This window comes from Spodoptera frugiperda, chromosome 24 (assembly GCF_023101765.2).
Source record: "Spodoptera frugiperda isolate SF20-4 chromosome 24, AGI-APGP_CSIRO_Sfru_2.0, whole genome shotgun sequence".
Lineage (NCBI taxonomy): Eukaryota > Metazoa > Arthropoda > Insecta > Lepidoptera > Noctuidae > Spodoptera > Spodoptera frugiperda.
The window spans coordinates 6,388,794-6,945,260 of NC_064235.1; the positions used below are offsets into that span (position 1 = coordinate 6,388,794).

General features: G+C 40.8%; 23 protein-coding genes, 6 long non-coding RNA genes and 1 pseudogene across 40 annotated transcripts; 18 read left to right on the forward strand and 12 right to left on the reverse strand.

Moving 5' to 3' along the window:
• The first annotated feature begins 1,410 nt into the window (after window positions 1-1,410).
• On the forward strand, window positions 1,411-16,937 carry LOC118278810 (CLIP domain-containing serine protease C9-like). The gene is made up of 10 exons (XM_050703877.1): window positions 1,411-1,568; window positions 4,951-5,042; window positions 5,982-6,049; window positions 6,740-6,801; window positions 7,316-7,485; window positions 8,180-8,292; window positions 9,107-9,259; window positions 10,269-10,398; window positions 11,900-12,031; window positions 12,729-16,937. The coding sequence occupies exons 1-10, from the start codon at window positions 1,418-1,420 to the stop codon at window positions 12,897-12,899; spliced, it is 1,242 nt and encodes a 413-aa protein (XP_050559834.1). The 5' UTR covers window positions 1,411-1,417; the 3' UTR covers window positions 12,900-16,937.
• LOC126912305 (uncharacterized) lies at window positions 10,431-11,371 on the forward strand. Its single transcript, XR_007706930.1, has 3 exons — window positions 10,431-10,759; window positions 10,970-11,075; window positions 11,181-11,371. It is a non-coding gene; the product is annotated as an uncharacterized LOC126912305 (long non-coding RNA).
• A 1,577-nt stretch (window positions 16,938-18,514) lies between the features above and the next one.
• On the reverse strand, window positions 18,515-28,871 carry LOC118278463 (serine protease snake-like). The gene is made up of 10 exons (XM_050703889.1): window positions 28,701-28,871; window positions 27,630-27,727; window positions 26,981-27,048; window positions 25,766-25,827; window positions 24,837-24,985; window positions 22,115-22,227; window positions 21,492-21,638; window positions 20,601-20,724; window positions 20,040-20,171; window positions 18,515-19,306 (listed from the first exon to the last, which is right to left on the reverse strand). The coding sequence occupies exons 1-10, from the start codon at window positions 28,777-28,779 to the stop codon at window positions 19,136-19,138; spliced, it is 1,143 nt and encodes a 380-aa protein (XP_050559846.1). The 5' UTR covers window positions 28,780-28,871; the 3' UTR covers window positions 18,515-19,135.
• Window positions 28,872-31,451: 2,580 nt separating this feature from the next.
• LOC118278561 (uncharacterized) lies at window positions 31,452-32,888 on the forward strand. The gene is made up of 3 exons (XR_004783894.2): window positions 31,452-31,618; window positions 32,166-32,270; window positions 32,519-32,888. It is a non-coding gene; the product is annotated as an uncharacterized LOC118278561 (long non-coding RNA).
• Window positions 32,889-42,494: 9,606 nt separating this feature from the next.
• On the forward strand, window positions 42,495-58,119 carry LOC118278802 (interleukin enhancer-binding factor 2 homolog). The gene is made up of 9 exons (XM_050703887.1): window positions 42,495-42,918; window positions 43,280-43,408; window positions 46,875-47,006; window positions 54,210-54,368; window positions 54,838-54,930; window positions 55,572-55,714; window positions 56,206-56,346; window positions 56,888-57,057; window positions 58,016-58,119. The coding sequence occupies exons 1-9, from the start codon at window positions 42,745-42,747 to the stop codon at window positions 58,045-58,047; spliced, it is 1,173 nt and encodes a 390-aa protein (XP_050559844.1). The 5' UTR covers window positions 42,495-42,744; the 3' UTR covers window positions 58,048-58,119.
• Window positions 48,039-53,399, forward strand: LOC118272346 (uncharacterized). The gene is made up of 3 exons (XM_035588752.2): window positions 48,039-48,587; window positions 48,857-49,637; window positions 51,452-53,399. Exons 1-2 carry the CDS (start codon window positions 48,419-48,421, stop codon window positions 49,633-49,635), a joined length of 948 nt encoding a protein of 315 aa, XP_035444645.2. The 5' UTR covers window positions 48,039-48,418; the 3' UTR covers window positions 49,636-49,637; window positions 51,452-53,399.
• Window positions 58,120-61,189: 3,070 nt separating the features above from the next.
• LOC118278662 (serine protease snake-like) lies at window positions 61,190-78,526 on the forward strand. The gene is made up of 10 exons (XM_050703886.1): window positions 61,190-61,491; window positions 67,389-67,495; window positions 67,936-68,003; window positions 68,702-68,766; window positions 69,479-69,639; window positions 70,496-70,608; window positions 71,062-71,214; window positions 75,245-75,374; window positions 76,417-76,548; window positions 78,334-78,526. The coding sequence occupies exons 1-10, from the start codon at window positions 61,404-61,406 to the stop codon at window positions 78,499-78,501; spliced, it is 1,185 nt and encodes a 394-aa protein (XP_050559843.1). The 5' UTR covers window positions 61,190-61,403; the 3' UTR covers window positions 78,502-78,526.
• A 453-nt stretch (window positions 78,527-78,979) lies between these two features.
• LOC118278764 (serine protease snake-like) lies at window positions 78,980-87,874 on the reverse strand (annotated as a pseudogene).
• Window positions 87,875-93,584: 5,710 nt separating this feature from the next.
• LOC118279004 (vesicle transport protein GOT1B) lies at window positions 93,585-99,592 on the forward strand. The gene is made up of 6 exons (XM_050703387.1): window positions 93,585-93,753; window positions 95,384-95,475; window positions 96,941-97,119; window positions 98,285-98,366; window positions 99,290-99,342; window positions 99,571-99,592. The coding sequence occupies exons 1-6, from the start codon at window positions 93,729-93,731 to the stop codon at window positions 99,590-99,592; spliced, it is 453 nt and encodes a 150-aa protein (XP_050559344.1). The 5' UTR covers window positions 93,585-93,728.
• A 6,347-nt stretch (window positions 99,593-105,939) lies between these two features.
• Window positions 105,940-279,589, forward strand: LOC118278646 (Kv channel-interacting protein 1). Of its 2 annotated transcripts, XR_007706929.1 has the most exons (8): window positions 105,940-106,296; window positions 129,166-129,527; window positions 140,403-140,472; window positions 141,391-141,461; window positions 152,347-152,556; window positions 153,561-153,727; window positions 154,234-158,782; window positions 279,333-279,589. XR_007706929.1 is itself a non-coding variant. In XM_050703890.1 (7 exons), exons 2-6 carry the CDS (start codon window positions 129,372-129,374, stop codon window positions 153,687-153,689), a joined length of 636 nt encoding a protein of 211 aa, XP_050559847.1. In that variant the 5' UTR covers window positions 105,940-106,296; window positions 129,166-129,371; the 3' UTR covers window positions 153,690-153,727; window positions 154,234-158,878. The 2 variants fall into 2 exon arrangements, 1 of the variants encoding a protein (XP_050559847.1); XM_050703890.1 differs by lacking the exon at window positions 279,333-279,589 and having other exon boundaries at window positions 154,234-158,878.
• Window positions 166,098-168,719, forward strand: LOC118278753 (uncharacterized). Its single transcript, XM_050703891.1, has 5 exons — window positions 166,098-166,273; window positions 166,504-166,570; window positions 167,052-167,180; window positions 167,707-167,816; window positions 168,531-168,719. Exons 1-5 carry the CDS (start codon window positions 166,199-166,201, stop codon window positions 168,648-168,650), a joined length of 501 nt encoding a protein of 166 aa, XP_050559848.1. The 5' UTR covers window positions 166,098-166,198; the 3' UTR covers window positions 168,651-168,719.
• Window positions 169,627-196,594, reverse strand: LOC118278585 (phenoloxidase-activating factor 2-like). Of its 5 annotated transcripts, none has more exons than XM_050703872.1 (10): window positions 196,404-196,594; window positions 190,398-190,540; window positions 189,570-189,689; window positions 182,335-182,486; window positions 181,439-181,625; window positions 180,780-180,910; window positions 180,328-180,437; window positions 179,771-179,932; window positions 178,816-178,979; window positions 169,627-169,877 (listed from the first exon to the last, which is right to left on the reverse strand). In XM_050703872.1, exons 2-10 carry the CDS (start codon window positions 190,533-190,535, stop codon window positions 169,665-169,667), a joined length of 1,377 nt encoding a protein of 458 aa, XP_050559829.1. In that variant the 5' UTR covers window positions 190,536-190,540; window positions 196,404-196,594; the 3' UTR covers window positions 169,627-169,664. The 5 variants fall into 5 exon arrangements, with proteins under 5 accessions (XP_050559829.1, XP_050559832.1, XP_050559831.1 ...); XM_050703874.1 differs by lacking the exon at window positions 169,627-169,877 and adding an exon at window positions 171,504-172,582; XM_050703873.1 differs by lacking the exon at window positions 169,627-169,877 and adding an exon at window positions 174,245-177,599 and having other exon boundaries at window positions 196,404-196,593.
• On the reverse strand, window positions 201,159-278,315 carry LOC126912307 (uncharacterized). Its single transcript, XR_007706933.1, has 2 exons — window positions 277,398-278,315; window positions 201,159-202,588 (listed from the first exon to the last, which is right to left on the reverse strand). It is a non-coding gene; the product is annotated as an uncharacterized LOC126912307 (long non-coding RNA).
• On the reverse strand, window positions 204,850-229,955 carry LOC118278584 (dipeptidyl peptidase 9). 2 transcript variants are annotated; one of them, XM_050703860.1, is made up of 19 exons: window positions 229,400-229,955; window positions 221,879-222,080; window positions 221,268-221,449; window positions 220,315-220,412; window positions 219,387-219,489; window positions 218,364-218,482; window positions 217,540-217,669; window positions 216,544-216,685; window positions 215,560-215,752; window positions 214,861-214,967; window positions 212,207-212,359; window positions 211,132-211,258; window positions 210,250-210,339; window positions 209,197-209,369; window positions 208,487-208,630; window positions 207,669-207,747; window positions 207,064-207,256; window positions 205,860-205,971; window positions 204,850-205,113 (listed from the first exon to the last, which is right to left on the reverse strand). In XM_050703860.1, the coding sequence occupies exons 1-19, from the start codon at window positions 229,684-229,686 to the stop codon at window positions 205,021-205,023; spliced, it is 2,727 nt and encodes a 908-aa protein (XP_050559817.1). In that variant the 5' UTR covers window positions 229,687-229,955; the 3' UTR covers window positions 204,850-205,020. The 2 variants fall into 2 exon arrangements, with proteins under 2 accessions (XP_050559817.1, XP_050559816.1); XM_050703859.1 differs by having other exon boundaries at window positions 214,861-214,970.
• LOC118278727 (unextended protein) lies at window positions 230,606-277,204 on the forward strand. Its single transcript, XM_050703900.1, is given in 17 exon segments — window positions 230,606-231,116; window positions 245,455-245,928; window positions 249,503-249,605; window positions 253,633-253,783; window positions 254,442-254,606; window positions 255,322-255,578; window positions 257,056-257,172; window positions 257,502-257,706; window positions 260,802-260,993; window positions 261,434-261,580; window positions 262,092-262,232; window positions 263,065-263,204; window positions 264,909-265,035; window positions 265,919-266,048; window positions 267,313-267,409; window positions 274,755-274,817; window positions 275,480-277,204. Coding segments are annotated over 17 exon segments (3,072 nt in total). The 5' UTR covers window positions 230,606-230,685; the 3' UTR covers window positions 275,612-277,204.
• A 2,443-nt stretch (window positions 279,590-282,032) lies between the features above and the next one.
• LOC118278461 (serine protease snake-like) lies at window positions 282,033-296,347 on the forward strand. The gene is made up of 10 exons (XM_050703888.1): window positions 282,033-282,232; window positions 283,444-283,541; window positions 284,960-285,027; window positions 287,324-287,385; window positions 291,362-291,519; window positions 292,412-292,524; window positions 293,377-293,529; window positions 294,464-294,590; window positions 295,137-295,268; window positions 296,114-296,347. Exons 1-10 carry the CDS (start codon window positions 282,154-282,156, stop codon window positions 296,288-296,290), a joined length of 1,167 nt encoding a protein of 388 aa, XP_050559845.1. The 5' UTR covers window positions 282,033-282,153; the 3' UTR covers window positions 296,291-296,347.
• Window positions 296,348-298,171: 1,824 nt separating this feature from the next.
• Window positions 298,172-316,826, reverse strand: LOC118278460 (probable lysine-specific demethylase 4B). Its single transcript, XM_050703388.1, has 8 exons — window positions 313,627-316,826; window positions 306,639-306,763; window positions 305,691-305,835; window positions 304,532-304,633; window positions 303,831-303,902; window positions 300,145-300,256; window positions 299,001-299,078; window positions 298,172-298,320 (listed from the first exon to the last, which is right to left on the reverse strand). Exons 1-7 carry the CDS (start codon window positions 316,351-316,353, stop codon window positions 299,047-299,049), a joined length of 3,315 nt encoding a protein of 1,104 aa, XP_050559345.1. The 5' UTR covers window positions 316,354-316,826; the 3' UTR covers window positions 298,172-298,320; window positions 299,001-299,046.
• A 1,997-nt stretch (window positions 316,827-318,823) lies between these two features.
• Window positions 318,824-379,905, forward strand: LOC118278594 (putative U5 small nuclear ribonucleoprotein 200 kDa helicase). Its single transcript, XM_050703845.1, has 41 exons — window positions 318,824-319,023; window positions 319,196-319,359; window positions 325,280-325,590; window positions 326,091-326,218; window positions 326,890-327,003; window positions 327,540-327,789; window positions 328,238-328,368; window positions 328,980-329,172; window positions 330,416-330,549; window positions 331,204-331,401; window positions 331,882-332,026; window positions 332,991-333,127; window positions 334,277-334,383; window positions 335,253-335,370; window positions 336,146-336,243; window positions 337,005-337,167; window positions 337,554-337,731; window positions 338,592-338,753; window positions 340,870-341,005; window positions 341,774-342,005; window positions 343,139-343,316; window positions 344,941-345,047; window positions 345,726-345,950; window positions 346,605-346,786; window positions 348,019-348,199; window positions 348,879-349,088; window positions 350,671-350,771; window positions 351,976-352,106; window positions 352,841-352,980; window positions 354,024-354,260; window positions 356,969-357,150; window positions 357,786-357,957; window positions 360,630-360,790; window positions 363,894-364,045; window positions 364,705-364,837; window positions 373,372-373,519; window positions 375,769-375,945; window positions 377,251-377,385; window positions 378,356-378,463; window positions 378,853-378,945; window positions 379,722-379,905. The coding sequence occupies exons 1-41, from the start codon at window positions 318,979-318,981 to the stop codon at window positions 379,866-379,868; spliced, it is 6,444 nt and encodes a 2,147-aa protein (XP_050559802.1). The 5' UTR covers window positions 318,824-318,978; the 3' UTR covers window positions 379,869-379,905.
• Window positions 379,906-381,067: 1,162 nt separating this feature from the next.
• On the reverse strand, window positions 381,068-384,091 carry LOC126912306 (uncharacterized). Its single transcript, XR_007706932.1, has 3 exons — window positions 384,012-384,091; window positions 383,164-383,304; window positions 381,068-382,357 (listed from the first exon to the last, which is right to left on the reverse strand). It is a non-coding gene; the product is annotated as an uncharacterized LOC126912306 (long non-coding RNA).
• Window positions 384,092-389,391: 5,300 nt separating this feature from the next.
• On the forward strand, window positions 389,392-403,683 carry LOC118278874 (uncharacterized). 2 transcript variants are annotated; one of them, XM_050703868.1, is made up of 11 exons: window positions 389,392-389,559; window positions 393,941-394,095; window positions 397,014-397,221; window positions 397,640-397,964; window positions 398,600-398,753; window positions 399,180-399,325; window positions 399,877-400,009; window positions 400,407-400,488; window positions 400,952-401,091; window positions 401,759-401,929; window positions 402,755-403,683. In XM_050703868.1, exons 2-11 carry the CDS (start codon window positions 393,979-393,981, stop codon window positions 402,875-402,877), a joined length of 1,599 nt encoding a protein of 532 aa, XP_050559825.1. In that variant the 5' UTR covers window positions 389,392-389,559; window positions 393,941-393,978; the 3' UTR covers window positions 402,878-403,683. The 2 variants fall into 2 exon arrangements, with proteins under 2 accessions (XP_050559825.1, XP_050559826.1); XM_050703869.1 differs by having other exon boundaries at window positions 398,603-398,753.
• Window positions 403,684-406,497: 2,814 nt separating this feature from the next.
• On the forward strand, window positions 406,498-428,513 carry LOC126912309 (uncharacterized). The gene is made up of 3 exons (XR_007706935.1): window positions 406,498-406,637; window positions 419,820-427,836; window positions 427,905-428,513. It is a non-coding gene; the product is annotated as an uncharacterized LOC126912309 (long non-coding RNA).
• On the reverse strand, window positions 409,198-417,615 carry LOC118278685 (serine protease snake-like). The gene is made up of 10 exons (XM_050703878.1): window positions 417,351-417,615; window positions 416,560-416,666; window positions 415,995-416,065; window positions 415,032-415,135; window positions 413,907-414,058; window positions 413,138-413,250; window positions 412,095-412,247; window positions 410,917-411,043; window positions 410,347-410,505; window positions 409,198-409,526 (listed from the first exon to the last, which is right to left on the reverse strand). Exons 1-10 carry the CDS (start codon window positions 417,412-417,414, stop codon window positions 409,344-409,346), a joined length of 1,233 nt encoding a protein of 410 aa, XP_050559835.1. The 5' UTR covers window positions 417,415-417,615; the 3' UTR covers window positions 409,198-409,343.
• Window positions 428,514-431,344: 2,831 nt separating the features above from the next.
• On the forward strand, window positions 431,345-447,162 carry LOC126912300 (serine protease snake-like). The gene is made up of 10 exons (XM_050703881.1): window positions 431,345-431,536; window positions 433,976-434,073; window positions 436,667-436,746; window positions 437,598-437,731; window positions 438,327-438,478; window positions 440,373-440,485; window positions 440,994-441,146; window positions 441,970-442,099; window positions 442,752-442,883; window positions 443,382-447,162. Exons 1-10 carry the CDS (start codon window positions 431,479-431,481, stop codon window positions 443,550-443,552), a joined length of 1,221 nt encoding a protein of 406 aa, XP_050559838.1. The 5' UTR covers window positions 431,345-431,478; the 3' UTR covers window positions 443,553-447,162.
• A 4,910-nt stretch (window positions 447,163-452,072) lies between these two features.
• Window positions 452,073-464,029, forward strand: LOC126912301 (serine protease snake-like). The gene is made up of 10 exons (XM_050703882.1): window positions 452,073-452,331; window positions 453,964-454,061; window positions 457,897-457,967; window positions 458,537-458,664; window positions 459,315-459,454; window positions 460,296-460,408; window positions 461,060-461,218; window positions 462,166-462,292; window positions 462,820-462,951; window positions 463,784-464,029. Exons 1-10 carry the CDS (start codon window positions 452,280-452,282, stop codon window positions 463,952-463,954), a joined length of 1,191 nt encoding a protein of 396 aa, XP_050559839.1. The 5' UTR covers window positions 452,073-452,279; the 3' UTR covers window positions 463,955-464,029.
• Window positions 464,030-467,336: 3,307 nt separating this feature from the next.
• Window positions 467,337-471,342, forward strand: LOC118278769 (uncharacterized). The gene is made up of 3 exons (XM_050703898.1): window positions 467,337-467,503; window positions 470,385-470,450; window positions 471,075-471,342. The coding sequence occupies exons 1-3, from the start codon at window positions 467,449-467,451 to the stop codon at window positions 471,323-471,325; spliced, it is 372 nt and encodes a 123-aa protein (XP_050559855.1). The 5' UTR covers window positions 467,337-467,448; the 3' UTR covers window positions 471,326-471,342.
• A 3,866-nt stretch (window positions 471,343-475,208) lies between these two features.
• LOC126910627 (calcium-binding protein P-like) lies at window positions 475,209-491,929 on the reverse strand. Of its 4 annotated transcripts, XM_050703896.1 has the most exons (4): window positions 477,039-477,190; window positions 476,305-476,370; window positions 475,610-475,639; window positions 475,209-475,450 (listed from the first exon to the last, which is right to left on the reverse strand). In XM_050703896.1, the coding sequence occupies exons 1-4, from the start codon at window positions 477,091-477,093 to the stop codon at window positions 475,263-475,265; spliced, it is 339 nt and encodes a 112-aa protein (XP_050559853.1). In that variant the 5' UTR covers window positions 477,094-477,190; the 3' UTR covers window positions 475,209-475,262. The 4 variants fall into 4 exon arrangements, with proteins under 4 accessions (XP_050559853.1, XP_050559851.1, XP_050559850.1 ...); XM_050703894.1 differs by lacking the exon at window positions 477,039-477,190 and adding an exon at window positions 491,778-491,927 and having other exon boundaries at window positions 475,209-475,639; XM_050703893.1 differs by having other exon boundaries at window positions 475,209-475,639; window positions 477,039-477,188.
• LOC126912303 (uncharacterized) lies at window positions 484,819-486,650 on the reverse strand. The gene is made up of 3 exons (XM_050703892.1): window positions 486,491-486,650; window positions 485,914-485,979; window positions 484,819-485,249 (listed from the first exon to the last, which is right to left on the reverse strand). The coding sequence occupies exons 1-3, from the start codon at window positions 486,543-486,545 to the stop codon at window positions 484,873-484,875; spliced, it is 498 nt and encodes a 165-aa protein (XP_050559849.1). The 5' UTR covers window positions 486,546-486,650; the 3' UTR covers window positions 484,819-484,872.
• A 3,125-nt stretch (window positions 491,930-495,054) lies between the features above and the next one.
• LOC118278455 (cell surface glycoprotein 1-like) lies at window positions 495,055-502,279 on the reverse strand. 2 transcript variants are annotated; one of them, XM_050703862.1, is made up of 4 exons: window positions 502,167-502,279; window positions 498,883-498,999; window positions 498,071-498,091; window positions 495,055-497,057 (listed from the first exon to the last, which is right to left on the reverse strand). In XM_050703862.1, the coding sequence occupies exons 1-4, from the start codon at window positions 502,219-502,221 to the stop codon at window positions 495,109-495,111; spliced, it is 2,142 nt and encodes a 713-aa protein (XP_050559819.1). In that variant the 5' UTR covers window positions 502,222-502,279; the 3' UTR covers window positions 495,055-495,108. The 2 variants fall into 2 exon arrangements, with proteins under 2 accessions (XP_050559819.1, XP_050559818.1); XM_050703861.1 differs by having other exon boundaries at window positions 498,071-498,094.
• Window positions 502,280-513,969: 11,690 nt separating this feature from the next.
• On the forward strand, window positions 513,970-546,133 carry LOC126912236 (putative U5 small nuclear ribonucleoprotein 200 kDa helicase). The gene is made up of 23 exons (XM_050703389.1): window positions 513,970-513,980; window positions 514,919-515,099; window positions 515,497-515,706; window positions 517,490-517,590; window positions 518,183-518,313; window positions 519,257-519,396; window positions 520,846-521,082; window positions 521,251-521,508; window positions 521,677-521,934; window positions 522,103-522,360; window positions 522,529-522,786; window positions 522,955-523,212; window positions 526,679-526,881; window positions 527,826-527,997; window positions 528,663-528,823; window positions 531,163-531,314; window positions 531,862-531,994; window positions 532,832-532,979; window positions 533,784-533,960; window positions 542,325-542,459; window positions 543,501-543,608; window positions 545,089-545,181; window positions 545,950-546,133. Exons 1-23 carry the CDS (start codon window positions 513,970-513,972, stop codon window positions 546,094-546,096), a joined length of 3,930 nt encoding a protein of 1,309 aa, XP_050559346.1. The 3' UTR covers window positions 546,097-546,133.
• Window positions 546,134-547,796: 1,663 nt separating this feature from the next.
• LOC118278872 (uncharacterized) lies at window positions 547,797-550,776 on the reverse strand. Its single transcript, XR_007706931.1, has 3 exons — window positions 550,613-550,776; window positions 549,925-550,063; window positions 547,797-549,071 (listed from the first exon to the last, which is right to left on the reverse strand). It is a non-coding gene; the product is annotated as an uncharacterized LOC118278872 (long non-coding RNA).
• Between the last annotated feature and the right edge of the window lie 5,691 nt (window positions 550,777-556,467).

Below are 556,467 nucleotides of genomic sequence, written 5' to 3' on the forward strand. Positions count from 1 at the left end.
CACATTTTGATTCTACACGGTCAAGGTTATTGGCGACAGTTATTTACCTAACATTAAGTAACTATTACTATCTAAGGTTATCACAATCATATAGGGGTCTTAATTATCGAATAATCAAAACAAAATAACAAAATGTAATCAACATTAAATGTTATAATACTAAAGTCCGAGAGAATGTTTGTTACTCATTCAAAATAAAAAAAGGGTATAGAAAAGTCATACTTCGGCCTACACAAGCCGGCTCGACCGGAGTGATACCGCGGCCTCACAGAAAACCGACGTGAAACAACGCTTGCGTTGTGTTTCAGTAGAAGAAGACGACAGTACAACTGTCTTTTTCCCTCCTGGGGGTAAGTAGCGTTCTCTAGGCGTAGGGGGGCCTACATACCCGTGCGTACGGCGCGTCGCGTTACGTGCGCGCCTTAAGAGCCCGACCACCACAGATGGGGCCCAGTAGGGCTGATGCCCGATCCGGAGTTGCGGACAACGTAAAAGGTTACCGGGGCTCCGGCTCAAAACAGGAGTAGGAACGGGGTGGTTTTTAGTCAGTAAGAGTCTGACACTCCCTCTCGCCTCGCCCAAGGCGGGAGAAGTAATTGGATGATTTTCCCCCTCAAAAAAAAGGGGGGGGGCATACATCCGCATTGCACTTGCTAACAGCTAAGTGCAACAACCTCGGAAACGGTCATTCATTCCTGAGGCCCCTTCCCGAGATAAGAAGAGTCGTGGAATGGACCGCCAACACTGGAAGGCTTCGCCGAGAGGGCTCAGGTGGTCAAGGTTCAACTGGTCTCCCAGAACTCCTCATTTATGGAGACGCAGGTGTGCTCCTGGGTTTTATAGTGGCTGCTGCTGCACTGGGCTTCTCTAGGAGAGTCCTACATATTCCTCTCGTCCCCAAATGAAAGGAAGATCAAGTGTTTTTTCTCAGGGTAAAAAAAATAAATTCAATTCCTCTTCTCCCCATTGTTTTTTTAAATCCCTATCCCCGAAGAGGGTAGCGACGCACTTAAAACTCTTCTGGTGTTTTGAGCCCATGAGTGGTATGGCTTGCTTACCATCAGGTGATCTGTCTGCTCGTTCGATGACCTATGTCATTGACTGCACGGTTGGCGCAGTGGTTGGGCAACTGGCTGCCGTGCAACGTGTAGAGAATTCGATTCCCGCACGCAACTCTTTGTGTGATCCCCAAATTATTGTTTCGGGTCTGGGTGTCATGTGTATGTGAACTTGTTTGTTTGTAAACGCTCTCACGACACAGGAGAAAATCCTAGTTTGTAGCAACGTATTAAAAAAAGTATCCCGTTAAAATGTAAGTATGTACTTTTCATAACACAAAGGCGAAATCGCTAAAATAAGCTAGTTTATTGATAAAATAAACATAATTCACACATACATAGGAACAATATAGTTAAATATGAAATTCAAATGTATAAAATTAAGTGCTAATCGTCATTCGCGAATCAGTATCCGTGTTGTACACACGTTCGCGAAGATGTATAAATATATAGTAATATGTTTGTGTGTCTGTCTCAGTGGCGTTCTAGGTGACCTCAATAAGGAAGAAGGTATGTTAAATAAACTTGATTTGTTATTTATTGATGCATTTGCCTCATCAAGTGTGAGAGAGCAATGCTTCGACACGAATAGACCGGCTCGACCGGAATCGACCACGGCCGAGCAGAAAATCGACGTGAAACAACGCTCGCGTTGTGTTTCGTTGTGTGAGTGAGGTTACCGGAGGCTCGATTCCTCCCTTCCCGATCTTCCTAATCCCAGATTCCCCAACAACAATTAAATTCCCAAACCCCAAAATGCCGAAAACGCACTTGTGCCGCCTCTGGTGTTTCAAGTGTCTATGGGCGGCGGAGATTGCTTACCATCAGGTGATACGTCTGCTTGTATAAAAAAATATCGATGCATTTTCCTCATCAACAGCCTATAAGTGGCCACTGCTGACCAAAGACCTCTTCTTCTCACACGGAGAAATATTTGAACATTGATCACCACGATTGTGGTCGAAAGTGCGACTGCCGGGCAAGGTTTCTCGGGTTTGATTGCTGAGTCGGGCAAAGTGTTACTTACTGGACTTTTTTCAGTTATTCGAAATTTTCTCAGTAGTAACACGAACTTTGGAATTGTGCCCAGTATATGGCAATAGGCTCACCCCCTATTACATGGGACTTATAACACAAATGGTGAAAAGTGGGTGTACATTATATAGTGGCATTACGTGCCGTAATGTGCACCTCTACCTACTCCTTCACTTCCTTCAGTAATATTCGATTATTTTGCGGGATACGGTGTGCAAACGGCACACGAGCAGACGGATCACCTGATAGTAAGCAATCGACGCCGTCCATGGACACTCACGAATACGTTGCCGACTTTTAAAATTCTGCTCCATTCTTCTATTGAATAGGGATGTTGACGGGGTATGAAAATTAAAAATCTATTTAGTCCGTCAGTTAGGTAATGAAAAAATATTAGACACTTATTGTTTTATTTTGTCATATAACATAACAATACTTAGATAAAACGAATCAAAGTTTGAGCGAGGAGTGGGAGCAAATACGTCATTTCTACGTATAAAACGTATCTAGAAGTAACGTCGCGTGATATTTTCAAATCGATATATCTACGCAAGTATTTGTGTCCGTAAGAAAATAAAAAATACGTGTCTAATGTTTTAAAATAATCTACAAGACGGACATTAAAATAGAAATTAGTCATCTACCCAATTACTGAATACACCTGTATTACCAGTTTATTGTGTTTCAATTTTGTTTTTTTATTTACACAGATTGAAATACAAGTATTACTGCCGTACGCACAGACATTTAATGATTACTTAAACTATTCCTTACTAACAATTTTGGTCCGAAAACATTATTTTGCAAAGGACTAGGTTAGAAGTGATTTTCCACCAGAGATGTGCAATGCTACGTTGCTGTGGACGCGTTTGGCTTCCACCAATCATATTCATTAGTACACATAGCTTAGCACTAGTGGAATTGTACTCAGCTAAGCTATGTTTTTATATGGTATAAATTGGTAAACGAGCAGACGGATCACCTGATGGTAAGCATACAAGCATAGACACTTGGAACACCAAAGGCGTACAAGTACGTTGCCGGCTCTTTGGAGGTTAGGAATTTAAGTGTTGTTGGGAAATCGGGGATTGGGAATATTGGAAATGGGGGTAATTGGGCCTCCTGTAACCTCACTCACACAAACACAACGCAAACTTTATTTCACGTCGGTTTTCTGCTCGGCCGTGGTATCACTCCGGTCGAGCCGGCCCATTCGTGCTAAAGCATGGCTCTCCCACACTTAATTTTGCAAACAGGCTACAAATTATCACGTAAATAATCAAGTTATGTAGATATTATTTTTGCATTGTATAGCGGAACTAGTAATATCACATTTAAAACTAATAAAATTGCAATAATAGGTACTTTTGGCTGATGCAACAATTTGAAAACATCTGATCAACAGTTTTTTAGTCACGTTCAAAAGCCGAGTGTGTTATTATTTTTTGCCTACCTCGTTGATCGAGTGGTTTTAAGTGTGGGCTCGCCATGCTTCGGCACTGCTGGGCCGGCTCGACCGGAGTGATACCACGGCCGAGCAGTACACCGACGTGAAACAACGCTTGTGTTGTGTTTCGTTGTGTGAGTGAGGTTACCGGAGGCCCAATTACCCCCTTCCCAATCTTCCCAATCCCCGATTCCCGAACAACAACCCTTAAATTCCTTCTCGGGTCCAATTCCCGGGTCGGACAAAGGATTGCTGGACTTTATTCGGTTTTTAGAAAATTTCTCGCTAGTAGCACGAAGTCTGGAATCGTGCCCAGTATAATATGGCAATAGGCTCACCCTCTATTACATGGGACTTATAACACAAATGGTGAATAGTGGGTGTACATTGTATAGCGGCATTACGTGCCGTAATGTGCCCCTCTGCCTACCCTTTCGGGGATAAAAGGCGTGACGTGCGTGACTTATGTTTTTTTGCAAAGGTCAGTAAACGAACAAATCATTTGGGCGCTTACTCTTGAAACCAATCTCAATGTCAATGCAAGTTCAATCTAATAAAATCTCAATAATTATTCAATGTCAAAACTACACAACCACAATCGTAGCTGTTACATAGTATTCAGAGTATGGAATATAAAGTCAAACTCAATACCATTTAGTTCTATTATCTAACTTTCGTGAGACATACTAAATTAATTATTATGTTATCGGCTTACTCACGTAACTGTTTGACAAGGAACTCGACTAGTATCAAGCTGTGCTAGAGGCTCATATTGATGAGTAGTTGTTCCAAAAACGTAAGCGTCCACAGGCCCGCATCGTACGCATCGCACGCAACTGATTTTAGTTTGTCTTGTATAGCAACTTATACAACTGCGTCTACTGATCCGCATCATCGGCAATGCCTACATGCGATGCGTACCGATGCACATGCCAAAAATCCGAGTGAAAGTGGCATCGGTAATCCGATTACTCCAGCACTCGTGTCGGCAATCCGAACGTTGCCGAACAGTGGATGCAGTCAATCCGTTGCGTGCGATGCGTACGATGCGGGTCTTTTTTTAAGGGGATAAATCATCCAATGACTTCTCCCTCCCTGGGCGAGGCGAGAGGGACTTTTAGACTCTTACTGACTAAAAACCACCCCGTTCCTACTCCTGCCTTTTGAGCCGGAGCTCCGGTAAACCCGCTAGGCAGTCCGCAGCTCTGGATCAGGCATCAGGCCTGGGCCTCATCTGTGGTGGTCCAATGGCTCTTTGAGGCGCGCGCGGAACGAGACGCGTCGTACGCACGGGTCTGGATCTGGTCGGACGGCGAGTTACCCCTATTCGCCGTCTTCATCGCTTACCATTAAATGACTCTGAGTGCGACATTGAGATAAATGATTTGACTCTGTCTTTCTCTTACCCAGGCGCGCCGTGCGAGTGGGATGGAGTCAAAGGCCAGTGTGTGAAAGAGACAAGATGCCTGACAACTTTGGATACCCGTGGAGACAAACATTTAGTAAGTTTTCTAAACAATAGTAATTATTGGAAGCAAGTATAACAGGGGCCTTACGGCGCATTCCAATAAACTACCGATCGGTAAATTTGCTTACGAGCCGTAGAATTTTGACACATTTTGTATGGAGCTTATGTCAAAATTCTACGGCTCGTAAGCAAATTTACCGATCGGTAGTTTATTGTAATGCGCCGTTAGTCTGCTATTACTACTTATTATCACTGATCAGTGCAAGAGGGACGGAGCTATGTAGGTTGTATAGCTCCGTCCCTCTTGCACTGCTCAGTGATCGACCATTCTGACACAATTGTAATAGCAGACTAAGGCCCCAGCTCACGCTTGGCGACTGGGCTCCTCCCAGTTGTGCAGTCTCTTTTGTGCCTTAAGGCTTAAGTCATTCTGTCTCCTGCATGAAATTCATAGAGGGAAGTGGAAACTATCGGTTTCTTTTTCTTCTTCTCTAATAATATCTTCTGATTTGTTTCGTTGCGGGATCCAAGACAGTCATTTATTTCCCTGGGACGCGCCGGACTTCAGTGTTCCGATGTTTTCATGGTTGCATCTACTGTAGGTCCTGGCTTACAGGAGTTGCAGCGGTATGGGAGGTTGTGACGGGCTTGTCACTAAAAAAAGTTATAGGGATGGTTTAGACATGTAGAAAGGATGTACGAAAGCAGATTTACGAGAGAAATATACAAGGCTATATGGACTATATAGCCACCAGATTGGCGATATATTAAAGAAGGGCCAAATTAAAAGTACCTTTAACCGATGAGCATGTATGAAAAAACTGATGACTGTCGATGAAGCGAAAGAGGTGTGTAAGAATCTTAGCAATTGGCGTTCCATTGTCTCTGCCTACCTCCATAGGAGACAGGCGTGAAGTTATGTATGTGTAACATTCATACAATCAGGTATATAATGTAATTTCTTATATTCTAGGTATGTTCAAAGAAAGGCGATGTGAATATAATTTGCTGTACCGACTGTTCCCTGGTCAATGACACAAGGTAAGTAGCTTTGTTTTTTACCCGACTGCGCCAGAAGGAGGGTTATGTTTTTCGAGAGTATGTATGTATGTATAATTGTTTGGCACGCTCTGCAGCCTAAACGGCTTGATGGATTTTGGCTTGAGAGGTGTCGTTAGATTCGTATTTACTGTGAGAGTGACACTGGATATATCAAAATATAATAAAACTAAAAGAAAATGAAATAAAAAATGGTAATTTAAAAAACTAAAAAACCCGGCTGCGTTTCTTTATAATATGAAACTGAAAAAAACCCTAAAACAAGAATACAAGAAAAATTAAACGCAGTCGGGTTTTTTAGTGTTTAAATTACCATTTTTTCAATATATTTTCTTAAGGGCCAGCAACGCGTCTGTGACATCTTTGGCGTTGCAACCAGCGGCGATGGTAAGCAATCGCCGCCGCCCATGGGCACCCGAAACACCAGAGGCGTTAGAAATGCGTTGCCGTCGTTTCGAGGGTTAGAAATTTAAGGGTTGCTAGGGAATCGGGGATTGGGAAGATTAGGATGAGGGGTATTTGGGTCTCCGGTTACCTCACTCACATAACGAAAAACAACGCAAACGGTTGTTTCACATCGGTTTTCTTCTCAACCGTGGTATCACTCCGGTCGAGCCGGCCCAGCAGTGCCGAAGCATGGCTCTCCCACACTTAAAATGCTGTTTCTTGCAGGAACGTGGTGATGAGCCCAAGAACTGGTTTCTTCTGGAAGGATGGAACTAAGGCCAGAGATGGTAAGCATCACTACATAGTATAAAACAAAGTCGCTTTCTCTGTCCCTATGTCCCTTTGTATGCTTAACTTTAAAACTACGCAACGGATTTTGTTGCCGTTTTTTTTAATAGATAGAGTGATTCAAGGGGAAGGTTTATATGTATAATACATGCGTAATATATCACTATTGCACCCATGCGAAGCTGGGGCGGGTCGCTAGTTTATTTTTAAACGACTTCAAAGTAGGAGGTTCTCAGTTTGACCTGTATGTATGAATGTTTGTGCGCGATTTTGTCGCGTTTGGTTGAACCGATTTTGATTGAATTCGCGTGTCACCGCACCACTTCGTGTTCGCTTGTAGCATAATCTCCGGAACTACTGGTCCGATTTGAATAATTATTTTTGTGTTGGATAGCGCATTTATCAAGGAAGGTTATAGGCTATAAAACATCACGCTACGATCAATAGGAACCGGGTAGAGCGGGTGAAACCGCGCGGAAGTAGCTAGTGTATAATACTTTAACTTTGTTGCAGCTTGCCTTACGTACCTCGACACCTTACCGTACCGGTGCCGCGAAGGTGGCTTCTACTCTGGCATCGGAAAAATGTATGATGAGAAGAAGAAATGCCATGAAATCAGTCTATGGGGAATAGGGGGAGCCCCCCCAGTAGGATACGAACCTGGAGCTGAATTTCCCCATCAGGTAGGCTATGATGGATGATGGATGTTGGGTGATGGATGTTGGGTGATGGATGTTGGGTGATGGATGTTGGGTGATGGATGTTGGGTGATGGATGTTGGGTGATGGATGTTGGGTGATGGATGTTGGGTGATGGATGTTGGGTGATGGATGTTGGGTGATGGATGTTGGGTGATGGATGTTGGGTGATAGATGTTGGATGGTGATGATGGATGTTGGGTGAAGGATAATGGATGGCGGATGATAGATGTTGAGAGGTGGATATTGGATGTCGGATGATGAATGACGGATGTTCAGTGATTGATTATAGATGATGTATGTTGTAGGACAGGCACTGATGATGGTTGATGGATGTTGTATGATGGATGATGGATGTTAGGTGATAGATGATAGATGTATGTTGCAGGACAGACACTGATGATGGTTGATGGATGTTGTATGATGGATGATGTAAGACGGATGATGGATGTTAAGTGATTGATTATAGATGTTGTATGTTTTAAGACGGATGAGGGATGAGGGATGATGGATGTTAGGTAATAGACGATAGATGTTGTATATTGTAAGACGGATGTTGTATGAGATGGATGATAGATATTAAATATTTTTTTTAAATGATGTTTTTGTGTGATGATTTTTGAATGATGGGTATTCAATATTTTTTTAATTCTTTTTAAATGGGTTCCTGCTTCCACAGGCGTTGCTAGGCTATGGAGATAGTTTGGACAGCGTCTCCTGGATGGCGGGCGGCTCCATCATCAGCGACAGATACATCCTCACCGCAGCCCATGTGAACAGCTTCCCACGCGAGTGAGATACTTTATTTTTAATTTAACGTTGCAACACTCTAGGATTTCCTCCTGTGTCGTGGGTGCGTTTACAAACATACAAGTTCACGTACACATGACACCCAGACCCGAGACAACGATTTGTGGATCACACAAAGAGTTGCTCCGTGCGGGAATCGAACCCGCTACACGTTGCACGGCAACCAATTGCCCAGCCACCGCGCCAACCGTGCAGTCTTTCTTCTCTTTTAAAATTGACTGCATCTTTGGTCGACTTTTTATCTTCGAAGAGGTAGGCAGAGGTGCACATTACGGCACGTAATGCCACTATAGAATGTACACCCACTTTTTACCATTTGTGTTATAAGTCCCATGTATTAGGGGGTGAGTTTCCTACTAGTCAAATTCAATACTTTTTTTGAAACGTCAAAAACGATATTTTCTGTGAACTTTGTATGAAATACTATATTATGACGTCATCAGATTTTTACGTCAAATAGCAGACTTATTTCTAGAAATTTAGCTAGAAAAAGTCGAAAATTAAGTAGTTCATCAAATTTTTGAATATTTTATTGTATTGAAAAGTTGTTACAATTTATTTTTGACCGAGGTTACTACCCAATTCCAAGCTCTAGGTTTTTCAAAAAAATTTCAGTTGTAGAACGGATTCCGGATTTGTGCCCAGTATATGACAATGAAACACAACGCAAGTATTGTTCCACGTCGGTTTTCTGCTCGGCCGTGGTATCACTCCGGTCGAGCCGGCCCAGCAGTGCCGAAGCATGTCTCTTCCACACTTAAAGTTAGCTAATTAAATATATTATTTTCATCTCTAGGAAAAAGCTTAAATTTGTTGCTTTGGGAGTGAAGAAGTTGTCGGACCCTCCCTCCTCTTGGCAAGTTCATAGAGTGAAGAGGTTCATCGCTCACCCCGATTACAAGGCTCCCAGCAAATATCATGACATCGGCTTGATAGAAACTGAAGATCAGTAAGTACAATGTTTATTCATTTATTTATTTATTACACTTGTTTATTACATTTTTAAATATTAAATTTAAAAAAAAACCATTTAAAAATATAAAAAGCAGTAGCCCACCAGTAACGGGATAAATCCAAGCTACCGGTAGTAAGAGAGAGGAATTTCCAGACGATACGCGCTGTGTTCAGAAGTACTGCCTTCTGCATCAGGCTCTTGATCCAACCGTCTAACGTTAGCCTACTCAAGGTGTTGGTCCAGATACGACTATCGGCACAATGATTGCTGAATCTAAAAGATTATACTTCATGTTTATTAATTATTACGTTAACGGCTTACTCACGTAACTGTTTGACGAGGAACTCGACTAGTTTTAAGCCATAGTAGACACTCATATTCATGAGCAGCATTCCGTGACACACGACGCGGTGGTTGTCGCGCTGTAACTAATACTATTACATCTTCGTAACATAGCTACATAACCCATCTCTGGAGGAAAAGCACCCTTAGAACGGGGTGGTTTTTTGTCAGCAAAAGTCTGACATTCCCTTTCGCCTCGCCCAAGGCGGGAGAAGTCATTGGATGATTTTTCCCCTTTGACTAAAAACCACTCCGCTCTTAAGCTCCGTATTCACATACGGTATTACTCGATGGAGCTAAGCTGTCGAGTAAAACCCATGGCTTGGCCTTTCGTCCACACATTCAGGAGTGATTTATCGAGTGAGGTCTACCGTTCAGTATTCGCCGAACAATTTGAGCCAAAAGATGACGGTTCTTCGAGTAGGCTCGACGGAAATTACTTTCATTTAATTTCATTAAGCTGGCTCGGTGCTAGCATTCAAGCTGTGAGTTTATCTGTCCACACGTTGGTTTTTAGTCGACTTCGAATAAAACTATCGAGTAATACCTTATGTGAGTACGGACCATACACCTGCTGTCGAGCCCGAGCCCCGGTAAACCCGCTAGGGAGTACGCAGCTCCAGCTCCAGCATTTATATTAAACAAGTCTTCCTGCTTTCAGAATTACTTTCAACAAGAATGTGCTACCAGCGTGCCTCCATGTGACGGCTGTTGACGAAAACACCGCTATTGCAACAACTTGGAGGGACCTGAAGAAGGAATACAGCCAATTTGCAGACTCCATTCAAACGGTATGTTGCCAACTAACGTCACGCCTTTCTATCCTTGAAGGGGTATCCAGAGGTGCACATTAGGGCACGTAATGGCGCTATACAATATACACACACTTTTCATCATTTGTGTTATAAGTTTCATGTAATAGGGGGTGAGCCTATTGCCATATACTAGGCACAATTTCAGACTCCGTGCTACCAATGAAAAATTTTTGAGAAACCGAAAAAAGTCCAGTATCTAATAATTTGCCCGACCCGGGAATAGAACCCGATACCAACGAGGCAGGCAGACACTATGTTGCATACTTTCTTATCATAATGTTCACATGTAAACAGGGACTCGTGTAGTGTAGATGTCCAGTCAACTGATGGTAGCGAGGTTCACTGTCCAGTGACACACGTACGCTGGTATCGTCATGAGCTAATGTTCACATGTAAACAGTGACTCGTGTAGTGTAATGTCCAGTCAACTGATGGTAGCGAGGTTCACTGTCCAGTGACACACGTACGCTGGTATCGTCATGAGCTAATGTTCACATGTAAACAGTGACTCGTGTAGTGTAATGTCCAGTCAACTGATGGTAGCGAGGTTCACTGTCCAGTGACACACGTACGCTGGTATCGTCATGAGCTAATGTTCACATGTAAACAGTGACTCGTGTAGTGTAGATGTCCAGTCAACTGATGGTAGCGAGGTTCACTGTCCAGTGACACACGTACGCTGGTATCGTCATGAGCTAATGTTCACATGTAAACAGTGACTCGTGTAGTGTAATGTCCAGTCAACTGATGGTAGCAAGGTTCACTGTCCAGTGACACACGTACGCTGGTATCGTCATGAGCTAATGTTCACATGTAAACAGTGACTCGTGTAGTGTAGATGTCCAGTCAACTGATGGTAGCGAGGTTCACTGTCCAGTGACACACGTACGCTGGTATCGTCATGAGCTAATGTTCACATGTAAACAGTGACTCGTGTAGTGTAATGTCCAGTCAACTGATGGTAGCAAGGTTCACTGTCCAGTGACACACGTACGCTGGTATCGTCATGAGCTAATGTTCACATGTAAACAGTGACTCGTGTAGTGTAGATGTCCAGTCAACTGATGGTAGCAAGGTTCACTGTCCAGTGACACACGTACGCTGGTATCGTCATGAGCTAATGTTTACATGAGCTAGTGTTTTTCTTTTATGAAACACGCCGGTAATCGCGCTGACTTATTACCTGATGGTAAGCAATTGCCGCCGCCCATGGACACTTGAAACACCAGAGGCGTTACAAGTGCGTTACCGGATTTTTGGGGGTTAGGAATTTAAGGGTTGTTGTTCGGGAATCGGGGATTGGGAAGATTGGGAAGGGGGAAATTGGGCCTCCGGTAACCTTACTCACACAACGCAAGCGTTGTTTCACGTCGGTTTTCTGTGAGGCCGTGGTATCGCTCCGGTCGAGCTGGCCTATCTGATATATGATCTATGCTGGTATCGTAATGAGCTAATGTTCACATGTATTTATTTCTAGATAAATTTGGAGCAGTTCTCTGAAGAAGAATGCAAGGCAGCGTATTCAGCTCATAGGCATTTGCGTGAAGGAATAGATTACAGGACCCAAATGTGCTATGGAAGTAAAACGCATTCGCCTGAAGCATGCAAGGTAATTCTTATTGACTACTTCCATAGGCGTAGCCAGGTTTTAGTTTCGGGAGGGGTTCAAGAAAGTAAAACGAACAAAACCTCTTTCATGAATTAGAACAACTAGAAAAATAACGCTCTGTAATGTCTAGGTACGCATTTTCGGAGGGGGGGGGGGAGGTTGAACCCCCAAAACATGGCTACGCCTATGAGTACTTCTAACCACATATCTATGTAGATCGCTTTCTGGAGTCTCTTGCTCGTTCTTCTCCATTCGAAGCTACACTTTGGAACGAGCGCCTAGCTTCACTGAAGGACAGACTAACAGATTATTGTTTTTTACTTTATTTGTTGACGTTTCAAAAGTACCTGAGTATAATTTAGGGTTTAATTGGAATAAATGTTAGTTGACTTTGACTTTGACTAACATTTTAGGTTTCGGTTATCGAAAATAAGTTTTTTTTTTTATATGGAAAGATGCGTGCTTATGGATGATTTCCCTACTATCGATACATCGCAAACTCGAGCTGCGAATCTTCTTCGCACAGCTACATAACTTAGTATCGGTGGAAACGGTCACATAGTATCACAACTTAGCTATTACATCGAAGCATAGCTACGTAGCACATCTGATAGAAAAGCACCAAAAGATTATTATCAAAATATGTATTTCATTTTACTATCACCGACATTTTCTTTACACTCATATTTCTTTGCAGGGCCTATCCGGTGAACCGCTATTGGTGAACACACAGCTATCAGGCTGTATCTACGCTATAATAGGAGTTACCTCATTCGGATCTGCTCGATGCGATAGTGCCTCATTACCTGATGTCTTCACCAGGGTAGCTTACTATAAACCCTGGATTGAGGAGCAGGTCTGGGGTTAGAAAAAATAAGAAGAAAGAAAATATCGACTGAAGATTCTCCATGAACCAAGTCAAGACATTTAATGGTTATTTAACCCAGTCCTTAGTAAACAGCCCCGGATCTACATTTTTTTTCACCCGGGGCAAAATTTAAGAAATGCCGCCCCCAACTACTTTTTTTTTTTTTCATTAGGATTTTGTCCTGTGTCGTGGGTGCGTTTACAAACATACAAGTTCACATGCACACAGACCCGAAACAACAATTTGTGGATCACACAAAGAGTTGCTCCGTGCGGGAATCGAACCCGGTACCCGTTGCACGGTAGCCAGTTGCCCAGTCACCGCACCAACCGTGCAGTCAAATCGTGTTTATTTTCACCTTTTTCACCCATATAATTGCAACAATCAGATGTCCACAAATTGTTTGAAATTTGGACAAAGCCTACATACTAACCTACCTTCCGGAAATAATGCATCCATTATTGTTCATTCTGTGTTGTGTATTATTTACAGATAAATAGACCTAAACCTAGGATATATATGTATTTAACAGGGTAGGGTTTAAAATAAAAATATGCATTATAAAATTAAAAATATATTATATACTAAATTTGTTAACAGAAATTACAATGTTACTCTTCTAGGTTTTTGTTCAGCAAATAAGTCTATAGCCTTGTCGTAATTTATCTCGTGTGCAATACGATTTTCTATGGCTAAGATTGCAAGACCCGATAAGCGTTCCTGGCTTGAAATTTGGACAAAGCCTACATACTAACCTACCTTCCGGAAATAATACATCCACACAGGCCTACATTTTCTTTTTCACGAAAAAGTGTTTCAAGTTTAATAGGTCTCCTATAGTAAATGGGGTGTGCTGATCACGAATCTGTGCTTAGTTTTTTTCTAGCAAGTCAGGTTTTTAGGAAAAGTGTGAATAAAATTTTTCATAGAAACTGCCAAAAAAATCTTAGAAAATATTTATTAAAGATATATTTAAAAGAAAATTACACTGCAAAATTGAGCTGCTCATAAAAAAAATAACCTACGTTAGACAGACGTTGGTTTTTTTTAATGAAATCGTTCTCTTTTTCCCTGAAAACTGCGCCCTGTTCAAGGCCCAGCAGTAATCAGGCATCATTCTAATATCCCAACTTCCTTGGTAACGTCTCTCCATCTCCTATATGTTTTGATGGAACCCCTCTCCCTGTTCCTCGCTGACAACTCCAAGATTTTCGGGAAAATAGTCAACATGGGAATTCAGAAAATGAAGTTTAACGCTCATATTGCATCCCAGTTTTTTATAATTTTGGAGCATCTTAGCTACAATTTCTTTGTACTTAATTTGGAGACTTATTATTTCCAAGGAAATCTTCTATGACTTCTACGAATGAACTCCATACTTCAGATTCGTCCTGGGTCATTGTATTCTAGAACAATCTATCCGATTTTAAATTTCGAATTTGAGGGCCTACAAAAGTTCTTCTTTAAGTTGAGCTTAAGAAAGTGCAGGAAATTTGTCGCATATGTATTAGCAGTCACCTTGTTTATTTTAAGCTTTGACAAAACTGCTACATCAATCCTAACTTTATGTGAAGGGGAGGTGAAAGAACTGATTTTGGGTTGGTGCACATTTTTTTGTCCCAGTACAAGTCTTTCTCTGAAAGGCCATTCTTTCTTAATGTAATGTAAATTTCGTGCTCGACTGTCCCACTCGCACAAAAATCATGGATACTTTGTAAATCCAGACTGCTGACCCAAAAGCATAGATATTATTTTGAGGTCTCCACAGAGTTGCCAACAATATTCGCTATACTTTATTTTATTTAGCAACAGCTCAAGACTCTCGTTCGTTTCTTTGAGATGCACGGAGTGAGCAACAGGCACCGAACCATAGGTATTACCATTGTACAACAAGACACCCTTCAGACTTCTCTTAGAAGAATCAATAAATAACCTCCATAATGTGGAATCGTAATTATCAGCTCCCAGTTTCATTACTACTTCCTGGTCCATGAGGTACAGGTCGTTTAGCAGACGGTAAATTAGGATACTGAATTGTATGTTTGTTTTTCGAATGGACACCCTTTACATCACAAGAGCAAAAGTAACAATCGACGAGTGCTAAATAGTAAATATACAAACTACTCACATTTTTAAAACAAAACACTGTCGTGGGGACAAATCGACGAGGAAGTTTTCGAACATAGCTTCATCTCACGGTAATCAAACGCGTGCTGCCCCGATCTGCGATTCCTGCAGGCGAGCAAGAGCCGGGCGCGTATTTCTAATCGACTTTATATACTTTTTTTTTCTGATGTCGGGTGGAAACCTTTAAAAGGCGCCTAGCTTTTTGGGGAGAAAGACTAGGGAGTGTGGGATTTTTACCTCACTAAAACCACCCCGGTGGCCACCTTCAGCACCGATAATGGGCACCCAGACCTCTAACTAGACCTGCTCCGGAGCCCCTATGGTGCAACGCCTGTTACGGCACATCCCTAGGGAGACATGTACCTCCCATTAGCCTCATTGTGCAAGTTGCACGGCAGCACGTGACCACTGTGCCACCGTCTTCCCTGAGGTCGCTAGATGGGCACCTAGAGTCCCCACTCTAGGTACCCGCGACCCCAAAGGTCTACCTGCAGTTGACGCAGGCGGGATTAGGCGTCAAGACTGTTGCCACCTCGACGCCTTCTATAAGCAGGATCAGCCCTCTCACGATCCCGCTCAGCAGCCTCCTTTTGAGACATTACAGTCTCACAAAAGGAGGCCACCTCCCTCCAGTTTTCTGTATCTGCCAGCATAGCCTCTACTACTGCTGGCAGAGACAGGTCTCGCCCGATCTTGGTAACCAGGACCCGCCGCTCCGAGACCCACGCCGGACACTCTTCGAGCATGTGCTGTGCGGAATCCAGGTTACCTCCGCAGTGGTGGCAATTTGCCGTGGTCTCTCGCCCAATCTTGTTCAGGTACTCACCGAAGCAGCCATGTCCGGTCAGTACCTGAGTGAGCCTGAAGGAGATGCGCTCCTCTCTTTTCAGCCAGGCTTCGAAATGCGGCAAAATGGCTTCGACAACGCGCTTGCGTAAGATCTCTGGCTGTTGTAGCCGCTCACGCCACCGCTCGAGCGCGTGTCGCCTTTCTTGCCGCCTCAGCCTAACGAACGCCGCTCCTGGCACTCTACCACCGCCGTTTTGACGGACGGAACGGATTTGGTCGTAGACCTTCGCGTCCATATCCGCCAGGATATCCAACGACGGAAAGCGAGCCAGGAGCGTTGCCGCCTCAAAGGACACCGTTCGGTATCCTCGTGTGATACGGATGGCCATTTTCCGCTGCAGACGATAGATTTTCGTTCTGCAACGTCGGACGCCTGACAGTCGAGCTGACCAAACAGGCGCCCCGTAAAGGACCATCGATCGCACGACACCCGCGTAGAGGCGGCGAACTTCTTCTCTTATGTACTATGCCTACGCGCCTAGCGAATACCTAATAAAATGTTCGGGCAGTACGTCTCACTCCGCGCTCAGGGTATCGGTAAAGTTGATATGGCCATGAAATTCCTGTACTTGTAGGTACTATATTTATTCCGTGGTCAAAATTAAATAAATGATGAGCTGTCCACTGGTCCGTGAAGTGTGAATTTTGCCGCCCCCTGAATTTGCCGCCCGGGGCATGGGCCCCGGCTTGCCCCCCCCTAGATCCGGGGCTGTTAGTAAAAGGAATGATGACGGGGTATGAAAATTAATAATCTATTTAGTCCGCCAGTTAGGTAACGAAAAAATTTTAGACACGTATTTTTTTTTTTATTTTGTCATATAAGATAACAATACTTAGATGAAACGAATCAAAGTTTTGGAGTGGGAGCTAATGCGTCATATCTACGTATAAAATGTATAAAGAAGTGACATCACACATGGACATTAAAATAAAAATTAGTCATCTACCCTATCTAAGGTTTTCGGAACAAAATCGTTACTAAGGAATAGTTGTAAGTTATCATTAAATGTCTCTGAGTTTGGCATTAAGTGTTTAAAATAAAACATTTTTATTACAAAACAAGTTTGTTTTTTTTTTTTTGTAGAAACAGTTTTTTTCAAAGCAAATAGTGTGTGTTTGGCATTTGTTTTAATATCATTCTAATCTACAGCGTGTAACACAATTACCCATATACATCAAGAAGCACTAAAGAATACAGGTTGAATAGAATCTCTACACGAAGTTTCAGCTTAAATTACGTTCAAAAACATTGGTACCAAATACTTGGTGTCGCATGGTTCTTGATTTTATAAATCATACAAACGTGTCACAACACTACAGGTGTCACTCACTAATTACCAAATATTTCTTCTGTAAATCTGATCGCCTAGTACCTATGTACTTAATTGTAATTCGCATGAAAAATTAAAAAAAATATATTGGAAAAAAAACATAATTTCGTTCCATGAAAACATGAGTTTAAAAAACCCTTCCCGTATCGTTTGTTATGTTATCTAGAAACCGTGCACTTGATATGTATACCCCCTTTTTGTTACACCGTGTATAAGGTGTTTTAAAAAGTATCTGCTACGGCTTTAATGGGAGGTAATGTAGTGTTCGAAGATAGTGAATATAAATTATTGATTATGAGTATTTATTTTCATACAAAAAAATCTACGTATGAATTTGTTATGAAAGAGCTATCTCTTTCACCGTCTGTGCATCGTGCGTATTTGTGAACCAATAAAATTTATGCAGAGTAGAATTAATGTTTATTTAACTTCTTTATGTTCTCAAATTGAATTAACTGGTCCGGGGTACGAAATTTCTTCACTATTGTAATCTTCAAACACAACACTACCTCCCATTAAAGCCGTGGCAGATAAATTTAGAACACCTTATATATAACTAGTTTGAGTCGTAGTGTTTTTGTTAATGAATAAAATTGTGTGTTCAGATGTTTTTGATTAAAGAACAGATTTTTTGCTCTTTTGTCTAGCTATAACGACAGGTTTAGGTATTGTCTTGATAACCGGGCGAACGGAATCACGTGTATCGTGTGGAAGCACGTGTATTCATTCTGCTGTGCTCGTTCGTAAGTTAGTGATAACCAGAGTTAAGAATAGGTAGTAGCTTATTAGCCTAAACTTTGCATGGATGCAGATGAAAAGATATATGAAGTACTTTCTCAGTACTATATAAACCGGACATCTGCTTAAATCATGTTTAAAAATACTATATGTAACAACAATCCGTTGCGTAGTTTTAAAGATTTACAAACCGTGCAATCTATTATATATATATAAAAAAAAAAAAATAGTTTTAAGACTGCCTCGTTTGTTCAAGCATAGTATTACTGAGCAAAGAGTCTGGAATTGTGCCTAGTATATGGCAATAGGCTCACCCCCTATTACATGGGAGTCATAACACTAGTGGTAAAATATGGATGTATATTATTATCGCACAGTGCACCTTTGCCTTAGCGGCATTACGTGCCGTAATGTGCACAAACTTTAGCCTAAACAACTTCGAACTTATTCCAAATAACATAATATATGTATATTTTTATTGTATTTAAGTGTTGTCCAGAAAAAATATAGTACTGCCAATAAAAAATCCTTAAAAAAAGTACCTAATGTAGGTTTCAAAAATGAAAAACAGTACATTAGATTGGGTTTATTTAATAAAAATATTTATTTTAATAATAAGTTATCACAATAGTTTACAAAATGGCAAGTCAATTTCTTTTGGTCGAGTGGTTGCAAGTGCTTCCGAGCAAGGGGTTTTGGGTTCGATTGCCGGATCGAGCAAGTGTGAAGAAGAGGCCTTTGGTCAGCAGTGGCCACTTAGGGTGTTACCACACCTATCGATAGATAGTCCAACGATGCCATCGATCGACATTGATCGATTGATATGATAGCTTCAATTGATCGACGCATACCGGTCGACTAACCAATCGATCGATTGCCAGTTGATAGCATCGGCCAACGTAGATGGATTAACCTCGGCTATATTCCGACCGGTAACTATCGATCGAAGTCGACTTATCCATTCTACAATCGATCGATGGCATCTGTCGCTATCGATCGATCAGTAACTATCGATCGACGTCGACTTATCCATTCTACAATCGATCGATGACATCTATCGGCTATCGATCGAACAGTAACTATCAATCGACGGACCTATTCTACAATCGATCGATGGCATCTATCGGCTATCGATCGATTGGTGTGGTAACACCCTTGTAGGCTGTTAATGATGATAATGATGATTCCCAATCAAGGCCAAACAATACTTTCGATCCAGGGAACATAGTGTATAACCTTTGTGTACAGTCCTGAGCTGCTGGTGGTCCCACAGCTTCTGTCAATGGACATGACACCCACGACCAGACGTGTGCAATGGAAAGCACGTCTCCTGTATAAGAGTAACGGGCTCCCGCTGTCACTCTGAAACAAATATATTAGGTAAGTGTGGGAGAGCCATGCTTCGGCGCTGCTGAGCCGGCTCGACCGGAGTGATATCACGGCCTCAGAAAACCGTCGTGAAACAATGCTTGCGTTGTGTGAGTGAGGTTACCGGTGGCCCAATTACCGCCTTCCTAATCCCTGATTCCCTAAAAACCCTTAAATTCAAATCCCCCAAAAGACCGGTAACGCACTTGTAACGCCTCTGGTGATTCGGGTGTCCATGGGCGGCGGCAATTGCTTACCATCAGGTGATATGTCTACTCGTTTACCGGCTTATACCAGTCATATTTAGAAAAGAAGAATCTTATCATCTCTATATTAATCTAATTTTCTCAAACCTTCTCCATGCGAGAAGAGGCCTCTAGTCAGCAGTGGCCACTTATAGGCTATTAATAATGATGATGTATTTAAGAGTAAACCCCTTGCATTCAGTGGGTACCTGCAACCTTTATCGAAATCATATGAAGTAATCGAAACAATGTAACCAAGAATTGTATTGTAAAAAGAGTAACCTATGGAGTTTCTTGCTCGTTCTTCTCCATAGGAATCTACACTTTGGAACGAGCAAATAGAGCAACTAGAGGACTGACCGACAGACAGACGTTATTAATATAATTATATTTGCTTTGACGTTCAAAAGTGCCCTCCTGGTCTATTTGAAATATGTAAATGATTTTGACTTTGACTTTATCATGTCGATTAAATGCTTTACCTGACAGGAATCTTCAGGTTTCTCAACATCTCCATAGCAGTTCTGCGAGCTGGCGTCGAACCCTATAGGCAGCTCATCATGAGGAGGGTAGTAGAAGGAGCACTGGACCTCGTTGAATTCATATGTAGGAAACTGAAAATATGGTAAATATGATGTGAGTCACAATAATCTTTATAAATGTGAAAGTTTGTTTGTCCGTCAATCACGCTGAAACTATTGAACGGATTTTGATGAAATTTGGTATACAGACAGAGTAAGAACTAATAAGGGGAATAGGAAACTTTCTGGCAACTGCAACCATCGTGACCAAAACTATAACTGCGCGTGCGCTTCTCACGAAACTTTCCGCCTCGCACATCAAAACTTTGGAATGAGCTGTCGTCCGCGGTATTTCCGAACCGAAACCACCTTCAAACCTTCAAGACAAGAGCGTATTCCTTCTTAATAGGCCGGCAACGCGCCTACGACTTCTCTGGTGTCTACCAGGTGACCTATCTGCTAGTTTGTCCCCTATTCCATAAAAAATACTATTTTGATTGGATTTAAGTGATTGGTTCTCACCACTTTCATCTTCCCCTGGTCTTCACCAGTCGGGTTCCAAACCAGGACCCCTCCTACATCAGTACCGTTTGTCTCCGGATCTGAATGTAGACATGCTGGAAGTACTTGCCGGCTGAATTTTATCCTGGGTAATATAAAACAAAATTAGTTTAGAATAATTTTCAGTAAACTACGTTTTAATAAAACTGACTGCAACATTCTCTTTTTGAAGTCTGTTAATATATTTGCTTGTCGCTTCGAGAGAGCCATGCTTCAGCTCTACTGGGTCGGCTCGCCTGGAGTGATACCACGGCCTCACAGCAAACCCACGTAGAACGAACGAACGAGAAAAACAACGCTTGCGTTGTTTCGTTGTGTAAGTGAGGTTACCGGAGGCCCAATTACCCCCTTCCCAGTCTTCCCTATCCCCGATTCCCCAACAACCCTTAAATTCCTAACCCATAAAAGGCCGGCAACGCACTTGTAACGCCTCTGGTGTTTGGGGTGTCCATGGACGGCGGTGATTGCTTACCATCATATGATCCATCTGCTCATATACCGGCTTATACCATAAAAAATAACTTAAACCTGCTCCTAAGTGTAACAAACACTTTTCTGAAAACCGTATCAAAATCGACTCAGCCATACGCGAGATAATCGCGCACAAACATACATATTATATACAGGTCGAATTGACAGCCTCATCTTTTTGAAGTCGGTTAAAAAATTTAATGTAGTTGGTAGGTACGGGGGAATATCATCCAATGACTTCTCCCGCCTTGGGCGAGGTGAGAGGGAGTGTTACAACTCTTACTGACTAAAAACCACCCGTTTCCTACTCCTACTTTTCGAGCCGGAGCCCCGGTAAACCCGCTAGGTAGTCCGCAGCTCCGGAAGTTGGTAGGTACTTACGTGTCTGTTTTAATAAGGGCAATATCATGGTATTTTAAACCAGTCTGGTACTCCGGATGAGGGAACACCCCCTTTACATCATACTTCTGCCATCCAGTCGGGTCCAAACGGTTGGAAACTCCCACAGCTATATATTTGACGGGCCCTCTGAAAATAGGAAAAAAATATACAGTATGGGGAGACTCCTTATGACTTAATTTAAACTACATATTTGTTATCATCTTGGCTGATGATATACGAAAAATGAGCGAAATAGGCTCAGTAGGTAAGGTACTTTGAACACTTTACCAATACGGCATTATAACAGCCGCGCCACATGTCCGTAACATTCCTAGACAATCTACAACATTACAGCTCTTCTGTGGTCAAGGAACATGGAGCTGTTCACACAGAATTTAATATTTGATTAATTTAATTATTTAATTTCTTAAAAAAAAATCACTTATTTAATTTTCTGCTTTCGTTGAAATATTTAGTTGTATTACACTTCTGTGGACGAGTACTACGTACTTGTAGTTTCATTTAAATAATATGAGTGATCTCCGTACTGTATGTTCAAACTGAACCTAACTGATATCATCAGTCATCAGACTATGAAAATGGAATTTTAAATGTAAACTTACAGTCCTTCCCTCACGAGGCAGTGTGCAGCCGTCAAGACGAAGTTTTCGCTAATAATGGTACCAGCACACTTCCACTGCGCCGTATTCTTATCCCCTCCGTACCCCAATAAAGCCTGGAAGCAACCATCACCAACCATTATCAGCATTAAGGCTGCGGTTCCACTGACGCTGAGCTGGGCGGAGAGGGCTTAGCGGTGCACGAATTGACCAATCACTATGCTCGAAATCTTTCCATTGAAGCGGAGCGGAGATTTGGAACACAGTGATTGGTCAATTCGTGCACCGCTAAGGCCTCTCCGCCCCGCTCCGCGTCTGTGGAACCGCAGCCTCAGTGTGGGAGAGCCATGCTTCGACACGAATGGGCCGGCTCGACCGGAGTGGTACCGCGGCCTCACTGAAAACCGACGTGAAACAACGCTTGCGTTGTGTGAGTGAGGTTACCGGAGGCCCACATCCCCCTTCCCGATCTTCCCAATCTCCAATTCCCAACAACCCTTAAATTCGTAACCCCCGAATGGCCGGCAATACACACACTTGTAACGCCTTTGGCGTTTCAAGTGTCCATGGGCGGCGGCGATTGCTTACCATCAGGTGATGCGTCTGCTCGATTAATTACGCTTGTTCAATGCGGGTTGCATTGCCCAAGCGTGGTGATCAATTCTCAATCCTTATCCATATGAGAAGAGGCCTTTGGTCAGCAGTGACTCAGTGACAAGGGGGCGGGAGGGGTCTTAAATTTCATGACGTCCGTCGCCTTTCAATTATTATAATCTAATTGTTAACATTTCATTTGACAAAGACTTACTTTCACTAAAAATTTAAATTAAATTAAAAATTATAAAATGTGATCTCACCTAGTGTGAGATCACATTTTATAATTTTACATTTTCAATTTTTCATTTTCTTATAAATGTGACCAACTGTGACAAGGACGTGGGAGGGGGACAAAAATCATGAAATTCGTGTGACGTAATTTGGATGGTCACTTATAGGCTGTTGATGTGCAGTTAACTTAAATGATAAATGATATTATACAACGTGTAACAAAAAGGGGAATACATATCAAGTGCACGGTTTCTAGATAACATAACAAGGGTAGTTCTTCGAAATTTGATTCTTCGACTGATTCATATGGCCAAAATTTAATTCCACTTTAAGATCAGTAACACGTGTTCATATGAAAATAGGTATACCAAATAACGTATATTCGAATGAGGGAAACGTTTTTAAAAAATAGTTTTCGAGATATCGACATTCGAATATTTTCTGCCCAGATGAATCAGAAATTGTTACAGATGAATCTGTTGAACAATTGGAAATTGTATGTTAATGAGCTCGGTATTTATTTTAATTTCACGTTCTTTTAATTTTTTGTTAGCATAGCATTTTCGAGTACTTTCGCACAGAGAAGTCACGAGCATTCATCATCACGCTTGCTCAGGGCGGATTAGCAATTTCAGACTCATATTAATTACATTTCTCAAAAAAAAAAGTTTTTAAATTATAGCTATAACATTTATAGCTAAGTTAATTTAAAAATAAGACTAATAAACAAATGGACAACGCAACAAGAGCATTATTTTATGATTCATATGCGGTTTTGACCATATGAATCAGGCACAGATGAATCAGGATTTTGCTTACAATCATGCATAACTCATCGTATATACAGACTTCATTCTTATCATTTTTCTATACGAATGTATAACCAAAAAGCTTCACACGAAACATAGATTGAAGTTTTAAAACTGTAAAGTAAATTTTATAAAATAGGCATTGTAATCAGGATGCCATGTAAACCAAACACAGATGAATCAGATATTTGCCTTAGTAACACCTGGATCTAAGCCAACCAGCCGCACGTCCGCCTCCTAGCTTGTCCGTTGCACGCCTGGTTTCCCTCCGCACAGGCAGCCAGACTCTCATTATTAATACCTGACCAAGTATGGTCATTCGCAGCTTACGCCATATTAATCAGTATTATACGCCGGACACTTCTTATTTATTTATTTATAATCATACTAACATAGTTATAACGAATGCATATTTTTTTTTGAAGAGGACAACTCATCTTCTTTCGATGTAATTATAATTTATATTGAAGTATCAAAGGGAAAATGCGAAATCGACTACTTTGTTCCGGAAAATGGCAAACGGACACGCCATATGAATCAGAAGAACAAGGTTTAAAAAAAAATATTTTGTACCTAGACTGCAAGAAGTAAGTCATACTAAAAAAAATATTACATGCCGTTTTGTTAGTTGGTTTCAAAAATATCCCCATAGACATCGAAAATTTTGTCTCTGAAGAACTACCCACAAACGATACGGGAAGGGTTTTTTAAACTCATGTTTTTATGGTACCTACCAAGTTATGAATTTTTCTAATCGTGCCGCCGCGCGCATCTAAATTAGGTAGACAGGTACTAGGCGATCAGATTGACAGAAGAAATGTTTCGTAATATTAGCGAGTGATCCCTGTATTGTTGTGACTCGTTTGTATGATTTAAAATCAAGAACCATGCGACACCAAGTATTTGGTACTAATTTTTTTTTAACGTATTTAAGCTGAAACTTCGTGTAGAGATTCTATTCAACCTGTATTCATCAGCGCTTCTTGATGTATATGGGTAGTTTGTTACACGTTGTATACATATATAGGATAGATATAATAACTAGATGAGGCCGGCATTACCTATCGGACCACTCTGAGAAGACTTACCAAGTAAAAATCTGTGCGCGGTGGCCGTTTGGAGTTGGACCCTCCCTCGCTACGGAGTCGGTAGCAATCGACAGTAGGATCCAGTTTCCTTGTGAAGCTACCTGTAGCCTTGCAGGGATAGTCCAGTTCATTTACATAGTCGACGCATTCTGGAATTAATAAAAATAATAAAAAAAAAACGGGCTTTTAATTAAATTGAACTCTGATGGTACGGCTTCTTGTTTCAGGGTGTTACCACACCAATCAAGCGATCGTCAATCGATACCATCGATCGATGGTAGAATGGATTAGTCGACGTCGTTCGACAGTTTCTACTACACCAATCGATTAATAGCCGATAGATACTATCTGTCGATCGTGGAATGAATTGGTCGATGTCGATCGATAGTTTCCGGCCGGAATATAATCAATCTACGTCGACCGATGCCATCGACAGGCAATCGATCGATTGGTTAGTCGACCGGTATCCGTCGATAATTAAAACTACCACACCAATAGATTAATGTCGACCGATGTCGATTGATGCCATCAATGGACTATCGATCGATAGGAGTGGCAACACCCTTATCCACAACGAAGTTATAGGTGGTCGAAATTGGTCAAACTATACGTAACTTCACGCCTTTTTATTCCTAAGGGGTAGGCAGAGGTGCATATTACGATACGCAATGCCACTGTACAATGTACATCCACTTTTCACCATTTGTGTTATAGTCCCATGTAATAGGTGGTGAGCCTATTGCCATATACTGGGCACAATTCCAGTTTCCGTGCTACTATTAAGATTGAGATTTTTTTCGAAAAAAGCTCAGCAGTACTTTGCCCAACCTGAAAATCTAACCCGAGACCCCTTGCCCAGCAGCCTACCGCTCGGCCTATGAGGTCGAAATAATAAAAACTTATTACTTATTAGATAATAAATTACTTACTATCGTTCGCTTTTTGTCCAGTCAAAGGCAGCAATCCCGCGCCTGGATTGAACACAATTTTCCTGAAACAATAAAAAAAAGAAATATGTATATAGGGTGACTGGTTATTAGTGTACGATATTTAAGCACGTGATTGTACTCATGATTACAAACAACTTTCCCAAAGAAACTTTTTTTGTATACTCATTAGTTTTATTTTTATCACAATAACAAAACAAAATTTCGCTCGCCCGTGCTTTCGCATGATCAGCTGCTAGCGGCGAGGCGCCCGCGGCCGCGTTATTAGACTTTAATTATGAACGTTTCTAAGATAATATTAATTGTCAATAGTTAGTTAGTTAGGTAGGTAGGTATCAATGAAAACAAGGAATAACCATAATTTGGAAAGTGATAAAAATATCAGGCGGTATATAGCCTTTAAAGTTCCGCAAATTTTTGAACTTGGATTGTTTTGAATTGAGATGCAATTTGTAGTTTATTTAATTTTTGTGTGTGCTAATGAAATTTTATTGTTTTTTTCTGCGATATCCTGACCTCTGCAAAGCGTGGAGATAATTGTAAATCCTCTTATGTAGAGAAGGCTTATAGTCTAGCAGTGGACTGCCAAGGGTTGATGATGCATGCAAATTGTCCACTCGTTCGTGCATTGACGATAATCAATGCTCTCTTGACGTCCGCACCAGAGTGTGATTTGTTCGCAGCGAGATGGAAGGATGTATGTCGCGAATATTTAAGGTTTTGTGAGAAGATGGATGGCTGATGAATTACTGTTTTAAGTAATTACAATTATTATACTCCTCATGTTCCTTGACTGCCTCGTTGGTCGAGTGGTCGCAAGTGCGACTGCCGAACAAGGGGTCTCGGGTTCGATTCCCGGGTCGGGCAAAGTATTGCTGGGCGTTTTTCGGATTTTCGAAAATTTCTCAGTAGTAGCACGGAGTCTGGAATTGTGTCCAGAATATGGCAATAGTCTCACCCCCTATTACATGGGACTTATAAAAAAAAATGGTGAAAAGTGGGTTTACATTGTATAGCGGCATTACGTGCCGTAATGTGCACCTCTGCCTACGCCTTCGGGGATAAAAGGCGTGACGTTGTGTGTGTGTGTTATAGGTACTTTCTACATCACTTAAAGTACAGTTTAAGGCTTTAAAATTATGCATGGTTTTTTTTAATAAATAAATAAATGATGATAGTAATGATGGTGATCATTACCTGATATCATCAACGATATTACAGTCAGTACAGCACACGATTGGCTCCTTTCCATCAAATGAACATATCTGAAATATAAAAAACAATGGCTTTAGAGTGCTGTTCCACCAGAGATGTGCTACGTAGTAATGCTATGAAAACATATTAAATTCTGTGTGAACAGCTCCATGTTCTATAATAACTTTCGTGAGACAGTAAATTAATTATTATGTTATCGGCTTACTCACGTAACTGTTTGACGAGGAACTTAGTAGCAGCGCGACTATTGTCGCTTCATGTGTCGCGGAATTTTGCTCATGAATATGAGCCTCTAGCATGGCTTGAAACTAGTCGATTTCCTTGTCAAACAATTACGTGAGTAAGCCGATAGCATAATAATTAAGTTCCATGTTCCTTGACCACAGAAGAGCTGTAATGTTGTAGGCTGTCTAGGAATGTTACGGACATGCGGCGCGGCTGTTATAATGCCGTATTTGTAAAGAGTGTTCAAATTAGCTCAAAGAGAATAATGCACTTTTTGGCTTAACTACTGGGTCTATTTTGCTCATTTTTCGTATATTGTCAGCCAAGATGATAACAAATGTGTGGTTTAAATTAAATCATATGATTGTTCTCCATGCCGTATATAGTAGAATTTACATATACATACCGGAGGATACTGTTTCGTTTTGAGAAAAAAATGTGCATTCTGACATTTGTAAATATGCACACAAACGCCGCGTGCATCGCCATCCTTACACATTGAACCTGAAAATTAAAAAAAATACATTAACTAACTAAAATTCATCCACTAATCCAGGATCCCAGATTACCGAGGCTCCGGCTCAAAGGTTGAAGTAATCGAAACAATGTAGCCAAGTATTGTATTGTGAATCTGATTGAAAAAGAGTAACCTATGGAGTTTCTTGCTCGTTCTTCTCCGTAGGAATCTACACTTTGGAACGCGCAAATAGAGCAACTAGAGGACTGACCGACAGACAGACGTTATTAATCTTATTATATTTGCTTTGACGTTCAAAATGCCTTCTTGGTCTATTTAAAATAAATGATTTTGATTTTGACTTGACAAAGCAGGAGTGGGAATGTAGTGGTGTTTATTCAGTAAGAGTCTGACACTCTCCCCTCACTCAAGGCGGGAGAAGTCATTGGGTGAAACTCCCCTCTAAAAAATCCCCAATCTTTAAAAAACTGGTAACTAACTCCTATGATGGAAGGACTCCCTTGGAGACTGTCCATCTGATCTGCTGACTGCTATGGATGCGTGCTATAGTGCTATGGATGGAACTGCGGACTACCTAGCGGGTTTACCGGGGCTCCGGCTCGAAAAGCACGAGAAGGAACAGGGTGGTTTTTAGTCAGTAAGAGTCTGACACTCCCTCTCGCCTCGTCCAAGGCGGGAGAAGTCAGTGGAAGATTTTCCACCCTCAACAAAAAAAAAATAGATAGCACTATTTTTTTTTTTTTTGGATGACTTCCCTACTATCAATACATCGCATACTCAAGCTGCGTATTTTCCTCGCACAGCTATTTAGCGACAGCGCATCTTCATAGCACATCTTCCTCACACCGCTACATAACTTAGTATCAGTGGAAACGGTCACATAGTTTCACAGCTTAGCTATTACATCTTCGTAGTTTACCAACATAGCACATCTCTGGTGGAAAAACACACTAAGAAGGAAATAGGATACAATTTTAAATTCATAATTTTATTACTAACCTTCAGGCAAACTTAATAATTGACTAAACACAGAAACAATCGCGGAAGACACTATTAAAATTAAATAATGACGAAACATAATGATTATAATAACACACAAAACACAATATAATAATAAGACTTTTAATAATACACGACCGTCTTGTTTAGAAGACGCTTCGCTATTGCTATTAAGTTAAAATGTTTATGAATACATAATAATACTATAACCGGTATATGTATTTTTAGAGTGACCTGATATTCACAAATCTGGTAAACAGGTGACTCATGTAGTGTAGATTGTGCAGTCAATAAGTGTAGGAGAGCCATGCTTCGGCACGAATCGGCCGGCTCGACCGGAGTGATACCACGGCCTCACAGAAAACCGACGTGAAACAACGCTTGCGTTGTGTTTCGTTGTGTGAGTGAGGTTACCGGAGGCCCCCTTCTCAATCCCCGATTCCCCAACAACCCTTAAATTTCTAACCCCAAAAAGCCGGCAACGCACTTGTAACGCCTCTGGTGGTTCAAGTGTCCGTGGGCGGCGGCGATTGCTTACCATCAGGTGATCCGTCTATTCGCTTACCGGCTTATTTCATAAAAAAAGTCAACTGCTAGTAGCGAAGTTAACTGTCCCGTGACACAGGTTTTCTTTTTTTGTGAGGCAAGTCATCCAATGACTTCTGCAGCCTTGGGCGAGGCGAGTGGGAGTGTCAGACTCTTACTGACTAAGAACCACACCGTTCCTACTCCTGATTTTCGAGCCGGAGCCCTGGTAAAGTGGAAGCGATCACATAGTTTCACAACATATTATATCTTTGTAGCATAGCTACTTAGCACATCTCTAGTAGAAAAACACCTTCAACCATCGATCGGTTGGTAACGACCAACTAGCTACAGTATTCTATAACTTTCAATACGAAAGATGGAAGTCAACTCGATCGTGGTCTGCCATTTTATTAGTTGTGAGAATAATCTTGACCAATGACTGCACGGTTGGCGCGGTGTCTGGGCGCGCAACCTGCAGTGGGTTCGATTCCGACACGGAGCAACTCTATGATGTGATCCACAAATTGTTGTTTCGGGCACTTTCGGGTCTGGGTGTCATGTGTATGTGAACTTGTATGTTTGTAAACGCACCCACGACACAGGAGAAAATAATAGTGTGGGGGAACGTTATAAAAAAAAAATACGAGCCAAGGCCATGTAATAGATGTCTTTGTCCTGCAGTGGGACGATCATGGCTGAAATCTAAATCTCATGACGAGAGAGAATGCGATCGAGTTCACTTGGCAAGTTCGAATTGATAGATACAGAATAGTATAGCTGCTGCATTGTACGACTTCCTGCGACCTCTATCAGGTCGTCAGAACGGAGAAGTGTCGATAAGAAGTCACATTACAGAAGGTCCACCTCACTCAGTGCACGGGATCAAGCTGCAGACAGGTATTCTAATTATTTATTTATTATTTTTATATTAACACGGTTTTAAGTATCAATTACAAACGTTTTATCGGGCCAGGGCTGATGCCTCCTGATCCGGAGCTGCGGACTATCTAGCGGATTACCGGGGCTCCGGTTCGAAGAGCAGGAGTAGGAATGGAGTGGTTTTTAATCGGTAAGAGTGACACTCTGACACTCCCTCTCGCTTCGCCTAAAGTGGGAAAAGTCATTGGATTATTTTCGCTCTCTTAAAAAAAGCTTTTTGCAATTTGAATTTTTAAACTGACATGGTCACTAGTAATATCAAAAAGTAATATCATTAGAATTTAGAACGGGATATTTACAATATTTATTTATGTCTATGAGTTTCCGATATTTCGGCACTGTTGCAAGCGCCATGATCACGGATGAACTGTAAATCGTATCAAAAACTAACAAACATGGTAAATATCCCATTTTAAGTTCTAATGTTATTACTTTTTGCAATTATTAAATATAGTTTACTACCTACAAAACGAAACAGGAATAAACCTTCGGATCTTGTATTTTCATTGTAACTGCATAAAAATAGCTACATCACAAATATATCACACATCAAAATATTGATCGAAGCTCAGGACCTGCGCAGTGCAGACAGAACATTCTAGAATGTTGCACTCAATGCGACGACTGCAGAAGGTCCACGTCGCTCAGTGCACGGGAACTAGCTGCATACAGCTTGACCACAGAAAGAACTAAAATGTATCATGGTCTTTTTTGGGTGTTAGGAATTTAAGGGTTGTTCCCCATCAGAGATTGGGAAGATTGAGAAGTATGGGATAATTGGGCCTCCAGTAACCTCACTCACACAATCCAAACGTTGTTTCACGTCGGTTTTCTGTGAGGCCGTGGTGTCACTACGGTTGAGCCGGCCCAGCAGTGCCGAAGTATGGCTCTCCCACACTTAAAACTCTATTGTCTCGAAATTACTCTTAGTGATACTCTCACGATACAATAACTTTCATCTTAAGAGATGGTTAGTTTTAAAAATAGTGGATGGTGATAGTGGCCATTAGTTTTCTTAAAAGCTTCCCAATCCCCGATTCCCCAACAACCCTTAAATTCCAAACCCCAAAAGGCCGGCAATGCACTTGTAACGCCTCTAGTGTTTTAGTTGTCCATGGGCGGCGGCGACTACCTACCATCAGTTACATCAGAGTGATCCGCCTGCTCGTTTACCGGCTTATACCATAACAAAAATAAAAATATGTAGTATGTAAATCTTCTGATTAATTCCTTGTACAGTGACATAAGTACTATAAATGCATTGTATAAGTCATACCAAAGTATTGATCATATTCTGAGACCTGCGCAGTGCAGCTAGCTTGGACTAGGCTAGACTTCCCTTGTGCACTCATTGCGCCGCGCGCCGTCCACCGGGAAAGACGTGCTGGTCTTTGGAGCCTCCAAGAAGCTGTTCACTGGAGCCCTATCTCTTCAGGTCCTGAGAGCTGCAGGTGAGTTATGCAGTATCTATTCCTGCCTCTTGGTTGGTTTCCTGTCGTCTTGTCGTTCTACGTAGAGGACTAAGGGGGAGGCCTTTGTTCAGCAGTGGACGTCTCTCGGCTGATGATGATGATGATTTCCTGTAAGACCATCTGAAGGTATGGCTTGTTTTCCTTTGGGTTTTCAGGGTCAATTGTTTCAGTTATTTAATGAAGTATTTGTTTTGGAAGGGGCGTGTCTTTTACTCATCATCATCATTTTAGGAACAAGACGGTCACTAGGTCTCCGCCAATGACTTCGACACCTGTATCCAGCAGTACCCTTCAGCAGGTCATCACATTTTTTATGGTATAAGCCGGTAAACGAGCAGTCGGATTACCTGGTGGTAAGCAATCGCTGCCGCCCATGGATACCCAAAACACCAGAGGCGTTACAAGAGCGTTACGGGCCTTTTGTGAGTTAGGAATTTAAAGGTTGTTGGGGAATCGGGGCTTGGGAACATTGGGAAGAGGGACAATTGGTTTCCAACTTAATTTCAACAATGCTAAATGTCTCCAGGTTCCTGATGGAGGTACAGCCTGCAGTCATCAGCTCAAGATGTCTCGAGCCGCCATCAGGGTACCAGCATAGCCAGCTCACCAGAACTCAAGCCTTCCTGCCACGGTCAGTGTTGGAGACTTACTTTTTATTTAGAGACCTTCATTATATCCACCTTCTGTCATCAGGATTCCTTCTAGTGTTCACCATTTACTTAACTGGCCAATTTTTACACTATACTATGAGCTGCTCACGACGATACTAGCCTTTAGCATAGGACTGAACACCAAACTCGCTACCATCATTGACTGGACAGCCTCTACACTGCATAAGCTGCTGTATAATGTATATGACCTATCAATTTACTGTTACAGGGTTCCTGGTGGACAACCTCATCACTCCTCTCTGAACATTTGATGTCGCAGCCTGCATCCTGATCTCCATCAGACTTCCCTGGGGTGTAAGTGGCTCCACCACCGCCTTGCGAGCCAAAGCCAACCTCACCTGCCCGCGGTGCACCCTGCTGACTCACGGACGAGGCTCTGGCGCCCCTTGGGAGGCGGAGATGATGAGGATCCTCTCAGCTTCTCATGGGCTATTATGGACTGCGGCTGCTTCTCCGTCGCAGACGCGGTACATAGTACCAGTTACCAATAAAACAGAAAGTGCCAGAGGGTTAAAAGTTGATTTCTAAGTTAAGACTATTTGTATAATAAATAAAAATGTAAATATAGGATAATAAAATTGTTGTTTTATTTATTGGAAAAGATAAATTTAGGTAGACCACCATAGATGGAACCCAGTAGGACTGATGCTTGATCCGGAGTCGCGGACTACCTTGCGGGCTTACCGGGGCTCCGGCTCGAAAATCAGGAGTAGGAACTGGGTGATATATGTAGTAAGAGTCTGACACTCCATCTCGCCCGTTCTCCAAGGCGAGTGAATATTACCGGGAGTACATTTTATGGCGTCAGTATCGATAATGTTTCGTCGCTCTAACAGATGGCGTTAGTATCGATAAATAATGTGTCATCTCTCCAATAGATGGCGTTGGTATCGATATAATGTGTCATCCCTCCAATAGATGGCGTTAGTATCGATAAATAATGTGTCAGCGCTCTAATGGATGGCGTTGGTATCGATAAATAATGTGTCATCGCTATAATAGATGGTGTTGGTACCGATAAATAATGCGTTGTCGCTCTAATAGATGGCGTTAGTAACGATAAATAATGTGTCATCGCTGTTTCGACAAATGTTACCGACTGATAACTTTGGTTCCCTGCATGAGATGGTGATGATCCTTTTACAGAGACTCCGAAACAGGTAAAGTTGCATTGCACATATAGAGGTCGCTAGGATAGGAGGAATGAGTGAGTGAGTCAGTGAACGAATGAAGGATGAATGAATAAATGAGTTAGATAGTTAGTTAGTTGAGTAAGCGAGTGAGTCAGTGAGTAAGTGGGTGAATGAATGAAAGAATGAGTGAGTGAGTTGAGTTAGTTAAGTGGGTGAGTGAGTGAGTGTGTGGGTGAGTGAGTGAGTGAGTAAGTGAGTGGGTAAATGAATGAATGAATTAAAGAAAGAATGAGTGATGAGTGAGTTGAGTGAGCGAATGAGTAAGTAAGAGAGTAAGTGAGTGAGTGAATTAAGAGAACATATGAGATTGTAACAAATAAAACACAAGTATCCCTTAAAATTAAATTGTTTATTACCTAAATAGATATGAATCTGATCGAATCCACAGTATGTAACACAGAAATATATCCTACACTAGTAATTATAAGTATCGGTGTCTAGATAGCATTATAATCTGTACGCTTCAGTAGTTATAAAGGGAGAGGAGAGGAGTGCTGACCGAACGCCCTCAGAGGAGCTTGAAGAATACTCGAGATATAAAAAGACCACTACCTCTTGCACCCTTCTCGGAAAACTTCTCTTCTCCACTCCGGCTCCGAAAAACTAGAGAGGCGCGAGTTCAAGAAGAGCGAGAAGGAGTCTAAAGAAGCATGTTCAGAGTAACACGACCTGTCAGCCTCTTTCCTCGATATTTTTGAACCCGCGCCCGCCACTATCATCTATCTGGTAGAGGGATCATCAGGATGCAGCAGTACTCTAGAAGAATGCTGCTACATTCCTGATGAGGGGGTCAGTGCGCTGGTGTTAGAAGGCTGGTGCCAGGACCGCGCCTCCTACTGCCTCCAGCGGACTGGTGATGCAGCTCGTCCGCAGGATACCTGCAAGAGAATAGAACAGGAGTTGTAGTCTTTAGCCCCTTGACTGCACGGTTGGGGCGTTGGCTAGGCAACTGGCTCCCGAGACCCCTTGTCCGGCAGTCGTACTTTGCGACCACTAGACCAACAAGGCAGTCCTTCAATGCCAATATAACTACCAATTTATTGACAGGCCAAGAGCCCAATGACCTTAAACAGGGGCCTTAGTCTGCTATTACAATTGTGTCTGAGTGGTCGATCACTGAGCAGTGCGAGAGGGACGGAGCTATGTAGGTTGTATAGCTCCGTCCCTCTTGCACTGTAATAGCAGACTAAGGACCCAGATAGCTAGATGAGTTAAGGAGCCCTTCCCCCCCCTCCCCTCCGCCTACCAAGGGTCCCTACCACCCCCTCCCCCCTGCAAAGAAAAGAGCCAGGTAGCTATGACGATGTCAGAATAATTACCTCATTCCTCAGCGAGGAAGAAGTTCTGCTGCGGCCACGAGCTGCCACACCGACGTCAGAGACGAGAGGAGATGCTGCTCAGCATCAGCCACCTGAAACAGCAGTACGTTATATAAGTAGAAGTCTGAATGGAAAGAAGACCTAACGTGAGCAGAGCTCCCACTAGGTGGACCGACGACATCGTCAGAGTGGTGGGGAGATAGTGGATGCAGGTGGCAGCTTGTCGTTCTACGTGGAGGACTAAGGAGGAGGCCTTTGTTCAGCAGTCAGCAGTGGACGTCTTTCGGCTGATGACGATGATGATGATGAATGGAAAAAGAAGTAACGTAGGAGTGGATGCAGGTGGCAGCTTGTCGTTCTACGTGGAGGACAAAGGGGGAGGCCTTTCTACAGCAGTCAGCAGTGGACGTCTCTCGGCTGATGATGATGGTGAATGGAAAAAGAAGTAACCTAGGATTAAAACAGAAGAAAGAAGTAACTGAGATGAGGGCCCACTCCTCAAACGATGCACGTAACCACGCAGACACCCTCGCCAATCCAGCAACTGTAATAAATGCAGCTATTAGTCCACTTACCAAGATGTTAAAGCCAAAGGAGATGAGACAAGCAGGACTGCAGCTCCGAGCGAGGCTCAGAGACACGTCCTGCACGGCTCACGTCGCAGGCCGCACTGGCTGCAAGCCGCGCCCCGCTGGCACTCCAGCTAGCCTTCCAGAACGTTCCAACTGCACTGCGCAGGTCACGATCAATACTTTGAGTTCTGCTATAGTATTGCACTCTGCTTATAGGTTTAATGATCTGAATGTAAATGCAGAAGGTTTACTGGTACTAGGTTTTGAAGAGTTTTTGAACAATTAAATAACGTTTTTGGGTGATGTAAGAGCAGAATAGAGTATTATGATCACCTCAGTCCCCATTCCCAGTTTTTTTTTTATGATACACTAGCGGCCCGCCCCAGCTTCGCATGAGTGCAATATAGATATTATGCATGTATTATACATATTATAAACCTTCCTCTTGAATCACTCTATTAATTAAAAAAACTGCATTAAAATCTATTGTGTAGTTGTAAAGATTTAAGCATACAAAGGGCCATTTTTTCCTTTTTTTTTTTTTTGAGGGGGAAAATCATCCAATGACTTTTCTCGCCTTGGGCGAGGCGAGATGGAGTGTCAGACTCTTACTGACCAAAAAATCACCCCGTTCCTACTCCTGATGTATTGAGCCGGAGCCCCGGTTAACCCACTAGGTAGTCCGCAGCTCTGGATAAGGCATCAGCCCTGCTGGGCCCCATCTGTGGTGGTCTGATGGCCTTTGAGGCGCGCGCGGAACGCGACGCGCCGCACGCACGGGTCTGGTTCTGTTCGGGCGGTGAGCTACCCTTGCTCGCCGTCCGCAGGCCCGCACATACAAAGGGCCATAGGGACATAGAAAGATCGATCGATTTTATTTAATACTATGTAGTGAAGCTGGTAAACTAGCAGACAGATCACCTGATGGTAAGCAATTGCCGCCGCCCATGAACACTCGAAACACCATAGGTGTTACAAGTGCGTTGGCGGCCTTTTGGGGGTTAGGAATTTAAAAGTTGTTGCAGAGTCAGAGGTGACTCGTTTGCTCGTTTGCCTCCTATTCCATAAAAAAGGAGACCCATAATCCATCAGCCTCTGTGTTCGTCGAAGACTGAGCGACGTGGACCTTCTGCAGTCGTCGCATTGAGTGCACATTCTAGAATGTTCTGTCTGCACTGCGCAGGTCACAATTAGTACTTCGGTGTGTGGTATATTTGTGTGCAGTTATTGGTATACTGGTCGTATTTAAACGAGAGATGTAGAAGGTTTAATTAATTGAATACTAGCAATTTTAGAGATCACATTTAAGGCAAGCGTCCACAAGCCAGCATCGTACGCATCGCACGCAACGGATTTTAGTTTGTCTTGTATAGAAACTCATACAACTGCGTCCACTGATCCGCATCGTACGGACCGCATCATCGACAATGCCTACATGCGATGCGTACTAATGACGTCATACGGAATGCGTAACATTAAGAAACCGGTTTACTCCCTTCTTGAAATACAGCATATTGTACCTATGACGAAGCCAAAGTGATCTAGTTTTTACATCTTAGATCTCGTTAGTAAAATGACTGAGCGACGTGGACCTTTTGCATTTGTTGCATTGCGTGCACAAGTCTAGTTCTAGAATGTTCTGTCTGCACTGCGCAGGTCCTGTGTCGCGATCAATAGTTCGATGTGTGATATATTACTTGTATGCAGTTAAAATATTAATGCCACTAAACAAAATATAAACAAACAGAAGGTTTACCTGCATAATTGGGAAGGAGAAGCAATAATAAATTAATATTTAAATAAAACTGCGTTTAAAAAATCTTCAAAAACCAAAAACTAAAAAGCAAAATATTACTATTGTAAGTTTTTTTTATGATATAAGCCCGTAAACGAGCAGACGGATAACCTGATGGAACGCAATGGCTGCCGCCCAGACACCCGAAGCACCAAAGATGTTACAAGTGCGTTGCCCTCCTTTTGGGGGTTAGGAATACACAACTAGGGTTGTTTGGGAATCGGGGATTGGGAAGATTGGGAAGGGGGTAATTAGGCCTCCGGTAACCTTACTCACACAACGCAAGCGTTGTTTCACGTCGGTTTTTTGCTCGGCCGTGATATCACTCTGATCGAGCAGGCCCAGCAATGCTGAAGCATGGCTCTCCCACACTAAAAGTCATATGTACTGATAAGTTATAACGACACGTCCTAAGTATAAGTAAGTAACTGAAAAAGTTAAATTTTACAGGAGAGCGAATTTAAGATTGCAAAAATTATAAATTGTCATATCTTTGTCATTTTAAGGATTTATGGTTTGAAATTTGGTAACTGAGTTTAAAATTAAGTACAGTTTATGTTTACAAGGAAATTTTGTTTGTAAAGGTTTATGGTTTTGTTTTATAACACATAGATAATTTTACTCCGGTCTTAGAATGTATCAAAATAATCTAACTGCCACATCCACACTTTTTCAATGGAATATTTATCCTTGTAAATGCTTTAACTGCCAGATACTTACTTTTGACTGGATATTACAATGAAAGTATTTTATGTAACGGTTAGTTACCTATTTTATCACCGCGATTACAACACTAATGTTATTAATGTAACTAAATTTTATTAACTATTTTTTAATAAATCTTGTTATTTTGAAGTAAAAGGCTTAAGATACTTGATTTATTTTTATTAGGAATCAAATTAAAAACAAGATAGCAAGTAGAAAAATGAACAAAGGTCATTTTGGTACAAATTCGAAAGTGCGGCCAAAATGAAAACATATAATAATCTGTTAGTACTTGACTCCTTGAGCATTTTTTATTATGGCACCAAACTGGGAAACCAATAACTTCGGTTTTATCCAGGGTTAAAATATATCATTTTGCGGTCATTTTCGGAAAGATTATTGTAACAATAATGGGTTATAGTATATAGTTATATTATATAGTTATGTAAAGAAAGTAAATTATAAAGGTAAATTATAAAGGATGGAACGGCTGACATTTGTCGGGCATGTCATCGCCCAGGGGAATCCATTCGACATATAATTTCGGGTTGTTCTCACTTAGCTAACGGAGAGTACTTGCATAGACACAATCTTGTAGCCAGGATTATTCATCAACAACTTGCTTTAAAATACTAACTTATTGAAACTGAAGTGCCGAATTATAAGTATCTGCCTGACCCAGTTCTTGAAAATGGAAATGTCACACTGTATTGGGATCGAACTATCATCACAGACAGGACAATTGTTGCTATCAAACCTGACATTGTGGTGATAGATCGACCAAGCCGTCGCATAATGATAATTGATATAACAATCCCAGAAGTCGAGAATCTCCCGAAAGCTGAAAAAGATAAAGCCAGTAAATATCTTGATTTAGTTTATAAGGTTGTCGACATGGGGGATATAGATTTGGCAATAATTGTGCCGATAGTCGTATCTGCCAATTGCCTCAAAGCTAAAAGCCTCGACCAACATCTGAGTAGGCTAAAGTTAGACGGTTGGATCAAGAGTCTGATGCAGAAGGTAGTACTTCTGGACACAGCGCGTATTGTCCAGAAATTCCTCTCTCTTGAGCCCTGACCGCCGGTAGCTTGGATTTACTCGTGGGCTACTGCTTTTTATATTTTTAAATGTTTCTTTTTTCTTATTTAAAATTTTCTAATTAAATATTTTTGAATCTAATCAACAAGTAAGGTAAATAAATAAATGAAAATTAAGGGTTATAGGTTGAATAGGAAGGTCCAGGTAGCTGCCGTTTAACGTTTAACGCGGTAACGATTACCGGATAAACGGCCCGCTTCGTTGTTTTTTTTTTTTAATGTGGCGAAAATCATCCTATGGTTTCTCCCGCCTTGAGCGAGGTGAGAGAAAGTGTCAGATTCTTACTGACAAAAAATTAGCCCATTCCTACTCTTGCTCTTCGATCTGGAGCCTCAGTACCCCGCTAGTCAGTCCGCAGCTCCGGGTCAGGCTTGACTGGACCTCATCTGTGGTAGTCTTTGAGGTTTGTCCCGAACAAACGGCGCCTGGTTTCTGGTTCTGGAAGGGCAGCCAGCTTGATCGCCTACCGCAGACCCGTGCTTACGATGGCCGAAGATCATCTCGCGATCCCCAACACCAGGAGTGTCTCGCGTAATGACTACGGCATGACGTGGTTCATTCCTCCTCCTTAGCTGGCATGACTGCCTCGCAAAAGGTGGAAACGGCATCCCAGTTCTTCTCGCTCGATCATACTCAGGGTATGATCGAGCTCGATCGATCGTCGGCGTAGCGACGGCGCCGAACCTGATGCGGCACCCAACTCGGGAGCTGCTCACGTCTCAAAGGCAGTCCGGGTGATTTGTGGATATCGCACGATCTCCGAGGAGGCGGCAGCTTGCCGGATGACCGCCGTAGGATCTGGAGCCGAAAGCGCTTCAGTTTGCGCGCTGATGTGCGTCGTCAGGGCGAATCTCCGCTGCCGTGCCAGATTAGTGCGTTCCGGGACGAGGTCCAGCATGATATCATGGACTTGCTGTTATTGCAGCAGTAAGTCCTCTCTAAGAGGAGCGACTTGAGAGACGCTATACCGCCTGACACAGGTGCTTGCCAGGGATGGGACTTTCGGTAGGTGTCTGTTTCTGATAAGGTGGGAGGAAACGTCTGGATGTAGTCGGCGATGTAACCGGATGTCACAGCCATCGCGGGAGATACTCCTGGCGTCGGGGATCGCGAGATGATCTTCGGCCATTGTAAGCACGGGCCTGCGGACGGCGACCAAGGTCGCTGCCCTTCCGGAACCAGACCCGAACGAACGGCGCCTCGCGTTCCGCGCGTGCCTGAAACAGCCATCAGACTACCACAGAGAAAGTCCCGACCAGGAGCTGCAGACTGCTAGCGGTGGTTTTTAGTCAGTAAGAGTCTGACACTCCCTCTCGCCTCGCCCGGGACGGGAGAAGCCAGGGGAATATTTTCCACCCTTAAAAAAGGTGTAAAATTGTTCACATGATCACAAACACTTTGCAATTTGTAGCATTTGTACTGTACTGAACTATCTGAAAACAATCAAAATCAGATTAAACATCATTGTTTACGATAAATAATTATTAGCATAACTATGTAAGTGTATAGATAAATATTTATATTCTAGTTGAATTCCAATGTATAACGATGTATAAGTTAGTTAATTACCTTAATTTTACGCGATATCCATGGAATAAGTAGTTAAGTGCCTAGATACATTTTACAATTAAAATTGAATCCAGTGTATAAATGTGTAACTACGTAGATACACACTTATGCACCGGGAATGGCTAAAATTCTATAATAATTATCATTAGGACTTACCTTGTCTAGGTGACGAATAAATCTCATTTGGTGGTGACATGGTGAGATTCTGTCGCCTTTTAATTGCATTTTGCTTTAACGATACTAAGAATTTATAGCGTTCACTATATTAATAAAATATAACGCACCGCTCGCGCGTGCCGCTCGCTGTTACCGCGAAGAACTGAGCGAGCGGCAGATGCCCGCACCCCGCGTCTCGATCCCCCCGCGTACTACTATTTAACTGGAACTTCCATATTTGTACGTTGTATTTATTTCCTAGCTAATTCAGATAAATACTTATGCGTCTGAAAAAATACATGTTCGGCTGTTACATTTTTTTTGATATTTTTTTATTGGATAGATACAGGTACGTTGAAGCTAAAAATGCAATAAAAACCATTTCGTGTATCTGGCAGATACATACTTATACTTAGCGGGTGTCGATAAGGTTACCCACCCACTGATAGTATAGAAGTTGGTGCTATAAGAACTGAGTCAGATAGACCTTCTGCAGCGCACGCATTTAGTGCATCAGTTACTAGTCTAGAATGTTCTGTCTGCACTGCGCAAGTCACAATCGATATTACCTGGTTCATCGTCCGCCTATACGAAAGGCGATAGTATTAGTATGTATATTTGTATAACTAGCTACTTCCGCGTATTCACCCGCTCTGCTTGGCTCCTGTTGATCATAGCGTGATGTTTTATAGCCTATAGCCTTCCTCAATAAATGTGCTATCTAACACAAGAAGAATTATTCGAATCGGACCAGTAGTTCCGGAGATTATCGCGTTCAAACAAACTAACATTTCAGATTTATATATTAGTATTAGTAAGTATTAGTATAGAAGTATAGATACATAACCTCACGCCTGTCTCCCATGGGGATAGGCAGAGACAATGGAACGCCAAATGCTACGATTGTTACACACCTCTTTAGAAAGAGAGAAAGAAAGAAAAATGATTTATTTAGCACCAGTCACGATGCACTGAAAAACATAATTCAAAAAAAAAACGAAAAAAAAACAAAACCAGTACAAACATAACAATTTGTTTTTACAAAGATCAACGGAAACAGAAAGTACTGCACATATAAATAAAATAATATAAAAGTTTAAATAAAATATAACAAAATTACATGCAAAATCAAGGTGGCAACGTGCCCAAGTTGATGAATCTTTCGCTTCATCAACAGTCGCATCGTACGCATCGCACGCAACGGATATTAGTTTGTCTTGTATAGAAACTCATACAACTGCGTCCACTGATCCGTATCGTACGGACCGCATCATCGGCAATGCCTACATGCAATGCGATGCGTCATACGGAATGCGTGCGATGCTTACGATGCGGACCTATGGATCGCTTGAGTTATTGTATAATAAATAAATATAAACATAGAATAAATAAATATAATATAAACATTGTATTATTTATTAAAAAATCTTCTGGTTTACGAAAAACAAACGCAAATTAGATAGTATTCTTCGAGAATAAGAGTTTAAAGTCTCCTCTCTTCATCGTTACGGTTATTCTATGACTTTTCCCGCCTTGGGGGAGGGAGTGTCAGACTCTTACTAACTAAAAACCACCCCGTTCCTACTCCTGCTTTTCTAGCCGGAGCCCTGGTAACCCGCTAGGTAGTCCGCAGCTCCGGTTAGGCATCAGCCCTATTGGCCCCATCTGGGCCCCATCTGTGGTTTGTCGCACCGCACGCAAGGGTCTGGTTCTGGTCGGGAAAAATTACCAAATTATCAAGTACTAAAAAGCCTGGTGTCCGAATTTTGCGACGATGACAGTTGTCGCTAAAAAGTAAAAGTCGCGTCGGCTACCATTTTGTTTTTGTGCTAGAAAGTTGATACAAACGAGAAAAAAATCACGATTTAGTGGTTAAAGTGCATTAAAATTAATCAAATCATTGATTTTACACTGCGAGAGTATTAAAAATACCATATACATTGAGTTACAAGTGTATTCAGTTAAAAAATAACCTAACAAAACTAGGTCTTGTAGCGAAGTTTACTCGCGTGAATTTTTCAATAATGGTGCGAGGAAATGGTCGTGGTGGACGAGGGATGGGTGTCCGCGGTGGTATGGGACGGCCACCGTTCAATCGACCCCGTGTGCTGATGCTGAGACCTCCTTTCGACCTGATATTGGCTGAACCGGCGTTCCCAAGATGCAAGCCCGCTCCCGACGATTCTGCTCTAACCCAAGTAAATATTACTGTTATACCTCATTGTGGAACACCATAAATAGGTGCTTTGATCATCACTGCACTGTTTCTTGGATCCGTAAATGATAAAAATGTAATTTTAGAGAATTTTAAATCTGAATGACGTCTAAACCGAAGATAGGGTCTATCTAAACATAAGTTTAAAAAATTTTCACAAAACAATGTTGTTTTGTTCGGTTGCTATATTCATTATGTTCTTTAACTCTTCTAGTTTATATAAAGTGAGTGTGGATTGGAATGCGAATCCACACGAGACACAATGTATTTTCTATTGTTGTCTTATACATATACAGCATACAAGAGTTTAATATAGCTACATTTTAATTAAATTTCTTTTTTAGGCTCTTCTGAAACGACATGCAGAGCTATGCCCAACGCCCGCAGAGCAATCCGCAGTTCTGAGCCTTGTCACAAAGCTGCAGACTGTACTGGACAACCTCGTTGTTGCTCCCGGAGACTTCGCAGCATGCGTAAGTAGACATTCCACTATCTTACTTCGTTGCGAAAGGTTTTTTTTACATTTTTGTTGACATCTAAAACAGTGGTTCCCAATTGTAAGAAATTAAACAAAATAATCTTTATTTGCTCAAATGTGGTACATAATACAGGTGTTAAATACATATAGGTAGTAAGTTCAGCACATTTACTTACCATTAGTAAAATGCAAATTTTGAAAAAAAATGCAGAAGTTACAATATTAAATCTTGAGTTTGAGCCCACTCCACACAATGGAGTTATTTAGTAGTTATGCATGTGGGACGAGTTGATGAATCACCCAATTAATAACTTTTGAAATGTCAATAAATAAGGAAATAAATAATAGTCTGTCAGTCTATCATTCAGTGAAGCTAGGTGCTCGTTCCAAAGTGTAGCTTCGAATGGAGAAGAACGAGAAAGAAACTCCATTCCTTACTCTTTTAAAAATACATGTTTACAATTTCTCTGATACATTTTTCCAATCAATAATTGGGTAGTTTCCTAGGTCAAAAATAAATTATTTTGACGTTTCAGTGCAATAGAATATCCCAATATAATTGTACTTTAATTCATTATTTGATGACACGCTTAATTTTTATTTAGCTATTTTTTGCGAAATAAGTACTTATACTATTTGACGCAAAAATCTATAAAATTATTGAATTTTACTAGTTGGAAACTACTGTATTCAAAAAATGCTAGGGAACCTCTGATCTAGAGTTTTAATCAATTCACAGTCCACATTATAATTTTCCAACCTGTTATCCTAATTTTTTTTACCATACATACATACAATGCATGAGTTGAGTTATACCAACAAATCGTGGGAGAAAGCTTTAAATGTATTTAAAATATTTTTTAAATGAAGATATTTAAATACTGTAATTTTTTACCCTACTACGGCCAAGCCTTAAAGGAGGGTAATGTTTTTACCTTTTTAGCATGTAAGTAATACATGTTTCATGTTATCTGTGTCTCTATCTAGACGAAAAAATAATCAATGGGATATATTTTGCAGTTAACCGATTGTAATCTGAATTTTAACGATTTTGTATTGAAAACGATTGCTAAGGACTGAGTTAAATAACCATTAAATGACTCTGAGTGTGGCAGTAAATGTGTTTTTATAATAACTGTCGTGAGACATAAATTAATTTAAAATCACGGTTTACTCACATAAATTAATGGAGAAAAGTGCCAAGTATATGACAATAGGCTCACCCCCTATTACATGGAACTTATTAACACAAATGGTGAAAAGTGGATGTACATTGTATAGCGGCATTACGTGTCGTAATTTGCACTTCTGCCTTCTCCTTCGGGGATAAAAGGCGTGACGTTGCAAAAAAAAGGCCTAGGTTTCCTCACGATGTTTTCCTTCACCGTTTGTCAGTGGTGTCTTAGGTAACCTACGCGCCACCACGACAAGATTATCCGCACCAATCTCATATTCTTCTTTAAAAAAATGTCAGATTACATGGTAACACAGGTATCAGATTACAACGGGTTAACTGTGAACAAAATCTGCATGTGACAGGAAAGATGTAATAAAAAAAAAAACAATATACTATACCTACTTGTCTATACTACCTACCTCTATGTTTCTTTCAGATATTTTTCTTATGTTGGCTTATTTCACAGTTTTAAAGTTAATTAGATACCACAATAAAGGTACGCGTTCACAGGCCCGCATCGTACGCACCGCTCGCATTCCGTATGATGCTACACATCGCATGTACGTATTGCTGATAACGTCATACGGAATGCCTACAATGCGTGCGATGCGGACATGTGGACGCTTAACTTAAAACTTCAATATATATGTACTTGAATCTGTCAAATGCAGAGGCGTAGTGTGCTATGGTATAAAATTGGTTTGCGTGCCCCCTTTTTTGAGGGGGAAAATCTTTTTTTTTTCCCGCCCAGTCTTTCAAGCCTTTAAGAGGGGACTTGCCGATGCTATGACAGCGAGCCCATGTTTCGCGGCCCTTATGATAACGTTAATTTTCCTAAAGTTGCTGCCAACTTTAGAACGCACCCATTACGCGGATAAAAAACGAATATATTAGTTATTTGGACTTTTGGTAATTTCTGAAATGAAATAAAAATTGGCATGTGTAAACTGCAATTGATGTGCTGATTTATTACTACTTAATTATTTGTTTAAAACTGTGAAATGAGCCGTAAATGTTCTTCCTTAGAGCCCTATTTCATTAATTCACCTCAGTCTTCACCAGGGGGTTACCTTTGGCGCGCTCTGATTGGTTGGTTTATTCGAGCCGGCCAATCAGAGCGCTGATTAAAAAAATAGGGCTCTTACTGTTTAAAAAATATTTTTGATACAAATTAAAAAGTTGTTGGATAAATAATGACAAGCGTCTGTGCCGGTCCACTGCTGGACTATGAGCCTCCTCTATATGTATAGGATGACTGGTAATTAGTGAACGATATTTAAACACGTGATTGTACTCATGATTACAAACAACTTTCCCAAAGTAACTTTTTTTGTATACTCATTAGTTTTATTTTTATCACAATAACAAAACAACAAATCATACGCAATTCTTCTTCAATTCTTTCGCATGATCAGCTGTTAGCAGCGAGACGCCCGCACCCTCGTTATAGGAAAACTAAATAAACGCGTGCTAATAAAAAAATGTTGTTTTGTTATTGTGGTAAAAATAAAACTAATGAGTATACAAAAACAGTTTCTTTGGGAAAATTTGTAATCATGAGTACAATCACTTGTTTAAATATCGTTCACTAATTTATCTACAAGTCACCCTATTATATAAGTGGGGTTTACCATAACTAATCGTTTCGTTTTCGTTCAACGCAAACTCATACTAAGGGTACTGATTGGTTGGTTCATTGAAGGCGGCCAATCAGGGCCACGAAAGCGGTAACCTTTATACATAAAGGAAACTTGTACTAAGGGTAATAAAGATAGGTTATTAATATATGTATGTGGAAAAAATATAATTCACATGCCTCATTGTCATTTATTTCAAACGATTTTTTAATTTGTATCATAATTACGTAGCAATATTTTTTGTATGTTTTTCTTGTTTCAAATAAAGAATTTTTTTTTTTTTTTTTTTTTTTTTTTATTTATAAAAAATATGTTTTTAATACTGCCTCGTTGCTCGAGTGGTCGCAAGTGCGACTGCCGGTCAAGGGGTCTCGGGTTCGATTCCCGGGTCGGGCAAAGAAGTACTGGGCTTTTTCGATTTTCCGAAAATTTCTCAGTAGTAGCACGGAGTCTGGAATTGTGCCCAGTATATAGCAATAGGCTCCCTATTACATGGGACTTATAACACAAATGGTGTAAAATGAGTGTACCTACATTGTATAGCGGCATTACGTGCCGTAACGTGCACCTCTGCCTACCCCTTCGGGGATAAAAGGCGTGACATTGTGTTGTTGTGTTTTTAATAACCGTTATGGTGGTTTTTCTAGCAATTGGAAGAGGTTCGTCAAGTCGGTTCGTATAAGAAAGGAACCATGATGGCTGGGAAGAATGTGGCTGATATTGTGGTTATCATGAAGACCCTGCCCACTAAGGAAGCTGTTGAGGGATTGTCTAATAAGGTATTAAGATTTTTTATGGTATAAGCCAGTAAACGTGCAGACGGATCAACTGATGGGAAGCAATTGCTGCCGTCCGTGGACACTTGAAACACCAGAGGCGTTACAAGTGCGTTGCCGGCTTTTTGGGGGTTAGGAATTTAAGGCTTGTTGGGGAATCGGGGATTTGGAAGATTTGGCTGGTTAGGTAATCTCACTCACATAACGCAAGCGTTGTTTCACGTCGGTTTTCTGTGAGGCCATGATATCACTCCAGTCGAGCCGGCCCAGCAGTGCCGAAGCATGGCTCTCCCACACTTAAACTTCACGTAATTATTTGACAAGGAACTCGACTAGTTCCAAGCCATGCAAGAGGCTCATATTCATGGCAGCATTCCGCGACACACGACGCGGCGATTGTCGCGCTGCTGCTGACGACACGAGTTTCGCGCCCATCGCGCCCTCTGCCTGGAATCGCGCGTACTATACGGCGCGCGCGACGATGTTGGCTCGTTAGACTCGTTCGCCGGCGGCTGCGTAGGTGTTGGATTCGATTCTCGGGTCGACGCAAAGACGGTGCTGCATACCGCCTCTAGCATAGCTTGAAACTAGTCGAGTCCAGCAGTGCCGAAGCATGGCTCTCCCACACTTTCTAAGAGTATATTTTTATTTTGAAGGTTTGATGATTATATTTATAAGTTCCTAGCTTCCACCAGGGGCTTCGCCCGCATTCTCGTGCGATAAAAGTATCATATCAACCAAGTCAGCTCATACCCTGTCCGTATACCAAATTCATAGAATTCTAACCACGACAGGAGAGAATCCTAGTGTGGGAACCAGACCTGCGGACTACCTAGCGGGTTTACCGGGGCTCCGGCTCGAAAAGCAGGAGTAGGAACGGGGTGGTTTTTACTCAGTAAGAGTCTTACACTCCCTCTCACCTCGTCGCTTTTTTTTTACGGGGGAAAAATCATCCAATGACTTCTCCCGCCTTGGGTTAGGCGGGAGGGAGTGTCAGACTCTTACTGACTAAAAACCACCCCGTTCCTTCTACTGCTTTGAGCCGGAGCCCCGGTAACCTTTTATGTTTTCCGCAGCTCCGGTCTCGCCTCGTCCCTGGCTAGAGAAGACATTGAATGATTCTTCCCCCCTTTAAAAAAAAAAGAGTGGGACCATATTTTTTAATGTTACCTAATAATTATATGAAGTGCTTAGTCCTCGATAATTATTTTGTTTACCATGTAGTCCCACTATCATCTATTGTGTGAACGCGAATATTTAGAGAATCCTGCAAAAAAAAATTAATACACGGGCAACACTATTCATCTAATGTCATTCACTATTTTTCGCGTTGTGTGCTCGCACGGAATTTTTCGTAGAAATATTATCTGTTAAGTGATTACTGTATTTAGTGAGTTCAAGTTGATTAAAGTAAAATGCCTAAGAGTAGAGAAGAAAAATTATGGAAGAAGCTGAAGAAACTGGAAGAAAAAATTAAGAAAAGTCAAAGTCGTCGTAGACGAATTAGATCTTTAAGTTCGTCGGAGCGGGAGTCGGTAGACGATCCTGATCCAAATGAGAGACCTGAAGTAATCGAGGACACAGGTATGTGTTAGTTTATTAGATGCCTTGATTGCCAAAGCGACAAGTTTCTTTTGTCTTTTAGGTATAAAAGTATTTATCACCCGCCATCTTGTCAATTCTTATCGAGACTGGATTTAAAAATCTCAAGTTGAGAAAAAGCATAAATAGAAGTTCTATGTTATGCGCGTAATATTGTTTCTTTAATACAATATAATTTTTACAATAACTGAGTCAGTTATTTCATGTGTAATCAGACTAAGTTAGTCTAATGATTACGTTGTACCTTGTAGGTACCCAACAACTACAAGACGATGTGCTGATTGCTCTGGGAAATCCGTCCTGCTCTGACAAATCTTATAGTGAAAGTATTCACCCAGAGATAATAAGGAGAGTAGAGAATGTGTTAACGAGTGGCTTGGAAAAGGAGCGCAAGGATGAATTATTAAAAAAGTATCTGATTCCCAATAATTTTGCCTTGCTAGAGGCTCCAAAACTAAACAGGGAGCTAGAAGGCTTATTAAGCGATCCAATTAAAGAAAGAGACAAAAGGATCGAAGAGCGACAGCAGCAATTGGGTGTTGCATTGTCTGCTGTATTATCTTGTTTAGATAATTTTGTTAAGGTTGACCCAAACCCAGCAAAAATTGAAGTCTTGACAGATGTAGCCAGGCTACTAAGTGATTTACATTATAACAACACTTGTACACGTAAAAAGTTGGTGGCGGTTAATTTGGATAAAGACATAGTTAAAACAACAGAAAGCGCTAAAAGGGACAGCTTCCTGTTTGGAGAAAGATTTAATGAAGATGTAAAGACTGCTAATGCCATAAAGAAGGCAGCACCAAGCATACTGAAAAAGTCCAATTTCACCCGAAAGATGGGGCAGACCAGGCAGTCAAATTATACCCAATTTAAAAATAAGGAAAACTTCAATGCCCCTCCACAAGCAAATCGAGCCAAACAAGGGAGGGGGGGCAGGTATCAACCCAGGAACAGTGGGAGGCAGCAGCAGCAGCAACAACCGCATCAGAAGAAGGCATATCGACACAAGTCTGTACGTCAGACATAAAGGTAAAGACCTTTGCAGGTCGTCTTAAATTCTTTTATCCTTGTTGGCAAAGGGTCACTCAAGATAATGTTATTTTATCTTGGGTAAAAGGTTACAAAATTCCTTTTGTAAAAACTCCATACCAACAGATATATCCTAAAAACTGTGCATTTTCAGAGTCTGAAAATATAGTTTTATCAAAGGAAATTGATAGATTATTAAAATTGGGTGTTGTTAGTAAGTGTACATCAATTAGTGGACAATTTTGTTCAAAAATATTCTCTATTACAAAGCCTAATGGTAGTACCAGACTTATTTTAAATCTAAAATGCCTAAATAAGTTCATCCAGACGGAACATTTTAAAATGGAAGACATGAGAACTGTTTGTAAACTTGTTTCTAAAAATAATTACATGTGTACAATTGACTTAAAAGATGCATATTTTTTAGTCCCAGTAGATAATGATGATAAGAAATATTTACGGTTTTATTTTAAAAATAATATTTATGAGTTTAATTGTTTGTGCTTTGGTTTGTGTACTGCTCCACTTACGTTTACAAAATTGTTAAAACCAGTTATATCTTATCTACGCAGTGTGGGATTTAAATCTGTGATTTATCTTGATGATATCATATGTATTGGAGAATCTTTTAATGAGTGTGTAGAAAATTGTAGTAAGACAGTGTCACTACTAGAATGTCTTGGATTTTATATAAATAGGGACAAAAGTAGTTTGCACCCTAAACAAATAGTTGAGTATTTAGGATTTATAATAAATACAAGGACTATGACCTTATCAGTCTCTGATAAGAAAAGATGTTCAATCCTTTTATTACTTAAAAGGTATTTAAACAAAGATTCCTGTACTATTAGGGATTTTGCACAACTCATTGGAACTTTAACAGCTTGCTGTCCAGCTGTTAGCTATGGTTTTCTGTACACAAAAGTTTTGGAAAAACAAAAATGTGTAGAGTTATTTAATCATAATAATGACTTTGATTCAGTTATGATTATAAATAATGAATGTAAAGAAGATTTACAGTGGTGGTATAATTGTATAGAATCAGCCGTTAACCCTATTAAAAATTGTCAATTTAAGTTAGAAATTTATTCAGATGCATCTCGCACTGGATGGGGAATATTTTGTGATGGTCAGGTAGCAAATGGATTTTGGACAGAAGAAGACAAGAAAAGTCACATAAATTATTTGGAACTACTAGCAGCTTTTCTTGGATTACAATGTTTTGCAAAGGACTTAAGCAACTGTCAAATTTTACTACGTATAGATAATACAACTGCCATAGCTTATATTAATAGAATGGGTGGTATTCAATTTAATAATTTAAATCAGCTTGCACGAGAAATATGGCAATGGTGTGAAGCCCATAAAATATGGATCTTTGCATCTTATATAAAATCTAAGGACAATAAAGAAGCTGATTTTGAATCTAGAAATGACAATATTGACTGTGAGTGGGAGCTGTCACCTACAGCGTTTCTAGATATAGTGAGGTCATTTGGAAATCCTTCCATTGATCTATTTGCTACTAGAGCCAATACTAAGTGCAGTAGATATCTGTCCTGGCATAGGGATCCGTATGCAGAAAATATTGACGCTTTTACAGTATGTTGGCATAATTATACCTTATTTTATGCATTTCCACCATTTGCTTTGATCTCTAAGACGGTTCAAAAAATAAAAGATGATAATGCTATAGGCATTTTAGTTTTTCCTATGTGGCCGGCACAACCTTGGTACCCATTTGTTAAATCAATGGCCATTTCAGATATTAAAGTGTTCAAGCCTTCAAAACAATTATTGTTATCACCTTCCAGAAAACTTCATCCTCTGCACAACAGCCTTTCCCTGGGGGCCTGCATATTATCAGGGAAGCATTCAAGAAACAAATGATACCTGAGGATACCATAGAGGTTATGATATCTTCTTTATCTGTGAACACAATTAAACAATATTCAGTAGCATTGAATAAGTGGTGGATTTTTTGTAAAGGAGAAAATATCTTTGATGTTTCTATCACGAAGATTTTAGAATTTCTTACAGAACAATTTAAAACAGGAAGTTCTTATACTTCATTAAATACTACTAGATCAGCATTGTCCTTGATACTTAGTTGTGAAATAGGGATAGATCCTCAAATAAAGAGGTTCTTTAAAGGTATCTTTAAACTACGACCTAGTCGTCCTAAATACAATGATACATGGGATCCAGCAATTGTTTTGAATCATATAGAAAAATGGTACCCATTGCAAGATTTGTCATTTCTAAAATTAACTAAAAAACTGGTAATGCTGTTAGCCCTTACTAGTGCACAAAGAATTCAAACTTTATCATTGATTAGACTAAATAAAAAAAGGTAATTTAAAAAACTAAAAAACCCGACTGCGTTTCTTTGTAACATGAAAATGAAAAAACCCTAAAACAAGAATACAAGAAAAATTTAAGCAGTCGGGACCCATTCTAAATATTATGAAGACTTAGTGATATATAGGTACGGCTGGCTTTCTAGAATGGGTCCCGACTGCTTAAATTTTTCTTGTATTCTTGTTTTAGGGTTTTTTCATTTTCATGTTACAAAGAAACGCAGTCGGGTTTTTTAGTTTTTTAAATTACCTTTTTTTATTTTATTTTCTTTTAGTTTTATTATTTATTATATTTTGATATATTTAGTGTCACTCTCACAGTAAATACGAATCAAACGACCCCTATCAAGCTGAAATCCATCTAGTCGTTCAGGCTAGAGAGTGGGCAATATTCGAATTTGGCGCCAAAAATCCGCGATTTTGATTTTTTTATTGTTTTGATATATCCAGTGTCACTCTCACAGTAAATACGAATTTAACGACACCTCTCAAGCCAAAATCCATTGAGTCGTTCAGGCTAGAGAGTAAGTAATATTCGAATTTGGCGCCAAAAATCCGCCATCTTGTTTTTTTAAACATTTTGATATATCCAGTGTCACTCTCACAGTAAATACGAATCCAACGACACCTCTCAAGTCAAAATCCATCAAGCCGTTTAGGCTGTAGAGCGTGCCAAACAATTATACATACATACATACATACATACATACATACTCTCGAAAAACATAACCCTCCTTCTGGCGCAGTCGGGTAATAACATACAATTTGTTGAGGCAGGAGTAAATATAGAGATCAGTGATTTGTTAAAGACATCTAAACCAGGAAAACAACAAATGTGCATCACATTACCTTACTTTCTTGCGAAACCTGAAATTTGTCCAGTAACCACATTACAATATTATATAAATTATACAAAAACTTTGAGTAAGGTAGAATTTAATAATACAGAAATGCTATTAATAAGTGTTAAGAAACCTTATAATTATGCAAGTAGGCAGACAATTAGTCGTTGGATTAAACAAACAATGAAGGACAGTGGTATAGACATCAAGAGATTTACTCCTCACTCGACTCGTCACGCAGCCACTTCCAGGGCATGTAGAGAAGGTGTTACATTAGATACCATTTTTAGGTCAGCTGGTTGGTCTACTGGATCAAAAGTTTTCGCAAATCATTATAATAGACCATTGATTAAAAGTAATGATAAATATATTTTTGCTAAGACTGTTTGTAATATTGAATCTCATTAGTACATTGTACTTAAGTATTATTTGACCAAATAGTTTATTTTATCAGTACTAAGTACTTAGTTAATAATAATATGATTAATAGTAAGTATATACCAAGTGACATGTGTAACATGCATAAATTATAAGCCACTGGTAATAAAAGACTGATTGTATGTATAATTGTTTTATTGTTTTATAGCATTCAATATGTAATTTCCAACTACATCTCTAAACATCTACATGGTAAACAAAATAATTATCGAGGACTAAGCACTTCATATAATTTACAAAATTAAACGAACTTACCTAAGTGAAGTTCTATTGTAATTATATGAAGTGCTTAGTCCTCGATACTAGACTCCCTCCCAAGCCCAAAACAAGATCATATTTGTTTTACCCAAGATGGTAGTTGGGAAATTACTATATTTGTGATCTTCTCATTACAGGTTGCTCTAAATAGAATGACATTAGATGAATAGTGTTGCCCGTGTATAAATTTTTTTTTGCAGGATTCTCTAAATATTCGCGTTCACACAATAGATGATAGTGGGACTACATGGTAAACAAAATAATTATCGAGGACTAAGCACTTCATATAATTACAATAGAACTTCACTTAGGTAAGTTCGTTTAATTTTGTAAATTATCGACTGCCTCGTTGGTCGAGTGGTCGCAAGTGCGACTGCCGAACAAGGGGTCTCGGGTTCGATTCCCGGGTCGGGCAAAGTATTGCTGGGCTTTTTTTTTCGGATTTTCGAAAATTTCTCGGTAGTAGCACGGAGTCTGGAATTGTGTCCAGGATATGGCAATAGGCTCACCCCCTATTACATGGGACTTATAACACAAAATGGTGAAAAGTGGGTGTACATTGTATAGCGGCATTACGTGCCGTAATGTGCATGTGCACCTCTGCCTACCCCTTCGGGGATAAAAAGGCGTGACGTTGTGTTGTGTGTACCTAATAATTTTATATATGTTTCCAGGTAAACGAAGAGTTAAACAAGTTGATGCGCGCCGAGACTCCGAGCACGTCGGTGACCAGTGCCTGCCACGAGCGAGGGTTCACCGTGACGGGGCCCAGCGCCGCCGTCAGGGTGCTGGTTACCACGCTGCATCAGAATCTGAGGAAACTGGAGCCGGAGGTCAGTTCTTGGAGTGGATGGATGTTTTACTAGCTTATGCCCTTTTTTATGAAACGCTGTAAACGAGCAGACGAGCAGAGCAGTTTTTTACTTGCGGGGCAGGCGGTAAACGGGCTGACGTATCACCTGATGGTAAGCAATCGCCGCCGCCTATGGACACTTGAAACACCAAAGGCGTTACAAAAGCGTTGCCGGCTTTTTGGGGGTTAGGAATTTAAGGGTTTTTGTTCGGGAATCGGGGATGAGGAAGATTGGAAATGGGGGGAAGATTGGGCCTCCGGTAACCTCACTCAATCTGTTTTTTCTTTTTCTTCTCCTCTAATAATATCTTCTGATTTATTAGAGGAGAAGAAAAAATATTATTTATTTCTTTGCGTTGGTCAGCAGTGGCCACTTATAGGCTGTTGATGTGTATGTGTGTGTGATGTTTTTTTTTTATTAATTTATTGCTTCATATCCCTATCCGCAGGTCCACCTTGACTACAAAGTGATCAGCAGCCACCTGGCAGCCATCCGCCACAGTCGCTGGTTCGAGGAGAATGCCCATCATTCCTCTATCAAGGTCCGTATTTCATTATTTTCCACAAAAATGAGAGTTTTACGTCCGTAGGGGGCGCTAGTGTCGGATAAAGTCTTATAGGCCTTATTGCAACTGTGTTAGACAGTTTAAAGAAAAGAATGAAAGTAAAATGGTTTATTTAGCATCGGACACGATGCATCAAAAAAGAAAAAAAAGAAACAAAAACAGTACAAACGATAAAAAAAACAATAGTTTTTTAAATAAAAATTAGGGAAATAAAAATATACTGCACATTATGATATAATATGAAAGTAAAATTGTTGGGGCACCAGCTGGCGCGGTAACTGGGCAATTGCAATGTGTATAGAGTTCGATTCCCGCACGGAGCAACTCTTTGTGTGAGCCACAAATAGTTTTTTCGGGTCTGTATGTCATGTGTATGTGAACTTGTATGTTTGTAAACACACCCACGACACAGGAGAAAATACTAATGTGAAGCAATGTTTAAAAAAAAATAAACATAACTTAACTTCTCACTCCTCTATTGCTGTGGTTATCCATAGGCGGCGGCAATTGCTTACCATCAAGTGATCCGTCGGCCCGTTTGCCGCCTGCCGCGCAATACAAAAATTCCCCATCCCTTTGTTAACTGAAATTAAATATTCCATAATTAATATCCGCAGGTCCTAATCCGTCTGCTCCGTGACATGTGCGCGCGTCACTCGGGACTCGAACCCCTGACCCCGTGGATGATTGACTTGCTGGCACACCACTGCATCATGAACAACCCTGCGAGACAGGCGCTGCCTATTAATGTGGCATTCAGGTCAGTTTATCTATTCTTTTGAGGGGGTGAAATCATACAATGGCGTCCCCCGCCTTGGGTGAGGAGAGAGCGAGTGTTGGACTCTTACTGACTAAAAACCACCCCGTTTCTACTCCGGTCGAACCGGCTCAGTCGTGCCGAAGCATGGCTTTCCCACACTTGAGTTATCACTAATTTACGAACGGGCACGACAGAGTCAATACACGTGTGTCCTCGCGATACACGTGATTTTGTTCGCCCGGTTATCAAAACAATCTTCTTATATATAAAAATGTATTACTCTTCGTTAGTCTCGCTAAAACTCGAAAACGGCTGGACCGATTTGGCTAATTTTGGTCTTGAATTATTTGTGGAAGTCCAGGGAAGATTTAAAAGGTAAGAAAAAAATTATGGAGGCGGTACGAAGTTTGCTGGGTCAGCTAGTACCTTAATACATTTAAATTATGTAGTGTAGTTATGCTCGTGTGTAATGAAATATGGTCTCTCTCCAGACGCGCGCTGTCCCTGCTGGCGGGCGGGCTGTTCCTGCCGGGCTGCGCGGGGCTGGCCGACCCGTGCGAGGCGGCGCACGCCCGCGCTCACACCGCGCTCGACCTCGCCGCGCAGGACCTCGCCGCCGCCACCGCGCAGACGTCAGTACAACGCTGCTTTTATACCAAAAATGTGCTATAAAGATGTAATATCTAAACTGTGAAACTATGTAACTGTTTCCACTGATACTAAGCTATGTAGCTGTGTGAGGAAGATGCGCAGCTCGAGTATGCGATGTATAGATCTCTCTTCATAATTTTTCCATGTAAAAACTGATAGCTGAGTCCGTTTCCACCAGTGCTAAGCTATGTGTACCAATGTATATGATTGGTGGAAACCAAACGCGTCCACAGCAACGTAGCATAGCACATCTCTGGTGGTTATGATTTTTACTACTTAAAATAGTCACGAATACTATTCGAGTACACGCGACTGATTACGAGCCTTATCGGAACTCATAATTATTAAACGCATTTTTCGGTGGACAACAATCAATTCACTCAACATAGAATAAAGTCATCAATTGTCAAACCATTTCACATTAAATTATTATCACACAAATAAACCTCTCAGTTCATAAGCGCCCCATGGTGACTACGGTTGCCATCGTGATTTTTTCTAATCCTGTATTTTTTTCAACAGTTTACTCCGAGTAGTAGCTCGCGGTGGTCACCGCTACGTGCTAGGGCTCCAAGCGTTCGAAGGCGGCAAGGACATTTCGACTGAGATCACCGTATGGGACGGAGTGGTCGTGTCCCCCCTCGCCCCGGCATACCAGGAGACGCCTGAACCCATGGATACTGATGACAAAGGTATGACATGTTTGTTAGAGGTACTTTTCCACCAGACACTGGAGCAGACAGAGCTATGTCATAAAACGTTTATAAAATGTATCTGTTCCTACCTTTTTAGCATTACATTAGGGAATGCAATCGAGATCTCGCTACATCTTGTCCATTTTTAGTGAAATTAATTCTCGTTCATAAAATGGACGAGATCTCGCGAGTTTAAAAGTCTTGTTTTTTTTATGGTATAAGCCGGTTTTAAGGGTTGTTGGGGGAATTGGGGATTGAGAAGGGGGTAATTGGGATATATTACATTTAACGGGATTAAAACGAGAGCGCGTTCGACGCTCTGATTGGTTGGTTCATTCGCACTGGCCATTCAAAGAGCCGAACGCGCTCTCGTTTTGTTTTCGTTAAACGTAAAGCAAACTCGTACTAAGACCTGTGTTCTCTAAACGCCTTTTTGTTATAAGACCTGAACTTAAATGAAAAAAGACAATGATCACCTGATGGTAAGCAGTCGTCGCCGCGCATGGACACCCGAAACACCAGAGGCGTTAAAAGTGCGTTGCCGGCTTTTTGGGAGTTAGTAATTTAAGGGTTGTTGTTCGGGAATCGGGGATGCGGAAGATTGGGAACACAACAATAATTAAGTGTGCGAGAGTCATGCTTCGGCATGAATGGGCCGGCTCGACCGGAGTGATACCACGCCCTCACAGTACACCGACGTGAAACAACGCTTGCGTTGTGTTTCGTTGTGTGAGTGAGGTTACCGGAGGCCCAATTATCCCCTTCCCAATCTTCCTAATACCCGATTCCCCAACAACCCTTAAATTCCTAACCCCTAAAAGGCCGGCAACGCACTTGTAACGCCTCTAGTGTTTCAAGTGTCCATGGGCGGCAGCGATTGCTTACCATCAGGTGATCCGTCTGCTCTCATTGTCTTTTTTAAATTACTAAATTATATTTTTCTTTTTGTTTTCAGAAGATGACGTGCCTGACGGTGTAGCAGCTTAGTTTAATTATTTAATGATAAGTTATTTTATGTTAACTTCCGGACAGATCTTTTATTAAAAGCAATACGTACCACTGGCGTGTTTTATTTATTTTGTTTACATTCACACACAACGTCACATTACCCCTTCCTAAGGGGAGGGGGGGTTATTGAACCCCCGGTAACTTCACTCATACAAACACAACACACAATCTTATTCATATTTATAATAATTACACGCACACACACAACGTCACGCCTTTTTCCCCCGAAGGGGTAGCCAGAGGTGCACATTACGGCACGTAATGCCGCTATACAATGTACACGCACTTTTCATCATTTGTGTTATAAGTCCCATGTAATGTAGGGTGAGCTTATTACCATATACTGGACACAATTCCAGACTCCGTGCTACTACTGGGTAATTTTCGAAAATCCGAAAAGAACCCAGTATTTCTTTGCCCGACTCGGGAATCGTATAATAAATACGACGAAATACATAGTCGTGGGTCATATTCGTGTACGAAACGTAACGTAGAGCCACGTTGTCAAACAAATTATTACACGCAGCTAAAATGCGCCTCGTTGGGCTCTCAGCTTTAATGTGAGTGAACAGTGATTTTTTAGTTAATTTAATATGTCTCACGATAGTTATTATAAAGAAAAAATATATGTTGACTGCACGGTTGGTGCGGTGGCTGGGCAACTGGCTGCCGCGCAACGTGTAGCGGCTCCGATTCTCGCAAAACTCTTTGTGTGAACCACAAATTGTTGTTTCGGGTCTGGGTGTCATGTGCATGTGAACTTGTATGTTTGTTAACGCACACACGTCACAGGAGAAAATCCTGATGTGGGGCAATTTTTTTTTTAATGTGTAATATTTTATACCGTTGTTTTCATATTATTTACCTACTACAGGTACCCCAGACAACCTTGGCAGTCAAACCGTTTTCCTGTTACATATAATATAATTGACCTTCCTAGCCTGCACACTTGGATATAAACTGGCTTCAGATTTGGGCTTAATTCGAGTTTATTTTGCGTTTAAACGAGATCGAAATGTTTAGTATAGAAACTGTTTTATTCACCCCTCTACTGTATCTATGCACCTATCGATTTCTATTCACCTGGTTTTACGGTACTTTGCGGAAATCCATACTACACTAACAATACATTAGATGTAGAAATCGGAGTGTTACCGCGTTCGGTGCTCTGTCTGCACCCTTAGTATGAGTTCGCTTTACATTTAAAGTAATCGAAACGAGAGCGCGTTCGCCGTTCTGATTGGTTGGTTTAGTCCAGCCGGCCAATTAGAGCGCCGAACGCGGTCTCGTTGCGTTTTCGTTCAACCTAAAGCCAACTCGTACTAAGGGTACTGACTGACGAGCGCAAAAAGACTAACCAATCAGAGTGCGAACGCGCTCTCGTTTACGCGCCTTTAACCCCGAAGGGGTAGATAGTAGTGCACATTACGGCACATGATGCCACTATAATATAATGTACACCCACTTTTCACCATTTGCGTTATGAGTCCCATGTAATAGGGGGTGAGCCTATTGCATAGGTACTGGGGACAATTCCAGACTCTGTGCTACTACTGAGAGATTTTCGAAAAACCGAAAAAAGCCCAGTAATACTTTGCCCGAGACCCCTTCTCCGGCAGTCGTACTTGAGACCACTCGACCAACGAGGCAGACAAACAGACTTACAATAAATTAGTATAATTATGTAATAATAGGTTAGATATGTATGTATGTTAATAAATATATATTTAAAACAACTGGTTTCCTAATGATTTCCTGTACCTATAAGTAGTCTTGTGGTTACTAAATCATGAACAAATTAAAACAAATACCTATATAGGTAAATATTCTTATGGTAGGTATAAGCCTGTAAACATGTTGTTGATGAAGCGAAAGAGGTGTGTAAAAATCGTAGCGTTCTATTGTCTCTGCCTACCCACCATAGGAGACAGGCGTGTGGTTATGTATGTACCTATGCAGTGCCGGCGTAGGGGCCACTGACACCCCGGGCGCAAATATTGTGGCGCCCACTTGAGGGAAGCAATATCAAGTGTTAGTAGTAGTTTTTCATTTTATTGGCGCCCCCCAGACTTTGTCGCCCTGGGCCATCGGCCCATGTCGCCCCCCCCTAACGCCGGCACTGTACCTATGTTTAAGTCGGTAAACGAGCAGACGGTTCACCTGACGGTAAGCAATCGCCGCCGCCCATGGACACCCAAAACACTAGAGGCGTTACAAGTGCGTTGCCGGTCTTTTGGGGGTTAGGAATTTAGGGTTGTTGGGGGATTGGGTATTAGGAAGATTGCGAAGGGGAGTAATTGGGCCTCCGGTAACCTCACACACAACGCAAGCGTTGTTTGGTATCACGCCGGTCGACCCGGCCCAGCAGTATCGAAGCATGGCTCTCCCACACTTAGGTAGATATTAGGTATTTATTTATGCCCATGTACCTTGGACCAGGCGTCGCACCATATTGGCAGAAGCGGCGGGCATCGGAATGACGTGGAACGAGGTGAAGCGGGAAGCTCAAGACCGATTGCGATGAAGAAATGCGGATCCCTTAAGTAAACATAGGACTTTAAAGTCAAGTATACCTGTAAAGGAGCGTAGTAAGTAGGTAGTACTCCGTACCTAGTTTCTACAGCTTGGAACTGGTACAAGCTAGTAAGCTTAAACCACGCCAGAGTTTCTAGTTCCATATAATAAACATCATTCATGTCTAGAAATGTCATAGATATTTCAAATAGCCAAGATTGATATTAGCAAAAAATCATCACTAATTTCATGTGAAAATCGTTCATAAAAGCTAAGCTTTAGGATTCATTTTTGAATAGCAAATTAAAAAACAAAAATACTAAAATAAGATCAATTAAAAATTAACTTTCCGACCTAGATAATAAAGTTCCTATTTGCATGCTAGAGCTTTATAAAATTAATCGTTTCAATGACCTCAAAATAGCCTTCGAAATGTCATAAGAAAGAAAAAACAACTTTACGTCTAAAGCTTTAAAGTTCACTTTGCCTTATAAAAAACTAATGCTAAGACTTGCTTTGCTAAAATCACTGGAAAGAGGATAAAATTTATATTTGTTTGAGTATATAGTCTAGTATGTATATAATGTATTTATTTCAATAAAACACCATTAGATTCTTACTAGTCTTAACAAAAGGTTGTATTTAAAGTTAACACTACATGCGTCGCGTTTATACACTTCTACTCGGTTCCTACAAGACCTAGCGTGATGATACATATATCAAAATCTTCCTCTTTAAACAAGCTATCATATACAAAAAGAATTTTCAAAATCAAACCATTCGTTTTGGAGATAATCGCGTCTAAATAAACAAAACAAAAAATGATTCTCAAAATAATTTTCTTTTTATTTCTTCTTTGTAAATGTGGTTTGGCTGATGATAACATGGAGTTTATGGATAGTCCTGAAGGTAAGTATTTCAAAATTATGTTTCTTTTAGTCCTACTACTTTTTTTAGGGGGGAAAATCATTCAGTGTCTTGTCCCGTCTTGGATGAGGCGAGAGGGAGTGTCAGACTCTTACTGACTAAAAACCACCCCGTTCCTGCTCCTGCTTTTCGAGCTGCAGCCCCAGTAAACCCGCTAGGTAGTCCGTAGCTCAGGATCAGGCGACAGCTCTATTAGGCTTCATCTGTGGTGGTCTGATGGCTCTTTGAGGTGCGCGCGGAACGCTCGGCGCCGTACGCACGGGTCTGGTTCTGTTCGGGCGATGAGCTACCCTTGCTCGCCGTCCACAGATACGACAGGCCAGTTACGATGGCCGGAGATCGTCCGTAACATTCCTAGACAACCTACAACATTACAGCTCTTCTGTGGTCAAGGAACATGGAGCTGTTCACACAGAATTTTATACTTGATTAATTTAATTATTTATTTTGTGTCAATTTCTTTTCTTTTCGGTTTTTGTAGAAATATGTTGTTGTATTATGCTTCTGTGGACGAGTACTACTTGTAGTTTCATTTAAGTCATATGAGTGATCTCCATACTGTATATTTATCTATGTATTAATGTACATATATATTTATCTATGTATTAATTTCATTAACTTCCTTGATTAGTTATTGTATTATTGTTGAATAATTTATTATTTTAAGATTAGCTTATATACCTAGAAGTAAATAATATCAAGGTCAAACTAAAGTTTCCTTGTTTGGGCACTAATGAACACACGGACTGTTTAGTCAAAATGATTTTGGGGACTGTACTTGTGCACGACAGAAATGCAAAGGTGGCGAGCCGCCCGCGACATGTATCAAACATGATCGTTCCTGTTAAAAAGCATGTTTAAACACGAATATCAAAGGTGAGCGGCGGCGATCCTTTGTTCCGCGCCGCCGCTGTCTGGTTTAAACATGCTCCTGGGCTTGCACGAACTTGTTCGTAACGCAGAACGCCCGCGACGTTGGCCCAGGACAGGAACGATCTTGTTTGCGCGGCCCGCCTATATAAGGACGACTCCTTTCGAGACGTCCTCAGTGTGTCAATGAACGTCATTATGTAAGTGTCGTAATTATCCTGTTACGTAAAAGTCAATGTATCGTCAGAGTGTGTTAGTTGATTAAGTAGTCGCGTAAGGGAATCCACTACGGTGTTAACATCATTTATTTGTAACCTATGGAATAAAGTATTGAGTAAAATCAGTACTAGAGTTATTTCTCCACCAACATCATACAGTCCACTGGCTCCCTGACCACATCACGGGTACGTCGAGGAAACGATCCACACCCTGATCCCTCCGACCCGCACATTCTGGTCCTTCGAGCCGGATCACGGGTACGTCGAGGAATAGATCCACAGCCTGATCCCTCCGACCCGTACATTCTGGTCCTTCGAGCCGGATCAAGTTCCAGCAACATGGTGCTAACACGTAGCCGTAGTGGAGAGTCCAAAGGAGAGCAGACCCAGCAAGAGCTTTCCGTGACCGCCGGACCGGGTGCCACCACCCCGGCACCAGAATCGAGCTCGGTCCGAGTGACGGACACAGGAAGCGGGTCTACAGCGACTACCAACATTGACGCCACACTCAAGCCTAGCGATACTAAGTCACGCCGTTCTACGTGTTCGAAAAAGAAGCGCCTCGCAGAGCTAGAGGCCATAGAACAACTACAGCTGGCTGACATGAATGTACAGCAAGCGCAGGCAGAACGAAGGCTGAAAGAAATACAGCTGCAGCGCCTCAGAGTCGAAGCTGAGTCGAGCGACGACGAAGAGCTGGAGGACGACCTCGCTTCGGTAAGAATTGGAACGTGGCTAGCGCGACCCGCGCCGCCACCCGGAGGTGAGACTCGCCCGCCGCCTCACGACGCCAGCGGCGGGAGAATCAGCAGAGACGCAGCCCACGCAGCGAGAGCGACGTACACCGGCGCCCCGGCGGGCGCACAGCCGCTGCGAGACGACGACGGCTACGGCAAAGTGCGTGAAAGTGTGTGTGCGCAAACAAAGGGCAATATCGCGAGTGAAGTATCACACGGCAATGTTAGTGAAAAACTGATAGACGTAGGAACACTAGCCGCGGCACTAGCGCAGGTCATGCGCAGTTCGAGAGAGCCCCCGAAGTACATGCAGCGGCTACCAGTCTTCGACGGAAAACCCGGTGAGTGGATAGCGTATAAGGCCGCGTATTGCGACTCACACACGTATTTTTCTAGCGTAGAAAATATTGCTAGGATTAGGTTAAGCCTCAGAGGCGCCGCAAAGGAAGCTGTAGAGTGCCTACTATTTAGTCAATCTGACCCTCAGGTCATTCTAGATGCACTAGAAAGACGTTTTGGTAGACCTGAGGCCTTGATAATGACCGAATTAGAGAAAGTAAAATTATTACCTAGATTAAAGGATGACCCTAGGGATATTTGTATATTTGCTAGCCGTATTGCAAACACAGTAGGTACAATAGAAGCACTAAAAAGAATTCACTATTTACACAGCCCCGAAATGTCGCGATCTATAATAGATAAGTTAACGCCAATATTAAAAAATAAATGGTACGATTACGCGGCAAATAAAAAGCTTGAAGATACTCCCGTATTAAAGCTCTTATCTATGTTCTTGAATGAAGAGGCCGACAAGTGTAGCGCGTACGCACTGCCGGAGCGGGATAGTGATAAGGCCATTGATGAACGACGACGGCGCAGAGTTGAGCGCACGTTTATGGTGAACACTCGCAAGAAAACATCAAGTGAGCGATGCCCGGCATGCAAGCAGCACGGCCACAAGTTACCAGACTGCAGTAAATATAAGGAGCTAGACATAGATAAGCGATGGAATATAGCGAAATCAAATAACATGTGTTTTAGATGTTTAAGAAGTAAACACAGAAGAAATATGTGCAGAGCGCCTACTTGTGACGTAAAGGAATGCAACATGAAGCATCACAAACTGTTGCACAAAGAGCGTAATGTAAACACAGCGGCGCCCGCGCCGCCAGCGATGACGACACACGAATCCGTGACGTCAGCGCGGGAAACAACTTCGCCTCACAACCGCCGCGCGTATTTGAAGATTGTACCTGTGACGTTGAGCGGACCACATGCTAGGATACATACATACGCCTTGTTAGATGATGGGAGTACAGTCACCTTGTTAGACGCGTCAGCAGCAGACATCCTAGGTGCAGATGGGCCAGAGAGTTCTATGTGCATACAAGGCTTAGGTACAGAGATCAAGCACGAGCGAAGCCGTACCGTGAGCCTCCACATACAAGGCAAGTACCATAGCGCCCCACAGAAGATAGAGGCGGCGCGCACCGTAACTAGGCTGGATGTCACAGCGCAGACTGTACATACCGAAGATCTAAAGAATTGTAGGCATTTAGATGACATACGTAGCACTCTTGTTTATGAACACGCGCGACCAATGATTTTGATTGGTCAAGACAACTGGCACTTGTTAGAAGCCACGAAGACACGGACAGGTGCGCGCGACCAACCGGTAGCATCGTACACAAAGCTCGGTTGGGTTTTACATGGATGTCAGTACACAGGAAATAAAGACACAAGTACATTCTGCGGCCACATTACAATTAAAGAAAATGTAGAACCAGTTGAAGAAACCGTGATGAACTTCAATTCAGAACCACCATGTTTAGAACCTAGGATACCTAGAGAGGACCTACCACAGGACACCTTAGGCATCCTAGAACAGAAGAGTCGAAGATTGCCCGGTAGAAGCTTCAAGAAAAGAAAACAAGTTGCACCTACACTACTCAAGTCTCATCTAGGCACCCTAGAACGCCTAGATAAGAATAAACAACGCGCCGAAAAATCAAAAGTAATCGCCGCCATACGAAATAACAAAGCGACGTCCGGCGACAGCCCGTTATCAGTGATAAGTACTCACAGCGCCGGCGCAGGTACTTCACGTTCGCGCGGGAAAATAAAAGCGATACAGGACGTGAATAAAGAAATAATAAACCCTCCTGTATGCGCACGTAAGAACAAGTTAATGAAGTTACGTAATAGCGGGAATCCTAAGTACCCGTACTCCCGTTTGGTCAATCATGTACGGCCAAATGTATTAAATTATTATGGTCCTATATGTGTAGCTGTAGATAGGCACAAAGACATATAGGTATTAGGAATTAGGTTAATTTATAGATATAGATATAGGTCTATGTCATAGATATAGGTATTAGGAATAGCTAGCTCTTAGCGTAGACTTAGCTAGCAACTAGACTAAAGTTTATAGGTATTAGGTATAGGTTAACATTTAGATATAAGTAAAAATATAGGTTAGCCAATAAGTATAAGAATAATAGGCTAGTCTAGAATGTATGTAGTGACAACGCTACCTAAGCGGCTGATAGGGACTTAGGTGAAAGCGCCTTAAGCGCTTTAGGTTAGCTTAGGTTTAGGTAGTGAGTCACATGCGTGGTCTTTAAGCTGGAAGCTCGTACCACCGGTGTCGCCGAATTGGCGAAGACGGGAACGTGAGTGCCTGCCGCGCCTATGAAACCGGCGGGAGACCTCGGCAGCAGCACATCACCCAAGGTTGGAGACGTCGTCGTGATCTCCGACCCTGAACTTCAACGTAACACCTGGCCCAAAGGAAGGGTGGTAACGCAGGTGCTACCAGACGGAAATGAAGAGGTACGAGTGACCAAAGGGCCCGTACTCCGAAGACCGCGGAGCGCATTGTCGTGCCCACCAAGGAGTCGCCAGATGGCGACGGCGGGAGAAATGTGCACGACAGAAATGCAAAGGTGGCGAGCCGCCCGCGACATGTATCAAACATGATCGTTCCTGTTAAAAAGCATGTTTAAACACGAATATCAAAGGTGAGCGGCGGCGATCCTTTGTTCCGCGCCGCCGCTGTCTGGTTTAAACATGCTCCTGGGCTTGCACGAACTTGTTCGTAACGCAGAACGCCCGCGACGTTGGCCCAGGACAGGAACGATCTTGTTTGCGCGGCCCGCCTATATAAGGACGACTCCTTTCGAGACGTCCTCAGTGTGTCAATGAACGTCATTATGTAAGTGTCGTAATTATCCTGTTACGTAAAAGTCAATGTATCGTCAGAGTGTGTTAGTTGATTAAGTAGTCGCGTAAGGGAATCCACTACGGTGTTAACATCATTTATTTGTAACCTATGGAATAAAGTATTGAGTAAAATCAGTACTAGAGTTATTTCTCCACCAACATCATACAGTCCACTGGCTCCCTGACCACATCGCGGGTACGTCGAGGAAACGATCCACACCCTGATCCCTCCGACCCGCACAGTACTCTTAGTACGAGTTTGCGCGGTGCCGTTAGACGCTGTGCCGTCACGTTTTTGTTTATAATGTCGGAACCAAGACGAAACGATTCACATTCAGTCTGACACTCCCTCCCGCCGCACCCAAGGCGGGAGAAGTCAATGGATGATTTCCCCCACTTAGGCTACTTTTACTTGTGCGGGTCTGCGGACGGCGAGCAGGGGTTGCTCGCCGCCCGACCAGATCCGGACCCGTGCGTACGGCGCGTCGCGTTCCGCGCGCGCCTCAAAGAGCCATCAGACCACCACAGATGGGGCCCAGTAGGGCTGATGCCTGATCCAGAGTTGCGGACTACCTAGCGGGTTTACCGGGCCTCTGGTTCGAAAAGCAGGAGTAGGAACGGGGTGGTTTTTAGTCAGTAAGAGTCTGACACTCCCTCTCGCCTCGCCTAAGGCGAGAGAAGTCATTGGATGATTTTCCCCCCTCAAAAAAAGGCTACTTTTACTTAATCCATAATCCGCATGAGCGAAGCAGCGGGTATCAGTATTAAGTTAGGATTCAACGTCAAATCGTTGATTTTAATGAGTATTTTAAATACATTGTGACTACTGCAGGTCTGCCAGGGTCGAAGTGCATCAGGGATGGCGTGGAAGGTGTCTGCACCAGCATCTACACCTGCCTCACTGCCGTCCAGGATGTCAAGGATAAGAAGTATCCTCCAGTAAGAGTGTCCTGTACCCTTAATATGAGTTAGCTTTACGTTTAAAGTAATTGTAAAGAGAGCGCGTTCGGCGCTCTAATTGTTGGATTTATTACTGCGACAATCGAACAAGGGGTCTCGGGTTCGATTCCCGGGTCAGCCAAAGTATTACCTACTGGGCATTTTTCGGTTTTTCTAAAATTTCTCAGTAGTAGCACGGAGTCTGAAATTGTGTGTTATATGGCAACAGGCTCACCCCCTATTACATGGGACTTATAACACAAATGGTGAAAAGTGGGTGCACATTGTATAGCGGCATTACGTGCCATAATCTCCACCTCTGCCTACCCCTTCGGGGTTAAAAGGCGTGACGTTGCAAGTAAGCCCCTTGGTCTTTTTTAAGGACAGATCCAGGTTTGGCATCGTGTGGTGGTTATTTTTTTAATATCTCTTCATTGCAGTTATGCAGATACCAAGGGGAAACACCAATTATTTGCTGCACAGACTGTGAACTTGTCAACGATACGAGGTAAGGAAAATAATTTAATTTATTTAAACGGTAAACGACCAGACGAATCACCTGATGGTAAGCAATCGCCGCCGCTTATGGACACCCGAAGCATCAGAGCCGTTTCAAGTGCGTTGCCAGCCTTTGGGGTTTAGAAATTTAAGGGTTTTTGGGGAATCGGGGATTGGGAAGATTGGAAACACAACACAAGCAGTTTTTTCACGTCGGTTATCTGTGAGGCCGTGGTATCACTCCGGTCGCATACTCTAGCTGCGCATCTTCCTCGCACAGCTACACAGCTTAGTATCAGTGGAAACGGTCACATAGTTTCACAGCTTAGCTATTAAATCTTCGTAGCATAGCTATAAAGCACATCTCTAGTGAAAAAGCACACTAACACTTGGAACAGCGCATTCTTAAGGAACAAAGCTATTTTCTGTTATACCTAAGTGTAGAAAAATCCCTTTATTTATAACTACATGGTGACAAACATAATATATATTATATAGACTAAATAATAATAAGAAGAAAAAAACAAAATAGCCTCTGGGAACGCCTAAAGGATTTATTTTTCTCTCCTTTTGGCGTTCCTAGAAGACTGGCCGCATTGCCACGTTGTATGGCAATGCTTAACTTCTGACCGAAGAAATTAGCTATAATTATAATTTAACTTAAGTATTTATAACTTAAGTAATTATGTATGTGTTTATTTATTTCAGAAACATGTATATTAGTCAGACCAGTGGCAAATGGTATTTTCGAACCGGACAGAAAGCCAGAGACAGTAAGTAGAAAACATACCTACTAGTCTTCCGATAGCTGATCATGCGAAAGTACGCGCACGCTTTGTTGTTTTATTATTGCGATAAAAATATAAAAAGTTTCTTCGGGAAAGTTGTTTGTAATCTTGAGTACAATCACGTGTTTAAATATCGTTCACTTATTACCACTCACCCTGTTGTATGTTAAGTATATAGGTACGTATCACCTGATGGTAAGCAATCGCCGTCGCCCATGGACATCCGAAACACTAGAGCTGTTACAAGTGTGTTGCAGGCCTTTTGAGGGTCAGGAATTTAAGGGTTGTTGGGGAATCGGGGATAAAGAAGAACATTAGGCCTCCGGTAACCTCACTCGCACAACGCAAGCGATATTTCACGTCGGTTTTCTGCTCGGTCGTGATATCACTCCGGTCGAGCCGGTCCAGTAGTGCCGAAGCATGGCTCTCACACTTGAAAGGTCTATAGTTAGGTGCTGATGTTGATGATGATGAATTCGAATCGATTGCATGGTTGGTGCGGTGGCTGGGCAACTGGCTGCCGCGCAACGGGTAGCGGGTTCGATTCCCGCACGGAGCAACTCTTTGTGTGATCCACAAATCGTTGTTTCGGGTCTGGGTGTCTTGTGCATGTGAAATTGTATGTTTGTAAACGCACCCACGACACAGGAGAAAATTCTAATGTGGGCCAACGTTTAAAAAAAAAATGTTATTTCAGAATGCCTGGATTACATGCAGGAGTTGGAACCTTGTGGTGACCACTTCACCGCCACGATAGCCAAGGACTTGGATCCCGAGAGGAACTGCTATGTACCACGCCCAACTGCTGTAGGAGTGGTTGGTGGAAACGACGCGGAACGAAACGAATTTCCTCACATGGTAAAACTATAGAATTTTTTATCTCCTATAATATAAAAAAAGAATCATGAAAATCGGTTCACCCAGTCGCAAGTTACGAGGTAACAAACATAAAAAAAAATACAGTCGAATTGAGAACCTCCTCCTTTTTTTGAAGTCGGTTAAAAATAAGTCGGGTTTTCCTTCCTGACGCTATAACTTCAGAACGCACGAACCGATTTACACGGTTTTGCATTCGTTAGAAAAGTTTCGGGCTCCGTGAGGTTTATAGAAAGAAAATTCAATAAAAATTAAGAAAAAAGCAGAGAAAATCATTGGTGGCGAAACGGAGTTTGCCCGGGTTTTGCTAGTATCTTCGAATTTATTTTGTTGCGGAGTCCAAGACTATTATTCATATCCCTGGGACGCGCCGGACTTCAGTGTTCCGGTGTTTTCATGATTGTATCTACTGTAGATCCTGGTGCACAGGACCTGCAACGGTTTTTTCACATTTTTTTTTTCTTACGTTTGATGGGTCTGGATCTCGCCTGATGGTAAGTCTACGATGGAGCACGGCTGCCCATAAGCAACCTGTTAACTCGGGCTTTGAAGATACCCAGGTTATACCCATCAGGAAACACAGACTCCGGCAAGGAGTTCCACTCCCTAGCAGTTCGCACAAGGAAGCTTGAAGCGAAGCGCTTTGTGCGAGTGGGTGGGATATTTACCATGAAGCGGTGGCGTTTCGCCAATTGTCTTGTGGTTCGATGTTGGAAAGGACTAGGGGGAATCAAGTTGTGCAATTCATCATCATACCATGACAAATTTTACATACTGCCATCTGTTGGATTCTGACGGCTAATCTGTTTCATTGTTTCATGATACGGAATTTCAACAGGCTTTACTAGGCTACGGGTTCGACGAAGATTCAGCTCAGTGGATCTGCGCTGGGTCTCTGATCAGCGAAAACTTCATCCTGACCGCTGGCCACTGTATCTCCAGCCCTTCTCTGTGAGTATTCCTTTCTTATGAGGTCTGTTTAGACTGGTCTTAACGTCTTTTTATCCTCGGAGGAGTAGGCAGAGGTGCACATCATGGCACATAATGTCAATGTACACCCAATTTTCACAATTTGCTTTATAAGTCCCATGTTATTACATGCAAGACTGCCTCGTTGGTCAAATGCTCGCAAGTGCGACTACCGGACAAGGGGTCTCGGATTCGATTTCCGGGTCGGGCAAAGTAGTACTGGGCTTTTTTCAGTTTTTCGAAAATTTCTCAGTAGTAGCACGGAGTCTGGAATTGTGCCCGGTATATGGCAATAGGCTCACCCCCTATTACTTATATACACGGGACACAAGTGGTAAAAAGTGGGTGTACATTCACTATTTCGCCTGGAGGTAAGCAATGATGCTGCCTACGACGGAGCACAAAGTTTATTAAAAAATAATTATATTTTTTCAGAGGTCAGGTGAAGTATGTAGCTTTAGGAATCCTGAAGCGGACTGATCCTTCAGATCTTTGGCAGAAGTACCATGTAAAGAGGATCATCGCGCACCCTGGATATAAGCCCCCATCTAAATACAATGATATTGCGTTACTCGAGAGTCAAACCCGGTAAGTTACAAATCCTCAAGCAGTATAGATTGTCCAGTCACACTGTTAACACAACACTATCTCCCATTAAACCCGTGGCAGATACAAGAACACCTTTTTATCCAATGTCTTCTCCCGCTTTTGGTGAGGCAAGAGGGAGTTGTCAGACTCTTACTGACTTAAAACCACGTCGTTCTCTCTCCTGTTTTGAGCCGGAACCCCGGTAATCTTTTACGAATTTTAGAACATCTTAAATATGTTATCTTCTAATATTATAAAGCTGAAGAGTTTGTTTGATTGTTTGTTTGTTTGTTTGTTTGAACGCGCTAATCTCCGAAACTTCTGGTCCGAATTGAATAATTCTTTTTGTGTTGGATAGTGCATTTATCGAGGAAGGCTATAGACTATAAAACATCACGCTATGACCAATAGGAGCTGAGCAGAGCGGGTGAAACCGCGCGGAAGTAGCTAGTTTAAGATAAGAGTTTATTATAACTTTCGTGAGACATACTAAATTAATTATTACGGTATCGGCTCATGGAACTGTTTGACGAGGAACTCGACTAGTTTAACTTGCTAACATCGCGCTGGAAAGTGCGTGTGATTCAAGGCAGAGGGCGCGAGAGTCGCCGCGTCGTGTGTCGCGGAATGCTGCTCATGGATATGAGCCTCTAGCACGGCATCCGGAGCTGCGGACTACCTAGCGGGTTTAACGGAGCTCCGGCTCAAGAAGCAGGAGTAGGAACGGGGTGGTTTTTATTTAGTACTAGCTGACCCAGCGAACTTCGTACCGCTTTCGCGTAGCAATGATGCTCTACTTTATTTTGTATAGCTGAGCTATGTATGAGTCCCTATTCAATTTGAACTGGAATTAATAATATCCTCCATATAATAATGAATCCATAATTTCCTGGTCTCACTATACCTGAAAAGGAGTTTACTATTTTAATAAAAAACAAAATATATTTTCATAATATGTTTATGTTTATTCCATAGGATTCAATAATTTCGCTAATTGTTTTACAAATTGCTATTGAAGAATTGGCATTTTTAAGTAAACACTGAGCTCAATACCACGCGCGCTCTTTATCAATTGTTGGCACATTAAAATGTCCAGCATTTTGTCCTGCAGGGGCCTTATCGGCTCTGATGACAATTTTGTGCTTATCTGATGGCATGCGGTCTAATGCATTTGTGAATAATGCAACTATTCTAATTCATTGTGTTGATGGAAACATGTTTGAAGTTGTTCATCACAATTGATCTTTTACTGAGTTGTTGTGTGCGCAACGCTGATCGACTTCTCTTGCTGAATTGTCCATAAAATATATTTGCAAAAATGTATAGTCTTCAACAGGCACTGGCAATAAGGAACCTGTTTGATGATATATTTGAATTCCTGAATCTGCAAGAATATAAATCTGTATACAGGTAATTGTATAGCAAATTGTACTACCATGTGGCTCGCAAAATACTGCCACAATACTTTATATCATTTCAAATTAAAACTACTTTAAACCTCGACATTAAATAGCCTTCCACGGCAGCTTTAGGTAGTAGGCTTTACCAAGAACATCTTGCTCATGCCACTATTAAATACAACATGTTATAAAATGTTGCTGATTAAGTCTTCGGATTATAGACTATTATTATGTATGTGACTTATTGTTTACAAAATAAACACATCACTGACTCGATATATTTTGCACCAGCTACATGGTTTTAAAACTAAAAAAAAAACGTTTGCCATTATACTTACTTACTAAAAGTAGGCATAAAATTGTCTCGTATAACTTTTGTTGCCCCAAATGATGTCATTAGAAAGCAATTATTGTACTGCTGGATATGAGTCCAAAAATTAACCAATGAATGTAGTTACTCTGGTGGCGGTACCAATGGCGTCAATTTGACTTGGCCGCTGGCGCAACACAATCCAGAGGCTTCATTTTTGAATTTCAATCCCAATGTGGACACACAATGTTCATTAGTCCAATAGCAACAATTTGCTCTGAACTGTAATCAATTGCCACATTATAACTGAATGCAGCTTTGTGGGGTTAAACACAACATTTCTATCTTGATATCGATTCAGTTCAAGTTCATTTCGCGCTTCGCGTTGCCGATCAGTTTGATTTGCTCTTATATTTCTTTGACTTGCCGTATTTCGAGTTCTGCGGCCTAAGCTTGTACGTCTGGGTGGTAGCATTGTTAAAAACGAAATTTCAACTGAAAATAAAAAGCTCTCATACATTTTCTGCATAACCATGTATACCAAATTGTAGTATTGTGTAGTCACCAAAAGTTACTAAAAATCAATATGAAGATGTGAACTTACCTTGATTGAACAAACAAATAAAAATCTTCTTAGTCTTTAAAACTCGAAAAAATATTAAGATAATCTCTCAGAAATATTGAAAAATATACATTTAATTTTGCATATTTTAAAAATCGCGCAATACGAATGTCAATGTCATTCACAGCAATAGACTATATTGAAAGAGTATCGTTTGTTCGAAAACGTGAATAGAAACTTTAATTTACACAAAATAAATTTCTGAACACACGCGTAACTGTTGATAATTTGTCATTATTTTTGAACGCACGCATAAATATTTGAGGAGTTTCTATTAGTGCTTAATGCACTTTTCAACATGTTCAATAGATTTAAAAAAAATACAGACAATTGTTTATTTACCTTTTTCAAATAGTTTATGCATAAACGTCAATCATTATTTACAGTATTTGACAGGATGGACAACAAATATTTGACATGAACGTTTATTGAAAACATCTAGCTTTTGCCCGCGACTTCGTCCGCGTAGTGGTGTTAGTGGTCAAAATGCTCCCGTATGTCATGTAAAATGTGAATTACTTGAGAATATGTTACTGTTAGCATTTTTAAAGATATGTATACGCGAATGAAGCCACAGGCAACGTATTAACGAAAATGACGAATTTTCAAGCAAACATTAATCTCCTCTATCAAGCATTCTACGCCTTCTACCCTTTTTATTAAAAAGTAGCCTATGTGCTTTCGCTCCTTATTAAGTGTCTAAATACAAAATTTCACTGTTACAGCTTAAAAAATCCATTCTCCCCTATTTTTTTGCAATAAAAAGTAGCCTATGTTCTTTCGTTTATCTTTAAGTGTCTAAATACAAAGGTCCACTGTTACAACTTTGAAAATGACGAATTTCCATATGACCATTGATCCCCTATTTTTACCCTTTCTCCGCTATTTTTTTGCAATAAAATGCATCAAGTAAGGTCTATTCTATCTCAGTACCAAATTTCATCAAAATCGGTTCACTGGTTTAGGCATGAAAGCGTAATTACAGACAGACAGAGTTACTTTCGCATTTATAATATTAGTAGGGATTCTGTGCTCCAAGTCTCCAATGCACACTTATCCAATAGCATTTGTTTTTTAGTATCCAATAGAAATATGAACTTTATCCAATAGCAATAAAGCTCAAATTGAGTCTACGTATTAGTTAGAAAACGTTTGTATGGGATAAAGAAAAGGGCTGTTTTTAGGGCTTTTCCGTCAATTATTTGATATTTTCTCGCCGTAAAAACCATCCTTGAACTTCGACGAATATTACAAAAAAAGAATTGGCCAAATTGGTCCAGGCGTTCTCGAGTTATGCGCTTACCAACACTTTTAGCGATTCATTTTTATATATAAGAAGAGTCTGACACTCCCTCTCGGCTCGCCCAAGGCGGGAGAAGTCATTAGATGATTATCCCCATCAAAAAAAGAAAGCATGACTTGAAACTAGTCGAGTTCCTCGTAAAACAGTTACGTGAGTAAGCCGATAACATAATTAACCATGATTTCAGGGTGATATAATTAATGCTATATTTTATAGTTTGTTTTAACTTAATAGTATGTTTTTTTTCCATACTATTTTATTTTATTTGACTTAAAGCTCTTTTGCTAAATATGTATAAAATGTGTGTGGTACTATCAGAATTCATCAAAAGTTCCAAAACCAATTTTTTGTGGGTTAACATATTATTGCTTATCAGCGTCCATATATGGTTTCAGGGTTACCTTCTCCGAGGGAGTGAGACCAGCCTGCTTACACTTCGAGGAGGTGGCAAACGACAACAAGGCTGTAGCCACCGGCTGGGGAGCCCTGGGGCGCCGGAGAGAATTAGCTGACACACTGCAATCCGTTCGTAATTGTTTTTATTCATTGACTAACTTCTGCCAGGGGTTTTGCCCGCATTCCCTTGTATCCAGACCGCCTCAAAGAGCCAACACAGATGAGGCCCAGTAGGGCTGATGCCTGATCCGGAGCTGCGGACTACATAGCGGGTTTACCGGGGCTCCGGCTAGAAAAGCAGGAGTAGGAACGGGGTGGTTTTTAGTCAGTAAGAGTCTGACACTCCCTCTCGCCTCGCCCTAGGCGGGAGAAGCCTTTGGACGATTTTCCCCCTCAAAAAAAAAAAAAAAATGTATCCAGACCTCAATCTCATCATATCAGCCACAAGACGTCCACTGCTGAACATAGGCCTCCCCCAATGACTTCCAGATAGGCCTGTTGGACTCAAACTGCATCTAGCGCTGACCATAATCTACTCCTGTTCTAAATATGACTCCGATCCCTTCAGCTATTTTGACGTGATTGAGTAACAAATATACAGACAAATACAAACTCACAAACATTCGCATTTATAATATTAGTAAGATGACAGGCGGTAGATGACCATACGGACAATCTGATGGTAAGCAATTATTAGCGCCGCACATAGACACTTATAACCCCAGAGGAGGGCAATTCGCTATGGAAATCCAGCAACCAAATGTTAATCGTGTTCTTTTTTATGGTACAAGCTGGTGAACGAGCAGACGGATCACCTGATGGTAAGTAATCGCCGCCGCCCATGGACACTTGATACACCAGAGGCGTTACAAGTGCATTGCCGGCTTTTTGGGTGTTAGGAATTTAAGTGTTGTTGGGAAATCGGGGATTGGGAAGACCAGAAAGAACATTGGATCTCCGGTAACCTCACTCCGGCAAGCGTCCTCCGCGCTTCCCAACAGGGAATCGGGGATTAGAAAGGGGTAATTGGGCCATACACTTTTTTCGTCTGGATAAGATTTGTAGCAAAATCTATTAAAACATACCTATTGGTATTTCACGAACAGCACTCAAGTCGAGTCAAGAGATGACATTTTTCTAATTTATTTTTGTGCTCTTGTCTCTACTCCAGGTATACCTTGAGGAGTTTCCAGAAGAAGAGTGTACTAAGCTGTACCCTCAACACAGGCTGCTGAGACGAGGATTCGACTACAGCACACAGATGTGTTATGGACATCATGGTGAAGTCAGGGATACTTGCGAGGTACGCTCTAAGGGTAAGCGTCCATACGCATCGTACGTATTCCGTATGACGTCATCAGTACGCATCGCATGTAGGCATTGCCGATGATGCGGTCCGTACGATGCGGATCAGTGGACGCAGTTTTATGAGTTTCTATACAAGACAAACTAAAATCCGTTGCGTGCGATGCGGGCCTGTAGACGCGTACCTTTAGATGACGTTTATTTTTGTGAACAGAATTTAAGGCTCCATGTTATTGATGAATCCGGAGCTGCGGACTACCTAGCGGGTTTACCGGGGGTTCGGATATAAAAGCAACAGTAGGAACAGGGTGGTTTTTAGTCAGTAAAGAAAGAAAGAAAGAAAGAAAGAAAAATCATTTATTCGGCACCGGGCACGATGCACCAAAACAAAACACAAAATAGAAGAAAAAAAAATGGTAAAATTAATTAATACATTTAAAAAAAACACAAAAAAAATGCACTACTTAATTATATAGAAAAAAAAAAATAAATAAAAACACATACAAACACACAACAGATAAAAGAAAAAAAAACAAGGTGGCAACGTGCCCAAGCCAAAAGGGTTGCCACCTCAGTATGAGCTGGGCACCGAAAGTACCCAGCACTGGTTTTCAGTTGGCACCCTTTGCAGTGACCCACGGACGGAGACAACGCACAAAACAATACACAAGTAATATAGTAAAATAAATTAACAGAATAAATAAACATAAAAATGAGAATATTAAAATAAACATACATACATATATTTTAAAATACATCTATAAATAAATAAAAATAAATGATAACAATTAAAAAGAACATAATAAAAGAAAAACATAATATTGTGGGTAGGTGTGTGATCGTAAGGTCACCCCGCAGCACGACACTCATTTGACTCCTACCCGTAAAAGTGGTCGCTTTGTCATTACCCCATGGAAACGAATAAACGAATAAATAAGTAAGTAAGTAAGAGTCTAACACTCCCTCCCGCCTCACCCAAGGCTGGAGAAGTTAAATATACAAAGTAATTTTGGATAGAAAGTACTCTATTATGTCATAACTTATCTTCTAAAAAATATCTTACGCTATAATACGTTTAATCACATTTGAGTCGGCACATTCAGTCAGCCGCATGGACGTTTTGCTATTCGTCATAATATTATGGGCTTGAGCTTAAAAGTCTATCCACCTTTAAACTCTTTCCGTGCGGCCGACTCGCTAGTTACGTCCACGGTTTGCACGCCTACAAACTTGGCTCCACACTAGATCTGATTACTTTTTGACAATGCGAGCTATATGGTCTCGTCTTGGCAACATTTGACATGAAATGTTTTTGTGGGATATTATACAATGTGATAGGGGTGAGACTTCTAACCTGTTAAGGCTGAGTACTACATCTAACTTTATCGACAAAAATAATAATATGAGGGGTTGAACACCCAATTGAAAATATTGAAAAATAGCGATTTCTTCGGTAAAAATAATTCAGAAATGATTTTTTTTCTCACCAAAACATTATCAAACATATGAAAAAAGTAATGAATTAGTTAGCCAATGTTATTAGCTACCGTTTGTCGTTTTTTTTTGTTTCTACGACGCATACAACCTTTGATATCACATAAAGTATCAAACCCGCCGTAATAGCCATTATTTTGAGGGGGAGGGGGTTCAACCCCCCATATTATTTTTTTTGTCGATAAAATTAGATGTAGTACTCAGCCTTAACGGGTTAGAAGTCCCACCCCTATCACATTGTATTTCACCCAGCCCTCCGAAGATTAAAAACCTTCTTCTTCTTCCCCAGGGTGACAGCGGTGGTCCTCTTCAGAACAGGTACCACATATCATCCTGCCAGTATACGGTGATCGGCATCACATCCACTGGAAGACAGTGTGGGATCCTCGGCAGTACTGGGTTGTATACCAGGGTGTATACGTATTTGCACTGGATCGAGTCTGTTGTTTGGCCTTAGATTAATTAAACAGTTTTGATATTTTTGTTTGAAGTTTTATTTATGGTAAACTAGCTTCTGCCAATTGCTTCGTCCGCGTATAGGGAGACTTCTTATGACTTTATTTTAACTACATATTTGTTATCATCTTGGCTGACGATATACGAAAAAATGAGCTAAATAGGCCCAGTAGTTAAGCCAAAAAGTGCATTATTCTCTTCGAGCTAATTTGAACACTCTTTACAAATACGGCATTATAACAGCCGCGCCGCATGTCCGTAACTTTCCTAGACAACCTACAACATTACAGCTCTTCTGTAGTCAAGGAATATGTAGGTATTTAATTTGTTTGAAAATTAGGTGTAATGTTAAGTTGTATTACCTACGCTTCTGTGCGTACTATTTATAGTTTCATTTACATCATATTATGAGTGATCTCCATACTACCTAATATTTGGTATGTGTAAAAATAAAAACCATATCATAATTTAGAGCTGTTTTATTAAAAAAAAAAAACAATGACATTATGTCCGGTCTACCCTAGAGAGGTAGGCAGAAGGGTGTACACCAGTACTCTTAGAACGAAATCGAAACGAGAGCACGTTTGGCCCTCTAATTGGTTGATTCATTCGCGCCGGCCAATCGGAGCGCCGAACTCGCTCTCGTTTCGTTTTCGTTCAACGTAAAGCAAACTCGTAGGTACTAAGGGTACAATTATGGTGATTATTAGCTAAATAAATAGCGAATTTGAGCACTATTCAGACTTCGTGCTAATCAGTATTTCTATATTCTGTGGTGCTAATAATGAGACCATTCACGTCTTACTTGTAATATGGGTATGTCTATGGTGAAATCATGATTCACCCCTTTTAGTCACCACTGTCGTCGTTCGTCCATGTTCCAATAAGGATGATGACGGGGTATGAAAATTAAAAATATATTTAGTCCGTCAGTTAGGTAATGAAAAAATATTAGACACGTATTTTTTCATTTTGTCATATAAGATAACAATACTTAGATAAAACGAATCAAAGTTTAGGAGTGGGTGCAAATACGTCATTTCTACGTACAAAACGTACCTAGAAGCAACGTCAGGCGATATTTCAAATCAATATTGACTTGACTACACGGTTGGTGCGGTGGCTGGGCAACTGCCGCGCAACGGGTAGCGGGTTCGATTCCCGCACGGAGCAACTCTTTGCGTGATCCACAAATTGTTGTTTCGTGTCTGGGTGTCATGTGTATGTGAACTTGTATGTTTGTAAATGCACCCACGACACATGAGAAAATCCTAATGTGAGGCATGTTTTAAAAAAAAAACAAAAGATAACAAAATATATAATTTCGAATGGATTTGTTTCCGAAAGAAAATAAAAAATACGTGTCTAATGTTTTAAAATAATCTACAAGACGGACATTGAAATGAAAATTAGTCATCTACCCTATTTCTTCATCAAGGCCACACAATGCCTTCGATCCAGGGTACGTAGTACTCCACTCTGGTGTAGACTCCTGATCCTCCGACGAAGCCGCAGGGTTTTCCATGGGAAGTCACTCCTATGATGGTGTGGACACAGGGGGAGAGCACTGATGGAACTTGGAGTGGACCTCCGCTGTCGCCCTGAGAAAAAGATAGATAATTTTGAAAAAATAATTGACAAATGCTTCATTTCAGGTATTCAAGTATTTATTGCATCCATAATGTACACAGGTGTTGGAAAACCCAGTATTTAGTCACAATTATGGATCCCGAGAGAGGAAGGGTATTTAGTATAAATTTAATATCATAATAAAAATTAATGAAATAAGTAATTTGATAATATTAATAATTTAGTCTCGGGTTCAATACCCAGGTCGCGCATTTTTCGATTTTTCGAAAATATTTCAGTAATAGCACAGATTCTGGAGTAGTGTCCAGTGTATGGCAATAGGCTCACCCCCTATTACATGGGACTTATAACACAAATGGTGAAAACTGGGTGTACATTGTATAGCGGGATGAAAGGCGTGATGTTGCTCTACTCTTTACTCAGGCAATACCATTATCACTTTAAGGCCGGCGAGGTGGGAAACGAACCCGCGGCAAGTTACACAGCAGCCAATCACCCAACCACTGCGCTACACTAATCCCATAATTGACTCAAGACACCCACAGAAAGAGCGAAGGTAGTAAAAAAATGCTACTTTGGCTTTGGCTTGTTTACCTCACAAGTGTCGTTGATCTGATCCTTGGCTCCATAGCACATCTGTGTGCTGTGGTCGTATCCATTCTGCAGCTGCCGATGTGGGGGGAAGAACCCCATACACTCCTCCTCTGTATAAGCTGTTAGAGTCACCTGGAAATCAAAAAAAGTTTTGAGCAATCAGTACCCTTAGTACGAGTTTGCTTTACGTCGAACGAAAACGAAACGAAACCGCGTTTAGCGCTCCGATTGGTTGCTTCATTTGCGCCGGCCAATCAGAGCGCCGAACTCGCTCTCGTTTCGTTTTTGTTTAGGTATAGGTAAGCGGATCGTACGCATTCTGTATGACGTCATCAGTACGCATCGCACGTAGGCATTGCTGATGATGCGGTCCGTACGAAGCGGATCAGATTTTTTTTCTCTAAAAATACGTTGCCCCACATTAGGATTTTCTCCTGTGTCGTAGATGCGTTTATAAACATACAATGTCACAATATGCACATGACACCCAGACCCGAAACAACAATTTGTGGATCACACAAAGAGTTGCTCCGTGCGGGAATCGAACCCGCTACACATTGCACGGCAGCCAGTTGCCCAGTCACCGCGCCAACCGTGCAGTCAAAAAGTTAGTGGACGCAGTTGCATGAGTTTCTATACAAGACAAACTAAAATCCGTTGCATGCGATGCAGGCATGTGGACGCGTACCTTAAGTTGTCTACTTACAGTTTGTAATGTATCAGCAAGAGCCTCACGATGTCCAGTGGCTCCCCAGCCGGTGGCAAACGCCTGGTCCTGCACGCGGCCGGCTGTCAGGCACGCTGGTAAAACTTCAGGGCTGAATGGTACCCTGTAAAATTCTGTACTTAATTCCTCTGGTGTTGCGAATGTCCATGAGCGATTGTCTACGAATCGCTGGACAATTATTAGGTAAGCGTCCACAGGCCCGCATCGTACGCATCGCATGCAACGGATTTTAGTTTGTCTTGTATAGAAACTCATACAACTGCGTCCAATGATCCGCATCGTACGGACCGCATCATCAGCAATGCCTACTTGCGATGCGTACTGATGACGTCATACGGAATGTGTTCGATGCAGGCCTGTGCTTACCTTTATGGTTAAGATCACACGAGAATACTGTACCCTTAGTATGAGTTAGCTTCACGTTGAACGAAAATGAAACCAGAGCGCGTTCGGCCACAGAATAATAAGTTGGTTCGGGGCTGATAATAAGTTGGTTGGTTTATTCGCACCGGCCAATAAAAGCGCCGAAAAAACCACAAATTGTTGGTTTGGTTCTGGGTGTTATGTGTATGTGAACTTGTATATTTGTAAACGCACACACGACATAGGAGAAAATACTAATGTGGAGCAACGATAAAAAAACAAAACACAATAAAAAATCTTACTCCCTCAACGACCAGATTGGCGATAAATTAAAGAAGGGCCAAATTAAAAGTACCTTTAACCGACGAGCATGCATGAAAGACTAATGACTGTTGATGAAGCGAAAGAAGTGTGTAAGAACCGTGGCAATTGGCGTTCCATTGTCTCTGCATACCCCCATGGGAGACAGGCGTGAGGAGATGTATGTTTGTAGGTATTTCTCACCATTTGTCAGTAACTAAAAGTGCAATGTCGTGGTACTTCGATGGCGGTTGGTACTCCGGATGCGGTATGGAAGCCTGCACGTTGTATATCTGCCAGGTGTCCCGAGGATCTGATCTCTTCAGTAGACCGAGCGCTATGTACTTCACTGGACCTCTGGAAATATAGTATGTTGGGCTTATTACCTTTTAAAAAGCCGTATTTTTTTACTTTGCGGAATAGGTGGCAGACGAGCTGAGGGGTCACCTGATGGTAAGCAATGGACCCGCAACACCAGAGGTAGTATGCTCATTTCTTGAAGCTTTGAGGGTCTTCTCTCCGGAAAAATGGTACAGATAGACAGTTTTTTAGGTGGTCAGCAACGTAATTGCGAAGAAGCTGTACCCCAAGTTTTACAAACCAATCGTATGCTCTTTTCTTGAAGCTTTGAGGGTCGTATCAGTTCGGAAATACCACCGACGACCGCTCATTCCACAGTTATGCTGTGTGAGGTAGAAAGTTTCACGTGAAACGCACAATTAACGGCTTTTAGAGCCTAGTAGTAGCTACTATATGCAATTTGAATGTGCCGGCTTCACCAGGAAAATCCTTTTCGAGACGCCCACGCATGGGTCTGGTTTTGGTCGGGTGGCGAGTTACCCTTGCTCGCCGTCCGCAGATCCGCACTTACGGTGGCCGGAGACCATCGCGCGATCCCCAACGCCCGGAGACTGGGCCAGAAAAGGTTCGTTCCTCTTGCGTCCCACCTCCTCCTTAGATAGCTAGATCATCTATCTAAAAAGGTGTACTTACAGAGCTCGACTGGACAAGCAGTGCGCAGCGGTGAGCACGTAGCGGTGGCTGATGAGAGTACCGCCACACAGCCAGTCAGCAGACTCGGTGTCCTCTCCGTAACCTAGTAGGGCCTGGAAAATGGAATTTACTACTGAGAAATTTTCGGAAACCCGAAAAAAGCCCAGTAATACTTTGTCTGGCCCGGGAAACGAACCCGAGACCTCTTATCCGGCAGTCACACTTGCTACCACTCGACCAACTAGGCAGGCAATAGGCTAGCATTTAACGTAGATAACATAAAATTGGAGAAATACAAGTTTTACAGCTTAATATGCACATGGTATTAAAGATTCATGGTCCATCACCACAGATGGGGCCCAAAAGGGCTGACGCTTGATTCGGAGCTGCTGACTACCTAGCGGGTATACCGGGGCTCCAGCTCGAAAAGCAGGAGTAGGAACGGGGTGGTTGTTAGTCAGTAAGAGTCTGACACTCCCTGTCGCTTCGCCCAAGGCGGGAGAAGTAATTGGATGATTTTCCCTCCTTAAAAAAAACACCATGATCTAACCTTCACACCACAATCTCTACTCCTGAACTCACCATAATTATGAGGGTTCTGCCTTCAACGACTGCCTCATTAGCCGAGTGGTTGCAAGTGTGACTGCCGGGCAAGGGGTCACGGGCTTTTTTCGGTTTATCGAAAATTTCTCAGTGGTAGCACGGAGTTTGAAAATGTATCCGGTATATGGCAATAGGCTCACCCCTATTACATGGGACTTACTACATAAATTGTGAAGTGTGGGTGCACCTCTGCCTGCCCCTTAGGGGATTAAAGGCGTGACGTTATAAAATAAAGAGTTCAACCCTCCACACCACAATCTCTACTCCAGGACTCACCATATGAGGGTACTGTCCCCTACCGGCATCGAAGCCCCCTGCAGCCGCGAGAGACACCGTCGGCGTGTATCCGTAACAGCTCTGCTCCTCCACCAGGTAGCGCTGCACGCCCCCCAGAGGCGACAGGAGAATGGGGCGTCTATTACGTATTCCATGCATTCTGGAAATTACACATTTATATTCATTAACTCCGTTTCGCCACCTATGATATTCCCTGCTTTCCTGCTTTTCTCTTAAATTTTCTGCTTTCTAGATTTCTTGCTATAAACCTCACGGAACCCAAGACCTTTCCAACGAATGCAAAAACGTGAAAATCGGTTATAGCGTCAGGAAGGAAAACTTGACTTATTTTTGTATTATAGATACGTTGCTTCATACTAAGATTGCCTCCTGTGTTACAGTTCGCGCTTTTTTGGTGACGAAGGAAAATCTTCAACATCATCATCAGCAGCATCAGGTAGCCCGCTTCTTTTAATTGACTGAACCCGGAGCCACAACGTTTTAATGCCTGGTATAGCATATGGTGATTTGGCCTCCGGTAACCTCACTCACACAACGAAACACAACGCAAGCGTTCTTTCACGTCGGTTTTCTGTGAGGCCGTGGTATCACTCCGGTAAGTCGGCCCAGCAGTGCCGAAGCATGGCGAGCCCACACTTTCGCCTCAGCGTTTCTGCAGCACGCATTGCTACATTGGCAGCAATGCTGAGTTACTTGGGATATGGCCAGGAAGAAGTAATAGTCAATACTTACTGTCATATGCTTTATTTCCAACTTTGAAGTAATGGGATCCAAAGCTATCCACCAGGACATTCCTGGAAATTATAAGAAACAGTTTGTTATAAAAGAAGAAGACTGCCTCATTGGCCGAGTAGTCGCGGGTGGGACTGCCGGGCATAGCGTCTCGGATTGGATTCTCGGGTCCGGCAAAGTATTGCTGGGCTGTATGAGGAGAGGACAAGAGGATAGACAAGAGATAGGAGGAGGATAAGACATAAGACATTTGCCACAAATAGTGAAAAGTGGGTGTACATTGTACAGAGGCATTACGTGTCATAATGTGCTCTGCCTACTTCTTCAGTGATAAAAGGCGAGACGATAAAAGAAGTCTTGCGTTCGATGGCAAAAGTTATTTTGCCTTTACAAATAGCGATATGGAATCCATGTCATTACGCTTACCTGGTATCGTTGACATATTCACAATCAGTGCAGCAGACTACAGGGATTTGGCCGTTGAATGAACATAACTGTAACAAAAGAAATAATATGGAGTAGGAGACAAATGAGACGGATCACCTGATGGACACTTGCAACATCAGAAGAGCCAAAATTATTTTACCCCTGATATATAGGGTGACTGGTAATTAGTGAACGATACTTAAACACGTGATTGTACTCTTGATTACAAACAACTTTCCCAAAGAAACCTTTTTGTATAGGTACTCATTAGTTTTATTTTTATCACAATAACAAAATTCCGCGCGCGCATGCTTTTGTATGATCAGCTGTACAGTGAGGCGCTAGCGCCTAGTAAGACTAGAAGACTAGTATGTATTTTGGAACATTACCCGCGCGTGCTGAAATATTGTTATTTTGATGTTGTGATAAAAAATAAAAGTAATGAGTATACAAAAAGGTTTCTTTGGGAAAGTTGTTTATAATCATGAGTACAATCACGTGTTTAAATATCGTTCACTAATTACCGGTCACCCTTTATACATATGTATGTGTCTATGTATTAAAACTAACATACCTGAGGATATTTCTGTCTGGTCTTCAAAGGCATGACATATTGCATACATTTGTGTATGTCAATGCATGTGCCCTTCATACCGTCTTCAGACTCGCATTCTGAACCTGAAATTATATTAAATAGACTCATAAATAGGAATGATGACAGAGTATGAAAATTAAAAATCTATTTAGTCGTCCTTAGAAATGTTAGCCCATCGAATATGTGCAAGTCTGCGGACGGCGAGCAAGGGTAGCACGCTGTCCGACCAGAACCAGACCCGCGTTTCAATGAGCCATCAGACCACCATAAATGGGGCCCAGTAGGGCTGATGCCTGATCCGGAGCTGCGGACTCCAGCTAGCAAGCTGGTTTTTAGTCAGTAAGAGTGACACTCCATCTCGCCTCACCCTAGGCGCTCTTAAAAAAGCCTATCGAGTACACGAGGCGGTATATATATAGTTAGTCAGTGTCTGTATGTCACTGAACTTCTCTTAAACGACTGGACCGATTTTGATGAAATTTTTTGTGTGGGTTCAAGGGGATCTGAGAATGGTTTAGATTCACAATTTTGTCCGCTGGAGAATGATTTCCTTCCTGGCGCTATAATAACTCCAGAACGCAAGAACCGATTTCCACGGTTTTGCATTCGTTGGAAAGGGCTCGGGCTCCGTGAGGTTTATAGCAATTAAAATTCAGGACAAATTCAAGAGAAAAGTAGGGAAACAGGGAGAATCATTGGTTGCGAAACGGATTCGACGGGTTTGCTAGTTATGTATAAAAAATCTTTTTTAGGGTTCCGTAGCCAAATAACAAAAAAAACGGAACCCTTATAGATTCGTCATGTCTGTCTGTCTGTCTGTATGTCCGTATGTCAGAGCCATTTATTTCCGAAACTGTTGGGCCTACATATTTGACACTTTGTAGGATGATGTATTTCGGTAACCGCTATTCGAATTTTAAATAAATATTAATAAATTTAAAAATTAAAGGGGGGCACCATACATGGAACTGATCCATACATGGAACTGAGTCCGACTCGCACTTGGCCGGTTTTTTTAAGACACAAGCAATCAGATGTGTTTACTTTATGGATTATAATGAAAAGTAAATAGCAATGAGACTATCCACTGACGTAGGTAGCCGTCTTAAGTCAATAGTAGTTTTTATTAATGTTTTAAAAGTGATTCATAAATCATTACTTAACATATGTAAGTAGCTAACTAATTAAGCTCCTTTTATTCGATAGAATAAAATATATTGCAACTTCACGCCTTTTATACCCAAAGGAGTAGGCAGAGGTGCACATTACGGCACGTAATGCCGCTATACAATATACACACACTTTTCACCATTTGTGGTATAAGTCCCATGTAATATGGGGTGAGCCTATTGCCATATACTTGGCAAAATTCCAGACTCCGTGCTACTACCACTGAGAAATTTTCGAAAAACCGGAAAACGCCCCATAATACTTTGGAATCGCACCCGACACCCCTTGTCCGACAGTCGCACTTGCGACCACTCGACCAACGAGGTAGTGCAGTTTTTTGTAAATTAATGTTTTTAAAACTAATTGATAATCATAACTAGATGTCGGATTATATGCATTTGCATATTATGCATATGCAAATATTGTATTTATATAGCATTATTGCATATTCGGGTGTTTTATGATATAAGCCGGTAAACGAGCAGACGGATCACCTGATGGTAATGATTACTCAACAACCCTTAAATTCCTAATTCCCAAAAGGCCGGCAACGCATTTGTAACGCCTCTGGTGTTAAAAGTGTCAATGGGTGAGGATTGCTTACCATCAGGTGATCCGTCTGCTCGTTTACTCTCGCTTATTATTCGGTGAGACGTCTACTCGTATTCCATAAAAAAAATTAATGATTACTTAACTCAGTTATTTGCAATTGTTTTCAGAACAAAATCGTTACTAAGTAATAGTTTAAGAAATAGTCATTAGGTAAATGTCACTAAGGGCCTAAAGTATCACAGTATTCACAAACCTTCGGGTAACTCGTCGCAGTGTGTGACCACACAAAATAACAAAAACAAAACACTAAAATAATTCACATAATAGTACATTTTTTATTTAATAATACTATAGTTTGTTATCAAACACATTTAGTTTTATTTTATTAGTGAAACTACCGTCTAATGCCGGGCAGTTTTTGAATGAAACTAAACGTACGGTAGGTATAGTTGATTTAAAAGAATAAATAATTTCATGCGATTTTAGGGGTCCGCGAGGTGAAAACTTTAAGCTAATAAAACCTTTGTTAATTTTGTTATAACTTTCGTGAGACATAAATTAATTATCATGTTATCGGCTCCTTTTTTTGAAGTCGGTTAAAAATAGCGAGAAGGTTAAGAAATACAATTTTAGCAAAACCAAGACTGGCGTCGGGGATCGCGTGACGATCTCCGGCCACCGTAACTACGGGTCTACGGATGGCGAACAAGGGTAGCTCGCCGCCCGACCAGAACCAGACCCGTGCGTACGTCCTCCTAAAAGAGCCATCAGACCACCACAGATGGTGCCCAGTAGGGTTTTTGCCCGATCCGGTGCTGCGGACTACCTATCGGGTTTACCGGGGCTCCGGCTCGAAAAAGCAGGAGTAGGAACAGGGTGGTTTTTAGTAGTAGAGTAAGAGTCTGATACTCCCTCTCGCCTCGTCTAAGGCATTGGATGAGGAGAGGTCATTGGATGATTTTCCCCCATCAAAAAAGGAAAAAAAATCAGGAGTATGAACATAATTTTTCTTGTTATTTAAAAAAAAAACATTGCCCCACACTGGGATTTCCTCCTGTGTCGTGGGTGCGTTTACAAACATACAAGTTCACAAACACATGACACCCAGACCCGGAACAACAATTTGTGGATCACACAAAGAGTTACTCCGTGCGGGAATCTAACTCGCTACACGTTGTACGGCAGCCAGTTCCCCAGCTATCGCGCCAACATGTTTACATTGTAATTGGAAGTCAACCAAGAAACCTAATTACATGCTTGATTTAACTTCTATACCTAACTTCTGTTCCTGATTAGTCAAAGTTCTAGGCAATGCTTTTTGTATTGGATAGTAAATTTATTGAGAAAGGTTTTAGGCTATAACTTCACGCTACGACAGGGGCATAGCTAGCGCCGTATCTGCCGTATCAAATAAACGGTGCCCACGGGGTGTAAGCAAAAAATTAAATCTTCCGATTTTATGTCATTTTAGAAATGACATAAGTTTAAATAACCAATATTTTTTCTCGTAAAGCTCAAAAGTTTGTAGCAACTTTAAGTGTGGGAGAGTCATGCTTCGGTACGAATGATCCGGCTCGACCGGAGTGATACCACGGCTGAGCAGAAAACTGACGTGAAACAACGCTTGCGTTGTGTTTCGTTGTGTGAGTGAGGTTACCTCACCTTCCCAATCTTCCCCATCCCCGATTTCCAAACAACAACCCTTAAATTCCTGACTCTCAAAAAGCCGGCAACGCACTTATAACGCCTATGGTGTTTCAATTGTCCATGGGCGGCGGCGACTGCTTATCATCAGGTAATACGTCTGCGATTATCGGCGTGTTTCATAAAAAAACTTTAGGAAAATTAACGTCATCATACGGGCCCCCAAACATTGGCTCGCTGTTATAGCAGCGTTAACTCTTTAAGGCTTGAAAGACAGGGCGGGTAAAGTGATTGGATAATATTCTTGCAAAACAAATAATACGGAGACTCACCAAGACACGCTACGCCACTGCGCTACCATTAATACGAGCTAAACAGAGTTAATGAAAACACGCGAAAATATAAAAATAATATACGGAACCATTAAAACAGATGAACTTGTCAAGTCTTTTTTGCCGTTATTCCACAGTATGGTCATTAGCCAATGTTTGCTTCGGCCGCAATATGGCACATACTTCATTTTCTACTTAAATAATAGCTAACTGTTGAGTAAAAAAATTTCTATGGAAAAAAATGTCGGCTTGGACTTTGTCATTATTTGGAACTACGATGACTAAGGCGTTTAGTTTCTGTATTGTAAATCCCCAATGGAGGTAAAAAGTGTGGGAGAGCCATATCGGCACTGCTGGGCCGGCTCGACCGGAGTTATACCACGGCCTCACAGAAAACCGACGTGAAACAACGCTTGCGTTGTGTGAGTGAGGTTACCAATTAGGTACCCGCCTTCCCAATCTTCCCAATCTCCGATTCCTCAACCATCCTTAAATTCCTAATCCCCAAAAAGCCCGCAACGCACTTGTAACGCCTCTGGTGTTTCAGGCAGCGGCGCTAGCTTACCGTCAGGTAATCCGTCTGCTCGTTTACTGGCTTATACCATAAAGCTTGTTTTTTGTCAAGATAAGGTTCGTATAAAATTATAAAAGGATTTTTTTTAAGGGAGCTAACTTAAATTTTCATTACCGCCTCCATTTTTTAGCCCTAAAACCTTCTTCTAAGGCAGTTGTCCCACCAACGGCGAGTGAACGACTAACTATCGGCTATTTTCTCGCTCAAGAAACGTACAATAGATATACTTTCCGTGTAAACAAAAGAGATGCATATACAAATAGTTGATCGCTGACTGTTCACACTGCCGGCGAGTGCTCGCTTCACTTGTTTGTTTTTGTTTTCACTCGTTTTCACTCGTTTCTAGTTCTAGCTCTACTCGTTACTCGTTCATCGTTGCCGGTGGGACAACTGCCTAAGTCTGAAAAATACTATTCTGAAAACCGCATCCAACTCGGGTAAGCCAAACGTGAGAGAAGTCATTGGATTAGCCCCTCAAAAATGTTACGTAATGGGCGGCGCTGATCGCTTACCATCAGGTGACTCGTTCGCTCGTTTGCCTCCTATTCCATAAAAAAAATGTAATGTAATTTCTGATTCACGTTATGTTTTATTATGTTTCAGTAGGTATTCGGTAATTCTCACTATAGTACCATGAAGTAATGTAATATACTTAATTGGCGTAAACTCAACTAGTGTTACATTGTACATAGGTATGCAGTTACTCGTGTTATGTTAAATTAATATTGATTTTAGAAGCAAAAACATCCGGAAATTCGAAGGCCATCGCACGATTCTAGGATGTTACAAACAAAACTAGTTTTTAAATCAATATATTAACTAATTAGCTAAACATTAGTTTTTTTGCAACGTCACGCCTTTTCACCATTTCTGTTATAAGTCCCATGTACTAGGGGGTGGGTCTATTGCCATATACCGGTTACAATTCCAGACTCCGTGCTACTACTGAGAAATTTTCGAAAAACCGAAATAAGCCCAGTCGCACTTGCAACCACTTGGCCAACGAGGCAGTCATCTAATATATAAAAATCTCGTGTCACAGTTTTCGTTGCCATACTCCTCCGAAACGGCTTGACCGATTTTTATGATTTTTTTATGCTTATCCAGTATCTATGAGAATCGGCCAACATCTACTTTTCATCCCCCTAAATTTTACGGGTTTTTTTTTTTTTAATTTTCCGCGGACGAAGTCGCGGGCAGATGCTAGTTATTATAAAAATGTTTTGACTAATTAGTTATTAATGACATGATCTGGTCGGTGACCCCTCGCGTATGGCATTGGTTCAAGCCATGGTGCGGAGCGAGGGGCATTGGGATGCCATCTCCTTCTTCTGCAAAGCAGTCATGCTAGCTAAGGAGAAGGCGGGGCGCGTGAGGAAACGAAAATCCTCGCGCCCCAGCCACCGTAAGTGCGGATCCGCGGACGACGAGCTTGATCCGGAGCTGCGGACTACCTAGCGGGCTTTACCGGGGCTCCGACTCAAAGAGCAGAAGTAGGAACGGGGTGTTTTTTAGTCAGTCAAAGTTTGACACTCCCTCTCACCTTGCCCGAGGCGAGATAGGTACATAAGACATTGGATGACTTTCCACACTTAAAAAAAAACTCGCGATGTTTAGGCTTTGGGGGAAGTCTGTATGAGGCAGTAGGAAGTACGTGGCTGATGAAGTGACGACGATAAAACACTATACGGCCATTTTTTATTATCGCACCTCTCGCCATTGACAGGGACGGCTTACTCACGTGTGTGTTTGAATTCCTCGTCAAACAAATACGTGAGTAAGCCGATAACATAATAATAATTCATCGACAGGGAGTTCACGCTCACACATTGGAGCCCAAATGGTCTCTTACAAATTGGTTTCCTCCCACGGACCCTCGGATTGTGGAATGAGCTTCATGCCGAGGTTTTCCCAGTAGGCTACAATATAGGGTACCTCAAGAAGGAAGTAAATAGGTTTCTTTTTTTATGGAATAAGTGGCAAACGAGCAAACAAGATGGTAGAGGTAGAGACCTGATGGTAAGCCATCAGCGTCGCCCGCAACACCAGAGGAGTTACAGGTGCGTTGCCGCCATTTTAAAAAGGAGTATGCTCTTTTCTTGAAGGTTTGAGGGTCGTAGCGGTACTTAAGGGTCGGCAAAGCGCATGTAATGCCCCAAGTGTTGCAAGCGTTCATAGGCCATGGCAACCGCTTACCATCAGGTGGGCTATGTACATAAAAAGACTATAGTCATTTCATTCATCATTTGATCGTAAAATTGAAGTCAATGACTTAATGATAAGATTGCCAAACCAGTTTTGCGACAAGGTTGAAAGGAAACATCAACCAGATTAACATCCGTTACTTATACGGAAACATATATTTTGGTGTGAAACTAGCTTTAACAGGTCATTCCATACCACGCCATAAAAATTATCATTCATTATTATCATCTTTTTTTTTTACATTTAATGGGTCGACGTTTGGCCGCTATCTCACCTGATGGAAAGTGATGATACGGCCTACGGTGGAGCACGTCTGCCCATAAGCAACCTATTCACTCGGGCCTTGAAGACACCCAAGTTATACCCATCAGGAAACACAGACTCCGGCAAGGAGTTCCACTCCCTAGCAGTTCGCACAAGGAAGCTTGAAGCGATGCAATTCAAGGCTTTGAAGCCTGGCCTCCACAAGCGTATCATCATTGATGAGCTTCTTGGCACGCCTTTCAATGTGTTCGAGCGCATCCAGCTGGTACTTGACCGAGCCGTCCCAAAGGTGAGAGCAGTACTCCATACATGACCGAATCTGCGCTTGGTACAGGCTCAGCAGTTGTTTCGGTGTGAAGTACCGTCTCACCTTCGAGAGGATACCCAACTTCTTACCAGCCAGATGCGCCTTCGACTCTACATAAGAGCCGAAGTTAAGCGTTGGCGATAGAGTTACGCCCAGAAGCTCAAGATGATCCGCTACCGGAGCGGACACATTCAGCTCGTTTTCTTGAAAACAGTTCTTCCTAAAGTAAGAAAATGTGTTATGTAGCTATACTACGAAGATGTAATAGCTAAGCTGTGAAACTATGTGACCGTTTCCACTGATACTAAATTATGTAGCTGTGCAAGGAAGATGTGCAGCTCAAGTACGCGATGTATCGATAGTAGGGAAGCCATCCATAGCACGTACCCATAGCATATCTTTTTATCTTTCTATTTAATAAAACATAGCTTAGCTGAGTCCGTTTCCACCACGTGACTCAGTGTGAAGACTGCATATTTTCTTTAATAAACATCTCATATTTAAATTGTACTGTTTTTTTTTATTATTTTTATTATCATACCGTACTGTAATGGTAGATGTAAGTATGATGATGAATTCTGGAGCTGCGGACTACCTAGCGGGTTTACCGGGGCTCCGACACGAAAAGTAGGAAAAGGAACGGGATAGTTTTTAGTCAGTAAGAGTCTGACACTCCCTCTGGTCTCGCCCAAGGTGGGAGAAGTCATTGGATGATATTCCCCCACTATTCCCACCTCAATAAAAAATTATGATGATAAATAAATAAATAAATAAATTTTACAGTGGCAACTCAATCTTGAAACGTCAATGTCAACTGTCAAGCTGTCATTAGCAGTGACGTTTGGAAATTGTTAAAATGACGTGGAGATGAGGTTATGAATTTGTTGAAAAATAGCTGTTTTACATAAATAAAGTGTTAAAACAATTAATTTAATTGATAAGTAGCCAAAAAGCACAAAAATGATCGAGATCACAGATACACAGAGTGAGTATTTTCTATTTTATGTCATAATTTTCAGGATCATCGACTTTCATTGGAAAATATGTGTTTATTTCTTTAATTTTGTATTTAAAACTGCTGTTTCGTAATTAATCTATCTGTTCTATATTCCGACTATATTTCGTGATAATAATTCAGTGTCTTTTATCATTATTTTTAATGATTTTGGTCATGTAAACTTAGCGTTGTTTTGACGCCCTAAATAGTTTGTGTAAAGTCCTCTAAGTCTGTCTATCATATAAGTACCATCTTAGATATTGATAACAGTCTCTTAAATTGAATATTATAATACTAAATTATTCAGTGAAACAATTATTCTATCATAATTGATACATTTTAGATTATAAAGACTCAAAATTGTATTGATTTTTTGGTTTAGCAGCTGTAGCTGTTAAAATTTTTAAAGTCTTATGTATTGTAAAGTCTATTATTGTGCCTAGGGCTTGGAATTATATGTACTTCCTAAATCTTATAGTGCAGATTTGTTATGATGATAACATTCATAGTTGATTGATGAAATATGACTAAAATGTTAGTTAAAAGTTAAATTATTTGGCTCTGAGTAATAGGGCTTGTTTCATAGGTACATAATTTGGTTTCTTTTGCTAAACAAGATTGGCTGTATAACATAATGGCGTAAGCTGTAATGTTCAAACTCAAACAAATAATTTATTGCATTCATGTGTACATTTGGATAATATATGAATTTGTAAATAATTGAAGCATTATTTGCACCTACCGTATTGTCTCTCTTTACACCTAAAGGTTGAAAAGATAGAAGGCTGTTTTTCTTTCTTTTTATTATATCCTCCTTTGTTTTGCCCATGATTGTGCAATAAGTTTAAATAATTAATCTTTTCATAATAGTTAAGAGTGGCATTACCTGCCGTAATGTGCACCTATGCCTACCCCTTCGGAGATAAAAGGTGTGACGTTGTATTGCAGATTTTCCTGTTCTACACAACTATCATAATTTTGATAAATGTAATCTTATTAAGAAAGGGTATTTTAACTAATTAATGATTATGTTATCACTATGCAAAATTCTTGTGCAATGACCGACTGTTGCATTATGAAATTGCTCTGAATGCAAGGTGCATTTGCAACAACCTCATTAATTTTAATTAGTTGGCCAGGCAAACAATTTGTGGATCATACAAATAGATGTTCCATATGGGTATTGAACCCGCTACACATTGAGTCACAGCCAGTTGCCCAGCCACCACGGTTTTTGCAGTCTTTTTTCTCAGTAACTAGTAGCACGGAGTCTGTAATTGTACCCAGTATATGGCAATAGACTCACCCCTTATTACATGGGACTTATAACACAAATGGTGAAAAGTGGGTGTACATTGTACATTTTTAGTACTGACTAAAAGTACCTTTTTTATGGAATAGTTACGTAATGCCTGATGGTAATCAATCACCACTGCCTACCATGGACACTTGAAACACTAGAGGCGTTACAAGTGCGTTGTCGGCATTCGGTTGAGCCTGCCCATTCGTGCCGAAGCATGGCTCTCCCACACTTAAAACTGCACTGCACTAACTACAATATGGCAGACGATTCTATAATATAGTAACATTAAATGTTTTCTTTATTATTATCTTTCAGAGATCGGCGTGGGTCTTGCCGGCTTCGGCATGACCTTCCTCTTCCTGGGCGTTCTCCTACTATTCGATAAGGGATTACTCGCTATAGGAAATGTAAGTAGCTCTTTAATGATACCTCATACCTCATAACTAATGCAACATGCCGAATGCTGAATATACATCTACAAGCGGAATGAAAACTATAAAAATATTAATTATTATGATCGGCTTACTCACGTAAATGTTTGACGAGGAACTCGACTAGTTTCAAGCCATGCTAGAGGCTCATATTCTTATTATCTAGGCTTCATACTTCGCGGCAGTAGCAGCGCGACAATCGCCGCGTCGTGTGTCGCGGAATGCTGCTCATGAATATGAGCCTCTAGCATGGCTTGAAACTAGTCGAGTTCCTCGTCAAACATTTACGTGAGTAAGCCGATCATATTAATTAATTTAGTATGTCTCATGAAAGTTACAATAATATAAAAATATTGTATTGTTAGTATGATGCCTGATTTCATTCCATTTTAATTATTATGTTATCGGCTTACTCACGTATTGTTTGATTGACAATCGCCGCGTCGTGTGTCGCGGAATGCTGCTCATGAATATGAGCCTCTAGCATGGCTTGAAACTAGTCGAGTTCCTCGTCAAAACAAAACGTGAGTAAGCCGATAATTCTATGGACACACGGCAATCGTGTCCGAGTTCGGGAACCGACACACCGGCCGTGGAGTTATATTACACGAACCAGTTTCGGGCCAAGTTCGACCCACCTATAACTCAAAGATCTATTTTATCTACGCATATGTTTCTAGTATCTGTCGAGATCTACGCAATTATCTAAAAGCAAAACATTAATGTACCTATTGTAGGTCTTGAGATATTTACGTCAGAAAATCGCTATTTTTACTATACACTTTGACTGACTCACTCGCTACTCACTCACTCATCAAAAACCTGACCACTTCCAATGGTCGTATTGACTTGAAATTTGGCATGGAGGTAGGTCTTTAGTGTCAAGGTAAAGGAAAAAATCTGAAAATGGCCAAGTGTGAGTCGGTTTTAAAAATAATGAAGGTGTAAATTCATACCCTTAAGGAACTAAAACAAAAAAAATATCTATATCTTCCAATGGTCGTACCGACCTAAAATTCGTTACAAAGGTTTATTTAGTCAAAGTAAAGTAAAATAAGAAAAAAAGAAAATAAACCTTACAAAAATAAATGAAATCCCACCCAAAACATAAATGTGAAAGGCTGCCAATAATATAACTTGGCAAGTTTTAATAGAAAATTATATACTTGACTCATTGCGTTTAGTAGGTTTATAACAAAGTGTGTGAAAACTTGCCAACTTGTTATATCATTTTTAACTGAGGTCTGTGTATGGAACTTGGTACTTATTTAGATCTCACTTCTTTTATAGGCGAAGCATTCCATATTATCGAACTTGGCAGCCTTTCACATTTATGTTTTGGGTGGGATAATAATTAATTTAGTATGTCTCACGAAAGTTACAATAAATTCATTCCATTTAATAAACAACAAATCCGTTTCTTCTTCATCAAACTCCTCAGATCCTCTTCATCAGCGGCCTGGCGTGCGTGATAGGTCTGCAGCGGACATTTTTCTTCTTCTTCCAACGGCATAAAATCAAGGCGTCCGTCGCGTTCTTCGGAGGCATCACCATCGTGCTGATGGGATGGCCAATGATCGGCATGATTGCTGAGATCTACGGTTTCTTGCTGTTGTTCAGGTATGGAGTTTTTGTACCATAAGTAGTGTTGCCCAGCAAGAGTCTTGCAAGTCTCGCATTTACCAATTAGCCAACTTAAATTTTTCGTACGATTATGATTTAACTGTATTAACTACCCGGCAAGAGTCTTGCTAGTCTCACAAATACTTATTATAGTAAAAAATAGCATTAGGCTATTTTTTATATGCTAGGTGCTTTAGATCTTACAATGACGAAACAGAATAGCTAGTATACTATACTTTGAGGTTGTTTAATAGCGGCCACACCTTACAATATAACTGTGTGGTTAAATCTGCACAATACAGTTAATACTACAGTTAAATCACAATCGTATAAAAAAATTAAGTTGGTTAATGCGAGACTTGCAAGACTCTTGCTGGGCAACACTAATCATAAGTCTAATGCTCGAATACTCAAACGCTACTCAATTTTAAGTTGTACTTAAATATCGTGCTATCTCTGTCATTTTATAAAGAATTGATAGTGGCAGAACTACATTTGAAAGCGTCTTAAAATTGAGTAGCGTTTGAGTATTCGGGCATTGCTGAAACATAAATTAAGTATAAGTGATTGGTAATTAGTGAACGATATTTAAACACGTAATTGTACTCATGATAACAAACAACTTTCCTAAAGAAACTTTTTTTGTGTACTCATTAGTTTTATTTTTATCACAATAACTAAGCAACAAAATTTATTACATGATCAGCTGTTAGCAGCGACGCGCCCGCGGCCGGGTTTTCGAAATACTAATAAGAACTATAGGTAGGTATTTTGGAACTTTACGCGCGCGTGCCAATAAAATTTTGTTCTTTTGGTAGTTTCTTTGGGGAAGTTGTTTGTAATCATGAGCACGTGTTTAAATATCGTTCACTGATTACCCTATACAGGCCACGCTTTTTATCACACGGGAACGCGGGTGAAGCAGCTGGCAGCAGCTAGTTACTTGCACTTCTGTACTCTTAGTATGACTTTAATAAAAGAAAGCGCGTTCGGCGCTCTGATTGGTTAGTTTATTCGAGCCGGCCAGAACTTCGAACGCACTCTCGTTTTAATTACTTTAAACGTAAAACGAACTCGTACTAAGAGTTCTGTCTACAACTTAAAACATAAATATGCCATTCTGATTTACCTGTACTAAAGCTGTTATTCATATTTTCCACAGAGGATTCCTGCCTGCAGCTGTGAACTTCCTAAGGATGGTACCAGTCCTAGGGTCCCTGCTTAACCTACCGATTATAAGAGGGGTGAGTGCCTTGTTTTTTTTAGGGGGGTAATCATCCCATGACTTCTCCCGCCTCGGGCGAAGCGAGAGGGAGTGTCAGACTCTTACTGTCTAAAAACCACCCCGTTCCTTCTCCTGCTTTTCGAGCCGGAGCCTCGGTAAACCCTAGGTAGTCCGCAGGGGTAAGTGTCTAAACAACTTCCTTAGCTGTAGACCTTCAAACCTTCAAGAAAAGAGCGTGCTCCTTTCTAGGGTTGCTTGTCCACCAGAGATGTGCTATGTAGCAATGTTACGAAGATGTAATAGCTATGCTGTGAATCATAGCGCACATCTTTCCAAAAAAAAAAAACATTTTTTTTATGGTATAAGCTGGTATACGAGCAGACGGATTTACCTGATGGTAAGCGATCGCCACCGCCCATGGAGACTCGAAACACCAGAAGTCTTACGAGTGCGTTAAGGCCGTGGAAAAACCATGCTTCGGAACTGCTGGGCCGAATCGACTGGAGTGATACCACGGCCTGACTGAAAACTGACGTGAAACAACGCTTGCGTTGTGTTTCGTTGGTCGCAAGTGCGACTGCCGGGCAAGGGTTCAATTCCTGGGCCGATGTTAAAGCACAGCTGGGCAGACATACATTTCAGCTCTCTACGCTTTAGTATATATTTAAGGTGGAACTTTTACCTGTGTGCATTGTATCCATTTCATCCAATGACTTCTCCCGCCTTGGGCGAGGCGAGAGGGAGTGTCAGACTCTTACTGACTAAAAACCACCCGGTTCCTACTCCTGCTTTTCGAACCAGAGCCCCGGTAAACCCGCTAAGTAGTCCGCAGCTCCGAATGTGCACCTCTGCCTACCCCTTTCGGGGATAAAATAAGAAAGTTACATAATCTTATAAAACGCTAAGTAAATACTTTTTGAAATATATTAATTTATTTTTCAGGTCGTAGACAGAATAGCAGGTGACAACATAGTTAGCGTAACAGTGGTATGTGTGTTAGTTGTTTGTAAAATGAACAGACTTAGCGACTTTTACATAGTAAATACTATACCTTTAACGTATATATAGTTTATAAAATGGTACGTTGACTATACTTTTTGTGAGTAAGTGAAAGTTCTGTTATAAAATATTGAAATATGCATCATTGATTGATCATGCGGGTACGACGTCCCGTACTACACTGCTAACATAAGTTAGACGTGTATAAGATGTAATTTTTTTAGTGAATTACGTATATACGGCTAACTTGCGCTAAATCAAAAAATAGAAATAATTAAGAAAATATAAATATGAGATATTACAATGAATAATTTAAATATTAAGCATACCAAATTTCAAAAAAGTATCTTAAATAATGTAAAAGTTATCACGTTTTTCACTTTAAACGCCTCTACTGTAAAGTACGCTTTTTGAGTTAGCGCAGTATAAATTGCTGGTGTCGATTTGGTACACACTCTTAATTTTGATTTCCATACAATATAATGTATTTGGTTTTTCACAACTACCTCCATTATGGATATCAAACGTAAAGGCTTGATTGGTAGAATAGAGCTCATTAAAACCGTTTAACATTAAGATTTAAATTTTCAAATAAAATAGAAAAAGAATATACGTATGGGCTTTATGAGTTTCAAATATTTAAAATTTAGGCATAATTGCCAATAATCGTTTTGTTTACGCACATTTTACAAAACTACTTATGAAACTCAATCCCGCACACTACGGGACTAAAATATGACCGGGATCCCGGGTTCCCGGGATCGAATCCTTACACAATAATCAACTCACTATGCAGTAAAATATACCATTTCGAGAAAAAAAACAATTGTGAACGTTACATGATAACTTGTATTCATCTACCTACCTCTTCAATATATGGTTGAACCGGGAATCGAACCCGCACCAATCTGGTTGGGAATATGCTGGTGTATTGTAATATATTATAATTAATAAACGAATGGATACATTTTGATGCTATACTTTAGATAATATCGAAATAAAACTGTTTCCTACGAATGCTGATTTGATTTTCAGCGTTATAGTCTTTTTGATAAGGTTGCTTTTTCATTGGCGAGGCTTATGTTTTTAAGGAATGGCCTAAAAATACTTTTAAAAGTAAAAATTTTGATAAAATTATGTCGGTCAGTTTTTTTTTTACATTTGATGGGTCGACGTTTGGCCGCTATCTCGCCTGATGGTAAGCGATGATGCGGCCTACGATGGAGCACGTCTGCCCATAAGCAACCTATTCACTCGGGCTTTGTCGGTCAATCCTCTAGTGAAGCTAGCCCAATGGTTCCCAATAGGGGGTCTATGGACCCCTAGTGGGTCTGCTAAATGAAAAAACACGTATTTTTTATTTTCTGACTAAAACAATTACTAAAGAAGATATATTAAATTGAAATATTTCGTGACGTTACTTCTAGGTACGTAGACATGACGTATTTGCTCCCACTCCTAAACTTTGATTCGTTTTATCTAAGTATTGTTGTCTTATATGACAGAATAAAAAAATACGTGTCTAATATTTTTTCATTACCTAACTGACGGACTAATTAGATTTTTAATTTTCTTACCCCGTCATCATCCCTATTTAAACTAAATTTTAGTCTCGTCAATGAAAAAGCACTTTTAAGTTTATTTTACCCATTCCTGGGACCTCCAATTTAGTTTATTATTGTAAAATAAAAATAATATAAAATCCTACTGAATGTTTATGTTAAAATTTAAATATGAATGTAAATTAATAATTATATTATGAAACTATTTTTTAATGATCGGTGTTTTTCACCCCATGTCAGATTATGGGGGTCGTGGGACCCCCACGACTTTATATGGGGTCGTATAATCTTCGCCGTAGATATATTTTGAGACACCATGACCCATGGATCATGGGTCATACGAAATTAAAACTATGGACAGTAGGCTCACTCCATATTATACGGGGATCGTGATACAACTTATGAAAAGCGGGAGTTACATTGTATATACCGTGTGACTGGTAAAATAGGCTCAATACTTATGGAGAGTACTCGGTACTCGATTCTCGTTAACTTGATATAAAAAATAGGTACATGATATATGTTCGCATACTATCCTCAAATATTGAAGGTATCTCACCAGTCACCGAGTATAGACCTCTGTCTACCCCTAGTTACTTTATGTTCTTTTAAACGAATTATATTCTTTTATTTTAGATTAATTTAAGCCTTGTCTAAAGGATTAAAAAACGTCTCAAAGTAAAAATTGAATTAATCTAAAATTACTTCTTGAAAATTTAAGATTATACGACCCCAGTAACCTGTATTTGGGGGTCGAAATACCTATATGACTGTGTCATAGTAGATTTAATACTTACTCAAAATAAATCGTCATTGTTCAATCTCTTGTATTTTATTTAATTCCGGAATAATGGGGTGACTTTAGTTGCTTTTCCACCAAAGATGTGCTATGTAGCTATCCTACGAAGATGTAATAGCTAAGCTGTGAAACTATGTGACCATTTTCACTGATACTAAGCTATGTGGCTGTGCGAGGAAGATGCGCAGCTCGAATATGCGATGTATCGATAGTAGGAAAGCCATCCATAGCATAAAAAACATAGCTAAGCTGAGTCCGTTTTCAGTTAGCATGTGTAATGAATACGATTGGTGGAAGCCAAACGTAGCATAGTGGAAAAGCACCCTTAAGCGGGTCATTATTTTTTTATTATTAAATGGATTTATTTAGCTTACCCCGTTTGTTGGTACAAACTTGAAACAAAATTGTTACTAAGGAATAGTTTAAGTAACCATTAAATATTCGGCCTATACCTATAAACTTTTGGTCCGTTATAACTTTCTAAAATAATAATATTCCTATTAAAATACCTATTTTGTGAAATATAAGTATTATTGTAAAGACTTTGGTATTTTATTTTGCATGTAAAACCAAGGGAATTTCGTGTTGTGATGTTTTGAATGTCAAATTCAATACTTTTTTAAATGGCTAAAACATACATACACTCAATATGTACCTAATCGATGGTTAACTGATTTTTCTTCTCAAAGTCAAAGCATTTATTTCAATTAATAGAGCCTAAATTAGGCACTTTTGGAACGTCAAATTGAATTGTCCGTCAGTCTGTCTATCAGTGAAGCTAGATGCTTGTTCCAAATTCTCTCTCAAATTATTGTATAATACCTGATTAATGAAGCAGTACGAACACTCACAAACCAGAAACATCACTGTAACCACTGACTCACAGTAAAAAACTCTGACATTGAATTGGAATAAAAAAAGAAAAAAAAGTCTGTTGCTCCGTTTCTTTGCTGCCAAACTTGCCATCGAATCATAGAAAAATATTATACTACTAAATATATAAAAATATACTTCCATCACTTCAAAAAAGTGTTAGTTTTATTAACTGGAAATACCCTAATTAGTGTGCGTTTCCACCAGAGATGTGCTATGTAGCTATGCTGCAAAGATGTAATAGTTAAGCTGTGAAACTATGTGACCGTTTCCATTGATACTAAGCTGTGTAGCTGTGCGAGGAAGATGCGCAGCTCGAGTATGCATCCACAGCAACGTAGCATAGCACATCTCTGGTGGAAAAGCACAATATTTACTTATTTTTAAGTTTTTTGTTACAAAAATGTAAAAATATCGCATCAAAATTGGTTCAATCGTTTTTTACTTACTAAATATTATATTTAATTTATACTCCTATTTAAATTATATATTTAAACAAATACTTTATTGTATAATACTATTATTATATTATTGTAGAAAGCTTATGAATTTTTTGGCTACCTACAAAAAAATTACGGGGCCCACGTTGGGCGCCAATAGGATTTGTTTTTTTTTTAAATGTCGTTTTAAAATTCTTTCCCAGGACGGACAATCGTAATTTACGAAAAACAAAGCGCCGTGATCATCGATGTTAGCATTCCTTTAATATTATTTAAATTTAACAAATAAAGATTTTATTTTTGCATTTTATTTTGTTAAGTGTTGTTATTTTTCCTATATCTATATTATGACAGCTGTGTTTTAAGGATGGCGAGCAAGGATAGCTCACCGCTCGACCAGAACCAGACCTTCAAAGAGCCATCAGACCACCACAGATGGCATCCAGTAGGGCTGTTGCCTAATCCGGAACTGCGGCCTACCTAACGGGTTTACCGGGGCTCCGGCTTGAAAAGCAGGAGTAGGAACGGGGTGGTTTTTAATCAGTATAGCACTCCCTCTCGCCTTGTCCATGGCACGAAAAGGAACTTTCACCTTTAAAAAAAAAGTACCTATCCATATCCAATATTATTAAGAATCTGCAATTCATGATATGGTAAGCTGTCTCACATTGAACCAGGTAAATTTCAAAGTCTCATAGTGGGCTGGATTTTCAATCAATGTCTTTAATTTTTTGTGTATACTTAGCAAATTTATCTAGCTTTAATTTTGTAAAACATTAATTTCTCATATTCCTTTTAGTTTCAGTGTAAACAAGGTTTTCATGAAAAATGATTTTTGGTTCAATGAGTACTTCAGGTGGTACACATTTAACCAGGGTATGGTCCACATTTAGCCACCTTATTTCTATGTATTCTAGTTCCATTTATAAGCGAAATCAAAGCGAAAAACTTTGTGAGAATAATAAAAACAGGAATAGTGAATTATACAATTTTTATTTATTATAAAACAAACTATTCAACAGTCTAATAATCAGCCTTATATTTAATTTTATTAAAATCACTTTAAATCTTGCAGTTTAAGGGCTTTAAGCATGTTGCCAGCCAAATGCCCACCACTTTTCTTGTTAACACTTCGTTTCGCACCATTTTATAACAAATTAAAAACATTTCTTTAAAAAAACTCATTTAGTGACTGGGATGTACGTAATGTTCCAGGGCTCAATGTGTACCACCCTCAGGTGGCTCACTGTGAGACACACCACGTTTTGATAACTAACTTCAATATTTTACCGGCAAATCAATCTCGTAAAAACACGAATTATAGCGCTTTTAATTGCTAACTAACCATAGAAAACAATGTATATATAATTAAATTGATATTATTTAATCGAAAAAAGCTAAAAAAGAATTGAATTTGCAAAAAAGATTTACTTTTTGAGTCAGTTTGCTTTCGAATGCTCCTCATAAAAACACTTTGCTCGCGATCGCCACGTAAACTAGTGGGCAGGAATGGAACGTAAATACCTCTCTTTTACTCATATTAGCGCACTTTAGCAATGTCACATTTTCGAGATTCGGCGGTGGTTAAATGTAGCTGCCTGGTTCAATGTGAGACACCCGACCCTAAATGTACTTTAGCGCCCTATTTCCTGATACTCCTTATTCATTTACTTAAAAAAAACAGGTAACTACTATATACTATTCCTTCAGAAATATATAGTAATAAATTAAATGTACTTAAAATCTGTTTTTTTTTTTTAATTATTATGTTGTCGGCTTTCTCACGTAACTGTTTGACGAGGAACTCGACTAGTACCAAGCCATAATAGAGGCTCACATTAGAAACTAGTCGAGTTCCTCGTCAAACAGTTACGTGAGTAAGCCGATAACATAATAAATTAATTTAGTATGTCTCACGAAAGTTATTTTTTTTTTTATCACTGAAATGATTTCGATGCGAAAACTAAACGCAAGGATCCCTGTTTCGAGCTATAATCTGTGGAACATCGATAACGTTAATGGCGGCGAGAAGCAGCCCCTGTGTTGCCAGTGTAAAAACATTTCCCAGTTCTGTGGAAATTCCGGGAAAATGTGAATGAAAATTCGAATTTGTAAGTATGAATTTGTGTTTAGATTTATTGTAAAAATTATATATGGATAGTAGGTAATTTGATTTTCTCAATGTAATGTTAGTAGTTTCATATTGTCAATGATGATTTGTTCGGACAAAATAACTGGATTTCTTTGGGATTTTTCCGAATTGCTAGCGGATTTATGTGATAAATAAATATATGCATCCCCTTTGACGGCAAATGGTAAAAAGATAATAATATATGAAAAATTAATTATTATTGTATTAAAGACGATCTTTAATACTACAAGTATAAATATAATTTAAAAAATTATTAAAATTACCTGAACCGCATATGGAGTACCTACACCTAAACAAGTCGTGAAAATCATCTTTATTTTACTAGTTTTTTATGAGATAAACGAGCAGATCACCTGATGGTAAGCAATTGCCGCCGTCCATAGACACCCGAAACACCAGAGGCGTTACAAGTGCGTTGCCGACCTATTGTGATGTTAAAAACCCATGGGTTTGGGGTAATTGGGGCTTCGGTAACGTCACTCACACAACGCAAACGTTGTTTCACGTCGGTTTTCTGTGAGGCCGTGATATCATTACGGTTGAGCCGATTCGTGCCAAAAACATAGTTCTTTCACACTTAATTTTCTTATTTCATAAACACATTTTTCTCACGATATAAACTAAATAAGCACAATAATTGTTTAATAACCAAGCCATGGAAAATATCACAGCATCCTCCCATTTAAGATAAAATACCACAAGTAACATTTCAAGACACCGTATTTCCAAAATACCTAGTCGATACACCTTGGTAACTATTAATTATGCAACTGGCAACTTCGCGCCAGTACCCGCCCGACAACGGGCCGCAGCGAACGCGCGCGACGCGTCATTTCATCTATTTTTAGTGCTAAACGCTGTGAAAATACCGCGGTAAAAGATTTGTGTAGCATTTGTTGAATAAAATGATTGAAATAATCGATTTTGTTTAGTTAAAATCGTAGTTATTATTGCTTATGTGAACGTTTTGCAATCGGACGCTTGTTTCGACGCGGGCTTGAAGAAGGACATTCGTACATTGTAATATTTTTATTTTTCGCGTTCAATATCTCTGTATGCTGTGTTTTGTCCTATTACAAAAATAAAAGTGATGATTCTGTGTTTTGTGGGAGTAAAATCTTAACGTAAGTATGAAATATGGATTTTATTTACCTATCTATGTTTTAAATATTGATTTTTGTTAACAATATATATTTATTTCTTATTAAAATCGAGAATCATGAATCGGGGTGGATGTTAAATATTTTACTTTTGTTTTTTTGACTCGCGTGTCGCTTATTTTTTGGTTGTTTTGTTAATAAATTTTTAGTTCATAAAAATGCTGTATTTTATTTTTATTTCTTCCTATTCCGTAGGTATAGGTACCAATTACTAAATAGGTACGTAAAATTAGACTAAAATTACTTACCATTAATTCTATTTGTCTTTAAATAAATTAATTTAAGTAATAATTCATTACCTATTTGCTTGTATTAACAAATGGCAATTTCGTTTCTGACATCTATAACATCTTACCATAGAGAATGACGTATATTTGGCGCTAAAATAAAAATGTGCGTTTTTATTATTATATGAATATTTCCATTTCTTTATTCACCTTATCTTGTTGATTACATTTTTATTAGGAAAAAATAACATTTAAAAATATATAAAAAGCAGTAGCCCACCAGTAACGGGATAAATCCAAGCTACCGGCGGTCAGGACTCAAGAGAGAGGAATTTCCGGACAATACGCGCCGTGTCCAGAAGTACTGCTTTCTGCATCAGGATCTTGATCCATCAAGAGCCTGATGTAGGATAACGTTAGAACGTTAGCCTACTCAGGTGTTGGTCGAGGCTTTTGGCTATGAGGCCATTGGCAGATACGACTATCGGCACAATGATTGCTGAATATAATGGCTAGACAAACTTTGTATTCAATATATTTTTTCTCACCTTTTAAACCTTCCCTGTACCGACACAAATAATTCAAGACCGAAATCTGCCAAATCGGTCCAGCAGTTCTCGAGTTTTAGCGAGACTTACGAACAGCAAGTCTTTTCTATATCCTAACAATAAGGAATAGGTAGGTACATTAAAAAAATCATCGAATTTAGTGCATGAATAAGTCTCTTGAATCCCGCAACGAAATAAATCAGAAGATATTGTTAGAGGAGAAGAACGATAGTTTCCACTTCGCTCGGCGACTTCTAGTCTGACTTCTCCCGCATTTGGCGAGTCGAGAGAAAGCGATTGGAAAAGAGTAACCTATGGAGTTTCTTGCTCGTTCTTCTCCATAGGAATCTACACTTTGGAACGAGCAAATAGCTTCACTAGAGGACTGACCGTCAGACAGACGTTATTAATATTATTATATTTGCTTTGACGTTCAAAAGTGCCTTCCTGGTCTAATTGAAATAAATAATTTTGACTTTGACTTTTGACTCTGCGTCATACTTACTGACTAAAAAACGTTCCTACTCTTGCTTTTGAGCCGGAGCCTCGGTAAACAAATTAGGTAGTCCGCAGCTCCGTGTGTGTATTTTAGCTTAACAATATGTAGTTTTATAGTCTGGGATAACCCATAAGGCTGTTTTACCCTATTAACGTGAACGACGCAACTAGAAGCCGGTCCTAAATATTCTATGCAACGTCACGCCTTTTATCCCCGAAGGGATAGGCAAAGCTGCACATTACGGCACGTAATGCCGCTATACAATGTACACCCACTTTTCACTGTTTGTGTTATAAGTCCCATGTAATAGGGGGTGAGCCTATTGCCATATACTGGGCACAATTCTAGACTCCGTGCTACTATTGACAAATTTTCTAGTAGCCCAGTAATATTGCCCAACCCGGGAATCGAACCAGAGACCCTTTTGCTACCAACGAGGCAGTCTTAAATATTCAATTTTGTAATTATTAGCGATCTCGAAGCCGTGTCTTCCCCTTTGCCGTTTCTAATGAGTTTGATTACCTCCTGAAACTATAATGACCCCTTAGGAGACATTAGCAACAGTCAACCGTTTTGCATCATATTTTATTTAAGTATGAATTAGGGTGCGCAGAGGGGAAGTGCAATCACTCTACACTAGTTGTGACAAAGCAAGACAACGTCGAAATTTTTGAAAAGCCGAAAAAAACTCAGTAATACTTTGCCCGACCCGGGAATCGAGACCCCTTGTCCGACAGTCGCACTTGCGACCACTCGACCAACGAGGTAATCATTTGTGCTTAAAGCACAAATGCATTTATAACGTAAAAATAGAAATTAGGTACCCGGCTTCTGCTAAAACTACCATGTTTAATAAAGAATAACTGTGAACGGACTAAGATTTGGAACTTGGCGTCATAGTAACTTTTATTCAGCTCAAAATTACCTATCCAATGATGTAGCACACATAGCTATTGGAAGTGGGACCAGGATTTGCAACCTCCTTTGTCACCACCCTCCCTTTTTTCGTGGATTTTGTAAGACACCACCTCATAACAGACTAGATAACATCACCAGCCTATGAATGACAACTGCTGACCAAAGGAGGTTTGAGAATTAATCAACACGCTTGCTCAATGCGGTTTGGCGATATCAAACTTGTAAGTTGTAATTAGAAATTCTAAGTAGCGTAGGTTTCCTTACGATGGTTTTCTTCACCGTTTGTCAATTGTGTCTAATTAATATTAGAAGCAATCAGACCACACGTCATTTAACGGAACTGTGGACTACGTAGCGGGTTTACCAGGGTTCCGGTTCGAAAAGCAGGAGTAGGAACGGGGTGGTTTTTAGTCAGTAAGAGTCTGACACCCCCCTTTTGTCTCGCCCAAGGCGAGAGAAGACTCAAAAAACAAAACCACATCCTTTAAATAATTGAAGATTCCAATTTTATGACTCTTGTGTTAAAATATTTAAAGTTTGAGCCGTGAAATAATCAATTAAATTATCTAAGACGGTTGGGATGAGAGTCGTTTTAAAAATGCATGCAATCTAAGTCCGCTACACTTTGGCCACTGGAGAAATCTTAACATGTACCTACAAACATTCGTACTATGTCTACGAATAATGTAAATGGGGAAATAACTTATATTTTTTTGTTTATAAAGCCTCGTTCCTACTAGGAACATTTGTCGGCAAGGCTTAATTATTTTACGTCTGCGTCGCAATGGGACAATATTAACTATAGTATGATTTGTGATTTGTGGTTGAAGATGGTTAGAAGGCTTTTTTTAGATGCATGCATACATAACCGCACGCCTGTCTCCCATGTCGGTAGGCAGAGACAATGGAACACCAATAGCTACGAATCTTACACATCTCTTTCGCTTCATCAATAGTCATCATTCTTGCATGTCTCTCGGTTAAGGGTACTTGTGATATGGCCCTTATTTAATATTTTTTAAAGTTCTTTTTTATTTTTTTAAGTGGGGATAATCAAACAATGACTTTTCCCGCCTTCGGCGAGGCGAGAGGAGGTGTCAGACTCTTACTGACTAAAAACTACCCTGTCTTACTCCGGCTTTTCAAACCGGAGCCCCAGTAACCCGCTGGCAGTCCGCAGCTCCAAGTCGGCATCAGCCCTACTGGGCCCCAAATAATCTTAGAAAGTACATATGTATAGCTTGGGAAAAGTCACATGGTACTTGCCGTTGGCACGTACAGTCTACCTACCTCCTGCATGAGAAGCGGGCGTCTTAAACCTCCGGGCCACTACGACCTTAAATGCATAAGTACCTACTTATAGTCAAGAAATAAAATGAATCATAGTTCAAGAAACAAAATCCTTCATAAAATTTTACAAAGCAAAGCAAAAATGCACTTCATTTTACAAGAAGGCCTTGTAAAGCTTATTATAAGAGGCTCCTCTTTCATTATACTTCAACTGGCAAGTCGGTAATAAGTATACAGCGGTGCATTAAATATTAAAGGCCTCTATTGCAAGTAGTATGTCTCATAGCTTGACCATGGAACAATGCAGCACATGTTCTTTCCCATTGTTATTTAGTATTACGGCGTAGTTTGTTAAAATGAATAATAAGTTATAGTTAGCTTGGGTTTTGTTTTGATGAAAGATGTTGGATTAGAGTTGCATTTGGTTTTTACCATCATAACTTTCGTGAGACATACAAAATTAATTATTATGTTATCGGTTTACTCATGTAACTGTTTGACGAGGAACTCGACTAGTTTCAAGCCATGCTAGAGGCTCATATTCATGAGCAGGATTCCGCGTCACACGACGCGGCCAGTAGCAGCGCTACAATCGTCGCTTCGTGTGTCGCGGAATGCTGCTCATGAGCACACAGTTACGTGAGTAAGCCGATAACATAATAATTAGTTTTTAACAGCTACGTAATTTAAGTGGGGAAAATCATCCAATGACTTTTTCCGCCTTTCATGAGGTGAGAGGGAGTGTCAGACTCTTACTGACTAAAAACCACCCCGTTCCTACTCCTGCTTTTCGATCCGGAGCCCTGGTAACTCGCTAGGTAGTCCGCAGCTCTGGAATGGATGGAGTTTCTTGCTCGTTCTTCTCCATTCGAAGCTACACTTTGGAACGAGCACCTAGCTTCACTGACAGACAGGCTGACAGACAATTCAATTTGTCGTCGTTTCAAAAGTGCCTAATTAAGATCTAATTGAAATAAATGCTTTGACTTTGAATGCTATAACACTAGCATTTTTTTACGTCGATTTTCTGTGAGGCCGTAGTAACACTGCGGTTGATTCGACCAATTTATGCCGAACCATGGCTCTCCCACATAACTGTGTGTAGGAGAGCAATGCTTTGGCACGAATGCGCGGCTCGACCGGAGTGATACCACGGCCTCACCGAAAACCGACGTGAAACAACGCTTGCGTTGTGTTTCGTTGTGTGAGTGAGATTACCGAAGGCCTAATTCCCCCCTTCCCAATCTTCCCAATCCCCAATTCCCCAACAACCCTTAAATTCCTAACTCCCAAAAGGCCGACAACGCACTTATAATGCCTCTGGTGTTTCAAGTGTCCATGGGCGGCGGCGATTGCTTACTATCAGGTGATGTGTCTGCCCGTTTACCGGTAAAACTGTCTCTGTCAAGCATTTGTAAACAAAATATCGTGTCAAAAACCCAGCTAATAATAGTTGTAATGGCTCCGTAGTATTTATTGGAATGCGAACGAGAGCTAGCGTAGCACACATTAAACTTTACGATTTATTTTGGCATGAAACTCCATATTAACGCTGTAACACCATACATTCGCACATTGTTATACAAAATTAGCTTCTTGCCACTTCGTATGCAAAGATACTTTTTGTTTTTAAACGAGCAGACGTATCACCTGATGGTAAGCAATCGCCGCCGCCCACGTACACTTGAAACACCAGAGGCGTTACAAGTGCGTTGCTGGCATTTTGGGGGTTAGGAATTTAAGCTTTGTTGGGGAATCGGGGATTGGATAGATTGGGAAGGGAGGATTTGGGAATTGGGAGTGTATCTTTTGTCGTGTTTTCATTTTCAAATACTGATTTTTAAGTAAACGATTTTGATTTATTCTGATTCTTTTTGTAAAGAAATGTACTTTTAATTTCTCATTTCAATGGGTTTGTATACTTTGTGTTAATTTTCTTTCTTCCATACAATACCGTGAAAAGAAAAATTTTTGTTTTGACTTTGAAAAGTGTCGAGACGGTTCAATTTAAAGTATTGGTGCCATCGATTTCCAGCTTAAGCATCGTGTACATCACGCCTTTTATCCTTGAAGAGGTAGGCAGAGGTACGCATTATGGCACGTAATGCCACTGTACAATGTACACCTTTCACCATTTGTGTTATAAGGTTTTTTAGTCAGTAAGAAACTGACTGACACTCTCTCTCGCCTCGCTCAAGGCGAGAGAAAACATTGGATGATTTTCCTCCCTTATACAAAAAACTCAGCTTGAAACTAGTCGAGTTCCTCGTCAAACAGTTACGTGATTAGACCGATAACATAATAATTAATTTAGTATGTCACACGAAAGTTGTAATAAAACGTATCAATTACTTGCTCCATATTTAATATTCAACAAACAACACAGGCGAAGTAAAAAAACATACAATTTCGCACCACAATAATAGAAAAATATGCAAATCTTGTAGCTAAAGCGTCCAAATATTTTATTAACACGACTAAATAACTATTACTTAGCTACATACGAACGCGACATTTTGGCTCGATGCCATACACGCACGCAGCAAAGAGTTTGCATTTAATAACATTTCTAGCAAGCAAAGAGGTTTAATAGTTTTGGCCGGCGTTTGACATTTCTGTTTTTAATCTGTGGCGTTCGCGTTTTCGCGGGAATTAGCTGTGTTTTTTTTTTGAGGTTAGATTTAAAGATTATGTTTTTTTATGGAATTGGGATTAGAATTAGTATTTTTTGTTTTTTTGCTTCGGCACTGCTGGGCCGGCTCGACCGGAGTGATACCACGGCCTCACTGAAAACCGATGTGAAACAACGCTTGCGTTGTGTTTCGCTTTGTGAGTGAGGTTACCGGAGGCCCAATTCCCCTCTTTCCCAATCTTCCCAATCCCCGATTCCCCAACAACCCTTACATTCCTAACCCCCAATAGGCCGGCAACGCTCTTATACCGCCTCGAGTGTTTCAAGTGTCCATGGGCGGCAGCGATTGCTTACCATCAGGTGATCCGTCTGCTCGTTTACCGTCTTATTCAATAAAAAAAGATATATTTGTTTATTTAATTTTATGTATTGTGTATATGTTCTAGATTTGTAAAGACGAAAATAGGATTGCGTATTGCAATCTGCATAATGTTTATCTTATTATTAACTTCGAACACAAGAGCTTCCTACCTATTTCTTACTTTAGTTATTTGTACATAAAAGCCTAAATACGATAGCACAGGATTAACATCTATACTAATATTATAAAGCTGAAGAGTTATTTGTTTGAACGCGCTCATCTCCGGAACTACTGGTCTGATTTGAATAATTATTTTTGTGTTGGATAGCTCATCTATCGAGGAAGGTTATGGGCTATAAAACATCACGCTACGATTAATAGGAACCGAGCAGAGCGGTTGAAACCGCGTGGAAGTGGCTAGTATTCGATAATTGTAGTCACAAGACATGTATTTTTGCACTTTTCAGACGTTAAAATTGCAATATATTAATATTAGCGTATGCTAATGTCATAGTTTATGTGTTGAGGTAATTGGGCCTCCGGTAACTTTACTCACACAACGCAGGACTTGTTTCACGTCCTTATAAACAACTCCTGTTCCAACTTGCATCCCAATCTCTTCAGCCATTTTGACGTGATTGAGTAACAAACATACATACAAATATTAGAACTTGATACGGGATATTTACCATGTTTTTCTATGTCTATGAGTTTCCTTTTTACTTTATTTACTCCAGTTCATCCGTGATCATGGCGCTTGCAACAGTGCCGAAATATCGGAAACTCATAAACATAAATAAACATGGTAAATATCCCGTCTCAAGTTCTAATGTAAGTGTTTGTGACCATGTCAGTTTAAGTCTTTGACTGCCAATAGAAAACTGTTGAAGGCAAATCCTCCGCTAACGTCGTTCACCGGTGACCACCACGGCGTTCAATATGTTTAAAACTTTCATACAAACTTTGGCATTTTAATAATAGTAGTAAGATTTAATGCTATGTCGAATTTCTCACAAACAAAGCGAAAGTACAAAGCAAGAAGGAAGCAAGTAATATAAACACAAACTTGACTAGTTTATTACACCTTTGAAGTTGCCATAAAATGTTTGTTTGAGCTTTTAATATATCTCTAATGTAAACTAAATTAAATATACCGTTTTTGAAGTATAGATACGTTAGCGTATAAAATGGATGTCGTAAAATTTTATAAGTTAAAAAGAAACTTCACACCTATTTCTAAACTGTATTTGTTGTCTGTTTACGATACCTACTAACATCGTGGGGGAGCTATGTTCCGGCTTGAATGGAGAGATAGTGCTTTTCCACCAGAGATGTGCTATGTATTTTGTAAGGTAGGATAATCGTCCAATGATTTCACTCACCATGGGCGAGGCGACAGCGAGTGTCAGACTCCTACTGACTTAAAACTACCCCGTTCCGACTCCTGCTTTTCGAGCCGGAGCCCTGGTAAACCCGCTAGGTAGTCCGTAGTTCCGGATCAGAGATGTGCTATAAGTTGTTGTGGATGCTTTTGGTTTGCACCAATCATATTCGTTGGTACACATAGCTTCCCTACTATCGATACATCGCATACTCGAGCTGCGCATCTTCCTCACACAGCTATATATCTTAGTATCAGTGGAAACGGTCACATAGTTTCACAGTTTACCTATGGCATCTTCGTAGCATAGCTACGTAGCACATCTGTGATGAAAAAACACTCTAACAATAGAGTAGATGACTAATTTTCATTTTAATGTCCGTCTTGTAGATTATTTTAAAACATTACACACACATTTTTTACTTTCTTACGGAAACAAATACTTTCGAAGATAGCAGATCTATCTGCTGACTGCTGACTGACGGACGAAATAGAATTTTAATTTTCATACTCCGTCATCATCCCTATTGCAGTTCATAATCTACCCCTGTTCCAAATTGCATTCCGATCCCTTCAGCCGTTTTGACGTGATTGAGTAACAAGAATACACACAAACATTCGCATTGATAATATTACTACGAAAATATCATCTGCCAAAAAATGTAATGTCTGTATTTTTATTTCATACACAGTCTCAAGTGTCGGTGTGTGGTTTCTATCAAATATTGATATGCACTTGTAACAAACAGACAGACTGACGGACAAATGAGAATTAGTAAATGATTATAGAAAAAAACGACACGTAATGCCGCTATACAATGTTCACCCATTTTCACCATTTGTGTTATAAGTCCCATGTAATAGGAGGTGAGCCTATTGCCATATACTGGACACAATTCCAGACTCCGTGCTACTACTGAGAAATTTTCGAAAATCTGAAAAAATCCCAGCAATACTTTGCCCGACCCGGGAATCGAACCCGAGACCCCTTGTTCGGCAGTCGCACTTGCGACCACCCGACCAACGAGGCAGAGAATTAGTAAATGATAATGTTGCTAGAAAAAAATGTTGTTGAATAGTATAGACTGGTGTTCATTGACGGCGCCGATTGCTTACGAAACGATAAAGCGTTCGGCGTTGTTTCACGTCGGTTTTCTGTGAGGCCGTGGTATCACTCCGGTAAGCCGGCCCATTCGTGCCGAAGCATGGATCTCCCACATTTAACTTCACACTATTATGACACCCGCGCGAAGAGTAGCGGTAGTAACAAACATGTTTTGTATGTTTTTAAACACAATTTTTATCACTGGCTACTGACGGCCACTCTAAAACTATTCCATGCGCGCTACTCAAACAGAGAATAAATAACTCAATGGACTATATTTATTCTAAGAGTTATCCGTGTTTTTATATCAAATGCTACAAGGTCGAGGTTCGATTCCAGTTCATACAAACAACTTTTATAAATGTGTTACGAGAATTTCTTTTCGTTGAGGTTCATTGGTCTGAGTGTAGTGAAGTGTAGATTTGATTACAGTCTTGGGCTAACATTAGAATGCGTGCGACGCGTGCCTCAAAGAGTCATTAGACCACCACAGATGGGGCCCAATAGGGCTGATGTCTAATCCGGAGCTGCGGACTACCTAGCGGGTTTACCGGGGCTCCGTCTCGAAAAGCAGCTAGGAGTAGGAACGGGGTGGTTTTTTTGTCAGTAAGTGTCTGATACTCCTTCTCGCTTCACCCAAGGCGGATTCATTGGATGATTTTCCCCCCTTAAAAAGAAAGTAGCACCGTGTTATTCCTAATGGGACCCATCCATGGTGGTCTGGCTTTTTGAGGCTAGCATGACTGCTTCACGGAAGGAAGAAACACTTTAACCCTTAAACCCGAGATTTTTGACCCCAAAAACAGGTCAAAAACCTGCTTACTTTCAATATATTTGACCCCTTTAAACCCTAATCATTTAAGAATCTTTCTTGGGCCTAAAAAACCTTTTTTAAAGCAATTTTTCTTCAATATATCACGGTGTTAGTGTGATCCCTATCTTGACAAATGGGCCGATGTAAAAAAGAAGGTAATTTCATATTTTACGGTATTCAATAAAAACTCATACGTTATAGGTAAAGTAATAGTAGGTTTTTATGGCTTTTTCGTGAGTATAAATAAAATTAGGTATTAAAAATTTCGTCGATCGTTCGTTGAATGGAGTTTCTTGTGCGTGCTTTTTCATAAAATAGAATGAACCTAAGCGTGCTTTTCCACCAGAGATGTGCTACGTTACGTTGCTGTGGATGCGTTTGGCTTCCACCAATCATATTCATTGGTACACATAGCTTAGCACTGGTGGAAAAGGATTCAGCTAAACTATGTTGTTTATGGATGGCTTCACTACTATCGATACACCGCATACTCGAGCTGCATCTTTCTCGCATAGCTACACAGTTACATAGCTTAGTATCAGGGGAAACGGTCACATAGTTTCACAGCTTAGCTATTATATCCTCGCAGCATTTGTGAATATCAAGAAGTTAAATAAACATTGAGAGAGTTAAGTAGACTTAACTCTTTTTAAAGTAGTTGGTTCAAAAATACACACGATGCGTATTTGTAAATGAAAACAATCGCTATCAATTGCATTCATTGACGAAGCGACAGAGACAGTGAAAGAGATAGCTCTTTCATAACAAACTCTTATGTAGACTTTTTGTATGAAAAAAAAAACTACACATAATCAATTATTTATATTTACTATTGTAATTTTCGAACATAACACTAGCTCCCATTAAAGCCGTGGCAGATACTTTTAGAACATCTTAGATTTATTATAACACCCCTCTTTTTGCGTCGGGGGTTAAAAATGTGCAACATCTGTCTACCCTTTCAAGAGAAAGTTTTAGCAAAAGTCACCATACACAGAAAATTCCTTACCTTTATCCATAGTACATTCACTAAAACTCTCATACTACAACTCTACAATTTAATAAATAAATAACTAAACGACACCAAACCAACCATATTTTATTCAATACACATCTATCTCAAAAGGCCGTGTCTTAAAAGGCTTGGAATCATGAAACATAATAAAAAACCTTGTACCAATCAGACTGGTAACCTCAAAACATTATGTTTTCTGACCCTTTTTTGTGCCATAAACCTCCTACAGAATGTATATATAGAATTAGAATTGTACGTTCTGTCTGTCTGTCTGTGACTTTTTTATGGTATAAGCCGGTAAATGAGCAGACGAATCAGCTGATGGTAAGCAATCGCCGCCGCCCATGGATGTTCGAAATGCCAGAGGCGTTACAAGTGTTGTCGGCTTTTTTGGAGGTTAGGAGTTCAAGGGTTGTTGGTGAATCGAAGATTGAGTAGGTGGGGAAAGGGGCAGTTAGGCCTCCGGTAACCTTAATCACACATTGCAAGCGTTGTTTCACGATCCCTTCCGCTAATTTGACGTAATTGAGTAACAAACATACACACAAACTTACTGACAAACTTTCGAAATTTTATTATTTTTCTTTAAAAAATAACGTTAACCCACGTCACTATAACGTTAACTCCTGTGTCGTGTGTGCGTTTACAAACATACAAGTTCACATACACATGACACTCAGACCCGAAACAATAATTTGTGGATCACACAAAGAGTTGCTCCGTGCGGGAATCGAGCCCGCTACACGTTGCACGGTAGCCGGTTACCCACCCTTCCCACTAATTTATAAGATCAGTACAGTAATATTCTTACAAGAATTATGTTTTCGCCAAGAAATCCAGAATTCACAAACAAGTGAATCCACAAGCTAAACCCAGTATAAAATAAATGGGCATACATGATACTTACTACCGGTATGCATCGTTCGAGCCTTTAATAAAAAAAGGGTTGCCTTTACAGCCCGCTTACATAGCGTAACAGCCGTGTATGGGAATCTTTATTGTGTTGCCAGTTTCGTTATTGGTTTGTTTTTTTTTTATTTGAGCTGTCATTTGATATGTTTTTTGGCGCGGTTTGTGTTTGACAGCTGTCAAAGTGATTGGCGGGTTTGTTTCGTTTTAGGTTAGTTTTAAAATCTGTGACTGCCTCGTTAGTCGAGTGGTTGTAAATGCGACCAGAGGTTTTGGTTTCGATTCCCGAATCGGGCGAAGTATTGCTGGGTTTTCTTCGGTTTTTCGAAAATTTCTCAGTTGTAGCACGGAGTCTGGAAATGTGCCCGGTATATGGCAATAGGCTCACCACCTATTACATGGGACTTACAACATAAATTGTGTAATGTGGGTGTACATAGTATTTACCGAATTTTTTTGTGCACACATCTACCCCTTATCTACTTTCTTTTAATTGTTCCATCCAAAGGTTGTCTGGAAGAAATCACCATTGTGTGATAAGACCGCCCATTGTACGCATATTTCTTAAAATGTATGTAACCTAGGCTACTTGAATGTGTACAATAAAGCATATATAAATAAATAAATAGTACAGTGGCATTACATGCTATAATGTGCGCCTCTGTCTAGGACTCCGAATTATGCACTTTGAACTCCGAACTACGCACATCGGACTACGCACACCGGACTATGCACCCCGGACTACGCACCGCGGACTACGCACTCCGGACTACGCACTCCAAACTACGAATTCCGAACTACGCAGCCCGGACTACGCGCACCGAACTACGCACTCCAAACTACGCAAACCGGACTACGAAAACCGAACTACGCGATCAGAACTACTCACTCCGGACTACGCGACCCGGACTACGCACTCCGAACTACGCAACCCGGAATACGCGCCCCGAACTACGCGCTTCAAACTACGCACACCGAACTACGAAAACCGAACTACGAAAAACCGAACTACGCGATCAGAACTACGCACATCGGACTACGCGCCCGGACTACTCATTCTAAACTACGTACTCCGGACTACGAATTCCGAATTCCGAATTACGCAACCCGGACTAATACCAGGATTAAAGGCAAAATAAAAGTCGAAATAAATAAAAAAAAATTCAAAGTCAAAATTGTTTATTTCATATAGGCCGGGACGGCACTTTTGAACGTCAAAACAGCCCAAAATGTCTGTCTGTTGTCAGTCTAGTGAAGCTATTTCCTCGTTCCAAAATGTAGATTCCTATGGAGAAGCACGAGCAAGAAACTCCATAGGTCTAGAAACTAGTCGAGTTCCTCGTCAAATAGTGAAACAATGCTTGCGTTGTGTGAGTGAGTTATCGGAGGCCCAATTCCCCCTTCCCAACAACACTCAAATTGCTCAAAAGGCTGACAACGCACTTGTAACGCTCCTGGTGTTTCAACTGTCCATGGGCGGTGGTGATTTCTTACCATCAGGTGATACGTCTACTCGTTTACCGGCTTATATCATAAACAAAAAATCACTGGGTAATAGCTCGACGTCCGTGTATAGTAAGGCTTAAGGGGGCCCAATGGCAGTGTCAAGAGGTCTGAGCTCAGCTAAACGACTCCTCCAAAACCTTACTCGTTGCGATTCTTAAAGTACCTCCTGTGAGGTCAAGTTGAAATATTTATTTTTGGATTGAGGTCAGAGATGCCTCTAAGTGCGGGGTTTGATCTTCGAGTGAGGTAAAGTGTTCCTGTGATTAGCCACTAGGGGAGCCCAGTTGTGCAGTCTCTTTTGTGTCTTTAGGCTTAAGTCATTCTGTCTCCTGCATTAAATTCACAGAGGAAAATGGAAACTATCCGAACTAAAGAAAATGTTCTTTTTATAGTAGCAGCAATAGCTTAGCTATTACGTCGTCACAGCACAGGTACATAGCACATTTCTGTGGTGGAAAAGCACTCTAAATCTTAGTTTAGGAATGGTTGACCTTTGTAACCTTTGTAATTAGTTTAGCTATCAATATTCTTAAACTTTTTAATATAATTCGTTCTAATATTGCAAACTTTTTATAAAAACTTAAATTGTGCCCAGTGTACAATATGTATAGCAATAGGCTCACCCCCTATTACATGAGACTTAACACAAATGATGAAAAGTGGGTGTACATTGTATAGCGGCATTACATGTCGTAATGTGAACCTCTGCATACCCCTTCGGAGATAAAAGGCTTGTCGTTGCTTTATAAAAACTAGCGAAATACTGATTTTCATATTTAGTTTCATAAAAAAATATGATACTTTCCATTCGCTACGAATTTTATGTAAACAAATATTTTTATTTGCAAACAGAAAAAGCTGAAAGCCAGCTAGCTTCGACGTTGCGTAACGGTAAAACCAGAGTTGCCATACCGAAATATTATTAGTTCTTTTTAATCTAATATTCTGAATAGCAACACTAGAGCAGATGTTACTATTGGCTGACTTTTTTAATAAGAGTAGGTCGTTTAATTTTGTTTTTCGGTACCTATGTTATTTTTTTTTATTTGCTCCTGGATTTTAGTCAAACAAAATCAAACTTATTTATGTTTTTTTAAGAGGAAAAAATCATCCAATGACTTCTCCCGCTTTGGGTGAGGGAGTGTCAAACTCTTACTGACTAAAAACCACCCCGTTCCTACTCCTGCTTTTCGAGCCGGAACCCCGCAGCACCGGAAAACTTATTTAGGCTAAAGTAAAGCTTCAATACTTGAATAGGATGCTTTTCTACCAGAGATGTACTATGTAACTATGCTACGAAGATGTAATAGCTATGCTGTGAAACTGTGTGACTGTTTCCACTGATACTAAGCTATGTAGCTGTTCGAGGAAGAAGTTGCAGCTCGAGTATGCATAAGACGAGTATGTATAAGACGCATCACGCATAAAAAATATAGCTCATCTGAGTCCGTTTCCACCAGTGCTAAGCTATGTGTACCAATGAATATGAGTGGTGGAAGCCAAACGCATCCACAGCAATGTAGCATAGCACATCTCTGGTGGAAAAGCATCCTAAATCTCGTTTATTACCATTATCCGTTTGTGGTTTTTGGCAGTGTTCCGTTTACACTATGCATTGTATTATCTATGCTTAGTGCACAAATAGTTATTGATCGAGTGGTCACAAATGTAACAGCTAAGTAAAGGGTTTTTGGTGCTATTACTTGGTCATACAAATATCAATGGGATTTTTGTTTTCTAGAGTTTCTAAAACAATAATAAAAGCACAAAATTAAATAGACGATCGGACCAAACCGTCACCGTACGGTCATTTTAATTCGGTGGTCCAGCTTCCATTCCGGTTTACATTGCATGAGATATAGTATAAGTGTGGGAGAGCCATGCTTCGACACTGCTGGGTCGGCTCGACCAGAGCGATACCACGGCCGAGCAGAAACCGACGTGAAATACCGCTTTCATTGGGTGAATGAGGTTACCGAAGGCGCAATACCGCCAATTTTTATAGTTATTTATAATCTACAAAATGGAAATTAAAATAGAAAATAATTTCGACCATATTAATTAAAACTGATATATAAGTATACCATAACCGCTAAAACAGGTCTAAGAAAGAACATATATGTGTGCAGTGACAACACAAAAAACATGAGCTTCCCTACCTATCCATATACACAAAAAAAGCGTGCCTATATGTTTATAATTAAAGTTACATAACGCGACATAACACGGCCATTTGTAGCGAGCCATGCGAAAAGATAACAGCCGCCCAGCTTATATTAATGTACTGTTTATACACCGGTGATGTTGTATAACTTAGCTGCTAAATATAAACCCTTTTGCTGTATAAAGGGGTAGGTAGATGTAAAATGTGGTGAGTACCTAAATATACAAATTACTTGCGACCCGCTCCAGCTTCGTATGGGTGCAATGGTGAGATATTATGCATGTATTATACATATGAACCTTTCTCTTGAATCACTCTATTTATTGAAAAAACCGCATCAAAATCAGTTGCGTAGTTTTAAAGGGACATAGGGACAGGGAAAGCGAATTTGTTTAATATAGTGAAGTAATTCGCCCGCGTTCCTTTTTCTATGGTATAAGCCGGTAAACGAACCGAAGGATCACCTGATGGTAAGCAATCGCCATGGACACCCGAACACCAGAGGCACTTTAGCAGGCAGGATACTTTTTATCTCACGGCACGTTACAAGTGCATTGCCGGCCTTTTGGAGGTTAGGAACTTAAGGGTTGTTGGGGAATCCGGGATTGGGAAGATGGATATTTGGGTTTCCGGCAACCTCATTCATACAACGCAAGCGTTGTTTCACGTCGGTTTTCTGTGAGGCCGTGGTATCACTCCGGTCGAGCCGGCCCAGCAGTGCCGAAGCATGGCTCTCCCACACTTAAAGTCCTTAGGCGGGGTATATTATAAAGAAGAGAAGTGATTGGATGATTTTCCCCCCTCAAAAAAAAAAAATCGCCTCTGGTGTTTTGGGCGTCCTTGAGCGGGCTTTGCCATAAAAAATATATGATATCATACAGATAAAAATCTGACCTCAAATCCCTTCATGTTTCCATTTTAAAACACATTACATGGTTGCTCAAAGCGTGAAAACTCCGCTTTACTAGTGATTAGTATAAAAATGATTTATGAGTTGGCGCCCAACGTGGGACCGCGGTGGACGGCCAAATGTTTCTTTTTTCATGCAAATCTTGTTCAGTTGCGGTTTTGTAAATGGTGCTGTAGTTGGTTTTGGTATATTTTTTTAGATGCCGTGTGATATTAATCAAAATGTCTAGTTTTTCTTTTTTGAGGGGGAACAATCATCCAGTGATTTGTCACGCCTCATGTTATATTATAACTTTCGTGAGGCATACTCAACTAATGGCTAGGTATTCGACTAGTTTTCCCTGCTAGAGCCTTACCAGAGGCTCCTATTTATGAGCAACATTCCGCGATACACTTGTGTTGTGGGTGCGTTTATAAATATACAAGTTCACATACACATAACACTCAGACCCGAAACAACAATTCGTGGATCATAGAAAGTGTTTCTCCGTACGGGAATCAAACCCGCTGATACATTGTACGACAGTCAGTAGCCAATCGTGCAATGAAAGTTCCTCGCGCACTATAACAGCAAAGTGTTATTGCACATCATTACTTCTACCTATCACTTATACAATACACAGCCACCTAAAAATCAACTTCCCATTCCGAAAAATTTCCAAAACAACAGAAATAAAAACAGAATCACTCGTTAAAAATTCACTCTTGATCGGTCCCAGGTTGGGCGCCAATTCGGTGCCGAACAAAATTGCAACTACCCACATGCATTATTTAGATACAGAACAGTGGTGGTGCTATCCGAAATAGTTTCTATTTAGGTCGATGTATATTCAGCTTCCGTGCAGCTAGGCGAAATTTCAGACTGAAACTTAGACATAACTGACGGGTTCAGACTGAAATACCGGCTGAAATTGTCTAGTGCAGTATTGGTTGTGCTTGCTTTGAGTTCGAAAATAGGTAACGTGTTCATTATAGTGACAACGTGGTTGGGAGTAAGCAGAATACCCCTAATTTAATTGGTTTTTCATCAATTTCTGTATGCAGGTCGCTTCTAACCTCGCTATGTGTAGTCATTGGGAGAGGACTGTGAAAACCTCTTATGACTTAATTTAAACCACATATTTGTAATCATCTTGGCTGACGATATACGAAAAATGAGCGCAATAGGCCCAGTAGTAAAGCCAAAAAATGCATTATTCATAATGCTCTTTAAGCTAATTTGAACACTCTATACAAATATGGCATGGACCAAGATCCCAGGGCCCCCAGACGTTACTTATTTTTGAAGTAACGAATTTTACGGTATAGATACTCTTCCATGTGTTTAAGAGTGTGTGTGTAGTAACTAGTTTGACTAGGCGGCCCGTTCACAGGTAGCAGGTAGAAAAGGTAGACAAAAACATAACTTACTTTTGTTGAATTCGAAGTGCTGATTTTTATATATGTCACAGAGAATATTATTAAAAATAAATATTTCATATTGACAGACCGTTTCTGTGGGCGGTAATTCCTCCCAGACGCTTCAAACCTCATAAAAAATTACCGAACTTTTGTTATATTCGAAGTCTTCCAATTTATATATGATGTTTGGGGGACTATTTTAATACCTTTTGTCTACAGCTAGACCAATCCGAAGGGCCAAACATTCTCCCAGACACAATTCAAATTTTTATTAAGCTCCCCGAAACAATTAATTTTTAGGTAGATTTTTAGAAATCTAACTATTGCATTAGTCCTCATGGTGGAATTTTCACCTGATTTTGCTATCATATGTTATAATTAGTCAAGTAAGTTCCAAAAATACCATTGGTTAAAAAATTTATATATGTATGTAATATAACCCAGCCTTGTCATCAGGATATCTTGAATGTTTTCAACCGATCTTGATGAAACTTGGTACACCTATTTTTTGGGTAATTACCTAGGTCGAGTTCGAAGATGAGCAAAATCGGTCAATTAGTTTAGAAATGGCGGCCATTTAAAATTTTCAAAATTTTAAAAATTGCAAGTTTTGTAACTTTAACCGTAAATAACTTTTGATTGACAAAAAAAAACTCATTTATGAAAACTTCATGTTGAAGCTGATTAAATTACCTTTAATTTGACCTCTAACACTGATACTTTATAATGATTTTTATTAGTTTTATAGTTCATCCAAAAATTTAAAAATAATGAAAACTTTTAAATTTTTTAAAAAGAATAATTCTTCACATAAATATTTGTTATTCAACAAATTAAATAACAGAAATGGAGAAAATTTCATATAACATTAAATCTACCTTCCATTTCGGGTGAGGCTGAATGGCATTTTTTTGCCTACAAAGGGTTTGTTTTCAACAACAAATTATTGAGTTAAATAACAATTTATTATTTTTATATTTATACAAAAATATAGAAATGCAGTAGAAATATATATACATATAATAATAATATAATAATAATGAGGTTGTACAGCCCGCGGAAGTGTGGGGGTCGAGGCTTATTAAGTGCTAAGACCCTTCATAACCGTGAGGTGTGCAACCTCAGGGAATATTTCCTGAAAGTAAACGAGGGTATGCATCGAGAAGTAGCGGCAGTGGACAATGGATTCACTCCACTATCTTTAGCAAAAGAGAACTGGCGCAAACCTGTGGTACTAAGCGTCAATGACCGCAAGGAGGTATGGCATAGCAAGGAACTCCACAGACGCTTCTTCCGGGCCCTTCATGGACCCAGTGTAGATTTTCTGGCGTCCGTATCTTGGCTACGATTCAGTAATCTCTTTGGAGAAACTGAAGTATTTGTCTGTGCAATTATGGACGAAGTTATCCTTACGAATAACTACCGGAAATATATTATTAAGGATGGGACCGTTGACATATGTCGGGCATAGTTTTACAGAACCGTGAAGAATATAAGTATATATTAGTTTGTATATGTTACTAAAGCAACCACGATCTTTCAGATTAAGTAACACCACGCATTATCAAAGGCGCCGGAAATGTCTACTACATATTTGTACTCAGATAAAGTCACTGTGGTTCGGGCAGAGAGAGCCGCGTCTACAGTAGATTTACCCACATAATTAAAGGTTTTTTAAGAGTGACAATTGAACGACGTTTTTTATTCTAAAAAAACATCGACTACCGTAGTTCTGAAAACAATATATTGCTCTCGCTCACGCTCAAGCGCTTGCATAATGCCCCTACGCTCGCACTTACAGCGGAACTTTCATTGTGTCTGGGAGAATGTTTGGCCCTTCGGATTGGTCTAGCTGTAGACAAAAGGTATTAAAATAGTCCCCCAAACATCATATATAAATTGGAAGACTTCGAATATAACAAAAGTTCGGTAATTTTTTATGAGGTTTGAAGCGTCTGGGAGGAATTACCGCCCACAGAAACGGTCTGTCAATATGAAATATTTATTTTTAATAATATTCTCTGTGACATATATAAAAATCAGCACTTCAAATTCAACAAAAGTAAGTTATGTTTTTGTCTACCTTTTCTACCTGCTACCTGTGAACGGGCCGCCTAGTCAAACTAGTTACTACACACACACTCTTAAACACATGGAAGAGTATCTATACCGTAAAATTCGTTACTTCAAAAATAAGTAACGTCTGGGGGCCCCGGGATCTTACTCTAGCATTATAACAGCCGCGCCACATGTCCGTAACATTCCTAGACAACCTACAACATTACAGCTCTTCTGTGGTCAAATCCCACAGAATTTAGTGCTTGATTTATTTAATTATTTATTCAGTTTGAAAATTTTTTTTTTTCGTTTTTCGTTGAAATATTTAGTTGTATTATGCTTCTGTGGACGAGTACTACTTGTAGTTTCATTTAAGTCATGTGAGTGATCTCCATACTGTATGAGCTACTATGTTAGAACAATGTTAAGTCTAAAATTGACGTCAGATAGACTGGTACAAATCTGATTATAGTTCGAAGAGGTACTAAATACGTTAGGAGTAGGAGTGCCCCAATTTTGGATCTGCCTGTCTGAGCCCCAATAGGGAACTCTTCCTATTGGCAAACTTATTATTATTAAAACTTAATGGTTGGGATTAGGCACTGCATTTAAGTAGAGTTATGGCTGAGTAGACAATAATTACTAACAATATTGGATCAATAAAAAATAAAAATAAAATAAGAAACAGCCTTAAATTTTCTTGTTCACTTCCATTATGTAAGTCAGGTAAAATCTTCTCCTAAGTCTGAAAAATACTATGCTGAAAACCGTATCAAAATCAGGTCAGCCAACCGCGAGATATTTAATAATTTCTCTATTTTCACCTCACAATGACATTTATTCTATTGGTTATACAATGTGTTCAAATAATCTTATTTTTATTTGCAATGCGAAGAGCTGGAGTCTATTTTAGGCATAGGAAGCCTGAATAACAAATCTAAGATTATCGGGCACAAATATACATACAGATCAAACTGAAAACCTCTTATTTTAAAGTCGGCTAAAAATATAAAAATACTTTTATAAAAATATAAAAATACTTTTATATTTAACCCGTCAAAAATATGAAACACGTGTAATTTTTATCAATGATATTAAAAAAAAATACTCTGTCCAACTCGGGCAGCGACCTCTAGTAACCACACAATCAGCTGACCGCCAAACCAATGTCAATAAAAATGTGTTGCTATTTAAAAAAAATAACATTAAACTTTTTTCCTGTTTGGCACCTCGCCAATTGTAGTGGGAAATTATAAGGTACTAGCTACTTCCACGCGGTTTCACCCGCTCTGCTCGGCTCCTATTAGTCATAGCGTGATGTTTTATAGCTTATAGCCTTCCTCGATAAATGCACTATCCAACACAAAAAGAATTATTCAAATCGGACCAGTAGTTCCGGAGATTAGCGCGTTCAAACAAATAATCAAACAAACAAACTCTTCAGCTTTATAATATTAGTATAGATAGTATAGATTAATTTAATGGACACTTGTCTTGTCAATTCTGTTTATATTCACGGTCTTTACGTTTAGGGGTCGGCAGAACTAGGCCCTTGATTATAAAATAGAATTATATGACACTCTTCCGCGGCTGAGTGAGTTAGTGAGTGACATACAATACATAGGTGGACGTGCAATTTTCTAAAAGTGCTCTAGTACCAGTTTGAATAGGCACATTAGATTTTTTTACAACAACTATCGTGAGACATACTACATTTTTTTATTTTTTTCAAATTGACGATATATTAAAGAAGGACCAAATTAAAAGTTACACCTTTAACCGACGAGCATGCATTAAAAGACTGATGACTGTTAATGAAGTGAAAGATGTGTGTAAGATTCGAAGCAATTGGCGTTCTATACTCTCTGCCTACCCTCATAGGACACAGGCGTGGAGATATGTATGTAATATATGTTTTATTAAGACGTAACTAAAGTCTAAAATCCAATAAAAATTTTGACAGATTTAATTAAGTGGGTTGACCTGCCGTATAGTATACAATGTGAGACTTCTAACCCGTTAAGGCTGAGTACTACATCTAATTGTATCGACAAAAAGAATAAATATGGGGGGTTGAACCCCCTCCCCCTAAAAATTATGGCTATTTTAATATTTTTTTTCCTTTTTTGATATCATAGGTTGTATGCGTCATAGAAAAAAAAACGACAAACGGTAGCTAATAACCTTGGCTAACTAATTCATGACTTTTTTCATATGTTTGATAATGTTTTGGTGAGAAAAAAAATCATTTTTGAATATTTTTTCCCGAAAACATCGCTATTTTTCAATATTTTCAATTGGGGGTTCAACCCCCCATATTACTATTTTTTGTCGATAAAATTAGATATAGTACTCAGCCTTAACGGGTAAGAAGTCTCATCCCTATCACATTGTATACCACCGAGCTTTTCTCGTCTCATGCGCTCATGACTCAAGTAGCAGTGATCAGTTTGACAAATTATATGTCTAATTTACATTTTGGCTCGCAAACGATACATTGAAATCAACTGCCAAGTATTAATTAGAGCTACCTAGATTAAAATAAGACATGTCTCTTTAATTTTATTATAACTTTCGTGAGACATACCAAATTAAAAAAATAAAATAAAATAAATTGTAGTTTGAGTGGTTTAGGCGTAAGAAAAGACAAAGACGTTAGTTACTTTTGTATTTAAATGGTAAAAGCTTAAGTCTTTAAAACTACGCAACGGATATTGATGCGGTTTTTTTTTATAGATAGAGTATTTCAAGAGGACGGTTTATATGTATAATTACATCAATTATAATGATAAATGATATGTATTTTGCAAATAGTTTACAATGTAACTCTTTTACGCGTCAATCTCTTAAATAACTAGATGAGGTCGGGATTTCCTATCGGTCTACTCTGAAGAAATGCCGAAACAAACTCAGAGGTCATAGTCTTTTTTAAAGTTCAGACAAAATCAATTAAAGATGTCGGAGAACCGTGAAAGTTGGTTCTGTAGTGACCACTGTACATGTATAATATAACACCATTGCATCCATGCGAAGCTGGGGCGGGTCGCTAGTTAAAATAATTTAAAACAAACTAACATAAACATTTCTTTGTTACAGCGCAAGACATCATTTTACGAGCCCAACCTGTCAAAACTCCCGCCAAAATGAACTGTCAAACGCACCACAGCTTATAAAAACCAACCGAGCGACAGATTAAAAAGAGATTCAGCCAAAGAGTTCGTATGACGGGAATTTTTTAACAATGATTTCGAGAAAATTATAATAAATTTGGAAGTTATTGAAGTGGGTATTGTATTGGCAAGATGGCGACGCCACCTGAGTCTCCTGTTGAGGAGCATGCTTATGAGTTGGAGCCCAGTAGGACTCCGAAGCCGGTTCCTGTCGCCTTGGAGGAGTTGTGTCGGCAGACCAAGTTTTCTAAACAGGAGATCCGTGTCATGTATAGAGGGTTTAAAACGGTGAGTGCTTTTTAGTATATAATTTCAAAGTCAAATTCAAAATCAAAAGTACACTTTTGAAATGTCAATAAATTAAGAAATAAATAATAGTCTGTCAGTCTGTCCGTCAATGAAGCTAGGTGCTCTTTCCGAAGTTCAGTTTCGAATGGACAAGAATGAGCAATAAAATCTATTCGTTATACAACGTCACGCCTTTTATCCCCGAAGGGGTAGGCAGAGGTGCACATTACGACACGTAATGCCGCTATACAATGAACACCCACGTTTTTCCATTTGTGTAACAAGTCCCATGTAATAGGATGTGAGCCTGTTGCCATATACTGGGCACAATTCCAGACTCCATGCTAGTACTACTGAGAAATTTTCGAAAAACCGAAAAAAACTCAGTACTTAATACTTACCCGACCCGGGAATCGAACCCGAGAAATTGACCGGTAGCACAGAATAATAAGTACAAGCCGGTAGTGTGAGGCCGTGGTATCACTCCGGTCGAGCCGGCATGGTTCTCGGCCCCTTGCTCCGCAGTTGCACTTCCAACCACTCGACTAACAAGGCAGTCAGGGAGTGTTTTTTTTTAATATACCTAATTTTATTACAACGTCAAAGTGCATTCTATATTACTTTATTGCATAGTCAAAGTGCCTATTTACTTTTTTTATTAATTAAATGAAAAGGCATTCATCTATTAAAGAAAATAATTAAGTAGGTACGATGAAGAGGCATTTCTTTAAAAGAAAATATAATAAAAAGTAAAATTCCCCTCGTTGGTCGAGTGGTCGTAAGTGCGACTGCCGGGCAAGGGGCCGAGAACCATGCCGGCTCGACCGGAGTGATACCACGGCATCACAGAAAACCGATGTGAAACAACGCTTGCGTTGTGTTTCGTTGTGTGAGTGAGCTTAGCGGAGGCCCAATCACCCCTTCCAAATCTTCCCAACTTCCGATTCCCCAACAACCCTTAAATTCCTAACCCCCAAAAGGCCGGCAACGCAATTGTAACGCCTCTGGTGTTTCAAGTGTCCATGGGCGGCGGCGATTGCTTTCCATCAGATGATCCGTCTGCTCGTTTACCGGCTTCACTACATGGTATAAAACAAAGTCGCTTTCTCAGTCCCTATGTCCCTTTGTACGCTTAAATCTTTGAAACTACGCAACGGATTTTGATGCGGTTTTTTTAATAGATAGAGTGATTCAGGAGGAAGTTTTATATTTATAATACATGCGTAATATATCACCATTGCACCCATGCAAAGCTGGGGCAAACTCGCTAACTATAATAAAAACAAACTACAAACTCATTCGGCAGTGCTCGTTAAGTGTATTTTGAGCTTAACAATTTTAAAATGTAAAATAAAATACAGAATTTTAATATTCTATTCTGATTCTTGGCGCTATCACCTACTGTACTATACCTGTCAACAACAACATATGTTTTCAACAAGATTAATTATCATTTACTTACGAATTCTATGACAAATGCAATATTTTGAAACCAGGAAATGTGGTATTTAGATGAGAGACATTGAAATATAACATGTGTTGTTTTGTCATACATTTATAAATATGACAAGTACTCTACGGGAATGGTGTAAACAACTCCTAAATAGGGATGATGACGGGGTATGAAAATTAATAATCTATTTAGTCCGTCAGTTAGGTAATGAAAAGATATTAGACACGTATTCTTTTATTTTGTCATGTAAGATAACAATACTTAGATAAAAACGAATCAAAGTTTAGGAGTGAAGCGGTCACCTAGTTTCACAGCTTAACTATTACATCTTCGTAACATAGCTACATAGCACATTTCTGGTAGAAAAGCACCATTATTTTTATTTTATCAATTATTTATGTTTATTATTTTTATAATCGTAGCAAATAAATTGTTTTTCTTTCTTTCATAAGACTATCTGACCGACCGTAACCCACTTACAAAAAGGTTAAAGTATTCAAAATAATACCCATTTAGTTTAAAAACAATGGTTTCTGAATAACCTTAGGCAGTTAAAATATACTATTTCAACCATGACACTTTACGACCAAACTATTGCTGTACATTTTAAAATCATAAAATATTTCAGAAATATAGGTAGATTTAGAATTTCATTAATTATTTGAGCTTGCCACGATAGGTAGATTCTTATAAATGTAAATTCTCAATACCTACTCAAATTCCTAACCTCCAAAAGGCCGGCAACGTACTTGTAACGCCTCTGGTGTTTCGGGTGTCCACGGGCGGTGGCGATTGCTTACCACCAGGTGATACGTCTGCTAGTTTAACGGCTTATTCCATATAGCAAAATTACTAAAGAAGTACCTACGTACTTACTACGGATTTCTATGAAACTAGCTACTCCTGATCATAGCGAGATGTTTTACAACCTATAACCGTTCTCGATAAATGCACTATCCAACAATAAAAGAACTATTCCAATCGGACAAGTAGTTCCGTAGATTTTTGTATCTATTTTCATTTCCGAATAAAGATTATTTATTTTTATTAATTAGCGCGGTCAAACAAACAAACTCTTCAGCTTTACTTAATTAAGTATAGATATAGATTTTCCATTTCTATGAAATTACTTTTCCCGTTAAAGTAGCCAGAATGCTACTTGAATTAAATCCAAATAAATTTATTGGTCCATTAACAAATACCGCCACATATATTTTGTCTACAGTTTGTTCAAGATAACTAATATTAAATTAAATTAAACGTTTGTTTGTCTAGTTTATTAAATTAATTTACTACCTAACCGTGTAATAGCAGTAGAATAGGATACATTTTAACCGACTTCAACAAAAGGAGGTTCTCAGTTTGACCTGTATGTATGTATGTTTGTGCTGCTAATATATCACGTTTGGCTGAACCGTTTATAATGCTGTTTTCAGCATAGTATTTTCGCCTTTGTTCGAGGCGAGAGGGAGTGTCAGACTCTTACTGACTAAACACCACCCCGTTCCTACTCACTACTTTTCGAGCCGGAGCCCCGGTAAACCCGCTAGGTAGTCCGCAGCTCCGGGTCAGGCGTCAGCCTTACTGAGCCCCATCTGTGGTGGTCTTATGGCTCTTAGAGGCGTGGGCGGAACGCGACGCGACGCACTGGTTCTGGTCGGACGGCGAGCTGCCCTAGCTCGCCGTCCGCAATCCCGCACTTCCGGTGGCTGGAGATCGTCGCGCGATTCCCGACGTCCGGATTGTCTCTAGCGATGGCCGGGGCTTGAGGAGGTTCGTTCCCTCACGCGCCTCTCCTCCTCCTTAGCTAGCATGACTGCTTCGCAGAAGGAGGAGACGGCATCCCAGTCCCCCTCGCTCCGTACCATGGCCTGAACCAATGCCGGACGCTAGAGGAGGTAGAGACCTCTGTCGATAACTCATTTGATGATTTTCCCTCCTCAAAAGGGTGCTCCATTACAGAAGTGGAGGCTTCATAATATTCTTCATAGCTTCTTATGCAAGCGAAGTCAGGGCCAGAGCTTAGTGAACAAGCCAATAAAATGGAAACCACTAGAATTCGACATTACCACGCTATTTCGCGTGTTTATAGGTGCACAAATATTCGCTTCTGACACGGCAACTAGCTGTGCTGTAGACTAAGCTATGCTTTAATATAAAAAACTAGCTTTTCGATTGTGGTGAACCTATATAAGGTGTCCTAAAAGTATCTTTTTTTAATGGATGAAAATCATCCCATGACTTCACTCGTCTTGGGTGAGGCGAGAGGGAGTGTCAGACTCTTACTGACTAAAAACAACTCCGTTCCTACTCCTGCTCTTCGAGACGGAACCCCGGTAATTCGCTAGGCAGTCCACAGCTCCAGGTCGGCATCAGCCTTATTGGGCCCCATCTGGGGTGGTCAGATGGCTCTATGAGGCGCGCGCGGAACGCGACGCGCCGTACGTACGGGTCTGGTTCTGGTCGGTGGTGGTGTCCGCAGACCCGCACTTACGGTGGCCACAGATCGTCGCGCGTCTAAAAGTATCTGCCACGGCTTTAATGGGAGGTAGTGTTGTGTTTGAACATTACAATAGTGAAGAAATTTCGTACTCCGGACCAGTTAATTCAATTTGAGAACATAAAGAAGTTAAATAAACATTGACTCCACTCTACATAATAAAGTGGTTCACAAATACGCACGATGCGTCGACAGAGACGGTGAAACTTCAAACGTCAAACTGAGAACCTCCATTTTCTAAAGTCGGTTAAAAACTCGTCAATCTTCGAGGTAATAGTCAAAGTCAAAGTCAAAATTATTTATTGCAAATAGACCAGGAAGGCACTTTTGAACGTCAAAGCAAATATAATAATTTTAATAACGTCTGTCTGTCAGTCAGTCCTCTAGTTGCTCTATTTGCTCGTTCCAAAGTGTAGATACCTATGGAGAAGAACGAACAAGAAACTCCATAGGTCACTCTTTTACAATCAGGTTCACAATACAATACTTGGTTACATTGTTTCGATTGCTTTAAATAAATCAGTTAAGTAAGTAAACAACAGTTATTTGAATAGCAAATGATAGTATAGCATAGCTATCATTAACTAACATTCTTTACAAATATTTCGTCTTTGAATCTACTTAGTAAGTTCTGTTAACGAGAAATAATGAGTACTTAATTCCTACAGTTATGTTATAAGTCCCATGTAATAGGGGGTGAGCCTATTTCCAAACACCGGGCACATTTCTTAGTAACAGCAGGGAGTCTAGAAACCCATTATCCGAGCGGGCCTTAAAAAGCCATCAGACCACCACAGATGGGGTCCAGTAGGGCTGATGCCTGATCCGGAGCTGCGGACTGCCTAGCGGGTTTTCCGGGGCTCCAGCTCGAAAAGCAGGAGTAGGAACGGGATGGTTTTTAGTCAGTAAGAGTCTGACACTCCGGACACTAAGGCGGGAGAAGCCATTGGATTAATTTCCCCCCATAAAAAAAAACGATGTTATTTGTAGGCCGCGTATTGTTTGTGAAGGATGCACACATCAGGCAGCAAGCAGCATTTAAGTGTGGGAGAGCCATGCTGCTGCACTGTTGGGCCGGCTCGACCGGAGTGATACCACGGCTTCACAGAAAACCGACGTGAAACAACGTTTTCGTTGTGTGAATGAGGTTACCGGATGCCCAATTACCCCCCTTCCCAATCCCCAATTCCCCAACAACCCCTAATCCCCAAAAGGTCGACAACGCGCTTGTAACGCTGATATTTCAAATGACCAAGGGCGGCGGCGATTGCTTACCATCAGGTGATCCGTCTGCTCGTTTACCGGCTTATACCATAAAAAAGGCAGAAGGCCTAGCCGAACGAGACACACTGTTGTTTCTTTAAAGAATAGCAAAGCTCTTGAATAGCGTTCGTCATTTGTTAAAAGATGTTTTGACGTCCGAATCAAAAAGTCTACTTCATATTGTATACTGTGAAAGAACTTCGCTTTGGGTGCTTTTCCACCAGAGATGTGCTATGTAGCTATGCTACGAAGATGTAATAGCTAAGCTGTGAAACTATGAATATGAAATTTTATTGTAACTTTCGTGAGACATACTAAGTTCATTATTATGTTATCGGCTTACTCACGTAATGTTTTGACGAGGAACTCGACTAGTTTCAAGCCATACTAGAGGCTCATATTCTGCTGCTAGATTAGCAGCGCGACAATCGCCGCGTCGCGTCGTGTGTCGCGGAACGCTGCTCATGAATATGAGCCTCAATCATGGCTTGAAACTAGTCGAGTTCCTCGTCAAAACATTACGTGAGTAAGCCGATAACATAATAATTAATCATGAATATGAAAGTTACAAGTGATACAAGTGACAGTGGTAGCGGTGTCGTTAGCAAAAAATGAACTAGAAAGAGGGTAGACCGATTTGTCTGCTCATAAACATCCACCCGCATATACTCCAGTTCATCCGTGATCATGGCGCTTGCAACAGTGCCGAAATATCGGAAACTCATGGACATAAATAAACATGGTAAATATCTCGTTTTAAGTTCTAATGTTATGTGACCGTTTACATTGATACTAAGCTATGTAGCTGTGCGAGGAAGATGCGCAGCTCAAGTATGCAATGTATCGATAGTAGGAAACTCATACATAGCACACATCCATAGCACACATCTATGGCACGCATACATAGCACGACTTCGCGCAGTCTCAGCCAGGTCATAAAAAAATATTAGACACGTATTTTTTTATTTTGTCATATAAGATAACAATACTTAGATAAAACGAATCAAACTTTAGGATTGGAAGCAAATACGTCATTTCTACGTATAAAACGTACCTAGAAATAACGTTACGCAATATTTCAAATCAATAATAATTATATCATCGAAAGTATTTGTTTCCGTAGGCAAAATAAAAAATACGTGTCTAATGTTTTTCAAAACAATCTACAAGACGGACATTAAAATAAACATTAGTCATCTACTCTATTACTTAAAATCTTAATTACCAATGATTTCTAAACAAAAAGAAATCTCACTACATCTCATTAGCACATTTTTTCAAACAAACAAACGTACAGACAGACATTCATAACCTACTATTATGATTTCACAAACACTCAAACCTGTGTTCCCGGCTAATGAACGAGACAGAGACAGCGCTACACACATAAAACAGGAGTGAAAGAGATGGCACGAGTTCTCATTGTGTCGGCTTCAACTAAAAGGTTACTGGGTGAAAAAGTCGTCGACCGTTCCCCGCCAAAAATAGAGAGCTACTGTCACCGAGCGCCATTTTGGATTTATAGGACACTTCATGTTGTGTAATCGTATGTTTTTATGTTATTTTAATTAATGTTTAATTGATTTATTATATTAGCAGTGATAGGAATAGTTTAGGCTAATAAGCACTTATTAGCCTAAACTTTGAAAAGTCGGACATCTGCTTATATCATGTTTAGAAATACTATAAATAAGTATACCTATATAGTTTGTTACAACAATATTCACTGTGTTTTATTTTTCTAGCTCAGAAAAGTTGATAGTTGTCACGAGTTATTTTTTATTTGTAACGCGATGGAAATTCCTAATGGACTTCCTACGCCGTGGGACTCTTACCGGCTAAAACCACCGCGGTGTTCCTCCACTGCCTGTGGCCGTGATCCGGGCTGCCCTCACGGATTCACCGCACCTGGCAGGCTTTGACCATTTTTTATTTGTTGGGGGAAAATCATCCAATGACTTCTCCCGCCTAGCGTGAGGCGGGAGGGAGTGTCAGACCTACTGACTAAAAACCACCCCGTTCCTTTCTGCTTTGAGCCGGAGCCCCGGTAACGTTTTACGTTGTCCGCAGCTCCGGATCGGGCATCGGCCCTAATGGGCCCCATCTGTGGTGGTGGCAGGTCCCGCCACGTTAGCGGCCCTGGAAGGCTACTTCCCTTCCTCGAGTGGCGCGTGGAACACTACGCTAACGCCTACTGTATAGTTGTCACGACTGTGTTATGTTATGTCTATTCGCAAACTTTAGGTAAACAACACCAACTTATTCCAAATAACATAATTTTTATTGTATTTAAGTGTTGACCGGGAAAAATATATTACTATTAAGGAAGTCTCCGTTTCTCTGTTCTTCAAAGTTTATGCTAATAAGCACTATCTATTCCTATCACTGATTATTAGGTTTTATTACAATCACGTGTTTAAATATCGTTCACTAATTACCAGTCACCTTATGTAGTTCTCCTTCAAACCTTGTATCTTTCAATAGTATTATTACAGTCCCATTGTCTTTTTAAGGTTTCATAATCTTATTTAGAATAACCTAAATTAATTAGAAGCAAGGACAGAATGACAAATGAGGCACCTAACTATATAATTAGTCTACAAGTGAACATTAGCTCATGACGATACCAGCGTACGTGTGTCACTGGACAGTAAACCTCGCTACCATCAGTTGACTGGACATCTACACTACACGAGTCACTGTTTACATGTGAACATTAGCTCATGACGATACCAGCGTACGTGTGTCACTGGACAGTGAACCTTGCTACCATCAGTTGACTGGACATATACACTACACGAGTCACTGTTTACATGTGAACATTAGCTCATGACGATACCAGCGTACGTGTGTCACTGGACAGTGAACCTCGCTACCATCAGTTGACTGGACATCTACACTACACGAGTCACTGTTTACATGTGAACATTAGCTCATGACGATACCAGCGTACGTGTGTCACTGGACGCCCTTCCGCATCCTCGCTACAACCACCTCGTACTACTACTAAATGTGTGAGAGCCATACCGGGACGGCTCAACCGGAGTGATATCACGACCTCACAGTAAACCGACGTGAAACAACGCTTGCGTTGTGTTTCGTTGTGTGAGTGAGGTTACCAGAGGCCCAATTCCCCCTTCCCAATCTTCCCAATCCCCGATTCCTCAACAACCCTTAAATTCCTAACCCCCAAAAGGCCGGCAACGCACTTATAACGCCTCTGGTGTTTCAAGTGTCCATGGGTGGCGGCGATTGCTTTCCATCAGGTGATACGTCTGCACGTTTTCCGGCTTGTACCATTAATAAATCCGGCATAATCTAATATTTCTCTCGCGACTCCACAGTTTTTTTGTTCCCAATTTCTCCAATACAGATTAGAGTGTAATGTTCTTGTTTTGATCGTAGATACAGCTTGTTCTATTCCCATCCTCCGTGTACACAGGGTGTGTACATAAGTAGATTTTATAAGGATGCAATATTTTTCCGTGTTTATCCATGGGCGGCGGCGATTGCTTTCCATCAGGTGATACGTAAGCTAATTTACCATTTAAAAAAGCTAAGAATAAAACAGAGAGAAAGGGGTCTAAAATAACTATTTTTGGTAGAAACTCGACTAAAGCCGAGGCTGCACAACAGAAGTGGCTACCAACGTCACTCAAACGTCTACTGCTGACATTTAAAAGTGTCGCGACATTGTGCCTGCAGAAATACGTTCATTTCATGTTATTTTTTAAGAGGGTCTTCTGTCTGACTGAGGTTTTCTAATGAATGACCTATCGCTACATAGTATAAAACAAAGTCGCTTTCTCTGTCCCTATGTCCCTTTGTATGCTTAAGTCTTTAAAACTACGCAACGGATTTTGATGCGGTTTTTTTTAACAAATATAGTGATTTAAGGTATAGGATATGTATGCATAATACGACCATACGGTAATCACCTGATGGTAAGCAATCACCACAGCCCAAGGACACCCGGAACACTAGAGGCGTTACAAGTACGTTACGGGCCTTTTGAGGGTTAGGAATTTAAGGGTTATTCGGAAATCGGGGTTTGGGAAGATTGTGAATGCGGGGTACATCTTTTTACGTGCTCCATCGTAGGCCGCATCATCACTTACCATCAGGTGAGATGGCGGCCAAACGTCGATCCATCAAATATAAAAAAATGTGAATGGGAGGTAATTGAGCCTCCGGTAACCTCCCTCACACAACGAAACACAACGCACACGTTGATACTCATCGGTTTTCTGTGAGGCCTAGGTATCACTCCGGTCGAGCCGGTCCATTCGTGCCGAAGCATGGGTCGCCCACACTTATGCAAAATATATTAAGCTATGTCACCATGACGGCACCATGTATATGACACTTCGTCATCCCCACCCAAACATGGAACTCCAAACCCCACACACACAACTCCCACTAACGCGACACATCACAATAATTAGCAAAAAAACATGCAACCTTTTTGAAACCTACTTATGTAAGTATACGACAGGGCTCTCGCAAACACAATACTTCTTTTGTCACGACAGTCGGTTAAAAAGTGACAGCGTGTCGGCTCACTTCCTGAGTTACGTGTTTTGATGTGAAAGCGAGCGTGGTGCGTGTGATAGGCTGTAGCGATTTTAAAAGCAATGTTTTGCATGAACCTTTTTTTTATATTGTTCAACTTGCGTTGTCCGGAGGTCGTTGTTCGAAGTGCGTAGTTTAGATTTCGTAGTTCGGAGTGCGTAGTTTGGAATTCGTAGTTCGTAGTTCGGAGTGCATAGTTTAGTCTTGGTAGTTCAGAGAGGGTAGCTCGGCTTGCGTAGTCTGGAATGCGAAGTTCGGTGTACGTAGTTCAGTCTGCGTAGTCCGGAGTTCGTAGTTCAGAGTGCGTGGTTCGTCGTGGGTAGTCTGGAGCGCGTAGTCCGGAGTGAGTAGTTCGTAGTGCCATATATCGGCCAAAATTCGGATAAATTTTCAACAACCTGAAAACGGCCCCGTAATACTTTGCCCAACCTGGAAATCCAACCCGACCCCTTGTTCGGCAATCGCACTTTCGACCACTCGACTCACAACGAGGCAACTTAAAAAAAATATATTAAATAATTTATCGCTTGTACCTTAAGCCTCGCCCGACAGAGCGCTGTCTACCCCTCTTTTGTTAGGAGTAACCCTACCTACCACCTTTTACGTGTAGCCAGCGGAATCAATAAAAACTTACTTTATATCTATAGACACACAGACACTTTGTATACTTTGTTACTATTACTGCAATATTAGGTCAAGTGTCTACCCGACTGTGGAGAGGGAAATTGTGATATTTTGTAGCTGTAGGGACGATAGAGTAGAATAGGGTAGATGACTAATTTTTATTTCAATGTCCGTCTTGTTTTACTTTTATGGTATAAGCCGGTAATCGAGCAGACGTATCACCTGATGGTGAGTAATCACCGCCGCCCATGGACCACCAAAGGCGTTACAAGTGCGTTGGCCTTTTGGGTGGTTAGGAATTTAAGGGTTGTTGGAGAATAGGGAATTGGCCAGATTAGGAAGAAGGGTAATTGGGCCTCCGGTAACCTCACTTACACAACGAAACACAACGCAAGCGTTGTTTCACGTCGGTATTAAGATATTTTTAATATTGTGTTTAATTTTTCTTCTTCTTTGTCCCCAGGAGTGTCCAGAAGGTGTCGTGCAAGAAGAGTCGTTTAAGGACATCTACGCGAAGTTCTTTCCTCATGGAAGTAAGTATGCTTTGTCAATATCATCATCATATTCTCAGCGACAAGACGTCCACTGCTGATCATAGACCTCCCCTAATGACTTCCAGATCAGCTAGTTTTTTTTTATATAACTTAAGCATTATTGTAATGATGTAAACTGTGATTTTATTGTAACCTTGATGTAAACTGGCCTGTATGATAAGGCTGCTTTTTCACCAGAGATGTGCTATGCTACGTTGCTGTGGATGCGTTAGGCTTCCACCAATCATATTCAATGGTACACATAGCTTAGCACTGGTGGAAATGGACTTAGCTAAGCTATGTTTTTTACATGAATGCGTGCTATGATTGAGTGCTATGGATGGCATCTCTACTATCGATACATCGCAGCTGCGAATCTTCCTCGCACAACAGGGATGTGTAATGTAGCTATGCTGCGAGGATGTAACAGCTAAGCTGGTAAAATTATATAACTGCTTACACTTATACTAAGCTATGTGGCTGTGCGAGTAAGTTGCGCAACTCGAGTATGCGATTTATCGATAGTAGGGAAGTCATCAATTATTATAGCCCGCATTGTTCCATGTAAAAACCCATCTTTCCACCACTTTTAAACTATGTATACCAATAAATATGATTGGTGGAAGCCAAACACATGCACAGCAACGTAGCATTAGCACGCACCGCTTCATGGTAGATATCCCACTCACTCGAACGAAGCGCTTCGCTTCAAGCTTCCTTGTGCGAACTGCTAGGGAGTGGAACTCCTTGCCGGAGTCTGTGTTTCCTGATGGGTATAACTTGAGTGTCTTGAAAGCCCGAGTGAATAGGTTGCTTATGGGCAGACGTGCCCCATCGTAGGCCGCATCATTGCTTACCATCAGGTGAGATAGCTTTTCCTTTCTAGTATAAAAATTAACTAATACATTTTCTTTCCAGATTCGGCGCTGTATGCCCACTATGTGTTCAAAGCGTTCGATGTCAACTGCAGTGGTGCTATCAGTTTCAGAGTGAGTACCATTCATTCATTCATTCAATCTTGACATATCGTTCACATATGCAATCGATAAAAAATCCGGCCAAAAATTAAACATTTTTTTTAATCAGTTCCATGTGTAGAGATTTTTAAATTTATTAATTTTTATTATTCAAAATTCGAATAGCGGTTACCAAAATACATCATCCTACAAAGTTTCAACTATGTAGGCCCAACAGTTTCGGAAATAAATGGCTGTGACATACGGACGGACAGACAGACAGACATGACGAATCTATAAGGGTTCCGTTTTTTGCCATTTGGCTACGGAACCCTATAAAAAGAACTTTGTCCCACTTTAGGATTTTCTCCTGTGTTGTGGGGTGTCGTTTACAAACATACAAGTTCACATACACATACACGAAGAGTTGCTCCGTGCGGGAATCGAACCCGCTACACGTTGCACGGCAGCCAACTGGCTGGCTGACATAACGTCGCGCGCTCCCCGTAAAGTGTCACGCGTTATGTTAAAGGGAAATGCAGTTATGACATCTCCTCTTTGTATTTGCTTCATGGTTACATAATCATTGATTTGGGAGAAGGGTTATACAATGTGATAGGGAGGAGACTTCTAACCTGTTAAGTACTACATCTAATTTTATCGACAAAAAAACGATTTTTTGGGTAAAAATAATTCAGAAATGATTTTTTTTTCTCACCAAATCATTATCAAACATATGCAAAAAGTAATGAATTAGTTAGCCAAGCTACCGTTTGTCGTTGTTTTTTTTTTGTTTCTACGACGCATACAACCTTTGATATCACATAAAGTAAAAAAAATATTAAAATAGCCATAATTTTTAGGGGGAGGGGGTTCAACCCCCATTTTTTTTTTGTCGATAAAATTAGATGTAGTACTCAGCCTTAACGGGTTAGAAGTCTCACCCCTATCACATTGTATAACACACGTATAATATCCGATTTATAAAACACAAACACATAACTTCAATCCGCTTCAATTTTATCGGATAAACACGGAAAAATATTGCATTCTTATAAAACGTCCGTATGAACACACCCTGTATACACGGGGGATGGGAATAGAACACGCTGTATCTACGATCAAAACAAGAATATTATACAGTCTATTCTGTATTGGAGAAATGGGGAACAGGAACGCTGTGGAGTAGCGAGAGAACATATTTTTTTTTCTTATTCTTCTCTACTCTAATAATATCTTCTGATTTGTTTCGTTGCGGGATCCAAGACAGTCATTCATGTCCCTGGGACGCGCCGGACTTCAGTGTTCCGGTGTTTTCATGGTTGTATCTACTGTAGGTCCTGGCTTACAGGAGTTGCAGCGGTGTGGGAGGTTGTGGCGGGTTTGTCCCTTTAAAAAAAAGTTGCGAGAGAAATATTACATTATGTAAGAATTAAAAATGGGATATTCACTTAGTTTTGAGTCTCGATTTAAGGTCACTCCGTTTATCTCCAAAGGGGTAGGCAGAGATGCACATTACGACACGTAATGCCGCTATACAATGTACACCCACTTTTCACCAATTGTGTTATAAGTCCCATGTAATAGGGAGTGAGCCTATTGCCATATACTGGACACAATTCCAGACTAAGGAATTTTCGAAAACCCGAAAAAAGCCCAGTAATACTCTGGCCGACACGGAAATCGAATCCGAGTCCCCTTGTCCGGCAGTCGCACTTGTCATATACTGGGCACAATTCAAATTGTTCTATTGCCATATACTGAGCACAATTTCAGACTTCGAAATTTTCGAAAATCCGAAAAAAGCCCAGTAAAATTTTGCCTGACCACGGAATCGAATCTAAGACCCCTTGTCAGGCAGTTGCACTTGTGGGGCAGCTGTTGATGTGTTAACATAAAAAGTAATAGTAAGTGATCTCCACAGCCTCTGTTGTTCCCCTTTATTTTTACGGTCAAAGTTCAGCAACAACGATTGCTCTCGCTGTCGTTAAAATGACAAATAAACAGATCTGCAGTATTTCTATATATATATTTTAGATACTAGTAGGTACACTCGGTTTCGTCTGAGTGGTTTTTCCAATAGGATAAATGACTAATTTTTATTTTAACGCCCGTCTTGTAGATTATTTTAAAACAATAGACACGTACTTTTTATTTTCTCACTGAAACAAATACTTGGGACGATATATCGATTTGAAATATCACGTAACGTCATTTCTAAGTACGTTTTATACATAGAAATGACGTATTTGCACCCACTTCTAAACTTTGATTCGTTTTATCTAAGTATTGTTATCTTATGGTGCTCCCACACAGCAGTTATATCTGGGGGCACGGTAGTGCCCCCGCCAAGACGAGCCAAGCGAAGCGCAAGGGCACTACCTACCTTTTCTCGAAGCGCTTCGTCGTATTTTTGAACCTTCATAACTTGAGTTTGGGTTATACCAGATAAACAAAATTTTCAGGATATAATGTCAGTGGTAGACTTAATAAACCTCTAAAGTTTCAATTGCATAGCTCTTATACTTTAGATTTTATTGATATCTAAAATACCCCGATTTCGTCACTCACTCACTCACTGATGATCAACAAAATTCTTAAGGTACTTCCTGAAGTCCTAGAAAACTGAAATTTGGTGTGTAAGCTAGTATTAGTACCCAAACAACAAAAAAATCCTAAAACTTGGAACTTTTACCCCCCAACCCCTTAAACTAGGGGGTGAAGGTTTGTTCGAGACTTCCGCAACTTTTGACGCTAGAGGTCTGAATGCGGCCGCGGAGGGGTAAAAATCTGAAATAGGGAAACTTAATCTGGGGGCACGTTAGTGCCCCCGCCAAGACGAGCCAAGCGAAGCGCAAGCGCAAGGGCACTACCTACCTTTTCTCGAAGCGCTTCGTCGTATTTTTGAACCTTCATAACTTGAGTTTGGGTTATACCAGATAAACAAAATTTTCAGGATATAATGTCAGTGGTAGACTTAATAAACCTCTAAAGTTTCAATTGCATAGCTCTTATACTTTAGATTTTATTGATATCTAAAATACCCCGATTTCGTCACTCACTCACTCACTGATGATCAACAAAATTCTATCTATCATATATTCTATCATAAGCAACCTACAAAAAGAAATGAAATCCCACAAAAACATTTCATGTTAAATGTTGCCAAGACGAGACCATATAGCTCGCACTGTCAAAAAGTAATCAGATCCCGTGTAGAGCCAAGTTTCTAACCCTACATGCCCAGACCTAAATCGATAAGCCCTAATTTCACACTCAAGTTACGGGGAAATTCTACAGCCATAGCTCGTACTGCGTAGTTCGTAGCGCGTAGCAGAGTTTTTACGCTATAATCTCGTAGGCGTGCAAACCTTGGACGTAACTGGCGAGTCGGCCGCACGGACTTTTTGCTATTCGTCATATGGGCTTGAGCTTAAAAATCTATTCAATCTTCTAAACTCTTTCCGTGCGGCCAACTCGCCAGTTACGTCCAAGGTTTGCACGCCTACGAGATTATAGCGTAAAAACTCTGCTACGCGCTACGAACTACGCAGTACGAGCTATGGCTGAAGAATTTCCCCGTAACTTGAGTGTGAAATTAGGGCTTATCGATTTAGGTCTGGGCATGTAGGGTTAGAAACTTGGCTCTACACGGGATCTGATTACTTTTTGACAGTGCGAGCTATATGGTCTCGTCTTGGCAACATTTAACATGAAATGTTTTTGTGGGATAACGTTATACAACATTGTGTACCATTTATAACAGCATGTAACATACTCTACAACCACTGTTATAATTTGTTTAAACACAAATGTTATTGTTACACATTGTTGTATAACGTTATATAACCGCTGTGTGGGAGCACCATTATATGACAAAATAAAAAAATACGTGTCTAATATTTTTTCATTACCTAACTGGCGGACTAACTAGATTTTTAATTTTCATACCCCGTCATCATCCCTATTACGAAGTCTATCATGAAGCTTTATTATTAAAGCCTAAATGTCAAGGGTTCATGTCTCAAAATGCCAACAAAAGCATTAAACTTTATAAAACTAGCAACCCTTCACTAAAAAGAGAGGTCTACACTTCACTACATAGTATAAAACAAAGTCGCTTTCTCTGTCCCTATGTCCCTTTGTATGCTTAAATCTTTAAAACTACGTTTTTTTAATAGATAGAGTGATTCAAGAGGAAGGTTTATATGTATAATACATGCATAATATATCACCATTGCACCCATGTGAAGCTGGGGCGGATCGCTAGTGATCTATAAAACGTGTTTATGTGATTATCCGGAGCTGCGGACTACCTAGCGGGTTTACCGGGGCTCCGGCTCGAAAAGCAGGAGTAAGAACGGGGTGGATTTTAGTCAGTAAGAGTCTGATACTCTCTCTCTAGAGCATCTTTCTATATAAAAAACATATCTTAGTTAATTCCGTTTTCACCAGAGCTAAGCTATGTGTACCAATGAATATGATTGGTGAAAGCCAAACGCATCCACAGCAACATAGCATAGCACATCTCTGGTGGAAAAGCACCATAAGTGCAAATAAGTACCTAAGTGAGGTAATTTATTTAGTTTTAATCATTTTAATTGACGAGCAGATAAACAAAGGTGCACATTTGCAATATGGCACGATTGCACCCGCTTTCCATTGATTACGTTGAGTAGGTACCATTATATAGGTAAACCTGCACTAAACTGCACGTGGCACAGTAGTTGAGTGACCGGCTGCTGTGCAATGTGTCGCTAGTTCGATTGCTGAACCGTGCAGTCAAATTAAGCCCTTCCCCAATATTCCCAATCTCCGATTACCCAACGACCCTTAAATTCCTAACCCCCAATAGCAGCAACGCATATCTAACGCCTTTGGTGTTTCGATTGTCCATGGGCGGCGACACTTGCTTACCATCAGGTGACGCGTTTACTGGCTTATACCATAAAATATAACCAAAACTTTCAAAGTCAAAGCATTTATTTCAATTAATCCTAAATTAGGCACTTTTGAAACGTCAAATTGAATGGTCTGTCAGTGAAGCTAGGTGCTAAGCTTATCCAGAGCTGCGGACTACCTAGCGGGTTTACTGGGACTCCGGTTCGTAAAGCAGGAGTAGGAACGGGGTGGTTTTTAGTCAGTAAGAGTCTGACACTCCCTCTCGCCTCGTCCAAGGCGAAAGAAGTCATTGGATGATTATCCCCCATCAAAAAAAAAAATTCTAGCTTTCACCCACACCATCAAAAATAAAAAAACAAAAACAAAATCGCATCTACGAATCCAGTTTCTGGATTCATTCCAGAAATCTCCAGAAGTTTTCGCAAACTGTTATTGTGCACTTAACAAGGATCCGAGAGTTTTATGGTCACCCATAAATTATTCCATGTTTACCCAAACTAGAAAAATCGGTCCGATCTATCTGTGTAGGTAGGTGCTCGGTGCCAAAACTGTTTGCAGTTTTAGAAAAACTGTTATTTTTCAGTAGTTTTTTTCTTACTGTACGGTTGGCGCAAATGAACTAACCAATCATGTATGAAGGAATTATCTAGGATCAAAGAATCAAAGGATCATGGCGCTTGCCCACTTGACTGCACGATTGGTGATGTGGCTGGGCAACTGGCTGCCGTGCAACATGTAGCGGGTTCGATTCCCGCACGGAGCAACTTTTTGTGTAATCCACAAATTGTTGTTTCGGGTCTGGGTGTCATGTGCATGTGAAATTGTATGTTTGTAAACGCACCCACGACAGGAGAAAATCCTAAAGTGGGACAACGTTTTTTTTTAAAGAAAAAAAAAAACGAAAAAAAATCTATGTTTACCCAAAATGGAAAAATCGGTCCGATCTATCTGTGTAGGTAGGTGGCCGCTGCCAAAATTGTTTGCAGTTTTAGAAAAACTGTTATTTGTCCATAGTTTTTAGTGGATACACGATTATACTACGTTTGTTTTGTGTATTTTCTGCGCAAATACTGTGTGGAGATCACTCATATGATTTAAATGAAACTACATTTAGCTAAACCGATTATAATACGGTTTTCAGCATAGAACTAACTTTTGAAGGCGGTTCCCTTTAAAAAAAAACATATACTTACATAAGAACCTTCTCCTAACGTTAAGTTATGTTCCCGTGGGATAAAAAGCCTGTGTATTATTCCAGACCATAATCTACCCCTGTTCCAAATTTCATCCCGATCCCTTGAGCCGTTTTGACGTGATTGAGTAACAAACAAACAAACACACAAACTTTCCCAATTATAATATTAGTAAGATACACCTCTGCCTCTACATCATCACATCAAAATCCATGTCTACAGCCATCACTCCTATCGCTATGCACTTCAAAGCATGACCAATTTATCTGGTAATCCACTGCGATCGAGATGGATGGCTCACAAAGCTGTTGGCAGTCCTGGCTGGCTGGGAGCCAAGTGCAGGGGAACTGGTTGAAGGATTAGGGGAGCATCTTACTCTAATATTATAAATGGTAAAGTTTCTGTGTTCTTGTATGTTTGTTCGTAAATCAAACACGTAAAAATGGTTGGAATTATAACATATGGTCTGGAATTACTTATTGTCTGACACTTTTTTTTGAGGAGGAAAATCACCCAAAGTCTTCTCCCGCCTTGGGCGAGGCGAGAGGGAGTGTCAGACTCTTACTGACTAAAAACCACCCCGTTCCTACTCCTGCTTTTCGAGCCGGAGCACCGGTAACCCGCTAGGTAGTCTGCAGCTCCGGGTCGGCATCAGCCCTACTGGGCCCCATCTGTGGTGGTCTGATGGCTCTTTGGGCGCGCGCGGAACGCGAGGCTTCTTACGCACGGGATACTATAAATGCGAAAGTTTGTGAGTTCATGTGTATGTTTGTTACTCAATCATGTCAAAACGACTATTCAGGACAGTTTGAGCATTTTTTACCCAAAGGGGTAGATTATGATCTGCAATAATACAGCCGTCAGCTGAGCTGATTGTTACCTGACACATGCGAAACTGCCAGACTGAACAGGTCCGCGGGCAAACTGCTAGTAGGTTCTTTCATCAAAAGACCACTACAGAATCAACTTGCACGGTTCTCCGACAAATTGGTAATTGACATTGTCTGGAATATAATACAGATTGTGCACCTCTGAGTTTGTTACGGCATTTCTTCCCAGAGTAGTCAGAAAGGAAATGACGGTTTCATCTAGTTATGCCACACGATTGAAGTGTACATAGTGTTATTTTATAACCTATTTGCAAAATAAATATCATTTATCATTTATCATTTATCATGGCGCTTGCCCACTTGACTGCACGATTGGTGATGTGGCTGGGCAACTGGCTGCCGTGCAACGGGTAGCTGGTTCACGCACGGAGCAACTCTTTGTGTGATCCACTAATTGTTGTTTCTGGTCTGGGTGTCATGTGCATGTGAATTTGTATGTTTGTAAACGCACCCACGACACAGGAGAAATTCTTAAAGTGGGGCAACGTTAACGGAAAAATCGGTACGATCTATCTGGGTAGATAGGTGGTCAGTGCCAAAACAGTTTGCAGTTTTAGAAAAACTGTTATTTGTCCGTAGTTTTTAGTGCATACCCGATTATACTAAGTTTGTTTCGTGTATTTTTCTGCGCATATACTCGTACAGTGTGGAGATCACACATATGACTTAAATTAAACTACAAGGAGTACTCGTCTACCGAAGCATAATACAACTAAATATTTCAACGAAAACTGACAATTAAAAATTGTATAAAAAAAAAATAATCAAAAATAAAATTCTGTGTGAACAGCTCCATGTTTCTTGATCATAGACGACCTACTGGGCCTATTTCGTCAGCTAAGATGATAGCAAATATTTAATATTTCATTTAAATTATGTCATAAGCTGCGGACTTCCTAGCGGATTTACCGGGGCTCCGACTCAAATAGCAGGAGTAGGAACGGGGTGGGTTTTAGTCTGTAAGAGTGTGACACTCCCTTTCGTCTCGGCCTGGCGTAAGAAGTCATTGGGCAGAAAATACCGTTTTGACGTGATTGAGTAACAAACAAACATACAAACTTTCGCATTTATAAATAAATACTAGCTTCTGCCAGCGACTTTCACTGCGTTCCCGTGGGTTAAAAAGTAGTTTACCATGACCATACTAGACCATAATCTACCACTGTTACACATCTCGATCTCTTTACCCTTTTTGATTTGATTGAGTAACAAACAAACTCACAAACAAACAAACTTTCCCATTTATAATACTATAGTAAGATGTGGTAAGATGCTCCCCTAATCCTTCAACCAGTTCCCCTGCACTTGGCTCCCAGCCAGCCAGGACTGCCAACAGCTTTGTAACCCATCCATCTCGATCGCAGTGGATTACCAGATAAATTGGTCATGCTTTGAAGTGCATGGCGATAGGAGTGATGGCTGTAGACGTGGATTTTGATGTGATGATGTAGAGGCAGAGGTGCATCTTACTTATATTGTAAATACGAAAGTATATGTGTGTGTATTTGTTACTCAGTAAAGTCAAAACGACTGAAGGGATTGGGATGAAATTTAGATTATGGTCTGGAATTACACTTTTTAGTTGTTTTGAGGAGGTAAAATTATCCAATGACTTCTCCCACCTTGGGCGAGGCGAGAGGGAGTGTCAGACTCTTACTGACTAAAAACCACCCCGTTCCTTCTCCTATTTTTCGAGCCGGAGCCCCGTAAACCCGCTAGGTAGTCCGCAGCTCCGGATCAGGATTACATGGGACTTACAACATAAATTGTGAAAAGTGGGTGTACACTGTACAGCGGCATTACGTGCCATAATATGCACCTCTGCCTACCACTTCGGGGATAAAGGGCGTAACGATAACGAAATTTGGAAAAGGGGTAGATTATGGTCTAGAATGGTCTAGTCTTACTAATACCTACTTTTGATTTGATTGAGGGGGGAAAATCATCCAATGTCTTCTCCCGCCTTGGACGAGACGAGAGGGAGTGTTAACCACTAAGAAATTTTCGAAAAACTGAAAAAAGTCCAGTAATTCTTCGCCCGACCCGGGAATCAAACGCGAGACCCCTTGCCCGGCAGTCGCACTTGCGACCACTCGCCCAACGAGTCAGTCACGGGTAAAAATAAGTTAATGGTGAAAAATTGGTGTTACATTGTCAATATACAATTGTGCACCTCTGCCTACCCCTTCCCAGATAGAAAGGTATGACGTTTCATATATGCCACATGTAAGTTACATAGTGTATTTACTTCCGAAGTCCAATCATTATTTTTCTTCCGAAACGGAAATCGAGCGCGCGACCCATTTGCTAGCACTATCGGACTAAACCGTCGTAAGCGCCTCTCTGTTGATTTTAAACCTTATGTCTATAGGTATAAGAGCGAAATTATGTGTGTGCAAAGGTTTTCAGTTCTGAAATACAGGATATTGCTTTACACGTGTTGTTTTAGCAAATGTAAGCTTATAAATCATAAATGCTATATTAAGAAACAGTTATTTTCCATGGAAAACGACATATACCAGTTGATTAATTTTGAATTTCTAAAACATCAAATCTTCAGTTATTTATTCATCTGCTTAATCTTTACTATGGCTATGTTAATTCAAAGTCACAATGTTCCAATTCTAATACGTTTTTCTAAGATTTAAAGTAAACTTTAATAAATAGTAATAGACTAATAGACGTAATTGCAAGACTTGCAAGACTCTTGCGTTGTGCAAGACCAAGACCAAGACCAAGACTGGGATTTCGCAACCACCAAGACCAAGACCAAGACCGGGTGTATTGGCGCAAGTGACCAAGACCAAGACTGGCTAAGTGCTTCGTCTTGTTCTTGCATTTGGGCAATACTAATAAAAAGTCTACTTTTATTTAAGAAAATGAAGTCAGGAAATCCGTAATCCACACGAACGAAGCTGCAGGCACCAGCTAGTATACCAGCAAATATGGTGCAAGTGCGATTGCCGTGCAAGGAATCTCGGGTTCAATTCCCAGGACGCTCGGGTTGGGCTATTTCGGTTTTTCGAAAATGTCTCAGTAGTAACACGGAGTCTGGCATTGTCCAGTATATGACATTAGGCTCACCCCCTACGCACTACGAACTACGCATTCTGAACTACGGACTACGCATTATGAACTACGCACTCCGACTTGTGCTCTACGATCTACGCATTCTGAACTACGCACTCCGAACCACGCACTCCGAACTACGCACTCCGAACTACGCACTCCGAACTACGTTACATGCCGTAATGTGCACCTCTGCCTACCTGTACAAGGATAAAAGCCGTGACGATACTCAAAATTGGTGCAACGCCACTCGGTGCCAGCCGCAGACCAAACTTCATGAAAATCAATTCCTCAATTATTATTAATGGCGCACTGCTTCAAGATACTTGCAAACTTTTCAAATTAATCTCTCGCTACTGGCAATTTAAGCTAGCATTTGTACTTTATAATAGTTTCTAGACCAGACCCAGTTGGTACCAATAAAACTTGGAATTTTGTCGCATTTGCAACTTCTTTTTATGTTATAGTATAAGCCGGTAAACGAGCAGACGTATCACCTGATGATAAGCAATCGCTGCCGCCCATGGACACTTGAAACACCAGAGGCACCAGAGTGATGCCACGGCCTCACAAAAAACCGACGTAATGCAACGCATGCTTTGTGTTTCGTTGTGTGAATCTTCCCAATCCCTGAGGGGACTCAGGGATTGGGAAGACCAAAATCCCTTAAATCCTAACCCCAAAGAGGCCGGCGACGCACTTGTAACGCCTCTGGTGTTCCCGGCATCCATGGGCGGCGGCGATTGCTTACCATCAGGTGATCTGTCTGCTCATTTACCAGCTTATACCATAAAAAAATACCAGTCAACTGATGGTAGCGAGGTTCACTGCTCTAGAATCTGATGATGATTTCTAATGTTTCAGGAACTCCTGGTGACTCTTTCCACCTTGCTCCGAGGGTCTGTCTACGAGCGTCTCCGTTGGGCCTTCCGTCTGTACGACGTGGATGGTGATGGGGCGATCACCAGGCAGGAGTTGGCGGAGGTGGTGGTGGCTGTGCATGAGCTGCTCGGAAGGCGGGCTCCACCAGGGTCTCCGGCCGCCAGGCTTGATGATGCTAAGGCTAATGAACAGGTGAGCGAAGTGGTCTGAAAAGATGTCGGTTGTTTTTCTTCATCATCGACAGGAACAGTCCTCTTTTCTTCTCCTCTAATAATATCTTCTGATTTATTTCGTTGCGGGATCCAAGACAGTCATTCATGTCCCTGGGACGCGCTGGACTTCAGTGTTCCGGTGTTTTCATGGTTGTATCTACTGTAGATCCTGGTGCACAGGAGTTGCAGCGGTATGGGAGGTTGTGGCGGGCTTGTCCCAAAAAAAGAACAGTCTTCTGCTGGTCTAGGTCTATTCCAGAAGGTCAATTTCTTCGCTTAGTTGGGGGTTGGAGATTTCAACTTAAAATGTTCAGGTTTATCAGAGAACACTGCTACCCAGTCTCTGTTAAATGTGTAGTCCTTTTTAATTGGAGAATCATCCAATGACTTTTCCTGCCTTGGGCGAGGCGAAAGGGAGTGTCAGACTCTTACTGACTAAAAACCGCCCCGTTCCTACTCCTGCTTTTCGAGCCGGAGCCCCGGTAAACCCGCTAGGTAGTCCGCAGTTCCAAATCAAGCATCAGCCCTACTGGGCCCCATCTTAGTTAGAGAGTTGGAGATTGCAATTTAAAAAGTTCAGGTTTATCAGAAAGCGCTGCTGCCCGCTGCTTTGCTGTCAAATGTGTAGTCCCTTATGATCCGTTTCAATATGTAATTATATTTGCTTACTAGAAAAATAATTTTGACAAGAGATCCTTTAAAGAGGAAACCTTTACTCAGGAGTTGATATCTTCCAGCTCACGAGGATTTAACACATTGAACGCCGTGGTGGTCACCGGTGACCGACGTTAGCGGAGGATTTGCCTTCAACAGTTTTTTATTGGCAGTCAAAGACTTAAACCTGGGTGTCTTCAAAGCCCGAGTGAATAGGTTGCTTATGGGCAGACGTGCTCCATCGTAGGCCGCATCATCACTTACCATCAGGCGAGATAGCGGCCAAACGTCGACCCAATAATATAAAAAACCTGTACTTGTATTTTCCAGGTGGATCGTGTATTCAGGAAGCTGGACCTGAACCAGGACGGAGTGATCACGATCGAGGAGTTCCTGGAGTCATGCCTGAAGGATGACGTCATAACTCGGTCGCTGCAGATGTTCGACACCGCCCTATGACGGCAGAGTGACGCAGCGCATGCACCTCTACCCGCCAGGTAGGAGTTTTAAGCCGGTAAACGTGCGGACGGATCACCTGATGGTAAGCAATCGCCGCTGCTCATGGACATTTGAAACACCGGAGGCGTTACAAGTGCGTTGCTGGTCTTTTGGGGGTTAGGAATTTATGGGTTGTTGGGGAATCGGGGATTGAGAAGATTGGGAAGGGACCCCCTTTCCAATCTTCCTGCTACTAACTCACATAAACTTAATCGAGCCATGCTTCCACACTGCTTTGACGGCTGGACTGGAGTTATACCACGGCTTCACAGGAAACTGGCGGGAAACAGCGTTTGTTTTTTGGGTAGTCGGTAAAACTCGAAAACGGCACGATCGAATTGACTAATTTTGGTCCTGAATTATTTGTGACAGTCCAGGGAAGGTTTAAAAGGTGAAAAATAAAAAATGTTTGAGGCAGTACGAAGTTTGTCGGCTCAGCTAGTGTTAAATAAAAGTTAATGAGTGAGAGCTCTCTACACCAGTCCACCATTGTCCCCTTCCACAGGACCGTAGCGAAGCGTCGCAGCGTGCGGACGGCGCACCGGCGCTGCCAGTGCGCGCGGGAGGCGGGCCTGCTCCGCGCGGCCGCCGCGTGGCTGCGCGGGCGCCGCTACGCGCACTACCTCGCCGCCCTCGACGACTTCTACAGCCGAGTCGTGCGACCCCGACTAAGAAGCGTGCTGCTGCTACATTTTTAGCCGCTGAACCATTGGAGTCTTTTAATGAACGTTTTTGTAAGGATTTCGACTCCTTCCCCATTTTAGTTTTTCGTCAACTTATGGTTATTTTTTTTTTTTTTTGATGGGTTAAAATCATCCAATGACTTCTCCCGCCTTGGGCGAGGCGAGAGGGAGTGTCAGACTCTTACTGACTAAAAACCACCCCGTTCCTTCTCCTGCTTTTCGAGCCGGAGCCAACGAAGTCAACTTATGATAGCTAATCAATGACAGGTTTAGATAGGAGTGGTTGGTCAACACCATGCCTTGAGTTTATCCAATCCTACTGACGGTAGCGAGATTTCTTCTCCTTACTTACACAGTGGTATCGCCATTATTCACACCTGAGTCTTCTCAACGTCCCCAGCTGAGGGCGTGAGGTCGCGCGATCCAGGCCAATGCCTTTCTCGGCGGTATCAAGTCGCTGTCTGCTACTGCAAGCGAGAAGGGTTGGAGTAGGCGAGCTTCTTGTGGAGCCTGATGTGGTGTAATGTGTGGTGGTTTTGCGTCGCTGAGGGCCGCGCTCAAGCCGGTACAGGCCCGGTGAGCAGCAGGCTGTTAGCGGCGCGTGGTCTAGTCCAGCAGGCAGTCAGACTCTTACTGACTAAAAACCACCCCGTTCCTACTCCTGCTTTTCAAACCAGAGCCCCGCTAAACCTGCTAGGTAGTCCGCAACTCTGGATCCGGTGCGCGCGGAACGCGACCCCCAGAGTGTCTCTCGCAATGGTTGGGGCGTGAGGTTTGTTCCCTCACGCGGCCCTGAAGGAATGTGGCATCAGAATTTGTATAAAGTCACCGAGCACTCGAAATAGCCCAGCCCCAGAGAATGCAAAAGGAAGTTATATCAAGCCTATAAGTGGCCACTGCTGACCAAAGGCCTCTTCTCACACGGAGAAGGTTTGAGCATTAATCATCACGCTTGCTCAATGCGGGTTGGCGATTTCAAACTTATAATTAGAAATTATAAGCCCAGGTTTCCTCACGATGTTTTCCTTCACCGTTTGTCAATGGTGTCTAAATTAACTTAGAAAGTACATATAACTCGAAAAAAGTCACATTGGTACTTGCCGTTGGTTTCTTTCTGATTTAGAGATTTTTGTTTAATTTTTCATTCAACATCATATAATTTTCGTGAGACATACTAAATTAATTATGATGCTATCGGCAGAAGCAAGTCATGAGTAGTATTTCACGACGAAGCCTGGCTTGCTAGCATGGCTTGAAACTAGTCGAGTTCCTCGTCAAACAGTTACGTGAGTAAGCCGATAACATAATAATTAATTTTAGAGAATTTTATTTATAGTTTTAGTTAAAAATGGAGTCGAATCCTATCAAAAATATTATGATTTTATGGGAAGTTATTCGGATTACTATTATTAAACCTATTGTCCTAAGCGTTTCGTAGCAAATTTAAAAAACATTGATCCTTAGATAAAACAAAAAATTAAAGACCGACATAGCATTATCTAGGTAACAAGAAAGTACTAGAATAAAATAAATACTTTTTGCTGTTATCCTTTTTTAGTCTGCATTCGCCTACTCTATGGTTCGGTTTGTTCTATTTTTGAAAAAAAAGAAAAAAGTACTATTGTCCATGGTTGTGTAACCAATTTTTTTTTTCGATTTTTTTTTTAAATTTATTTTTTAAAATCTAAGCAACAGGGTAAAATGCCGCTCCCATGGTGAACTTATAACATCTGGATAATTATAATTTTGAAACTTGTTACATAAAGAAAAGAAAAAATAAAACAAATTTTGGATATGCTTACCAGATTGATAATAACTGATATTTTTCGAAAACAATCTTATTTATTTCTAACTGCCGTACTCAGAGTCATTTAATGATTACTTAACCCAGTCCTTTTTTTTGAGAGGGGAAAATCATCCAATGACTTCTCCCGCCTTGAGCGAGGCGAGAGGGAGTGTCAAACTCTTACTGACTAAAAACCACCCCGCTTTTCGAGCCGGAGCCCCGGTAAACCCGCTGTGTAGTCAGCAGCACCGGATTAGCGACTGTTTTCGATACAAAATCATTACTAAGGAATAGTTTAAGTAATCATTAAATATCTCTGAGTGCGGCAGTAAGATTCCTTTTTGGCTTTTTTGGTCCAATTTTATCGTGTTTTATAAAAAGGTCTTTGATGAGCTTAGACCATCCTTTTGAGCAGTCACTTTACAAATTATATTTATTTCACTATTTCTCACTTGTATTCATTAATAGGGATGATGACGGGGTATGAAAATTAAAAATCTATTTAGTCCGTCAGTTAGGTAATGAAAAAATATTAGACACGTATTGTTTTATTTTGTCATATAAGATAACAATACTTAGATAAAACGAATCAAAGTTTAGGAGAGGGAGCAAATACGTCATTTCTACGTATAAAACGTACCTAGAAGTGACGTTACGCGATATTTCAAATCGATATATCTTCGAAAGTATTTGTTTCCGTAAGAAAATAAAAAATACGTGTGTAATGTTTTAAAATAATCTACAAGACGGACGTTAAAATAAAAATTTGTCATCTACCCTATTTCCATACTTTACAGACTAATTTTTTTCTGCTTATAAATAACAACTTACAGAATTGAATTAAGGAATTGAGAAATTATACGTACTTAATATTATTTGTTTTTAAACCATCCTAAAGCTATAGTCTCGACAAAATTATCGATTTTTTTTTCGATATTCTATCGTTATGGATGTCGATACTTCCTTTTTTTGATCAATGCCAAAAAATATCGATTTTTTCCATATTTTGTCGTTAAAGATGTCGAGACATCCTTTTAATTTGTTTTTTCTCATGCCAATAATGCAAAATTCACACATAAGCTTATTGCTCTGATATTTTGAACAAATGTTATTCAATTTATTGTAAAGTTTAAGAATAATTTTAAAAATAACTTGTCAAGCAATCGTCTATCATATCAGTACCTTAATTTTAAACTTTCATTTTAGTAATAAATTATTATTTTAGTCAAACAATTTCATTGTAAGCTTTTGCATTTATTTTCGAAGTTAGCATTTTAGAATAACCTGTAGATTTGTCTAGAAAATTTTATTTTTAACTAGATTTTTTTGTTTATAGCAACCAATACTGGAATTGCATACTTTTAAAACTAGTAATTAAAGTAAGGATAATCCTGACACGTATTGATCATAGTTCCCATACCTATATCGTTGAATTAATATTAGATTTCAAAATAATTATTACTTTAAACATTTTTTATTGCATGCTATTGTATTTTGTCTCTGTCTTTCATGAATAATTTACATTTGTGTGACAGAGACAGAGGTAAAATAGAAATAAGAAGATCTGTTAGGCTATAATGCAACTGTCTATTTGAACTTTCAATACGAGCTCGATTACATTCTCACCCGTCATTCGTCAAGATAATTCTAACAACCAATGATGTGGTGTACCGATGCGATCAAGTTCATTTCAATCTTTCAAATTGAAAGTAAAAGAATAACCTAGCTGATATCTAAAAGTGTTGATTGGTCTGCATTTAGATCTAGATGGCGTTGCTGTCTTAAGAGTATTAACTTATTTTGTGTTCTATTTACAACCATTACAACCAACCGAGTTTTTGGCAGATTAAAACAGATGAGAAAACAAAGATTGATTCAATACCCTTAGTACAAGTTTGCTTTACGTTGAACGAAAACGACAGAGAACGTGTACAGCACTGTAATTAGCTGGCGCAGATGAACCAACCAATCAGACCGCTGAACGCGCTCTCGTTTTGTTCTCGTTCAACGTAAAGCAAACTCGTACTAAGAGTACTCGTACTCGTACAGAGATAGTATGGCTGTATGATAGACGGCTTCTTTGACCCTTCGTGTGACGGAACGCACATTCGAAGAGACACAATGTGTTTTCTATTGTTGTCTTACATACAAGATATTAAAAAAACTTACCACAAACAACTTGACTAGCTGTACGTAAAGTGAAGTTACGTGAAAATTTAACTCTATCGCCTTTTGAATACGATACATTATTTTAACAAACCCTTTTTCATAGAAAGAGACAAATCCTAATACTCCATGCAAAAAAAATGTTTAAAAGTAACAACTATTTCTGAATACAAGCATGATTTAGTTACAAAAGGTTAAACAGTCGGATAGTCGACTAAATTAAGTCGTTGAAGTAATTCGTAGTCTAAATATAAAAGCCATTTTGTCTAGTCATCAGTTTTTTAGATTCAGGCCACTGTTGAAATAGTAATAAACTCAGATACTGGGCTGGTAGTCTCGATATAGATAGCGAAAGAGATCTGTCGATAAGTCGTGAAGATTTTTAACACGTTTATGGTAAGCGTCCACAGGCCCGCATCGTACGCATTTCGTATGACGTCATCAGTACGCATCGCATGTAGGCATTGCCGATGATGCGGTCCGTACGATGCGGATCAGTGGACGCAGTTGTATGAGTTTCTATACAAGACAAACTAAAATCCGTTGTGTGCGATGCGGGATGCGGCCCTTTAACCACTACTTCGATTATTGGTGTCCGACGCTTAGTGGCTTCACCAGTTTTCTTTCGGTAGTTAATACTTTAATACATTTTTAATCTCAAACTTTTACATTGAAGTAGGAAATGTATTAATGGTTTTACTAAGCGACTGATGTCGAGATTTCCAGCCCTGGTACATGATATAATATATTCTTTACCTTGAAAACGCTTTTAGATAGACATTCAATTGACAATTGACTGCATGATTGACGCGGTAGCTGGGTAACCGGCTGCCGTGCAACGTGTAACGAGTTCGATTCCCGCACGGAGCAACTCTTTGTGTGATCCGCAAATTGTTGTTTCGGGTCTGGATGTCATGTATATGTGAACTTGTATGTTTGTAAACGCACCCACGACACAGGAGAAAATCATAGTGTGGGGCAACGTTTAAAAAAAGATTGAAATGGTTAATTAAGATGAATGCAGGATGAAATGTAGCAAGCGTTTTCAAGAACAAAAGTACACCAAAACACAATTATTATTAAACGTAGAATATTTCTGTTCATACATTAATTTATTTAATTTATTATGCTTAGAAGTAATGATCTTATTTAAAAACTATGAACGTAACAAGTGAATTGGTTTTGTCGATTTTACAGAAACGTATCTATTTTTGATCTGCTGTAGTCTCGATAGTAGTAACGACAGATATATTTTCGTCGTTATTAATGTCGAAACTACCGGTCGAACACAAAAAATCCAGTAAGTATTTGAAAACTGATTGGATTTTCTATTCTGAATACTGGCTAGATATTTCTGTGCTCAGTATTTGAATATTGGCTGGATTTTTCTGTCCTTTTTACATAAAACTCATAATACAACTAAACGAAAAACTCGCGTTACATTAGATACCACTAATGCAACTATTACTATCCTCTCACAAACAAAAAATCGACTAAAACCAATGCCACGAAAGCTAACAACATAACTATTTTAACGTAGACTACATTTTAGGTAAAATGTCTTATGAAACATAGTGACTATGTATAATCCTAGTACATACACCTATGTACTACATTATGTACTTAAAATATACTGGATTTGACTGATTTCTCCAGATGAAACGTAACACTACTTGTAGCTGTTTTTTTCTTAGACTTTATAGATTTTTGAGGCTTTTTTTTTGATGTAGTAAGATAATTATACTAACTGAAAAGTCAAATTTAAATAATTGGTCTACTATTACAAATAAGTTTTTAAACTGACATAGTTACTAACACTATCATTAGAACTTGAGACGGGATATTTACCATGTTTAGACCGATTTGTCTGCTCATAAACATCCACCCGCATATACTCCAGTTCATTCGTGATCATGGCGCTTGCAACAGTGCCGAAATATCGGAAACTCATAGACATAAATAAACATGGTAAATATCCCGTCTCAAGTTCTAATATTATTGCCCGTAAATTTTGACAATGACACGACATCTCTTATGTCAAAAACTTTGTATGAATCTATGAGTTTCCGATATTTCGACACTATTGCAAGCGCCATGATCACGGATGAACTCATATCGGAAACTCATAGAAATAGAAAAACATAGTAAATATCCCGTCTCAAAGTTGAGTTAATGTCAAATAAATGTCATCACCACAAGATAAAGTTATCATGTCAAATAAACTCCAATGCAAGATATTTTGAAAACATTTTACTACATCAAAAGAAAAGTCTCAAAAACTAAAATATTACCTACAGTTTTAGCGTATTATAGAATAAACTAGTAAGGTATTATTGATATTACATTATTATAGATAAAATAATAATTTTATTAAATAGTCTATCAGTGTTAAAGATTGTTAAAATGTCGGTTTCAACGGATTTTTAATGTTATATTTTATTAAATGTTTAAATTAACAAGTTACGTTTGGCTTGACAACTTTAAGCTGTGGTTCACAGCGTGGACTTTGCTCTAAGATGACAATTTAACGAAACCAAAACTTAAATTGTTAATTTAAACACTTATGCTCCAAATCTCCGTTCCACTTAATGGAAAATATTTGACCGATCACTATGCTCGAAATCTCCGCTTCGCTTCAATGGAAAAAATTTCGAGCATAGTAATTGGTTAATTCGTGCACCGCTAAGCTCCTCTCCGCTCCGCTCCGCGCCGGTGGAACTGCGGCCTAAGCGGGGGCACACGATGCGTTGCGGCGGCGGTGCGGCGCCGGAGCGGTGTCGCTGCGTCGTCTTACATAGAAATATCTGTGGCATGTCACACGATGCAACAGACTTGCAACCACCAACACGAGGCGGGGAGTGGGGTGAATGCGTTGCGACGTCGGAGCGACACCTCTCAGGGGCCTTAGTCTGCTAAAACAATTGTGTCAGAATGGTCGATCACTGAGCAGTGCGAGAGGGACGGAGCTATGTAGGTTGTATAGCTCCGTCCCTCTCGCACTGATCAATTGTAATAGCAGACTAAGGCCCCAGTTGTTTTGCGTCACAAGGAAACTTTCATTAACAGACTGTCCAACGCTGCTACGACGCCGCTGCGACATAGAGTCGCGTTTCCACTGACGCGACCAATCACTATGCTCGAAATCTTTTCCATTGAAGCGGAGCGGAGATTTCGAGCGTAGTGATTGGTCAATTCGTGCACCGCTAAGCTCCTCTCCGCCCCGCTCCGCGTCTGTGGAAACGCGGCCTAACAACGTTGCGGCGCCGCACCGCTCGTGTGCCTACTGACACGGTGCAATCGCTCTAACCGACGTACTCAGAGTCGTTTAATGGTTACTTAACCCAGTCCTTAGCGATTGTTTACGATACAAAATCGTTACTAATGAATAGTTTAAGTAATCATTAAATGTCTCTGAGTGCGGCAGTAAGATTACAATTTAAGGAACCAAAACTTAAATTGTTAATTTAAACACTTTTGATTAAATAACCTTTAGGACAAGTTGTAATACTCAGACATTGGCATACCGAATTTAAAACTGACAAGTAGCTAAACGTCATGTAGTTGCCGTTTTATGCCGATAGGGGGCGCTGTTGTAGAGTTTGGTCTGTCGAGGCCTTTTGACAAGACCTTATGCGTCTGTGGCGTCCCCTAGCGAGCTAATTATAGACCATTGCTTTTCATGAAATATAAATCTGATTAAACAGCTTATATGGAATTGCTTACATCATTCAGGAATTGTATTTTTTTGTCTTGATCAAAATATTTACCTATGTACTATGTTTCTGTTTGATGATGAGTTTAAATGTGGCTAGTGACGCGTATGAGGTCTTACAAATAAGAATATTGAATATTGTCACACTTAATGTAAACTGCCTCGTTGGTCATGTGGTCGCAAGTGTAACTGCCGGACAAGGGGTCTCCTGTTCCGTTCCATTCCCGTGCCGAGCAAAGTATTACTGAGCTTTTTTCGTTATTTCGAAAATTTCTCGGTAGTAGCACGGAGTTTGCAATTGTGTCCAGTATATGGCAATAGGCTCACCCCCAATTACATGGGACTTGTAACACAAATTGTGAAAAGTGGGTTTACATTGTATAGCGGCATTACCTGCCATAATATGCACCTCTTTACCCGTTCAGGGATAAAAGGCGTGACGTTGCATGATTAATGTAAACTAACCCGGTAGACCTCACGCCTCACTAGCACCATCTAGTGGAAAATAAATAAAATCAAAACAATCTCATTCACTCATTCTTATAACTTGTATGTTTGTATAATAATATGTATTTAGCTGAGTACTTAGCAGTGTAGCATGTAACGTATCAGATACAGTACTTATCCAGTGAGTTTCTAAGTGTGGGAGAGTCATGCTTCGGCACGAATGGGTCGGCTCGACCGGAGTGATACCACAGGCTCACAGAAAACCGACGTGAAACAACGCTTGCGTTGTGTTTTGGTTGTGTGAGTGAGGTTACCGGAGGCCCAATTCCCCCCTTCCCAATCTTCCCCATCCCCGATTCCCAAACAACAACCCTTAAATTCCTAACTCTTGCACTGCTCAATGGTTGATATTGTATCTGATATAATCGGCACGTAACTTGGCAATATTTTTTTAAATAATAAGAAAGTTCCGCCAATCGCACAGGGATTGATCCCCACAAGCATCGTGCGCAGACGCGGCGACGTTGCGCTGACTATTGAACGTCCGCGTCCGCGTATTTTTAGTTAATAAAGTAATTTTCTTGAAAAAAAAAATGATAACAAAATCTTGCCAAGTTATCTGCCAAACTTTATACGTTATGTGCTACACAGCCAAATAAATACCCAGCTTTTTATCTCACAATTTACCATTTTGAACTTCCTTAGAGTTCAAATTAAGGTAATTGTCTAAATCCTGCCTCTTTATAAAAAAAATGTCTGATCTAAATATTTGTCCATATCATCATCATTAATGAATTAATGACTGAAATGATATATTAATTACCTTAAAATTATTGTATATGTAAATAATTATTTTGTATCTGTTATATTTAATGACATCTGTCACTGTCAAATTGACAGTTGACTGACATGAGTGACTTTTCATCGTACGTTCAAATAAATACGATTGCTATGTTGCTTGAGTGATTACAGCTGTGACTGGCGGACAAGAGTCTCTTCCTGTGTTGGGTAAAGGTCTTGAGCTTAGTCTAATGAAGCTAAACGATGAAATGTCACTCGTGCCGTGCGTGGTGCAACCTTTGATCATGTAAATGTTTAAATGCAAGGCCTTTTTTCTGATAAGCTGTCTATCACCTCAACGGTCCTTAAACGAAACTTCGGTATTTTCTTGAGAAGCTAACAAACTAACTGCCGCATTCAGAGACATTTAATGATTACTTAAACTATTCCTTAGTAACGACATTTTGTTCCGAAAGCAATTGCTAAGAACTGGGTTAAGTAACCATTAAATGACTTTACGACAGCAACCGTGAGGCGGTTTGACAGACTAGACACCTAGGAAGGTCTTACATTTACTAAATCACATATAAAATTGCTTAAAAATTCATTAAAATAAATCCCAACTATTCACAAACAGCAGTTTTGCCGCCTTTTTCAAAATGACATCTGTCAATTCATTTAAGCTACGACCTCACTTTCGTAATTGGATTTTCATTTAATCAAAACTGTAATGTATTGTGATCAAATGCTATTTGAGAATGTTAAAATAATTATTTTAAATCTGTTAAATATTTAAATCTGACAAATTATTGTGTTGTATTTTATCAGTTTACCCTTAGTACGAGTTTGATTTATGTTTAAAGTAATCGAAATGAAAGCGCATTCGGCTCTCTGATTGGCCGGCTTTAATAAACCAACCAATCAAAACGTAGAACGTGTGTTTAAACGTAAAGAAACTCGTACTAAGGATACTGAACATAAGAACGCAAGTGTCGTCGCGGCTTTACAACCATAAATGCAACTTTTTTTAATCAAATTACGTTTAGTATCTATAAGTGTAAATCGTTTGTATTTATTTATTAATTTGTAAGGTATGTTGTGCCCCTAGGCGTTACATGGAGAGTATAAACATTATTGTAAATATTAAATACTTTGTCGCTGTGTCAATACGTCCACGTTAAATCTGATAGTAAATGATTCTTCATGTTTATTTTGCGTTTTATTTATTCTCAAAATTCGTACCGATACACCTAACCCAAGCCGCAATTCGTATAGTATATGAGACCTCAAACATTGATTCCTTTAAAAAATTGGACACTGCCCATGTTGCGTCTTTTGACGAAACCATGTTGCACCTCGCATAGAAATAATGAAAACTGTCTATGAAGCGGCAACATTAAACCGAAAAATGCATGCATTCGTCAAATAACGCGACATGAGCTACAAGCCTAGATCAAACAGAAACTCTATTGTTTATTCAAAAAGAATAGCAAAGCTCTTGAATGGCGCATGCCAGATTGTGAGGCTCTTATTTATGAGCGGCACGCCTTACTATATCAATCTCCATCAACAATTCCGTGGACAACACGTCCACTGAAACCATATTAAAAAAGTTATAATCTAGATTAGATTTAGATTTCAGCCATGAACGTTCTACTGCACGGCAATGGCCTCCCTACCTACCCTCCTCCCATTCCTCTCTGTTTAAAGCTTTTTGCGGCCAATCCTCGTCATTGATATCGAATTCGTCGTTCGTAGAATATAATCTAGAATTGAGAATAAAAAATAACCATGATTTAGTAATATTTATAACTACTAACAGCTATTTTTGCTTTTATTATATTTGTTCCTTACATAATCACGGGACCACAGGGTCCCGGACCTTTGGAAGGCGTACGAGGGGCCGAAGCCAACTCGCAGAGGCCCGTTGAACAATTTTAATCTAAATGTAATGGGACATCAGCCGGCGATTATCCCTGTATGCACTATGGAAGTACACCAAAGGACAATCCCCGGTTGATGCAGGACTATTGTGAGATATGGTAAAAGGAAATGATAGGGATATGGGTGTGGGCGGCTGTGGAATAGTTAACCGGTTAACTATGGGGACTATGGCCCCTGCCCCTGACCAATATTGAAAATACGGATAAACAGGCAGGGGGTGACTCGCAAACTCAATAGTGGGAGTTAGGAAACGGCCGCTAGCATGTAGCGACAAGGGAAGCAACATCCGTTGAGCTGCTTGAGGAAGGGGAGGCATCCCACGGCTATCAGAGCAATCCCGGAAGTACGGTCAAGACCCCTACCAGCATCTTACTGGGATACGTCCTTCCCCCAAGTGGAGCTGAAGGCAACTCCACTCTTGCGAATCTCCACTCAAACCAGCCGATTAAGGCAAGAGTGAGGTAGGAGAGGCCACTCCGGATAGTCACGAGTACCAACCGGAGTTAAAAAGTAGGGCCTCTCCCGGGAGTCAGGTCCGTGGGGTCGCCACTGCCCAACAGCTCGCCACAAGCTGCCTTGCGGACTTATATTATTAGTTTTTTTAGGTTAATTATAGGTAAAAAATAAAAAGAATAGGCAGTATTTCACGCACACTTTAATGAGTCAAGGACCTCATTCAGCATTGTTATCAATGCAGAAGTTACTAAACTTATTTTAATAATATTTACAAGACAAAAACAGCAAAACAAAAAACAAACATTCTGAATACTTTATTTTGGTCGGCTATGCAACCAAGGTGCCAAGAAATAACAAAACGCGCGTGTTGACATTTGACGTTTCACAATGTCATTGTCATAATGTCAGCTGAGAACTGTCAAAATACGTAAACATTGTTGATGGTGAATTTTCTAATACGATTTTCTCGTTAAATATTACAATTTCTAATAAGAAAATGTCTAAAAACGCCCAAGTAGTCGACGGCGAGGCGTCCGAGTCGGATTCCGAAATAGAAATCGGGAAATCTCCGGTTTGTATCCATTTTATTGAATGAAACAAACTTTCTGTAACTTTTAAACACTAATAATGTTTTTTTAGTATCACAAATACATTAAGAATACTTTGTTTAGTATCAAAATTATTTATTAACAATATAAAGCTTATTACGTATCATATTTAGGCCAAAATTAATATAAAATGTCGATAAACAAGGATGATAACATGGATGACTTAATTATATTATAATGACTTTATTTTCAGGATCTTGACCTAACAGTGAATACGAAGTCATTTGTGATCGCTGGAGAGGCTCCAGAATCTGATGATGGTGAGTGTGATAGTAATTATAGTCTATTAATTAATGATATCATACACTCAAGATGGACTGACAACCTGATTCACGTTGCAGAAAGTTGCTGTATGCAGGTCGCTTCCAATCACGCAATTTATAGTTACACTATTTTAGGCAGTGGAGAGATTGGCTGATTGCATGATTTTGATTGAAAAATTTCTCAATGTTACAAAATGTCATAATTATATTGGTATATCCACACCTCATCGCACTCAACTTTTGTAGAGTAAATATATTTTTTTTAAATAACAAATGGAGTTTCTTCCTCGTTCTTCTCCATTCAAAGCTACACCTTGGAATGAGTGCCTAGCTTTACTGATGGACAGACTGACACCCAGACACATTTTGTATATTTCTTTATTTGTTTATGTTTCAAAACTACCTTAGTATATTGTTTAATTGGTATAAATGATTTGACTTTGAAAAGTAATAATATAACACTATATTTCTCTTCCAGAAACTAAACTGACAATACCGCCAAACCCACCAGAGCTGGATCCCCCGCTGCACAGCGTCCTGCGTCCCACTCCGTCGCCAGCACCAGCTAGTTCCAACATTTACAACTCTTTGCTGCATCAGAAGCTTTGTAAGTATGCAGTAGACCTACAGTTAAAGGGTTTATTTTTAGTTTTTATGCCAACAAAAAAGAGGCTTGTGTGGAACCCTTAATTTGCAATATAAGTTTTTAAACTGACATGTACCTAGTATATAAAATAGAAAAATTGATAGTTATAGAAACTAGATAATAGATGATAGATTCTCAGACTTACTGAATACACATACAAAAATTTGGTAAAAATCGGTAAAGCCGTTTCAGAGGAGTATGGTAACTAACATTGTGACATGGAAATTTTATACATATAGGTATTAGGCTTTAGACAGACGGACTGCATTTCAAATGCAATCCAACTGCAAATTGCAGTACAAGAGCAGTTTGAATGTAGTTGACACGACTGCAATAGAAGTGCCAATCAAACGTGCAGTCCGATTAGAGTCAGCGTGCAGTCGGTGTGCATTTCACGTAATGCTGGGCTGCTCTTTAGTCTAGAGCCTTAGGTTAATGGTAAAATCCTTATGTAAATGTTCTAAAGAACTATTTTCCAACATTACAGGGGAATGCAACGTTTCATTCAGAGCCACCCTCGAAGGCCTCATCAAGCATACGACAGAAATATCGGTGGAGAAACTGACAAGAGCTGACAAAACACTACTGAATGTACAAGTAAGTAGTCAGTAGTAGTAATAATAGTCTGTCAGTCTGTCCGTCAATGAAGCTATGTCCTCGTTCAAGTGTAGCTTCGAATGAACAAGAACGAGCAAGAAACTCCATTCAATATGCAACGACACGCCTTTTATCCCCGAAGGGGTAGGCATAGGTGCCCATTACGGCACGTAATGCCGCTATACAATGTACACCCACTTTTCACCATTTGTGTTATAAGTCCCATGTAATAGGGGTGAGCCTATTGCCATATACTGGGCACGATTCCAGACTCCGTGCTACTACTGAGAAATTTTCGAAATACCGTTAAATCCCAGTAGTACTTTGCTTGACCTGGGAATCGAACCCGAAACCCCTTATCCGACATTCGCACTTATATTATATCTTATTTGAACTCGTTTCCACCAGTGCTGAGCTATGTGTACCAATGAATATGATTGGTCGAAGCCATACATAGCATAGCATATCTCTATCGGAGCTGCGGACAACGTAACAGGTTACCGGGACTCCAGCTCAAAGCAGGAGTAGGAACGGGGTGGTTTTTAGTCAGTAAGAGTCTGACACTCCCTCCCTCCTCACCCAGGGCGGGAGAAGTCATTGGATGGTTTTCCCCCCTCCAAAAAAAAGCATAGCCTAAACCACCCTGAACCTTGCTACCATTGCATCAGTTGACTGACCAATCTATATGAAAAGTTTCTTTTTTATTTCTTTCAGGAGAGTATGAGAGCTACGAATGCTAACTTGACATTAGCTAGGGCTCGCCTGAAACAACTTCACGCCGAATTAGACAAAGCGAACTGCAGTACCGCCTTACCAACAGTGAAAATAAAATAGCTTCTTATATTGTAATATTATCACTTTATTTGTCGTTTTTAAATAATAATAAATAATAATCTTATTCTACATAGTTTAATTTAATGTCTAACTGCCACACTCAGAGACATTAATGATTACTTAAACTATTCCTAAGTGACGATTTTGTATCGAAAACAATTGCTAAAGACTGGGTTAAGTAACCATTAAATGTCTTTATGTAACTTTCGTGAGACATACTAAATTAATTATTATGTTATCGGCTTACTCACGTAACTGTTTGACGAGGAACTCGACTAGTTTCAAGCCATGCTAGAGGCTCATATTCATGAGCAGCATTCCGCGACACACGACGCGGCAATTGTCGCGCAGCTACTGGCGACTCAAGTTTCTAGCATGGCTTGAAACTAGTCGAGTTCCTCGTCAAACCGTTACGTGAGTAAGCCGATAACATAATAATTAATTTAGTATGTCTAAAGTTTTGTAATACTGTGAGTCCGGTAAACGTCAAAAAGTACTATCGGCAAAATTGACGGTTGACCAGAGACGGAAAGAGGGACGTAGCTATGTAGGTTGTATAGCTCCGTCCCTCTTGCACTGCTCAATGATCGACCATTCTGACACAATTGTAATAGCAGACTAAGGCCCCGCTTGTCTAGTTACGCAACGTCCTGCGTGAGCGATCTAGAAGCGAACGCGAAGCGGTGCGGTGACACGCGAATACAACGCGATGCGGTGTGACGGCGGCTATGTCCTACGTACATGTGAATCGTTTCGTTTTATTTCTGTTTCCGACATTGTAAACAAGAACGCGCCGCACCGCATCGCCTTCGCGTCTAGATCGCTCACGCAGGACTCACAGTCAAAAATACTTTTTGACGAACAAATGCCAGCACATGAAGCTTATCACCTAACTATCAATGAATTTAGAACCTTAATCACTTGAAACATAGTTGAGAATTCAATAAACAGCTTTGGCAAAAATGTCTCACGAAAGTTACAATCAAATTATAATTACATTTTGTTTAAAATAATTCAATTAATCGTCAAAACTTTGATATGGCTATAAGAGGTCGCTGCGACTCCCCAGAGCCTTAATTTCTCGTCGATCCATTTCCTAAACAGTGGGACGTTGGTGTACACTGCTGGGACGTCCTGTTGTCCACACCCTATACCCCACGCCACTAGACCAGTCAGCTTGTATCTGCTGTTGCCGAATTGACAAGCCAAGGGAGCGCCACCGTCGCCCTGTAAGAGAAAATAATGTTAATCACTACATAGTATAAAACGAAGTCGCTTTCTCCGTCCCTATATTACTAACGACTGGACTGATTTGGTAAATTTTGGTCTTAATTTATTTGTGGAAGTCTAGAGTTGGTTTATTTTCTTAAGGGGAACAAATACTTTTAATGATCTATCCATTTGAAATATAAAGTGACATCACAACCCCTAAACTACTCCCATTCCTTAACCTTGCATTCGTTTTATCTAAGTAAAGTTATCTGTATATGTAAAAAAATACGTGTCTAATATTTTTCCATTACCTAACTGACGGACTAAATAGATTTTTAATTTTTATACCCCGTCATCATCACTATTGTTATTATATTTTATTGTTAAATAAAGAAATATATTTTTATAACCTACACAGTTGTCGTTATTTTATTTGCATCAAATGCAACAACCTCCCAGTGGTTTGAATTTTATTTGCACCTAATTTAAATTTTTGTCAAGCGATTTAAATCCTCATGGACTTCACACGTCATGGGGACGACGGAGGGGCGAGCCGGACTAAAACCACCGCGTTGTTCCTCTACTTCTTGTGACCATGATCTAGGTTAGGCCCCTGATGGTAAGTAAACACCATACACATCCGTTGCACCTAATGCTGCATCGTACCGGTGGTCTGAACATGAGCAAAATCGGTAGTAGCACTTGCTACTACTCTGTCGCCGAGGCTTTTCCTTTTCTAGAGGAAATTCCTTTGTTTGAGGGCGTCAAACGGGCAAATGGATCACCTGATGGTAAGCTATCGTCGTCGCCCGCCACACCCGCTACACAAGAGTCGTTACAAGTGATTCACCGGATTTCTGGGGTTAGCAATTTAAAGGGGGGATAGGTCTTCGAAAAAGAAATAAAAACACTCGAATATGAATAGTAAATAATTTTATTGTCAACATGGTTTATATATGAACATCTTACATTATTAATCCCGCACATTTTTCATTAATTGTCATTATGAAATTTCTAAAATGAATATAATTATAAGTCTTGCTTTTCCTTTATTCTAAGTCTAACCTCTGAGTTTGTTTTTTTAATCCACTCAATACACTTAGTATGAGTATTGCTTTACATTTAAAGTAATCGAAACGAGAGAGCGTTCGGCAGCGTTGATTGGACGGCTCCTATAAACCAACCAATCAGAGCGCCGCCTAACGCGTTAGTTTCGATTACTTTAAACATAAAGCAATACTCATACTAAGGGTACTGAATAGTCTGTCTTGAAACGAAATGACGGACTCATCTACAAAATAGATGATTGTCAATTTATTTTGTATAGAATTGAAATAATTAATGTGAAATAATGAAGTTGAAAATATCAATGATTTCATGATTAAATGGATTAATATTAATAGTGAAATGATTATTGTGATAAAAATGAAGTTGAAATATTAATGATTTTATGATTAAATGGATTAATATTATTAATCCAATGAAGTTGAAAATATCAATGAATTTCATGATTAAATGGATAAATATTGATATGTACATAATTATGTAGGTATATGGGTAAATAATGATGAATGAAGTTAAAATATGTATCAATGAATTCATAATTTAAATGAATTAAATGTATTTATGTAAGTGATGATGATGAGAGTGGATGAATGAATACGAGTAAATGAATGAGATGAAATCAATGATAGAAAGAAAAAATAAATAATAAAAACATGACTAGAAGGAAAGGATAGAAATATAGACAATAATAAATTAATCGACAAAAAAAGTACTATTGGCAAAATTGACGGCTGATCAGACGGCCTTATACGAGTAGGTTTTACGTTTAGTGAGATCGGAACGTTACTGCGTTTAGGTCTCTGATTGGTTCAATAATTTGGTGTTGACCAATCAGTACCCTTAGTATGAGTTTCCTTTACGTGAATGAAAACGAAACGCTCAGATTGGCCGGCTCGAATGAACCAACCAATCAGAATGTCGAACGTGCTCTCGTTTCAAACGATAAAGAGTTCGGCATTCTGATTAGCTGACGCGAATGAATCAACCAATCAAAGCGCCGAATATGCTCTCGTTTTGTTTTCGTTCAACGAATCTAAACGAGAGAAAACGTAATCGAAACGAGAGCGTTGGCATTGGCGTTCTGATTGGTTGATTCAATTAGAGCGCCGAATTCATTGAAAAAATAATGTAGCTTTATGGGTTTATGAGTTTGCTTTACGTTTAAAGTAATCAAAACGAGATCGCGTTCTCTGTTTGGCCGGCTCGAATAAACAAACCAATCAAAGCGCCAAACGCGTTTAGATGTAGCATCGGGTTTCTATGACCCTAGGAGGTAACATTAACCCACATTCTACAACCAATAAGAATCCAGAATAAAACGTATATTAGTTTTTCATTGGTCTGAAAGTTTGGGTCAAAATTACCCTCTAGGGTCAAAGAAACCCTATGTCACGGTACTTTAAACGTAAAGCAAACTCATTATAAGGGCACAGGTTATCAATTAGATTTTTTTAAGGTTTGCCTCCGCTCTAAGAATAAGTCCCAGCGATGCCCCATAGCGTCAACTTTTGATTCACCCAATTTCTAAACATTGGGACATTGGCGTACACTGCTGGGACGTCTTGATCGCCACACCCAATCCCCCACGCCACTAAGCCAGTGAGCTTGTATCTGTTGTTGCCAAATGGACAGGCCAAGGGGGCGCCACCATCTCCCTGCAATAAAGAAGTAGATTGTAGTAGGTATCGAATCAAAATCGATACTGTAAAACGGAGTGTAAAACTGTATAGAATTCGAGGTGTGAATAGATACAGAAAGGGGGTGAATAGATATAGAAGGGTGGTGAATAAATGTTGAGAAAATGTTCTTACATCTGTTTACCCCATTCTTCTTTTTCTCCTGTGTCGTGGGTGCGTTTACAAACATACAATTTCACATACACATGATACTCAGACCCGGAACCTCAATTTGTGGATTACATAGAGATGTTCCGTGCGGGAATCGAACCCGTTGCACGTTCTACGGCAACCAGTTGTCCAGCTACTGTGCCAACCGTGCAATCAGATAAGTATTTTTTTAGTTGCTTTAAATTAGATTTTTCTCTGTCTTTTTTTTATGTTACATGCAGTAATCGAAACTGCAACCAATAGATAAAGAGTGTAACTTTAATTGTAACTGAATATTGCATTAACCGATCCTATTTATTGCATAACTAGCCTTTTCTTTTCTCGTGTTTTTAACCAATGTGTGAAGCGTGTGGAAGAAAGTTACAAGCGAATTATTTTTAGCTAAATGTGCATATAAGTCAAACTTTACTCAACTCTGTAATTATATTGAATCTTCACTCGACTATCACTTGTAACCAATATTTAAAGCACATCCATTGTTTATTGCTAGGCTTGACAATAAGTGGTCTAGTGGGAACACTAATAGGGTTCAAAATAAAACAACTATTGTGGTCTGATCTGCTGGTTCATAAAGGTAAGCGTCCACAGGCCTGCATCGCACGCATTCCGTATGACATCATCAGCACGCATAGTATGTAGGCATTGCCGATGATGCGGTCCGTACGATGCGGATGCAGTGGACGCAGTTGTATGAGTTTCTATACAAGACAAACTAAATCCGTTGCGTGTGATGCGTACGATGCGGGCCTGTGGACACTTACCTTAAAAGCCGATTGATTTTGTTGTTGATCAATTACCCTAATCTAACTAATTCATGTAACGAAACCATTGCGCGATGTATTTCAATCCCAACGCCATATATCGAGCGAGGGGTGAAACTTTTTAAATCTTAACGCCATCTATCGAGCGAGGGTTGAAACTTTTTAAATCCCAACGCTATCTATCGAGCGAGGGGTAAAACTTTTTAAATCCCAACGCCATCTATTGAGCGAGGGGTAAAACTTTTCAAATCCCAACGCCATCTATCGGGCGATGGGTAAAACTTTTCAAATCCCGACGCCATCTATCGACGGCGGAGTAAAACTTTTTAAATCCCAACGCCATCTATCGAGCATCTATCGACCAAAGAACTTTTTAAATCCCAACGCTATCTATCGACCGAGGGGTAAAAGGTTTTAAAAACAAATTTATTGCTTTGGTTTCTTAATTTACATCTTGGTCTCAAACACCCATCTTATAAAAAAATGTTTTTTTTATATCGTCACGCCTTTTATCCCCGAAGGCGCAGCCTGCTAGGCTGCTAGGTGCTAATTACGGCACGTAACGCCACTGTACAATGTACACACACTTTTACCATTTATGTTACAAGTCCCATGTATGGTAAGCCTATTACCATATACCGGGCACAATTCCAAAATCCGTGCTACTACTGAGAAATTATATATAATAAAAGAAATCAAAGGCAAAATATATATAATGAAATTCGTTTTTATTCTTGTTCTAACGTTATTTTTTTTTATAGAAAATACTAATGACTTAAATTAAATGTATTTGAGCATTTATTTTAATATCAGTTAATACATACTTATATGTATAATTAAGGTAACATTTTGTCTAGTGTATAATTATTGCAATTGGTTTTACTTTATAGTATAACTTATATTATAAAGTCTTAAAAGGAAAGAATGTATAAATGGTTAGGAGATGTATATAAACCAAAGGCACTCATGAAACAAACCTAGTAATGGGTTACCATTACCGCGAAAATATCAAGTCAATTGATCGCGCCGCACCGCATCGCCGTCGCATCTAGATCGCTCACGCAGGACGTCGCATTATTCTTCATTAAAACTATTACTTACTACTTATAATTTGACGAAAATGAATGACATACAAACTGTATGAAAGATGATAACGAATAAATTTATAGACATAACACACGTAATTGTTGAGAGTTCCATACTGGCCTGTTGTACTGGGGGTGGAAATACAAAGATTTTGACGATGAATATAATGCTGGATGCTACAAAAAGGGGATGAAAGATGAAATGAAGCTTGATAAATCGAGAAAACGTTTACATTTTAATATGTACACAAAGCCACAGTAATAAGTATACACCCAACATAACTATAACTATGCAATACCTTTACATGTGTGGGTAATTTTATAGTAATGTGCATAAAAACAAACGTAATAGCCAAACGCCTATTACGCACACATTGGTAAATACTATAATTTTTGTGTCGGTATACGTATTTTTATAATTTAATATATGGGTAAGGTTAATAATATTGACAATCGATGATATCAATCAACATTTTCAATTGAATAGACGTAGTGCTCGTGGACGAGTGGTTAATGAACCGGTTTCAAACATCGTTTACGACAATGTGGGTTCGAATCTAACCAAAAGTATTTATTTTATTTATTTACTATGTTGTTTTTCTTTGTTTTGTTATGCTTTGTTTTTGTTTTCTGTATAATAAAATCAAGGTATCAATGAAACAGATTCTGAATAAAATAACATTATTTTTTATTGTAAATAATTTATTATTTATGTGTTATTATGTCCAATAAGTAAAAAAACATGAAAAAATTGGATGAAAAAATATCGTGGTGCAATTATTTAATACAGACACGTTTAACATTCACAATCTATAGCTATTTAAATTTAATTAGGCTAATACGAGTGGTGAAATGAATCAACATGTTAAATGGAAAGAAATTATGACAATTTCCAACATCTTAACAATAACATCACTTCACCGTCTCCTTTAGACTTTCGATATTCCTAGCAATGGACAAAAAATCAAATTGCGATAACGTGTGTATTCAGTTATTATTAAAATTTGTTTTTGTTCACATTGCTAAACAATTATGAATGTTATGTCTGTATAAATAAGGTTTACAATTACTAAGTAAAATAAATTCAACTGCAATACACTTATGATTCCACTAGTTAAAGTAATTCGTTCACTATAATCACACCTATGCCGCACACATTTTTACACCATTATATTTTACCTTTATCCAAATGATCAAATGTTTATTTAGTATAAAATTACAACATTATTTTCAAAATTAAGATCAACCTAGCAGATTGTAATTGGTTTTGTTTTATCGATGAGCTATTATTATAGATTTGTAATTGTTGTGTTCAGCGCTGACTTGCTGCAACGTAAAACGGCAGAATGAAGGTGATATCACAGATTGCAGCATAGGCGCGCGTTGTTACGCGTGTGGAGAAGAAAGCATTGGAAGTAATCCGAATCAACCTTGGGTTCGGGCACAATGCCGTGGTGGCTAAACGAAGAATTCATCTCTGGATTTACTTAATTTGCGTCGTTAGCGTGATTCTATATCCCATGTTTCCAGAATATCCATATCAGCCGACCCATAACTACATTTCTTGTTTTTCCTCTGTGGATACAAAATAAAAGAGTCAATTATAATAATAATAATTTGGTCTATATGATAAAAATAACCTTATATATTTAGATACTTAGGTTGTTATATAGACTTATAAATAACTTGAGTTAAATTAATTTATTTATAAACATAAAAGGCAAATAATATATAATCATAAAAAGTGAAGAACAAAGAATAAAATTGAAATAAGTAGTAATTTGTATAGGTAAAGAATATCAAAATAATGTCTAACTGTTACTCACCAATATTCTTAATCGCTTTACAATATCAAATAATTTATGTGTTCTTCTTCCGCAAAACAACGACTATGTTATGTTTATATGTTTATACTTTAACTTTGTATGGATAGATATAAATTAAATTAAACACGACTATGAGTTGTGGATAATTATTAATAAATACTCGTAGACTGACAACTAAGAATACAAACTTTTTATAATGTGGGGTGTTTGAGAAAAATATTGCGGATTGTCGGTAGTTACTTCATAAACGGGCCAAATAAAATAACCTGAGAGTTCTGTGGTTGCCTCAAACATTGTAAAGTTTTATTTAGATATTGAAACGTTAGAAAATTTGCATTCAATAATGTTTAAAAAATGTTACAAAAAGAACGTGATGCTGGGATCGAACCGGCGCCTCGTCACTTTATCCGCAAGTGATATCCATTGCGCCATACGTGTAATTAAAGTGACAATCCAAATATCGTATCTCATTGAATAACATAAAAAACGATGAGAAGATATTATATTTATATGGGTATAATATTTGTAACTCGATCGTTCCTTATTTGATTTATTCAATGTTTGTTACGTATTGTTTTTATGTTTACCCTTGTTTTTATTTATATTTCATTATTGTATTAATGCGTATACCCTCACGAAAATGATATTTAGTATAAGTGTATGCGTGATGAAACTGTGTGCGTAATAGGCGTTTGACTATTAGTTTGTTTTTATGCACATTACTATAAAATTACCCACACATGTAAAGGTATTGCATAGTTATAGTTATGTTGGGTGTATACTTATTACTGTGGCTTTGTGTACTATCAACTTTTCTCGTCGATTTGACTAAAGCTAGTCACCGCCAATTCAGCCGATAGTACTTTTTTGAAAACACATTTTTGTTTACAAAATCCACCTTTCAAACGAAAAATGATGATTTAAAAACTAATAATAATACTAGAATGATCTAAATTTATTCCGAGTATCGGTAGGACGTCGCTTCGAGTCCCCATTGGGCCATTTTGTCGTCCACCCAGTGGGCGAAGAGTGGGACGTTGGTGTACACTGCTGGGACGTCCTGTTGTCCACACCCAATTCCCCAGGCCACTAGGCCCGTGAGCTTATACCTATTGTTCCCAACAGGACAGCCTAGAGGAGCGCCTCCGTCGCCCTGTGCACAAATATTCATTTTTACTTAAAAATCTTTTTGCAAAATTGCCATGCCTTGATGAAGCCATTACAGAAACCGCTGACTCCCAATGTTTGATTAGCGAAGCAGAAAAAGCATTAGAATTAAAAAGCGAAATTCCACATTAAGAACGAGTCGAACTAGAAATGCCATTTCATATTGAGTTTAAATGTAATTTCAAAAGTCCAAATAATCAATTCCTTTTATCCGCGTCAAGCATGCGTTCTAAAGTTGGCAGCAACTTTAGAAAAATTCAGTTAAATTTTTCATTTTAATTAGTCATCAATAAGGGTCCCCAAACATGGACTCTCTGTTCATCGATATTTCACGCTGTTCTCTCAAAAAAGAAGAGGACACCCAAACATTTTTTTATACGGGGCTCCGTCAAAAAACGCTAAGCCACTATAACCAACAGAACTCTTGAACACTACTCTGGACAATAGACATCAGAAAAACAAAAACAATCTCGAAGTCCCATGGACATGAACAACTGTCATGAATCCCACAACGAATAAGTCTTTAATGGAATTTGAGGCAAAGGAGCATGCATAAACGGTGATAAACGGTCAGCGCCACCAATTGACACACCCAATATCAGAAGAGTCACAACGGCATCACTAGAAATATGAGGTATAATTATTCACTTCCCATTTTAACAAAAAAAAAAATGTATCTTTAAAATGTAGAAAATAGACCATAACTCCCGAACGACTGCACCGAATTGGATGATGTTTATAATATTTGAACCATTAACCGCCACGTCGCGTCGGTCACTGGTAACTGACGCTTTGCCTTCAACAACTCACTTCAACTTCAACAAGTCACTGGTAACTGACGCTTTTCTTTCGGCAGTAATTGCTTTAAACCAATTCACCAGCTAAAGCACCCCTGCAAAGCAGAAGCCCCCGTTTAGACTCTAGACAGACTGACTGCATTTCAACTGCAATCCAACTTCAAGTTGCAGTTTTTTATGTTAAATGGGCCGACGTTTTGTCCGCTATCTCGCCTGATGGTAAGTGATGATGCGGCCTACGATGGAGCACGTCTGCCCATAAGCAACCTATTCACTCGGGCGTTGAAGATACCCAGGTTATACCCATCAGATGAAATGCAGTCCGGCATTTTGCTTTCAAAATCACCAGCTAAAGCACCCCTGCAAAGCTGAAGCCTCCGTTTAAGCTAAAGGATCTCATCCTACCTGACAGGTATCCTTGCCGGCCTCTCCGCCAGCACACACGAAGCTGTTATGCAGCTTGAAGTTGTGTCCAAGCCGGGTCCTCCTCAGCAAGGATTGGCAGCGGCTGTACGGCACCATATCCAGTTCCACCTTCTTCAGGATCACGGCGTAACGGTTTTGGAGACCTGGTGAAACAATGGTGTTATTTACAAGGTGACAATTTCGATTTTGTCATAAATATGACGCTGTGGTTATCGCAGAGTAGAACATAATATTGAAGATTGAGCAGCATAGAGAAGCAGTCGAAGTTTAGAAAACCTTCCTACTTTAAGGAAGAGAAGTTCCATAGCACAGCGGTAGACTTTCATGGGCTGCTGATGGTGATAACTGCCTTTTTAAGCGAGGAAAATCATCCAATATCTTCTCCCGCCTTGGGCGAGACGAGAGGGAGTGTCAGACTCTTACTGACTAAAAACCACCCCGTTCCTACTCCTGCTTTTTGAGTCCCGGTAACCCGTTAGTCAGTATGCAGCTCGAGGTCGTCATCAGCCCCAGTGGGCCCCATCTGTGGTGATCTGATGGCTCTTTGAGGCGCGCGCGGAACGCGACACGTCGTACGCATGGGAATCTTTTCAGGTCTACTGGTATATTCCTATCTACTTAAGTCTACTGATCTTTTTTTACATTTGATGGGTCGACGTTTGGCCGCTATCTCACCTGATGGTAAGTGATGATGCGGCCTACGATGGAGCACGTCTGCCCATAAGCAACTTATTCACTCGGGCTTTGAAGATACCCAGGTTATACCCATCAGGAAACACAGACTCCGGCAAAGAATTCCACTCCCTAGCAGTTCGCACAAGGAAGCTTGAAGTGAAGCGCTTCGTGCGAGTGGGTGGGATATCTACCATGAAGCGGTGGCGCTTCGCCGATTGTCTTGTGGTTCGATGATGGAAATAAAATCTTCTCCACTTACCAAAGTGGCTCTTGCCCCATCCATTGGCGACGCAGTTCTTGTGGCTGTCGAAGACCTCGTCCTGTTCTGGCATGCAGATCACGTTGATGTACTCCGAGATCGGCAGGGGGCTGTCCAGGTACAGCAGTGCGATGTCATTCTTCAAACTCTTTGGCATGAAGTCTGTGAAAAAGGAAAAGATATGAATAATGGTTGTGTGGGTGAAGTAGCGTGATCATGGCTTCTCTAATAGAACCCGTGGAAGAGCCATGCTTCGGCACTGCTGGGCCGGCTCGACCGGAGTGATACCACGGCCGAGCAGAAAACCGACGTGAAACAACGCTTGTATTGTATTTCGTTGTGTGAGTGAGGTTATCGGAGACCCAATAATACCCCTTCCCAATCCCCGTTTCCCCAACAATTAAATTCCTAACCTCCAAAAGGCCGGTAACGCACTTGTAACGCCTCTAGTGTTTCGGGTGTCCATGGGCGGCGGCGATTGCTTACCATCAGGTGATCCGTCTGCTCGTTTACCGGCTTATACCATATAAAAAAGCCTTTTAGCTAAAAGTACTTACTCTCGTGGACAACTACGTTCTGTACATTTCGCTCTTCATATGGGAATATCTCTTTGATAGTTTGTGTGTCCCACTCGCCAGCTCTGATCTTTATGCCTCCGGGAGCGTACCTGGAAAAACATATTTAACTTTCGTGAGACATACTAAATTAATTATTATGTTAACGGCTTACTCAAATACTCACATACATAACACTACCTCCCATTAAAGCCGTGACAGATATTTTTAGAACACTTTATACCTAATAAGGTGACTGGTAATTAGTGAACGATATTTAAACACGCGATTGTACTCACGATTACAAACAACTTTCCCAAAGAAACTTTTTTGTATACACATTAGTTTTATTTTTATCACAATAACATAACAACAAAATTTCGCACGCCCTATACATATATGTAGGTACATTCGCTTCTGCCTTTTAAAGAAGAAAAGGCAGTTGTGATCCTCACCTCTGAGCAATATGGGCACCAGTCATCACCACCTGAGGATGTATGAGCACTCCGACTCCTCCATACGAGGAGTTGTACCTGTCCAGGATAGCCACCACCCAGGGGAACTCGCCAAATTGGGATTCAGCACCCTGACGAAATAGAAAGATCAAATTAGATGCCAATATAACCTTAAATCTTCTTTACATGGGTAATTCAAAATACGGTCTCTGATTGGCCAGCTCCAATGTACCAACTAATCAGAGGGCTAAACGCAGTAACGTTTTGAACTCGTCAAACGAAAACAAACTCATACTAAACCCTCAGAAGAGTTTCAATTAGGTATGTGAATCATGGATGCCTATTTTATGGGATAGGTTCATCTGATGATCGGTTGAATAGGTTACTTATGGGCAGACGTGCTCCATCGTAGACTGCATCATCGCTTACCACAAGGCGAGATGGTGGTTAAACATTGACCCATCAAATATAAAAAAGGCCAAATTACCTCCCTTCACAATCTGATTCCCCAACAATGCTTAAATTCCTAACGCCCAAAAGTCCGGCAACGCACTTGTATCACCTCTGGTGTTTCACGTCCCCATGGGCGGCGGCGATTGCTTACCATCAGGCTATCCATCTGCTCGTTTACCGGCTTATACCATAAAAAATCTACTCACGCCACCACCGGTAACGGTGATTCCACCAACTCCATTGGGGTTGCGGTAACCGCACCCTTTGGCCTGGTTTGGCTCGGGTTTGGGTTTCGGCTTGGGTTTGGGCTGTTCCGAAGTGTCCTTGGGGATGGTACAGCAGACCTCCACACTCTCCTGACACTGTCTGTCTATGTCGTTATCTTCTCCAAACCTGGTGGAATGAGGAGTTGTATCAGCTGTGGTTTGTGATTTCAAGCTTTTTATGATAGTCATTATTTTTTTACTTAAAGTTATTGTAATAATTTACGGTTTGTACAAACAACGCTACAGGAAGTGATTTTTTTTAAAGGTTACCAGGGCTTTCTCCTATGTCGTGGGTGCGTTTACAAACATACAAGTTCACATACACATGACATCCAGACCCGGAACAACAATTTCCTACTAAAACAGCCCGTAAAAATCCACTACGAACCTACGAGCCTCCTTTATTTCAGAAGGTTTATTTGTCATAATCTCCATGTTAAACAAGCGAGTTACACATCGTAGCGTAAAATAATGCCGGAGCTATGGACTACCTAGCGGGTTATCGAGGCTCCGGCTCAAAAAGCAGGAGTAGGAACGGGTGGTTTTTAGTCAGTAAGAGTCTGACACTCCCTCTTGCCTCACCTAAGGGAGGAGATGTCATTAGATGACATTCCCCCTCAAAAAAGGCGTCAAAGAATATCTGAAAAGGTTTCTGACAATTTGACTTGACTGCACGGTTTGCACGGTTACTGGGGCTGCCGCGCAACGTGTAGCGGGTTCGATTCCTGCATGGAACAACTCTTTGTGTGATACACAAATCTTAGTGTGGGGCAATGATTTCTTTTTTAAGAAAATTATTTTTTTTAGTTTTATTCAAGATCTTAGTTGATTCTCACCTGATGTCCAGCGTGCCCCACCCGGTAACCGAAGCGTTGTTCACGTCGACACCGACTTGGTTTGCGTCACAGAGGTAATACGGAACACACTGACAGGCCTCGCCATTTTTATCCGTGAACACTGAAGTCCCTTCCGTCGGTTTCACTGTGATCTGTAAAAGGGATTGATAATAAATTAATTACTTGAATTACCTAATTATACAGTATGGAGATCACTCATATGACTTAAATGAAACTACAAGTAGTACTCGTCTACAGAAGCATAATGCAATTAAATATTTCAACGAAAATCGAAAATTATAAAATTTTCAAACCAAATAAATACTTAAATTAATCAAGTATTAAATTCTGTGTGAACAGCTCCATGTAAATGATAAATGATAAATGATAAATGATATTTATTTCTGTAAATAGATTATAAAATAACACTTTTACACGTCAATATTTCAAATAGCTAGATGAGGCCGGCATTTCCTATCCGACTACTCTGAGAAGAAATGCCGAAACAAACTCAGAGGTCATAGTCTCTTTTAAAGTCCAGACAAAATCAATTAAAGATGTCGGAGAACCGTGCAAGTTTATTCTGTAGAGGTCTTTTGAGGAAAGAACCACAGCAGTTTGAGCGGACCTGTTCAGATGGCAGCACGCATGTGTCAGTTTACAATGAGCTCAGCTGACGGCTGTTGCTGAATGATCCGACGAACAATACCTACCAAAAGAACATTTGGGTAGGCCACACAAATGCTCACACTGTCAGAATATAATTAACTACAAGTGAAATGACTAGGCAAACTCTCGCACGGTCCTCAAACTAACAATTTTAAAAATAATATGTGAAAACAAAAAAATATCGAATGATATTAATGTATATCATGTCAAATTGTATAAAAATGTAACTTGTGTTACAAACATGTCAACATGACCTGTGCGGACATTATAGCGGCTCACTCCCAAGCCTGACTATCATCTAAGTAGTCTTTAATTTTATAAAAAGCTTTACTATACAGTTTTTCTTTAATAACATTTTTAAATTTATTCAGGCTTAAACTTTGAATATCGCTGGGAATTTTATTGTGTACCTTGACCACAGAAGATCTGTAATGTTGTAGGTTGTCTAGGAATGTTACGGACATGCGACGCGGCTGTTATAATGCCGCATTTGTAAAGAGTGTTCAAATTAGCTCAAAGAGAATAATGCACTTTTTGGCTTACCTACTGGGCCTATTTCGCTCATTTTTCGTATATCGTCAGCCAAGATGATAACAAATATGTGGTTTAAATTAAGTCATAAGAGGTTTCCCCATATAGTATACCCATGGATTTAATGAGACCCGTTTCTTGTACAATCAGCCAAGTGATTTAGTCATGAAGGAAATACAAAGAGGAGATGTCATAACTGGATTTCCCTTTAACATAACGCGTGACACTTTACGGGGAGCGCGGGACGTTACAAACCGCGCCTCTCTCTATGTCCCATCTAGCGGTCCCATACTACAAACACGTTGCCTATTGTCCACATTTTAATGTGACACTTTCTGAGCGCTTATAATTGCAATGTTCTCTTTCACAATTTGTCAGTGGTGTCTAAATAATCTTAGAAAGTATAGATAATTCAAAAAAAGTCACATAAGTACTTTGCCGTTGTTAGGTTTCAAACCCGCACCCTCATGAATAAGAAGCGGGCGTCTTAAACCTAATACACAACCATACTATTACTGACAAATCGTCGGAAAAACCCCCAATGTTACTTTAACCGACACGGTAATCGAACTCAAGAGGCCTTGCTCGACAGTCCCACTTCCGTTGAGGCAGTAATGAGAAGTAGTATTCTTGAAAAACCCAATAATAATATTTATGCTTTACTCGGAAATATTTATAGAAGGCCTTGTCTTAAACTGCATATTCATGTTTCATCTACTGAGCATAGGTACACAAGGTACAAGGTATTCCGGGAAACGATGAGATTACCAATAAATACATAATATATTGTGACTGGTAATTAGTGAACGATATTTAAACACGTGATTGTACTCATGATTACAAACAACTTTCCCGAAGAATCTTTTTTTGTATACTCATTAGTTTTCTTTTTATCACAATAACAAAATGCGCCGATTCTTATACGCTTACATCTCGCGGGCAACGCGCAGTAAGCACGCTGGCAGCTAGCAGGCCGCATCGTACGCATTCTGTATGACGTCATCAGTACGCATCGCATGTAGGCATTGCCGATGATGCGGTCCGTACGATGCGGATCAGTGGACGCAGTTGTATGAGTTTCTATACAAGACAAACTAAAATCCGTTGCGTGCGATGCGTACGATGCGGGCCTGTGGACGCGTACCTTAAAATAATGTACTTGTAACCTAAACTCCTAAACGACTGCATTGAATTCTATGTACCTATTTATCGTTACTTATGTACAAGGAAAATTAAATTTTTTTTTTTTTTTTTTTTTTTTATTCTATTAAGAAAGCTTACAGACTAATTACAAAACTAATAAAAAATACATGATACTTAAATTGCTAATAACAAGCTTCCACAAGTAAATAATATTTCAAATTCAATTCACCCGAAGTCCCCAAACTTGCAACTTATTGTTATAAGATTAGGTGCAGTTTGAAAAAGTATATAATTGCTATCAATAATTGTTTTGCAAGGTCCAAGTACTTGTTACAATTTTATTTATGGAAATGATATGAAAACCAAAGACATATACTTATATAGGTATAGCAACACTACAGTTTGTTCGCCAATAACTATTATTCTCGTTCAAAAAATTGTTTGGCTAATATTCGCCTCGTTGTGCTAGCAGAAGTACAAAAAAGATCAATGCTCAACTCACGTGATAGGTTATTAAAACTTGACGCGCTCCTGGCAAAGAAAGCGTTTTGCCTATAATTTGTAGAATTGAATGGAATGTTGATAAGTGGACGTTGACGCAAACATAGTTGATTTGTTCTTAATTCTAACTTAGCAACAAGCTCAGAACAGTCAATAGTGCCATTTGCTATATTCATTAAAAAGCATATATCATTTATACGTCGTCTATATTCGAGAGGTAAGAAATGATATCTATGGCAACGATGATCATAGTCTGTCGAATACTGATGCGCCCTAAAGTCAAGATATTTTAAGAACTTCTTCTGTATAGCCTCAATACGAGACTTATAAATATCATATTGTGGATTCCATACCTGAGACGCATATTCCAAGTGACTACGCACAAATGAGCAGTACAAAATCTTTATTGTTTTTATGGATCGGAAGGAAGCAGACGTTCTTATTATAAATCCTAGAGCCTTTGATGCTTTTTTAACAATAGACTCGATATGCTGATCGAATAATAATTTACTATCCAGTATGACACCAAGATCTCTGATGGAATTGACTTTATTAATGCTATGACCATACAATGTATATCCTGTACCTATCAAAGACTTTTTGCGCGTATAAGTGACGTGATAACATTTGGATACATTGAGTTGTAGCTTATTTAAGTTACAGTAAGCTTCGAATCTGTAAAGATCTTCCTGTAAGAGGTGTACATCTGATTCATTATATATTATTTTGAGTATCTTCATGTCGTCAGCATAGAGTAGAATGTACGAGTCTTTAAAACAATATTTTATATCAGAAATGAATAATATAAATAATAGCGGACCCAAGATTGAGCCTTGAGGGACTCCTGAGGGGACAGATGTCCAACCTGAAGTATAACCCTGAAGCACCACTGCTTGAGTCCTATTTTCGACATAAGAACAGAACCACCGATACAAGTCACCGTGTATTCCGGCTAATAACAACTTGTCCAGTAACACACGATGATCAATACGGTCGAAACATTTGCTGTAATCGGTGTAAATTATATCGACTTGCGCTTGCTGATCCATCCCTTTGGATATGAACTCATGCGCAAGGATAAGGTTAGATGTGGTTGACCTTTTTCTAAGAAATCCATGTTGCTCGTCACCTAAATTACATTTGACCGCCTCACAAAGATCGGTATACACAAGACGTTCAAGAATCTTCGAGAACAAGCATATCTTGGATATGGGACGGTAATTTTCGACATCGCATTTGTTCCCTTTTTTAAAAATTGGCGTTACGTAGGCCGATTTCCATATCTTGGGGACAATTCCTTCGGACAGAGAGCGCCTAAACAAAATGGTCATCGGTGCAGCCAAGCTAGTAGCACAGTTAACAATAAATAATGGTGGTATTTGATCAGGACCGCCAGATTTATTTAAGTCCAGTGATTTAAGCAACTTAAGTACGCGGGCGTGATTAACTTCGACAGAGTTAATGCTTGTTGCGTTATCACTAGAACATGTACCGCGAGGGCTATCTGTGTAGTAATTACAGGGTTCCGGTTCTTGAAAGGTGGTAGAAAAATAAGAAGAAAATAAGTTGCTAATATCCTGACCTGTACAAGCCGACATATCCCGGTACGTCATGACATTTGGAAAAGTACCAACATTTTTTTTACTTTTTACGTACGACCAAAACATCTTAGGGTTAGTCCTTATAGAGGATTCTATCTTCTCCATGTAATCTTCAAAACATTCCTTTTCTAAGATAATGGCTCTGGATCGGAGAATAGAAAATGAATGGTAGTCCGATATATTACCATACGTTTTGTATTTATATCCCGCCTCCAAACAAGATAACGACCATCAAATAGTTCACTATCATATATATCGTCCACCAACCAAGTCTCCGTAAAAACGATGATATCATATGAGTTAAGACACACATTATGGAATAGATTATTTGTTTTTGTACGTAAACCACGTACATTTTGATAATAAATGTTAAATGCGAACATTATGTATTAATACTATAAAACATATGATTGACGTTTTAAAACACAAAATAATTAAAATTATGTAGGTAGAATAAAATAAACTATACGAACGAGTCGAGCACAGTAAGACACAGTGTCCAAAGAATGATAACATAGAATTGAATAAGTTTTGGTAGCAAAAAACGGGCGGTCTCAGGTAGTTAGTCCTACGTTGAGTCGAACAATAACCCGTTTGCAATCGCACTGAGCGCAACATAATGTCGCAAATTGATAAATACGAGACGTAATTGAAAAAACAAAATAACAAAATCTTACTTAGACACAGTGTGTCAATACACCGTGTTATTTGGAAAACGTGACGTGCACACAGTATTATATGGTTCTCAAACTGTAGTGTTACTAATACATGGTACAATCGAGACAATTGTAAGAAGTTCAAGTAAACATTTATGAGTAATTTAAAATGAGATGTTAACAGTAATCTGTGAAAGATTATACTAGTTTCCCTAGATCTTTTTCCGTTTTGATTACGAGCACCGGTGATGTATCCGTTTTTCTTGCGTGTATTTTCGCATGTTTGACCCACACATATCGAAAATCCATTTCACTGGCCGCTTTCTTAGTTTTCGATAGCAATAATTTATTGTTCATCGTTAAATGGTCATTGATAAATATTTTACCATTACCAGGCAAACCAATATGACTAGCTATCAGACTAGTAGTTTTAGATTCATATCTAGCTGCAGCTATGAAATCCTCTTTTACATATCTATTGCAGAATCCAACGATGATGGGTTTCGTATGTTCTTTATCACGCGTAGGCACTCGTGCAAGAAAGTTTATCTGGGTTTTGCAAATGGGGTAGTTAATTTTCTGACCAATCTTGGTTATAACTTCAAATAAATTTTCATTTTTAGACTGCGGTATCCCTTTGACTTCTATATTATTTAAGCGCAACCACTGATCTTTACTCTCCGCTTCATCATCCAATTTATCCAATCTAGCTTGGAGATCATCAACCTGAACCTTCACCCCCTGCAGCTGCACAATCCGTTGTTCCATATTTTCTATTTTAGCGCCGAATGTTTTTATTATATCATCGAATTGTGTCTGAAACGAGCCCCTCAGGTCAACAAATTCATTTCTTAGCGCTGACATTTCATTCTTCAATCCCTCAAGAGGAGCCAATTTTGCCGCCAAGGCTCGGATTTCCATCAGGACAGCAGAGTCAGATTCCGATATCGGTGACCTTGGTGAACTAGGTAGTTGCGTAGCACCAACATTTAACTGCCTGCACTTATGGCAACGCCAAGAGAGCTTCCTGTCACCCAACTTACGATAGCCACCCTCGGTAATACCAGCACAATGATAGTGCAGTGACTGGTTACAAGCTGTACATTTTGCACCCTCCGACAGCTGCTCGCCGCAAGAACCGCACTTCTGTGATTCCATATTGCAATTACTTAATATACAGCTGCACAAAGTTTGAGATCCACTGGATAATTTATTATTTAAAACGATAGGTTTCCGATAAAACGACCGCAAGCTACTACGCCCACGACGGAACTGATATATATAATATTTATTTATACCCAAGCGAGGTTGAGGCAAACTACAATGTTTACAAGTCAATAACATATATTTCGCATTAAAAGCACTAAGTATATCTCTAGAATTACCTGGAATTATGACATGCAAATAATTAGGTACCTAATAAAATAAAATCCCCTATTTTTTCATGCAAAAGCCTATATTTTTAAATTAAAACTGTAATTACAAAGCCTACAAATTACTAGCTTTCCGTTTTACAGTACCTACAACGAAATAAAGCAACGTAACGCCTTTTATCCCCGAAGGAGTAGACAGAGGCGCACGTTACGGCACGTAATGCCGCTATACAATGTACACTTTTCTCCATTTATGTTATAAGTCCCATGTAATAGGGGGTGAGCCAAGCTTCAGGTACAGGGTTCCCTGTCTATTTCAGTTTTGAACGTCAAAACAATTTAAAAAAATCATAATGTCTGTCTGTCTGTCGGTCAGTCCTCTAGTTGCTTTATTTGCTCGTTCCAAAGTGTAGCTTCAAATGGAAAACGAGCAAGAAACGCCATTCGTTACTCTTTTGTCCAATAAAGTAACACAAACTAAATGAATACATGACCCGTTATGAGTAATGATGATGAGACCAATTATTATAATGAGGACAAATTCACAAATAAAAATGACACATAAAATAATGATGCACCCTTAAACATGTCATTTCAGGGGCCCACAAACTCGCAATGCGGCCCTGAGTCTGAGAACCCAATTTTCTTTAATATCTCACGCGATTAACAACCCTTTTGCATTGGTGTAAGGACTAATATAGCATGAACTACGCAATATTTTCCATGCAGGTCTAGTTCTACCCAGATTTCATCCCACTCACGGATTCGAATCCTTCTCTTGCGGTATTGGAAGGGGGTGTCCCAAATACTTCGATCAGAAGTGAGGTGTCCACTGGCGTTGAAGTCAGAGGCGCCTTCCCTCTCGTTGTACCTCTACGATGCTGATTAAATAACATTATACATACATAACTTCACGCCTGTCTCCCATGGGGGTAGGCAGAGACAACGGAACGCTAATTGCTACGAATCTTACACACCTCTTTCGCTTCACCAACAGTCATCAGTCTTTCAGGATACTTTTAATTTGGCCTTTATTTAATATATAAATAATAACATAATATTTGTAGCTTTTCCTTAAAGGATGCCCAAGAATCCTTTTGCCTTAAGTTCATACAAAATATATACAAAATTTTGACAATTAATATTACTTCATTCATCCATTTCTTTCATCTCTTTCACAAAAGTTCAAGATAAAAATAATCTTCTTTCACTCGAATACACGTCACACTCTGGCATTGAGTCCAGGAATCGAAATAAAAAATAATACCATGGGTTCCAAAATACGTATATCATCCAATCGAAAAAATTACAAGTAATCACTAATCAAAATAATTTTAAATTCCGATAAATTAATACCAACAATGCCAAGAAAAAACCTGAGTTACTTGAAACTCTCGAAAACTTCACTGTATTGACGTGGGCCCGCAAACCTGTAGATGAAACGCCGTACCCAGAATCATTTAATGGTTACTTAACCAGTCCTTAGCAATTGTTATCGGAATAAAATCGTTACTAAGGAATAGTTTAAGTAACGGAGTACGGCAGTTTATTGATGGTTTGAATTAAAAATAATTTCACAAGTTACTCACATCTTCTAAAGCCGGTGTTACGGGGCCCACAGGTTTTGTGGTGGGTGGCGTCCCGAAGATACCCTCAAGGACTGAAGGGTCGATGGTGGACTGGGCACAGGCCAGGCCTATGCATACTGCTAGAAGAAGATAACGCATCGTGTCTGGAAAAAAAGAAAAGGTAGAATAAAGTAACTATTTAATGAGGGTAAAATACGTTTAATCACCTATATTCTCCCGTGGGTGGCATATAACCGAGTGAGGGACAAAGGTGTTTGATGAAGACCGGGCATCAGCGCTCTCTAAACCTTTTATCAATTTTCTGCCTAGTGTACGTATACCACTACCTCTACTCTTCCCGCGGGTGTAATATACCCAAGAGAGGGAATAACGTATTCCACGAAGACCTGGCATCAGCGCTCTCTAAACTTTCTAACTACAAGTTTTCTGCCAATTGTGGATCTTATAACAAATCCCCTCTTAAAATAGAGAGAGTGTTCCTCCTCTGGTGTTGCGGGTGTCCATGGGCGGCGCTGATCGCTTACCATCAGGTGACTCGTTTGCTTGTTTGCCTCCTATTCCATAAAAAAAGAGAGTAAAGTTCCATTCTCTAGTTGTGGACTATCACTGGCTGTTGATGATCATGATCATGCTCGAAACAAAATTTGAACTAATCTTCTCCACAGACTTTAAAGTGTGGGAGAGCCATGCTTTGGCACTGCTGGGCTGGCTCGACCGGAGTGATAAAACTGACGTGAAACAACGCTTGCGTTGTGTTTCGTTGTGTGAGTGAGGTTACCGGAGGCCCAATTACCCCCTTCCCAATCCCCGATTCCCCAAGAACCCTTAAACTCCTAACCCCTAAAAGGCCGGCAACGCACTTGTAAGTGGTAATGCCTCTGTTGTTTCAAGTGTCTATAGACAGCGGCTATTGCTTACCATCAGGTGATCCGTCAGCTCGTTTACCGGCTTATACCATAAAAACACAGACGTCAGACTATTCACCTGTTTTATTAGTTAATAATTACGTTAGAATATCAACAGTTGGACTTGTATACTTTATGTTGATATAATATCTAGCCAAACGAGTTTTGTAATGACACCTCTAGACTGTATTTCCCCTAGACACGGACACAGAATTGAAAGTATGTATCTTAATGTTGTAGTGTGAGTTTTAATAAATCCATGTTAAATCCGAATGCACGGTTGTCGCGGTGGCTGGGCAACTGGCTGCCGTGCAACGTGTCGCGGGTTCGATTCCCGCACGGAACAACTCTGTGTGATCCACAGATAGTTGTTTCGGGTCTGGGTGTCATGTGTATGTGAACTTGTATGTTTGTAAACGCACCCACGATACAGGAGAAAATCCAAATGTGGGGCAACATTTTTTAAATTAAAAAAAAAATCATGGTCCCTTTTTTTGAGGGGGTAAAATCATTCAGGGACTTCTCTCACCTTGGGCGAGGCGAGAGGGAGTGTCAGCTTCTAACTGACTAAAAACCACCCCGTTCCTACTCCTGCTTTTTAAGCCGGAGCCCCAGTAAACGAACTAGGTAGTCCGCAGCTCCGGAAAACAATCATGATCTAAGGTCGTTCAAGTTACATCTGAACCGGTCCTATAGCGAATTATTACAATAATATTCTTGTCTTTATAAAACTGGCTCCTATTCCAAGCTGTTGTTATGTTATTTAGCTGATTTATTAGTTGTTGGAAACTACCTAAATACTAAATCTTGTTTACGACTTTACATTTTATCTTAAAGGAAAAATATAGCAATGTAGGTACCTATAAGTATGGTTTTCTATAGAAGCATGCATCTAAGTACCGTACCTATTTCGCGAGCTGCGGACTATCTTTTATTTTTAAGGGGAAAATGATCTAATGACTTCTCTCGTCAGGGCGAGGCAGCTGTGGACTACCTAGATGGGTTACCTATGGGTGGCTCGAAAAGGTCTCGGGTTCGATTCCCGGGTCGAGCAATGAATTACTGGATTTTTTCGGTTTTTTGAAAATGTCTCAGTAGTAGCACGGAGTCTGGAATTGTGCCCACTATATGGCAACAGGCTCACCCCCTATTACATGGGACTTATAACACAAATGGTGAAAAGTGGGTGTACATTGTATAGCGGCATTACGTGTGCTGTAATGTGAACCTCTCTGTAAACCCCTTCGGAGATAAAAAGCGTGACGTTTGCTTGCTAACCATACAAGTAAATTATTGTTTGTAATTCTCTGTAAAGTTGTGTTATGTTTCACGGTGTTAGTGAGTTTAATGGGGGCCTAATCACTCCTCCAAAAAACTGGCGACTCACTTGTAACTGCTCTGGGCAACCATCAGAACATAACTGCCATTTTAGTGGGGACAGAGTGTACATATAAAATAAAATACACCGACGTGAAACAACGCTTGCGTGGTGTGAGTAAGGTTTTTTTTTATTGGGACTAGCCCGCCACAACCTCCCATACCGCTGCAACTCCTGTGCACCAGGATCTACAGTAGATACAATCATGAAAACACCGGAATACTGAAGTCCGGCGCGTCCCAGGGACATGAATGACTGTCTTGGATTCCGCAACGAAACAAATCAGATGTTATTAGAGGAGAAGAAAAAGAAAATTATAGTTTCCACTATTCCAGAAACATAACTGCCAATAAAAAGTTTATTGCTTAACCTTTTTATATGATCATATGAGAGCTTCGCCCGAGTAAAAAGTATCCTCTGTGTTTTTCCAGACCATAATATACATAAACATCTAGGCTTATAAAAAAATGGAGTGTCTGTTTGTAATAAAATGTAAAATAACCTCTTTTTACTACATGCATATGAATATACATGCGATACATACCTATACCAAAATAATATTTATTACATTTTTTATCTGTCTGTCTGTCTGTTTAATGTGGCTAATTTCTAAAATGGCTGGACCAATTTTGACGGGACTTATTGGCGGGTAGCAAAGAAGCAACATAGGCTACTTTTATTTTAGAAAAAAAAAACACAAATTTTGCCAGAAGTTATTATACAATGCGGACGAAGTCGCGGGTAGTTATAATTTTGTGCTTCACGTTTTAACTCACGTGTCAGGCTCCTATACGTCAAACCGTGATGGCTATTGGTCATCAAACCAGATATACTGTAGATATACATAATTATTCAACAACAATGATGCGATATTGTTTTTTTATAGTCTGAACCCATTGGGAGTGACGTCACATTCTCGTTCCGAGGTGTGCAGAGGTCACAGCCTCGATTCGTAAGGTCAACTATATAATTGGTCATATTTTCCAAAATTGTTGAAACATAAATTTAATGTAGGTTTCAAGTGAATCGTCGTACTCAGAGTCATTTAATGGTAACTTAACTCAGTTCTGCTTTTTTTATGGTATAAGCCGGTAAACGAGCAAACGGATCACCCGATGGTAAGCAATCGCCGTCGCTCATGGACTCTTGAAACGTCAGAGGCTCTCCTCATGGCTCTCCCACACTCAATTGTGTGCTTGTAACTGATTAAGTCTGTGAGAGCCATGCTTCGGCCCGATTGGGCCGGCTAGACCAGGTAATACAACGGCCTCACAGAAAACCGACGTGCAAAAACGCTTGCATTGTGCGAGGTTACCGGAAGCCCAATTACCCCCTTTCCTATCCCCGAATCGACTGATACCTCGACAATGACACAGTCGACGGCACATAATACATATATTAATTACTATTAATCATATTGTTCAAGACCTATAGTCATTTATGGTAAGGTAAAAAAAGACATTTATAAAATTAAGACGGTAAAATTTTCGAAAAAAATTACACGTGTAAGATTACCCTCAATTTTTAAGGATTCCTATTTTAGTTATACCCGCGTTCGCGTAACCTATGTGTTACATTTTACGAAAGAAATATACAAGGCGAATAATAAAAGGGTCGCAGTAGAGGGCGCCCTAGACTGGATCTGGATGTCATGTGTATGTAAACTTGTATGTTAGTAAACGCACCCACGACACAGGAGGAAAATCTTATCATTAAATTATCTTAGAGTTCTTGAAATCCATATAACAAAAAGAATAAAATTAACTCTATTCACAGAAATATTAAATCTATATAGTTATCTTTAAGATTTATTTATAAGGAAAGTCGTTGACACCTGTTTTTGCATTTAAAAAAGTAGTTATTATTTTCCTTTTTTTTACATTTGATGGGTCGACGTTTGTTCGCTATCTCGCCTGATGGTAAGTGATGATGCGGTCTACGATGGAGCACGTCTGCCCATAAGCAACCTTTTCACTCGGGCTTTGAAGACACCCAGGTTATACCCATCAGGAAACACAAACTCCGGCAAGGAGTTCCACTCCCTAGCAGTTCGCACAAGGAATCCTACATGTAGAGGTAGATTTACTTCTACCCACAATTTATTACGTGCATACAATTGCCGTTCTTTCCCGTTTCCCGTAAAAATATCGGGAAATTCTCATTCAGCACTCCCCGATACCCAGGCTTGCGGACGATCTCCAGGGCTGCGGACGACCTAATGGGTTACCGGAGCTTCGGCTCGAAAAGCAGGAGTAGTAACGGGGTGGTTTTTAGTTAGTAAGAGTGGCACTCTTTCGCCTAAACCTCACACGAGACGGGAAAATTCAATGGATGATTTTCACCCTCAAAAAAAGGATTCCCCTAGCGTAATACAGATTGCTACGCTTAGTATTTACCAGCTGTGTAATGACTGTCAGTCACACCCGCAATAAAAAGGAGTCTGTATATTATTCCAGACCATAATCTACCCCTGTTCCAAATTTCATCCCGATCCCTTCAGCCGTTTTGACGTGATTGAGTAACAAACATACATACAAACTTTTGCATTTATAATATTAGTAGGTAAGATAAATTATGTCACTTAACTTCAAAATCAGATAAATCCAGTCTACCTTCATGAGAGATATGTAAAAAAAGTGTAAGCCGGTAAACGAGCAGACGGACCCATTAGACCTGATGGTAAGCAATCGCCGCCGCACATGGAAACCCGAAACACCAGTGGCGGAAATAATCAGGTTTTAATTATTTTTACGGCAGTATTTTTCTTTAATATGTCTGTAGCTATTTCAGTATTAAGGGTAAACATTTTTTATGGAATAAGTGGCAAACGAGTCGACAAGTCATCTGATGGCAAGCTATCAGCGCCGCCCATGGACACCCGCAACACCAGAGGAGTCACAGGTGCGTTGCCTGCCTTTTAAAAAGGAGTATGCTCTGTTCTTGAAGGTTTGAAGGTCGTATACATTATTTAAAAAAATAATTGGTTAAGTAATAAAATAGTTTATATCGTTTATAGAGTAATAAAATCTTAATAACGTTTAACAAAGACAATATATCAATAATTTTATCGATCTACCGTCATAAACAAAATAATATATTTTATGGTATAAACCGGTAAACGAGCTGACGGATCACCTGATGGTAAGCAATCGCAACCGCCCATGGACACTTGAAACACCAGAGGCGTTTCAAAGTACGTTACCGACCTTTTGAGGGTTAGGACTTTAAGGGAATCGGGATTTGGGAAAATTGGGAAGGGGGTAATTGGGCCTCCGGTAACCTCACTCAACGAAACACAACGCAAGCGTTGTTTCACGTAGGTTTATCATGAGGTCGTGATATCACTCCGGTCGAGCCGGCACAGCAGTGCCGAAGCATGACTCTCCCACACTTAAAGAATCAATTTAAAACCGAGATTTTTTACAATTAACAACAAAATTAATAATAAACAATCAAATTTAATAACATCAAACATGTTTTATTACCAACCAAATCCCTAAATGCATAAAAAACTAGAATTCAATCTCATTATTCACAGTCTACCTACATTGTACAGAAAAAACTGACTAATTTCATTCTAATAGAGCAAAAAATCACAAAAAAAAACTGGATTCTTGATTAGAATACGAACTTTAGAACAACAATAAGCATCTCATGTTAATCAAAGTCACATCAACACACGCTAACTAACAAATACGAAAACAGAAAAAAACATCGGCTTACCTCACTTTTTTCCAAAAAAATCACAGCACTAGTTTAAAAAAATCACTATTTTTGTCGAAAATTTGCAATATAGGTTATAATTTCGTCGTTAAATGCTAGCTTTTGGATTATTTTATAGTTTTAAAGCTATTTTTCTTGTTTGAGAGCACGTGTTGTCATTGCGAAGACGATTTACCGACTGACACTTGATAGTGAAGATTGGTTTAATAAAATAATTAACATACTGAGCTTACGTCATGACAAGCCGGGCCGGTTTTGCAAGGCTGTGTGCATGACCGACAATTCTATTATAAGTCAAGTTTCTGATTGTTTTTAGGATGTTATTGTACTAGGTTGATAGCTACCTAATCCGGAGCTGCGGACTACCTAGCGGGTTTACCGGGGCTTCGGCTCAAAAAGCAGGAGTAGGAACGGGGTGGTTTTTAGTCAGTAAGAGTCTGAAACTCCTTCTCACCTCGCATTGGCGAGAGAAGTCATTGGATGATTTTGCCTCCTTAAAAAAAAGCGTTGTAGCTAAATGGGCATTTAATTTGGGAAAAATAATAGTAGTAGTATTTTCGAGTCTTACCACCGTATTTAGAGTTATTGAATGGTTACAAAATATCGTTACTAAGGAATAGTTTAAATAATCATTAATTAAATGTCTCTGAGTATGGCCGTCTGAAACGGTCACATCACATACTTTCACAGCTTAGCTACATAGCATACCTCTGGTTCTCATGCAAGTTTAACCCCCTAAAGTTATTCATGTCCTAATCCGGAGCTGCGGACTACCTAGTGGATTTACCGGGGCTCCGGTTTGACAAGCAGGAGTAGGAACGGGGTGGGTTTTAGTCAGTAAGAGTCTGACACTCCCTCTCGCCTTGCCCTGGCGAGAGAAATCATTGGATGATATTCCCCCCTCAAAAAAATTATAATAAAGGTTACTCATGTCCTCTGGAATACGAGATGAGCCTAATATCATGCATCTAACATAATTTCAGAGAATTTACCATCGAGAATATTACAATAACATTAAAAATCAAAAATACACAAGGACATGACATTGTGCTACTACTAAGATTAAAAAAACCGAACAAAGCCCAGCAATACTTCTGGAGTCGAACCTAAGACCCTTTGTCCGGCAGTCACACTTGCATCACACGGTCAACGAGGTAGTTAATTATTTTTATTTATATTCATAATTTCCTGGGTAAATCCGAAGCGCATTTGAATAACATTACATCATATCAGTTAGGTATTCATCTAATCGATGATAATAACTAAACAATGCTCGTACTGACCTGTATCCTCCAATTGTTCATCAGAATAGGGTAGATGACTAATTCTTATTTTAATGTCCGTCTTGTAGATTATTCTAAAACATTACACACGTATTTTTTATTTTCTTACGGAAACAAATACTTTTGAAGATATATCACGTGATGTCACGTCTATGTACGTTTTATACGTAGAAATGACGTATTTGCTCCTCCTACTAAACTTTGATTCATTTTATATAAGTATTGTTAGGTATCTTATATGACAAAGTAAAAAAATACGTTTTTCATTACCTAACTGATTTTTTTTTATTTTCGTACCCGTCATCATCCCTATTGCTGAAATAATAGTTTGTTATTCTGCCAAGTTGGACGTGGACTTCCATGGGTCAAACGCTGCTCGTTTCCCAGCCTATTCCATTAATGAAAAATAATACGAAATTAACCAAAAGTAACTGTTAATACTTACTTAGGTACTCGCGTAAATTAATAGAGAAAAGCTCTACTAGTTTCGAGTCACAGAGGAACTCTTCGTCATGAGCAACGTCCGCACACGCGGCGACGTCACACAGGTGACATTAGAGCTTTTCTTCATTATTTTACGTGAGTAAACCGTTATTAAGTAATTTAGGGAAAATAGTAGATAATAGTAGGGAGAAGAGTATTTTTTAGTTAATTTAGGGAAAATAGTAGATAATAGTAGGGAGAAGAGTATTTTTTAGTTAATTTAGGGAGAAGTCATCGGATGATTGTACACCCTCAAAAAAAACCCTATCTATATATGACGCAGTATCAAGTAACGTAAGCTAAGTATAACATTATTACCTCACTAGTCACAACTTGACCGCGAGACGCAAAGAGCACATTAAATAAAAAACTTGCTGCAACCTTTTTCCTTATATACACTTATATACATACGTAGATACATATATACATGGTCACTAAACTTGTAATTATATTCATTGGATGACTTTAATCGCCGTACTTAGTCATTTAATGGTGACTTAACTCAGTCCTTAACAATTGTTTTCGGAACAAAATGTCGTTACTAAGGAATAGTTTAAGTTGTGCGAACTGCTAGGGAGTGGAACTCCTTGTCGGAGTCTGTGTTTCCTGATGGGTATAACCTGGGTGTCTTCAAGGCCCGAGTGAATAGGTTGCTTATGGGCAGACGTGCTCCATCGTAGGCCGCATCATCACTTACCATCAGGCGAGATAGCGGCCAAACGTCGACCCATTAAATGTAAAAAAAAAAGTTAGTAGGTTGCAAATATATCCTGCTAGATTCAGATTCAGATTTCAGCCATGATCGTGCCTGCAGGGCAAAGGCCTCCCTACCCTCCTTCCACTCCTCTCTGTTTAAAGCTTTTTGCGACCAATCCTTGTCATAGATGTCGAGTTCGTCCCGCCATCTCCTTTTGGGCCTGCCGCGACGTCTGTGGACGTTGAGAGGTCTCCACAATACGTCCTGCTAATTTTACTAATCTATACTTACTTACTTACTAATATTATAAAGCTGAAGAGTTTGTTTGTTTGAACGCGCTAATCTCTGGAACTACTGGTCCGATTTGAATAATTCTTTTTGTGTTGAATAGTGCATTTATCGAGGAAGGCTATAGGCTATAAAACATCACGCTATGACCAATAGGAGCCAAGCAGAGCGGGTGAAACCGCGCGGAAGTAGCTAGTATTATAATATGTAAATGCGAATTAAACGGCTGAATTTTGGTATAGAACCGGTAAACGAGCAGACGTAACCGGTCGCAGTATGAAAACAGTCACATAGTTTCACAGCTTAGCTATTACATCTTCGTAGCATAGCTAAATAGCACATCTCTGGTGGAAAAGCACCCAAAATGTGCAACCGCTATATCTACCCGCAGAATAAAATATTATTGACTGCCTATAAGTGTATTTTCTTCTTCTCTAATAATATCTTCTGATTTATTTCGTTGCGGGATCCAAGACAGTCATTCATGTCCCTGGGACGCACCGGACTTCAGTATTCTGGTGTTTTTATGGTTGTATGTTATCTACTGTAGATCCTGGTGCACAGGAGTTTTAGGAGGTTGTGGCGGGTTTGTCCCAACAAAAGAAAACCTATAAGTGGCCACTGCTGACCAAAGACCTCGCACGGTGGAGGTTTGAGTATTAATCGCCACGCTTGCTCAATGCTTGCTGGTAAATGAAGGTAACAAGGTTCAATCACCGTTTGAGTTAAATGCACTTAACCTTTTTAAAGGACATATAAATATGTATTTTATTTTATAAGACTAGTTAGTTTTTTGTGTAATTAATTAATATGAATATAATAAAAGATAAAGGTGTTTTTATGATATAAGCATGTATACGAACAGATGGAATAATAATATATCACCATTGCACACATGCGAAGCTTGAGCGGGTCCCTAGTAATATATAACGCTGAAAAGATTGTTTGTTTCAACGCGCTAATTTCCTAAACTACTGGTCCGAATTGAATAATTCTTTTTGTGTTGAATACCACATTTATCGAGGAAGGCTATATAGGCTATAAAACATCACACTACGACCAATAGGAGCTGAGCAGAGTGAAACTGCACGAATATATGTAGCTAGTACTATACATAGATGTGGTTCATATTATTACAACGTCACGCCTTTTATCCCCGAAGAGGTAGGCAGAGGTGCACATTACGGCACGTAATGCCGCTATACAATGTGCACACACTTTTCACCATTTGCGTTATAAGTCCCATGTAATAGGGGATGAGTCAATTGCCATACACCGGACACAACTCCAGACTCCGTGCTACTATTGAGAAATTTTCTTTTTTTGAAGCAGAAAAAGCACAGTAAGTAATCCTTTGCCCGACCCGGGAATCGAACCGGAGACCCTTTATCCAGCAGTCGCAGTTGCAACCTGTCGGCCAACGAGGCGGTCATTCGGCCAACGAGGCAGTCATTCGGCAAACGAGGCAGTCTGTAGTAGTATATTATATATTTGTTACTATTATTATTAGTTGTTTATATTATATGTACACTTTAGTTTCTTACAATCTATTGATGGAGAGAAATGGGTCAGTCAGTCAGTCAGTTTGTTCCTTGATCTTTCGACCTAAATGATAAGATAAACAAACAAAACATATATATTTTATATACATACTTATTTATTTAGCTTGTCTGCCTCGTTGGTCGAGTGATCGCAAGAGCGACTGCCGGACAAGGGGTCTCGGGTTCGATTCCCGGGTCGGGCAAAGTATTACTGGTTTTTTCGGATTTTCGAAAATTCAGTTTTAGTTTCAGTAGTAGCACGGAGTCTGGATTTGTGGATGTAAATATAGTATTCGAACATATTATGTTCGAATACTCAAACGGCACTCAATTTTCAGTCGCTCTCAAAAATAGTTCTGTCTCTCTAAATTCTTTGAAAATGACAGAGATAGCACGATATATAAGTACAACTTAATATTGAGTATCATTTCAGTATTCGGGTGATAGAAAGCAAACACAAGACCATTTTTAAAAACATATATTTTTATTAATGTTAAAAAATATTTACATTTTATTATCGTAATACATTATAGCTAAGCATATTGACTACATATATTTATTACTAAACATTCCTAAGGTCGCATTTTTGAGAATGACATGATAATGGTTATGATTGAAAAAAAAGTTGCCGAGTCGCGCCACCATGTTAAGCCAACAACACTAAGGTAGATTTGAGGTAAGCGTCCACAGACCCGCATCGTACGCATCGGACTGACTGCGTCCACTGTATCGACAGCGTTCGGATTGCCGACGCGAGTATTAACAATCGGATTACCGATGTCACTTTCACTCGGATTTTTGGCATCGGCATTCCGTATGACGTCATCAGTACGCATCGCATGTAGGCATTGCCGATGATGCGGTCCGTACGATGCGGATCAGTGGACGCAGTTGTATGAGTTTCTATACAAGGCAAACTAAAATCCGTTGCGTGCGATGCGTACGATGTGGACGCGTGCCTTTGACGGACCACACTTAAGGTTACTCTATTTCATTGGGCCACCAGTGTCTAAAAACGGACACCAGATTTAACGGTAGGGTAGATTTGACCCACGACACTTAAGGCTACACTATTTCATGGGGCCACCATGGGACCAGTCGCGGCAACTATAGTGTCTAGAGAGAAACACCAGAACAAGCACTAGTATTGACTTGGTGGCCGGCAACTAGTTGGGCACCAAGTTGCCACCTGGTAAAATACCTTTCATACAATTGTATAGATAGCATGACCTGCGCATACGACTGTGGTGTCTTAATACAGTAGGGCTTTTAGAATCACTGATAAAATCGTATCAAAATCAGGCAAGCAGTTTTTAAGTTTATAACAGAGCTTCATTTTCCTTGCATATGTAATACGTAGCTGATTGTCATTCCCAAATATTGATCTATCCGTCCTACACGATTCCATCATAATCGGCCCAGCAGTTTATGAGAATGTACAGAATGAAATAACATAATTATGTTTTTTTTAATAACTAGTTTACATTAATTGTATGGGGTGTAGTAGAGCGGTTTGGAAAATGATGGGTGGGCAAATTATTATAAGTCTCATTGAGACAGGTCAAAATGCTTAGTTTCATACTGTGTATATCGGGTTCGAGTCCCAGGTCAGTATAAGGTGTTCTAAAAGTATCTGCCACGGCTTCAATGGGAGGTAGTGTTGTGTTTGAAGATTACAATAGTAAAGAAATTTCGTACTCCGGACCAGTTAATTCAATTTGAGAACATAAAGAAGTTAAATAAACATTGGCTCTACTCTGCATAAAGTGGTTCACAAATACGCACGATGCGTCAATTGTTCATTGACTAACTACTGCAGATTTTTTATATGAAAAAAAAAACTCATAATCAATAATTTATATTCACTATTGTAATCTTCAAACACAACACTACCTCCCATTAAAGCCGTGACAGATACTTTTAGAACAACTTATATAAGTCCCATGTGTTAAGAAGCGAGCTTATTGCCATACACCGGGCATAAATCCCGTGAAGAAATATTATTAAAAATACCAAAACTTATTCGAACCCGGGACTCTAGGCAATGATCAAAACCACTCAACCAATGATATAACAAAATAAAGTTCATTTTACTATAATTTGTAAAAAAACAATACATTAAGTCACTCAAAAATACATTTTGAATATAAATAAATAAAGTACATTTTTGTAAGACGTAAAGCAAATTCATGTTGACTTGGTGGTCGACAACTAATTGCGCAACCAAGTTGCCACCAGGTTTCAGAACAAAATCGTTACTAAGGAATAGTTTTAAGTAATCATTAAATGTCTCAGAGTACGGCAATTTGTATCATAATGAAACAGGTCTCAAAAATACTCGAATTTACAAAAAAAAAAAAATATAATACATGATATACGAATTTCGGTCCTATTCCTAATGAAATAAAGTAAAAAATAGAACATCGAGAACTAAACCAATAATACGTTTAAGAAAATATTGCATTGAAATGGCTTTAAAGCGATTTATTGCTTGATTGGATGCTATGTCCAGCAATTGGATATTATGCCCAGCAGTGGGATATTATGGCCAGCAGTGGGATTGCTCAGCAACGGGATATCATGTCCAGAGATTGGATGCTATGCCCAGCAATAGGATATATATTTTTTTTATATGATGGGGCGACGTTTAGCCGCTATCTCGCCTGATAGTAAGTGATGATGCGGCCTACGATGGAGCACGTCTGCCCATGAGCAACCTATTCACTCGGGCCTTGAAGACACCTAGTATATTATGCCCAGCAGTGGGATATATTATACAGCTATAAGCTATTTTATCCAACAATGGGATATCTTGTCCACAGATAGGATGGTTTGCCCAGCAACGGGATATTATGCCTAACAGTAGGACGACATATTATATTGCACATTAATGTAAAAAAACTTGAAAAAATATTGTCAAAATATTTTATTTATTATATTATACCATACCCTAATGTCACGCCTTTAATCCCCAAAAGGGGGTAGACCATTAAGCAAATACAAAGAGATGTCATAACTGGATTTCCCTTTTTTTTTATTTATTTATTTTAAATGGGCCGACGTTTGGCCGCTATCTCGCCTGATGGTAAGTGATGATGCGGCCTACGGTGGAGCACGTCTGCCCATAAGCAACCTATTCACTCGGGCCTTGAAGACACCCAGGTTATACCCATCAGGAAACACAGACTCCGGCAAGGAGTTCCACTCCCTAGCAGTTCGCACAAGGAAGCTTGAAGCGAAGCGCTTCGTGCGAGTGGGTGGGATATTCACCATGAAACGATTTCGACGGATTTCCCTTTAACATAACGCGTGACACGTTACGGGGAGCGCGGGACGTTACAAACCGCGCCCCTCTCTATGTTCTATCTAGCGGTCCCATACTACACACACGTTGCCAATTGTCCACATTTTAATGTGTTACTTTCTGAGCGCTTATAACCTATCTACACCTTTTTATTAATAATACCTTTACTGGCTGGGCAACTGGCTGCCGTGTAACGTGTAGCGGGTTCGATTCCCGCACGGAACAACTCTTTGTGTGATCCACAAATTGTTGTTTCGAGTCTGTGTGTCATGTGTATGTGAACTTGTATGTTTGTAAACGCACCCACGACACAGGAAAATTCTTAGTGTGGAGCAAATTAAAACAAAATTGCGTAGCATCCATTTGTTTTGTCACAGTGCACAATCACATTATGGCATCTCCTCTTTGTACTTGCTATATGGGTTAGACCGAGGTCCACATATAAGATTTAACACGCACTTTTCACCATTTGTGTTATAAGTCCCATGTAATAGGGGGTGAGTCTATTGCCACATACTTTTTATAATACTTCGTACGGATCCTAAATCCTACGCTTCATTAATTTTTCAAAAATTTTCCTTCCCACATTGCTTTGTCCTGATGAAAACGAACAGAGTAATAAATTTATTATTGTTTTGTATATAAGGAGCTTTAAAAGTATCTGCCACGGCTTTAATGGGAGGTAGTGTTGTGTTTGAAGATTACAATAGTAAATATAAATGATTGATTATGAGTTTTTATTTCATACAAAAAATCTATGTATGAGTTTGTTATGAAAGAGCTATCTCTTTCACTGTCTCTGTCGCATCGTGCGTAATTGTGAACCACTTTACACAGAGTAGAGTCAATGTTTATTTAACTTCTTTATGTTCTCAAATTGAATTAACTGGTCCGGGGTACGAAATTTCTTCACTATTGTAATCTTCAAACACAACACTACATCCCATTAAAGCCGTGGCAGATACATTTAGAACACCTTATATATTTGGAGCCCCATACAAGTAGAACTATTTCAATATATTTACAGGTTTTCATGTAAGAAGTGTAATAATGTGGCTTCGTAGTGTTTGGCGGCGTGCATCGCTCGTAGAGAGTGTCTTTCGCCAGGGTACACCTGCAAAATAAAAACAAATTATAACATAAAAAATCTTTTTCAAAATTTAACTAAACAAACAAATGGCAAGCTTAATATCTAATATATAAAATTTTCGTGTCACAGTTTTCGTTACCATCTCTGAAACGGTTTGACCGATTTTAGTAAAATTCTTTGTTCTTATCCGGTATCTATGAGAATCGGCCAACATCTGTTTTTCATCTCTAGATATCCTATAATAATGAAATCGACAACTGGAATGTGGATTCGTTCATCATTGTGCCGATAGTCATGTCTTCCAATGAGTTTATACTCAACAGCGTCGACAACCACCTTAAGAGGCTGGCCTGACCCAGAAGGCAGTACTCCTCGAACCGTGGGTGCTCGCAGGAGCAGATCTATTAGAGGACTCGGTGCCCCTTACAAATGCTTAGGATGGCCACCGGGGTGGTTTTAATGAGGTAAAAATCCCACACCCCTAGTCTTTTATCCCCAAAAAGCTAGGCGACTTTTAAGGATTTCCCCCGTTGCAAAAAAGTACTCCTCGAAACAGCACGTATTGTGAGGTTTCTGTCTCTGGAGCCCTAACCACCGGTAGCTTGGACCATGCTCCCGCTACCGATCGGCTTTTAGTTTTACCACAGTCCCAGAGTATGTGATGGACTGCTCATGTTGCAACTCCGCTTTTGAATATTGGCACCATGGTGATGAACAATATATGTTAAACAGTAGACTATGGAGTAGACTATGGTGGTGATGTAACTGACCTGTACTCGATGTGGTTTCCCAAGCCTCACCAGCTCAGCAGTGAGCGCGGCGGTGTGGCAGAAGTGCACGTTCTCGTCCGCCAGCCCGTGGATGATTAGCAGTCTGCCATCCCTGGGGATAACATTACCAGCTCAGCAGTGAGCGCGGCGGTGTGGCAGAAGTGCACGTTCTCGTCCGCCAGCCCGTGGATGATTAGCAGTCTGCCATCCCTGGGGATAACATTTTATTATGGTATAAGCCGGTAAACGAACGAATAGATCACCTGATGGAAAGCAATCGCCGCCGCCCATGGACACTTAAAACACCAGAGGCGTTACAAGTGCGTTGCCGGCCTTTTGGAGGTTAGGAATTTAAGTGTTGTCGAGGAATCGTGATTGGGAAGATTGGGGGGGGGGGATTCGGCCTCCAGTTGCCTCACCCTTTTGGAACGAAACACAACGCAAGCGTTGTTTCTATTCGGTTTTCTGTGAGGCCGTGGTACCACTCCGTGGCCCATTCGTGCTGAAGCATGCATTCCCACACTTGTAGTGATATGTTAGGCGTCAGTGATATTAGAATCTCAGACGCTAGCTATATTATCGTGGGCGCTAGCCTCGAATACTACTAGCATTTTAAGTGTGGGAGAGCCATGCTTCGGCACTGCCGGGCCGGCTCGACCGGAGTGATACCACGGCCTCACAGAAAACTGCCGTGAAACAACGCTTGCGTTGTGTTTCGTTGTGTGAGTGAAGTTATCCGAGTTATTACCCCCGGCCCAATTCCCCTGTGGCGACACATTGACAAGTAACAAGTGACAGATGACAGAAGTCGCACATAGACTATCGACGAGCTAATCAACGGATGACGTCACAAATATCCTGCATCGCACATATGAAGTTTACATGCGAAATAACACGGGTAGAAAATCCCAACGAACAACAGTTGGGCAGAAAGCCCGCCAGGCATGATCACCCCGCCTGGTCGGAGGATCCTCCTTTTCTTAGGGAACTTTACTCGCTGTTCTCTAAACCCCCATTCCCAATCTTCCCAATTCCCGATACCCGAACAACAGCCCTTATATTCCTAACCCCCAGAAAAGCTGGCAACGGGCGGCGGCGATTGCTTACCATCAGGTGATACGCCTGCCCGTACACCGGCGTGTTTCGAATAAAAAAATATATTTGAGCGCTAATGTTGTTTTGGTTTAAAACTATTGACACTTACTGATCAGGGAAGAAAGGCGCATGTGCCAGTACACTGGCCCTGGTATAAGCGTGCGGGCTCCGTGAAGGGGGTCCCATGTACCGCTCCGTGTAGGCCGTGTCGTACAGGCGCCAGCACGTCACCGGCGCCCCCGCCACGCACGCACGGAATATGCCCGGTCTGGTCGCCAGGCCTAGTAGGGATAGGTATCCGCCTGTGAAAAGGTGAGATAGGTTAGTTTATGTAGAAAGATTTATCAAATTTTGTGTGGGTTTGTCGGTAATAATGCGTAAACACATATTGCTATATTTTTACGGGTGTAAGTTCCTTTAAACGAAACAAGAACGCATTCGGTGCTCTGATTGGTAGGTTCATTCGCGCCGGCCAATCAGAGCGCCGAACGCGCTCTAGTTTTGTTTTCGTTCAACGTAAAGCAAAGTCGTACTAAGGGTACTGATATCTTAAGAAAATACTTAGGGTCTACACATTCAACAGTGACCGACCAACAGCGCTCTATGTTAAAGTTATTATTAATCTTTATGTTGTTCAATCAATCCTACTCCTAAAAAAATACTGTTGATTATACATTAATAAACTAAAACGAATAAATGTAAAGGCTATCGTACCGTAGCTCCAGCCATGTATCGCCACTCTCTCCATGTCTATGCAGCCTGTCTCCTTGGCCAACCATTGCAACACCTCGACCTGGAATAATATAGTGATACAGGTTAGGAATCATTGTATTTATGTCCCACTGCAGGTCGGCGAGCATGGGTAGCTCGCCGCGGGTCTGCGGATGGAGAGCCAGGGTAGCTCATCGCCTGAGCAGAACCACCCGTGCGTGCGGCGCCAAGATGCCGCGCGCCTCAGGAGCCATGCGGACTACTTAGCTTCTAGGGCCCATTACCGGGCTGATTCCTGGTTCGCAACTGCAGGAGTCAGGAACGGAGCCTGGTCTAATTCAACGTAACGTATGAACGTTCGCAACATCTTCGCAGATTGCATACTCCTCAATTCTATTTTTAGCCAACTTTCGTGAACAAAAATGAACGAACGAAATGAAGATAAATAAGATGAAATTATAAATAAAACGTTATTTTAAGTAATTCTAATAGTAAATCAATAAAACCTACGGTCGAAGATTAAACGAACTTTGCATTCGAGAACCAGAGTAGTAGACTACCTAGCCGGTTTACCGGTGCTCCGGCTCGAAACGCAGGAGTAGGAACAGGGTTGGTTTTTAGTCATTAAGAGTCTGACACTCCCTCTCACCTCGCCCAAGGCGGGAGAAATCATTGGATGACCCCCCCCCCTTAAAATCTCCGATTCGCACTTCCCTAACAAACTGGTGTTTCAAGTGTCCACGGGCGGCGGCGATTGCTTACCATCAGGTGATACGTCTGCTCGTTTACCGGCTTATACCATAAATTATCGTGCAACCAACCTGATCATCCAGCTCGATCTGACCGAGCTTGCCTTTAATGGCGGCCTCCCAGGCCCTGCCGCGGTGCTTGGAGCCGCGCGAGTCCACCGCCACCACGTTGAAACCGCGCGCCGCCAACATATGCATGCGGAGTTGCCGGATACCCTGGGGATTAATGTGTCATGGTGATTAATGTTGTAGCGATTGATTACTGAGTCTGGAGAGTAATGTGTGATGGTGATTAATATGGTAGCGACTAATTACATAGTCTGCCAAGTGTGGGGATTATGGCAGATCATTTTTAACGGACTTCAAAAATGGAGACAGACTGCGGATAATTCAATTTTAAAGTTTCAAAAGTGCCTTATTAAGGATTAATTGAAATAAATGCTATGATTTTGACTCTGGTGGCGATTGCCTGATATTTATTTTTAATTACAATAGTGTAAAAATATCACATCAATATCCTTTGTGTAGTTTTGAAGGTCTAAGCATACATAGGGACAAACAACAAAAGCGTCTTTGTACATAGGTTATTCCTTCACGTGAAAACGGCTGAAAGGATCGAGATAAACTTTGGAACAGAACATATAGGCTACTTTTTGTACGAATGGAGAAAAGCTCTACTAGAAGTCACACTGGGACTCTTCATCATGTCTCTTCGCTTAAAGCTTTTCTAAATCATTTATTCGGGATTTAAACCGTGATTTTAAATTAGATTATTACCATACCTTGTAACTATTAGTAACAGTCTGGACCTCCGGGCCCCCGTACACGTGCAGCACGGTAGGGCTCCGCCCCGCGCGGCCGCAGCGCCACAGCGTGCAGTACGCCGTCGCCCCGCACGACAGCCGGGTCTCGAATATTTGCGGGGGAGGGATGTCCGACAGGCTTAGGGAACGTTCTGGAACAAATTTACCATGTTTTTAAATCGAACCTGGAACTTTATCGTGTTGGGTATGCAGTTATAGGTACGGAAAGCTAAATCTGTAGATTGGGATAAAGCGATGAATAATAAGCGACAGTCTTGCGAGATCTCGACAATTTCAAAATTGGCCCTTATGTATATATTTTTGCAAATAATAATTAATATTTTAATAAATTACGAAAAAATAATAAGATTAAGATAAACATTTATTTTTATAATGTTTTGCAGCATAGTAGTAGCGACAGTCGCCGCGTCGTGTGTCGCGGAATGCTGCTCTTCAATATGAGTCTCTAGCATGGCTTAACACTAGTCAAATTCGTCGCCCAACAGTTACGTGAGTAAGCCGATAACATAATAATTAATTTAGTATGTCTCACTAAAGTTATAATAAAATCAAGTCAATATAATATCTTCGAAAGTATTGGTTTCCGTAAGAAAATAAAAAATACGTGTCTAATGTTTTAAAATAATATACAAGACGGACATTAAAATAAAATGTTGGCATCTACCATATTGGGTGGATTTCAGTAATTGTAGCTTTAAATCCCGAATAAAGTAAAGTATTATTAAAATAGCCATGTTTCCTACTAGTCAAATTCAATACTTTTTTCGAAACGTCAAAAACGATATTTTCTATGAACTTTGTATGAAATACTTTATTATGAAGTCATCAGACTTTTACGTCAAATAGTAGGTAGATTATTTCTAGAAATTAAGCTAGAAAATATCGAAAATTAAGTAGTTCATCAAATGAATGACTCATTCATTCAGTGTGATTATTTTTGAATATTTTATTGTATTGAAAACTTGTAACAATTTATTTTTGACCCAGTCATCATCCCTATTTTATTATTACCTCTGATTAACGATCCGGTTTCACTATCCGTGTCCTCCTCACCGTCCCGGCTATCCCACGAACCGTTCAGGCTCCGTACTTCCGTGCATTCTGCAAATATACAAGATGTTCTAAAAGTATCTGCCACGGCTTCAATGGGAGGTAGTGTTGTGTTTGAAGATTACAATAGTGAAGAAATTTCGTACCCCGGACCAGTTAATTCAATTTGAGAACATAAAGAAGTTAAATAAACATTGACTCTACTCTGTATAAACGTGGTTTACAGATACGCATCATGCAAAGCTTCGTCAATAAAAACAATTGATAGCAATTGCTTTCCCGGATCCGATCACGAAACGCGGGCCAGAGTTTATGTCAAAACCAACCAAAAGTTTAGCTTGCGAACATGTATAAGGGGTGAGCCTATTGCCATATAATCCACAAGCTGGGCACAAGGTCCATACTCCGTACTACCACGGAGAAATTTTCGAAACACCATAAAAAAGCCCTAGGCTTTCTACCCGGTAATCGGGTCCCTTGCTCAGAGCCGTGCAACCACTCGACAATGAGGCAGTCATCTATACTTCTATACTAATATTATAAAGCTGAAAGTTTTTTTGTTTGTTTGTACGCGCTAATCTCCGGAACTACTGATCTGATTTGAATCATTCTTTTTGTGTTGGATAGCGTTTATCGAGGAAGGTTATAGTCTATATTCGCCACGTTATCACTGGGTACGAGCAGTCGGGTGAAACCGCGCGGAAGTAGCTAAATATATATGAACTCGAACAAGAAAAGGATTGGCCACAGAAAGCTCTACAAAGAGACGAGTAGAAAGAAGCTAGGGCGGCCTTTGTCCTGCAGTGCGACGAACATGGCTGTAAATAAAATATATACACGTACCCGATGGAGCTCTCTCCGTGATGCTGCCCTGCACCAACAGCCGCGGCGGAGTGTGCAGGATGCGGTACACCCGCGTCACCGGAGCCGTCGTTATATTCGACGAGGTTATCACTGCTGTACTGCAATCCTGAAAGGGGGTACCATATTAAAATCTATACTAATATTATAAAGCTGAAGAGTTTGTTTGATTGTTTGTTTGTTTGAACGCGCTAATCTCCGGAACTACTGGTCCGAATTAAATAATTCTTTTTGTGTTGGATAGTGCATTTATCGAGGAAGGCTATAGGCTATAAAACATCACGCTATGACCAATAGGAGCGGGTGAAACCGCGCGGAAGTAGCTAGTATTATAATAATAACTCACATATAGAACCCACTTAGAGTAAGTAAAATTTCCGTGGTGCTTGGCGACTGGGCTTCTCCCAGTCGTGCAGTCTCTTTGGAGCCTTTAAGCTTAAGTCACTCTGTGAGAGAGCCGTACTTCGACACTGCTCGACCGGAATGATACCCCGGTGTTATTTTCAGTTTATGGTATAAGCCGGTAAACGAACAGACGGATCACCTGATGGTAAACAATCGCCGCCGTACGGAAACACCAGAGGCGTAACTATTGCATTACAATTGCGTTGCCGGCCTTGGGGGGATTAGGAATTTAAGGGTTGTTGAGGAATCGGGGATTGGGAAGATTGGGAAGGGAGTAATTGGGCCTCCGGTAACCTCACTCACACAACGAAACACAACGCAAGCGTTGTTTCACGCCGGTTTTCTGTGAGGCCGTGGTATCACTCTGGTCGAGCCGACCTAGGAGTCACGAAGCATGGCTCTCCACACTTTATAATTTCATAATTTATTTATTTATTAGACGTCGCGGCAGACCCTAAAGAAGATGGTGTGACGAACTCAACTATGACAAGGATTGGCCGCAAAATGTTTTACACAGAGAGGAGTGGAAGGCGGCTAGGGAGGCCTTTGCCCTGCAGTGGACCGATCATGCTGAAATCGAATCTAAATCTAAATATATGACACCCACGACAAGAGTGAGGGTAGGGACAAATAAACTCCAGTACAACTTTACCTCATCAATATCGACGGTGCAAGAATGTCCGACAGACGTGAGCAAGTGCACGGCGTGGGGGCGCGGCGGCGACAGCGGCGCCACGTACAGGTGGCGCTCCAGCGGCGTCTCGCGGAGCCCTACGAAGTACACCAGCTGCCGGCCTGTGTCTACCTGCGGAGACAATTTGGTTGTTGCACAAATACATACGAATAATAAATTAATTATTATATTAGAGAAAAAAAAACTAATTACTACAAATAAGGTAAGCCAACCAAATAAGGCCTACCTTATTTTTATTACCGCCTAGCTCGTAGGTTTAAAATGACAATGGGCTGATAATTTCAAAATCTTATATTTATTTATTAAACTTTGTAATAATGGAATCAAAATGGCTTTAGAAACAAAAATTACAATTTTGTAAACACAAATAACTAAAGTGTCACTTTGGCCTTATTGGGAACCCTATGTCTTAATAAGGCCTCAATAAAAACTAGTAAGTATTCAACTTCTTAATTATAACAAAACTTTGTCAATGCTTATAATAAATGTAATGAGATCTTATTAATTAATTTTGGTCATTATACATCAGGCTAAACGAGTTTCTCATCATGTAATACCCAAGTAAAATCTTTGAAGTCATCGGTACCCCAGCATCAGTCAAACGAATGAGAATAACTTCTTGTTCTGTAGCCAATTTAGCGACCGACCTAGCTTTCGTGTAGTCGAACCACTCTTTAGATGGTGCGTACTTCTTTGGAAGTTATATCTGGCTGGAGCAGCCTACCGGGTAAAACAGGGTGCATAAAATTCGAAGGGTGAATAGATACTATGAAGAATATCCCGATATCCATTTACCCCTTTTCTGTGTTATTACCCCTTTCTACCATTTTAACAGCGTTTTCCATCTTTTACAAAATCCATTGGCTTTCATTTTGACAGAAGCATGTGATCCGTTTTTTATGAAATTACTGAAAAACAACTAAGCCGTAATAAGGCCTACACGTTTTTTTTTTTGTAGGCTTTATTAGGGCATGGCACATAGGTAAACAAAACAACGATTATATGAAATACACAGATATTATAGCTATTTCACTAATGTGAGGAGATGGCTAAATGTATAATTGTCATACAGACAAAACACGGCACGTCGTATACTGATAAATGTAAAAATACTAACAGTTTACGCTACTCGAATTTTATAAAAACTAAAGTGCGCTCCACGTCGTGATTGTTTTCGACTGTAGGTTCCGACATAATCGCGGCACGGGTTGCTTGCTGTGCTCAAATTAGTTAAGTAATGTGCATGCACACTTGTACAAACTTTGGCGACCATTTGACATCGGGAAGAGGGAAATTTTCAAAATAGGCTTTATTGGGGCATAGGCCTTATTTGGTTAGGTTACTATACATACGAATAATCACTCGATATCATTAAACAAGAAAAAAAAACAATTACTCCAACTTTCTTTTATGAAACAGTTAAGTTTATTAATTATTATGTTATCGGCTTACTCACGTAACTGTTTGACGAGGAACTCGACTAGTTTCAAGTCATTCTAGAGGCTAGTAGCAGTGCGACAATCGCCGCGTCGTGTGTCGCGGAATGCTGCTCATGAATATGAGCCTCTAGCATGGCTTGAAACGAGTCGAGTTCCTCGTCATACAGTTATGTGAGTAAGCCGATAATATAGTAATTAATAAGTTGAACTGTTTCATAAAAGAAAGTTGGAGTAATGGATTTTTTTTTCTCGTTTAATGATATCGAGTGATCGGCAGAGGGATTATTCGGTAAGGGATGTCAAGTTTGATTATCCGGGCTGGTTAGTATTGTTTAGTATCTTTTAAAACCAAAATTACTTAAAAAATCACAATAAAAATAATAGAAATGTTTAATTTACTTTTTTTGAGGGGGTGGGGGAATCGTCCACTAACTCCTCCCCCTCTTGGGTGAGGCGAGAGGAAGTGTCAGACTCTTACTGAGTAAAAGCCACTCTGTTCCTACTCCTGCTTTCCGAGCCGGTGGCCCGGTAACCCACTAGACAATCCGCAACTCCGGATCAATAAAAATTGTATTATTTTTATGACTTTAATAATTAATATCTGCTCGCTTAACAACCTCTTTGATCGAGTGGTCGCAAGTGGACATTGCACATTGGCTTTAGTGCCGTAATGTGCACCTCTGCCTATCCCTTCTGGGATAAAATTCGGTTATTTAATCTATATCAAACCGTACGGAATGTAGATTACGAGAAGAACGAGCAAGAAACTCCATCGGTACTCATTTAAAAAATACAGCGTTAGCATATTTCGCATCCGGAGGACACGGTGGAACATAAGGTGGTGGTGTGCCCAGCATGGGCTGTGCACCGCCGTGTCCTCAGGGATATTTAGTCGTCAGTAAGACTCTAACACTCCCTCTCGGCATTTCTTCTCAGAGTAGTACGATAGGAAATGCCGGCCCCATCTAGTTATTTAAGAGATTGACGTGTAAAAGTGTTATTTTATAACCTATTTGCAAAATTAATATCATTTATCTCGCCTTACCCAGGGCGGAATAAATTATTGGATGATCTTCTCCCTCAAAAAAAAGAGTCTGTCACTACCTCTCGCCTCGCCCATGGCGAGAGAAGTTACTAGATGATCCCCCCCCCCCCTTAAAAAAAGAGCCTCACCCATATCTTCCTGGACATGACCTCCCACTCCCCGGCCGTGATGGGTTCCTTGCTGATCATGTTGGGGCCGACCGCGTTGCTCTCGTCTTCGTTAATCATCTCAATTACTGCTGTTGACAAAATATATGGTTATAATATATCTATATACTTAATTAACATATAAGGTGTTCTAAAAGTATCCGCCACGGCTTTATTGTAATCTTCAAACACAACACTACCTCCAATAAAACCAGGGCAGACTTTTAAAGCTCCTTATATAAAATTTCAGCTCAGTTAGAGACATCTATCTTCAGCTTTAAAATTTTATCGCAAGATTCCACTACCCACACACACTTACATAAAATAAAATAAAACACAGGCGCGAAGTTGAAAGCTTTTACGTGTGCGGGAGAATTGCACAACTTGATTCCCCCTAGTCCTTTCCATCATCGAACCACAAGACAATCGGCGAGGCGTCACCGCTTCATGGTAGATATCCCACCCACTCGCACGAAGCGCTTCGCTTCAAGCTTCCTTGTGCGAACTGCTAGAGAGTGGAACTCCTTGCCGGAGTCTGTGTTTCCTGATGGGTATAACCTGGGTGTCTTCAAAGCCCGAGTGAAAAGGTTGCTTATGGGCAGACGTGCTCCATCGTGGGCCGCATCAGGCGAGATAGCCGCCAAACGTCGACCCATCAAATGCAAAATAAACTAAACTTACTCCGTTTCTGCCCACAGCTCCTCTGTATAAGAGCACAGGTGACGAGGTACAGGTGTAGATGCCCTGACTCCTCGCTGGCCCAGATGAAGTTCAGCTCGGCGCCGCTAGATGGCAGGAAGTACAAAATGTCGTGGACATTGATCCAGGCGTCTGGAGCTGTCTCCGAGACCAGGATCTGTATGTCTTGGATTGGCTGTAATGGGGGGAGTATTTATATATTCATTTATATACATATTTTAACTACATAGTAAACAATCGAACAAGTGATTTCAACTCCTGGAGCTGGGAGAGCGTGGGAGAGCTATGCTTCGGCACTGCTGGGTGGGCTCGACTGGAGTGATACCGCGGCAGTACACCGACGTGAAACAACACTTTCGTTGTGTGAGTGAGGTTACTGGAGCTTCAATTACTCTCCTTCCCAATGCGATTCCCCAACAACCCTTAAATTCCTAATCCCCAAAAGTCCGGCAACGCACTTGTAACGCCTCTGGTGTTTCGAGTGTTCATGGGCGGTGGCGATTGCTTACCATCAGGTGATTGATACGTCTGCTTGTTAAGAGGGAAGAGGGGGATTGGAGTAATTGGGCCTCCAGTAACACTCCACTCACACTAAAAAACACAACGCAAGTGTTGTTTCACGTCAGTTTTCTGAGGCCGTGGTACCACTCCGGTCGAGCCAGCCCATTAATGCCGAAGCATGGCTCTCTCACACTTAAATTTGCGTAGAAAAGTGAGTTAAATTTGAGCAGATTACATCTTAAAATTGAGTTCCTGATGAATGATTCCCGATGGGTATAACCTGGGTGTCTTCAAGGCCCGAGTGAATAGATTACTTATTAGGCAGGTGTGCTCCCTCGTAGACCTCATCATCGCTTACCATCAGGCGAGATAGACAAACATCAAACCATCAAATGTAAAAAAAGAGTAGCATTTCAGTAATCAACTCGAGCAATAATCTAGCAGTAGACTGTTGATGATACTGACCTGTTCATAGCTAGTGGACGGTTCGTGCCGACCGCTGACAGAGCCGGCCATGTCGTAGTGCGCCGGCGCACAGAACTGCGACAGCGGGATGAGCACCAGCTCCAAGCGCTGCTGCTTCCGATCTAGGAGTTGGGCCCAGACACTGTAAGAAAGAGAGCCATCAGACCACCACAGATGGGGCCCAGTAGGGCTGATGCCTGATCCGGAGCTGCGGACTACCTAGCGGGTTTACCGGGGCTCCGGCTCGTAAAGCAGGAGTAGGAACGGAGTGGTTTTTAGTCAGTAAGATTCTGACACTCCCTCTCGCCTCGCCCAAGGCGGGAGAAGTCACAAAAACGGCATTTTGGGTGTTTTTCCACCAGAGATGTGCTATGTAGCTATGCTACGAAAATGTAATAACTAAGCTGTGAAACTATATGACGGTTTCCACTGATACTAAGCTATGTAGCTGTGCGAGGAAGATGTGCAGCTATCTATATACGATGTATCCATAATAAGGAAGCTATCCATAACACGCATCTTTCCATATAAAAAACATAGCTTAGTTGAACCCGTTTCCACCAGTGCTAAGCTATATGTACCAATAAATATGATTGGTGGAAGCCAAACGCATCCACAACAACGTAGCATAGCACATCTCCGAAGGAAAAGCACCCTTATTATTACATTTATATGGTTCTCTTCTGCCGATAATGATGATGATTGTTTTTTTTTTATGAAACAAGCCGGTAATCGAGCAGACGTATTACCTGATGGTAAGCAATCGCCGCCGCCCATGGACACTTGAAACACCAGAGGCGTTACAAGTGCGTTGCCGGCTTTTTGGGAGTTAGGAATTTAAGGGTTGTTGTTCGGGAATCAGGGATGGGGAAGATTGGGAAGGGGGGAATTGGGCCTCCGGTGAGTGAGGTACTCACACAACGAAACACAACGCAAGCGTTGTTTCACGTAGGTTTTCTGTGAGGCCTCTTGTTTTATCAGAAAAAAAATACTCACTACTGTCCATCAGGTGTCCACCCGACCCTGGCGAGGTACTCGAACCAGGGGAAGCATTCCTTCAGCGGCTGCTTCAGCTCGTACCATCGAAGGTCCACCACCTCCATGCAACCGTTGCTCGTGTCGCCTACTGAAAGATATGTTTAAAATAACTATTAAGACATGTACTGAATTGAATGACCTACGATAATGGACCCCCTGTAATCCAACATGTGTTTGATTAATAATTCTTGATTATTTTAGTGGATATGGACATACATACATAAATTGAGTATGATATGTAATTCAAAGTACATATAATATAATATATTATCATTGGATATGGCTTTGTAGGATTACAAAGAACTCTTTTGTAAAAAAATCCGGACTACAGGTCTTAGGCATTGCTCTATAAACCGACAAATTCAATAGTCCAACACTGACACTGCCCTGTATGTTGTCGGGTTACCGGAGGTCTACTGTATTTTTTATGGCTTTACGAAAACTTTTCGAGCAAGGTCGAATAATTTCCAGTGATATCGGGGCTCATAAGCATCACTCACACAACGAAACACAACGCGAGCGTTGTTTCACATCGGTGTCTGTGAGGCCGTATGGTATCACTCCGGTCGAGCCAACCCAGCAGTGCCGAAGCATGGCACTTATTAAGGTTAGGAATTTAAGGGTTATTTGGGAATCGGGGATTGGGAAGGGGAGTAATTGGGCCTCCGGTAACCTCACTCACACAACGCAAGCGTTGTTTCACGTCAATTTTCTGTGAGGCCGTGGTATCACTCCGGTCGAGCCGGCCCAGCAGTGAGCATGGCTCTGTCTACTCTACTTACAATGCTCCGAAGCTCCCTCGTGGTAGTAATCTAGGACGGTGGAGGAAGTAGCCTTCTGGAGCCTGAAGGTCAGCATCTTCAGCGAGGACTTGGCGTTAGGAGTACCAGCTCGGGGAAACCTGGTGGACCAAGAATTTAGTATTAAATAAAATTTATATTGTGGATATCCCACCCACACGCACGAAGCGCTTCGCTTCAAGCTTCCTTGTGCGAACTGCTAGGGAGTGGAACTCCTTGCCGGAGTCTGTGTTTCCTGATGGGTATAACCTGGGTGTCTTCAAGGCCCGAGTGAATAGGTTGCTTATGGGCAGACGTGCTCCATCGTAGGCCGCATCATCACTTACCATCAGGCGAGATAGCGGCCAAACGTCGACCCATTTAATAAAAAAAAAAAAAATCCGTAATATATCTACACTATACTCTATATAGGGTGACTGGTAATTAGTGAACGATATTTAAACACGTGATTGTACTCATGATTACAAACAAATTTTCCAAAAAAACGTTTTTGTATACTCGTTACTTTTATTTTTATCGCAATAACAAAACAACAAATTTTTGCGGGTGCGTACTTTCGCATGATCAGCTGTTAGCAGCGAGGCGGCCGCGTTATCGGAACATTCGTAAGTATTTTGGAACTTTACACGCGCAACGCGCATACTAAAGAAATTTTGTATGAAAAGAAAAATTACTCATGATCAATAATTATTTATCTATATCTATAACATAAAAATAAGTCGGGTTTTCCTTCCTGACGCTATAACTCCAGAACGCACGAACCGATTTCCACGGTTTCTCATTCGTTGGAAAGGTCTCGGGCTCCGTGTGGTTTATAGCAAAGAAAAAAACAGGAAAAATTCAATAGAAAAGCGGGAAAACATGGAAAATCATTAGCAAAACGTAGTTCGCCAGATTTGCTAGTAATTACAATTGTAATGTTCAAACACAATACTACCTCCCATAAAAGCCGTAACAGATACTTTTAGAAGACCTTATATACGTAATGATGCACTGGATCCATACCTGAACTCCTCAACCTCCCCGCTGGTGGACTGCGAGGACGGGAAGCAGTATATCTTCACCTCGCTCTCGTCCACCTCCTCATACACTATCCTATATATGTCATCTGGAATAATACAAACAAATTATATAACTTAACTGCACGATTGGTGCGATTCCCGCACGGAGCAACTCTTTGTGTGATCAGCAAATTGTTGTTTCTGGTCTTGTCATGTGTATGTGAAATTATATGTTTGTAAACGCACCCACGACACAGGGGAAAGCCCTAGTGTGGACTGTTTTAAAAAATAAATAAATAACTAGCCTCAAAGTGAAAGTCATGGCATTTATTTCAATTAATCCTTTAATTAAGCACTTTTGAAACGTCAAATTGAATCGTCCGTCAGTGAAGCTAGGTGCCCGTTCCAAAGTGTAGCTTCGAATGGAGAAGAACGAGCAAGAAACTCCATCGTTACTCTTTTTAAATAATCTACTAGCAGCTTCGTTTGCATTCTTAGGGCAAAAACCTAAGTTTTTAAAAAGGAGCACGCTCTTTTCTTAAGGTTTGAAGGTCATGTCAAGTGTGGGAGAGCCATGCTTCGGCACTGCTGGACCGGCTCGACCGGAGTGATACCACGGCCTCACAGAAAACTGACGTGAAACAACGCTTGCGTTGTGTTTCGTCGTGTATCTGAGGTTACCAGAGGTCCAATTACCCAATCTTACAACCCTTAAATTCATAACCCCCAAAAGGCCGGCAACGCACTTGTAACGATTCTGGTGTTACATCCATGGGCGGCGGCGATTGCTTACCATCAGGTGATCCGTCTCCTCGTTTACCGGCTTATACAAAACAAACTCCCCGTTTAACGGCTCTTGACAAGCCTCTCTACTTGGATTGATCTCCTTAACAATAGTAAGCTGTTTTGGGCTGTTCATGAAGAAGACGTACCTTCAGCCTGTGGTTGCCACCAGAAGCCGGTATACCGGGAGAACTCCTCCTGTGTCACGTAGCAAGGGACTCCGGCCTGGCGAGGGTCATCTGCTAACCTGGATGGAGAGGTCACGATTAGGATGGGTGGGCAAATGGATACTAAACATCTTTAAACATTGAAGAATTAATTTTGGTTGTAACTTTTTTTACATTTAATGGGTCGACGTTTGGCCATTATCTCACCTGATGGTAAGTGATAATGCGGCCTACGGTAGAGCTCGTCTGCCCATAAGCAACCTGACTCGGGCTTTGAAGACACCCAGGTTATACCCATCAGTTTCATGAGACATACTAAATTAATTATTATGTTATCTACATACTCACGTAACTGTTTGACAAGGAACTCGACTAGTTTCAAGCCATGCTAGAGGCTCATATTCATGAGCAGCATAATAATAAATTTATTTTGGTATAAAAAATGGCCGACTACGACCTATGGTTAAGTGTTCACTAGTACGGCTAACAAGGGGTATTTTTTTAAAAGGGGGCAAATCATCAAATGTCTTTTCCTGCCTTGGGTGAGGCGAGAGGGAGTGTGAGACTCTTACTGACTAAAAACTACCCCGTTCCTACTCCTGCTTTTCGAGCCAGAGCCCCGGTAAACCTACTAGGTAGTCCGCAGCTCCAGATCAGACCCATCTGTGGTGGGATTTGATTTCCAAGTTGGCAAAATAACTGGGCCTATTTTTCGGTTTTTCAAACTTTTCACAATAGTAGCACGGAGTCTGGAATCGTGCTCAGCTATATAGCAATAAGCTCACTCCCTGATTACATGGCACTTATAACACAAATGGTGACAAGTGGACTGTACATTGTACAGCGGCATTACGTGCCGTAATGTCACATCTGCCTACCCCTTCGTGAAGATAAAAAGAATAATTTTAAATAGCTTAACATAACAAAATACTAACCGATCAGGCTCATGACCCTTGCACGCATACGTCAGTCGTGTAGGCCGTCTTAGTTGCCCGCCTGCCAACCAGATGTCGCCTCTAGCGGCGTGGGCCACCAACTCTGGGGCGCGGGGACACATCGCCGGGGTTAGGGGCGCCCCCCCACCCGTGTTTAGGCAACGGGGGACGAGAGGGGGTGACTGGAAACAAATTAAATAATAATTTAAAAAGTATAACACATATTAATAGCCTATAAGTGGCCACTGCTGACCAAAGGCCTCTTCGCACACGGAGAAGGTTTGAGCATTAATCACCACGCTTGCTCAATGCGGGTTGGCGATTCCAATTTTTTTTTATGTTATAAGCCGGTTAACGGTCATACGTATCACCTGATGTTAAGCAATTCTGTCGCTCATGGACACTCGAAACATCAGAGGCATTACAAGTGCGTTGCCTTTTGGGGATTAGGAATTTGAGGATTGTTGGGGAATAGGGGATTGGGAAAATGGGAAGGGGGTAATTGGGCCTTTGGTAACCTCACACAACAAAACCTAATAAAAGCGTGTTACAATAGTTGTGAATGTGGAAAAGCATGTTTACATTAAAAAGAGTCATTTGAGGATACTGACCTGTGTGGACCCCTCATCGGCGACAAACAACGAGGATGCACAAGGGAACATGATCTTTCCGGAGCTCTGATGCAGCTCATACGAGGCTATGCCCCAGGCAGCCACCCTCTGCCGCTCCCATAGCAGCTGTTCCTCTCTCGACCACTTCCCTGATGATACACCGAGAGCCACGTTTGATTCGATCAGCGGTTTCCAGTCCAATCTGCAACAAAAACAATTTTATGAAAAGCATGAAAACGAGCTGACGGATCACCTGATGGTAAACAATTAGCACCGCCTGTGGACACTCGGAACAGCCTTACGCGATGCGCCGTACGCATACTTGCAATAGCATGGCTACTGATAAAACTACCATGTTTAATAAAGGATAACTCTGAACGAACTGAAATTTGGAACTTGACGCCATAGTAACTTTTATTCAGCTCAAAATTACCTATCTAATGATGTAACACACATAGCTATTGGAAGTGGGACCAATATTTGCATCCTCTTTTTAGAGATGTAAGTATGCTATTTGACGCAAAAAAAAAAAAATTATGACATTATAAGTTGCGATCTCCTACAGAATTCATAGAAAAGTAACGTTTTTGACATTTCAATAAAAGTATTGAATATGACTACATAGTAGGAAACTACACTCGGCGTCACAAAAATCGCACATCTTTAAAAGTTCCCTTCATAGTCATTTTAACCCTATTAATCAATGGCAGACATATGACTGTAAGGTATCATTGGAAAGGCAATTCATTTAAGTTTAAGAATAAATCAATGGATTTGGTTTTTTGTTTACCAGGGAATAAAAAAGCAAGCAAATGCAAATGGTTAAAAAGTTACATTTTATTTTATCAGCAATAAACAACTTAAAACCTAGTGTTACCCTCCCTAGCCCTGACGTCTGCTTCCATGCTTTCTCTCATGGACGAATTAATGTGACAACAGTCTCTTGAGGAATGTTATCCCATTCTGAATATTTTGACAACATTTTTTTAACGTTACGTGCTGATGAGATCTGTTGTGTTTAGGAATTCTAATTGTTGTTAATTTAAAGGTCGTTAAACGTACTTTCAATTGATACCAATATTAATAAGGTGTAATGTATTCGTTACTGGCGGGACATGTTTTAAACTTACAATTTTCCAAGAGGTGCGATTTTTGTGACGCCGAGTGTATAATGACATTTAGCTTTAATCTTATTCAATGACGTATTCTGGCATGCGTTTAATAATAGTGACAAATATCTATTAATAATTTTGTTTACAAATGTGTACAACATAATAATTTTATTATGATATAATAACAAATACATAGTTTCTACTTATACCCTTATATCCCTTGGGCGCTTTTATTTGTGCAAAAACGTACTTATTGCAAATAATAGGGATGATGACGACGTATGAAAATTAAAAATCCATTTAGTCCGTCAGTCAGGTAATGTAAAAATATTAGACACGTACGTTTTTTATTTTGTCATATAAGGTAACAATACTTAGATAAAACGAATCAAAGTTTAGGAGTGAAAGCAAATACGTCATTTCTACGTAGAAGTGACGTCTATGACGTCTATAAAACGTACCTATAAGTAATTTTAAATGAATATATCTTCGAAAGTATTTGTTTCTGTAAAAAGATAAAAAAATACGTGTCTAATATTATAGAATAATCTACAAGACAGACATGAAAAGAAAATAGTAATCTTTTGTGTAAGCCTGGTGATATATTATGCATGTATTATACATATAAACCTTCCTCTTGAATCACTATCTATTAAAAAACCGCATCAAAATCCGTTGCGTAGTTTTAAAGATTTAAGCATACAAAGGGACATAGGGACAGAGAAAGCGACTTTGTTTTATACTATGTAGTTATTATGACGTCATTTAACTATTTCTTTCTTTAGATGAGTTACCGTTTCATTGTTAAATATTTCAATAAAATTATTAATTATATAGGTATGACAAATACCTAATAATTAATATGACCCTATCAACAGAAACACAATGGTGACACGTTGAATAGATAAAATTAATAAGAGAAAGTTATATTTACGTAAACAGCAAGATAACTAATCCATGTATACTAATATTATAAATGGGAAAGTTTGTGTGTTTGTTTGTCCCTTGTTCACATCGCAACGGAGTAAGTTTATAACATGTTTTTTTTGTGTGAAGTTAGTTATGGTGGCTGGAGAGTGACATAGGTTACCTTTTGTCTCTTTCTAACCCCCCACTTTTTAAAATGAGAGGTAGAAATTAGTACGGTACATTCTGCAAGAAAGAAAACTAAAAATTGATATGAAGACTTATGGTGGAATTCTCAAACGTCACTCAATTTTAAGACGCTCTCAGAAATAGTTATGTAACTTTAAATTATTTACAAAACGAAAGAGACAGCACGGTATTTAAGTATAACTTAAAATCGAGTAGCATTTCAGTATTCGGATTTTTATATCACTAAAAAAATTTACTAAAAAAATCACGGTTTAGTTACGCAAATTAATGGAGAAAATCTGTACTAGTTTCGAATCACAGAGGGACTCTTCATCGTGTGCAGCGAGCGCAAACGCGGCGATATCGCGCAGCCTACTCTGACTAACAATAAAAAGTTTTTTTTTAAGCTAACGCCTTTTAAAACGCATACAAAGTCGCGGTGTTAAGCTAGTTTCACATAAATAAACTGTATAGTTGTAATTCAATAGATTATCATGTTGTAATTACTTAAATTAAATGACATGCACACACCCTTTACTTACTCATACTGCTTATAAATTAACACTAGCTTCTTATTGTGACTTCATCCGCATTCCCGTGAGATGAAATGAAATTAATTTATTATCTGTAAATAGGCTACAAAAGAGCACTGTTACTCGTCAAAAAGCATGGATAAAATCCAGACCATAATCTACCCCTGTTCCGAATTTAATCCACATCCCTTCAGGCGTTTTGACGTAATTGAGTAACAAACATACACACAAGACAAACTTTCGCATTTATAGCAAGTTGTACAAAACATTAATACTAGTTTTGTTAACTTATTGTACCTATGCAGATTGCTTCCAACCTAGCGATGTCTAGTCATTGGAGGAGGACTGTGGGAGGCAGTGGACAGTACATGGCCGTCGGTCTACAGTGGCCTACGGGGGCCCTCAACATTCGTGAGCAGGGAATTAAAATAATAACTTCCTAATTTTTTATTTCGTCCAAGACTCCAAATAAGTAATTAATTCTTTTTTTCCCGCGTAAAGCATGCGTGCAAAACTTGGCAGCAACTTTAGGAAAATTAACATTAACATAAGGCCCTAAACATGGGCTACCCGGTAAGTCCCCTCTTTGAGGCTTGAGATACAGAGTGGGAAGTCATTGGATAAATTTCCCCTCTCAAAAAAAAAAAAAGAAGAAAAATGGGGTTCCCAAATAAATTGTTATACAGAGATACAAAGACACGCTATGCTGCTGCATGTGACAGACATGTTTATGCTTTGGTTTGACAACCATAATATTCTACTACCTATATTACTTTAAATAAATGATGATATTTACGAGTATGACAAACCATGTAGGTAGGTAATTAATACTCATTTTTATTTTTATAGACACGAGTCTAAAGTTTAAACGCAATAAAAGTATGATAATAACATATAATTATTAAAATATTGAGCAGAATGTTTAATTTTAAAGTTATCTGTGTCAATTGTAAGGACAAAAATTATGTAAGGTCAATGGACTGTATGTTTAGCGGGCTTTTCCACCAGAGATGTGCTATGTAGGTATGCTACGAAGATGTAATAGCTAAGCTGTGAAACTATGTGACCGTTTCCACTGATACTCAGCTATGTAGCTGTGCGAGGAAGATGTGCTGCTTGAGTATGCCATGTATTGGTAGTAGGGAATACATTCATAGCAATTAGCATGCATCTTTCCATATAAAAAACTAGCATGGCTGAGTCCATTGCCACTAGTGCTATGCTATGTGTACCAAGAAATATGATTGGTGCAAGCCTAATGCATCTACAGCAATGTAGCATAGCACATCTCTGGTAGAAAAGCACCCTTATTTATTGTAAATTTATATATATATATATGCAACAACACGCCTTTTATCCCCAAAATAGAAGGCGGAGGTGCGCCTGCACATTACGGCATGTAATACTACTATACAATGATATGATAATATACTACTAATACAAATACTACAAAAACCTAGATGTCTTCATGACTTTAAGCCTAACAAGAAAACATATGGGACTACATAAAATGGTAAAACCCAGCCAAGTAATGAGCATCAAAAACAAAAATTTAATAATAATTATATAAGTATGATTCTCTAATTTATATACTTCAAATATTATTTTTTGTGACATAAAGTAATAAAAAAACTTAACAGACATAAAGAAACAAGGTTCAAAAAACTTGAATGGAATTCTAATTAGAATACAAATTACTGAATTAATTATTATTTTACACAAAAACTAATTTTATAGTCATTAACATGATTTCCAAGAGATTATAAGTACTGTTATTGTGATTTTGAAATAGTATATTTGTTTGTACAATATGTGGAATTGCCTACAGCAAAATGTAGTTATTTAGATATAAACAAGAAATAGTTAAAACAAAGAATATTATCATTAATTCATTTCTCTGCATAAAACTAAACAATGGCACCCATCTTTATTTATTAATGGCACTTAACTTTTTTTCCTCAAGGAACAATCCAAACAGCCTGTTTATTTTTAAACCAAGGAAAACCCATACAGCCTTGGTCATTATGGGCGGTGGACACCACGGCGGGTATGTTGCGAGGCCGGCCTCACGGAGGCCTCGCAATACTCTGGAGAAAAAGTGTGTTTAGTGATGTGTCGGTGGTTCCGTGCAACAATTCGCGGATATGTGCTGTCAAAATAGTGCTTAATTCAAGGTCAGTGCTGTTATTCAATGTGTATATGCCGACGGACTTGTCCTGTAATTTACCTGAATTCACAGACTGCCTGAGCTTGGTGAGTGCTATCATTGATAATTTTAATGTGGAGACTTGTTATATGCTAGGAGACTATAATGCGCACCCATCAGAGAAGTTCTACAATGAACTTAGAAACTTTTGTTTAGACTCAGATTGGATATGTGTTGATACAGAGTTATTAGGAATAGACTCAGACACGTACACCTTTGTGAGTGACGCTCACGGCTCTCGTAGATGGTTGGATCACTGCGTGGTTACAAAGGCCGCTCGTAATTCTGTTGTTGGAGCGAGTGTTATTTACGACGTATTTTGGTCTGATCACTATCCATTGGTAGTAGAATGTATATTTAATAGTGTTTGTATTAAACAATACGACTCTTTTTATGTACAAAATAATGTCTTGTGGGGAGAAAGAAGTCCTGACCAAATAAAGTCTTATTCCATGGCATGCCATGAGAGACTGCGGCTAATTGATTTCCCTGATGAGCTAAGATTTTGTTGTGATAAAGCCTGTCAGCAGCGCGCCCATCGTCACACAATTGATAAGATGTATGATGACATTGTGAAAGCCTTATCTGAATCAGCTGCGATGGGTCGAGCGAGCAACATTCGTAGGAAAAATAAGGTTGTGTTGGGATGGAACAAGCATGTTGGTGACGCTTACAGGGACGCCAGACTGAAGTTTCGTGTGTGGATTGCGGGTGGTAAGCCTTCTGCAGGTCCAAGTTTTGCTGAGATGTGCGAGGCTAGAAAGATATTCAAGTCTCGACTACGATGGTGTCAGTCACACCAAGAGCAAATACGAATGGATATTCTGGCTTCGCATCACTCAAGTAGGGATTTTCGTTCTTTCTGGAAGGACACGAATAAGTTAAGCAGTAAGCCTGGCCTTCCTGTATGTGTCAATGGAGTGAGTGATTCTGTGAGCATTGCCAATCTTTTTAAGGAGCACTTCAGAGTTGAGTCACCACTGGGCCCCAGCGAGTCTTTGCCTGATGTTGCGGACCATCATGATCTTGGAATAAGATTTACTGCCAAGGAGGTCAAAGGTGTCTTAAACGCCATGACGAGAGGTAAATCGCCGGGTCATGATGGTCTCAGCATTGAGCATCTCAGGTTTGCGGGTGCACACTTGCCAAGAGTGCTGGCAATGTTCCTAAATTTTTGTGTAAGTCATGCGTATTTACCAAGCAATCTTACTAGAACTATTGTTGTTCCTATTGTTAAAAGTAAAGCTGGCGACCACGCCGACCTTAAGAATTATAGGCCAATTTCTCTAGCTACTGTAATAGCGAAAGTTCTTGACAGCCTACTTAATAAACAGCTAACAAGCCACGTTCAGCTACACGATAATCAGTTCGGTTTTCGTCCAGGTTTGTCAACGGAGAGTGCCATTTTGGGCTTGAAGTGGGCTGTCAGGTACTATGCGGATAGGGATACACCTATTTATGCTTGTTTCCTCGACCTTTCCAAGGCATTTGATCTGGTCTCGTACAATATCCTTTGGAGTAAGCTTGAGAAAGCTGGAGTCCCCTCGGGATTAGTCAATATTCTTAGATATTGGTATGGGGGCCAGATCAACCAGGTTCGTTGGGCTGGAGCATTGTCGGAGCCGTACAGATTGGAATGCGGGGTGAGGCAGGGAGGGTTGGCTTCGCCTTTGCTTTTCAATTTGTATATTAATGAGCTGATCGAGGTGCTCAGCGGGGAGCGGGTGGGCTGTTACATTGATGGGGTGTGTTTTAACAACATAAGCTATGCCGATGACATGGTCCTGCTGAGCGCCTCGGTCTGCGGTCTCCGCAAATTGCTTGCCATCTGTGAGGCTTATGCAAAGCTTCATGGTTTGGTGTACAATGTGGCAAAGAGTGAGGTCATGGTTTTTGAGGCCGGTGGTCGGAGTCCTGACACAGTCCCATCAGTAAATCTATATGGAGTAGCTCTCCGGAGAGTATTTAAGTTCAAATACTTAGGACACCTCTTGACCGCTGACCTCAAAGACAATGACGATATTGAGAGGGAGCGAAGGGCATTGTCGGTTAGAGCTAATATGATAGCTCGCAGGTTTGCTCGTTGCTCTCCCTGTGTAAAAATGACTTTGTTTCGTGCATTTTGTTCTTCGTTTTACACGTGCAGCCTGTGGGCTTCATATACTCAGAAATCGTACAGTGCCCTTCGCGTTCAGTATAATAACGCGTTCCGGGTGTTGGTGGGGCTGCCACGCTTCTGTAGCGCATCAGGGATGTTTGCTGAGGCTCGCGTCGACTGTTTTTACGCAACTATGCGGAAACGTTGCGCATCCCTGGTGCGCCGGGTGCGGGACAGCCCCAACATAATTTTGCGTTGTGTGGCCAGTAGGCTCGATTGTGTGTACGTGAATCGCTGCTGCAAGCTCTCCTCGTCAGTGTTGTGCTTGTAGCTTCGATTCACGAAATAATTTTGTTTTGATTTAGGTTTAGTACTAACATAGGTTTAAGGAAGATTGTTACTAACCAGATTGAGCTTCTTTGCTTTTAAATAAACATATAATTATGTGGCAGAAAAAAAAAAAAAAACAAAAATTACCTGCTGTTGTTTGCTTGTTGTGATGGTGAAACATCTGTGTATAGCAATGTTATCTCCCATCCATTCTGAGGGGTCCTTAGAAAATATATCCTTATCTTTCCATTGGCAAGTTTACGAAAACTTATTGCAATCGGGACCATAGTTGAAAGGCTTGATAACTCTTTCCGTAAATCGTGAACAGCCTGCCGAACTTCGGCCCAAGTGTATCGTCTAGAAGGGGGGCGCACATAATCCACGGCAGCAGCCCCATCTCCAGCCCCTCTCACCTCCATAATATTAATTTCCATTAATTTTTACGCTACCAAAAATCAATTGTCTTCCCTTGATAAATTTTTATTCATGATGTAACAAAGAACAATAGATATGTCTTCACAGTCACCTAATTCGACTAGTAGAATGAATATTCAAATGGAGATCTCATTATAATATTGAAATTACGCTGATTTGATTTTTGTTTCACTAAAAATAGGGCCAACACACTCGTTTTTGACTTTTAGTTGTCTTGCCAAATGGTCGCTGTCGCTGACCGATCGCACTTCTATCACCGGTTGTAATCTTCACAACTCACTCATTTGTCATTCTCAGCTGTCAATTCGTATAAGAAAATGAAAATCATTCCAATGTTGTGATAAAATGATAAATAAATGACTGAAATTCATTCTATCTCTATTATTTCGTATATTTAACAATTTAAACAGGAATACTTAAGTTATACTTGTAGAAAAATAAATAAAATGTTTCTTTAGCGAGATTTGAATGACTTTTATTCGAGTTTCATTCAGTCGTTCATGTTATCGTGTTTTACTTTTGAGAACAAACTAAAAACTACCTAAATGCTGGTAATTAATAAATATACCGAATTCAATGCATTTTGCTTACAATAATGAAAACATACGACATTCAGAAATAAAAAATATATTTTTGTTTTATCGCAAGGTGTATCCAAACGTATGATTTACATACTGCCAACATCACAATAATTTGACAGCTACGTTCAGAAACGATCTCATTCACTAGAGTATTTTATAAAACATTAATAAAAAAATGTAGAAAATAAATTAAATTACATTTGTTTATTTAATTTTTGTTTAGATTTAAAGCATTATTAAAATGAATGATATGAAAATTAACTATTAAATAAAAATTAAATCATACAGGATATGACAACATTTTTTACTGCAGTTCCGGCAACAATAGCCCGCCGAACTGTCAAATAACAAACATGTCGCATAGCTAACGGGTCGACGCGGTTGCTTGTTTTCTTTGCGAATTTGCACGTCGCGAACATGGCACGAGTGTTAAATATAGTGCGGACTTGTGGTTTACTAACGTATCTATTTTTCTATGTGCACGCAGTAGACAATAATGTCTCGGAACCACGGATAATTTCGTTAAAACTGGAGAGTAAAAAATGTGACAATGAAAATTGTAAATATTTAGTAAATATTAAGGGTGGCGAGTTCTTAGGGCATTATTCGTGGCGGTTGACCCCAGTGGAAGGTTCAGGGGGTGGTGATTGTGACGTCATATTCCCTGATTATGAGTTAAAGGAGATTTTTACGACGCAGTGGTTGACTAAACTTGAAATTGTGTTACCTGTTTTGGTAGATAAAAATGTATATTTTTGTGTGTATAAAAACGATGTGAAGAACAGCCCCTTTGGGGGGCGGTGGGTGCACCAGGGAGCGGAGCACTACTTGGACGTGAGGGAAGATTTGTGAGTATTTATTTATTTTTAATTATAGATATAGATATTTCGTATATTCTTTTTTTCTATTTTACTTTTAGACTTATTATAATAGTATGTATAATATATATTTATAGACTAAATAATAATATTTTAAAGTAAGACTAAAATATTGACAAATTAAAAATCGAAATTATATATAAGACAGTTAAAAAAACAGGAAAATAATAAAAAAAATGTCTATTAAATCAATACAGATGAGAACTAAATTCTTAAAATTTCTTTGTTACCCTAGGTCATGTACCTTTATTTTACTTAAATTATAAACTTACAATACTTGGTAATAATTAGATCATTTTATTGATTTTAATTGATTATACCTGATCAAGTACCTATTTATTAAATAGTACCTAGTTACTGAATAATATATTTTATGTTTGACCATTAAATGTAAAAAAAAAATGTTTTACACAACCTATGAAACTCCAGAGCTACACTAAAAAGGGGTGTAATAGGTATACCCCCTTTTTAATTGGAATAACAAAAGGGATGATGATGGGGTATGAAAAAATATTAGACACATTTTTTATTTTGTCATATAAGATAATAACACTTATCAAAGTTTAGGAGTGGGAGCTAATATGTCATTTCTACGTGATGACATTTCAAATCAATATATTTTCGAAAGTATTGTTGTTTCGTGTCCATGGGCGGCGATTGCTTATCATTAGACGAAGCGTCAGCTCGTTTACCGGCTTATATAAAAAAGCCATAAAAAAAGATAGACTCAAATAAGTAAATTATTATGTTATCAGCTTACTCACGTAACTGTTTGACAAGGAACTCGGTTAGTTTATTACTAGGTAAATTATTCAATAAATAATTTCATTATTGTGGTATAATTGACCATATAGTTTTTATAAGACCATTGATTGTGTTGTTTTAAGTATGTACTTAATATTTAATTTTAACTTGTTTTCCCTATTGAGTAAAGAGGTGTGTGTAATTATAATATACAAGAAACTAACTTGAAAGTATTTCGTTTTTACACTTAGGGCTTGTAACATAAAAATACCCACAGATGATCAAATTTGGTCTGGCCTACACCACAAACATGGTGTGCTCTGAACAATAACCATAAGGCAAAAGTCGCCCATCTAACTATAGTAGCTTAGATAACAGAGACTAAAGTTCCCTATGAAAAGGAGGACCCTCCGACCAGGCGAGGTGATCGTGTCTGGCGGGCTTTCTACCCAGCTGTCGTTCGTTATGGGATTAATTCTATCAATATTTATTCGCATTTAAACTTCATAGTTATGTGCGATGTAGGATTTAGATATCGTCCGTTGATTTGCTCGTCGATCGTCTATGTTTTACTTCTGTCATCTGTCACTTGTCTTGTATCGACAAAATAGTATTAGTTTACACCTCTATCTACTCTTTTGGCGATTAAAGGCGTTTTTTTTTTGAGGTGTAAAAAGAGATCGTGATCGAAAGGCGTGCATATACTTTTATTGAGTAAAAATCTCCATCGATACGTAGTTAGCAATAAAAAAACGAAACGACCTTGAAATGAGAATAATATTAAAATAGAGAAAACATCTTCTATCCGGTCCATTAGATTTTACTGTTGTAGGTAATAAAACTTTGTTACAGTCCAGAATATGGCATTTTTATGGCTAACAAACGAGCAAACGGATCACTTGATGGTAAGCAATCGGCGCCGCCCATGGACACCCGTAACACAGGGGGCCTACTCTAATTCAACGAACGAACGAAAAAACTTCGCAGATTGCATACTACAATTCTATTTATTGTGAACTTTCGTGAACTAAAATGAACGAATTAAATGAAGATAAATAAATAGGTTTTGATATGAAATTAAAAATGAAACGTTATTTCAAGTAATTCTATTAGTAAATCAACAAAACCTACGGCTGAAGATTAAACGAAACTTCGCATTCGAGAACCGGAGGCCTCCAGTACACTCCGAACTCCTCTTAAGAAAGGAAATGGTTCGATTAACATAACATAAAAGTGAAAAAGTTAAATTTGTACGGCTTTCTTCAATGAAAACTTGAACAATGGCGGTTAGTAGGACATTTGTAAGGCTTTAAGGGGTCGTTGTTACCTCGGAAACTCCTGTACAACTTACGTTCCGCGATATGGGGGTTTCACGTTTCACAATAACTGGTTTTTCTTTGACTTCATTCTTTACCAATAGGTGACCCGTTTACTCGTTTACCGGCTTATATCATAAAACGTTACCAAATAACGTTCACGGTGGTAATTGGTAGTTATTCCGGCTTTTCAAGCCGGAGCTCCGGTAACTTGCAGCCGTAAATGGCCACTGCTGACCAAAGCCTCTTTTTACATGGAGAATGATTGAGCATTAATCACCACGCTTGCGCAATGCGGGCTGGCGATTTCACACTTATAATTAGAAATTAAAAGCTCAGGTTTCCTCACGATGTTTTCCTTCACCGTTAGTCTGTGGTGTCTAAATAATCTTAGAAAGTACTTACATATAACTCGGAAAAAGTCACATTGGTACTTGCCGTTGGTAGGTTTCGAATCCGCACTCTCATGCATGAGAAGCGGGCGTCTTAAACCTCCGGGCCTACAGCAACACTTACCTAACCATTATAACTATTTGTTACGCAAAAAAAAGCAACCTTTACCTCATACCACCGGGGTCTTTGTTCTTCACCCACATTTCTAGGCCATTTGCGTAGTTCAGGGGGGGATGGTGGGGTTGGGTGGTGCCCCCCCATACTCTCATAACTACTATAAAAACTATGTTAATATATACTGTAACCGAATCACGACAGTCTGCCAAAATTGTGTAGGACTGACGCCAAGATATTTTGTCTGGCTTATAAATCTTACAATGTTGCTAGTTTCCTTTGAGCATGGATTTTATAAATGATTACAATATTAGTAACTGCTGATTTTATGGGCGTTGCTAATGTTAGTTTCGATTGATCATCAGTATCAACACATGAAGCTAGTACAAAGAGGAGATGCCATAATGTGATTGTGCACTGTGACAAAATAAATCGGTCATGTCCAATAGTATAAGTAAAATCGTAGAAGTAAAATCAACCAATTTTCTTTTTATTTTTATCACAATAACAAAACAGCAAAAGAGATGTGCTATGTAGCTATGGTACGAAGATGTAATAGCTAAACCGTGAAACTATGCGACCGTTTCCACTGATACTAAGCTATGTAGCTATATGAGTAAAATGTGCTATGAAGATGCGTAGCTGTGCGAGGAAGATACGCAGCTTGAGTATGCGATGTATCGATAGTAGGGAAACCATCCATAACACGCATCCTTAGAATGCACAAAAAAACATTGCTACTCGCTTGTTTTCGGATAGCCTTATACTTGATACTTTTTATATAACTAGCTGTAAGTCTTCCATAGTGTAATAAATACATTGATATGATGAGCGAACACCTTAACCTTCTGGTCACCATGAATATGTAACTAACTAGCTTTTACCCGCGGCTTCACTCACGTTAAGAAGTATCAAGTCTAACCCTTTATTCGGGGATGTCTACGTCATTTTAGTCTCAGCCCGATCGGTTTAAAATTGACAAAGCTCCATACAAACTTTCATTCCCTTATTTTATCCTAATTTTCAGCGCGATCCGTCCAGTGGTTTGGACTGTGCGTTGATAACTAGATCACTATGTCAGTCAGTCAGTATTTTCTGGAGCTGCGTGCCACTTAGCGGGGTTACCGGGGCTCCGGCTCAAAAAGCAGTTGTAGGAACGGGGTGGTTTTTAGTCAGTAAGAGTCTGACACTCCCTCTCGTCTCACCCAAGGTGAAAGAAGTCATTGGATGATTTTCCCCCCTTAAAAAAAGTTAGTCAGTATTTACGTTTCGATACTAGTTAGATTATACAAACCACACCAGGGGGCCTACTCCGGGTCTCGAATCCGAAGTTTCGTTTAATCTTCGGCCGTAGGTTTCATCGATTAACTAATAGTTAGAATTACTTGAAATAACGTTTTATTTTTAATTTCATATCAAAATTTATTTTTTTATCTTAATTTTATTCGTTCAATTTTATTCACAAAAGTACGCAAAAAATAGAATTTTACTATGCAATCTGCGAAGTTTTCTCGTTCGTTCGTTGAATTAGAGTAGGCCCCCTGTTTTCCATCCACCATCTCAATAAACCTAGTTAAATATAAGTCCCTTCATTAATTAATCATAACCAGCTATTAATACACCTATGGCTCCCCCCTCCCCCCTGGCATGGCTCCAAGACCTGCATCTCCAGTCAGCTGACACGTGCGTATTTGTATTTTAGGAGACTGCACATGTTGTTTAGAAAATACTGAAATAACTATTTTAATGACCCTGCTTTAGCACTGTTAGGTAACAGCTGTTGTTTACTGAGAAATTGGGGATCGGCTGATAATATCATTTAGGCTTTGTTTAGGTTTTTTTATCTATATTTATACTATACTAATATTATAAAGCTGAAGAGTTTGTTTGTTTGATTGTTTGTTTGTTTGTTTGTTTGTTTGAACGCGCTAATCTCCGGAACTACTGGTCCGAATTGAATAATTATTTTTGTGTTGGATAGTGCATTTATCGAGGAAGGTTATAGGCTAAAAAACATCACGCTATGATCAAAAGGAGCAGAGCAGAGCGGGTAAAACCGCGTGGAAATAGCTAGTGGTAGATATACTAGCCACCCGCCCCAGTTTCGCATGGGTACAATGGTGATATATTATGCATGTATTATACATATAAACCTTCCTCATGAATTACTCTATCTATTAAAAAAAACCGCCATCAAAATCCGTTGAGTAGTTTTAAACATTTGAACATACAAAGGGATATAGGGTCAGAGAGAGCAACTTCGTTTTATACCATATAGTGTAGTGAAGTCCTGATGTCCTGATGATCTGATGGTAAGCAATCGCTGTCGCCCATGGACACACGAAACACCAGAGGCGTTATAAGTGCGTTGTCGGCCTTTTGGGGGTTAGGAATTTAAGGGTTGTTGGGGAATCGGGGATTAGGGAGATTGGGAAGGGGATAATTGGGCCTCCGGTAACCTTACTCACACAACGCAAGCGTTGTTTCACGTCAGTTTTCTGTGAGGTCGTGGTATCACTCCGGTCGAGCCGGCCCAGCAGTGCCGAAGCTTCCAAACTTCATAGTTATGTAATATTTATTCCCAACCATTCTACCCACTCAATATTCAACAAGAGCTATTTTTGAATAGAAAAAATATCATAAAACTATAATCCAGTTCAAGAACGATCGTCTTAAACCGACAATCAAATCTGCACTTTATTGATATTGCTTTTGAAGGTCTCCCGACTGTGATGTGCGTCAATTATTACCAAAATAAATATTATAGTAGTTACTATAAAATGGGAGTAGCAATGTCGTAAATAGAATGGTATGAACTAGCAACACAAGACTGCCTCGTTGGCCGAGTGGTTGCAAATGCAACTGCCGGGCAAGGGGTCTTGGGTTCGATTCCCAGGTCGGACAAAGCGTCACTGGGCTTTTTTCAGATTTCCGAAAATTTCTCAGTGATAGCACGGAGCCTGGAATTGTGCCCAGTATATGGCAATAGGCTCACCACCTATTACATGGGACTTAGTACATTGTTCAGTGGCATTACGTGCCATAATGTGCACCTCTGCCTACCCCTTCGGGGATTAAAGGCGTGCCGATATGTATGTATGTATGTAGAATGGTATGAACTAGCAACAGTCTGGTTTCGAAAGAGTGCTTGAATAATCTCAACCGTCAATAGAAATAGTAGACAATAATAAAGCAATCACATAGTTATCAGGTCATATAGTTTCACAGCTTAGCTATTACATCCTCGCAGCAAAGCTATATAGCACATCTCTGGTGTTAAAACACTCTTAATTTGCCACTTTCTGAGCGCCTATAGTTAACCTATCTACACTTTTAGTATAACTAGCAAACCCAGCAAACTTCGTTTCGCCACCTGCTCTTTTCTTGTTTTTTTTTTTTTAATTTTCTTTGCTATAAACAAACCCGTTACCTTTCCATCGAATGCAAAACCGTGGAAATCGGTTCGTGCGATCTGGAGTTATAGCGTCAGGAAGGAAAACCCGACTTATTTTTATATAATAGATTATAGCAAATTGAATAACAAGGGCACGGACTCGAGTCCGTGGAGATTAAACTATATTAAATAAAAAAAAACCTATCTACACATTTTTACTATAGCAACTATGTATGTAGTTGCTTTATTATTGTCTACTACAAAGTTGCTTTATTATTGTCTATGCTAGCTATGCTACGAAGATGTAAAAGCTAAGCTGTAAAACTATGTGACCGTTTCGACTGATACTAAGCAATGTAGCTGTGGAAGGAAGATGCGCAGCTCGAGTATACAATATATCGATAGTAGGGAAGCTATCCGTAACACGCATCTTTCTATGTAAAAAAAAACATTAGGTACTAGTTTAGCTGAGTCCGTTTCCATTAGTGCTAAGCTATGTGTACCAATGAATATGATTGGTGGAAGCCAAACGCATCCACAGCAACGTAGCACAGCAAAAAGCACCCTAATGTTCATTCCTTCTCCGTGAGAGAAGAGGCTTTTGCTCTGCATTGGACTTATCACTAGGCTGAGAATGATAATGTACGGAGCTTAGAAAATAATTATTTTTAACCATATTTAACATTGTGGAATCCATTAAAGTAGTTCCAGTAACTACAAGAAATACTAGTTATCTTTATGCAGAGACTATTATGTCGAGGAAAATAGTCAGTTACTGCAATTTACAACATTGTAGATTGACTGCAGGTGGACGAGGCGATACGCTTGATTGTAAAATGCAATAATTATCACGTTGCGATGTTAGATAATGCATTTTGCAGCTATGTATTTATTTTAAACTAGTCAACATTCTTGTCACCGCCTTAGTCAGGGTGCTTTTTCACTAGAGATGTGCTATGTAACTAAGCATGGAATTCAAAGGATAAATACACACTGGAATAGGGTAAATAGATGTTAGAATATTTTGCCAACATTTATTCACCCCTCTTTTGTATCTATGCACCCCGTTTGACGATAATAGCTAAGCTGTGAAACTATGTGACCGTTTCTATTGATATTAAGTTGCTATGAAGATTCGTCGCCGCGAAGTAGCTGTGTAAGGAAGATGCGTAGCCTGAAGTAAGCGAGGGAAGCTATCCGTAGCATCTATAAAAAACATGACTTAGCTGAGTCCGTTTCCACCAGTGCTAAGCTATGTGTACCAATGAATATGATTGATGGAAGCCAAACGCATCCATAGTAACGTAGCATAGCACATCTCTGGTGGAAAAAGTACCCATAGGAGTCTTTTTTGATAGCGTGAAATAAAAAACAAAATGTCGAGCTGTCTTGGTTAACTATAGGAATAGTTATCTCAATAAAAAGCATCCTAAAAACGAACTAGTAAATTTTCCAATAAGTAAAAGATTAATTTTAGTACCTTCGAACACTCGTGCATGAAAAGCGGGATTGTATTGTTAGTGGAAATTAAAATGACGTTACAAATAAGTAGTAATAGTAGTAGCAATGTCGTAAATAGAACACTTAATGTGAACTAGCAACACAGTTTTTTTTATGAAATAGAGCAGACGGGTCACCTGATGGTAAGCGATCAATACCGCCCATGGACACCCACAACACCAGAGCAGTCACAGGTCCGTTACCGGCATTTTTAAAAAGGACTACGCTCTTTTCTTGAAGGTTTGAAGGTCGTAGTTATCGGTTCGGAAATACTGCCGACGACGGCTCATTCCACTGTTTTGTTGTGCGAGTCAGAAAGTTTCGTGACTAGTAAATTAAAATGACGTAACAACTAAGTAAGTTCATCGCTAAAATAAAACCGAAAACTAATAACTGATGACACCACTATTACCACGAAGCGGTTAAATAAACTTAATTCAATTATGGTTTTACTTAAAATACCGATAATTCTATGAGTAATAAAATATGATAACACAATACTTCACGCCCTTACCCAACTTGCTTGAGATGAGGAATAATGACTAATAATAATTTAATTGAGATGACAAATTATTTGAGGTTTCCTTGAATTGAGAAACTTATAACTAAAATCATCATCGTTGTCATAATAGCTATAACTGTATTGGGAGAGTTTGGTTCGGCACTGCACTCGACTAGAGTAATACCACGGCCTCACAGAAAATCGAAAAAGAACGCTTCAAAGTCAAAAAGTCTAAAGTACATATTTATTTCAAATAGATTACGAAGGCACTTTTGAACGTCAAATTTGTTAATTCTGACTTCATCATCATCAACAGCCTATAAGTGTCAACTGCTATGCAAAGGCATCTTCTCAAACGGAAAAGAGGCATTAATCACCACACTTGCTTCAAACTTATAAATAATTAGAAATTAAAAGCTGGAGGAAACCTCGCATGCTGTTTTTCTACACCGTTTGTCAGTAGTGTCTAAATAATCTAAGAATATACATATTACTCGGAAAAAGGCACATTGGTACTTGCCGTTGGTGGGTTTTGAACCCGTACCCGCGAAACCTACCAACAGCAAGTACCATTCTGACTTATTACCTTACCAAGAGTCATTTTAGAGCGGTTTCAGCGGCTCGAATTTGATTGTCGGTTTAGCAAAAAAAATATATTTTGAATTAGAATATTCAACATGGCACTAGATATTCCTCATTTATTAATCTGACACGCTCGAGTAACTACCGAAATCCTCATAGCGACGGGTACTTATCTTAATGGGATAATACGTGGAAATACTGCTTATGTCTTTACTTGATATCGGGAAGGTCGGATCGGCGCTTCTTATGTTTTATTTAGGTTTAGGTAACATATAGTCAGGCAATAACGGAACGTATCACCTGGTGTTTTGTTTGTGCCCGATTCCATAAAAAAAAACTCGAATACAAGTCTAGATGGAATGTAGAGTATTTTAAGAAAGAAAAATAAGTAACTAACTACATAGTTATGAAACTATTCGTAAGTATTACTGAATGGAGTATGTTTTCACTTTACCACCCAGTCGACCGGCACGCGTTTCATTATATCAGTGACGTCGGTTCAAGTTTAATGTACGAGTAGTTATTTGGATCGTGAACATAACTAAGTAAGTGCTGAATATTTCAGTCGTCTGAAATATGTCGCTAGCTGTATGTAAGACCAGATGGGGCTCAGTAGGGCTGATGCCCTATCCGGAGCTGAGGACAACTTAAAAGGTTACCGCGGTTACGGTTCAAAGCAGGAGAAGGAACGGGGTGGTTTATAGTCAGTAACGCCCGAATACTGAAATGCTACTCAAAGTGGTAACTACTTAAATCTCGTGCTATCTCTGTCATCTATACTATCTATACTAATATTATAAAGCTGAAGAGTTTGTTTGTTTGTTTGTTTGAACGCGCTAATATCCGGAACTACTGGTCCGAATTGAATAATTATTTTTGTGTTGGATAGTACATTTATCGAGGAAGGCTATAGGCTATAAAACATCACACTGTGACCAATAGGAGCCGAGCAGAGCGGGTGAAACCGCGCGGCAGTAGCTAGTTTACAAATAATTTGTAGGGACAGAACTATATTATTTGAGAGCGGGTTAAAATTAAGTGACGTTTGAGTATTTGACTATAACATTCTGACACTCCCTCTCGCCTCACCCAAGGCGGGAGAAGTCATTTGATGATCCTCCCGCAAAAAGAGCCTTTCGTTTCCAACCTCGTGATTGCTAGTCTCTGGTGGAAAAACACCCTTAAACAACTAGAAAGGGAAAGCAAATTTACTATTACCGATCTATAGTTAATCTCCATTCAATTCATTCAAGCCATTATAATGGCTCCTAGTCACGACACCTCTACTGTAAGTTAGTGAAGAGTTGGTTGTTTTAGGTGTCCCACCAGGTCAAGGTTGGGTCAACGCTGCCTTTTGTAGTAGCTACGTCGAAGTACCAGAATGTAAAGAATTGGGATCATAAAATGTAGATTAAGGAATAGAGGGAATAATAATATAGAAACTGTTATAGGTGGGGTAATTTTCACAGATAATATATTAAAAACATTTGAATGGGGCTTATGTCAAAATTCGAAACAATATTTGCGGATCACGCACAGTTGCTCGTTGTACGAATCCAAACCGCTACACGTTACAGCGCAGTCTTCTAGTTATTATTCTGTTACTCTGTCTAATTATGAAATTATTTTACCAAAATGTGCGCATATCAATATGGGTTTTTGTGGTAAATGTGGGCGCATTGTAGACGGATCACCTGATAAAAAGCGATCAGTGTCGCTCATGGACACTCGCAACACCAGAGTCGTTACTAGTGCGTTACACCGGTTTCAGAGGATTTAACCTCTTGTTTGTGGGGTATATGAGACAATTAAAAACACATTGTGTCTCGTAGTACTCATAGTATGCCGGGAGCGTAGATCTGCGCTCCCGGCATACTATGGGTTAAGTGACGATTGGCCCTCTGGTAAACGGCGAAACACACCGCAAACATTGTTCCACGCCGGTTTCCTATGAGACCGTGATGGTATCATTCCGGTCAGGCTGGTCCATTCGTGCCGAAGCATAGCTTGCCCTTCATTAGGTTGCTTTTCCACCAGAGATGTGCTATGTAGCTATGCTACGAAGATGTAATGTGTGAATCTAACTAGTTATATGACCGTTTCCACTGATACTAAGCTATGTAGCTGTTCGAGGAAGATGCGCGATGCATCGATAGTAGGGAAACTATCCATACTTAGCACGCATCTTTCCATATAAAACATAGTTAATCTGACTCCTTTTCCACCAATGCTAAGCTATGTTGAATATTATGATTGGTGGAAGCCAAACGCATCCACAGCAACGTAGCACAGCACATCTCAGGCGGAAAAACACCCTTTTACATTTACATTCACCGTAAAATAAACAATCATTTTACGTCTAATCTACAAATAGGTATTAAAAATAAACCTGTCATTCATATAGGACAAGTTCGCAGTGACGTCAGACCACATGGTCAGTGTTTATATTTATGTACTAGAATACTAGACTAGACAAACAAACAGGTCTAGGTAGACTGTATTGCATGTCTATGCGTCGCGTGCGAACATGCACTTACGATGTCTGGGTAGAGAAAATTTTAACCTACGTACGACGCAATTTTAATGGGATGAGCCGGTAAACGAGTTGACGGATCACCTGATGGTAATTGGAGCCGGCCTTGGACACCCGAAACTCCAGAGGCGGAACAAGTGCGTTGCCGGTAAATTTGGAGGTTAGGAATTTAAGCGTTGTTGGGGAATCGGGGATTAGCAAGATTGGGAGGGACTCTTAATTGAGCCTCCGGTAACCTCACTCATACAACGAAACACAACGCAAGCGTTTTTTACGTCAGTGTACTGTGAGGCCGTGGCACAGTGTTTTAGAAACCCTTGGGGGAGGACATTTTTAGCTAATAGCGTATATCGATGTAGTTAGTCCTAATAACACAAATTGCAAAAGAAACCCCATGTCAATTATTTTTAGTTTTGGAGAAAAAAAATACTAAAGTTGCTAATTCGGAGTGTGGTTTAAATAGGATTTTTTTTTAATTTTTCTTTTATCTTTAAAATAAAGAGCAAAATTTGATATCCGGATTTTATCACATATATTTATGTGTTATTCAAGCTTTACAACACGAATGAATTGTAACTAGGTACAAAGATATTTGCAAAAAATCCAATTTTAGTTTCTATTTTTTATTTTTTTATTGACATAGTTTCCGCACGAAATCTTCATGGCAAATGATAGTTAGCCTTTTGCACTATGTACTTAAGTAAAATCAGCCACATAATCCGTGGTAATACAAAATTTAGCTAAAAATGTCCTCCCCTAAGGGTTTCTAAAACACTGTGCGTGGTATCACTCCGGTCAATCCGAACCATTCGTGCCGAAGCATGGCTCCCCCACACTTTTAATTTGACCCTTCTTCAATATATCGCTAATCTGGTCTGTATTATCCGTCTAAAGCGCCCTCTACCGACGGTCCCACTCATATTCGCCCTGTATATTTCTTTCGTAAATCTGCATCCATCCATTCCCGTGCGAACGGCGCGTCGTGTTCTACGCGCGCCTCAGAGCGATCAGACCACCACAGATGGGGCCCAGTAGGGCTGATGTCTGATCCGGAGCTGCGGACTGCCTAGCGGGCGTACCGAGGTTCCGGCTCGACAAGCAGGAGTAGGTTTTTAGTCAGTAAGAGTCTGATACTCTCTTTCGCCTGCCCAGGGTGGGAGAAGTCATTGAAAGATTTTCCCCGCTCAAAAAAAAATCGTTAAACATTCCCTTTTCAATCCTTGTCACTACATCTCTGCTGTACCGCCTTATAACTAAACTGATTCCCTTTAAAACGTTATCCAAATAGAACACTAGCCCTTTGGCTACCTAGCTATTTTTAAATGGCCTTCTGATTCTAACCATTCGTTTAGTTTTATGCCATTAACGACTTTGTTTCTGCACATGTAAGGTGGATTTCTGATCATCTATCTATTTGCTCGTACTAAAAGTGAAAATTTGACACTTGACTGATTTAGTTATCATTGTGAACTTTGTTTCAATAGGTTTAAGGTCGGTTTTTGATCAAATGTGGTTTCTAAAAAAATTTTTTTATAATTTTTCACAATATCAACTTTATTTCAATAAGGGTAAGGTTAATTTTTGATCGTCGTTTGCTTTGTCTCTCAAATGCGATCCATCCAGAGTATGATATGTTGTAATGCGTTGATATTACTGGAATGTATGTAATGGGTAAGTGGTCGTGATGATGTATGTATGTTTGTTGCGAGTTATGTTACAATGTTTTGATTGTTATTTCTTGGTAACAGTAGGAGGATTTTCGCAAAGGAGATTGTCTAACTAACTATAAAGTAGGAAAGCCATGCTACGGCACTGCTGGGCCGGCTCGATCGGAGTGATACCACGGCCTCACAGAAAACTGAGGTGAAACAACGCTTGCGTTGTGTGAGTGAGGTTACCGAAGGCTCAATTCCGAGACCCAATTACCGCCCTTCCCAATCTTCCTAATTCCGATTGTAAAATACATACTCATGAGTACACATATACTAGCGCCCATTGCATCCGTATTGCATGGATATTGATTGCACTAAATGGTATTTGAGCTTGGCTCTGAATGCTATTGTAATAGCTACGATTAGGGTTGTATAGTTTTAACAATCAATACGTAATTATTGGATTGCAATTGCACTGATATTGAGATGGTATTCTAGAGTAAGCACCCTGTTTTAAAAAATATAATATATCCAGCAGAAACAATACGGTAGATGATATTTATTTATTTTAATGTCCATCTTGTAGATTATTTTAAAACATTAGACAAATACTTTCGAAGATACATTGATTTAAAATATCGCGTAACGCCATTTCTAGCTCCTAAAGTTTGATTCGTTTTATGACAAAATAAAAAAATACGTGTCTAATTTACTATCATTACCTAACTGACGGACTAAATAGATTTTTAATTTTCATACCCCGTCATCATCCATTTTGTTGAAATTACATTGACACCGGTTTCAAGAGTAAGCACTCTCTTCTAAAAAATGTCCAGGAGAAACAACAGTCTTTATGAAAATCGCTCCCCTGCTTGTTTTAGTAGTTATGCAATACTCGTTATACTATTGGTGTGACAAGACCAGTCACTTTGTGTCGACACTAACTGACGTAAAATATATAACATAGTACATATTATATGTATAACGACAGGGTGTGGCGTTGTGTATAAACACGCTGTGTCGTGTGTCGGGGGTAAAAATAATATATATGTAGTCGAGTATTCCTTTTTTTTTACCCCATCAGTATTTTTATAACTTACTGGGGGCGTCTCAATTTCATGCGTATGCATGACAATGATTTCAGAAGTTCAATAAAAACATTCCAATAATTTTATTTTATTCCTTGATAAAATTGGAAATGCCCAAAAGAAACTCACTTTTCACTAGTCATGTTATGATATCATCATCAGCCGAGAGACGTCCACTGCTGAACGAAGGCCTCTCCCTGTTATGATATAAGTGATATCAAAAGTTCGATACAGTCCAATAACTTTTTTTTTAAGGGGAGAAAATTGTAATTGGGCCATCCGGTAACGAAACACAACGCAATCGTTGTTTCACGTCGGTTTTCTGTAAGGCCGTGGTATCACTCCGGTCGAGGCGGCCCATTCGTGCCGAAGCATGGCTTTTCCACACTTACCTGCGAGAAAAGTAGCAATATTGTATGTACCTACCGTATATAAAATGCAAATTAAATATATATGTTATACTAACAACACACTTCTCTTTTGCCCACAGAAACTCAAAACCTACAACAGAAACAAAACAAACCTCACAATGGGTAGATATGACCCACGACACAGATGTAAACCACCTCAAGAAGACTCCAGAATTAACAAGAGAAGAAAGAGAGAACATAGAAGTTTTATACCACAACAAATATGTGCCTTTATCCGAAATGGAAGACACGAAAAGAGTAGAATTGGACAGAGATGAAGAAAGAGCTTTCGACGACAATTCTATTGAGAGATTTAAAAGAGAAGCTAAGAGTCCGACTACGCAACGTCCTCCAGAAGTGTCCAGAACTTCTCCAGAAGATGTGAGCAGGAAAGAGAGGGATGTGACGGTACCTGTCTCCGATTTTGTCAGCGTTAGGGGTGATCCTTCCGTTGTTAACATTGAAGGTTTAAGGATTGAGAATTCTGACAAGGATCCGAAGATCATTGAGGATGGTATACCGAGTGTGTTGGCTGATTCGAGGGTTACTTTAAGGTTAGTGGGTTTTTATAGCTTTTTTGGTGTGTTGGAAAGGAATTATTAGCAGTCTATATGCAGCTGGATGCTGTTACTTAATGCGTCGTCTTGCGTGAGCGATCTAGATGCGAATACGATGCGGTGCGTCGCGAAAGCCTACTCCGGTTCTCGAATCCGAAGTTTCGTTTAATCTTCGGCCGTAGGTTATGTTGATTTCGGAGCTGCGGACTACCTCGGAGCTGCGGACTACCTAGCGGGTTTACCGCCTCGCCCAAGGCGGGAGAAGTCATTGGACGATTTTCCCCCTTCCAAAAAAAAAATAATTTACTAATAGAATTAACTACTTAAAATAACGTTTTATTTTTAATTTCATATCGAAACCTATTTATTTATCTTCATTTCATTCGTTCATTTTTGTTCACGAAAGTTCGCAATAAATAGAATTGTAGTATGCAATCTGTGAAGTTTTTTCTTTCGTTCGTTGAATTAGAGTAGGCCCCCTGGTCTACGTCACCAACCGCACGTGGGATGCGGTGCGACGCGTCACGAACACGATATTTGCGCGGCTAGATAATTTCGCGCAAACTTGATGCGATGCCATTACATTTTTGTTTATAATGTCGGAAACAGAAACACAACGAAACGATTCACATGCATCACTACTATTCACAGTAACGATGGAGTTTCTTGCTCGTTCTTCTCCATTCGAAGCTACACATTGGAACGAGCACCTAGCTTCACTGACAGACAGACTGACGGATAATTCAATTTGACGTTTCAAAAGTGCCTAATTTAGGATTAATTGAAATAAATGCTTTGACTTTGCACGTAGAACTTAGCCGCCGCGTCACACCGCATCGCGTGTCACCGCACCGTTTCTCGTTCGCTACGAAATCGCCCACACAGGACGTCACATATTCACTATTGTAACTCATCGCAACGCGATTTTCACTACTTTGGTGTTGCGGGTGTCCATAGGCGGTTTGACTTCTTTTCCATAAAAACCATCATTATTCCGGATCTGAATCACATTTATGGAGTAAGCCAGCTTAGAATCAGTGGACACGGTCACATAGTTTCACAGCTGCAGATGTAATAGCTAACTATTACATCTTCATACCATAGCTACATAGCACATCTCTGAAAAGCACCCTTATCAATTTCTTTAGCAAACGAAAACCATGATACACATACATATATCTACTAATAATACCCCAATCTTTGACCCCGATTCTGTCCTCCCACTCAGGGTGAAACCAAACGAGCCTAATTTTATGAGTTGTGAGTCGCGAAATTTCTGCTGCATTCGGTTTCATACAAAAATGCAGTTTGTACGACACGACGACATAAAATGAGTTGTGTGACCGACTCACGCGCATAAACTCGACCGAATTTCTGTCGCGGCGAGCGAGGCGCTGCGGAGAGCGATTTTCATTATTTTCAATGTCTGGCAGCTCAACAGAAATTCAGTTGAACGTAAAATAAGCGACTCACAACTCATATAATTAGGGCTGATGCCTGATCCGGAGCTGCAGACTACCTAGCGGGTTTACCGGGGCTCCGGCTCGAAAAGCAGGAGAAGGAACGGGGTGGTTTTTAGTCAGTAAGAGTCTGACACTCCCTCTGGCCTCGCCCAAGGCGGGAGAAGTCATTGGATGATTTTCCACCCTCAAAAAAAAAAAAACTCATAATTACGCTCGTTTGGCTTCACCCTAATGTTTCCCCGATCTTTGACCCCAGTTTATGTGTGTCACAGGAAATCTTAAAAAGAATATTATGACAGACGGACAGACAGACGGCGCCATATTGTCTAATAAATGGCTGGCAGATGACGCAACGACTTGTCTACGTCTAGTCTTAGAGCAAACAAGTTAGGGATTATTGATTTTGTTCCTCTTCCCAGTAGTTTTAGATTCTTATCTTGCGGCCAGTTTCAATAACCACCTTATCCCGTCTCAAGTTTAATGTAATAATAACCTACTTAAATTTTTACATTTTTGTATGGAAATTACTTCAACGATTTCAACCTATAAGTGACCAGTACTGATCAATGGCCTCTTCTCGCACGGAGAAGGTTTGAGCATTAATCACCACGCTTGCTCAATGCGGGTTGACGATTTCAAACTAATTATTAGAAATTATAAGCCCTGGTTTTCTCACCGTTTTTCAGTGGTGTCTAAATAATCTTAAAATGTACATATAACGCGGAAAAAGTCACATTGGTACTTTCCGTTGGTAGGTTCCGAATCAGCCTCATGTATGAGAAGCGGACGTCTTAAACCTCCGGGCCACCACGACATAACATCACCATACTAACTATGTACGTGCTTAATACAAAATATGGAATTTACTTACCTATGACATAACTATCGCAAAGGAATGTAAGAATTTGTTTTTATCAGCATCAACCTAGATATTTGCCTAAGGTCAAGGCTACATAGGCAGACTGTATTTTTTGCCTAATTCTTTATAATAAAATTAGTCTGTTGCGCCTTGTTCTATGTTTAACAGTATGTCTATAATGGCAACCTAGTGCTTGTATACTTATACTTACTATTATATAAAGCGTTTGTTTGTTTGAACACGCTAATTTCCGGAACTAAGTGGGGGAAGACATGCTTCGGCACTGCTGGGCTGACTTGATCGGGGTAATACCACGGCCTTACAGAAAACCTACGTGAAACAACTTGCGCTGTCTTTCGTTGTGTGAGCGAGGTTACCGGAGGCCCAATTACCCTCCACCCCAATTCCCGATTCCCCAATAACCCTTGAAATTCCTAACCCCTAAAAGGCCGGCAACGTACTTGTGGTCACGCCTCTGATGTTTCAAGTGTCGATGGGCGGCGCTAATCGCTTACCATCAGGTGAAGCGTCTCGTTTACCGGCTTATTCCATAAGAAAATATATTATTCCAGGTTCCGTGCTACTACTAAGTAATTTTTCGAAATACCGAAAAAAGCTCAGTAATACTTTTTCCGAGGGAGTCGAACCTGATACCCTGTACCCGGCAGTCGCAATTTCGACCACTCGACCAACGAGTCCGGCAAGGCAACCACCGATTAAATCATTTGCTGACAATAGAGCGCCCTATTTGTGTGTCATTGTTACGGTATTGCGTTCTTGGCCATTCTGTATTGTCTAGAAGGCCTTTGCTGCATCAGTGGCCGCCTTTACAAAGATGCATTTAAAAAAATATAACTGTCTTGTTGGTTCGTTGGTTGCAAGTGCGACTGCTAAACAATATGCTAAGCACTTCCATCCCCATCATAAAGAAGGTTGGCAGGCCACAACTGTGCGCTTCTCACGAAACTTTCTGCCTCGCACAGCAAAACTGTGGAATGAACTGTCGTCGGCGGTATTTCCGAACCGATACGACCTTTAAACCTTCAAGAAAAGAGCGTCTTCCTTTTTAAAAGGCGTAGGCAATGTACCTGTGACTCCTCTGGTGTTGGTGTCTATGGGCGGTGATGATCGCTTATCATCAGGTGACTCGTCTGCTCGTTTGCCACCTATTTCATAAAAAAGCCTTTGCCACCTATAGGCTGATGATATGTTGATGAAGTGGTTATTTATGATAATCTATTTGTTCCAGACTATTTGGTGATGGGCTCACATCCAGGACAGTGATAGCTTTCACCCACGAGACACAACTGTATGGGCAGCCTTGCAAGTTTCTGCTGAAGGGAGAATACATGGTAAGTTGGACTTTATGCTGTTGTAATAGAGGCTACTTTTGTAAGCGATAGATTTACTAGTTCACCCACGAGACACAACTGTATGGGCAGCCTTGCAAGTTTCTGCTGAAGGGAGAATACATGGTAAGTTGGACTTTATGCTGTTGTAATAGAGGCTGTGTTTGTTAGTGCTGACGCCTGATCCGGAGCTGCGGACTACCTATCGGGTTTACCGGGATAACTGCTCGAAAACTAGGAGTAGGAACGGGGTGGTTTTTAGTCAGTAAGAGTCTGACACTCCCTCTAGAAGCCTTTGGATGACTTTCCCCCTCAAAAAAGCCTTCTAATAAAATTATCTTACCATAGCTAAAATTATCGCGACGTTGAAAGATAGAGTCGAACAAATCATTTTCATATTTATTATATGCACTAGCTACTCCTGCGCGGTTTCATCCGCTGTGTTCAGCTCGTATTGATCATAACGTGATATTTTGTAAACTATATAACTATAACCTTTCTCGATAAATGCAATATGCAATATTTAGAGGGTGGCTATTTCTCCCTTGATCTGAGGTGTAGACCAAATGAAAGACCGATGACGATTGAAAGTATATTGTTCCTTACTAAGACGGATACACAGTGCGCGTGTTCACATAATGAACAATGAAATGAATGAACAATACCTATAATTTATTTCATCCGAAATATAAACTGTAACTTAGTTTACGTTGCAACATGACACACCTTAAGTACTTACTTATACGCTATGCCGCTACAAATACAAAAAGAATTATTCGAATCAGACCAGTAATTCCAGAGAATAACGCGTTTAAACAAACAAACTCTTTAGTTTTATATATTAGTAGAGAGTAGAGATTATTAGTATTAACCCATCAGTCGGTTTGCAAAGAGCCAATCGCGCACTAGCTACATAGATAGTAACAGTAATCTAAACACACCCCTGCCTTGTTTTTTTTTTTTTTTTTTTTTTGAGGGGGGAAAATCATCCAATGACTTTTCTCGCCTTGGGCGAGGCGAGAGGGAGTGTCAGACTCTTACTGACTAAAAACCACCCCGTTCCTTCTCCTGCCTTTCGAGCCGGAGCCCCGGTAAACCCGCTAGGTTGTCCGCAGCTCCGGATTAGGCATCAGCCCTACTGGGCCCCATCTGTGGTGGTCTGATGGCTCTTTGAGGCGCGCGCGGAACGCGACGCGCCGCACGCACGGGTCTGGTTCTGGTCGGGCGGCGAACTACCCTTGCTCGCCGTCCGCAGGCCCGCACTTACGGTGGCCGGAGATCGTCGCGCGATCCCCGACGCCCGGAGTGTCTCTCGCGACGGCTGGGGCGTGAGGAGGTTCGTTCTCTCACGCGCCCCGCCTCCTCCTTAGCTAGCATGACTGCTTCGCAGAAGGAGGAGACGGCATCCCAGTCCCCTCGCTCCGCACCATGGCTTGTACCAATGCCGGACGCGAGAGGTCGCCGTCGCCGACTACATCCCTGAGGACACGGCGGTGCTCAGCCCATGCAGGGCACAGCGCCACCGTATGTTCCACTGTGTCCTCAGGACGGTCCTCGCAGTGATGACACCCGGGCGTTTCCTCCCGCCCAATCAGAAACAGGAACCTACCGAAACTTCCATGTCCGGTAAGCACCTGCGTCAGGCGGTAGGTGAGGACGCCGTGGCGTCTCTCAAGCCACTCCTCAAAGAGGGGACTTATCGCTGCAATGACAGCGAGCCCAGCCCTCGGTTGCGACAGTCGTTGCTGCCATTCCGCCATGAGATCTCCACTAATCTGGCGCGGCAGCAAGTTTCGCCCCGGCGACGCGCGTCGGCGCGCAAACAGAAGACGCGCGCAAGCACTTTCGCCTCTAAATCCCACGGCGGTAATCCGGCAAGGAGGTTCGCCGCCTCCCCGGAGATCGTGCGATATCCACGGATCACTCGGATGGCCATGACCCTCTGGGACGTGAGCAGCGCCCGAGCTGGCCGCCGCATCAGGTTCGGCGCCCACACAGGGGCGCCGTAGAGGGCCATGGACCGCACGATCCCCGCGTACAACCTCCGGCAGGAGGCACACCCCCGAGGTTGGGAAACACACCCCTGCCTACCCCATTTGTTTACGTATTCGTGTCTACTGTGTAACCTTCACATTATCATATCGCCGCGCCTAAACCCAGTGCCCTAACAACCTCCTATTGAGACCTCAACACTGACCTTACTAAATGTTAGGCTGGCATTTTAGGAAATGAAAGAAAATCTAATCTTTATAGGTACTAGCTGATCCGGCAAACGTTGTTTTGTCTTATAAATTATATCGTCAGTTAATAAAAATAAAAATTTAAGGGTGAACATCACGGAAAATAGATAGTAGCCGATTCTCCGACCTACTGAATATGCATATAAAATTTGGTAAAAATAAGCAATCCACACTACGTGTATAAACCACAAATACAATTATGACGCAAAAATAGCATTACTTGGCTACCATGTTTAATAAAGAATAACTTTGAACAGACTAAGATTTGGAACTTGGCGCCATAGTAACTTTTATTCAGCTCAAAATTACCTGTCCAATGATGTAACATACATAGCTATTGGAAAGTGGGACCAGATTTCATAGAAACTGGCATCCTCTTTTCACAAGTATCCGTTCAGTAGTTTCAGCGTGATTGACGGACAAACATCCAAACAAAATTTCACATTTATAATTAACTAGTGTAAGTTTATCACTTATCGAACTAACGACCTCACAGACAGCAGTTCATCATCATCGTCATAACGTCACGCCTTTAATCCCCGAAGGGGTAGGCAGAGGTGCACATTATGGCACATAAAGCCAATGTACACCCACATTTCACAATTTATGTTGTAAGTCCCATGTAATAGGTGGTGAGCCTATTGCCATATACCGGGCACATATCCAGACTCCGTGCTACTACTGGGAAATTTTCGAAAAACCGAAAAAAGCTCAGTAATACTTCGCCCGACCCGGGAATCGACCCCGAGACCGCTTCCCCGGCAGTCGCACTTGCGACCACTCAGCCAACGAAACAGACAGCAGTTTTCCTTTCACGCACGGAACCAGCAAACACTTTAACAAGATAAACAATTTCATTCAAGCTTTAATGAACGCGTTCGATTCCCAGAAGGTTACCTAGGGTAGTTAACACTTTAACAAGATAAACAATTTCATTCAAGCTTTAATGAACGCGTTCGATTCCCAGAAGGTTACCTAGCGTAATTTGCGAAATTACATACATCCATTTAACACAAACGTGACATTGTGTAGGTAGTTAGATAGGGCGCACCCTTAAAAAAAAGCTTTTACAGTAATCGAACTTACGACGTACCTACTATAGTAGGTAAATAACAACATGCTTCTAATTGATGGATTGCCTCGTTGGTCGAGTGGTTGTAAGTGCGACTGCCGTACAGGGGTTTCGGGTTTGATACCCGTGTCGGGCAAAGTGTTACTGGGCTTTTTTCGGTTATTCGAATATTTCTCAGTAGTAGCACGGAGTCTGGAATTGTACCCAATATATGGCAATAGACTCACCCTCTATTACATGGGACTTATAACACAAATGGTGAAAAGTGGGTATACATTGTATAGCGGCATTACGTGCCTTAATGTGCACTTCTGCCTACGTCTTCGGGGATAAAAGGCGTGACATTGATAAAGTATGGGAGAGCCATGCTACGGTACTGCTGGGCCGGCTCGACCGCAGTGATACCACAGCCTTACCGAAAACCGACGTGGAACAACGCTCGCGTTGTGTGAGTGAGGTTACCGGAGGCCCAATTACCCACCTTCCCAATCTTCCCAATCCCCGATTCCCCAACAACCCTTAAATTCTTATCCCCCAAAAAACCGGCAACGCACTTGTAACGCCTCTGATGTTTCGAGTGCCCATGAGCGGCGACGATTGCTTACCATCAGGTGATCCGTCTGCTCGTTTACCGGCTTATATTATAAAAAAAAATTCACTGTAATGTCTTAAATGCGTCTGATTGCTCCATATAAATGTTTTTTTTTCTCTTCCACAGGTAAAAGAAGGCTCCCTTCGTCCTAGAACAGCCCTGTTCGACATTGTTGCGCCGGCGCCGATCACAGACTCGAAGCTCTACATCTGTGCCAAAAACCTCAGGGTCGGAGTGGATGACCCGTTCAAAGATGAGGAGAAATATCTACATCAAGGTATGTGGTCTGAATAACCCCCCCTTAACTAAGTGTTGCTTAGTGCTAGGTGGCACCTGAACTAACTGTGTATCGTTAAGTTTAGGTGTCATTTGTAGGTTGTTCAAAAGTCAAAGTCAAAATTATTTATATCAAATAGACCAGAAAGGCAGTTTTGGACGTCGAGGCAAATACAATATTATTAACAATATCTGTCTGTCAGTCATTCCTCTAGTTGCTCTATTTACTCGTTCCAAAGTGTAGATTCCTATAAAGAAGAACGAGCAAGAAACTCCATAGGTTACTCTTTATTTATCAATCAAGTTAGGTGAGTAAACTGTGTTTTTTTGTTAATTTCGGAGATTACTTTTTTATGGTATGAGCTGATAAACGAGCTGATGATAAACAATCGCCGCCGCCCATGAACACTCGAAATACCAGAGGCGTAACAAGTGCGTCGCCGGCCTAAAAATTTAAGGGTTGTTGGGGAATCAGAGATTGGGAAGTAAGTAATTGGGACCCCGGTAACCTCAGTCACACAACAAAACACAAGCGTAAACGTTGTTTCATGTCGGTGTACTGCTCGGCCGTGGTATCGCTCCGGTCGAGCCGGCCCATTCGTGCCGAAGCATGGCTCTCCCACATTTCATCACTCACACTAATTTCTTTTTAATTCCAGGCACGGAAATATACAAGATGCTAGCGTCTCACAATACGCTGCTCCCGTTGTGGGTGTCTCTGACCCTCATCCTGACCTGTCTCAGTTTCTCAGCACTATTCTCCGGCCTCAACCTTGGCCTGATGTCTCTGGACAGGACCGAGCTGAAGATCATATCCAATACTGGTAAGGTTGATCCGGAGCTGCGGACTACCCAGCGGGTTTACCAGGGCTCCGGCTCGAAAAGCAGGAGTAGGAACGGGGTGGTTTTTAGTCAATAGGGATGATGACGGATATAGGGTGACTGGTAATTAGTGAACGATATTTAAACACGTGATTGTACTCATGGTTACAAACAACTTTCCCAAAGAAACTTTCTTTGTATACTCGTTAGTTTTATTTTTATTGCAATAATAAAACAAATGTTGTTTTATGTTATAAGTCGCTAAACGAGTAGATGGATCGCATGATGGTAAGCAATCGCCGCCGCCCATGGACACGAAACACCTGAGCCGTTACAAGTGCGTTGCCGGCCTTTTTGGGTCAAGAATTTAAGGGTGGTTGGGGAATCGTTGATTGGGATTATTAGGGACGGGGGCCTCCAGTAACCTTACTCACACAACGCAAGTATTGTTTCACGTCGGTTTTCTGTGCGGTTGTTGTATCACTCTGCCAAGCCGACCCATTTGTGCCGAAGCATGGCTCTGCCACTCTTAATAAAATAATATACAAAAAAATTACCTCCCATGGGGGTAGCCAGAGACAATGGACCGCCAATTGCTCCGAATCTACAACTCTTTCGCTTCATTAACAGTCATCAGTCTTTTCATGCATACTTGTCGGTAAAAACATTTTTTTCACTATTAAACCAAACAATAACACCATATTTCCACCTCTCCAGGCACGGAACAGGAGCGCAAATACGCGCGCGCCATCATGCCGGTCCGAGACCACGGGAACTACCTCCTCTGCAGCATACTCCTCGGCAACGTGGCTGTGAACTCCACCTTCACCATACTCCTGGATGAGCTGACTTCTGGACTGTTCGCTGTGATCTTCTCTACCCTGGCCATTGTGCTGCTGGGCGAGATCACTCCTCAGGCCATATGCTCGAGACATGGGCTCATGATTGGGGCCAAGAGTATTATGATTACCAAGGTAAGGAGAAAAGGAATTTTACTTTTGTTGGAAACTAGCTACTTCTGGCTCCTATTGGTCATAGCGTGATGTTTTATAGCCTATAGCCTTCCTCGTTAAATGAACTATCCAACACAACAAGAATTATACAAATCGGATCAGGAGTTCCGAATATTAGCGCGTTCACTCAAAGAAACTCTACAGCTTTATAATCTCAGTATAGTATACATAGATTGGCCATTTGCTATAATAGGGATGATGACGGGGTATGAAAATTAATAATCTATTTAGTTCGTCAGTTAGGTTATGAAAAAATATTAGACACGTATTTTTTTATTTTGTCATGTAAGATTACAATACTTAGATAAAACGAATCAAAGTTTAGGAGTGTAAGCAAATACTACATTTCTACGTATAAAACGTACTTAGAAGTGACATCACGCGATATTTCAAATGTTCTAAAGGATTTGTTTGCGTAAGAAATTAAAAAAAAATACGTGTCTAAAATTTCAAAATAATATACAAGACGGACATTAAAATAAAAATTGCATATCTAAGTATTGTTATCTTAGGTATATAACAAAATAAAAAAATAGAACGATTATTAGATTTTATTATAACTTTCGTGAGACTAACTGTTTGACGAGACACTCGACTAGTTTCAAGCCATGGTAGGCTTGCTAGACGTGAGTAAGTCGATAACATAATAATTAATTTAGATTAATTAGATTTTTAAATTTCATACCCCGTCAGGAAAGGACCTTAGCATTATAATAAGAATGAAAATCTGTTAAACGAACGATAAAAAAAATACCTTTTCTTATATGTCTAATGTTACTTCGAACAGAGTACAGAGCAATATAATTTATAGCACCGTCAATAAAACTATGTCTTAACGATGCTAAACAGATGTTCTTCAATACTACTCGCTCATACTATTACTAGTATTACGCAAATAATGATTTATTTTCATTAGATTTTCCTGTAATCTGTTCTTTGTCTTGTAATGAAACATTACGTATTTTGCATAAAATACATAGCGTTATGCCTATCTACAAAAAGTAAGGTGTAAGCAGAGTTACATACACGCTAAGTGGTCGAGTGCATGCAAATGCAACTGCCGAGCTAGGCTCTCATACAATTCCTGGGTCTGACTAAGTATTTTATATGGTACTAGTTTCTACACGCGGCTTCGCTCACGTTAAGAACTATTATTATTAATGGAATTTATCCTTTCTTAGGGGATGCCTATGTCATAGTAGCTTTATGCATGCAAAGTCTCACCCCGATCGCTTTAAAATTGACAAAGTTTCATCCTATTAATAGAACCTATTTTATTTACCCTTGGGTAAAATTTATCAAAATCCTTTCTTAGCGGTTCGCTACTTCATAACATCTACCTACATGCCAAATTTTGGTTCGATTACACAATATCAACACATCTTTATGTACTACTTTGTTCTAATTATAATCGTATTTTATCGGTATTGTCCCACAGGCGGTGATGGCTCTCACAGCGCCCCTAGCGTTTCCAGTCAGTAAACTCCTGGACTACTTCCTGGGTGAGGAGATAGGCAGCGTTTATAACAGGGAGAGACTGAAGGAGCTGGTTAAGGTAAGTGGAATCATCATCATCACCATCCAGGTTCTACCAGGGTCCAAGTGTTGCAAGCGTACATAGGCCACTTACCATCAGGTGGACCGTGTGTTTTTTGCCACTGCTGTAGTGGTATACAGGGTGTAAGCGGAACGCTCCCAAACGTCGCAAACAGGTGGTGTTAAAAAACGTGTATTTTAAAAACATATAGAATTCAATGTTTATTTTAGGTAATAATAGTTGTAATCTAATGCTGAATTTTAATATAGCATGAATAATACAAACACAAAAACGATTAAAATTATAAAAACATAAACAATCTCTGGTGAAAAAGCGTTTTTCGAAAGCGTCTCCGCTTTTTAACAAACCCTGTAACGACAGACGTGAACGACCTGGACAAGGATGAGGTGAACATCATCTCTGGAGCCCTGGAACTCCGCAAGAAGACAGTCTCCGATGTTATGACCAAGCTTGAGGATGTATTCATGCTGCCCATCAGCTCTGTACTGGATTTCGAGACCATGTCGGAGATTGTGAGTTAAAATACTGATGGTCGTATCACTGAAAGATAGGACTTGAAAGGTTGATTTTCCACCAGAGATGTGCTATGCGACGTTCCTATCATTCATCATCCTTGCACATCTAAATAACTTACGTAGTTAGCAGCTACATAGCTTACATAGCTACATAGTTTCACAGCTTACCTATTACATCTTCGTAGCATAGCTACATAGCACATCTCTGGTAGAAAAGCCCCCTTACTATAAGAACTTTAAGAAACCCCCTCCCCTCTTTTTAAATCCCCCCCAACTCCTCAGGTAACGACAGACGTGAACGACCTGGACAAGGATGAGGTGAACATCATCTCTGGAGCCCTGGAACTCCGCAAGAAGACAGTCTCCGATGTTATGACCAAGCTTGAGGATGTATTCATGCTGCCCATCAGCTCTGTTTTGGTAAAAAATCCCGAATTGATTACAAAAACATCAATAAATAAAAAAGTACTGGTTGGATTTTGGTTTTTAGTTTTAATGGTTGCCAATACATCAGTTATCTTATAAATACTAATAATGGCACAAATATCATTCGTTTTAAAATAGCAATAATTTCCTATAAATTTTGTTTTGTGTCACTAATTTGGTCGATAGAAAACTGGATTTATTTCAAAAAAAATATATGACACTAAGCGTACAAACTATTAGAAAAACTTCCTTGGTTTATTAGCTACCCAGAAACATAAAATTATTTACAACATTCTCAAAAATAAATGAATTAATTGATGATAAGTAGAGTGTAAAGAGAAAAGGGCCTCTTTCAAAAACATCTTTATTTGCAAAAATTTGTTCAAAGTAACCTTCCGTGACGAATATCATGCCCGAACACGCTTCTGTATCTCTATGACGGTCAACTCGGACTGAATATGCGTCTAATTTGTAATTATTTCAAATATGTTTTGAGAAGAATTTCGATAAGCCTATTCCGTCTGTTAAACAAGGGACTTTATGTAAAAATCAACCGGCGTTAGGTTCTGCATTGTGCTATGCCACATAGTATGTAGTGGGACCAAATGTCAATTACACGTGGGAACCGAGACAATCCTACCATTGCGCAAGTTTTCGTAAAAAGTGCTCGAAACTTTCACAATATCCATTGCATCACGTATTAATAGCAAAATACATTTCAGAATGGTATTGATCCCTTTATACATTGAACGCCTTGGTGGTCTACCGGTAACCAATACGTTAAGCGGAAGATTTGCCTTAAGTTTTCTATTGGCAGTCAAAGACTTAAGTAGACTGGGCGAGAGCCTAGAGGGCGCCATGTTACAGAGAGGTATCTTGAGACGTGCGTGCCCAACTGTTAATAGAGCGACTACGGTGCCAAAATGAATTAGGGGGATCTATAGGCTTAAGCAGCTTCTGTTACATTGAATATAGTAAAGAGGCTTAAAAACTCCATTCTTAATGTAGGAGAGCTATGCTTTGGCACTGTTAGGCCGGTTCGACCGGAGTGATACCACGGCCTCACAGAAAACCGACGTGAAACAACGTTTGCGTTGTGTGATTGAGGTTACCGGAGGCCCAATTACCCCCCTACCCAATCTTCCCAATCCCCGATTCGTCAACAACCCTTAAATTCCTAACCCCCAAAAGGTCGGTGGTCGCTTTCTATGCAGTAAACCGGTGATCGGGAAGCTGGTCACAAATCCCTGACACCTAATGTATCTATAAACACTTTATATATGTTTTCGGTCCAAAAAAAAAAAACCTCGAAAGGCCGGCAATGCACTTGTAACGCCTCCGGTGTAGCTAGACTTCCTAAATATTAATTTTAATGCTATTTTTATCATTATATCGACATCAGAAATAGCATCTATGATGTCATGTTAGTACAATAAATTTACACGTTTCCCAGCGAAATATTATAATTGTATGGCAAACAATGAATGAACATATACACACATATTATAACTTTAATAAGTATTATTAGCATGTCAAGAGTAATTGATGACAAACAGGTGTAAGATGAGTCATTCTCTTTATAGCATTTTATTATGTTTAAAATTGTAATACTGTATTTATATGCTATTTTCCGTCTGTGTGAAAATCATCATTAATTTGGGCTTTAAGAGTTCTATTTTTTTAACGATGCCCCGGATCACACAAGTAGTGTTCCGTGCGGGAATCGAACTCGCTACACGTTGCCCAGCCCACACACACACTATATGGACTCACTGTGTGCGACTGGTTGACTGGCCTTTCAATATTTGTACGACTTAACTTTTGATGACTTCTGACGGCTCTTTCCAACTTTTGACGACTTTGAATTATTGACAAGTTTTTCTGAGACGGAAAATCATCAATCACGGAAAATCCAGCCTTAGATGAGGCGAGAGGGAATGTCAGACTCTTACTGACTAAACAGCACCCCGTTCCTACTCCTGCTGCAACCCGAAGCCCCCATAACCCACAAGGTCGTCTGCATCCCCAGTCACTATTAACAACTTTCAACTCAATTATTCTGTTATCAGCTTACTCACGTAACTGTTTGACGAGGAACTTGACTAGTTTCAAGCCATGCTAGAGGCTCATATTCATGAACAGCATTCCGCGACACACGACACGGCGATTGTCGCACTGCTACTGGCGACACGAGTTTCGCGCCCATCGCGCCCTCTGCCTGGGATCATAAATCAAATCGCAGAATGCCGCTCATAAATAAGAGCCTCTAGCATGGCTTAAAACTAGTCGAGTTCCTCGTCAAACAGTTACGTGAGTAAGCCGATAACATAATAATTAATTTAATCTGCCAATGGCCTCATAGCCAAAAGCCTCGACCAACACCTGAGTAGGCTAACGTTAGACGGTTGGATCAAGAGCCTGATGCAGAAGGCAGTACTTCTGGACACGGCGCGTATTGTCCGGAAATTACTCTCTCTTGAGCCCTGACCGCCGGTAGCTTGGATTTATCCCGTTACTGGTGGGCTACTGCTTTTTATATTTTTAAATGTTTTTTTATAATTTAATATTTAAAAATTTTATAAACACGTGTACTAAATAAATAAATAAATGAATAGAAGAAATTTAGTATGTCTCACGAAGGTTATAATAAAAATTATAAGGAACGCCTGATTCCTTCGTTTCCAGGCTACTCCCGCATCCCAGTATACGAGGGTACGCGCGGCAACATAGTGACGGTGCTGTTCATCAAGGACCTGGCGTTCGTGGACCCTGACGACAACACGCCGCTGCGCACGCTCTGCCAGTACTACCAGAACCCCTGCAACTTCGTCTTCGAAGACGTCACGCTTGATGTCATGTTTAAGCAGTTTAAGGAAGGTGCGTGGTTGGACTTTTGAGTAATTATGGGTGTATGGGTAGTTTACTTCGTACGCTGTTGTCGTGAAGTTGATTATTTCTCTCTATTATTGATGGGTACATAGTAATTATGTTGACTACAACTAAGTCAACTAACGCTTTAACAGCTAAATAACGCTATTTTATAATGCAAATATACCGCGCAAAATTGGCCTTAAGTAGGTTGCAGCGTAAACGGAAAAATGTACGGCGGTGAGACCGTACAATGGGTCTAGAAATTTCCTTCTAGTAAAGGGCTTTAAATTTTATTTTTTAATGTCGTAGTGGCCCGAATATTTAAGACACTCGCTTTTGATCCATAAAGGTGCGGTGCAGTAAATTACATATTTTATCTTTCATCTTCCATAAAAATTGCATCATATACAATTATACATAATAAATTGTATTATCTTTTACCACAGGACACAAAGGCCACATGGCATTCGTCCACCGCATCAACAACGAGGGTGAAGGGGATCCCTTCTACGAGACCATGGGGCTGGTCACTCTAGAAGACGTCATCGAGGAGATGATCCAGGCGGAGATCGTCGATGAGACCGACGTCTTCTGTAAGTCTTTCGGTCTTTTGTGGTCTTTTGGTCTTTTTGTGATGTTTCTAGTGTGTGGCGGTGTGAAAATGTGGTTGGTCTACTGTGGTCTACTCTGGTCTACTTGGTCTTTTGATGGAAATACCAAAAGTAATTGGTCAGTAAAGCACCAAATTTGTGACACTAGAAGTCAAGTCACTTGACTTTCTTTCTGTCACTTGACTTCTAACTCGGTAAACATGTATGATCAGATCTACTCCAGTATATTCGGCTTTTAATCAAAAGACTGCCCAATTTATTTATTGCAAATTGTAAATTATACGAGGTCTTTTAGAAAATTAAAAATTCATCAATTCTATGAATGAATTTGTGATTGTTTTATTGTATTAAAAAGCTAGATTTTTTTTTTGACTGAGAAAACTACCCAATTACATTTTTATAATACAAAATTTGCTTGATATTTATTAATTATTACATTTCAATACAGTTTTACATATAAAATTGTTTTAATATATTTCCCTTCGCCCAACAGTGGACAACAGGTCTAAGCGCCGCCGCAACAAGCCCACGAACAAGCTGCAGGACTTCACGGCGTTCGCTGAGCGGCACGAGAACCAGAGGATACATATATCTCCACAACTTACCTTGGCTACTTTCCAGTTCTTGAGCACTAGTGAGTATATCGCTCACCTAGTAATATATTGGCACATCTGCAAAGAATGCGAAATTTACTTTATATGGTTTACGTGTTTAAAAGTGCATATTAATCTATTTATTTCCATATTCATCGAGAGAGGTCATAAGTGTCATTATACCATTATTGTAGTTTCCCCCCTCACGCACCTAAAACAACGGTTCATTAGTCAGTAAACCAAAAACTAAACAAGTCAGGTAAACTATGAAAACCGTAAATGGGCCAATATATTACTAGGTGTGTGATATTATACAACTTAAATCCCACAATTTTGCTTCACTACATAGTATAAAACAAAATCGCTTTCTCTGTCCTGCAACGGATTGTGATGCACTTTTTTTTTAAAAAGATAGAGTGATTCAAGAAAAAGGTTTTTATGTATAATACATGCATAATATATCACTATTGCACCCAAGCGAAGTTGGGGCGGGTCGCTAGTATATTATGAACGCAAAAGTTTGTGTGTGTATGTTTTTTACACAATCACGTTAAAACTAAATATTTCAACGAAGACCGAAAAAAAGGATGAAAATAATCAAGTATCAAATTCTGTGTGAACAGCTCCATGTTCCTTGACCACAGTAGAGCTGTGATGTTGATATTGTCTAGGAATGTTACGGAAATGCGACGCGGCTGTTATAATGCCGTATTTGTAAACAAGCGAATTAGCTCAAAGAGAATAACACCTTTTGACTTACCTACTGGGCCTATTTCGCTCATGTTTTGTATATTGTCAGTCAAGTAGGTAATAAAAAATATGTGGTTTAAATTAAGTCATAAGAGGTTTCTCCATACTGTATTTTTGCTCCAGGTGTAGACGCCTTCCGACCAGACACAGTATCGGAGACGGTGCTCCGCCGCCTTCTCAAACAGGACGTGATCCACCACATCAAGCTGAAGGGCAAGACCAAGAAGGATCCCAGCACCTATGTCTTCCAGCAGGGGAAGCCGGTGAGTATACCATCAGCGTTGTTCTAATACATAAAACTCGTAATTTTAGGTTTAACTATTAGAATGTGCAATAAGTTAAAGGGTCAATTGTATTTATGAAATGGTCAAGCTCGGTAGATCGCCGCAGACGCCTCATGCCACCATTTGGTTCTAAAAAGCTTATTGCGCAGCCTTCTGCACGTAGTTCAGACCTGCCAAGATCCGTTGAGAGTACTCTACTGTATTTTGTAGGAGTTAAGGTTGATTATTTAAAATTTTGTGAGACATGTTTAATTATTAAGTCTTTGACTGCCAATAGAAAACTGTTGAAGACAAATTCTCCGCTAACGTCGGTCACCGGTGACTACCACGGCGTTCAATGTGTTAATTATTAAATTAAATAGCATGACGAGGAACTTGACTAGTTTCAAGCCATGCTAGAGGCTCATATTCATGAGCAGCTTTCCTTGAAATGTTAGCATGGGTTTATGGACGGTGAGCAAGGGTAGCTCGCTGCCCGACCAGAACCAGACCCGTGCGTGGGTGCACCTCAAAGAGCCATTAGACCACCACAGATGGAGCCCAGCAGCTACCAAGCTCGAAAAGCAGGAGTAGGAACGGGGTGGTTTTTAGTCAGTAAGAGTCTGACACTCCCTCTCACCTCACCTAAGGCGAGAGAAGTCATTAGATGATATGCGTCCCATAAAAAATATTGTCTTAAGAGTTAAGGTTGAATATTGTAACTTTCGTGAGACATACTAAATTAATTATTGTGTTATCGGCTTACTCACGTAACTGTTTGACGAGGAACTCGACTAAAGTAACCGTCACGAGAAGCTATAAATTATGTAAACAAACATCTTTTACTAAGTAAACATTTTATACTGCGAGATAATAATAACTTGAACATATTCAATCGACTTGAAATATAGACGGGTTATATGAAAGTAACAACCTATTTAATTTATTCGAATTATATTTTAACGACGCAAAGCGCTATCGTTTGTGTTTCTTGGTACCGGAACGCGTCCGTCGCAGGGATTGTAAACTATCGGGACGCCATTTTGAAATAAACAGTCATTCGAGTTTCGAATGCTTACGAGTTTTTTCATTGCTTTGCATGAAAAGAAACTTTTCTTTCATGTTGTGAACTCCTGAACACTTGTTTACAAAATTTATAGCTTCTCGTGACGGGGACTTTAGTTGATTTGACAAGTGACAGATGACAGAAACCGCACATAGACTATCGACGATCAAACCAACGGATAACGTCATATGAAGTGTACATGCGAATAAACATGAATAGAAAATCCCAACGAACAACAGTTGGGCAGAAAGCTGCCAGACACCACCACCTCGCCTGGTCTGAGGATACTGCTTTACTTAGGGTACTTTACTCTCTGTTGCCTAAAATTTTATCGCGTACATCGTGTCATTTTGAGCTTATCAAGTATAGAAATGTCAAATCATCATCGAGAGACTGGAACAATCTGCCTGCTGCGGTTTTTCCATCGGATTACAATGTGGGTGTCTTCAAGTCTAGAGTGAATGGGCTCTTAATAAACTAGTGCGCCTCACCATCAACGATTACATCACTACTTACCATCAGGTTCGATTGTAGTCAAGCATTAGTTTATATCGAATACAAAATAAAAAAGCGAAAATAAACCTTAACTCAAAGCATTAAAGTAGCAAGTGTTAACTAATGTCCCCCTCCCCCTGCAGGTGGACTACTTCGTGCTGATCCTGGAGGGGCGCGTGGAGGTGACGGTGGGCCGCGAGAACTTGGTGTTCGAGGCCGGGCCCTTCACTTACTTCGGCGTGCAGGCGCTCACGCAGAACGTTGGCGTCGGTTAGTATTGCTATCTGTTTATATAGGACTAGCTACTTCCCACCCCGCTTTGCTTGGCTCCTATTGGTCATAGCGTGATGTTATATAGCCTAAAGCCTTCCTCGATAAATGCACTATTCAATACAAAAATAGATTCAAATAGGACCAGTAGTTTTGGAGACTAGCGCGTTCAAACAAACTCTTCAACATTATATTATTAGTATAGATTCAAACCTGACCGAGCACCTAGTTTCACTGACAGACATGCTGATGGACAATTCAATTTGACGTTTCAAAAGTGCCTATTTAAAGATTAATTGAAATAAATGCTTTGACTTTGACTTTGAACCGAGCACCTAAATTCACTGACAGACAGACTGACGGACAATTCAATTTGACGTTTCAAAGTTGCCTATTTTAGGATTAATTTAAATAAATGGCGCTGATCGCTTACCGTCAGGTGACCCGTCTACTTGTTTGTCCCTTATTCCATAAAAAATACACTATACATACTGACTGCCTCGTTAGTCGACTGGTTGCGACTGTCAGGTAAAAGTCTGAAAATGTACCCATTTTATAGCAATAGGCTCACCCCTATTACATGGGACTTGTAACACAAATGATGAAAATTGGATGTACATTGTATAGCGGCATATGTGCACCTGTGCCTACCCCTTCGGGGATAAAAGACGTGACGTTATTTTTTAAAGACATTGCCAAAATCATTATTTTTTGGAAGACATTGCCAAAATCATGTTGCATCTTCAGAACTACTCATGCAATTTGAATAATTATTTTTGTGTTGGATAGTGCATTTGTAATGTTCAAACACAACACTACCATTAAAGCCGTGGTAGATATATTTAGAACACCTTATATAATATGTAATATTATTTATTTCCAGCGGAGTCCCCCACCCCCTCTGCGATGGGCTCCCTCCAGAATATAAACATGGACTCGATGCTGCGACATACCTTCGTGCCCGACTACTCCGTCCGGGCCATCGCTGAGCTCTTCTATTTGACTGTAAAACGGTGAGTTGTATAGCCGCTAACTCTTACCGCGGGTGTCGTATACCCTGTTGTATAAGTGTTCATACCTTCAAATCTTGAGTTAAAACCAGGGAGTCATTTGATGATTTTCCATTTAAAAAAAAATTAAAAAAAAACGTTGCCCCACACTAAGATTTTCTCCTGTGTCGGGTGCATTTACAAACATACAATTTCACATACACATGACACCTAGACTCGGAACAACAATTTGTGAATTACACAAAGAATTGTTCCGTGCGGGAATCGAACCCGCTACACGTTGCGCGGCAGCCAGTTGCCCAGCCACCGCGCCAACCGTGCAGCCAAAATATGAATCTGAAGAGTTTGTTAGTTTGTTTGAACACACTTATCTATACCCTTAGTAAGACTTTGCTTTACGTTGAACGAAGACGAAACGAAAGCGTGTTCGGCGGTGATTGACCGCCGCCAATGACCAACCAATCAGCGATCGCTAGACGCGCTCTTCATTCGATCTCGTTAAATGTAAAACAAACTCGTACTAAGCCCTCGGGTGCGTATTGAAAAAAATTTTTGTGTTGGATAGTCCATTTATCGAGGAAGCATATAGGCTATAAAATATCACGGTACGATTAATAGGAGCCGAACAGAGCGGGCGAATCCGCGCGTTGTTCGCATGTGTATGTTTATTACTCAATTATGTCAAAATTTTTGAGGGTATCGGGATGAAATTTGGAACAGCAGTAGATAACTGCACGGTTGGCGCGGTGGTTGGGTTACTGGCTGCCACGCAAAGTGAAGCGGGATCGATTCCCGCACGGCGCAACTCCTTGTATGATCCACAAATTATTGTTTCGGGTCTGGGTGTCATGTGTATGTGAACTTGTATGTTTGTAAACGCACCCACGACACAGGAGAAAATACTAGAGTGGGGTAACGTTTTAAATAAAATAATAATAATTATGTACTAGAATAACACGTACCCTACTTTTTATCTCACATGAACGCGGGCGAAGCTGCTTGCAGAAGCTTTTTCTTTTATAGTATAAGCCAGTAAATGAGCTTGAAACACCAGAGGCGTTACAAGTGCGTAGCCGACCTTTTGTATCGGGGATTGGGAAGATTGGGAAATGGGGTAATTGGGCCTCCGGTAACCTCACTCATACAACGCAAGCGTTGTTTCACGTCGGTGTACTATGAGCCCGTGGTATCACTCCGATCGAGCCGGCCCAGCAGTGCCGAAGAAGCTAGTATATATATACAACAACGTATAATATTTTATTTCCAGATCACTCTACCTAGCCGCGAAGCGCGCTACGTTGATGGAGAAGGGGGCGTTGTCTAAAGGCGCTACCAACGAACAATTCGACACCGAGGTTGACAAGGTAAGCTAATATATACCTTATTGTTAAAGGGATAGGAGTCTTTTTTGTACCGTAAAACGGGGTGAATAGAAATCGAGGGGGGAACGGATTGAATAAATGTTGGCAAAATGTCCTAACATCTATTCACCCTATTCCTGTATCTATTCACCCCTCGATTTCTATTCACCCCTTTTTACCGTATATCAAAATTATTGAGGATGAATTTTGGACGACCTATCGCTTTTGTGTGAAGTGTCAAGTAAGGAGTCTTGGGTTTAATGCTGACATCGGTCTCAACTGAATTGGGGGGTCCGGCAGAGAATACTTGTGTTTTTAATTTATTCCATATTGAGTACATTTGGATAAGTGTACTAAATTGACTATTGGGTTCGATTTCTGAATCAAGCAAGAAGTTGTTGGGTTTTTAATTTATCTAACTGATCATATCAGAAATATCTAACTACTATTATCTCAAAAATTTCGAAAATCGAAATACCCAATTAGATCAGTTAATCCCAGACTCAAACCCTTTAACTCTACACTCATCCTCCCAACCCCTAAAACCACCCAATAATCCCCTAAATCCCCCTTCCCCCGTCCCCCCTTTTCCAGAATCTATGTAACTCGAGCAAGTCGAGTGGCAACGTTCCTCTACAGTTCAAGAAATTACTCGGCAAGTCCACTAGCACGGCTTCCACGCGTAATACGGACGATTTAGGATCTACTTCCACACTTAATAAGGTCTATTTTCGATTGCATTTAGTATATTGGTCCAGGTGTTAATGAATTTTGATCTTTATTTAGTGAAGGTTAAGGTTGAAAATCGCTGTTTCTGATAAGGGATTGGATTAATAAATAGGTCATGATTATGTCATGACTGCCTCGTTGGTCGAGTGGTCGCAAGTGCGACTGCCGGACAAGGGGTGCCGGGTTCGATTCGACAAAGTTTTATTGGGCTTTTTTCGGTTTTTCGAAAATTTCTCAGTAGTAGCACGGAGTCTGGAATTGTGTCCAGTATATGACAATAGGCTCACCACCTATTACATGGGACTTATAACACAAATTGTGAAAAGTGGGTGTACATTGTATAGCGGCATTACGTGCCGTAATGTGCACCTCTGTCTACCCTTTCGGGAATAAAAGGCGTATCGGCGCGACGATGTAAAAAAAAATTATGTATATGAATTTCCATTATTTCGCTTGGCGATATATGGCGCTTGCAACAGTGTTGAAATATCGGAAACTCATAGACATAAATGAAAATTATTGAGTGATTTTTTTCTGTTAATAATTTCCAGCACCTCTCATTCCCCCCACGAATGAACATAATAGAACTAATGCAAGTATCACAAAACTATCCCTCCTCCGAGCGTTTAGATACCAATTCCGACAAGTTTCTATCGAAACCGAACCAATTTTACGCCCACTCCGATACATCCAGACCTAAAATGGGGGTTACCACTAATTCGGTTTTTGACCTATTCATACTAAAGCATCAGGAATTGGTGGAGGGGTCGGCTATTGTACTTTCTTTCGATAGAATAAATAAATTTTGGAACAAGTACTTCTGTTAAATAATAATGATATTTTTTTCGTTTTTTAAAGTTTGAAATTTTTAAAAAAAAAGTTAAAGTCTTAGCGAACCCGGAGTTTTACTCGAATCCTCAGATTCATAGAATCTATCGATTGATTCAATAAAAACACGATGACACAAAAATCGGGTTCTTACCACACTGTGTGACGTTATAAAAAAAATTATGTATATGAATTTCCATTATTTCGCTTGGCGATATATGGCGCTTGCAACAGTGTTGAAATATCGGAAACTCATAGACATAAATGAAAATTATTGAGTGATTTTTTGCAGTTAATGTTTTTTTGCAATAAGCCGCCAAAACATTATTTTACAGCACCTCTCATTCCCTCCTCGAATGAACATAATAGAACTAATGCAAGTATCACAAAACTATCCCTCCTCCGAGCGTTTAGACACCAATTCCGACAAGTTTTTGTCCAAACCGAATCAATTTTACGCCCACTCCGATACATCGAGACCGAAAATGGGGGTTACCACTAAATCCTACAACGAACTCATCAAAACTGGCCCCTCAATATCCTACCCAAGTGAATCAACAAAATATTGGACCAATTATGGTAAATTTAATGCGGATAAACCGAAGAATTTTGTTAAAGAGATGGATGCGAACGATTGCGCCGAATGCATTCAGAATAATTTTTGGATCAAAAAGAATGTTCTGAATAAAAGTGCTGATGATAAGTTGTTGCATGGTTAGTTGGGTTTTGTGTTTTATTGTAATGTAGGTAGAGTTTATTTTTATTTATTTGAGTAGAACGATATTATAATTTTATTTTATTGTAACTTTCGTGAGACATACTAAATTAATTATTATGTTATCAGCTTACTCACGTAACTGTTTGACGAGGAACTCGACTAGTTTCAAACCATGCTAGAGGCTCATATTCATGAGCAGCATTTTTCTCATATTCATGAGAAATGCTGCTCATTAATACCGTTGCGTGAGTAAGCCGATAACATATAATGATTATTTCTATGTAGGTAGAGTTAATTTTTTTATGAACGAGCAGACGTATCACCTGATGGTAAGCAATCGCCGCCGCCCATGGATACTTGAAACACCAGAGGCGTTACAAGTGCATTGCCGGCTTTTTGGGGCTTAGGAATTTAAGGGTTGTTGTGGAATCGGGGATTAGAAAAATTGGGAAGAGGACCTCTGGTAACCTCGCTCACACAACGAAACACAACGCAAGCGTTGTTTCACGTTGTTTATTTATTTGAAAAGGCCGGCAACTCACTTGTGACACGTATAAAATATACCTAGAACTGACGTCACGCGATATTTCAAATCGACATATCTTCGAAAGTATTTGTTTCCGTAAGAAAATAAAAAATACGTGTCTAATATTTTAAAATAATCTACAATTTAGACACTTCTGACAAACGGTGAAGGAAAACTTCGCAGGGAAACCTGGGCTTATAATTCTAATTATAAGTTTGAAATCGCCACGCATTGAGCAAGCGTGGTGATTAATGCTCAAACCTTCTCCGTGTGAGAAGAGGCCTTTGGTCAGCAGTGGCCACTTATAGGCTGTTGATGATGATGGTATCATTTCTTTTAGACACAGACCACCATAAAAAGAAAAAAACAACAACATTCCACACTGACTCCTCCCTCCTTACCTTTCACAACCTCTCACCGCGAAGCCATGAGGAAATCGATATCAAATCCCACCCAGAAATCGAGATACCGAACCGAGATACCGATTACAAAACGGAACTCGATTATAAATCGATTCAACAAGAAATCGAGGCTCATGATCGACAATTGGAGCATTTGGATCGATATGAGAGATTTTTGGAGTTTGAAAAAGATACAATAGATTATGATAGAGAGTGGAAAGAGGAGAGAATAGAGTTGGAAAAGAGAAGAGTGGAGACTGAACAGCTGATGCTGGTGCAACTGTCCAAGATTATTACCATGCTGGAGAGGAACCAGAAATGATTGGTGATCAGTTTCAAATTATTACTCTAGTGTAGTGTAAGAAATTTTATTTATGACCACCCCCATTCTTCTCGTGGGTGTCATATACCCGATCAAGGGACTACATATCTATACTAATATTATAAAGCTGAAGAGTTTGTTTGTTTCTTTGTTTGAACGCTCTAATCTCCGGAACTACTGGTCCGATTTGAATAATTCTTTTTGTGTTGAATAGTACATTTATCGAGGAAGGCTATAGGCTATAAAACATCACGCTATGACCGATAGGAGCCAAGCAGAGCGGGTGAAACCGCGCGGAAGTAGCTAGTTAATTATATTTATAACCACATACCCGACTAAGCAACTACTTATTTGATATAACTCATCCTTTTATACTGCGATCGGAAATCCGCTTGCCAAGTGTGGTGATTATAAGAAACGCTTACGTAGAGGAGGCTCCTAGTCCAGCAGTTGAGTGTCGATGCCTAAGAGCTCAAAAAGCCATTTTTTAAGTAATCCATGTTTTCTCCTTTCCTTGACAATCCTACCATGATCAATTTCCTATTACTTCCCATTTTTGTCCACCGGAGTATAAACTCATGCCTATCAAGATACTCCAAGACTGGTAATTAGTGAACGATATTTAAACACGTGATTGTACCCATGATTACAAACAACTTTCCCGGAGATACTTATTATGTATACTCATTAGTTTTGTTTTTAACACAATAATAAAATTTAGCGCGCGTGCTTTCGCATGATCAGCTGTTAGCAGCAAGGTGAACTTTACGCGCGCGTGCTAATGCAATTTTCTTGTTTTGTTATTGTGATAAAACGAAAACTAATGAGTATACAAAAAAAGTTTCTTTGGGAAAGTTGTTTGTAATCATGAGTACAATCACGTGTTTAAATATCATTCACTAATTACCTGTCACCCTATACATAAAAATTTAGGTTGAAAAACTAGCAAACAAGTGTAGTCAAGTAGTAGATGAGTACAATTAAAATGTGTTTTATATTCATTATTACTTTATATTTATTTAAAATTCTCTAAATTTACATTTTTAAATAGTATACATACAAAATAAAATATTATTTAAAAATATAAAAATAGGAGCCGACCAGTAGCGGGAGCATGGTCCAAGCCACCGGTGGTTAGGGCTCCAAAGACAGAAACCTCCTCACAATACGTGCCGTTTCGAGGAGTACTGCCTTCTGCATCAGGCCCTTGATCCATCCGCCCAACCCCAGCCTCCTAAGGTGGTTGTCAAGGCTGTTGGGTATTAATCCGTTGGCCGACACGACTATCGGCACAACGATAGCCGAATCCACATTCCACATGTCGACAACCTCGTGAGCCAAGTCGAGATATTTTATTTGTTTATCTTTTTCAGCTTTCACGAGGTTCTCGTCATGAGGGATGGTGATATCGATTATCATCGTGCGGCGCGCTTGTCGGTCTATCACCACTATATCAGGTTTATTGGCTACAATAGTCCTGTCAGTGATGATAGATCGATCCCAGTACAACGTGATATGGCCATTTTCGAGAACTGGATCGGGCGCATACTTGTAGTATGGAACCTCAAACTCAACAAGTTGGTAGTGCAAAGCAAGTTGCTGATGGATAATCTTGGCCACCTGATTATGTCTATGCAAATATTCACCATTAGCCAAACGACCACAACCAGAAATTATATGTCTTATGGATTCACCAGGACTATGACATGCCCGACATATGTCAACGGTCCCATCCCTAATAATATATTTCCGGTAGTTATTCGTAAGGATAACTTCGTCCATAATTGCACAGACAAATCCTTCAGTTTCTCCAAAGAGATTACTGAATCGTAGCCAAGATACGGACGCCAGAAAATCTACACTGGGTCCATGTAGGGCCCGGAAGAAGCGTCCGTGGAGCTCTTTGCTTTGCCATACCTCCTTGCGGTCATTGACGGTTAGTACCACAGGTTTGCGCCAGTTCTCTTTTGCTAAAGATAGTGGAGTGAATCCATTGTCCACTGCTGCTACTTCTCGATGCATACCCTCGTTTACTTTCAGGAAATATTCCCTGAGGTTGCACACCTCACGGTTATGAAGGGTCTTAGCATTTAATAAGCCTCGACCCCCACACTTCCGCGGGATGTACAACCTCATGATCGATGAACGAGGGTGATGCATACGATTTGCAGTCAGCAGTGTTCGGACTCGCCTATCCAGGGTGTCAAGTTCAGTCTGAGTCCACTTGAGTATACCAAAAGAATACATCAGAACCGGCATGACCCAACCGTTATAGGCTCGCACCTTGTTTCCGCCTGATAATGAACTTTTCAGCACTTTATTCAGGCGGCCAAAGAAGCGTTCCCGTAACGATTGTTTCATGTCCGGTCCATTAATGCCTAATCCCTCTGACATACCCAGGTACTTGTAAGTATCATTTGCGGAGAGCGCTCTTAGTTTTGTGAAATCTGAGAGTTCTAGACCCTCAGATTCCACAATCCCTCCTCGCTTCACATGCATGACCGCACATTTATCTACTCCAAATTCCATTCTGATGGAACTACTAAATTTTTCAGTTATTTTCAGTAGTTCCATCAGTTGTTTGTTATTTGGAGCAAACAACTTGAGGTCATCCATGTAAAGTAAGTGGGATATGACTAGACCCCTTCTCCGCAAAGGATAGCCTAGCCCTGAAGCCTCCAATAAAGTACTGAGAGGATTCAAGGCCAAGCAGAACCATAGTGGGCTCAGACTGTCACCCTGGAATATTCCTCGCACTATCCTTACAGGTTCTTCACTCCCTTGGATTTGTCTACATCCCGGATAGCAAAGCACAGTACTCCATTGCCTCATACATGACTGCAAGAAGACTCATTATTATATTATTAATAAATATAATAATTATATTATTAATAAATCTATACATAGTATAAAACAAAGTCGCCCATTTTGTCTGTAGTCCCTTCGTATGCATAAAACTTTAAAACTACGCAACGGATTTTGATGCGGTTTTCACTAATAGAAAGAGTATTTTCTCCGACAGGTTTTTATATATAATTGAAATACATTGAAACTATATTAGCTGAGTTATAGCGATTTATGTCCAAGAAGTCAGAAAAAAATCTAATTGAAGAGTGCATTTGTGCGTGCGCCGCTTATACCGTTGGATACAAGTAAGAACAATGTATAGCAAAAACATTGGTCTTTATTAGTTCTACAAAAAAGTCCGCGATGACATATATCCAGCTTTTTTATTTAAGTCACAAAAACTACTTTTCTGTATAAAAAAAACATTTAATTCGTTGGGTGATGTTTAACTGGTGATATAACCAATAATACATATATCCTTATCATAATAAGTAAGTTCATCATCACGAGCATTTAATTTAGATTATTTTTGCAGTTTACAGTGTGTTATTTAGACATATAGTTTAGGAGATATCACGATATTAGTATTGCGGCACGGTACGGGCCGGCCGCGGCGGCGGGGGCAGCGTCCCTATAAATAATATTAAAAAGTAGGTACTACGACTTTGATCTATACATATAAGACAAAAAAAAATCTGTACATTACTTAAATATTTTTTCCAAAAACTGATAGGGGGGGCGATCAAAGAAGAGTCACAGAAACCAAAAAACATTTTAATATTTTAAACGCGGTTAAGGGAAAGAGAAGTTATTGTGAATTGAAAATTAGTATCCAATATGTGTTGGTGCGTTGACTGTATTTGTCGAAGTAGCGGGATACACGCAAACGAAGTTGCGCGGGTCAGCTAGTATATAATATAATAATTAACTTAGTATGTCTCACGAAAGTGTTTTATATTGTATTATGTTTCTTTTAGCTATTGCAATCTGTGGACGAAGACATCAGCATCAGTGGAGAACACAAGACTCCATCTCGACAGGTAATGCATGCTTTGTTATTTATATTCTAACTAATATGTTTAATACTGCCTCGTTTGTCGAGTGGTCGGGGGTCTCGGGTTGGATTCCCGGGTTGAGCAAAGAATTACTGGACTTTTTTCGTATTTTCGAAAATTTCTAATTTGCTTAATAAGTTTGCTTTACGCGAGTACGTTCAGCGCTGATTGGTTGGTTTATTCGAGCCGGCCAATAAGAGCGCCGAACACGCTCTCGTTTCGATTACTTTAAACGTAATCCAAACTGTTGAAATGTTAAAATTTGACTTTATCGATTCATACAACCTTATGCTGAGTTATAGACAATTTGACACTTTGTTATCTGTGGTATCTCGTTGATTATTAAACTACATTAATTTTCTTTGATCTTTTATTTAATAAATTCATCATACTAAGGGTACGGTATATGGCAATAGGGTTACCACCTATTTATTACACGGGACTTATAACACAAATAGTGAAAAATAGATGCATTCCGTGCGGAAATATGCACTTCTGCTTACCCCTTTGGGGTTAAAGGACGTTACGATATGTATTATAAAAGCGAGAGTCTGTTTGTTTGTTACCAAAAAATCTTAATTTTAGGAAAAAGTAATTCAGGAATAATGAGGAAAGTTTTATACTAATCACCACACATTTTTCCACAGGTATCCCCCCACCCGCTTCCAGTATCAGCGTCCCCCCACACCCGCTCCTCATTTTCCACCCGCTCCCCCCCTGAGGGGAGGAACGGTGACGTCTTCGCCAGAGCCGACGAACAGGAGAAACTATTGAAATAGCAGAGCGAATTATTGACCGTACCAGTGATTGTGCACAGGTGATCTGATTTTAGATAATATTCGTATAAAATTGACAATACCCACGGGAAGAGTGGGGGTGGTGTGAGCTTCTACTCAGCTTTACCATCGAATGTTTAAAAGTATTCTATCCTAATATTATTTTGGCCTGTGTAAGTGATAATAATTTTATTATAACTTTCGTGTGACATACTAAATTAATTATTATGTTATCGGCTTATTCACGTAACTGTTTGACGAGGAACTCGACTAGTTTCAAGCCATGCTAGAGGCTCATATTCATGAGCAGCATTCCGCGACACGACGCGGCGATTGTCGCGCTGCTACTGGCGATTCGAGCCTCTAGCATGGCTTTGAAACTAGTCGAGTTCCTCGTCAAACAGTTACGTGAGTAAGCCGATAACATAGTAATTGATTATGTAATAAAAACTGGTACTTAACTAATTATATAATAACAATGTAATGACCAGTGCCCATAGGTTCAGTGCTCACAAGAGCGACTGCGAACCAAGAGGTCTAACTAAGATCACGAAGTATATTTTAAAAATAATCTAATTTATAGCGCGAATGTATTTAGAAATTCTCAGTTAATTGTATAGAGTCCACCGTACCAGGGGGTGTACCAGTCCCCCTATACAATGTGATAGGGGTGGGACTTCTAACCCGTTAAGGCTGAGTACTACATCTAATTTTATCGACAAAAAAACATAATATGGGGTGTTGAACCCCCAATTGAAAATATTGAAAAATAGCGATATTTTCGGTAAAAATAATTGAGAAATGATTTTTTGTCTCACCAAAACATTATCAAACATATGAAAAAAGTAATGAATTAGTTAGCCAAGGTTATTAGCTACCGTTTGTCGTTTTTTTTTTGTTTCTAAGACACATACAACCTTTGATATCACATAAAGTAAAAAAATATTAAAATAGCCATAATTTTTAGGGGGAGGGGGTTCAACCCCCATATTATTATTTTTTGTCGATAAAATTAGATGTAGTACTCAGCCTTAACGGGTTAGAAGTCCCACCCCTATCACATTGTATATTGTGCACCTCTACCTACCCCTACTTGTAAAAAAACCTATATTATATATGCACTATATATATTTAGTACTAGCTAAACACAAAGTCCAGTATTATTAATATATAAAAATAAGATTTTTCTAACTTAGAATTAAAATGTCATAATAATAATGTTGTAGGTTCGATACCCTAGTCAGGCAGAGTATAATTGAGTTTCTTTGTATAATAACTATTAGAAGAAATACTAACGAGTTACTCACGTAAACTTTTCCATAAGCCCCGATGTGGCCTGAAACTAGTCGACCTTTCACAACAGTTTACGAGAGTAAGCCGTTAATATATTTTGTTTCAAAATTCTGAATCTTAGGTATTTGGTAATAGACTCACTCTTAATTGGGACTCATAACATAAGTGGTGAAAAGTGGGTGTACATTGTATCTGCCGCGGCTTTAATGGGAGGTAGTGTTGTGTTTGAAGATTACAATAGTGAAGAAATTTCGTACCCCGGACCAGTTAATTCAATTTGAGAACATAAAGAAGTTAAATAAACATTGACTCTACTCTGTATAAAGTGGTTTACAAATACGCACGATGCGTCGCTTCGTCAATGAAAATAATTGCTATCAATTGTTTTCATTGACGAAACAACAGAGACAGTGAAAGAGATAGCTCTTTCATAATAAAAAAATACTCATAATCAATAATTTATATTTACTATTGTAATCTTCAAACACAACACTACCTCCCATTAAAGCCGTGGCAGATACTTTTAGAACACCTTATATGTGCACCTCTGCCTACCCATTGGAGGATATTTTTTACATATTAACTATAAATAAAACAGGTATATATATAGGCCTATAAAGTACTTAATCAAACTAATATTATAAATGCGAAAGTTTGTATGTATGTTTGTTACTCAATCACGTCAAAACTGCTGAAGGGATGACGGTACATACATAGATAAATAATTTCTTCCGATTTTCTAAGTACATATACATATATTGGAACACTTACATAAGGTATTATTAAAAGTACATAATGAAAACATTTTCTACTATTTATACAAAACGAACAACCCGCCCCAACTTCGCATGGGTGCAATAGTGATATATTATGCATGTATTATACATATAAACCTTCCTCTTGAATCACTCTATCTATTAAAAAAACCGTATCAAAATCCGTTGCGTAGTTTTAAAGATTTAAGCATACAAAGGGACATAGGGACAGACATTTAAAGCTCCTTTTATGTATATTGATACACTGATATTTTTTCAATTATTATTATTTTAATTTGACTACTTGTTTTTGAATTTTTTTGTAGTATCTCAAAATCTGCAATTGTACCCAGTATATGACATGACATTATAATATGTATTTTGGTCAAATTTTACCCAAAAATAATTGTTTTTTTTTTTTATTTGTCATCTACTTACATGTAATAATGTAATATAACATAATTGTATACTGAGTTTTAGTATGTACTTAAAAAAGTATTTGTAAATAGATATAATTTAGTAGAAAAACAGATCTGATAGTAGTGTAGATACTATAGATAACAAAAAAATTGGACTAAGTCGTGCAAAAATGTAGTATGTATATATGTAACTAGCTACTCACACTGCTCGGCTCCTATTGATCGTAGCGTGATGTTTTAAAACCTTCCTCGATAAATGGACTATCCAACACAAAAAGAATTATTCAAATCGGACTAGTAGTTTCGGAGATTAGCGCGTTCAAAGAAATAAGCTTTTGAGGTTTCAAAGTCAAAGTCAAAAAAAAGTCAAGTTTTGACTTTGACTAACTTCAAAACCTACTAGTGGTTACATGTGTGAAAAGTGGGTGTATCGTTATACACCCATTTTTCACCATAAGTGCGCATTACGTAATGCCTACCCCTTCGGGGGATAAAAGGCGTGACGTTACACAATCACATTATGGCATCTCCTCTTTGTACTTTTTCACGGGTATACCATACCCGCGGGAAGAGTAGCGGTTGTGATATATACGTCTTAGATTTTTGCACGATTTAGTTAATGATGATTAGTATTGAAGCATTTATTTATTATGATTTATTTTTTTGTGAAATGGTAGCATTTTTTGTAAACAACGAATGATTATGAATTGTTTTTGTAGTAGCCAAATGAGAGTTACCTATGTTTGCTCACAAGGTGGCGTTTGTGTCGCGTGAGAGTCTTTTAGTCAAAAAGGGAATAGGGTAGATGACTAATTTCTATTTCAATGTCCGTCTTGTAGATTATTTTAAAACATTAGACACGTATTTTTTATTTTCTTACGGAAACAAATACTTTCGAAGATATATTGATTTGAAATATCTTGTGACGTCACTTCTAGGTACGTTTTATACGTATAAATGATGTATTTGCTCCCTCTCCTAAACTTTGATACGTTTTATCTAAGTATTGTTATCTTATATGACAAAATAAAAAAAATACGTGTCTAATATTTTTCCATTACCTAACTGACGGACTGAATAGATTTTTAATTTTCATACCTCGTCATCATCCCTATTACCTAGTGTTAAACTGTTATAGTTATATAACGGATAGATAGACAGCTACAATCATTGGACGGGACCTCATGCTACTTCAAACGCCCTCTGGTGAGTAAAAACAGTAGTTCTCGTGAAGATCCTTAATGTAAGCGTCCATAGGCCCGCATCGCACGCATTCCGTATGACGTCATCAGTACGCATCGCATGTAGGCATTGCCGATGATGCGGTCCGTACGATGCGGATCAGTGGACGCAGTTGTATGAGTTTCTATACAAGACAAACTAAAATCCGTTGCGTGCGATGCGTACGATGCGGGCCTGTGGACGCTTATCTTAATACATAACGTAGGTGTTATATAATTGACAGTGTTGTATGTTTTTAAATAAATTATGGAAAATAAACGATGTAAGAAGAATATATAATTTGTTTTATTTAGTTAATTTAACATCATTTTTAAAAACGAGCAGATGGATCTGATTTTAAGCAATCAGTGCCGCCTATAGGCATCCGCAACACTAGAAGAGTTATAACTTATAGAGGTTAGGAATTTAAGGGTTGTTGGGGAATTGGAGATTGGGATGATAATAAGTAATTGGCCCGCGATTGATGTTTTTTTATGGAACAAGCCGATAAACGAGCAGACGTTGATACGTCTGCTCGTTTATCGGCTTGCCTGATGGTAAGCAATCGTCGCCGCCCATGAACACTTGAAACACCAGAGGCGTTATAAATGCGTTGCCAGCCTTTTGGTGGTTAGGAATTTAAGGGTTATTGGAGAATCGTGGATTGGGAAGATTGGGAAGACGGATAATTGGGCCTCTGGTAACCTCACTCAACAACGCAAGCGTTGTATCACGTCGGTTTTCTGTGAGGCCGTGGTATCACTCCGGTCGAGCCGGCCCAGCAGTGCCGAAGCATGGCTCTCCCACACTACTACTATAGTTAGTTTTAATTATTTATATTTTGTTATTTTATCATTATTTCGAATGCCGACCAATTAGCAGACGGATCACCTGATGGTAAGCAATCAGCGCCGCTGCGATTGTTACCAATTGGCTACTTTTATCACCCGATAACGCGGACGCAGTCGTCGGCAGGAGCTAGTCAACAAATAAATATTATTTATAAGATAACATGAAACGCAGGGCCGAGGTAATGTTAAAGATTTAATCTTTGTCAAGTCGATGGTCATCATACATACATACATAGGTGGGCTCACATTGAAATACACTTATCATGTCCAAAGATTATTAGATTATCAACCTTATAACCAAGTGAATAGAGATAAAAATCGAGTAAAGAAATATAATGTAGCTTGATGTGCTGATGTTATACAGTCATAAGGAAGATTATTGGATTGTGAACCTTATAACCAAGTAAATAGATATGAAATTCGAGTTAAGAAATATAGTAGTTTGATAAGTAGGTACTACTTAAGATTCACTTAAGGATATTATTATTCAAAGCACATTGGTAAGTCATGTTGAGGAAATAAGTGTGGGAGAGCCATGCTTCGGCACTGCTGGGCCGGCTCGACCGGAGTGATACCACGGCCGAGCAGAAAACCGACGTGAAACAACGCTTGCGTTGTGTGAGTGCGGTTGCCGTTTCCGGAGCCCCAATTGCCCCCATCCCAATCCCCGATTTCCCAAAACCCTTAAATTCCTAACCCCCAAAAGGTCGGCAACGCACTTATAACGCCTCTAGTGTTTCGAATGTGTTTTAAATGTTGCCCCACACTAGGATTTTCTCCTGTATCGTGGGTGCGTTTACAAACATACAAGTTCACATACACATGACACCCAGACCAGAAACAACAATTTGTGGATCACACAAATAGTCACTCTGAGAATCGGACCAGAAACACGCGGCAGTCGGTTGCCCAGCAACCGCGCCAACCGTGCAGTCATTATACTTATACATATATCATCATCAATAGCTAGATGACGTCCTCTACTGGACAAGGCATACATACATACATACATACCTAGATATCTACAGGTCCGGAGCTGCGGACTACCTAGCGGGTTACCGGGGCTCCGACTCGAAAAGCAGGAGTAGGAATGGGGTGGTTTTTAATCAATAAGAGTTTGACACTCCCTCTCACCTCGCCCAAGGCGGGAGAAGACATTGAATGATTTCCCCTCCCTTAAAACAAAGTACTAACAGGAAAAATTAAGAAGCGCCTTCTTATTGTTTTGTTTTTCGTTAAAAACATGATACAAGATTAATACTACGGAAGATACCGATCAAATGGACGTCATCACATGAATAAAGTCTTTATGAATGACTTCGTTTAACCTGAGAACCGTAGAACAGGGCCGTATCTAGTGCCGTATCTGGCATCTTATTTATACGGGGCCCCTGGCTACGGGGGCCCCAACACATGTAAGCAGAAGTCCAAATTATTAATTTTGATCCGTGTAATTTGAAAAGTTGGCAGTAACTTTAGAAAATTAACGTCGACATAAGGGTGAAACCTGTAAAACCCAAACATGAAACGTGGGCTCGCTATTACAGCATCGGTAAGGCCCCTCTATCATGCTTGAGAAACAGGGTGGGAAAAGAGATTGATCAAAGATAAAGTCAATATTCGTTCCAAAGTGTAGATTCCTATGGAGACTTAAAACACTGTGGTGAAAATTGGATGTACATTGTATATCGGCATTGCGTGCCGTAATGTGCACCTCTGCCTACCCTTTCGAGGCTACAAGGCGTGACGTTGAACAATTGCACAAAAATTAAATAGAAAGGGGGCCCCGCAAACATTATGCAGGGCCCCGTCAAGCTTACTACGTCCCTGGCGCATAAAAACAAGTAAACAGTCATTTTGTTTATAAGTTTATTACGAAACCAGTTTTGTTGCGAACTGTTAGTCACCGCTAGACGCAAGCACAGTTCGCATTGTAACACACGACGCTCCGCCGCCGTGCCAACTTGTAACAAATACACAAATTGAATAAAAATACAAATTAAAACATGTACAAGTTAATGTATTTTGTTGTCAACATAACTGTTATGTTTTTAACTGTGAAGTGTTCCTACGATCGCGTTGAAGGTTGGTAACTTAAGTTATATTTTATTTAAAGTCAAAGTCAAAGCATTTATTTCAATTAATCCTTAATTAGGCACTTTTGAAACGTCCGTCAGTCTGTCTGTCTGTGAAGCTAGGTGCTCGTTCCAAAGTGTAGCTTCGAATGGAGAAGAACGAGTAAGAAACTCATATTTTTTTAAATTATAGTTTAAGTTTTATTCTTAACAGTAGTTTTATTTATGGTATAAGCCGATAAACGAGCTATCGTATCACCTGATGGGAAGCAATCGCCACCGCCCATGGATATCCGCAACACCAAAGGCGTCACAAGTGCGTTGCCGGCTTTTTGGGGTTTAGGAATTTTAGGGAGTTGGTAAATCGGGGATTGGGAAGGGTGATAATTGGGCCTCCGGTAACCTTACTTAAACACAACGCAAGCGTTGTTTCACGTCGGTTTTCGGTGAGGCCGTGGTATCACTCCAGTTGAGCTGGCCCATTTGTGCCGAAGCATGGCTCTCCCACACATGATAGTTTTAAACGGTTTTAATGAGCTCGTTTACTTATTAAGCCTTTTCGTTTGATATTCGTATTGGTAGTAGTAGTAGATGACTAATTTTTATTTCAATGTCCGCCATGAAGATTATTTTAAAATTTTAGACACGTAGGATTTTATATTTTCTTGCAGTACCAAATACTTTGGAAGATATAGCGATTTTACTTTGCTCCCACTGCTAAACTTTGATTCGTTTTATCTAAGTATTATTATCTTATATAGCAAAAGTGTGTTAAAATTTAAGCGTGGGAGAGCCATGCTTCGGCACGAACGGGCCGGCTCGACCGGAGTGGTAGCACGGCCTCACAGAAAACCGACGTGAAACAACGCTTGCGTTGTGTTTCGTTTTGTGAATGAGGTTACCGGAGGCCCAATTCCCCACTTCCCAATCTTCTCAATCCCCATTCCCTAACAACCATTAAGTTCCTAACCTCTAAAAGGCCGGCAACGCGATTGCTTACCATTATCAGTCAGATCAGTTTGCACGTTCGTTTGCGTGTTCCATAAAAAAAAAATACGTGTCTAAAATATTTTGTTTATTACCTAACTGAGGGACTAAATAGATTTATAATTTTCATACCATAGTTATAGAGCACTGCCTAAGACTATAGTCCAAATTTTTTCTTTTTAGTAGAAACTGCCTAAGACTGTACTACTGTAGTCCGAAATTTTTCTTTTCTAGGAGAACGATGTGAGACTGAGCAGGGCTTCGGGAAATGTGTCCATGTGTACAAATGCCTGTCTTCTCTCGTAGACTTGAAGAGTAAAACTCGACCTAAGGTAATTATATCAGATTCTATGTAACCTGACTGCCTCGTTGGTCGAGTGGTCGCAAGTGCGACTGCCGGACAAGGGGTCTCGGGCTCGATTCCCGAGTTGGGCAAAGTATTACTGGGCTTTATTCGGATTTTCGAAAATTTCTCAGTAGTAGCATGGAGTCTGGAATTATGTCCAGTATATGGCAATAGGCTCACCTCCTATTACATGGGACTTATAACACAAATGGTGAAAAGTTGGTGTACATTGTATAGCGACATTAGTCATAATGTGTACCTCTTGTTATACTTGAGTACAAGTATAACAGCTCACGCATAGGACCCATTTAGTATTAGCATTTAATATTTTAGTTTTAAGTAAAAAATTCCGTGGTGCTTGGCGACTGGGCTTCTCCCAGTTGTGCAGTCTCTTTTGTGCCTTAAGGCTTAAGTCATCCTGTCTCCTGCATTAAATTCACCGAGGGAAGTGGAAACTATCGTTTTCTTTTCTTCTCCTCTAATAACATCTTCTGATTTGTTTCGTTGCGGGATCCAAGACAGTCATTCATTTCCCTGGGACGCGCCGGACTTCAGTGTTCCGGTGTTTTCATGTTTGTATCTACTGTAGATCCTGGCTTACAGGAGTTACAGCGGTATGGGAGGTTGTAGCGGGCTTGTCAATAAAAAAAAAAAAAAAATGTGTACCTCTGCTAACCCCTTCCAGGATAAAAGGCGTGACGTTTCAAATTTAAATGACAAGTTAATAGGTGACTGGGTTGGAGTGGTTCTCGTTAAAAATGTCATGATCTCATTACTATTACAATTATAAGTTCAGGTTTCCTTAAGATGTTTTCCATCACCGTTTACAATGACTAAATGAATAGAAAAGGAGGAAAATTCATTTGAGCCTACTAACTACAACCAAACTAGTTAGACCACAAACGGGTACCTAGTTAAGTTATAGCTATTACTAATAATGTGGTGACCATTTAATCATTCTTAATTAATTTTCCTCCTTCAGACCACGTCAAGGGTGCTTTTCCACCAGAGATGTGCTATGTAGCTATGCTATGAAGATGTAATAGTTAGGCTGTGAAACTATGTGACCGTTTCCACTGATACTAAGCTATGTAGCTGTGCGAGTAAGATGCGCAGCTCGAGTATGCGATGTATCGATATTGCGGAAGCCATCAATAATAGCACGCATCTTTCCATACAAAAGACATTGCATTACTGAGTTTGTGTCCACCGGTGCTAAGCTATGTGTACCAATGAATATGATTGGTGGAAGCCAAACGCATCCACAGCAACGTAGCATAGTACATCTCTGGTGGAAAGGCCAAAGTCTAAAACCCAAATTCTGATCGAAGTCATTATTCTTCTCGGACAAAGCTGGGGAGCAACAGCTAGTTTATTAATAACAATGAATGTATTATTCCTTAGATATGTTCGTTCGCAAGAAAGGAGCCTATTATATGCTGTAACGACTGCGAGTTGGTTAATGATACAAGGTAAGGGACATAAATAATCACATCTATTAATTTAATAAATTGTAATCATTAATGATATGTTAAATAAGTATAAATTAACTTAGCCATTATAATTACTTGCTATATATTAAAACTAGCGACCCGCCCCAGCTTCGCATGGGTGCAATGGTGGTATATTATGTATGTATTATACATATAAACCTTCCTCTTGAATCACTCTACCTATTACAAAAAACCGCATCAAAATCCGTTGCGTAGTTTTAAAGATTTAAGCATACAAAGGGACATAGGGACAGAGAAAGCGACTTTGTTTTATACTATGTGGTGATTACTTATATGTCGTATGCAAATGTAATCTATACATATAATAAAATCGTAGAAAAGTGCTGTCTGTACATTGAAAATAAAAATAAAAAAAATAGCAGGGGTTATTGTTATGTCGATGTCGAACCCAAAAATGTAATTAACTTTTTTTTGTCTGTTTGTCTGTTTGTCTGTGCGCGCTAATCTCAGAAACGGCTGATCCGAGTTGGATGCGGTTTCCACGAATATATTGTGGGATGCTTAAATTTACATTTAGTGTTTGTTTCATGTCAATCGGTTCATAAATAAAAAAGTTATGTCAAATTAAAGAATCACGTCGAACATTCTATGCTTATACCATTAATCTCCGCAACTATTTGACGGATTTGGTTGAAATTTGGTACAGATATAGTTTAGAACCTTAGAAAGGACATAGATATATTTTTATTTCAAAAATCAAAAAATAAAAATAAGAAATAAATTATTTATAAATAATTCTATGTCGATCGTTACACGACTTCGGTTCATGTTATTGTTTTAATTCATCGAAAAAAGTAAATAAATAGTAAAAAGGTATGAAAAAAATAATATCAATATAATAAAACATTTAGTACAAAGAAAATGCTCTAACGGAGTATAGATAATTCTATGTCGATCGTTACACGACTTCGGTTCATGTTATTGTTTTAATTCATCGAAAAAAGTAAATAAATAGTAAAAAGGTATGAAAAAAATAATATCAATATAATTAAACTTTTAGTACAAAGAAAATGCCCGAACGGAGTATAAATAAATAATCCAAGTTGTCTTTATCCTCGATAGATGGCGTTGGGATCGAAATAGATCGCGCTATGGTTTCGTTACATTCATTTGGTTGGGTATCGGCCGAGCGCTTCGGTACTATCGTAGAAAAAGTGTATTATCAGTCGTATGATTATTTGTCTGTAGTGGTCCTGCTGTTTCGTATATTCTAAATTGGTTTCGTTGTATTTGTCAATTAATAAATTTATTTGTTGGGTTTTCCTGGTTTTTTGGTTAAACTATTTAACGTAGGTTTAGTTTGATATCGATTATTAGTAGTTACTGTAGTTAGTTTTTTTAATAAAATTGTAAGTCTAATTTTTTTTAATTACATAGATTAGATTTAAGTCGTTTCTTTTAAATTATTTAGTTTAAGCTTGGTTATTATAGCATAGAGGATAGGTTGTAATATAGTTTCTTTTTTAATTGTTATAAATTCGTAATTCGTAGCTTTCTTTAGTTTTAAGTTAGTTTAAGTCCGTTTTTAAACTATTTTTTCAATGCCCTAAGTGAGTATACATCTATTAAATTCAAACGCAGAGCTCATTATGTTGATTTTTGAAGAGTTCCCTGGAATATCTTCCACATCTCATTTTTGAAGAGATCCCGCGAGATCGGGAACTATGTGGTTAAAACCAAAAATTTGCCGGAAGTCACTATTCCACGCGAACGAAGTCGCGGGCAAAAGCTAGTCTATAATATAAAAATAAGTCGGGTTTTCCTTCCTGACGCTATAACTCCAGAACGCACGAACCTATTTCCACGGTTTTGCATTCGTTGGAAAGGTCTCGGGCTCCGTGAGGTTTATAGCAAAGAAAATTCAGGAAAAAATCAATAAAAAACAAGGTTAATCATTGATGGCGAAACGGAGTTCGCCGGGTTTGCTAGTTTCGTATAAAAATAACATAGTTTCATAGTTCAGACAGACTTGAAAAATCACAAGCATTACAAATGCCGTTGCCGGCCTTTTGTTAGGAATTTAAGGATTGTTGGGGAATTAAGCCATGGCAAGGGAGGTATTTAGTCCTCTCATACCTCAATCACATAACGAAACTCAACGCTTCGGTTGTTTCACCTCGATTTCCTATGAGGCCGTAGTATCACTCCGGTCGAGCCGGCCCAGCAGTGTCGAAGCGTGGCTCTCTCACCCTTAAACTCTCTGGAATGTAGATTTTAAAAACATAATCTTGTAACTATGACTGTTTCCTTCAAGGAATGCTATCGTGGATACTGGAGGTGGCGTATTTTTCAAAACCGGGCACAAAGCGAACGATAGTAAGTGCAGGATTTCTTTACCTATTTACATTTTTAACGTTAAATGAACTAAAAATACACGGTTTACTCAAGTATTATTTTTACTGAGTTAGATTAGGTATTCGTTAATAATATGCATAAACAAAAGCGCATCTATTAGAGTTTGACTTATTTATTTATTTATTTTTATGGTACTCCAACGACTCGTTCACAATTACATATTTTTTTAAAACATTGTAACAGGTCTTATTTACAGAGTGAACTTGTCACTTACAGGTGTGCACAGCACTTACATGTTTCAAGTTAGTTAGCTAAATTATGATAGTTACAAAAGAAGTAAAATAATAGACAAAAAAAAAATTATAATAATATTATGTGTTTACGTGTAGATAAAAATTTTAATCAACAACGAAATGAAAAGAGAACCAAAATGATCAAAAGCAAAAGCAATAACTAAGTAAAATATTTTAACACTAGCTTTTGCCCGCGACTTCGTTCGCGTGGAATAGTGATTTCCGGCAAATTTTTGGTTTTAACCACATAGTTCCCGATCTCGCGGGATCTCTTCAAAAATGAGATGTGGAAGATATTCCAGGGAACTCTTCAAAAATCAACATAATGAGCTCTGCGTTTGAATTTAATAGACGTATACTCACTTAGGGCATTGAAAAAATAGTTTAAAAACGGACTTAAACTAACTTAAAACTAAAGAAAGCTACGAATTACGAATTTATAACAATTAAAAAAGAAACTATATTACAACCTATCCTCTATGCTATAATAACCAAGCTTAAACTAAATAATTTAAAAGAAACGACTTAAATCTAATCTATCTAATTAATAAATAAATTAGACTTACAATTTTATTAAAAAAACTAACTACAGTAACTACTAATAATCGATATCAAACTAAACCTACGTTAAATAGTTTAACCAAAAAACCAGGAAAACCCAACAAATAAACTTATTAATTGACAAATACAACGAAACCAATTTAGAATATACGAAACAGCAGGACCACTACAGACAAATAATCATACGACTGATAATACACTTTTTCTACGATAGTACCGAAGCGCTCGGCCGATACCCAACCAAATGAATGTAACGAAACCATAGCGCGATCTATTTCGATCCCAACGCCATCTATCGAGGATAAAGACAACTTGGATTATAGTCCGGTCAATATACGATATTGAAATATCAAAAATTCCGACAGAGCTGAATTTTGGTACAGACCTTTATTTTACTATAAAGAATAAAATATTAAAAGTCCCCATCTATCCCATATGTGCTTCAAAAGTTATTCGGGGTCAAAGGTCAAGATTTTAGGTTTTTTGAGTTTTTCTCAAAAACCGTAAGTTTTTTTGAAAAAATACCTCAGACCAAATTTGTAGATCTCAAAATTCTCTACAAAATGGTCCTTATAAGTTTTTCTATAAGTATTACCGTTTCTAAGATAGATTCGTGTGTCCCCACACACATTTTTCCACTTTGGAAGCGTCTAACTTTCAAACGATTGATTTTGACGAAAAGTGGTTTTAGAAACCTTAATGTCTTTTTGAAAGACCTATCCATAGACACCCATCACGGATATGTAAGCTGAAAAAAATTTTTTTTTAATCAGTTCCATATATGGATTGCCCCCTTTACTTTTTAAATTTATAAATTTTTATTCAAAATTCGAATAGCGGTTACCGAAATACACCATCTTACAAAGTTTCAACTATGTAGGCCCAACAGTTTCGGAAATAAATGTCTGTCCGTCCGTCCGTCCGTCCGTCCGTATGTCACAGCCTGTTGGGCCACGAAACTGTTGGGCCTACATAGTTGAAACTTTGTAAGATGGTGTATTTCGGTAACCGCTATTCGAATTTTGAATAAAAATTTATAAATTTAAAAAGTAAGGGGGGCACTCCATACATGGAACTGATTCAAAAAAAAATTTTATTATTTTTTTTCAGCTAACATATCCGTGATGGGTGTCTATGGATAGGTCTTTAAAAAAGACATTAAGGTTCCTAAAACCGTTTTTCGTCAAAATCAATCGTTTGAAAGTTAGACGCTTCTAAAGTGGAAAAATGTGTGTGGGGACACACGAATCTATCTTAGAAACGGTAATACTTATAGAAAAACTTATAAGGACCATTTTGTAGAGAATTTTGAGATCTACAAATTTGGTCTGAGGTATTTTTTCAAAAAACTTACGGTTTTTGAGAAAACTCAAAAAACCTAAAATCTTGACCTTTGACCCCGAATAACTTTTGAAGCACATATGGGATAGATGGGGACTTTTAATATTTTAATCTTTATAGTAAAATAAAGGTCTGTACCAAAATTCAGCTCTGTCGGAATTTTTGTTCTTTCATTACTGTTTTCAGGTCTAAATTGACCGGACTATTACAGTAGAACTCCAATTATCCGAACTCCGACTATCCGAATCGCCGATTATCCGAATCACAAAAATTGTCAAAAAAAGTCTAAGTGCGCTATTATTCTCCCCCCCGCGAAGCCAGTGTTTGTCAAGTCTTGACTTGACTTGTCTTAACTTGCCGTTGTGCCTACGCTGACTTCCCCCGCAATTTAATTCAATAAAAAAATAGTGCAATATCAAAACGTAGCTTTTATTCTCTTCAATGGCAAGTTTTTTGAAAAAATCCGATTATCCGAATATTTGATTATCCGAATGGGTCCCGGTCCCCATTAACTCGGATAATTGGAGTTCTACTGTATTTATTTATACTCCGTTCGGGCATTTTCTTTGTACTAAAAGTTTAATTATATTGATATTATTTTTTTCATACCTTTTTACTATTTATTTACTTTTTTTCGATGAATTAAAACAATAACATGAACCGAAGTCGTGTAACGATCGACATAGAATTATCTATACTCCGTTAGAGCATTTTCTTTGTACTAAATGTTTTATTATATTGATATTATTTTTTTCATACCTTTTTACTATTTATTTACTTTTTTTCGATAAATTAAAACAATAACATGAACCGAAGTCGTGTAACGATCGACATAGAATTATTTATAAATAATTTATTTCTTATTTTTATTTTTTGATTTTTGAAATTTTTGAAATAAAAATATATCTATGTCCTTTCTAAGGTTCTAAACTATATCTGTACCAAATTTCAACCAAATCCGTCAAATAGTTGCGGAGATTAATGGTATAAGCATAGAATGTTCGACGTGATTCTTTAATTTGACATAACTTTTTTATTTATGAACCGATTGACATGAAACGAACACTAAATGTAAATTTAAGCATCCCACAATATATTCGTGAAAACCGCATCCAACTCGGATCAGCCGTTTCTGAGATTAGCGCGCACAGACGAACAGACAAACAGACAAACAGACAAACAGACAAAAAAAAAGTTAATTACATTTTTGGGTTCGACATCGACATAACAATAACCCCTGCTATTTTTTTTATTTTTATTTTCAATGTACAGACAGCACTTTTCTACGATTTTATTATATGTATTTTATTATATGTATAGATTAGCTGTGGCCACTATGGGCCAGTGACAACAGTTTCCTAAATTTTTGTAAATTCGACGATATACGATCTTTTCGAAGCTACTTTTCTTACGAACAAAAAGCCCGCTTCTCATGCATAAGGGTGAGGGCATAGTAACATTGTGACTTTTTCCAAGTTACATGTACTTTCTAAGATTATTTAGACACCACTGACTAACAGTGAAGGAAAACATCGTGAGGAAACCTGGACCTTTCTAATTACATACATACATATCGTCACGCCTTTAATCCCCGAAGGGGTAGGCAGAGGTGCACATTATGGCACATATTGCCAATGTACACCCACATTTAACAATTTATGTTGTAAGTCCCATGTGGTGGTGAGCGTATTGCCATATACCGGGCACATTTCCAGTCTCCGGGCTACCACTGAGTAATTTTCGTAAAGCCGAAAAAAGCCCCGACGATTATAGACTGATGATGTGATTATATTATTTTTCAGGATGCCTAGAGCATCTATCCAGTCTACCGTACCCTTGCCAGACAAAAGGCTTGGCGAGGGTTTGGGACAATAAGAAGAAATGCAACAACTTTGAGGTTAAGTTCTATACAGTAGTGCTGGGCGGGCACGATGCTGAGCGGTCCAGGTATCCGCATATGGTGAGATAATACTAAATATTGTTTTATGGTATAAGCCGGTAAACGACCGTATCACCTGATGGTAAGCAATCGCCGCCGCCCATGGACACTTGAAACACTAGAGGCGTTACAAGTGCGTTACCGGCTTTTTTGGGGATTAGGAATTTAAGGATTGTTGGGGAATCGAGAATTGGGAAGGGGGGTAATAGGGCCTCCGGTAACCTCACTCACACAACGCAAGCGTTGTTTCACATCGGCTTTCTGTGAGGCCATGGTATCACTTCGGTCGAGCCGGCCCAGACAAAATAAAGAGTTAAGTATTAAATTCTGTGTGAACAGCTCCATGTTCCTTGACCACAGAAGAGCTGTAATGTTGTAGGTTGTCTAGGAATGTTACGGACATGCGGCGCGGCTGTTATAATGCCGTATTTGTAAAGAGTGTTCAAATTAGCTCAAAGAGAATAATGCACTTTTTGGCTTACCTACTGGGCGTATTTCGCTCATTTTCGTATATCGTCAGCCAAGATGATAACAAATATGTGGTTTAAATGTGTTTATTCCATATGGTATGTCGAGAGTGGTCCACAGCGAGTATTTAAAATGTTAAATTAATTATTATGTTATCGGCTTACTCACGTACTGTTTTGACGAGGAACTCGACCAGTTTCAAGCCATGCTAGAGGCTCATATTCATGAGCAGCATTCCGCGACACACGACGCGGCGATTGTCGCGCTGCGCGCGGAATGCTGCTCATGAATATGAGCCTCTAGCATGGCTTGAAACTGGTCGAGTTCCTCGTCAAATAGTTGTAAGTGAGTAAGCCGATAACATAATAATTAATTTAGTATGTCTCACGAAAGTTACAATAAAATTTAAAATGTTTTTAAACAGTACTTATTTGTTGTCTTACAGGCTTTGCTGGGCTACGGACAGGAAGTCATCTCCGCTCAGTGGCTGTGTGGTGGCTCACTGATCAGTGAGAGGTTCATACTGACTGCCGCCCACTGTCTCTTAGAGACTGTCATGTAAGAAAACTTTATTTTTACAAACCACTTGCTTCTGCCTGTGGCTTCACCTGCTTTCCTGTAGGATTAAAAGTGGCCTATGTGTTATTCCAGACCATAATCAACCCCTATTCCAAATTTTAACTCGATCCCTTCAGGCGTTTTGACGTGATTGAGTAACAAACACACTCACAAACATTCACCAGAGATGTGCTGTGGATGCGTTTGGCTTCCACCAATGATATTCATTGGTACACATAGCTTAGCACTGAAGTCCGTATTTTTATGCTGACTGTCTCGTTGCTCGAATGGTCGCAATTGCGACTGCCGGTATACCGGTATGCCGAACAAGGGGTCTCGGGTTCTTTCTCAGTAGTAGCATGGAGTCTGGAATTGTGTCCAGTATATGGCAATAGGCTCACCCATAGGGGGTGAGCCTTATAACACAAACGGTGAAAAGTGGGTGTATATTACGTAGCGGCATTACGTGCCGTAAGTGCACCTCTGCCTACCCCTTCAGGGAAAAAAGGCGTGACATTGCATATTTTAACACGTTGGACGCCGCGGTGGTCACCGGTGACTGACGTTAGCGGAGGATTTGCCTTCAATAGTTTTCTATTGGCAGTTACTTATTCAAATGTAATGTTTGACTGCACGGTTGGTGCGGTGGCTGGGCAACTAGCTGCCGCGCAACGGGTAGCGGGTTCGATTCCCGCACGGAGCAACTCTTTGTGTGATCCACAAATTGTTGTTTCGGGTCTGGGTGTCATGTGTATGTGAACTTGTATGTTTGTAAACGCACCCACGACACAGGAGAAAATCCTAATGTGGGGCAAGGTTTTTTTTTTTAAAAAGAAAAGTTTTTTTTTTCAGAGGACCGGTAACATTCGTGGCGATGGGTATCCTGAAGCGTTCAGATCCTATGGAGTTATGGCAGATTTACAGAGTGAAGCGGGTGATCCAGCACCCGGAGCACGCCCCGCCTTCCAAATACCATGACATCGCATTGATTGAGCTTGATAGGCCGTGAGTAACTCTATATAAATGATAAATGATATTTTTGCAAACAGGTTACAATGTAACTTTTACACGTCAATCTCTTAAATAACTAGGTGAGGCGTACCCGACTACTCTGAGAAGATATGCCGAAACCAACTCAGAGGTCATAGTCTCTTTTAAAGTCCAGACAAAATCAATTAAAGATGTCGGAGAATGACTGCTACCTTACCCAGAGACATTTAATGATTACTTAAACTATTCCTTAGTAACGGTTGTGTTCTTAGCAACGATTGCTTAGGACTGGAGTAAGTGATAATTAAAATATTCTGAGTACGGCGGTTATTTTTCGTTTTTTATGGTATATTACATATATGGTATATAGACGGATCACCTGATGGTAAGCAATCGCCGCCGCCAATGGGCGAATACGAAACTCCAGAGGCGTTACAAGTGCGTTGCTGGCTTTTGGGGGTTAGGAATTTAATGGTTGTTGGGGAATCGGGGATTAGGAAGATTTGGGAATGAGGTAATTGGGCCTACTTCAACTTCACTCACACAACGCAAGCCTTGTTCCACATCGGTCTACTGTGAGGCCGTGATATCACTCCGCTTGACTGGGGCCCATTCGTGCCGAAGCATGGCTCTACCACACTTTCTACTCTCCTCTAATAATATCTTCTGATTTATTTCGTTGCGGGATCCAAGACAGTCCTTCTTTCACCAGTCCAGTCCACCTTTGGTGGTGTGGGCTCACGATACTTCGGTACTACTAGGCCGGCTCAACCGGAGTGATACCGCGGCCTCACAGAAAACCGAAGTGAAACTATGCTCACGTAGTGTTTTGTTGTGTGAATTAGGTTACCAGAGGCAAAATTACCGCCCTTCCCAATCCCCGATTCCCCAACAAGCGAGGAAATCCTAGTATAGGGCAACGTCTAATATAAAAAATATTTGATTGCAGGGTAAAATACAGTAAGGATGTATTCCCAGCGTGCTTGGACTACGAAGGTCGCGAGCACTTCTCCGCCCAGGCCACAGGGTGGGGCAAACTCGGCAAGAACCAACCATTGGCTGATAATCTTCAGGCGGTGAGGATATACTCGTATAGTATTGTACAGGGTGGTGTTTAGTCAGTAAGAGCCCCACTCGTCCCACGTTTCTCGACGCGACCCAGGACGGGAGAGGACATTATTTTGATGATTTCCCCACTCTAAAGTCTTAATGAATCCGATGTATAAAAAAACAAACTTTCACATTTATTTATAACTAGCTACTTCCGCGCGGTTTCTCGCGCTCTTCTTAGCTCCTATTGGCCATAACGTGATGTTTTATAGCTTATAGCCTTCCTCGATAAATATACTATCCAACACAAAAATAATTATTCAAATCGGACCAGTAGTTTTGGAGATTAGCGGACAAACAAACAAACTCTTCAGCTTTATACATTAGTATAGATATAAGGGTCTTTTTTTGAGGGGGAAATCATCCAATGATTTGGGTCACCCGCCTTGGGCGAGACGAGAGGGAGTGTCAGACTTTTATTGACTAAATACCGCCCCGTTAACCCTCTAGTCAGTCCGCAGATCCAAATATTATGAGGGTGAATTATGATTAAGTGATTATATTCATTTCAGGTAAGCCTACAGAAGTTTACAGATGAGCTATGCCTGAAGAACTTCCCCCCACATCGACTTCTAAAGAAGGGGTACAACTCGGAAACACAGCTTTGCTATGGAGACCCAGATGAACCAAAGGATACATGCGAGGTAATGTTTTAGTTTGTATTTCTATATAAGCCGGTAAACGAGCAGACGGATTACCGGATGTTAAGCAATCGTTGCGGCCCATGGACATAAGACACAAGTGGCGTTACAAATGCGTTGGTGGCCTTCTAGGGGTTAGGAAATTAAGGGTAATTGGGCCTCCGGTATACTCACTCACACAACGCAAGCGTTGTTTCACGTCGGTGTACTGCTCGGCCGTTATATCACTCCGGTCGAGCTGGGCCCGGCAGTGTCGAAGCATGGCTCTCCCACACTTAATTTAGGTTTTTTCCTTCTACTAGTTTTCGGCGCGCCGCCTATAGTACCTACTCTAACCTTTACCCCAATAGTGTGTTGCGCTGACTTCTTTAGACACCACTGACAAACGGTGAAGGAAAACATCGTGAGGAAACCTTGGCTTATAATTTCTGATTATAAGTTTGAAATCGCAAACCCGCATTGCGCAAGCGTGGTGATTAATGCTCAAACCTTCTCCGTGTGAGAAGAGGCCTTTGGTCAGCAGTGGCCACTTATAGGCCGTTGATGATGATAGACTAAAAAAAAAAAACATAAATCAGTTTCTAATTCTTTTCTCACATAGTTAAAGCAATCGAAACAATGTAACCAAGAATTGTATTGTGAACCTGATTGAAAAAGAGTAACCTATGGAGTTTCTTGCTCGTTCTTCTCCATAGGAATCTACACTTTGGAACGAGCAAATAGAGCAACTAGAGGACTGACCGACAGACTGACGTTATTAATATTATTATATTTGCTTTGACGTTCAAAAGTGCCTTCCTGGTCTAATTGAAATAAATAATTTTGACTTTGAATTTACTCTCTTCCAGGGCGACAGCGGAGGTCCTCTACAAGTGTCATCATACCTGTCAAAATGTCTGTACAGTATAATCGGAGTGACGTCATTTGGACGAGCGTGCGGGTACGCGGGCGACGCCGGGATGTATACACGAGTGTATCACTATGTTCCGTGGATAGAGAGCGTCGTCTGGCCGGGACGCAGTTGATGAGAATGAATTAATGTTTTTTTTAATAGCCCGCTACAACTTCTCAGTAACTACTGCTATGAAAACAACATGTTTTTTTGAGAATATAGCTATTATTTTTGTGATTTCTTTATTAAAAACTAGCTAAATATTTCTGCGCGGTTTCACCCGATCTGCTATAGTTTATAATTTTTCACCTACTGCTTGGCATCTATTGATTGTAAGTGATGTGAAAAAGACCAAAGTAAATAATAAAACTCTTTTTTAAAAAACGAACCGCCTTTTATTTACTTTACCGCCCCCATTTATTAAAGTCGAGTAATATCCCTGAAACCTTCTCCTAAACCTGAAATATACTATGCTTAAACCCGCATCGAAATCGGTTCAGCTAAAAGCGAGATAATCGAACACAAACATACATACGGGTATTGCGAATGTCCCTGGGCGGCGCTGATTGCTTACCATCAGGTGTCGCGTCTGCTCGTTTACCACCTATTCCGTAAGAAAACATACATACAATTCAATCTGTATACCTCCTTTCTTTTAAAGTCAGTTAAAAATTAAACAACATTTTCTTAATTCTAATTAATTTATTAATTTTGATATATTTGAATAATTTATTGCTAGGTACTATTACTCAACACTACATCTTTAAACATAATTTTACTATAATATCCTAACGACTTAGAGGTAATCAGAAGGGCTTAGTACGAGTTTACATTAACACATTCAGTGCCACCAACACGCCCAGAGAGTCCACGTAAATTTAATTCCAGAACCGTAATCGCACCCTCTATGCAATTCTTTAGTCTTCAGTATTATTTTAAGCAGAAAATACATTTTACAAAGAAAGAGCAAAAACATTGAACTCGCTGGGCGAGTCTACGGCACTGGAATAAAATTTATATTGGACTCTCCGGGCGAGTCGGTGGCACTGAATGTGTTAAACGAAATCGAATCGACGTTTCGATTACTTTAAACATAAAGCAAACTCGATCATTTGATATTTGACTAAAATATGTATATTAATTAATGATTATAATTAAATATAATTCTCTTAATTCAAACTAGATTTTTATATAATTTTGGTGCAAGAAACTCCATGGTTGGTCTTGGAATCATGGTGATATACATAATATAGGGAAGATGACTATTTTAGGCCGTCAGCGTCAGACTATTTCAAGTGTGGGAGAGTCATGCTTCGGTACTGCTGGGCCGGCTCGACCGGAGTGATACCACGGCCTCACAGTACACCGACGTGAAACAACCGAAGCGTTTTGTTTCGTTATGTGAATAAGATTACCAGAGGCTCAATTACCCAATCTTCCTAATCCTAATTCCCCAACAACCCTTAAATTCCTAACCCCCAAAAGATCGGCAACGCACTTGTAACGCCTCTGGTGTTTCAAGTGTCCATGGGCGGCGGCGATTGCTTACGATCAGGTGATACGTCTGCTCGTTTACTGGCTTATACCATAAAATTTGATATACTTAAAAATTCAATTGAAACTTGACTTGACTTTAAGCTTTGAAAAATGGCGTGTCCAATATTTTTCAGTAAAAAAAATCAAGTTTTTTATCATTATAAACGCTAGATGGACTTAGAAATGATTATAGTCATCTTCCCTATGTAATTTGAAATTTAAAAATATGTTTTATTTGATTATATTGTGCTAAATATGTGAACATCATACAAGGTGTTTTATCATATGAAAAATAGGGGTATATTTAATAAAAAACAAATTAGTCCATCTAATTAATGTTTGCAATTACTTACAAAATATTAAAATAACTAAAAATCAAGAAAAATTAACACATAAAACAAAAATACTAGAAGCGTCCTCTCAAAACTGTGTTGCGCGCCATCTATTACTTAATTCTTGAAACTATACTTTCCATATACCAAGATAGATGGCGTTAAACAGTATAAAACACCTTGTATGTCTGTATATGTGTATGTTTGTGTGTCCGGCGCGATCTCGGACGCCGCCGGGAGGGGGCGCGCTATGGAGGAGTCATGCTGCCACCATACTCAGGGGATGCACCACGACCTGTGATTAAAATAGATGAAATTTTAAGTACAGTAGACTGTCGTTAATTCGAAATTGAAGGAGCTCTTAAATTATTTCGAATTACCAAATTTTCGAAACATCATTGTCTTCGGAGTTTTAAAAAACGTTGCCCCACACTAGAATTTTCTCCTGTATCGTGGGTGCGTTTACAAACATACAAGTTCACATACACATGACACCCAGACCCGAAACAACAATTTGTGGAACACACAACGAGCTGCCCCGTGCGGGAATCGAACCCGCTACACGTTGAACGGCAGCCAGTTGCCCAGCCACCACGTCAACCGTGCAGTCAAGTGAGCAGTCTGCTCGTTTATACCATAAAAAATATAGTAAATGGTCTAAAATTTAAATTTATCTAAAAATGTCGATACTAACATCTGACGCTCTGAGATCTTTCTGTCTCTCTTGAACTTCGAATTGTCAAGAGTTTCATGCATAATGCCTGGCACAAATACCTAGAATAAAAACCTCTTACTCTTAAATAGGAAGTAGAGTAGAGACTATGACCTCTGAGTTTGTTTCGGCATTTCTTCTCAGAGTAGTCGGATAGGAAATGCCGGCGTCATCTAGCTATTTAAAATATTGACGTGTAAAAGTGTTATTTTATAACCTATTTACAGAAATAAATATCATGTATCATTGAGTATGGTAGTTACCTCGGCCTCTGCCGCGGCCTCTGCCCCTGCCCCTCCCGCGGCCGCGTCACCTTCTTCCATCGCCCAGACCCACCATGTCTGTAAAGGGATAAACAGAATTATGCATATTAAATGTCTCAGTAATACTGACTTTTGAAACAGTTTTTTATGGGACAAGCCCGCCACATCTCCTGTAAGGTAGGATCTACAGCAGGTACCATGAAAACACCGGAACACTGAAGATATTATAAGAGGAGAAGAAATGGAAAACGATAGTTTCCACATGCCTCGGTGAATTTAATGCAGGAGACAGAATGACTTATACCTGAAAGCACAAAAGAGACTGCACAACTGGGAGAAGCGCAGTCGCCAAGCACCACAGAAATTTGACTCAAATCGAAGTGGGTCCTATGTGTGAGCTATTATACAAGCTGTTTAGAACAGTTAACATTACATTATACACATACAGGTACTTTTAACTTGGTCCTTCTTTAGTATATCGCCAATATCTCCGTCTAGGATGCTTTCTATCGACGGTCCCATTCATATTAGCTCGGTATACTTCTTTCGTAAATCTGCTTTCATCCATCCTATCTACATGTTCTCTTCTAACATGAGAAGAAGTCAGGTCAAGGCTATATGCACTTACTAGGTTCTGCCACCGACTTTGTACACGTTATTTCAGACAATAATTTACCTCTGTGTCATATTTCAACATAACCAACAACGAAACAATGTAACCAAGTATTGTATTGTGAATCTGATTGGAAAAGAGTAACCTATGGAGTTTCTTGCTCGTTCTTCTCCATAGGAATCTACACTTTGGAACGAGCAAATAGAACAACTAGAGGACTGACCGACAGACAGACATTTTTAATATTTTATTATTTGCTTTGACGCTCAAAAACGACTGACTATCTATTTGAACTAATTTTGACTTTGAAAATCCTTCCAGTAGTTTTATCGTGAAACAGCAACAAACATACAAACAACCTCACAAAATTTAACATTTTTAACATTAGCAGGATACAATACAATACCTTTTTTATATCTATGAGTTTCCGATAAATATCCATCGCGCTTGCAACAATGCTGAAATATCGGTAACTCATAGACACATAAACATGGTAAAATATCCCGTCTCAAGTTCGGATACAATACCTACCTATATTGGTAGCCGTCTTCTCAAGATACGCCAGCGGACCCTGGAGTGGGGTGGCGGCGTAGGCTCCTCGTCCGCCAGCCAGGAACATGCCTTGAGCCAGGCTGTTCTGCATCTGTCAGGGATTTTATTTATGGAATATGATGGTTGGCAAATGAGCTGAACAGTTCGGATCACCTGATAACTAGACGCAGCCGGCCCATGGATATTTGAAACACTTATGCCCGAAAACTCAAACGCTACTCAATTTTAAGACGCTCTCAAATGTAATTCTGTCACTTTAAATTCTTTATAAAATGACAGAGATAGTACAATATTTAAGTACAATTTAAAATTGAGTAGCGTTTGAGTATTCAAGCGTTAAGGAGTTACAAGTGTGTTGCCAGTAGTGTGCGACCGAATCTTCGGCTTTGGCATCGACCAAAAAATCCATAAAGGTCCAAGCAAGCGTTGAGATTGAACGAACTGTTGCAAAAGACTGAGTGAGAGAGCGACGCACTGGTCGTGTTAGCAGAGGCCGCGGGGAGTATTTGTATATTACTTAGTAAAGAAATTATTTTTTTTAACAAATAAATAACAAACTTTTATAATTATCTTTTTTAAATCAATTTCTATATGAGACTGTCAATATAAACCTTCAATATTTAAGTTTGAAATCATTTTCATATTAATTGTAGCTTGTAGACAGTATTGAACAAAATTAATTACTGAGAGATTATAAGCGTTCGGCTTCGGTTTCGGCCGAATGTTGTGGCGATTGCCGATTAATCGGCTTCGGAGTTAAAAATAGACCTTTCGGTCGGACACTAGTTGCCAGCCATTTGAGGAATTGAAGATTGGAATTGGGAATCGGGGTGTATCGAGCATGTTCGACTATTTTATGCTGACGCCCGCAATCACATTGTCTTACGTAAATATAAGTATCTACATGTTACATTTACTTCAGTTTAATAAAGCTGCTTGTACACAGATATCGGTGTTTTCTTCCACATACTACATTCCCCATAGAATTTCCCGGTACGTGCGTAGCGCGGCTACGAGCTCCTACAAGGAGATTACTCACTGCTCCCTTTTTCATTGATATTTTAAAAACCTTTTTCTAAGGGCCGGGCTAAGACTGGAGTTAAACGAAGTCATTCATAAAGACTTTATTAATGTGCTAACGTCAATTACATGGAGACCTTCCGTAGTTTTAACTACCCCGTATCCTAAGCTTTTTAGCCAAAATAAAAACATAAGAACTGATGGTAACCCACCAGGTAGTGCGCAGCTCATTTCATAAGAGGCTAGAACTACACATTTGCCAGTAACAGTTTACCTATGTAACTAATTTTAGGACGGTGCTAAACTAATTTCAAGCTAAAACAAGGGCTTATATAAATGAGTAACATACACATTTGCTTTAATAAACCTGAACCTTTTGACGCCCTTAGTTTAACAGTGGACTATCACGGGCAGTTGAAGAAATGTTGTATGGATAATATTAAATTTGCTAAATGCGCCATCTGTTGGTTCAGTTGCTTGATATCTCTTATTATGTGACGATAGATGTCATCACTGATTTCATGATAAATTAAGATAACATTTTTATATACCCAGTCGTGCTTCATATATTTATTTTTGTAGTGCTATAATATGTTTTTACTTCTTACAAATATGTGGAGTCACTATACATAGTGCAAAAGCAAAAAAATGCTGATAAAAAAAAAACTACATACCTTGCATGTGTGGCCAGATCAAAAATTCTAAAGCGGTGTGGTCAGGTAAAAAAATAAATGAAACAAAAAATAATGGAGGAAATCAAAATTATATATTTTTTAAATAAATGTTAAACTTGCGTCTATCTACTTATTGAACAAAAGAAAATTGTAATAGGGTAGATGACTTTTTATTTTAATGTCCGTCTTGTAGATTATTTTAAAATATTACACACGTATTTTTTATTTTCTTACAGAAACAAATACTTTCAAAGATATATTGATTTGAAATATCGCGTGACATCACTTCTAGGTACATTTTATACGTAGAAATGACGTATTTGGTCCCACTCCTAAACTTTGATTCGTTTTATCTAAGTATTGTTATCTTATATGACAAAATAAAAAAATACATGTCTAATATTTTTTCATCACCTAACCGACGGACTTAAATAATTTATGTTGGTTACGGATTTTTAATTTTCATACCCCGTCATCATCCCTATTATTAAATACTAAAATTAATGATTACGAATAAAACTAGGTTTTACAGTATTAGACAAAATACCGTACTAGTACATCGTAGGGCTCACAATAAATTTAATAAATCTTTAGTTTTAATTCCGCTTATAGATGCACATTTTTCAGAATGTGCACACCGCATGCTGAAAATACATCTACAAGCGGAATAAAATCTAAAAAGCTCAAATAGTTTCGAGTCACAGAGGGACTCTTCATTATGAGCAGCGTGTGCAGAGCGACGTCGCGCTTTGGTACAGAGTCGCCGCGTCTAGCGCACGATAATGTGGTGATTATGAGAAAATATTAATAATTATTGAGATTTTGTCTAATACTGTAATAAAACTAAAAATAAACTTATAAAATAATCATCTTACATAAATGTTCAAACCAAAATATTACGAATAAGATTAACAGCTATAAACTTTAACGCCATGCAATTAAGGTTCACTTTACATTGGGTAAATTTGAAAAATCTTCACAAAATTTTTGTCTCACAAAAATCAGCTTAATGTATCAAAAAATAGAGTTGATTTTTGTGTATGAATATGAATTATAAAAATAGTTTCACAATTATCATAATCGCCAATCACCGAATGATTAAATCACTAAAAATAAACTTATAAAATAATCATCTTACGAAATCAAACCAAAATATTACGAATAAGATTAACAAGTATAAACTTTAACGCCATGCAATTAAGGTTCACTTTACATTGGGCAAATTTGAAAAATCTTACTTCACAAAACTACCTTTTGAAATTTAAAAGAAAATCAGTCTTAATGGTGATCAAAAAATAGAGTTGATTTTTGGTGGAATACATTTATCACCACCCCTACTCTTCCCGCGGGTGTCATATACCCGACAAAGTGACTAAACATTAGACAGAGACCGTGCAGCAGCGTTCTCTGATAAACCTGAACCTTTTACACTGCGATCTCTAACCCGCCTGCCTGCGGAGATTATGTCAAACCCCACTTATGTAGAGGAGGCTCATAGTACAGCAGTGGATTGTTTTAAGTTTTAAACCAACTTTTACTGACTGCCTCGTTGGCCGAGTGGTTGCAAGTGTGACTGCCGGGCAAGGGGACTCGGGTTCGATTCCCGGGTCGGGCGAAATACTACTGGGCTTTGTTTGGTTTTCCAAATATTTCTCATTGGTAGCATCATAGGTCTGGAAATGTGCCCGGTATATGGTAATAGGCTCACCACCTATTACATGGGACTTACAACATAAATTGTGAAAAGTGGGTGTACACAGCGGCATTACGTGCCATAATGTGCACCTCTGCCTACCCCTTCAGGGATTAAAGGCGTGACGATATGTATGTATGTACCAACTTTCAAAAAGATAATTCATTGCTTGTTACACCGTGTAACAAAATATCAGATCGTTGTTCGAAGCAATGTTACAGTCGCTACCGACGTTGCACGTTCGCGGGGTACGCGGGCGGGTGCGGGGGGCGGGGTACCTGTTGTTGCTGTAACGCCGCCTGTTGCTGTAGCACGGCTTGTTGCGCGGCCGCTGCGGCCATTTGTTGCGCCTGGAATAATTAATTAAAGGAGGATAAGTAGAAAAACAAGATAATCATTCAAAGATCTAGTGTGAGAGAGCCATGCTTCGGCACTGCTGGGCCGGCTCGACCGGAGTGATACCACGGCCGAGCAGAAAACCGACGTGAAACAACGCTTGCGTTGTGTTTTGTTGTGTGAGTGAGGTTACCGGAGCCCCAATTATCGCCCTTCCCAATCTTCCGAATCCCCAACAACCCTTAAATTCCTAACACCCAAATGGCCGGCGACGCATGTACGCCTCTAGTGTTTCGAGTGTCCACGGGCGGCGGCTTTTGCTTACCATCAGGTGATTCGTCAGCTCTTTTACCGACGTGTTCCATAAAAAAACCCTTTAATTCCTAACCCCTTAAAGGCCCGCAACGCACTTGTAACTCCTCTAGTGTTCCAGGTGTCCAAGGGCGGCGGCGATTTCTTGCTTATACCATAAAAACAAATTACAGTAAATTAATAGAGAAAAGCACTACTAGTTTGTATCACAAAGGGACTCTTCATCATGAGCAGCGTGCGCTGCCTTTATAACATTAAGGAATGCAATAAACGATTTAAATTATTAAATTTGAAATTGAACGTGTAACATGTAACGCAACATGTAACGTACCTGTACGCTCTGTTGCACGACGTGTTGCGGCGCGGGCGCTTGTTGCACGGCGGGCGGCGCCTGCGCAGTCTGCTGCTGGCACTTGTTGTACACTGTGTGGCCCTGTGTAAAAAACATTTATTTAAAAATTGTCCTCTTAGGGTTTTAAATTACAGCAAATGGTCTCAGGTTCGAATTCAAGCGTCTAAGTGGCAGGAAAACATTTTTAACGTCAATGTTACTGATGAAAATTTAATAATAGTAATTAAACCCCAGACTTCTTGGCCTCTATTGATCACCTGACTAATAAAGACAATACTTGATTAATTCACGAAGAACCAGTGTCTTATGTCCGAATACTCAAACGGTACTCAATTTTAAGACGCTCTCAAATCTAGTTCTGTCCCTATCATTTTTTTACAAAATCGAAAGTATTTGTTTCCATAAGAAAATGAATGCCAAGAAAAAATACGTATCTTATGTTTAAGAAAACGATAGTTTGTTTCTACGTTCCCTCGGTAAATTTAATGCAGGTGACAGAATGTCTTTAGCCTAAAGCCTAAGGCGGAGGCCCGATTACAAACAACCCTTAAATTCCTAAAAACGCACTTGTAACGCCTCTAGTATTTTAAGTGTCCATAGGCGGCGGCGATTGCTTACCATCAGGTGATCCGTCTGCTCGTTTACTGGCTTATACCATAAAAAAATCTCTCAATGCGTAGTCATTAGGGAAGGACTGTGGACGGCAATAGACAGTCCGTGTCTGATTACATGTTTTTTTTATGAAATCGCTGGCAAACGGGTCGCCTGATGGTAAGCGATCAGCGACGGCAATGGACACCTAACACCAGAGGAGTCACAGGTTCGTTGCCAGCCTTTTAAAAAGGAGCATGCTTTTTCTTAAAGGTTTGAAGGTCGTATCGGTTCGGAAATACCGCCGACATATTAATGACCAGCTACTTCCGCGCGGTTTCACCCGCTCTGCTCGGCATATATTGGTCATAGCGTGATGTTTTATAGCCTATAGCCTTCCTCGATAAATGCACTATCCAACACAAAATGAATTATTCAATTCGGACCAGTAGTTCCGGAGTTTAGCGCGTTCAAACAAACAAACAATCAAACAAACAAACTCTTCAGCTTTATAGTATTAGTATAGTATAGATGACTCAATACAAACCTGGAGATCAGCTAACAAGTTCTGCCACTGACTGATCTTATCATAATGTCTCCTCAGGAGTTCCTCTTTCCTCTGCAGTTCACATTTAAGTTCATTGTTATCTTCTTTCACCAGTAACTCTGGTCTCATCGCTGAAAGGAGGAACCTGAAACATACATACATATTTTTAAGAGGAATACATTTATCACCACCGCTACTCTTCTAAGGGTGTCAGATACCCGACTAAGTGACGATGTGTTCGTTTATCTCCGACCTGCTTGTCTAGCTTGGATTGTTGGAAATAGTTCCAAAAAGTGTTCCAAAACCGCATCAAAATTGGTTCAGCTGATCGCGAGATAAACCTACATAAAGGGTGACTGGTAATTAGTAAACGATATTTAAACACGTGATTCTACTCATGATTACAAACAACTTTCCCGAAGAATTTTTTTTTGTATACTCATTAGTTTTCAATCAAAACAACAAAATTTCATTAGCACGCGCGCGTAAAGTTCCAAAATATTTACTAGTCTTCCGATAACGCGGGCGCCTCGCTGCTAACAGCTGATCATACGAAAGCACGCGCGCGCGAAATTTAGTTGTTTTGTTATTGTGATAAAAATACAAAAAAAAATTGTTTGTAATCACGAGTACAATAACGTGTTTAAATATCGTTCAATAATTACCAGTCACCCTACATAATACATACAAGTCAAACTAACAATCTCCTTCTTTTAAGTCGGTTGCTAAATTGACTCGACTGCTCGTTGGCGCGATGGCTGGGGAACTAGCTGCCGTGCAACGTGTAGCGGGTTCGATTGCCGCACGGCGCAACTCTTTGTGTGATCCACAAATTGTCGTTTCGGGTCTGGGTGTCATGTGTATGTGAACTTGTATGTTTGTAAACGCACCCATGACACAGGAGAAAATGCTATTGGGGCAACGATTTAAAAAAAATGCAGAACAAACCTCTTCTGCAGGAAGAAAGCCTCCATCTGCCTGGCCAGGTCGATGAACCTCTCGACTTCCACCTTCACCTCCTCCTTCTCCACGCACGGAGACGCCTCCTGCTTCGTCAGGACATTCAGGCATGCCTGCAATATAAACATGATGATCACACCTTTTGCTGAAACATTAAACAATCGACGAAGCGCCACCGTTTCATGGTAGATATCCCACGCACTCGCACGAAGCGCTTCGCTTCAAGCTTCCTTGTGCAAACTGCTAGGGAGTGGAACTCCTTGCCGGAGTCTGTGTTTCCTGATGGGTATAACCTGGGTGTCTTTAAAGCCCGAGTGAATAGGTTGCTTATGGGCAGACGTGCTCCATCGTCGGCCACATCATCGCTTACCACCAGGCGAGATGATGGCCAAACGCCATCCTATTAAGTAGTAAAATAAAGTTAAGTCCTTTCGACCCGGAGCTGTGGATGAGCTAGGCGTTTGCCGGGGTTCCGGAATTAAGAGTAGGAACGTCAGTAAAAGTCTGACACTCCTTCTCGCCTCGCCCAAGACGGCAGAAGTTATTTAATGATAACCTCCCATCAAAAACCGTTCTTTAAACTTTCGAAGAAAACAGTACTCTTTTTAAGAGGCCGGCAACGCACTCGTGTCAGCTCTGGTGTTGCGCGAGTGTCCTTAAGCTGTGAAGATTGCTTACCATCAGATGAGAGCTTCAAATCTATATATATAAAACTCTTCCGTTACTGAGTGACTGACTGACAGACAACGCACAGTCGAAACTACTGGTCGTAGACAGCTGAAATTTGGAATGTAGGTTCCTTGGGATATGTAGGGGAGCACTAAGAAAGGATTTTTGGAAATTCAACCCCCAAGGGGGGAAAAGGGGTAAAAACGTTTCTATGAAAAATCTTATTCCTTGGGTTTATAAACTTGAAACTTGGCATGAACACGTACATAGGCAAGTAAATATGTTTGACATTATAAGTTTTTTCAAACTACCCTCCAATCGTGATTTAGGGGTGCGATTGGGTGACTGATTTATTAACGCACAGCCGATACCGCTCGGTATAGGAGTCTGAGATTTTGAACAGAGGTTCCTTTAGTAACATAAGTGAGCACTAAGAAGGGATTTTTGAAATGTCACCCCCAAGGGGGGAAACGGGATAAACTGAGCCGGGGCTGCGGGAAAGTTCTAACGAGATACCGTGGCCCCGGAACGCAAAGGGCAACTGAAGGAACGAGGTGGGTTTTAGTCAGTAAAAGTCTGACACTCCCTTCCGTTCCACCCAGAGCGGGAGAGGTCATTTGATGATTTCCCATTTGTTTACACATGTAATCGATAAACTCCGAAACTACTGAATCGATTTCAAACATTCACCATTAGAAAGCTACATCATCCCTGAGTAACACAGGCTATATTTAATTCCAGTTGTAACAAGATTTCAGCCTGTGGAAGAAAAAGCCCTGTCGAGATCATTAAAAAACGCTATATATAACCGAATTACACGTGGGCGAAGCCGCGGGCGGAAAGCTAGTTCTATAAAAAAACTATACCGATCCTACAGTCAGGTAGAATGTCCACATAGGTAACTGTATGACGAGGTAACTTGACTAGTTTTGAGCTACGTTAAGAGCTCATAGCAACGTTAGGAGTATTTTACACAATGCTGCTCATCTGCTCAACATAATTTATAATATCAAAGTCAAAGTCAAATCATTTATTCCAATTAAACTATTTACTTAGATACTTTTGAAACATTAACGAAGAAAGAAATAAATAATAGTATTCTGTCAGCCTGTCTGTCAGTGAAGCTAGGCGCTCGTACCAAAGTGAAGCTTCGAATGGAGAAGAACGAGCAAGAAACTCCATTCGTTATTCGTATACCTCACGAGAGTTCAAACATAAGAAAGAAGTATTATGTTATGAGTGTCATGTCATCCCATAATGTAATTTGTCTGCATGGTTGGTACAGTGGCCGAGCGACCGGATATTTGTGTGATTCACCAAAACTGTTCCGGGCCGTCTGTGTGTGATGTGAATGTGACTTTGTATGTTTGTAAACGCATCCACGACACAGGAGACGATCCTAGTGTGCTCTGTTTCATGAAATGTAAAGGTGCAACTAATATCCAGTGCTTTTCCTAGCTATGCTACGAAGATGTAATAGCTAAGCTATGTGACCGTTCCACTGATACTAAGTTGCGTAGCTGTGCGAGGAAGATGCGCAGCTAGAGTATGCGATGTATCGGTAACAGGGAAGCTATCCATAGCACGCATTTTTCTATAAAAAAAAGAACAGCTTAACTGAGTCAGTTTTCTCTCCCGTGCTAAGTAATGTGTACCAATGAATATGATTGGTGGAAGCCAAACGCATTCACAGCAACGTAGCATAGCACATCTCTGGTGGAAAAACACCCTAAGGCGCTACACATTAGACAGAGACCGGGCAGCAGCGCTCTCTGATAAACCTGAACCTTTTATACTGCGATCTTCAACCCGCCTGCCTGCGGAGATTATGGCAAACCCCTCTTATGTAGAGGAGGCTCATAGTCCAGCAGTGGACTGTCACATGCTATGCGTCAAAATAAAAAGAAAACAAATACTGCTCATCATCATTTTTTATAGAAAGAACTTATTTTGTTTTAAATTATATGTTATCATTTAAGTCTACAGCGAACAATGGATGTCATTACTTGGATATCATCGCACACATGAATGGCACGGCTCCGGCACAGCGTTTTTACTTTGACAACGATACAAAAGGGTTGTAAGCGCGCTGCCAATGAGCGGGTGGTACGCTTGCGATGTTTCTGTATTGACATTACGAAATATATCATAGACATAAGATTTAATGTTCAAATTGGGTTGGAGCGGTGTTGATATTAGTTGAGATGTCCTCAACTCCGTAACGGCTGTGTTCACCTATGAAAACGTATGATAACTCGTTCAATTCCAAACCTACTGCTTGCTTGCTCCAAACCTACTCTTGCTCAAAAATATTCCTAATACTCAACTCCCAGAGTATATTTTAACACTGCCAAAAAGGTTCCGTTAGCTTGTTTCTCACTTTTATATATGGAAGACAAACTGTAGGCACCCTTAGCTTAGTACGAGTTTGCTTTGCCATTTGCGTTGAACGAAATTGAAACAAGATCGCGTTCGGCGCTCTGATTGGCAGCGCGAATGAACTAACCAATCATGGATCAAGGAATCAAAGGATCATGGCGCTTGTAAATAGCTGCCGCGCACTTTGTGTGATCCACAAATTTTTGCTTCGGATCTGGGCGTCTGTGTATGTGAACTTGTATGTTTGTAAACACACCCACGATACAGGAGAAGATCCTAGTGTGGGGTAATGTTGTAAAAAAGAAGTGCCGAAATATCGGAAACTCATACACATAAATAAACATGATAAATATCCCGTCTCAAGTTCTTTTTCTATAACTTTGACTGAATATTAGTGTTACATTGTTCTCACATTTAAAAGCAATCGAAAAAATGTAACCATGAATTATTGTATTGTGAACCTGATTGGAAAAGAGTAACTTATGGAGTTTCTTGCTCGTTCTTCTCCTTTGGAACGAGCAAATAGAGCAACTAGTGAACTGACCGACAGACAGACGTTATTAATATTATTATATTTGCTTTGACGTTCAAAAGTGCCTTCATCTATTTGAAATAAATAATTTTGACTTCTTTTTTAATGATAGAGATTAAAGTTATATGATTGAAGAAAACAAAGATTGATTTAAAATAATATATTTTCATCATAGAATGAATGTTACAGAATCGCTTTGCGCCATCTTAAAGTAACTTTTAAATAAACATTTTTCACTTCCCTTCTAATTCTGTCAATTGTAAAAAAAATGTCTTATATTTTAAAATTAAAACTAGGTAATTAGGTCTAGAATAAAGCTGAAAAGGCGAGTTATACGTCAAAGAGGTACTTTGATTTTTTCCATTCAAGTACCATTGGTACAATGGTTGCCACATGCGCCTGACCACTACTAAGATAATATTTACTAGCACTTGAACGCTCTGTAGCCCCGCCCATTGACTTTGATTTCACGAATGAAGTGGGGTTAGTAGCCGAACAACATGAAACGCACCACTGACTAAGGGATTACACGTGTTACGTCACTAAGCTGCGACGTTATCGCTTTTCTATTAGATGATACATTTATGAGGAATGACTTTATGTTTTTGCAGGGTTTAAGCAATAAAATTTTAAAATGGACAAGCGCACCTGTCTAACACTGTACCCGCGGTAATTATCTCCAATCTATAATGTCGATTTTTGACATTTAATAATATCTTTTTAATTTAATTTCGTATTGAAATTGGTTAAGTAACTATAACCTCTTAATTTCTTTTTTATACTTTTGTATAATATAATAATCCTGTATTAAAATAAAATAAAAATCTTACATCTTCGACGTATAACTAGCCAAGTACACAACTAAAGGTACTACATACACATCAAATGGACACCCGAGAAAGACAAAACAAAACCCTCCTTTCGGCGCAGTCGGGTAAAAACAGCTAAAATATAATTCCACATTTTTAGTAACTTGACTTCCAATTTAACTTCCAATTACATAATTATACTAAAATCACGTAAGATAGGTACGAAATGAATAACCGATTTAACCAAAAAATGGGTGATTTCGTTAACCTTTTGACCGCCAGAGCATAAACGCTTCGCTGTGCCCTCAACGCCAAGCCACAAATTCAACGAAATAACCCTGAAAATATTAGGGATTCCAAAATGTTATCGAATGTGTTTATTTTGTTTTTCTCTGTGATCTGTTTCTTGGCATCTATAGATGTCGGTGGCGCACAGGGCACGCTTGCGCATGACATCTATTCATGCCATTGGCGTTCAAAAGGTTAAAAACTAAGATCAATCTTTTTTATATGGAACAGAGGGCAAACGAGTAGACGGTTCACCTGATGGTAAGCGATCAGCGCTGCCTATGGACACCAGAGGAGTCACAGGCGTTGCCGGCCTTTTAAAAAGGAATACGACTAATTCTTGAAGGTTTAAAGGTCGTATCGTTTCGGAAATACCGCTGACGACAAATCTTGTCAATTTTGGATTGAAATCGGTTAATAATTTCAGTTTACACTAATGATTCTAGAGACACACAATTTCAAATGAATGCAAAACTATTAAAGCCAATATTTTTTTATATAACTTTCGTGAGACATACTAAATTAATTATTATGTTATTGGCTTACTCACGTAACTGTTTGAGAAGAAACTTGACTAGTTTCAAGCCATGCTAGAGGCTCACATACGACGACGCGTCGTGTGTCGCGGCATACTGCTCATAAATATGACCCTCTAGCATGGCTTGAACCGAAGCTGTGGACTACCTAGCGGGTTTACCGGGGCTCCGGCTCGAAAAACAGGAGTAGGAACGGGGTGGTTTTTAGTCAGTAAGAGTCTGACACTCCCTCTCAAAGCGAGAGAAGTCATTGGATGATATTTCCCCATAAAAAAACACGGCTTGAAACTAGTCGAGTTCCTCATCAAACAGTTACGTGAGTAAGCCGTTAACATAATAATTACTACAACCAATATTGGCGCTTAATGGATTGGGCGAAACTTCGACAATAATAATATGATTAGTTACTACATTTAAATTTAATTTATACACACTTAAAAGTGAAACATTGTGATAATATTTAATGAAACGCTTATAATCAGTCATCGTACTGGCTAATAGAAAATTTACAGTGTTCTAAGGAATTTAATTTATAAGATAAATAAATTATTCTAGTATAGTACGACATAGTCAATTCTAATTTAAGTAAACATCGTTATAAAACTGGTTATCGTGTCCTAAGAGGTGGAGTTTCTTGCTCGTTCTTCTCTATAGGAATCTACACTTTGGAACGAGCAAATAGAGCAACTAGAGGACTGACCGACAGACAGACGTTATTAGTATTATAATATTTGACTTTCAAAAGTGCCTTTCTGGACTATTTGAAATCAATAATTTTGACTTAACTTTGGACTTTTAAGAATTATAGTCAAATGCTCAAATGTTATACTGTTATACAAAATATTTTTATAACAAACAAATGGTTTTTCGGGTGAAGAAATTATTTCGAAAAATGTCTAACTACTACTTTTAATAACACATGAACTGCCGTACTCAGAGTCATTTAATGATTACTTAAACTATTCCGTAAGTAACCATTAATTGACTGATGAATTGGCGGTAATGTAACCTAAACGTGTTTACCTAAATTAGAACTAACGATGTCATTTACTTAAATAATTAGTAACGTCTCAATTTGCAGTGTTAAGAAACTTTATATTACATATTTATTGCTGCCTTCACTAACAACTATTTATTTAATATACTATTCAATACATATTCCTTATAGCTCTCTGAATAATTACATTGTAAAAATCTACTGCATTTTAATTTGATTATAACTTTCGTGAGACATACTAAATTAATTATTATGTTATCGGCTTTATAAAATATTTATATTTTCCTAGCCATTCTTCTGTAATTCAATCAAATTAAAAATGCAGAAATTAATGATTATGTTATCGGCTTACTCACGTAACTGTTTGACGAGGATCTCGACTAGTTTCTAGCCACGCTAGAGGCTCATTCATGAGCAGCATTCCGCGACACACGAGTCGAGTTCCTCATCAAACAGTTACGTGAGTAAGCTGCTAACATAATAATTAAGTACTGCATTTTTACGCGATTTGATTGAATTTTAGAAGAATGGCTAGGAAAATATATATATTTTATAACATTACCGTGTAGATAAAACATATAATTACACATAGTAACTTTAACAACACATAACATGTGCAGATTCTATGGAAAAAAAAGACAAAATATGGATTTACCTAACTTTTTTGCCCCATTTAAGTACCTATCAACACTTTTTTAAGGGCTTCGAAACATTGCAAAACTGAGACACAGGATTACCTAAGACCTAACTAGAAAAATACTGTTTATTTCTGATAACCGTATTGCCATGGTGACTGGTATGGACTCCTAAAGTAATTATTTGTCATTTGGGAGTACATTGGAGGCATGGGGGAATTAGGCATAGGGGAATTTGACATAGGGTGGTTGGGCATAGGATTCTGCTGGTAGAGATCTGGTCTCCATTGACTCCTGTCGGCTGGAGGCTGTAACCTTTGCACACCAGGTCCTGTATACGTCCTGTAGTCTAGAGGAGAGTTGACGAATATTGAGTCGTTATACTGTCCGACCGGCATTGCCCAGTCATGGTCTCTTTGGGGCGCCGGGGGAGACTCCACGCTCTCAACAATTACTTTAGTATTTGGGGGGGAAGCTTTAAGCGTTGGTCTCCGTGGTGCGGACGGTCTGTGACGGGGGGGAGATTGGGCCTTCGTGGTCATAAACTTATGAAACTCCCCTTCAAACGCACTAGGATTCTTATTTAAAGGTGGTACAACTTTCGGGACCCGTAAACTGGGGTCTAAAAGTATGGCTGAATATGACTTTTCAGGTTTTGGGCCAGGTGGGGTTACAGGTTTTGGTGGTGATAGTGACTTAGATGGGGACGGGATTGTCATGTCCGTCATTTGGTAGGCTGGCTTCGTGACTGTCGCCGGCTTGTAGGACTGATGTGGCCTGGACATCACAGGCTCGACTGGAGAGCTGTACTCGTAAGTACTAGCAGTGGCTATCTTCTTAGGTGTCCTAGGTTTTCGTGGCTTCTTCTCCTTCACAGGAGCGTCAGGGTTCTTAGGTTTTGGCTCTCTCTTCTTCCTCTCTTTCTTAGGTTTGTCTACTTTCTCAGCATCAGTTTTTGGTGACTTTCGTTTCTTGGTCTCCTTTTTTACGGCGACTGGAGTGGCTACGGTGGTTGGAGGGGTGGAGTTCGTCTGTGATGGTGGTGTAACTGTGTCGCTAGTGGTTGTAGTGAGAGGATCAACGGTATCCGGTGCAGGTTTGAAGATTGGGATCTCCTCTTCAACATGAGGAGGAGATTCCCAATTAGAGACTAGTGCAGCCATAGTTTCAAGTTGTTCCTCAGACAGTTTTTTAGATTTCACCTTTTTACCTCTTCTCTGTACAGGCGCCTTCTTCTTTTCAGTAGTAGAGTCCTTTTCTTTCTCTGTTTGTTTTTCTTCTTCACCATCTTTCGGTTTACTGTCTCCCTCTTCTTTAACTTCCTTCTTTACTTTCCCTTCTTTCTTGAGGCTGTCTTTACGCTTTTTCCGTGTTTTAGAATTCCTTCTATTCTTTGGTGCTTCATAGTCCGAATCTTTGTCAGAATCCATGTAGCCAACATCGGGTAGCTGTGCTTCTGAGGGTTCCATTTCATCTCCTTTTAGCCAAATATCTTCGAGGGCATCAAGTTGTGTTTCATCTGGTTGCAGAGGCATTATGGGACGCTTCATTGAAGTCATCATATCTAGGTCGCCTTCAGCCATAGTCATCTCATCGTCATCCATGACATCATGACCGAGGATGGAGACAGCGATGGCACCTTCTGATATACTCTTACTAGCCATTGCTCGCTTCAAATGAAGAGGATGTCTCTTCTTTTTCTTCAATCCTTCTTCCTCAGCCTCAATGAACGATTCTGGCAATTCAGTATTATTTTTATTACATAAAATATCTTGACCAGACGGATGAGGTGCAGGAACCATTTTCTCCGGCTGTTCTGGGTGACAACCAATATCCTGTCCCTTTAACCATAACTCGTAACGGTCAGGTTGGAATCGTTTCACAAAGGTATCCATAGAAATCTTAACCATATCGTTACTGCAGGTACATTGAGTAGCTCGCTTGCCATATTCCACCCATCGTGGGGCAGCAAAGTTAGTGGACTCAGCACAATTGAAACCATGATTGAAGCCAGCATGGTAACCATAGGGAAACGTAATCATAATCTCGCCGGCTTCTTGTGTTATTTTATTAACAGGAACTGAATATTGCTTTAGGATTTGAGGAGATATCAGCGTCATCTTATGTCTTAAGAACGCCTGGCAAGTTTTAGCTGAAGTCGGGAAGAAACCGGAAGCGATCCTTTCGAACCTTTTCCCATGTTCCGGAGGGATCGCGTACCATGTCTTAGGGTCTCCGAAATGGAGATAGTTTATAGAATACAGATCCATATCTTCTGTATGCCACGCAAATGTGGTCTTCCACATACCAAAATAAAGGTAAGCGGTGTTGACTCCATCGATTTCTATGCCATAGTCTGAGTTTACAAAGTCTAGGATTGTGCCTAGGCTGTTGATGTTCCACTCCTTGACGTCAGGGTCTGTGATACTCCCGTTCACATCAGCTCCGTATATAGGAGCCACATAAGTAACGTTCTTCCAATATTTCCTCTCTAAGTCGTCATAGCCGGTGTGACGAGGCGTGCAGTACTTCGCAGAGTTCGCCATGACAGCGAATTGCTTCACAGTCATGGCCTTTTTCTGGATATTAATTTGTTGGAACAAACCTTGCTTGCCAGTCACTACCTGGCATATAGGCGACGGGATCGTCACGTTCAGCTGCTCTAGGTCGTACCCAGACTTCCGAGGCACCCACTCAGGCGGAGGAATCACCTTTGCAAGCCCTGCCTTGTGAGCACCCTTCGATTCCATGTACTGGATGTACTTGTTGAAATCTTTGAATTCCTCCCATGTAGGGCGGAATACTTGTATAGCCATCCCGTTCGAAGACACACCAACATCATCACCAGCCACCGACATTGTCGTTTTTATTATCACAAACACCAAAAATCAATCAAGTTAGTTTCATCACACTTCAGTCACTATTACACCATAGTTCACTAAATATCCACGTTTTTATTGATTAACAACTCGATATAACATAATGTCTTACAGTTCTCAGTTCACTAATTCAATTAATAAACACGCGATAGACCTCTCGTAACGATGTGAAAACATTATCAGTAAAATGGCCGACACGATCGAGATGCGCTTGCAACAAAATCCCTTCACGACAGTCGCGGACTAGTAGAAGCTTCGTATGGTGGTTTTTGTCACGTACACACGAATATTGTTCGACTTTCTTCGACTGCCGATTTTATTCAGCATACGAAGCTTCAACCAATGGGAACACCGGCCACGATTAGATTAGATTTGCTAGGTTGGTACACAAGTATCGTACTATCGTAGTTTGACGTTTGTGAATAAACCTATTTCGTTGAGGTTATGAATGAAATGCAAAATTACACACAAAATCTGTTGAAAATATGATTTGTTTTTAATAAATACGACTCACCTGAAAGGATTCTTCAAATTCTTCTACTAAATTACCACTACCGTTTGACGGAGCCGCCATTTTTTATCACATTTATTTCGCCGATGTTTGTTTATGTGCTTCCATGACAGAAGTGAACCTTATTTTGTAGGCTGGTGGGTGATTCACGCACATCACTACTACACTCACATTTTATTGCTATCTCACTCGCACTCATGTTGATTATATTTGCCTAGCTCTTTTTAGGGATCAATAAATTAGGGCTGACGCGGAATTAGGCTTTTTACCGTGTTTTCCCCGGAAATAATATTGTCTATCAACTTGAACGAAAAGTTTTTGAAAAGTTGAAGAAAACATTATACATCGATAATCCCAAAGAAAATGTATCTAAATATTATTGCAGTTATAAAATATTCTAAATACATATGCAAATTGTCACATGAAAAGGGCCTTTTCTCCAATTTTGTTTCTAACACGAACAGCCTCAAAAGAAGTTAGGAAACGAAGTAAAAATCTCAGAAATCTGGCTATTTCATCAACATAAGGGCTTTGCAATGTGGGCAACTTGAAGAAATAAAGTGGTTGTCGACCGGTCGCCGTCGCCGAGTCGCGTCACGTCGCGCGCAGTCCATGTGCGAGCGCATGACAGTGTTTACATCACGTGACTATGTTTGTAAACTTTGAAACGTGAACATGACATTTCTAGTTTGTTGTGGAATAGTACTTTCTTCGAAAATCTCTCGGGTCGAGATTGTTACTTTACTACCTTATGTGTTTTAACTTAATTTTCAGAGCGATACTAAGTTCTTTTTGTAGTATTGAAATATATTTTTGGAGATTGTCCGCCTAGCTAACTTAAGGGTCTAATAACTTCATGCATGATATTACCTACTGATCTTAGGGACTGCGTTCTCAATTATAAGTCCCAACATGGATTGGGCAAGAGGCAGCAGTCCCAGTTCGGACATAGTAACTTCAGAATCACACAATCGGATATTGAAAACCAGCATTCAGCAAGGGTGGCGATTAATGCTCACCTTCTCACCTTCTCCGACTGAGAAGAGAAGCCTTTGGTTATCAGTGGCCACTTATAGGCAGTTGATGTTATTTTTGGTAGCAATAGGAAAGGACCCCTCCCCCTTTTTAAAACTTGTCTGCTTATTCCTTCCGTGAATAAGCTTTATACATGTGACATCTAATTTTATAGTAACCGATGTTTTTTTACGTCTTGCCTACAGAGTATGTAAGAATCGCAACAATTTTATTGGCGTTCCATAACTTCTGCCTACCCCTAAACAAACGCTAAGGTTATATCGCTCAGCTTATAAAGAAGTCCTTTAGATACTCCTTCTGCTTAATTTTCCTTGAAATAAACTTAAGTCATGTTATTATAACTACTACTGACGTAAGAATCGAGTCCACATACACTTTTCGTATATCATAATAATATTATTCCATAAAAACAATCATCTGATTCATTTTTTGTAATGCTAATACATATACGTCACGTGACGTCAATGACCGCCGGTCAGAGACCTCTCAACCGTGATCGTAATAATGATAATAGTCAATATCTACGAAAGGTAGCAAATACATTAATACAAACATCTCTAAAATCATGAAATTATGAACCATATAAAAAATACCTCGATTGTAAATTACAGTGGTGTGAATGAAAGGAAACTAAAATTAAGTAAATATCGATAAATATGTTAAGTCATGATAGCTAAAAATCGCATTTTATACGTAGATAAACAATTAAATTATGTTAAGCTTTAATTAAATTAATCAGAATGTGCTAAAACATTATTTTGTTTACATTTTTATCAGATTACGTAATCATTGAAAAAATTGTTACCAACATAAGAATATAATTTTTTCCAAACGAAACATTTCCTTTTTCTAAAAGAATAACCAAAAAACCTTCTATCCAAAACAGAAACGTTTCCAAACGATTTTTAATCTATGCAAAAAATGGCTACTGACAACGGCGGCATAACCATAACCTAACAATTTTTGTTTTGTGTTGTGTTATCGTGAAAAAATAGTGAATTAAAACTAATATAAGTGTATAAATGATATTGATTTGTGTTAAAAATAAGTAAATAATCATGGCTGACGCGGCTGCGAGACAGTTGCAATATGAATACAAAGCCGTAAGTTTCTATTTTGTTCATATTATTTTTGCATAATATTCCTCGTTATTGTGCAATTGCAGCACATTTTTGGTCAAAAACATACTTTAGACTTATCTAAATTAAATATAACGCATAAATTCCTATTTTATCTGAAGGTTACTGAATAAAATTGCGTTTTACTTTTCCGTAGAACTCAAACTTGGTGTTGCAAGCTGATGTGCGGCTGATAGAACGCCGTGGTCGTGATGAGGCTACTGGGGAGGTGTTGTCCCTGTCTGGGAAGCTCGGAGGCACCCGTATGGGGGACAGGGCTCAGCGCACGAAGCCCGACAAGACTGAGGAGAGGAAAGTCAAGTAAGTACCCTTGTTTTCACTCTGTAGTGTATTGCTTATCAGAATTTTGTCATTGAATTGATTACTGTTTATATGTAGGCTAAGATTGATGTGAAATACTTAGAAACATATTATAAGGGTAGAAATGACTGTGATGTTCCTTCTTACTCTATTTAGTTACAGTAAAAGGGTAGAAGTAAAGAATAGTCATAGATGGTTTGTTTATATATAAATTTCGAGTCTGAGTTATAGCGTTTATGTTTATGGTAATATTAGATTTGTAGATAATTATATGTCTTTTCTGTAATGTGCACCTCTGTCTACCCAATTTGGGGATTAAAGCTGCGACAATACAAATATATATTTTTAAAATAACTATTGTGAGACATACTAAACTTACTACACGGTAAATTGACTGCACGGTTGGTGTGGTGGCTGGGCAACTGGCTGCCGTGCAACGTAACATGTTCAGTAGAATAACCAGCTTATGCTAGTAGTGGGAGATAGTCACATTCTTTCTCATCTTCATTCTTTTTTCCGCTAGATGGCGCTGTACCGAAAACAGTGACAAAATAAGCCCGCCGTAATTAATAAAGTTCTAAAAATATAAATAGTGTTCATAAGTGAATAAAACTAACTGTATTTGTTTATTATCAACTAATAACTAAGTGATAGTGTTATCAACGGATTATATTCATTGACAGTGCAGTTAAACATAATAAATAAAAACACTAAATATCATCCATAAAATTTAAAAATAATCGTGTGTGAAGTGTTTAAACTGAAATTCATAATACAAACGTCATTCTGTTGATCAAATAATAACTAAATAAGTGCATTAATAACCAATATAAAGGCAAAAAGTGAAAAAGTGATTTCAAAATTTAACCACCGAATGTATACAATAAGTTCAAATTATTATAAAACTAAGGGGTATCTTAACGAACTTTCTACTTTGAAGAGCCTAAGAATCCACAATTTCAACCTCATTGATAACTGTCACATTGGCCGAATTCACGAGCTTTCGCCTTCCGTGACAAGTGACTCGAGTTCGATCCCGACGACATCAATTGTCTTTTTGTGAATGTTTAAAAAATATTTATATGCTCTTTCGCTTCGTGCGCTAGCAGTAAGACGTGTTGCGAGTCGCTCTGCTCAGAATAAATATTTTCTGTTTATTTGTTAGAAGAAAGTTAGAAAAAAAAAAAAAATGGAACCGAATAATAATACTTGTGCTGGATGTCGGAATGAAATTAATAATATGGAATTTATGAACTGTTGTGAATGCAAATTGAGATTTGACATTTTTTGTGTGAACATATCGAGCAACAATTTCTATCTTATGGACCACGTTTATAAGACCACCTGGAAATGCCCTGAATGCTGTTGCAAACAGTTAAAAACTGATAATACCAATACACCTGTGCGCCCGGCCAATAAAACTGGTAACCTTGGTCGATCACCAAGTGAGAAACAATCATCAAGCCCCAAAAACTTACCTAAAACTCTCGCTAAGCAAAACACTTCACCTGATATAATGAACGTGACTCTAAGGAAGCATAATAGTCAGCCCAAGTCCACGACAAACTGCCGGGGAAATTGTTTTAATGAAAACACGTTGAGAGGTATAATTAAGGAAGAATTGGCCGCGGCACTTAAATCGTCCTTTAAAGATTTTCTTGCTGATCGGTTAAAAAATATACAAGGAGAAATATCTGAGTTCAAAGTTTCGTTTGGCTTTTTCAATGAGCAATTCGAAGATTTCAAGAAACGATCTGATGAGAAGGATGTCATAATTAATCAACTACGTAGCGATAACACAAAACTTCAGCAGGATGTCATTGACCTTACTACACGATTATGTATTGTGGAACAAAACATGCGTGAAAACAATGTGGAAATCAACGGTCTGCCCGAAGATAAGTCCGAAAACCTAGTGCAAACATTACAAAATATCGCGAAGGTAACTAGCTGCGATATAGGTGACAATGATATCATGCAAGTTACAAGAGTTGCCAAACTAAATAAGGAGAGCAACCGCCCACGCACTGTTATCGCTAAGCTTCGCAGCCCCCGCCAGCGTGACAACCTTCTGGCTGCCGTTGGAGACTTTAACAAAAAACATCCCACGGACAAACTGAACTCGAACCACCTAGGCATTGGTGGTAACAGAGTGCCTATCTATGTTAGCGAGCATTTATGCCCTACTGGAAAACACCTTCACGCTGCAACACGCAAGATGGCCAAAGAACTATTATATAACTTTGTCTGGATACGAAATGGTCGAATTTTTGTCCGAAAGGATATTTATTCAAAGCCTATTTACATACGTAATCAGGATAGCTTAAAATTAATGAAACCATCAGACATTGCAGTTTAGTCTTACATACCTACCTTTTTTTTAAACAGTGTTCTTGACATTCTCTGTACTCGCTATGCTTGATATTTATTATCAAAATGTTCGTGGCATGAGAACAAAAACTGAGGACATTTATAAAAATATTTTGCTTACTAATTATGATGTAATTGTCTTCACTGAATCTTGGCTAAATAATAGCATAACTAATGGAGAGTTCATTGACCCGCGTTATGTGGTTTATCGTAGAGATCGATCAACTTCAAAAGTATCCAAAAAGGATGGGGGAGGGGTTATGGTGGCTGTTAGTAATAAAATAAAATCTGTAAGAATGAAACACTGGGAAAGCAATTTTGAAGATCTATGGCTGTCTATAGAGTTATCTGTAAATAATAATATAAAGAAAATAGCATTATGTATCGTCTATATGCCCCCTCCAGTCAAACTAGATTCTCTGCAGAACTTCTTAGATAATGTCAATAATGTACTAAATGATGTTGACGATGTTGTGATTCTTGGCGATTTCAACTTGGGTTTCATAGATTGGAACAGGAATAATGGGGAGTTACATCTCTCGCCATCAAATTATGAAAACTCACTGGGCTACTCTCTGATTGACTTTCTGTCATTAAACCAACTGCATCAATTTAATTCCACCCAAAATACTGAATGTAGAATCTTAGATTTAGTATTAAGTAACATATCTAATCTAACTGTCACCAAGCCTACTGACCTGCTAACTAAATTGGACTCGCATCACCCTAACTTGCTTGTATCCATTCCTTTCTCAGATATAAAACAACTCAAAACTAACTATCGTTCTGGCTACAACTTTTTCAAAGCCGACTATGAGCAGATCAAAAATGAACTTAAAAACGTTAATTGGAACTGTACTTTTCAAAATTGTATTGATATTAATGAAAAGGTTGGTGCTTTCTATAGTGTGCTTCAAACTACTATCGATAATTTTGTTCCCAAATATTCTAAGAAAAAATCTAAATATCCTGCTTGGTTTTCCAACGTACTTATTAGGACACTGTCTGAAAAGGAGAAATTTAGACAAAAATACCGCAAATATAAAAATCCTCGGGACAGACTCACATTCGAATTACTTCGTAGTCGCTGCCACACATTAATGAATAACTGTTACAATAGGTATAAAAGTAATATTGAGAATGATATTCCAAAGAATCCTAAAACCTTCTGGAGGTTTATAAAAGATAAACGTCGTGGTGAATCTTGCATACCTGCTGACATGTTTATGAATGATAGGGTAGTTAGTGGTGGTCCTGAAATTGCCAGTCTTTTTGCGGATCAATTTGTGTCCGTTTTTAGTCGTGCACCAGCAAATACTACGGCAAGTAAATATTCTAGTGAATTTTCAGGGACTGACTCAATTATAAGTTCTATTAAATTTACAGAGAACCAAGTTTTTAGTAAACTTAAACATATAGATACCTTGAAGGGTCCTGGTCCTGATTCCATGCCGCCATTATTCGTTAAACGTTGTTGCCGTGAACTTGCTCTACCATTGCAGCTTATTTTTAATTCTTCTCTTGCTGACGGTACCTTCCCGGATGTTTGGAAACGAGCAAAAATAGTCCCGGTTTTTAAAAAAGGAGATCCAGCAAATGTTAAAAATTATCGTCCTATTTCAATTTTATCATGTTTTCCAAAGATCTTTGAAGCCCTTGTCTGTCCTGTCATCACTCGCCATACTGATAAAATTATTTCACCTAATCAACATGGTTTTAAAGCTGGTCGTAGCGTAGAGACGAATCTTGTCGAGTTTGTATCGGATATAACATTAGCTCTAGATAAAAGGTTAGAAGTAGATGCTGTGTACACTGATTTCAGCAGTGCATTTGATAAAGTTGATCATTCTCTTCTATTATCGAAACTACAGTATAATGGCATACATGGACCACTGCTAAACTGGTTTTCATCCTATTTGGCTCGTAGATCGCAAATTCTAGTCGTCAATGGTTATGAGTCTTATCCATACTATGCAGACTCAGGAGTTCCTCAGGGCTCTCATCTTGCACCAGTCCTGTTCTCACTGTTCATTAATGACATCACACATCAAATCCTTCACTGTAAGTACTTAATGTTTGCCGACGATCTCAAAATTTATAAAACTATTTCTTCACATGAGGATACTTCCTTAATTCAGGAGGATTTAGACAGAATAGAGGGCTGGTGCAGGTTAAACCACATGCAGCTTAATGTCCAAAAATGTAGCCACATACGATTTTCCAGAAAGAAACAGTCCGATTCTATATCGTACAGCATCAAAGGTGCAGTATTGAACACAGTTACTGAGGTACGTGATCTGGGCGTTATCATGGACGATAATATGAACTTTAGAAGACATATAGATGGCATTGTCACGAAATCAGCACGACTACTTGGATTCCTTAAGAGGAGTTCAAGAGGGTTTAAACTGGTTAGAACAAAGATAATACTATATAACGCCTTAGTTCGTAGTCATCTGGAATTTGCCAGCGTAGTGTGGAACCCGTTCTATGCTGTACAGTCACAGAGAGTCGAAAGCATTCAAAGGGCTTTCACAAAGCACCTGGCTTATACATCTGGCAAAATATCTCCTCGGTGTCCCTATGAGCAACGAATCCAGTGTTATGAAATGGATTCTCTACGTGACCGTCGTCTGATGCATGATCTTACATTTTTCTTCAAATTGTTAAATAATAAATTAGATTGCATGAAACTTGTAGAAAGTGTTGGACTAAAAGTACCTTACAATATCCCTAGACACCCCATAATCAACTTGTATCATATTCCAACAACTAGGACCAATATAGGAGTAAACTCGCCACTGGTCAGACTCGGCAGAGAGATGAACTCAGTCATTAAATCATCCCCTGATCTTGACATTTACAATGTTTCGATTAATATCTTTAGGGCCCAATTACTGGAATCTCATGGATCGCAACATCGACAAAACTTTGTATAAAATAAAATTGATATGTTATTCTATTTTAATTTACTTGTGTTTACTTAGTTACTGTAAGTCGTGGTATCACGATGTTCTCACTAATTTTTATAGGTTTATTAGTAGTAAGTCCTTCAATTAATGTTGTTATTATTCTTATAAGTTTATGTGCTAATGACCGCAACATGTTTTAGTTTTTTATTTAAATGTTAATAATAGTTTTTCTTTTTTTTGGTTTGCATGGTTTAGCTGTTACTTTCTTATTTTACATGTACTCATTTTAGTTCTACTGGTACTTATTATGTCATTTTTTTTGTGAATGTTGGTTAACCTATAATTGGCAACTGTGTAAGTCCTAGACATATAAAAATTGTACTTTAAGCTTTATCTACACAGAAGCTGTTGGTAAACCCTTTATAAATAAATAAATAAATAAAAATTCTTTTCACATGACAGTTTACACATTTATAATGGCCCAACAGTTGACAGCGCCCGTTTACAAATATGACATGTATACCAGCACTTCTCAATTCAACCATATTGGAGGAAATCGAGCGATCCAATGTCTGTGACATCGCCAATGAGACCTTTGAGTGAAAACATTGACTAATTCACCATCTCTTCTTCAACAGGAGACAGAAACGAGATGAAGCATCCTACGAGTTATCAAAGTCCAAAACCTCCCGGGTAGCATGGGCTGATGACACTCCCGGAGTCCTATACCGACCACGAGCACAACACACGAGGCATGCATACGAAATGCTCCTCACCTTCATGCAGAGTGCTCTCGGAGACCAGCCGAGGGATATTCTGTGCGGTGCCTGTGATGAAGTACTGGTTGTGTTGAAGAATGATAAGTTGAAGGATCCGGAGAAGAAGAAGGAGATTGAGATGCTGCTCGGACCTGTTGCCGATGAGAGATTCGCTTTGCTTGTTAATTTGGGTGAGTTTGTTAATTTTAAAGACTGATGACTGTTGATGAAGCGAAAGAGGTGTGTGAGATTCGTAGCAATTGGCGTTCCATTGTCTCTGCTTACCCCCATGGGAGATAGGCGTGAGGTTATGTATTTGTTAATTTTATACATTGATGCTAGTTTGTAAGGAACTATATATGTTTGCTTAATTGTGTAAAAAACTGAAAAAAAAGTCGTGAATTAGAACTTTGACGTTGTGCGAATGGTTGTTACTACCCAACAGGCCAATTCAGGTTCCATTCCTATACATTCTCAACAAGGAGATTGCTTTTTTAAAAATTGTTGTTAAGGCCTGTTGGAGAATCGTAATTGGGCCTCCGGTAACCTCATTCACTCAACTCAAGCGTAGTTCCACATCGGTTTTCTGTGAGGCCGTGGTATCACACCGGTCGAGCCGACCTATTCGTGCCGAAGCATGGCTCTCCCACATTCATGCTGATGCTAAATAATATTAATTTATTGTTCCCAGGCAAGAAGATCACAGACTTCAACATCAGCTCCTCGGCCGAGGGCAACAGTGAAATAGATGAGACATACGGCATCAATGTGCAGTTTGAGGAGTCCTCCGAGGAAGATGATGAGGATGCCTACGGAGAGGTGAGTGACTTAGTCTTACATACTTTATAGATGGGTTAGAATGGTTAGATAAACCGCTAAGTACTGGAATTCTATGCCAGTGTTAGTGTTTCCAGAAAAACAAAACTTGGATGTCATCAAGTCTCAAGTGATTTGGTAGCTTATAAGTAGGTAGGCATCGTCAGCTGCACCGTAATTTACTACCAAAAGATACGGCGTTTAAACATTAAACTCGAATCACCAGATGGTAAGCAATCAAGCGCTAGCCAGAAACACCCATTACACCAGAGATGTTACAAGTGCATTGCTTAATGGTGATTACGATGAAACGTTGTTTCATACCAGTGCGGTATCCTACCGCTATGAAACATGAAGTAGCGTGAGGCTGTGGTATCACTTCGAGTGTCGAGCTGGCCTAGCAGTTCAAAGTCAAAATAATTTATTTTAGGAAGGCATTTTTAAAACGTCAAAGCAAATATTACAGTATTAAAAATATCTGACTGTCGGTCAGTTTTCTAGTAAATCTATTTGCTCGATCCAAAGTTTAGCTTCCTATAGAGAAGAACATGCAAGAACTATACATATAGGTTATTTTTTTCAATCGGATTCCTAAGCATGGCTGTTCCACGTAACTTTCTACAGACGTGAATTGTTTTAGAAATAGATAACTATGATTCTCTTTTTATCATCAGGTTCGTGAGGAGGACAAGGAGGATGGTGAGGGTTCAGAGAATGAGAAGGAGAAGGATAGCAGCGCTGATGAGGACAGCGATGCGGAGGGCAAGAGGAACGCTATACATGCTAATGTAAGTATATTTGTAGTTGTTAAACTATCGTGTGTTGTGGAGCGTAGATTATATTAAAGTGCTCACAAAGGCCTAGCAAAGCCGATTAACGAGCAGTCAGGTCACCTGATGGTTAGCAACCGCCGCCATCCATGGATCCGGTTAACTCACTCATACAATGTAACACAACACTAGCGTTGTTTCACGTCAGTGTAGTGTGAGGTCGTGGTATCACTCCGGTCTAGCCTACCCAGCAGTGCCGAAGCATGGCTCTCTCACATTTGAGTTCTGTTATATAAAATTCATAACTAACGAAATTATTACATTATTGCATCATTATTTTAAGGGTGGAAACTGGTTAAACTGAACTATGTTTTTTATATGGAAAGATGCGTGCAATAGATGCTATAGATCACATACTCGAGCTGCACATCTTCCCATATAGCTGTACATGAAACGGTCACATAGTTTCATAGCTTACCTCTTACATCTTCATAACATAGCTACATAGTACATCTCTGGTGCAAAAGCAACCTAACAATAATTTTCACCCACAGCTAACCGAAGAACAGTCCCAGAAGCGAAGAGACGCGACGCTCCACCCCATGGACATAGACGCGTACTGGCTCCAGCGGCGCCTCTCCCGCCACTTCCCTGACGCCATGGTGTCCCAGGCCAAGTCTTCAGAAGTCCTCACGGCTTTAGGAGAGGCGGCTGATGATAGGGACCTGGAAAACAGACTCGTCTTGCTACTGGGATATGACTGTTTTGAATTTGTGAAGCTATTGAACAAATATCGGTATACAGGTGGGTTGTTTTTTGGTGTTTTTTGTGAGAGGGGGGTGGGGGAGGGGGGAGGGTTTGATTCTTTGATTTAGGTGTTATTTTTAATGGATACTTAATATAAAATGTAAAATGTTGCATACAAACTTTCGCACTCCATTTTAAGAAAGTGGTGGATTAGAAAGTGACAAAAATTTGCCAATGTTACTCTCCCCCTTCCCCCCTGGAGTTGCGGACTACCAAGCTGGTTACCGGGGCTCCGGCTCGAATAGCAGGAGTAGGAATGGGGTGGTGCTAAGTCTGTAAGAGTCTGACACTTTCTCTCGCCTCGTCCAAGGCGGGATGAGTGATTGGATGGTTCCCCCCCCCCTCAAAAAACTTAATGACATGATACAATACATATGATAATATACATAACTATTGATTTTCGATTAGATAAAATGTAAGTCTAAAATATTTCCTCATTCCTCAGTACTATACTGCACGAAGCTGGCGTCGTCTCAGTCGGAGAGCGAGCGCGCCGCCATCAGAGAAGAAATGTCCAAGCAGCCACATCTGCAGAAGATACTGGCGCAGCTGGAGACTGGGAAGGGGGACGATGAGGTAAGGAACTTCTATATGATGGGTGACTGGTAATTAGTGAACGATATTTAAACACGTGATTGTACTCATGATTACAAACAACTTTCCCAAAGAAACCTTTTTTGTATACTCATTAGTTTTATTTTTATCACAGGGAATAACACAAAAATAAAAATGTTTGGTCGTCCATCTTCACGCCTTTTATCCCTGTAGAGGTAAGCAGAGGGGCATATTATAGGACGTAATGCCGCTACACAATGTACATTCACTTTTCACATTTGTGTTATAAGTCCCTTGTAATGGGGGGTGAGCCTATTGCCATATACTGGACACAATTCGAGAGCCCGTGCTATTACTGAGAAATAAAAAAAATATGTAAATCGCTTTCGCTTCGCTTCGTTTTTTTATACGTTGTGGGGCAACGTATAAAACACTAGGATTTTGTCCCGTGTCGTGGGTGCGAATACGCAAGTTCACATGCACATGACAAACAGACCCGAAACAACAATTTATGGTTCACACAAAGAGTTGCTCTGTGCGGGAATCGAACTCGCTACACGTTGTGCGGCAGCCAGTTGCCCAGCTACCGCGCCAACCGTGCAGTCAAATCTTATTATCATTTTCCCTCCCAGACCTCCCAGCAGTCATCGGAAGCGCCCCGTAAGCGCCACAAGTCGGACCCGGAGACCACGTCCTCCACGGGTCAGGTGACGGGCAGCCGCAAGGTGCTGCAGCTCGAGGAGCTGATGTTCGCGGCCGGGGCGCACTTCATGGCCAACAAGCGGTGCCAGCTGCCGCCCGGGTCCTTCAGGAAGCAGAGGAAGGGTAAGGCTTCTTACTCTTATTATAAATGAAAGAAGACAAAGCATAAAAGAAAGAAAGAAATAGCAAATAAAAACAACGACTCCCTCGTTGGTCGAGTGGTTGCAAGTGCGACTGCCGAACAAGGGGTCTCGGGTTCGATTCCCGGGTCGGTCAAAGTATTACTGAGCTTTTTTCGGATTTTCGAAAAATTTCTCGGTAGTAGCACGGAGTCTGGAATTGTGTCCAGCATATGGCAATAGGCTCACCCCCTATTACATGGGACTTATAACACAAAATTGTGAAAAGTGGGTGTACATTGTGTAGCGGCATTACGTGCCGTAATGTGCACCTCTGCCTACCCCTTCGGGGATAAAAGGCGTGAAGTTGTGTATGTGTGTAAATACGAAAGTTGATTGTGACGAAAAACAAATCAACGAATTACGTCATAAATCCTACATCGCACATACAAAGTCTACATGCAAATAAACATGGATAGACAATCATCAACGAACAACAGCTGGGCTAAAAGTCCGCCAGACGCAATCACCTCGCCTGGTCGGAGGATACTGCTTTACTTAGGGAACTTTACTTTCTGTTCCCTTAAACTGCACGGTTGGCACGGTCAAAATCATGTCAAATTTTATAAATAACGTCAAGACAAAAAATATTTTGCTAATCAGTTTAACGATAAGATCTAGCTCTGTGCCAAGTTTCATCAAAATCTGTTCAGTAGTACCTTTGACTGCGCGGTTGATGCGGTGACTGCGCAACTGGCTGTCGTACAACGTGTCGCGGGTTCGATACCGCACGGAGCAACTCTTTGTGTGATCCACAAATTGTTGTTTCGGGTCTGGGTGTCATGTGTATGTGAACTTGTATGTTTCTAAACGCACCCACGACACAGGAGAAAATTCTAGTGCGGGACAACGTAAATTTTTAAAAAGAAAAAAAAAGTTATTTATACTGTTGCTTTGTTAATGCGATGACCGACTCAAATGGAGTTTCGATTCCCTAATTGAGCAAACATTTTAGAAATTCCATAGATATTGTATCCTATGTATAATAATAAGCTCATCCATGAAGCAAATACAAAGAGCAGATGCCATAATTGGATTTCGTAAAAATCTCCAAAAATTACGTTACGTAACACTTGAACACCCCATTTTTGCATCTCCACTTTGTACTTGCTTCATGGGCTCGTCCCTATTAAGTTACATATATTATTTTCTTAACAAACTCTAACCCAGATCCTCTCCATCATCAGGTTACGAAGAAGTCCACGTGCCCGCGCTGAAGCCCAAGCCGTTTGATGAAGGCGAGACCCTCATCCCTATAGAGAAGCTCCCGAAATATGCACAACCTGCCTTCGAGGGATTCAAGAATTTGAACAGGATACAGGTTCGATTTCTTTGTCTAGTTTTGTTTATAAGGTAGTGGCTGGTCCAAGGGCTGTGCGATGTACAGTGTCGCAGGTTCGATTGCAGCTCGGAGCAATATAAAGTTTTGAAAATATTCAACTTAAAGAGAAAAAATATTTCATTTATTTTTTTATGGTATAAGCCGGTAAACGATCATTTGATGGTAAGCAATAGCCGCCACCCGGTAGACAGGAGTCCCAATTCCCCCCTTCAACTCAATCCCCGATTCCCCAACAACCTTTAAATTCCCAACCCCCAAAAGGCCGGCAACGCACTTGTAACGCCTCTGGTCCGGAGCTGCGGACTACCTAGCGGGTTTACCGAGGCTCCGGCTCTAAAAGCAGGAGAAGGAACGGGGTGGTTTTTAGTCAGTAAGAGTCTGACACTCCCTCTCGCCTCGCCCAAGGCGAGAAAAGTCATTGGATGATCCCCCCCAAAAAAAAAAAAAAACGCCTCTGGTGTTTCAAGTGTCCATGTTTGGCGGCGATTGCTTACCATCAGGTGATACGTATGCTCGCTTACCAGTGCTTTCCAAAACGTTCTGCATTACATATGCCTTAGAAAATTAATTGTTTCTTACGGTTCTGGGATCTTGGACTATTATTGATAATAAACCCTATTTTCTACCCAACAGAGTCGAATCTGCAAAGCAGCTTTAGAAACGGACGAGAATCTCCTGGTTTGTGCCCCGACTGGTGCGGGCAAGACCAACGTAGCTCTACTCTGCCTACTGAGGGAATTGGGCAAACACGTCAACGATGACGGCTCAGTCAACGTGCATGACTTCAAGATGATCTATGTGGCTCCCATGCGGTCTCTTGTACAGGAGATGGTGAGTTACTTATAAAAAGCATATTTAAATATATGATAACGGCACGGACTAAGGGAGAACATATATAAATAGAATTAAAAAATATATATATATTTAGACAGTTTTTCGTTAATCCCCACACTTGTCGATGTAGTTGGGGATTAGTATTGTTAGTGGTTGGTGTGACATCTCTGATATCGTATTTAGTTTTTAAATTACTGTGATTCGTGACTTCAAGATGATCTATATATCTCTGTAGCTCCTATGCGCATTATTAAGTTATTAACTAAACAACTTTTGCATTAAACCCTATACTTGGCAATTCAGTCCACATGTTCAAGAGATGATAAGTTATATAATTATTGACTTTGGATTTTCACTAATCCCCATACTTGTCAAATTGTTTTAGGATCTAAATAATTTCGTTCAGCTATTTCACAGGTACATATCTAAAATACAGCATTTTCAACAGTATAACAAAACAAATCCATTAATCCCCAGGTCGGTAACTTCAGCAAGCGCCTATCAGCGTACAACCTGCGCGTTTCGGAGCTGACCGGTGATCACCAGCTCACTCGAGAACAGATTGATGCCACACAGCTCATTGTATGCACGCCTGAGAAATGGGATATTATTACTAGGAAAGGTAAGTGGCTTTATATATTAAACTACCCACTCTGCTCGGCTCCTATTGGTCATAGCGTGATGTTTTATACCCTATAGCCTTTCTTGATAAATGCACTATACAACACAAAAAGAATTATTCAATTCGGACCAGTAGTTCCGGAGGTTAGCGCGTTCAAACAAAATCTTTAGTTTTATATATTAGTATATAGACTAGCATATTGTCAGCGGCTTTGCCTGTGTTTTCTTAGATAAAAAGTAGCCTACATGTTATTCCAGATCATAATCTACCCCTGTTCCAAATTTCATACCGTGTTACTCAAGTATTTTCTTTTTTAAAAACCTTGCCCCACACTAGGATTTCCTCCTGTGTCGTGTATGCGTTTACAAACATACAATTTCACATACAAATCATACCCAGACCCGAAACAACAATTTGTGGATCACACAAAGTGTTGCCATCGCGCCAACAGTGTAAATAGGCCGATTAGGTTAGGAATGTGAGAATTTAGGACTAAAGAGTTTTTTAAGGGGTAAAATCATCCAATGACTTCTCCCGCCTTGGGCGAGGCGAGAGGGAGTGTCAGACTCTTACTGACTAAAAACCACCCCGTTCCTACTCCTGCTTTTCGAGCCGGAGCCCCGGTAAACCCGCTAGGTAGTCCGCAGCTCCGGAGAACTAGTTTGGTAAAGCATTATCATTGAAAATGTCCATTACCTTTATTACCCCCTATTTTTTATAAGCTCTTTTTTTTTAACCCTTTTATAATTATTTAACCCTTAAATTCCTAACCGGCCTAACCCTTAAATTCCTTACCCCCAGGTAAGGAATTTAAGGGTTAGGCCGGCAACGCACTTGTAACACCTCTGGTGTTTCAGGTGCCCATGGGCGACGGCCATTTAGAGATTTACCATCAGGTGACGCATCTGCTCGTGTGCGGCGTATTTCATAAAAAAGTCCATTAAAATGCTGTACATCTCCCCAGGTGGCGAGCGCTCGTTCACGAACCTGGTGCGCCTGATCATCATTGACGAGGTCCACCTTCTCCACGACGAGCGAGGGCCGGTGCTGGAGGCGCTCGTCGCCAGGACCCTGAGGACTGTGGAGCAGACTCAGGAGGAGGTAAGAGGAGATCGCTTTTTTATTTGTGTTATAAGTCCCATGTAATAGGGGGTGAGCCTAAGGGTCCGTTCACACAGACCGGCTCGGAGAGCATCGGCGCGCATTTTTCTTTTCACACAGACCGGATCGTATACGCTTGGAGTCGGTCGCTTAGAGTCGCCAACTATGTCACATAGACCGGCTGGAAGCGGATGTGCTCGGAGCCGATCGGATGCGCGAGCAACAAAGAGCACACAATCGGACCCGATCGGCTGCTCGAACGCACAAATCGGATCGTATACGCTTGGAGTCGGAGTCGCCAACTATTTCACATGCACCGGCTGGACACGGATGCGCTCGGAGCCGATCGGCTGCGCGAGCGAGAAAGAACCGCGATCGGAGCCGTTCAGATCTTTTTATTATTTCACTTCAAGCGCTGTCATGCATTTTTACTAACAAAAACAGTGCACATTAAAAAATGAACCGTAATACAAAATACTTAAAACTTTGTTTTCTACGTGATAAAAATTTGCTTTCCTCTCCGACCCGGTCTGTGTGAACGGACCCTATTGCCATATAGTTGGTCTATTGCAAGAAATCATTAACTGCAAAAAAAACACTCAATACTAACATTGGAATTTGAAACGGAATATTTACCATGTTTATTTAAGCGCCATATAGAAATATCAGAAACTCATACATACATACAAACATACATATCGTCACGCCTTTAATCCCCGAAGGGGTAGGCAGACGTGCACATTATGGCATGTAACGCCACTGTACAATGTACACCCACTTTTCACAATTTACGTTGTAAGTCCTATGTAATAGGGGGTGAGCCTATTGCTATTGCTAGCCTATACTGGGCACATTTCCAGACTCCGTCCTATTACTGAGAAATTTTCGAAAAACCAAAGTTATATTTTGCTCGACACGGGAATCCGAACTCGGAACTTCTTACCCGGCAGTCGCAATTGCGACCACTTGACCAACGAGGCAGTCAGAACATACATACATATCGTCACGCCTTTAATCCCCGAAAGGGTAGGCAGAGGTGCACATTATGGCATGTAATGCACTATGTACACCCACTTTTAACAATTTATGTTGTAAGTCCCATGTAATAGTCAGAACGTTGATTTAAATTTCTTTTCTCTATGTTAACAGGTCCGTCTAGTGGGTCTATCAGCCACCCTGCCCAACTACACAGACGTGGCGGCCTTCCTGCGCGTCAAACCAGACCAGGGACTCTTCTATTTTGATAACTCGTTCAGGTAAATACGTTTTTACATTATTAATTTGGATTTAACCGACCTCAAAAACAGGAGGTTCTCAGTTTGACAGTCATCAGTCGTTTCATGCATGCGCATCGGTTAAAGGTACTTTAAATTTTGCCGGTCTTTAATATATCGCCAATCTGGTCGTTATATGTCCGTCTAGGGCGCCCTCTACCGACGGCCCCATTCATATCCATCTTGTATATTTCTTTCGTAAATCTGCTTTTATCCATCCTTTCTACATGTCCAAACCATCGTAACATTTCATTTTCAATCCTTGTCACTACATCATCTTTAAAGACACACATTTCTCTAACAACACTATTTTTCACTCGATCACAAAATTTTACTCCACACATACTTCTCAAGGCTCTCGCTATGAAAGCACAGTAAAGAAAATTTAAGGCGGTTCCCCCTTTTATTAAAATCTGACAATAGGCTACTTTCCTACTAGTCAAATTCAATACTTTTTTCGAAACGTCGAACTTTGTATGAAATAGTGCGTTATGACGTCATAAGTTTTTGACGTCAAATAGCAAACTTATTTCTAGAAATTTAGCTAGAAAAAATCGAAAATTAAATAGTTCATCAAATTTATGAATGAGAGTGTGATATTTTTTAATATTTTATTGTATTGAAAAGTTGTAATAATTTATTTTTGACCGAGGATACTACCCAATTTAACATATATTTTTTTTACAATTACCTAAATAAAATAGTACCTTTAACCTACGAGCATGCGTGAAAAGACTGATGACTGTTGATGAAGCGACAGAGGTGAGTAAGATTCGTAGTAATTGGCGGTCAATTGTCTCTGCCTACCCCCATGGGAGTTATGTATGTATTTATGTTTTTCACAATTCCAGGCCCGTAGCCCTAGAACAGCAGTACATAGGAGTGACTGAGAAGAAGGCACTGAAGCGGTTCCAGGTTATGAACGACATAGTGTATGAGAAGACCATGGAACACGCCGGCAGGAATCAGGTGGGTCCACTGATATTACTTTGTATTTTGTATTAAAATTGTAATAAAATGAAATAGAATAGGATAGCATAGGATTGAAATCTCTATGTTTAGTTACAAAAAAAATGGACCAAGTTTTAAATAGCGGTAAAAAAGCGGTTTTTATCGTATAAGCCTTATCACCTGATGGTAAGCAATCGCCGCTGCCCATGGACACTTGAAACACCAGAGGCGTTACAAATGTGTTGCCGGCCTTTTAGGCATTTAAGGGTTGTTGGGGAATCGGAGACAGGAGAAGAAAGAGAGGAAGACAAAGCAAGAGATGGGAAGATGGTACTAAAATTGAACAAAGTGGAGAGGGGTTGCTAGAGATAGAGTACAATGGAAATTGTTAGAGGAGGCCTTTGCCAAGAGGCACACTGAGCTCTAGATATATTCTATAACCAATTAGACAACCATATGGAATTTCTTACTCGTTTTTCTCCATTCGAAGCAACACTTTGGAACGAGCACCTAGCTTCACTGACAGACAGACTGACGGACAATTCAGTTTGACGTTTCAAAAGTGCCTTATTTAGGATTAATTGAAATAAATGCTTTGACTTTGACTTTGACATATTATAAAAGAAAGAAGAAATCAGTTCAGGATATGAGGGTTATTATAATGGGGAATCAGGGACAAGTTATAAGTGTCCATGGGCGACGGCGATTGCTTACCATCAGGTGTTACTTACCATCAACTGACTTATACCATAAATAAAAGCAAACGGCTTAAACATATTTGTGTATGTTCCAGATCCTAGTATTCGTCCACTCTCGCAAGGAGACAGGGAAGACAGCGCGCGCTATTAGAGACATGTGTCTCGAGAAGGATACGTTGGGACAGTTTCTGAGGTAAGCTATATACATACAGTTATATTATATAGGTATGTACTAGTTGATGCCCGCAGCTTCACTCGCGTTGATAACTAATTTTGTGACTGCAGTTTTCTAAAATAAAAGTTGCTTAAGTTACTTCTTAATACGGTCAGAAGCTAGTAACATATGAAATAATGAAAATCATGAATAATATGTCTTGGGTTGTTGGGTGTAGTTAGATTTTTTTACTTTCCAAAAAAAAACTTTTAACTCGATCCGAAAATCGAATCCAAAACTTCTTGCTTGGGAGTCGTGTTTGCAATCTTTCGACTAAAACCGGTGTTATTAATGTAACTATTATTAGATTCTTCACCTGATTTCATTAAATTAATCAAATAAAAGTTTTTCCCATCATCAAAAGTTTAAGTTAGTAAAAAAGCGAATCTTAATTTTTGTTTTTAAAGTTGGATAATGTATCTAAACTCTTCTCCTAAGTCTGATTCTCAAGTTTGTGAGCAAGCGTGGTGATTAATGCTCAGACATTATCCGTGTGAGAAGAGGTCTTTGGTCAGCAGTGGACACTTATAGACTAGTTGATGTGAATAATACCAACCAGTGAATAATAGGTCCAATTCCCCCCTTCCCAATCCCCAATTCCTTACCCCAAAAAGCCGGCAACGCACTTGTAACACACCTGGTGTTTCAAGTGTCCATGGGCGGCGGCGATTGCTTACCATCAGGTGATACGTATGCTCGTTACCGGCTTGTTTAATAGAAAAATACCTTCCTTGTAACAGGGAAGGCTCAGCAAGCATGGAAGTGCTCCGAACAGAAGCGGAACAGGTAAAGAACCCGGAACTTCGCGAACTGCTGCCGTATGGGTTCGCGATACATCACGCCGGGATGAGCAGGGTCGACAGGACCCTGGTTGAAGATCTCTTCGCTGATAGGCATATACAGGTGAGCGACATATGTATGTAGGGTGACTGGTAATTAGTGAACGATATTTAAACACGTGATTGTACTCATGATTACAAACAACTTTCCCAAAGAAACTTTTTTTGTATACTCATTAGTTTTATTTTTATAACAATAACAAAGCAACAACATTTTGCATGATCAGCTATTAGCCGCGAGGCGCCTGCACCCGCGTTATCAGAACACTAGTATGTATTTTGGAACTTTACGCGCGCGTGCTAATGAAATTTAGTTTTTTCACCACACAACTTGCACAAGTGTGAGCGAGAGATCCGAAACAGTAGGCTTAAGTCTTTAAAAGTAATTTAGTGTCTATCGAAAGATAAAATAGAAAATCAGGTCCTAAAATTTACAATTTTGTCCCACAGGTCCTAGTATCAACAGCGACCCTAGCGTGGGGGGTGAACCTCCCCGCGCATACCGTCATCGTGAAGGGGACGCAGGTCTACTCCCCCGAAAGGGGGCGCTGGGCGGAATTGGGGGCGCTCGACGTACTACAGATGTTGGGTAGGGCTGGCCGACCTCAATATGATACTAAGGGAGAGGGTGAGTACTTGTTTGAGGAGGGAGAGTTCAAATGGTAGATTAACTTAAAAAAAAAGTAAAAAATATCAAATCGAGTAAAAAAATCAAGTGGTTTTGGAGATTAGTGCGAACATACAAACAAACTCTTTAGTTTTATATAATAGTGTGAGATTGTTATCTTATATGACAAAATAAAAAAAAATACGTGTCTAATATTTTTTCATTACCTAACTGACAGAGTACCTAAATGGATTTTTAATTTTCATACCCCGTCATCATGTCTAGATAATAATTGATTCGAAACTTTTTTATGGTATAAGTAAACGACCAGACGGATCACCTGATGGTAAGCAATCGCTTCCTATGGACACCCGAAACACCAGACGTGTTACAAGTGCGTTGCTGGCCGCAAATTCCTAACCATCATAGGAATAGGAATTTTAAGGGTTGTTGGGGAATCGCGGATTGGGAAGATTGGGAAGGGGAGTGCAAGCGTTGTTTCACGCCAGTTTTCTGTGAGGCCGTGGTATCACTCCGGTCGAGCCGGCCAAGCAGTGCCGAAGCATGGCTCTCTCAAACTTGTGCCTATTGTAGTGGTGTTAGATAATAAGTAACAATGTAATAGCAGTTAGTCAATAAATGTATCTTGAGCTGGACACACGTCTAATCATTTATCGCTCCGTTTCCGCCACATTACACTATATTTTAATTATTATGTTATCGGCTTACTCACGTACTGTTTTGACGAGGAACTCGACTAGTTTCAAGCCATGCCGATAACATAATAATTTATTTAGTATGTCTCACGAAAGTTACAATAAAATAATACACTATATTTTGTTTTTAACTTTTTTTAAAGTGTATTTTCCTATGTACCCCAGGTATCCTGATAACGAACCACTCGGAGCTGCAGTACTACCTGTCCCTCCTGAACCAGCAGCTGCCGATCGAGTCGCAGCTCGTCAGCAAACTGCCTGACATGCTCAACGCGGAGATCGTGCTCGGCTCCGTGCAGAGCGTTAGGGATGCTGTTACTTGGCTGGGTGAGTGGGCACTGCTATTTTACTGAAACAGTTTATTAGGGGGGAACCCGACATGCTCAACGCGGAGATCGTGCTCGGCTCCGTGCAGAGCGTTAGGGATGCTGTTACTTGGCTGGGTGAGTGGGCACTGCTATTTTACTGAAACAAGGGGGAACCCGACATGCTCAACGCGGAGATCGTGCTCGGCTCCGTGCAGAGCGTTAGGGATGCTGTTACTTGGCTGGGTGAGTGGGCACTGCTATTTTACTGAAACAGTTTATTAGGGGGGAACCCGACATGCTCAACGCGGAGATCGTGCTCGGCTCCGTGCAGAGCGTTAGGGATGCTGTTACTTGGCTGGGTGAGTGGGCACTGCTATTTTACTGAAACAAGGGGGAACCCGACATGCTCAACGCGGAGATCGTGCTCGGCTCCGTGCAGAGCGTTAGGGATGCTGTTACTTGGCTGGGTGAGTGGGCACTGCTATTTTACTGAAACAGTTTATTAGGGGGGAACCCGACATGCTCAACGCGGAGATCGTGCTCGGCTCCGTGCAGAGCGTTAGGGATGCTGTTACTTGGCTGGGTGAGTGGGCACTGCTATTTTACTGAAACAAGGGGGAACCCGACATGCTCAACGCGGAGATCGTGCTCGGCTCCGTGCAGAGCGTTAGGGATGCTGTTACTTGGCTGGGTGAGTGGGCACTGCTATTTTACTGAAACAAGGGGGAACCCGACATGCTCAACGCGGAGATCGTGCTCGGCTCCGTGCAGAGCGTTAGGGATGCTGTTACTTGGCTGGGTGAGTGGGCACTGCTATTTTACTGAAACAAGGGGGAACCCGACATGCTCAACGCGGAGATCGTGCTCGGCTCCGTGCAGAGCGTTAGGGATGCTGTTACTTGGCTGGGTGAGTGGGCACTGCTATTTTACTGAAACAGTTTATTAGGGGGGAACCCGACATGCTCAACGCGGAGATCGTGCTCGGCTCCGTGCAGAGCGTTAGGGATGCTGTTACTTGGCTGGGTGAGTGGGCACTGCTATTTTACTGAAACAGTTTATTAGGGGGGAACCCGACATGCTCAACGCGGAGATCGTGCTCGGCTCCGTGCAGAGCGTTAGGGATGCTGTTACTTGGCTGGGTGAGTAGGGAGTACTATTTTTGAGAGGGCAAAATATCTAGTGACTTCTCCCGCCTTAGGACCTATGCACACCACATTTTTTAAACGTGCCGTCAACGCGCGTTTTGGGAACGCAATGCGCTGGCGCGTTTAAATTCTGCAGAGCAGTTTGTTGTCGTTTGTATAGATACAAACGCGCGGCACCGATGCGAGCGCAAGCGCGCGCGCCTTCGCTAGCGATGGGGTTTCCCCCGCAACGAGAGGAAAGGGAAGTGTGAATCTACGCTAGTAGCAATCGAGCGATTTGGTGCACCGCACGTCTTTGGAACAATGGAGCATTTCGACACAGAAAACTTCATAACTGAAATTCAAACCCGTCCAATATTGTAGAATTGCTACACACGCGCGTTTGCATCGCGTATGTATCGCTACAAACACGCGTCGATGGCGCGTGTAAAAAACGTGGTGTGCATAGGCCCTTAGGCGAGGCGAGAGAGAGTGTCAGGCTTTTACTGACTAAACACCACCCCATTCCTACTTCTATTCGTCGAGTTGGAGTCCGGGTAAATCCACAAGATAGTCCACAGCTCCAGATCAAGCGTTAGTCCTACTGGTGGTCTTTTTTTTATGAATCACGCCGGTAAAAGAGCAGACGTATCACTTGATGGTAAGCAATCGCCGCTCATGGACACTTGAAACACCAGAAGCGTTACGAGTGCTTTATCAGCCTCATGGTGGTTAGGAATTTAAGGGTTGTTGTTTTGGAATCGGGGATTGGGAAGATTGGGCCTCCGGTAAACTCACCCACACAACGTAAAACTTATTGGTGAAAGAGATATCTCTTTTATAACAAACCCACACATAGACCTTTTTATATGAAAAAAAAAACTCATAATCAACCATTTATATTTTTTACTATTGTAATCTTCAAACACTACCTCCCATTAAAGCCGTGGCCGATACTTTTAGAACACCTTATATAATAATAATTTAACATATAAATACATCTGTATCCAGGCTACACGTACCTGTACATCCGGATGCTGCGGCAGCCGGCGCTGTACGGCATCTCGCAGGACAAGCTGCAGGAGGACTCGCTGCTCGAGCTGCACCGCGCGGACCTGGTGCATACCGCCGCCAGTCTGCTCGACAAGTCAGTATATTGGTTTTAGTAATTACAAACAGTTAACCTTTTTTTTTAGGGGGGGGGGGGGGAGAGTCATCTAATAACTTTTCTCGCCAGAACGAGGCGAGATAGTTTAAGTTATCATTCAATATCTCTCAGTACGGCTGTTAGTATTCTTGACGTAAACTGTTTAAGAGTGCTTGACGCTTGACTAGTTTCGAAGTACATACATCGGAATTTATAAAAAACATGATTATAGATGTTCAAGTTAAAAAAAATCACAGTTTAGTCACGTAAATTGATGGAGAAAAGCTCTATTAGTTTCGAGCCACAGTAGGCTGCGGGACGTTGCCGCGTCTGCGCACGCTTTTCGTGATGAAAAGTCCCCGTGTGACTGGAAACTAGTAGAGCTTTTCTCCATTAATTTACGCGAGTAAACCGTGATTTTAGTATGTTTCACGATAGTTATTTATATAATAACTTAATAATAAAATTTCCTAATTGACTTTAGACCCTGGTTGTACGAAATGTCGGGTTCGATTCCCGAGTTGGACGAAGTATAACTGGATTTTATTCGAAAAAAATCTCAGTAGTAGTACGGAGCCTGGAAATGTGTCCAGTATGTGACAATAGGCTCATCCCCTAGTACATGGGACTTTCAACACAAATGGAGAAAAGTGAGTGTTCATTGTATAGTGGCATTACGTGCCATAATATGCACTTCTGCCTACCCCTCGGGTTTAAAATGCGTGACGATATATACATATAATATACAATTTCCCAATCCCCTTCCAGAGCGGGCCTAATCCGCTACGAGCGCAAATCCGGCCACTTCCAACCTACTGAGCTGGGCCGCATAGCGTCCCACTTCTACTGCACGTACGAGACGATGCAATGCTACTCCCAACTCCTGAAGCCCACCCTTGGGGAGATCGAGCTGTTCCGTGTCTTCTCGCTGTCTGCGGAGTTCAAGCATATTGCTGTTAGGGAGGAGGAGAAGCTAGAGTTGTGTAAGCTTATGGAGAGGGTGAGTGCCTTTTAAAGTTTTTTAAGCTATTGCATAACTTCTATAGCGGGCCAGTTGGTTATTCTTTTTCTAAACTTTTGACTGAATACTAGTTTTACTATTGTTCTCACATAGTTAAAGCAACGACATTGTAACCAGTATTGTATTTGAACCTTTGGAAAAGAGTAACCTATGGAGTTTCTTGCTCATTCTTTAATAGGATCTAACACTTAATGGAACGAGCAAATAGAGCAACTTAGCAACTGACCGACAACAGACGGAAATCATTATTATATGTGCGAATACACAGTTGTTAAATATACGATACGAGTTCTTAATATTTTTTCGTGGTATAAGCTGGTACGACGGGCAGACAGATCATCTGATGGTAAGCAATCGCGGCCGCCCATGAACATCCGAATTACGTGAACGTTGTCCGCATTTTGGGGATACGGGTTTAAGGATTGGGGGAAATTTGAGAGGAGGGGGGGGGGTAGTAGGTATTACTTTTATATACTGTGGGATAAAAAGTATCCTATCGCCCAAGTCAGCTCTTTCCCTGTCTGTATCATCATCATCATTATCAGCCATGCTGATCAAAGCCTCTTCTCACACGGAGAAGGTTTGAGCGTTAATCACCACGATAGCTCAATGCAAATAAGTTTGTATAGCAAATTTCATCAAAATCTGTTCAGTATTTTCAGCGTGATTCACGGACAAACATCCAAACAGACAAACTTTCACATTTATAATATTAGTGTGATAGACTGATTCTTTTTTATACTCCTTCAGAGATAAAAGACGTGACTTTACTAACGTAAACGGTGTCAATATTCTCAAAATAACATTTTATTTATTAAAAAATAATTTAATTTTATCATAACTTTCGTGGGACATACTAAATATTATGTTATTATGGTCAAATACTCGGCAATTTTAAGACACTCTCACCTACAAATTCTTTGTAAATGACAGAGATAGTACGAGGAACTTAAAATTGAGTAGCGTTTGAGTATTCGGGCATTACTCACGTAACTGTTTGGATGAGGAACTCGACGAGAGTAGCAGCTGCTATTAGAATTTGCAGCGCGACAAACAGTTACATGAGTATGCCGATAATATAATAATTAATTTAAAAATATATTTCATTCCAGGTACCAATACCAATAAAGGAGAGCATAGAAGAACCCTCGGCGAAGATCAACGTCCTCCTGCAGGCGTACATATCGCAGCTGAAGCTGGAAGGGTTCGCGCTGATGGCGGACATGGTGTACGTGACCCAGTCCGCGTGCAGGCTGCTGCGGGCCATCTTCGAGATCGTGCTGCACCGAGGTATGATGCACTTACTAGATCTATACTAATATTATGAAGCTGGAGGGTTCGCGCTGATGGCGGACATGGTGTACGTGACCCAGTCCGCGTGCAGGCTGCTGCGGGCCATCTTCGAGATCGTGCTGCACCGAGGTATGATGCACTTACTAGATCTATACTAATATTATGAAGCTGGAGGGTTCGCGCTGATGGCGGACATGGTGTACGTGACCCAGTCCGCGTGCAGGCTGCTGCGGGCCATCTTCGAGATCGTGCTGCACCGAGGTATGATGCACTTACTAGATCTATACTAATATTATGAAGCTGGAGGGTTCGCGCTGATGGCGGACATGGTGTACGTGACCCAGTCCGCGTGCAGGCTGCTGCGGGCCATCTTCGAGATCGTGCTGCACCGAGGTATGATGCACTTACTAGATCTATACTAATATTATGAAGCTGGAGGGTTCGCGCTGATGGCGGACATGGTGTACGTGACCCAGTCCGCGTGCAGGCTGCTGCGGGCCATCTTCGAGATCGTGCTGCACCGAGGTATGATGCACTTACTAGATCTATACTAATATTATGAAGCTGGAGGGTTCGCGCTGATGGCGGACATGGTGTACGTGACCCAGTCCGCGTGCAGGCTGCTGCGGGCCATCTTCGAGATCGTGCTGCACCGAGGTATGATGCACTTACTAGATCTATACTAATATTATGAAGCTGGAGGGTTCGCGCTGATGGCGGACATGGTGTACGTGACCCAGTCCGCGTGCAGGCTGCTGCGGGCCATCTTCGAGATCGTGCTGCACCGAGGTATGATGCACTTACTAGATCTATACTAATATTATGAAGCTGGAGGGTTCGCGCTGATGGCGGACATGGTGTACGTGACCCAGTCCGCGTGCAGGCTGCTGCGGGCCATCTTCGAGATCGTGCTGCACCGAGGTATGATGCACTTACTAGATCTATACTAATATTATGAAGCTGGAGGGTTCGCGCTGATGGCGGACATGGTGTACGTGACCCAGTCCGCGTGCAGGCTGCTGCGGGCCATCTTCGAGATCGTGCTGCACCGAGGTATGGGAGGACTTTCGATATTATGCCTTTTTTAAATCTGTTTTATGTACCTTTGATGTTAAAAAATAAGTTACCAGCTGGCCCGGTAAACTTTGTATTGCGTCCAACATTTTTTTTCTCACCTTATAAAACCTTCCCTGTACTTCCACAAATAATTTGAGACCAAAATCTCCAGCAGTTCTCGAGTTTTAGCGGGACTAACAGCAATTCTTTTCTATAGTTTGTTTTTATACAAACCTTCTGACTATATATTATAAACATCCAATTTGGTGCAGTCTTTCAGAAGTTATGTGCGTACATACATTTTGACGATTCGTTTTTATTTATCACGATTACAAACAACTTTCCTTTCCCAAAGGTTCGCCGGGTTTTTTTTTAAACTCATTAGATTTATTTTTTATCACAATAATAAAACAACAACGTATCGCGTTGCTTTCGCGTGATCAACTGTTTGTTTCAAGTCGTGTTCAATCAAATCGAACCAGTAGTACCAAAGATTAGCTTGTCCAAATAAACAAACAATTAATATAAGATTAAATAAGAAAATATTGTTCTATCCCCCCCCCAGGCTGGGCCCAGCTGGTGGACAAGACGCTGGCTCTCTGCAAGATGGTGGACCGTCGCATGTGGCAGTCCATGTCGCCGCTGCGACAGTTTAGGAAGATGCCGGAGGAAGTAAGTGTTTATTATTACTGCTCTATATTACATGTTCACATATTTAAGTTAAACTGTAAGATTATTATTTGTTTCGAAAATGTATTCTGAAATGAATCGATTTTCTAACTGAAGACCCAATTGCCTCCCCTTCCTAATCTTCCCAATCCCTAATTCTCCAACAATCCTTAAATTCCTAACCCCCAAGGCAATGCACTTGTAACGCCTTTGGTGTTTCGAGTGAGCGACGTTTGCTTCACCATCAGGTGATCCGTCTGCTCGTTTACCAGCTTATACCATAAAAAGAAACTGACAGATTTAGGAATCGAATCGGATACCGCTTGCTCGACAGTCGTGAGATTAATGAGGCTGTTTTAACAAACTTTTTAAAAATACGTATTTCATTATTATGTTATCGGCTTATGAGTCTTTAGCATGGCTTGAAACTAGTAAAGTTCCTCGTCAAACAGTTACGTGAGTAAGCCGATAACATAATAATTAATTTAGTATATCTCACGAAAGTTATAATAAAATTATGTATTTAACATTAGAATTTAAGAATTTAATAACGCTTGCAACAGTGCCGAAATATCGGAAACTCATAGAAATGAATAAATATGGTAAATATCTCGTCTCAAGTTCTAATGTTAGTGTTAGTGACCATGTCAGTTTAAAAACTTATACGTATGCATGTTCCAGGTAATAAAAAAACTAGAAAAGAAAAACTTTCCATGGGAGAAGCTATACGAGCTGGGTCCGAACGAGATTGGAGAGCTGGTCCGCGCGCCCAAGCTGGGCAAGATGATACACAAGTACGTGCACCAGTTTCCGAAGCTGGAGCTCGCCACCCACATACAGCCCATCACCAGGTCCACGCTCCGGGTCGAGCTTACCATCACGCCTGATTTCCATTGGGACGAAAAGGTGTGTACACGTTTTAAGTTGTATTTACCATCGCTAGTCTTGTTGTGGGTGTGTGATACCCAAATAAAGCTATCCTATTAAAGATAAAAAAATCAATCGTGGAGATTATAATTCAAGTAAAGAAGCCTAATAGCCCAGACGTGGACTATTGATTGTAATATTATATGTTCTGTTAAAATATAATAGTTTTAAAATATTTTATAATTGGATGATTATACAATTTATTTATAGCCTTTTTGTTCAGGCATTACAAAATCTATTTTAAGCTATCATAGCATTCTTTCTCCACTCCTGCGTGTCCATTTGCCAGGTGGCAAAGGCTTTCATCGTCAAGGTCGTCATCCCAACTCTTTTGTGGTGTACCTCTTTCTCTTTCCATTTCATTTATCACTTCCCCTGATCATGTGTGGTGTGTGTGATTTTGTCAATTGGATGATTATTTACTAAAATTACAGTTTGACGAAGTAATTCGATAAGTTTTAAGCCATAACAGGGACCCATATTCATGGGAAAGTACATGGGTACAGAAAGCTCTTAGACCTTTTATAATTATACAATAATACATTATTTATTTCAGAAAATTCCATAATTAAAAAAAAAACAAATCAATCATAAAAATAAAATTAAGTGAAAATTTATATTTTTTCATCTCAGATCCACGGCCAATCGGAAGCGTTCTGGATCCTGGTAGAGGACGTGGACTCGGAGGTGGTGCTGCACCACGAGTACTTCCTGCTGAAGGAGAAGTACTGCAAGGACGAGCATCATGTGAAGCTGTTCGTGCCCGTCTTCGAGCCACTGCCGCCGCAGTACTTCTTGAGGGTCGTGTCTGATAGGTGAGGTGGCTTTCACTAGCTACTCGGTTTCATGTACTGCTCGGCTCTTGTTGATCGTAGCGTGATATTTTACATACATACATACATATCGTCACGCCTTTAATCCCCGCAGGGGTAGGCAGAGGTGCATTATGGCACGTAAAGTGGCATTACGTGTACACACACTTTTCACAACTTATGTTGTAAGTTCCATGTAATAGGACACAATGGTGAGCCTATTGCCATATACTGGACACGATTCCAGACTCCGTGCTACTACCGAGAACTTTTCGAAAATTCGAAAAAAGCCCAGCAATACTTTGCCCTTCAGCAGTCGCACTTGCGACCACTCGGCCAACGAGGCAGTCTTTCACTAGCTTCTTTTATTATGGAACACGGAACGGTAAACGAGCAGACGTATCACCTGATGGTAAGCAATCGCCGCCGCTTATGGACACTCGAAACACCAAAGGCGTTACAAGTGCGTTGCCGGCTTTTTGGAGGTTAGGGATTTAAGGGTTGTTGGGGAATCGGGGATTGGTAAGATTAGGAAAGGGGGAATTATACGTACTTTCTAAGATTATGTAGACACCACTGACAAACGGTGAAGGAAAACATCGTGAGGAAACCTGGGCTTATAATTTTTGATTATAAGTTTGAAATGCTCAAACCTGACTTGACCAGTTGGCGCGGCCCTAGTTGGAAAACTGGGTGCCGTGCAACGTGTAGCGGGTTCGATTCCCACACGGCGCAACTTTTTGTGAGTTCCACAAATTGTTGTTTCGGGCCTAGGTATCACAAGAGAAAATCCTAGTGTGGAGCAACGTATTTTGTAACCCCTGACGCAAAAAGAGGAGTGTTATAAGTATGACGTGTCTGTCTGTTTATCTACGGCATCATAACTCCGGAACGCATACATTGATTTCAATTTAGATTTTATAGAAAAAAACCTTCGTGTGAGAAGAGGCCTTTGGTCAGCAGTGGCCACTTATAGGCTGTTGATGTGTTATCTTTTCTTTTTTCTTTTTATTAAAAAACGTTGCTCCACACTAGGATTTTCTCCTGTATCGTGTGTGCGTTTACAAACATACAAGTTCACATACACATGACACACAGACCCGAAACAACAATTTGTGGATCACACAAAGAGTTGCTTCGTGCGGGAATCGGACCCGCTACCCGTTGCGCGGCAGCCAGTTGCCCAGCCACCGCACCAACCGTGCAGTAGTCTAACATCATCCCTCTAATTCCAGATGGATAGCAGCAGAGACCCAGCTACCGGTGTCGTTCCGCCACCTGATCCTCCCCGAGAAGAACCTCCCCCCCACAGAACTGCTGGACCTACAGCCGCTCCCCATATCGGCGCTGAGGAACCCCAAGTTTGAGGAGTTGTATAATGAAACCTTCCCACAGTTTAATCCCGTGCAGACACAGGTAAGAGACATGTTTTTATTAATATTTATTCGAAGTAGATTATTATGACTACACATGATTTACAACATAAAAAGGAATAAAAACTAACTTAAAACTAAAATGAAAAAAAATATCTTCCGCATCGCTGCCACTAATAGGGTGGATGACTAATTTTTATTTCAACGTCCGTCTTGTAGATTATTTTAAAACATTACACACGTATTTTTTATTTTCTTACGGAAACAAATACTTTCGAAGATATATCGATTTGAAATATCACGTGACGTCACTTCTAGGTACGTTTTTTACGTAGAAATGACGTATTGCTCCCACTCCTAAACTTCTTGTCTTCTTTGTTCATTTTCTATACCACTTTTTCAAACTATAAAAGCGGTAACTTCTGCCCGTGGCTTCGCCCGTGTTCCCGTGGGATGAAAAAGTATCCTATCAAAGTCAAAGAAATTAAACCATAAATACATACTTTTGAAATGATCCAAGTTGGCTCATACCCTGTCTGTATACCAAATTTTATCAAAATCCGTTCAGTAGTTTCGGCGTGATTGACAAACTTTCAAATCACTACATAGTATAAAACAAAGTCGCTTTCTCTGTCCCTCTGTCCCTTTAAAACTAAGCAACGGGTTTTGATGCGGTTTTTTCAAACTTTCACTTTAATAATATTATCCTAATTTCTCCGCAGGTATTCAACGCAGTATACAATTCGGACGAAAACGTGTTCGTTGGCGCCCCGGCCGGCGCCGGCAAGTCAGTGGTGGCTGAGCTGGCTCTCCTACGACTCCTGGCGACCAACCCGGCGGGAAGAGCCGTGTATCTCCTGCCCAAGGACGCGCTCGCAGACATCGTGTTCGCAGACTGCTACCATAAGTTTGGCACCCGGTTTAATGTTAAGGTAAGGAGATTAGAGAGTTCTCTATTCTTTAAGAGATAGTGAGAGAGAGAGAGAGAGAGAGATGGAGAGAGAGAGCCACCAACCCGGCGGGAAGAGCCGTGTATCTCCTGCCCAAGGACGCGCTCGCAGACATCGTGTTCGCAGACTGCTACCATAAGTTTGGTACCCGGTTCAATGTTAAGGTAAGGAGATTGAAGAGTTCTCTATTCTTTAAGAGAGAGTGTGTGAGAGAGAGAGAGAGAGAGAGATGGAGAGAGAGAGCCACCAACCCGGCGGGAAGAGCCGTGTATCTCCTGCCCAAGGACGCGCTCGCAGACATCGTGTTCGCAGACTGCTACCATAAGTTTGGCACCCGGTTTAATGTTAAGGTAAGGAGATTAGAGAGTTCTCTATTCTTTAAGAGATAGTGAGAGAGTGAGAGAGAGAGAGATGGAGAGAGAGAGCCACCAACCCGGAGAGAGAGAGATGCCGTGTATCTCCTGCCCAAGGACGAGCTCGCAGAGAGAGTGTTCGCAGACTGCTACCATAAGTTTGGTACCAGGTTCAATGTTAGAGAGTAAGAGAGAGAGAAGAGTACTCTATTCTTTAAGAGATAGTGTGTGAGAGAGAGAGAGAGAGAGATGGAGAGAGAGAGCCACCAACCCGGCGGGAAGAGCCGTGTATCTCCTGCCCAAGGACGCGCTCGCAGACATCGTGTTCGCAGACTGCTACCATAAGTTTGGCACCCGGTTTAATGTTAAGGTAAGGAGATTAGAGAGTCGACTATTCTTTAGAGAGAGAGTGAGAGAGAGAGAGAGAGAGAGAGAGAGAGAGCCACCAACCCGGCGGGAAGAGCCGTGTATCTCCTGCCCAAGGACGCGCTCGCAGACATCGTGTTCGCAGACTGCTACCATAAGTTTGGCACCCGGTTTAATGTTAAGGTAAGGAGATTGAAGAGTTCTCTATTCTTTAAGAGATTGTGAGAGAGAGAGATGGAGAGAGAGAGCCACCAACCCGGCGGGAAGAGCCGTGTATCTCCTGCCCAAGGACGCGCTCGCAGACATCGTGTTCGCAGACTGCTACCATAAGTTTGGCACCCGGTTTAATGTTAAGGTAAGGAGATTGAAGAGTACTCTATTCTTTAAGAGATAGTGTGTGAGAGAGGGAGAGAGAGAGAGGGAGAGAGATAGAGGGAGGGAGAGAGAGGGAGGGAGAGAGAGAGAGAGAGAGAGAGAGAGATAGAAAGAGAGAGAGAGAGAGAGGGAGATAAAGAAAGATAGGAAGAGTTTACATGCGAATAAACACGGATAGAAAACGAACCACAGTTGGGCAGAAAGCCCGCCAGACACGATCACCGCCTGGTCGGAGGATACTGCTTTACTTAGGGTACTTTACTCTCTGTTTCCTTTTTTTTTTGAGAGGGGAAAATCATCCAATGACTTCTCCCGCCTAGGGTGAGGCGAGAGCTCTTACTGACTAAAAACAACCCCGTTACTACTCTTGCTTTTCGAGCCGGAGCCCCGGTAAATCCGCTAGGTAGTCCGCAGCTCTGGATACTCTCTGTTCCCTAAATATTAAAGTATATAATTTTGTTTGTCCGCAGGTGGTACAGCTGACGGGCGAGACGGCGACGGACCACAAGCTGCTGAACAAGGGCCAGATCATCGTCACCACCGCCGACAAGTGGGACATTCTCTCTAGAAGGTAAGTTTTATGTGTATAGTAAAGCGGGGTGAATAGGGACTGGAGAGGGGTGAATAGATACTATGAAGAATTTCCCTATACCTATTCACCCCTCTTCTGTCCCTATTCACCTCTCGATCCCAATTCACCCCGTTTTACGGTATGTGAACTTGTATGTTGGTAAACGCACCCACGACTGAGAAACCTAGTATGGGGACAGTGCTTAAAAAAAAAAAAAACAAATTCAGTCAAAAACTTTCGCATTTATAATATTAATAACATGCAAAATATACTTTTGATTGGCGTTACCGTTATTCAAGTAGTCTTAAATACAACAATAAAAGGTTTTGGTTTGATCCCCGAGTCGGGCGAAGTATTTATTAATCACGTCACGTATACTTTTTAATACACAAAATACAAGTGGGTTAGCATTTTATAGGTAGTACAAGTACCTATAAAACATTATTCTAAATTTTGTTAAAAATTACAAAATATAAAATGTATGCTCTTTTATGGAGGTAGGAGGAAGTGGAAAAAATCCACAATACATTGCGTTTTAAGGTATAAAAACCCAAGTTTGATATAATATGAATACACATATTTTGTTAAGTCCTCCAAGTTCCCCGAGGGAAGTGGAAACTATCGTTTTCTTTTTCTTCTCCTCTAATAACATCTTCTGATTTATTTCGTTGCGGGATCCAAGATTCATGTCCCTGGGACGTTGGACTTCAATTTTCCGGTGTTTGCATGGTTGTATCTACTGTAGATCCTGGTGCACAGGAGTTGCAACGGTAAGGGAGGTTGTGGCGGTCTTGTCCCACTAAAAAAAAGTCCCCCGTCCCTCCGCTCCCGCTCGTGATTTTTGTTAAGCCCCCTCTCCCCTAATAGGCTACTTTCCTACCAGTCAAATTCAATACTTTTTTCGAAACGTCAAAAACGATATTTTCTATGAACTTTGTATGAAATAGTGCGTTATGACGTCATAAGTTTTTGACGTCAAATAGCAGACTTATTTCTAGAAATTTAGCTAGAAAAAATCGAAAATTAAATAGTTCATCAAATTTATGAATGAGAGTGTGATTATTTTTTAATATTTTATTGTATTGAAAAGTTGTAATAATTTATTTTTGACCGAGGATACTACCCAATTGAGTCACGTGATTTATGGATGTCCTCCTACCCCTTCAGGTTAGATAATATATAATAATTTCTTTGTCTCCCCTAGATGGAAGGTACGTAAGAGCGTGCAGAGCGTGTCCCTGTTCATAGTGGACGCGCTGCAGCTGCTGGGCGGGGAGGAGGGGCCGGTCCTCGAGGTCGTCTGCTCCCGGATGCGGTACATATCCTCGCAGATTGGTGAGTTATTCCTTATTACAGTGGAAATATATTTTCGGGGAAGGTCGATTAGTTTCGAGCTAGATTGGGGCTCTTAATTATGAGTTGTAGACGCGGTAAAAGATTAGGCATTACTTGCCGCACTCAGAGACATTTAACGATTACTTAAACTATTCCTTAGTAACGTAAAAAATTTTGTTCCGAAAACAATTTCTAAGGACTGGGTGATTTCTAATGACTCTGAGTACGGCGGTAAGAGTTGATGTCGACGTTGTAAGTTAATAAATTAACTAACATAAGTTAAGGGTAAGAAAGGGAAATCTTAATCCCTTAATTTGAATTGGTCCCTTAATCATAGTCCCGTGATCTACGTATGAGTTTGTTATAAAAAAGCTATCTCTTTCACTGTCTCTGTCGCGACGCATCGTGCGTATTAGTGAACCACTTTACACAGAGTAGAGTCAATGTTTATGTAACTCCTTTATGTTCTCAAATTGAATTAACTGGTCCGGGGTACGAAATTTCTTCACTATTATCCGGGGTACGTAATCTTCAAACACAACACTACCTCCCATTGAAGCCGTGGCAGAAAGTGTTAAAGCGCTTTATATAATAAAATGCTACTTAATTTTTAACTTACATTGTCCACATCAACTCTTACCGCCGTACTCAGAGTTATTTAATAGTTACTTAACCCAGTCCTTAGCGTTGTTTTACTTTTAGAACACCTTATAGTAAAATATATTGTCCCCCAGGTCGTCAGATACGTATGGTGGCTCTATCGCTCCCGCTGGCGGACGCGCGCGACGTGGCGCAGTGGTTGGGGTGCTCGGCCAACACCACCTTCAATTTCCATCCCAGTGTCCGGCCACTGCCTCTGCAGCTGCATATACAGGTATATAACATTTTATTTAATTAATTATTAAGTTATCGGCATCGGCTTATTCACGTACTGTTTTGACGAGCATTCATGAACAGCATTCCGCGACACACGACGCGGCGAATATGAGCCTCTAGCATGGCTCGGAACTAGTCGAGTTCCTCGTCAAAACAGTACGTGAGTAAGCCGATAACATAATAATTAATTTAGTATGTCTTACGAAAGTTACAATAAAATCATTTTATTTAATGTTTATGACCCTAGTTATTTAAAGTTACTTTGACTCAATTTTTATAATCAACTAGCTTCTGCTCGCGACTTCGTCCGCGGAAAATAAAAAAAATTAGGGTTGTACTACCCTCTAACATTTAGGGGGATGAAAAATAGATGTTGGCCGATTTTCATAGATACCGGATATCGCATCCGGATATCTAAGCTATAGCTGTATGCATAGCTGCTAAGCTATAACTTAGCACTGATGGAAACGGATTCAACTAAGATAAGTTCTTCATATAGAAAGATTTGTGCCATGGATGGCTTCCCTACTATCGATACATTACATATTTGAGCTGCGCATCTTCCTCGTACAGCTACATAGCTTAATGTCAGTGGAAACGGTCACATAGTTACACAGCTACATTTACACTATTACATCTTCGTAGCGACATAGCTGGAAAAGTTCCTTAAAAGTTTGGTTCAAACAAACTCGTTTTTTTTTTTAAATCAGCGGCCTGCTTGCGGTGAGCTACCCTGGCTCGCCGACCGCAGGCCCGCACTTACGGTGGCCGGAACGCCCGGAGTGTCTCTCGCGACGGTAGAAAGAAACTCGATTTTACGGTACCCTAGGGGTCGTCCATTAATCACGTGAGGTTTTAAGGTCTAAAAAAACACGCGTTTGGTGAAAAATTAAATACACGTGATATTTTATAAAGTCCCCCGTCCCCCCTCGTGATGTTTTGTGATTTTTGTCGAACCCCCCCCCCCCTAATTGAGTGTCAGGTGATTAATGGACGTCCCCCTATTGGAATAAATGGTTTAAACATCGTTTATACTCTTAGGGCTTCAACATCTCCCACGCGGGGTCCCGCCTAGCCGCGATGACGAAGCCGATCTACCACGCAGTAGTCCGGCACGCGGGCGCGCGCCCGGCCGCCGTGTTCGTGCCGTCGCGCCGGGCGGCCCGCCTACTGGCCGCCGACCTGCTGGCGCTGGCCGCGGCGCACGCGCAGCCCGCCGCCTTCCTGCGCGCGCGCCCCGACGTGCTGCAGCCCTTCCTCAAGAGGATCAACGACAAGGTATGCTATATGTACATATAACATAGCCCGCCTACTGGCCGCCGACCTGCTGGCGCTGGCCGCGGCGCACGCGCAGCCCGCCGCCTTCCTGCGCGCGCGCCCCGACGTGCTGCAGCCCTTCCTCAAGAGGATCAACGACAAGGTATGCTATATGTACATATAACATAGCCCGCCTACTGGCCGCCGACCTGCTGGCGCTGGCCGCGGCGCACGCGCAGCCCGCCGCCTTCCTGCGCGCGCGCCCCGACGTGCTGCAGCCCTTCCTCAAGAGGATCAACGACAAGGTATGCTATATGTACATATAACATAGCCCGCCTACTGGCCGCCGACCTGCTGGCGCTGGCCGCGGCGCACGCGCAGCCCGCCGCCTTCCTGCGCGCGCGCCCCGACGTGCTGCAGCCCTTCCTCAAGAGGATCAACGACAAGGTATGCTATATGTACATATAACATAGCCCGCCTACTGGCCGCCGACCTGCTGGCGCTGGCCGCGGCGCACGCGCAGCCCGCCGCCTTCCTGCGCGCGCGCCCCGACGTGCTGCAGCCCTTCCTCAAGAGGATCAACGACAAGGTATGCTATATGTACATATAACATAGCCCGCCTACTGGCCGCCGACCTGCTGGCGCTGGCCGCGGCGCACGCGCAGCCCGCCGCCTTCCTGCGCGCGCGCCCCGACGTGCTGCAGCCCTTCCTCAAGAGGATCAACGACAAGGTATGCTATATGTACATATAACATAGCCCGCCTACTGGCCGCCGACCTGCTGGCGCTGGCCGCGGCGCACGCGCAGCCCGCCGCCTTCCTGCGCGCGCGCCCCGACGTGCTGCAGCCCTTCCTCAAGAGGATCAACGACAAGGTATGCTATATGTACATATAACATAGCCCGCCTACTGGCCGCCGACCTGCTGGCGCTGGCCGCGGCGCACGCGCAGCCCGCCGCCTTCCTGCGCGCGCGCCCCGACGTGCTGCAGCCCTTCCTCAAGAGGATCAACGACAAGGTACGGTATATGTGTTTATTTTAATCATAGGCGTAGCCAGGTTTTAGTAAAACGAACAACCCCCAAAACCTGGCTACGCCTATGATTTGAATGCTTAACACTTTAAACGTCACCAGTGACCGGCGTTTAAAGACAATCGGCGAGGCGTCACCGCTTCATGGTAGATATCCCACCCACTCGCACAAGCGCCTCGCTTCAAGCTTCCTTATGCGAACTGCTAGGGAGTGGAAGTCCTTGCCGGAGTCTGTGTTTCCTGATGGGTACAACCTGGGTGTCTTCAAAGCCCGAGTGAATAGGTTGCTTATGGGCAGACGTGCTCCATCGTAGGCCCCATCATTACTTACCATCAGGCGAGATAGCGGTCAAACGTCGGCCCATTTAACATAAAAAAAATGTACTAGCTGACCTGGCAAACAGTGTTTAATGATTAGAACTTGAGACGGGATATTTACCATGTTTATTTATGTGTATGAGTTTCCGATATTTCGGCACTGTTGCAAGCGCCATGATCACGGATGAACACACATGGTTCTTATGGCAAACATGGTAAATTAATTTATTATGAAACAAGTCGGTAATTGAGCAGACGTATCACGTGATGGTAAGCAATCGCCGCCGCCCATGGACACTTGAAACACCAGAGGCTTTACAAGTGCGTTACCGGCTTTTTGGGAGTTAGGAATTTAAGTGTTGTTGTTCGGGAATAGGGATGGGGAAGATTGGGAAGGGGAGAATTGGGCCTCCGGTAACCTCACTCACACAACGAAACACAACGCAAGCGTTATTTCACGTCGGTTTTCTGCGAGGCCGTGGTATCACTCCGGTCGAGCCGGCCCATTCGTGCCGAAGCATGGCATATAAAATTTGGTAAAAATCTGTAAAACCGTTTCGGTAACTAACATTGTAACATGGACATTTTATATATTAGGTAAATATCTTTTTGACGCATCCACGCCACGACATCAAAAATATTTAAAGTTTTAAAAAAGAAATTACGTATTTTTTTTTCTGTATTATTCTCAGAGTAGTAACAAGAATGTATTTGTGTGTTTTTTTTTTTATGAAACAAGCCGGTAATCGTGCAGACGTATTACCTGATGGTAAGCAATCGCCGCCGCCCATGGACACTTGAAACACCAGAGGCTTTACAAGTGCGTTACCGGCTTTTTGGGAGTTAGGAATTTAAGGGTTGTTGTTCGGGAATGGGGATGGGGAAGATTGGGAAGGGGGGAATTGGGCCTCCGGTAACCGCATCCACACAACGCAACCGTTGTTTCACGTCGGTTTTCTGCTCGGCCGTGGTATCACTCCGGTCAAGCCGGCCCATTCGTGCCGAAGTATGGCTCTCCCACACTTCCACTCCCTAGCAGTTCGCACAAGGAAGCTTGAAGCGAAGCGCTTCGTGCGAGTTGGTGGGATATCCACCATGAAGCGGTGACGCCTCGCCGATTGTCTTGTGGTTCGATGATGAAAAGGACTAGGGGGAATCAAGTTGTGCAATTCCCCCGCATACTCTGAAATGTATCCGGTAAAAAACGGAAAGGCTTGCGACCTTGCGCCTGTGTTCAAGACTTTGAAGCCGGGCCTCCACAAGCGCATCATCATTGATGAGCTTCTTGGCACGCCTTTCAATGTGTTGTTGTTTTCTCAGAGTAGTCACGAGAATGTGTTTGTGTATTAACAAATTGTATATGATTGATCTCGTCTCCTGCAGATGCTGAAGGAGACGGTGGCTGCGGGCGTGGCGTACCTGCACGAGGGCGTGGACCCCGCAGACAGACGCCTGGTACAACAACTGCTGGAGTCGGGCGCGCTGGCGCTCTGCGTCGTGGCCGCCGAGCTGGCCTGGGGACTCGCCGCGCATGTCCACACTGTCATCATCGCGGATACTCACGTGTAAGTAGCTCAGTACTGATACCATAGGCGTAGCCAAGTTTTAATATCGGGGGGGGGGGGGGTTCAAGAAAGTCGACCCATAAAATGTGTGACCAAAAAAAAATTGAAATACCCCTCCTGGCTACGCCTATGACTGATACCGTACTCTAGTGCATGGCTTTGGACCCGTTAATAGAAATGATCCTACAAAAATAATATTACTCATTCCGGCGTAATATCTTCTTTTGATCGTAACGTAATGTTTTTTAGTCTATAATAGCCTTCCTAGATAAATGGACTATCCAACACAAAAAACATTATTTGTTTCGGATCTGTAGTTTCGGAGATAACGCGCTTAAACAAACAGTTCAAACTGGTTTTACCTTTATAATAATTAATTTTAAATAATATAAACTGGCATTCCCAGAGATAAAAAATATTTCGTATGTGATTCCTGGAGTTGCAAACTGTCTGCGGGGCTCCAATTCAAAAACGCTCCAATTCAAGAGTAGGAACGTGGTAGTATTCTTCTCCCGCCTTGGATAAGACAAAAGGGAGTATCACCACCATGTTCTTACTCCTGCTACAACCAGAATCATGGGATTGATACCAAAACCTGAAGAATAATGACCATTTCCCCCCCTCCCCCCCCGCAGGTACAACGGCAAGCTGCACGCGTACGAGCCGTACCCGATCAGCACGGTGCTGCAGATGGTGGGCCGCGCCTGCAGGCCCACGGAGGACGACCACGCCGTCGTCGTCCTCATGTGCGTCGCCCACCACAAGACTTTCTTCACCAAGCTGCTTAACGACTGTCTGCCGTTGGAGGTACCGGCTCTATTTTTATTTATTTTTTTAAAACTTTGCTACAACGACACGGGTGAAAATCCTAAGGCACATTAGGATATTCTCCTGTGTCGTGGGTGCGTTTACAAACATAAAAGTTCACATGCACATGACACGTGTGTGGGAGATCTGCCCACGCTCCACCTTCCTGGCCCAGCGGCCATCAGTCCTCCGAGCGAGGCCTGCCCATTGCCACTTCAGCCTGCATATTTTAAGAGCTATGTCTGTAACTCTTGTTTTTTGGCGAATTTTCATATTTCGGATTTTGTCGCGCAAAGATACTCCGAGCATAGCTATCTCCATAGTGAGCTAAGCCAACCACATTAGATCTAATCAATTACTAGTAAACATAGGCTATATATAATGCGCACCACAAGACCTTCTTCACCAAGCTGCTCAACGACTGTCTGCCGCTGGAGGTACCGGCTATATTCTAACTCAACCACATTAGATCTAATCAATTACTAGTAAACATAGCCTATATATAATGCCCACCACAAGACCTTCTTCACCAAGCTGCTCAACGACTGTCTGCCGCTGGAGGTACCGGCTATATTCTAACTCAACCACATTAGATCGAATCCTTTATTAGTAAACATAGGCTATATATAATGCCCACCACAAGACCTTCTTCACCAAGCTGCTCAACGACTGTCTGCCGCTGGAGGTACCGGCTATATTCTAACTCAACCACATTAGATCTAATCAATTACTAGTAAACATAGCCTATATATAATGCCCACCACAAGACCTTCTTCACCAAGCTGCTCAACGACTGTCTGCCGCTGGAGGTACCGGCTATATTCTAACTCAACCACATTAGATCTAATCAATTACTAGTAAACATAGCCTATATATAATGCCCACCACAAGACCTTCTTCACCAAGCTGCTCAACGACTGTCTGCCGCTCGAGGTACCGGCTATATTCTAACTCAACCACATTAGATCGAATCCTTTATTAGTAAACATAGGCTATATATAATGCCCACCACAAGACCTTCTTCACCAAGCTGCTCAACGACTGTCTGCCGCTGGAGGTACCGGCTATATTCTAACTCAACCACATTAGATCTAATCAATTACTAGTAAACATAGCCTATATATAATGCCCACCACAAGACCTTCTTCACCAAGCTGCTCAACGACTGTCTGCCGCTGGAGGTACCGGCTATATTCTAACTCAACCACATTAGATCTAATCAATTACTAGTAAACATAGCCTATATATAATGCCCACCACAAGACCTTCTTCACCAAGCTGCTCAACGACTGTCTGCCGCTGGAGGTACCGGCTATATTCTAACTCAACCACATTAGATCTAATCAATTACTAGTAAACATAGCCTATATATAATGCCCACCACAAGACCTTCTTCACCAAGCTGCTCAACGACTGTCTGCCGCTGGAGGTACCGGCTATATTCTAACTCAACCACATTAGATCTAATCAATTACTAGTAAACATAGCCTATATATAATGCCCACCACAAGACCTTCTTCACCAAGCTGCTCAACGACTGTCTGCCGCTGGAGGTACCGGCTATATTCTAACTCAACCACATTAGATCGAATCCTTTATTAGTAAACATAGGCTATATATAATGCCCACCACAAGACCTTCTTCACCAAGCTGCTCAACGACTGTCTGCCGCTGGAGGTACCGGCTATATTCTAACTCAACCACATTAGATCTAATCAATTACTAGTAAACATAGCCTATATATAATGCCCACCACAAGACCTTCTTCACCAAGCTGCTCAACGACTGTCTGCCGCTGGAGGTACCGGCTATATTCTAACTCAACCACATTAGATCTAATCAATTACTAGTAAACATAGCCTATATATAATGCCCACCACAAGACCTTCTTCACCAAGCTGCTCAACGACTGTCTGCCGCTGGAGGTACCGGCTATATTCTAACTCAACCACATTAGATCTAATCAATTACTAGTAAACATAGGCTATATATAATGCCCACCACAAGACCTTCTTCACCAAGCTGCTCAACGACTGTCTGCCGCTCGAGGTGACTATACAGTGACTTAAATTAAATTACAAGTAGTACTCGTGCACAGAAGCATAATGAACGAAACCGAAAAAAACCCTTTTTCAGACAAAATAAATAATTAAATTAATCAAATATTAAAGTGAATCGTCGCTGTTACAATGCCTATAATTTGTAGAGAGTCTTCATATTTGCTCAAAGAGAATAATGCACTTTTTGGCTTACCTACTGGGTGTATTTCGCTCATGTTTCGTATATGGTGGTTTAAATTAAGTCATTAGCGGTCTCCGTATATTCAAACTCAAAAGCAAACCTTTTCTTTGGTAAACGAGCAGACGTATCACCAGATGGTAAGCAATCGCCGCCGCCCATGGACATTTGAAACACCATAGGCGTTACAAGTGCGTTGTCGGCCTTTTGGGGGTTAGGAATTTAAGGGTTGTTGGGAATCGGGGATTGGGAATTGGACCTCCGGTAAGTTCACTCAAGCGTTGTTTCACGTCGGTTTTCTGCTCGGCCGTGGTATCACTCCGGTCCAGCCGACCCGGAAGTACCGAAGCATGGCTCTCACATACTTAATTTGACTAAATTAACTTATTTCACCTTCATTTCTTTAATATAACCTTGAACAACGTGTATTCCAGAGCCACCTGGACCACCGTCTACACGACCACATGAACGCTGAGATAGTGACGAAGACGATAGAGAACAAGCAGGACGCGGTGGACTACCTCACGTGGACATTCCTCTACCGGCGCCTCACGCAGAACCCCAACTACTACAACCTGCAGGGAGTCACTCACAGGTGAGGGAACATTGTATGCTATACAAGCAGGACGCGGTGGACTACCTCACGTGGACATTCCTCTACCGGCGCCTCACGCAGAACCCCAACTACTACAACCTGCAGGGAGTCACTCACAGGTGAGGGAACATTGTATGCTATACAAGCAGGACGCGGTGGACTACCTCACGTGGACATTCCTCTACCGGCGCCTCACGCAGAACCCCAACTACTACAACCTGCAGGGAGTCACTCACAGGTGAGGGAACATTGTATGCTATACAAGCAGGACGCGGTGGACTACCTCACGTGGACATTCCTCTACCGGCGCCTCACGCAGAACCCCAACTACTACAACCTGCAGGGAGTCACTCACAGGTGAGGGAACATTGTATGCTATACAAGCAGGACGCGGTGGACTACCTCACGTGGACATTCCTCTACCGGCGCCTCACGCAGAACCCCAACTACTACAACCTGCAGGGAGTCACTCACAGGTGAGGGAACATTGTATGCTATACAAGCAGGACGCGGTGGACTACCTCACGTGGACATTCCTCTACCGGCGCCTCACGCAGAACCCCAACTACTACAACCTGCAGGGAGTCACTCACAGGTGAGGGAACATTGTATGCTATACAAGCAGGACGCGGTGGACTACCTCACGTGGACATTCCTCTACCGGCGCCTCACGCAGAACCCCAACTACTACAACCTGCAGGGAGTCACTCACAGGTGAGGGAACATTGTATGCTATACAAGCAGGACGCGGTGGACTACCTCACGTGGACATTCCTCTACCGGCGCCTCACGCAGAACCCCAACTACTACAACCTGCAGGGAGTCACTCACAGGTGAGGGAACATTGTATGCTATACAAGCAGGACGCGGTGGACTACCTCACGTGGACATTCCTCTACCGGCGCCTCACGCAGAACCCCAACTACTACAACCTGCAGGGAGTCACTCACAGGTGAGGGAACATTGTATGCTATACAAGCAGGACGCGGTGGACTACCTCACGTGGACATTCCTCTACCGGCGCCTCACGCAGAACCCCAACTACTACAACCTGCAGGGAGTCACTCACAGGTGAGGGAACATTGTATGCTATACAAGCAGGACGCGGTGGACTACCTCACGTGGACATTCCTCTACCGGCGCCTCACGCAGAACCCCAACTACTACAACCTGCAGGGAGTCACTCACAGGTGAGGGAACATTGTATGCTATACAAGCAGGACGCGGTGGACTACCTCACGTGGACATTCCTCTACCGGCGCCTCACGCAGAACCCCAACTACTACAACCTGCAGGGAGTCACTCACAGGTGAGGGAACATTGTATGCTATACAAGCAGGACGCGGTGGACTACCTCACGTGGACATTCCTCTACCGGCGCCTCACGCAGAACCCCAACTACTACAACCTGCAGGGAGTCACTCACAGGTGAGGGAACATTGTATGGTATAAGCCGGTAAAAGAGCAGACGGATCACCTGATGGTAAGCAACCGCCGCCGCCCATGGACATTCGCAAAATTTGTTTTTGACTCTTACTGACTAAAAGCTACCCCGTTCCTACTCCTGCTTTTCGACCCGGAGCCCCGGTAAACCCGCTAGGTAGTCCACAGCTCCGGGTCACTCACAGGTACGGTTACATTTTATGGTTATATCGCACCCTTAGAATGAAAGTGATCGAATCCAAAAAACTGCAAGTTGTGGGAAATGAGCCAGAAAGTCTCAGAAAATAGGCTAGTTTCCTACTAGTGGAAATTCAATATTTTTTTCGAAACGTCAAATACGATATTTTCTATGAACTTTGTATGAAATACTCTATTATGACGTCATAAGTTTTTGACGTCAAATAGCGGACTTATTTCTAGAAATTTAGCTAGAAAAAATCGAAAATTAAGCAGTTACTACTCTGCCTACCCCTTCGGGGATTAAAGGCGTGATGATATGTATGTATGTAGTCTTTGTCCAACACGAAATAGCTGAATATAAAATGTGATTTGATGCAATTAAATTACTTTCAACGACTAATGGGATCTTCGGGGACTTTTGACACTATATTCCTAGTTTTATCAAAATTAATATGAAATATATCTATATATTAATACGTGATGCAAAAACTTTGGACCGCTTTTTACGAAAATTGCGCGGACGTAGGAGCATAAAATTTGATACACTTATAGTTTATGTGTAGGAGAAGTGCAGGACGCTAATATTTTTCAAAAATAATGCTTATAAAGTACATTAAATTAATAAATAAAACATTACACACACATGCATAGTATCTGATCGTATTTGACAAAACGTCAAAATCGATAGACATTGCGATGATATTCTCACGTGTCATATGAATAGAGTTTAAATAAAAGAGTTTGTTTGAGTTTGAGTTAAATAAAAATTATTCTTGAACGTATGTTAAGTGGTATTGTAAATTAAATCGTATACGGTCGAATTTCGACCACTAGGCGACCACTAGTATATATAAGTACATATATATAATAAATCATTTATTTGTTCGCATAATAACATCCTTAATTTTTCGCCTTTATCTATTTCATTTCCTACTGTCCCTTCGCTGCTAGATCGCATAGCTTGTAGCTCCATAACTCGGCGCGGGTTCGATTCCCGTGAAAGTTTAGGATAAAAGCAAATCTCGCTTATTTCTACATCTCCTGTGACACCTAGTTTTGTTATGGTTTCAAATCTGCACCCTGTATTTAACACATTGAAAGCCGTGGTGGTCACCGGTGACCGACGTTAGCGGAGGATTTGCCTTCAACAGTTTTCTATTGGCAGTCAAAGACTTAAAAATGTTTTTTTTTCTTAAAATAATATTGCCACACACTAAGATTTTCTTTTGTGCCAAACTAAGAGTCGATTATAGCCATATTTTTAACTATTGACCAGAAACCTTATTTTAAATTGAACATTAAGATTTTCTTTTGTGCCAAACTTAAATAATTGTTTATAGCCATATTTTTAACTATTGACCAGAAACCTTATTTTAAATCGAACATTTATGACTACTGTGACATGTCCCCGAGTTTTGTTGTGGCTTCAAATCTGCATCCTATATTTATTTATATATTTTTAACTTTTGCTTTCCACCAGGCACCTGTCGGACCACCTGTCGGAGCTGGTGGAGACTACCCTGACGGACCTGGAACAGTCCAAGTGCATCGCCATCGAGGACGACATGGACGTCCAGCCGCTCAACTTGGGCATGATCGCGTCTTATTATTATATCAACTATACTACTATTGGTAAGTGACTGTGATTGCGTGGACTGACTGACGTACTAACTGACTGCTTAAGTCTTTGACTGCCAATAGAAAACTGTTGAAGGCAAATCCTCCGCTAACGTCGGTCACCGGTGACCACCGTGGCGTTAAAAGTGTTAATGGAATGACTGATTGACTGACTGTCTATTGTAAAACTGCCGATTAGAATTGACTTGACTATCTAACTAATTAACTATTTATTATTGATTTATTATTATAAAAGAGTTACAACTTTTATTTAAAAACAATTTTCCTCAAAATCTGACTAACTAACTAATTGGTCGACCGACTGAAGGTCTGGTTGTGATTGACTCAGCTGTCTGACTAGATAGATTAACGAATTGATTGACTAACATAGAACTGAATTAACATTAGAATAACGATTGAAATGATTGACCGATTGAAGGATTGATGGATTGATACGTCGACGTGACCACGTGACTACTGCTGAGAAATTTTCGAAAACCGAAATAAGTCCAGTAATACTATGCCCGACCCGTGAATCGAACCCGAGACCTCTTTTTCGGCAGTCAGACTTATGACCACTCGAGCAACGAAGCAGTCTTAAATATCTCATAAGACGTCATTAAGAAAGATCTTAATTAAAAATGAATTAATTAACAATGTCTATCTCCTTCTAGAGTTATTCTCGCTCTCTCTCACGAACAAGACGAAGATCCGCGGCCTGTTGGAGATCATATCCTCGGCCGCCGAGTACTCCGAGCTCTGCATCAGACATCGCGAGGAGAACATCATCAAGGCATTAGCTGCCAAGTGAGTAGATATATATACAACATTATTTGCACAGTGTCAATTATTTAGCAGCTCTGCATCAGACATCGCGAGGAGAACATCATCAAGGCATTAGCTGCCAAGTGAGTAGATATATATACAACATTATTTGCACAGTGTCAATTATTTAGCAGCTCTGCATCAGACATCGCGAGGAGAACATCATCAAGGCATTAGCTGCCAAGTGAGTAGATATATATACAACATTATTTGCACAGTGTCAATTATTTAGCAGCTCTGCATCAGACATCGCGAGGAGAACATCATCAAGGCATTAGCTGCCAAGTGAGTAGATATATATACAACATTATTTGCACAGTGTCAATTATTTAGCAGCTCTGCATCAGACATCGCGAGGAGAACATCATCAAGGCATTAGCTGCCAAGTGAGTAGATATATATACAACATTATTTGTAGTGTCAATTATTTAGCAGCTCTGCATCAGACATCGCGAGGAGAACATCATCAAGGCATTAGCTGCCAAGTGAGTAGATATATATACAACATTATTTGTAGTGTCAATTATTTAGCAGCTCTGCATCAGACATCGCGAGGAGAACATCATCAAGGCATTAGCTGCCAAGTGAGTAGATATATATACAACATTATTTGCACAGTGTCAATTATTTAGCAGCTCTGCATCAGACATCGCGAGGAGAACATCATCAAGGCATTAGCTGCCAAGTGAGTAGATATATATACAACATTATTTGCACAGTGTCAATTATTTAGCAGCTCTGCATCAGACATCGCGAGGAGAACATCATCAAGGCATTAGCTGCCAAGTGAGTAGATATATATACAACATTATTTGCACAGTGTCAATTATTTAGCAGCTCTGCATCAGACATCGCGAGGAGAACATCATCAAGGCATTAGCTGCCAAGTGAGTAGATATATATACAACATTATTTGTAGTGTCAATTATTTAGCAGCTCTGCATCAGACATCGCGAGGAGAACATCATCAAGGCATTAGCTGCCAAGTGAGTAGATATATATACAACATTATTTGCACAGTGTCAATTATTTAGCAGCTCTGCATCAGACATCGCGAGGAGAACATCATCAAGGCATTAGCTGCCAAGTGAGTAGATATATATACAACATTATTTGCACAGTGTCAATTATTTAGCAGCTCTGCATCAGACATCGCGAGGAGAACATCATCAAGGCATTAGCTGCCAAGTGAGTAGATATATATACAACATTATTTGCACAGTGTCAATTATTTAGCAGCTCTGCATCAGACATCGCGAGGAGAACATCATCAAGGCATTAGCTGCCAAGTGAGTAGATATATATACAACATTATTTGCACAGTGTCAATTATTTAGCAGCTCTGCATCAGACATCGCGAGGAGAACATCATCAAGGCATTAGCTGCCAAGTGAGTAGATATATATACAACATTATTTGCACAGTGTCAATTATTTAGCAGCTCTGCATCAGACATCGCGAGGAGAACATCATCAAGGCATTAGCTGCCAAGTGAGTAGATATATATACAACATTATTTGCACAGTGTCAATTATTTAGCAGCTCTGCATCAGACATCGCGAGGAGAACATCATCAAGGCATTAGCTGCCAAGTGAGTAGATATATATACAACATTATTTGCACAGTGTCAATTATTTAGCAGCTCTGCATCAGACATCGCGAGGAGAACATCATCAAGGCATTAGCTGCCAAGTGAGTAGATATATATACAACATTATTTGCACAGTGTCAATTATTTAGCAGCTCTGCATCAGACATCGCGAGGAGAACATCATCAAGGCATTAGCTGCCAAGTGAGTAGATATATATACAACATTATTTGTAGTGTCAATTATTTAGCAGCTCTGCATCAGACATCGCGAGGAGAACATCATCAAGGCATTAGCTGCCAAGTGAGTAGATATATATACAACATTATTTGTAGTGTCAATTATTTAGCAGCTCTGCATCAGACATCGCGAGGAGAACATCATCAAGGCATTAGCTGCCAAGTGAGTAGATATATATACAACATTATTTGCACAGTGTCAATTATTTAGCAGCTCTGCATCAGACATCGCGAGGAGAACATCATCAAGGCATTAGCTGCCAAGTGAGTAGATATATATACAACATTATTTGCACAGTGTCAATTATTTAGCAGCTCTGCATCAGACATCGCGAGGAGAACATCATCAAGGCATTAGCTGCCAAGTGAGTAGATATATATACAACATTATTTGCACAGTGTCAATTATTTAGCAGCTCTGCATCAGACATCGCGAGGAGAACATCATCAAGGCATTAGCTGCCAAGTGAGTAGATATATATACAACATTATTTGCACAGTGTCAATTATTTAGCAGCTCTGCATCAGACATCGCGAGGAGAACATCATCAAGGCATTAGCTGCCAAGTGAGTAGATATATATACAACATTATTTGCACAGTGTCAATTATTTAGCAGCTCTGCATCAGACATCGCGAGGAGAACATCATCAAGGCATTAGCTGCCAAGTGAGTAGATATATATACAACATTATTTGCACAGTGTCAATTATTTAGCAGCTCTGCATCAGACATCGCGAGGAGAACATCATCAAGGCATTAGCTGCCAAGTGAGTAGATATATATACAACATTATTTGCACAGTGTCAATTATTTAGCAGCTCTGCATCAGACATCGCGAGGAGAACATCATCAAGGCATTAGCTGCCAAGTGAGTAGATATATATACAACATTATTTGCACAGTGTCAATTATTTAGCAGCTCTGCATCAGACATCGCGAGGAGAACATCATCAAGGCATTAGCTGCCAAGTGAGTAGATATATATACAACATTATTTGCACAGTGTCAATTATTTAGCAGCTCTGCATCAGACATCGCGAGGAGAACATCATCAAGGCATTAGCTGCCAAGTGAGTAGATATATATACAACATTATTTGCACAGTGTCAATTATTTAGCAGCTCTGCATCAGACATCGCGAGGAGAACATCATCAAGGCATTAGCTGCCAAGTGAGTAGATATATATACAACATTATTTGCACAGTGTCAATTATTTAGCAGCTCTGCATCAGACATCGCGAGGAGAACATCATCAAGGCATTAGCTGCCAAGTGAGTAGATATATATACAACATTATTTGCACAGTGTCAATTATTTAGCAGCTCTGCATCAGACATCGCGAGGAGAACATCATCAAGGCATTAGCTGCCAAGTGAGTAGATATATATACAACATTATTTGCACAGTGTCAATTATTTAGCAGCTCTGCATCAGACATCGCGAGGAGAACATCATCAAGGCATTAGCTGCCAAGTGAGTAGATATATATACAACATTATTTGCACAGTGTCAATTATTTAGCAGCTCTGCATCAGACATCGCGAGGAGAACATCATCAAGGCATTAGCTGCCAAGTGAGTAGATATATATACAACATTATTTGCACAGTGTCAATTATTTAGCAGCTCTGCATCAGACATCGCGAGGAGAACATCATCAAGGCATTAGCTGCCAAGTGAGTAGATATATATACAACATTATTTGCACAGTGTCAATTATTTAGCAGCTCTGCATCAGACATCGCGAGGAGAACATCATCAAGGCATTAGCTGCCAAGTGAGTAGATATATATACAACATTATTTGCACAGTGTCAATTATTTAGCAGCTCTGCATCAGACATCGCGAGGAGAACATCATCAAGGCATTAGCTGCCAAGTGAGTAGATATATATACAACATTATTTGCACAGTGTCAATTATTTAGCAGCTCTGCATCAGACATCGCGAGGAGAACATCATCAAGGCATTAGCTGCCAAGTGAGTAGATATATATACAACATTATTTGCACAGTGTCAATTATTTAGCAGCTCTGCATCAGACATCGCGAGGAGAACATCATCAAGGCATTAGCTGCCAAGTGAGTAGATATATATACAACATTATTTGCACAGTGTCAATTATTTAGCAGCTCTGCATCAGACATCGCGAGGAGAACATCATCAAGGCATTAGCTGCCAAGTGAGTAGATATATATACAACATTATTTGCACAGTGTCAATTATTTAGCAGCTCTGCATCAGACATCGCGAGGAGAACATCATCAAGGCATTAGCTGCCAAGTGAGTAGATATATATACAACATTATTTGCACAGTGTCAATTATTTAGCAGCTCTGCATCAGACATCGCGAGGAGAACATCATCAAGGCATTAGCTGCCAAGTGAGTAGATATATATACAACATTATTTGCACAGTGTCAATTATTTAGCAGCTCTGCATCAGACATCGCGAGGAGAACATCATCAAGGCATTAGCTGCCAAGTGAGTAGATATATATACAACATTATTTGCACAGTGTCAATTATTTAGCAGCTCTGCATCAGACATCGCGAGGAGAACATCATCAAGGCATTAGCTGCCAAGTGAGTAGATATATATACAACATTATTTGCACAGTGTCAATTATTTAGCAGCTCTGCATCAGACATCGCGAGGAGAACATCATCAAGGCATTAGCTGCCAAGTGAGTAGATATATATACAACATTATTTGCACAGTGTCAATTATTTAGCAGCTCTGCATCAGACATCGCGAGGAGAACATCATCAAGGCATTAGCTGCCAAGTGAGTAGATATATATACAACATTATTTGCACAGTGTCAATTATTTAGCAGCTCTGCATCAGACATCGCGAGGAGAACATCATCAAGGCATTAGCTGCCAAGTGAGTAGATATATATACAACATTATTTGCACAGTGTCAATTATTTAGCAGCTCTGCATCAGACATCGCGAGGAGAACATCATCAAGGCATTAGCTGCCAAGTGAGTAGATATATATACAACATTATTTGCACAGTGTCAATTATTTAGCAGCTCTGCATCAGACATCGCGAGGAGAACATCATCAAGGCATTAGCTGCCAAGTGAGTAGATATATATACAACATTATTTGCACAGTGTCAATTATTTAGCAGCTCTGCATCAGACATCGCGAGGAGAACATCATCAAGGCATTAGCTGCCAAGTGAGTAGATATATATACAACATTATTTGCACAGTGTCAATTATTTAGCAGCTCTGCATCAGACATCGCGAGGAGAACATCATCAAGGCATTAGCTGCCAAGTGAGTAGATATATATACAACATTATTTGCACAGTGTCAATTATTTAGCAGCTCTGCATCAGACATCGCGAGGAGAACATCATCAAGGCATTAGCTGCCAAGTGAGTAGATATATATACAACATTATTTGCACAGTGTCAATTATTTAGCAGCTCTGCATCAGACATCGCGAGGAGAACATCATCAAGGCATTAGCTGCCAAGTGAGTAGATATATATACAACATTATTTGCACAGTGTCAATTATTTAGCAGCTCTGCATCAGACATCGCGAGGAGAACATCATCAAGGCATTAGCTGCCAAGTGAGTAGATATATATACAACATTATTTGTAGTGTCAATTATTTAGCAGCTCTGCATCAGACATCGCGAGGAGAACATCATCAAGGCATTAGCTGCCAAGTGAGTAGATATATATACAACATTATTTGCACAGTGTCAATTATTTAGCAGCTCTGCATCAGACATCGCGAGGAGAACATCATCAAGGCATTAGCTGCCAAGTGAGTAGATATATATACAACATTATTTGCACAGTGTCAATTATTTAGCAGCTCTGCATCAGACATCGCGAGGAGAACATCATCAAGGCATTAGCTGCCAAGTGAGTAGATATATATACAACATTATTTGCACAGTGTCAATTATTTAGCAGCTCTGCATCAGACATCGCGAGGAGAACATCATCAAGGCATTAGCTGCCAAGTGAGTAGATATATATACAACATTATTTGCACAGTGTCAATTATTTAGCAGCTCTGCATCAGACATCGCGAGGAGAACATCATCAAGGCATTAGCTGCCAAGTGAGTAGATATATATACAACATTATTTGCACAGTGTCAATTATTTAGCAGCTCTGCATCAGACATCGCGAGGAGAACATCATCAAGGCGCTGGCTGCCAAGTGAGTAGATATATATACAACATTATTTGCACAGTGTCAATTATTTAGCAGCTCTGCATCAGACATCGCGAGGAGAACATCATCAAGGCATTAGCTGCCAAGTGAGTAGATATATATACAACATTATTTGCACAGTGTCAATTATTTAGCAGCTCTGCATCAGACATCGCGAGGAGAACATCATCAAGGCATTAGCTGCCAAGTGAGTAGATATATATACAACATTATTTGCACAGTGTCAATTATTTAGCAGCTCTGCATCAGACATCGCGAGGAGAACATCATCAAGGCATTAGCTGCCAAGTGAGTAGATATATATACAACATTATTTGCACAGTGTCAATTATTTAGCAGCTCTGCATCAGACATCGCGAGGAGAACATCATCAAGGCATTAGCTGCCAAGTGAGTAGATATATATACAACATTATTTGCACAGTGTCAATTATTTAGCAGCTCTGCATCAGACATCGCGAGGAGAACATCATCAAGGCATTAGCTGCCAAGTGAGTAGATATATATACAACATTATTTGCACAGTGTCAATTATTTAGCAGCTCTGCATCAGACATCGCGAGGAGAACATCATCAAGGCATTAGCTGCCAAGTGAGTAGATATATATACAACATTATTTGTAGTGTCAATTATTTAGCAGCTCTGCATCAGACATCGCGAGGAGAACATCATCAAGGCATTAGCTGCCAAGTGAGTAGATATATATACAACATTATTTGCACAGTGTCAATTATTTAGCAGCTCTGCATCAGACATCGCGAGGAGAACATCATCAAGGCATTAGCTGCCAAGTGAGTAGATATATATACAACATTATTTGCACAGTGTCAATTATTTAGCAGCTCTGCATCAGACATCGCGAGGAGAACATCATCAAGGCATTAGCTGCCAAGTGAGTAGATATATATACAACATTATTTGCACAGTGTCAATTATTTAGCAGCTCTGCATCAGACATCGCGAGGAGAACATCATCAAGGCATTAGCTGCCAAGTGAGTAGATATATATACAACATTATTTGCACAGTGTCAATTATTTAGCAGCTCTGCATCAGACATCGCGAGGAGAACATCATCAAGGCATTAGCTGCCAAGTGAGTAGATATATATACAACATTATTTGCACAGTGTCAATTATTTAGCAGCTCTGCATCAGACATCGCGAGGAGAACATCATCAAGGCATTAGCTGCCAAGTGAGTAGATATATATACAACATTATTTGCACAGTGTCAATTATTTAGCAGCTCTGCATCAGACATCGCGAGGAGAACATCATCAAGGCGCTGGCTGCCAAGTGAGTAGGCAGAGACACATTTTATGGAACACGCCGGTAAACGAGCAGACGTATCACCCGGGGCCTTAGTCTGCTATTACAATTGTGTCACAATGGTCGATCACTGAGCAGTGCGAGAGGGACGGAGCTATGTAGGTTGTATAGCTCCGTCCCTCTCGCACTGCTCAGTGATCGACCATTCTGACACAATTGTAATAGCAGACTAAGGCCCCTGATGGTAAGCAATCGCCGCCGCCCATGGACACTTGAAACACCAGAGGCGTTACAAGTGCGTTGCCGGCCTTTTGGGGGTTAGGAATTTAACGGTTGTTAGGGAATTGGGGATTGGGAAGATTGGGAAGGCCCCCCCTTCTAATTCCCAATTGGGCCTCCGGTAACCTCACTCACACAACGAAACACATCGCAAGCGTTGTTTCACGTCGGTGTACTGTGAGGCCGTGGTATCACTCCGGTCGAGCCGGCCCAGCAGTGCCGAAGCATGACTCTCCCACACTTAAATACTTATTTAGACAGTGTTTTAATTATATTTTTGTTATAAGTTTCGTGAGACATACATTATTGGCTTTCTCACGTAACTGTTTGACGAGGAACTCGACTAGTTCCAAGCCATGCTGGAGGCTCATGTTCATGTTTTTTTTTTATTTAGGTAGGGATTTAGAGGGATTTAGCTCTTCGCTTTGTTAAAAATAATAAAATGGAAAGCGGTTCTCTTTTTTTTTAATAGTATCTTATTTAAACACTAGCAAACCCGACAAACTCCATTTCGCTACCAATAACTTTCTCTGTATTCCTGTATAAACCTCACGCAGGCCGAGACCTTTCCAACGAATGCAAAACCGTGGAAATCGATTCGTGTGTTCTGGAGTTATAGTGTCAGGAAGGACAACCTGGCTTATTTTTCATTTAAACATGTTTCATTTAACCCCAGAGTCCTCCACAAGCCGACGGCTGCATGCTGATTTTTTCTAACTGAATTTCTAGAAATAAATCTGCTACTTGACGTCAAAAACTTATGACGTCATAATAGAGTGTTTTATACAAAGTTCATAGAAAATATCGTTCTTGACGTTTGGAAAAAAGTATTGAATTTGACTAGTAGGAAACTAGCCTATTGAAAGCGGTTCTCTTTTTTTTTAAATAGTGTTTTATTTAAACATTGTTTCATTTATTCCCAGGGTCCCCCACAAGCCGACGGCCGCCTCAGGCGCGGCGGTGAAGTACAACGACCCGCACGTGAAGGCGCACGTGTTGCTGCAGGCGCATCTCTCGCGCATGCAGCTGCCTGCAGAGCTGCAGGCGGATACTGCACTCGTACTGGCCAAGGTAAGGCTTTGTCATTGAAATAGCCAATGTGTTTAGCAAAACAACACTTTTACATACATACATACATAACCACATGCCTGTCGCCCATGGGGGTAGGCAGAGACAATGGAACGCCAATTGCTACGAATCTTAAGCCGGGTCCAGACGAGTGTAACGTGTAATGTAATCCACCGTGTAATGTAACACGAATTCTGCGTGTGGACGGCAGTACGAGCATTACATGTAACGCTCGCGCGGCGCTCGCGGTTGATCCATCGGCTGTCCGTTTTTCGCGCGAACACAAAGACGCTCGCACTGCTCGTTTGGACGGCGTTCGTAACGGTTGTGTCGTATGTACGGGTAAAGTTTCTATATTGACCACTAATATGTTGAGATTTTAGTTCCACAAGTAAAGAAGATCTTTTTTTATACAGATTAGTTTTCCACCATCGACGCTTCCGACTTTTGCGGTCTTCAGTTAGTTAATACATGAAAATAAAAGCCGCACCAGCTATCTACCTTCCTATTCGGCATGTTCGTAGCAACTGAGTGGAAACAGCTTTTGAAATATTTTCGCGTTCACAATTCGCTTTGAGTTCGTGTGCCGTCCACACTGTTGATGCTAAATTACACGTAATCTTACATTACACGTTACACTCGTCTGGACCCGGCTTTACACACCTCTTTCGCTTCATCAACAGTCATCAGTCTTTTCATGCATGCTCGTCGGTTAAAGGTACTTTTAATTTGGCCATTCCTTAATATATCGCCAAATTAGTCGCTATATGTCCGTCTGGGGCGCCCTCTACCGACGGCCCCACTCATATTCGCCTTATATACTTCTTTCTTAAATCTGCTTTCATCCATTCTTTCTACATGTCCAAACCATCGTAACATTCCCTTTTCAATCCTTGTCCCTACATCGTCTTTCAAGCACTTTTACATAGTTATAAAATATATATGAGGTCGGTATTTCTAAAGGAATATTCTGAGAAGAAATGCCGAAACAAAGTCAGAGGTCATAGTCGATTTTAAAGGCTAATATAAAAATAGTATTTATGAGAATCGTTATTTTTTCTAAAGGGGGTAAAACATCCAATGAGTTCTCCCGCCTTGGGTGAGGCGAGAGGGAGAGTCAGACTCTTACTGACTAAAAACAACCCCTTTCCTTTCGAGAAACAAACTCACTCGTAAAAAGTATTTTTTAAAGACAATATAAAATAAATATTATTTGTGAGAATCGTTATTTTTCTAAGGGGAGTAAATCATACAATGATTTATCCCGCCTTGGGCAAGGCGAGAGGGAGTGTCAGACTCTTACTGGCTAAAAACCACCCCGTTCCTTCTCCTGCTTTTCGAGCCGAAGCCCCGGTAACCCGCTAGTGAAAACAGCCATGATACTTCTCCGACTCTCGAGTTTATTTTGGCATTTCTTCTCAAGAGTAGACAGTTAAGAAATTTCATCCCGATCCTTACAGCCGTTTTGACGTGTTTGAGTAAGTCAAATTCAAAGTCAAAGCATTTATTTCAATTAATCATAAATTAGGCACTTTTGAAACGTCAAATTGAATTGTCTGTCAATCTGTCTGTCAGTGAAGCTAGCTCGTTCCAAAGTGTAGCTTCGAATGGAGAAGAACGAGCAAGAAATTCCATCGTTACTCTTTAAAAAAAAAAGTATTTTACAATATCTCTGATACATTATTTGACCTATTGTATACATATACATATATGTAGGAAGAATGTAACGATAATACATCGTCAAAACTAATGGGTATTAAAAAACATAGAATCACTATAATACATATAATGTTAATGTTAATGTTGAGCCTACATTTAATTTAAGAGCATACACTAACTGTTGTTTCCCATATTTTTAAGATTGTCCGTATGTATCTTAGTTGGTAAGCCTTAATAAATAAATAAATAACTTGAATGCCGATAGTCGTGTCGGCCAACGGTTTAATACCCAACAGCCTCGACAACCACCTTAGGAGGCTGGGGTTGGGCGGATTGATCAAGGGCCTGATGTAGAAGGCAGTACTCCTCGAAACGGCACGTATTGTGAGGAGGTTTCTGTCTTTGGAGCCCTAACCACCGGTAGCTTGGACCATGCTCCCGCTACTGGTCGGCTCCTATTTTTATATTTTTAAATGTTATTTTGTAAGTAATGTTTAAAAATATAATTTTAGAGTGTTTTAAATAAATATATGTAAAAATAATTAAATAAATATTAGTAAGATTCTTTCTAAGATTGAAATTGTGGTCCACAGGCGATCCGGCTGATCCAGGCGTGCGTGGACGTGGTGTCCAGCAGTGGATGGCTGTCGCCGGCCGTGGCCGCCATGGAGCTGGCGCAGATGGTGACCCAGGCCATGTGGGCCAAGGACTCCTACCTCAGGCAGCTGCCCCACTTCACTGCTGAGCTGGTGCAGCGCTGCTCCGAGAAGGTATGTCCTGTTTATTGTAACTGTCGCCGGCCGTGGCCGCCATGGAGCTGGCGCAGATGGTGACCCAGGCCATGTGGGCCAAGGACTCCTACCTCAGGCAGCTGCCCCACTTCACTGCTGAGCTGGTGCAGCGCTGCTCCGAGAAGGTATGTCCTGTTTATTGTAACTGTCGCCGGCCGTGGCCGCCATGGAGCTGGCGCAGATGGTGACCCAGGCCATGTGGGCCAAGGACTCCTACCTCAGGCAGCTGCCCCACTTCACTGCTGAGCTGGTGCAGCGCTGCTCCGAGAAGGTATGTCCTGTTTATTGTAACTGTCGCCGGCCGTGGCCGCCATGGAGCTGGCGCAGATGGTGACCCAGGCCATGTGGGCCAAGGACTCCTACCTCAGGCAGCTGCCCCACTTCACTGCTGAGCTGGTGCAGCGCTGCTCCGAGAAGGTATGTCGTTTTAGTGTTAACTTTCGTGAGACATAGTAAATTGATTGTTATGTTAGCGGCTTACTCACGTAACTGTTTGACGAGGAACTCGACTAGTTACGACGAGTGAGTAAGCCGATAACATAATAATTAATAAGATATGTCATGTTTATAAATTGGTTTTATAAAGATATAGGGATTTGTTTACATTATAACTTTAATGGGATATGCAAAATTAATCAAAAATCATGGTTTACTCATGTACATTAATAGAGAAAAACTGGCTACCCATGTTGCTTATAATGAAGATACCATACTCAGAGTCATTCAAAAGTTACTTAACCCAGTCCTTAGCAATTGTTTTCTATACAAAATCGTTACTAAGGAATAGTTTAAGCAATTTTTAAATGACTCTGAGTATGGTATCTTCATTATGAGCAACATGGATAGCCAATTTTTCTCCATTAATGTACGTGAGTATCTATGTAAAAATTAATATTATGAAGTAACATTTTTCTTAATTAAAAATCAATCCCCCACACACTTTCTCAAGCTCAAACCCAATCAATCTAATTATGTTTTTTTATTTTTTATGCTTTTAGTTTTTACACGTTTGTAAGCCAAACGGCGAGCCCGCTTAGTCCATCTGTCAGACTGTTTTGTTGTCCTTTAATTACTGCTACCTTAGCCGAACACTACCTCTTAAGATACAGGAAATTCCTAGTTTAAGAGGTAGAGGAACCTTCCTTAGACGGATTGCATTACAAACTCTGAATGTAATAATAAACCTACAGCTTAAAATCTCTGTATCAATCTGTATTTTTGGCTAAATAAACGTTATTATTATTATCTAAACCCCTCTAAATCCCTCTCCCCCTTCCCCCTCAGGGCGTGGAGACGGTGTTCGACGTGATGGAACTGGAAGACAGCGCCCGAGCCAAGCTGCTGCAGCTGCAGCCGGCGGAGATGGCAGACGTCGCGCGCTTCTGCAACCGATACCCCAACGTGGAGCTCACTTACGAGGTCAGTGGGCACTGGGTTACTGGGCCGGGTGTAATATACCCACGGTAAGAGTAGCGGTGGTCGTAAATATGATACCTACTGATATTACAACGTGGAACTCACGTACGAGGTGAGTGGTACTGGCTCACTGGGCCGGGTGTGACATACCCGCGGTAAGAGTAGCGGTGGTCGTGATTAGAACGTTGAACTTACTAATGATGAAGATGAGTAAACACCATCAAGAGCCCGTGACAGTCCACTGCTGGATTATGGACTCCGTCTACATGAGAGGGTTTGCCACAAACAGCGCAATTGGCAGACGTCGCAGTTTAATATATCGCCAAATTTGGTCTCTATATTTCTGTCTAGCGCGCCCTCTACCGACGGCCCCATGCTATTTACAAAAAAATATCGTTTCAAAAACTTAATTAGCATAAAATAGGGTGAATAGAATTCGAGGGGGTGAATAGAGATTGAAGAGGAATAAATACATGTTGGGAAAATGTTCTATATTCACCCCATTCTAGTGTCTATTCACCCTGTTTTACCGTTATTAGATATTTTTCCAATAGGCTTTTTGCAATAAGCCTACCACCTATTACATGGGACTTACAACATAAATTGTGAAAAGTGGGTGTATACAGCGGCATTATGTGTCATATTGTACAGCTCTGCCTACCCCTTCGGGGATTAAAGGCGTAACTGTATGTATATACCTATATATATTTTTCCCTAAAAATTGAATATTTTATGTATGCAACGTCACACCTTTTAATCCCGAAGGGGTAGGCACCTCTGCACATTACGGCACGTAATGCCGCTATACAATGTACACACACTTTTCACTATTTGCGTTATAAGTCCCATGTAATAGGGGGTGAGCCTATTGCCATATACTGGGCACAATTACAGACTCCGTGTTACTACTGAGAAATTTTCGAAAAACTGAATAAAGCCCAGCAATATTTTAATATTTTTTTTAACACTGCAGGTGCTGAACGAGCGCCACCTGCGCGCCGGCAAACCCATCGTGGTGGAGGTCTCGCTAGAGAGGGAGGACGACATCGTCGGACCAGTCATCGCGCCCTTCTTCCCACAGGTCGGTGTCGAACCCGCTACCTTCTAATACAATGATTTTATGGTATAAGCCGGTAAACGAGGTAACGAGACCATGGACATACGAAATATTAGAGGTGTTACAAGTGCGTTGCCGGCTTTTGGGGTTCCTAACCCCCAAAAAGCCGGCAACGCACTTGTAACATTTAAGGGTTGTTAGGGGATCGGGGATCGGGAAGGGTGATCGAGCCTCCGGTAAAACAACGAATCACAACGCAAGCGTTGTTTCACGTCGGTTTTCTGTGAGGCCGTGCATATTTAAATTTAGGTTATGTAGTAAAGGAAAAAAAAAAATAGTTTATTTCAATATTATAAACACATATTTCAATTTTATTTATTGGTCTATATGAAAAATTTCCTTTTTTGTTCCAGAAACGCGAGGAAGGTTGGTGGGTGGTGATCGGTGACCCGAAGACTAACACGTTGCTTTCCATCAAGAGGGTGTCGCTGGCTCGCAGTGCCAAGGTACAGTATTGTACTACATTCGATTACCAAAGTAGTCTAACGGCGCGTTCCAATAAACTACCGATCGGTAAAGGTAAGAATTTTGACACATTTTGTATGGAGCTTATGTCAAAATTCTACGGCTCGTAAGCAAATTTACCGATCGGTAGTTTATTGGAACGCGCCGTAAGTGTCGTATGTCTGTGAACTTGTATGTTTGTCACACCCACGACACAGGAGAAAATCCTAGTGTGGGCAACAATTTTTTGTTTTAATTAGATCATGAAGTAATATAATATATTGACGACGACTTTTTATAATCATCTTAAATTATCATAATTTAGTTTACAACATTAAGATAATTAACCAATAATAAAAACACAAAGTGGGCGGATGACCACGTTATTAAACACGTAATTATTTGACGAGGAACTCGACTAGTTTCAAGCCATGCTAGAGGCTCATATTCATGAGCATCATTCCGCGACACACGACGCGGCGATTGTCGCTGCTACTGGCGTTTCGAGCCTCTAACATGGCTTGAAACTAGTCGAGTTCCTCATCAAACAGTTACGTGAGTAAGCCGATAACATAATATATATATTTTTTTATTTATTTATTTCATTTCCACACAGACTACATTTTAATATACTAAGCCCCACAAAACCGTTGTAATAATTTAATTATTAATTAATTAATTAGCATTAATTTAGCATGTCTCACAAAACTTCTAATATTTCATTTCATATTTTTTTATATTTAACTGATGTAATAATTACAATCCCCCCTCCCCCCAGGTCCGGCTAGACTTCGTATGCGGGGCCCCGGGCCGCCACACGTACACACTGTACTTCATGTCGGACGCGTACCTGGGCGCCGACCAGGAGTATAAGTTCACCGCCGACGTGGCTGAGGCCGCCTCCGACTCCAGCGACTCGGAGTAGTCTATACCTAGTGTTAAATACATTATTGCATATTTTATATTGAGTTTTATTTTACCCCACCCCCCCTTAACCCTTTAACCGCGGCAGTTGTATATAAGCAACTATAAAATATTAAGTTGCTTATATACAATCGCCGCGGTTAAAGGGTTAAGTAGGAGATTTTTGCAATATCGAGACACAAATATCATCCTATGGAGAAAAATTTGCTGATTCCGAATAATATGTACTAGCTACTTCCGTGCGGTTTCACCCGCTCTGCTCAGTTCCTATTGACCGTGGCGTGATGATTTATAGCCTATAACCTTCCTCGATAAATGCGCTATCCAACACAAAAATTATTATTCAAATCAGACCAGTAGTTCCTGAGATTAGTGCGTTCAAACAAACAATCAAACAAACAAACTCTTCAGCTTTATAATATTAAGTATAGATAACTCAAAATCGCTTACCCTTCTTGCCCGGAATGCATTGATGTGAATTAACCCGCGCTCCCGTGGGATAAAAAGTAGCCTGTGTTTATCCAGACCACTGTACCAAGTTCCATTCCGATCCCTTAAGGCACGATTCGGAATAATCTATACCTAGTGTTAAATACATTATTGCATATTTTATATTATAGTGTTTTATTTTACCCCCACCCTAAGTTCTTTCCATATCGATGCCTCCTGGCCAAAAGGGGCCTTCCATAAATAATGTCACACGAATTTCATGATTTTTGACCCCCTCCCCCGTCCTTGTCACAGTTGGTCACATTTGTGAGACCACCCCCTCCCTAGTGTGACGTTACATTTTATAATTTTACATATAGATTTTTTTGAGTTTTGAGATAATAGTTTCAAGTTCGTGTTTTAACAGTTAGATTATAATAATTGAAATGTGACGTCACAAAATTTCAGACCCCTCCCCCTTGTGACATAAAGTCACACTTCGTCAAAAATTAACAGTTTTGGATACGATTTTCGGGTCGAGTAAAGTATTGCTAGGTACTTTTCGGATTTTCGAAAATTTCTCAGTAGTAGCACTGAGTCTAGAATTGTGCCCGGTATATGGCACTAGACTCATCCCCTATTACATGGGACTTATAACACAAATGGTGAAAAGTGGGAATACATTGTATAGCGGCATTACGTGCCGTAATATGCATTTAGCCTACCATAGGGGATAAAAAGCGCGACAGTATAAAATAAAACCACAGAACATATTATTATTTTATATTTTTTATTTCGTTTTTATTTTGATAACTCACCTATTAATTTTTTAATATATATACATATATATATATATATATTTTGATTTTAAACTTTGAACATATGACGAATTAAAATAGTTTTTGTAGTTTTACTCAATCATGGAATAAGTGAATATTTACAAATTTTACACCTTAAATAAGGAGGTAGATACATTATTCAGGACTAAATGCATAACATACCTATCTCCAATAGAATAAAGAAGAAATCCTATAGACAAGAAATCTTTTGGTCTACAGAAGTTCTTCTGCAAAGACCTGACTTCCTCAATATAGCCCTTTTAAGCTGATGGTGCGCTTGGAGGCAAGAGTAGAACTACACCCGCAGCAATAGAGTTGCAGGTGTGTTGTTGCCTCTGGGAGGTAAATTGGGGAAGACCAGGTACGCCAGAGCCTCGTTCGTTGATTAGCAGGGTGTACCACGGGCAGGGGAGGTTGGCTTTGGCTCTTCAGGTGTGGGGGGAGCCACTTACACCCCTTCTTTCAAAATTATCATTTCGAACGATGCTGTGGTAGGCAAGTGCTTATGACACTACGTTACAGAGAGGCGCCGCGAGATGCACATGCCATGCATAAGCCGGTAAACGAGCAGACGGATCACCTGATGGTAAGCAATCGTCGCCGCCCATGGACACTTGAAACACCAGAGGCGTTACAAGTGCGTTGCCGGCCTTTTTGAGGATACAAATTTAAGGGTTGTTGGGCAATCGGGGATTAGGAAGATTGGTGAAGGTAATTGGGCCTCCGGTAACCTCACTCACACAACGCAAGCGTTGTTTCACGTCGGTTTACTGTGAGGCCGTGGTATTACTCCGGTCGAGTTAGACTAATGAAATTAGGGGCTGCTATGAGGTGCTTGTTTATAGCTCTTTCTAGGGTTAGTCAGCGTCAGAGAACACGTTTTATTCTCATTTATAATCTGGTAAGAGTAGTGTATTACCTCCACTCTGCGAACTACCTAGCAGGTCTACCGGGGCTTCGGCTCGAAAAGCAGGAGTAGGAACGGGGTGGTTTTTAGTCAGTAAGAGTCTGACACTCCCTCTCGCCTCGCCCAAGGCGGGAGAAGTCATTGGAAGATTTTCCCCCTCAAAAAAAAGGATCTCCGTCCACGCGGTGGTCAGGCGCCCTGATGGAAAGTCGCAGGGTGTAGCTGTATGCAGGTCGCTTCCAACCTTGCGATGTGTAGTCATTGGGGGAGAAGACTGTGCGTTTGATTGTATGATGACCATGTGGCATAATGGGTCTGTAAAGAAAATAATGGTGATATTAATTCTTAAGTTATTTTATTAAACAAAGATTGGCGCTGCGTCTGTTCTTTTTTGCTTTTAAAATACTGGACTTTTTCATTTAAAAGCGAAATCAATGTCGCAAGTATATGCTAGATCTCCCAGAGATGCGCTATGTAGCTATGCTACGAAAATGTGCCGCTCGAGTATGCGATATATCGATAATAGGGAAGCTATCCATTCCACGCATTTTCCATATAAAAGATATAGCTTAGCTGAGTCCGTTTTCACCAGTGCTTAGCTATGTGTACCAAAAAATAAGATTGGTGGAAGCCAAACGCATCCACAACAATGTAACGTAGCACATCTCAGGTGAAAAAGTACCCTAAGAACATTCGCTTTCGCGCCTCTGGGCGAATAAACAGTTTTGCGGCGTATATATAACAATGGTTTCGCCTACTCCAAAATTAAACCTGTTTAACTGTCTTAAATGCAACTACCATATTATAACCTAAACTTCAAGTAAAAAAAACCTAAACTCAAGATTTACTTGTCTTTGAGGGTGAAAAATCATCCTAAGACTTCTCCCGCCAGGGCGAGGCGATAGGGAGCGCCAGACTCTTACTGACTAAAAACTACCCCGTTCCTACTCCTACCTATCGAGCCGGAGCCCCGGTAAACCCGCTAAGTAATCCGCAGCCACTGCCAACCTTAGCACCTGCGTCAGGTGGTAGGTGAGGACACCGGAGCTTGTTTCAAGCCACTCCTCAAAGAGGGGACTTGCCGCTGCAATGACAGTGATTTCAATACAAGATTCACTTACCACGTATGCCTTAAACTGATGATTTGTATTGAACATCAACAGTGGCTTCATCTGGATCCCGCCCATTGGTATTCATTGGTAACTTGATGTACTTCCCCCTGGTCAGTCCAGAAAACCATCTCGGAAGGTAGTTATCACCTCCTGAAAAAGCAACCAGTCTTTAGAAAAATAGACAACAGTAGATATCCTAAATTTTTTATGGTAAGGGGGGAAAGTTTCACCTGGATCTGATGATAAATAAAAGATCAGCTACGTCCATGGACATTTAATTTTGCAAAACTAGAGGAGTGTAAGTATTTTTTTTTGAAGCAGGATAATCATCCAACGATTTCTCCCGTCTTTGGGCGAGGCGAGAGAGTGTCAGACTCTTACTGACTAAACACCACCCCGTTCCTACTCCTGCTTTTTGAGTCGGAGCCCTGGTAAACCCGCTAGGTAGTCCGCAGCTCCGGATCAGAGAGGAGTGTAGATACAACGGCTATACAGAAAACCGATGAGAAACAAACGCTTCTGTTATCATCGTATGAGTCAGCCAAAAGAAGCCAGCAATGCACTTGCAACTCCTCTGATGTTGCGGGTGGGCGTTGGCTCCATAGCTCCATGGCTCCTTAGGTGTTGCTGAACACTAACCACATACCACCAGGTTTAACCCATCTCCTAAATTACCCCATATCCCATACAATCCCCGATTCCCGAACAACAACCCTTAAATTCCTAACCCCCAAAAATACGGCAACGCACTTGTAACGCCTCTGGTGTTTCAAGTGTCCATGGGCGGCGGTGACTGCTTACCATCAGGTGATACGTCTGCCCGTTTTTGTTTCATAAAAAAAGCAACAATTTCTCACCTTATCCTTGACTCTTCATCATCACCAATCACCTTGACCCTTTCAAAGACCAGTACGTGTCTTCCTGCTGACGGCGCGCGGCGCAATGAGTGCACAAGGGAAGTCTAGCCTAGTCCAAGCTAGCTGCACTGCGCAGGTCCCGATCAATACTTCGGTATAAGCTATACAATGCAGTTATAGTATTTATGTCAGGGTACAAATTATTCATCAGAAGATTTACATACTGCATTTTTTTTTTTCTTTTAAAAAAACGTTGCGCCACACTAGGATTTTCTCCTGTATCGTGGTCTCGTGGGTGCCTTTACAAACATACAAGTTCACATACACATTACACTCAGGCCCGAAACAACAATTTGTGGATCCCACAAAGAGTTGCTCCGTGCGAGAATCGAACACGCTAAAAGTTGCGTGGCAGCCGGTTGCCCAGCCACCGTGCAGTCAAATCATTAAAGTGTGGGAGAGCCATGCTTCGGCACTGCTAGGCTGGCTCAACCGGAGTGATACCACGGTTTCACAGAAAACCGACGTGATACAACGAAGATAGGATCGATCTTCATTTTGACAACAGCTCTATAGAAATTTAAGTGTTGCAGGGTCATGCTTCGGCAAGAATGGGGCTGCTCGACCGGAGTGATACTACGGCCTCACATACCGACGTGAAACAACGCTTGCGTTATGTTTCGTTGTGTAAGTAAAGTTACCGGAGGCCCAATTACCCCCTTCCCGGTCCCCGAATCCCCAACAAACCTAAAATTCCTAACCTCCAAAAAGCTGGCAACGCACTTGTAACGCTTCGGGTGTTTCGGGTGTCCATGAGTGGCGGCGATTGCTTACCATCAGGTAATCCGTCTGCTCGTTTACCGGCTTATACCATAAAAAAGTAATGTAAAAAGTCAAGCAAAGATTTTGATATCGGTAGTAAGTTATGTCTGTCTGTACTTGCCTGTGTAGGTGTGCAGCTTGTTAGTGCGGTGGCTGGGCAACCGGCTACCACGCAACTTTTAGCGGCTCGATTCTCACACGGAGCAACTCTCTGTGTGATCCACAAATTGTTGTTCCGGGTCTAGGTGTCATGTGTATGTGAACTTGTATGTTTATAAACGCACCCACGACATAGGAGAAAATCCTAATGTGGAGCAATCTATACTAATATTATAAAGCTGAAGAGTTTGTTTGTTTGAACGCACTAATCTCCGGAACTACTGGTCCGATTTGAATAATTATTTTTGTGTTGGATAGCGCATTTATCGAGGAAGGCTATAGGCTATAAAACATCACTTTATGACCAATAGGGGCCGAGCAAAGCGGGTGAAACCGCGCGGAAGTAGCTAGTGTTTTATATAAAACTAGCTTTTGCCCGCGGCTTCGCTCGCGTTAAGAAGTATTATTATTAATTAGCGTAAACATTATTTTGTTCGTTCCATTACGTACTGATAGGTTCAAACTAATACATTTTACATCCTTCATCATCCCTTATTTTATCACCCGTGGGGGTTGAATGGGGTTTGAATTAATCAAAATCGTATTTAAGCGAACGTCATCATAAAATTCTGATTCGTCATCAGGACTTCTTTATAAAATCTAAGAAGATGTATACAAACTTTCATCCCCTATTTTATCCCCTTAGGGATGGAATTTATCAAAATCCTTTCTTAAGGGTTGCCTACGCCATAGTAGCTTTATGCATGCAAAGTCTCAGTCCGATTGGTTTAAAATTGACAAAGTTTCATACAAACTTTCATCCCCTATTTTATCCCCTTGGGGGTAGAATTGATCAAAATCCTTTCTTAGCGGATGCCTACGTCATAACATCTACCTGCATGCCAAATTTCAGCCCGATCCGTCCAGTGGTTTCAGCTGTGCGTTGATAGATCACTATGTCAGTCAGTCAGTCACCTTTGAGTTTTATATATTTAGATTTATCCCCTTGGGGGTAGAATTGATCAAAATCCTTTCTTAGCGGATGCCTACGTCATAACATCTACCTGCATGCCAAATTTCAGCCCGATCCGTCCAGTGGTTTCAGCTGTGCGTTGATAGATCACTATGTCAGTCAGTCAGTCACCTTTGAGTTTTATATATTTAGATAAAACCTCGTTCCCATGCACTGAGCGACGTGGACCTACTGCAGTCGTCGCATTGAGTGCACATTCTAGATTGTTCTGTCTGCATTGCGCATGTCAAGACCAAAGTTAATCTTACTATTATTGATTCTCTATTTATGTCTTACAAGCTCCTCCCAGTGGTTCCACCCGTGTTCTCGTGGGATAAAAAGGAGCCTATAATTTTTATCTTCTTTTTAAAAAAACGTTGTCCAAAATTAGGTTTTTCTCCTATGTCGTGTGTGCGTTTACAAACATACAAGTTCACATACACATGACATCCAGAACCGAAACAACAATTTGTTGATCACACAAAGAGTTGCTCCGTGCGGGAATCGAGCACGTTACACGTTGCGCGGCAGCCTGTTACCCAGCCACCGCGCCAACCATGCAGTCCGAAGACTGCCCTGTTAGTCGAGTGGTCGCAATTGTAACTGCCGGGCAAGGGGTCTCGGGTTCGATTCCCGGGTCGAGCGAAGCATTACTGGACTTTTTTCGGATTTTCGAAATTTTGTCAGTAGTAGCACTGAGTTTGGAATAGTGTCCAGTATATGGCAATAGGCTCACCCCCTATTACGAGTACATGGGACTTACAACATAAAATATTGTGAATTGTGGGTGTGTATTGGCATTATGTGCCGTAATGTGCACCTCTGTCTACCCCATCGGGGATTAAAGGCGTGACGATATGCATGTATGTATGTAATGCACACTACATGTATAAATGCAATTATGACGCAAAAATCAGCTACTATCTATTTTCTAGAAATAACAAATATAAATAAATATTTATAAGGCATAACGACGTTTGCCGAGTCACCTAGTAATACCTAAAAATATATTTATTAAAGATAAACAAATAATAAGTAAATAGTTCCCACAATTATAATTTTCAAATAATAAAATCTGGTGGAAAAGCACCCTCATTGTAATACGTCAGTGATACCAAAAAAAAAATAAATGATATTTAATTAATTTTATGTTTAAAACAAACATATAAGATTATTATTAAGATAACCTTTGATTTATATATGTATGTTAAAACTAATTCGCGTTTGAAAAAAATATAAAATTAATTATTTAAGTACTAAAAATCAGCGCCGTGACTCAAGCCGTCGTGTTCTTTTTTATGGTAGGTATAAACCGGTAAACGAGCAGACGGATCACCTGATGGTAAGTAATCGCCGCCGCCCATGGACACTCGAAACACCAGAGGCGTTACAAGTGCGTTACCGGCCTTTTGAGGATTAGGAATTTAAGGGTTGTTGGGGAATCGGGGATTGAAAAGATTGGCTCAAAAGTGCCTTCCCCGTCTATTTGAGATAAATAATTTTGAGTTTGACTTTGGATAGGGGGTTAATTGGGCCTCCGGTAACCTCACTTACACAACGAAACACAACGCAAGCGTTGTTTCACGTCGGTTTTCTGCTCGGCCGTGGTATCACTCCGGTCGAGCCGGCCCAGCAGTGCCGAAGCTTGGCTCTCCCACACTTATACGTATAGATAGCCTACGACCTTCCTCAATAAATAATAAATAAGAAGTCAATTTATCTTTTCCTAATAATATCGCATTCAGTAGTAGAGATAAGCGGTACCTATCACAACACATTATAGAGTGGCGACGCTGACGATAAATGATAGAAGTCCGATGACTCGTATAGGGGATCGACGATACAAAGTTTCACACTTAGTTTATTACAATTTTATTGTAACTTTCGTGAGACATACTAAATTAATTATTATGCTATCGGCTTACTCACGTAACTGTTTGACGAGGAACTCGACTAGTTTCAAGCCATGCTAGGGGCTCATATTCATGAGACGCATTCCGCGACACACGACGCGGCGATTGTCTGATAATAATTAATTTAGTTTAGTACAGTTTAGACGCGATTAAACATGGATTAACATGTATATGTCGCAGCGATATGATAAAAACAGGGATTTGGCCAAATCTCTAAAATATTTGATAAATTCACGGAGAATGTCAAAATATCAACACGATTTTATCATTTCCCTAAGCAAATCTGGTGATTTGAACAATGGATTTGTCAAATCACTTAGGGAATTAGACATACATACATATCGTCACGCCTTTAATCCCGAAGGGGTAGGCAGAGGTGCACATTATGACACGTAATGCCACTGTACAATGCACACACACTTTTCACAATTTATGTTGTAAGTCCCATGTAATAGGTGGTGAGCCTATTGCCATATACCGGGCACATTTCCAGACTCCGTGCTACTACTGAGTAATTTTCGAATAACCGAAAAAAGCCCAGTAATACTTCGCCCGACCCGGCAATCGAACCCGAGACCCCTTGCCCAGCAATCGCACTTGCAACCACTCGGCCAACGAGGCAGTCAGGCAGCAGGGAATTAGAGATTTGGCCAATTCCCTGATTTTATCATATTCCTGCGACTTATAGATTACTTTTTTTTTTATTATATAAAGCTGCACAGTTTGTTTGTTTGTTTGAGCACGCTAAACGTTAATAAGTATATACCAGTAATGAATTTTGTAGATGCCTGATCCGGAGCTGCGGACTACCTAGCGGGTTTACCGGGGCTTCGATTCGAAAAGCAGGACTACTCCTGCTTACCCCGTTGCTACAACGGGGTGGTTATTAGTCAGTAAGATTCTGACACTCCCTCCCGCCTAGCTCAAGGCGGGAGAAGACATTGGATGATTTTCCCCCCTTAAAAAAAGGTGAGGTGAGTAGTGTCAGTCCTTTAGTGACTAAAGACCATCCCGTATCTTCTCCTGCTTTGAACAGGAGCCCCGGTAACCTTTTACGTTGACCGCACAGTCACAGTCGTACTTGCAACCACTCGGCCATCGAGGCAGCGAGCACAATTTTTTTTTTATGAAACAAACCGCTCCGGTAAACGAGCATACGTATCACCTGATGGTAAGCAATCGCCGCCGCTCATGAACACTTGATACACCAGAGGTGTTACAAGTGCGTTGCCAGCTTTTTGGGGGTTAGGAATTTAAGAGTTGTTGTTCGGGGATCGGGGATCGGGAAGATTGGGAAGGGGGGAATTGGGCCTCCGGTAACCTTACTCACACAACGAAACACAACGCAAGCGTTGTTTCGCGTCGGTTTTCTGAGAGGCCGTGGTATCACTCCGGTCGAGCCGACCCAGCAGTGCCGAAGCATAGCTCTCACACACTTAAACAGTAGTTAAACTTCTGTTTTATAAATATACAGTGACACCGGCCATTGGCTATCATCAAAATAAATATAAATTGTCTAATCTACATATTTTTATTGACTGTCTCTGTTATCTACGGACGAAGTAAGTCGTGTTGTTCAAACATTATACAAGAAATCGCATAAAAATAAGAATTTCCATATAAATAAACAATTGTATATTAACTTGTGAACATTAAAATTTTGTTCAGTTTGCTTTTTTTTCGTGGGAATCTTGAATTTGAGGTAAGATTTTTAGATAATTATCTTCTATATATACTAATATATACATATAAAGCTGAAGAGTTTATTTAAACGCGCTAATCTCCGGAACTACTGGTCCGATTTGAATAATTATTTTTTGTGTTGGATAGCGCATTTATTGAGGAAGGCTATAGGCTATAAAACATCACGTTGCGATTAATAGGAATCGAACAGAGTGGGTGGAAACGCGTGGAGGCAGCTAGTAACATTTTTGTAAAATTATATATGTTTTCTAAATAAATAAATATACATTCATATGTACTAGAGATGTTTAATGTGAATATTAGCGTCGTAAAAATATGTACATATATAAAATTTTCCATTACAGAAAGGTAACTTCAATAGAGGAATATATTATAAACTTATATATACTTTTATCAGTCTTCAAACTAAAAATATACTTATGTTCATTTTAAAACTAAAGTGTAAACATGGTACATGTTTTTTTTAAAAAGGGCCAAATTAAAAGTACCCTTAACCGACGAGCATTTTTTTTTTTTTTTTTTTTTTATGGGACAAGCCCGCCACAACCTCCCACACCGCTGCAACTCCTGTAAGCCAGGATCTACAGTAGATACAACCATGAAAACACCGGAACATTGAAGTCCGGCGCGTCCCAGGGACATGAATAACTGTCTTGGATCCCGCAACGAAATAAATCAGAAGATATTATTAGAGGAGAAGAAAAGAAAACGATAGTTTCCACTTCCCTCGGTGAATTTAATGCAGGAGACAGAATGACTTAAGCCTTAAGGCACAAAGAGACTCCACAACTGGGAGAAGCCCAGTCGCCAAGCACCACGGAAATTTGACTTAACCGACGAGCATGCATGAAAAGACTGATGACTGTTGATGAAGCGAAAGAAGTGTGTTAAGAACCGTGGCAATTGGCGTTCCATTGTCTCTGCCTACCCCCATGGGAGACAGGCGTGAGGTTATGTATGTATGTTTTCTTAGGGGTAAAGACCATTAGGAATAAAGTATCACAAGACCCTATAGATTAAAATAAAGCCATAGAAAAATTGCATTGAATTAACTGCCCCGTTGGTCGAGTGGTCGCGACTCTGAACAAGGGGTCTCGGGTTCGATTCCCGGGTCGGGCAAGGTGCTACTGGGCTGTTTTCGGTTTTTCGCAAATTTCTCAGTAGTAGCACGGAGTCTGGAATTGTGCCCGGTATATGGCAATAGGCTTACCCCCTATTACATAGGACATATAACAAAAATGGTGAAAAGTGAGTGTACATTGTATAGTGGCATTACATGCTGTAATGCGCACCTCTGCCTACTCCTTTGGGATTAAAGGCGTAATGTTGACAAGAAAAATTGGACTAATTTTGCAATATTCGCGAAGATCATTTGCAAATTTCGCATTCGCAAATATCTAAAATATGACATTCCTTCAAAAAGAATAAGGACGTTCTTAATTTGACCTGTTTGTGTGTTTACCCGTGATAATCTTGTGAAGAGCTAAGCTGATTTATATATGTTTATATACTAACTTGTTTTTGAGGGGGATTTAATCGTCCAATGACTTCTCCCGCCTTGGGCGAGGCGAGAGGGAGTGTCAGACTCTTACTGACTAAAAACCACCCCGTTCCTACTCCTGCTCTTCGAGCCGGAGCCCCGGTAACCCGCTAGGTAGTCCGCAGCTCCGGAATCCTTGTCCCTACAATGTACAGATCTATGTTCACTTAAATATACATACATATCATCACGTCTTTAATCCCTAAGGGGTAGGCAGATGTGCACAATGTACGTACACCCATTTTTCACTATTTATGTTATAAGTCCCATGACCAATAGGTGGTGAACCTATTGCCATATACCGGGCACATTTCCAGACTCCGTGCTACTACTGAGAAATTTTCGAAAAACCCAGTGATACTTCGCCCGACCCGGGAATCGAACCCGAGACCCCTTGCTCTACAGTCGCACGTGCAACCACTCGGCCAACGAGGGAGTCACTTAAATATGTAACCACAATATATCGTTTAGTTCCAAAAATAGCTTGAGAATGACCACACTAAACTAAATTGAATAATTCGTCTATTATCGTATTGTCAGGACTGAGTTATGTTTGAACGGAGCTGCGGACTACCTAGCGCGTTAGGATGCATTTCCGCCAATGAGTTGTTATGTAGCTATGCTACGACGATGTAATGGCTAAGTTGTGAAACTGTGGCGACAAACAACAGTTGGGCGAAAAGCAACAGAACTTTACTCTCTGTTCCCTAAAAACTATGTGACTGTTTCCACTGATACTAAGCCATGTAGCTGTGTGTAGAAGATGCGCAGCTCGAGTTTGCGATGTATCGATAGTAGAGAAACCATTTATAACATTATGCTATATTGCTTAGCATCGCCGCTGCCCATGGACACTTGAAACACCAGAGGTGTTACAAGTGCGTTACCGGCCTTTTGGGGGTTTGGAATTTAAGGGTTGTTGGGGAATCTGGGATTGGGTAGATTGGGAAGGGAGGTAATTGGGCCTCCAGCAACCTTACTCACTATCGCCAACAAACTGTCTTACAGTTTGGCGATTTTTTGATAATGTATAAAACTGTATGTACCTTTTGATAAATAAATAAAAAAAAACTAAACGAAACACAACGCAAGCGTTGTTTCACGTCGGTGTACTGCTCGGCCGTGGTATCACTCCGGTCGAGCCGGCCCAGCAGTGCCGAAGCATGACTTTCCCACACTTAAGATGCTTAATTTAATATTTTTTATGATATAAAAAAAGTTTGATTTATGTGGTACAAAATTTTTATGATTTATATTATATTATATGTAAAAAAAAAAACTACAATTTGGTTCCGGGTCTGGTTATGATGAGGACCTATGACAAATTTGTTTTTAATTTTTTTTTAAACACGACATGTACTACATTCCTTGGCGATTATTTTGTCTTAAATATGGTTTTTTTCATTAAACTGAATAATTCATTGAAATGTATGTCGGTACACAAGTTTATAGTTTTTTTTTGTACCTACATAAGGCGTTCTAAAAGTATCTGCCACGGCTTCAATGGGAGGTAGTGTTGTGTTTGAAGATTACAATAGTGAAGAAATTTCGTACACCGGACCAGTTAATTCAATTTGAGAACATAAGGCAGTTGTCCCACCGGCAACGATGAACGAGTAACGAGTAGAGCTAGAACTAGAAACGAGTGAAAACGAGTGAAAACAAAAACAAACAAGTGAAGCGAGCACTCGCCGGCAGTGTGAACAGTCAGCGATCAACTATTTGTACATGCATCTCTTTTGTTTACACGGAAAGTATATCTATTGTACGTTTCTTGAGCGAGAAAATAGCCGATAGTTAGTCGTTCACTCGCCGTTGGTGGGACAACTGCCTAAAGAAGTTAAATAAACATTGACTCTACTCTGTGTAAATTTGTTTACAAATACACTCGATGCGTCAGAGACAGTGAAAGAGATAGCTCTTTCATAACAAACTCATACGTAGATTTTTTATATGAAAAGAAAATACTCATAATCTATATTTACTTTTTATACCCAAGTTATACCCACCAAGTCTGTGTGTCTTCAAAGCCCGAGTGAACAGGTTGCTTACGTGCTCCATCGTAGGCCGCATCATCACTTACCATCAGGCGAGATAGCGGCCATACGTTGACCTATCAAATGTAACAAAAATATATGTTAATATAATATAATAGGTAAATGATATGTTTAACAACTTCCAAACAGGTTGAACAATATAATTATTCATTACGTAGGTTACATCCGAAGGTCGACTAGGATATTTTTAATTATAATTATATGCTTCTAAACATCATACAAATCTATTTTAAGTATAAAATTCAAGGTCGTTTCCCATGCTAATCGCATGACGTGTGAACAACCTCTTTAATAACGTATGGAGAAACCTCTTACGATTTAATTTAAACCACATATTTGTAATCATCTTGGCTGACAATATACAAAAGGTAAGCCAAAAAGTGCAATATTCTCTTTGAGCTAATTTAAACACTCTTTACAAATACGGCATTATATCAGCCGCGCCGCATGTCCGTAATATTCCTAGACAACCTACAACATTACAGCTCTTCTGTGGTCAAGGAACATGGAGCTGTTCACACAGAATTTAATACTTGATTAATTTTATGTGAAAATTTCAATTAAGTAACACACCCCTACAATCGAAACAACAATTTGTGGATCACACAAAGAGTTGCTCCGTGCGGGAATCGAACCCACTAATACGTTACGCGACAGCCGGCTGCCCAGCCACCAAACTAACGAATTTTATCCAATTAGAACCATGTGTTCCGGAGATTACAACGTTCAAACAACCATATAGCTTTAAATAAAAAGTAAGCATATTTTTTACATGTTCACAGGTATCGAAAACCCGAAAAGGTTGTGAATAGAAGACAAAATGATCAAAAACAAACTGTATCAGTACGGAAATCAAAGTGGGCGTGTCCCAGCTCATCTGAACTTTGGCAAAGAAGTCTATGACAATATGGTAGCGAATAAGGACATTGTTGCATTGGTAAGTGTGCCCAAATATTAGTATTTTATGGTATAAGCCAGTAAACGAGCAGACGGATCACCTGATAGTGTAACCAATTCGCCGCCACCCATGGACACTTGAAACATAAAAGGCGCTACAAGTGCGTTGCTGGCCTTTTGGTTAGGATTTTAAGGGTTGTTGGGGAATCGGGGATTAGAAAGGGGGGTAATTGTGTCTCCAGTAACCTCAGTGGGGAAGAGTCATGCTTCGCCACTGCTGGGCCGGCTCGACCGGAGTGACACTACGGCCTCACAGTACACCGTCGTGAAACTACGCTTGCGTTGTGTTTCGTTGTGTGAGGAACTCGACTAGTTTCAAGCCATGCTAGAGGCTTTAACACACAACGAAATTTTCATGAGCAGCATTCCGCGACACACAATATGAGCCTCTAGCATGGCTTGAAACTAGTCGAGTTCCTCGTCAAACAGTTACGTGAGTAAGCCGATAACATAATAATTCATTTATTATGTCTCACGAATGTTATAATAAAATTATAGATAATGCAAAACCAACAAAATACGTGATTTTTTTATCATATGTCGTGACCAGTAAAATATATGTATTATATGATTTATAGATAATAAGAATAGTAGATTATATACTAATCCAAGTATTAAGGAAATTATCAAGTAATATCTAATATACACGGTGTAACAAAAAGGGGATGTACAGTACATAGGTATCAAGTGCACGGTTTCTAGATAACATAACAAACGATACGGGAAGGGATTTTTAAACTCATGTTTTCATGGAACGAAGTTATGAAGTGACCCCTGTAGTGTTGTGACACGTTTGTATGATTTAAAATCAAGAACCATGCGACACCAAGTATTTGGTACTAATTTTTTTTAAACGCATTTTAAGCTGAAATTTTTTGTAGAGATTCTATTCAACCTGTATTCTTCAATGTTTCTTGATGTATATGGGTATTTTGTGACACGTTGTATAAAATTTCCATGTCACAATGTTAGTTACCGTACTCCTCCGAAACGGCTTTACCGAATTTTACCAAATTTTATTTGTGTATTCAGTATGCGAATCGGCTACTATCTATTTTCTAGAAACTTATAAGGCAAAACAACGTTTGCTGTGCAAGCTAGTTAAGTTTATTTACTTTTTATTTTTCTCTTCTCGCATTTTTTTATGTATCACGCCGGTAAACGAGCAGAGTATCATCTGATGGTAAGCAATCGCCGCCGCCCATGAACACTTGAAACACCAGAGGCATTACAAGTGCGTAGCCGGCCTTTTGAGGGGTAGGAATTTAAGGGTTGTTGGGGAATTGAGCCTCCGGTAACCTCACTCACACAACGAAACCTTTGTTTCACGTCGGTTTTCTGTGAGGCCGTGGTATCACTCCGGTCGAGCCGGCCCAGCAGTGTCGAAGCATGGCTCTCCCACACTTTCGTATGCTTTCACGCAATTGCAATTAATATTTGTACGTCTACTGGCATAACATAGCGCCCTAAGTAAATTTACTACTATCAATCAAGTCACCTTGTGTTATCACCTATGTTAAACAAATAATAAATGATTATTGATTATTATTGATTAAGATAACAGAGATCCATACAGAGGTACGGTTGTTTGTGCCTATAGTACTCGTCTCCTCCTTCTGCGAAGCAGTCATGCTAGCTAAGGGGGAGGCGAGGCGCGTGAGAGAACAAACCTCCTCACGCCCCAGCCGTCGCGAGAGACACTCCGGGCGTCGGGGATCGCGCGACGATCTCCGGCCACCGTAAGTGCGGGTCTGCGGACGACGAGCAAGGGTAGCTCGCCGCCCGACCAGAACCAGACCCGTGCGTGCGGCGCGTCGTGTTCCATGTGCGCCTCAAAGAGCCATCAGACCAACACAGATGGGGCCCAGTAGGGCTGATGCCTGATCCGGAGCTGCGGAGTACCTAACGGGTTTACCGGGGTTCTGGTTCGAAAAGCAGGAGTAGGAACTGGGTGGTTTTTAGTCAGTAAGAGTCTGACACTCCCCTCTCGCCTTGCCCAAGGCGAGAGAAGTTAGATGATGATTTTCCACCATTAAAAAAAAAAAAAAATGGCCGTGCAAGCACCCATTACTGGCTGTCCCGGCAGCCCGAACAGTCGCGCATGCAAATTCTCCACTCGTTCGTGCATTGACGATGATCAATGCTCTCCTGACATCCGCACCAGAGTGTGATTTGTTCGCAGCGAGATGGAAGGATGTATGTCGTGAATGTTTAAGGTTGTGTGAGAAGATGGATGGCTGATGAATTAGTTTTAAGTAATTAAAATTCAAATTCAATCAATCATTACATTCTTAAACCTCTAAAGGCCGGTAGCGCATTTGTAACTCGTCTGGTATTACGAGTTTCCATGGGCGGCGCTGATCGCTTACCATCAGGTGATATACATCACCTCGTTTACCGAACTATCTATACATATAATATATCTGTAGAAGGGTCAATTCTGTACATTGAAAATATTGACAAAATAAATAGCAGGGGGTGTTACTGGATCGATACCAAACCCAAATACGTGATAAAAAACATTTTTGTCTGTCTGTCTGTATGTTCAGGCATCACGTGAAAACTAACGGTTCGATTTCGATGAAACTTGGTATAATTATACCTTATTATCCTGGGCATAAAATATGATACTTTTTATTCTGGACAAATACGAAGAAAAAAAACTAAATTTTCAGTTTATACTACAGAACGCGAGCTCAACAGCAGTAGCTCAATAGAGGGATCTCTTTAATTATTATGGGCCTAGCCGTATTTGGGTCCAATAGATATTTATAAGATGTCATTATCCGAGTTACTCAAAATGGAGAAATAAAACCTCCACGCGAAGACCGACATCCGCGCGGACGAAGTCGCGGGCGGAAGCTAGTGCCATAATAAAAATACTTTTTATTTTCGCAGGTAAACGCAGACAATTCCGAGCAAAAAACATATGGAGAGCTAGCTCAATTAACGGCTGATATTGCCCTCTCGCTCACTCGTATAGGAATTAGAAAGGGAGACATAGTCTGCATATGTAGTGAGAAAAATTTTGAATTTCTGCCAACAGTTTTGGGCATAATGTGTTCAGGCGCTGTTTTCTCCCCTACTGATCCTACGTATGGCAGTCGTGAGTATATTTTTACAAGTTGTATCTTATGGAGAAACCTGTTATGACTTAATTTATATTTGTTATCATCTTGGTTGACGATATACGAAAAATGAGCGAATTAGGCCCAGTAGGTAAGCCAAAAAGTGCATTATTCTCTTTGAGCTAATTTGAACACTCTTTACAAATACGGCAATATAACAGCCGCGCCGCATGTCCGTAACATTCCTAGACAACCTACAACATTACAGCTCTTCTGTGGTAAAGGAACATGGAGCTGTTCATACAGAATTTAATACTCGAAAATTTCAGTAGTTTAATTTTTTGATTTTTGTTGATATATTTTGTTGTATTATTACGCTTCTGTAAACTACTATTACTTGTAGTTTCATTTAAAGCATAAGAGTTTTCTCCATTCTGTATACTTCTTTTTCTGCAGATCCCCTCGCCCATCGAGTGAGGATAGTCCGTCCAAAAGTAGTCTTCTGCTCCCCAACCGCCTTCAAAGAGCACAAAGCAGTCTTTGACGAGGTCGGATCCGTGCAGCACTACATTTTATATGGAGATCAGGCTCAAGATGGAGCGATACTCTTCAAAGACTTCCTGGTGAAGACCGTGGCTCTGGAAGACTTCGAGCCAGTTCCTGTGAACGGGTGGGAGGATACAGCATTCATTGTCTACTCTTCTGGAACTACTGGTCTACCGAAAGGTGTTCCTGTTACTCATATAGGGTTTCTGTTGAACGCACAGAATATGGCTCTGGAGTGAGTGTTTTGACTTACCCTTAACTTACGTTTGGTATTTAGTTATTGGAGTTGAAACTTGAAATTGGTAATCCCCAATCCCAATACCCAATCTATAATCCCTGATCTCCAACCTCCAATCTCCAATCCCCAATCCCTAATCCGCAATCACAAATTTCCGATCCCCAACCCCCAATCCCTAAGCCCCAATCCCCAATCCCAATCTCCTATGTGATTGTTGCCACTAATACTAAGCTATGTAGCTGTGCGAGGAAGATGCGCAACTTGAGTATACGATGTATCGATAATAGGGAGGCCATCCATCACTCATCTTTTCATATAAAAAAACATGGCTTAGCCTCGTCCATTTCCACCAGTGCTAAGCTACGTGTACCAATGAATATGATTGGTGGCAACCAAACGCATTCACAGCAACGTAGCATAGCACATCTCTGGCGGAAACCTATATTCGGTTATTTTATGAGATATTATATATTTACCTGGGTGTCTTCAAAGCCCGAGTGAATAGGTTGCTTATGGGCAGACGTGCTCCATCGTAGGCCGCATCATCACTTACCATCAGGCGAGATAGCGGCCAAACGTCGACCCATTAAATGTAAAAAAATATATATATATATTTTGTTATTATGTTCCAGTAGCTATAAAGGACTGGTAATTTACACGTCTCGTGAGTTCTATTATACATATGGGCTGATGTATGCCCTCGCCTGTTTGAGGTCCAACGCGACCCTCGTCTTCAACGTCAAGGGAGGAGAAGTCCAGATGTTAGAAGCTGTGCAAAAGTATAAGGTATAGAATCAATTTCATCTTAAAAAAAGTAAAGGTGCACATTACGGCACGTAATGCCATGCTGTACAATGTACACCCACTTTTCAATGTTTGTGTTATAAGTTTCATGTAATAGGGGGTGAGCCTGTTGCCGTATACCGGGTACATTTCCAGACTCCGTGTTCCCACTGAGATTTTTTTCCAACCCGGGATTGGAACCGAGACTTCTTGTCCCAGGCCCAGCGGGTTTACCGGGGATCGGGCTCGAAGGGCAGAAGTAGGAACGGGATGGTTTTTAGTCAGTAATGACACGAGAGGCGAGAGGGATCTCGCCTCTCCGAAGGCGGGAGAAGTCATTGGATAATTTTCCCCCCTTAGGAAAATAAAGTTTCCTCACAATGTTTTCTTTAAAAAACGTTTCATAATATTATATCTTCACTCCCACAGCCGACGGTCCTCCAGTTGGCTCCCATGATCATCACGGAGCTCATCAAGTCACCGAACCTGGACCTCTACGATCACAGCTCAGTCAAGTACATCGTATCTTCCAGCACTTACATCAGGCAGGACGCTGTGCTAGCTATTAAGACGCGGTAAGATCCATTTTTTTATTTAACTCGCAGTGTGGAATACGCTAGTAAACGAGCAGACGTATCACCTGGTGGTAAGCAATCACCGCCGCCCATGGGCTTTTGGGAATTTAAGGGTTGTTTTGGAATCGGGGATTGGGAAGATTAGGAAGGGAGGAATTGGGTCTCCAGTAACCTCACTCACACAACGCAAGCGTTGTTTCACGTTAGTTTTCTGTGTGACCGTGGTATCACTCCGGTCGAGCCGGCCCAGCAGTGCCGAAGCATGGCTCCCCCAAACTGCTCTTCATTATATTAGTTTTTTTTTTTGTTTTTAAAAAACGTTGCCCCACACTAGGATGTTCTCCTGTGTCGTGGGTGCGTTTACAAACATACAAATTCACATGCACATGACACCCAGACCCGGAACAACAATTTGTCGATCACATAAAAAGTTGCTCCGTGCGGGAATCGAACCCGCTACACGTTACGTGGCAGCCAGTTGCCCAGCCACCGCGCCAACCGTACAGTCTTTAAGAGACTTGTCTATAACACGTCATTGCCTACTTCCTCAGGATACCGAGCCTGGTGTCAGTTCTCCAGCTGTACGGCATGTCTGAAGGTGGAAGCATCTGCAACGAGCTGGCTTGTACCAAGGGGTACAAGGCGGGCAGCTCCGGGCTACCCGGACTAGGGTTTATCATGAAGGTAAGTTATTTTCGAGGGTACTTTTTATTTTAAGTGGAAAAATCTTCCCCTGTCTTCTCCCGCCTTGGGTGAAGTAAGAGGGAGTGTCAGACTCTTACTGACTAAAAACCACCTCGTTCCTTCTCCAGCTTTTCGAGCCAGAGCCCCGGTAAACCCATTAGGTAGTCCGCAGCTCCGGATCAGGTCAAAACCCGTAGCCTTACTGGGCCCTATCTGTAGTGGTCTGATCGCTCTTTGAGAAGCATGAAATTTAGGGGATGGAAAAACATCTAATGGAGGCTATGGGTTTTGGCTCAGATGGGTATTCATGAAGCCAGTAGAAATTAAACATTGGTGTTACATTGTTTTCACCTACCTCATGTGTTGAAGTTTCATGTATGTTTTGTTCTTCCTACAGGTGGTAGACTTGGAGACGAGACAGCCCTTGGGTCCCAACCTTCGAGGGGAGATCTGCATTAAGGGGCCCAGCGTTATGAAAGGTGCTTATAAACAGTTGTTTAATATACGATACGATGTTTTTATTTAAGATTTTTGTGTGGTATAAGCCGGTAAAAGATCAGACGGATCACCTGATGGTAAGCAATCGCCGCCGCCTATGGGCACCCGAAACACCAGAGGCGTTATAAGTGCGTTGTCTGAAAATCGAAGACGTCTCTAAGAATTAGGCACCTATAAGTTATTTTTTCATCGTTTTTTCTCCTAATCGTAAATTACCCCCCTTCCCAATCTTCCTAATCCCTGATTCCCCAACAACCCTAAAATTTCTAACCCCAACAACGCAAGCACGCACGTGCAACGCACTTGTAACGCCTCTGGTGTTTCGGGTGTCCATGGGCGGCGGCGATTGCTTACCATCAGGTGACCTATCAACCTTCCTACAAACCTTCTTTTTTAAATAAATAAACAGGCAAATAGTCACTGTTATTATTTCTCATGTTTCAGCATACCTGGACAATGTCCAGCCGGACTGCAAGGATGAGGAGGGTTTCCTGAAGACCGGAGACATCGGTTACTATGACGAGGATGGCTACTTCTTTGTCGTCAACAGAATCAAGGAGCTTATCAAGTTTAATGATGTTTCTGTAAGTAATTACTTACATTAATTAATATGACTGCTAAGCCGGTAAACGAGCAGACGGATCATCTGATGGTAAGCAATCGCTGCCGCCTATGGACATCCGAAACACCAGGGTTTTTTGGTTCACCAATGAAGAGTAGCCATGGTGCGGAGCGAGGGAGATTGGGATGCCGTCTCCTCTTTAAGCGAAGCAGTCGTGCTAGTTAAGGAGGAGGCGGAGCGCGTGGGGGAATGAACCTCCTGACGCCCCAACCATCGTGTGAGACATCCCAGGCGTCGGGGATCGCGCAACGATCTCTAGTCACCGTAAGTGCGGGTTTGCGGACGGCGCGCAAGGGTGGCTTGCCGCCCGACCAGAACCGGCCCCGTACGGCGCGTCACGTACCGCGCGTGACTCAAAAAGCCATCAGACCACCACAGACGGGGCCCAGTAGGGCTGATACCTGTCCAGGACTGGTCTACTAAGAGCTCCCGGTGCCTCCTTTAGCTGTAGATAGTGGTCACCGGGGAGGTTTTAGTGCGGTAAAAATCCTACACTCCCTAGTATTTTCCCCCAAAAACTAAGCGACTTTTGAAGGTTTTCCCCCGTCAACAAAAAAAGAAGATAATTCCCTTTAAAAGCTAACATAAAAAAAGAAACGAATGAAACTATGTACTCTTTCCCTGATCAGGTGTCTCCAGCAGAATTTGAAGACATTCTACTCCAGCACCCCGCTGTTCGTGAGGTGGGTGTGGTGGGCAAACCTCATCCTGTGCATGGTGAGGTTCCAGTAGCCTTCATAGTCCTGCAGTCAGGAGCTACAGCTTCTGAAGAAGAACTGGTGGAACATATTAACAGCAGGGTAAGATGACATTTAATGACGGTTTCCTGACTTTTCGTAGACAATTTATAGTGTTTAAAGTTATGGGTGCTTTTCCACCAGATATGTGCTATGTAGCTATGCTATGAAAATGTAATAGCTAAGCTGTGAAACTAAGTGACCGTTTCCACTGATAGTAAGCTATGTAGCTGTGCGAGGAAGATGCGCAACTCGAGTATGCGATGTATCGATAGTAGAGAAGCGATACATAGCACACATCCATAGCACACAACTTTCCATTTACAAACATAGCTTAGCTGACTTCATTTCCAGCAGTGCTAAGCTATATGTACCAATGAATATGATTGGTGGAAGCCAAACGCATCGACAGCAACGTAACATAGCACATCTCTGGTGGAAAAGCGATCAGGGGAGATAAGCAAGCAAAAAAATATTTACAAACTAACCGCCGTACTCAGAGTCACATAACCCAAGACTAATCAATTGTTTTCAGTACAAAATCCTTATTATTAAACTGCACGGTTGGCGCGGTGGCTAGGCAACTGGCCGCCGCGCAACTTGTAGCGGGTTCGATTCCCGCACGGAGCAACTCTTTGTGATCCACAAATTGTTGTTTCGGGTCTGAGTGTCGTGTGTATGTGAACTTGTATGTTTGTAAACGCACTCACTACACAGGAAAAAACCTAGTGTGGGGCAACGTTAAAAAGAATCTCTGAGTCTGAGCAGTAAGAGTGTAAGTGTGATGGTGTGTTATGTGTGTGTGTGCATTTTATGTGTGAGAAGTGCTACTTTATTATAGAAGAGTGATTTTGTGTCTATCAGCCCTGATGTCAATGTCTTTTACAGGTAACCTTCAGAATGCGGTTAGCTGGTGGAGTCCGCTTCTTGGACCGCCTCCCCCGAGGAGCTGGAGACAAGCTGGACAGGTTAAACCTGATGAAAAGACTAGTAGACGAGGATGCCAACTGACAGAAGACCGTGCCGGTCTTTTGAGAAGACCAATTCTTTAAATATAAATATAAACTGAATATTTTTGTATAAGATCTACTATATTCATTAAGTTATATAGTCTACTCATGGAACTGTACGACGGGATAACTCGACTAGTTTCAAGCCATATTGGGGATTCATGGTCAAGCTGCGGACTAGCTAGCGGGTTTACCGGGCCTCCGGTTCGACAAGCAGGAGTAGGGGCGGGGTGGGTTTTAGTCAGTAAGAGTCTGACACTCCCTCTCTTACCTCTGGTACACTCTCTCTCGTCAAAAATGGTCATGAGGAGCATGTGTGACATACTTTGTTGAATACGTGATGCTCGCCGCGTTATCTGTCATGAATAAAGCTCCTTGCAACAGCAACTGTGAGTCCCGACATTTCTTGAAACTAATTGAGTTTCTTTGTCGGACAGTTACGCGAGTAAACCGTAAAATGTAATTAATAGATAGAATATGTTTGCAGGGTTTGGCCATTTAGTATGGTTTTGATATTGCCAATTTGATAGGTATGATTATTAAAAAATCCATTCTATTTAGTCCGTAAATTAAACAACAAAAAAAATTGACGCGATTTTTTTATTTTCTTAGATATACTTCGAAGATATATCGATTTGAAATACCCTGAGAAGTCAGTTCTACATACGTTTTATACGTAGAAATGACGTTTTTGCTCCCACTCCTAAACTTTGATTCGTTTTATCTAAGTATTGTTATCGTATATATATATGACAAAATAAAAAAATACATGTCTAATATTTTTCATTACCTAACTAACGGACTAAATAGATTTTTTATTTTTATACCCCGTCATCATCCCTATTATGTGTGAACAATCTTGACTTTAAGATTGAGAAGTCAAAGTTAAAATTATTTATTTCAAATAGACCAGGAAGGCACTTTTGAACGTCAAAGCAAATATGTATAATAATATTAATAACGTCTGTCTGACGGACAGTCCTCTAGTTGGTCTATTTGCTCGTTCCAAAGTGTAGATTCCTATGGAGAAGAACGAGCAAGAAACTTCATAGGTTACTCTTTTTCAATCAGGTTCACAATACAATACTTGGTTACATTGTTTCGTTGGTTCAACTATGTGAGAACAATGTATAACTAATATACAGTCAAAGCGATAGAAAAGGAAAATAACCTCGAGGACAACAAAATCAAGTCAAATCAAACAATCTCTTTGAAATGTTTTTTTTGAAATGTTTTCTTTTTAGACTGCACGGTTGGCGCGGTGGCTGGGCAACTGGCTGCCGCGCAACGGGTAGCGGGTTCGATTCCCGCACGGAGCAACTCTTTGTGTGATCCACAAATTGTTGTTTCGGGTCTGGGTGTCATGTGTATGTGAGCTTGTATGTTTGTAAACGCACCCACGACACAGGAGAAAATCCTAATGTGGGGCAACGTTTTTTAAAAAAAGAACAAAAAAAAAATGTCCCCTTTGATCAGTTTGCTTTAAAATCTATTGGTCATCAGTTATGTTAAGCTATGAGTCTGATGTAAGGTGTTGGGATGAGGAGGTGGTGTTGTAGTATCGAATAATAAACTATGTTTTAAGTATAATTAAAGTATTTTTATTTCTTTTGGTATTCTTTTTGAGTGAGCACTAATTAATATATGTGGTACAGGGTCAAAGTTATTCTAAACACCTAAGTTATACGGTATAGGTATATACATACTTTTACAGTATGGAGATTACTCATATGTCATATAATATGAAATAGCGGCCAAACGTCGACCCATCATATGTAAAAAAATAAATGTCTTAAATGAAACTACAAGTAGTACTCGTTCACAGAAGCATAATACAATTACATATAAAAAAAGTAAATTAAATAATAATTTATAATTTTCAAACAAAATAAATAATGAAATAATCTATACTAATATTATAAAGCTGAAGAGTTTGTTTGTTTATTTGTTTGAACGCGCTAATCTCAGAAACTACTGGTCCGATTTAAATAATTCTTTTTGAGTTGGATAGCGCAGTTATCGAGGAAGGTTATAGGCTATAAAACATCACGCTACGATTAATAGGAACCGAACAGAGCGGGTGAAACCGCGCGGAAGTAGCTAGTAATAATATAATAACACGAAAAGACTACAGTGGCGCCATCTACATTAGTATTTGACAGACGCTTCTCAACAAAAGAGCCCTCGCTACTCTCTACGCATGCGTGAAAACATGCCAAGTTCGAGTTGAATTTGCGTATGAAAGGTTCCGTACCGTATTTTATAAAAACGGCAAAATTATCAAGTTAGAGCTACTGCACACGTTTTAGCATTTGACGAATGCATACATATGTTCGTTATTTGTTCGTTCCAAAATGTAGATAATTCATTGGCATTATTTTAAATATTATCTAATTTTTGACTGCACGGTTGGCGCGGTGGCTGGGCAACTGGCTGCCGTGCAACGTGTAGAGGGTTCGATTCCTCTCTCCCGACTCTTTGTGTGATCCTCAAATTGTTGTTTCGGGTCTGGGTGTCATGTGTATGTAAACTTGTATGTTTGTAAACGCACACACGACACAGGAGAAAAACCTAGTGTGAGGCAACATTTTTTAGTTTTTAAAAAAAGAATAAAAGAACATATTACTTAAGAACTTTATATAAATTGTAAATTTCGAATAAACCATTTGATTCGCAGAGTATATGTTAAACAAAGCCCTTACCTATACTAGTAGGTGTCACTTATCCCAAAATGTCATTAGGTGCCACTTATCTTAGTCTAGACGTTCCTTAAAATTTAAGAGAGGTTGACAAAAGCGCATATTGGAACTTAGTATTATTATAAAGTCACGCCTTTAATCCCCGAAAGGGTAGGAAAGCGGGGGTAGAGGTGCACATGACGGCACGTAATGCCGCTGTGGAACTTAGTAATACCCTTTATTACTATGGAACCCTAGAATTATAACCCCTCGTTAGGGCTCCCACTGTCGGCTAAAAATAGGCATTAGGGTGAGACATAGTGAGGGTGAGATTAATCTTCGGATCTGGATACAGGTATCGATAATTTGAATAAATAAGGTATTAAATTATGACTTGAAACAACGCTTGCGTTGTGTTTTTTTGTGTGAGTGAGGTTACCGGTGGCCCAATTACCAATATCTTCCCAACAACCCTTCCCTAACAACCATTAAATTCCTAACCCCCAAAAAGCCGACAGCGCACTTGTAACACCTCTGGTGTTTTAAGTGTCCATGGGCGGCGGCGATTACTTACCATCAGGCGATACGTCTGCTCGTTTACCGGCTTATACTATAAAAAAAGCTTATAAAAATAAAAATACTTATACAAAATTACCAATCGCATTGCTAAAATACGTCTCATCTCCGCTCCGATGCAGTGGAAACAGTGTTATAGTTAAGCAGATTATTTATACTTAAACGTTCATTTACAATCTTTCATTAACTTTTAAAATGTAAAAATAGAATGATCCGTCAATCTGACATTCAATAATATAAACGAATCCAGTATCGGTTACGAACTATCGATAATATATTATATCGACACTAAAGAACATCCCTTTTGATTGGGAGCGTCTGTCTGGATTCAAAACTGGTATTGATTCATTCCAGCCTTGAGCGTCGGGCAGGCTGGACGTGTGTTGCTCTCGATTACGCTACACAATTTTAAAATATTATTATTTACGACATAATAATAGTATAATAGTTTTATATATCAAAATTAAGCTTTAGCTGTGAAGAATACTGCTCAATTTCGAGTATCAGGTAAGATTATTTTTTATATATGTATTCAATTGTTTTTTTTTTATTATAATGTTCTTTTCTATAGGTACTTACTTGTGTAGTTTAGTGGTAGTTGGGCAGGTGGCGTGGTTGAGCAACGTTTAGTGGTTTAGGCTCCCCCACGGAGCAACTCTTTGTGTGATCCATGAATGGTTGTTTCGGGTCTTTGTGTGATGTGTATGTGAACTTGTATGTTTGTAAACGCACACACGATACAGAAGACAATCGTAGTGTGGGACAACGTTTAAAAAACGTTTAGTCTGTTTTTTCGGGTTTGTTTCGATGTTTCATCTCATACATATACAAATACTGTTTTGTAATGTACAGCATTAAATATTCGTTAATTTTATAACCGAATAGCTACTTCCGCGCAGTTTCACCCGCTCTGCTTGGCTCCTATTGGTCATAGCGTGGTGTTTTATAGCCTATAGCCTTCCTCGATAAATGCACTATTCAACACAAAAATAATTATTCAAATCGGACCTTCTGGAGATTAGCTCGTTCAAACAAACAAACAATTAAACAAACTCTTCAGCTTTATAATATTAGTATAGTATAGATTACAACAAAAGGGATTACTTTTCTTTCTGATTCTTTCATTTGTTTATAGCTATAACTTGAAATTTAAACAACACAAAATGGTTGCCAAAACCACGTGGCGACGCTTTCAACGCGCATGTGCAATGCGAGGGGTGAGGGGAAGAAAGGGGTGATGACGGTTTGTCAGTTACAAAAACATAATACAAGGTACAATTTGGAACGAGTAATAGCTTCACTGAAGGACAGACTGACAGACTATTTAATTTTATTTGTTGACGTTTCAAACGTACTTAAATCTTTGACTGCCAATAGAAAACTGTTGAAGGCAAATCCTCCGCTAACGTCGGTCACCGGTGACCACCACGGCTTTATGTGTTAATTATTCAAATTAAAATTGATAATTTCTGTAAGATAATTTAAGCAGGCATAATAAATATTGATATAATAATATTAAGACTAGAAGTTGAAATGTCACTAATAAAATCAAGAAAGAATGGTTTAATGAAAATAAATTCTTTTAACTTTGACTTTAAGTTATGTAATATAAAAAATAGAATAGATAAAAAATATTAGACACGTATGTTTTTATTTTGTCATATAAGAAAATAATACTTAGATAAAACGAATCAACGTTTAGGAGTGGGAGCAAATACGTCATTTCTACGCATAAAACGTACCTAGAAGTGATGTCACACGATATTTCAAATCGATATATCATCGAAAGTATTTGTTTCAGTAAGAAAATTAAAAATACGCGTCTAATATTTTAAAATAATCTACAAGACGGACATTAGAATAAAAATCAGTCATCTACCCTGTTAGTGGTACGCGGTGAAATAATAATTATAAAAACCGGTTTAAAAACATTCCCCTTACCTCTATTATCTGTTTTTTCTTTTAATTTTTAACATGGTATAAAACTGCACGGTTGCCAAGTGGTTGGACAACCGGCTGCCATGCAACGTGTAGCGGGGTCGGGCCCCGCACGGAGCAACTCTTTGTGTGATCCACAAATTGTTGTTTCGGGTCTGGGTGTCATGTGTATGTGAACTTGTATGTTTGTAAACGCACACACGACACAGGAGATAATCCTAGTGTGGGGCAACATTGTAAAGGTAAAGAGGTCAGCGATTCTGTCTATATTTTTTTTTATTTTTATATCGTCACGCCTTTAATCCCTTAAGGGGTAGGCAGAGGTGCACATTATGGCACGTAATGCCACTATACAATGTACACCCACTTTTCACAATTTATGTTGTAAGTCCCATGTAATAGGAGGTGAGCCTATTGCCATATACTGAGCACATTTCCAGACTCCGTGCTACTACTGAGAAATTTTCGAAACACTGAAAAAAACCCAGTAATACTTTGCCCGACCCGGGAATCAAATCCAAGACCAAGGGGTATCGGGTCCCGGCAGTCGCACTTGCAACCACTCGGCCAACGAAGCAGTCAGCAGCGATTCTGTCTACCCCTTTAAAATAAGAGAGGTGATGTTATTATGTTTGCTAACAATCATTTCGGTCTAGCAAATATGGCGGCTAGCCCACGCGACACGCATGCGCAGTAGTAGTGGGTGTGGGGTGTCTGTGGGGTGACTATGGGGTGAAATGGTTAAGCGTGGGTTTAGACATACATATTACATACATAAACTCACGCCTGTCTCCCATGTAGGTAGGCAGAGACAAAGGAACGTCAATTGCCATAGTTCTTACACACTTCTTTCGCTTCATCAACAGTCATCAGTCTTTTCATGCATGTTCGTTGGTTAAAGGTACTTTTAATTTGGTTCTTGTTTAATATATCGCCAATCTGATCGCTATATGTCCGTCTGGGCCAAATTCGAAAGTATTTATTTCCGTAAGCAATATGTGTAATGTTTTAAAGTAATCAACAAGACGGACATTGAAATAAAAATTAGTCATTTACCCTTGTTAATTACCGAATAGATGTAATTGTTGACCTGATGTAGCTACTAATAGGGAAATTAAACCACGTATTTAGTGCTTGAACTGCTGGTTCGTATATTTTGATCTCAACATATTAAAAAAAAAACATAATATTATTATATTTGCTTTGACGTTCAAAAGTGCCTTCCTGTTCTATTTGAAATAAATAATTTTGACTTTGAATTTGAATTAAAATTAATCAAAATGAATATTGAGGCCAGACGATGCTCTCAATCCAGGGTACGTAAGCTGCGACCTTCGTGTAGACTCCAGCAGAGTGGGGCGTCGCACAATCTTGCTCGCCATTGGACGTCACCCCTACTATAATATACATGCAATCTATTTTCTTGCTTTTAATTTGAAGCGGACCGCCGCTATCACCCTGTAAATAAAAAAAGATATATGTTAAACTAGCTTCTGCCCGCGACTTCGTCCGCGGAAAATTAAAAAATTTAGGGTTGTACTACCCCTAACATTTAGGGGGATGAAAAATAGATGTTGGCCGATTCTCATAGATACCGGATAAGCACAAAAAAATTGGTCAAGCCGTTTCGGAGGAATATAGCAACGAAAACTGTGACACGAGAATTTTATATATTAGATAAAGATAGGAAGCGCTTCGCTTCAAGCTTCCTTATGCGAACTGCTAGGGTGTGGAATTCTTCGCCGGAGTCTGTGTTTCCTGATGGGTAAAACCTGGGTGTCTTCAAAGCCCGAGTGAATAGGTTGCTTATGGGCAGACGTACTCCACCGTAGGCCGCATCATCACTTACCATCAGGCGATAGCGGCCAAACTTCGACCCATTAAATGTCACCAACACAAACCACCAAACCACCCTCCCGCCCGCAATTAAATGTTCATGCAGCAATATGATTACCAACAACTTTCCCAAAGAAACTTTTTTGTATACTCATTAGTTTTGTTGTTATCACAATAACAAAACAACAAAATTTCGCGTGCTTTCGTATGATCAGCTGTTAGCAGCGAGTCGCACCCGCGTTATAGTAGGTATATTAGAACATTACACGTGCGTACTAATGAAATTTTGTTGTTTTGTTATTGCAATAAAAATAAAACTAATGAATATACAAAAAAAGTTTCTTCGGGAAAGTTGTTTGTAATCACGAGTACAATCACGTGTTTAAATATCGTTCACTAATTACCAGTCACCCTATATAGAGTTAAGAGCCATGGAACTTACTGGGCAAGTGTCCTTGCTTTCATATCGGTCCTGGTAGCGAGTAGGCAGCTCTCTGTCACCGTAGCAAGTCTGTGTCTCTTCGTTGAAACCTCTTCGAAACAACCGATGGCTCCTGAACAGTCTACTACATTCTTCAACAGGAGTTTTATATAAAATCACCTGAAAAATACGATAAAAATAGTACATGTGTCTTATGTTTCGGCACTGCTGGGCCGGCTCGACCGGAGTACTACCATGGCCTCACAGAAAACCGACGTCAAACTACGCTTAAATTCTTAACCCCCAAAAGGCTAGACGTATTTGTAACGCCTCAGTGTTTCAATAAAATACGTAGAAAAAAATCTGAATTTTTAGTTTTATACTACAGAACGCGAGCTCAACAGCATTAGCTCAATAGAGGGATCTTTTTAATTATTTTGGGCCTAGCCGTATTTGGGTCCAATCAATAGATATTTATAAGATGTCATTGTCAGAGTTACTCAAAATGGAGAAATAAAACATCCACGCGAAGACCGACATCCGCGCGGACGGAGTCGCGGGCGGAAGCTAGTACACAAAATTTTTTCTTACCTTCTGAAGAATGTCAGTTGGCTGAGTATTGTAGTGGGTAGCTCCCCACCCCGTGGCTATAGCTCTGGCGTCGTCCACTGGCTCTGTCGGAAGGCAAGCAGGTACGGTGAACTGGTCCAGTTTCATCCTACAAACCATTTCCGACTTTATCACAAAACGTTAAGGTTGATTTTTGCAATAGCTATCGTGAGACATACTAAATTAGTTAAAACAAAATTTGGTACTTTTTAAAACGTAGCCCCACATTAGAGTATGCAATACATACAAGTTCACATACACATGACACCCAGACCCGGAACAACAATTTGTGGATCACACAAAGGTTTGCTCCGTGCGGGAATCAAACCCGCTACAGGTTACGCGGCAGCCAGTTAGTTGTACTACCATCGCGCCAATCGTGTAGTAAAAAAAAAACACGGTTTACTCATGTAAATTATTGGAGAAAAGCTCTACTAGTTTCGAGTCACAGCGGGACTCTTCATCATGAGTAACGTGCGCAGACGCGGCGACGGCGCGCAGCCTTCATTTAGGCTACATACTACACTAGTAGAGGTTTTCGATTTGAAATATTAACACTTCTTTTTACGTTTTATACATACATACGTAGAAATGACGTATTTGCTTCCACTCCTAAACTTTGATTTCTTGTATCCAAGTATTGCTATCTTATATGACAAAAAAAAAATACGTGTCTAATATTTTGTCATCGTCCTAGCTAGAAGTGTAGGAGTGCCATGCTTCGGCATTGCTGAGCCGGCTCGACCGGAGTGATACCGCGGCCTCACAGAAAACGGACGTGAAACAAGGCTTGCGTTGTGTTTCGTTGTGTGAGTGAGGTTACCGGAGGCCCAATTTTCCCCTTCCCAATCTTCCCAATCCCCGATTTTCCAACAACCCTTAAATTCCTAACCCCCAAAAGGCTGGCAACTTGTAACGCTTCTGGTGTTTCAAGTGTCGATGGGCGGCGGTGATTGCTTACCATCAGGTGATACGTCTGCTCGTTTACCGATTTATACCATAATAAAATCTTAAAACACGCTTTGTTATGACATTATGACACACATCATCACCAGCCTATAAGTGTCCACTGCTGACCAAAGGGCTCTTCTCACACGGAGAAGGTTTGAGTATTAATCACCACGCTTGCTCAATGCGGGTATAAAAAAACTGATACTCACTCTCGATCGGTCTCAATCAAAGCGATGTCATCGTATTTCGACGGCGATTTGTAGTGTGGATGGTTAATAAACCTCTTGATTGAGTATATTTTCGATTGGTCTTTAGCTTCATCTCTGTGAAGCACTCCTATTGCTATAAACGTCGCATATCCGCTGAAATTAAGAGCAAAATCTTATATGGCACAACTTGATTCCCCCTAGTCACTTTCCATCATCGAACCACAAGACAATCGGCGCTACCGCTTCATGGTAGATATCCCACCCACTCGCACGAAGCGCTTCGCTTCAAGCTTCCTTGTGCGAACTGCTAGGGGGTGGAACTCCTTGCCGGAGTCTGTGTTTCCTGTGTATAACCTGGGTGTCTTCAAAGCCCGAGTGAATAGGTTGCTTATGGGCAGACGTGCTCCATCGTAGGCCGCATCATCACTTACCATCAGGCGAGATACCGTGGCCAAACGTCGACCCATTAAATGTAAGAAATATCATATTATCGTCACGACTTTATAACCCGAAGGGGTAGGTAGAGGTGCAAATTATTGCACGTAATGCCACTGTACAATGTACACCTACTTTTCAGAATTAATTTTTTAAGTCTCATGTAATAGGTGGTGAGCCTATTGCTATATACCGGGCACATTTCCAGGCTACGCCCTTGTGACTCTTCCGGTGTTGCGGGTGTCGCTGATTGCTTACCATCAGGTAATAACAATGCCATCCAGTAAAAATAATTCATATACCTATGTTTCTGCATCATCATTCTGTCAAGTGAACGATTAATTTATTGATCTACCTGCGTACTTACTTTATGTTTTGGTTTCTGGTTTGTTTGGTCTACCCGATTTTGTTAATCGATTGTGTTATTTATAATATTTGTATGATCGTATTTACATTATATTTGCACTTTTTTGTTATTGTTATTTACATCAATACTACTGTGCGCATTATGTAATCATTGTTTCTCAGTAAGCGAATTATGTATGTGATTCTTATGAGAAATAAAGATATTCTAAGCCTAATTACATAAAAACATGTAATAAACTTACAATTTCGGTGAGAATGAGCAATGGGCTGCTGTCAGGACGAATCTCTCGCTGATGATAGAGCCGCCACATTTGAAACCGAGGTTGGATGCAGAGTCTCCGAATCCTATCAGCACCTACATAATTATAATAAAATACAATTAGCTATAATTTCATCGTACCAATCGTGGTGACATTTTCACGTATCCAGATGCAAATTATGTTATCGGCACACGTAGCTGTTTGACGAGGAACGCGACTAGTTCTGCGCTGTCTGTCCGTAGCAGTGCCATCAGACCACCACAGATCGTGGGCTCAGTAGGGCTGATACTCATGAATCCGGAGCCTGCGTATGACTTGACACTAGTCGGGTTTACCGGGGCTCTGGCTCAAACAGTTAAGTGAGTAAGCCGATAACAATGATTAATACAATTAGCTGTTCATTGACAACATGTGGTGACTGCACTGCTGGGCTGGCTCAACCGGAGTGATAGCACAACCTCACAGAACACCGACGTGAAATAACCGAAGCGTTGTGTTTCGTTGTGTGAGTGAGGTTACCGGAGGCCCAATTCCCTCTTTTCCAATCTTCCCAATCCCCGATTCTCCACCAATCCATAAATTCCTAATCCCCAAAAGGCCAGACGCACTTGTATCGCCGGTGGTGTATCAAGCGTCAATCGCCGCGGGGATTGCTTACCATTAGGAGATACATCTGCTCGTTTACCGGCTTATACTATAAAAAAAAGATGATTCGATTTCTTTTGATACTTTTAACCAATGAACTACTTACCATGTGAGGGAATTCATCTCTACCAGCATTCGTACCTCCTGCCACCAGCTGGTCACTCGCGTGGTGACAGTAGTTGGCCCTCCCATACCCACCCGTGAGGGCAGTTCCTCTTACACAAGGGTACACATACTTCTCTTGGTACTCTAAACATTCTGTAATAAGTAATACATAAAAAATATTGTTACTAACTGTTGCGTAAAACTCTTCTTCTTTTGATTCGAATTTCTTCTGGGGCCTACTCCGGTTCTCGAATCCGAAGTTTCGTTTAATCTTCGGCCGTAGGTTTTATTGATTTACTAATAGAATTACTTGAAATAACGTTTTATTTTTAATTTCATATCAAAACCTATTTATTTATCTTCATTTCATTCGTTCATTTTTGTTCACGAAAGTTCGCAATAAAATATAGAATTGTACTATGTAATCTGTGAAGTTTTTTCGTTCGTTCGATCGTTGAATTAGAGTAGGCCCTCAGATCAGAATATTTTTTCAAAAATTCTGTTTCTCAGTAGTAGTTTGGAATTGTGCCCAGTATACGGCAATAGGCGCACCCCCTATTACATGGGACTTATAACACAAATTGTGAAAAGTTGGTGTACATTGTACAGCGGCATTACGTGCTGTAATGTGCACCTCTGTCTTCAGGTATAAAATGTTTGAGGACCGTGTGAGACTTTGGCTAGTCATTTTATTTTTATTTAATTATATTCTGACAGTTTGAGCATTTGTGTGGCCTACCCAAATGTTCTTATGGTTGGTGTTGTTCGTCGGATCATTCAGCAACAGCCGTCAGCTGAGCTGATTGTAAACTGACACATGAGTGCTGCCATCTGAACAGGTCCGCTCAAACTGCTGTGGTTCTTTCCTCAAAAGACCACTACAGAACCAACTTGCACGGTTCTCCGACATCTTTAATTGATTTTGTCTGGACTTTAAAAGAGACTATGACTTCTGAGTTTGTTTCGGCATTTCTTCTCAGAGTAGTCGGATAGGAAATGCCGGCCTCATCTAGTTATTTAAGAGTGTACGTGTAAAAGAGTTACATTGTAACTTATTTGCAAAATAAATATTATTTATCATTATCATTTGACGATACGCGAAAAAATGTGTAGAATCAAGTCTTACTATTAAAAGCAACTTGTTTAGTTTTTGTAGATTGGTGTAGTGGGCTGCAACGAGGCTGCTCATTGGTTATGCGTGATGGTGCAATTGGCGGCCTCTGGGTTGTTCTGAAAATTCAAAGATTTGCAAAATAACAACCTATAATCCCACTAATCTATACTAATATTATAAAGCTGGAGAGTTTGTTTGTTTGAACGCGCTAATCTCCGGAACTACTGGTCCGAATTGAATAATTATTTTTATGTTGGATAGTGCATTTATCGGGGAAGGCTATAGGCTATAAAACATCACGCTATGACCAATAGGAGCCGAGCAGAGCGGGTGAAACCGCGCGGAAGTAGCTAGTGTTATTTAAATGTGAAAGTTTGTATGTTTGTCTGTCAATCACGCTGAAACTATTGAACGGATTTTGAAGAAATTTGGTATACAGACAGATAGAATACTTTTTATTGGAATTTCAGCCCAATATTTATTTCTTTTCTTTTTCTTTTACACTGGTGACCGACGTTTAGCGGAGGATTTACCTTTTTTATTATTTTTTTACAAAACGTTACCCCACACTAAGATTTTCTCCTGTGTCGTGTGTGCGTTTACAAACATACAAGTTCACATACACATGACACCCAGACCCGAAACAACAATTTGTGAATCACACAAAGAGTTGCTCCGTGCGGGAGCCTAACCCGCTACACGTTGCATGGCAGTCGGTTGCCCAGCTACCGCACCAACCTTGTAAAGATTACACGATTATTTTCGGGTCCTTCGAAAATGTCTCAGTAGTAGCACGGAGTCTGGAATTGTGCCCAGTATATGGCAATAAATCCCTATTACATGGGACTTATAACACAAATGGTGAAAAGTGGGTGTGCATTGTATAGCGGCGTTACGTGCCGTAATGTGCACCTCAGCCTACCCCTGCGGGGAATAAAGTCGTGACGATATTTATTTATATATTATTATAATTACCTTTTACTATTATTAGGATTGTTGAAACAACACACGATTGGGTCTCTATTGCCAGATGGGAAACTGCATATCTGTGTAATAATCAAATACAAATAGTTAAATAAAACTTGTGTTAGGTATGTGAGAGTCATGCTTCAGCACTGTTGGGCTAGCTCGACCGGAGTGATATCACGGCCTCACAGAAAATCGACGTGAAACAACGCTTGCGTTATATTTCGTTCTTAAGAGTAGGGTTACCGGAGGCCCAATCTCCTTAATCCCAAACAATTCTCAAATTCCTAAACCCTCTAGTGTTTCGGGTACCCATGGGCGACGGTGATTGCTTACCATCAGGTGATCCGTCTGCTCGTTTACCAAATTATACTTTTTTTTTGAGGGGGAAAGTCATTCAATGACTTCTCTCGCCTTAGGCGAGGCGGGAGGGCTTTTACTCTTACTGACTAAAAGCCACCCCGTTCCTACGCCTGCTTTTCAAGCCAGAGCCTGGTAAACCCGCTAGGTAGACTGCAGTTTCGGATCAGGCATCAGCCCTACTGGGCCCCATCTGTGGTGGTCTGATGGTTACCTGAGGTTGTGTTTCTCCGAGATCAAGTTCCTCCAGTGCAGCCGGGCAATTTGTCACGATGGTGCATGTCCCTACATCCGTACCATCCTTCTTTATGCACCTGTCTCCTAAACAAACACGTTAAAATAAAATATTTAGGTACAAAGGGGGACAAATCCGCATTATCATTTTAAAAGTTTTTTTGCTCCTAAATAAACAAATATGTATAAATATTTAGGTACAAAGGAGGACAGATACGCCTGACCATTTTAAAAATGTTTTTGCTCAAACCCCAAAAAACGTCTTATCAAATAGAAAAGCGATAACGTCGCAGCTTAGTGATGGAACACGTGTAATTCTTTAGTCAGTGGTGCGATTGATTTTGTTCGGCTATCTGTGCTAGCGCCGGCACTGTCCACTACCCCGCTTCATTCGTCAAGTAGCTTTAAAAGTATCTGCCACGGCTTTAATGGGAGGTAGTGTTGTGTTTGAAGATTACAATAGTGAATATAAATGATTGATTATGAGTATTTTTTATACTAATTAAATGAATATAAGTTTGTTATGAAAGAGCTATCTCATTCACTATACAATGAAAGCAATTAATAGCAATTGAACGATTCGTGAACCATTTTATGCAGAGTAAAGTCAATATTTATTTAACTTCTTCATGTTCTCAAATTGAATTCATTATCGAAATTAATTAATCTTCAAACAAAACACTACTTTCCATTAAAGCCGTGGCAGATATATTTAGAACACCTTATATTAGTAGCATAGGTATTAATAAATAAAATAAAAATAATAATTACCTTCATACATAGAAACCACGGAATACACAACAAGACATAAATTAATGATTAATTTTAACAACATATTCACGCTTCTATCTTCGCACTTTAAACTGAGTTTTAAGTCTTTGACTGCCAATAGAAAACTGTTGAAGGTAAATCCTCCGCTAACGTCGGTCACCGGTGACCACCACGGCGTTCAATGTGTTAAAACACAAACATAAGGAAAAATATTTAGTAATTTTTAATCGGAAAAGCGTTTCTCTTCATCAAGAGTAAGCTAGCGACTGCCAAAATATTGTAAGAAAAGAACAATTTATATAAATTTCAATATGAGGATGATATTTAGTGTTTTTTGTTTATATTTTTCCTTATTCGACAACCTGTCTCGTTGGTCGATATGGTCGCAAATGTGACTGCCGGACAAGGGGTTTCGCATTCGATTCCCGGGTCGGGAAATACTACTGGGTTATTTCGGATTTTCGAAAATTTGTCAGGAGTAGTACGGTTTTCCCCTCTAAAAAAAGTATCACGTTGGTCGACGGGAAAGTGTCTCGGGTTCGATTCGAAGTAGCACGGAGTTTGGAATTGTGCCCAGTATATGGCAATAGGGTTACTATTACATGGGACTTATAACACAAATAGTGAAAAGTGGGTGTACATTGTACAGTGGTATTATGTGCCGTAATGTGCACCTCTGCCTACCCCTTCGGGGATGAAAGGCGTGACGTTGTATTTTTCCTTATTCTGCTATTAGATGATTGTCGCACGGTAAAGGTTTGAGTATTAATCACCACGCTTTGCTCAATGCGAGTTGGAGATTTTAATTAGAACTAGCTGCTTCCGGTTTCACCCGCTCTGCTTAGCTCCTATTGGTCATAGCGTGATGTTTTATGACCTATAGCCTTCAGAATTATTCAAATCGGACCAGTAGTTCCGGAGATTAGCGCGTTCAAACCACGAAACAAACAAACTTTTCAGCTTTATAATATTAAGTATATATTTAGAAAATTATAAGTCCAGGTTTCCCCTCCATGTTTTTCCTTTACCGCCTGTCTGATAGCAACAGAGATTCGCAGAAATAAAATAAAAGAAAGAAAAAAAAACATCAAACAGATTACCTGTTTACATCAATAAAATAACAATTTTAAAAACTGCACAAACTAGTTTTGTATTCAATGCTTTTATGCATATTATTATGTTCGTTCTCTGAGGAAAAATGTATATCATATTTTTAAGGAATATGATGGCAAACGAGCAAACATATTATCTGATGGTTTTAAAAGACTGACAACACATCTGTGACTCCTCTGATGTTTCGGGTGTCTATGGGCGGCGCTGATCACTTACCATCAGGTTATCCGTCTCGCTCGTTAGCAGACGTTAATTATTTATTTCGAATATTATTAAAAAAAAAACGTTGCTCCACACTAGGATTTTCTCCCGTCATGGGTGCGTTTACAAACATACAAGTTCACATACACATGACACCCGATATTCTTTATTTCATAAAAAAAAAAAACTATCGGTGCTGCCTATGGATACTTGCAACACTAGAAGAGTTACCTACTGAATGCTGTGACAATTGTAACAGCTATGGTTGGGGTTGTATAGTTTTGACATTGAATAGTTATTGAGATTTTATTGAATTGAAATTGCATTGACATTGAGATTGGTTTCAAGAGTAAGAGCCCTGTTCGAGACTTCGGGAGTGGAACTCCTTGCCGGAGTCTGTTTCCTGATGGGTATAACCTGGGTGTCTTCAAAGCCCGAGTGAATAGGTTGCTTATGGGCAGACGTGCTCCATCGTAGGCCGCATCATCACTTACCATCAGGCAAGATAGCGGCCAAACGTAGACCCATGAAATGTAAAAAAAGACTCAAACTCAAACTCAAACTCAATACTTTATTGCTTTCCACATGTAAGACTTAGGTGGTAAACTTAAATATGACACAATGTGGACCCTGTCGGGCACAACAATACAAGTTTAGGAGGGACACACTTTTATATGACACTAAAAAAGTAAGTACATCAAATGAATAATTGTTATAACAGTTATTAAATTAATCAAATTATCAAATTAATCAAAGTAATTAGGTGTTATAATCATTGTTGAAATTATAAATAATCAAAATTAAAATTAAATACAAAGTCACTATCTTAATAACAGTCAACATAAATTATAATCGTAAACAAAAATAAAATTAGAATAAAATTAGAAATAAAATTAGAATCAGTCAAAATAAATACAAAGAACAGTCGAATTATAAAAACAAATGTAAGCATAAAACTTACATAGAATTTCTTTAACTTTCCCATAAATATACTAAATTTCTCTTCACTTTTAATGACTGTGGGTAGTTTATTGTATAATTTAATGGACATTACGTAGGGACCTGTAGAGTGCATTTTTAAACGTGAATTCGGTAAGTTTAGCCTCCATATTATAGTAAATAATTTTATTAAAAATAACTTTTTATTTGTTTCAGAATTGTATTCAACGCAGAGGACTGCACATCATTCCCAATTTAATAAGGAACCGAGAAAACAAACAATAAAAACAAAAACGACATCAAAGTCACATCGCCACCCGAAGTCGGCATTTACGGAACTACGCCGACTAAAGTCTACGAATACAAAACTACGCTGCAAGAGTACTTTACGCTAGACTATCTCGTAAAGGATAACATCATCGAATACTACTCAAGAATACGCCCCAATATTAATATTGCACCAGTACGCTACGCAAAGTCGTTGAAAAAAAAACTACGCCAACCAAAGTCGACGTGTTTGGGACTACGCTGGGCAAAGTATGGAGAGGAAAATCTTCAACAATTATATGAAGAATGTACTACGAAATTCTATCGTGGAATTACTTATCAAACGTAGTATGTATTGTAATATAATTGATGAAAAAATCTTTATTAAACTTAGCAAGTATAAGCATAAGCGGGGTGTAATGTTATGCTTGCCAAGTTATATAATTCATGCGAAAAACATCGAACCACTTATTATATGATAGAGATACATTAAAAAAAATGTATTTAATTATAATTCTCACGCAACCACGCTGCGCTCCACGACTAAAATCATCGACGTTGGTCATAAAGCGGCCAGCTTGAAGTGGAACTAGGCTGGTCACGTCTGCCGCATGTCGGACGAGCGGTGGGCAAAACTCACTACTGAGTGGAGCTCACTCAACGTCCACAGACGTCGCGGCAGGCCCAGAAGGAGATGGTGGGACGAACTTGACATCTATGACAAGGAAAGAGGAACAATCATGGCTGAAATTGAAATGGAATTTAGCTATAAAAAGTAGCATAATAAGCTATGGTGTGTTCTGTAAATATGTATAATATAATTTACTGTAATATCAGCTAACGCGGCGAGCGTAAAGTTCGAGTTTATGCTCGTCGTGGTATATGATTCATACGAAATATATCGAACGACTTATTGTAATAATTCTCAAGGGAAATTAAGTTTTTTTAAGTAAATAATTATATAGTACATATTAATATAGTAAATAAGATTAGCTAATGCGGCAAGCGTAAAAATTGTTTATGCTCGTCGCATTATGTAATTAAAATATTATTTGTTCCCGATAGAATCAATACAGTTGTAAAAAAGTAGTTAAAATTGTTGTAAATGTGTAGATTCAACGCGGCGAGCATAAAGTTTACAATTTTATGCTCGCCGCGTTATATAATTCATGCGACATATATCGACGCACACATATAGGATACAAGCGTAATTTTTTAAAAGTAGTAATAAATATTGTCAATATGTAAATATGTATATTTAACGCGGCGAGCATAAAATTAAATTTATGCTCGCCGCGTTATATAATTCATGCGACAAACATCGACACACACAGTAGAACAAGCGTTATTGTAAAAATTAGTTATAAATGTTGTAAATATTAACAATTAACGCAGCAAGCGTAATGTTGGTAACTTTATGCTCGCCACATTATATAATTCATGCGCTAGTGTGTATCGTTATTGCGATAGTGTGTAAATTAATAATATAGTTTACTGTAATATTAATTAACGCGACGAGCATAAAGTTCGTAATTTATGCTCGCCGCGTTATATAATTTATACGAAATATATCGAACGACTTATTATAATAGTTCTCAAATAAAATTAAGTCAATAGTAAGTCATGTAAATAATTTTATAGTATGTATTTATATAGTAAATTAACGCGGCGAGCGTAAAGCTTATAATTTTATGCTCGCCGCGTTATATAATTTATGCGAAAAATATCGCCGCGCACAGAACAAGCATATTATGCATAGTTATAACAAACACAGATATTAATGCATATTAATCCCTTGCAAGATGAACAGGCTTTAGTACGAGCCAGTATTTTGGGCACCTTACCTCACGACAACGAGGGAGAGTCTTTTAGAAGATAAGTTTCAGATAGTAATAAGTATTTTGAATTATAAATTAACGTTACTATAGTCGAACCCGGCAAGTATGTGGTTAGGTAAAATCTTATGCTTTCCCCGCCTCTGAGACGACGCAAGGGGTAGTCCAACGCCTAACTACCCCGGGCAAGAGATGAGGTCAGGACGGACCTAGCCGACACTTGATGTGGGGCTGCGAAAGAATTTAGATTCTCGCAGCCCCATGTTCACGTCCGGAGAAGACACCGGTGGGTTTTAGCCGGTATTTTTTTTTATGGAATAGGAGGCAAACGAGCAAACGAGTCACCTGATGGTAAGCGATCAGCGCCGCCCATGGACACCTGCAACACCAGAGGAGTCACAGGTGCGTTGCCGCCCTTTGAATCCTATGAATCCTGTATGCCCCTCCTCTTTCCCCAGGTGGAGAAAGTCCATGAGGATTTCCCTTATGCTTGCCGGGTTAGTATAATTCTTGCGACAAAGACCGACGAACATAGCTAGGTGTAAAAATAACATCTATTTCAATTTGTAAACGGTTTTATTTATTTATTTATTTCATTCAAAAAGTTACAACGGTAGACAACCAATTAAAGCAACTTACATACATAATTAAAACATAATTAACATTTATTTCGCTTGCCTCGTTTGTTTTGTTTCTGGGGTAAGTTAAAAATAAAGGCGACAAGTCTTAAGGTACATCTAAATTATGACACTATACACCGTACACTCAATGTACAAATCCAATGTCTGTTTATGAACACGAGTGCCTATAATTGGAAAATTTATGCTCGCCGCGTTATATAATTCATGCGACATATATCGACACACACATATAGAACAAGCATTTATTTGTAAAAATATCTTAAAGGGTTGTAAATATGTACATTTAACACGGCGAGCGTAAAGTTTTTAATTTAATATTATTTAATTTTATTTATAATTTAATGCACTGGGGAACGTTCCCAGAAGACTGGCCGCATTGCCACGTTGTATAGCAATGCTTATCTTCTGACCGAAGAAATAGCCAGCCTTCTGGTCACGCGTAGAATCGAATAGCTTATGTGCAATTTCTTTAAATACAGAATGTGCACCCATAGCCCAATTGTTTTATATAAAGTTGTAATAAATGTTTTCAATTTGTAAATAATTATGTACAATTAACGCAGCGAGCGTAAAGTTTAAAACTTAATGCTCGCCGCGATATATAATTCATGCCACAAATATGGAAAAACAATATAACAAGCATTTACTGTGTAAAAATATAAAAGAGGATTGTAAATATGTAAATATGTGCCAATAACGCGGCGAGCGTAAAGTTCACAAATTTATGCTCGCCGCGTTATATAATCCATGCGACAAATATCGAAACACACAATAGAACAAGCATTTATTTGTAAAAAGTAGTAATTAATATTTTGTGTCTTGATTCTTTGGATTATTTTCGTGTTGGAGTCTTGGAGTGTGAAGCTATTCCCCACAGCTGTATGTCGTATGTCCATACTGGTTTGAAAATAGATTTGTGTAGTGAGATTTTATGTTCTAAAGATAGCTGGGACTTCTCCACTGAACTCGCGACTCCAATGAACCAGTACAATTATCGCAACTTTGTAAAAAGGAAAGTATTGTAAATATGTACAAATAACGCGGCGAGCGTAAAGTTTATAATTTTATGCTCGTCGCGTTATATAATTCATGCGACAAACATCGACACACACAGTAGAACAAGCATTATTGTAAAAATTAGTAATAAACGTACTCAATCTGTAAATATGTAAATATGTGCCAATAACGCGGCGAGCATAAAGATCATAACTTAATCTTAATGCTCGCCGCGTTATATAATCCATGCAACATATATCGACACACACACATAGAACAAGCATTTATTTGTAAAAAATATCTTAGAGGGTTGTAAATATATAGCCAGAAGTCTGGATTATCTTTTGACTGAAGAAATAGCCAGCCTTCTGGTCACGTGTAGAATCGAATAGCTTACGTGCAATCTCTTTAAATAAAGAATGCGCACCCATAGTCCAAGTGTTTTATATAAAGTTGTAATAAATGTTGTCAATATGTAAATATGTACAAATAACGCGGCGAGCGTAAAGTTTGTGACTTTATGCTCATCACGTTATATGTATAATTCATGCGACAAACATCGACACACACAGTAGAACAAGCATTATTGTAAAAAGTAGTAATAAATGTTCTCAATCTGTAAATATGTAAATATGTATGTGCCAATAACGCGGCGAGCATAAAGATCATAATCTTAATGCTCGCCGCGTTGTATAATTCATGCGACAAATATCGATACACACAATAGAACAAGCGTTATTGTAAAAATTAGTTATAAGTGTTGTAAATGTTGTAAATATGTACAATTAACGCGGCGAGTGTAAAATTCGAAAAATTATGCTCTGGGGAACGTTCCCAAAATTCTGGCCCCATTGCCAAGTTAAATGGCAATGCTTATCTTTTGACCGAAGAAATAGCCAGCCTTCAGGGTCACGTGTAGAATCGAATAGTTTACGTGCAATCTCTTTAAATACAGAATGTGCACCCATAGCCCAAGTGTTTTATATAAAGTTGTAATAATTGTTTTCAGTTTGTAAATAATTATGTACAATTAACGCAGCGAGCGTAGAGTTTATAATTTTATGCTCGCCGCGTTATATAGTCCATGCGACAAATATCGACACCCACAGTAGAACAAGCAATTTGTAAAAATAGCAATAAGGTTTGTAAATATGTAAATGTGCACAATTAACGCGGCGAGCGTAAAGTTTACAATTTTATGCTCGCCGCGTTATATAGTCCATGCGACAAATATCGACACCCACAGTAGAACAAGCAATTTGTAAAAATAGCAATAAGGTTTGTAAATATGTAAATGTGCACAATATAATCCATGCGACATATATCGACACACACATATAGAACAAGCATTTATTTGTAAAAATATCTTAAAGGGTTGTAAATATATGTACATTTAACGCGGCGAGCGTAAAATTCGAAAAATTATGCTCTGGCCGCATTGCCAAGTTGAATGGCAATGCTTATCTTTTGACTGAAGAAATAGCCAGCCTTCTGGTCATATGTAGAATCGAATAGCTTACGTGCAATCTATTTAAATAAATAATGTGCAGCCATAGCCCAAGTGTTTCATATAAAGTAGTAATCAATGTTGTCAATTTGTAAATAATTATGTACATTTAACGCGGCGAGCGTAAAGTTTACAATTTTATGCTCGCCGCGTTATATAATCCATGCGACAAATATCGACACCCACAGTAGAACAAGCAATTTGTAAAAATAGCAATAAGGTTTGTAAATATGTAAATGTGCACAATTAACGCGGCGAGCGTAAAGTTTACAATTTTATGCTCGCCGCGTTATATAGTCCATGCGACAAATATCGAAACACACAATAGAACAAGCGTTTATTTGTAAAAAGTAGTAATAAATATTTTGTTTCTTGATTCTTTGGATTATATTATTTTCGTGTTGGAGTCTTGAAGTGTGAAGCTGTTCCCCACAGCTGTATGTCGTATGTCCATACTGGTTTGAAAATAGATTTGTGTAGTAAGATTTTATGTTCTAAAGATAGCTGGGACTTCTCCACTGAACTCGCGACTCCAATGAACCAGTACAATTATCGCAACTTTGTAAAAAGGAAAGTATTGTAAATATGTACAAATAACGCGGCGAGCGTAAAGTTTATAATTTTATGCTCGTCGCGTTATATAATTCATGCGACAAACATCGACACACACAGTAGAACAAGCATTATTGTAAAAATTAGTAATAAATGTTCTCAATCTGTAAATATGTAAATATGTGCCAATAACGCGGCGAGCATAAAGATCAAAACTTAATCTTAATGCTCGCCGCGTTATATAATTCATGCGACATATATCGACGCACACACATAGGACACAAGCGTAATTGTATAAAGTAGTTATAAATATTGTCAATCTGTAAATATGTACATTTAACGCGGCGAGCGTAAAAACCGAAATATTATGCTCGCCGCGTTATATAATTCATGCGACATTTATCGACGCACACATATAGGATACAAACGTAACTTATAAAAGTAGTAATAAAGTTGTCAACATGTAAATATGTACAATTAACGCGGCGAGCGTAGAGCTTATAATTTTATGCTCGCTGCGTTATATTATCCAAGCGACAAACATCGACACACACACATAGAGCAAGCGTTATTGTATAAAGTAGTTATAAATGTTGACAATATGTAAATATGTACGTAAATATTTAACGCGGCGAGCGTAAAAACCGAAATTTTATGCTCGCCGCGTTATATAATTCATGCGACATATATCGACGCACACATATAGGATACAAACGTAATTTATAAAAGTAGTAATAAAGTTGTCAACATGTAAATATGTACAGTTAACGCGGCGAGCGTAGAGTTTAGACAAACATCGACACACACACATAGAACAAGCGTTATTGTATAAAGTAGTAATAAGTGTTGTCAATATGTAAATAATTATATACATTTAACGCGGCGAGCGTAAAGTTTGTAATTTTATGCTCGCCGCGTTATATAATCCATGCGACAAATATCGAAACACACAATAGAACAAGCATTTACTGTGTAAAAATATAAAAGAGGATTGTAAATATGTACAATTAACGCGGCGAGCATAAAGCTTATAATTTTATGCTCGTCGCGTTATATAATTCATACGACAAACATCGACACACACAATAGAACAAGCATTAATGTAAAAAGTAGTAATAAATGTTGTCAATATGTAAATACATGTACATTTAACGCGGCGAGCGTAAAGCTTATAATTTTATGCTCGCCGCGTTATATAATTCATGCGACAAATATCGACACACCCAGTAGAACAAGCGTTATTGTAAAAATATCGATGAGCATTGTAAATAATAATATGTAAATATATACAAATAACGCGGCGAGCGTAAAGTTTATAACTTAATGCTCGCCGCGTTATATAATTCATGCGACAAATATCGCCCCCCCTATAGAACAAGCATTATTGTAAAAATATCAATGAGCATTGTAAATAATAATAATTATGTAAATATATACAAATAACGCGGCGAGCGTAAAGTTTATAACTTAATGCTCGCCGCGTTATATAATTCATGCGACATATATCGCCCCCCTATAGAACAAGCATTATTGTAAAAATATCAATGAGGATTGTAAATAATAATATGTAAATATATACAAATAACGCGGCGAGCGTGAAGTTTATAACTTAATGCTCGCCGCGTTATATAATTCATGCGACAAATATCGCCCCCACTATAGAACAAGCATTATTGTAAAAATATCAATGAGGATTGTAAATAATAATATGTAAATATATACAAATAACGCGGCGAGCGTGAAGTTTATAACTTAATGCTCGCCGCGTTATATAATTCATGCGACAAATATCGCCCCCCCTATAGAACAAGCATTATTGTAAAAATATCAATGAGGATTGTAAATAATAATATGTAAATATATACAAATAACGCGGCGAGCGTAAAGTTTATAACTTAATGCTCGCCGCGTTATATAATTCATGCGACAAATATCGACACACCCAGTAGAACAAGCATTATTGTAAAAATATCAATGAGGATTGTAAATAATAATATGTAAATATATACAAATAACGCGGCGAGCGTAAAGTTTATAACTTAATGCTCGCCGCGTTATATAATCCATGCGACAAATATCGACACACCCAGTAGAACAAGCATTATTGTAAAAATATCAATGAGGATTGTAAATAATAATATGTAAATATATACAAATAACGCGGCGAGCGTAAAGTTTATAACTTAATGCTCGCCGCGTTATATAATTCATGCGACAAATATCCCCCCCCCTATAGAACAAGCATTATTGTAAAAATATCAATGAGGATTGTAAATAATAATATGTAAATATATACAAATAACGCGGCGAGCGTGAAGTTTATAACTTAATGCTCGCCGCGTTATATAATTCATGCGACATATATCGACGCACACATATGGAACAAGCGTTAATAAATTAGTAATTTATATTTTAAGTGTTAATATAGAATATAGGTACACACATATAGAACAAGCGTTAATAAATTAGTAATTTATATTTTAAGTGTAAATATAGAATAAAGGTACTTTAAGTAGTATAATAATAGAAATGGAACTCGGCGAGTGTGAGGGTATATGATACCCAGTTAGTAGATAAATAATACTCATAAAAATTATCACTTTATCACGAACAAAGTGACATAATTATGTACAGTAAAATATGACCAATTGATAATTTATAGGAGATTATCTTTAATAGTGCTTTTCCACCAGAGATGTGCTATGCTACGTTGCTATGGATGCGTTTGGCTTCCACCAATCATATTCATTAGTAGACATAGCTTAGTGCTGTTGGAAACGGGTTCAACTAAGCAATGTTTTTATACGGAAAAATGCGTGCTTTAGATGGCTTCCCTACTATCGATACATCGCATACTCGATCTGCGCATCTTCCTCGCACACCTACATAGCTTAGTATCAGTGGAAACGGTCACATAGTTTCACAGCTTAGCTATCTTCGTAGCATAGCTACACAGCACATCTCTGGTAGAAAAAGCATCTTAAATATAATCTTGATATTTTTTTAAATTGCTAATCGTGACATAGCCGAGTTCGTACTAATCTTAGATCGAATATATAACATACTAAAATACATACAAACATATATTTGTCATATAAACATAATAATTATTATAAACAATGTACTATTTTTGATAATAAAATAAATGAAATTAAATAAGTAGTTTTTTTTTCATTCGTATCGTCACGCCTTTTTATCCCCGAATGTGTAGACATTACGGCACATGTCCCATGTAATAGGGGCTGAGCCTATTGCCATATACCGGGCACAATTCCAGACTCCGTGCTACCACTGAGGTAGCTACTACGCTCCTTACATACTTCTTTAGCTTCCACCACACTCACACGAATTTTTTTCACGAAGAAATCACCACATTTCACCTAGCGTTTCGCTTCAAGCTTCCTTGTGCGAATTGCTAGGGAGTGGAACTCTTGTCGGAGTCTGTGTTTCCTGATGGGTATAACCTGGGTGTCTTCAAAGCCCAAGTGAATAGGTTGCTTATCGGCAGACGTGCTCCATCGTAGGCCGCATCGTCACTTACCATCAGGTGAGATAGCGGCCAAACGTCGACCCATTAAATGTAAAAAATACATCTGATGATATACAGAAACTACAAAGCGCCACCTACTGCGCTCCTTACATACTTCTTTAGCTTCCATCACATTCATATATCTGGTCTAGTTAATTCGCTAGTATTTCACTAGGTGTCGCTAACTATTTGAATTTTATTGTTGATAAATAATGCATTCACGACGTCTGCTCGTTTACCGGCTTATAGGTATCATAAAGAATAATAATAAAATTTGTTTATAACTAAAGACACGAATAAGTCAGGGCTAACGACCTGGCTGAGGTCAGAAGATATGGAGGGCATTACGACCCAAATATATATAATATATTAACAACTACAATTAGGTATCTAGACTGATAAATAAAATTGAAGAGTAATATTGGAATAACCACTGTTTATATCAAAACTAGTAAACACGGCGAACTCCGTTTCGCCACCAATGATTTTCCCTGTTTTTCCAGCTTTTCTCTTTTTGCATGAATGCAAAACCTTGGAAATCGGTTCGTGCGTTCTGGGGTTATAGCGTCAGGAAGGAAAACCCGAATTATTTCTATATACTTAATAGACGACTGAAGGGATCGAGATGAAATAGGGTAGAGGACAAATTTTTATTTTAATGTCCGTCTTGTAGATTATTTTAAAACATTACACACGTATTTTTTATTTTCTCACAGAAACAATTACTTGCGAAGGTATATCGATTTGAAATAACGCGTGACGACACTTCTAGGTACGTTTTATACGTAGAAATTACGTATTTGCTCGCACTCCTAAACTTTGATTCATTTTATCTAAGTATTGTTATCTTATATGACAAAATAAAAAAAACTTGTCTAATATTTTTTTCCTAACCTTCAAAAGACCGGCAACGCACTTGTAACGCCTCTGGTGTTTCAAGTGTCCATGGGCGGCGGCAATTCGACACCAGCAATTTATACTACGCTAACTCAAAAAACCGTACTTTACAGTAGAGGCGTTTAAAGGGAAAAACGTGATAACTTTTACATTAATTAAGATACTTTTTTGAAATTTGGTATGCTTAATATTTAATTTATTCATTGTAATATCTCATATTTATATTTCCTTAATTATTTCTATTTTTTGATTTCCTAGTTAGCCGTATATAAATGTAATTCATCAAAAAAATGTTACATCTTATACACGTCTAACTTCTGTTAGCGTAGTGTAGTACGGGAGGTCAGTGCAGGATCAATCATCTGATGCATATTTCAATATTTTTATAAAGAACATGTACTTACTTACGAAAAGAATAGTCAACGTACCATTAATAAACTAATTAATACGTTAACACATAAGTATTTACTATTTAAAAGTCGCTAAGTCGTTCATTTTACAAACGAACAAGTATACACACGAACGCACTAAACTACGCTAACTATGAGTTAGCGCAGTGTTGCACGGATTTTGACTAAAGTGATCCCCGCGCACACTCCGCTAATAATAGTTGGCGTAATATAAATCGAGTGATTTCAAAAAGTACCTTTACTTAGCGTTTTATAAGTTTTGTAACTTTCTTATTTTTGCATATTTCTTCTCAATTTTTTTATGACGTATGTAAACACACATTTTAAGCAACTTGGCATAAAAAAACGTTTTTTCCAAATTTCGAGTTAGCGCAGTATAAATTGCTGGTGTCGAATTGCTTACCATCAGGTGATCCGTCAGCTCGTTTGCCAACCTATACATCAACAGCCTATAAGTGTCCACTGCTGACCACAGCCTCTTCTCACACGGAGAAGGTTTGAGTATGTATAAATGGTTGGGATAAACTGGTAAAAACCGGCCAAGTGCTAGTCAGACTCGCCCATGAAGGGTTTCGTAGCAGCAAGTAGATGACATAATATAAAAGTTGTAAAATAACTTGGTTTTACATAGTGTTTGTATGAACGACAAAGTTATATTTGCGTTTTTTGAAAATGTTTTAGTTCTTAAAAACTAATAATGATATTTGGTTCAAAATCTACAGCATATTATTTTTAATCAGTTCCATGTATGATCCCCTTTTATTTTAAATTTTTTTATTCAAAATTCAAATAGCGGTTACCGGAATACATCAACCTACAAAGTTTTAACTATGTAGGCCCAAGAGTTTCGGAAATAAATCGCTGTGACATACGGACGGACGGACGGACGTACAGACAGACAGACAGACATGACGAATCTATAAGGGTTCCGTTTTTTGCCATTTGGCTACGGAACCCTAAAAATGGGGATAACCGTCTACTCATTTACCGGTTTATACCAATAAAAAATACATATAATATGTATATGTTTACGTATTTTGTTGTCATAACAAAACTTGTATAAAGTAGATACGAAAATTAGCATTTTGCAGTGTCTAGTCTCAGACGTTAAGTGGTTATCCCGCTAGTCAACGCGAGCCGTCTTTGGCGAGCGGACGTATCTCAGCAATTGTGTTTTACATAACATAAATAACCTTTTAAAAACAACATATTTACTAGTATATAGTGTTCAAACATTAAATATGTTGCTCACTGTTCTATTAGTGTCTGTATTTGTGTGTGTTCAAGCCCAATTCGAAGGTATTTATTTGAAGTTTTTTTATTATTTTTTCTTGTTTTTATTGTTCAAATAACGTAGTTAGTGCCCTTGGCAATGAGGTTGTATGAGACATACCAAACAAAGTTTTTTCTGTATTAAAATATTCCTTTATTATTGTTGAAAATGAACTGTTTTGATCACATTGTAAAATTCTTTGGCGGAGTCTGTGTTTCTTGAGTATAACCTGGGTCGTTAAGGCCCGAGTGAATAGGTTGCTTATGGGCAGACGTGCTCCATCGTAGGTCGTATCATCACTTACCATCAGGCGAGATAGTGGCTAAACGTCGACCCATCAAATGTAAACAAAAAAAAAACTGTTGTCTCCATACTTTCGGTGCTTTTCCACCAGAGATGTACTATGCTACGTCGTTGTGGATGCGTTTGGCTTCCACCAATCATATTCATTGGTACACATAGCTTAGCACTGGTGGAAACGGACTCAACTATAGCTATGTTTTATAAGGAAACATGCGTGCTATAGAGGTGTTATGGATGACTTCCCTACTATCGATACCTAGCATACTTGGGCTTGCAGCTCGTATGAGCTGCGTATACTATGAACTCCGTATCTTCTTACAGCTACTTTGCGATACGGCGCATTTTCATAGCATATCTGTACTAGCACAGCTACATATCATAGTATCAGTGGAAACGGTCACAAAGTTTTACAGCTTAGCTATTACATCTACGTAGCATAGTTACATAGCACATCTCTGGTGGAAAAGCACCATTATTACACATTAACTCTTGTCATGGGTGTTTTATTAACGGACTAGGGATTATTAATTTATTACAAACCGGCTTCCGCCAGCGGCTTCGCCCGCATTCCCGTGGGATAAAAAGTAGTCTGTGTATTATTCCAGACCATAATCTACCCCTGTTTCAAATTTCATTCCGATCCCATCAGCCGTTTTGACGTGATTGAGTAACAAACATACACACAAACACATAGTAAGAAACTTACCTATACAATCACACGTTTTTGAATGTTCGAATGTTTGTCAGTCAGTCACGCTGAAACTACTGAACAATATCGGAACGAAATCTATTTAATCCGTCAGTTAGGTAATGAAAAAATATTAGGCGACGTATTTTTGTCATATAACATAACGATAAGTACTTAGATAAAACGAATCAAAACTTAGGAGTAACAAATACGTCATTTCTACGTATAAAACGCACCTAGAAGTGACTTCACTCGAGTTTTTAAATCAATTTATTGTCGAAAGTATTTATTTCTGTAACAAAATAAATTAAAAATACGTTGTTTTTTATAGAGTTACTATATCGTGAGACATAGATACTAAATTAACTAAAAATCACAGTGCGCAGGCGTCGCCGCGTCTGCGCACGCTGCTCATGATGAAGAGTCCCTCTGTGACTCGAAACTAGTAGAGCTTTTCTCCATTAATTTACGCGATTAAACCGTGATTTTTAGTTAATTTATGTTATAATATCTATGATGTTCGAAAGTATTTGTTTCCGTGAGAAAACAAAAAATACGTGTGTAATGTTTTAAAATAATCTACAAGACGGACATTGAAATAAAAATGAGCATTTACCGAATTATTTTCCTTACCCAATAAATACCACTTGTTTATTGAATTACCAGTATGAGTAACGAATCGTTCAGAACACAAATAACTTTAAGATATTTTAATATTTCTACTCTTTTCCTCATTCAAATCAATGTATTTTAATGTTTATGTACTTTAATTTAAGCTACATATTTACTTACTATAGTGCCTTTAATAACAAACATAAACACCTCTTCGAATCCTTGAAATAATGGTAATATCCATATTAAGGAATTGTGTTCAGTATATGGCAATAGGCTCACCCCCTATTACATGGGACTTATAACACAAATGGTGAAAAGTGGGTGTACATTGTATAGCGGCATTACGTGCCGTAATGTGCACCTCTGCCTACCCCTTCGGGGATAAAAGGCGTGACCACGACGTTGCCATCAACACTAAGTTCTTCGGAACCTAGAAGGACCATCCTTCGGAAGAATCAGACTTGTGCGTACGTGAAAACGCGAGCGTCTTAAATAGCCATCAGACTACCACAGGTGTGTTCAAAAAGCAGAGGCAGGAACGGGGTAGTTTTTATTCAGTAAGAATCTGACACTCCCTCGCGCCTCGCCCAAGGCGGGAGAAGTCATTGGATGATTTTCGCCCCTCAAAAAAATTATTTTAATTTGTGGGCTACAGCTTTTTTTAAGGGAGGATAATCCTCCAGTGCTTCCTCCCGCGAGGCGAGAGGGAGTGTCAGACTCTTACTGACTCTGAAAACCATTCCGTTCCTACTCCTGCTTTCGAGCCGGAGCCCCGGTAACCCCTCTAGGTAGTGGCCTACAGCAGTCTGTTTCCCTCACATTGGCAAAAGTAAATGCATTTTATCTTCTCTGTATACAGGTGAATACTGCACCAAAGATGGCGTCGCCGGCATATGCACAAACCTAAACAGATGTCAGACTGCTATCCAGGATATAAGGAACCGGAAAAATCCAAAGGTAAGCTCTAAATTTTTTTTATGGTATAAGCCGGTAAACGAGTAGACGGATCATCTGATGGTAAGCAATCGCTGCCGCCCATGGACATTAGAAACACCAGAGGCGTTACAAGTGCGTTGCCGGCCTTTTGGGGATTAGGAATTTAAGGGTTGGTGTTCGGGAATCGGGGTGGGGAAGATTGGGAAGGTTGGAATTAGACCTCCGGTAACCTCACTCACACAACGAAACACAACGCAAGCGTTGTCTCACGTCGGTTTTCTGTGAGGCCGTGGTGTCACTCCGGTCAAGCCGGCCCAGCAGTGCCGAAGCATGGCTCTCCGCACTTAAGCATGGCTCTCTCGGCTGATGATGATGACGATGAATCATTTTACGAGTAGTTTTATAATAGTATCTATTAGATTACTTAGTAGACACCAATTATGGTTCATTAATTTTTATTATAATTTAATTCATATTTAATCGTTTTTCTTAGTAGCTCTTTAATTAACCGGGGCTTTCCCGTTCGAAGACTGCAAGGTAGATGACTAATTTTTATTTTAATGTCTGTCTTTTATGGGCAAGATTAAACTGTGATAATCTCGATATGGATCCAGATAGACTGCCTCGTTGATCAAGTGGTCGCAAGTGCGACTGCCGGGCAAGGGGTCTCGGGTTCGATTGATAGGTCGGGCAAAGTGTTACTGGGCTTTTTTCGGTTTCTTAATTTTTTTTCAGTAGTATCACGGAGTCTGGAATTGTGTCCAGTATATGGCAATAGGCTCACCCCCTATTACATGGGACTTATAACACAAATGGTGAAAAGTGGGTGTACATTGTATAGCGGCATTACGTGCCATAATGTGCACCTCTGCCTAAGCCTTCGGGGATAAAAGGCGTGACGTTGTTGTGCTAGCAATAGCAGCGTCAGCTACTCGTATAAAGTTCATTGAAGTTTTTAGGAGTGATATTATTTATACCTAATAGTTTCCAAGAAAGATGCTTTGGAAAAATAACGTCATGAGATGAATTTAAATTGAGGTAGCGTCATAGGTTTTTAATCACTTAGAACTCTAAAATGACGTGTTCAGTACTATCACGAATCTAGGAAATAGGTGTTTAGTCTTTATATACATATATCTATATACTAATATATACAGCTGTTTGTTTCTTTGAACGCGCTAATCTTCTGCCATATAGGTACTACAGATTTTACTACTATACAGAGATTTTCAAAAAACTGAAAAAAGCACACTAACACTTTGCCCGATCCAGGAATCAAAGTCAAAGCATTTATTTCAATTAATCCTAAATTAGGTATTTTTGAAACATCAAATTGAATTGTCCGTCAGCCTGTCTGTCAGTGAAGCTATTCACACAATCGTACCCGAGACATCTTGTCCGGCAGTCGCACTTGCGACCACTCGACCAATGCGGCAGAGTGTTATCTCATGACTTTGTTTTTTTTTTTTGAGGGGGAAAATCATCAAATTACTTTTCTCGCCTTGGGCGAGGCGAGAGGGAGTGTCAGACTCTTACTGACTAAAAACCACCCCGTTCCTACTCCTGCTTTTCGAGCCGGAGCCTCGGTAAGCCTGCTAGGTAGTCCGCAGCTCCGGATCAGGTATCAGCCCTACTGGGCCCCATCTGTGGTGGTCTGATGGCTCTTTGAGGCGCGCGCGGAACGTGACGCGCCACACGTTATGTTATGATACGGGCGGGAATTGAAGCTGTGGTATTTAGAACAGTTATATTTATATGTAGAGATGACTATGTCAATTACCCATATGGACACTGTTTGTGATAATTATTTTAACGTTTTTCCTTAATGGAACATAAATGGCAGTGGATAAGGATTTTCCTTATAATTTGAAAACAAGTAACAAAATAAATATGGTAAATAATACATTTGTTCATTACTGTATATACCGTGGTGACCCTGAGGTTTAAGGCGCTCGCTTCTCATGCATAAGAGTGCATACAAATAGAGAAACGAAGTGTGGGAGAGCCAGGCTTCGGCAATCCTCTCCGGCTCCACCGGAGTAATACCACGGCCTCACAGTACACCGACGTGGAACAACGCTTGCGTTGTGTTTCGTAGTGTGAGTGAGGTTACCGGAGGCCCAATTCCCCCTTCACGATTTTTCCAATCCCCGATTCCCCAACAACCCATAAATGCCTAACCCCCAAATGGTCGGCAACCCACTTGTAACGCCTCTGGTGTTACAAGTGTCCATGGGCGGCGGCGATTTCTAACCATCAGGTGATACGCCAGCTCGTTTACATAAAAAAATCGAATATTCATTAGCACGCGCGCGTAAAGATTCAAAATACCTACTAGTCCTCCGATAACGCGGGCGCGGACGCCTCGCTGCTAACAGCTGATCATGCGACGCGCGCGCGATTCTTTTTTGTTTTATTATTGTGATAAAAATTAAACTAATGAGTATACAAAAAAAGTTTCTTCGGGAAAGTTGTTTGTAATCATGAGTACAATCACGTGTTTAAATATCGTTCACTAATTACCATTCGCCATATATAATTATGTATTTAGTATGTCCTATGAAAGTTATAATACAAAGACAATAGTAGTAAAATATTTTGTGCTTATTTTCAGATCTGTGCGTTTGACAATGTGGATCCTATCGTTTGCTGCCTAGACAGAAGTACTGGACCCACTGCTACCACAACCAAGAGGTAAGCAGGAGTATATTCTTAAAAAACATAGCTTCGTTGAACCCGTTTCCACCAGTGCTAAGCTATGTGTACCAATGAATATGATTGGTAGAAGCCAAACGCATCCATAGCAACGTAGCGTAGCACATCTCTGGTGGAAAAGCATCCAAACACAAACACTTTTTTATCCCACGGGAATGCGAGCGAAGTCACTGACAAATGCTAGTTTAAAATAATTAATTGTTTTCATGTAATTTTCAGGCTAAATTAACTAAAAATCCCGGTTTACCTACGTACATTTATGGAGAAAAGCTCCACTAGGTTTTGAGTCACAGAGGGACTCTTCATCATGAGCAGCGTGCGCTGACGTGGCGACGAGGTTGAAACCGTGATTAATTATTATGTTATCGGCTTACTCGCGTACATAAATGTTTGAGAGGAACTCGACTAGTTTCAAGCCATGTTAGAGGCTCATATTCATGAGCAGCATTCATGTGCTGCTATTGACATTAGCAACGCGACAGACGCCGCGTCGTGTGTCGCGGAATGAAACTAGTCGAGTTCCTCTTCAAACAGTTACGTGAGTAAGCCGATAACATAGTAATTAATTTTTAATTTGACTGCACGGTTGGCGCGACGGCTGGGCAACCGGCTGCTGCGTAAGGTGTAGCGGGTTCGCTTCCCGCACGAAGCAACTCTTTGTGTGATCCACAAATTGTTGTTTCGGGTCTGAGTGTGATGTGTATGTGAATTTGTATGTTTGTAAACGCACCCACGACACAGGAGAAAATCCTTATGTGGGGCAACGATTTTTATAAAGAAAAAAAATTTAGTATGTCTCACGATAGTTGTTATAATAATGTAATTTCCAGGCCGTCAGTGGCGACAACCACGGAGTACATACCTCCAGTGTATGACTACGTCAATGTAGACCCGAACAACAGCGGCTGTGAACCAATTCCTGAATCTTTGACTTCGAAGAAAACTGGACAAAAGGCTTGGGACAGTGAGTACAGTCATAATGATAGGTGTGGGAGAGCCATGCTTCGGCACTGCTGGGCCGGCTCGACCGGAGTGATACCCCGGCCGAGCAGAAAACCGATGAGAAACGCTTGTGTTGTGTGAGTGAAGTTATCGGAGGGCCAATTACCCCCCCTTTCCAATCTTTCCTATTCCCAATCCCCAAGTCCGGCGAGGCGTCACCGTTTCATGGTAGATATTCCACCCACTCGCACGAAGCGCTTCGCTTCAAGCTTCCTTGTGCGAACTGCTAGGGAGTGGAACTCCTTGCCGGAGTCTGTGTTTCCTGATGGGTATAACCTGGGTGTCTTCAAAGCCCGAGTGAATAGGTTGCTTATGGGCAGACTTGCTCCATCGTAGGCCGCGTCATCACTTACTATCAGGCGAGATAGCGGCCAAACGTCGACCCATCAAATGTAAAAAAAAAATATTCCTAAACAACCCTTAAATTCCTAACGCAAAAGGCCGGCAACGCAATTGTAACGCCTCTGGTGTTTCGGGGGCGGCGGCGATTACTTACCATCAGGTAATCTGTCTCCTCATTTACCGGCTTATACCATAAAGAAACCGTGTTTTTGCAGAATGTATAGAATACCAAGAGAAGTTGGTCTACCCGTGTGAGAAGGGAGTGGCTCTGACAGGAGACCTCAGCAGGAGTAACCGCTGTCATCATAACGCTGATGAGCTGATCATTGGAGGAACTGATGCTGCGCAGTATGAGTTTCCACATATGGTAAGAGAAGATAGGTTTCTATTTATTTGACTGTCTCGTTGGTTGAGTCGCAAGTGCGACTGCCGGGCAAGAGGTCTCGGGTTCGATTAGCGGGTTGTGCATGTGCAAAGTATTGTAGGGCTTTTTTCGGTTTTTCGAAAATTTCCCAGTAGTATCGTTAGAACTTGAGACGGGATATTTACCATCATACCATCTGAAACTCATAGACATAAATAAACATGGTAAATATCCCGTCTCAAGTTCTAATGATAGTGTTAATGAGCATGTCAGTTTAATAAGTTATATTTCTCAGTAGTAGCATGGAGTCTGGAATTGTGTCCAGTATATGGCAATAGGCTCACCCCCTATTACATGGGGCTTATAACACAAATGTTGAAAAGTGGACATTACGTGCCATAATATGCACCTCTGCCTACCCCTTCAGGGACAAAAAGCTTGCTAAGATATGATTTTACCGTTTATAACCTACTCTTAAAAAAGAAGGTTAACAGTTTGATTTGAATGTATGTACATATGTATGTTTGTCCGCGATCATCTCACGATTGGCTGAACTGGTTTTGATGTAGATTTCAAAAGTGTTTGTAACATTTAGAAGCAGGTTTTAGTAATTAATTGCCTTTTAAAAAAGAAGGATTATTAGACGCTTTTTAAGTGCGGGAGAACCATGCTTCGGCACAAATGGGCCGGCTTGACCGGATCATCGGCAATGCCTACATGCGATGCGTACTGATGACGTCATACGGAATGCATACGATGCGGGCCTATGGACGCTTACCTTTAATATATAAAAAAATATTGAAATAATATCATAATTTTAATGGTGACTTTTAATTATGACTGCCTCGCTGGTCTAGTGGTCGCAATGACGGTCGACTGCCGGACAAGAGGTCTCTGGTTCGATTCCCGCGTCAGGCAAAATATTACTGGGATTTTATCAGCTTTTCGAAAATTTCTCAGTAGTAGCACGGAGCCTGGAATTTTGCCTAGTATATAGCAATAGGCTCACCCCCTTACCAGTTCTTTCCATCCGTGCATGAGCGACTGGAGAGGACATGGCTGGAGGTGGATCACTGTGTTGCCCAGTTTCTTACTGGCCATGGCGACTTTAAAAGCAAATTGTTCTCATTTAAACTCGTTGATTCACCATGGTGCCAATGTTCGACAGCGGAGTTGCAACATGAGCAATCCGCCCATCACATACTCTGGGAGTGTGGTCTCTGGCAATCTGAGCGTAACACTATGTTAGATAATTTAATTGTTTCATCAGGTGTAGTCTATTATACGGACCTTGTGGAGTCTAGAACGAATTTCCGTGCGTTTAGGCGTTTTTGCCATACCTATTATTGGAAGCAAGTATAACAGCTCACACATAGGACCCACTTAATTTTAAGTCAAATTTCAGTGGTGCTTGGCGACTGGGCTTCTCCCAGTTGTGGAGTCTCTTTGTGCCTTAAGGCTTAAGTCATTCTGTCTCCTGCATTAAATTCACCGAGGGAAGAGGAAACTATCATTTTCTTTTCTTCTCCTCTAATAATATCTTCTGATTTATTTCGTTGCGGGATCCAAGACAGTCATTCATGTCCCTGGGACGCGCCGGACTTCAATGTTCCGGTGTTTTCATGGTTGTATCTACTGTAGATCCTGGCTTACAGGAGTTGCAGCGGTATGGGAGGTTGTGGCGGGCTTGTCCCAAAAAAAGGCTCACCCCCTTTTACATGGGACTTATAACACAAATGATGAAAAAGTGAGTGTACATTGTATAGCGGCATTACGTGCCGTAATGTACACCTCCGTCTACCCCTTCGGGGATAAAAGGCGTGAGTTGCATATACTTTAAATTATCCATTATATGCTCTAACTGATACTCTTTAACACTGTGACCTTTGAATACCAGGTGATGGTCGGGTATGGAGACAAGATTGAGGAGTTGCAGTGGTTGTGTGGGGGGGCGCTCATCAGTGAGAAGTTCGTCCTCACTGCTGGACACTGCATCGCTAGCAGGGATCTGTGAGTATACCGCTTCAATCTGTGGCGACGCATATTGTAGTTTCAACGACACTTGACAAATGACAGAAGTCTGATGACAAGCATAGATGATTGATAACATACAAATGTTAGAAAGTACATATAACTTGGAGAAAATCAATGGTACTTGCCATTGGTAGGTTTCGAGCCCTTACGCATTAGAAGCGGGCGTCTTAAACCTCCGGGCGACGATTCAAATTAATTACTTTATTAACTAAAAATCACGGTTTTAATCACGCACATTAATGGAGAAAACATCTACTAGTTTTCTAGAAAGAATTCTTCATCATGAGCAGCGTGTGCAGACGCGTCATTTTTAGTTAATTTACTGCCGCACTCAGAAACATTTAATGATTACTTAAACTACCTATTCCTTAGTAACGATTTTGTATCGAAAATAATTGCTAAGGACTGGGTTTTAAGTAACCATTATATGACTCTGAGTAAGGCGGTGTCACAATAATGATAATTACCTTACTTTTGTTTCCAGTGGCCCAATAACATATGTGGCGGTTGGAGCGTTGAGGCGAGGTGATGCAGCGGACAGGTCCAGGGTCTACAAGGTGAAGAACATCATCAAACACCCCCAGTTCCAGCCACCAGTCAAATACCATGACATAGCTTTGGTTGAGACTGAGAATACGTAAGTATAGGAAATTGTGTTATAATTTTTATGATTATGTTACCGGCTTATTTCATAATTGTTTGTGAAATAAACCGGTAAACGAGCAGACAGATCACCTGATGGTAAGCAATCGCCGCCGCCTATGAACACTTGAAACACCAGCGGCGTTACAAGTGCGTTGCCGGCCTTTTGGGGGTTAGAAATTTAAGGGTTGTTGGGGATGGGAAGGGGTGTCTAGCATGGCTTTGAACTAGTCGAGTTACCCCGTTAAATACTTTAATTATGTAAGTTAGGGTACTTTTCCGCCAGAGATGTGCTATGCTACATTGCTGTGGCTGCGTTTGGATTCCACCAATCATAGTCATTGATACACATAGGTTAGCACTGGTATCAACGGACTCAGCTAAGGTACGAGTATGTTTTTTAAATGGACAGATGCGTGTTATGCGATGTATCGATAGTAGGAATATTATCGATACATCACATACTCAAGCTGCGCATTTTTCTTGCACAGGTACATAGCTTAGTATCGGGGAAATGGTCACATATATTCACAGCTTAATTGTTACATCTTTATAGCATAGCTATATAGCACATCTCTAGTGGAAAAACACACTTGACGTTCAAAAGTGCCTTCCTGGTATATAAATAATTTTGACTTTGACTTTTACTTCGTAATAAACTAGTGCGCCTCACCATCAACGATTACATCACCACTTACCATCAGGTGGGATTGTAATCAAGCATTCGTTTTTATCGAATAAAAAAAACTTAGTTTTAAAATCATATTATATGATAATGCATAAAAATCAACTACTAGATCCTTTTATACAAATTTCAGTATAAAACTAGACCAGTTCGTGGTGCCAGCGTGCCTGCACGTTGGGGATCCTGTCAATGATGAGAAGGTCCAGGCTACTGGCTGGGGACTCACGCAGTACAGCGGCTCAGTGTCCGATACTCTGCAGAAGGTAGGTGTCTTCGTTGATTCGTCTTATTAGTATTATAAATGGGAAAGTTTCTGAGTGAGTGCCATGCTAGAGGCTCATATTCATGAGCAGCATCCCGCGACAACTGTCTCGCTGCTACTTGTTATAATACAGGTGGACCAAAAGTCCAGTTATATTTAAAAAAAATAATGATAGTAGAATAAAATTACATGTATGACAAGTGGCTCCATCTTGATGAAACAAAATCCTGCAGCGCTGGAGCGAAAAAGTTTTGTAATATGGTAATATACCGCTGGGAATTCACCGTAACTGCACGTCCTCTTGAGTCTTCAAAAAAGCAAGGATCAATAACGCCTCTTGCTGATGAAGCAGCCCAAACCGTGACTTTGGGTGAATGAAAGGGTCCTAGACACCCTACAACATTACAGTTCTTCTGTGGTCAATAAAGCTGATACCACATAATTAAATTTCTGATTGATGTAATTACCGTACTTATTTCGTTGGAAAATTTCAATATTTTAATTTTGGGTTTTCGTTTAGATATTTAATTGTATTTTACTTATGTGAACGAGTACTACTTGTAGTTTCATTTAAATCATACGAGTGATCTCTATACTTTGTAAACATACTTTGACTTTGATTTTTCTCAGAAACCGTTTTTTTCTTTTTTCAGGTGGTCTTAAACAAGTTTTCTACAGCTGAATGTGCAGCCAAGTACCAGCCTGTCCGCCTGATGAGGCAAGGGTTTGATCCTCAGAGCCAGACGTGCTATGGTGACAAGTTGGTCTCCAAGGATACCTGCCAGGTATGTCCTGACACAGGCACTGCTTTTATGCCCGTTTTTACCAACCTCTATGCTGTACCTGATGTCAAACTCCAACTTGCTTATGATACCCTAGTACTTCAAAACATTGTGTGTTTTGTTGTATGCTATAGGTTTCACTTCATGAATGATATACATATTAGACACTCTACGGATCAGATTCGATATTATTTAACGTGCTGAGAAACGTAAACTTCCCAACACTAGTATCTACTTATGCGCAGGTGCCATATGTGGAATAAAATATAAAATTAAAAATTATTGCACAAATGGCACCCACTAAAAATACTTATGGGTGCCGTAAGGTGAACATCTCCGGTGCCATTAGCTTGGGTGCCATTAAAACGGGTGCCCAATATAGAATACCTCCAAAAAGGAGGTTACTATTTTGGCGTATTATAATTACTATTATTATTTTAACCGACCGGGGAATCTTGGAATGGAACCCTAGTTAAAATTTCATTATTTTTTTCATTCCAGGGTGACAGCGGCGGTCCGATCCAGATTAAAAACAAAAATATATCGTGCATGTACACCGTCGTGGGAGTGACGTCATTTGGCAGAGCGTGCGGCTTCGTAGGAGAGCCCGGCATCTATACCCGGGTCGCGAACTATGTATCCTGGATCGAAGGCATAGTTTGGCCGAATTGAATATTATATTAAGTGTAATATATTAATTTATAATTTACTAATATAATTATAAGGTGTTCTAAAAGAATCTGCCACGGCTTTAATGGGAGGTAGTGTTGTGTTTGAAGATTATAATAGTGAATATAAATTATTGATTATTAGTATTTTTTTTTTGATCCGGAGCTGCGGACTACCTAGCGGTTTACCGGGGCTCCGGCTCGAAAAGCAGGAGTAGGATCGAGGCGGTTTTTAGTCAGTAAGAGTCTGACACACTGACACAGAGGGAAAGAAGCCATTGGATGATATTCCCCCTAAAAAAAATATATTTCGTACATAAAACATCTATGTATGTGTTTGTTATGAATGAGCTATCTTTTTCACGGTCTCTGTCACATCGTGCGTATTTGTGAACCACTTTACACAGAGTAGAGTAAATGTTTATTTAACTTCTTTATGTTCTCATATTGAATGAACTGGTCTGGGGTACGAAATTTCTTCACTATTGTAATCTTCAAACACAACACTACCTCCCATTAAAGCCGTGGCAGATACTTTTAGGACACCTTATAATATATAAAGCTGAAGAGTTTGTTTGAATGCGTGAATCTTCAGAACTATTGATTCGAAATTGATAATTCCTTTTGTAATAAAAAGAAGAATGCTCAACTGTTTTTTAGGGTTTGCGTCCAAAAAAAGCAAAACTCATGAAGATCACTCACTCGTTAGTCGAGTGGTCGCAAGTGCGACTGCTGGACAAGGCGCCTCAGGTGTGATTCCCGGCTCGGGCAAAGTATTACTGGGCTTTTGTCGGTTTTTCGAAAATTTCTCAGTGGTAGCACGGTGTCTGGAATTGTGCCTAGTATATGGCAATAGGATCACCCCCTATTACATGGGACTTATAACACAAATGGTGAAAAGTGGGTGTATATTCTATAGCGGCATTACTCGCTGTAATGTACATATTTGCCAACCCCTTCGGGGATAAAAGACGTGAGGTTGCATAATCATCAAAACCAGTCCAGCCGTTTTCATGTTAAAAAACGGTATAACGGACACCCTTTTTTATAAATTCCTATATATTATTATTTAGGTTAACTTAAATAGTATAAGTAAAGGTGCTCCCACACAGCAGTTATATAACGTTATACAACAATGTGTAACAATATAACATTTGCAATAGCGGGTAACATAGGTACTCTACAATTACTGTTATAATTTATTTAAACACAAATGTAAAATCAGTCTCTAAAATGTTATATAACTGCTGTGTGGGAGCACCTTTACTTTATATTGCAAGAGATTAAAATATTTTTATACAACTTTTCTAATGTGTCGTTTCATTTCTCTCATCATTTCCTAAAGTTTTAAGTGTGGGCACGCCATGGCATGGCTCGGCCGGAGTGATACCACGGCCGAGTAGAAAACCGACGTGAAACAACGCTTGCGTTGTCAATGACATGATTGTTGAATCAGTGAAAACTTATTGGTGGCGAAACGGAGTTCGCCGAGTTTGCTAGTACTAAATAAATAACACCGTGGTTTACAATGAATAACAACGTGGTTAGGGAAATAATAATTATTAATTCATTAAATAACATGACTAATTTGTTTTTCTCTTTAATAAATTTATTGATAACGTCATTGGTTGACTTGAGACCTATTTTTCTGGTATTGTGGTGACAAATGACAGAAGCCACACTTACTACCGCACTCAGAGACATTTAATGATTACTTAAACTATTCCTTAGTAACGATTTTGTTCCGAAAACAATTGCTAAGGACTGGGGTAAAAGTAACTATTAAAATAAATGACTCTGAGTACGGCGGATAGATTATCGACGAGCAAAACAACGGATGATGACATAAAAATCTTACATCGCACGCATGAAGTTTACATGCGAATAAACACGAATAGAAAATCCCAACGAACAACAGTTGGGCAGAAAGCCCGCCAGGCATGACCACCTCACCTGGTCGGAGGATACTGCTTTACTTAGGGAACTTTACTCCCTGTTCCGTAAAGTATAAGCCGGTAAACGAGCAGACGGATCACCTGATGGTAAACAACCGCCCGCCGCCCATGGACACAAAACACCAGAGGCATTACAAGTTCGTTGCCGGCCTTTTGCGGGTTAGGAATTTAAGGGTTGTCGGGGAATTAGAGATTGGGAAGGGGGGTAATTGGACCTCCAGTAACCCCACTCACACAACGCAAGCGTTGTTTTACGTTGGTTTTCTGATGAAGGTTCAAAATTGGTTTACAGTCAATAACTTAGTCTTAAACGATAAAAAGACAAAATGTATTAGATTTGTTTTGCCAAATGTTAAAAGTAATAAATGTGACATATTATTGAATCGTGAAAAATTAGAATTTGTAAAAGAGACTACTTTCCTGGGAATCACCGTAGACGACAAATTGCAATGGGGTCCTCACATTACATCTCTAGCGGGACGATTAAGCTCTGCAGCTTATGCTGTCTGGAAAATCCGACAGTTAACCGACATAGACACGGCAAGACTAGTGTACTTCAGTTACTTCCATAGCATCATGTCGTACGGCATTTTGCTGTGGGGACAGGCTGCTGACATTGAGTCTATTTTTATTTTACAAAAGCGCGCCGTCAGAGCTATCTACAATCTTGGTCGTCGCGAATCTCTCAGGGAAAAGTTTAGGGAGATCAATATTATGACCGTTCCATGTCAATTTATCTATGAAAACATTATGTATGTTAGGAAAAATCTAAACTTGTTTGACAAAGTGTCTGACAGACACAATTATGAAACTAGACATAAGGATAGATTGAGCCAGCCATTCTTTAGATTGTCAAAAATAAGTAAGTCGTTCATGGGATTCGGTGTTAAATGTTATAACAAAATTCCAGAGGAAATAAAACACCTAAATGAAAGACAATTTAAATTATGTATTAAAAAAACGATGTGTAGATTAGCATACTACAAATTGAATGATTATATAGAGGATAAAAATGCTTGGAGGCAGGCTGGTCCGGCTCCACAGGGTAACGAAAAATAAAGTAATTCCAATAATGTAATAATAAAACCATGTTATTTCAATTTGTTCTGTTAAATTAGATACAATCATTGTAAATGTGAGAGCCCTGTAATTAGCTAAAACTGTATTAGACTAGTAGAATGCACTTGTGTCAGCTTGGAGTTGTCATGCTCACTCAAAGGTCTCATTGGCGGTGGCACGGGCATTGGATCGCTCGATTCCCTGCAACATGGTTGAGTTGGGCGGTGCTGGTGTACGTGTCATGTTCGTGAACGGGCGCTGTCAACTGGGACTGGTCAGCTCCAGACTGCATTAAGATTGTTGTCCTCAGGGTTATTTTCTTTTTCTATCACTTTGACTAAATATTAGTTTTACATTGTTCTCACATAGTTGAAGCAATCGAAACAATGTAACCATGAATTGTATTGTGAATCTGATTGGAAAAGAGTAACCTATGGAGTTTCTTGCTCGTTCTTCTCCATAGGAATCTACACTTTGGAACGAGCAAATAGCTTCACTAGAGGACTGACCGACAGACTGACGTTATTAATATTATTATATTTGCTTTGACGTTCAAAAGTGCCTTCCTGGTCTAATTGAAATAAATAATTTTGACTTTGACTTTGACTTTGACTTCTGTGTGTGTATGAAAACACAAATTGTTGTTCTGGGTCTGTGACAAAACGTTTCTGGAGCTGCAGACAAGTTAACGGTTTACCGGGGCTCCGGCTTGAAAAGTAGAAGTAGGAACGGGGTGGTGTATAGTCAGTAAGAGTCTGACTCTCCCTCTCGCCTCGCCTAGGGCGGGAGAAGTCATTGAGCGTTTTGCTCTCTTCAAAACAAGTAAAATTAACTTCGTAAGTAGAAAGCTGCTTTCCTCTCTAATTTTCGTCTAAAAGATCTCAGTTTACTCACGTACAATAATGGAGAAAAGCTCTACTAGTTCCGAGTCACAGAGGGACTCTTCATCATGAGCGGTGTGCGCAGACGCAGCGACGTAGCAGCCTATTGGTACAGCCATTAATGTACGTGAGTAAATCGTGATTATTTGGTTAGTTTAGTATGTCTCACGATAGTTATTATAAAATGTATGTGTTTTTGATATTTTTTTATGTATGCAACGTCATGCCTTTCATCTCCGAAGGGGTAGGCAGAGGTGCACATTATGGCACGTAATGCCGCAATACAATGTACACCCACTTTTCACCATTTGAGTTATAAGTCCCATGTAATAGGGGGTGAGCCTATTGCCATATACCGGGCACACTTCCACATTCCGTGCTACTATTGAGAAATTTTCCAAAATCCGGAAAAAGCCTAGTAGTACCTTGCCCAACCCGGGAATCGAACCCGAGACCCCTTGTCCGGCAGTCGCACTTGCGACCATTCGGCGAACGAGGTGATTAATTTTTATGTATTATATAGATTTTTATTTTATTTTGATTATTTGACCTTCAAAAACCAGAATAGAATCTCATTTAAATAAAAATATGATTCGAATTGTATTTAAGTGCATAATAAATTATTAACAAAATAACAAACAGTCAACTAATACAAAGACTGTACAGCACGCGCCTCAACCTACCCTAATCTGGCAATTTTTGCCATGGGATTATCGACTTTATATCAACAGTTTTAGGTTGAAAATCGAATAAAGGAAATAGACAGACAGGAGTAGGTTGATGTGCCGGCTGTTTTATTTAATGAAACAGGAAATACTAGTTTATTAGATAATATTATCCTTTACGTTTTAGCGATGCTTGGGTTTAAACTTAGATTAAAATGTATATATTTATTTTTTTATTATATCGTCATGCCTTTAATCCCCTTTAGGGGTAGACAGAGGTGCACATTATGGCACGTAATGCCATTGAGTGTCAAACTCTTACTGACTAAACACCGTTCCTACTCCTGTTTTTCGAGCCAGAGCCCCGGTAACCCGCTAGGTAGCCCGCAGCTCCGGAAATGGAACCCACATTATTTCTCATTATAATTTTATAGTTATAAAATACTACCACGAAAATTCGGATCATGTTTCATTCTGAACCGAGTAATGGGTTTAATATGAATGGTAAGCAAATCATTTAAGGTCCACATGCCTGCATCGTACGCGTCGCACGCATCGTATAAAGGATGGCAGATAACTTGGCAAGATTTTGTTATCATTTTTTTCAACAGAATTACTTTATTAACTAAAAATACGCGGACGCGGACGTTCAATAGTCAGCGCAACGTCGCCGCGTCTGCGCACGATGCTTGTGAGGATCAATCCCTGTGTGAGTGGAGGAACTTTCTTATTATTTAAATAAAAATTGCCAAGTTACGTGCCGAAGACTATACGCATTCCGCATTACGTCATTAGCAATGCTTACCTGCGTTGCGTACTGATGACATCATACGGAATGCGTACGATGCGTGCGATGCGGGCCTGTGGACGTTTACCTTCAATCCCTTATGTGCCTGCCTTATGTGAGGCGGGAGAGAGTGTCAGACTCTTACTGACTAAACACTACCCCGTTTCTATTCCTGCTTTAAACCGGAGCCCAGGCAACCTAGGTCTAACTTACTCCGACATTCACTCGCAAAGACCTTTCGGCAGAAGAAGGTGCTGAAATCATGTCGGATACTTTCACTTACTGTGCCGACATTGCGTTTGGTCGGGGATCCTTGACCAGTACGCGCAGATGTGACTGGTGGAATAATTATCTAGTCGAACAACGTAAATGTTTTCGTAAAGCGCGCAAACAATTAAATAGACTAAAAAAACGTAAAGTTACTGGTTTTGCATTTGATGAAGCATTGATTGCGTTTAGAGTTGCCAGGTCACGTTATAGGGCTTCAGTGGAGAAAGCTAAGGGTAACCTGTTGCGGAGAGTAGTGCAGAGGCTGGAAAGCGAGGGTCCGTGGTCGCCTCTGTACCATGAGTTCAAAGCCAATAGATCCGTCGATCTGGCGTTCGTACAGAACATAAAAGTCAACAATGTTCACACCACTGGTATTGAGGAGACAACGGAAGTTCTACTCGATGAACTCATCCCTGACGATGAATCCGAGACAGATAGCGATTATCATCAACAGATTAGGTCGTGGGCGGCTATACCACCCAATTCACCGGTGTCTGATCTACCTTCCATCAATGAGCTCGTAACTGTTATTAAAACGTTGCCTATGAATAAATCGTCTGGTGAGGATAAAGTTTCAAATAAAATGATAATAGAAGCGTGCAAATCTGCGGCTGACGCGATCCTGTCTGTCTTTAATCGTTGTATAGCGGAGGGCGTCTTTCCTCGTATATGGCGACGTGGATTCATTCGCATAATACCTAAGAATGGAAATAAACCACCCGATGACCCTAAGTCATACCGGCCTATTACGCTTTTACCATCATTAGGAAAACTTCTTGAGCGGCTTATCGTTCCTCGTTTGCTGCCCGGTGGACCGAAATTTCACAATAATCAATTTGGTTTTACTGTGGGTAAATCTACTGTAGACGCAGCTCTCTCTGTCCGAACCATAGTGACTTCGTCTGAGCACAAATATGTAGTAGGCATTTTTCTAGACATTTCCGGTGCCTTTGATAACGCGTGGTGGCCAATGCTACTCCTTAAACTGAAGGGTCGTGGTTGCTTTAGTAACATATACAAACTATTATACACTTATTTTCTTCATGGTTCTGTAAAACTGAAACTTGGTAATTTTTCTCGGTCGAAGTCGTTGTCAATGGGATGTCCTCAGGGCTCGGTTATTGGCCCGTATCTGTGGAATTTAGGGTTTGATGACTTGCTCGCGACCCCCCTTCCTTCTGGTTGTACGTTGACTGGATATGCGGATGATGGCCTTTTGTTAATACAATCAAATACTCGAGCCGGACTAGAGAATTTAGCTAAGGACTGCCTCAGTAGGATCTCGCGATGGGGCGAACGTAATCGATTAACTTTTGCACCCCATAAAACCTATCAATTATTGCTTAAAGGAAATTTGAAATCATGGCCGTCTATTAAATTCAATAACGTTCCCGTCAAACGTAAGGAGTCGGTTTGCTATCTCGGTCTAGTCCTAGAAAAAAACTTTTCTTTTATTGAACATATTAAGACTATTAGTGAGAAAGCCAAAAACAATTTCTATGCGCTCACGCGAATTTCGAAGGCTACCTGGGGTCTCTCTTTTCTTACGCTCAGAACCATCTACGGAGCAACCTACCTGGGATGCGTGTGCTACGGGGCACCAGTGTGGGCTGATAGGGCCACAATAGGCGCGGTACGGCGAAAGCTTCTCCAAGGTCAGCGTCTAGCCTTGATCTTTCTGTGTAAGGCTTATAGGACGGTTAGCACAGAGGCCCTACCTGTGCTCGCGGGACTACTTCCAGTCGATCTTGAGGTGCAGCGACGTGCTGCTATGTACTATAATGCGAGACCTAACTTTTCCGCAAACTTTCTAGCACAACGTGATCGAAGCAAAATTGATAGATTGCTCAAGCCTTTAACGGACGTCTGGGATGAACTTCTGACTGAGTGGCAGTGTAGATGGGAATCTTCTACCAAGGGCCGCCACCTCTATCAGTTCTTTCCATCCGTGCATGAGCGTCTGGAGAGGACATGGTTGGAGGTGGATCACTGTGTTGCCCAATTTCTTACTGGCCATGGCAACTTTAAAAGCAAATTGTTCTCATTTAAACTCGTTGATTCACCATGGTGCCAATGTTCGACAGCGGAGTTGCAACATGAGCAATCCGCCCATCACATACTCTGGGAGTGTGGTCTCTGGCAATCTGAGCGTGACACTATGTTGGATAATTTAATTGTTTCATCAGGTGTAGTTTATTACACGGACCTTGTGGAGTCTCGAGCAAATTTCCGTGCGTTTAGGCGTTTTTGCCATACCTATTATTGGAAGCAAGTATAACAGCTCACGCATAGGACCCATTTAGTATTAGCATTTAATATTTTAGTTTTAAGTAAAATTTCCGTGGTGCTTGGCGACTGGGCTTCTCCCAGTTGTGCAGTCTCTTTTGTGCCTTAAGGCTTAAGTCATCCTGTCTCCTGCATTAAATTCACCGAGGGAAGTGGAAACTATCGTTTTCTTTTCTTCTCCTCTAATAACATCTTCTGATTTGTTTCGTTGCGGGATCCAAGACAGTCATTCATTTCCCTGGGACGCGCCGGACTTCAGTGTTCCGGTGTTTTCATGTTTGTATCTACTGTAGATCCTGGCTTACAGGAGTTGCAGCGGTATGGGAGGTTGTGGCGGGCTTGTCCCTTACTCCGACATCTTTAATTGATTTTGTCTGGATTTTAAAAGAGACTTATGACCTCTGAGTTTGTTTCGGCATTTCTTCTCAGAGTAGTCGGATAGGAAATGCCGGCCTCATCTAGTTATTTAAGAGATTGACGTGTAAAAGAGTTACATTGTAACCTATTTGCAAAAATAAATATCATTTGTCATACACGGAACCCTGAGGCATACACGATCTGACTTGCCTTATTCAGTCACCTTAAACAAGTTTAAGACTCATATACCAGTTGTGTTTACAATGTTACACAGCAAACATGTGTTAGACTTAATAAATTCAAGTAATTCAATACATAGTAATATTATATTGATTCTCTTTTGTTTTTAAAGTCAAAGTCAAAGTCATTTATTTCAATAATTAATCCTAAATTAGCCACATTTTGAAACGTCAAATTGAATTGTCCGTCAGTCTGTCTGTCAGTGAAGCAAGGTGCTGTTGCTGTTTAAAAATGTTTAAAATTTTGTTTTTATTTTGTTTCTGTGTTGTGGTGAAGTCGCAAGGTCAGTTTTTTTTAATATATAAGGTGTTCTAAAAGTGTCTGCCACGGATTTAATGGGAGGTGGTGTTGTGTTTGAAGATTGCAATAGTGAATATAAAATTATTGATTAAGTTTGAGTAATTTTATTTTTTATACAAAACATCTATGTATGCTTTAGTTATGAAAAAGCTATCTCTCGCGAAGTTTCATTTGTAAACCACTTTATGCAGAGTAGAATCAATGTTTATTTAACTTCTTTATGTTCTCAAATTGAATTAACTGGTCCGGGGTACGAAATTTTTTTTCTATTGTAATCTTCAAACACAAGTCAACGTTCAAGTTCAACGTCTCCGGGGGTCACCCGGGCCTGGTGATCTGTAACACAGGTTCAACCTTTAACAGACACAAGTCTCATAGCTGTAGAAATTTATAAATGTTAAATTGTAAAAGCTTGAGAAAATAAAGATTTTTATGATATATATATGATATACAACACTATCTCCCATTAAAGCCGTGGCAGATACTTTTAGAACATCTTATATAATTTTAAGTTAATTATAATAATAAACGTTTATGTGATTTTGGGTGCTCTTCTACCAGAAAAGTGCTACATAGCTTTGCTACGAAGATGTAATAGCTAAGCTGTGAAACTATGTGACCGTTTCCACGGATACTAAGCTGTGTCGGTACGATGTATCGATAGAAGGAAAGCCATCCATAGCACACATCTATAGCACGCATCCATAGCACGCATTTTTCCATATAAATCTGCTCAATAAAGCGTTTATAAACCTGCTCAATTACTATCCACTATCTAATCTTCTAGATCAGTGTATACGTGTTAGTCTCTTCCCACATCCTCGTTTATTACAAGTGCTATAACAAATTAAATATTCTCTCGAGTTTCCTTAAGTAGTGAAGTTCCTTACCAAGAAATACAAGAAATAAATTGACTATCCAACACAAAAAGAATTATTCAATTCGAATCAGTAGTTCCAGGGGTAGGCGTGTCTAAACAAATTAATAAACTCTTCAGCTTTATATATTAGTACTAGCATACGGTGGCGGTGTGCTCTGCATGGGCTGAGCACCGCCTTGTCCTCAGGGATGTGGTCAGCGACGGCGACCTCTCGCGTTCGGCAGTGGTACAAGCCATGGTGCGGAGCGAGGGGGAATGGGATGCCGTCTCCTCCTTCTGCGAAGCAGTCATGCTAGCTAAGGAGGAGGCGGGGCGCGGGAGGGAACTAACCTTCTCACGCTCCAGCCGTTGCAAGAGACACTCCGGGCGTCGGGGATCGCGCGACGATCTCCGGCCACCGTAAGTGCGGGTCTGCGGACGAACAGAACCAGACCCGTGCGTGCGGTGCATCGCCTTCCCCACGCGCCTCAAAGAGCCATCAGACCACCACAGATGGGGCCCAGTAGGGCTGATGCCTGATCCGGAGCTGCGGACTACCTGGTTTACTGGTACTCCGGCTCGAAAAGCAGGAGTATGAACGGGGTGGTTTTTAGTTAGTAAGAGTCTAACACTCTCTCGTCTCGCCCAAGGCGGGAGAAGTCATTGGATGATTTTCCCCCTTCGATAAAAAAAAGTAGTACTCGTCCTTAGAAACAAAACATGTAGATTAGATACATCAAAATATGTACGTTACAGAATGCACACACACAGGCAACGGTCAGAAGGGAAGATGTGTGAACATGAAGGATTGTCCGACTGCCGTCAGGGATTTGAAATTCAAAATATATCCTCAGGTTAGTAAAAATTTTTTATGGTACAAGCCGGTAAACGAGCAGACGGATCACCTGATGGTAAGCAATCGCCGTCGCCCATGGCTTGAAATACCAGAGGCGTTACAAGTGCGTTACCGGCCTTTTAGCTGTTAGGAATTTAAGGGTTGTTGGGGAATCAAGGATTGGGAATATTGAGCCTCTGGTAACCTCACTTACATAGCGAAACAACGCAAGCGTTGTTTCACGTCGGTTTTTTGCTCGGTCTTGGTATCACTCCGGCTGAGCCGGCCCAGCAGTGCCGAAGCATGGCTCTCTCACACTTCTTTTTTTTACACATTAACATAATATGTTAATGTTAAGTTAAAAAAAGAATTATTATGACATGAGAAAGGAAAACATCGCGAGTAAACCTGGGCTTATAATTTCTAATTATAAGTTTGAAATCGGGAACACGCGTCATGAGGCTCAATACTTCTCCAAGTGACAAGAAGCCTTTGTCAGCAATGGCCACTTATAGGCTGGTGATGATCAACGTGATAAAGTCAAAGCATTTATTTCAATTAATCCTTAATTAGGCACTTTTGAAACGTCAAATTGAATTGTCCGTCAGTGAAGTTAGGCGCTCATTACAAATTGTAGCTTCGAATGGAGAAGAACGAGTAAAAAACTCCATTAGATTTAATTGTTTTTTTTTTTGGCTGAATATTAGTGTTACATTGTTCTCACATAATTCAAAGTCAAAGTCAAAGTCAAAGCATTTATTTCAATTAATCCTAAATTAGGCACTTTTGAAACGTCAAATTGAATTGTCCGTCAGTCTGTCTGTCAGTGAAGCTAGGCGCTCGTTCCAAAGTGTTGCTTCGAATGGAGAAGAACGAGCAAGAAACTCCATCGTTACTCTTTTCAAAAAATGTTTTTTACAATATCTCTGATACATTATTTGATCATTTACCTATTGTCTATATATGTAGGAACAATGTAACGACAATACGACGTCAAAACTATGGGACAATAAAACCAATTTGTAAAGAATATAAATTAAAAAAGCGGGTTGTTTCAAACATAGTGCCCACATATGTACACTTACAATTTTGAAATAATGCTTCTATACAAATAAAAAATAATCTTTAATTTAATTTTTCAAATAAAAAAATAATAAATAACTGCTTGATGCCACAGGATCCCTAGACTACATTGGAATAAATTACTACTTTAATTTAACGTGTAACTAGTGATCGTATTAGAGCATTGTCTAGTGTGAGCGAGTGTCCAGTGGAGCCGGACCAACATGCTGCCACACATTTTTATCTTCAATATAATCTGACAGTTTATAATATGCCTGTTTACACAGTTCACGCTTTATACAAGATTTAAATTTTTTCTCGTTCAGATTCAGTATGGTGGTTGGTAGTTTATTGTAACACTTAACACAAAATCCCATGAAGGATTTCTGCACTTTGGACAATCGGAATTGCGGTATAGCTAACTTATTTTTACCTCTCGTATTAAAATTGTGTCTGTCGCTTCTTTTTTCAAACAATTGTTGATTTTTTCTCACGTACATAATATTTTCGTAAATGAATTGAGAAGGCACTGTAAGAATGTTTATAGTTTTAAATAGTTCTCTCAAAGATTCGCGACGGGGCAAGTTAAATATATTGCTCGAATAGCTCGCTTTTGCAAAATAAAAATTGATTCTACATCCGCAGCTCGCCCCCACAGCAAAATGCCGTAAGACATTATGCTGTGAAAATAACTAAAATAAACAAGCCTTGCCGTACCTACGTCCGTTAGCTGCCTAATCTGTCTAACTGCATAAGCAGCTGAGCTTAGTCTCCCCGAAAGTGCTTTTATATGGGGCCCCCATTGCAATCTGATTGTTAAAGAGTAACCTATGAAGTTTCTTGCTCGTTCTTCTCCATAGGAATCTACACTTTGGACCGAGCAAAGAGACCAACTAGAGGACTAACCAACAGATAGACATTTTGTTTTCTTTAATTGTAATATTTGCTTTGACGTTCAAAAGTGCCTTCCCGGTTTATTTGAAATAAATAATTTTGACTTTGACTCTTAGTCCAGTCATTTGGTAGATAAAAAGGGGGTTACCTGGAAAGTTTTCTGGGAGTTTTGAAAATTGGTGAATTTATAGATTTGGGTATGCTCTTTTCGAATTTCAACTTTGCCACCTCGTACAACCGCCGCTCGCGCCGCCATATTGAAAAAATGGCGCCTAAAAACGGTTTTTTATTAATATCTCCGTTCCGACGCATTTTACGAAAAAATATTTATCTACAAAATTAAACTAGAATAAATTTCCTACAATTTATGTGTTGATAACTTTTTCATAAAATCAATAGTTTTTGGCGTACGAGCGCCGCAAAGTATTATTAGTCCAGTCAAATTAGGATTTCACCTCGGAATTTGAGATACCCAGCTGTAATTTTGTATATACTTGTATATTGACTGCCTGAAACTTGTCTCAAAACCTACATATGGTAGGGTGTAAGCAACTATTAAATTTTAAGGTCCAAAGGTCCCAAAAAACGTTTTTTTGCGCTTTTTTGGAAATATCTCATTTCCTATGGGTTTTTGGTATTTGCATTTAATACCAATATTGTAGAATACAAAATTCTCTACAACTTTTGTCTAAACTTTTTTTTTATACGGTGCACCGTTTCCGAGATAGAGGGCGGAGAGCGCGCGGTCACTGCACCTCTTCAAAAAATTTTTTTTCGTCTAACCTATCCGTGATGGTTGTCTATGGATAGGCCATTAAAAATACGTCATGGTTCCTAAAACCATTTTTCGTCAAAATCAATTGTTTGAAAGATAGACGCTTCCAAAGTGGAAAAATGAGGTCTATCGAATGTGTCCTGCCCTCTAACTTTTAAAATAAGTGACTAAGAAAACTAAAAAAAATATATGCTGTAGGTTTAAATGGAAACTTTCAAAGAAAATTGGTTTGAACGAGATATCATAATTAGTTTTTAAGAATTGATACATTTAAAAAAAACACATTGTTTGTACACGTGGTGGTGCAGATGAATAATACTTTGCGGCGCTCGTACGCCAAAAACTATTGATTTTATAAAAAAGTTATCAATACATAAATTGTAGGAAATTTTTTCTAGTTTAATTTTGTAAATAAATATTTTTTCGTAAAATGCGTCGAAACGGAAATATTAATAAAAAACCTTTTACAAACAATGTGTGTTGTACAAACAGGGGAGTTTCGGTAGGTTCCTGTTTCTGATGTTATATGTGTTATGTTATATGTTCCACTGTGTCCTCCGGGCGGTGTTCGCAGTGATGACACCCGGGCGTTTCCTCCCGCCCAATCAAAAACAGGATCCTACCGAAACTCCTGTGTCCGGTAAGCACCTGCGTCAGGCGGTAGGTGAGGACGCCATGGCGCTTCTCTAGCCACTCCTCAAACAGGGGACTTACCTCTGCAACGACAGTGAGCCCAGCCTTCGGTTGCGACAGTCGTTGCTGCACAACACACATTGTTTGTACACGTGGTGGTGCAGATGAATAATACTTTGCGGCGCTCGTACGCCAAAAACTATTGATTTTATGAAAAAGTTATCAATACATAAATTGTAGGAAATTTTTTCTAGTTTAATTTTGTAAATAAATATTTTTTCGTAAAATGCGTCGGAACGGAGATATTAATAAAAAACCATTTTTAGCCGCCATTTTTTCAATATGGCGGCGCGAGCGGCGGTTGTACGAGGTGGCAAAGTTGAAATTCGAAAAGAGCATACCCAAATCTATAAATACACCAATTTTCAAAACTCCCGGAAAACTTTCCAGGTAAAACTACCAAATGACTGGACTATCTGTCGTTTTTCAGATTTGTTCATTCAACGGATCATCTAAAATACCTAACATTTGCTGTCTAGAAGAAGCTAAGAATGTTACAGCGTAAGTCTATTTTTTTTATTTATCATGCTTTTATTACGTCGAAATGTACCGAACTATGTAATAAAATCTAAGAATCTGAATTACACACACTTCTAAGTATGCTTTTCCACCAGAGATGTGCTATGCTACGTTGCTGTGGATGCGTTTGGCTTCCACCAATCATATTCATTGGTACACATACATTAGCACTGGTGGAAACGAACTCAGCTAAGCTATGTTTTCTTATGGAAAGATGCGTGGCATGGATGCGCGCTATATAGGTAGATAGGTCCCTACTATCAATAAAAACAATTTTCGCAAAGAAACTTTTTTTTGTATACTCATTAGTTTTATTTTTATCACTATAACAAAGTAAAGTAGTCTTATGATAACGCGGGCGACTCGCTGCTAACAGCTGATCATGCGTGATTTTGTATTGCGATAAAAATAAAACTAATGAGTAAACAAAAAAAGTATCTTCGGGAAAGTTGTTTGTAATCATGAGTACAATCACGTGTTTAAATATCGTTCACTAATTACCAGTCACCCTATATAGTTAAAATAGTCAATTATATTATGTATGTTTTCAGGATCCTGGGTCCAGACGCGAAGATCTCAAATTCAGATGACCAGGGACTCTGTTCTCTCTTTGTCTCCGACGCACCATACTACAGTAAGAAACCAAAAAATGTGCCAGAAACATCAAAAGCTTGGAATAGTAAGTATTTCTTTGGAAACTTACCTCAAGTAGTCTTGAGTTCGATTATATTATCGTTTTTTCGAAAATTAGATTTTTATATGTTCCTTTTTTTTGAGGAGTGAAAATCATCCAATGACTTCTCCCACCTTGTGCGATGCGAGAAGGAATGCCAGACTCTTACTGACTAAAAACTACCTCGTTCCTACTCCTACTTTTTGAGCCTGAGCCCCGGTAAACCCGCTACGTAGTCCGCAGCTCCGGATCAGGCATCAGCCATACTAGACACCATCTGTGGTGGTCTGATGGCTCTTTAAAACTGGTTCTGGCTACCCTTGCTCGCCGTCCGCAAGCCCGCACTTACGGTGGCCGGACATCGTCGCGCGATCCCTGACGCCCGGAGTGTCTGTCATTCCTTCATACACTAAGTTATTTTATTATCTATACTTACTAATATTATAAAGTTGAGTTTGTTTGTTTGTTTGTTTGAACGCGCTAATCTCCGGAACTACTGGTCTGATTTGAATAATTCTTTTTGTGTTGAATAGTGCATTTATCGAGGAAGGCAATAGGCTATAAAACATCACGCTACGACCAATAGGAACTAAGCAGAGCGGGTGAAACCGAGCGGAAGTAGTTAGTAACTAATAAGAGGTATTTTTACGTTTCAGAGTGCCTCGAGTACCAAGCAAAAATAAAACTACCATGTAAAAATGGTACTAAAGAGTTTGCCCCATATTGTGGAAGACGGGAGCAACTCATTGTGGGAGGAGGGGGGATAGATGCTGAGAAAGACGAATATCCACATATGGTAAACATATTTTTGATATGATGAAGCGCTTCGCTTCAAGCTTCCTTGTGCGAACTGCTAGGGAGTGGAACTCCTTGCCAGAGTCTGTGTTTCCTGATGGGTATAACCTGGGTGTCTTCAAAGCCCGAGTGAATAGGTTGCTTATGGGCAGATGTGCTCCATCGTAGGCCGCATCATCACTTACCATCAGGCGAGATAGCGGCCAAACGTCGGCCCATTAAACGTAAAAAACGTGTTTAACCTCGCGTAGCGTTACGTAGACAGCTGTAGCGCTGCGTAGCAAATTGTAGCTTCGCGTAGCCACATTTCACTTTGCGTAGCGCTACGTAGCAAGTCGTAGCATCGCGTAGCTACCTTAAACTTAGCGTAGCATTTCGTAGCTTTATCACTGCATAGTATAATGTATTTTAATTTTCTACGCAACGCGCAATTAAAAGGCGAGCCATTGTTCGCCTTCACTATTTGTGTTATAAGTCCCATGTAATAGGGGGTGAGCCTATTGCCATATACTATACATATACTCCATCCTGCCTCACCCAAGGCGGGAGAAATCATGGGATGATTATCCCCCTTAAAAAAAGTTTCGGTTCCCGGGCCGGGTAAAGTACTGCTGGGCGTTTTTAGATTTTTATAGATTCTAGAAAATATCTCAGTAGTAGCACGAAGTCTGGAATTGTGTCCAGTATATGGCAATAGGCTCACCTCCTATTACATGGAACTTGTAACATAAATGGTGAAAAGTGGGTGTATATTATATGTATAGCGGCATTACGTGCCATAATGTGCACCTCTGCCTACCCCTTCGGGGATAAAAGGAGTGACATTGTTGTTGTTGTTTCAGGCGTTGCTGACGTACGGTAAAGAGTTTATGACGTCAGTGTTTGGGTGTGGAGGCTCCCTGATAAGCGAGAAGTATGTTCTAACCGCTGGTCACTGCAGTGCTACTGCTAAAGGGTTAGTACACATTCGTTTTTGTTTATATGATGTACGGTGGCAAATGAGCAGATGGGTGACTTGATGGTAAGCAATCGGTACCGCCGTAAATGCGTTGCCATCGTAGGAATAACCTAGCGGGTTTACCGGGGTCCAGCTCGACAAGCAGGAGTACGAAACGGGGTGGTTTTTAGTCAGTAAGAGTCTGACACTCCCTCTCGCTTTGCCCTGGCGAGAGAAGTCATTGGATGATTTTCCGCCCAGAAAAAAAAAATCGTAGGGATACGGTATTTTGGGCTGTCATTGCAGAGGTAAGTTCCTTTTTGAGGAGTGGTTTGAGAAGCGCCACCGCGTCCTCACCTACCGTCTGACCCAAGTTCTTCCTGGACATGGGCGCTTCGGAAGGTTCCTATTTTTGATTGGGCGAGAGGAAACGCTCGGGTGTCATCACTGCGAGGATCGCCCGGAGGATACGGTGGAGCAAAGGGATGTGGTCGGTGACGGCGACCTCTCGCGTCCGGGATTGGCTCAGGCCATGGTGCGGAGCGAGGGGGATTGGGATGCTTACCATCATCATGCGGCGATTGCTTACCATCAGGTGATCCCTCTGTTGGTTTCCAGCTTATAACGTGAAAAAACTAAAACTAATTCCACCTCCATATATGGTTTCAGGGTTCCAGTTTCGTTCGCTGTATTTGGCCTCCTCCGCTCTGAAGAGATGCACAGATCACCCGAGGGTAATATTCGAGGGGTGCAGCGGATTATCAGGCATCCAGAGCACAAGCCACCCGCCACGTACCACGACATAGCGCTGCTAGAACTAAATAGAGAGTAATTATACTTCTTTTTACTGCATCATGTAGATTCTGATTAATATCGACCTACTTTTAAGTCTTTGACTGCCAATAGAAAACTGTTGAAGGCAAATCCTCCGCTAACGTCGGTCACCGGTGACCACCACGGCGTTCAATGTGTTAAATTGTGCATTCGTTTTTAAGTTATTTTTTATATAAAATATGTATTAGTATATAGTTCAATTCAATAATTATTAATCTAAATCACATTATTTACAACTTAAAAATACCAAAAAAATAAGGAATAAAAACTAACTTAAAACTAAAATAAAGGCAATAGGCGTGGTTAGGTGTGGTTAGGCGTCGAAGTACTCGTCCGCATCGCTGTCATTGGGGAACGTTCCCAGAATTGAATGTAATATCTATGTATAGTATTTTTCTATGGGCCTTAGATGCCTGAAGTAAATAAATAAATAAATAAAGGGGGAGTGTCAGACTCTTACTGACTAAACACGAACCCGTTCCTACTCCTGCTTCGAGCCGGAGCCCCGGTCACCCGCTACGCCGTTCACTGCTCCGGCGACTAATAAGGATGGCTAATACACCGGTGGCATTTTGAAATGAATGAGGGTGGACATCTGGCAATAAGTACCAATGTAACTTTTTCCATGTTATACTCGTATATCTTTTTTGTATTGTCTCGCCTTTATCCCCGAAGGACACGACAGAGGTGCACATTATGACCCGTAATGCCGCTATACAATGTAAAACCCACTTTTCACCATTTGTGTTATAAGTCCCATGTAATAGGGGGTGAGCCTATTGCCATATACTGTGCACAATTCTAAACTCCGTGCTACTACTAAGAAATTTTCGAAAAACCGACAAAAGCCTAGCAATATTTTGCCCAACCCGAGATCTCTTCTCCGGCAGTCGACCAACGAGGCAGTCCTACCTAATACAGTTAATTTTATCTTCTTCCAGGATCATCTTCAGTCCAAGCATCAGGCCTGCGTGCTTGCAAGTCGAGGATGTCTTCGAGCAGAGAGCGTACGCTTCAGGCTGGGGGCTTTTAGGGTACAGGCAGTCCAACGCGAATGTGTTACAAAACGTAAGTTCTCTTTGTAAACGAGCAGACGTATCACCTGATGGTAAACAATCACCGCCGCCCATGGACTTTTGAAACACCAGAGGCGTTACAAGTGCGTTGCCGGCTTTTTGGGGGTTAGGAATTTAAGGGTTGTTGTTCGGGAATCGGGGATTGGAAAGCTTGGGAAGGGGGCAGTTGGGCCCCCGGTAACTTCACACAACGAAACACAACGCAGGCGTTGTTTCACGTCGGTTTTCTGCTCGGCCGTGGTATCACTCCGGTCGTGCCGGCCCAGCAGTGCCGAAGCATGGCTCTCCGCAGCCGCCGCCACCGCCACCCATGAACATAGGAGGCGGCGATGTTTGCTATCAAGTCTGCTCGTTTACCAGCTTATAATATAAAAATAATTTATCCGACTTTTTCTCGCGTGCAAACTTCGCTTGCGTGATACAGAATTATATTAAGCTATATTGAGTAAACCGCCATCTATGGATGAATCTCTGTACTATTTTGTCGCCACAATGTAATAATACTTATATTTTTGCCAGATACCTTTGTGGAGAGTCACGGATGAGGATTGTAAAGCCAAGTATTTGACACATAGGACTTTTAAAGATGGACTGGATAATGCGACGCAAATATGCTATGGAGACGACGGATTAGTCAGAGATACATGCTCAGTAAGTTTTGGGAGAATTTATAATAATAATACAGTATGTTAACTAACAGAGGGCGTTCCTGTTAACCCGCAATAGTATAGCATCCATACATGCTAAAAAAAATATTACCATTCAAAAACAAAACAATTTTATTTTTTTAAATATTAAAATATTCACCAAAAAATTTAAATCGATACGTAAAAGAAACACTCTGTGCACGCGTAGTTGAAGGAAGGCAACGTTACAATTTATTGCTTATTTTTCTATGCTAATATTTTTATTTTAATCTATTAATGATATAGATTAACGAGTTTAAAGTAACGCCCTCTGTTAGTTAACATACTGTATAATAAGCTCCGAAAAAAGACTGCCTCGTTGGTTGAGAACAAGTGCGACTGCTTGACAAGGGGTCTCAGGTTCGATTCCCGGTTTCAACTAAAAGGTTCCTGAGTGAAAATGTCGTCGACCCGCCAAAAATAGAGAGCTACTATCACCGAGCGCCATTTTGGATTTATAGGACACTTGTATAGTGTAATCTGCCTCGTTGGTCGAATGGTCGCATGTACGACTGCCGCACAAAGGGCGTCGGGTTCTATTCCTGGGTCGGGCAAAAAATTACTGGGCATTTTTTCGATTTTTAGCAAAAAAACTCACTAAAATTTGTTGTTTTGTTATTGTGTTTAAAAAAAATTTTAAGAATATACAAAAAAAGTTTCTTTGGGAAAGTTGTTTGTAATCATCAGTACAATCACGTGTTTAAATATCGTTCACTAATTACCAGTCACCCTGTACAGACTGTTGGTGTTGTCAATCTGTCAATAGAGACCAAAGAGTAATTTTAATTTATTTACAGGGTGACAGCGGTGGACCTCTGCAGGTCAGAAACGAGAATGTATTCTGCACCCATCTGATACTGGGAGTGACCTCATTTGGCAAGTTTCGCTGCGGACAAATCGGCACTCCCGGAGTGTACACCAAGGTCCCTCACTACGTTCCATGGATTGAGAGCGTTGTGTGGCCCTAAACATATTATTATCTCTTTACTACCACCACCTATTGTAAATCTTATATGACAAAATAAAAAAATGCGTGACTAATATTTTTTCATTACTTCATTATTAATTTTTCAAGTATTTACACACACACACAACGTCACGCCTTTTATCCCCAAAGGGGTAGGCAGAGGTGGACATTACGGCACGTAATGCCGCTATATAATGTACGCTCACTTTTCACCATTTGTGTTATAAGTCCCATGTAATAAGGGGTGAGCCTATTGCCATATACCGGGCACATTTCCAGACTCTGTGCTACCACTGAGGTGTTTTCGAAAAACTGACAAAAGCCCAGTAATACTTCGCCCGACCCAGGATTCGAACCCGAAACTCCTTGCCGAGTCGCACTTGCAACCACTCGACCAACGAGGCAGTCTCAAGTATTTATTGCATCCATAATGTACCCAGGTGTTGGAAAAAACATTAAACAACGTGTAACAAAAAAGGAGTATACATGATATGTATTGCACGGTTTCTAGATAACATAACAAACGATACGGGAAGGGTTTTTAAACTCATGTTTTCATGGAACCAAGTTATGAATTTTTCCAATCGCGCCGGCGCGCGAATCAAAATTAGGTAGACAGGTACTAGCCGATCAGATTGACAGAAGAAATGTTTCGTAATATTGTGACACGTTTGTATGATTTGAAATCCATGCGATACCAAGTATTTGGTACTATTTTATTTTTTTAAACGTATTTTGAGCTGAAACTTTGTGTAGAGATTCTATTCAACCTGTATTCATCAGCGGTTCTTGATTTATATGGGTATTTTGTTACACGTTGTATAGTCACAATTATGGACCCTGTCGGGCACAGCAGATTATAAAATTAGTAGTAGGCATTTAGAACTAATTTATTATCGTTTTTTAATTTTCATACCCCGTCATCATCCCTGTTAGCTGACTGGTAACAAATGCTTTGACCCACCCGTTTCCTACTCCTGCTTAGAGCCGAAGCCTATGGTAACCCTTGAAGCTCTCCACTACCCCCATCGAGCATCAGCCCGACTTAGCCCCATCTGTGTTGGTCTGATGGGTCTTTGAACGCGACGCGCCGTACGCACGGGTCTGGTTCTGGTCGGGCGGCGAACTACCCTTGCTCGCCGTCCGCAGGCCCGCACTTACGGTGGCCGGAGATTGTCGCGTGATCCCGCCGCCCGGAGTGTCTCCTGCGGCGGCTGGGTCGTGAGGAGGATCGCTCCCCCACGCACTCCGCCTCCTGCTTAGCTAGCATGACTAAAAAGAAAAAGACGACTTCGCAGTCTCCTTCACTCCCCTCCGCTCAAATTCACCAAGAGGATATCTTCTGATTTATTTCGTTGCGGGATCCAAGACAGTCATTCATGTTCCTGGGACGTTGGACTTCAGTGTTCCGGTGTTTGCAAGGTTGTATCTACTGTAGACCCTGGTGCACAGGAGTTGCAGCGGTATGGGAGGTTGTGGCAGGTTTGTCACATAAAAAATACCTCTTGCTAAATGCCTAAATGTGCCAAATCCGGGAAAAATCTAGTTTACATAGTGTAAACTAACTAACTAACTACATAAGATTTTTAGCTTTATTTTCCTCAAAATGTCCAATTGATTCGGCCAATAGTTTTATTTAACAAATAAACAATGACAAATATAAACGTTTTATGGAAGTCAGTTAACTCTTATAGCCAATTAGAACCTTAGTCACACCGATTACATACATGTTCACAAAAAATATGAGGATTCTTTGAAAAAAAAAGTAAAAGGAAAATAAATTATGATGAAATATTCTAAAAATAGAAGGCACCATTTTTCCTTTTAAAATACGTTATTGAATATTTTTCCTTTAACCTTCACAAAGTCTTTGATTGCCAATTGAAAACTGTTGAAAGCAAATCCTCCGCTAACGTCGGTCACCGGTGACCCCCGTGTCTTTTAAAGTGTTAATCACATAAAGCTAAATAAGGTAGGTCTACAAAAATTCACACATCACGAGAGGTCTAAAAGTGAAAAAACAATAAAAAAAGAGTAGGTATCTTTTTTTATTGTATGAGCCGGTAAACGAGTAGACGGATCACCTGATGGTAAGCAATCACCGCCGAGGTGTTGTTACAAGTGCATTGCCGCCATTTTGGGAGTTCGGTATTTAAGGGTTGTTGGAGAATCGGGGATTGAGAAGGGTGTGATTGGGCCTCCGGTAACGGACCACCTGATGGTAAGCAATCGCCGCCGCCCATGAATACCCAAAACATCAGAGCCGTTAGAAGTGCGTTGCCAGCATATTGGGAGGGGGGGGGGGGTTAGGAAATTAAAGATTGTTGGGGAATCGGGGATTGGGAAGATTGGGAAGGGAGGAATTGGGCCCCCGATAAACTCACTCATACAACGAAACACAACGCAAGCGTTGTTTCACGTCGGTTTTCTGTGAAGCCGTGGTATCACTCCGGTCAAGCCGGTGGTTTATATCATTGTAATTTTACACGTCATGAAACCTATAAAATGGCGGATCTGACGTAATGTCATTTTTCCTTGGTGGAGGGGGTAAATGTAATTTGATTAGAATAGTGTAGATGACACACACACACAACTTCACGCCTTTTATCCCCGAAGGTGTAGGCAGAGGTGCACGTTACGGCACGTAATGCCGCTATACAAAGTACTTATATACCCACTTTTCACCATTTGCGTTATAAGTCCCATGTAATAGGTGGTGAGCCTATTGCCATATACTGGGCACAATTCCAGACTCCGTGCTACTACTGAGAAATTTTCGAAAAACCGACAAAAAGCCCAGTAATAATTTGCCCGCGACATGCGATCACTCTGCCAACGAGGCTGCCATACAGACATATTTCTATATGAATGTTTTATTTGATTTTACAAACAAAAATAAAAATAGAATTATTTAACAAAGATTTTAATGTAATAAAAAAAAAAAACATTTAATGGGTCGACGTTTGGCCGCTATCTCGCCTGATGGTAAGTGATGATGCGGCCTACGATGGAGCACGTCTGCCCATAAGCAACCTATTCACTCGGGCTTTGAAGACACCCAGGTTATACCCATCAGGAAACACAGACTCCGGCAAGGAGTTCCACTCCCTAGCAGTTCGCACAAGGAAGCTTGAAGCGAAGCGCTTCGTGCGAGTGGGTGGGATATCTACCATGAAGCGGTGGCGCTTCGCCGATTGTTGATCGCCGATTGCTTCGATTTTATATCACTTTAACTGTATAATGTATTTTAGTTGGTATTGGCTTAAGTTGTAAAATTATTGATGTTTCATAATCATTCGCCATTCTACTAATAAATAACAAATCAAATTGATTTTAAAAGGTTGTAGTTTTCAATTTGCACGATGGAAATCCCGTCAAAGTCAAGCCCAATTAACTTGCAGTTTTTTCAAGTAGTAGGTACTTAAGTCACCAGTCAATAAAAGCGGACTCGAAGCTCTTCAGAGCACAGTCGACTCCGAGATCTAGAGAGCCAACATGTTCCTGAGCAAAGCATCCGTTGTTCTCCTCGTCGCCTTCTTTGGGACCCCATGTAAGTACACATTTTTAATCGACTTCAAAGAACCGGGGGGTTCATAGTTGGACCTGTATGTATGTATATTTGTTTGTGCGGGATTATCTCGCGTTTTCAACCGTTTCATCAGGTGTAGTTTATTATACGGACTTTGTGGAGTCTAGAACAAATTTTCATGCGTTTAGGCGTTTTTGCCATACCTATTATTAGTATTGTAAGCAAGTATAACAGCTCACACATAGGACCCATTTAGTATTAAGTCCAATTTCCGTGGTGCTTGGCAACTGGGCTTCTCCCAGTTGTGCAGTCTCTTTTGTGTCTTTAGGCTTAAGTCATTCTGTCTCCTGCATTAAATTCACCGAGGGAAGAGGAAACTATCGTTTTCTTTTTCTTCTCCTCTAATAATATGTTCGGAAACGTCCGAACGAACATAAAAACTTACGTATAAATACTTTTTGTTTGCTGGCTGGCGACGGGAAAAGTGACGGCATCAAAGGGAGGATCGCGACTCGCCACTTTCGCCCGAGCAGCTGTACAAGCATCACATGTACGCGTCGCGCGCATAAAAATTATTCTTTTGTTTTCTCTTCCTCATATTTTTCTCATATATTTTTATAATCCGTTGTATAAATATTAGGCCAGTGCAGATACCTCTAATAAAGGTAAAAAGTAAAAGAAATTTATAGTAGAATGAAACCTATTGGAAATGGAAGTGGATATGCTGAAACAAGAAAAAAATAAAAATTCCACTCCATCCGAGTTCGGGAAGTGGGGGGGAGGGAGGTTTTAAGAGTAAAAATCGGTTTATCGCAATTTTCGGCGAAACTACAAGTCCTATGAAAAAAAGTTAAATGGCAAAGTTGTAGGTAATAAAAAGATCTACAACTTTTGTATTTACACTTTTTTATATTACCTCAAAATTTTGTGTAAAATTCAAAAAACTACGATTTTGGTTTTTTATTCTTATCTTTGACAAAAATATTTTTTATTTTACGAAATTTTGTTAAAACGTGCATTTATATGTACCAAATACACTGTAATTTTTTTGGAATAGAAACAAATATTTTTTCTCCAGATATTAAATAAATACCGAAAAATTTGCCTAATTTTCAATCGAAAATTCACGCGTCAAAATATCAGCTTTTTTATAAAATTCTGTGGGCTGTTTGTTCGTTGAAATCTCTACTTTTCGATTTATAAAAAAAAAATACGTTACCATGGAAAATGTTCTCAAAAAACGCAATAAACTAAAAAAAAACTCGAATCGAAAAAAAATTTTTCATCATTTTGCACAATTTTGAGCTATTTATTACAATTAACTCATGTAGCGTAAGATTTAATGGTACATTGACAATTAAAAAAAATAAATAAAATAAAACATTCTACTATGATTAACAATCAAATAAGTTAATAATGTTTATATTTGATAAGACGTCTACAATGTTATAAGAAAGTTGTAGAATTTTGTTTTAATTAAATACGTAGATACTTATTTGTTGCTATTTGAAGATAATTTATAAACCTTTTTTATTTTTTAAGGTGGAAAAATCATCCAAGCCAATCCAATGACGTCTCTCGCCTTAGGTGACGCGAGAAGGAGTGTCAGACTCTTACTGACTAAAAACCACCCTGTTCCTAGTCCTGCTTTTCGAGCCGGAGCCCCGGTAAACCCGCTAGGTAGACCGCAGATCCGGACCAGGCATCAGCCATACTTACTAGACACCATCTGAGGTGGTCTGATGGCTCTCTGAGGCGCGCGCGGAACGCGACGCGCCGCATGCACGGGTCTAGTTCTGTTCGGGCGGCAAGGTACCCTTGCTCGCCGTCTACAGTACTTACGGAGGCCAGAGTTCTTTGCGCGATCCCCGACGCCCGGAGTGTCTCTCACGAAGGCTGGAGGGTGAGGAGGTTCGTTCCCTCACGTGGCCCGCCTCCTTCTTTGCTAGCATGACTGCTTCGCAGAAGGAGGAGACGTCATCCCAGTGTCGTTCGCTCCTCCAGAGACACTCCGGGCGTCGGGAATCGCGGGACGATCTCCAGCCACCGTTCACTATCACCTGTTTTTTCAGAACATTTTCCATAGTAACGTTTATTTTTTTTTACACTATCGAAAAGTAGAGATTTCAACGCATAAGAAGCCCACCAAATTTTATAAAAAAGCTGATATTTTGACGCGTGAATTTTCGATTGAAAATTAGGATAATTTTTCGGTATTTAATCAATATCTGGTAAAATAATATTTTTTTTAATTCCAAAAAATTACAGTGTGTTTGGTACATATAGAGACACGTTTTCACAAAATTTCGTTAAAAAAGAAATATTTTGGTCAAAGATAGGAGTAAAAAACCGAAATCATAGTTTTTTTAATTTTCCACAAAATTTTGAGGTAATATAAAAAAAGTGTAAATACAAAAGTTGTAGATCTTTTTATTACCTACAACTTTGCCATTTAACTTTTTTTCATAGGACTTGTAGTTTCGCCGAAAATTGCGATAAACCGATTTTTACTCTTAAAACCTCCCTCCCCCCCACTTCCCGAACTCGGATGGAGTGGAATTTTTATTTTTTTCTTGTTTTAGCATATTCTCTTCCATTTCCAATAGGTTTCATTCTACTATAAATTTCTTTTGTTTCAAAACCTATCTGCACTGGCCTATATACCAGTATCTATTATACAGCCCAAGTATTTCTTTTCTTAACAAATATCTTCTGATTTATTTCGTTGCGGGATCCAAGACAGTCATTCATGATCCAGTGACGCGCCGGACTTCAGTGTTCCGGTGTTTTCATGGTTGTATCTACTGTAGATCCTGGCTTACAGGAGTTACAGCGGTATGGGAGGTTGTGGCGGGCTTGTCCCAAAAAAAATATGAAACTAAAATAGTTGTTTCTTCTGCAGGGTTTACGGGAGATGGAGGTGTTTCTGCGAGTCCGTTGGGGCAAGTACCAGTAGTGGAATTGCCAGGTCAGTACCTCAATCCGTGTGTTTTTTCAGTTTTCAGTTTTTTTTTTAAAAACGTTGCCCCACAGTAGGATTTTCTCCTGTGTCGTGGGTGCGTTTACAAACATACAAGTTCACATGCACATGACACCCATACCCAAAACAACAATTTGTGAATCACACAAAGAGTTGTTCCCTGCGGGAATCGAACCCGCTACCCGTTGCGTGGCAGCCAGTTGCCCAACCATCGCACCAACCGTGCAGTCAAATTCGTATTCGAATGGTACCTAACTCCCTGTTCATCACACATCACATCAACAGCCTATAATGATTAGCCATCGATAAATTAAAATTAAAAGTACCCTTATCCGACGAGCATGCATGAAAAGACTAATGACTGTTGATGAAGCGAAAGAAGTGGGTGAGATTTGTAGCAATTGGCGTTCTATTGTCTCTGCCTACCCAATGTTAGTACTACCCTTGCGGGAGATAGGCGTGAGGTTATAATATGTATGTATGTACTTCGATAAATTATCCAGGATCTTTTAATTTGACCGTATTTTTTTTTAAATCAACCCCAAATTAATATCTTTATGGAATTATGTAATTGTTTAATAAAATGTATTAACTTTAAAATCATTATTCCAGATGGGTTCGCTAACAACCCGCATCAAGAACAGTTTTTCCCGTATCAACAACAGTTTCGCCCACAGCAACAACAGTTTCACCCACAGCAACAACAGTTTTACCCACAGCAACGTCTAGTGGCTCACCCACAGCAAATAGTGGCTTACCCACAGGTACCACAGCAGGTGTATCTCCAGCCAGCCAACCCAAATGCCTTGCCAACCAAACTAAGGCTGACGGAGAGCATTTTAATTGAAGAAATTTCTCAATAAAATGTTTAATTGACAAACGGTTGTTTTAATTTTTGTCCTTAGTATAAGGTAGTTTCTTAATTTAAGTTTTAATGTCCGTCTGGTAGATTAATTTGAAACATTAGGGTGCTTTTTCACCAGACAAGTGCTATGTTTTTTTAAGGGGGGGGGGAATCATCCAATCACTTCTCGAGGCGAGAGGGAGTGTCAGAATGTTACTGACTAAAAAGCACCTTGTTCCTACTCCTGCGTTTCGAGCCGGAGCCCCGGTAAGCTCCCTAGGTAGTTCGTAGCTACAGAAGATGTGCTATGCTAAGTTGCAGTGGATGCGTTTGGCTTCCACCAATCGTTTATAGGGACACATAGCATAGCACTGATGGAAACGGACTTAGCTAAGCTATGTTTTTTTTTTATGTGGAATCTATCCACATAAAAAACATAGCGCGCTATGGAGGTGTGCTATGGATGCGTGCTATGGATGCGTGCTTTGGATGTGTGCTATAGATGGCTTCCCTACTATCGATAGACCGTATACTCGACCTGCGCGTCTTTCTCGCACAGCTACATAGCTTAGTATCAGTGGAAACAGTGACATACTTTCACAACTTAGCTATTACATGTTCATAGCACATCTCTGGTAGCAATCCCTTAGACACGTATTTTTTCTTTACTTGCAGAATTAAATACTTTCCACGATACATTGATTTGAAACATCGTGTGACGTCACGCTATACTACATTTTATAAACGTTTTATGACAGAGCTCCTAAACTGGACTCCGTTTCACTTACCCTGTGTACTACCTTACCGATTACCGGAGGCCCAATTCCCCCCTTTCCAATCTTCCAAATCCCCGATTCCCGAACAACAACCCTTAAATTCCTAATCCCCAAAAAGCCGCAACGCACTTGTAACGCCTCTGGTGTTTCAAGTGTTCATGGGCGGCGGCGATTGCTTACCATCAGGTGATACGTCAGCTCGTTTACCGGCGAGTTTTATAAAAAAACTCTCCTTCGATTGATTTGTTAATAAAATTATTATGTTATCGGCTTACTCACGTATCGTTTGACGAGGAATTTGAGTAGTTTCAAGCCATGCTAGAGGTTCATATTCATGAGCAGTATTCCGCGACAATCGCCGCGTCGTGTGTGTGAGTAAGCCGATAACATAATAATTAATTTAGAATGTCTCACGAAACATATAATAGATTTGCTTTAGTTTTTGAAAATTTCTAAGTATTGTGAATTGTGCCCAGTATATGGCATTTATCTCACTCATTCACGTAGAACTTACGACACAAATGGTGAAAAATGGGTGTGCATTGGACAGTGGCATTACGTACCGCAATGTGCATCTCTGCCTACCCCTTTGGGGGTAAATGGCATGAAGTGGCATGTTGCATTGTAAATATGGTTTATATGCAACTTCAAAAGTATTTTTACTGCATCTAACCGCCGTACTCAGAGTCATTTAATGGTTACTTAACCCAGTCCTTAGCAATTGTTTTACAAACAAACTCGTTATTAAGGAATAGATTACTCGTTAGTGACTGCCTCATTGGTCGAGTGGTCGAAAGTGCGACTGCCGAGCAAGGGGTCTCGGGTTCAATTCCCGGGTCGGGCAAAGTATTACTGGGGTATTTTCGGTTTTTAGATAATTTCTCAGTAGTAGCACGGAGTCTGGAATTGTGCCCAGTATATGGCAATAGGCTCACCCCGTATTACATGGGACTTATACCACAAATGGTACAAAGTACATTGTGTAGCGGCATTACGTGTCGTAATGAGCACCTTTGCCTACCTTCGGGGATAAAAGGCGTGACGTTATTACTCGTTAGTAAGCAAAGAGATAATCGCACACAAACATACATCCATGTATACATACATGTCTAACTGAGAGTCCTTTTTTGAAGTCAGTTAATAACTAATATTGATCCTTGAAGAATCGGAGGAGGATTGGGTCTCTAGATTTTTTTATGGTATAAGCCGGTAAACGAGCGTATGGATCAGCTGATGGTAAGCAATCGCCGCTGCCCATGGACACTTGAAACACCAGAGGCGTTACAAGTGCGTTGCCGGCCTTTTGGGGGTTGGAAATATAAGACTTGCTGGGGTATCAGGGATTGGGAAGGGGGGTAATTAAGCTTCCGATAAACTCACTCACACAACGAAAGCGTTGTTTCACGTCGGTTTTCGGTGAGGACGTGGTATCACTACGGTCAAGCCAGCCCATTCGTGATAAACCATAGCTCTGCCACACTTAAAAAAAAAAAAATCATAACAGATTTTAAAATACGTTGTATTTATTGCCAATAATTGAAACTACAAGAAATACTCACCTACAGAAGCATAAAACAACAAAAAATTGAAAAAAATAAAAAAGAAATATTTAATCAAGAATTAAATTCTGTGTGAACAGATAAAAGGCGCCAACAGGCGTTGCGTAAATGATTTGACTTTAACTTTGATTTTATTTTTATTTGGCATGTAAAGTTACATACAACGAACCGAAAGCTACAATAAATAGAAAAATACGAAACGGACGTCTTTTTTTTAAGGGGAAAATTATCCAATGACATCTCTCGCCAGGGCAAGGCAAAAGGGAGTGTCAGACTCTTACTTCCTAAAAACCACCCCGTTCCTTCTCCTGCTAGTCGAGCCGGAGCCCCGGTAAACCCGCAAGGTAGTCCACAGCTCCGGATCAGGCATCAGCCCTACTGGGCTACCAATCTGTGGTGGTCTGATGGCTGTTTGAGGCGCGCACGGAACGCGACACGCCGCACGCACGGGTCTGATTCTGGTCGGGCGGCGAGCTCCTCTTGCTTACCGTCCGCAGATCGCGCACTTATGGTGGCCGGAGATCGTCACGTGATCCCCGATGTCTACGTGTACAATTTGGACACTGCACCCAATTCCAATAGAGGGGTGACGTGACGTAGCCATACTGTCACAAGGCTTACCTCTAACAGTACAATCAAGCCTGGTTCTATGTGTAACCCCTCAAAAAGTCTGAAATATACTATGCTAGAAACCGCATCAAAATCAATTCAACAAAACGCGAGATAATCGTGCACAAACAAATAAAAATATACATACATACATTTCAAATGAGGTCGACTTTTTGGCCGTTTTTTTGCGTAAGTGATGATGAGGCCTACGATGGAGGCCCACGTCTGCCCATAAGCAACCTATTCACTCGGGCTTTGAAGACACCCAGGTTATACCCATCAGGAAACACTTGTAACTCCGGCAAGGAGTTCCACTCCCATAGCAGTTCGCACAAGGAAGTTCGCACGCAAAATATACATACATACTGTCAAACTTAACACCGTTTTTTTGAAGTCGGCTATAAGTCAAAAGTGGGTCTGGCGTAAAATCCTCTAGTGGAAGCTGGTGGAAGATTGCCGACCTTTTGAGGATTTGAGTTTGGGAAGGGATATAAGTAGGGAATTTGGGATTAGGCTATTGACGATTGGGCCTCCAGTATTTTTTTCTATGGTATAAGCCGGTAAACGAGCAGACGGATCACCTGATGGTAAGCAAACGCTACCGCCTGTTGATGCCCGAAACACCAGAAGCCTTACAGGCGTGGCCTTACAAGTAGAAAGAAAGAAGAAAGAAGAATTTTGCATCGGGCACGATGCACCAAAAACAAATTAAAAATTAAAACATTATTCATAAATTATTCTTTTATAAAAAGAAGGTGTGGCCTTACAGTGGGCGCCTTTTGGGGTTTGTAATTTTAGGGTTGTTGGGGAATCGGGGCTTGGGAAGGGGAATCGGGCCTAACCTAACCTAACTTTTCTGGTGGAAAACCACCCTAATGTTTTAAATTAATCTACCTATAATAAAACTGAAATTAGAAAACTAGGTACCTTATACTAAGGACAAAAATTAAAACAACCGTTTGTAAATTAAATATTTATTGAGTAATATTTTTACTCTTCATTTAAAAACATGTCAACCTGTCACAGGGTTTAGCCCCAAAATGCCTTGGACGGCACCTTGTTTCCAATTGTGGATGCCATCCCACACACTTAGAAAAGCAGGTTTAGCTGGCGCGGCAGTCGCGGGGGGTGGCTGGGCGTAAACCACTTGTGGTGGCTGTTGGTAAACCACTTGTGGTTGCTGTGGGTAAGCCACTGGTTGCTGTGGGTAAACTGCTGGTTGCTGTGGGTAAGCCACGGGTTGTTGCTGTGGGTAAGCCACTGGTGGTGGCTGTGCGTAAACTACTGGTTGCTGTGGGTAAGCCACGGGTTGTTGCTGTGGGTTAGCCACGGGTTGTTGCTGTGGGTTAGCCACGGGTGGTTGTTGAGGTGGGTTGCTAGCGGCCACAGCTGAAAATAATGATGTTTAAAATTTAATTCATTTTACTAAGCAATTACATAATTCCATAAAGATACTAATTTGTTATTGATTTAAAAAAATACAGTAAAATTAAATGATCCTGGATAATTGATCGATGTACATACATACATAACCTCACGCCTGTCTCCCATGGAGGTAGGCAGAGACAATGGAACCAATTGCTACGATTCTTACACATCTTTCGCTTCATCAACAGTTATCAGTCTTTTCATGCATGCTTGTTGATTAAGGGAACTTTTTATATTTATTTGTCGCTGTCTAATCATTATTTAAATAAATTAATAATTAAAACTTAATAAGAAACATATAAATTTGTGAATTTATAATATTAGTAGGATATAGGTAGTATCTTGTGATCGCCCGGAGGTTCAAGACGCCCGCTTCTTTCTAAGATTATTTAGACACCACTGACTAACAGTGAAGGAAAACATCGTGAGGAAACCTGGCCTTATAATTTCTGAATAAAAGTTTGAAATCACCAACCAGCATTGAGCAAGCGTGGTGATTAATGCTCAAACCTTATCCGTGCGAGAAGAGTCTTTGGTCAGCAGTGGCGACTTATAGGCTGTAGATGTGATGTGTGATGAACAGGGAGTTAGGTACCATTCGAATACACACGGATTGAGGTACTGACCTGGCGGTGCCGCTGCTGGTACTTGTGGCGACGGACTCGCAGAAACACCTCCATCTCCCGTAAACCCTGCAGAAGAAACAACTATTTTAGTTTCATAAATATAAAAAACTAGCTCCTACCAGCAGCTTCGCCCGCATTGCCGTGGGATAAAAATTTCATCCCGATTCCTTCAGCCGTTTTGACGTGAAAGAGTAAGAAACAAACATACAAACTCTCGCTTTTAGCATATTGAGTAGGATTGTTCCTTGCCGGAGTCTGTGTTTCCTGATGTGTATAACCTGGGTGTCTTCAAGGCCCGAGTGAATAGGTTGCTTATGGGCAGACGTGCTCCACCGTAGGCCGCATCATCACTTACCATCAGGTGAGATAGCGGCCAAAGGTCGACCCATCAAAAGTAAAAAAAAAAAATACCAGTCGACTAGAATACATCACCCCTACTCTCCCCGTGGGTGTGGTATACCCGACTAAGGGACTACACATTAGACAGAGACCGGGCAGCAGCGCTCTCTGATAAACCTGAACCTTTTATACTGCGGTTTCCAATCCTTGCTTTCTAAGTATGAACATTTTAATTATCTATTTATTTAAGTAATATAATATCCCTAAATCCTTTTCCTACTTCAAATCAAAATCGGTTCAGCCAAACGTGAGATAATCCCGCACAAACATACATACATACAGGTCCAACTATGAACACCCCGGTTCTTTGAAGTCGGTTAAAAATGTGTACTTACATGGGGTCCCAAAGAAGGCGACGAGGAGAACAACGGATGCTTTGCTCAGGAACATGTTGGCTCTCTAGATCTCGGAGTCGACTGTGCTCTGAAGAGCTTCGAGTCCGCTTTTATTGACCGATGACATAAGTACCTACTACTTGAAAAAAAACAACAAGTTAATTGGGCTTGACTTTGACGGGATTTCCATCGTGCAAATTGAAAACTGCAACCTTTTAAAGTTACCTTATTTGTTTATTTGTTATTAGAAAAAAATGCTAAATTTTACAGCTTAAACCAATAGTTTATACAATTATAGTGATATAAAATACTTCACATATATTTACACCTATCTGACACAAAAAGAACAATAATTTTTATTACTTAAAACTATTATTAGAACTTATGACGGGATATTTACCATGTTTATATTTCGGCACTGTTGCAAGCGCCATGATCACGGATATAACGTAAAATGTATCGGAAACTCGTCAAAATGAATAAACATGGTAAATATCCCGTCATAAGTTCTAATAATAGTGTTAGTGACCATGTCAGTTTAAAAACTTATACTTAAAACTAATTCATCAGCCTTCCATCTTTTTCACAAACGCCTCAAAGAGCCATCAGACCAGTAGGGCTGATGATCCGGAGCTGCGGACTACGTAGCGGGCTTACCGGGGCTCCGGCTCGAAAAGCAGGAGTAGGAACGACGCGAGGGCTGGGCAACTGGCTGCCGTGCAATGTGCAGGGGGTTCGATTCCCGCACGGAGCAACTCTTTGTGTGATCCCCAAGTTGTTGTTTCTGGTCTAGGTGTCTTGTGCAACGTTTAAAATAAAATTAACACACGTGATACTGTGTTGGAGAGCCATGCTTCTCTTCCCAATCTTCCTAATCCTCGATTCCCAAACAACCGTTAAATTTTGCTCTTTTTTTACAAAAAGCTTTTGAGTCTCACTTGATTAATGGACAGGAAAAATATTTATTAAGGAAACATATTCAAAAACGTATTTTGAAAGAACAAATTTTGTTATACCTCCTATATATAGAAAAAATCCTTATAAATCTCTTATTATTTGTTCAAATAATCCTCTCATTTTTTGTGGAACCAAATCGGAGTAAACACTTACGTTCTAATTGTTTGTAAGACTTAACTGAGTTCAAAAACATTTATAGTTAATCACTAGCTTCCGCCCGCGACTCCGTCCGCGCGGATGTCGGTCTTCGCGTGGATGTTTTATTTCTCCATTTTGAGTAAGTCTGACAATGACATCATATAATTAATATCTAATGGACCCAAATACGGCGAGGCCCATAATAATTAAGGAGATTCCTCTATTGAGCTACTGCTGTTGAGCTCGCGTTCTGTAGTATAAAACTGAAAAATTAAGATTTTATTTTCTACGTTATTTTACCAGGATAATAAAGTATAATTATACCAAGTTTCACCGAAATCGAATCGTTAGTTTTCACGTGATGCCTGGGCATACAGACAGACTAAGAAAAACATTTTTAATCAAATATTTGGGTTTGGTATCGATCCAGTAACTATTTATTTTTTCAATATTTTCAATGTACAGAATTGACCCTTCTACAGATTTATTATATGTATAGATTTTGAGGAAAATATTGCTAAAAATCTTTGGGATATTATAAATTGCATATCAAATAAAACAATCGTCTATCAATACATACTTATCATTTTTATTGTTTTTTACATCAAATAACTTACTTCACTACAAATAAACTAAATGTTTAGCAAAACTCAAACTGCAGATAATTCGAAATTATACATCAATATGACATTACTTTTTTCCTCATAATGTAATACAGTTAAATTTATTTTTGTACAAAAATACTTTATACATAGCATAAATGAAACTAACTGCGCAGCAATTTTTTCATATTTCGTAGCAAAATAACTATCTCAGTCGCATATTAACCAGTAAGTACAACAAAACCTGTTCATCAAATTTGTCCTAATTTTCAAGAAGTCATGCTCAGCAAATTAAATGATTATTGTAACAAAAAAATCCTTTTTCAGTTATTTGCGGTATTATTTTTTCTGTATTTTTAGTATTAAGAAATAGGAAATAATTCGCTGAAACACTAACTTATTGGCAGTTAACTAGGAAATTTGCAGTTTTTGAAAAAATATAATTTAAAATTTTGCGGTTAAGTACAGAAAAATTATCGACATCGTCTTCATTGGTCAAATGTCAAATAAAATAATGAATTTAGTCTCTGGTTCATTCGGTATCTATGTTATCTATGGTTTATAGTTATACCCTATTGCTACTAGTTACCCTTACTAGAGGGACTTGAACAACTCTGACTTGGATAGGTTAGGTTATGTTAGAACTGTGACCCTCAACGCCACTTCATATCTTTTTGCTATAAAATAAGCAGTTTTATAGAACTTAATCTCAAAAAAAAACCTCAAAAAACAGGAATTTTCCTCGCTTTTTCCTTTTAATGGGGGGTCCTTAGTAGGTCCCCCCACCTAACCCAACTAACCTCATGCCCCTCCAAATAGCTAATGCATTACCTCATTAACGACTATTTGAGTAACAACTCGTCTGTTTATAAAAATTTAAAACATCAATATAACATTGAAAATAAATATATTTTTGCGTGATAAGTAATAATACAAATTTTATATTTTTTTTGCTGATCTCATTATGTGATAATAAATAAATAATAAGACGACTGTGACTAATAAAATGCTGTTTTATTTAGAAAAACTGCTGTAAATAATATAAAAATAGAAGCTATATTTAAAAATTTAACGCTCCCCTGCGACGCACTCGCCATACGCCAATGTTGCATGTACCTTTTTTTTTTGAGAGGGGAAAATTATCCAATGACTTCTCCCGCCTTGGGTGAGGCTGGAGGGAGTGGCAGACTCTTACTGACTAAAAACCACCCCGTTCCTTCTCCTGCTTTGAGCCGGAGACAGTCCTTTTACGTTGTCCGCAGCTCCGGATGGGGCATCAGCCCGACTGCGCCCATCTGTGGTGGTTTGATGGCTCTTTGAGGCGCGCGCTGAACGCGACGCGCCGTACGCACGGGTCTGGTTCTGTTCGGGCGGCGAGCCACCCTTGCGCCGTCCGCAGACCCGCACTTGTTGCATGTACCCAGGCATGCGACTAACTAGTGCTAGTAATTGTGTACTTACTCGAATTGCACGAACTTACAACAATGACTTCTCTCAAGTTGATGCATTTAACTGCACAAAACGCACGCAGTGCGTTTTACTTATCGCACACCTAGTAATATATTGGCACATTTACGGTTTTCATAGTATATCTGACTTGTTTAGTTTTTAGTTTACTGACCAATGAACCGTTGTTTTACGTGCGAGAGAGGGGGAAACTACAATAATGGTATAATGACACTTACGACCTGTCTCGATGAATATGGAAATAAATAGATTAATATGCACTTTTAAACACGTAAACCATATAAAGTCAATTTCGCATTTTTTGCAAATGTGCCAATATATTACTAGGTGAGCGATATATTATCTATTTATGTCATCTAAAAGAACGTAAAATGAGTCATTTGAGCCGAACATTTTATATGCAACCTAGAACCCCGACTTACGCGAATTCGACTTACGCAGCAACCGATCGGACCTACCTATCGCGTAAGTCCAGGGTATCAATGTATACTCAAAGCATACCTTACAACCTTATATCTACTAGACAACACTTTGCACGCGACTTGTCATCATCATGTTGAAAATCAGTGAGGATCTCTTGTTAAACAACATCGTCTGTCTACTCAAGATTGCCTTTCTATATTTATAGTCCTTTTTATATTTATTTTTAGTTTTTTTGTCTACTAGTAGTTTAAAGAACCTAATTTGTAATTTTCCAAATTTTTCCATGTAGGTTTTGAATGTAAGCCCATAACCTAACCTAACCTTTTCTGGTGGAAAAGCACCCTTTTTTTTGAGAGGGAGTGTCAGACTCTTTCTGACTAAAAACCACCCCGTTCCTTCTCCTGCCTTTCGAGCCGGAGCCCCGGTAAACCCGCTAGGTTGTCCGCAGCTCCGGATTAGGCATCAGCCCTACTGGGCCCCATCTGTGGTGGTCTGATGGCTCTTTGAGGCGCGCGCGGAACGCGACGCGCCGCGCGCACGGGTCTGGTTCTGGTCGGGCGGCGAGCTACCCTTGCTCGCCGTCCGCAGGCCCGCACTTACGGTGGCCGGAGACCGTCGCGCGATCCCCGACGCCCGGAGTGTCTCTCGCGACGGCTGGGGCGTGAGGAGGTTCGTTCTCTCACGCGCCCCGCCTCCTCCTTAGCTAGCATGACTGCTTCGTAGAAGGAGGAGACGGTATCCCAGTCCCCCTCGCTCCGCACCATGGCTTGTACCAATGCCGGACGCGAGAGGTCGCCGTCGCCGACTACATCCCTGAGGACAGCTACATAGCTTAATATCAGTGGAAACGGTCACGTAGTTTCACAGCTTAGCTATTACATGTTCATAGCACATCTCTGGTAGCAAAGCACTCTTAGACACGTATTTTTTCTTTTCTAACAAAATTACATACTTTCGACGATATAGGTATTGATTTCAAATATCGTGTGACGTCACGATATACTACATTTTATAAACCGACGGTTAAAAGGAAATAGGGTATAAGCGACAAAAAATTAAATGTTCAGGAGAGCCGTTTAATCTCGTCCGTTGTCGAAAGAATAAGGTATAAACGCCAAAAATGTCATCGTAGAGGCATGAGAGTATACGCATTCGAAAATTTCACGTAGGATAGCACAATAAACTCATTTTTGACCAAAATGTCGCTTATACCCTATTTCCTTTTAACCGTCGAAACGTTTTATGACATAGCTCCTAAACTGGACTCCGTTTCACTTATCCTGTGTACTACCCTCTTTCAGTTGATTGCTTTAGTTGATTGGAAACATTGAAACAAAATAAAATACTTTTTACAAAAAAATAAATCGACTTCACTAAAAAAGTTAAAAATAATTTTAAGTCGATTTATTAAAAACGTCGGTTAAAATTCTCTATCTCAATAACTACTTTATTTATTTGTATTGTCACAGTCACTTAATTAACTTTATTGTGATTTCTGTGTGAGTATGAAGTTCCATTGGCCATTTCTGGTCTTCTTCATCAGTTCCACCTATTCAAAGGTTACTTTTTTACTGTAAATGCTTCAATTCTAGATGAATATACCAAAATCACTATATAGTTTCCTATAATATTTGAGGAGTTCCCTCGATTTCTCTAAGATCCCATCATCAGATCCTAACTTGGTGACAATGGGACCACCTCAGAACTGTCTACTTTCGAACAAAAAAAGAATTTTGAAAATCCGTCGACAATTGACGGAGTAATCTATGAACAAACATACAAAAACATAACAAACAACATGTAAAAACATACAAACAGCAACATAGTACCTCCTCCTTTTTGTGAAGTCGGTAATGAAGAAGTTTGACCTGATTTGTGTAAGTCCGAGACTTCGGCGGAGAGGGCGTCAACGACTTCGAGTAGCGCCTGAGCACCAATACGTCCGTGATTTGCTTTCCTCTCTCTCTGTAGTCGGCCCCTCATGACTGAGGATCGTGGTCATCATTGGATTCGCATTTGGAGCGAATTATTTGTCTCCATCGGTTTCTGTCCATCGCATCGTGAATGAGTTGGTGGAATCCGGTGGTAGACGATTCCTTGATCTGGTCTGTCCATCGTGTTCGTGATCGTTTGCCCTCTGTATTGCCGACTATGATGAGTCTCTCCAGATTTGCTTTAGTTTTTGAAAATTTCTCAGTATTGTGAATTGTGCCCAGTATATTATGGCATTTAGGACTCACTCATTCAAATAGGACTTTCGACACAAATGGTGAAAAATGAGTGTGCATTGGACAGTGGCATTACGTACCGTAATGTGTATCTCTGTCTACCTCTTTGGGGGTGAAAATTGTGATGTTGCACGTTGCATTGTAAATATGGTTTATATTCAACTTCAAAAGTATAACCGCCGTACTCAGAGTCATTTAATGGTTACTTAACCCAGTCCTTAGCAATTGTTTTACAAACAAACTCGTTATTAAGGAATAGATTACTCGTTAGTGACTGCCTCAAACATCGAGTGGTCGAAAGTGCGACTGCCGAGCAAGGGGTCTCGGGTTCGATTCCCGGGTCGGGCAAAGTATTACTGGGGTATTTTCGGTTTTTAGATAATTTCTCAGTAGTAGCACGGACTCTGGCCATTGTGCCCAGTATATGGCAATAAGCTCACCCCCTATTACATGGGACTTATAACACAAATGGTAAAAAGTGGGTGTACATTGTGTAGCGACATTACGTGTCGTAATGAGCACCTTTGCCTACCTTCGGGGATAAAAGGCGTGACGTTATTACTCGTTAGTAAGTAAAAAGATAGTTGCACACAAACATACATCCATGTACACATACAGGTCTAACTGAGAGTCCTTTTTTGAAGTCAGTTAATAACTAATATTGATCCTTGAAGAATCGGAGGAGGATTGGGTCTCTAGATTTTTTTATGGTATAAGCCGGTAAACGAGCGTATGGATCAGCTGATGGTAAGCATTTGTCACTGCCCATGGACACTTGAAACGCCAGAGGCGTTACAAGTGCGTTGCCGGCCTTTTGGGGGTTGGAAATATAAGACTTGCTGGGGAATCAGGGATTGGGAAGGGGGGTAATTAAGCTTCCGATAAACTCACTCACACAACGAAAGCGTTGTTTCACGTCGGTTTTCGGTGAGGACGTGGTCTCACTCCGGTCGAGCCAGCCCATTCGTGATAAACCATAGCACTCCCACAATAAAAAAAAAATCATAACAGATTTTAAAATACGTTGGATTTATTGCCAATTTAAACTACCGAAAGTACTCAAAAAGTCTGAAATATACTATGCTAGAAACCGCATCAAAATCAATTCAGCCAAACACGAGATAATCGCACACAAACAAACAACATTTTTTTTTTACATTTAATGGGTCGACGTTTGGCCGCTATCTCACCTAATGGTAAGTGATGATGCGGCCTACGATGGAGCACGTCTGCCCATAAGCAACCTATTCACTCGGGCTTTGAAGACACCCAGGTTATACCCATCAGGAAACACAGACTCCGGCAAGGAGTTCCACTCCCTAGCAGTTCGCACAAGGAAGTTCGCACGCAAAATATACATACATACTAGTCAAACTAAGAACACCCTTTTTTTTAAGTCGGCTATAAGTCAAGGAGGGGTAAAATCCTCTAGTGGAAGCTGGTGGAAGATTGCCGACCTTTTGAGGATTTGAGTTTGGGATGGGATTTTGGTTTTGCCTATAAGTAGGGATTTGGGATTAGGCTATTGAAGATTTGGCCTCTAGTATTGTTTTATGGTATAAGCCGGTAAACGAGCAGACGGATCACCTGATGGTAAGCATTCGCTACCGCCTGTTGATGCCCGAAACACCAGAAGCCTTACAGGCGTGGCCTTACGGGTAGAAAGAAAGAAGAAAGAAGAATTTTGCATCGGGCACGATGCACCAAAAAACAAATTAAAAATTAAAACATTATTCATAAATTATTCTTTTATAAAAAAAAGGTGTGGCCTTACAGTGGGCGCCTTTTGGGGTTTGTAATTTTAGGGTTGTTGGGGAATCGGGGTTAGGGAAGGGGAATCGGGCCTAACCTAACCTAACTTTTCTGGTGGAAAAGCACCCTAATGTTTTAAATTAATCTACCTATAATAAAACTGAAATTAGAAAATTAGGTACCTTATACTAAGGACAAAAATTAAAACAACCGTTTGTAAATTAAATATTTATTGAGTAATATTTTTACTCTTCATTTAAAAACATGTCAACCTGTCACAGGGTTTAGCCCCAAAATGCCTTGGACGGCACCTTGTTTCCAATTGTGGATGCCATCCCACACACTTAGAAAAGCAGGTTTAGCTGGCGCGGCAGGCGGGGCGGGTGGCTGGGCGTAAACCACTTGTGGTGGCTGTTGGTAAACCACTTGTGGTTGCTGTGGGTAAGCCACTGGTTGCTGTGGGTAAACTGCTGGTTGCTGTGGGTAAGCCACGGGTTGTTGCTGTGGGTAAGCCACTGGTGGTGGCTGTGCGTAAACTACTGGTTGCTGTGGGTAAGCCACGGGTTGTTGCTGTGGGTTAGCCACGGGTTGTTGCTGTGGGTTAGCCACGGGTGGTTGTTGAGGTGGGTTGATAGCGGCCGCAGCTGAAAATAATGATGTTTAAAATTTAATTATTTTACTAAGCAATTACATAATTCCATAAAGATACTAATTTGTTATTGATTTAAAAAAATACAGTAAAATTAAATGATCCTGGATAATTGATCGATGTACATACATACATAACCTCACGCCTGTCTCCCATGGAGGTAGGCAGAGACAATGGAACCAATTGCTACGATTCTTACACATCTTTCGCTTCATCAACAGTTATCAGTCTTTTCATGCATGCTTGTTGATTAAGGGAACTTTTTATATTTATTTGTCGCTGTCTAATCATTATTTAAATAAATTAATAATTAAAACTTAATAAGAAACATATAAATTTGTGAATTTATAATATTAGTAGGATATAGGTACTATCTTGTGATCGCCCGGAGGTTCAAGACGCCCGCTTCTTTCTAAGATTATTTAGACACCACTGACTAACAGTGAAGGAAAACATCGTGAGGAAACCTGGGCTTATAATTTCTGAATAAAAGTTTGAAATCACCAACCCGCATTGAGCAAGCGTGGTGATTAATGCTCAAACTTTATCCTTGCGAGAAGAGTCTTTGGTCAGCAGTGGCGACTTATAGGCTGTAGATGTGATGTGTGATGAACAGGGAGTTAGGTACCATTCGAATACACACGGATTGAGGTACTGACCTGGCGGTGCCGCTGCTGGTACTTGTGGCGACGGACTCGCAGAAACACCTCCATCTCCCGTAAACCCTGCAGAAGAAACAACTATTTTAGTTTCATAAATATAAAAAACTTGCTCCTACCAGCAGCTTCGCCCGCATTGCCGTGGGATAAAAATTTCATCCCGATTCCTTCAGCCGTTTTGACGTGAAAGAGTAAGAAACAAACATAAAAACTCTCGCTTTTATAACATTGAGTAGGATTAGTAGGATTACCAGTCGACTAGAATACATCACCCCTACTCTCCCCGTGGGTGTGGTATACCCGACTAAGGGACTACACATTAGACAGAGACCGGGCAGCAGCGCTCTCTGATAAACCTGAACCTTTTATACTGCGGTCTCCAATCCTTGCTTTCTAAGTATGAACATTTTAATTATCTATTTATTTAAGTAATATAATATCCCTCCTAAATCCTTTTCCTACTTCAAATCAAAATCGGTTCAGCCAAACGTGAGATAATCCCGCACAAACATACATACATACAGGTCCAACTATGAACACCCCGGTTCTTTGAAGTCGGTTAAAAATGTGTACTTACATGGGGTCCCAAAGAAGGCGACGAGGAGAACAACGGATGCTTTGCTCAGGAACATGTTGGCTCTCTAGATCTCGGAGTCGACTGTGCTCTGAAGAGCTTCGAGTCCGCTTTTATTGACTGATGACATAAGTACCTACTACTTGAAAAAAACAACAAGTTAATTGGGCTTGACTTTGACGGGATTTCCATCGTGCAAATTGAAAACTGCAACCTTTTAAAGTTACCTTATTTGTTTATTTGTTATTAGAAAAAATGCTTAATTTTACAGCTTAAACCAATAGTTTATACAATTATAGTGATATAAAATACTTCACATATATTTACACCTATCTGACACAAAAAGAACAATAATTTTTATTACTTAAAACTATTATTAGAACTTATGACGGGATATTTACCATGTTTATTCACTTTGGTGAGTTTCCGATATTTCGGCACTGTTGCAAGCGCCATGATCACGGATAAAATGTATCTAATGTAAAATATGTCATAAGTTCTAATAATGGTCACTTCATGTCAGTTTAAAAACTTATACTTAAAACTAATTCATCAGCCTTCCATCTTTTTCACAAACGCCTCAAGGAGCCATCAGACCAGTAGGGCTGATGATCCGGAGCTGCGGACTACGTAGCGGGCTTACCGGGGCTCCGGCTCGAAAAGCAGGAGTAGGAACGACGCGAGGGCTGGGCAACTGGCTGCCGTGCAATGTGTAGGGGGTTCGATTCCCGCACGGAGCAACTCTTTGTGTGATCCCCAAGTTGTTGTTTTGGGTCTGGGTGTCTTGTGCAACGTTTAAAATAAAATAAACACACGTGATACTGTGTTGGAGAGCCATGCTTCTCTTCCCAATCTTCCTAATCCTCGATTCCCAAACAACCGTTAAATTTTGTTTTTTTACAAAAAGGTTTTGAGTCTCACTTGATTAATGGACAGGAAAAATATTTATTAAGGAAACATATTCAAAAACGTATTTTGAAAGAACAAATTTTATTATACCTCCTATATATAGAAAATTTCCTTATAAATCTCTTATTATTTGTTCAAATAATCCTCTAATTTTTTGTGGAACCAAATCGGAGTAAACACTTACGTTCTAATTGTTTGTAAGACTTAACTGAGTTCAAAAACATTTATAGTTAATCACTAGCTTCCGCCCGCGACTCCGTCCGCGCGGATGTCGGTCTTCGCGTGGATGTCTTATTTCTCCATTTTGAGTAACTCTGAAAATGATATCTTATAAATATCTATTGGACCCAAATACGGCGCGGCCCATAATAATTAAGGAGATCCCACTATTGAGCTACTGCTGTTGAGCTCGCGTTCTGTAGTATAACACTGAAAAATTAAAATATTTTTCCAGGATAAAATGTATCCCATTTTATGCCCAGGATAATAAGGTATAATTGTACCAAGTTTCACCGAAATTGAACCGTTAGATTTCACGTGATGCCTGAACATACTGACAGACAGACAAACAAATTTTTGATCACATTATTTGGGTTTGGTATCGATCCAGTAACACCCCCCGCTATTTATTTTTTCAATATTTTCAATGTACAGAATTGACCCTTCTACAGATTTATTATATGTAAAGTTTGTTTATTTGTTAAATACCTATTGGCCAAATTTATTGCACATTTTGAGGAAAATAATGCTAAAAATCTTCAATCATACTGTAAACTAGCTTTTATCCGCGTTTGGTGCATTCGGCCATGGAGCGGAGCGAGAGAATTTTTTTTTTATGGCACAAGCCCGCCCCAACTTACAAAAACCGCTGCAACTTGTTGCTACAAATCTTAATTATTTAGTCTGTATTTTCGCTTTTTCGCTTACGTTATCCTGAATAGTGCTTCAGTAACATGGAATGATACATTCTGAACCAACTGCTTTAGTTTGGGAAAGGATCTCTTTTTTCCAGTTGCGACCAGAGCTTGTATTCCGTGCAAATCACAAAGGTGAAGAGTTAACTATAAATAAGGCGTTATATGCTTAAAATTATGATTCATAAAAACTAAAGTTACACTGACCCAATGTTGCGTAGTAGTCGTGTAGGCGCTTCGCACGTAGGAAGTTCGCACGCAAAATATACATACATACTGGTCAAACTGAGAACCCCATTTTTTTTTAAGTCGGCTATATATCAAAAGTGTGTCTGGCGTAAAATCCTCTAGTGGAAGCTGGTGGAAGATTGCCGACCCTTTGAGGATTTGAGTTTGGGATGGGATTTTGGTTTTGCATATAAGTAGGGATTTGGGATTAGGCTATTGAAGATTTGGCCTCTAGTATTGTTTTATGGTATAAGCCGGTAAACGAGCAGACAGATCACCTGATGGTAAGCAAATTGCAAGGACTAATAGAAGTAAATAATTAGTCTAACTATATATTGATATTAATTAAAGAAAAAAAAATATTATTAATTGATGTATACTGATATAACAATAATAAAAAAGATATCTATTATATAAAAATAAGTCGGGTTATCCTTCCTGACGCTATAACTCCAGAACGCACGAACCGATTTCCACGGTTTTGCATTCGTTGGAAAGGTCTCGGGCTCCGTGAGGTTTATAGCAAAGAAAATTAAAAAAAAAACGGAAAATTATTTGTGGCGAAACGGAGTTCGCCGGATTTGCTAGTCTATTATATAAAAATAAGTCGTGTTTTCCTTCCTGACGCTATAACTCCAGAACGCACGAACCGATTTCCATGGTTTTGCATTTGTTGGAAAGGTATCGGGTTCCGTGAGGTTTATGGAAAAAAAATTTAGGAAAAAAGGCATGGTGGCGAAACGGAGTTCGCCAGGTTTGCTAGTTAATATATAAAATGGTGATAACATATTGATAGATATTAATTACAATAATAATAATATTTGTTAGTTTTTTGTTATAGTATCACATTATTGTTAAGATATAATAAGTACTAAGTGACTGGATACTAAATGTGTCGAAATGTATGTTGCCGTACCGTAACTAGGTTTCATGTTGAGACAAATGCTTCTTATTATGTATCATCTAAATGTACACATGAATGCAATAAATGATTTGAGTTTGAGTTTGAGTTTGAAACGCTACCGCCTGTTGATGCCCGAAACACCAGAAGCCGTGGCCTTACAGGTAGAAAGAAAGAAGAAAAAGAAAGAAAAAAATATTTATTTTGCATCGGGCACGATGCACCAAAAAACAAATTAAAAATTAAAACATTATTCATAAATTATTCTTTTATAAAAAGAAGGTGTGGCCTTACAGTGGGCGCCTTTTGGAGTTTGTAATTTTAGGTTTGTTGGGGAATCGGGGTTTGGGAAGGGGAATCGGGCCTAACCTAACCTAACTTCTCTGGTACAAAAGCACCCTAATGTTTTAAATTAATCTACCTATAATAAAAATGAAATTAGAAAACTAGGTACCTTATACCAAGGACAAAAATTAAAACAACCGTTTGTAAATTAAATATTTATTGAGTAATATTTTTACTCTTCATTTAAAAACATATCAACCTGTCACAGGGTTTAGCCCCAAAATGCCTTGGACGGCACCTTGTTTCCAACTGTGGATGTCATCCCACACACGTAGAAAACCAGGTTTAGCTGGCGCGGCAGGCGGGGTGGGTGGCTGGGCGTAAACCACTTGTGGTGGCTGTTGGTATACCACTTGTGGTTGCTGTGGGTAAGCCACTGGTTGCTGTGGGTAAACTGCTGGTTGCTGTGGGTAAGCCACGGGTTGTTGCTGTGGGTAAGCCACTGGTGGTGGCTGTGCGTAAACTACTGGTTGCTGTGGGTAAGCCACGGGTTGCTGTGGGTAAGCCACGGGTGGTTGTTGAGGTGGGATAGCCACGGGTGGTTGTTGAGGTGGGCTGCTAGCGGCCACAGCTGAAAATAATGATGTTTAAAATTTAATTCATTTTACTAAGCAATTAGATAATTCCATAAAGATACTAATTTGTTATTGATTTAAAAAAATACAGTAAAATTAAATGATCCTGGATAATTGATCGATGTACAAATGTACATACATACATAACCTCACGCCTGTGTCCCATGGAGGTAGGCAGAGACAATGGAACCAATTGCTACGATTCTTACACATTTTTCGCTTCATCAACAGTTATCAGTCTTTTCATGCATGCTTGTTGATTAAGGGATCTTTTTATATTTATTTGTCGCTGTCTAATCACTATTTAAATAAATTAATAATTAAAACTTAATAAGAAACATATAAATTTGTGAATTTATAATATTAGTAGGATATAGGTAGTATCTTGTGATCGCCCGGAGGTTCAAGACGCCCGCTTCTTTCTAAGATTATTTAGACACCACTGACTAACAGTGAAGGAAAACATCGTGAGGAAACCTGGGCTTATAATTTCTGAATAAAAGTTTGAAATCACCAACCCGCATTGAGCAAGCGTGGTGATTAATGCTCAAACCTTATCCGTGCGAGAAGAGTCTTTGGTCAGCAGTGGCGACTTATAGGCTGTTGATGTGATGTGTGATGAACAGGGAGTTAGGTACCATTCGAATACACACGGATTGAGGTACTGACCTGGCGGTGCCGCTGCTGGTACTTGTGGCGACGGACTCGCAGAAACACCTCCATCTCCCGTAAACCCTGCAGATGAAACAACTATTTAAGTTTCATAAATATAAAAAACTAGCTCCTACCAGCAGCTTCGCCCGCATTGCCGTGGGATAAAAATTTCATCCCGATTCCTTCAGCCGTTTTGACGTGAAAGAGTAAGAAACAAACATACAAACTCTCGCTTTTAGCATATTGAGTAGGATTGTTCCTTGCCGGAGTCTGTGTTTCCTGATGTGTATAACCTGGGTGTCTTCAAGGCCCGAGTGAATAGGTTGCTTATGGGCAGACGTGCTCCACCGTAGGTCGCATCATCACTTACCATCAGGTGAGATAGCGGCCAAACGTCGACCCATCAAATGTAAAAAAAAAAAATAGCAGTCGACTAGAATACATCACCCCTACTCTCCCCGTAGGTGTGGTGTACCCGACTAAGGGACTACACATTAGACAGAGACCGGGCAGCAGCGCTCTCTGATAAACCTGAACCTTTTATACTGCGACTTCCAATCCTTGCTTTCTAAGTATGAACATTTTAATTATCTATTTATTTAAGTCATATAATATCCCTCCTAAATCCTTTTCCTACTTCAAATCAAAATCGGTTCAGCCAAACGTGAGATAATCCCGCACAAACATACAAACATACATATATACATACAGGTCCAACTATGAACACCCCGGTTCTTTGAAGTCGGTTAAAAATGTGTACTTACATGGGGTCCCAAAGAAGGCGACGAGGAGAACAACGGATGCTTTGCTCAGGAACATGTTGGCTCTCTAGATCTCGGAGTCGACTGTGCTCTGAAGAGCTTCGAGTCCGCTTTTATTGACCGATGACATAAGTACCTACTACTTGAAAAAAAACAACAAGTTAATTGGGCTTGACTTTGACGGGATTTCCATCGTGCAAATTGAAAACTGCAACCTTTTAAAGTTACCTTATTTGTTTATTTGTTATTAGAAAAAAATGCTAAATTTTACAGCTTAAACCAATAGTTTATACAATTATAGTGATATAAAATACTTCACATATATTTACACCTATCTGACACAAAAAGAACAATAATTTTTATTACTTAAAACTATTATTAGAACTTATGACGGGATATTTACCATGTTTATTTATTTTGACGAGTTTCCGATATTTCGGCACTGTTGCAAGCGCATGATCACGGATAAAATGTATCTAATGTAAAATATTGTTGTTAAAATATTGTTTAAGTTAGTGACCATGTCAGTTTAAAAACGTATACTTAAAACTAATTCATCAGCCATCCATATTCACGCCTCAAGGAACCATCAGACCAGTAGGGCTGATGATCCGGAGCTGCGGACTACGTAGCGGGCTTACCGGGGCTCCGGCTCGAAAAGCAGGAGTAGGAACGACGCGAGGGCTGGGCAACTGGCTGCCGTGCAATGTGCAGGGGGTTCGATTCCCGCACGGAGCAACTCTTTGTGTGATCCCAAAGTTGTTGTCTCTGGTCTAGATGTCTTGTGCAACGTTTAAAAAAATAAACACACGTGATACTGTGTTGGAGGGCCATGCTTCTCTTCCCAAACTTCCTAATCCTCGATTCCCAAACAACCGTTAAATTTTGTTCTTTTTTTACAAAAAGGTTTTGAGTCTCACTTGATTAATGGACAGGAAAAATATTTATTAAGGAAACATATTCAAAGACGTATTTTGAAAGAACAAATTTTATCATACCTCCTATATACAACGTGTAACAAAATACCCATATACACCAAGAAGGGCTGATGAATACAGGTTGAATAGAGTCTCTACACGAAGTTTCAGCTTAAAATACGATTAAAAAAAAAATTGTACCAAATACTTGATATCGCATGGTACTTGATTTTAAATCATACAAACATGTCACAACAGTACAGGGGCCACTCGCTAATATTACGAAACATTTCTTCTGTCAATCTGATCGCCTAGTACCTGTCTACCTAATTTTGAATCACGCGGCGGCGCGATTTGAAAAATTCATAACCTGATACCATGATACATGAGTTTAAAAAACCCTTACCGTATCATTTGTTATGTTATCTAGAAGCCGTGCAATTGATATGTATACCCCCTTTTTGTTACACGTTGTATAGAAAATTTCCTTATAAAATTATTTATTTGTTCAAATAATCCTCAAATTTTTTGTGGAACCAAATCGGAGTAAACACTTACGTTCTTATTGGTTGTAAGAGTTAGTGAGTTCAAAAACGTTTATATTTATCACTAGTTTCCGCCCGCGACTCCGTCCGTGCGTATGTCGGTCTTCGCGTGGATGTTTCATTTCTCCATTTTGAGTAACTCTGACAATGACATCTTATAAATATCTATTGGACCCAAATACGGCTAGGCCCATAATAATTAAGGAGATTCCTCTATTGAGCTACTGCTGTTGAGCTCGCGTTCTATAGTATAAAACTGAAAAATTTAATATTTTTCCAGGATAAAATATATCCCATTTTATACCCAAGATAATAAGGTATAATTGTACCAAGTTTCACCGAAATTGAACATACTGACAGACAGACAAACAAATTTTTGATCACATTTTTTTTTTTGAACGTTGCCCCACACTAGGATTTTCGCTACCCGTTGCGCGGCAGCCAGTTGCCCAGCCACCGCACCAACCGTGCAGTCTAATTTGAAACATTATTTGGGTTTGGTATCGATCCAGTAACACCCCCCGCTATTTATTTTTTCAATATTTTCAATGTACAGAATTGACCCTTCTACAGATTTATTATATGTATAGATTGTTTATTTGTAAGTAAGTGCAAATTTATTGCACATTTTGAGGAAAATATGCTAAAAATCTTATTTAATACTGTAAACTAGCTTTTATCCCCGTTTGGTGCATTCGGCCATGGAGCGGAGCGAGAGAATTTTTTTTTTTTATGGCACAAGCCCGCCCCAACTTACAAAAACCGCTGCAACTTGTTGCTACAAATCTTAATTTTTTCGTCTATATTTTCGCTTTTTCGCTTACGTTATCCTGAATAGTGCTTCAGTAACATGGAATGATACATCCTGAACCAACTGCTTTAGTTTGGAAAATGATCTCTTTTTTCCAGTTGCGACTAGAGCTTGTATTCCGTGCAAATTACAAAGGTGAAGAGAAAAATATAAATTAGGCGTTATATGCTTAAAATTAAGATTCATAAAAACTAAAGTTACACTGAGGCAAAGTTGCGTGTACGCGACATTGCTATTAAAAAAGTTCAAGGCGCTATGTTAAACAATATTTCTTAGTAGCTAATCTTAATAACAAACCGCCGCACTCAGAGACATTTAGTGATTGCTTAAGCTATTCCTTAGTAACGATTTGGTATTTTTTTTTGAGACAAGCCCGCCACAACCTCCCATACCGCTGCAACTCCTGTAAGCCAGGATGTACAGTAGATACAAACATGAAAACACTGGAACACTGAAGTCTGGCGCGTCCCAGGGACATGAATGGATGTCTTGGAACCCGCAACGAAATGATTATGAAAGAAGATATTATTAGAGGAGAAGAAAAGAAAACGACGATTAACGATTTTGTATGGAAAACAATAGCTAAGGACTGGGTTAAGTAACCATTAAATGACTCTGCGGCAGTAAAGTAACCTATTATCCAAAACATACCCCCGGGCGTTGAGAGCCTGTCTCTCAACCAGAATTGTCCTCTTGAGGTATCTAACGGACATATTTTGCTGAAAGGACAACGAACCACTCCACATCCCGTCCTGATGTTTGCGACATGACTGATGCCATCCTGACCGGGGAAGACCATCGTCACTCCGTCCAATTGCCATTTTAATGGTGGAAAACCATAACAGAGGCCTTATAAGTCTTTTTGAGGGTTAGGAATTTAAGGGTTGCCTAAATTTAACTTTTCTGGTGGAAAAGCACTCTAATGTTGTAAATTAATCTACCAGACGGACATTAAAACTAAAATTAGAAAACTACGTTATACTAAGGACACAAATTAAAACAGACTGTTGGGAATTAAACATTTTAATGAGCATTATTTTTACTCTTCAATTAAAAAAAAGTCAACCTAATAGAGGGTTTTGCCCCACAGCCGCTTGGAAGGCATTTTGTTTCCAATCGCGGATGCCATCCCACACCATTAGAAAAGGAGGTTTGGGCGTCGTGGTACTCTGGTAGGCTGGCTGGACGTAAACCACTTGTGGTGGCTGTGGGTAAACTACTGGTTGCTGTTGGTAAACTACTGGTTGCTGTGGGTAAACTACTGGTTGTTGCTGTGGGTAAACTACTGGTTGTTGCTGTGGGTAAAACTGTTGTTGCTGTGAGTAAAATTGTTGTTGCTGTGGGTAAGCAGCTGGCTGTTGCTGTGGGTAAAATTGTTGTTGTTGTTGTGGGTAAAACTGTTGTTGCTGTGGGTAAGTCGCGGGTTGTTGCTGAGGGGTTGTCACAGTTTGTTGCTGTGGGTTAGCCACGGGTTGTTGCTGAGGGGTAGCCACGGGTTGTTGCTGAGGGGTAGTCACGGGTTGTTGCTGAGGGGTAGCCACGGTTTGTTGCTGAGGGGTAGCCACGGGTTGTTGCTGAGGGGAAGCCACGGGTTGTTGCTGAGGGGTAGCCACGGGTTGTTGCTGAGGGGTAGCCACGGGTTGTTGCTGAGGGGTAGTCACGGGTTGTTGCTGAGGGGTAGCCACGGGTTGTTGCTGAGGGGTAGCCACGGGTTGTTGCTGAGGGGTAGCCACGGGTTGTTGCTGAGGGGTAGCCACGGGTTGTTGCTGAGGGGTAGTCACGGGTTGTTGCTGAGGGGTAGCCACGGTTTGTTGCTGAGGGGTAGCCACGGGTTGTTGCTGAGGGGTAGCCACGGGTTGTTGCTGAGGGTTAGCCACGGGTTGTTGCTGAGGGGTAGCCACGGGTTGTTGCTGAGGGGTAGCCACGGGTTGTTGCTGAGGGGTAGCCACGGTTTGTTGCTGAGGGGTAGCGACGGGTTGTTGGTGAGGGGTAACCACGGGTTGTTGCTGAGGGTTGGTCACGGGTTGTTGCTGAGGGGTAGCCACGGGTTGTTGCATTGGAGATTGCTGCCCAATATACACTGGTGATTGTTGTCCGTTAAACACCGGTGATTGATTTCCGTGGGACACTGGTGATTGCTGCCCACTAAACACTGCTGATTGCTGCCCGTTGGCCACTGGTGGTTGCTGCCCGTTGGCCACTGGTGATTGCTGTCCGATAAAAACTGGTGATTGCTGTCCATTATACACTGGTGATTGCTGTCCGTAGGAAACTGGTGATTGTGTTCCGTTAAACACTGGTGATTGGTTTGTGTTCAACACTGGTGGTTGCTGAGGGGTGGTCACGGCTTCTTCCTGAGGGGTAGTCACGGGTTGTTCCTGAGGGTTAACCACGGGTTGTTGCGGAGGGGTAGCCACAGGTTGTTGCTGAGGGGTAGCCACCGGTTGTTGCTGTGAAAAAGTTACGGGTTGTTGCCGAGGGGTAATCACGGCTTGTTCCTGAGGGGTAGCTACGGGCTGTTGCTGAGGGTTAGCTACGGGTTGTTCCTGAGGGGTAGCCACGGGTTGTTGCGGAGGGGTAGCCACCGGTTGTTGCTGTGAAAATGTCACGGGTTGTTGCTGAGGGGTAGCTACGGTTTGTTGCTGAGGGGTAGCCACGGTTTGTTGCTGAGGGGTAGCCACGGGTTGTTGCTGAGGGGTAGCCACGGGTTGTTGCTGAGGGTTGGTCACGGGTTGTTGCATTGGTGATTGCTGTACAATAAACACTGGTGATTGCTGTCCATTATACACTGGTGATTCATTACCGTAGGACACTGGTGATTGCGTTCCGTTAAACACTGCTGGTTGCTGCCCGTTAAGCACTGGCGATTGCTGTGTGTTTGAAACTGGTGCTAGTTGTGTGTTTAATACTGGTGATTGGTTTGTGCTCAACACAAGTGATTGGTTTGTGTTCGACGCTGGTAGTTGCTGTACGTAAATTACTGACGGTTGCTGTTGGTTAGCCACGGGTTGTTGCTGAGGGGTAGCCCCGGGTTGTTGCTGAGAGGTAGCCACGGGTTGTTGCTGAGGGGTAGTCACGGGTTGTTGCTGAGGGTTAGCCACGGGTTGTTGTATTGGTGATTGCTGCCCAATAAACACTGGTGATTGCTGTCCATTATACACTGGTGATTGATCACCGTAGGACACTGGTGATTGCTGCCCACTAAACACTGCTGGTTGCTGCCCGTTAGGCACAAGTGATTGCTGTGTGTTTGAAACTGGTGCTAGTTGTGTATTTAAAACTGGTGATTGGTTTGTGCTCACCACAAGTGATTGGTTTGTGTTCGACGCTGGTGGTTGCTGTACGTAAATTACTGACGGTTGCTGTTGGTTAGCCACAGGTTGTTGCTGAGGGGTAGCCACGGGTTGTTGCAGTAAAAAAATAACGGGTTGTTGCTGAGAGTTAGCCACGGGTTGTTGCATTGGTGATGGCTGCCCATTAGACACTTCTGATTGCTGCCCGTTGGTCACTGGTGATTGCTGTCCGATAAAAACTGGTGATTGCTGTCCATTATACACTGGTGATTGCTGTCCGTAGGACACTGGTGATTGTGTTCCGTTAAACACTGGTGATTGGTTTGTGTTCAACACTGGTGGTTGCTGAGGGGTAGTCACGGCTTGTTCCTGAGGGGTAGCCACGGGTTGTTGCTGAGGGGTAGCCACGGGTTGTTGCTGAGGGGTAGCCACGGGTTGTTGCTGAGGGTTAGACACGGGTTGTTGCTGAGGGGTAGCCACGGGTTGTTGCTGGTTGTTGGGGTAGCCACGGGTTGTTGCTGAGGGGTAGCCACGGGTTGTTGCTGAGGGGTAGCCACGGGTTGTTGCTGAGGGGTAGTCACGGGTTGTTGCTGAGGGGTAGCCACGGGTTGTTGCTGAGGGGTAGACACGGGTTGTTGCTGAGGGGTGGCCACGGGTTGTTGCTGAGGGGTAGCCACGGGTTGTTGCTGTGAAAACGTCACGGGTTGTCGCTGAGGGTTAGCCACTGGTGGTTGCTGTGGTTGTTCGGACACTGCTGAAAGACAAAATTGTAAAATAGTAATGAATAATACTGTCAGATATATCGATATCTAACGAGAAAAACTTTTAAACATAATTAAATACATACATATCGGGGATTAAAGACGTGAGTCTTTAATCCCCGTAGGGGTAGGCAGAGGTGCACATTATGGCACGTAATTTAAATAGTTGACTTTTTTGTGTTTTTAATGTTTTAATTAATTTTAATTTTTTTTTTCTTTTCTATTTTGTGTTTTGTTTTGGTGCATCGTGCCTGGTGCCGAATAAATGATTTTTCTTTCTTTCTTTCTTTAATGCCACTGTGTACACTCACTTTTCACAATTTATGCTGTAAGTCCCATGTAATGGGTGGTGAGCCCATTGCCATATCCCGGACACAATTCCAGACTCCGTGCTACTCTACTGAGAAATTTTCGAAAAACCGAAAAAAGCCCAGTAATATTTCGCCCGACCCGGGAATCGAACCCGAGACCCCTTGGCCGGCAGTCACACTTGCAACCACTCGGCCAACGAGGCAGTATAATTAAATCTAAATAATTATATTTTAATTTAGTTTTATTTACTTGTTTGGAGAGTGTTGTGACACATGACATGTCAAGGGACAGATGACAGAAGTCGCACATAAACGATCGACGAATTAATCAATAAATGACGTCATAAATCCTACATCGTATGTATATGTGAAGTGTACATGCGAATAAACATGGATAGACAATCCCAACGAACAGCAGTTGGGCAGAAAGCCCGCCAGGCACGATCGAATTTTTATCAAAACTTATTTACCGTTTGGAGGCGCTGGATTCGGGTTTCCATTAACAGTTCCAGTATTCAGCGGGTCCTGTGGTGTCGGGGCTGCTTCTTGTGGAGTTGGACTCGCTGAAACAGATCCGTCTCCCAACACTGCGGAAGAAATGACGATTTTAATGTCAGGGAAAATGATCAGTGAACTAGAATATATCTGTCATCATCTTCGCAACGGCGCGAGCGTCGTAAGAGTAGACTAAGGCTGCTTTTCGAGAGATGTGCTATGCTACGTTGCTGTGGTTGCGTTTGGCTTCCACCAATCATATTCATTGGTACACATAGCTTAGCACTGGTAGAAAAGGACTCAGCTAAGCTATGATATTTTATGTATTTTTTTTAAATGTGCATATATTATTATCATAACAAAATAAAGATGTTGTATAAAGGCTCTTTGCGGCGCGTTGCGTTCTGCGCGCGCCTCAAAGAGCCATCTAATGTTTCACTCCATCCACCAATAATAAGATGGGGGTATCAGTAGTCTGGCTGATGCCTGATCCGGAACTGCGGATTACGATAGCGGGTTTACCGGGGCTCCGGGCGAAAGCAAGTAGGAACGGGGTGGTTTTTAATCAGTAAGAGTCGGACGCTACCTCTCGCCTCGCTCAAGACGAGAGAAAGTCAAAGTCAAAGCAGGGATTTCAATTAATCTTCGGGCCGTAATAAGGCACTTTTGAAACCTCAAGATGTCATTGGATGATTTTCCTCAAAATTAGAAAAAAACCGCCAAACTGTCTAAGGCGATTATATAATTATACGAATATATAATTTTATTACAATAAATGTTAACAATTAGTTAAACCAAATTAAAATTGATTTACGATTGCGGAAGGGGAATTTTTACACCTAAGTCCAATTAGTGCTTTTAATTAAAAATAAATAACAAAAAAGCACAAAATACAAAAATAAACAAAATGAAATTTAACAACTCTCTGCTTGTTTACCTGTTACTAATATATAGGTACATATATATTATATATTATATGTTATATATACAGCGTGTAACAAAATACCCATATACATCAAGAAGCACTGAAGAATACAGGTTGAATAGAAGCTCTACACAAAGTTTCAGTTTAAAATACGTTTAAAAAAAATTGCTACCAAATACTTGGTGTCGCATAGTTCTTGATTTTAAATCATCATACAAACGTATCACAACACTACAGGGATCACTCGCTAATATAACGAAACATTTCTTCTGTCAATCTGATCGCCTAGTACCAGTCTACCTAATTTTGATGTTCGGTTTCTGGAATTTTATGTATTAAAAAAATTAATAACTTCGTTCCATGAAAACATGATTTTAAGGAAAATTTTTACACCTAAGTCCAATTAGTGCTTTTAATTAAAAATAAATCACAAAAAAGCACAAAATACAAAAATAAACAAAATGAAATTTAACAACTCTCTGCTTGTTTACCTGTTACTAATATATAGGTACATATATATTATATGTTATATATACAGCGTGTAACAAAATACCCATATACATCAAGAAGCAATGAAGAATACAGGTTGAATAGAAGCTCTACACAAAGTTTCAGCTTAAAATACGTTAAAAAAATTTAATTGACTACCAAATACTTGGTGAGCATGGTTCTTGCATAAATCACATACAAACGTGTCACAACACTACAGGGGTCACTCGGGTTCATTTCTTCTGTAAATTTGATCGCCTAGTACCTGTCTACCTAATTTTGATGTTCGGTTTCTGGAATTTATGTATTAAAAAAATTAATAACTTCGTTCCATGAAAACATGAGTTTAAAAACCCTTCCCGTATCATTTGTTATGTTATCTAGAAACCGTGTACTTGATATGTATACCCCCTTTTTGTTACACCGTGTATATTATATGTTATATACTTATATAATATATTATATCGTTTCGTTTACCTCATAAACTTATTCCATAAAAAATAGGATTTAGATAAAGGATTTATCAATATTAATGTAGTTAAATTTAATTTAGTCTGTCATAATTGCATGTTCAGACTGCACGGTTGGTGCGGTGGCTGGGCAACTGGCTGCCGCGCAACGTGTCGCGGGTCCGATTCCCGCACGGAGCAACTCTTTGTGTGATCCACAAATTGTTGTTTCGAGTCTGGGTGTCATGTGTATGTGAACTTGTATGTTTGTAAACGCACTCACGACATAGGAGAAAATCCTAGTGTAGGTAACCGCTTAAAAAAAATGAATGTTTTTAATTTTAACCAAAACATATTTTAGTTTTGTTTAATTTGAGTGTCTTATTTCCTCATGAATTTTTGTTATAACATTTAACACAGAATTCCACGATTTATTTTGTCAATTTAAAAATGGCTGGTTCAGTCTATTCTTATGTCTAGTTTGATAATTGTGTCTGTCGGACACTTTACCAAACAAGTTTAGATTTTTTCTAACATACATAGTCTATAAATACTTATACTAATGTAGCTTTATGTCACTGAACTTCTCTTAAACGACTGGACCGATTTTGATGAATTTTTTTGTAACATGTTCAAGGGGATCTTGAGAATGGTTTGGCACAATTTTGTCCGCTGGACAATGCACAAAAAAATCATTTTAATTTATTAGTAGTTGTTGATTTTGGAATGTTTTACATTGGATCCGACAAATTTTCAAATTAAAGACGTGTAGACAGGACAACATCTGTCGGGTCCGCTAGTTAATATATAAAGCTGAAGAGTTTGTTTGTTTGAACGCGCTAATCACTGAGACTACTGGTCCGATTTGAATAATTATTTTTGTGTTGAATAGTGCATTTATTGAGGAAGGCTATAGGCTATAAAACATCACGCCACATTCAATAGGAGCCGAGCATAGCGGGTGAAACCGCGCTTAAGTAGCTAGTATTTTCATAAATAAATTGACATGGAACGGTCATAATATTGATCTCCTTAAACTTATCCTTGAGAGATTCGCGACGGTTTAGATTATAGATGGCTATGACAGCTGTGTTGATGATGATGATCAAAGGTAATATAATACTAACATTTTTATTGTATAAGCCGGTAAACGAGCAGACGGATGACCTGATGGTAAGCAATCGCCGCCGCCCATGGACACTTGAAACGCCAGAAGCGTTACAAGTGCGTTGCCGGCCTTTTGGGGGTTAGGAATTGAAGGGTTGTTGGGGAATCGGGGATTGGGAAGATTGGGAAGGGGGTAATTGGGCCTCTGGCAACCTCACTCACACAACGCAGGCGTTATTTCACGTCAGTTATAAAATAAAATGTCATCAAATATAAAATGTTTACTTACAAGAGGTCCCCAAGAAAGCGACGAGCAAAACGACGGATGCTTTGCTCAGGAACATGTTGGCTCTCTAGATCTCGGAGTCGACTGTGCCCTGAAGAGCTTTGGGTTCGCTTTTATTTCCCCACCACTCGCCACTGACGCGCCGATTATACCATCATCATATTAAGGATATTATTCTTAATAAATCCTTCCATTTTAAAATATCGGCACACACAACATAAATATACATACTGTTTTCCAATGTTTGGGTTCAATTTATCATCATCAACAACGTCACGCCTTTTACCCCCGAAGGGGTAGGCAGAGGTGCATATTATGGCACGTAATGCCACTGTAAAATGTACACCCACTTTTCACCATTTGTGTTATAAGTCCCATGTAATAGGGGGTGACCTTATTGCCATATACTGGACACAATTCCAGACTCCGTGCTACTACTGAGAAATTTTCGAAAAGCTTAAAAAAGCCAAGTAATACTTTGCCCGACCCGGGAATCGGACCCGAGACCCTTTGTCCGGTAGTTGCACTTGCGACCACTCGACCAACGAGACAGTCTTTGAAAAATAAATAATTAGAGTTTTTCCTCTTTCCTTAAGACAGATCGATCAGATATTTTAAATTTGTTTACATTTTAATGCTATTTGAAATATTGACGTGTAAAACTGTTATTTTATAACCTACTTACAGAAATAAATATCATTTATCATTAAAAATGCCTCCTTTACGCTACTCGCAAAGTTCTTTGGCGAAATACTCTAAAAAGTTTTGTACTTCCATTGTTTTACGATATAAGCCGGTGAACGAGCAGACGGATCGCCTGATGGTAAGTAATCGCCGCTGCCCATGGACACTTGAATCACCAGAGGCGTTACAAGTGCGTTGCCGGCCTATTGGGGGTTAGGAATTTAAGGGTTGTTGGGGAATCGGGGATTGGGAAGAGGGGTAATTAGGTCTTTTGGGCCCGAGTCAAAGTGAAATATAGAATGAAAACAAAAAAAAACAAAAGAAAGAGTATTTATTCGGCACATTACATCTACAGTGAAGCAATATAAAGTTTTAGTTTTTTGCTGATCCCAAGTAAAATTATTTTGTTTGTGTTACTTATATGTTTTTAAACACAAAGCCCATTACATCTACACCTAACTACAACTTTTATGTTATTCTTTATGTTATTATTTATTTTTATTTTCGCATATTGTGAGTACTTTTTTTCCTGTTTTTTATAAAAACTAATTATGAATGTTATTATTGTACTTTTGTATTGTTTCTAATTTTCGTTTTGTTTTGTATCTAACTTTTTTGGTGCATCGTGCCCGGTGCAAAATAAACATCTAACACAGCATTCAGAACAGAATCATGCCGATGTCATCAGGAGAGGCAAAAGACTCCTACTTCAGACCTTGGCGCCCCCCTGAATTTGTCGCACTGGGCCATCGCCCCATCACGCTCCCCCCCCCTAACGCCGGCACCGTTGAGCGCGGTAAAGAATGAGAGAAACACAGTTTATTAGCCCCGCCACTAAGTACTTAATGTATGCAGAACAAAGTTATAATTATAAAGTAAACAAGTAAGGGACACAGCGCTAAAACGCCAGTGCTCAGTCACGCCTTTTATCCCCGAAGGGGTAGGCAGAGGTGCACGTTACAGCACGTAATGCCGCTATACAATGTACACCCACTTTTCACCTTTTGTGTTTTAAGTAATAGGCGGTGAGCCTATTGGAATATACTGGGCACAATTCCAGACTCCGTGCTACTACTGAGAATGTTTGAAACTGAAAAATTCAACGCGAACGCGAGACCCCTTGACCGGCAGTCGCACTTACAACCACTTGACCAATGACACTCACAAATTAAACGTGTGTGTGTCATACTTCGAACTTAAGCCAAATTTTCTAGAGTACTGGAGGCAATACGCCACTACATAGTATAAAACAAAGTCGCTTTCTCTGTCCCTATGTCCCTTTGTATGCTTAAATCTTTAAAACTACGCAACGGATTTTGATGCAGTTTTTTTAAATAGATAGAGTGATTCAAGAGGAAGGTTTATATGTATAATATATTACCATTGCATCCATGCGAAGCTAGTCGCCAGTCTTCTATCTAATATATATAAAATTCTCGTGTCACAGTTTTCGTTGCCATACTCCTCCGAAACGGCTTGACCGATTTTGATGAAATTTTTTGTGCTTATCCGGTATCTATGAGAATCGGCCAACATCTTTAGGGGGATAAAAATTCTTCCCCCTAAATGTTGGGGGTATTACAACCCTAAATTTTTTACATTGAAAATATTGAAAAAATAAATAGCATATGTTACTGGATCGATACCAAACCCAAATATGTGATTTTTTTTTGTTGTCTGTCTGTCTGTATGTTCAGGCATCACGTGAAAACTAACGGTTCGATTTTGTTGAAACTTGGTATAATTATACCTTATTATCCTGGGCATAAAATAGGATACTTTTATCCTGAAAAATTAAGTAAATTTTTTTTCAGTTTTATTCTACAGAACGCGAGCTCAACAGCGGTAGCTCAATAGAGGGATCTCCTTAGGTATTATGGGCCTAGCCGTATTTGGGTCCAATAGATATTTATAAGATGTTATTGTTACTCAAAATGGAGAAATAAAACATCCACGCGAAGCCCGACATCCACGCGGACGAAGTCGCGGGCGGAAGCTAGTAATGCAATAAGGAAAAATATTCATAAACATATTGTGGTACGGTACATCCTATTTTTAGAAATATAAATTTCTTTATAAATTTCTTATTATTTTTTTAAAGAGAATCCTCTAATTTTTTGTGAACATTCCGTCAAACCGGTGTCCACACTCATATCCTAACGGGTTGTAAAAGTTTTGAACTCACTCAGAGTTCAAAAACATTTATATTTATCATTGTTTATTGTTTATTTGTTTTGGCCAAATTTATTGCAGATTTTGAGGAAAATGATGCTAAAAATCTTATTTAATACTGTAAACTAGCTTTTATCCGCGTTTGGTGCATTCGGCCATGGTGCGGAGCGAGGGGAATTTCTTTTATATAGGACAAGCCCGCCACAACCTCCCAAAACCGCTGCAACTCCTGTGCACCAGGATCTACAGTAGATACAACTATGAAAACACCGGAACACTGAAGTCCGGCGCGTCCCAGGGACATGAATGACTGTCTTGGATCCCGCAACGAAATAAATCAGAAGATGTTATTAGAGGAGAAGAAAAAAAAACGATAATGACTACTTCCCTCGGTGAATTTGAGCATAGGAGAGCGAAGGGAGGCTAAGGAGGAGTCGGAGTTTGTGGAGGAATGGTCCTCCTCACGTCCCAGCCGCCGCAGGAGACACTCCGGGCGTCGGGATCACGCGACAATCTCCGGCCACCGTAAGTGCGGGTCTGCAGACTGCTAGCAAGGGTAGCTCGCCGCCCGACCAGAACCAGACCCGTGCGCGCGGCGCGTCGCGTTCAAAGACCATTTCATTTCATTTATTTTATTATTCTTTTGTAATAACAGAATGGTTAGTCACATATTTAAAAACTTGACGGAAAGGTTGAATAATCTTTTTGTTCCAATAAGTCAGTACAGTCAGCAATAATTGGGAACAAAGTTACCTACCATAGGGTACTTACCGGTCCAGTCAAACGGAGTACCACGGACCCTCTGGTCGTGGAATGAGCTTCCTGCTGAAGTTTTCCCAGTAGGCTATATTATAACGGACTGCACGGTTGCTGCCAAGTAACTTGTAGCGGTTTCAAATCCCGTACGAAGCAACTCTTTGTGTGATCCACAAATTGTTGTTTCGAGTCTGAGTGTCATGTGTATGTGAACTTGTATGTTTGTAAACGCACCCACGACACAGGAGAAACTCCTAATGTGGGGCAAAGTTTTAAAAAATAGGGTACTTCAAGAAGAGAGTAAATAGGTTTCTTAATGATCGGCAAAGCGCATGTAATGCCCGAAGTGTTGCAAGCGTGGGCAGTGTGCTTGCTTGCCACCGTCGTGGTATAAAAACAAACAGTCAGAAGTTAGTAATCAAGCATTGTTAGGTTATAGCCAGCCATTAATACAATGTGATAGGGGTGGGACTTCTAACCCGTTAAGGCTGAATTCTACATCTAATTTTATCGACAAAAAAAATGGGGGGTTGAACCCCTAATTGAAAATATTGAAAAATAGTGATTTTTTCGGTAAAAATAATTCACAAATGATTTTTTTTCTCACCAAAACATTATCAAACATATGAAAAAAGTAATGAATTAGTTAGCCAAGGTTATTAGCTACCGTTTGTCGTTTTTTTTTTGTTTCTACGACGCATACAACCTTTGGTATAAAAAATATTAAAATAGCCATAATTTTTAGGGGGATTCGACCCCTTCGACCCCCGACTTTTGTCGATAAAATTAGATGTAGTACTCAGCTTTAACGGGTTAGAAGTCTCACCCCTATCACATTGTATATGTTTGATTATATGTTAAACGGTTTTAATGAGCTCTATTCTACCAATCAAGCCTTTTCGTTTGATATCCAGAATGGAGGTTTTTTTTAGGGGAAAATTATCCAGTTACTTCTCCCGCCTTGGGCGAGGCGAGAGGGAGAGTTAGACTCTTACTGTCTAAAAACCACTCCTTTCCTACTCCTGCTTTTTGAGCCGGAGCCCCGGTAAACCCGCTAGGTAGTCTGCAGCTCCGGATCAGATAATGGAGGTAGTTGTAGTAAAAAATATGAATTATGGATTGCATGCGGTTTTCGCGAAGTGCCGCGGCGAAGTGGAACACTAGAATATGGGAACATCACGCCTTTTTTTTTATTGTTAAATGGGACGACGTTTGGCCGCTATCTCACCTGATGGTAAGTGATGATGTGGCCTACGATGGAGCACGTCTGCCCATAAGCAACCTATTCACTCGGGCCTTGAAGACACCCAGGTTATACCCATCAGGAAACACAGACTCCGGCAAGGAGTTCCACTCCCTAGCAGTTCCTTTTTATCCCCGAGTACGGCTACGTGACGCTGATAATGATGATGATGATGATAAATTGAACCCAAACATTGGAGAACAGTATGTATATGTTGTTTGTGCCGATATTTTAAAATGGAAGGATTTATTAAGAACTAGCTACTTCCGCGCGGTTTCACCCGCTCTGCATGGCTCCTATTGGTCATAGCGTGATGTTTTATAGCCTATAGCCTTCCTCGATATATGCACTATTCAACACAAAAAGAATTATTCAAATCGGACCAGTAGTTCTGGAGATTAGCGCGTTCAAACAAACAAACAAACTCTTCAGCTTTATAATATTAGTATAGATATAGATTTATTTATTCCATTTCCATACAGGTTACATTTTAATATACTAAGCCCCACAAAACCGTTGTAATGGTTTGACTGTGGGGTCACTGAGTCTCTATGTTAATATGTTAAACATTTCTACAAATTAAAAGTGTCCAAGTAATATAATTTTAATTTACGTTTAAATCTATTTAATTTTGCTTCACTCCTTATGTCTGCTGGCAGATTGTTCAATAAGTAAGGTATTCTCTTGTTTAGTGTCCTGTCACCATAGTAATTGGTGACTCTGGGTACATTGAATCTACCAGCAGCCATAGATCGTGTGTTAAGAGTGTTGTTCACATAAGTTAAGGTATGTTCTTGGGTTCCATGGTGGTTAACTAATAAAAGATATTTATGTTTTAAAGTAATCGGCAAAATTTTACATATTTTAAATAATTTTCTGTAATCTCCTTTACAGTTGCTTTTAGTTTTTTTAGTGACAAGTAGTTTTAAAAATCTAGTTTGAAGAGCTTCCAAATCTAAGTTAGTTTTGAATGTTAATCCATAGCTCCCAAGAGCATAGCTCATAATAGAATCAACTAATGACATATAAATACATCTTAAAACATTAATAGGAACTTTAAAGCTAATATTCTTAATTTACTAGAAATATAGTCTGCATGTTGTGACCAGGAAAAGTTTTCATCTATTTTCATGCCCAGGTAGGTTACACAGTCTACTCTTTCAATAGGCGTACATTTACAGTCCAGTAACTTATTGTGATGACATGTATAATCATGGGTAAATAATGGTGGAATCATACCATGAGGTGGCAAGTATGGCGAATGAATTATCATTAATTTAAGTTTGTGCCGATTTTTTAAAATGGAAGGATTTATCAAGAATTATAACTTTAATATTCGATGCTGGTCTAGTCACCGAGTCAGTGGCGAGTGGTGGGGAAATAAAAGCGAACCCAAAGCTCTTCAGAGCACAGTCGACTCCGAGATCTAGAGAGCCAACATGTTCCTGAGCAAAGCATCCGTTGTTTTGCTCGTCGCTTTCTTGGGGACCTCTTGTAAGTAAACATTTTATATTTGATGACAATTTATTTTATGTAAGTGAGGTTGCCAGAGGCCCAATTACCCCCCTTCCCAATCTTTCCAATCCCCGATTCCCCAACAACCCTTAAATACCTAACCCCCAAAAGGTACCGCACTGGTAACGCACTTGGAACGCCTCTGGTGTTTCAAGTGTCCATGGGCGGCGGCGATTGCTTACCATCAAGTCATCCGTCTGCTCGTTTACCGGCTTATACATTAAAAATGTTAGTACCTATTATATTACCTTTGATCACCGTCATCAACACAGCTGTCATAGCCATCTATAATCTAAACCGTCGCGAATCTCTCAAGGAAAAGATTAAGGAGATCAATATTATGTCCGTTCCATGTCAATTTATTTATGAATATATTATGCATGTTATAAATAATCTAAACTTGTTTGGTAAAGTGTCTGACAGACACAATTATCAAACTAGACATAAGGATAGACTGAACCAGCCATTTTTAGATCATGACAAAATAAATCGTGTAATTCTGTGTTAAATGTTATAACAAAAATTCATGAGGAAATAAGACACCGAAATGAAACAATATTTAAATACGTTTTGGTTAAAATTAAAAACATTATTTAAAAAAAAAAGTTGCCCCACACTAGGTGTCGTGTCTCCTGTGTCGTGGGTGCGTTTACAAACATACAAGTTCACATACACATGACACCCAGACCCGAAACGACAATTTGTGGATCACACATGTTTTTTATGGAATAAGTAAACACATAACATAACTTATAATATATACCGTATGGAGAAAACACTTATACAAGTTATAAATTTCTTTATTCTACATACTTATTTATCGTCTATACAGACAATGTGCAAAAATGAGCCAAATTGGCTCAGTAGTTAAGCCAAAAATTGCATTTTTCTATTTGAGCAAATGTAAACACTCTTTGTAAACACGACACAGGTCAATGACTGCACTACGCGACATTGCTGCTGTTCTGTTCTGGTTTGCAAAATGGGAAAAGAATTGGTAGGTATTATACCAATTCTTCTAACCTAACTAGACCCAAAATAAGATCATACGTACGTCACCGTCCACCAATCCGTATTGTATTCGAAATAATTGCGATAAATCTTTAATTTACAATGTAGGTATACACATTAAGCTATGCAAAACCAGTATAAACCGGTCGTTGAATATGAAGAAAGATCATACAAAACGAGACCAAGATAAAATGGTTTATGTTGTTTAGGGGCATACAGATTTGAAAAAGGGTAAGCAGTAGGTATCCCGAATGTGATTGAAACACAACTTTACTCCATTTAATTTGAAAACACATTTCATAAGCTGTGTGCACACAACCTGGGGCCTTAGTCTGCTATTACAATTGTGTCAGAATGGTCGATCACTGAGCAGTGCAAGAGGGACGGAGCTATGTAGGTTGTATAGCTACATCCCTCTTGCACTGCTCAGTGATTTACCATTCTGACACAATTGTAATAGCAGACTAAGGCCCCTGCTAGCCAACTAGAACTAGTCACAATACTTTTGTTATGAAAAGAACGAATAAAATCCGGCCACACATACATCCGTCTTTAAATTTTTTCTTTAAACGACAACGTTGATAACGCACTCGTATGTAATTCATTAAACAAACATCACTAGCACAGAGTTTACTGCGACAAATTTTCATAATTAATTTACAGTTACAATTACAATTTAAGTATTTACTTGCACTCAGAAAACAAAACAAAATTCCGCGTAAAGCTCAAGTATAAACTGTTTTGTTTTCAAACAAACTACGAAGTAGTTCCTACACCAACCACACGGCGCAAACACTCACAATGCAAAAGAACAAAGCGAATAATATCTGTCATTTTGACGAAAAACACAACTGATTGACAGCACTGAAGTCAAATTCAAAGCCAACTGACTTGGTTATCATAACAAATACTAAAATAAATGTGATTTTTTATACTGCTAATTGATACAAAGTTATTAGGTTCAAACATTTACTAAAATATAAATAAAATTATTGGTAAATTACATTTTTGTTGAGCAGCCTGTTCAAAAATTGCCAGTTTTGGACAATCTCCTTTATTATTAGAACTTATAACGGGATATTTACCATGTTTATTCATTTTATCGAGTTTCCGATATTTCGGCACTGTTGCAAGCGCCATGTTCACGGATTGAGTTAATCCGTGAACATGGCGCTTGCAACAGTGCAAACATGGTAAATATCCCGTTATAAGTTCTAATAATAGTGTTAGTGACCATGTCAGTTTAAAAACTTAAATGTCCTTTATGCAAAAAAAAAAAATTGTCTTTGATCTTAAAGACAATTTTTTATTCTTACAAGTTATTCTTAGCCTTACTTATGTAAGGCTCTTGTGTCATTTTGAGTTACACGTGTATTATTACTTTGAATATCTTAGACTCTCTATTATGAATAATGTCCAGATAAATCACGCTATTTTATATTTATATTTATTATTATTTATTTTCAGCCATGGTCGTCCCACTGCAGGGCAAAGGCCTCCCTACCCTCCTTCCATTCGTCTCTGTGTAGAGCTTTCTGTGGCCAATCCTTTTCATAGGCGTCGAGTTCATCCCGCCATCTCCTTCTGGGTCTGCCGCGACGTCTATTGACGTTTTGTGGGCTCCACTCAGTGGTGAGTTTTGCCCACCGCTCGTCGGACATGCGGCAGACGTGTCCAGCCCAGTTCCATTTTAAGCTTGCGGCTTTCTGACCAACGTCAGCGATTTGAGTTTTGGAGCGCAGCGTAGAGTTCCTTATTCTATCCGATAATCGGACTCCTAAGATACTGTGCTCCATAGCTCGCTGGCAAACCTTGAGTGTGGACTTCTGATGTTTTGTCAAAGACCAGGTCTGTGCACCATAGGTGAGGATGGGCAGAATACATACGTCCATGAGCTTCCTTTTTAATGTTAATGGGAGGTTGCCTTTCATTAGGTCTCCCATGGACCAATAGCTTTTCCAGGCGTTCTCGGTGCGTCGAGCAACTTCTTTTTCTTGTCTCGCCTGGAAAGAGACTAATTGGCCCAGGTAGATGTATTCCTGGACGTATGCAATTTCTACTCCATCTACTTCTAACCTATGTTTTAAGCTGTTGGTCATTAGCTTGGTCTTCGACATGTTCATCTTCAGTCCAACCTCAAGGCTCGCTCTGCTGAGTTCGTTGATCATACTGCCTAGCTCTGATGCTGAAGAGGAGAAGAGCACTATGTCGTCGGCAAATCGAAGGTTTGTTAACCTCTTCTCCCCGACGACCACGCCTCTCGTGCTCCAGCATGGTGCAAGCTTTTTGAACACCTCTTCTAAAGTCGCTGTGAAGAGTTTAGGAGATAGCGGGTCACCCTGTTTGACTCCTTTGTGAATAGGAAAGGATTGGCCTAACCTGTGTAGCTTAATGGCTGCGGTGCTTTTGAGATATATATTTTTTAAAAGGTTAATATATGTGAGGTCAATGTCTTGGTTATGTAGGGCTGTGAATATGGAGGAATGGGTGAGACTGTCGAAGGCTTTGGAGTAATCAATGAACGCAATGTATAATGGGAGCTTAAATTCGCAATATTTTTCTATGATTTGGTTGAGGGTGTGTAAATGGTCTGTGGTAGAGAGGCCGCGTCGGAAACCTGCTTGCTCGGCTGGCTGGTGTTGGTCCAGTTTGTCGGATATTCTGTTTTCTATTACCTTGATGAATGTTTTGTACAAATGGGATACCAGACTAATTGGGCGATAATTTGTGAGGTTTGATTTGTCCCCTTTCTTATGCAATATTATAATATTGGAGTGGCAGAACTTCTCGGGTAGTGTACCAGTTTTTAATATGCAGTTGAATAGATTGGTGATGTGGGGCAACAGAATTGGTTCTCCTATCTTTAAAGCTTCGGTGGTAATGCCATCCTCACCAGGTGTTTTACTATACTTCATGTTGGTTAGCGCTCGATGAACTTCATAACCATTAATTGGTGGGATGTTATCTGAACATGTATATGTATTTATATGAATTTGGGAGCTGTCATCGGTTGCATAAAGGGATTTATAGTACTCTGTGCAAATGTTCAAAATTTTTTCTCTATCGGTCTGTTTTGTTCCGTTGTTATCTGTGAGGTTGCTGATTGTTATTTTTCCTTTTTCTATGCCCCTTATTGCAATTCTAAGTGACTGGTTTTGTTCTAGAGTTGTTTTTATTAACTGAGTATTATAATTCCGGATATCTGTACGTATTTTTCGTTTAACTTCTTTGTCTTTTAATTTATATTCTGGTGTGTGGATGTTAAGTTTCTGTCGGTCGTCAATTAGTGTTATGGTAGATGGACTTAATTTCTTCGTTTTATTTCGTGCTTTTTTGATGTTTCGACTAGCTGCTTGTATACATTTTGATATATTTCTGTATTGTGTTTGTACATCTTCCGCGTCTAAATTAAGTGTCTGAAAACTGTTTTTCAGTTCCAGTAGGTAGTGCTCTTTATTAGCAATCAGTGTTGATTTATCTATCCTTTTTATAGAATTTTGTATCATGCGTACCCGTTGTATTTTCGCGTTAAGTAAGACTGTAATCCTGAGAGGGCGATGATCAGAGCTGAATTTAAAATTGTTTAGTATTTCGACATTAGTAACTATTTGTTTTCTGGAGGAAAGGCTAAAATCTATTTCATTTTTGGTGTGGCCATCAGGAGAGAACCACGTCCAGCGGCGGTGTGGTTTTTTGTAGAAAAATGTGTTGTTAATGTTTAAATTTCGACCTGAAGCAAACTGAATTAGACGTGTGCCGCGATCGTTTCTGTGGCCTATACCATGTGGTCCTAAAATGCTGTAGTTGTCCGTTGGTAGTGCTGAGCCGATTTTTGCATTGAAATCTCCTACAACTATCATCCAAGTCCCCCTATGTTCATCACATGCTCGGTTGAGGAGATCGTAGAACTCCTCAATTTCGTCGTCAGTGTGGGTTGATGTTGGTGCGTATACTTGGATAATAGTGAGGGTTTTTGTTTGATCTATTTTAAACTTGAGTAGTATGATGCGATTTGAATATGATACAAATTCTATGATGTTATTTTTCCATTTTTTATGTATTAAGAATCCTACTCCATATTGACTGCTGCTTTCACCCATGTGATAAAATATGCTGTCTTCCCTCTCTAAGATCTTTTCTCCTTCTCTTCTTACCTCTGCAAGACCTATGATATCCCATTTTATGTGTGACAGTGCATGTTCCAATTCGACAAGTCTTTCTTCGGTGCCAAGAGTTCTAACATTAAATGTTAAGATTTTTAGTTTATCAGAGTCCATTTGATTCGCCAAAGTCGTTCGACAGTTAGGAGTCCTCACCCGGGGATTGTATGCGCCCCTTGCTCCAGAGTGATTCAGCCTACTGTCATCGGCGTCGTCACCTCTGGAGACGCCGGGGACTTGGGGCCAATTGTTTGTTGTGAGAGTCATGGTGCTTGGGTAGGGGTTTAGACAGTTAACCTGCCACGCTTGTCTAATGCGGGTTGGTAGGTATGCAGTGAGCCATCTGACTAGGCCTGTGGACGCCGCCGTTGGTACACTAGGTACTCCTCCGCCGCCGTCCTAAATTGACATCCTGCATTGATGCCAATTGTTCTACTTTAGCCTCATTCAAACGGTTTTGATTTTGAGCCCAAAGTAGCTTATTGCTGTATGGTCGGGGACTGCTTATGCAGCTAACGATAATATCTTATCGTCGTTCCATTATCCGCCACCTATGGACCCCGGTAGTAGTCTACAGCACACCCTACCATTCATTCATATCCGCCTTGATATTTCTTTTGTAAATCTGCTTTCATCCATCCGTTCTTCATGTCCAATGTCATCGTAACATTCCCTTTTCAATCCCCTTGTCACTATTTTTCACTCAATTACTCAATTTTACTCCACACATACTCCTCAGGACTTTCATTACTAATTATAAGTTTGAAATCGCCAACCCGCATTGAGCAAGCGTGGTGGTTAATGCTCAAACCTTCTCCGTGTGAGAAGAGGGCTTTGGTCAACAGTGGCCGCTTAAAAGCTGTTGTGTGATCCAAAATCTAACATATTATGCAACGCCACGCCTTTTATTCCTGAAGGGGTAGCCAGAGGTGCACATTATGGCATATATGCTACTGTACAATGTACACACACTTTTCACCATTTGTGTTATAAGTCCCATGTAATAGGGGGTGAGCCAATAGGCTCGATTCCAAACCCTATGCTACTACTGAAAAATTTTCGAAACACCGAAAACAGCGGCGATTGCTTACCATCAGGTGATCCGTCTGCTCGTTTACCGGCTTGTTTCATAAAAAAAAGCCTAGTAGTACTTTACCCGAGATCCCTTATCGGGCACTCCGGACCAAAATCTAACCTCACCCCTCCAATTCCAGATGGATAGCAGCAGAGACCCAGCTACCGGTGTCGTTCCGCCACCTGATCCTGCCCGAGAAGAACCTCCCTCCCACGGAGCTGCTGGACCTACAGCCGCTCCCCATATCGGCGCTGAGGAACCCCAAGTTTGAGGAGTTGTATAATGAAACCTTCCCTCAGTTTAACCCAGTGCAGACTCAGGTAACATACATGCTTTTGAAAATACGGTAGTTTCCAACTAGTCAAATTTAATACTTTTATCGAAATATCAAAAATGTTTCTTTTCTATGAATTTTATAGGATATCGCTACTTGTGATGTCATAATTTTTTGCGTCAAATAGCATACTTATTTCTCTAAAATTACCTAGAAAAATTAAATAAATAAGTACGATTATTTTAGGATATTTTTATTATATATTGAAATATCAAAATATGTAATTTATTTTTGCATTAGTAAACTACCCAATTACTATTAGAACTTGAGACGGTATATTTACCATGTTTATTTATGTCTATGAGTTTCCATATACTCCAGTTAGTGTTAGTGACCATGTCAGTTTAAAAACTAATATCCAATTACTGTCAATTTACCCGCAGGTATTCAACGCAGTATACAATTCGGACGAGAACGTGTTCGTAGGCGCCCCTGCCGGCGCCGGCAAGTCAGTAGTGGCTGAGCTGGCTCTCCTACGTCTCCTGGCGACCAACCCGGCGGGAAGAGCCGTGTATCTCTTGCCCAAGGACGCGCTCGCAGACATCGTGTTCGCAGACTGCTACCATAAGTTTGGCACCCGGTTTAATGTTAAGGTAAGGAGATTAGAGAGTCTTCTATTCTTAAGATATAGTGTGTGAGAGAGAGAGAGAGAGATGGAGAGAGAGAGCCACCAACCCGGCGGGAAGAGCCGTGTATCTCCTGCCCAAGGACGCGCTCGCAGACATCGTGTTCGCAGACTGCTACCATAAGTTTGGGACCCGGTTTAATGTTAAGGTAAGGAGATTAGAGAGTACTCTATTCTTAAGTAGAGATAGTGTGAGAGAGAGATGGAGAGAGAGAGCCACCAACCCGGCGGGAAGAGCCGTGTATCTCCTGCCCAAGGACGCGCTCGCAGACATCGTGTTCGCAGACTGCTACCATAAGTTTGGCACCCGGTTTAATGTTAAGGTAAGGAGATTAAAGAGTGCACTATTCTTAAGATATAGAGAAAGAGAGAGATAGAGGAAGAGAGAGAAAGAAATAGAGAGGGAGAAAGAGAGAGGAGATAGAGATAGAGATAGAGAAAGAGATAGAGAAAGAGATAGAGAAAGAGATAGAGAAAGAGATAGAGAAAGAGATAGAGAAAGAGATAGAGAAAGAGATAGAGAAAGAGATAGAGAAAGAGATAGAGAAAGAGATAGAGAAAGAGATAGAGAAAGAGATAGAGAAAGAGAAAGAGATAGAGAAAGAGAAAGAGATAGAGATAGAGATAGAGATAGAGATAGAGATAGAGATAGAGATAGAGATAGAGATAGAGATAGAGATAGAGATAGAGATAGAGATAGAGATAGAGATAGAGATAGAGATAGAGATAGAGATAGAGATAGAGATAGAGATAGAGATAGAGATAGAGATAGAGATAGAGATAGAGATAGAGATAGAGATAGAGATAGAGATAGAGATAGAGATAGAGATAGAGATAGAGATAGAGAAAGAGATAGAGAAAGAGATAGAGAAAGAGATAGAGAAAGAGATAGAGAAAGAGATAGAGAAAGAGATAGAGAAAGAGATAGAGAAAGAGATAGAGAAAGAGATAGAGAAAGAGATAGAGATAGAGATAGAGATAGAGATAGAGATAGAGATAGAGATAGAGATAGAGATAGAGATAGAGATAGAGATAGAGATAGAGATAGAGATAGAGATAGAGATAGAGATAGAGAAAGAGATAGAGAAAGAGATAGAGAAAGAGATAGAGAAAGAGATAGAGAAAGAGATAGAGAAAGAGATAGAGAAAGAGATAGAGAAAGAGATAGAGAAAGAGATAGAGAAAGAGATAGAGAAAGAGATAGAGATAGAGAAAGAGAAAGAGATAGAGAAAGAGATAGAGAAAGAGATAGAGAAAGAGATAGAGAGAGAGGAGTTAGAGAGTGAGAGAGAGTTTCGCCTCTGCTGGGCCGGCTCGACCGGAGTGATATCATGGCCTCACAGAGCACAGACGTGAAACAAACGATTGCGTTGTGTTTCGTTCTTTCCAATACCGATTCCCCAACAACCCTTAGTTTGCATGCGAAATAACACGGATAGAAAATCCCAACGAACAACAGTTGGGCAGAAAGCCCACCAGACACGATCACCTCGCCTGGTTGGAGGATACTGCTTTTCTTAGGGAACTTTACTCTCTGTTCCCTTTTTCTTTTGAGAGGGTAAAATCATCCAATGACTTCTCCCGCCTTTGATGAGGCGGGAGGGAGTGTCAGACTCTTACTGACTAAACACCACCCCGTTCCATCTCCTGCTTTTCGAGCCGGAGCCCCGGTAACCCGCTAGGTTGTCCGCAGCTCCGGATACTATCTGTTCCCTAAATACTAAAGTATATAATATTTCCATTGTCCGCAGGTGGTGCAGCTGACGGGCGAGACGGCGACGGACCACAAGCTGCTGAACAAGGGCCAGATCATCGTCACCACCGCCGACAAGTGGGACATTCTCTCTAGGAGGTACGTGTCATGTGTCATGTGTATGTGAACTTGTATGTTTGTAAACGCACCCACGACACAGGAAGAAATTAAAATGTCACTCAAAAACTTTCGCATTTATAATATTAGAATGAAAACCATATATTTTATTGGCCCCTGAATCAAGTAATTTTAACTGCAGTAAGTTTTGAGTTTGATTTCCGAGTCGGGCGAGGTATTATTAGATTTGTATAATGCTCGGTGTATGACTAATTTGACAATATTCTTATCATATATATATTCACACATACGGTTTTCATAATGTAAGTCAGCAAATAATTTATGTTATATTGTATACGTTCACCTATACCAAGGGGCCATTAATTACGTGATGATTTTTAGCGTTTTTTAGGCCTCCCTCCCCTTCGGTGATATGTGGTGAGGTTTTAGATAAATCTAATCTAATATCTCCCATCTGGGGGTGGGAGATTTATCTAACATCACGTATATTTTTTAATACATACACAAAATATAAGTGGGTTGACATTTTATAGGTAGTAAAAGTATTTTAATGGACGTCCTACCCCTCCACGATTGTTATTTTTATATTTTATTAATATTTCTCTCTCCCTAGATGGAAGGTACGTAAGAGCGTGCAGAGCGTGTCCCTGTTCATAGTGGACGCGCTGCAGCTGCTGGGCGGGGAGGAGGGGCCGGTCCTCGAGGTCGTCTGCTCCCGGATGCGGTACATATCCTCGCAGATTGGTGAGTTGTTGTATATTACAGTGTGAATAATTAGCGCTGCAGCTGCTGGGCGGGGAGGAGGGGCCGGTCCTCGAGGTCGTCTGCTCCCGGATGCGGTACATATCCTCGCAGATTGGTGAGTTCTTCCGTATTACAGTGTGAATAATTAGCGCTGCAGCTGCTGGGCGGGGAGGAGGGGCCGGTCCTCGAGGTCGTCTGCTCCCGGATGCGGTACATATCCTCGCAGATTGGTGAGTTCGCGCATATTTTTTATGGTATAAGCCGGTAAACGAGCAGACGGATCACTTGATAGTAAGCTATCGCCGCCGCCCATGGACACTTGAAACACCAGAAGCGTTACAAGTGTGTTGTCAACTTTTGGGGGTTAGGAATTTGTAAAAGGTTGTTGGGGAATCGGGGATTGGGAAGATAGGTGTTGTTTTTGAAGATTACAATAGTAAATATAAATTAAAAATATGAGTTTTTTTATACAAAAATATCTACGTATGAGTTTGTTATGAAAGAGCTACCTTTTTCACTGTCTCTGTCGCGACGGATCGTGCGTATTTGTGAACCACTTTAAACAGAGTAGAGTCAATGTTTATTTAACTTCTTTATGTTCTCAAATTGAATTAACTGGTCCGGGGTACGAAATTTGTTCACTATTGTAATCAAAGTCAAAGTCAAAGTCAAAATCATTTATTTCAAATAGACCAGGAAGGCACTTTTGAACGTCAAAGCAAATATAATAATATTAATAACGTCTGTCTGTCGGTCAGTCCTCTAGTTGGTCTATTTGCTCGTTCCAAAGTGTAGATTCCTACGGAGAAGAACGAGCAAGAAACTCCATAAGTTAGTCTTTTCAATCATTTACAATACAATCTTCAAACACAACACTACCTCCCATTAAAGCCGTGGCAGATACTTTTAAAACATCTTATATAATGAGAATATTGTTCCCCAGGTCGTCAGATCCGTATGGTGGCTCTGTCGCTCCCGCTGGCGGACGCGCGCGACGTGGCGCAGTGGTTGGGGTGCTCCGCCAACACCACCTTCAATTTCCATCCCAGTGTCAGACCGCTGCCTCTACAGCTGCATATACAGGTATATTTTATAACATATATCGCACCCCTAGATGAAGACTCCGGTAACTCAAAAAAACTGTTTTTTTTTTTCAGAAATAAAGAAAAACGGATATTTCTACATTAAGTAAAGATATCAAAAATCGAACTATTAAGTGCCATTTTTTCAAAATGGTGGACGATATTGTTATGTGAGTTATATGTCCGTGTAGGTACTCGATACGAGGATTTGAAAATGCCATTAACTCAAAACGGGCACTTTTTGAGTTACCGGAGGTTTCGTCTAGGGGTGCGATATATCGTCATGCCTTTTACCCCCGAAGGGGTAGGCAGAGGTGCACATTACGGCACGTAATGCCGCTACACAATGTACACACAGTTTTCACCATTTGTGTTATAAGTCCCATGTAATAGGGGGTGAGCCTATTGCCATATACTGGGCACTATTCCAGACTTAATGCTACTACTGAGAAATTTTCGAAAAATTTGAAAAAGTTCAGTAATATAAGTAATTTTTATTTTTATTTAACTTGTACAATGGTGGTCACATGCGCCTGACCAGTAAGTAAATGTTTGCTTGCACGTGAAGAGATCCGCTCTCTAGCCCCGCCCCATGACATTAAAATGACGAATGGGGCATGGCTTAATATTTTTGCTGGGATTCAAGCAATAAAATTCTAAAATATTGATAAACTCCAGTTACTCCAAATAATGAAAATTAACTATAATAGTCAAATTAATGAATGAAATTTCGATTATTTTAGGATGTTTTATTGTATTGAAATGTAATTTTTTTTTATTTTTGATCTAGGAAATTCTCTATAAGAACAGGTTTTTTGATTTAAGTTATCTAAAGTTACTCCAGTATGACTTAAATTCTATATATAGAATAGAGTCAGGTCTTACCTTGTGGAAATTCATGCTACACTAACAATACAATACAATTACTGTGTGCTGCGGGAGCATTAAATTGCGGGCGAGACACACCGCAGCAACGCCCTCTCGCATGCTACAAATACATCTACAAGCGGAATGAAAACTAAAAATCTATTGTATTGTTAGTGTACCAAAATTTTATAGCTAACTAGCTGCTTCCGCGCGGTTTCAGCCGCCCTGCTTGGCTCCTTTTGGTCAAAGCGTGATGTTTTATAGCCTATAACCTTCCTCGATAAATGCACTATTCAACACAAAAAGAATTATTTAAATCGGACCAGTAGTTCTGGAGATTAGCGTGTTCAAACAAACAATCAAATAAACAAACTCTTCAGCTTTATAATATTAGTATAGATAGGAATCCATAACAAAGTATATTAATAGTTTTTCATCGGTCTAAAAGTTGTCAAACTTACCTACCCTCTAGGGTAAAAAAAACTCGACCTCACGGCACCCAATACAAATAAATGACTTTAAATGTCGATTGTACATTGTACAACCGCAGGGCTTTTAATACATATTGTCTGTATAACCGTAGGGCTTCAACATATCTCACGCGGGGTCCCGCCTAGCGGCGATGACGAAGCCGATCTACCACGCAGTAGTCCGGCACGCGGGCGCGCGGCCGGCGGCCGTGTTCGTGCCGTCGCGCCGCGCCGCGCGCCTACTGGCCGCCGACCTGCTGGCGCTGGCCGCGGCGCACGCGCAGCCCGCCGCCTTCCTGCGCGCGCGCCCCGACGTGCTGCAGCCCTTCCTCAAGAGGATCAACGACAAGGTATGCTATATGTACATATAACATAGCCCGCCTACTGGCCGCCGACCTGCTGGCGCTGGCCGCGGCGCACGCGCAGCCCGCCGCCTTCCTGCGCGCGCGCCCCGACGTGCTGCAGCCCTTCCTCAAGAGGATCAACGACAAGGTATGCTATATGTACATATAACATAGCCCGCCTACTGGCCGCCGACCTGCTGGCGCTGGCCGCGGCGCACGCGCAGCCCGCCGCCTTCCTGCGCGCGCGCCCCGACGTGCTGCAGCCCTTCCTCAAGAGGATCAACGACAAGGTATGCTATATGTACATATAACATAGCCCGCCTACTGGCCGCCGACCTGCTGGCGCTGGCCGCGGCGCACGCGCAGCCCGCCGCCTTCCTGCGCGCGCGCCCCGACGTGCTGCAGCCCTTCCTCAAGAGGATCAACGACAAGGTATGCTATATGTACATATAACATAGCCCGCCTACTGGCCGCCGACCTGCTGGCGCTGGCCGCGGCGCACGCGCAGCCCGCCGCCTTCCTGCGCGCGCGCCCCGACGTGCTGCAGCCCTTCCTCAAGAGGATCAACGACAAGGTATGCTATATGTACATATAACATAGCCCGCCTACTGGCCGCCGACCTGCTGGCGCTGGCCGCGGCGCACGCGCAGCCCGCCGCCTTCCTGCGCGCGCGCCCCGACGTGCTGCAGCCCTTCCTCAAGAGGATCAACGACAAGGTATGCTATATGTACATATAACATAGCCCGCCTACTGGCCGCCGACCTGCTGGCGCTGGCCGCGGCGCACGCGCAGCCCGCCGCCTTCCTGCGCGCGCGCCCCGACGTGCTGCAGCCCTTCCTCAAGAGGATCAACGACAAGGTATGCTATATGTACATATAACATAGCCCGCCTACTGGCCGCCGACCTGCTGGCGCTGGCCGCGGCGCACGCGCAGCCCGCCGCCTTCCTGCGCGCGCGCCCCGACGTGCTGCAGCCCTTCCTCAAGAGGATCAACGACAAGGTATGCTATATGTACATATAACATAGCCCGCCTACTGGCCGCCGACCTGCTGGCGCTGGCCGCGGCGCACGCGCAGCCCGCCGCCTTCCTGCGCGCGCGCCCCGACGTGCTGCAGCCCTTCCTCAAGAGGATCAACGACAAGGTATGCTATATGTACATATAACATAGCCCGCCTACTGGCCGCCGACCTGCTGGCGCTGGCCGCGGCGCACGCGCAGCCCGCCGCCTTCCTGCGCGCGCGCCCCGACGTGCTGCAGCCCTTCCTCAAGAGGATCAACGACAAGGTATGCTATATGTACATATAACATAGCCCGCCTACTGGCCGCCGACCTGCTGGCGCTGGCCGCGGCGCACGCGCAGCCCGCCGCCTTCCTGCGCGCGCGCCCCGACGTGCTGCAGCCCTTCCTCAAGAGGATCAACGACAAGGTATGCTATATGTACATATAACATAGCCCGCCTACTGGCCGCCGACCTGCTGGCGCTGGCCGCGGCGCACGCGCAGCCCGCCGCCTTCCTGCGCGCGCGCCCCGACGTGCTGCAGCCCTTCCTCAAGAGGATCAACGACAAGGTATGCTATATGTACATATAACATAGCCCGCCTACTGGCCGCCGACCTGCTGGCGCTGGCCGCGGCGCACGCGCAGCCCGCCGCCTTCCTGCGCGCGCGCCCCGACGTGCTGCAGCCCTTCCTCAAGAGGATCAACGACAAGGTATGCTATATGTACATATAACATAGCCCGCCTACTGGCCGCCGACCTGCTGGCGCTGGCCGCGGCGCACGCGCAGCCCGCCGCCTTCCTGCGCGCGCGCCCCGACGTGCTGCAGCCCTTCCTCAAGAGGATCAACGACAAGGTATGCTATATGTACATATAACATAGCCCGCCTACTGGCCGCCGACCTGCTGGCGCTGGCCGCGGCGCACGCGCAGCCCGCCGCCTTCCTGCGCGCGCGCCCCGACGTGCTGCAGCCCTTCCTCAAGAGGATCAACGACAAGGTATGCTATATGTACATATAACATAGCCCGCCTACTGGCCGCCGACCTGCTGGCGCTGGCCGCGGCGCACGCGCAGCCCGCCGCCTTCCTGCGCGCGCGCCCCGACGTGCTGCAGCCCTTCCTCAAGAGGATCAACGACAAGGTATCGTAACATTCACTAGGTACTAGCTGATACGGCAAACATTGTTTTAATATTAGAACTTGAGATGCCATATTTACCATGTTTGTTATTATATTGCGGCCTAAGCGCTATGATCACAGATGAACTCGATGAACTCGAAGTTCATCCGTGATCACTGCGCTTGCAACAGTGCCGAAATATCGGAAACTCGTAGACATAAATAAACATGGTAAATATCCCGTCTCAAGTTGTGATGTTAGTGTTAGTGACCATGTTAGTTTAACAACTTAAAACGTTGTTTTGCCTTATAAATTATTTAGTAAAAAAAATATAGGTGAAATAACGTTATCAATATTTTCTATACCCTTAGGTATGGAAAATAGACAGTAGCCGACTCTCAAACCTACTGAATACGCATATAAAATATGGTAAAAATCTGTAAAACCGTTTCGGTAACTAACATTGTAACATGGACATTTTATACAGGGTGTATTTTTAAAAACGAGACGCATTCAAGGAGGTGACTCGGCTATCGATTCTGAGTCCAAATCAATAAAAAAAACGGGAATTTTTTTTTTTAATTTTTTTGTAAAATTCGCAAATCCGTAAGTGAGAACTACGCCTATCACATTTCGAACGTTATGTAACTAGCTTAAAACGCGGCATTACACGCACACAAACTCAAACACGTATTTGACATTATTACCAATTCCCTAAAATTCCAATAAGAAACGCGAACGCACCACAAGCTCCGCCCCCTAGCACCCTCACCCTGTGGCGCGCACGCACACGCATTCAGTTTATGTTTTGGCACTGCCGGTGGCAGTCGCTTGCGAAATTTCTTATGCATGACCTTGAACTCCCGTCTTATTAATTATCAAAGTTTAGTGTTTATGATGATAACATACACTTAGTCTAGGTAGTTTACTTTCCCGCCACCGGTAGAAAAATTCTCCGTCGAGTTATTCAAATGTTCGTCTTAACCAGAAAATACCTACACAGGCATGACAATTACGTATGCTGACTATTACCCAGTGACTGTAAGAAGTTTAGTGCTTGAAACACATTCAAAATAAGTGTCTTAGTGTTACAATAGTCAATCAGTGACGTAGTGCATACCTATGTTACTGTGCATAGGTAGATTACGAAGACGAACAAAATCTCCGGACTCCGAGTGACACAGGTAGATATTTATGTAATTTATTTACTTGTACATTCCGTCCCTAAGGATACCCACTGGCCCATTACTAAGTTTGAAATTGTTTATTAGTTACACCAATAGGAAACGCATTTAGTATGTACTTATTACGAATCAGCTGATCAGCTGGTAACTATCGTAGGTATGTATGCGGAATATCAACTGCGATATTCTGATTAAATAGCTAGACCGCTAGCAGAAACTAGTTTATTTTAGATCGGATTAAGAACGTGATGCGTTCTTAATCCGATCTAAAATAAATAATAGGATCGATGAATTTAAAGAAATTGTTCCAACACACAAAAATGAAACAAACAGCTGAGCGATATTCAGCAGGATTGCAATAAGACATAATAAGTAAATCATTACTTAACTAGTACCTACGATGAATCAGCTGATAACTACCGCAGGAACATACATGAAATGATAATAAGTAGGTAAGTAGTATACTAATTGTTAGAAATTAGTTAGGCAATAACAAACTAACAATAAAGTAGGTGATAGGTACGTAGTACGTACATAGGTTATGCGGATGAAACCATTTTTAGATTTAAAACTTTGAACTGAATGTATCTAGGTAGACAGAATACGTTAGTAAACTACTTATCTAACATCACGCCCGCAAACAGCTGAGCGCTTGGACTACCTACTTACCTATGTGTGTTTATTATCCCGATCTTACGATTCTAAGTTTGAAATTGGTTGTTTTACGTATTCAGAAGGATGCCAATAAAATTTAATTAATACATCATAATTTCATTAGCTATTATGAATCAACTGATAAATACTGTACCTATGGCGCAGAATAATAAGTAAACTTATAGTCAGTTACTAATTAATGGTTAATAGTAACGACTTAATTCAAATAGGAAACAAAATTTTACATCATTCGATTTAAAACACGAATAAAACTTTGGGTTGAACTTACCTACGTACAATGTGTTTGTTGATATTAGTTAGTAGGTAGTGGTACCTAAGATTATGCTCGCAAACAGCTGAGCGTTTGGATTAGATCCCTACCTACCTTTTCGTAGCGATGTGTTTTCATAATTCAGACCTTAAATAACTAAGTTTTAAATTATTAGTATCCAACAGGATTGCAATAAAACGTAATAAGTAAATCATTAGTTACGTAGTGTTATGAATCAGCTGATACCTACGTTTTCTTTGAAGATACGAGTACTACTTTTTTATTGATTGTTTCTGCACTCTAAGATTATTGAAAATGTGTTAACAATCAAATCATTAATAAATGTTGGTGATTATTTTTCTTTTCGCTTTCTAACTGCCTACTCGCGCGGCGTCTCGCGTAGCCCCGCCCACTGACCTTCGACGCTGTCTTGTTACGCTGTGTGCGTGACATGTTGGCCGATTCTGAAATATTCAGAATCGCCGGTGACGAATTATTCTGAAACACGGCCAATCTTAAATAATTTATTATAGCTGTGTTTTTAACTATTGGCCAGAAACCTTATTTTAAATTGAACATTTTTTACTTCCGTAACATGCTCCCGAGTTCTGTCATGGTTTCAAATCTGCACCCTGTATAAGTATTAGGTAAATATCTTTTTGACGCATCCACGCCACGACATCAAAAATATTTAAAGACTTAAAAAAGAAATGACGTACATATTTTTTTCTGTACTATTCTCAGAGTAGTCACAAGAATGTATTTGTGTTTTTTTTTTATGAAACAAGCCGGTAATCGAGCAGACGTATTACCTGATGGTAAGCAATCGCCGCCGCCCATGGACACTTGAAACACCAGAGGCTTTACAAGTGCGTTACCGGCTTTTTGGGAGTTAGGAATTTAAGGGTTGTTGTTCGGGAATGGGGATGGGGAAAATTGGGAAGGGGGGAATTGGGCCTCCGGTAACCTCACTCACACAACGAAACACAATGCTTCGGTTGTTTCACGTCGGTTTTCTGCTCGGCCGTGGTATCACTCCGGTCAAGCAGGCCCAGCAGTGCCGAAGCATGGCTCTCCCACACTTCCACTCCCTAGCAGTTCGCACAAGGAAGCTTGAAGCGAAGCGCTTCGTGCGAGTGGGTGGGATATCTACCATGAAGCGGTGACGCCTTGCCGATTGTCTTGTGGTTCGATGATGGAAAGGACTAGGAGGAATCAACTGTGCAATTTCCCCGCATACTCCGAAATGTATCCGGTAAAAAACGGAAAGGCTTGCGACCTTGCGCCTGTGTAGGCTTTGAAGCCGGGCCTCCACAAGCGCATCATCATTGATGAGCTTCTTACGCCTTTCAATGTGTTGTTGATATTTATAACAAAAGGGAGTATCACCACCACGTTCCTACTCCTGCTACAACCAGGTTGCGGGCGTGGCGTACCTGCACGAGGGCGTGGACCCGGCAGACAGACGCCTGGTGCAACAACTGCTGGAGTCGGGCGCGCTGGCGCTCTGCGTCGTGGCCGCCGAGCTGGCCTGGGGACTCGCCGCGCATGTCCATACTGTCATCATCGCGGATACTCACGTGTAAGTACAATGTATCAATGTATCAATGGCTATTTTATTTACTTACTAGCTGCTTCCGCGCGATTTCACCCGCTCTGCTCGGTTTCTGTACAATATCAGTATAAGGTGCCTTGAAGCCAGAGATACTCGAATGAAACGACGTACCTCAGAGCGAGACAATTTTATTTTGCTAAAGTTTACTATATATTGATCGTCGTGCCGTTTTAGAGGTACCCGCTAGATAAATATATCCAACATGAAAATAATTTTTTTAAACCTTTGCGACAACGACACAGGAGAATATCCTAATGTGGGTACTTTAGGATATTTCCTGTATCGTGGCATTGCGTTTACAAACATACCAGTTCATTCCAAACTGCACACCTGTGGTGTAGGAGGTCTGCCCACGCTCCACCTCCTGGAGTAGAAACAGCGGTTTTCAGTCCTCCGAGCGAGGCCTGCCCATTGCTACAACCAGAACATAGGATTTACTAAGCTATACTGATAATATTTTAAAGTTGAAGAGTTTGTCTGTTTGAACTCTTGTAATCTTTGGGAACTACTGGTCCATGAATTTCGGATGTTTGATCGCGCAATCGAGAATACTCCGAGCATAGGCTATCTCCATAATAGGAGCCGAGTAGAGTGGGTGAAACCGCGTGGAAATAGCTAGTGATGAATAATAATAATTTTATTGTAACTTACTAAATTAATTATTATGTTATCGGCTTACTCACGTAACTGTTTGACGAAGAATTCGACTAGTAACTAAATAATTTTCCCTTGTTTGTCTGTTCTCCATTAAAAAAATCTTTATAACTTTTAATGGTGGGAAGGGGGGGGTGAAATCATCCAATGGCTTCATGTTCCAGCGAGGCCAAACATCATCATCAACATCACCCCGTTCCTACTCCTGCTTTCATTCATCATTATCATTTATCATTTATACCTCCCCTTCCCCGCAGGTACAACGGCAAGCTGCACGCGTACGAGCCGTACCCGATCAGCACGGTGCTGCAGATGGTGGGCCGCGCCTGCAGGCCCACGGAGGACGACCACGCCGTCGTCGTCCTCATGTGCGTCGCCCACCACAAGACCTTCTTCACCAAGCTGCTTAACGACTGTCTGCCGCTCGAGGTACCCGCTGTATTGTCTAAAACTCAGAGTCATTTAATGGGGGTTAGAAATTTAAATTTTGTTCGAAACGTCACAAACGGGGATTTTGGATGAACTTTGTAGAGGGTTAATTAGGCCATCTAGTAAACTCATTCACACTAAATGAAAAATTAACAGTATTGTTCTCTGAGAATTTTATTTATAATTTTATTATCGTGAAAAGACAGAATTCTATTGTATTGAAAAGTTTAATTATTATGTTATCAGGCTTCATTCACGTAACTGTTTGACTAGGAATTTTAAATAAGCATTAAATGTCTCTGAGTACGACAGTAAGTTAATCTTTTTTATGATGAACGAGCAGACGGATCACCTGATGGTAAGTAATCGCTGCCGGCCATGGACATCCGAAACACCAGAGGCGTTACAAATGCGGAAAGCCCTATGAGGGTTAGAAATTTAAGGGTTGTTGGGAAATCAGAAATTGAGAAGGGTTGTAATTGGTTGTTCAGTTAGCTCACTCACATAATGCAAGCGTTGTTTCACGTTAGTTTTCTGCTCGGCCGTGGTATACTCCGGTCGAGCCGACCCAGTAGTGCATAACATCTCCCACACACTTAATTTGATTAAATTAACTTATTTCACCTTAATTTCTTTAATATAACCTTGAACCATCCGTACTCCAGAGCCACCTGGACCACCGTCTACACGACCACATGAACGCGGAGATAGTGACGAAGACGATAGAGAACAAGCAGGACGCGGTGGACTACCTCACGTGGACATTCCTCTACCGGCGCCTCACGCAGAACCCCAACTACTACAACCTGCAGGGAGTCACTCACAGGTGAGGGAACATTGTATGCTATACAAGCAGGACGCGGTGGACTACCTCACGTGGACATTCCTCTACCGGCGCCTCACGCAGAACCCCAACTACTACAACCTGCAGGGAGTCACTCACAGGTGAGGGAACATTGTATGCTATACAAGCAGGACGCGGTGGACTACCTCACGTGGACATTCCTCTACCGGCGCCTCACGCAGAACCCCAACTACTACAACCTGCAGGGAGTCACTCACAGGTGAGGGAACATTGTATGCTATACAAGCAGGACGCGGTGGACTACCTCACGTGGACATTCCTCTACCGGCGCCTCACGCAGAACCCCAACTACTACAACCTGCAGGGAGTCACTCACAGGTGAGGGAACATTGTATGCTATACAAGCAGGACGCGGTGGACTACCTCACGTGGACATTCCTCTACCGGCGCCTCACGCAGAACCCCAACTACTACAACCTGCAGGGAGTCACTCACAGGTGAGGGAACATTGTATGCTATACAAGCAGGACGCGGTGGACTACCTCACGTGGACATTCCTCTACCGGCGCCTCACGCAGAACCCCAACTACTACAACCTGCAGGGAGTCACTCACAGGTGAGGGAACATTGTATGCTATACAAGCAGGACGCGGTGGACTACCTCACGTGGACATTCCTCTACCGGCGCCTCACGCAGAACCCCAACTACTACAACCTGCAGGGAGTCACTCACAGGTGAGGGAACATTGTATGCTATACAAGCAGGACGCGGTGGACTACCTCACGTGGACATTCCTCTACCGGCGCCTCACGCAGAACCCCAACTACTACAACCTGCAGGGAGTCACTCACAGGTGAGGGAACATTGTATGCTATACAAGCAGGACGCGGTGGACTACCTCACGTGGACATTCCTCTACCGGCGCCTCACGCAGAACCCCAACTACTACAACCTGCAGGGAGTCACTCACAGGTGAGGGAACATTGTATGCTATACAAGCAGGACGCGGTGGACTACCTCACGTGGACATTCCTCTACCGGCGCCTCACGCAGAACCCCAACTACTACAACCTGCAGGGAGTCACTCACAGGTGAGGGAACATTGTATGCTATACAAGCAGGACGCGGTGGACTACCTCACGTGGACATTCCTCTACCGGCGCCTCACGCAGAACCCCAACTACTACAACCTGCAGGGAGTCACTCACAGGTGAGGGAACATTGTATGCTATACAAGCAGGACGCGGTGGACTACCTCACGTGGACATTCCTCTACCGGCGCCTCACGCAGAACCCCAACTACTACAACCTGCAGGGAGTCACTCACAGGTGAGGGAACATTGTATGCTATACAAGCAGGACGCGGTGGACTACCTCACGTGGACATTCCTCTACCGGCGCCTCACGCAGAACCCCAACTACTACAACCTGCAGGGAGTCACTCACAGGTGAGGGAACATTGTATGCTATACAAGCAGGACGCGGTGGACTACCTCACGTGGACATTCCTCTACCGGCGCCTCACGCAGAACCCCAACTACTACAACCTGCAGGGAGTCACTCACAGGTGAGGGAACATTGTATGCTATACAAGCAGGAACTGTGGACTCCCACGTGGACATTTGCTCGGCTGTACAGCCCCTAACTTGCAGGGAGTCAGTGTGCTTTGCTCGGAACATTGTATAGCCTATACAAATGTCCGAATACTCAAATACCACTCAATTTTAAGATCATTCAATAATAGTTTTGTCTCTACAAGTTCTTTGTAAAGGAACAGAGATAGCACGGTCCTTAAGTATGACTTAAAATTGAGTAGCTTTTCAGTATTCGTATGATAGCCATCCTTGAATAAAAGCTAGTAATTTAGAACAGGGATGATGACGGGGTATGAAAATTAAAATCAATAAGCTATATTAGTATAGATAGATTAGTGAGAGCCGTCATCGTCAGTTAGGTAACGAAAAAATATTAGGCACATTTTTTTTTTATTTTGTCATATAAGGTAACATTACTTAGATAGAACGAATCAAAGACCTAGAAGTGACATCTCGCGATATTTCAAATGGATATATCTTCGAAAGTATTGGTTTCTGTAATAAAAAAAAATACCATGTCTAATGTTTTAAAATAATTTACAAGACGGACATTAAGTCTTTGACTGCCAATAGAAAACTGTTAAAGGCAAATCCTCCGCTAACGTCGGTCACCGGTGACCACCACGGCGTTCAATGTGTTAATATAGAAATTAATCATCTATCATGAACGCTTGTGGTTCAAATTCCGGCATGAGTAAAATGTCCAAATCTATAATCTATTTTGATTTTTTTTTGTTCTTAAATATTATTTTGCTTTCCACCAGGCACCTATCGGACCACCTGTCGGAGCTGGTGGAGACGACCCTGACGGACCTGGAGCAGTCCAAGTGCATCGCCATCGAGGATGACATGGACGTGCAGCCGCTCAACCTGGGCATGATCGCGTCTTACTATTATATCAACTATACTACTATTGGTAAGTTATTGACTAACTTACTGAGTGGCTGACTGACTGACGCACTGACTGACTGACTGCTTAATGGAATGACTGGTGGACTTATTAAGCCACTGACTGACATACATTGATGGGCTGGTTGACTGTCAGACTGTCTGCCTGAAAGAATTGACTATCTAATTAACTAACTAACTGATTGACTATGTGATTGACTCTGCTGTCTAGTCAGACAGTGAATAGATTAACGAATTGATTGATTGACCGATTGAAGGATTAATAGATTGATGGTGTTTTGGTACGATTACAATTGTACGATCTAAATACATTGAATGCGCGGTTGGCGCGGTGCCTGGGGGCAACCGTCTTTCACACAACATGTAGCGGGTCCGATTCCCGTATGGAGCAACTCTTTGTGTGATCCACAAATTGTTGTTTCGGGTCTGGGTGTCATGTGTATGTGAACTTGTATGTTTGTAAACGCACACAAGACACGGGAGATTTTTTTTTAAGATCTCATTAAAACATCTCAATTTAAAATGAATAATTAACAATATCCATTTTCTTCCAGAGTTATTCTCGCTCTCCCTCACGAACAAGACAAAGATTCGTGGCCTGTTGGAGATCATATCCTCGGCGGCGGAGTACTCCGAGCTCTGCATCAGACATCGCGAGGAGAACATCATCAAGGCGCTAGCTGCCAAGTGAGTAGACAGAGATATTTTTTATGGTATAAGCCGGTAAACGAGCAGACGTATCACCTGGGGCCTTAGTCTGCTATTACAATTGTGTCAGAATGGTCGATCACTGAGCAGTGCGAGAGGGACGCAGCTATACAACCTACATAGCTCCGTCCCTCTCGCACTGCTCAGTGATCGACCATTCTGACACAATTGTAATAGCAGACTAAGGCCCCTGATGGTAAGCAATGACCGCCGCCCATGGACACTTGAAACACCAGAGGCGTTACTATTGCGTTGCCGGTTTTTTGGGGGTTAGGAATTTAAAAGTTGTTGGGGATTGGGAAGATTGGGAAGGGGGGAATTGGGCCTCCGGTAACCTCACTCACACATCGCAAGCGTTGTTTCACGTCGGTTTTGTGCTCGGCCGTGGTATCACTCCGGTCGAGCCGGCCCAGCAGTGCCGAAGCATGGCTCTCCCACACTTTGAATACTTATTTAGACAGTGTTTTAATTATCTTTTTATTGTAACTTTCGTGTGAGACATACTAAATTAACTATTATGTTATCGGCTTACTCACGTAACTGTTTGACGAGGAACTCGACTAGTTTCAAGCCAAGCTAGAGGCTCATATTCATGTTTTTTTCTTTATTTAGGGAGGAATTTAGAGGGATTCAGCTCTTCGTTTTCTTAAAAATAAAAAAAAAATGGATGTGGTAAAGAAAATTGAAAGCAGTTATCTTTTTTTTAAAGAGTGTTTTACTTTTGCAGGCCTTTGCCCTGTAGTGGGACGACTATGGCTGAAAATAAATAAAATTAAATAATAGTGATTTATTAAAACATTATTCATTTAATCCCAGAGTCCCCCACAAGCCGACTGCCGCCTCAGGCGCGGCGGTGAAGTACAACGACCCGCACGTGAAGGCGCACGTGTTGCTGCAGGCGCATCTCTCGCGCATGCAGCTGCCGGCAGAGCTGCAGGCGGATACTGCACTCGTACTGGCCAAGGTAAGGCTTTCTGATGCATTATCCGTCAACGTCATGCCTTTTATCCTCGTACAGGTAGGCAGAGGTGCACATTACGGCAATGTACACCCACTTTTCATCATTTGTGTTGTAAGTTCCATGTAATAGGTGTTGAGTCTGTGGCGACACTTTGACAAGGTGACAGATGACAGAAGTCGCACATAGACTATCGACGAGCAAATCAACGGATGACGTCATAAATATCCTGCATCGCACATACGAAGTTTACATGCGAATTAACACGGATAGAAAATCCCAACGAACAACAGTTGGGCAGAAAGCCCGCCAGACACGATCACCTCGCCTGGTCGGAGGATACTGCTTTTCTTAGGGAACTTTACTCTCTGTTCCCTAAAAGTCTATTGCCGTATACTGGGCACAATTGCAGACTCCGTGCTACTACTGTAGCGTGTAGCGGGTTCAATTCTCTCACGTAACAATTCTTTTGTGATCCACAAACAGCCAGATCACTTGATGGTAAGCAATCGGCGGCCATGGACACACAAAACACCAGAGGAGTTACTAGTGTATTGACGGTATCCCTCTGCTCGTTTACCACCTTATACCATAAAAAAAAAACAACATCATTATAATATTACTAAGATTGAAATTTTGAACTTATGACGGGATATTTACCATGTTTATTCACTTTGGTGAGTTTCCAATATTTCGGCACTGTTGCAAGCGCCATGATCACGGATTAACTGAAAATCCCGTCATAAGTTCTAATAATAATGTTAGTGACCATGTCAGTTTAAAAACTTATATTGAAATTGTGGCCCACAGGCGATCCGGCTGATCCAGGCGTGCGTGGACGTGGTGTCGAGCAGTGGGTGGCTGTCGCCGGCCGTGGCCGCCATGGAGCTGGCGCAGATGGTGACCCAGGCCATGTGGGCCAAGGACTCCTACCTCAGGCAGCTGCCCCACTTCACTGCTGAGCTGGTGCAGCGCTGCTCCGAGAAGGTATGTCCTGTTTATTGTAACTGTCGCCGGCCGTGGCCGCCATGGAGCTGGCGCAGATGGTGACCCAGGCCATGTGGGCCAAGGACTCCTACCTCAGGCAGCTGCCCCACTTCACTGCTGAGCTGGTGCAGCGCTGCTCCGAGAAGGTATGTCCTGTTTATTGTAACTGTCGCCGGCCGTGGCCGCCATGGAGCTGGCGCAGATGGTGACCCAGGCCATGTGGGCCAAGGACTCCTACCTCAGGCAGCTGCCCCACTTCACTGCTGAGCTGGTGCAGCGCTGCTCCGAGAAGGTATGTCCTGTTTATTGTAACTGTCGCCGGCCGTGGCCGCCATGGAGCTGGCGCAGATGGTGACCCAGGCCATGTGGGCCAAGGACTCCTACCTCAGGCAGCTGCCCCACTTCACTGCTGAGCTGGTGCAGCGCTGCTCCGAGAAGGTATGTCCTGTTTATTGTAACTGTCGCCGGCCGTGGCCGCCATGGAGCTGGCGCAGATGGTGACCCAGGCCATGTGGGCCAAGGACTCCTACCTCAGGCAGCTGCCCCACTTCACTGCTGAGCTGGTGCAGCGCTGCTCCGAGAAGGTATGTCCTGTTTATTGTAACTGTCGCCGGCCGTGGCCGCCATGGAGCTGGCGCAGATGGTGACCCAGGCCATGTGGGCCAAGGACTCCTACCTCAGGCAGCTGCCCCACTTCACTGCTGAGCTGGTGCAGCGCTGCTCCGAGAAGGTATGTCCTGTTTATTGTAACTGTCGCCGGCCGTGGCCGCCATGGAGCTGGCGCAGATGGTGACCCAGGCCATGTGGGCCAAGGACTCCTACCTCAGGCAGCTGCCCCACTTCACTGCTGAGCTGGTGCAGCGCTGCTCCGAGAAGGTATGTCCTGTTTATTGTAACTGTCGCCGGCCGTGGCCGCCATGGAGCTGGCGCAGATGGTGACCCAGGCCATGTGGGCCAAGGACTCCTACCTCAGGCAGCTGCCCCACTTCACTGCTGAGCTGGTGCAGCGCTGCTCCGAGAAGGTATGTCCTGTTTATTGTAACTGTCGCCGGCCGTGGCCGCCATGGAGCTGGCGCAGATGGTGACCCAGGCCATGTGGGCCAAGGACTCCTACCTCAGGCAGCTGCCCCACTTCACTGCTGAGCTGGTGCAGCGCTGCTCCGAGAAGGTATGTCCTGTTTATTGTAACTGTCGCCGGCCGTGGCCGCCATGGAGCTGGCGCAGATGGTGACCCAGGCCATGTGGGCCAAGGACTCCTACCTCAGGCAGCTGCCCCACTTCACTGCTGAGCTGGTGCAGCGCTGCTCCGAGAAGGTATGTCCTGTTTATTGTAACTGTCGCCGGCCGTGGCCGCCATGGAGCTGGCGCAGATGGTGACCCAGGCCATGTGGGCCAAGGACTCCTACCTCAGGCAGCTGCCCCACTTCACTGCTGAGCTGGTGCAGCGCTGCTCCGAGAAGGTATGTCCTGTTTATTGTAACTGTCGCCGGCCGTGGCCGCCATGGAGCTGGCGCAGATGGTGACCCAGGCCATGTGGGCCAAGGACTCCTACCTCAGGCAGCTGCCCCACTTCACTGCTGAGCTGGTGCAGCGCTGCTCCGAGAAGGTATGTCCTGTTTATTGTAACTGTCGCCGGCCGTGGCCGCCATGGAGCTGGCGCAGATGGTGACCCAGGCCATGTGGGCCAAGGACTCCTACCTCAGGCAGCTGCCCCACTTCACTGCTGAGCTGGTGCAGCGCTGCTCCGAGAAGGTATGTCCTGTTTATTGTAACTGTCGCCGGCCGTGGCCGCCATGGAGCTGGCGCAGATGGTGACCCAGGCCATGTGGGCCAAGGACTCCTACCTCAGGCAGCTGCCCCACTTCACTGCTGAGCTGGTGCAGCGCTGCTCCGAGAAGGTATGTCCTGTTTATTGTAACTGTCGCCGGCCGTGGCCGCCATGGAGCTGGCGCAGATGGTGACCCAGGCCATGTGGGCCAAGGACTCCTACCTCAGGCAGCTGCCCCACTTCACTGCTGAGCTGGTGCAGCGCTGCTCCGAGAAGGTATGTCCTGTTTATTGTAACTGTCGCCGGCCGTGGCCGCCATGGAGCTGGCGCAGATGGTGACCCAGGCCATGTGGGCCAAGGACTCCTACCTCAGGCAGCTGCCCCACTTCACTGCTGAGCTGGTGCAGCGCTGCTCCGAGAAGGTATGTCCTGTTTATTGTAACTGTCGCCGGCCGTGGCCGCCATGGAGCTGGCGCAGATGGTGACCCAGGCCATGTGGGCCAAGGACTCCTACCTCAGGCAGCTGCCCCACTTCACTGCTGAGCTGGTGCAGCGCTGCTCCGAGAAGGTATGTCCTGTTTATTGTAACTGTCGCCGGCCGTGGCCGCCATGGAGCTGGCGCAGATGGTGACCCAGGCCATGTGGGCCAAGGACTCCTACCTCAGGCAGCTGCCCCACTTCACTGCTGAGCTGGTGCAGCGCTGCTCCGAGAAGGTATGTCCTGTTTATTGTAACTGTCGCCGGCCGTGGCCGCCATGGAGCTGGCGCAGATGGTGACCCAGGCCATGTGGGCCAAGGACTCCTACCTCAGGCAGCTGCCCCACTTCACTGCTGAGCTGGTGCAGCGCTGCTCCGAGAAGGTATGTCCTGTTTATTGTAACTGTCGCCGGCCGTGGCCGCCATGGAGCTGGCGCAGATGGTGACCCAGGCCATGTGGGCCAAGGACTCCTACCTCAGGCAGCTGCCCCACTTCACTGCTGAGCTGGTGCAGCGCTGCTCCGAGAAGGTATGTCCTGTTTATTGTAACTGTCGCCGGCCGTGGCCGCCATGGAGCTGGCGCAGATGGTGACCCAGGCCATGTGGGCCAAGGACTCCTACCTCAGGCAGCTGCCCCACTTCACTGCTGAGCTGGTGCAGCGCTGCTCCGAGAAGGTATGTCCTGTTTATTGTAACTGTCGCCGGCCGTGGCCGCCATGGAGCTGGCGCAGATGGTGACCCAGGCCATGTGGGCCAAGGACTCCTACCTCAGGCAGCTGCCCCACTTCACTGCTGAGCTGGTGCAGCGCTGCTCCGAGAAGGTATGTCCTGTTTATTGTAACTGTCGCCGGCCGTGGCCGCCATGGAGCTGGCGCAGATGGTGACCCAGGCCATGTGGGCCAAGGACTCCTACCTCAGGCAGCTGCCCCACTTCACTGCTGAGCTGGTGCAGCGCTGCTCCGAGAAGGTATGTCCTGTTTATTGTAACTGTCGCCGGCCGTGGCCGCCATGGAGCTGGCGCAGATGGTGACCCAGGCCATGTGGGCCAAGGACTCCTACCTCAGGCAGCTGCCCCACTTCACTGCTGAGCTGGTGCAGCGCTGCTCCGAGAAGGTATGTCCTGTTTATTGTAACTGTCGCCGGCCGTGGCCGCCATGGAGCTGGCGCAGATGGTGACCCAGGCCATGTGGGCCAAGGACTCCTACCTCAGGCAGCTGCCCCACTTCACTGCTGAGCTGGTGCAGCGCTGCTCCGAGAAGGTATGTCCTGTTTATTGTAACTGTCGCCGGCCGTGGCCGCCATGGAGCTGGCGCAGATGGTGACCCAGGCCATGTGGGCCAAGGACTCCTACCTCAGGCAGCTGCCCCACTTCACTGCTGAGCTGGTGCAGCGCTGCTCCGAGAAGGTATGTCCTGTTTATTGTAACTGTCGCCGGCCGTGGCCGCCATGGAGCTGGCGCAGATGGTGACCCAGGCCATGTGGGCCAAGGACTCCTACCTCAGGCAGCTGCCCCACTTCACTGCTGAGCTGGTGCAGCGCTGCTCCGAGAAGGTATGTCCTGTTTATTGTAACTGTCGCCGGCCGTGGCCGCCATGGAGCTGGCGCAGATGGTGACCCAGGCCATGTGGGCCAAGGACTCCTACCTCAGGCAGCTGCCCCACTTCACTGCTGAGCTGGTGCAGCGCTGCTCCGAGAAGGTATGTCCTGTTTATTGTAACTGTCGCCGGCCGTGGCCGCCATGGAGCTGGCGCAGATGGTGACCCAGGCCATGTGGGCCAAGGACTCCTACCTCAGGCAGCTGCCCCACTTCACTGCTGAGCTGGTGCAGCGCTGCTCCGAGAAGGTATGTCCTGTTTATTGTAACTGTCGCCGGCCGTGGCCGCCATGGAGCTGGCGCAGATGGTGACCCAGGCCATGTGGGCCAAGGACTCCTACCTCAGGCAGCTGCCCCACTTCACTGCTGAGCTGGTGCAGCGCTGCTCCGAGAAGGTATGTCCTGTTTATTGTAACTGTCGCCGGCCGTGGCCGCCATGGAGCTGGCGCAGATGGTGACCCAGGCCATGTGGGCCAAGGACTCCTACCTCAGGCAGCTGCCCCACTTCACTGCTGAGCTGGTGCAGCGCTGCTCCGAGAAGGTATGTCCTGTTTATTGTAACTGTCGCCGGCCGTGGCCGCCATGGAGCTGGCGCAGATGGTGACCCAGGCCATGTGGGCCAAGGACTCCTACCTCAGGCAGCTGCCCCACTTCACTGCTGAGCTGGTGCAGCGCTGCTCCGAGAAGGTATGTCCTGTTTATTGTAACTGTCGCCGGCCGTGGCCGCCATGGAGCTGGCGCAGATGGTGACCCAGGCCATGTGGGCCAAGGACTCCTACCTCAGGCAGCTGCCCCACTTCACTGCTGAGCTGGTGCAGCGCTGCTCCGAGAAGGTATGTCCTGTTTATTGTAACTGTCGCCGGCCGTGGCCGCCATGGAGCTGGCGCAGATGGTGACCCAGGCCATGTGGGCCAAGGACTCCTACCTCAGGCAGCTGCCCCACTTCACTGCTGAGCTGGTGCAGCGCTGCTCCGAGAAGGTATGTCCTGTTTATTGTAACTGTCGCCGGCCGTGGCCGCCATGGAGCTGGCGCAGATGGTGACCCAGGCCATGTGGGCCAAGGACTCCTACCTCAGGCAGCTGCCCCACTTCACTGCTGAGCTGGTGCAGCGCTGCTCCGAGAAGGTATGTCCTGTTTATTGTAACTGTCGCCGGCCGTGGCCGCCATGGAGCTGGCGCAGATGGTGACCCAGGCCATGTGGGCCAAGGACTCCTACCTCAGGCAGCTGCCCCACTTCACTGCTGAGCTGGTGCAGCGCTGCTCCGAGAAGGTATGTCCTGTTTATTGTAACTGTCGCCGGCCGTGGCCGCCATGGAGCTGGCGCAGATGGTGACCCAGGCCATGTGGGCCAAGGACTCCTACCTCAGGCAGCTGCCCCACTTCACTGCTGAGCTGGTGCAGCGCTGCTCCGAGAAGGTATGTCCTGTTTATTGTAACTGTCGCCGGCCGTGGCCGCCATGGAGCTGGCGCAGATGGTGACCCAGGCCATGTGGGCCAAGGACTCCTACCTCAGGCAGCTGCCCCACTTCACTGCTGAGCTGGTGCAGCGCTGCTCCGAGAAGGTATGTCCTGTTTATTGTAACTGTCGCCGGCCGTGGCCGCCATGGAGCTGGCGCAGATGGTGACCCAGGCCATGTGGGCCAAGGACTCCTACCTCAGGCAGCTGCCCCACTTCACTGCTGAGCTGGTGCAGCGCTGCTCCGAGAAGGTATGTCCTGTTTATTGTAACTGTCGCCGGCCGTGGCCGCCATGGAGCTGGCGCAGATGGTGACCCAGGCCATGTGGGCCAAGGACTCCTACCTCAGGCAGCTGCCCCACTTCACTGCTGAGCTGGTGCAGCGCTGCTCCGAGAAGGTATGTCCTGTTTATTGTAACTGTCGCCGGCCGTGGCCGCCATGGAGCTGGCGCAGATGGTGACCCAGGCCATGTGGGCCAAGGACTCCTACCTCAGGCAGCTGCCCCACTTCACTGCTGAGCTGGTGCAGCGCTGCTCCGAGAAGGTATGTCCTGTTTATTGTAACTGTCGCCGGCCGTGGCCGCCATGGAGCTGGCGCAGATGGTGACCCAGGCCATGTGGGCCAAGGACTCCTACCTCAGGCAGCTGCCCCACTTCACTGCTGAGCTGGTGCAGCGCTGCTCCGAGAAGGTATGTCCTGTTTATTGTAACTGTCGCCGGCCGTGGCCGCCATGGAGCTGGCGCAGATGGTGACCCAGGCCATGTGGGCCAAGGACTCCTACCTCAGGCAGCTGCCCCACTTCACTGCTGAGCTGGTGCAGCGCTGCTCCGAGAAGGTATGTCCTGTTTATTGTAACTGTCGCCGGCCGTGGCCGCCATGGAGCTGGCGCAGATGGTGACCCAGGCCATGTGGGCCAAGGACTCCTACCTCAGGCAGCTGCCCCACTTCACTGCTGAGCTGGTGCAGCGCTGCTCCGAGAAGGTATGTCCTGTTTATTGTAACTGTCGCCGGCCGTGGCCGCCATGGAGCTGGCGCAGATGGTGACCCAGGCCATGTGGGCCAAGGACTCCTACCTCAGGCAGCTGCCCCACTTCACTGCTGAGCTGGTGCAGCGCTGCTCCGAGAAGGTATGTCCTGTTTATTGTAACTGTCGCCGGCCGTGGCCGCCATGGAGCTGGCGCAGATGGTGACCCAGGCCATGTGGGCCAAGGACTCCTACCTCAGGCAGCTGCCCCACTTCACTGCTGAGCTGGTGCAGCGCTGCTCCGAGAAGGTATGTCCTGTTTATTGTAACTGTCGCCGGCCGTGGCCGCCATGGAGCTGGCGCAGATGGTGACCCAGGCCATGTGGGCCAAGGACTCCTACCTCAGGCAGCTGCCCCACTTCACTGCTGAGCTGGTGCAGCGCTGCTCCGAGAAGGTATGTCCTGTTTATTGTAACTGTCGCCGGCCGTGGCCGCCATGGAGCTGGCGCAGATGGTGACCCAGGCCATGTGGGCCAAGGACTCCTACCTCAGGCAGCTGCCCCACTTCACTGCTGAGCTGGTGCAGCGCTGCTCCGAGAAGGTATGTCCTGTTTATTGTAACTGTCGCCGGCCGTGGCCGCCATGGAGCTGGCGCAGATGGTGACCCAGGCCATGTGGGCCAAGGACTCCTACCTCAGGCAGCTGCCCCACTTCACTGCTGAGCTGGTGCAGCGCTGCTCCGAGAAGGTATGTCCTGTTTATTGTAACTGTCGCCGGCCGTGGCCGCCATGGAGCTGGCGCAGATGGTGACCCAGGCCATGTGGGCCAAGGACTCCTACCTCAGGCAGCTGCCCCACTTCACTGCTGAGCTGGTGCAGCGCTGCTCCGAGAAGGTATGTCCTGTTTATTGTAACTGTCGCCGGCCGTGGCCGCCATGGAGCTGGCGCAGATGGTGACCCAGGCCATGTGGGCCAAGGACTCCTACCTCAGGCAGCTGCCCCACTTCACTGCTGAGCTGGTGCAGCGCTGCTCCGAGAAGGTATGTCCTGTTTATTGTAACTGTCGCCGGCCGTGGCCGCCATGGAGCTGGCGCAGATGGTGACCCAGGCCATGTGGGCCAAGGACTCCTACCTCAGGCAGCTGCCCCACTTCACTGCTGAGCTGGTGCAGCGCTGCTCCGAGAAGGTATGTCCTGTTTATTGTAACTGTCGCCGGCCGTGGCCGCCATGGAGCTGGCGCAGATGGTGACCCAGGCCATGTGGGCCAAGGACTCCTACCTCAGGCAGCTGCCCCACTTCACTGCTGAGCTGGTGCAGCGCTGCTCCGAGAAGGTATGTCCTGTTTATTGTAACTGTCGCCGGCCGTGGCCGCCATGGAGCTGGCGCAGATGGTGACCCAGGCCATGTGGGCCAAGGACTCCTACCTCAGGCAGCTGCCCCACTTCACTGCTGAGCTGGTGCAGCGCTGCTCCGAGAAGGTATGTCCTGTTTATTGTAACTGTCGCCGGCCGTGGCCGCCATGGAGCTGGCGCAGATGGTGACCCAGGCCATGTGGGCCAAGGACTCCTACCTCAGGCAGCTGCCCCACTTCACTGCTGAGCTGGTGCAGCGCTGCTCCGAGAAGGTATGTCCTGTTTATTGTTAACTTTCGTGAGATATAGTAAATTGATTATTATGTTATCGGCTTCTTCATGTAACTGTTTGACGAGGAACTCGACTAGTTTCAAGCCATGCTAGAGTGGTAGAGTAGCAGCGACCGTCGCCGCATCGTCGCCTTTGAATGCTGCAGCATGGCTTGAAATTAGTCGAGTTCCTCGTCAAATAGTTAAGTAAGTTTCAAGTCATAAGTTTTTGACGTCCCATTCATCATCCCTATTTATTATATAATTGTGCTCCCTCATACGTTATACATCTTTTACCGTAATTTGTATTGTTCCTTTGTAATTTTATTTTGATTGGATTTCTTAACCTATTCTTTTATGCTGAAGCACTGATCAGTACACAATGTGTATTTTATTGTTGTCTCATATACCCGCAGACGAAAGGTTAAGCAATGATAAAAATATGTAAATCCCTCTAAACCCCTCTCCCCCTTCCCCCGCAGGGCGTGGAGACGGTGTTCGACGTGATGGAACTGGAGGACAGCGCCCGCGCCAAGCTGCTGCAGCTGCAGCCGGCGGAGATGGCGGACGTCGCGCGCTTCTGTAACAGATACCCCAACGTGGAACTCACGTACGAGGTCAGTGGATTCAGTCAAATGCTGGACTGGTCCGGGTATTATACACCCACGGTAAGAGTAGCGGTGGTAGATATGATAGCTACTGATATTACAACGTGGAGCTCACGTACGAGGTCAGTGTACACCATCATATAGACACCACTGGCGGCGGCGATTGCTCACCTGATGGTAAGCAATCGCCACCGCCCTACACTTGAAACACCATCAGTGGCGTTACAAGTGCGTTGCCGGCCTTTTGGGGGTTAGAAATTAGGTTGTTGGGGGATATCCCATCAAAAAAATGGGGTAATTGGGCCTCCGGTAATCTCACACACACAACAAAACACAACACGTCGGTTGTCTCTGAGGTCGTGGTACCACTCCCGTGCCAGTAGCGGCGAAGCATGGCGAGCCCACACTTTTTTTTATTTTATTTATTTATTTTTTATTTATTTATTCATTTATTTCAGGCTTCATAGGCCCATACAAAATACTATAAACTAATACATTAAAATGTATAAATACTATACATACATTACAAACAATATTACACTTAGTTGTGCTTAATAATTAATAATTAGGTCACACGAAGAGACGGCGTCGTGTGTCGCGCGTTTTATGAAACATGCCGGTAATCGAGCAGACGGATCACCTGATGGTAAGCAATCGCCGCCGCCCATGGATACTTGAAACACCAGAGGCATTACAAGTGCGTTACCGGCTTTTTGGGAGTTAGGAATTTAAGGGTTGTTGTTCGGGAATGGTGATGGGGAAGATTGGGAAGGGGGGAATTGGGTCTCCGGTAACCTCACTCACACAACGAAACACAACGCAAGCGTTGTTTCACGTCGGTTTTCTGTAAGGCCGTGGTATCACTCCGGTCGAGCCGGCCCAGCAGTGCCGAAGCTTGGCTCTTCTACACTTTTTTATGATATTACACACATATTAATTTAATGTTTTTTATAGGTGCAAATAAACTGTTTATCTTTCTATCTTTCTTTTATTCTTACTTAAAATGTTTGCTAATATTTTAATGAAAATATTATATTTTGTAACCTGCAGGTGCTGAACGAGCGCCACCTTCGCGCCGGCAAGCCCATCGTGGTGGAGGTGTCGTTAGAAAGGGAGGACGACATCGTCGGACCCGTCATCGCGCCCTTCTTCCCACAGGTCGGTCTCGAACCCGCTACCTTCTGTCAAATTATAACTACAAAAATATACATTATCGATACCTTTGGGTAGAAAGGTCGTATAAACCAAAACCCGACTTTTCAGGAGAGCAGAAAAACTTTTTTTTACATAAAAATTCATAACTTTTTTATTTATTTATTTAATTTAGGCTTTTCAACAATAAGTACGCTATTACATTATAATTTGTACATTAATAACTTACGTCTAAGCGCCTCATCACTTAAAGAAAAGCACAGCATGCATTATTTATGCGCATATAATAACCTAACCAAATTAAATTTTGTTTTCGAAGTTATAAAAAAATGATCTATGGGAAAAGTTCTTACAATTTGCGAATGAAAAAGGTTGAATCATCAAAACTTTCTACCAACGTTAGTTTTAAAGTTAGCTTGGATTTACATCTAAGAAAACAGCCATTGTTAGTTAATACACCCTATGAATAACGTACTTAAAAAAATTTAAAGGTCGTATATAAATTTTTGGTAAGCATTCACTGGCGTTAAATCCCATAGACATCGTTTTTATCGTATTAAAAACCATTTATAATCATATATTAATTGAATGCTCAATAATAAACAGCCATGTTACTCTCATTAGTAGGAACTGTAGTATGTAAGAGGAAAATATCGTTTTTGACGTTTCGAAAAAAGTAATGAATTTGACTAGTAGGAAACTAGCCTATTCGATTTCAAAGTCCTTCATTAGCACTACTCTCTTTATTTCTCTCTCTTGCTATCCCCCTTCCCCCTCTCTACCTCCTCACTTCGTCCCCCTTACCTCTTGCTACTTATCTATACTAATATTATAAAGCTGAAGAGTTTGTTTGTTTGTTTGAATGCGCTAATCTCCGGAACTACTGGTCCGAGTTGAATAATTCTTTGTGTGTTGGATAGTGCATTTATCGAGGAAGGCTATAGGCTATAAAACATCACGCCATGTCCAATAGGAGCCAACCAAACGGGTGAAACCGCGCGGAAGTAGCTAGTAGGCTATAAGCGACAAAAGATGAAATGTTCAGGAGAGCCGTTTAAACTCGTCGGTCGTCGAAAGAATACTAGGAAAATGTTTTTTTTTTGCTAGGGTATAAACGCCAAAAATATCATCGTAGAGCCATGAGAGTAAGCGCATTCGAAAGAGCGGAAAATTTTACGTAGGATAGCATAATAAACTCGTTTTTGACCAAAATTTCGCTTATACCCTATTTCCTTTTAAACGTTGATATGTATACCTATTCATATTCATAATTATGCATGTACATGATAAAAAACGGGTTATTTCAATATTACAAACAGACACACCAATTTTATTTATAATAGTGTTGATAATTCGATTTAGCACTACGTTTTTATTTATTTCTCCCCCTTGCTATCCCCTTCCCTCTCTCTCTACCTTCTCATTTTGTCCCCCTTACCTCTCGCTACTTATTAGTGTATATGAAAAATGTTGTTTTCTTTTCCAGAAACGCGAGGAAGGTTGGTGGGTGGTGATCGGAGACCCGAAGACTAACACGTTGCTTTCCATCAAGAGGGTGTCGCTGGCTCGCAGTGCCAAGGTAAATTACTGTACTACATTCACTTACTCGACGGTGACTGACTGTACGGTTGGCATGGTAGTTGGGCAACCTGCTGCCGTGCAATGGGTAATGGGTTCGATTCCCGCACAGAACTCTTCTTGTGAGATCCACCAATTGTTTCGGGTCTGGGTGTGATGTGTATGTGAACTTGTATGTTTGTAAACGCACACACGATACAGGAGAAAATCCTAACGTGGGGCAACCTTTTGTGGATCATACAAAGAGTTGCTCCGTGCGGGAATCAAATTCAAAGCATTTATTTCAATTAATCCTAAATTAGGCACTTTTGCGGGTCAAATCTAACCCGCTATACGTTGCGCTGCAGTTGCCAAGCCACCGCGCCAACAGCGCAGTCTTTTATAATAAAATTTTATTAGTTTGATATTATTTCACACTTGCAACTATAATTTTATTGTAACTTTCGTGAGACATACTAAATTAATTATTATGTTATCGGTTTACTCACGTACTGTTTGACGAGGAACTCGACTAGTTTCAAGCCATGCTAGCGACTTATATTCATGAGCAGCATTCCGCGACACACGACGCGGCGACTGTCGCTGCTACTGGCGTTTCGGGCCTTTAGCATGGCTTGAAACTAGTCGAGTTCCTCGTCAAACTGTTACGTGAGTAAGCCGATAACATATAAATGAATTTAGCATGTCTCACGAGAGTTCTAATATAAATATGGTTTCATATTATTTTATATTTAACTGATGTAATAACACCAATCCCCCCTCCCCCCAGGTCCGGCTAGACTTCGTATGCGGTGCCCCGGGCCGCCACACGTACACGCTGTACTTCATGTCGGACGCGTACCTGGGCGCCGACCAGGAGTACAAATTCACCGCCGACGTGGCTGAGGCCGCCTCCGACTCCAGCGACTCGGAGTAGGCTGTACCTAGTGTTAAATACATTATTGCATATTTTTTGTTGCGTGTTTTATTTTACCCCCACTCTTAATTAGGAGATTTTTCCATATTATATAATAGGTAAATGATCAAGTAATGTATCAGAGATATTGTAAAACATTTATTAAAAGAGTTGCGATGGAGTTTCTTGCTCGTTCTTCTCCATTCGAAGCTACACTTTGGAACGAGCGCCTAGCTTCACTGACGGACAGACTGACGGACAATTCATTTTGACGTTTCAAAAGTGCTTAATTTAGGATTAATTGAAATAAATGCTTTTTTTTATCGATGCCTTATGCCACTGTTCCAAGTACACTGTACTTCATGTCGGACGCGTACCTGGGCGCCGACCAGGAGTATAAGTTCACCGCCGACGTGGCTGAGGCCGCCTCCGACTCCAGCGACTCGGAGTAGGCTGTACTACTATATCTAGTGTTAAATACATTATTGCATATTTTTTGTATTGTGTTTTATTTTACCACCCCCATTCTTAAGTAGGAGATTTTTGCAATATCGAGACCATAGGCGTAGCCAGGTTTTAGTTGCTTATATACAACTGGGGCGGTTAAACCCCCCTGGTTAAGTACGATTTTTGCAATATCGAGACACATATATCATCCTATGGAGAAAAATTTGCTGATTCCGAATATTATGTACAAGCTACTTCCCGGTTTCACCCGCATCTGCTCAGTTCATTGATTGTGGCGTGATGATTTAAGCCTAAACCTTCCTCTATAAATGCGCTATCCAACACAAAAATTATTATTCAATTTAGACCAGTAGTTCCTGAGATTAACACCTTCAAACAAACAAACTCTTCTGCTTTATAATATTAGTATAGATTAGATATAGATTTTTTTTTGCCCGGAATGCATCGATGTGAATTAACCCGCGTTCCCGTGGGATAAAAAGTAGCCTGTGTTTATCCAGACCATACATCTACCACTGTTCCAAGTTCCATCCCGATCCCTTAAGGCACGACTCGGAATAATCTAATTCTAGTGTTAAATACATTATTACATATTTTATATTGTAGTGTTTTATTTTACCCCCACTCAGTTAGGAGTTCTTATCATATCGATGCCCATTTCGGCACGTAATTCCTTCTCCCTTCTCGAAAATTCTTAGTCATCATCATCAGCATCAGCCGAGAGCGTCCACTGTTGAATAAAGGCCTCCGTTAGTCCTCTAGAATTAACTAAGTGCTAAAAATCCCCGGCAGATAAATTCTTAATACTTACTGGCAAACCTGGCGAACTCCGTTTTACCACCAATGATTTTGTCTATTTTCCTGCTTTTCTCTTGAAATTTTTCTGATTTATCTTTGCTATAAACCTCACGGAGTCTGAGACCTTTCCAACGAATGCAAAACCGTGGAAATCGGTTCGTGCGTTCTGGAGTTATAGCGTCAGGAAGGAAAACTTGACTTATTTTTATATTATAGATTAGCATTGTTACATTGTTATATGGCAATAGGCCCCTGTAGCAGGTACACCTACCTATATTTGGAAATAAAATTGTGTCTAGTATATGGCAATAGGTTCACCCCCTATTACATGGGACTTATAACACAAATGGTGAAAAGTGAGAGTACATTGTATAGCGGCATTACGTGTCGTAATATGCACTTTGCCTACCAACAGGGATAAAAAGCGCGACATTACAAAATAAAACCACAGAACATATTATTATTTTATATTTTTTATTTCGTTTTTATTTTGATAAATCACCTATTAATTTTTTAATATATATACATATATATATATTGATTTTAAACTTTGAACATATGACGAATTAAAATAGTTTTAGTAGTTTTACACAATCGTGGAATAAGTGTATATTTACAATTTTACACCTTAAATAAGGAGGTAGATATATTATTCAGGACTAAATGCATAACATACCTATCTCCAATATACAAAGAAGAAATCCTATAGACAATAATCTTTTGGTCTACAGAAGCTCTTCTGCAAAGACCTGACTTCCTCAATATAGCCCTTTTAAGCTGATTGTCCGCTTGGAGGCAAGAGGTGGAACCACACCCGCAGCAATAGAGGCGCAGGTGTGTTGTTGCCTCTAGGAGGTAAATTGGGGAAGATCAGGAACGCCAGAGCCTCGTTCGTTGATCAGCAGGGTGTACCACGGGCAGGGGAGGTTGGCTTTGGCTCTTCAGGTGTGGGGGGAGCCACTTACACCCCTTCTTTCAAAGTTATCATCTTGAACGATGCTGTGGTGGGCAAGTGCTTATAACGTGAGGTTACAGAGAGATACATATGCCCAACTGCCCATAAGTCGGTAATCGAGCTGACGGATCACCTGATGGTAAGTAATTGCCGCCGCCCATGGACACTTGAAACACCAGAGGCGTTACAAGTGCATTGCCGGCTTTTTGGGGGTTAGGAATTTAAGGGTTGTCGGGCAATCGGTGATTAAGAAGATTGGTAAGGATAATTGGGCCTCCGGTAACCTCACTCATACAACGCAAGCGTTGTTACACGTCGGTTTTCTGTGAGGCCGTGGTATCACTCCGGTTGAGTTAGATAAATGAAATTAGGAGCTGCTATGAGGTGCTTGTTTATGACTCTTTCTAGGTTTACCCCGTTTTAGAGAGCACGTATTTCATTCCCATTTATGATTTGGTAAGCGTAGTGTAGGATCTCCACCCTGCAGACTACCTAGCGGGTTTACCGGGGCTCCGGCTCGAAAAGCAGGAGTAGGAACGAGGTGGTTTTTAGTCAGTAAGAGTCTGACACTCCCTCTCCCCTCGTCCAAGGCGGAAGAAGTCATTAGATGATTTTCCCCCTCAAAAAAAGGATCTCCGTCCATGCGGTGGTCAGGCGCCCTGATGAAAGTAGCAGAGCGTCGCTGTATGCAGGTCGCTTCCAACCTTGCGATGTGTAGTCATTGGAGGAGGAGAGAGTGCGGTTGATTGCATGATGACCATGTAGTGCAATGGGTCTGTAAAGAAAATAATGGTGTAGGTATTAGTTCTTAAGTTTTTAACAAAGACTGGCGCTGCGTCTGTTCTTTTGCATTAAAACTATAAAGAACAGACATTTTAGTTTAAAAGCTAAATCAATGTCGTAAGTTTTCCGGAGCTGCCAACAACGTAACAGGTTACCGGGGCTCCGGCTCAAAGCACGAGAAGGAACGGAATGGTTTTTAGTTAGTAAGAGTTTGACACTCCCTCCCGCCTCACCCAAGGCGTGAGAAGTTATTAGATGATTCTCACAGCTCAAAAACAAAAACAGTCGCAAGTTTTAGTGCATTCGCTTTCGCGTCTCGAGGCGAATAAATGGTTAAATAATAGTTTCGCCTACTCCAAAATTAAACCTGTTTAACTGTTTTACATGCAACCAGCATAGCCTTAAATCTCATACAAGTTTTCCTTTTCTTTAAGTGGGCAAAATCATTTAATACTTCTCTCGCTTTGGCCGAGGCAAGAGGGAGTGTTAGACTCTTACTGACTAAAATCCACCCCGTTCCTACTCCTGCTTTTCGAGCCGGAGCCCCGGTAAACCAGCTAGGTAGTCCGCAGCTCCGGGTCAGCATCAGCCCTACTGGGCCCCATCTATGGTGGTCTGATGGCTCTTTAGTGGCGAGCGCGAGCTACACTTCTCTGGTGTTACGAATGTCTACTGGTCGAGGCTAAGACTGTAGACATGGCGGTGCTTAGCCCATGCAGGGCACATCACTACCTACGCACCTGCGTCAGGCGGTAGGTGAAGACACCGGAGCGTCTTTCAAGCCACTCCTCAAAGAGGGGACTTACCGCTGCAATGACAGTGAGCTCAATACAAGATTCACTTACCACGTACGTTTAAAACTGGTGATTTGTAGTCAGCAGCCATTTCATCTGGATCCCTTCCATTGGTATTCATTGGCAACATGATGTACTTCCCTCTGCTGGCCCGTCAAGAAAACCATCTCGGAAGGTAGTTTATCACCTCCTGAAATAACAACTAGTCATTAGAAAATTGGACAACATTAGATATCCTATTTTTATATGGTAAGGGGGGAAATAATCCCCTCGATCTGATGATAGATCAGCTACACCCATGGACATTTAATTTTGCAACGCCAGAGGAGTGTAAGTTTTTTTTTTGAGAGAGGAAAACTATCCAATAACTTCTCCTGCCTTTGGGCGAGGCGACAGGGTGTCAGACTCTTACTGACTAAAAACCAACCCCGTGTCTACTCCTGCTTTTCGAGCCGGGGAGCCCCGCTAGGTAGTCCGCAGCTCCGGATCAGAGAGTAGTACAACGTAGGTACGACGGTTTTACAGAAAACCGATGAGAAACAAACGCTTATGTTGTCATCGTATGAATCAGCCAAAAAAACAAAACCAGCAATGCACTTGCAACTCCTCTAGTATTGCGGGTGGGCGTTGGCTCTATAGCTCCATGGCTCCTTAGGTGTTGCTGAACACTAACCACATACCACCAGGTGACTCGTCTCCTAAATTACCTCATATCCCATAAAAACAGAAGAATTCTCACCTTATCCTTGACTCTTCATCATCACCAATCACCTCCTTGACACTTTGAAGAACCAGTACGTGTCTCCCGGCAGACGGCGCGCGGCGCAATGAGTGCACAAGGCAAGTCTAGCTTAGTCCAAGCTAACTGCACTGCGCAGGTCCCGATCAATACTTCGGTATGAGCTATACCTTGCAGTTACAGTATTTATGTCACTGAACAAAGTATTAATCAGAAGATTTACATACTGCATTTTTTTTCTTTTAAAAAAACGTTGCTCCACACTAAGATTTTCTCCTGTGTCGTGGGTGCGTTTACAATGATACAAGTTCACATACACATCACACTCAGACCCGACACAACAATTTTTGGATCACACAAAGAGTTGTTCCGTGTGAGAATCGAACTAGCTAAACGTTGCATAGCAGCCGGTTGCCCAGGCTCCGCGAAGTAAAATCATCAAAGAGTGGGAGAGCCACGCTTCGGCACTGCTGGGCTGGCTCAACCGGAGTGAATACCACGGCCTCACAGAAAACCGACGTGAAACAACGAAGATAGGCTCGATCTTTATTTTTGACAGCAGCTCTATAGAAGTTTAAGTGTGGGAGAGTCATGCTTCGGCACGAATGGGGCGGCTCGATCGGAGTGATACCACGGCCTCACAGGAAACCGACGTGAAACAACGCTGGCGTTGTGTTTCGTTGTGTGTGTGAGGTTACTGGAAGCCCTATTACCCCTCTTCCCAATCCCCGAATCCCCAACAACGCTTAACTTCCAAACCCTCCAAAAGGCCGGCTATGCACTTGTAACACCTCGGGTGTTTCGGGTGTCCATGGGCGGCGGCGATTGCTTACCATCAGGTGATCCGTCTGCTCGTTTACCGGTTTATACCATAAAAAACGTAATGTCAATCGATTTCGTATTGTGATCGGTAATTGAAATCGGTAGTATGTTATGTCTGTCTGTAGTCACGCTGTGTAGGTTGTGCAGCTTATTGACTGCACGATTGATGCGGGGGCTAGGCAACTGGCTGCCGTGCAACGTCCAGCGGGTTCAATTCTCGCATTGTTTGTGTGATCCACAAATTGTTGTTCCGGGTCTGGGTGTCAAGTGTATGTGAACTTGTATGTTTTTGAACGCGCTAATCTCTGGAACTACTGGTCCGATTTGAATAATTCTTTTTGTGTTGGATAGCGCATTTATCAAGGAAGGTTATAAGCTATATATCTATACATATAATAAAATCGTAGAAAAGTGCTGTCTGTACATTGAAAATAAAAATAAAAAAAATAGCAGGGGTTATTGTTATGTCGATGTCGAACCCAAAAATGTAATTAACTTTTTTTTTGTCTGTTTGTCTGTTTGTCTGTTTGTCTGTTTGTCTGTTTGTCTGTTTGTCTGTTCGTCTGTGCGCGCTAATCTCAAAAACGGCTGATCCGAGTTGGATGCGGTTTTCACGAATATATTGTGGGATGCTTAAATTTACATTTAGTGTTTGTTTCATGTCAATCGGTTCATAAATAAAAAAGTTATGTCAAATTAAAGAATCACGTCGAACATTCTATGCTTATACCATTAATCTCCGCAACTATTTGACGGATTTGGTTGAAATTTGGTACAGATATAGTTTAGAACCTTAGAAAGGACATAGATATATTTTTATTTCAAAAATCAAAAAATAAAAATAAGAAATAAATTATTTATAAATAATTCTATGTCGATCGTTACACGACTTCGGTTCATGTTATTGTTTTAATTCATCGAAAAAAAGTAAATAAATAGTAAAAAGGTATGAAAAAAATAATATCAATATAATAAAACATTTAGTACAAAGAAAATGCTCTAACGGAGTATAGATAATTCTATGTCGATCGTTACACGACTTCGGTTCATGTTATTGTTTTAATTCATCGAAAAAAAGTAAATAAATAGTAAAAAGGTATGAAAAAAATAATATCAATATAATTAAACTTTTAGTACAAAGAAAATGCCCGAACGGAGTATAAATAAATAATCCAAGTTGTCTTTATCCTCGATAGATGGCGTTGGGATCGAAATAGATCGCGCTATGGTTTCGTTACATTCATTTGGTTGGGTATCGGCCGAGCGCTTCGATACGATAGTAATCGTAGAAAAAGTGTATTATCAGTCGTATGATTATTTGTCTGTAGTGGTCCTGCTGTTTCGTATATTCTAAATTGGTTTCGTTGTATTTGTCAATTAATAAGTTTATTTGTTGGGTTTTCCTGGTTTTTTGGTTAAACTATTTAACGTAGGTTTAGTTTGATATCGATTATTAGTAGTTACTGTAGTTAGTTTTTTTAATAAAATTGTAAGTCTAATTTATAAATTAATTAGATTAGATTTAAGTCGTTTCTTTTAAATTATTTAGTTTAAGCTTGGTTATTATAGCATAGAGGATAGGTTGTAATATAGTTTCTTTTTTAATTGTTATAAATTCGTAATTCGTAGCTTTCTTTAGTTTTAAGTTAGTTTAAGTCCGTTTTTAAACTATTTTTTCAATGCCCTAAGTGGGTATACATCTATTAAATTCAAACGCAGAGCTCATTATGTTGATTTTTGAAGAGTTCCCTGGAATATCTTCCACATCCCATTTTTGAAGAGATCCCGCGAGATCGGGAACTATGTGGTTAAAACCAAAAATTTGCCGGAAGTCACTATTCCACGCGAACGAAGTCGCGGGCAAAAGCTAGTAATATTATAAAGCTGAAGAGTTTGTTTGATTGTTTGTTTGTTTGAACGCGCTAAACTCCGAAACTACTGGTCCGATTTGAAAAAATATTTTTGTGTTGGATAGTGCATTTATCGAGGAAGGTTATAAGCTATAAATAATCACGCCACGATCAAAAGGAACCGAGCAGTGCGGGTGAAACCGCGCGCAAGTAGCTAGTGTTTTATAAAATAAAACCTGGTTCCCGTGCACTGAGCGACGTGGACCTACTGCAGTTGTCGCATTGAGTGCACATTCTAGAATGTTCTGTCTGCACTGCGCATGTCAAGACCAAAGTTAATCTTACTATTATTGATTTTCTATTTATGTCCTATAAGCTCCTCCCAGCGGCTACGCCCGCGTCTCCGTGGGATAAAAAGTAACCTATATTTTTTGCCCCACATTAGGATTTTCTCCTGTGTGGTGTGTGCGTTTACAAACATACAAGTTCACAAACACATGACACACAGACCCGGAACAACAATTTGTTGATCACACAAAGAGTTGCTCCATGCGGGAATCTAACCGGCGACACGTTGCGCGGCAACGAGTAGTATAATTTTATATTTATATAAAACATAAGTGCAATTATGACGCAAAAATAGCATATGCGTATTCAGTCTGAGAATCAGCTACTATCTATTTTCTAGAAATAATATAAATAAATAAATATTTATAAGACAAAACAACATTTGCCGAGTCACCTAGTAATACCTAAAAATATATTTATTATCAAAAGATAAACAAATAATAAGTAAATAGTTCCCACAATTATAATTTTAACATAATAAGTATAAGGTCGGTTTTCCACCAGAGATGTGCTATGCTACATTGCTGTGGATGCGTTTGGTTTCCACCTATCATATTTATTAGTACACATAGCTTAGCACTGGTGGAAACGGACTCAGCTTTGTTATTTTAATTTGGAAAGATGTGTGCTATGGATGTGTGCTATGGATGTGTGCTATTGATGCGTGCTATAGATATGTGCTATGGATGTCCACAGCTACTTAGCTTTGTATCAGTGAAAACGGTCAAGTAGTACTGCGGACAGCCTAGCGGGTTTACCGGGGCTCCGGCTCGAAAAGCAGGAGTAGAAACGGGGTGGGTAAGAGTCTGGCACTCCCTCTCACCTCGCCCAAGGTGGGAGAAGTCATTGGATGTTTTACTTCCTTCAAAAAAAAGCAATCATATTCATTGGTACACATAGCTTAGAACTAGTGGAAATGGGTTTATCTAAGATGAGTTTCTTATATGAAAAAATGCGTGCTATAGATGTGTGCTATAGATGCGTGCTATGGATGTGTGCTATAGGCGATCATATGTGGTATAGCTATGTGCAAAACAAAGTACCTAGAGCAGTTACTTAGCGGCGGCGCATCTTCATGGCACATCTTCGTCGCACAGCTACATAGCTTAGTATCAGTGGAAACGGTCACATATTTTCATAGCTTAGCTATTACATCTTCGTAACATAGCTACATAGTACATCTCTGGTGGAAAAGCATCCTCATTCTAATACGTCAGTAATACCAAAAATAAAAAAATATATTTAATTAATTTTACGTATTAAAGCAAACATAGAGATTATTATTAAGATAACCTTTGATTTATATATGTATGTTAAAACTAATTCTCGTTTGAAAAAATAAATAAAATTAATTACTAAAAGTACTAAAAATCAGCGCCGTGACTTGAGCCGTCGTGTTCTTTTTTTATGGCTGGTATAAGCCGGTTAACGAGCAGACTGATCACCTCATGGTAAGCAATCACCGTCGCCCATGAACACTTGAAACACCAGAGGCGTTACAAGTGCGTTGCCGGCCTTTTGGAGGTTAGGAATTTAAGTGTTGTTGGGGAATCGGGGATTGGGAAGATTGGTTCAAAAGTGCCTTTTCAGTCTATTTGAAATAAATAATTTTGACTTTGATTTTGAGTCCCTTACCCAAAGTCTTAAGTTAATTGGGCCTCCGGTAACCTCACTCACACAACGTAAGCGTTGTTACACGTCGGTGTACTGTTCGGCCGTGGTATAACTCCGGTCGAGCCGGCCCAGCAGTGCCGAAGCTTGACTCTCCCACACTTATACGTATAGATAGCCTACGACCTTCCTCAATAAATTATAAATAAGAAGTCAATTTATCTTTTTCTAATAATATCGCATTAAGTAGTGGAGATAAGCGGTGCCTATCACAACACATTATATATAGAGTGGAGACGCTGACGATAAATGATAGAAGTCCGATGACTCGTATAGGCGATCGACGATACAAAGTTTCACACTTAGTTTATTACAATTTTATTGTAACTTTCGTGAGACATACTAAATTAATTATTATGTTATCGGCTTACTCACGTAACTGTTTGACGAGGAACTTGACTAGTTTCAAGCCATGCTAGAGGCTCATATTCATTAGCAGCATTCCGCGACACACGACGCGGCGATTGTCTGATAATAATTAATTTAGTTTAGTACAGTTTAGACGCGATTAAACATGGATTAACATGTATATGTCGCAGCGATATGATAAAAACAGGGATTTGGCCAAATCTCTAAGATATTTGATAAATTCACGGAGGATGTCAAAATAACAACACGATTTTATCATTTCCCTAAACAAATCTGGTGATTTGAACAATAAACAAACTAATAAATAAAGACTCTTACTGACTAAAATCCATCCCGTTCCTTCTCCTGCTTTGAGCCGGAGCCCCGGTAACCTTTTACGTTGTCCGCAGCTCGCCGTCGTATTTGCAACCACTCGGCCATCGAAACAGCGAGCACATTTTTTTTTTATGAGACGTGTAAACGTGCCAACGTATCACCTGATGGTAAGCAATCTCCGCCGCCCATGGACTCTTGAAACACCAGAGACGTTACAAGTGCGTTGCCGGCTTTTTGGGGGTTAGGAATTTAAGGGTTTGGGGAAAATGAAACTCCACACTGCGCTCCAAAACACAAATCGCTGACGTTGGTCAGAAAGCCGCAAAGCGTGAAGTTGAACTGCGCTGGTCGGACGAGCGGTGGGTAAAATTCTCAACTGAGTGGAGTCCACTCAACGTCAATAGACGTCGCGGCAGGCCCAGAAGGAGATGGCGAGATGAACTCGACGCCTATGAAAAGGATTGGCCATAGAAAGCTCTG

Excerpts from the sequence above, each read along its gene's own strand:
- LOC118278810 (XM_050703877.1), top strand. The coding sequence starts at position 1,418 with ATGAAATTCAAATGTATAAAATTAAGTGCTAATCGTCATTCGCGAATC. Across the intron at positions 8,293-9,106 it reads GTGAACAGCTTCCCACGCGA|GAAAAAGCTTAAATTTGTTG; the intron begins GTGAGATACTTT and ends TTTCATCTCTAG. Across the intron at positions 10,399-11,899 it reads TTGCAGACTCCATTCAAACG|ATAAATTTGGAGCAGTTCTC; the intron begins GTATGTTGCCAA and ends ATTTATTTCTAG.
- LOC118278463 (XM_050703889.1), bottom strand. The coding sequence starts at position 28,779 with ATGTTTCGTCATTATTTAATTTTAATAGTGTCTTCCGCGATTGTTTCT. Across the intron at positions 27,728-28,700 it reads ATTATTAAGTTTGCCTGAAG|GTTCAATGTGTAAGGATGGC; the intron begins GTTAGTAATAAA and ends TTTAATTTTCAG. Across the intron at positions 19,307-20,039 it reads AACCTGAAGATTCCTGTCAG|AGTGACAGCGGGAGCCCGTT; the intron begins GTAAAGCATTTA and ends TATTTGTTTCAG.
- LOC118278802 (XM_050703887.1), top strand. The coding sequence starts at position 42,745 with ATGGTGCGAGGAAATGGTCGTGGTGGACGAGGGATGGGTGTCCGCGGT. Across the intron at positions 42,919-43,279 it reads ACGATTCTGCTCTAACCCAA|GCTCTTCTGAAACGACATGC; the intron begins GTAAATATTACT and ends TTTCTTTTTTAG. Across the intron at positions 57,058-58,015 it reads CATGGATACTGATGACAAAG|AAGATGACGTGCCTGACGGT; the intron begins GTATGACATGTT and ends TTTTGTTTTCAG.
- LOC118272346 (XM_035588752.2), top strand. The coding sequence starts at position 48,419 with ATGCCTAAGAGTAGAGAAGAAAAATTATGGAAGAAGCTGAAGAAACTG. Across the intron at positions 48,588-48,856 it reads TGAAGTAATCGAGGACACAG|GTACCCAACAACTACAAGAC; the intron begins GTATGTGTTAGT and ends TGTACCTTGTAG.
- LOC118278662 (XM_050703886.1), top strand. The coding sequence starts at position 61,404 with ATGATTCTCAAAATAATTTTCTTTTTATTTCTTCTTTGTAAATGTGGT. Across the intron at positions 67,496-67,935 it reads AGGATAAGAAGTATCCTCCA|TTATGCAGATACCAAGGGGA; the intron begins GTAAGAGTGTCC and ends TCTTCATTGCAG. Across the intron at positions 71,215-75,244 it reads TTACTCGAGAGTCAAACCCG|GGTTACCTTCTCCGAGGGAG; the intron begins GTAAGTTACAAA and ends ATATGGTTTCAG.
- LOC118279004 (XM_050703387.1), top strand. The coding sequence starts at position 93,729 with ATGATCGAGATCACAGATACACAGA. Across the intron at positions 95,476-96,940 it reads GATTACTCGCTATAGGAAAT|ATCCTCTTCATCAGCGGCCT; the intron begins GTAAGTAGCTCT and ends CAAACTCCTCAG. Across the intron at positions 97,120-98,284 it reads GGTTTCTTGCTGTTGTTCAG|AGGATTCCTGCCTGCAGCTG; the intron begins GTATGGAGTTTT and ends TATTTTCCACAG.
- LOC118278646 (XM_050703890.1), top strand. The coding sequence starts at position 129,372 with ATGGCGACGCCACCTGAGTCTCCTGTTGAGGAGCATGCTTATGAGTTG. Across the intron at positions 141,462-152,346 it reads GTGGTGCTATCAGTTTCAGA|GAACTCCTGGTGACTCTTTC; the intron begins GTGAGTACCATT and ends CTAATGTTTCAG. Across the intron at positions 152,557-153,560 it reads ATGCTAAGGCTAATGAACAG|GTGGATCGTGTATTCAGGAA; the intron begins GTGAGCGAAGTG and ends TGTATTTTCCAG.
- LOC118278753 (XM_050703891.1), top strand. The coding sequence starts at position 166,199 with ATGTCTAAAAACGCCCAAGTAGTCGACGGCGAGGCGTCCGAGTCGGAT. Across the intron at positions 166,274-166,503 it reads TAGAAATCGGGAAATCTCCG|GATCTTGACCTAACAGTGAA; the intron begins GTTTGTATCCAT and ends CTTTATTTTCAG. Across the intron at positions 167,817-168,530 it reads AAACACTACTGAATGTACAA|GAGAGTATGAGAGCTACGAA; the intron begins GTAAGTAGTCAG and ends TATTTCTTTCAG.
- LOC118278585 (XM_050703872.1), bottom strand. The coding sequence starts at position 190,535 with ATGCGTTATCTTCTTCTAGCAGTATGCATAGGCCTGGCCTGTGCCCAG. Across the intron at positions 180,911-181,438 it reads TCACCGTTACCGGTGGTGGC|GGTGCTGAATCCCAATTTGG; the intron begins GTGAGTAGATTT and ends CTATTTCGTCAG. Across the intron at positions 179,933-180,327 it reads GAACGTAGTTGTCCACGAGA|ACTTCATGCCAAAGAGTTTG; the intron begins GTAAGTACTTTT and ends CCTTTTTCACAG.
- LOC118278584 (XM_050703859.1), bottom strand. The coding sequence starts at position 229,686 with ATGGAAATTAATATTATGGAGGTGAGAGGGGCTGGAGATGGGGCTGCT. Across the intron at positions 217,670-218,363 it reads CGAGGGAGCTTCGGAGCATT|TAGGCGACACGAGCAACGGT; the intron begins GTAAGTAGAGTA and ends CATATCTTTCAG. Across the intron at positions 208,631-209,196 it reads CTGTTACTAATAGTTACAAG|GGTATCCGGCAACTCCGCAT; the intron begins GTATGGTAATAA and ends ATTAATCCCCAG.
- LOC118278461 (XM_050703888.1), top strand. The coding sequence starts at position 282,154 with ATGTACAAGTTAATGTATTTTGTTGTCAACATAACTGTTATGTTTTTA. Across the intron at positions 293,530-294,463 it reads TTGATTGAGCTTGATAGGCC|GGTAAAATACAGTAAGGATG; the intron begins GTGAGTAACTCT and ends ATTTGATTGCAG. Across the intron at positions 295,269-296,113 it reads AACCAAAGGATACATGCGAG|GGCGACAGCGGAGGTCCTCT; the intron begins GTAATGTTTTAG and ends ACTCTCTTCCAG.
- LOC118278460 (XM_050703388.1), bottom strand. The coding sequence starts at position 316,353 with ATGTCGGTGGCTGGTGATGATGTTGGTGTGTCTTCGAACGGGATGGCT. Across the intron at positions 305,836-306,638 it reads GCTTTCTTCCTGCAGAAGAG|GTTCCTCCTTTCAGCGATGA; the intron begins GTTTGTTCTGCA and ends TGTATGTTTCAG. Across the intron at positions 300,257-303,830 it reads CGGCGTTACAGCAACAACAG|ATGCAGAACAGCCTGGCTCA; the intron begins GTACCCCGCCCC and ends AATCCCTGACAG.
- LOC118278594 (XM_050703845.1), top strand. The coding sequence starts at position 318,979 with ATGGCTGACGCGGCTGCGAGACAGTTGCAATATGAATACAAAGCC. Across the intron at positions 333,128-334,276 it reads TGGAGCAGACTCAGGAGGAG|GTCCGTCTAGTGGGTCTATC; the intron begins GTAAGAGGAGAT and ends CTATGTTAACAG. Across the intron at positions 337,732-338,591 it reads ATATGATACTAAGGGAGAGG|GTATCCTGATAACGAACCAC; the intron begins GTGAGTACTTGT and ends TATGTACCCCAG.
- LOC118278874 (XM_050703868.1), top strand. The coding sequence starts at position 393,979 with ATGATCAAAAACAAACTGTATCAGTACGGAAATCAAAGTGGGCGTGTC. Across the intron at positions 398,754-399,179 it reads AAGCTGTGCAAAAGTATAAG|CCGACGGTCCTCCAGTTGGC; the intron begins GTATAGAATCAA and ends TCACTCCCACAG. Across the intron at positions 401,092-401,758 it reads TCAAGTTTAATGATGTTTCT|GTGTCTCCAGCAGAATTTGA; the intron begins GTAAGTAATTAC and ends TTCCCTGATCAG.
- LOC118278685 (XM_050703878.1), bottom strand. The coding sequence starts at position 417,414 with ATGTTGTTAAAATTAATCATTAATTTATGTCTTGTTGTGTATTCCGTG. Across the intron at positions 416,066-416,559 it reads TCGGAGAAACACAACCTCAG|ATATGCAGTTTCCCATCTGG; the intron begins GTAACCATCAGA and ends ATTATTACACAG. Across the intron at positions 414,059-415,031 it reads TAAACAAGTTGCTTTTAATA|AATGTTTAGAGTACCAAGAG; the intron begins GTAAGACTTGAT and ends TACTTATTACAG.
- LOC126912300 (XM_050703881.1), top strand. The coding sequence starts at position 431,479 with ATGTTGCTCACTGTTCTATTAGTGTCTGTATTTGTGTGTGTTCAAGCC. Across the intron at positions 431,537-433,975 it reads TGTTCAAGCCCAATTCGAAG|GTGAATACTGCACCAAAGAT; the intron begins GTATTTATTTGA and ends CTCTGTATACAG. Across the intron at positions 437,732-438,326 it reads TGGACAAAAGGCTTGGGACA|AATGTATAGAATACCAAGAG; the intron begins GTGAGTACAGTC and ends GTGTTTTTGCAG.
- LOC126912301 (XM_050703882.1), top strand. The coding sequence starts at position 452,280 with ATGTTTAAAATTTTGTTTTTATTTTGTTTCTGTGTTGTGGTGAAGTCG. Across the intron at positions 452,332-453,963 it reads TGTTGTGGTGAAGTCGCAAG|AATGCACACACACAGGCAAC; the intron begins GTCAGTTTTTTT and ends TGTACGTTACAG. Across the intron at positions 461,219-462,165 it reads CTGCTAGAACTAAATAGAGA|GATCATCTTCAGTCCAAGCA; the intron begins GTAATTATACTT and ends ATCTTCTTCCAG.
- LOC118278769 (XM_050703898.1), top strand. The coding sequence starts at position 467,449 with ATGTTCCTGAGCAAAGCATCCGTTGTTCTCCTCGTCGCCTTCTTTGGG. Across the intron at positions 467,504-470,384 it reads CGCCTTCTTTGGGACCCCAT|GGTTTACGGGAGATGGAGGT; the intron begins GTAAGTACACAT and ends TTTCTTCTGCAG. Across the intron at positions 470,451-471,074 it reads ACCAGTAGTGGAATTGCCAG|ATGGGTTCGCTAACAACCCG; the intron begins GTCAGTACCTCA and ends TCATTATTCCAG.
- LOC126912303 (XM_050703892.1), bottom strand. The coding sequence starts at position 486,545 with ATGTTCCTGAGCAAAGCATCCGTTGTTCTCCTCGTCGCCTTCTTTGGG. Across the intron at positions 485,980-486,490 it reads CGCCTTCTTTGGGACCCCAT|GGTTTACGGGAGATGGAGGT; the intron begins GTAAGTACACAT and ends TTTCTTCTGCAG. Across the intron at positions 485,250-485,913 it reads ACCAGCAGCGGCACCGCCAG|CTGCGGCCGCTATCAACCCA; the intron begins GTCAGTACCTCA and ends CATTATTTTCAG.
- LOC126910627 (XM_050703894.1), bottom strand. The coding sequence starts at position 491,832 with ATGTTCCTGAGCAAAGCATCCGTTGTTCTCCTCGTCGCCTTCTTTGGG. Across the intron at positions 476,371-491,777 it reads CGCCTTCTTTGGGACCCCAT|GGTTTACGGGAGATGGAGGT; the intron begins GTAAGTACACAT and ends TTTCTTCTGCAG. Across the intron at positions 475,640-476,304 it reads ACCAGCAGCGGCACCGCCAG|CTGTGGCCGCTAGCAACCCA; the intron begins GTCAGTACCTCA and ends CATTATTTTCAG.
- LOC118278455 (XM_050703861.1), bottom strand. The coding sequence starts at position 502,221 with ATGTTCCTGAGCAAAGCATCCGTCGTTTTGCTCGTCGCTTTCTTGGGG. Across the intron at positions 499,000-502,166 it reads CGCTTTCTTGGGGACCTCTT|TGTTGGGAGACGGATCTGTT; the intron begins GTAAGTAAACAT and ends TTTCTTCCGCAG. Across the intron at positions 498,095-498,882 it reads GAATCCAGCGCCTCCAAACG|CAGTGTCCGAACAACCACAG; the intron begins GTAAATAAGTTT and ends TTTGTCTTTCAG.
- LOC126912236 (XM_050703389.1), top strand. Across the intron at positions 518,314-519,256 it reads GTACATATCCTCGCAGATTG|GTCGTCAGATCCGTATGGTG; the intron begins GTGAGTTGTTGT and ends ATTGTTCCCCAG. Across the intron at positions 521,935-522,102 it reads TCAAGAGGATCAACGACAAG|CCCGCCTACTGGCCGCCGAC; the intron begins GTATGCTATATG and ends CATATAACATAG.